General features: G+C 37.8%; 14 protein-coding genes and 2 long non-coding RNA genes across 16 annotated transcripts; 4 read left to right on the forward strand and 12 right to left on the reverse strand.

Annotated features, from left to right (window-relative positions):
* Positions 1 to 42342: 42342 nt before the first annotated feature.
* On the reverse strand, positions 42343 to 43077 carry LOC140168788 (uncharacterized). The gene has a single exon (XM_072192198.1). It carries the CDS (start codon positions 43075 to 43077, stop codon positions 42343 to 42345), a length of 735 nt encoding a protein of 244 aa, XP_072048299.1.
* Positions 43078 to 45442: 2365 nt separating this feature from the next.
* LOC140168790 (uncharacterized) lies at positions 45443 to 46177 on the reverse strand. The gene has a single exon (XM_072192199.1). It carries the CDS (start codon positions 46175 to 46177, stop codon positions 45443 to 45445), a length of 735 nt encoding a protein of 244 aa, XP_072048300.1.
* Positions 46178 to 46204: 27 nt separating this feature from the next.
* Positions 46205 to 47676, reverse strand: LOC140168791 (uncharacterized). Its single transcript, XM_072192200.1, has 2 exons — positions 46935 to 47676; positions 46205 to 46686 (listed from the first exon to the last, which is right to left on the reverse strand). Exons 1-2 carry the CDS (start codon positions 47674 to 47676, stop codon positions 46205 to 46207), a joined length of 1224 nt encoding a protein of 407 aa, XP_072048301.1.
* Positions 47677 to 104702: 57026 nt separating this feature from the next.
* On the forward strand, positions 104703 to 137570 carry LOC140168792 (gamma-aminobutyric acid type B receptor subunit 2-like). The gene is made up of 17 exons (XM_072192201.1): positions 104703 to 104960; positions 106463 to 106600; positions 111727 to 111897; positions 123431 to 123532; positions 123792 to 123857; positions 124150 to 124347; positions 124556 to 124822; positions 125178 to 125241; positions 125817 to 125900; positions 127850 to 128015; positions 129374 to 129506; positions 130149 to 130256; positions 130455 to 130577; positions 131228 to 131374; positions 132324 to 132512; positions 136111 to 136233; positions 137074 to 137570. The coding sequence occupies exons 1-17, from the start codon at positions 104703 to 104705 to the stop codon at positions 137212 to 137214; spliced, it is 2478 nt and encodes an 825-aa protein (XP_072048302.1). The 3' UTR covers positions 137215 to 137570.
* A 2622-nt stretch (positions 137571 to 140192) lies between these two features.
* On the reverse strand, positions 140193 to 143782 carry LOC140168793 (uncharacterized). Its single transcript, XM_072192203.1, has 3 exons — positions 143703 to 143782; positions 141364 to 142579; positions 140193 to 141224 (listed from the first exon to the last, which is right to left on the reverse strand). The coding sequence occupies exons 1-3, from the start codon at positions 143780 to 143782 to the stop codon at positions 140193 to 140195; spliced, it is 2328 nt and encodes a 775-aa protein (XP_072048304.1).
* Positions 143783 to 152999: 9217 nt separating this feature from the next.
* LOC140167918 (disco-interacting protein 2 homolog C-like) lies at positions 153000 to 293959 on the reverse strand. Its single transcript, XM_072191209.1, is given in 36 exon segments — positions 153000 to 155976; positions 156459 to 156582; positions 156928 to 157102; positions 157873 to 157947; positions 158366 to 158485; positions 159111 to 159281; positions 160327 to 160403; positions 160739 to 160961; positions 162303 to 162464; positions 162710 to 162849; positions 163131 to 163296; positions 163863 to 163943; positions 168437 to 168590; positions 168738 to 168847; positions 169622 to 169720; positions 170917 to 171129; positions 171787 to 171867; positions 172148 to 172284; positions 173085 to 173224; positions 173533 to 173647; positions 174041 to 174160; positions 174759 to 174852; positions 175517 to 175684; positions 176649 to 176752; positions 189251 to 189374; positions 190213 to 190323; positions 193588 to 193679; positions 195407 to 195530; positions 197643 to 197716; positions 207064 to 207183; positions 209920 to 210003; positions 216863 to 217057; positions 220472 to 220594; positions 231879 to 231971; positions 262624 to 262695; positions 293746 to 293959. Coding segments are annotated over 36 exon segments (4599 nt in total). The 5' UTR covers positions 293831 to 293959; the 3' UTR covers positions 153000 to 155723.
* An 11248-nt stretch (positions 293960 to 305207) lies between these two features.
* On the forward strand, positions 305208 to 353335 carry LOC140167917 (uncharacterized). Its single transcript, XM_072191208.1, has 11 exons — positions 305208 to 305297; positions 330533 to 330630; positions 331973 to 332051; positions 341194 to 341271; positions 342201 to 342233; positions 342924 to 342995; positions 344224 to 344304; positions 345025 to 345057; positions 346569 to 346637; positions 348032 to 348127; positions 349177 to 353335. The coding sequence occupies exons 1-11, from the start codon at positions 305274 to 305276 to the stop codon at positions 349270 to 349272; spliced, it is 759 nt and encodes a 252-aa protein (XP_072047309.1). The 5' UTR covers positions 305208 to 305273; the 3' UTR covers positions 349273 to 353335.
* A 976-nt stretch (positions 353336 to 354311) lies between these two features.
* LOC140167915 (dnaJ homolog subfamily C member 27-B-like) lies at positions 354312 to 360426 on the reverse strand. The gene is made up of 6 exons (XM_072191206.1): positions 360286 to 360426; positions 359152 to 359343; positions 358295 to 358370; positions 357469 to 357665; positions 356620 to 356690; positions 354312 to 356221 (listed from the first exon to the last, which is right to left on the reverse strand). Exons 2-6 carry the CDS (start codon positions 359284 to 359286, stop codon positions 356110 to 356112), a joined length of 591 nt encoding a protein of 196 aa, XP_072047307.1. The 5' UTR covers positions 359287 to 359343; positions 360286 to 360426; the 3' UTR covers positions 354312 to 356109.
* Positions 360427 to 363626: 3200 nt separating this feature from the next.
* Positions 363627 to 375347, forward strand: LOC140167916 (dnaJ homolog subfamily C member 22-like). Its single transcript, XM_072191207.1, has 4 exons — positions 363627 to 363760; positions 368037 to 368662; positions 369668 to 369909; positions 374903 to 375347. The coding sequence occupies exons 2-4, from the start codon at positions 368059 to 368061 to the stop codon at positions 375110 to 375112; spliced, it is 1056 nt and encodes a 351-aa protein (XP_072047308.1). The 5' UTR covers positions 363627 to 363760; positions 368037 to 368058; the 3' UTR covers positions 375113 to 375347.
* A 43290-nt stretch (positions 375348 to 418637) lies between these two features.
* Positions 418638 to 435464, reverse strand: LOC140168682 (solute carrier family 2, facilitated glucose transporter member 5-like). The gene is made up of 11 exons (XM_072192092.1): positions 435309 to 435464; positions 433892 to 434052; positions 431207 to 431331; positions 429516 to 429631; positions 428260 to 428419; positions 427113 to 427309; positions 425098 to 425208; positions 422868 to 422969; positions 421120 to 421195; positions 419485 to 419612; positions 418638 to 418820 (listed from the first exon to the last, which is right to left on the reverse strand). Exons 1-11 carry the CDS (start codon positions 435462 to 435464, stop codon positions 418638 to 418640), a joined length of 1515 nt encoding a protein of 504 aa, XP_072048193.1.
* A 34853-nt stretch (positions 435465 to 470317) lies between these two features.
* LOC140167919 (uncharacterized) lies at positions 470318 to 476434 on the reverse strand. The gene is made up of 5 exons (XM_072191210.1): positions 476317 to 476434; positions 475373 to 475863; positions 474696 to 474869; positions 474339 to 474447; positions 470318 to 473119 (listed from the first exon to the last, which is right to left on the reverse strand). The coding sequence occupies exons 2-5, from the start codon at positions 475844 to 475846 to the stop codon at positions 470478 to 470480; spliced, it is 3399 nt and encodes a 1132-aa protein (XP_072047311.1). The 5' UTR covers positions 475847 to 475863; positions 476317 to 476434; the 3' UTR covers positions 470318 to 470477.
* A 3239-nt stretch (positions 476435 to 479673) lies between these two features.
* LOC140168794 (unconventional myosin-VIIa-like) lies at positions 479674 to 485775 on the forward strand. Its single transcript, XM_072192204.1, has 5 exons — positions 479674 to 479961; positions 480486 to 480602; positions 481521 to 481604; positions 484073 to 484192; positions 484966 to 485775. Exons 1-5 carry the CDS (start codon positions 479674 to 479676, stop codon positions 485056 to 485058), a joined length of 702 nt encoding a protein of 233 aa, XP_072048305.1. The 3' UTR covers positions 485059 to 485775.
* Positions 485776 to 500202: 14427 nt separating this feature from the next.
* LOC140168795 (solute carrier family 2, facilitated glucose transporter member 5-like) lies at positions 500203 to 504791 on the reverse strand. Its single transcript, XM_072192205.1, has 4 exons — positions 504708 to 504791; positions 504406 to 504566; positions 500982 to 501106; positions 500203 to 500372 (listed from the first exon to the last, which is right to left on the reverse strand). Exons 1-4 carry the CDS (start codon positions 504789 to 504791, stop codon positions 500203 to 500205), a joined length of 540 nt encoding a protein of 179 aa, XP_072048306.1.
* Positions 504792 to 513535: 8744 nt separating this feature from the next.
* On the reverse strand, positions 513536 to 515886 carry LOC140168796 (adhesion G-protein coupled receptor D1-like). Its single transcript, XM_072192206.1, has 2 exons — positions 515248 to 515886; positions 513536 to 513874 (listed from the first exon to the last, which is right to left on the reverse strand). The coding sequence occupies exons 1-2, from the start codon at positions 515767 to 515769 to the stop codon at positions 513536 to 513538; spliced, it is 861 nt and encodes a 286-aa protein (XP_072048307.1). The 5' UTR covers positions 515770 to 515886.
* Positions 515887 to 517550: 1664 nt separating this feature from the next.
* LOC140167172 (uncharacterized) lies at positions 517551 to 520903 on the reverse strand. The gene is made up of 3 exons (XR_011860974.1): positions 520837 to 520903; positions 518919 to 519032; positions 517551 to 517742 (listed from the first exon to the last, which is right to left on the reverse strand). It is a non-coding gene; the product is annotated as an uncharacterized lncRNA (long non-coding RNA).
* Positions 520904 to 568990: 48087 nt separating this feature from the next.
* On the reverse strand, positions 568991 to 573039 carry LOC140167173 (uncharacterized). Its single transcript, XR_011860975.1, has 3 exons — positions 572904 to 573039; positions 570661 to 570696; positions 568991 to 569748 (listed from the first exon to the last, which is right to left on the reverse strand). It is a non-coding gene; the product is annotated as an uncharacterized lncRNA (long non-coding RNA).
* Positions 573040 to 576716: the final 3677 nt, after the last annotated feature.

Raw genomic sequence — 576716 nt, forward strand, 5'->3', positions numbered from 1 at the left:
ATACTCACTCAATAATATATTTGAAATACTTATCACACCGTCTATGGCGGTTCTTGTCGCCTGTAAATGGAAACATTCAGGTGTTGATAGTCTAAAGAAACCACTAGTGTAGGTTACTTAAACTACAAGTGTTAACATCTTCATTATTTCTTGGAATTGTACAAAAAGAACTACAGGGTGTCCCAAAAAAGAGGCCCCTCATTGCGCCCTCTTTTTCTCCTATTTCTGAAAAGCTGATTAAATATATTTTGGTAACCTTTAATCGTTAGCTTTAATAAACCAAAACAATTATATCAATCGGCTCACAACTTTTGAAGATATGCTCTTTTAAAGAAATGTACCCATTTTTCACTCTGTCCACGGAGAAGGTTTGGCTACTTCAAAGATTGAAAAGAAGTACACATACCATGCATGAATATCAACATTCCTCAATGATACCTTTATAAAATAACTTTATTTATCGAATGGGCTTTACCGGTGGGTTTATGGGCAATGGATTTTGTTAATAGTGTCATTAATTTGTGGATAAAATGGATGCCGAATGGGACTTCTTTTGCTTTGCTTGCAGTTACTTATTTTTTCTTGGTTATTTATGCCTTTAGTTTTATTATGTTTCTTACTTTCTTACTTTGTTGTTTCTTGCTTTCTTTTTTTCATTTACAACATAAGTCATTTCTCTTTTAGGATAAAAGGTAGCCCTAAATGGCTGTTTGGTTTGTCTTTGGTTCTTCTGAAGTGAGTTTACTGTGCTGCTCTGCCCTCTACCTGGTTGCCTCCTTTTAATTGGCGAATACAGGTTTCAGCCCTGGTCCTCATTGCATCAATTGCGTTGCGTACCAGAGGATGATTTAAGGAAGCCCCATCATGCACTGCAAACGTGTTATCACCAGAGTGTCAACTGCCACTTTACTTTTCAAATCCCATTGAATTCTGTGCAAAAGATGTTGTTTAAGAATTGTGCGTGTGTCATTATTACTTGGTCGATTTTAGATCTAAAGTGATGTATGTATGAAGGATAATTCACACCTTCTGTAGGTAACATAAAATGTGAAATCGACCAGCATTGTGAATGCGTTTTTATTGTAAATATATCAGTCCAAATTCAAATTTAACCATGCCCGTCAATGCAATGTACGACCAATGGTGTCATATTCACTCACACAGCTGTGCTAACCACAAGTCAACACAGTGGCGTGGTGGGAAGTGCTTAAATCATCCTCTGGTTGCGTACCATCCTTGCGCGCCGGATACTTGCAAATGAATTCAGTAATACGTTTGCGAAGATCTTGGATTTTGCCACAAATGAAAAAAAATCCAGTGGTGTGAGGTCTGGTGATCGTGTAGGCCACTCCACAGCATGAGCCATCCCAACCACTCTGTTTGCTATCCGTGGACAGAGTGAAAAACGGGTACTTTTATTCAAAAGAACATATCTTCAAAAGTTATGAGCCGATTGATATAATTGTTTTGATTAAAGGTTTCTTTACATACCAAAATATATTTAATCAGCTTTTCAAAAATAGGAGAAAAAGAGGGCGCAATGGGGGGCCTCTCTTTTTTGAGACACCCTGTATGTTTACAGTTAAATCTAACATTCCAAATGAACTTGTACAAAGATTTGCATATCACTTACTCATCGTAGAGCAACGGAAAGCATTTCCTGTACGCGTAATTGTAATTTGCACCGACGAACCTTCTATTCCTGTGAAGACATCAGTATCAAAGAACACCTCGGTTGGTTGCAAAACTGAAATTGAAAATAGTGATCAAAAATACACATCACGCGTGCCTTAAATATAGTAACATTATAGTATAATAACATTTCACCGCGATGGTATTATTGTCTCATGATAATAAGCCAAATCGGCATTGAAAGTTTGCAATGCATTGTAGGACAGTTTTTGCAGTTTTGGGACACTTTGTCCTTTGACCTTTCAGAAAATTCAGAAATATTGGGGTTTTGTACGTAAAAAATATAATCTAAAATGTTTTACAATAATTAAAACAAATATTAAAAATATTAGTATTTTATAAATTAATAATATTAAAAATATTAGTATTTTATAAATTAATTATTTAGTATTTTTAATGATCAACATTACGACAATAATAAGAAAATTAATAATAATTACGTCAATCTTCCCGATATGTCAGAAGTCAAAGTGTCCCAAAACTGCTCTCAAAAACCGGAAGTTAGAATGGCGATTGTGCATAATGTGAATAAATTTGTAAAATGTATTAAACTAACAAAACATACCATTTGCGACTGAATTGTATTATTATTATTATTATTATTATTATTATTATTATTATTATTATTATTATTATTATTATTATTATTATTATTATTATTATTATTTAACAATAACACTAATAAAAATAATAATTAGAGCATAGGGAAAAAATAAAATCTTACCATAAGCTGGTTGTGCGAATATCTGAAATTGTGGAGCACTTCCCGTTATTTCTGTAGCTGTTGCATCGGGCATTTCATCAATACGATATATTTTAAACATGATACTGGTAACAAAGACAGTTATGTAAAAACATCCATCATATAATTTCATGTCGAATGTGGTGAACCCTCCTGCGATATCAGATAAGGTATTGTATACATCACTTGGTCTCCCATCACAGAAACTACCATCAGCCGTGTTGGCACACTGAAGGTGGAGATATGGACTACCAAAATTTACCCAATACATCTTAGTACCTGTACGTGAATTGAGAAAGAGTTAAAACAATGGCGTTCGTAAATAAATAAATTCAGCATGATCTAAGTACGTAGACCATTTGCAGCCAATGGTCTCAGGTTCAATCTCAAGGATTAATGCTTTCATCATGCGTCATTATCATCCAATTAGTAGATCATTATCATTCAATTAGTAGATCATTTTTATCCAAGGGTCAAAGGTTCAAGTTTGAATTTTGGGTGTGTTAAAAGATAATATTATAGGGTAGATGTTGGTGGCCTTAACGCCAAAAGGTTTGGATCTGAACTCTTCGTATATACCGTAGAATAGAAGGGTCTATACTAATGTTAATTCAATGCATTGAAATCAAATTGAATTGAAATGAATTTTGGGCGATTTTCATTTCAATGCATTGGAATTGAATTGGAATCGAAATGAGTGGGCTTGGGCATGAATTGAATTGGATTGGAATTGAAATCATCGTGAGCAATGAAGAATTGAATTGGATTGGAATTGAAACCATGTTGAGTGATGAAGAATGAAGTGGAATTGAAATGAAATTCAGCTTTGATTTCAATTCAGCATTTCAATTCACAAGCAGATGTCTGTGATTCCAGATCATTCCACCTGAAAAAAGTGCCCTTCCCCCGTTCTGAATTCTGATACACTTCCACATCTATTCACACAAGAGACACACATTAAAAATTTAGCATCAATATATGGCACCATATAATGAGATCCCCCTCCCCAACTTGCCAATGATCTCAAACTTAAAGCCCCTATTTTTCTCAAGCTCCTAATTTTTTTGATCAAAAGTCATATTGTACATTTGAACAAATTGTGAGAAAACCATTTAAAAAGAAAATGCTTATATCTTTGACAGCTTTATTCACACTTTTTCAAAAGTACAAGTATTTTGGGTGTAAAATCTTAGGAGGAGCAGGAGATAAGCAGGGGCTATCTAATGTCTAAATGCTAAACATGTTTAGTAATTTGATGCCTTGTGTTTAGATATTAAACACTTGATGTTTTGAAGTTTGACATTTGTGTTTAAATTTTACTTGTGTTTACAAATCAAGGACTAAAAAGTGTTCAATCTCTAGACACAGTTTTTTCAGTGTGCCTTTGGTCAACTAATACAAACTGCAACTGTATTGGAATTGAATTGGAATTGAAATGAATGCTCATAATTGAATTGAAATTGTTCAGTTGTTAATTTCACTGCATTGGATTGGAATTGAAATGAAATGATTTTGAAATTGAAAAATTGAATTGGAATCGAATTGAATTAATTCTAAAGTAAGGTGGATTGAATTGGAATTGAATAGCAAGACTCCAGGTGTAGAAAGAATTGAATTTGAATAGAATTGAAATCAATTTTCTGGAGTGAAAAACAATAGTCTATACCTTCTGGATTAATTTCCAAAGCGAAAACTGTTATACTTGTCCGTAAGTCTACACACGGTGCGTCTCCAGAAATGGGCGCTTTTGAAAGTCGACCAGTAAAGCCAGTTGGTCCTTGAGAAGCCCAGTATAACATTCTAAGAAGCAAACAAGAAAATAAAGGAAAAAATAAAGTTAGCTCGAATTGTGAAATCTAAACAATGCATACAAAAACAAATAAAACAGTACCACAACTGACCAGCAGAGGAACTGTTCTAAAAGATGTTCTAAAACTATTCAAGAAGTGTACACAACTAAGGAAAATAAATGTTTTAAAAAACCTTTTTAATATGTACAGCAACATCCAAAATTTAAATCAACATTTCTGGAACATACAAGCATTAGCGCCAATCCGACTTGAAATGTGTGTGTGTTGTGTGTGTGGGGGGGGGGGGCACTGTATGTAACCTGTCATAAGGCTTTTGTTGTGACGATTTAATTGACACAGCCGTGTGCAGCATCTTGTTAGCTTTGATACCGCATTTGCTACCAAACCTTGTAAATTGACAAAGATTATTTTTGGTGCAATTCCAAAAGTTGCAAATAAAAAATGATCACACAGTTGGAATTATATGCATGGTCAAGCTCGCTTGCCAGCGAACATCCTCTGTCCTAAGCAACCGGTTTATTCAATTGTTCATTTACACATTTACAGCGCACCCTGATTGTTGCGATGCTTTAGTGATGAATGCTAGTGTATGATGCGCTCGAAATAACCTAGCAGGTGTTTCGAGTTATGTTATTGAAGCGCTCTTCATTCACTACTACAGATGTGCGTAATAATTTTTTAATTTGCAACATTTACAAATGACCAAATTTCATATACTGGTATCAATCTTTGTCAATTTAGAGGTCTTTGTAGCAAACGTGTATTAAATTAGAGCTAACAAGACGCTGCACACCGCGCCTGTGTCAATCAAATCGTCACAACATATTAGCAGGTTTAGATCGATGACGGGTTACCTATTAAAGTGCGGACTTTCTTTTTATGTTATGTTTATTACATTTGTCCATTTGTATTAAAAGGTAATAACAAAATGCAATATTCACCCATTTGGAACGTCAACACGAATATCTACAACATTTCGGCCTCCACTGTTGGGGGAATCACATTTGGAAGTCGCTAATGGACCTGGACCATACAGAACTTGTCTATTATTGCCATCTAGGCCTGCTACTCCAACTTCACCAGAGACTCCGAATGACCAATATAACTTCCGGTTCACGTGGTCAATGTCAAAGTGACGAGCTGTGGTAGATGTAATGGATACTTGAATATTTTTTTTAAGATTTTTTAACAAATGTAAGACTTTGGAATGCTTTATGAAGATTTTTACAAATAAATAATCAATATATTTAGGCCTATTAGTAATCTAAGAGCTAAATCTCTTACGGGCCTTAATTAAGGATTGAGTTCAACACCCATATCTAGAAATTTTGTTACTATGAGGATTTAGTATAGACCCTGGCGATCATTGCTAGGGGGATTCAAAGTGAAATGTTGGTAAAGTTTAAGGGGTCACGACAGGTCACACAGGTTTTAAAAAAATGAAAATGCTTTGATCGTGTTGAGAGATGTATCAATCGTCTGATGACAAGGATTAAGAAAATGTATAGTTTGTGCTATTGATAAAATTGATAAATCTAACGATATTTAAAAGTGTATGTGTCCCAAAAGACCTAAAATTATATATATATATATACATTATACGAAAGGTCAAAATGTTCTAATGATCGTTGGCTTTTCCTCCCAGCTTCATACACGTTAATTTCATATCATTAGATTTATAAATTTTACTTTGAGGACTGCTAAATATGTATTATGTGGCCAATTTCAAAAAATCTAAATTATTTGAATCAGAAGGGCATTTTCATCGCATTCAGATATCGATATTACTAATGTGCTCTCGTGTCCCACAAAAAATACAGTGCAAACCTTGCTGTCCGATTGTTTAAATTGGCCACATAATAATATTACCGTTGCTTAGAACTAGTTCAGTGAAACACGGATTATCATCTGTGTATCGATCATCAGCTAAACCTCGATGGATCGAGTCGGTCCCACCCCAGTAAACAAGATCATCAACAGGATCAAATCCAACAGTTACATCTGGCATGGGCACTCCTAAAGCTAAGTCCTTTGAGTTCTGAAAATCCGGACATAGTTTTTGTATCTTAGCACTTGATACTGGGCTCCCTAAGAAGAACGGTGAGGTGTTTAAACACTCTGAAAGGCAAATAAAAAAAATATTAATAATATCAGCATTACGAGAGGTATAATGAATCTACCGTAGTAAACATCTACCAAAGTAATTACCCCTTATGATGAAATAATAACTCAAAATCTCTGCAACAAAATTTACAATTGAAATAGCAAAAGAAAATACATATTAAAAGCTAGCTACAGCAGAACTGTAGAACTGTTAGCACAACTTGGCGGGGGCCTACAGTTCTGCTATCCAAAAGATCCCTCGACCTCTCAGTTCTGTGACCCCGTCACGGGTCACTGACCAATCGCCGCCGAAAATTCAGACGGCTTGAGGAAGCATCCAAGATAGGATGTGAAACGTCGCCAGTCAATAAATAGTAAGTCCAGTTGACTAGATTTTAATTTAAATCAACTTGATAACTTAAAAGTATACATTTTCAGAAAGTAAATAATGCAGCAGCAGATTTCTGCAAAAATTAGCAGTGTTTGACAAAAGCGCCAAACTTGATTATCCGTGCCATTTTGTTGCGGTCCGCCATAGCAACTTACCTTAAATATCCAAATTGACAAAAAATAGAAAGTGTTTTCTCAAATTTTAAAAAAATATACCTTACAATATCCAAACTTGTGGTCAAAATTTAAAAACGAAGAAAAAAATTGAAAATTTGAAATGTCTTTAGAATACAGTATTAGCCAAACAATTAAGGTACCAGTTGTGTTCACCCCTGTACATCCTAAATAAAGACAAATATGTCCCAATTAAAACAAGCAGCTAATACCTGAACTCTTAGCTCTGATTCAAGACCTTATTTGTTGAAATTGGTTGAGAATTAAAGAAGCGGAGATCTAAAACCTACCGAAGAGACAAAATCAAAAGTTGCACTTTTGTGTTCTAATCAATGAAAGCATGACGCTAGTTTTTACGTGCTAATCAATGGAAGCACGGCGCTAGTTCCCTTGTTCGCGAACGGTTTGTGTACAAGTCAATATCGCATGCAATGAAGGAAACTGCAACTTTTAAATTGGCACCTTCCTTGGGATTTTGGATCGTCGTGTCTTTATTTCTTGAACAACAGTTCAGTTCAGTTCAGTTCAGTTCAGTTTTATTTCATCAAATTCCATCCATTAAATAATTACAATATAAAAAAGCTTTTACAATAATATTGTGAAAATGATGAGGATGCCACTGAACGCAGAGCGTGTTGTTGTGGCACCCTTTACATAAGTTAGTATTAAATAATTATGATAAACAAAATTTTAGAATGATAATAAATACAATAGCAAGATATATGCCTTGTGGGTTAGGTATATTAAACTTATTATCACCAGAGCTAAGCTTTCAATTATAAATCAATGAGTAATGATGGTGAAAATAACAACCAAACCTACACAGTAGGTGTAAAGGGGTTGTAAAATCCCATTATAATATAAAACAGTTCAGGCATGGCATTACAGTATCACGGTACAATAATAACAAAAATGTATTTAGCCCGAGTGAAAGCATAAGCACATGATTGCACGTGCACTTGCAACGAGTCTAAATAATGAGCTAAGTTATAACTTTTTACATAGCAGGTAACTATTTAATGTAATATTTTGTAAATTAAATCTACACCAAGATATTTAATGCAATGATAAATTAACATGGTAAATGGTGTATAGTTCTGCAGAGCAAAAAACAGTTAAATGCAAAAGTGATAGTCTGCATACAAGGCCAAGCGAGCTGACAAAATTTATCAAATAGCATATTTTTAATATAACAAAATAATAATAATACTAATAACTAAAGACTGGAACAATACAAACTTCAACGAATGAGGTCTTAAATTCGAGCTAAAAGATGTAGCTATTGGCTGCTGGTTCCAATTATGACATATCTGTCTTTGTTTAGGATATACAGGGGGAAACGTAACTGGTACCGTAATTTGTTGGCTTACTGTATGTTGTATTGAAGTAGATATAAGACCCGGTGACCACTAAATATCAAGGGCTTCGCCCTCTCGCGACCAAATCAGATGTTAGTCTTTGCTCCAGCCGCCTTGTTTTCTTTTGTGACGAAGGAGTACAATCCAACTGGGAACCGGGACTAGCAATATGAGTCGATCGATACATGTTAAAATCAGCACAATTCAGAGATACACCTTTTTGCTATGAAATTTATTTTCTCGGTCAGATATAATGCAATATTTTTTTTTCTTCAGTAATGTCAGTTAAAACATAGTGCTTAGATATACATTGTTTTTTAAAATCCTGGTGTTAACATTAAGCATCAAATTGTGTCTTTTAGTGTGATATTTTTTATTTTTATAGGCCTTCAGTTCGCCCGCGAGCTTTTTACGTAATTTATTTTTTAGCGTCTCAAACTAATATAGTTTGCTAAAGAAAGATATTTCCCACCTCTGTAAGGCACATCGTGTGGGTCTATATATTATAGTTTTGTCAGAATTTCCGTTTTTATTTTACCCTTTTTCCCTTCATGCTCCGAAAATGTCAAACTCCCCAATTGGGTGTTCCGGTAAATGAGGTAAATTTTGTAAATTTGCTCCCGTGATAGCCTGCAATTTCAATTTATGGGCCTATGGATTCCATGATTATGAAAACCATTTTGTCTGTTTGTTTGTTTGTTTGTTTACCTAGGATGAGGTCCATGGGAAAATCCACTAGGGGATTTTAATTTTCTGTCCCTCCTATCTCCAGGTGAATTTTGTACACATTTTAACCATGACTTTCAATGCAAGGCTCGTTGTTGCCACAAATGTTTTTTCCTTTAGGTCATTTAATAGGTTTTTATAAACTTCCATGTTTAACCTTGTATTGCTTTGGCTGCTTCATTATGACTTTCGGTGAGTGTCCAAAAGCAATTTCAAACAAACACAAACAAAAGGCACCATACCCAGTCACCTTCATGACAATTGAAACATTAGGTCAAGTATTAACATCAAAGTTATTCTGTTTTTAGGCAAGCAATTTTTAATTAATTGCTTGAACAGGTTTTTGTTTAAAAACAAAAACCTGTTTAAATTAACAATGATAATGAATGGTTCTTATAAGGCACAATCTCTTCCGATGAGGAACTCAAAGCGAGTAAAGCACGAAATTGACAACAAACATAAAAACAATCAATTTACAAAGATTGGTTTTAAGCTGGCGTTTAAATAACGAAAGTGTTTAATTATTTGATTTTATCATCACCGTGATCAAAAAAAATCAACAATCTTACATGCAATTGGGCAATATTTTAAACAAAACTTTCATTTACAAAACATAAATATTACGCTGTATGTTTTATCAAGCAAACTGTTTCGAAGACACTTCCAAATAATCTTCGTAACATCCCCAGAACATGGCGCCTGGAACAAAGACTATAAGCTACTGTAATATCTAATCTAGGTCAATAGAGGGCATAGTGATTGAAAACATTTTGGTGAGCTCAGGCTACCGAGTCTCTGCCTAATTCAAACAGCATGCTTTTGATTTTGACTAAAAACCAAGGTTAACATGCTGCTTATAAACTTGTATTTTTGTGCTCCTCAAATATTATAATTGCCCAAAAACACATATTTTGATAGATTAGGGATCACTACATCCATATAGCATGACATTACTTTCAAAATTGGGCGTGTTGCATGAACTTCGACATGAGGTAAAATCAGCATATTTCAACGTAGCACCTGCGTTTTATTCCACATTGGAATCCAAAATGTCAAATCGCAATGTCATTTTTATACGCAAAGTATCACACACATTTCAATGGGCAATCTTTGCGTATGGACATCGCGTGTAAATTTAGTCAATTTTTAACACATCGCTGCACCTTTTATTATAGTGATTTGTTACAAACAAAAAGGATCATAATAATAATTTGAATTTCCTTCGTATGTTCATTATCTTTGACAGTCTTTAACATATTGTAAAATGGACAAATTTTGTGCATTTTCAAAGATGTATCAACGTTGATTTTGCACGTGGAAATTTTTAACAGGATAGTCATGGGTAGGAATTTTACATCTTATTCTGAAGCACTGACTGGTTGTGACCTGGACTCTCTCTGTGACAGGAGGGTGGATCATTGTCTAAGGTTTGCCGAAGGGCTCTCCAATAATCCTAGAACAAATGATTTACTACCCCCTGTCAGAGGCAGGGTCCATGGTCGCAACCTATGCAATGCTGACAAATTGTCCCAGCTTTTTGCCAGAATCTCGCGCTTCCAGGGTAGTCCAATTCCATTTTTTTATTAGTATATTAAATAGTGTTTTTTTATATTACCTGCCCAGGGCTGTCCTGCTGACTTAATTCATTCAGCCCCTATATGCATGTGTTGATTTTTATGAAATGTTATTCTTTTTATAATCTTTATCTTACATGACTTATTTTATACTGCTGTGTGATAAATTGTGTACTAAAATGTGTCAAGTGCAATATTGTAATTTTGATTGTCTTATATAATATCATATATTTTTGATGTGTTTTGAAATTGTAATTTTACATGTAATTCAGCTTTAGGGCTACGATATGAAATAAAATAAACTTTGCTACAACTAGAAAGCTTTGCAGAGGTCAATGATTAAAACTTAATAAATACTACGTTGGAAAAACAAATCAACAGTTTTTGACCTGGAAAATATTTCAAACCGTTGTTCTTGTTCAACCTATTTATGGTACCCATTGTATTGATATTTTCCTGTATACAATCATAATAATACCTTATTTAGCAATATAGATTGTTCAATGAAATGCAGATATTCATTGAATTTTTCTTTTGAATTTTGGGGTACACGATCTGTAACAATTCAGAGACTATTGGTTAATATGCTTTTTCACCATGGAGACTTTAAGATTAGTTAGCGTTAGTACAGCCGCTAAGCGTTATGAAGTTATCCTACAAAATCACATTTTAGGTAACATAAGAAACTTATTCTATGGAACACATTGCACAGTTTTCCAGTTCAGTTATTTAGCATGGAGAAAGTAGTCAAATGACCATTCAAAACCAGCTACACTCACTCAGCACATGGTTGCTCATTATGCAGCCTTTCCGCCCAAGATTAGATAAAGAGGGTGGTTTTACCAGGGACCGAGTATATCGGAGCTGCTGGTTTACAATTTTTTACATTATCCTCAGTTGTGCAAGCACGCTGACTGATAGACCCTGGCACGAATCCCAGCACTGTTACAAAACGGCGTGTGGCTTGTATTGCACGATACGAAAGGAGCCTACATGTTTGCTTATAATGAAAGACTCTAGAAATTTCAACAGTTTTAAACTTTATTTCAGAATCGAAATCAGTGCAGTCACTAAAATGACAAAAAGCACCTGCTTCCGAGTTCGCTCAACCCCAAACACGCAAACACACTGTTTATTGTATCAAACAACTTTTAAAATTAAAATTAAAATTAAAATTAAAATTAAAATTAAAATTAAAATTAAAATTAAAATTAAAATTAAAATTAAAATTAAAATTAAAATTAAAATTAAAATTAAAATTAAAATTAAAATTAAAATTGTTCTAATTCAGTTGGTGCGTCTTGTCAAGAATACACGCAATTTGATTGATTGGTTTTCACCTATGCATTATGGCACGATAGTGGATAGTCATATAATGCGTTCGCGTTATACACGTGCGAGAATTAAGAACGTGGTTCGGCAGCTTAGATGATCGTGGTGGTTTCGTTCATTTAATACAACGGGGATAACCTGACAAAAGTAACTTTTCTGGTCAAAAAAGGCAATTTTACTTATAAAAATTATACTAAAATGAATAAGAATGAGAATAAAGGTAAGTTTGTCAACAAAATTGGAGCATTTTCAATATGTTACCCCTGTGTACCAATTGTTGACCTCTAGCGGTCACCAGGGATGAAATTGAAACTTTGATCAGAATAAAGGCAGGTTGGAGTTGCTTTGGAAGGTTCAAGGACATTCTATGTTATAAAAAGTTACCAATGCATCTGAGAAGTAGAATGTTTAACCAATGTGTATTGACAACATCAGTAAAGGATATGGTGGTCCAGTTAAATGATCTGAATAAAGGAAGTAAAATGATTGGATTGAACATACACAAGGCAAAACAAATCAGTTGTTTACAAGGCTACTGTGAAATCTCAAAATGTAACAAAAGAGTATATAGGCCTTACAGGTAATACTTTTAAAGAAAGGTATAACAACCACTCAAAGTCATTCAGATCAGATAAATACAGAAAAGAAACTGAATTGTCTAAGTATGTATGGAAATTGAAAGAGAATGAGGTAGATTATGCAATCAATTGGGAAATTGTTAAGAAATCAAATACCTTCAAGAGAAAGTCAGGGATTTGCAATTTGTGTTTGGAGGAGAAGTTTACAATTTTGTGTGAAAAACGTATCAAAGGAAAGGATCTGTTAAATAGAAGAAGTGAGTTAATAAGTAAATGTAGGCATGGCAACAGGCCAGCAAGCCGTGTTAAAAAGAAGTAGTTTTAAATTTGTGCTCAGTCACCTGAAGATTGCAGGGCATGAAACACAGTGTTGTGGCACTCGGTGTGTAAACCATAATCAATTTGCAAGGCAAAACTAAATATATTTCAAACCACCAGTCAGAGGACGTCATTGTAGTTCAAGGCGATGTTATCGAAAAGGTGGATGGCTATAAATATCTTGGCCAAAGAGTGAAGATGGAGGACAACACCCGGAAGAAGCTTTGATCAGAATAAAGGCAGGATGGAGTTGCTTTGGAAGGTTCAAGGACATTCTATGTGATAAAAAGTTACCAATGCATCTTAGATATAGAATGTTTGCAGTGTGTGTATTGCCACCAATTACATATGGGGCTGAAATATGGACAACAACCAAGTACCTGGAACAGAAATTACAAACAGCCCAAGGAGCAATGGAAAAGAAGATGCTACACATCACTTTAAGTGATAAAATTAAGCCTGGTGAAGTGAGGTGAGCTGAGGGGTCAATTCCAAAATGACAATACATCTTAAAATCACCATTTGATCTTGTACTACATGTGTGGAAATTCTCATGCTTCTATTAGGAAGTGCACACTGGTTCGCACTTTGGGAGCTTAGCAGCTGTACTACGTGAAAGACCAGCAACGTAGGCAAAAACGAACACCAGGTCAAAGGGCACCAGAAATTCGGCCAAATGTTGTTAATGGAACGGTACGTGCAACCCGTGAAAAAATTTGAATCGGTAACTTTAAAAATAATGAAATAAAAGTGCCTCAAATTATATAATTTATTACTAGTTCATGTATGATTTGATCGGTTTACTGTTAATAATTGTTATCACTGCAAAGGGTAGAGGGAGCTATCCGATGGACATCATCGTATGCTGCCTCGGAGATGATATACAATTGTTGCAGATTTGTTCATTATCCCGACATTGCTTTCGAAGTTGCTATCGATTTATTTTTATTTCTCATTTATTCCCGCATTTATTTTGTTTTACATTTCTTATTCTTCGTTTTCTTTCTTAAATTAAATTTAAATAAACCTACCTTGTTGCTGTGTAGACTTAACAAGGAACACAAGTGTGACTATAACTAGACGAGAAAACATCATTTTTTATATTTCATAAAATTCCCTCCAGTTCATTGAAATCTGCGTCCATTCATATCAACGCAGCACTGCAGTCCGCGAGTGTAACACAACTTTAGAAGAGCTTTTCCTGAAGTTCAATTCGTTAAGACGGCCCCGGTGATCTTAGATCGAATTATGAAGACTTAATTTCAAACACATTTAATAAATCTCGCATTAAATTTCGACGTAAAATGTTCTATCGACGTAAAATGTTCTATCAACACATGATAACTGAATATAAGTAAATTCCGTTCAATATGTGAGGATATACCAGACTGTGAACAGCCTATACCATATATGCCTAACAGATAGCGATAATACTTAATCAGGTTCAACGAGTTCGGCTAAAGCCTCAATCAATCATATTAAATCAGTCTTTTATCGCTCAGAACCCTACTAATTTCAGTTTATTGTTATGCAAAGTCGTGCTGGAAGTCGATCGGTCATGTCGAAATCAACACTTTGCTGACACCTATTTACTTTGAAATTGTTTTTTAGGTCATATAAAAAACAATAATAATATTGTATTGTTTTCAGTAATATCAGATAAAACCATTATGGTGTTTTAATATATTTTTTTACAGCGTCAAATTTAATGTGAAAGTTGTCAAATTAACAATTGAATAACCCGCGCATTGTAACGGAACTTGAAATAGTCGGCAGGGGCCATCGCGGACAAGCAAGCTTGACCACGCTAAGCAACTTTTGTAAATGCACCAACTTTCATATACTGGTATTAATCTTTGTCATTTTAGAGTGTTTGGTAGAAAATTTGGTATGAAATTGGAGCTAACAAGATTCTACAGACGAACGTATCAAATTGTCTCAAATCTCTCACGACATAGTTCTTATGAATCTAAATTATGTATTATGTATTATACACCATCATGCGAATGACGATTACGTAACAATCAATACTGGCCTTGAAAATCGTGATCAACGCAATACTAATAGTAGGCCTACTATGGTATACTCAAGAGAAGAACTCCTTTCAATGAGAGCTAAACATTCAATATCAGACGAAGTGTTTCATAATATATCTGACTTGGGTATACGAAAACGTCCGAGAGGACGAAAGGGTGGTGTTCGAGTTCGTAAACGTATCCCCGTTGTAACAAATATACGCCCGAATAGACACAGTACGAATGAGTCAAGACCATACAGAGTTTTGACACAAGTGCCGATTACCAATATAACTACCCTGAAAAAAGGATCACAACTGCCGTCGATTTTACTAACTAATGCAACCTCACTAAAAAATAAGATGGACGAGTTCGAAACGTTAATGAAAAACACTAACACAGACATAGCTGCCGTATGTGAAACATGGTATAATGATGAACTGCCTGATGATTGTGGAATATGCAATATAGCTGGGTACCAGTGTTATCGCAATGATAGAAAACATCAGAAAGGTGGCGGGGTTACTCTGTTTGTTCGTGAACACATTAAGTCATCTATGGTGGCAGATGTTAAGGTTCATGAAGACCTTGAAGTTCTATGGATTAAGACTTCCTGCCCATCTGCTGCTGGATCTTCTTTATACATCTGTGTTGTTTACCATCCACCTAGAGACCCGAGAGCTGACACCCTTCTTGATCACATTGTGTCAACAGTTGACAAGCTCCTTGGTGACTTTAATGACTTTAAAGATGAAGATTTATGTAATCACTCTTCACTTCGCCAAGTTGTCACTTTTCCGACTCATGAAAACAACTGTCTTGATAAAATAATGAGTGATGTCCATGAGAAACCTGAAAAACATGCTCCCATTGGTAAAAGTAAGCACTACGTTGTCGTGTGGAAGCCTAAGACCCATATCTGTAAGCCAACTTCCAAAAAAGTAATCACGAGGCCCTTAAAAGATTCTTGTATGCGTACGTTTGGCCAGTGGATTTGTAGTGAATCATGGGAAGGTGTTTTAGAGGGTTCTTCATGTGATACTATGGCTCAATCACTTGAGAATGTACTTTTAGAAAAAGTATAAAGAACACTTTCCCCAGAAATCTGTGGTGCACATATCTAATGACAAACCTTGGTTAAATGGTTCAATTCGTAGACTCATTTTGGAACGAAATAATGCCTTCCAATCAGGTAACATGATGCTTTATAAACCTCTAAGAAACAAAGTTATTTATGAAATCAAACAAGCAAAAAAGAACTACTATGCTAAAAATGTTGAAGTTTTGAAAAAGACACAGCCTGGGAAATGGCATAAGAATATCAGGAATATTACTGGTCACAACAACAAATCTGGTGATTTTGACATTCTTGGGTAACACTGTTAGTGAACAAGCTAATATGCTGAATGAATACTTTTCTAATGTTTGCTGCCAATTGCCACCACTCAGATTGGAATCTCTACCTTCCTACTTACCAGCCCTTGCTCCTCCAACAATCCATGTTTGGGAGGTTCAAAATCGTTTAAGCAAACTCAATGCTTCCAAGGCTGGCCATCCAGAAGATATTCCAATTAAGATCATTAAGGAATTCTCTTACGAGTTGGCTGACCCCCTAACTAAAATATTCAATGCTGGTCTCCAGGAAGGTGTATTTCCATCTGTTTGGAAAACTGCTGCAATTATTTCAGTGCCTAAAGTCAAGAAACCGTTGACGGCAAATGAATTGCGCCCAATTGCCTTGACTAAAATCTTAGGGAGGGTGTTTGAGTCATTTTTGGCCGAGTGGTTAAGGGATGATTTTACTCCGGTTCTTGACAATAAGCAGTATGGCAATGTGAAGGGTACAAGTACAACTCATTATCTTGTTGACATGTTGCACAAGGTTATCTCTGGTGTTGAAAAACCATCCACTTATGCTACTTTAATGGCGATTGATTTTACAAAAGCATTCGACCGAATAAACCATAGTGTTGCTGTAAATAAAATTATCTCTTCTGGAGTGAGACCCTCAATAATCCCTGCGATCAGTAGTTTTTTGGCAAACCGTACACAGTGCGTTCAATACAAAGGCCAGCTTTCTAGCCTTAAAACCATCACCTGTGGCGTTCCCCACGGAACAAAGTTAGGGCCCAGTATATTTACTGTGATGGTTAATGACGCTGCCGAAACTGCTTCTGATCGATGGAAATTTGTTGATGATCTCACCTTGGCAGAGATCACTAACACTCAAGCCAAAACTAAATCAAAGCACCAAAAGCTTCAACACCATCTAGATGCTTTAGATGATTGGTGCAAGGTCAACGATATGCTGCCGAAGCCAGCCAAATGTCATGTTTTGCATGTAAATTTTTTGAAAAATCCTGTGCAACTCCCACAACTTTCTCTAGGTGGTGAGGTCCTTCAGACTGTCGATCACATGAAAATACTTGGTCTGGAAATTCAAAATAATCTGAGTTGGGACATGCAAGTAGACGTTTATTCATGCTCTATGCTCTTCGCAAACATGCTGCTCCAGTTGAGGATATGCTGGCCATTTTTCAGACCTATATCCAACCCATTTTGGAATATGCTTGTGCAGTTTGGCATCCAGCTCTTAATAAAAACCAAAGCCACCAGATCGAAAGGATTCAAAAACGCACTTGCAAAATCATCCTTGGTAATGACTATCAGGACTACGAGTCTGCTCTTCGTGAGCTTAACATCAACAGTCTTGCCAACCGTAGGGAAGATCTGGTCGTGAAGTTTGGCCAGCAGGTCCTCAACTCTGAAAGACACCGTCACCTACTTCCTGAGCAGAGATCTATGAAGTACAATCTCCGTCACAGCAGAATTTTTCCTGAACCCTTCTGCAAAACAAACAGGTTTCAGAATTCCACCATTCCGTTCATCATCAGTAAACTCAATTTGGAAAAGTAGTGTAATCCTATGCTTCTGCTGGTATTTTACTCCTCTGCCTGTATCTCTGTTTTCATTTTGTTTTTAAGGAAATTGTTGAGTGTATATATAATGTATATTTTTGATGTGTAAATTGTAATTTGTAAAGCCGGCGCTTTTCAGCCTATGCTGCCTGCCGGCTATTTGTATACCGTGAATAAAATTTAAAAAAAAAAAAAAAATTGGGAATTAGTCCAAGGGGAGAGCAGAGCGAGGTACCAAATTTGGAGTCCCAAAGGATGAGGAATAAAGAACGGGAAAGGGAATAACTATCACGAAATGAACCAAATGAAACAGAAATGAAGTTTAAGAATTTAAGAATATGGAAACAACTCCAATTGGGTTTGTTTTTCCTAAAGCTTGTCATAACACACAAACTCTTGGGGATTCCCAGTCCATTAATAGACCTGTACAGTAATTATATCACAAAAGTGGTTTCCCAAATATTACTTTTGCATGATTACTTCTAAGGGTTTTCCCTTGTCTCAAATCTCTCACGACATAATTCTTATGAATCTAAATTTGGGAATTAGTCCAAGGGGAAAGCAGAGCGAGATACCAGATTTGGAGTCCCAAAGGATGAGGGATACTGAACGGGAAAGGGAATGATTATCAAGAAATGAACCAAAAGAAACAGAAATTAAGTTTACAGATGACATTCTAAATGAAACTGTAGATTATTATACTAATCTGTATAAATCAAAAGAAATAGAAGATAAAGATATTGATGCCTACATTAACAAAACTCGTGTAGAAACATTATCTGATGAAGAAACAATCGAATGTGAAGGGCTACTAACAATTGAAGAATGTACAAAGGCAGTACAAACACTGAAACTTAATCGTTCACCCGGAATTGACGGATTAACTCCCGAATTTTATAAATGTTTTTGGTCTGATATAAAAGAAATGGTTACGAGCTCCCTAAATGAAGGTTTTGAAAGATGTACATTGTCATTCTCTCAGAGACGAGGGATTATCAACCTACTTTATAAAAAAGGTGATAAAAAAATTTGGATAATTTTCGACCTATAACTTTGTTAAATTATGATTATAAAATATGTACTGCTGTGCTATCAAATCGTGTCCAAAATATTCTTTAAAAAATTATAAGTGAAGAACAATGTGGATATGTTAAGGGTCGTTTCATTGGACAAAACATACGAATTATTGAGGAAGTTATTGAATATTGTAATGGTAACAATAATAAATGCGCTATATTATTGATTGATTTCCAAAAGGCTTTCGATTCTTTGGAAATAAATTTTCTGTTGAAGTGTCTAAAAAGATTTGGTTTTGGCTCGCAATTTTTAAAATGGATAAAAACCATTTATGCCCATATAAATAGCTGCATTTCAATGAATGGATGGCTATCAAGATCTTTTGAATTAAAAAGAGGAATTCGTCAAGGCTGTCCATTATCCGCCTTATTATTTATTATGGCAACGGAATTTATGTCAATATATATTAAAGGTAATGTAGATATTAAGGGTGTCTCTTTGAAAGAGGAACCAGACCTACAAATTAAAATTGTTCAACTAGCAGATGACACCACTGTATTTGTAAAAGACATGGATTCTGTTAAAAATGTTATGGAAGAAATTGAGAAGTTCAGTTTTCTTTCAGGAATAAGTATAAACAAACAAAAAACTGAGGGAATGTGGCTGGGAATAAATAAACCCTCGAATTTAATTCCAGATTTTTAATAAGTCGACCACAAGGATTTCAAATTTGACATTACTTTGACATTACGACCTCATTTTTACCCAGAAATCCAAGATGGTGGCCGCCGGCGCCATCTTGAAAAAATAAGTTTTGAACCAGAGTACATAAAATCGTGTACAAAGACACTTTTTCCGGTAAGTCGATCCCAAGAAATCCGAATCTGACATTAATTTGACGTTATAACATAATTTTTGCCCAGAAATCCAAGATGTCCCCCATTTGGTAGAGCGTAAAATAATGTGATTTTTGAATGAGAGCAGAAGCCTAAGTGTGTCATTTTCGCCTTATCTGGGGTTCATGTCCCTTATATGGGGATTAAACTGCCTTATCTTGGGTTTACATCCCTTATCTAGGGATAAGGCGCCTTACCTGTGGTTTAGACGGCCTTATCCTGGGTTTACGTTCCTTACCTGTGGCTAAGATGCCTTAACCTTAGCATATCGCAGTCTAAACCCAGATAAGGCATCTAATCCCCAGATAATGCGCCGTCGTCCCAGATAAGGGACGTAGACCCCCGATAAAGCAGTCCAAACCCCAAATAAGGCGTCTTGACCCTAAATGAGGAACATAAACCCCAGATAAGGCATATAAACCCCACATAAGGTGCCTTAACTCTAGATAAGGGTCGTTAACCCTAGATAAGGTCGTAAATCTCAGATAAGGCATCTAAACCCAAGATAAGGCGCCTTAACCCCAGATAAGAGACGTAAACTCAGATACAGGGTGTCCCAGAATGATTTGTACCGTGTTTGAACAAATTATCAAAAATATATAGTCAACAGTGTATCTAATTAAAATAAGTGCAATACAATGCCACGCATGTCTCCTACTTATTCTGTGACTTTCATGGAAATAGCTTGATTCGTTTTGGCGTGACATTGCTATTACTGAAAATGGACGAAAACTGCATGTGTGTAAATTACAGTGCAAAGGCATCATAACACATGGATCCTTTATCACCATCGTCCAGCCGCACTGTGCATTATATTGGAGAAATCCTACATTCTTTGATAGGAAATTTGGCACAGATGTAGAGCTTACAATGCTAAATAATTCTTGATATGGGATTAAGTGAAACATTTCAATATGACATCAGATATTTAGGTTGAAAAACATACTTTTTATGTGATTTTTACCACAATTTTTACCCAAAAATGTCATTATTACAGAGGATCCTCAAGGATCCTCCGCAGTAAATTTTAATCTTATTCGTTACATAGCTGTGGGTTTGCCCATATATTGTGGACATAAATGCATGCTGTGACACTAAGGATGAACCTTCTCTACACTTTTATGAAAAATCCATCCCTGCCGGCATTTCAAATGATGACAAACTCACACACCTCAATAATTGTCTTCAAAACTGCCACCAAAGAAAGATTAGTTTAAGGTCATTCAAGCATAGCAAATCCTTTATTTCATACAAAGATTGCTTCGTAACATCATAAATAAACGATTAAAAATCTACTATTTAGTAGAAGTAAGAACAGGACACAGCAATATACTGCATAACATTACTTTGTGCTGAACGGTTAGTAATTTTACAGATTTTCAAAATAGGTTGCTTTGTCAAAACTTGGAATTCACAATTTTTACGCAATCCTCTCTAACTTCTACTAGAAATGTCCAATTTTTAAAATCTAAAAAATCTGAGAAAGCTAAATATATGTAGAACATAAAATGCAAAACAATATGACCAATAGAAATGCCGTTCATACCTTAAAAATTCTTTCTTTCTCGGTATAAATCATTCTGGGACACCCTGTATGGCAGTCTAAACCCCAGATTAAGCGCCGTAACCCCAGATAAGGGACGTACACCTCAGATAAAGCAGTCCCAACCCCAAATAAGGCGCCTTAACCCTAAATAAGGAACATAAACCTAAGATAAGAGAAGTAAACCCCAGACATCGCCTTATCTGGGGTTTAGACTGCCATATCTGAGTTTACGTCTCTTATCTGGGGTTAAGGCGCCTTATCTTGGGTTTAGATGCCTTATCTGAGGTTTACGACCCTTATCTGAGGTTAACGACCCTTATCTAGAGTTAAGGCACCTTATGTGGGGTTTAGATGCCTTATCTGGGGTTTATTTTCCTTATTTAGGGTTAAGGCGCCTTATTTGGGGTTTGGACTGCTTTATCAGGGGTCTACGTCCCTTATCTGGGGTTACGGCGCATTATCTGGGGTTTAGATGCCTTATCTGGGTTTAGACTGCGATATGCTATATGCGATATGCACCTTAGCCACAGGTAAGGACTGCGATATGCATCAGGTAAGGAACGTAAACACAGGTAAGGAACGTAAACCCAGGATAAGGCCGTCTAAACCACAGATAAGGCGCCTTATCCCTAGAAAAGGGATGTAAACCCAAGATAAGGCAGTTTAAACCCCATATAAGGGACCTGAACCCCAGATAAGGCGGAAATGACACACTTCTGCTTCTGCTCTCATTCAAAAATCACATTTACGCTCTACAAAATGGGGGCCATCTTGGATTTCTGGGCAAAAATTATGTTATAACGTCAAATTAATGTCAGATTCGGATTTCTTGGGGTCGACTTAATAATTGGTCAACATGCTTAAGTTGATCGCTGAACCAATATCCACCAAAAACACATACAACAAACCCATACAGTCTGAACGCAGGACAACCGATTCTTTTGTTATGCATAGTCGCGCTAAAAGTCAATCGATACTGTGATGTGCCCTGAGTAATTTAATTTTATGATTTATCTTTGTTTACAAAGTTACATGAGTGATGACATTTTGGGGGAATTCCCCTCTCAAATTGAGCAAAACAAGTTGAATCATATCTACTGAACATGTTCTTCAGGACTGTTATTGAAAATAAAGACGAATTTCATAGTTCTAGTCCAATAAAACAGCACTTACTGTGGACGTTTCGGAATCTGTAAGATTCCTTTATCAACACTGATGTTGCTGTGACGACCTTCTGTGTACAACTCATTGTTGTTTAGCAACTTGGTTGCCAGTTGGTTTCTTCAGGAGATCGTCAAATACGTGAGTTAGGTTGTATTGCCCCTCGTCTCTGTTCATGGTGGTGCCCTGTTGTCTGATTTTCACTGCCTCTTTGATCCATCGTTTGTATCTGTCTGCCTCTTTGCCTAAAATCTTAGCCTCCTCCCAGTCAATGATGTGGTCTTTCTCGAGAACATGATCTGTGATGGCCGATTTATTGGTAGCTGATTGACATTACTCGTCGATGGTCGATAGACGTCCCAATAAAGCGGACTTAGTCACCGGTCAGTTCTACAGAATAGATCTCCATGGCTAACCATGGCTAACTATGGAAACATGTTAAAGGACATCAAGAAAAAAAGTTATTTATTTCGCTCTTACGAGTATCGACGAGTAATGGATATATGAAATTAAAATTAAAGTAAAATTTTAATTTACTTCTTTTAAAGTTTGGCAGAGGCGGGGTTTGAACTCACTGCGCACGGCTTAGTACTCTATGAGCCTAGCGCCTTAGACCACTCGGCCACTTGTCTTGTTATTCATTTGAAACTTATTTAAAAATATAATCGCAACTTCAACATAGGCCTACCACGTGACAAGCAAAGACAGAAAACGTATTATATTTTGGAATTTTATCATTAATGTGTATTATAATAGAGCTACCATTATTTATATTGTTGAATTCTCAAGCGCATCACCCGGGCGCATCATTTCGAATTGGGTTTGGATTCCTAAAGCCCGATACTGACTCCACCTGTACATTTTAATTTCATCGCGGGATGCTGAGATGTTTGAAAAGCATCGCAGCATCGCATACCGCTGCGAAGTGGAGTCAGGATCGGGCTTAATTCGAACCACCAGCATCCATGGTTCGATGTAGAGAGTCTTTCCTATTCAGAGAAAATATTGCAATTACACACCTTATTGCCTTTTAACAATAACCAATGACACTAGCACGTAATTCCAGTCAAGCACCAATCTTTAATCCTATTGTTGAAGAGGATAATAAGCTTATACTTATGTATAGCATTCGTAAAAAGCTTAAGTCTTTGTTTGCTTTGGTTAAATCCTGTTCAAGTGGTGGGTTAACCAACAATTAACAATGAGAGGACATTCCTGAACCTCGTTCAGTTGGCGATGATTTGAAGTGACCGCCAATTATGACCATTTGATATTTAATACCAGCAATGTGGAAAAAAAGAAATAATGTAGTGCCAAAATAATGTACCCTTAATACGGAAGGAGCAAAGTTTAACAAGTTACAACTCCGCTTCTGCAGTATGAATGTCAGCGGCGAATGTCAGGTTATTATTTCCCAGTCTTGAAAAAAAAAATGCAGGCAGAGGTGGGAATCGATCTCGGTACCTCCCGGTTAAAAGCACTGTGCAAGACCACTAAGCCAACTAAATATCTGTTATGAGATGTACGACATTAATCTTTGATATTGCTTAATGGAACAAATCGCGGTATTAAATCAGTAATAAAAGAAGTTGATTCTTATTTAGCGGTCAAATTGGATAAAAGGGGAAATATGTGTCCCTGCTCTAAAGAAAATATAGGTTAGAAGATTATCAAATAAATTTAAATTAAAAATTGAGATTTTATATTTATTTATTTCACGAGGCGGCATTATCACAGACAAACACTGTATACGCTAAAAACTCGACCCTCATCACTAGCTGCTGTCATAGCTCAGTGGAAGAGCATCAGACTGGTATTGTCAATATCGTTGGTTCGAATCCGCCTGCCAGCTATGGTTATTATGATTTTAATGCTAAGCTACAATTTGTTCAATTTTTTTTTCGTTTATTTATTTATTTATTTATTTATTTATTTATTTATTTATTTACTTATTTATTTATTTATTTATTTATTTATTTATTTATTTATTTATTTATTTATTTATTTATTTATTTATTTATTTATTTATTTATTTATTTATTTAATTTGATATATTTGAAAGGGAATGTGTACGGACCAGCTTGATTTACCATCCACAACATGATAATGTGTGCACATGCTACATTATATCAGGGACCTTATATGGAGGGACTGGAAACGCCTTCCATCCATTGTACCATGCGAGTTGCTGGTTTACAAATTATCCTCAGTTGAGCAAGCATGAATAATACGTTGATCAATAGACCCTAGTACGAATCCAAGCACAGTTACAACACTGCGCTTGGCTTGTCTTGTACATTGCGAAATGAGCCTACATGTTTGCTAGTATAATGACAGACTCTAGAAATGCCAACATAAATCTTCAAAGAACATCATCTTAAGAATTATTTCAGTATCGAAATCAGTAGGAATACCAAGCGTACGGCGCGGTGTACACATTCCAGAAAAAATATAATTTTGTTTGTTCTAGAATTCGGTATCTCCACAAAATGATCACATTTTGTCTCCAAAATCCTATGTAAATGATTCTCGATGCTACACAGAAATTATTTCCGACAAAGGATAGACATTTTACACAATTTGTCATAACTTAAAAAGATATTGGAATACTTTGATGTGTTTTTGATATTTTGTAGAGCAACATGAGTAAATAATAAAATTCAAACATCGCGCCCTTGGCGCAACTCCCATACAATCGAAGGTCGTGAAAGATAATCTGATAACAATAGCTTGACAATAGCTATCAATAATCCCGTTTCCAGTCCCTTCATACACGGTCCCTGATATACACTTGTAGGCCTATGTTGTTGTTGGTGTATAAGTAATGGGCCTTGCAATTGAAATACCTCAAGCCTTTAATCCGATATGCTGATTATCTATTTGTTTTCATGAATTGGAAGTCATTCTTTGATGTATTACTGACCCCAATCATTTCCAAATTACTGGAGCGTGCATAGTATTCTCCAAATTCATTTCCTAATGTATGTGAGAATGATACAATAGTAGTCCATACAGGACCAACGCAATATTTAGTACTATAATCAACGCCGTCAGGCGTTGGTCCTTATAGATCCGACATATCCTCCTTGGAAAGTCAGGGAAATGTCAAACTGACTAACCACGCCTACTGACAGCTACTGACGATATTTAGCCAATCAGATTAGACTTGCCTTCCACCTGCCAACTACTAGCTTCCAGCTTTGGATCTAACACCACTATTGCGTAACAATATCGATAATCATGTCCATTCATTCATTCATTCAATTTATCTATGTCCTCTTCAATTGGGAAACTATTGAAGATTTTCCCCGGGACTTTTGATAATAGAGGTTATCCACTTCACTCATGTGTGACTTCTAACAAAAGGCACTGGTTCCCGTAGTATTCGTCATTCAAACTAATTCAATGCACGACCTCGGAGTTACCTGCATGACTTTGGCGGGCTATTTTGAAACAGTCATGGTTGCACATGCAGCAGGTACTTCTTTAGAACGTCCTAAACAAGGTATAGCAGTCGTTGATAGGACATGCGGCTTATAGAACATGGATAACCTCTATTCCTGTCCCATATAAATCAATGGTTAAGAAGATACTTGGCGATTATTTGACCCGTGACTCGGGCTGAAATGTTCTTTTTCAAGTTCTTCACTTTGTAGGTTGCGCACATTATACAGGGTTTTTTTTTGGGGGGTGGCCATCGTTTCATTTTATCATTAGGCCTCAGTTATTATTATTTGTTTTACAATACTATAAAAATGTATGACGCCCCTATTTTGCATGCTTCGAATAAACTAAATTTTACATGGACATGGTTTTCCGACAGGATATGGGAAGAGCTTTATTTTCCAGTCAGCGCCAATTTGTGTTAATTTTCTTTAAAATGTCGACATCGCCATAAAATGTAGTCATTTACTTGATTTGTAGTTTAGTCCAATTCCTATTAAAGTGAGGTAGGTCTATTCACTTTCTTTACTAACACAATATTTCAAGAGTTTGTTTCCAAAAGGCATTAGTTCAATAGCTGTCTTGTGTAACATTTTGCTGGAATATTTTTACATTCTAAAGTTTAAATGACATTTAACGATTGGAATGGATATGTTTGCACATCTGGCTTGTTCTCTTTCAATAATAGATTTGTCCCCTAAAATTGTCAAATCCAAGGTTTTAAAATGGCTGCCATTGCACTTGATGCCCTTTTTTTCTTCGCACGTGGGAAGTTAAAGGGATTTGCAATTATTTGCCAAAATATTATTGTTACATGTATAACTATATATTCTACTACGCCAATGTTATTAGAGTGGCAAGGTTACTGCTACTCAATATTTTCAAATAAAAAATCCCACAAAACAGTCTTTGGACTTAATGCCTTTTGGAACCAAACTCTTCATTTAATGATGTTCAAATTTTCTCCATTATTTTAGGACCCTGGAATAAGGCAAAAAAAAGACCATCGCTTTATTCGATACATTTAATTTATGGGTAAAAATGGCATTTTTGGTGATTTTTGTTCAGTTTTTATATGGGAATTTTTTTTGAAAATTGACATTATACATCTTGCAAAGTGTATCAGTTTACTAAGATGGATGTTTGGATCAAAAACGTCAATCATAGCATTTTTCTGCGACCTATGGTTTTTGACCTATGACCCCTTGGAATTCATAAGTAGGCCCTATAGGCCTAAAACGGGTGTTTTTAGTGATTTTGGTGTGGGGGTACAAAATATTTTGGTGTATACAAAAAAAGGATCCAAAAAAAGTGGTTCTAAAAGTTTAACATGTGTAGGGGGTCAAAAAAGTTTTGACATACCGATATCAACATTTTCCAGCCCCCAAGTATTTATGAACGTTCCCTTAGCTTTTTAAGTACTGTATCTCTTCCAAATATGGCAAATTAGGCCTATAAACATTTAGATTTTGCAGTGTTCCCTTTTTGGACCTCGCCTCATACAAACAGACGGCTGCCAAAAATTGAAAAACGATGAAAGCAGTGCACTTTTTAAAATTTTGTCTTGTCTTGTCTTTAGTTGTTTGTAACTTTGAAATGAAACAAAGACCAGGAAAGTATTACTATCAACGGAGCGGAGAGCCGTTGCCTCAGCTCCGTCCGTGAATGACGTAGTTAAAAGTGATGAATCCCATGCCCCTCGGTTAAAACGAGAAGACCATGTTTTTTTTAAAGATTTGATATTAAAATAGTTTAAATCAAAACCCTAAACTCAAATAGTAATCACAGGCCCTTTCATGCCTTCGGGATTAAAGAAATATACTGTGATTTTTTTCCGTTCCTTTTTTTTCACATGCATTTGAAATATCAACACATTCAACAGTAGGCCTACTTGCGAGTGGTATCGCCTTTTATTTTATTTTACTCACTCTGTTATTTCCAGTTTGGTGTTAAAGGGTTAATGTACGATTTCTTCAAATTTTTAATTTGTCATTATATATTCAAAATGCTGAAATAATACCAGTAATAGGCCCTAATTATCGGGAATGGCTTCTGTCCATTTTGAACTGAAATAACGAGGTAAACACTGTTTGTTATTTTGGCCGTTTAACACGCAGTTCTATAAAGTCATAATTCTTGAATTATGACTTTATATCGAACTTTTAACTCTGTTTACCTACAAACACAACAAATTTGGCTGATTCCATTTAAATGCAAGTTGTGACATGTGTATACATTACAAATATGCCATAAAATCAGGTTTGAAAAAAATTAACCAAATTCATATTATAAGATCGTACATTGTGACTTTAATAAATCAAAGTTCAGTTCCAAATAAACGGTGTGTAGAATTGATGTTCTTTTAGCTTTTTAATGGTATCACGGTTAGGCCTATCGACAAATGTGACAATATTAAATAAAAAAAGAAAACAAACCTAGAATCATACAAATGACTTTTTGTTAACACTGATTAGGCCTACATTATCTCTGCACTGATATAGGAACAAAAAACTTTCATTTAATTCATACCAGCCCGATTTACGCTGGTCATGGAAAATAGTAGATATCTACTATTTCCATGCACTGGTAAGCGACCTCAAAAGTTTGTATTGCTTTGATTGCAATATCAAAATCAATCGATTGGGATACCAAGTACTTGAGATGACTTGAGAGTCCCAGTTATGTAATAGATGCGGTTGAATGATGGCCCGAATGATGGGCGGGACTATTTCCCATATTTGGATTCATGACGTAACTTATCGACTGGTTTGGTTTTGGTCACTGTTTATTATAATGAGGGTGCACTGCTGGGGGTAGCGAACGGATTTGTAAGGACCAACGCCTGACGGCGTTGATTATGGTGCTAAATATTGCGTTGGTCCTGTATGGACTATACAATAGAGGCGCTGCATGAAATTATCGACTGACTCCAAACAAAGGATTTGAACCGGTGTCCTTCACCGTAGTTATGGCGGAGTGAAGTCCATTCAATCAAATGTTGTCATCAACCTATTTGATCGTAGTGCAGGGTTATGTGTGTGAGACGAACTGTCACGGTAGATTGCAGTCATGCTTTTGTTGAATGCATTTGAGTAGTCCGCCATATTTACGTGATGATACGTCACATGCAAGGCCTCTATGAGCGTGTTTATAGTGAGACAATCTTTCCGTTATTTAGCTAAACTACCGCGTAGTCTAGATTTGCAATGGTTAGTAAAACATAAACAAATATAGACTGCGTGGCAGTCCAGCTAAATACCGCATAATCTGGCTCACTATAAACACCGCTCTGCATGACATGATGAACATAGTCATTGATGCATCAGTTTTAAAATAGACTATAGCGGTTACCATATTTGGCGGTTCTCGGCAGGGCGCGATTACCAGGCTGATGGTGACATGCCCATATGACAGTTTTACTAATTTGACCTCAGATGACCCCTGGCGACCCCAAAATGACATTCCAAAAGTTTGGCTCTAAATGTTGACTGTACCCACCAAGTTTCATGCCCATACGACAGTTTTTAGTAATTTGACATCAGATGACCCCATGGGTGACCTTGGATGACCCCAAAATGACCTAAACTTACAACTCTAAATGTTGACTGTACCCACCAAGTTTCATGCCCATATATGAGTTTTTACTAATTTGACCTCAGATGACCCGTGGTGACCTTGGATGACCCCAAAATGACCTTCAAAAATGTTGATTTAAATGTTGACTGTACCTACCAAGATTCATGCCCATACGACACTTTTTAGTCATTTGACCTCAGATGACCCCTGGGAGGGGACCCCGGAGACAGATGACTTAACGAACATAAACATCTTCTTGCCAGGACAGAACTACACCCACCCACCGAGTTTGAGCCCCGTGCGACCTATTGTCATGCCCATATGACAGTTTTTAGTCATTTGACCTCAAATGACCCCTGTTTGAGCCCCGTACGACCTACGACGGCCTCACATTAGCAGTCACAGACAAAACCTAAATCTACAGAATATATGCATTACTCGTCGATACTCGAAAGAGCTCAAAATAAATAACTTTAAAAGAAGTAAATTAAAATTTTACTTTAATTTTAATTTCATATATCCATTACTCGTCGATACTCGAAAGAGCGAAATAAATAACTTAGAAAATTTTCTTGATGTCCTTTAACATGTTTCCATAGTTAGCCATGGTTAGCCATGGAGATCTATTCTGTAGAACTGACCGGTGACTAAGCCCGCTTTATTGGGACGTCTATCGACCATCGACGAGTAATGAGATGCTTTTCTGTTTGCTCTCGTGCGAACATTAACACACGCACACCGACACCGCCTGGCTAATAATTATTTGGTGGAGCAGGGACACTAAAATGAATACACGGGATCGATACACGTGAATTGCTATGCACGATTTTGATATCAGACGAAAATCTTCGAATACTGGGTTAGAAATTGATGAATATCTCCCGCAAATGAATTTTTCTCAAGAAACCAGATGTGGTCTCATAAACTTGAAAATACGTGTTGAACAGATATGATAGTCGCTAGAATGCGCTTTGAAAATTGGCCGTGCGCTTTGAATTCAAAATCTGACCATTTTATATTGCGTTGGTCCTGTAATACCATGTATGGACTACAGCGTGTAGTACAGCTGCACTCACTGTAGGCAGTATAAGAGTCGCCGACCATTGACCCCAATGGGGTATACAAGCTTATTCACGCACAACCAAGATCAATTACCCGGCTATTTGAGTAGCCTTAGTTATGTCCCTCGACTAATTATTAGTTCTAAAGAGCTTTAAAGGTTTGAACCAAATGGCTAATCGTGGCTGTGGATTCAACCTACCATGGCGATTCCTCCCATGAAGATATAGGGTCGATGACACTGTGACACGCCTTATCTGCCTCTGCCCTATGTTCTTCAAGTCGTTTACCAAATTTCCTCCCCGTCTCACCGACATAAGTTTCATTGCAATTCTTGCAAGGGGTGGAATAAACAACCTCTGTGGTGTTGAGCGGGTCCCTTTTATCTTTAGGGTGCACAAGCATGTTTCTTAGAGTGCAATGAGGCTTCATGGCAGCAGAGATATTGTAACTCTTAAATGTTCTCGCGATACGCTCCGACACGCCCTCTACGTAGGGGGATGACGACGAGAGACAGGGAGGAAATTTGGTAAACGACTTGAAGAACATAGGGCAGAGGAATCATATCTAATCTTTATGAATCATATCTAATTTGGAATATTTGGAAACCCCCTTGAGGTTCTAAAGTGAAGATGACATCACGGGATTCCCCTCAGGAAATGATGTCATGTGAAAGGTTAATGTTATAATTAAGGCTTGGGAATTTCCAAGATCACATTTGGCTATTTGGGATTTCCCACTGCTTGATATATAAGAAAATGTAAACACAATTATTCACGGTTTGTAGTGTTGATCTGGGCTAGCTAGCTGATATGCTTACAGTCCAATTCCTTCAAAGAAAGGAAATTGCAAACCAGAAATATATTTTGTAGCTAATGTACTACTGCCTGCCAGTGTTGTCGGAGAAGATCTAGAATACGTCAAAGAACGTACTTCATCCAAGAAAGGAATATAAATTCTTCTGTCGACTCGCTGAAGTCTGGTTCATGCATAGATTATCCAAATATGATGATCTATGGTTTTTGATACAACACAGCTGTCAAAATAAGTGGGGACAACTGCATCGCAGTCCTGCTTCCTGGAGATATTGTGTGAAAGGTGGAAATAGCACCAAGTTTGGAGAAAACAGCGCAAGGAGTTAAGTTTTGAATGCTTGGATATACATTTTTTTAAATCCTGGTGTTAAAATTAGGCGTGAAATTGTGTCGTTTAGTGTAAGATTTTGGATTTTTATAGGCCTTACATCCGTCCACGAGCTTTTTTCGGAATTCATTTTTTAGCGTTTCAAACTAATATAATTCGCTAAAGAACGATATTTCCCACCTCTGTAAAGCACATCATGTGGGTCTATCTATTATAGTTTTGTCAGAATTTCCGTTTTGATTTCACCTTTTTTCACGTCATGCTCCTAAAATGTCAAACTCAGTACTTTAGCAAGCAGCAGAAATAGTCGATAATTCCATTGTTCTAATCCAGGTCCCTTCTGCATTGAAAGTAAGGATTACTCTACCAGCGATTTTGTAGCCCAAATCAACCTTTTGGGTGCTTTGGTAAATTAACGTGAATTTTGGATATTTGCTTCCGTGGTCATGGTGATAGCCTGCAAATTATGGCTTCCGTGATTATGTCGACCATTTGTCTGTTTGTTTGTTTACCTAGGTTAGTCCGTATTAAGAGACGCACGCTTGAGTTCCATGGGAAAATCCACTGTCCAAACCTAGAAAAATTAGCGTGTTATTATAGGGGATTTTAATTTTCTGTCCCTCCTATCTCTAGGTGAATTTTGTATGACCCCCCTCCCCCCCATCGCGCTATACTTTCTAAATGTATAGCTATAACGTGCTATATAAATATTATTATGTACCGGTATGTTATATTATGCAGGCCTATGGGGGTGGGGTGGGTGCAGAGGTGGGTAGTGGGTGTGTATGTAGACTATGCCATAGTCGAATTTTATTAAAAATGTGTTATTATTAGTCATGATGAACCCATTTCGTTGAACTCAAAATTATACTGATGTTTATTAAAATTAATGTATTCAATAGTAAAATGGTCCACAATGGCTCACTTTAATACTGAACAATTCTGATTTTGGAATCTATCAGTTTATTGATAGCGAACCCCGAAAATCCGACTATGGACTTTGAATTTTAAGCAGAACTTTACCCCCGGACTTTGCTCTCTAAAAACACACAGTCAAGCATACTTGTTTATCAGTCCATTAACCACAAGTACTAAGCATGGTATAGTACAAGACGCGCTAGATGTTTGATGAGAGATTAACTTTCGCGTCAACACAAATGCGCCGCAAATACCACAGATAGTTGTGTACGCGGTGTAGTTAATGGTAATGGCGCGGGCCCGGAAGATTTAAACAATAGCGAGATATGGGCGACCAATCACAAGGCAGATCCATTTAAAGATGCATTACATCATGGCCAATTTTAGTTAGGCCAGAAATTGGCCTAACTCTCCATAGAGTCCCGTGTTAAAAATCTTAACCGCAAGGCAAAGTCAGTAGTCCACTTGGGAAGCTAACAAACAGAGGGAGTGCGGTGACTGAAAAGATCAGATACGGATGTGAAAATCTATCAGTTGCACACAAATCAATATAAATCAGAGTTGTACATGTATGCTTAAATGTATTAGCCAGAGTATGCAAAATGGGCAAGTGGACTACGGAGAAGTCTAGTGTGTATGTAACTTTGGTGTATATCCAAGCATTGTGTTTAAAGCGCAATACACAAAAACCTGTTTAAGTTAACAATGATAATGAATGGTTCTTATAAGGCACAATCTCTTGCGATGAGGAATTCAAAGCGCGTAAAGCACCAACAAACATATATAAAAACAATCTTGACTTACTTGACTTACTTGACTTATATGCGCAGGCCGGTGTGGCCCTTTGCGCTCTGCCGAGTAAGCCTCCTCCATTCAGTTCTGTCTGTTACTTGTGTCTTTGCTTCATGTGGGGTCATTCCCAAGTCCCTCTGAATTTGGTCCTTCCATCTGGTTGGTGGACGACCTGGTGGTCTTTTCTTGCTGAAGTCATTAATGTAGGCTTGGTATGGAAGCCGATGTAGAGGCATCCTGAAGATGTGCCCAGCCCATTTCAAACGTCTCCGGCAGATAACATCATTGATGGAGCTAGTGATGTTGAGACTCTGTCTGATGGAATTGTTACGGATTTTGTCAAGTAGGGAAACTCCAAGCATTGCCCTAAGGCATCGCATTTCAAAGACATCCAGTCTGTGTCGATCGGATTCACGTAGCGCCCATGATTCTGACCCATATGTGGCAATAGGGAGGATGAGGGACTGGTAGATCCTTACTTTCAGCAATCTGGTGATGTCATGGTTAGACCAGATGGTATTTTTCAATCTACCAAATGCCCAGGCTGCCAACTTTGTGCGACGTTTAATATCCTCTTCTACTGAGGGCGCACTGCTACCCAGAAAGACAAAGTTATTTACTTTGTCAATGGGCATTTGGTTCAGCATGATATCTCTTGGATCGTCAGACATGATCTTGCATTTTGCTGGGTTAATTTCCATTCCCCAGCTGCTGCATGCTTTTTCCAGTTCATTAGTGGAGATTTGCAGGTTCTCAAAGTCCATATCCATGAGTGTGGTGTCATCTGCATATCGGATGTTGTTAATGCACATGTCACCCATCTGCACACCTGAGCCTAGATTTTGGATGTCCTTCATGACAAACTCCAGATATAGATTGAAGAGGCATGGTGAGAGAAGACATCCCTCCATATGGTGTCAAATGCTGCTTTGAAGTCTACAAAGTTCCAGTGTATTGGAATTCGTCTTTCTTTAGCCTTTTCATAGATTTGGCGTACTGTAAATACCGCATCTGAGGTGCCTCTGGAACTCCTGAACCCACACTGTTCCTCTCTCAGATGGTTATCTACAGTCTGTTGTATTCGGTTAAGAACCATCCTACAGAATACTTTTCCCGGGATTGACAGGAGGGTAATAGCTCTGTAGTTGGCTGGGTCCAGTTTGTCGTCCTTTTTGTATACAGGGGTTATTAGACCTTTACTCCAGTCTTCAGGGATTTTTCCTTCAACCCAGGCGGTGTTGATGATCTTCAACAACATTTGTTTCAACATGGGTCCTCCTGCTTTCAACGCTTCTGCTGAAATCTTATCCCAACCACACGCTCTGTTGTTTTTAAGCTTCTTGATGGCCTCTTCAACTTCATCTATTGAAAAGGGCACACTTGCTGTAGCAGGGTTGACAGGCTCCGGGATGGAGTATTTGATATTTGACCCCTTTGTTCAGCTTCCGATAGCAGTTCTTGTTTGGAGCTGAGGGGTTGTTTAACATCAAGACTCTGGCTTTTCTTCTCAAGTGGCACATTTTCCTGACTTCTTCAGGGAATTCCTTTACTTGGCGAGCCCTCCTAATACCAACTGATTCTTCAGTAATTTTGTTTCTTGTGTCTCTGAACTTAGCCCACAGGTCTTCTACATCAGTATCCTCCAGTTGAAGCAGGGGTTCAAAAGTACCACCAATCTTGGCTCTGAACTCTTCTGTAATCAGGGGTTGGTAAGTCAACTGACGTCATAGCTTTTTGGAGTTGTTTTCAGGCGTTTGGTTCTGACTGGTGCTGACACCATTTTAGCGATCACTAGATTGTGATCTGAGCCCACATCAGCTGAGCAGTATGATCGGCAATTCTGGATGATACTTAGGTTCTCCTGTTGAGTTATGATGAAGTCAATCATATTTTTGTATTTCCCACAAGGTGAAAAACAATCAATTTACAAAAATTGGTTTTAAGCTGGCGTTTAAATAACGAAAGTCTGGGGATGTTACGAAGGTTATTTGGAAGTGTGTTCCAAACAGTTTGCTTGATAAAACATACAAAGTTTTGTTTAAAATACTGCCCAATTGAATGTAAGATTGTTGATTTTTTTACCAAATGTTGGGCAAAGTTGTTTTGAGGAGAATTTCAACACATTGGTCCGGTGATTACGGTGATGATGAAATCAAATAATTTTAATTAAAATCACTCACGTGATGAAAGATCCTCTTCGTGCTTAACATGATCAGTGTTATAGGAGCGCTAGACCTGGGAATTTCTTTGCTATATTGAAGTTCTGGCAACACAGTAGCCAGGCCGGTCTTCCTGTGGCACCCAGGGATATCGATCCACAATGCTAGTATTAGCCTCAGATTTTACGCGCTGATTTAAAAAAAATTTCAGCCGGCAGTAGAAAATGGTGAAATCAAAACGGAAATTCTGACAAAACTATGATATATCGCTCAATGTGATGTGCGTTAGAAAGTTGGGAAACTCCTTCATTAGCGAACTATATTACTTTGAAAAACTAAAAGGTTGATCACAAAAAAGGCTCGCGTGTAATCAAAGACTGTGGTGGAAACATTCGCTGCTTGTTGTTCTCTGCTTGGAAGCTCTTGGGACGAAAATGTGTGCTCAGGTGTATCGAGGTGGAAACTGTGCGCATGGTGGTTTATAAGAGAATCGTTTTTTGTATAGAAACCTTTCCATATGAAGTGGGCATTTATGGTCTGAGACCAAATAACTTTCAAAGCGTTTCGAGCGTTTTTATATCATTGAGCGTGTTTATAGTGGGAGCAGATGTGCGGTACATTGCGGTACAATTTCTACCCGGTTAGAGATTATCCGGATACTTGCCCACTATAAACACTAGCAGTATATGTATGTACGGTACATCGATATCCTTCTAAACCGAAGGATACTGTGGCGAGATGTTCCCACTATAAACACACCAGTATAAATTGTGTGCGGTATTACCGGAAGTGGAAGCTTCTTCATGATGCGTAGGATGCGCGCAGGACATTCGGAACGATTCTCACCCCAAGAGTTATCAAAACAGAAGCTACATGTTCACCGCCATGATCATATTGTTGAATGGGCTCTTTATAGCTCGCGCCACAATATTTACACATTCCCCGCATGACCTCGGGGTCATTGCAAATGTACGATAATGTTAGTTGGTATATAATTTGTGCGGTAACTGTGTCTCACTATAAACAACAAGGGTATCGGTATATATACAAGGATTATCGTATACGGTACACTCAATATGCGGTATATTCACTATAAACACGCTCATTGATTCAATCTCAGGCCCCTGTCACAATTGAGTTAACACCAATACGCAAAATTGCATGCGAATTACATCAGAAACCACTCAAACTTGTTTGCCGGATAAGTGGACCAGATGACCATATCAGTCATACCTGATGAAGTCCTCTGATGAGTAGGACGAAATATTGTAGTGAGTAAAATATTCACTTGGTTTTGGCAAACTAAAATCCAAAATGTTTAGGCCCGGTTCTGCTTTTCAATTAAATGGATTTACATATATAAATGACTCCTATCATGTTTATTGTCTGATTACCATTCATGATTTTTAATTTAATATCATTTAACTTGACACCAGTAAACCAGCTGACAGGTGGCGGTTGTACACTTTCATCACGCCATGTCTAGCTTTAAAAGAACTACTATTGAATTAAAATGGATTAACATTTTAAATGAAAACCTTCTTTTTTATAACTCCAACCTTTTCGTTTCTAACATTTTTAACATAATGCCGTTTAATGGCGGGTTATATAAAGCGTCTTCATAACATTGAAAACATTTTTTGAAAACGTACTGCAAAATATTCTAACCTAATGTTATTTTAAATGAGGCATGTGTTTTTGCAGTGATACAAAACGTTTTCATGATCGACATTACAAACTTAGGTAAAAAACATTATTAGCTTGCCCTCCGCTGGGATTTTTGGGGTGGTTCGGTCGGTCGGATTTTTTTAATAACTCACTATTGTATCTAGGCCTGTACGCAATGAACATTGGTCATGTGGAAAGATACACCAATACTTCGCTTCAGACCTTCAATGCGCAAGATACACCATAGAAATTGATTCAATTAGAACGACTGCATTATACTTGCAGGCATTAAACGCCAGATTTATTGGAAACATTGATGCAGTATTGAACAGTTATAGATTTTATAATGATATTACAATAATTTTTGTTAGCCAAATTAGCTATCAAATGAAATTAAGACACAGAACAAGTAATAAAAAACATTAAAATTATAAACTAAAAACTGAAAAAACAAAGTGGACCATGTAGAAGATGTGCTCTCTACACTCCATTACATGGTAAAAGAAGACCTGGAAGGCAAAGAACATCCTACTTGTTTTATGTGCAAAAACTGTTTCGACAACTTTTTACTGCCAGATGCCATTACCACTTTGGCTTCAAATCGTAGTACATGGAGAAACTTTTTTTTTTCAGTTTTTAGTTTATAATTTTAATTGTAGCTGCACACGACTGATTAATTTTCATCCATTTCAATTTCGACGAATCAGGAAAGTGCTAACATGATTTATTGTTGAAATGGCAACTTCAGGCAGACAACGAACTGCTAGATCACAAGTGAACATTGCTAGAGTTAGACATGCGTTATAGCAAGACCAAAGATCAACTCAATCCTTTACCCAACATTCCCCAATCAAGCTTTTGCCGGATCGTTCGTAAAGACTTGAATTGGTATCCCTACAAACTATAGTACCGTCATGGACTTTGTTGAACATTAATCAAATGTTGTCTGTTCAACAATAAATCCTGTTAGCACTTTGCTGATTCGTCGAAATTGAAATGGATGAAAATCAATCAGCCGTGTGCAGCTACAAAAATGGGTGGTTGTATTCAAATGAGTATAACTTTAGTTTGCTGTGAGCAATTGCAACAATTCGTTTTTTATTTAAACGTGTAGAATTTGCTCTTTCCGATGATATTTTCATCCTTACAGATCTCTAGTTACAGCCCCTCAAACATGAGTTTACTTCTTTTTGTACCACAATTGGTTGGTTTTTGGTAATAAGCTCAAACCATTGAGTTTCTAAACTATCATCGGCCAAGTCATCTCTATTCCTAAAGTCAAATATGTCATTTCTGATAATAGTGCAAACCCCACTCTATTTCTGTCTTTTCTTATAACACAGTAGCCGATCATTGTTTCACTATCAGTCACAGAATCATCAACCCAAGTTTCGCTATGACAACTGCTTTTGTTTTCCTAACCAAAGTTCTCAGTTCGTGAATCTTTGGATGAAGTGACCGTACGTTTAGGTGAATGACATGTAATCCTTTTTGTTAAGACAGGAATAATCGGGTTCATTCTTGGAGTTCGGTGAAATTCTTCTTGGTGGGTCAGGATGAGGACACACATCACCGCATTTCAACATGCACAGGAGTTGTAGATGAATCAAATTGAAAAATTGAAGTGCTTGAATCGTAGATAAATAAATATTGCTGAGCATTCAAAAGTAGATTGTTCATAAACATATTTATGACGCAAGTAGATGTAGCTGGGGTCTGTACACACTTATTTTCGGTATACGAAATCCTTAAACAACTTTATGCAATCGTAAGCAACGGGTTCCCTACCTGGCGTGGTGACCCGTTTATTGGTTAAAAGTTGTAACTCTCTTCACGGTTTAAGAAACCTAATCCATGGTTGGCTATAATTATTTGTAAATTTTGACATATTAAACAGCGAAATTCGGAGTTAATCATCCCGAGTTAAACGTCTAAACAACTCAGTTGTTTACAACAATTAAGCACATTATTGTTTACATATGTTTTTTTTTAATTCAGCTATTGTTTACTTATTTAATGGATTATATTTACATTGGGTATTCATTCTTTAAAAACAATCCAATTGTGTTGACATCAGAGTAGCTGCCAGGCAATGATCATAAATTTGCTTGAATATCCACTGCTAATCATGTATACCGGGCATGTACACAACGAGGTCCATACATATGATATTAATAAACATTATAAAGCAAGACACTCAGTTGGGAAGGCTCAGACCAAAACAAAAAACAAAAAACAGCACACTTTACAGGTTGTCGCTGACCACTACGGCCCCACATCATTCCATAAACCATTTAACAACAATTCAGGGACTTTGCTGCTTCAAGAGCGCACACCCTAGACATTCCACAAATAACCTTCGCAACCAGGATCAGCTCCTCGAGTTTCGTACGGGTTACAAAAAGACAATTAGCAGTAAATTCCTTTTCCAGGGGTATTTCAAGGTAACTCAATTTTCCACCAGCGCATTGGCACCGCCAGGGTTCGAACCTGCAACCTCTCGCACCATATTCGAACGCCTTATCGATTGAGCTAACTTCACTGCTGATAAAGTCCCGTATATGCACGTGTATCCATGCAGAGAAATGTCTCTGTATTGCACATCTAGGCCTTCACAATACTATACACATGCATGCATGCACACCCGGTGCATCGATCGCGTATTGAATGCCGTGTACCGTGTATGGTTGAATTTACACTGCACGGAGCTGACAGATTCGTATCAATTTCGATCTGTAAAACTTCCAAAACCTCTCTATGATCGCCAGTCATGGTAATTCAGTATTATCCTGGGCTATATATTCATATTCATTCATATTCATATTTTATTTCCATAAAAATCAAAGACATTACAAACAAATATATAAAAACACGGTACATATGGAGGAAAAGGCTGGAAGACCAAAAAGGTCTGAAAGTTAGCCTTTCCCTGAAATCAAATGAAATTAACAAAATAAATCAACATTACACAACATAACCAAAAGACAAGGGAAGGGGGGTGTTCACGGAAAAGATTAATTATATTTAGAGATCAGTTTTGTTTTGAATTGATTACGGAAATGTTTAACAGATTTTGAAGCTTTCAGATTTTTATCTAAAGAATTCCAAAGAATGGGACCTCTTGTACGTATAGCATGATCAGAAAAGACTTTCTTATTTTTGGTTAGATTTAGGTCATTTACATATCGTGTCTTGTAGTTATGTATGTCAGAACGTTTGGTAAAATAATTATCAAATGAACAGGGCAGCTCATTTATAGAGTGCCTGTACATGAATGTACCTAATGCCAGTGTGTACATATCTTCAACTTTTAAGATGTTATAATTAGCAAACAATGGCACTGTGTGGTCTCTATAGTGAACGTTTGCCACCGTTCTAATAGCCCATTTTTGAATTTTTATTTAAGTAAGTTTTACATGTATTTCCCCATAAAAGTACTCCATAATTCAAATAAGGCAATATATATATATATATATGTAGATGGAAATTGAAGTAGATGTTCCCGCAAATGTTTATGATCATTGCTAGACTTCTCCGTAGTCCACTTGCCCATTTTGTATACTCTGGCTATTACATTTAAGCATAAAACTCTGATTTATATTGATTTGTGTGCAACTGATAGATTTTCACATCTGTATCTGATCTTTTCAGTCACCGCACTCCATCTGTTTGTTAGCTTCCCAAGTGGACTACTGACTTTGCCTTGCGGTTAAGATTTTTAACACGGGACTCTATGGAGAGTAAGGCCAATTTCTGGCCTAACTAAAATTGGCCATGATGTAATGCATCTTTAAATGGAGCTGCCTTGTGATTGGTCGCCCATATCTCGCTATGGTTTAAATCTTCCGGGCCCGCGCAATTACCATTAACTACAGCGTACACAACTATCTGTGGTATTTGCGGCGCTTTTGTGTTGACGCGAAAGTTAATCTCTCATCAAACATCTAGCGCGTCTTGTTCTCTACCACGCTCAGTACTTGTGGTTAATGGACTGATAAACAAGTGTGCTTGACAGTGTGTTTTTAGAGAGAAAAGTCCCGGGGTAAAGTTCTGCTTAAAATTCAAAGCCCATAGTCGGATTTTCGGGGTTCGCTATCAATAAACTGGTAGATTCCAAAATCAGAATTGTTCAGTTAATAAACATCAGTATAATTTTGAGTTCAACGAAATGGGTTCATCATGACTAATAATAACATATTTTTAATAAAATTCGACTATGGCATAGTCTAGATCATTGCTCGATAGCCACCACGTACTCTTTAATCAATCTTCGATTAAAATGAGGTTTGTGCGAACATTATTGCCGATAATACAGATGTTGCTTAAACGAATTTTATTTCTTTAATGTAGATGGAAATTGAAGTAGATGTTCCCGCAAATTTTGATGATCATTGCTCGATAGCCACCATTGTACTCTTTAATCAATCTTCGATTAAAATAAGGGTTGTGCGAACATTATTGCCGAAATAAAACAGATGTTGCTGAATTTTATATCTTTAATCAAACATGCAAAAGCATTTACTTGGCAAATATCAATAGCCCCTGATAGCCCTAAGAAAATACGAGTAATATATGCTGTTTAAAGCACGTCACATTCTCGGTCACATGTCACATGTTTAGTTTCTAAACGCATCACATGTAACCTTTTTTAAACACTATGTTTAGCATAAATCTTATTTATGTGTTTACTAGCTTAAACACTTAGTTTCCCAACTAAACACTTAGTTTTCCAACTAAACACTTAGTTTCCCAACAAAACACTTAGTTTCCCAACTAAACACTGTGTTCAGTTTCTAAACACGTCACATTCTCGGTCACATTTCACATATTTAGTTTTTAAACGCGTCATGCACATCACCTACTAAAACTTGTGTGTTTACCAGCTGAAACACGTAGTTTCCCAGCTAAACACTGTGCTTAGTTGTCACATGTCACATATTTTGTTTCTAAACGCGTCACACGTCACCGAAATTTACAGTGTCCCAAATTATATCCTAATCCACCTCATCCCCCCTGTGCAATTCTACATTTGAAATCTAACTCAAGTATGGTAGGACTGTTGGCAATACAAACTATTTACACGAGTGGACCATGAGAATCTTGAGTCTTGAGTGATGAACTCCTGTTAAGCGAGGCTTTTCCTAGGAGAGCTGTGCTGTGCATACGTGCCAAATTCGGTGCTCAAAAAACCATCAACAAAAGTGCGAGTAAAAAGGGGCGAAGCCCCGAAGACTACAAGGACTGGTGGGTTGGTGTAGTTGCCATATCCCGGAGAAGTGGTAACGCCAGGGCCTGGAAATGCCTAACTGTCAAAGATGATACGACTGGAGATGGCAATCTGTTCCAAACTGGTATTGTACGAACGAAGAAGGAGTAGCGGTAGGTGTTGACCCTCGGTTGTATGGCCTGGTAGCTATAGATGTTGCATGCTCTACCCTGACGAACAGATGGAAGTACCGTCGAGGGGAAAGGGATATTAACCAGCCCATGATGTATCTTGAAGAACATTGTATTCTGGTTGAGCAGACGTCTAGTAGCTAGGGAGTCCCACTCAAGGCGTTGCAGCATCTGAGTAACACTAGCCTGTCTTTCATAATTGTTGTAAACAAATCTAGCTGCTTGACGCTGCACTGCCTCCAGTGCGTTCACCTGCTGTTTGACGTACGGGTTCCACGCAGCCGAGGCGTACTCCAAATTTGGTCGTACCAATGCCTGGTATGCTCTACTTTTGACTTGAGATGGACAAGATGAAAGATTACGTCTAAGGACTCCCAAGGTGCTTCGTGCGCTAGCAGTGACATTTTGAACATGGGCTTTCCAATCCAGTTGGTTGGTGATAGTGACGCCAAGGTATTTATGGTTAGATGATTTCTGGATGCGTTGCCCGTCAACCTCATAGGTGTAATTGAATGGTTTTGTTTTACGGGTGATGGATAGAGCTTCACACTTCCCAGCATTAAAACACATCTGCCACTGGTCGGCCCATCTAAACACCTAGTTCAGATCTTCTTGAAGGAGATTATAATCATCGGCACATGTTATTTCTTTATACAGGATGCTGTCATCTGCGAGAAGCCGCAGGGTACAACTGATGTCATTAACTATGTCATTTATGTATAACAAGAAGAGGGTGGGACCGAGGACCGAGCCCTGGGGTACTCCCGATGTCACTGGTGACCACTTAGAGTGCGTGCCATTAACAACGACGCATTGGTCTCGCCCTACAAGGAAGTCTTGAATCCAACTTAACATCTTCACTCTAATGCCATAGTAGTTGAGCTTGGCAGCAAGGCGTAGATGTGGTACCTTGTCGAATGCCTTGCTAAAGTCTAATAGCAAGACATCCGTCTGCCCTCCACGGTTTAGCACTTCCGGCCAGTCCTGTGTAGCCTGGATCAGTTGGGTCTCACATGACATCATCTGCCGAAACCCATGTTGCTCATCGATTATGATGTTGTTTCTAGCCAGATGTTTTGCTGTATGCGATAAGACAATGTGCTCCATGATCTTGCAAGTTATACATGTGAGACTAACCGGGCGGTAGTTTTCGGGTGAAGATTTTGAACCTTTTCATATATGCCGGTAACCAGAGCCTTTTTCCAATCGTTTGGAAGTGTGCCAGTGTCAAAAGACTGTTGAAAAATAAAATGAAGAAATGGACCCAGTTCGGTTGCATAATCATGAAGGAATCTAGCGGGTATGTTGTCAGGGCCGCTTGCCTTACTGGTGTTAAGTTGGCTAAGTTGTTTTACCACTCCTGCCAGATCAATGTGGAGGTCAGGAATATCCTCAAAAGGAGAGATACCCTTGTCTGGTAGCTGATCAACATTCTCCTCGGTGAAAACTGAAGTAAATTGCTGGTTTAAAGCTTCAGCAATGCCTTTGTCAGTGGAGTAGAACTTGTTGTTGACAACCTGCGGTGGAATTCCCAAGGATTCTCTCCTCAGCGAGCGGATGTAATTCCAAAACTTTTTGGGTGTGATTCCAAGCTAGGACCAATGACTTCGGTCTTGTAATTTTCATGACTCTCTCGTATGAGTTCTGTAACTTTGTTCCTTTGTTTTTTGTAGGCGTTTATAAGTTTGACTTTTGTTGTACGACTTGCTCTTTTTGCCCTCTGATATAATTTGTCTCTTTTCCTCATTTGGAGAACAATGAATGGACTAATCCATGGGTGCGCTTGTTTGCCTTTTGACATTTTGTAGGGAATAAACTTCTCCATATGTGTGTGAACTAAAGACTTGAAACTCTGCCAGTTTTCCTCCACAGAACAACTTTCAGGTTGATTACTCAAAAAAGAATGCACTTCTGATGATAGCGACTCCTTCAGAGAATCTACATCTGATTTCTGGTACTGAAAAATTTGTCTGGGTGGTTTACGTTTAACAGATGGTGAAATATTGATATCACATAATACAATATCATGATCTGAGATACCTGGATAAGTCTTCACATTTGATATCATGTTGCAGTTGTTGGTAAATATCAAATCCAGTGTGTTTTGAGATGCTGGTCTTGTCACTTGGGTCACTAACTAAATAAGGCCAATTTCACTGAAAATCTCCAATGCATTGTCATGCAACCCTTCACGTTTACTATCTGGTTTTGTGATAACATTTTTCCAGTCAATATCCGGCAGGTTAAAATCCCCGCATAGTAGGATATTGCTCAACTTTGGGTTGCGTTTGCTTTTTGTGAGAATTTTGTTCACACTGTCCTGGAGATGCTGTAATGGTTCAATTCCTGCATTTGGGGTGCGATAATAACATCCCAGGAATAATACTCCAGACCCCTTAAACTCAATTGTTGACCAAACCGTTTAGCACGGAGTGTCAAGGTCTGGTTTGTAGGTAGCAATAAGATTATTTTTGCATGCAACAAAGACTCCACCTCCACCTTCAGTTCTGTCTTTCCTGATCACATTATATTCATCTGGAAAGACTGAATACGTGGGTATCGTTGGGTCAAGCTTGGATTCACATCCAAAAATGATATCAGGTTTGAGTTCATTAACAGAAACATGAAATTGGGCCTTTCTTTTTGGCCAATGAAGCCCATCACAATTTACAATCATAGCTTTGAGCTTTGGTGGATTTGCCCTTTTCTTATGCTTACTTGAAGTACTGACGAATGGGGTGATTTCTTTGTTTGGTGTAGAAGTTTGAATTGGAATGAAGCTTTCGCTTTCAATATTAGATATGTCGCTCTCATCATTATCAAGGATTTGAAAGGAATTTGAGGTATCAAATAAGGTACTATTGAATATACCGGGTGATGTGTTGGGAAAACCACATGCGATACATGCGAGTAAAAAGGGGCGAAGCCCCGAAGACTACAAGGACTGGTGGGTTGGTGTAGTTGCCATATCCCGGAGAAGTGGTAACGCCAGGGCCTGGAAATGCCTAACTGTCAAAGATGATACGACTGGAGATGGCAATCTGTTCCAAACTGGTATTGTACGAACGAAGAAGGAGTAGCGGTAGGTGTTGACCCTCGGTTGTATGGCCTGGTAGCTATAGATGTTGCATGCTCTACCCTGACGAACAGATGGAAGTACCGTCGAGGGGAAAGGGATATTAACCAGCCCATGATGTATCTTGAAGAACATTGTATTCTGGTTGAGCAGACGTCTGGTAGCTAGGGAGTCCCACTCAAGGCGTTGCAGCATCTGAGTAACACTAGCCTGTCTTTCATAATTGTTGTAAACAAATCTAGCTGCTTGACGCTGCACTGCCTCCAGTGCGTTCACCTGCTGTTTGACGTACGGGTTCCACGCAGCCGAGGCGTACTCCAAATTTGGTCGTACCAATGCCTGGTATGCTCTACTTTTGACTTGAGATGGACAAGATGAAAGATTACGTCTAAGGACTCCCAAGGTGCTTCGTGCGCTAGCAGTGACATTTTGAACATGGGCTTTCCAATCCAGTTGGTTGGTGATAGTGACGCCAAGGTATTTATGGTTAGATGATTTCTGGATGCGTTGCCCGTCAACCTCATAGGTGTAATTGAATGGTTTTGTTTTACGGGTGATGGATAGAGCTTCACACTTCCCAGCATTAAAACACATCTGCCACTGGTCGGCCCATCTAAACACCTAGTTCAGATCTTCTTGAAGGAGATTATAATCATCGGCACATGTTATTTCTTTATACAGGATGCTGTCATCTGCGAGAAGCCGCAGGGTACAACTGATGTCATTAACTATGTCATTTATGTATAACAAGAAGAGGGTGGGACCGAGGACCGAGCCCTGGGGTACTCCCGATGTCACTGGTGACCACTTAGAGTGCGTGCCATTAACAACGACGCATTGGTCTCGCCCTACAAGGAAGTCTTGAATCCAACTTAACATCTTCACTCTAATGCCATAGTAGTTGAGCTTGGCAGCAAGGCGTAGATGTGGTACCTTGTCGAATGCCTTGCTAAAGTCTAATAGCAAGACATCCGTCTGCCCTCCACGGTTTAGCACTTCCGGCCAGTCCTGTGTAGCCTGGATCAGTTGGGTCTCACATGACATCATCTGCCGAAACCCATGTTGCTCATCGATTATGATGTTGTTTCTAGCCAGATGTTTTGCTGTATGCGATAAGACAATGTGCTCCATGATCTTGCAAGTTATACATGTGAGACTAACCGGGCGGTAGTTTTCGGGTGAAGATTTTGAACCTTTTTATATATGCCGGTAACCAGAGCCTTTTTCCAATCGTTTGGAAGTGTGCCAGTGTCAAAAGACTGTTGAAAAATAAAATGAAGAAATGGACCCAGTTCGGTTGCATAATCATGAAGGAATCTAGCGGGTATGTTGTCAGGGCCGCTTGCCTTACTGGTGTTAAGTTGGCTAAGTTGTTTTACCACTCCTGCCAGATCAATGTGGAGGTCAGGAATATCCTCAAAAGGAGAGATACCCTTGTCTGGTAGCTGATCAACATTCTCCTCGGTGAAAACTGAAGTAAATTGCTGGTTTAAAGCTTCAGCAATGCCTTTGTCAGTGGAGTAGAACTTGTTGTTGACAACCTGCGGTGGAATTCCCAAGGATTCTCTCCTCAGCGAGCGGATGTAATTCCAAAACTTTTTTGGGTGTGATTCCAAGCTAGGACCAATGACTTCGGTCTTGTAATTTTCATGACTCTCTCGTATGAGTTCTGTAACTTTGTTCCTTTGTTTTTTGTAGGCGTTTATAAGTTTGACTTTTGTTGTAGGACTTGCTCTTTTTGCCCTCTGATATAATTTGTCTCTTTTCCTCATTTGGAGAACAATGAATGGACTAATCCATGGGTGAGCTTGTTTGCCTTTTGACATTTTGTAGGGAATAAACTTATCCATATGTGTGTGAACTAAAGACTTGAAACTCTGCCAGTTTTCCTCCACAGAACAACTTTCAGGTTGATTACTCAAAAAAGAATGCACTTCTGATGATAGCGACTCCTTCAGAGAATCTACATCTGATTTCTGGTACTGAAAAATTTGTCTGGGTGGTTTACGTTTAACAGATGGTGAAATATTGATATCACATAATACAATATCATGATCTGAGATACCTGGATAAGTCTTCACATTTGATATCATGTTGCAGTTGTTGGTAAATATCAAATCCAGTGTGTTTTGAGATGCTGGTCTTGTCACTTGGGTCACTAACTAAATAAGGCCAATTTCACTGAAAATCTCCAATGCATTGTCATGCAACCCTTTACGTTTACTATCTGTTTTTGTGATAACATTTTTCCAGTCAATATCCGGCAGGTTAAAATCCCCGCATAGTAGGATATTGCTCAACTTTGGGTTGCGTTTGCTTTTTGTGAGAATTTTGTTCACACTGTCCTGGATATGCTGTAATGGTTCAATTCCTGCATTTGGGGTGCGATAATAACATCCCAGGAATAATACTCCAGACCCCTTAAACTCAATTGTTGACCAAACCGTTTAGCACGGAGTGTCAAGGTCTGGTTTGTCGGTAGCAATAAGATTATTTTTGCATGCAACAAAGACTCCACCTCCACCTTCAGTTCTGTCTTTCCTGATCACATTATATTCATCTGGAAAGACTGAATACGTGGGTATCGTTGGGTCAAGCTTGGATTCACATCCAAAAATGATATCAGGTTTGAGTTCATTAACAGAAACATGAAATTGGGCCTTTCTTTTTGGCCAATGAAGCCCATCACAATTTACAATCATAGCTTTGAGCTTTGGTGGATTTGCCCTTTTCTTATGCTTACTTGAAGTACTGACGAATGGGGTGATTTCTTTGTTTGGTGTAGAAGTTTGAATTGGAATGAAGCTTTCGCTTTCAATATTAGATATGTCGCTCTCATCATTATCAAGGATTTGAAAGGAATTTGAGGTATCAAATAAGGTACTATTGAATATACCGGGTGATGTGTTGGGAAAACCACATGCGATACATAGCCATGACAAATTTGAGTTGGCACAGTACACATTATACATGTGGTTTGACAGACCAGTGCAATTTATATGATACCATGTAGAGCAGCAATCACAGAAGATGCCTTTATCCTCATCACGAACCTCGTTCTCACAAATCTCACATGGGTAAGAGGAAAGCACATCTTGGGCGGGGCCGGGATTTAATTCGACCTGACCGCTCATAAACAGAACGAGCAAAATAAGTTGCCTGGGTGCTGAACTGTGTTTGTGAAGTAAACCATGATAAGGGACGCACCATTAGATACCAAGGCCCCCCGGTAGTTTTTGAAAAAAAATTTGTCGCGCCATCTGAGCAACAAAAAAAATTTGCTCCACTTCAGACTAAAAAAAAAAAAATTTGATCCACCTCGGACCAGAAAAAAAAAGATTTGATGTCAAGGGTGAAAAAAAAATTGTCACCGAATAGTGAAGAAAAATTAACCTCATATAGCTTTTATATTGCCAAAATTTTTCGCGCTTCGCGTGAATTTGCCACTTTTTTCATCAAGAACATATTTTAGCTTCAAACTGGTACGTATTTTGTGCGCATTTGTTTATGAAAAGTTATTATGTGAGCCGGGTCTGTGAGTGAAAACACTTGATTCACTCTACTTCACAGTTTTTCACCAAATTCCACCCCATTGTCATAGAAATCTGTACCACATGACTGATTGAGAGCATAGGCGTAGATCTCAGGGGGATAAATCCCCCAATATTTGCTGGGGGTGGTCCATCATACAATCATCCCCAAAGTTGACGCCTGCATGTGTGTTTCTGACAAAATTAACCTAAAACCACCAATTTTTGCGCGCTTCACGCGCATTTATTCCATATTTCACCAGTTTGGCTTTTATTCCATATTTCACCAGTTTAGCTTTAATATGCCAAAATATTTCGCGCCAGAAGAGGTTCATTATACTTCAAGAAAATTTTACACATAAAAATAATGATTTTTTTTTTGTGGCACTCGAAATTTAGTTGCTACAAAACGTAAAAATGATTAAAATTATGGACAAATTTTTACAACTCGACAAACAAATTGTTGAAAATTATAGGACTTAACGATTGCAAAAAAAAAAAATTTGCCTCTCCGAGGTGTTGAAAAATTTTTTTTGTCACGACCCCAACTACCCAGCCCCCCCCCCTGATATCAAATGGTGCGTCCCTAATAAAATCTGTTTGGTTTAGATTTCAGGGAGCAAGCAAGGCCCAGCCAATTTTGCAAGGCTTTGAGAGAAGCAAGGAGTTAAATCTAGTGAATCTACGTATGACGATCGAGTGTATGCCATCCGGTATTTGCTAAGGACAGATTCCACATCTCTAGAGTTGGTCAAATAGTTTGTCTTTGCCGTCAAGGATTCACTGGTTCTCGGATATTGGTTACTGGATCTCGGAGTTTGCTCCTCCAGAGCAATTTGTGGGAATGTCTTCACAAGTTTGCCAAGGCCTTTATAGTCTACAAAAAAATCGGAAAACAATAGTTTAAATAATTCTTGTTCTGTGAAAAATATGATAAATTGTTGACAAGAGGTATCGAAACTAGAGGGAAGGGATGGAAATAATTTGGTAGTCAATTAGCAGTGTTTTTAATTATTTTCCACCTGCTTCACAATGACCACTGCACTAGAGGTATACTACCATTTTTTTCCCGGCTTTTTTTATTACTAAGAAGTACATATCGAAATTGACAAATTTACTAAGCTGCTGAGGCTGTATTACTAAGTATTATGATTATAGTCGTCGTTGTCGTATGAATTATCACTGACCCTTTGTAACCTTTTTGATGTAATTACAGCTATTCTGGTATTGTGCAAGACGACAGGTTGCAGTAAGATTCTTTGATTCCATCTGTCCAACTTATCTTTTGTCTACCGCTTCTGCGATGCTCCTCAACCTGACCTTGAACGATGTTGCGATCAATCTTGGCATAATGAGGTGGTCTCCTATTTGGATATCTGACAAGATCATGTGTGTTCTTTCCCAGAAATTCTCTTGGAAAGAGAAATTCTTTTGCCAGCACCAGTGATCAAAAGCGTGGGTTCTAGATCTATCTCCTCTTCCAACGGCCCACGTTTTGGACTTGTATGTGGCGATCGGGAAGAGCAGGGCATCCATGTTGTTCATCTTTATTGTTCTAGATATTCCTCTATGTTTTCAAATGTCTGTTAGTGCAATACCAGATGTTCTATCTTGCTATAGCAAAGCGCTATCGTTTGATTTCCTGAGAGCTGCTTCATGCATATACCAAGAGCTGTAGGCATTCTTGTATTGTTTGTGATATTTGTACAATGTGTGAAATAAAATACGTTTTTAACATATATTATGTGTGATTCTGTCTGATTTTTTTACTCTTTCTGATGTTTTAATAGACTTTTAATAAATTTATAATCAAAAGACACAACAAAATATTGTTAATTCCACCGTAAATGATCGTTTTAAATGGTATTTATTTACTTGCCCCTCTCCCTCTGAAGAAAAATATCCTTCCGAAACGCCACCACTTTTCTGATTTTCGCGACACTATATACACGTAGTAAACGCCCAAAACACGATACGATTCAATCGGATCATGATAACATGCATATTCATGATCGATAAATGATATATTATTCATAAGTAGTGTTTATTTCCGCATATTAAATAGAGAAGGGGTGTGCAACACTCGCCGATTGACCAATCAGAGACCCGCATTACTACCTTTCAATTCTGACGACAATGTCACACCGATGACCTCTCAATAATTTGTGTGATTTGCGTGACCTGGAAATTCGAACGCACTTTCACCCGCGATTTTTACCATTTCTTGCCGGAAATGGGACTGGAGCAGCTAGCAGGTGGGAGTTTCACTTTGTTTACAAGTGACTGAAATGCGATGCAGATTGCGATCGTGAACAACCGGAGATTCGGATGATGTTTAATTTTCTTAATTTTGTGAGTAATACTGTATATTCCAAATGAATTCACTGGGGGACTGATACATGAAAATACAAATAACCAAATGAGTAAATTTCACCGAACTGAATAAAATCATGAAATTATTCAGGGACACTGACAAATTTCAGTACAATACATGACACTCCGATGTAAGCTTACTTACAAATAAGTGATAAATATAACATGATTATTATGGAAATGCCACCGGCCATGCGCGGCGAAATCGACGGCATTCACAATTCTACAGATCCTGTCATGCATGGGCCCAAGCCGCCTGGCACAGTGGCATACCATGCTGAATGCATAATGCATGGTAGGCCTACCCCATAGTACGTACAGCCACAGCACAGAATAGACTGTAGCTAGGTATCCCAGGCAAACTTTGCTTAGTTAACACATTTGCACAACAGATATTTATTATCGTATTTACCGAATTCCACAAACTTCTGGTCTGTGACGTAAACTTTGACATATGTGGGAATTTTCACACAATCTATTAAAGCTCATGTAGTGTTTGTGCTTTGCCAGTTTTAAAATACCTTGGGATAGCGGCTTTTTTAAATTTGTGAGTTTTCTCGCAATCCTATACATGAATGAACATAATTATTCGAGCATTTATTATTTACGTGGCATGTGTGTTAAGCGGGCGGGAAAAGCACAAATATTAATGTTCTGTAAAAATGTCCACTTTTACAGTATTTATGTGCCATGGGGAGGGCTAAATTGGGATGAGCAAGAAACAATTTCTGGCAGGAAAAAACTACTATATGTGGGAGGCTATACTACAGGCTGTATCAAAATGATTGATACACAAATATTTGTGATATTTGCAAAATAGAATTCTCTTGAAATGACAAAAGTTTATATATTGATCCACAATTGGGTTATTTTGTGTTGCAGTCTTGTACATACTTGTACTTGAAACTTGGGTAATAATCATTTTGATACAGCCTTATACATAGGTATAGGCCTACATGGCTATAGTACATAGTTATCAAAAAAACTACCAAATACAAACATGCATAAGTAAATTTTGGGAGTTATTTTATTTATTACATACACAACATTTTGACTTCTGGATACACAATTGGAATTTAGAAGTTAGTTAAATCTTGTTAAACCCGATATCAATGTATTGTTCTCATCAAAAGGTTTCAGAAAAAGTATAGTTTGATCTGTCTCCGATATATAGTTCCCGAGTTATAGGCAAAAAGGTCAAATTTTGAGGTCCACTGGTGTCCACAATTGAAAAATGCTCCTTTTTTTAACCAATACATAGTTTTGGATGTTTTGTTCTATAGGTATCAATAGGTCAATGGTCAAAATAGGTCAATATCAACATGCAGGGCTCAATTGATTTTGATCTTTTTTGCCCATGTTACTAAGGTAACAAAGCACCCAAGATATGGTAAACTTCTTTTTTTTCTGTTTTTGCAAGCAGAGCAATCTGACACCATTTTTATTAAAATCAGAGAATTTTTACATGTGTGTTCCCCCTGTGGAATCCAAATTTTGACATTTGACCTTTTCCTCTATAACTGTACATCTGAGATAGGTCAACCTAAAATTATCCTTATGACGAGAAGAATACATTGACATGGTTTCTAACGAAATTTGACCAACTCAGAAATTTTACCCTGCATAAACAGCCTTTTTTGATTCATGCAAATTAGGCACTGTTCCACGCTCCTGTGAGATTTTGGCCCAATAGAGCAATATTCTAAGTCCAACATGCTCCAAGAGCATGTTTTGAATGCATACTGCTCCAGGAGCATATTATATGCTCTTGGAGCAGTGTGCATTCAAAACATGCTGCTGGAGCATGTTGGACATGCTCCTTGAGCATTGTGCATTCAAAACATGCTCCTGGAGCATGTTGGACTTAGAATATTACTCCAGATTATTCATGCTCCGTGCAGCTCTTCCTAGTGATCCTGGAGCAGCTGCTCCTGGAGCATAATTTAGGACCAAAATCTCTTTGAGATTTTGGCCTAAAATTATGCTCCAAGAGCAGTTGCGAATAATCTGGAGTAATATTCTAAGTCCAACATGCTCCAAGAGCATGTTTTGAATGCACACTGCTCCAGGAGCATATATATGTTGGACATGCTCCTTGAGCATTGTGCATTCAAAACATGCTCCTGGAGCATGTTGGACTTAGAATATTACTCCAGATTATTCATGCTCGGAGCAGCTCTTCCTGGAGCAGCTGTTCCTGGAGCATAATTGAGGACCAAAATCTCACAGAAGCACAACTACTTGGATATTCTGTGACATTTGATGTTTTTGCAAGCTTTTGGGAGATGGACGCATGTGAAATGGATTCTGTTGCATTTAGTAGTTGGTAATTTCATATTTAGACTGACCTATGATTACACAGTGTATAGTGCTATCTACTGAAGATAACAGACACACTGCGGTGTAAAGTGCTATCAACTGAAGATAACGTATATACCACTGATTACAGTGTATGGTGTTATCTACTGAAGATAACAGGCACACTGCTGATCATGCAGTGTAAACTACTATCAACTGAAGATATTAGATATACCACTGATTACATACCGTATAGTGCTATCTACTGAAGATAACAGACACACTGATCAGCATGCGGTGTAAAGTGCTATCAACTGAAGATAACGTATATACCACTGATTACAGTGTATGGTGTTATCTACTGAAGATAACAGACACACTGATCAGCATGCGGTGTAAAGTGCTATCAACTGCAGATAACGTATATACCACTGATTACAGTGTATGGTGTTATCTACTGAAGATAACAGGCACACTGCTGATCATGCAGTGTAAACTACTATCAACTGAAGATAACAGATATACCACTGATTACATACCGTATAGTGCTATCTACTGAAGATAACAGACACACTGCTGATCGTGCAGTGTAAAGTGCTATCGACTGAAGATAACAGTGTACCGTATGCCGTATGGTGCTATCTACTGAAGATAACAGACACACTGCTGATCATGCAATATGAAGTGCTATCAACTGAAGATAACAGATATACCACCGATTACAGTGAATAGTGCTATCTACTGAAGATAGCAGACACACTGTTGATCATGCAGTGTAAAGTACTATCTACTGAAGATATTAGATATTACAGTCATCTTAGGCTATTTAAATGCAGGCACTTAATTTAATGCCCCCGTGGCCACATGGGTGCTGACATTACAGCTTGTAGACAGGATGGGTCACATGGGCATTAAATTAAGTGCCTTAAATAGCCTAGGATGACGGAGAGTGCTGATCTACTGAAGATATTAGACACACTGCTGATCATGCAGTGTAAAGTGCTAGCCACTGAAGGGTTATTAGTAAATAAATACAGCAACTTAGTTTTAATCCATAAACCTTACCCAAAATGTCACCCTTACCTGTAACCTAAGCCCTAACTCAGACTCTAAAATAGCAGTCAGTTGGTCACTTTTAGTTCCATTCCATGCATGTTTCAGAATTATCACCTACCAGCCCAGTCTAATTAAAAAATGACCCACCACTAAATGCACCAGAATCTATTACATATGCACCCATCTCCTAAAACCTCACACAAAAATATCAAAAATTACAGAAAATCCAAGTGGAACATTGCCAAATTGGCATAAATCAAAAATGGCCACTTATACAGGGGTGACATTTCAAAGTTGGTCAAATCTTGTTAAAAAGCCGACGATACCAATTTATTCCCCTCGTCATAGGGATTGAGTATACAGCTTTTGAGTAATAGGGAAAAGGTCAAATGTCAAAATTTGGGTACCACAGGGAATAAAGATGTAAAATTCTATGATTGTGAGAAAAACAAACTCGGATTGCTATGCTTGCAAAAACATTTTAAACAAAGAAAAGTTTGTCATATCTCAGGTGGTTGTTATTTTGGTAACATGCAGTGGGGGTAAAATCATCAAATTTTGCTGAAATTTGCCCCTAAAAGTAGACAATTCCCTAATTTTGGGTTTTTAATGGGGAACAAGGGGAAAGAGTTCTGAATGGGGAATTTCCCCAGGCTCCGCCACTGGGCTGAAGGAATAATTTGAAACCAGTTTCATTAAAATAAGAATATTTTTCAACTGTAGCTGCCTGTGGACCCCAACATTTAACCTATCACCTTTTGCCTATAACTCAAGAACTGTATGTTGGAGACAGGTCAAACTATATACTTTTTCTGCATCCTTATGTGAGGAGTATGGATATTATCCAGAGTAGAATAACTTTGAAATCTCACACATGCATAAGTGGCCATTTTGGATTCATGCAAAAATTAAGCATTGTTCCACTACTTTGACTTCTGGTGAATTTTATTGATATATTCTTTAATATGTTTTTCTGAAAAGAATGGATGATAAATAGAACTCGCCCAATTTGCAAAACCGCAATGCCCCTCAAATAGCGAGCGAGTTCTATTCGCAAACCGTGATACCCCTCTAATAGCAAGCATCTTAGATCATTGTATGAGGGCCTGCTTGGAAAGCAGTGCTTGCCACTGAAGTAGTTTAAAGATTTCACAAATCAAATCAAACCGGTATAGGAGTCGAGCTCACAGCCTGTCTGTACTAGGTGGTTATATGAATTATGTTGCAATTAGTGGTGGGTTATTCAGGTTAAGCCCTTATTTACCTTTGACTGGGCTACCTCTTCCACAACAGTTTAAAAAACACACAATACAGTGTCATTCATGTGAAGTCACAAATTTAGCACTCCAGTTCTTAAATATAGTCTGATAAAATGTCACTTTAATATATTACCAAAGATAATTCATTTCACCGCTTGATTTTTGCTGAATACTGGTACTTTACATTATACTTTAACATTGTTTGCCAAATGTGTAGATTGAATGACCAACAAGAAAATGTACGCTCTATACAAAAAGCATATTTGTTCATGGCAGCTGTCATTCATGAGATACATTGTAGATTGACGTCCTGAGGTCCCTTTTTCAAATCATCATGCCCTGTGAAACAAAAAAATAAGAAGAAGAACATGATTATTTAAAAAGCTTGAATTATAAAACCATTTGATGTATGAGCAATACATGCAATGCATAGATGAAATCTACCAACATGAATTTCAACCAATGAATTTCTTGGATCTTGTATTCTATATCTACCTGTAGAAGTTTAAACTGGGGGTATGATTGGGAGGTCTATTTTTGGAGTCAGGGTACTGTGTCAGAACATTCAGCTAGAACAGATTTGAAAGCTGAGGTTGTCTGATGAGTAACGGGGGCAAGGTGGCGCAGCAGTACAGGTTCTACCTCAATAATCAGAGTTTTGCAAGTTTGAGCCCCAGCAGTGTCATCGTGTTGTGCCATTGTATTGAACAAGGCGCTTTACTTCACTTGCCTTTCTCTACCCAGGGGTGAAATGGGGAGCTGTTAGGAATATTGTCCATTTAGCGCAGGTCCAAAGGTATGAGCATGCTTTAGGCATTGTATGGCAGCTGACACATTCTAACAACAGCGGAATAAATTTAAAGCGCTTTGATACATGTGAAAGGCGCTGTATAAATGGCAGCATTTATTAATGGTGGATGTAAGCAAGTTGTTCCACCCTTTTACTGAATGAAAGAATTGAACATTCTACAATTCGTATCCTCTGAACATTATCCCCAATACTTGACTTGGCTATGAAACTGCTTAACCCAAACCGCCTCAGGGTTTTTTTGACAACGGGAAGGGAAAGAAGGAAGGAATAAAGAGAGAAAACAAAGAGAGAAATTGTTTGCTCTGGGTGGGATTCAATTTATCCCAATTTTCAACAATTTGTTTCCTGTATTTAGTTTTGATGTTGACTGTAATCTACTTACCAATTTACAGCAACAGATCCATTGTATCTTCACAGACTCTTTATAGAGATAATTAATCCATTTTCACATTGATAAGCTAGGTCAACTGCAAACCAAACACACAAAAAAATAAAAGCATTTAATATAAAATATGACTAAGGGACCTATCGTTATTTACAGCAGGGGGAATGGGCGTTTTGTTTTCCCGGGGTGCACCGCTCAGTCTGACACGCCGCTAGTCCGACAACACAAATTCCCTATACTTAGAGGTGCGTCAGTCCGAATATGAAAAGCACAGCGCTAGTCCGAAAAAAAGCATGCGCTAGTCTGAAAATGAAAACCACTGCAACAGTCCGACACGCCGCTAGTCCGAATCACACTGCGCTAGTCCGAATTTGGAAAACACTTCTTCAGTCCGACACTGCGCTAGTCCGAAACTGAAAACCATGGCGCTAGTCCGAAACTGAAAACCATGGCGCTAGTCCGAAACTGAAAACTACAGCGCTGGAAAACACTGCGCTAGTCCGAATCTGAGAAACACTGCGCTAGTCCGAATATCAGACTAGCGCAGTGTTTCCCCAATTCAAATTCAGACTAGCGCAGTGCTTTTCAAAATCGTTTTCAGTTTCGTACTAGCGCAGTGATTTTAGATTCGGCGCAGTCTCGACTGAAAGAGTGTTTTCCAGATTCGGACTAGCGCAGTGGTTTTCAATTTCGGACTAGCGCAGTGTTTTTCATTTTCGGACTAGCGCAGTGTCGGACTGGCAAAGTGTATTTTAGATTCGCACTAGCGGCATGTCGGACTGGTGCAGTGCATTTCAGATTCGGACTAGCGGCGTGTCGGACTAGCGGCGTGCCGGACTAGCGGAGTGTCGGACTAGCGGAGTGTCGGACTAATGGCCTGTACCTGTTTTCCCGCATTTCTCCATTTAAAACTTAAAATCCCCCTCCTGGTTCAACAAAAATTTTGCATTCCCCCTCAAGAAACAAAAAATTTCGGGTTCCCCCTCAAAATGCCCATCCCTCCCCTGTCGTAAATAACGATCGCTCCCTAACATTTATAGACTAACATTGCCTATCCAATATTGTGTCATAATGGATGGGCCTGGGGGATTGGCTGGCAAATATTTTGATTTTGAATCTAGCCAAAAGACAAAATCCAGATTAATTGTTGGTAAGTAAAATTGTTTTTTCCCCCCCAAAAAATGAAGTATTTTTGTAAGGACATCCCTGTTGTTTCTTAACCGGCACAAACATCTAAGCAGTAGAACCGTGTTTTTAGCTTGCGCACTTGTACGCAAACCCATTATCATACGATCATCAAGGATCTACAAGTGTGCTGCTGTTGTCGGCGCATGCGCGCTGTCTTATGCTGGTTTCATACTTGCCGCTTTGAAGATGACCGGTACCTTTTACAGTTCCATGCAATCATGATCCTTTGATTGCATGCGTGTAGTCATGGTAGTGTTAGTGTTAGGCCTATAATTTGGTTCATCAAGTTCGGTAGTGACTAGGTGCTTATTTTGCTCGCCGCCCCAGACAAACAAGTACCTAGACCAGTGACTTTGACAAGGACGCAAGCAAGCAGATTATGTTCGCATCTACAGAACATGTTGCATTTGACGCGAGCAATATGGCGCAACAATCACGCAAACGAGCGCGTCTTTCTCTCCAGACATAAACGCTTATTTCTCCGCGTCCGACCACCCGACCAAAATCAGCTTGGATACGTGGCTTCACCAACTGCCCCGGGCTACTGCCATGGTTAAGTATGGGCACTCATAGGTCTAGGTGGTATGTCTATGCTTGCCGCAGTATCGAATCGCGCGCGTAAAGTTAAACGCCATGTACACGCACGTGCACAGCCGCGATTTGTCAGCACGCTTGCGGCACGCTTGCGGCACAACCGCGAAAGAGCATTGGCATCACTACCAAACTTGAGGTGAACCAAATTATAACTTTTCAATAGAGGTAGTCATTGTTTATTGACATTGTCATTGTGACGCCAACGCCGCCATCTTGTGGGTATGAGTACCTTGTTGCTAAGTCTAAGATCACCACGTTGATGCTTGACTGAAGAGGTGCGCAACGCGTTGCGACTACCGCGTAATCGAGGACGTAATGTCTATCGCATGGCATGCAGTACGGCAGGACTCACTGGATGGCGGATCCCGCGGAAAAGGCTATTGCTGTTGCCGATTGCTCAGACCATTTCGTTCTAATTTCCGGCAGAAACCTAATTAATACTAAAAATAATAGCAGCAAGGTCAAGGACAATGTCAGGAATATGTGTAAGCTCATGAACATATTAAATGAATACATGAATAACGTCCATGTTAACATGTAACATCACGACATGAACATAAGCACATGCCAGTGCATCTCACAATTAACATGCAAACATGTAAGCTTACAAAATTAAACATTGGCCCGGGACCGGGCGGGACTCAGTCAGGCCGATCAGACAGTCACATTTCTCTCAGAATTCAGCCCCGTCTTCAGCTCACGACAGGCAACTGCAAACAACAAGGCTGGTGGAAAGGTTTGTGTACTCAAAGGAATGAGCATGATGATTTCGATCATACATCAGGCGACAGGAATGCACATCCGTATTAATTTACCATGGCATGACCCGGAAGTTTTTGACTGGTTAAAAAAACAAAACAAAAAAACAACAACTTTGTAACAACTATCCGATGTCCTCAAAATTTACCCGCAAAAATCAGTTTCTAATTTCGCTTTTATCAACATTCGATTCCAAAAACAAGTATAATGTTTTAAATACCTTGTTTCTGCCGTGTGCCCGATTCTGCAGCAATAAAATATATCATTTGGCCGGCCATTTGGTTCATCTTTGTTGACGAACTCCGCTGAAATTGAAATCCGTCGATGTGTGTGCCTGCCAAATCTCTTTGTGTTTCGCCGCCGACCCTTCGCCCCGCCCACAATTTCTTAAAACTTTTTACAAATTTTTATCTATCCAGACTCCGACATCATTCTGCCCTAGCGACCAATCTGCCCTGGCGACGGTGTGACATTTTGGTCAGATAAAAACTGCCTTCGTTGCTCACCCCATCTATCTAAGAGATCAAGCGTTACACCGAAGTATTCTGATTGGTCCGCAATGTGAATATGAATATTAATCTCGAAATGTCAACATGAATATTAAGTAGATTCGGCCGTCTTTCATCTTGATCATGTCAAGTATATAGTGATTTCTGAAAGGTTCGATCGGGAAAAGTGGTGGCGCTATATTAATAATTAATCAAACCAGCAGGGACACGATACGATGAATCGATATTTATTGAATATTTTTTTATGATATTTTCTGATTACTTGTAACAAACAGAAAGAGACAAAAATAAGATAAATGAACACATAATATTTTAAAGATGTATTTTATTTGACAAAACATTTTACAAACAATACAAGAATGCCTACAGCTCTTGCATATACAATGAAAGATCCAAGGAAGTTGACAGCATTAACGACCTCTAAGTACTCTCCACCTGCCTTCGCTTGTTGGTCTACGTTTCCACTACAAATCATGACCTGTGTCTTCTTGACATTGGGAAACAATCTATACTCCTCACTGTCTTGATCAGATGTTGTTCTTGTAATGAGGGTGGTATCAACAGCATACCTGAGGTTGGTTATTTGTCGACCTTCAAATGACACCATACCCGATTATATACTGCGCACAAAAAGTAACCGAACACTTAAAACAAAAGCCATTTCTTAAAGACAGTAAAACTAGATTACAAATTAAAGTGGTCGATAGATGGATAATTTTGATCTGCGTAATTTGATACCTCATTGGGCACAATACGACTATTTCCCTAACTTAAAACCATTGAATAATAAAAATGAGCTTCTCAAAAGTAACACAAATTAACATTGACTTTCCCTTCGAAGCACGCAGATATTGAACACAGATATACGCTGGCGAAGTTACGTAATAATCAGATTAACTACCAAAGCAAACGGTCAAAACAATTTTTGAATACACCGCGCTGCACTGATACGTTCACGCGGTACCTCTGCATTGAACCATATCATGCTGATCACTTGCACCTGTAAGATTAGTATCTTTGAAAAGACCAGTATTGTATTCAATCTATGATTGCAGACATACACAGGGGATAATAGTTCAACCTGCTTATAGTGCAGCGCGATATGTTCCAAATTGTTTTTACCTATTGCTATGGTAGTTAATTTGCCTATGAGCTAAGTGTTCCCTTAACAGAGGTTTTGAACACCTCCCTCATTGAGGGAGTAGTCCCTTCTCAATGGAAGAAGGCCATTGTAGTTCCAATACCAAAAACAAACCCACCAAGCATTGAGAAGCTACGTCCGGTCTCACTTACTGACTGCTTTGCAAAAATTGGGGAGGGTTTTATATCCAAGTGGGTTTTAGAAGATGTAAATCATAAAATTGACCACCAACAATTTGGTAATGTCAAAGGTGTGTCAACCTCACATTATTTATTTAGCATGCTTCACTTTCTTCATCAAGGCGCTGACAAGTCCAGCAACGTTGGCACAGTGGTACTCACGGATTTCTCAAAAGCATTTGACATGATCGACCATACTCTGCTTATGAGTGAGTCTATTGTGCCATGGTTGTCTGACTTTGTCAGCAACAGACAACAGGGTGTTTGTTATAAACATGTTCTTTCTGATTACAAAACTGTAAATGGAGGTCTCCCACAAGGTACAAAACTAGGCCCAATAGGCTTTCAGATTATAATCAATGATGCTGTATCAAGTAGTGTGCCCGAAACAAAATGTTGGAAATATGTTGACGATTTAACAATTGTTGAGAACTGTATCCATCCCCAATCCAGCCAAATTCAAGATGTTTTGGATGAATTCAGTGAATGGTCTGCCAATAATAATCTGAAACTTAACCCTTTGAAATGTCAAGCCCTGCAGGTCTGCTTTAAGAGGAATCCACCCAATAATGTTATCAAAATCAATGGCATTCCTCTCAACTTTGTTTCTGAGGCAATTATTTTGGGTATTTGGGTGCAGGACAACCTCAAATGGGATAGAAACATTGCTGAAATTGTGTCCAAAACCAATCGTCGGTTGTATATGCTTAGGATTTTAAAAAGGTTTGGTTTTAATACCCAGGAATTGTGTTCAGTTTACAAAGGATATGTACGACCATTACTTGAATACGCGGATGAAATATGGCATTCCTCACTCACCACAACTCAAGATCATACTTTGGAGCAGCTGCAAAAAAAGAGTTTGCAAAATAGTTCTGGGCAAATTGTATGATAGTTATGATAACGCTCTTAATCTGTGCCAGCTAGACTCACTAGCTGATAGGAGGGAGGACCATTGCCGTAAGTTGGCCGAAGTGCTTTCTGCTTCTATTCGAACAAAAGATCTCATCCCTCCTACCAGACTGGAGAGTCATGGCAGGGTCCTTCGCAATGCAAATCAAATCTCTCAACTTTATGCAAGGACCGGTCGTTTCAAAAACAGCGCTATTCCATACTTTTTCAATTTATTGAATAACCAAATGCCCTGAACTGTTTTGCATATTCTGACTTTTTAAATATGGAAATATTGAGGCAATTTTAGCCTTTTAATGGTGTGTATTTATAATGTTTTTGAATGATGTCTTAAATAAAATTTTATTTTCTATCAACAGCAGTTGCTGTATTTTTCCTTGTTAATATTGATACTGTATTTTTTAATGTTTAATTGTTTTTAATATTGTAAACCACTTGTAATTTGGCCTGAGGGCCGCGATTTGTGTGTGAATAAAATATACTATACTATACTATCCGATTAATTACGTAACTTCGCCAGCGTATTGAACTGTCATGCTGTAATGAAGCGTAATAAAGGGCGCTACAAATCGCCTTGAAGAAGGAAATATACAACTTTGTCATTTCGAAACTCTACCTTTTGTCATTCAAATGCGTATATAGCTTATTAGAATAAAGTCGCATTGTGCCCAATGAGGTGTCGAAGTACCCAGAGTAAAATTCACCATCTAACCATTTTGCAATATTATTTAGTTTCAGCGTCTTGAAAAAATTGATTTTGTTTTAAATGTTCGGATACTTTTTGTGGACAGTATGCTTACCTGTATTAAGTACCGTGAATATCATACCTCCTGGCTCCAATAACTCATACAAATTTCTGACGGCTTCTTCTAATTCACCAACAAAATACATGACATGAACCATGGTGATGAAATGGAACTTCTTCTCTGCTCCTTTGGATCCCATATATTCTTGAAAGGTTTGGTTGTACCACTCATATTTGATACCCACCAAATTGCCACTTTCCTGCTGGTGTACGGTTTCTTGATATGCAGAGATTTGTTCCGCGCTTGGCTCAATCACAGTTGCAGATATTTGAGAGAATTTGGATCTCAATTTCACCATCTGTAACATTTCTTTGTATCATGTTGGGAAGTGCATGGGAAATCAGTAATTAAGGTTTTGGATGGGCATAGTTTACACTTTTATATTTTATACATACATGCGTCCTTTCCGTATTCTTATTTTTGGGGGATTCGGATAATATTAAAGATTCATATTCGTGTTAAATTTTAGAAACAAACAATAGGCTGAGCGTTGCTTTAATAGCATTATATTAAGGGCTGGGGTATGAACGTTTGGACAGTATTTATTGTGGGACATTAGAGCACATCGGACATATCGAATTGCATTCTGAATACGAAGAATGCCATTCTGATATCAAATAATTTTGATTTTTGAAATTCGCAATTTAATACACATTTTATGGCAAATCATTAAAATTGATATTTTTGATATTTAACAGTACTTGAAGTAAACTTTATAAATCTGATGATTTATACTTAAAAGTGTATGTAGGGGATGAAAAGCCGACGATCAATTGAAAATTTTGACCTTTCGTATTGAAGATATGGATTTTTTTCCCAAAACACCAAAAAAATTAGGTCTTTTGGGGAAAAAATCCATATCTTCAATATGAAAGGTCAAAATTTTCAATTGACCGTCGGCTTTTCCTCCCTGCTACATACACTTTAAGAATATATCATTAGATTTATATAATTTACTTCGAGGACTGTTATATATCAAAATTTGAAAAATAACAAATTTTTATAATTTGTCATAAAATTTGTATTATATTGTGATTTTCAAAAATGAAAATTATTTGATATCAGAAAGACATGCTTCGTATTCAGAATGCAATTCGATAGGTCTGAGGTGCTCTCATGTCCCACAAAAAATACTGTCGAAACGCAATAAACGCTCATTTTAGATCCCTTAACGTTGCTATTACATTATGTGTTCAGTTAACCAAATAACAAGTTTTAATTGGTTACATGAACGCTGTATAGGCCTAATATTGTATAGCAGTCAAGTTAGCTCAATCGATAAGGCGTTCGGCTATGGTGCGGGACTAGTGACTAGTACGGTCTCGTGGAAAATTGAGTTAGCTTGAAATTCCCCTGGACAAGGGACTTACTGCTAATTTGTCTCTTTGTAACCCGTACGAAACTCAGGGAGCTGATCCTGGTTGCGAAGGTTATTTGTGGAATATCTAGGGTGTGCGCCCGTGAAGCAGCCAAGTCCCTGAATTGTTTTTAATGGTTTATGGAATGATGTGGGACCGTAGTGGGCAGCGACAACCGTGTAAAGTGTGCTGAGGCTTGTGGATCAACGTCTAGGTGTTGTGCCTGTGCGTAGCGCACTATAAATCACTGCGCTTTTTTACTGCACTGCGCTTTTAATATTCAATAACAATGTCATAAAAATAGGGGATCTTTGGGTGAAAGGCTATGTTTTATTGCTCATAACATAATAGCATAACATAATCTATTATCTCTATGGAATTAAACATTAGATAACAAATTTAACACATTGACGCTTGCCGGTAGATGTGTACAAGGCAGAAATGGTTATATGTCTAGTATCTGGCAGATATTGTAGATTTGTTTGGGATCGGTCAATGAAACATTTTTAATGCCTTACCCAGTGGCGTGTCCGGGGGGAGGGCTTTGGGTGCTGAAGCCCCCCCCCCCCCGCACTTTGTTAAAAACATGTAAAATCAGCCGGGTTTTTTGGCCATTAAGTCCCCCACATAAATATGAAAGCCCCTCTGAGCCCCCGCAGGAAAAGATCCTGGACACGCCGGTGATACCCAGACCTAAGCTTACCTTGACTGCTGCCAATACCACACACACGTAGTTCCTGGTCACCAAGTCTTTCAGACAAAATATCCACTACACATGATTCAAATTCTTTCTCGATCCACTTTGCAAACATTTCGTATTGATTTGAATGTTGCAAATACGTTTTTAAAGCCAACCAATAGTGTTCCTCGTTGGAGAATAATGGTTGTGGTAATTTTCTTTTCTGGAAAATTGGCGCTGACATTTTGCGATTTTGTTGCAATGTTGTTGATTATGTTACCTTTTTCAGGAAAATAATAAGTGAGAATGGATAGCTGGTTTATAAGATACAGCTGCGTGAAATGATGTACTAGTACGTCTCTCAGCCGCATATTAGTGATGTTTAATTCTCGCCCTGATTGTCATTTACTCTTTTAATCGCCCTCTATTGAAATTATGTGAAGTGAACCTTTCCTACAAAACTAGCAATATGGAAAATATAACTGTTTTATGTTGTTTGCTATATCTGTAAAGATTAGAAAATAAGCTTCAATATAGTGTAATTTGGGATTGAATAATCTCTCAATGCAAGGCATTATTGCTGTCAGAGACACGATTTTACAGTGTAAGCTTATTTTTATAGCAGAATTGAATTGCAAAAATATTCACTATTTGCAATAAAAATAACGAACAAGAGGGCCAATAGAAATACTAATTCAAAGTAGGGTCGGCCTTTTGGGAGCTAAATGACCCTCAAAATATAAAAGTATTTTGGGTGAACATAATTCACTGAAAACATAAACAAGTCAGGGAGCTGCTTGACTAGCTTTATACTAGTCAGGCTGGTTAGTCAAGCCGGCTTGACTAGCTTTAGGTTAGTCAAACCCGTAATTCAAACTTTAAAATCCGGCTTAACTAAAGTAAAATAGCTTAATCTGATTCGGTCTTAAGGGAAGGGTTATGAACGTTTGGACAGTATTTATTGTGGGACATTAGAGCACATCAGACATATCGAATTGCATTCTGAATACGAAGAATATCCTTCTGATATCAAATAATTTTGATTTTTTGAAATTCGCAATGTAATACACATTTTATGGCAAATCATTAAAAATTGATATTTTTGATATTTAACAGTACTCGAATTAAACTTTATAAATCTGAAGATTTATACTTAAAGTGTATGTAGGTGGGATGAAAAGCCGAAGATCAATTGAAAATTTTGACCTTTCGTATTGAAGATATGGATTTTTTTCCCAAAACACAAAAAAAATTAGGTCTTTTTGGGAAAAAAATCCATATCTTTAATATAAAGGTCAAAATTTTCAATTGATCGTCGGCTTTTCCTCCCAGCCACATACACTTTAAGAATACATCATTAGATTTATAAAATTTACTTCGGGACTGTTATATATCAAAAAATTGAAAAATATCAAATTTTAATAATTTGTCATAAAATTTGTATTATATCGTGAATTTCAAAAATTAAAATTATTTGATATCAGAAAGACATGCTTCGTATTCAGAATGCAATTCGATACGTCTGAGGTGCTCTCATGTCCCACAAAAAATACTGTCGAAACACCATAAACGCTCATTCTAGATCCCTTAATAGCGATGTATTTTCTTTGGTTTGGTTGGTAACGCAAATACATTTAAGATTCAGATTCGTTTTATTTGGTTTCATCTCAAACATACAAATTCACAAATATACATGATAATAATGATGATGAAAATATTATTAATTGTAATATTGATTTATTATTATAGGAGATGAATGGAATAGCATATGAAAGAGCGTGAGTTAGGTGGCACCCCGTAGTTTACAAAAATATACAATATAAATATAGTTACGAAAGAAGAAAAATACAAAATTGGAATAGGTATATATATTATTCATAATAGTTCAATAATTCAAAGGAAAAAACAAAAACAAAAAAGAAAACAAAGGTATTATACAATCACTAAATAATAACCATGGAAGATGCTTTATAGAAAGCATATTAGCAATAAGATACATTTTGACAACAGAAAAACTATAGGTACCCATAACATTAATTATGGGGTAATATGATTTACAAACGAGATTGTATAAAAGAAAAACTAGGGTGCGGGGGGGGGGGGACATAAGAATACAATCATAATGACCTAAATTAATGGAGCGTACTTGTTGATGGTGTCACTAGAGTTTAAATCGCCGCAGGTTTTCCATTAGCATGACAAAGTAGAAGATAACTTGTACCTGGAGTGCCAACAACTGAGATCTTGATCGGGCGACAACAAAAGGTATATATATCATTAACAATATGCGCCAAGTTGTGCCAGTTCAGTTTAAAACATAAGACCATTTACTACCGCTTCATATGACTATTTAACCTTCCATCCCTGTTTTTGATATTTTTGAAAGTATGTTTTCTTTTCGAGTTGATGGAGCAACATACATCAATAGATACTGCATGGGTTATTTATCAATGAAGTGTTTTTCCGTTGGCTAAACGTAACAGTTTTTAAACTCAAACACATTTATGTCCGACTGGGAGGTCAATTGTTGATTTGTTGATTCGCCACGCCTTTATACCTCTTTCACTTCTTATAAGGCATCTGCAACACTGACTGAGCTAAATGGATCATATGAGGTTTCCTTGCGAGGTCAAACATGTGCCACACACCCCATGCTTGTACACTTTATTTGTCTCATTATTTGAGTGCAAACACCGTTCAGTTTTGCTCCCCTCCGGACCATCTTAACTGTGATAATTTAAGTTGTTTACAGACTTAAATACCGTAAAAGTATCTAAATCTAAGCAAGCATATACTATGCGTCTTCTTTTGAGTCACCTTGATTTCTGCATACTGACAAATACCGGATTACGTTATAATAATGCGATACGAAGAGCGTAGGCAGCGACAATGGCCAAAACAGCTTTATTATCCTTAACTGTTGCGGATTCGTCAGTATGAGGGAACAACGATGACTTATAATTATTAAAATGGGTAGTATATTAGGTACTTATTATATAAGCTTAATAATCATGATAATATTATTATTATTATTATTATTATTACTATTATTACATGTATTATGTTGTTGTTGTTGTTTAAATTGGTCTGGTCTTAGTTACTCTTTGTGATTCGATCTATATTTTTGAAAGACATACTATCATCAGAGTACTTCTGATAGTTTTTAATCAACGATGTGTCCTTTTACTCCTTTACAATGTCATCACATTAGTATGAAATTGTTGTATCACTGGCAAATAGTGCGAAGTCAAAGAAACTCGACACAGTAGTTATATCATTGATATATAGAATAAAAAGTAGAGGGCCTAGTATTGAGTTTTGTGAGACAGATTTGCTGGTGTTATAATTTACCTTCTGTTTGTTATCACCACCAGTAATATTTATGACTTTTCAGGGCTTCCGTATTTAGGTGATTCTGTTAATGCTCTTTTTAGCTGTCAAATTGTTTGTGGCTTTCTTCCAAGTAGTAAGTATAATGGGTACATCGTCTTGAAGATAATCTCATCAGGAGGCTTGTCAACACCTAATGTCTGCATCATCCTAAATTGAAGAGAGGAAAAAACTTGCAATAATACGACTATAAGAAAAAACAATTGTCTCAAAGATATTGAACTCCAATGCGGATTGGTGTTGTTTTCCTCTTTTTAGCCGACCTTTAAGTTTAAGTATAAAAACTCAGTCAAAACTAGACATGGCTGTGGTCAGAGACTACGAACACAGCGCTTATGAGACCTTTGCTCCTAGACACTGACTATTCAGTCTCAACGCAGGACAACCGATTCAATGAGGCAATACAAACGATCGAATTTGGTATTCAAATGAACAAAATTTTGAGTTACACCTTTTCAGTGTAAAAATTTTTTTCTCGGCCAAATGAAAAGCAACAATTTTCATTTTTTCAGTAAAACTGTAATGCTTGATACTGTATTTTTTCAAATCTTAGTGTTAAACTTAGGCGCGAAATTCAGTCATTTAGTGTAAGATTTTCGATTTAGATAGGCTTCAACTCTGCCCGCGAGCCTTTTTTTATATCAACCTTTTAGCTTTCCAAAGTAATATAGTTGGCTAACGAAGGTTTTTTCCCAACTTTCTAACGCACATCACCGTGAGCGATATATCATAGTTTTGTCAGAATTTCCGTTTTGATTTCACCTTTTTTTTACTGCTGGCTGAAAATCAACACGTGAAATCCGAGGCATTGTAAATCGATATCCCCGGGTGCCATAAGCAGTGATATGAAGACCGGCCTGGCTCCAGTGTTGCCAGAACTTCAATATAGCAAAGAAATTCCCAGGCCTAGCGCTCCTATGACACTGTGAGTGATTAATTATTTGAATTTGTTGAAATTTGCTTCTCATCAAAACAACTTTGCCCAATATTTGGTAAAAAAATCAACAATCTTACATGCAATTGGGCAATATTTTAAACAAAACTTTCATTTACAAAACATAAATATTACGCTGTATGTTTTATAAACTGTTTGGAACACACTTCCAAATAACCGTCGTAACATCCCCAGACTTTCGTTACCGTATTTAAACGGCAGCTCAAAACCAATTTTTGTAAATTAATGGTTTTATGTTTGTTTGTCAATTTCGTGCTTTACGCGCTTTGAGTTTCTCATCGGAAGAGATTGTGCCTTATAAGAACCATTCATTATCATTGTTAACTTAAACCTGTTCAAGCAATTTATGATTAAAAATGCTTGTCTAAAAACAGAATAACTTGGATGTTAATACTTGACCTAGTGTTTCAATTGTCATGAAGGTGACTGGGTATGGTGCCTTTTGTTTGTGTTTGTTTGAAACTGCTTTTGGAAAACCAGCGAAAGTCATAAGAAAGCAGCCAAAACAATACAAGATTAAACATGGAAGTTTATAAACAACCTATTAAATAACCTAAAGGAAAAAAAAACCACATTTGTGGCAACAATGAGCCTTGCATTGAAAGTCATATTTAAAATGTGTTGAGTACCACCCCAAAGTTTCCCTATATACACCCCATATACTACCCACCTCACACACCTCTGCACCCACCCCACACCCGATAGGCCTATACATAATATTACATACCGGTATAATAATATTTATATAGCACGTTATAGCTATACATTTAAAAAGTATAGCCCTCTTATGACAAATAGGCCTACATGTCAAATTAAAAACAAACCCGAACACAAGTCTGAAGGGTGTAATGAAAATGCCAACCCACGATGGGGGGGGGGGGGGTTCATACAAAATTCACCTGGAGATAGGAGGGACAAAAAAATAAAATCCCCTATAACTTGCTTTGCTACATGGTTTACCACTAATTTTTCTAGGTTTGGACAGTACAACGTGCGTATCTTAATACGGACTAACCTAGGTAAACAAACAAACATACAAAATGGTCGACATAGGCCTAATCATGGAAACCATATTTGCCATTGCAGGCTATCACCATGATCACGGAAGCAAATATCCAAAATTCACTTTAATTTACCAAAGCACCCAAATGGGAGATTTGGGCTACAAAATCGCCCGTCGAGTATTCCTTGCTTTCAATGCAGAAGAGACCTGGATTAGATCAATGGAATTATCGACTATTTATGCTGCTTGGTTTCGAGATAAAGTACTGAGTTTGAGATTTTAGGAGCATGTCGTGAAAAAAGGTGAAATCAAAACGAAAATTCTGACAAAACAATAATAGATAGACCCACACGATGTGCTTTACAGAGGTGGGAAATATCTTTCCTTTAGCGAATTATATTAGTTTGAAACGCTAAAAAATGAATTCCGAAAAAAGCTCGTGGACGGATGTAAGGCCTATAAAATTCATAAATCTTACACTAAACGACACAATTTCATACCTAATTTTAACACCAGGATTTTAAAAAAATGTATATCCAAGCACAATGTGTTTAACTGACATTACTGAAGGAAAAAAAATATTGCTTTATATTTGACCGAGAAAATTAATTTCATAGCAAAAAAGGTATATATCTGAATTGTGCTGATTTTAACATGTATCAATCGACTTTTAGCGCGACTATGCATTTCTAAAGAATCGGTTGTCCTGCGTTGAGACTGTATTAATGTTATTAATGTGTGCAAGTTGGGTATGCTATTTGTGACAGAAGAGGTATTTTGAAAGTTATTTGGTCTCAGATCATTAAATGCACACTTACTGACTTTTAAGCATTATGTGAATACTTCAAAGACACTGGCTAATGCAATGAAAGTGTAAAAATGACATCGCTGTGCTATTTTTATTTATGGCTGACGAGGCATTCTGACGGTATTTGACGTAACTCTTTAATAACCTTTAACCTCAAATCGGCGAACACTCCATGGCAATCCATGTGTACATATGTGCCGTACTAGCTGTCATGCGTAATATGCCGTAGATTTTTGCCTACTATCACACCTGTGTGACCTTTGACCACGTGGTTCCCATGTGCCAAGTGTGGTCACGGTTCTTGTGATCAGACTTGGTCAAAGTCGATCAAAACATGTAAGTGCTAAAGAGTGAATGCAAGTGTCGGCAGAAACAAGACACGAGAGAAATAAAGTAAACAGCTGGTTAAAGCCATATTATAACATTTGCTAAGGAGGACGCCTTCAATATTTTTTTTACACGATTGTTATGTACTTTAGTAAACATACCTTGCAAAAATCAAGACTAGAGGTGCTGTAGTTTTGTCAAAATCCGAGATTTGAGACGGTTTATTATTACGATGAGAAATTAGTCGTAGGCGTACACGATGTTCATAACACAGTGCGTATATAGCGTGCGAGTAATTAGGTTGTCATTCTACTTACTCATTTTGCAGTGATGTTAGAATATCGTCATTTGGATGCTCCTTGTGATATTTTTGAAAGGAACTGTAGCTTTCTAGAAGACCAAGAAGCTCAGACAGAGAAACATCTTTTTGCTCATACAACTCATGTCTGTAAAACAATACGATGATATCATGTTTTTGATGCAAAATATTTTGAAAGAGTGTTTTCAGTTGGGTCTATATAAATGAAATATTTATCAGAATAACCGGGCTTTCAGTTGTGCCGTGGCCAACGTTTTGAGACCAGAGGGCGCAAAGTTGTAAAAGTACCAATGGCCTAAACATGTGGACTTTTTTTTCGAAAAAGATGGCCTCAAATCAAATTCAACTGGTTGCAATAAGAAGAAAATAAGGACGGCGGTCCCAGATAGGTCGTTCGAAGATATGGGTAGTGAAGGCTACACGTAGTAAATATTCATGTGAATCATTTTTTTTTTGTTGCATTTTTGTGAAACGTTTTTCATTTTCAGGCAACTTTTAGAGTTGACAAATGACCTTGGACCTCAGTATGTGACCTTGAAAACTACTATTACATGAAATAATGCAGATTTGGCTCAGGTTTGGTTGCTATTTGATGTGAACTGTTCAGTTCATGTGAGACTAGATTTTGTATTTTTAGGCTATTTACAAATGACCTCAAATGACCTTTGACCTAAGTTTGATTGCAGTAGGATTCGAACTGTTTATATGAGACCAAAAAGCCTTGCATAATTTTTGATGAACACACACACATACCGACACACCCCCACCCCCACAGACTGACTTCGTGACGACTCGTGATGCCATAAAGTCATTTCCTTTGGACGACCTAAAAACGACGTCAGAAACTCTGACAATGATTTTAGGTAATTTTACATTTCAAGGATGTCCTTTCTGGTAACTACGTTCTTAACATCAAAGAATTATTTTACTGTAGTGTGGCGCTTTGCCACTGGCTTTCAGGTCGTTCAGATGCTCGAATGTCGCGGTCCATAAACTTACCAACATTCTTGTCTGACTCACACATATGACACACAAGTTTCACTCGATATTTGACCCAATGCGATGTTCAGTAATTTCCTTTCCTTTCCCTTTTAACATTTTATGACAAAGAAATATTAATCTATTTTGTATGAAAATGTTACAATATGGTATTTTATTGAATAGCAAAAAGGAACCATGTCAAACATTTTGCTTTTTCATTTATTATCAGGTATTACAAACGTGCATCGGCGTTGTAGGAGATGCTTCTATACGAAATCGATATCACAATCCAAATAGTAGGGTACAGAATGGAAGTCCCGTTCTCGGATTGAGTACAAGAAGTTTTGAAAGTTTTTCTTTATAGATTTGAGGATGCTGAATAAAATCACAGGGGTCTGCACCATCGAAAAGTGTGGGGAACTCTCGCTAGAGGGCGTTTTTCAAAATGGCCGCCAAAATCCCTTAAAATCACCATAACTTGGTCAGAGAAGCACCCAGCAGCACGATTCTGATGTCTATACCCATGTTTTCAGGGTCAAGGAATCCAATAGAGTCATTTACAACAGCCTAGGACCTATCATTCCAAGATGGCTGCCAAAATTTCAAAATGGCCGTCAGTGAAAATTAATTTGGCTATATCTCGGGTGCAGAAAGTCATAGAAGTATGATTTTGGTGTCTATACCCATGTTTACAGGGTCTAGAAATCCATAGGAATAATCTAAAACAGCACAGGACCTTAAAATCCCAAGATGGCCGCCAAAATAAAAAAAATTAATAACCACCACTAAAATGCAGAATATTGCCTATATCTTATCTTATCAGTGGTTTAGACGGCCTTATCCGGGGTTTACGATCCTTCCTTGGGGCTAAGATGCCTTAACCTTAGCATAACGCAGTCTAAACCCCAGATAAGGTATCTAAACCCCAGATAAGGCGCCGTAAGCCCAGATTAAGGGATGTAGACCCCAGATAAAGCAGTCCAAACCCCAAATAAGGCGCCTTAACCCTAAATAAGGAACATAAACCCCAGATAAGGCATCTAAACCTCACGTAAGGTGCCTTAACTCTACATAAGGGTCGTACACCCCAGATAAGGGTCGTAAACTCCAGATAAGGCATCTAAGCCCCAGATAAGGCGCCTTAACCCCAGATAAGAGACGTAAAACCCAGATAAGGCAGTCTAAACCCCAGCGCCTTAACTTCAGATGAGGGACGTTAACCTAGGATAACAGTCTAAACCCCAGATAAGGCATTTAAACCCCATATAAGGCGCCTTAAACCCAAATAAGGGATGTTAACCCTAGATAAAGCAGTCTTAATCCCAGATCCAATTGTTAGGCATCTAAACCCAGATAAGGCGCCTTAACCCCAGATAATGGACGTAATCCCCTGATAAGGCCGTCTAAACTCCAGATAGAGCACCTTAACCCCAGATAAGGGACGTAAATGTAGGATAATGCAGTATAAACCCCAAATACCCAGCAAACACAAGACGTTTTTAAAACGTTTTAAACAGGTTATATTTTGGGGTTTTGGTTTTGGTAAAAACGTTTTAATAGCATTAAAATGTCGGGTAATATAAAGGTCATGAAAACACTACAAAACTATATTTAAAATGTTTCCAAAATGTTATGGTAAAATATTGTTTTGCAAACATTTTTTGCCAAATATTTTGTTAACACTATATAACCCAACATTTAAACGTTGTCTGGTAACCTTATCTAACTTTTGGGGAATGATGTCGAAAACGGTTTGTGTTTGCTGGGTTAAGGGACGATAACTGGGGATAACGCAGTCTAAACCCCAGATGAGACACCTAAATCTCAGATAAGGTGCCGTAATCCCAGATAAGGGACGTAAGCTCCAGATAAGGCAGTTTAAACCCCAAATAAGGCACCTTGAACCCTAGATAAGGAAAGCAAACCCCAAATACGACATCTAAACCCCAGATAAGGCATCTAAACCCCAGGTAAGGTGCCTTAACCCCAGATAAGAGACGTAAACCCCAGATAATACATACATACATACATACATACATAAAATGCTTGAGAAAACGGAAAGCTTTGTACACAGAATGCGCTGGAAAGCCTTCTTTTTCCTAAACCCGGACAGTAAACCAGCAAAAAAGGAAACATACGGATTCAAAACAAGTAAGGCTACACCGTTCATCTCCGAAATGAAACCTTTTGAGGATGGACTATACAGCATGATTTCAAAAATCAGGACAATGCCTACGGAATCAGAATTCCAAACCAAGCTCCAGGAGGACATAACAAAGATAAAACAATCCAAGGACGTATTCGTACCTGCAGACAAGACAAGAAATTACTACAAAGTAAGCAGCGAGCAATACAGTAAGTTGCTTAATGAATCTACCACTAAATCATACAAAAAGGCACCGAAAAACACTTATGACAATATAAACAAGGAAGCCAGAGACATTGCTACCGATTTAGATCTGGATGATAGAATCGAGACTATGGCTGAAAGAAAGGCTTTTATTTCATTGAAGGATCACAAGAAAAACTTTGCGAACAAACCTACCTGTAGGTTGATTAATCCAGCGAAATCTGAGATAGGTTTGATTAGTAAACAAATACTGGAAAAGGTCATATCCAACGTAAAACGCAAAACACAGGTTAACCAATGGAAATCAACCAATGATGTCATTAACTGGTTTAAATCTATCAACGACAAACAAAACTGTAGTTTCATGTTATTTGATATCGTTGATTATTATCCTTCCATAACCACTGATCTCCTCAAGAAAGCTATAAACTTCGCCAGGAAATATACCCCTATAACACCACACGATGAATCTATAATTATGCATTCTCGCAAATCGCTCCTCTTCGCAGATGACAAAGCTTGGATCAAGAGAAGAACCACTGCCGCTAATCCCTTTGACGTCCCAATGGGAAGCTATGATGGGGCGGAGGTCTGCGAAATCGTCGGGTTATATATCCTTAATACAATATCAAATGTGCTCGAGATAGGAAACATAGGGCTTTACAGGGATGACGGACTTGCGACAATACATGGCAAATCTCCATCAGAAATTGAAAAAATTAAAAAACGCCTGTGCTCAACCTTTACCAAGGAATTCGGCTTAAAAATCACGGCGGAAGCAAACCAACATGTTGTGAACTTTCTGGATGTAACTTTAGACTTACAACAAAACACATTCCAACCATACAGGAAACCCGGAGACACTCCCGTGTACATAAACATCCAATCGAACCACCCCCCAACCATACTGAAGGAAGTCCCCAAATCCATATCTAAACGGATTTCCTCCCTCTCTGACTCCAAGGAGTCTTTTAATAATGCCATCCCATCCTACCAAAACGCACTGAAGGAATCTGGCTTTTCACACAAATGCACCTTCCAAGAGAAACCCCAAAACCACCAGCCTAGAAGAAACCAACGTAAACGGAAAATTCTATGGTTCAACCCACCCTACTCAAAAAATGTCACCACGGATGTAGGCAAAGATTTTTTCAAACTTTTAGACACTCACTTTCCTGCGGATTCAACACTGAGTAAAATCTTTAACAGAAACACAGTCAAACTGAGCTACTCGTGTACCGAAAACATCTCTAGCATAATCAACTCCCACAACAAAAAAATTCTTGATGCCCCAAACAAAGGCACAGAAATAGAACATTTGTGCAACTGTCCCAAGAAAGCAAAGCCGAACTGCCCGCTTGAAGGCCAATGCCTTACCAGAAACATTATCTACAAGGCAACTGTAAGCGCTGGAAACGAGCCTACCAAACAGTACATCGGCCTCACCTCCACTACATTCAAAGAAAGACTAGGAAACCACACCCACTCCTTCAAAATGAAATCTAAAGCAAATTCGACCGAACTATCTAAGCATATTTGGCATCTCAAAGATAAAGGCATCACAGACTTTAACATAAAATGGTCCATAATCCAGCAGGCAGCGCCTTATAATCCAGCAACAAAAAGGTGTAATTTATGCCTAACCGAAAATACTTCATCATGATTTCTCAAAATAACTCATCTCTGAATAAACGCTCTGAACTCATCGCAAACTGTAGGCACAGAAACAAATATAAACTCACCAACTTTAGCATCACCTGAGTAACTGTCAGACGGCAACCCAAGAACTGATGCAACTTTTCTTCAAGTAGTTTTATTGTATTGTTTGTAATCAATATTTGTAATCAATATTTGCTCTCTTGTTATTATGTGTGGACTTTTTTACACCAGTCTGGTGATTGCCAGCAAACTGCTGGCATGAAACTGTCAGTAGCTAGAATGTAAATTACAAATCTGCCTTTTGGACAATACTATACATACATATTTTATTTATTTCCATCATATCAAAATACATGCAAGCAAATTTAACAAAACGGAAAAATAGAATTTAAAAAAAGATGGCGGAGATGTAACAAAAGGCAAAAGCCTGAATTGAGCGTTACACCACCTTAAAAGAAATATTATAGGCATATTATAGGCTTATAATGTTATATTCTGCCTAGAAATATTATAGGCTTATAATGCAGTCTAAACCACAGATAAGGCACCTAAACCCCACCTAAACAATCTAAACCCCAGATAAGGTACCGGTATCTAAACTCCAGATAAGGCCCCGTAACCCCAGATAAGAGATGTAAACACCAGATTACGTCCCTTATCTAGGGATAAGGCACCTTACCCAGGGTTTAGGTGCCTTATCTGGGTTTACACTCCTTATCTGAGGGAAGGCGAAGGGGTTAGACTGCCTTATCTGGGCTTACGTCCCCTTGCTGGGGTTAAGGCGCCTTATACCCGGGGGGGGGGGTACTCAAATTTTTTGGGTAGGGGTGTCCTCGGAAGATTTTGAAGTAGGACCCATGTCTATACCACTTCAAACCTGATTTTTACTACCGATGCATATACCAACACAGAATAGACACCCATGACTATACCAGTTGAAAAGACAAAAATACCACCCATTGATATACCAACCCCATATACTGACCCATCCATATACCACTATACGTTTAGAATACCTTAAAAAAAATTCAGATATTTTTTATTATTTTCTTGTTTACTCTATTTTGTATTTTTATATTAGAACTATCAAGGGTCTATCATTTATTAATTATTATTATTTTGTTTGTTAGGGGTGCCCGGTCCCCGGGGTGGTGAATTATAGGGGGGAAAAGATTTTTTGGCACGCCAAAAGGGGGGGGATTTTGGCAGAACATTTTGAGAATTCACCACCCCGGGGTACACATAATCGTTGCACCACCCCTTATTTTGTAATGAATACAAATCCAAAATATATTTATTGTTGTTTTGTTTTCTCAGTTTCCAAATTTATGTTCGTTTGTCTTGTAGGGGCCACTAGTTTGTAACAAGTATTGTGTAGGGAAAGATGATTCTTGCACTTATATTTAAATTTTATTTAACAACATACATGTACATAAACCACGAAAACAGTGGCGCGATTTGGACACGATCAGACAATTATTTTTGTGACATTCATGCAAGTGAGTTTAAAGATTTTCGACCCATTGATATACCAAAATCTGATTTAGACCCCATTTGAATACCAATTTCAACTTACTACCCATGCGTATACCACAAAAACGGAAAAATAAGGGTCATTGATATACCAAGCGGCCGAAAATGCGACCCATGTTTGCGGCACGTCCCCGTATGGCCTTTTGTACTGAGTACCCCCCCCCCCCGGGGCCTTATATGGGGTTCATATGCCTTGTCTGGGGTTTAGACTGCGTTATCCTTGGTTTACGTCCCTTATCTGAGGTTAAGGAACCTTATCTGATGTTAGACTGCCTTATCTGGGGTTTACATTCCTTATCTGCGGTTAAGGTGTCTTATCTGGGGTTTAGATTGTGTTATCATATGTTTACGTCCCTTATCTGAGTTACGGCGCCTTATCTGGGGTTTAGAGTGCATTATCCTAGATTCACGTCCCTTATCTGGGGTTAGGGCGCCTTATCTGGGGTTTAGACTGTGTTATCCTAGATTCACGTCTCTTATCTGGGCTTAGGGCGCCTTATTTGGGGTTTAGACTGTAATATCCTAGACTCACGTCCCATATCTGGGGTTAGGGAGCCTTATCTGGGGTTTAGACTGCAATATCCTAGATTCACGTCCCTTATCTGGGGTTAGGGCGCCTTATCTGGGGTTTAGACTGCATTATCCTAGATTCACGTCTCTTATCTGGGCTTAGGGCGCCTTATTTGGGGTTTAGACTGTGTTATCCCTAGTTAGCGTCCCTTATCAGGGGTTAAGGCAGCTTATTTGGGGTTTAGACTGCATTATCCTCTATTTATATCCCTTATCTGGGGTTAAGGTGCGTTATCTGGAGTTTAGACTGCCTTATATGGGTTTACGTCCCTTATCTGGGGTTAAGGCGCCTTATCTGGGTTCAGGGGAGGGCGAGTTAGCGCAGCGGTAATTCCCTCGCTTTGCACCACTGAGGTCCCGGGTTCAAGCCCCGGCGCGGCCCAAGGACTCATGTGCACTCGGTTTATCTGGATTCCATGCTCGCTCTCGCAGGTTTTCTCCGGGATCTCTGGTTTCCTCCTGTATCGCAAAAATCGGTGATTAGTTGTTTGGTTATCAAAACTTCCTTCACCCAATGGAATTTGGGGAGCTGCACAGATAATTGGTGGATGTTACAATCTAAATGCGGATAGGTGTGCGCCGTTCGGCAGCAACCTAGTTGATGCGATCTGATTGTGATGATTCACCATTGCAGCGAAATTACAGCGCTTTGAGTCCTCTAAGATCTGGAGAAAGGCGCTTTATAAATCCAAAATTTATTTATTTATTTTTTTTATAGATGCCTAAAGAATGGATCTGGGATTTAGACGGCCTTATCTAGGGTTTACATCCCTTATTTGGGGTTAAGGCGCCTTATATGGGGTTTAAATGCTTTATATGGGGTTTAGACTGTGTTATCCTAGGTTTACGTCCTTCATCTGAAGTTAAGGCGCCTTATCTGGGATTTAGATGCCTTATCGGGTGTTTACGTTCCTTATCTGGGGTTAAGGCGCCTTATCTGGGGTTAGACTGCCTTATCTGGGGTTTGCGTCTCTCATCTGGGGTTTACGTCTCTTATCTGGGGTTAAGGCGCCCTATCTGGGTTTAGATGCCTTATCTGGGGGTTTACGACCCTTATCTGGGGTTTACGACCGTTATCTAGAGTTAAGGCACCTTACGTGAGATTTAGATGCCTTATCTGTGGTTTATGTTTCTTATTTAGGTTTAATACACCTTATTTGGGGTTTGGACTGCTTTATCTGGGGTCTATGTCCCTTAATCTGGGGTTACGACGCCTTATCTGGGGTTTAGATACCTTATCTGTGGCTTAGACTGCGTTATGCTAAGGGATCTTAAACCTCCGTCTAAACCACAGATAAGATGAGATATAGGCAAAATTCTGCATTTTCATGGTGGTTATTTTTTTAATTTTGGCGGCCATCTTGGGATTTTAAGGTCTTGTGCTGTTCCAGATTATTCCAATGGATTTATAGACCCTATAAACATGGGTATAGACACCAGAATCATACTTCTAGGACTTTCTCCACCCGAGATATAGCCAAATTAATTTTCACTGACGGCCATTTTAAAATTTTGGCAGCCATCTTGGAACGATAGGTCCTAGGTTGTTGTAAATGACTCTATTGGATTCCTTGACCCTGAAAACATGGGTATAGACATCAGAATCGTGCTGCTGGGTGCTTCTCTGACCAAGTTATGGTGATTTTAAGGGATTTTGGCGGCCATTTTGAAAAACGCCCTTTAGCGAGAGTTCCCCACACTTTTCGATGGTGCAGACCCCTCTCATTTTATTCAGCGTCCTCAAATCTATAAAGAAACACCTTCAAAACTTCTTGTACTCAATCCGAGAACGGGACTTCCATTCTGTACCCTACTAAAATACCTTCAAACACAATCATGTTTAAGAAATATCTAGACATTTCTTGAACCAGAGCGCGTGTTTTGAATTTAAACATGTCTAATCAAACTAAACATACATTCTAAACACACGAGGTATCTCTTTCACTGTTAGCATAGAGTGGTAAAATATGTTTGATATATTTTTGAATAAATCATAAGGCTGAAAATACAATTTTGTTTCCCGACGGAGTCCTGAAAACCCAAAATGAGAAATAAAACTCGCGTTTTTGATTGTATTTTTATTTTATTTTTAGAGTCAGTATGTTGTGATGTTACCTGAGTAATGTAATTTGATTGTTTATCTTTGTTTTCAAAATTACATGAGCGATGACATTTTTGGGATTCCCCTTTCTTGCATCATCTTGATCAAAAACAAATTGAATCATTTCTTAATTTTGGATTATATAATAATAATAATGTACACTTAATAAAGCGCCGGTATCCGTCAAGAGACGCTCATGGCGCTTTGCAAAAATCAACCAATGTACAATGATACAAACATATTATAACAATTAATAACAAAAAACAGTTCATCAGTGTTGTATAGTTCATGATATGCGAAGAGTCAATTAAAAGCATTTTGGAACAAATGTGTTTTCAAATTTGTTTTGAAACTACACAAGCTCTTGGCAGAGCGAACCGAAAATGGCAGATTGTTCCAAATGTTTGCAGCTGAAAAATGAAATGATCTGCTGCCCCACTGGTTTCTGGCAACTGTTTCTTGAAGAAGTCCTTTTGTAGTAGAACGGAGGTTACGAGTTGGTGAATACATTTCTACAAGTTCATTTAAATATGCTGGAGCTGATATACTCGTATACAAGATCTTGTAGACAAACAAGGCTATTTTAAATGTGATTCTTTGTTCAACTGGTAGCCAATGCAAGTCATGTAAAACAGGTGAAATGTGCTCACGTGGTTTTGTGTATGTTATAAGTCTGGCAGCAATGTTTTGAATTCTCTGTAGTCTGTGCAGTTGGGTCTTTGTGATGCCATGCAACAGAGAGTTGCCAATGTCTATCTTGGATGTTATGAAGGCATGTACCATCATTTCGGCAGTCTCCTGTTTACATGTCTACGAATACGGCCTATGTTTCTAATGGACGCATATGCTGCTCTACACACTGTTGTGATATGGTATTCCATAGAAAGGGATGAGTCAAAAATAACACCCAGGTTTCGAACCTCTGAAGATGGGATAACATTAGCATTTTCCTACCCTGATATGTGCAACATGGACTTTTGCAGTTTGATATTTTGAACCAATAACCATGAACTCTGTTTTGTCATCATTCAGTTTCAAGTAGTTATGGGACATCCACAATTTTACCTCATCAATACATGTTTCCAAGCGATTGATAGCAGCATCAACGCTACATTGGTCAGGGTCTACAGACATATATATCTGGGTATATGGGAATTCCCCTGAGATTGTAAAGTGAAGATGATGTCATGGGATTCCCATCAGGAAGTGATGTCATGGGATTCCCCTCAGGAAGTGATGTCAAGGTTAATGTTATAATTTAGACTTGAGAATTCTCAAGATCACATTTGGCTATTAAAATAATGGGATTTCCCAGTGCTTGATATATAAGCAGTCCTGGTGGAAAAAGCACCAATTTTGGAGAGAGCAGCGCAAAGGGGGGGGGGGGCGTTTGGAGAGCAGCGCAAGGAGATAAGTGTTTGGAGAAAGCAACGCCACTTTTGTGTGAAGATTTTATTCACATGGATATTTATCAATGCAAGTGTACAATGGACCTCGCTGATTTTCGCAGGACAAGTGAATAAGGATATACATCAGCCGTCCAGAACATTGCAAGAACTTTATGATCACCAACAAGAAGACTGCTGGCTAAGCTAGTACTGATTAATTTAAAACTGTAATTGTGTGATTATATTGTGTATGCAATTGTTGTTGTATGTACCAATCATATTGAACTTTCAATTAAAGACTTAGATTTTGTTAGCTTAATCAAATAGTGTATTTGTGCTGTACATTCGTTGAGTTCGGGTAAAAGGTGATTTTGGCCTTGACTCGTTACAATGTATGGTAACATAATTATGCCTCATGAAAAGATATTTAATATCAAATCAGTGCAGAGTATGTTAATTGAAAATTATACATTGATTTTCATAGGATTTATTGATTTTATATAGCTTGTATCAAATGAACTGGCAAAAAAGCTTCTGATATGCGGTTAAATTGTTCCAAAAACGAACTTACCTTTGAAACACTGGGTATGGTATAATGAGTTCTTGTTGGTACATGTCATGAACTTTTCCCGCAGGAAAGCCACAAGAGCCATCCAGTGTTTTAGAATAATACTGCAAATTGTCAAAACCATTAAATATAAATTAGAAATAGCAGATGTTAATGCCTATCAATCAATTAGTGATAAATCAAATAACCAATTAAGTACATTTATAATGCAATAATAATGAAATAATTGACAATCCATTTTAATAGGGTGGCCACGATGCTAGGCTATTGTTACCCCTACCTATACATGTAAGATAATTTAACGACTGCACAAAAAGTAACGCAGCTATTACAGAACTAATAATTGTGGTCACAATATTTTAACATAGAAAGAAGGATGATTTATTTACGTGCATTTTGATACCCCATTTGTCAAATTTCGTTCAATATTTAGTTTGAATAGTTGCAGATATTTGTATTGAATTGAAGTCAGCGCGATGATGTCGGAGGGTTTTACGTGCCACAATGCTTGCGTAATAACCATTGATCGCTGTAAACTGCAACGCTTAAATTCGGGTATTTTTTCTTTAAAAGCACTACTGTGTTGTTAATATTGAACGACATTGACAAATGGGATATCAAAATGCGCGTAAATAAATCATCATCTATGTAGAAATATTGTGGAAGCAATTATTAGTTCTAAAGCTACATGCGTATTTGTAGCAGCTGCGTTACTTTTTGTGCAGTCTTTATGGAAATGCAGCAGAATCTGCATTTTTAATTCTATATATATATTGTTTTCTAGTAACTTCTGTGCACAGCTGACTACCTAAGTTGATACAACATAATTTTACCCATATTGAACGTCCATACCGCATTTTTGTACGGGCACACATGCAAAAGTTGCAATCATTTTTTTTTTCATCAAATAAAACTATTTTATCTCCAATTATGCTGTTTTGATATCGTTATGAACACGGCAGAGTGCCGAATACGCAAAATTGCTGTTCTGAGAAAACGGCGCTTGAAAATCTTGGTACCATTTCATTGGTCCTTCTAAAAATTTAGAACATTCGTGAGCACTCATTTGAAATGTATATTATAGAAGTGAATGTACGCGAATTATTGGCAATACTTGCATGTTCTGAAATAATCGATATATCCCTCAAAACGCGTTTTAACAGCTATTCGGCTTTATGCTGTATCCAAAATGGCTCTACCATTGCGCAGAGAGAGGTCGAATACGCATTCAACTACGTGTAAACCATAGCACGCATTCTTGATTTGGGGCTTTTGTGTAGAAATTACTGGATGTCCTAAGGCTGTGTAGACTTAACTTGCTATATAAGTATAAAATAGTCACCCCTGTAATATCTAGCAAAAACTCGAGGATTTTAAAGCAAAAATCAAACATTTTTTTAAAGGTCATTATTGTCACTTAAAAGCGGCCTTAACGTGGAAAATCACACAAAATTACCAAAGTCCAGTACTTGCAAAATTTTTGTGATTTCAACCAGTTTTAAAATGTTGTAAATAAGATAAAATAACAATTATGACCCTGGATTTTTAATATTTACAGAAAATAACACTAAATTAACAAACAACAATACATTTCATGCCTTCTTTTCTTGTATTCCCACAATTATTGCTCCATGAATATGCAAATTATGACAAAATCAGGTTTTTCCAAAGGCCGAATCTTCACAACGGACTGACCGAAAAAGGTAACTCCAAGGGTAGGTTGAAATTTTCATGTGGCCACCCTAATCTTAATATTAACAATTCATTCCCCAATTAGACACTATCAAACAATCAATTTAGATGGAACATATGAATCAAAATTGCTGGATTATACACGACATCATGCAGAATTATTGTTATGCTTCCATAGATTTACTGAAGACTTACAGATGGCCATATTTCATTGAGTTTCTTGGCAATGTCGTCATCATCATGGAGAAGCGTTTCATGGTTGCGAGTATAGACCGCCAAAGAACCGAGTGGTTTCAAGACACGATCAACTTCCTTGCAGAATGCTGGGAAATCTAACCAATGAGCCGCTTGAGAGCAGGTGACAAGGTCTACGGAATTGTCTGCTACGGGGATATGTTCGGCATCTGCAACACTATGAATACAGATTAATAGGGCATGAGCGTGTAACTACGCTTTTAACAAACTCTATCTATTTTTAATTTAAATAATGAAGAAGGAGGCGGCCTGTATGCTTCACCCTGGCAGGGCGTAAGACAATGCGAAACACAAATTAATATATGCGAGGATCGGAAATAAACGATGCAAGCCTGAGAAATTATAATTTAAATGACGTGATTGGGGCTCGAGCAAACTGGCATATGAAAATATTGAGAGAGAAAAAATCAGGACTCAGCGGGGATTGAACCCCGGTCGCTGGATTACCGGTCCAGAGCTTTACCACTGTCCTACCTGAGTTCACAGTCGGTACTCGGGCAATCTCAACTTAAGTCCCCATGATAACTCTCTTATTTTTAATTTAGTTAAAATTAGTTCTGCAATATGTGTACTGTAATGTACAAAACGTTATAAAACAATAAAATCACTATGGAGAAGAAATGAGTTCTCCACGCCTACATGTAAGGGATAGGCTGAAGCATCTTGCATCTTGATCTTAAGTGGTGACTTATTTGGATAAAGGCATAACAATCATGATGATTGGCTTCAGTAATTCCTCTTGATTCTAATCTCTGATAGCCACTTCATCTTTTACTTGTACGCCTTTAACCAAGAGAGCCGTTGCTTTGGATCTTTGCATCTGTTTCAGTATACCATTTACAAGTAATTTTTTCATCTCTTCTTGCTAACGAAAGAAAGCATCACAGAAACCGTATTTCTCTTCCTATACTGATTTTACCATTTTTGAAATACTAGCTGAAGAAAATCTTCAAAGAAAATAATAACAAATAAAAACTCTATTTGTGTCAAAATGCATTTCAATGAATCAATATTTTATACTGAAAGATGGGTACATGGGAGACTGAGTTATCGGACACATGAAATTACATGTATGGTGTTGAAAAAGGTACCTTTTTCTGAAAGTATCATTTTTGGGAAAATGTCATTATTTTTGGCTAAAAACTGATTTTGAGAAAGGAAACTTTAGGACGGTGAAAAAATGCCTCTATTCACATGTTTTTAATTTTTTTCAAATCAACAAAAGGTATGTCAAGTTATTCAAAGAAATGCTTTTTAACCCTTTATATCCATACCCATTAACATGATAAAAAGCGGATTCCAACGAATGTGGTGATAGTTTAAAATAAGCCTCCATCATTATAATAGAGAGATTGCGATTTTCCAAACGTAGACGTAGGACGTACGTTAACACGTACGTTTTTACGTAGCTATGTATTGCAGTGAGGCCACATACTTTACCAACGCTCGTGTTGTGGCGCTATGTCCTATAGTCAGTCATCTGGTGATTTGTTTTGCATGAAATCAGCCCGGGGTAGTCGGTGGGGTCAGGGATCAATAAAGGGATCTTAATCCTCTCTACGTCATACATAAATTCGCCCAGTCTCATTTCCCTAATATTAAATTTAAAAAAAATGGAATTTCAGGTCGGCACAGGTGGGCCTCGAACCCACGCCGCTGCTACATACAGAATACAGAAGTCCAGCGCACTAATCCACTGGACCACATGACAGTTCGGTAGCCATATTGAATTTTAAACATATAGGCTATAGGCAACTCCAACATTGATCGGGTATAGACCACTTGACATGTGACGTCATTGCCCGGCAGTATGCGCGCGAATTATGACAATTTCCATTGTTCTTTGCCCTGCAGTGTGCGTACGCATCGTAGTTTGCTCAGGGCACGTGCATTTCAAATCGCCCACCATATTTCATATAGTACAAGAAAGCCATTGAACAGTGTAGCGGTTTGTTTGAGCATACACTGTTCTCGCCTTTGTTGATAAACATTGATTTCATATTAGCATAATGACAGTACTCATCAGTTAATACGCCGTAGAAGTGACGTAGTTAATCGGATTAACTACCATAGCAATAGATGAATACAATTTTGGCAATATCGCCCAGCACTACAACGTTCATGCGGTACCGATGCATTGAACTATAGATGTCAAAGAAATGCTAATCACTTGCACCTGTAAGATTAGTCTCTTTGAAAAGAGCGGTATTGTATTCAATCTATTATTTGATTGAAGACAGGTGATGAGTGCAACCTGCTGCAGTGCAGCGCGGTATATTCTTTAATTTTATTCATTTATTGCTATGGTAGTTAATCCGATTATGACGTCACTTCTACGGCGTATAGCCACTTGGTGAATAGATGGGCATTATCAGCTGTCAAAGAGATGTCTTATGCAGCTGCCAATCACGATAGAGGCTTAAAAACATTTTGTTATAAACCCAAAAGTGATATAAGGAAAAAACTGTGCATGTTGGTACTTGATTGCTTGGATTCTTATATGTTGAAAATCCCTTGTAGTAGTATTTTTTATGTGTAGTGTATATTGTTTATAAATTATACAGCTTTTCAATTTTGGGCATTAATGCTCTGTTGCACTGTTTTCATCAACCTATTTTATCGTAGTGCATTTCTTATGTGTATGAGCCGAAATGTCGTGGTAGATTGCAATCATGCTTTTGTTGAACTCTACTCCGCCATAACTACGGTGAAGGACACCGGTTCAAATCCTTTGTTTGGAGCCAATCAATAAAAGAATGCAGGGCCTCTATAAGTTAAGAAGTGACGTAATAATCGCAATAGATGAATACAATGTTTGATAGATCGCCCAACCATGCCAACACAAGCAGATTGCACTTATCACCTGTGTATGTCTGCAAACATAGATTGAATACAATACAGCTCTTTTCAAAAATACTAATCTTATAGGTGCGAGTGAACCGTTGCCTTGCCAGAGGTCTATACTTTGAATTTGTGTGTAAATAAATAAATAAATAAATAAATAAATAAATAAATAAATAAATAAATAAATAAATAAATAAATAAATAAATAAATAAATAAATAAATAAATAACCGATCAGGAATTGTGCATATTTGAACGTGTTCCTAATGTTCCTAAAATATCTGAGCCAAACTTTCCTTGCCCTCCCCACCCAACTTTCGACCTGCAAAAAATGCTTGCCCCCCTTTGACCTGCCAACCAATCTTTGACCCCACCCCTATAATACTTCACCACCTCGGGGATACACAAAGTTATTGCACCACCCCTCAGCTGTACAAAAAACACATGATATTTTGACTATAACATTCGTAGAGAAACACTCGTTCTCTACGTTTACTTTACCTAGACTCGAGGTAAAATCAGCCTATTTCCACGTGGAACCATGGTGGAACGTACGTTTTAATGCTACGTTGAGTCCAAAATGTCAAATCGCAAGGTAATTTTTTTATACGCAAAGTATCACACACATTTCAATAGACAATCTCTGCGTATGAATATTGCGTTTAAATTTAGTCCATTTTTAACACATCGCTGTACCTTTATTATAATGATTTGTTACAAACAAAAAGGATCATAATAATAATTAGACTTTCCTTCGTATGTTCATTATCCTTTCTGTCTTTAACATATTGTGAAATGGACAAATTTTGTGCATTTTCAACGATGTATCTACGTCGATTTCGCACGTGGAATATCTTCAAAAATAGCTAAATACGTGACCTCGCTTCGATACAGGAGAGTGGTTTTGAATAGATCAACGTACGTCCGATGTCTACGTTTGGAAATCGCAACCTCTCTAGTATGTGTGCGATCAATCGTATAAGAGCAGAAGTTGCGATTTCACATTTTGAACTCAAACCGCGGGCATAACGCCAACAAGATGGGCAAATTATACTAATTTGTACCACATGCCGCGGTTTAATGCAACCCCACGAAAAAGTATAATTTTGATAATAACTTCATTATATAGCACGTATAGTGGCTCTTAATCTACGAAATATCGAAATTTTTAGGTTCTTTGCATCCATAATATTCAGGAAGCTCTGAACTCTAATAAACGACACGTTAGCACTGGTTTAAAGTCAAATCAAAAGCATGCTGAATTAATTAAGCCCTAGATCGGTAAATAATTGAATATATGAATACAAAAGCCACCTAAGTCCATACTTTGGCCAAATTGAGTTAAGCATGGGAAATTGTTGCTATACATAGGCCTGTCATATGCATGAAAGAACAACTCAAATTCATTCTCTGTGTCTATTGGGCATGTGAAAAATAGCATGTATGAAAGAATCACCCAATTCCATGATTTGAGTCTTGTAACACATTGATTGAAATCCAGTATGTATAAAAGTCCACTTGTAACACATTCATTGCTAGAGAGTGACTTTTGAACAAAAATGGGTTTAATAAAGGAAAGTGTGTGGTTTATATTACATGGCAGAATGCTTATCAACATTATACATACCTGTGTGCTTTATTTTGTATTATCTTACTAGTGGTAATCTCATTCTAACATTGTTGTCTTTGTATATGATTCAAAAACCACTTAAGTCCAAAATTTAAAATGAACCCCACGAAGTCCCTGAAATGCTAATCGTCATACCTAATACAGGTTAATCCACTCATTTGCACGTAAAACTTACCATATTGACCAGGTAAATCTAACTGAAGGAATTAAAATGATACACGGGTTTTTCTCTCAAAATAACTTTGCATGGACTTAGGTGGCTTTTGTATTCATGTATTCAATTGATACATGAATAATACATGAATATAAAACCCACTCAAGTCCAAGTGATTTTAAGAAAACTAAAAAAATCTGTGTATCATTCCTTCAGATAGATTTACCTGGTAAATAGGGCAAATTTTACAAGCATAAATGGGTTACACTGTATTATGTATGACGATTGGCATTTCGGGGACTTCGTTAAGGGTCATTTTGTATGTCGAACTTGGGTGGTTTTTTTAATCACATAGTAAGTGTATTCTTTACCCTTTGCCCTCAGTCTTTTTTTTTATTCTGTTCCCATTCAGCTTAATTACAGAGGCAATTATTACATGCCATTTAGAACATTTGTGCTCCCTCGGGGCTTATATATTGGCACAGCTTATAGTGGGTATAAATAAAGTTGGTTAACTGTTATACTGTCTTTTTCTTCGCCATAAAATATTTTTATAAACATCTCCATACCAATAGCTGATATTCGGTGCTGTATTTGCCATTCTGGCTTTATTGACTTGTGCTTCACTTCTATCACAGCCCAGGACAGATTCAAAATATTCACCGAGAACAGGAGTACTCTGTCCAGATCCACAAGCTACATCAACAGCCGATAGGAATGGGACTTTCTTCTGAAAACAAAACAAAATATGGCCCAACTAAGTGTTACTATTAGCCTACACAGGAAATCGGGTTGCAGGACGGAGCCCAGCTAAGCGTTACTATTAGCCGGGTTGATGATTTATGTAAAATTGTTGAAATTTATCCCCTTCGGACATGAAGGAAGATGGTTCGATCAAAACAATATATTTTTATGCTTATTATAACTATTTTGGATAGTGATTTGCGAAAAAAACTGAGCATCCCATTTAAGATCTTGCTGTATGAAGATGCCCAGGACTTTGGCAGATGAAACAAAAGAAAGCAACGAATGGCCTATCTTCGGAATGGGATGAGAAGGTGGGTTTCTCATGAAACAGATTTGAATGGCTTGACATTTGTCAGGGTTAAGTTTCAGGTGGTTACTTACAGACCAGTCCAGGAAATCATCAAGATCAGACTGAAGGTTGCCTTTCTCACTACACGCACGGTTCTCAACGAATGTGAGATCGTCGACATATATCCAGTAGTGAGAACTGCAACCTTGAGCAGCGTCGTTGATGACAGCCTGGAAAATGATGGGACCAAGTTTGGTACCTTGCGGAACACCAGCACAAGGGGGATAAGCAGAGGTGGTTTGGTTATATCTCACACACTGAGTGCGATTATTGAGGAAACTGCAAACCCAAGGAACGATAGCCGCCAGGACCCCCAAAGCAATCAACTTTTCAACAGCTATATTGTGATTTACAAGGTCAAATGCCTTGGAGAAGTCCGTGAGGACTACCGTTCCTACATTGTTGCGTTTGTCTGAACCTTGGAAATGTGTGTGCACAAGATTGATTCGCCGCGTCCAGTCACATATTGTCTGTTAGTTTCAGATCGGAATATAACTGGCATCTTGTATTTTTTGGGACATTTATCAAGGTAATTCCTACTCTCAACATTGTAAATAATATCTTTAAAGGCCGATATCTCAATTTCCAATTTTATAATACCATAACTTACTAACTCAATATCTTCACTTAGGAATATCTGATTTCATTGGGGAATGCGGCATTGTGGAGCATAATATCTCTATTTAAGATATGTAAAATAGGACATAAGACAGATAGCAGCAAGCTTTTCCAACTTGCTGTTTATTAAGTTTTAAAAATGACCTCTTAAGTGCAATATCAGATATTTATTTAGTAGGGTTGGCCACGGTCAAAAATTTTTTTTTCTTGCTGAGGTGAAAGGACTTTGGTTGGAGGTTACAAAAATGTATTTCGAAAATTCAGCTGAAGTCCGTTGCCATGGCAACGGCCCGATTTGTGTTTTTTACAACTTTCGCCTATTTTGGAGCTAAAAAAGTGAAAATTGCCCTTAAAAGGACGCCTTGTTGCCTTAATATACAAGTTGGTATTTAAAAATAAATTATATCATAAAAAAGCCTTATCCTTGTTCTATTTACAAACGAAGTTGTGTTTGGAGATTTGTTTTTTAAATATCGATTTCGGCCCTGGCAACACTGCAAGTTTTTCAAATTTGAAAAATGCCATGTTTTACCGATTTTGGCGATACGAAAAATTAACTTTCGCTCTCACCTAGGATTTTGTCGTTATGGTTATTGGTAGAACATACCTTGCCCCCAACATATATAATAAGAACAGCTTGGGGAAATTTATTTCTCTAAGGAAGGTGTTGCCAGAAAAACATACATTTTGTAAAAATTCAAAATTCTCATAAAAGGAACATTTGCTGCAATTTGCCTAGATTTAGCACATGTGATGTAATGAGTCATTTTATCATCATGGTCAACGATTCTGAATGTTTGGAAACAATAAATGAAGTTTAATTTTAATGCGGTGTTGCCAGATGCCCAAAATTATGAAAGCTACATTACGCAAAATAGCCCAAATAGGTCAAGTTTTCATGTATGAATCTAGTCAATCCAGTCAAATCACAGTCTATTATTATAAATCATTTTATCATAATTTTCACCTGTTTTGAATGTTTGCAAACAAAAAAGTTCATCATACAGTGTTGCCAGATGCCAAAAAGTAGAAAAGGTACAATTCTGGTTTACCCTGTGCACCCTGTGTTTTCAATACCATTTTTGGTTTACCGTGCGCACACTATTTTCATAAAAGGACATTTTTTCCAATTTGCCCCGAATTTAGTACATGTGATGTAATGAATTGTATGTAGAGTCACATTATCACCATGGACAACTATTCTCTATGTTTCGAAACTTTAACTTGCAGTGTTGCGAGATGCCTAAACTATGAAAAATAGGACAAGGACATGATAAACAATTTCTTTGATGATGTATCTAAAATACAATTAAATTGTTGCCAGTGGTCCGAAATCGATATTTTAAAAATGAATCTCTAAACACAACTTCGTTTGTAGATAGAACATGGATAGGGCTTTTTATGATACAATTTATTTTTAAATACCAACTTGTATATTAAGGCAACGAGGCGCCCTTTTAAGGGCAATTCTCACTTTTTTAGCTCCAAAATAGGCAAAATTGTACAAAAACACAAATCGGGCCGTTGCCACTTCAGCTGAATTTTCGAAATGCATTTTTGTAACCTTCAACCAAAGTCCTTTCACCTCAGCAAGAAAAAAAATTTTGACCGTGGCCAACCCTACTAAATAAATATCTGATATTGCACTTAAATACTGCAAACCTTTGTCCGTATAAGTTTCACGGTCATTGGTTTTAGGAACAATAACATAAAATCTGTTTATTATATATATATTGTTATAATAATCCAATATGGGATTCAATGACCCATTGAGATCGCGTGAGATATGTCTCACGACCTTAAGGTGGTACTCTACACACCTTGATAAATTTGTGACTAGCGGCATTTTCTCAAAAAATAATAACACACTGGTAACAAAAGTTATGTATATTAGAGAGGCAAGTTTATACACTGGAATTTCAGTGACTCAAGACAAGCAGTACGTTATTTATGATAAGAAAAGAGGTACCGCTAGAATGTACCTCATTTCTTAACATACATAATGAACCACTTGCCTTGAATCACTGAAATTTCAGTAAAGTAATTATCAAGTACTGATAAAACTAAGTTTATGATTTTTGGAACTAATCATATGCTCAATCATTACGATGACATAACTCTCACATTTTGTGACAAATTTATTGAAAGAGTTGATGTTTTTAAATATCTTGGTATTAAGTTTGTCTTTAAGATGTCTTGGTCATCACATTATGTATCTGGAAATATTTCCAAGAAAATTGGTATTGTAAAACATGCAAAGTATTTCCTTCCTCATAAAACCTTAGTTATGCTCTCTAAAGCACTTGTAATTTCCCATTTTGACTATGCCAGCAGTGATATTAGAACACCAGTAGTTGATATGTTAAATTCTTTATATTGGATTAAACTTTACGGTAAATGGTCTAATCACATGATTATTCTTACTTTTAAATGTATCAAAAAAAGATGTGTCCTCAATATTTATGTAATCAGTTTGACTTTGTTCATAATGCTCATGGTCATTCTTCAAACACATTGATTGTGCCCAAATACAATTCTAATAGTGGTAAACGTACATTTATTATAAGAGCTGCAATAATTGTTTTTGTTATTGTAGATATTAGATATTCTGTAAATCTTATAAATATCATTTTACTTTATACATGAGGGTTTGCTTGGAAAGCAGTGAAGTAATTTAAACCCCTCTATAAAGATTTCACAAATTAAAATTCGTGCGAGATTCAAATTGAGTGTTTGAGAATTATCGCAGTATACTAACCCAAACCGAATAAGGGATCACCCTTTAATGTTAAGCTTAGGCACTGTTACGTTCGTGCCTGGCCAAATTTGTTATAGAATAAGACCAGTTGTCATAATGTTGTCAAAATAATGATCACATGGTGGAAGACATCATATCGAAACGTTTATCTGAATACATGCATGATGGGTGCATGTGAAGAACTGATAGGTTTTAATGAAACATACCTTTTCTTTCAGGAATTCCAGAATTTTATTTATAACTGCAGGATTAGATTTAGGTCTGTATTTCCTGTATAAAGCAGCGTGGCTGAGTCTGGTAAATAACGACGACATTGTGGTCACTGGGCAGAATACTGTGGTATACTTGCTAAGCAGTGAATTATAAAACAGTACATTAATTCAATAGGCCACCACTTGAAACAAGAGTTTAATTGCGACAAACAAACAAAATTATTGAGCGACGCAAGTCCCCAGTTAGTCCTGGGTCAGGATAGTGATAGTATATGATAGAGACAGCGCGGCACTGCATGCTGCATATATATCGCCTTCTGCAACTATAGACGAATCCAATTTCACACATTCCTACACATCAATAGCAGCCATTAGCTGGGTCCTCGTCGGCTCCATCTCACCTAAAATGTGAAATGATGCGGCCTTGGAGGGTATTTTAAACTGCATTCTATCACCCGTGTTACACATAGACAAAAGAATGATGACAGTTTACAACACAAAAGAATCTAACATCCAATTTTAAGCGGATTTAATCCACCCAATTGGGCACTCACAACACCAGTTTGGTGCATGCGGGGACCCAATAATGGCCGACCAAATCCTGGCCATGACTTGGCTCGTTGGATTCGTCTATAGTAGGAACCCGGGAGTAGAAATTCCAATTGAATGAAGCAGAGGCTATTTTAACGTGCCGCCTGGCACGTTCGTGCAGCGAGATTAAAAATCCGTGCAGTGACAATTAAAGATCCGTGCTTGAAATATGCAGGTGAGATGCTTAGTACTAGGTATGTCACAGTGGCTGTACAATAATTCTGCTACACTGTGCATGCAAGCATAACAGTGAATTGAAAAGGGCGCGCTTCAAATTTGGCCAATTTTAGAAAACATCCAAGTCGATAAATGAATTTCCTCATATGCTTCATTTATCCAAATTGTTTAAATTTTTAATATTTGGTGTGTGAAGCCTTTCCGAGGCTAACATCGGGTCCTCAAAAATTAAAAATTGTTTTGTTTAAGAGCTACTGCCTGTTTTTATGGATTTTTGAAGATCGCTCATAAATCAGTAAATATAGGCCTATTGAAGTAAAGGGACCTACCACCATTTAGCTGCAATACTAATCTTTCTTAGCATGTAAATTATTTCCGTTGACAACGAATGAAACCCTTGCCTAAAACTAGTTGAAGCAAAACATTAATCAATGATATTTTAGGGAGTAATTTTCTAAACCACAATAGCTCTAAGCCATTGTGTGTGTCCAAGGCCATACTATTTTTGTATACACGGTGCAGTAGAATGGCTGTTCCTTTTACCGATTGTCCTCCCATGTTAATCCAGATGACAAAATGTTAATTTAAAGTCTCATTGCAACTGAATTTTTATTTTTACTTTTCGGACTTGGCTTTGAGTAATGGTGACACATACCATATTTACAGTAAAATGAAAATTATATTCCAGACACCGTCAAAATGTCAAACTTTTTATTTTTTTGTATTGTTTTTAAATAATTAACTGCAGTTCATTTATTCAACCTCATAACAGGATCATACTTAAAAAATTTATGATGAATGAACAGACGTTCATTAAATATTGAAAAAAAACCAAATTTACTCATGCCTAATTTGCATAATAATATCATAAATACATAATTAGCTGTAATTACCTAATTTGCATAATTAATTACTTTTTGTGTATTTTTGGTTATCAATTGAAAGAACTTTGTATACATATGTGTGGAAAAAAACCCGCACCTTTATGTACGGTTTTCTATTTGCATCAATTTTGCATATTAATTAGCTGAACTTTAATTTGTCTGCAGATTGGCCGAAATTGCTAAAATAGTATATTTGGTTAATTGCTTGTGAAAGCTAAAAAACGAGTTGCTTGTGAAAGCTAAAAACGAGTTGCTTGTGAAAGCTAAAAGCTCTATTTCTATTGGCTGGCGTTGTCACAATACGCAATGAGCCTTTCATCATGCAGTTATTGTTAACTACATGTATGCACACAACACAGGGGCACTCACAATAGGCAATTGAGCCCTACTGGTAGCGCTGTGTTGTGGCTATTGGGGACGAACTAGTTAGTATCATATATCAAAAAGTATATAAGCTATGATTTTAGTACTTTCTCTATGTTTCAATTACTTATTCTTTTGCAAATATCTGAATCTTCAACCCGATACAAGCTTTAATAACGGGGGAACATACATTTTTATTAAAAAGAAATCCTACCATCTATCCAAACTGCCGTGTTATTCCAATGCACATTTTACAATTTTTGATCGTCTTTTGAAGATTGGTGTCATAAAACCGTCATAGGTACAAATTTAGTACTCTCTCTCAATCAATTATGGCTTATTCTCTACATGTCAATCTTTAAATAATTGGCATAGTCCTTATAATAACGGTACTCCGCCTTGATGAGTAAATGACAGCAAACAGCTGCAAACCAGTGAAAAATATCCCAAAACTTGGTCAGTGGAGCTCAGTTGGTACATGTCAATAGAGTCATTATCGATTGGATTAGTCGTCCGTAGCAGACAATTCGGTCGCTCATTGGATCAATATTATCAGGTGGTAATAAATTTGCATTGGACAATAGATTACTATATAATGGTTTAGTACTGCATATATCGGTTTAATCTTCAATAAGCGGGTTTATGGCTGGAAAGGTCACGGGTGAATTCGCCGTGGACGTAAGTGCACTATGTTGGCTTGCTATAACGGTCTATTCTTAACATACGTTGTTTGCTCTTAGAATATATCAAGTCAAGAGTTTGTCTTTTCTCATCTTCTCTGGTCAAACTAATATCATGAATAGTGGCAAGGTTCGTAAAGGGAGGGAGAATTAAGTATATTTTGCTTTATATTTATCGGAATTAATTCCAGTTCACTGCATATCTAACAACACAGGTAACTAAGAATCGAATATAAATTTTACTATTGTTACACTACAGATCATAAAAGCGTTTATGAAAAACAAGTACAGCAAGAAACTTATGGAAACTCCAGTTCAAAGAACATCTTATGACACAATTAAAAAGTAGCTACAAAAATAAATATCAATTTTACTATTGCTACACTACGGATAAAAGCTTTTAGAATTTTATTCCGTCTATATTAAAAGCAAGTACAAAAACCGTAAGTTTGACCTTACATTGTCTGAAATTTAGTTCAGTTCAGAGCACATCTTACGGCGCTATAAAAAGAATTAAATATAATTTCGCTATTGTTAATTTTTTGGTTACCCTACAGATGAAGCTTTTAGAGCTTGGTTCCTTCTTTAGTGAAAAAACTTGCTGAATTAAGTGATCAGATAGCAACGTTTGCACATTATTTTTTGTGGGACATGAAAACATATCAGACACATCAAATTGCATTCTGAATATGAGGAATGACCTGATGATATTAAATATTTTAGATGTTTTGACATTTTCGAAATAATACAAATTTCACGTATGTCAAATAATTAAAAATTGACATTTTTGACAATAAGAGTCCTCATAGTAAACTTAATAAATCTAATGATGTGTACTTAAAGTGTATGTAGCTGGGAGGAGCAGCCGTCTATCATTTTAAAATATTTTATTTTTAACCTTTCGTATTGCAGATATACATTATTTTTCCAAAGAGTCAAAAAATGAAGGAGAAAGGTGCCCCTCTGACAAAAAATGATAGAGAAAATCGAGAAGATAAAGAACAAGAAAAGGGACAAGGAACCTATTTCCCACCAAAATTTACACCGATCATGGGGCAAAATTGTGTCCTTTTTTAGAAGCTCAAACACTTTACACAGTCTCTAAAAACCGCTATATTAAAGTAATACCGGGTAAAATGGAAAATTTTATTTTGCCCCATTTAATCAACCACCACGCACCACCACAACAACCAAGAAAGTTGCCTAGTCCTTTGGCTACATTGCATGTTTGTGTTATGGATACAAAGAAGTGTCAAATTTGGCTTCTGGTTTGGACACCGGTACACCATTAACTTTTGTTTAGAGCGCTAATAATGCGAAAATGGTGCACCAAAACTTTTTTTAATGATTAACATATTTAGTAATTCTTTAGCAGTCACTACCCTCCAACTTTAGCTAGATCTGCGCTTTGCTAATAAAAAAAACTTTCCATTTACCGGCGTGCAGTGACTTTTCATCCCTAAAATAGCCCCTGAATGAACGCAGCTTTCAACACTGAGCTGTACTCGATCCAACCGCGGTCGTATATCGCGTATTTCAAACTACAACGCGAAAGCACGACCTTGGATACAATGATAACCAATCACGAGTGCGTTGGCCTGTTTGGATTCACTTCCGCATTACTCACGCACACTATAAATTATATTATTACGTTTAATAAATAAATAAATACAGCCATGGCAAGTTAGAGAACAGGGAATCGGAGCCAGAGGGCAGTATATCAAGAAATATTTAACGGATATATACACCAATCCGAGAAGCGTTTACTGTATTTGGCCCTCTATTGACGGCAACACAGATGTACCAGAGCGGAGATTTAATTCGTAATTCAATACTCATGATTGTGTATTGAATATCACTGTTGTGTACAATTCCCGGGTACAATTCTGTATAGCACACAATAAATAATGGATGGAACCCCCGACCTCGGGACACCGCAGTTTTACATCGGGGACACCGCAGTAATGGCGAAGTCGGATAGGTGTATAGCCTGTCTCAAAAAAAATTGTGCAAGTGAAAAGCGCCCTCTTTGGCAATTAGAAAATACCGTTGTGATATATTGCTTACATCAACGTCAAAGGCGTAGTCTTAGCTCTCAGATGCCGTTTGTTGTGTTAAATTTGCTTGTTTTAATCTCGAGATATGTTTAGTTAACAACGAAAGGGTAAAATCACAATTGTGCCACTTTTACTAGGGGAGGTCAGGAGGGCTGTACAAGTTTAGAACTGTTCTAAACTTGTCCGACGGCGAACCCGCTAAAAAAACCACTAATTGTAAAACAATGAGCAAATTGTAAAAATGAAAATATAATATAAATTAAATTAAATTAAATTAAATAGGATAACCCGTACCATATTTTAATATTTCAGAGACATGGCCAAGTTGATAGCTCCATTGATAACAGTGAGTTTCATATTCCGGGTTATGTTTGTGAACGTAAGGATAGAAACAGACACGGTGGGGTGTAGCTGCATTCATCAAGAACGATTTGAAATATACAAGAAGGTATGATTTAGAAAAAAGATCAGAGTGAGTCTATTTGGTTTAAAGTTAAGCATGCTCATAAGAAAGCAATAATGTTAGGATGCCTCTACCGACCAAAAAAGATGATTTCTCTTTCTTTTCTTTTTTTATTTATTATCATAAAAAAATGGATGATGGTTTAATTGATGGAAATAAAGAAATCGTTCGTTTAGGCGATTTAAATTGTGACTTTCTTAAAAAAAGATATTGCGACAAAACACATGCATGATTTCATGGAATTATATAATTTCTCTCAATTGGTCAAGAAACCCACTAGAATATTCGTCAACAGATGACAACATAATTCAATGTTTATTGCAAGGCGATTGTAGTAAATCTGTTGAAAACAGCCTATTCATGCACAATATGTGACCAACATGTAGGTTTTAAAAGTCAAAACCCTGGTCGAGTGATCCTTTCTATATTTTTCAAATTGTATCTCATTAAATGAAAGAACACACTTATATTGTCCATGTACTAAATTAGATTCATTTCAATGAGCAATGGCCAAATCTCTTTAAATTGTAAATTTTGTGCGAACAGTTTTCGCCTCTTTTTGTCATACGGTTGTAAAGTCAATGAACAATGACTTTGCTTAAAGGGCATATATATTGATCGGAGAACATCATATCATTGGCAAGCTAATATTATGAGGACAATGAAAATGACTCCTTTTTTGAGAAAATAAGTCGTTTAAAATTGATATTCCGAAAAACCAACTGTAAGCGGTGAGTTCCCTCGAACGAGACAGATTTGACCTAGAAACTACAGTGACGTATAAATATGAACATGACCAGCTTTGAAAGAATGGACTGTCTACGCTCTCAATGCACAGAACGTATACTGTTTTTGTTATGAGAAAAAAATTCTGAATCAAGTATTACAAATTTAATGGTTTTTACACATAATAGATAAAATCAGGCCGCTTCATTAATTATATCAGTAAATTGTGATATTACAATCTATATGTATATGAACTTGATGCGAAATACTTGGACTAAAAAGACCAATGTTCAATAAAAATTCCCTTTAAAAGGGAAAGCCAGCTTCAATGTAGAAGAGGTCTTGTAATTAGTTTGGGTGGAAGGCATTTTTAGGATCACGCTTTTTTAGGATTCATCATGTTTCATGACAGTCCACCAAACCATCAATGATGAGAACATGCACACAGAAACAGCAAACTTTTTGTCTTTTCTGCCTTTTACTCTTAGCTCATATAATTTAGTTTTTTGGTTCATTTTACATTAATTCGCAATGTATAGTTTACTATAGCACATTATAAAATGTATAAAGACTAATTACTCACTCCAACAATCTTATCTTTTTAACTTTTTAAATGTGTTGATTGTTAGTCCGATACTCCGGCGAAGCTATGAAAATGGCATCTTACCTACTCCATTCTATAGTCTGCACTGTGTGTTTTCTCTTCAATCATTTTGTTGAATACCATAATAATTATTTAATAATCAACATGATAAAATAAAAAAAGTTGGATTCACTTTAGTTATATTTCATTTTATTTATTGATAAAATAATACAATAGGCCTAATTCATTTGTTTACCTACCTATTTATAATACATGTCAAATGGGGGTATATTGTTCAATAGGCCTACATGTAGGCTATAAATTATGCCCATATCATAGATAGGCCCTGAAATAGCATCGCATTTTTCCCATTGAAAAGACAAAACTGATGTTTAAGATATCAATTATTTCATTCATGACATTTTAAAATCATTTTATCCATAAAACGATACCATAGGACTTTTTTACTTTGACCATCAAGGTTTTAATTCTGTTATCAATACACTCACATATCATGCTGATGTTGGTCTCCAGGAGGTCTGCAAATGTAAATCTAAGAACGCCTGATAACAAGGATACTATAATTTTCTTTCGTTGAAATGCTGTGGTAACTATTATAGGCCTGGCATATAACTTTTAATGTCATATTTCCTTCAAACCATAACTTTTGAAATTCTCACTCGTTTTCATTCGTTGAAACGGCAAAACATACTTTCTTTTTCTTACAAATCAAATAGTAGGCCTTACATTATATTTTCACCATAAAAAGGTCCGCAAAGTAATTCAAACCAATGCTAGTAGGACCCCTACCCTGTAATCTCTTTAGCAAACAAAGACGATCTCCGAATTAAATAGCCAGCTCTTAGCTGGCGAAAACCAACTGCAAGCGGTGAGTTCCCACGAACGAGACAGATTTGACCTAGAAAAAAACATTTTAGATCAATTTCACCGTACGACCAGAATTTAAGTATGATATATCAATATTGTATTTATTATGCACATAACCAATGTCCAAGGCCCGGGAACTAAACTAAACTATATTCCCAATTTACATACATCAACGCACATCGAAAGAGCTCTCCGAGAGCTTATGTGTATGTACTGCTCGTGAAGTGTTCATAAATGTACGTCATCAGCCTGCTGCATTGGAAATCAATTTCGCTTCGAACGCTAAAAAGTCCGTACAAGCCAGCATTTTAAATTGCAAAGAGTGTCAACTTGTAATGTAATGTAATAATTATTCTCTTGTTTTTGCAATAGATATGCCCTTTAAAGAGCGCTTACAAATTGATATGTTACTAGTACCACTTTCTGAATGATTCTTACTATTGTCTGTCCAAATAACTTAGACACCCGGTTTTTGGGATATATTTCGAAAAGTTTTTACTTTGGCAAAAAGTCATGAAAGAAAAGTTGCTAAACAAGGTCAGACCTAACAGAAATTATTAGTAAAGCGATGAAAAAATATTCTCCCTTATCTACTTTTATTCAATTTTGATCGATTTACAGCAAGATATCTGGGTCCAGCCGAATATTCCTAATGACTTGAAACTTTTGATGGGATAATCTATTTACAGTAAGGGGTGTTTGAACATTGTAATCATGCATATTGGTCAGTGATGCCACCTTTTTTCTTTGATCCTTTTACAAATTCACAATAATGGCGGTCTACTCAAATCCATTCAACAAAAGCATGTTTGCAATCTACCGCGAGAGGTCGTCTCACACGCATAACAAATACACTATGATCAATAGGTTGATGACAATATTTGATTGAATGGACTGCACTGTGCCATGATTTCGGTGAAGGACACCGGTTCAAATCCTTTGTTTGGAGCCAATCAATAATTTCAGTTGGTGCATTATAACAAATGATAGGGCAAGTTACTATGCGTCTAGAGTGTATTGTGAATTATACTCTTCACCAATAACATCAAAACATTCATAGGGCATACAATTTGTATTTTCTTGGAATTCAGCATCGAAGTGGTTACGTAATTCTCTTGGTTACCGGATCACGCTACTTTGGTATGCCTTCGAGTGCCATATACTTTATGTGGTGATCATTTCGATCGTGGTTCATTACTCTAGCGCGTGATCCCGTTGACATAGTAACATTACGTAACTTCGATACTGAATTGGGCCAAGCCAAAAGCATGCACAAAACAAGATTCAAATACCGCGCCGAATTGTTGTAATTGGTTGAGGGACAGTTGGGATCACTGAGTTTTATACACTAAGAATAAATATGCCAATTAGAAACACTGTCTGCATTTTATGAACCGAATTATATTTTTCATTTTTATAATATGTTTTTGGTGAGGAGTATAATTAATTTACTATTCATCCATTCACTATCCAAAATCACAATACCTACAAATCTGTATAATGAGACCTTCCAAAATAATGGTACCCAACTTCTACCGGATTATTTTTAAAGTGTTGAGAAAAACCTTTCAATTTCAATAGAATTTCTGGTAAACTCTCACTTAATGCTTTGGAAACACAAAAATCCCGTTAGGTCTCAGCGAATGTTAACACTTTTCTTTCATGACTTTCTTTGAAAGTGGATATTTTTTCAAATAAGTAACAAAAACTGGGTGTCTAAGTTAATTGGACAGACAATAGTACCTCTTTCTGAATGATTCTTACTAGTGCCAGGGCTGTCAACTTTTTGGAATTGCTTGGCGTGAGACAGAAGCGTACCGGGATTTGCTGACTCCAATGTTCATGATCACTGAGCCACGTCGCTTGAGAATGTGAAAAGCGGAGGGGGGGGGTTGGAGCAACCAATTATTCATGACGATGCGTGAGATTTTACTCAGTTTCCAGCTTTTTGCGTGAGATTTATTACCTAGGCGTGAGATTATACTACCTTGGCGTGAGACCGTGAGAAAGTGACCCAATGCGTGAGACTCACGGCCAATGCGTGAGAGTTGACAGCCCTGCTAGTGCCTCCTTCTGAATGATTCGTACTAGCCCGGCTAACTAGTACCTCCTTAGGAATATTTCTTAATCATTCATACCCAATCAAGATATAAAAGAAAACATTAAAACAACAAGCATAATTCACGTTCACAACACACCACGCATGTTATTTTGGAACACGGTCTGTCAATTTTCTGTAAAAAAAAAGCCCTTTTAAAAACCCGACGCGTAGGGCCATGTGCTATGATAGCTTTTACCACGCGGATGGATGAGTAAAAACCACTCCTTTTTGGCAAATTAAAAGCCTTCAAGTTGTTTCAATAATTCGTGCTTGGTCAAACAGTTGAGTCAGTCAACAAGGACGGGAGATGTTTTATGTTAATTAAGTCTGGAACGAATGGAATCAAGCCGGCGGCGGAGAAGACACAATTTGCGATATTGTCATCTTTTCAACGATCGCCATCACACTTAACTACACTTTCCGACGCATAAAAATAGTATATTACTCTATCAACGTATAGCTCTTGCACAATTGTACAAGTTGAGTCCAAACTACATGTACATAGAGTGAGCTGATTTAAGCTATTTGATGCTGCGGTATTTGTAGAGTAGGAGATACAATGTTCTCTGTCGGTACAAGTGTGTTTCTCATAGCATTCTGGTCGGGAATGACCACAAGTAACGGCGAAGCATCTAATTCATCTGAACCAGATGGAGACACCAAGATACCACTGTATATAGGGGGTTTACTCCCATTCAGCGGCGGGTGGGATGCAAGTGGATTGGTGCCAGGGATAGATTTAGCTTTACAACAAGTCAACGCAAGAGATGATTTGCTGTCTGAATATGACCTCAGGATTGTATGGAATGACACCAAGGTAAGACCTATACAGCTCGTAATCGGCGGGCTTTATAACATCGCGGATTAATATCAATATATTTTATTTCGAGAAATGTTTTGTGACAACTCGCCAAAAGTATCATAAATTATTATTTAAGTCCTATACTTTGTCTATACTTTATTTAATACGCACAATATAGACCAGACAGGGCAATAAAAACACACTTAACGTGGGTCTGCTTTTGGGGTAGTGGTAAAAGCGAAAAGCCTAACAATTCCCGCCGATTACGAGCTGATCAAACTATAAGTAATTTCTTAGACGTGAACATTTTAGCGACACATTAATTTTCGCGCTCAACGCATCTACCATGAAAGCAAAACCGCGCGAATGTATGTATTAGATTATGAAGTATATATTTCAAAATCGGCAAAGGGTGAACAAATTAACATTTTCAACGAATGAAAATAATACTTTTATTACAGTAACAGGCCATGCCAAAAAGGTCGGGTTGGTGTAGTCTGAACCTTCTTTTAAATATAAAGAACAGAATTACACACAATATCAAAATACAGACATTGTGCAATTCATGATACTGACTTGTGTCCACCAATGATTGTACAGTTGTACACACCTTTACAATCACGATACACACCCCTACGTGATCGAACCTCATTTATACACAACCCCACAACTGGGACGTGTAACCGTTAATCGTCCGTGGACAGTGTCATAAATTTTGGTGTAATCGCAAGTAAATTTGATGCTTTTAAAACGATACTATCGGTAAAACTTCCTAATTTATGTTTCTAAGTTTCAATAATTGGGATATTTATCATTTCATGGAAGCAAAGGAGCCCAAACTAGCACCAGCACCAATCTTTCATAAGACCTTGCAGTTAAGTACAATAGTTCACGTGTACATTTTCAGCATATTATTGAATTAGTTATTTTGACCATGAAGTACACAACTTTCTATTATTCTCCAACTGAAGTGAACAACTTGAGTGTACAATAAGGTGAAATTATGTGTATTCTTCCAACATTCAAATGACAATACCTATCAAATGCAATGACGTATCTCCACCAAATTGGGTTAGGGAGTTGTGCACATTATCATTGTAATAACATTTCAAACCCAATTGAATTTGAATTTTTAATTTTTTTAAAGTGGCAAATGATTCGAGAACAACTATTTTGATACATGCTCATGGTAATTCACTCAAATTCATGACGTTTTTATTCAATAGAGCAGCTGATTTTGGCAATTGAAAAACCAACAAAGGAAATCGCCTGAACACCGAATATGTAATCGAATGGTATTATTTTTAAATTGAAATACGATCGGAAAAATGGTCTTTCAATTTCACGCGAAATTTAATGACCGGAACATTAATTTCATTGCAAAGAGTATAAATTGGCTGGGAAAACCGAATAATTGATGTTTGCAGTCCTGTGGTTCTGCATGTGTTTGGCGTAAATTAATAACGTCCAATTATTTACATTTTTATTGAATTCTGGTTGTTTTTTAATGATATCAGTGTAGTCCGGGCTTAAGTAGCCGAGTATTCTTCGATCAAATATACCGAGAACCACCGAAGATAATGATTTTAGGAGGAGGCTGTTCCGTTGGCTCCGAGGCTATCGCTGGTACTGCACACTACTGGAATCTGATATCAGTAAGTCAGAGTATCATAGAGAATTAAAAAACACACATCGTCGTGATTAAAATAGCACTTTAGGGGAGTGAACGTGGAGATTGTACGGGATTTTTACGGGATCAGTAATTGCGGTCTTACCTTTGTATAAGTATCACGAAATGTTTGTATCTCTAATTTTCAAACCTCATCCTAAACCTTAAAACCAAAGCTTAGAATTCGTGATAATGCTTACATGAAGCTAGAACCGAAATGGTCGCACCGTATTTTGCTTATTTGTAGGGTGTTTGTATCATTTTGGTAAGGGGCCCAGTTGATACACAGCCATGCCTTTGAGCGAATTCTGCCCCGGCGCGTAAAAACACAGCATAAACATATAAACAACAAAACAGAATACTATCTTTGCACTTTGAGATGATTTTGAATAAATTTACTGCCAAACTGCAACACCTATACTAAATAACGCAGCAGATAATTCTATTTGTTCCATCCCTGAGCCAAATACATGAAATACATGGTGGTTTGGATGGGAATAAAGTATGACCTAACGGTGTTTGCACTCAAATATTAGAACAAATAAAGCTGACACATTAGGAATAGTGTGGGTCTATAAAGAAGATACCAATGCTTTATATATGCACGATTTTTGTATAATATACACCAAATAAATTTTTGGACCTAATAAATGTAATTTTTACACATGCCCCAGCTGGAACCTAATTGGAATAAGCTATATTTGCAGTTTTTGTAAAGGACAGCGGATCAATTTTTATTTATTTATTTATTTATTTATTTATTTATTTATTTATTTATTTATTTATTTATTTATTTATTTATATATTTATTTATTTGTTTATTTATTTAATTAATTAATTAATTAATTAATTAATTAATTAATTAATTAATTAATTAATTAATTAATTAATTATTTATTTATTTATTTATTTATTTATTTATTTATTTAATAAATAAATAAATACATTAATTAATTGATTATTTATTTATTCTCATTATTTCGTCTTAAAATGGACAGAAAACTGAAAAATGCTTCTGCTACATTGCAAAAACTCGGGTGTTAAAATCAACATCAGTGGGGTAACCTGGATTGCAATCATACATCATTAACTAAATGCGCTGTACTTTAAATGCACTGTACTTTTAATGCACTGTACTTTAAATCAGTGGGGTAACCTGGAAAGCAATCATGCATCTTTAACTAAATCAATAAATCTAATTATTAATATGAAAATAATAATAAATAAAATGTAAGACCTCCACTTCGCACAGGTGGTATCACACAAAGCTTACATAACGTATACGAACACCTTAACACAAACATCCCCCCACACACACACACCCATCACCATGTTACGCCTAAACATGCTTCCACAAACAGTATACCGAGCTGTATTTTAAAACTCTGCAAAGTAACTCACAACTCGCCAATAAATTATTCGACAAATATACAGATTAATGTAGTGGTGTCACACAGGTGTGTCCACAATGTAACATCTGTATAGAAGCTGACATTTCAGTTGTTATACCGTTCCGGTTGGTTTATTGCGTACGAGACAGTTCTAAGGTGGCAGAGGTAGGTCTGTAGTTCGATTCCCCAACCATTATACGGTATTCGGTATTCGCTATACGAAATACGCTCATTCGATCAGGCTGAGTTCATATAGGCGTATACTATGTGAACTCAGCCTGATCGAATGAGCGTATTTCGTATAGTGAATAGCGAGTAGGTCAGTTTACCAATTTTCTTTGTCTAATTAAATGCTTGGAACTTTACTTCTTGAGGTCACATTGTATTCAATGAGGTGTCATAATGTGCAGAATTATATAGTGCATCTATTAAAACAAATGAATTTACCCACATATGGTTTAGTTTTAAAATTAGGACGGTATACGCTGCACTAAAATCGAACACGCACGATTCCCACTATACTATACTATACGCAGGTATAGGGCCTTTTCGAATAGTGCCCTCTTACAATGTATGTGACCCGGTACTATGAAATTACCTTGCTCGATTTAAGCTATACGCGTACACCTGCAAAACGTGCACCGTATACCCGAATAGTTTACTTCTATGTGATCGTAGCCTTATGTGACCCGGTACTATGAAATTGCCTTGCTCGATTTAAGCTATACGCGTGCACTTGCAAAACGTGCACCGTATACCCGAATAGTATACTTCTATGTGATCGCAGCCTTACGGATGCCTTAATTGATTTAAAAGGAGGATGACTCTGTCGTGAGTGACGTCGTGTTGCATAGTCTCTATCTATATAATGTATAATATATAATGCGATAAAGCAACAGAGGGTATAACAATTATATCCATTCCATTGCTTTTAGCCAGGCTTTTAGCAATAATGAATGTTACGTCATAATTCTGTATTATCATTCAAGGTTATTACTTGTGTCTATTCTGTCATCGACCTGACAACAGACACGCCCCGGTACAAACAGTTGTAACTTGAAAATCGTGTTTGTGACAAAAAACATTAAAACATTATACTTTAAGGTATTGTTTTGCTAGTTTCTGTATAGCACATCATATGTGTAATACATGTGTTGTGGTCAAAAAGGTAACAATCTTTTTTACCCATGACCCACCTGCCATTCCAGCCAATCCCTTAAGCCTATTTTCACACTTCTCTGTTGCTTTATTATAATGATTTCTTACAGTAAACAAAGTGTTAGATTTCATCAATTCCTTTGATTATATTTCTATAATGCACTATTGTAAAACTGACCAAATTTCAAATTATCGTCTGCTTGTCCGCGTGTTCATTTGTATACGAGTGCCATATATTCAATATACTAGATACACGACCTCGATCATTCACTGCAGATTGGTTTTGAATAAAGAGACAGGCGTAAGCGTAAAGGCATGGAATTGCCACCTCTAATGACTTTATATTTTACATCATTGATTGAAATTTATTGCCTTTTGATAAAATAACCGCACCTAATGAAAATTTATTTGATTGGCGTTAATAGGACTCGACAACGAGTTACTTAGTGTAATTGCTCTTTTTATGCTCTTTTTGTCTAATTGCCGTTTATCTAATTAATTAATTGATAAAATGCTGTTTGTCCTTAAGTGCTCTGGTAACAACGTTTGCACAGTATTTTTGTGGGATATGGGAGCACATCAGACATCGAATTGTATTCTAAATACGAGGAATGACCTTGTGATATCAAATAATTATGATTTTTTTTTAAATTGGCGATATGATACAATATTTTTTTTTTAATTTTCATATTTAACAGTCCTCGAAGTAATATTTATAAATCTAATGTTATGTACTTAAATTTCAGGCCTTTTTTTTGGGGGGGGGGTGAATATCTTTTAATACGAAAGGTCAAAATTTTCAAATGATCGTCGGATATGTCTGATGTGTTCCATGTCCCACAAAATTACTGGGCAAACGTTGCTATCCGATCCCATTTACAGCTAGAAAATTAGCAGCATTGTGCGATGGTACAACATAATGATGTATTTTTTCTGAGATTATTGTATTCATCATTTTTGTAAATGTCTGCTTATGACCATGCATCTTAAATGCAATGCGTCCTAGCCATAGATTTCAACGTAAAAACACCCAGTTTTGAGATATAAAAACACCCAGTTTTGAGATATTTTCACAAAATATCAGAGCTATCGTAAAAATCACTGAACCAATACTAAGGCTTGTTTGTACTCATTTTATTGTAATTTTCATGCTTATTCCGAATATGCTCATGAAAATTTCAAGTCTAAAAGGTATAATTAAAAACAACACGTTTGAACCTTGTCGTCTGCAGTCGACATGGACCGAGCAAGCTAACAGTGGTGTCAGTAACTAACCAGCAAAATATCCCACAACGAAAGTTGAACAAAACACAAGCACATCTTTTTTCAAATTTTTTCTTTATTTTCTTCATTTTCTTCTTACTTTTTTTCGTGGTTTTGCACAACAGAAACACACTGACAAATTAATATTGCGCAATACTGAAAGAAACAACTGAAATAAATCTGAACAACCGCACATCTCTACCCAATCTAAAATCAAGAACACCGCGTCCCGGGTTATCCCCATGAGATTAACTACTTGCCGATTGGCCAAAATTAATATTGTGTAAAATTTTGAGCCAATCAAGGAGGGTATTAATAAGATCATCTGCAAATGCAAGTTTGACCATAGTTTAAAGCCCAGTCATAATTGGCAATTGAAATGAGCATTTCAAGTTATCACCCAATCAGAAATGCTGTTAGATGACCAGTAGTGTCCAGGGAGTTAGCATGTCACTGATTCTGTATACTTATTGGAAGTTGGAAGTTATAGATAAAGGCTTTATCTATCCTGGATATCGAGAGTGAGACAGACAGCAGTTTCAATAACGCTGTAAATTCGCTGTAACTTCTTTTCTTATTTATTAATATTTTTGAGAAAGATACGAAACGTAGCAATTACATTATCAAGGTCATTACTAATGTGTATGAAAATAACGCATCTATACTGTGCATGTATGCAGAGACAGAACATGCTATTACATCTGAAATACGCACACCTGATGCACTGTTGAAGGCATTACCTTAATCTCCCACAGAGGGGGTAGATTTTAAATATCTAGGGTTCAGAACCAGAAAGACGTTAATCACTATGACCAACGCTCACAAAGTGAGCATAATGTTGGCTCCTTGCTTTGGTTTTCCAAAATCAGTATTTCCTCCACAATGTCTTTTGCATTCTATTGATTTTTGTCATGATTATTGAAAATAATGGACTGTATCTTCTAAAGTGCCCTGGCGACTTTATGCTCATTTTGTGGGAGCAGGAGATTGTGAGCTGAAGCTTTCTGGCTCTCAACCCTCGATATAGGGAATCACCCAGGTAGATAACCCCATTTGAAATTCACACACCCTGTGTGGAAGATTATAGTCATGTCTTCCATAGGGGGTGTATGGATGTCAGCTGGAATATCCTAATGTTATTTGTTACTTTTGTAGTCAATGTAGAGAGCTTGTCAGTATTGGTAAAAAATAAATTTTATTTCATCTGAAATGTGTTCTTTTTAATTAAATTTGGCGCCATTATTATTAATTTTGTTTCCATTATGTTATGATTTAATAGAAAATAATGTGGTTTTTTTAGGTATCTCCTACATCCAGCTCCCCGGGGCTTTCCAGTCGTGTGAAGTATCCGCTATTCTACAGAACTCGGCCCGCAGAACAGTCTTTCAATCCAGCACGTGTAGCAATTATGAAGAAATTTGGTTGGACAAGGGTAGCGACAATACATGAAAATTACGAATTATTTTCATTAGTAAGTCAATACTTCGTATTTTCTTTGCACCTACATAATAAGAAGAATATCTATACCATTTGGTAAGTATTAAATATGTGCCACGCATCGCTAGTCAAAACCTATGGATCAAACTACAATTTCATAAATTATACAAGCTGTATCAAAATATTTAGTACCCATCAATTTCATTGATAATGAATGAGCCTGACACATCAAAATTCAACACAAAATACAAATAATTTGTAGATTAATTGAATAGTAAGTCAAAAACTATACATTCTAGACATTTCAAGGGTATTCAATGTTGCCATTGGAAGAGGCAGGCTTTCAATTAACATCACAATTGGACGGGTACCAACCAGTCAACCATCTGGCTACAGCTTTAATATAGTAGCATATTTTTAAAACGTACGCGGACGCCCCTACAAACATGCAATACAAACAGTCAAACATATTAAAAAGCCAAAGTGATGGTCGAAAATAAGGTGACCATAATCACAAGAATGTTGTCTTTAATACTACAGAAATAATCAAGTTATGACACTAAAACCAATAGAAGGTGCAGATTCAAAACTTGCAACCCTATTGGTTTGTGCACATGACAATAACAATAACCTACATGGTCAATCTGGTCAATCATGGTGCAGAGAAGATACCACTTATGTGAAATGTAACCTTTTTCAGCCAGACCAAATCATGACATATGGATCCGGAACCAGTTTTAGAGGAACCAATACATCTTGAAATGTAGCATGTTTAAGTTCATTTAAAGGAGTATTTCGTGATCCTAGCATCCTCTTTTTATGACATTTTTCAGTAGATATCCACGAAAAAAGCTTATTCCCAAAATTTGAGTTGATTCCGATTTTGCATTTGCGAGTTATGCATGAATATGTGTATTACATTGCTCCATAGACAATGTGTTGTAATTTCGTTCTGGTATACCAGAACGAAATTAAAATTTCACGATATCTTTGCTAAACTAATTAATCTGCAAGAAATTTTTTGTACATAAACATTATGTAGCCAGAGGTTTCCAGTGATATACAAATCTCAACTTTTTTTGAGAAAAGTGTGGGGATGAGGCTGTGGATCACGAAATGCCCTTTTAATTTAGTAACATCATTTTTATGAGGACAGATTATTGACAATAACTCACAAGACAGGAATTTTATTGCACCATATCCCACAATACAAATTGATTCAGGTGACCTTCGAAAGCAGGTGGAGTAAACTTATATTTATGCAGAATATGTGTAAGGTCATAGTGCATGCATGGTGGGATATTATCTGAGTTTGAGATTTCTTGCTATGTGGTAGGTATAATGCTACAACTTTACCACAGACATTCCAAAGTTGGACTGGCCAACGATTGTGGACCTTTAAGGTTTTTTGCAAAAGCATCATACTGCAGTTACTGTCCATTTTCCTATACACAATACATTGTACAGTGCTCTCACCATTCACGTGTGACCTCTACAAACAGTGTATGTTAGAGGTATACATGGTATAGGGCATTGCCTAGTTAACGTCACTGTGTGAAAACTAACCGGCCAATATTTTTATAAAATGTAATTTTGTAACATGTCCTAAATTTTTAGCTGTTTAGATGTTTGGAAATATTCGTACTTTTGTGTTTTAGTAAGGATGGGCACGGCATGGCCTGCAAAATTCCCTGTGTACATCGAATGCAACTTTTAGTGACTATCACTCAAATGGTCGTACCTCCCTGTAAATGACAGATAACAGCAAAAACAACTCCCAAATCTGTCCATACCTTTGGTCAGTGGAGAGAGTCAGGGGATTTCAAGTGGGTGATTATTGATTGGCAAGTGACATATTTGGGCATTAGTGCAGCCCACCATTCAATGTGGAGGATGGACTAGACTTTATCGATTGATTTTGCTGGAGTAATTTCCCCGGTAATTTCCTGTTAACCAGGTTTAAGTACTGCAATGGTCGAATCATGTTTTCTGTGCAGCATAACTGCACTATGTGGTAGCTCATGATGTATTGTGGTGATCCTCTTCTGGTGAGCACCGCGGACAATGGGGCTTGTTATGGTAAACGGTTACCATGGTGACGGAAGGTGAACACTCACGATGTATACAAAGCAATAGATTTGCAACACTTGAATTTGCACCTTCTATCGGTTTTCGTTTCATAACTTAGTTATTCCTGCATCTTGTTTGTGTGGTTTTTGTTGTTGTTTTTTAAATATAAAAATCTCAAATAAAAGAAAAAGTCCTTGCTTGTCATTATGGATTGACCTTCGGCTATAAGGTGATTAACTGCCACCTTATTTATTTTGCTGAATGTGTATTTACACACAAAAATTAATTAACAGTGGGGGTCAATAGTAAATATTAAATGTTGAATTTATTGAATAGTTTGAAGACAGATAATTGGTCTTGTGAGAAGAAAAATGTAGTATTTTGAATTGACCCAATTTAATTTGGTAGGTCGCGTGTCGTTATATACACTTCATAAGTCTCGTATTATTAGAAACACAACACAAAAAGAAAGTACTCACTTATGTAACGCGTCACTAATCTAAACCTGCTTATCTTGTGACGATTTGATTGATAGAGTCATGTGCACCATCTTGTTAACTCTACTTTGATTTGATTTGATTTGAATGATTTGATTTATTGATAATCCAGGCAAGCATACATACAAAAGCAGAAAAATCCCAAAAAATTATATCACTGTCAACGGGGTCCCTAACGGATTCCCTAATAGCGAACTCATAATTTGATACCATATTTGATACCAAAACCTCTAAATTGACAAAGATTGATACAAATTTTTCGAACAAGGCTGTATAGAAACACAAACTCTTTTAGAGTTATATCAAATATTTTACGTTTGTGTTTCTACAAACCCTTTTGTTCGAAAAATATAATGTGCTTTATCTTTGCAACTTTTACAAATGCACCAAATTACTAGAAACAATTGAGGACAATCAAAACCAAATTTATACTTAGGATACATTGTGGAAGACACATTTGTGTCAAAGTTGGATGAGAAAAGAGAGAGCGTCCTTCTCCATGGGATAACAAGATCCCTAAATATGACACAGCTGGATTGGAAACAATTTGGAGAAACTATGAAAGACCCATTAAATCATGACAAGTTGGTTCTGGAGCAACCAAATGACCCAGAACTCATAGAGAATTTACCAAGAATGTTGTTGCAGGCTTTCTACTTCAACCAGTCAATCTGCAAAGCCAATAATGTGTTATTAATCCAGCAAAAACGAAGGAGATCTATTCGAGTAGACCAAAAGGGCTGCATTTTCCCAAATATTCTTTTGTAGACTTGCTGAAATCTGCTTAAGAGCCAGTCTTCCTTATTATATACCCAACTATGATACAAAAAAAAGTTTAAAAATATACACCAACAACTCACATGTACAATTTAAGCGTACACGGCGCCCTCTTCAGATGAAAACAAATCTAGAAATTCCGGCCTCTCTGATCCTACTTTACAAATGATAAACTTTGGAGGTGCGTAACATCTTGCGCCATCATCATCCGAACCTACAATTTGCAATTTTGTACCAAATGTCTGCATCATAAAAACCAAGAAAAAAACCAGAATCCAATGTTTTGATGAAAAGCGCCCTCGTGCAAACTTCAAAGCATCATAAATAAAGTTTCATTTTCCAGCAAAACCTTTTTAGGATTTTGATGGCGCACATAGTTAATAGAGGTCAAACGTCAAAATTCCCTTTTTTCGGGCATTTTACATGCCTGTATTTCTGCACGCCAACGTCATCTGACTCTCAGAATAGCTAACATCCCCCTAAAACACACCTTGCGTATGGATAAACAATTCCGTTTTCGTTTCTGTATCAGACACCCGTATGTTTTAAGCAATAACTTAATAGTTAGGCATACAGTAAAAGTAAATAATGTAACTTTTACACAGCCAATTTTTGTTATTATTATTGTTATTATTATTATTATTATTATTATTATTATTATTATTATTATTATTATTATTATTATTATTATTATTATTATTAGCAGCGTAGGGAGGAAAAGTCACTGCACGCCGGTACAAGGAAAGTTTCCGGAGTCACCTATCTGTCGCTGTTGTTAGCAAAACGCAGATCTAGCCAAAGTTGGCTGCCAAAGGATTACCAAATATGTAAATCATTAAAAAAAGTTTTGGTGCACCATTTTCGCATTATTAACGCTCTAAACAAAAGTCAATGGTGTACAAACCAGAAGCCAAATTTGACACTTCTTTGTATTCATAACACAAACATGCAATGTAGCCAAAGGACTAGGCAACTTTCTTGGTTGTGGTGGTGCGTGGTGGTTGATTGAATGGGGCAAAATAAAATTTTCCATTTTACCCGGTATTATCGATGGTTACTTTAATATAGCGCTTTTTTAGAGACTGTATAAAGTGTTTGAGCTTCTAAAAAAGGACACAATTTTGCCCCATGATCGGTGTAAACTTTGGTGGGTAATAGGTTCCTTGATCGATTTTCTCTATCATTTTTGTCAGAGGGGCACTTTTGGGGAAAATAATGTATATCTGCAATACGAAAGGTTAAAAATTAAATATTTTAAAATGATAGACGGCTGCTCCTCCCAGCTACATACACTTTAAGTACACATCATTAGATTTTTCATAAGTTTACTATGAGGACTCTTAAATGTCAAAAATGTCAATTTTTAATTATTTGACATACGTGAAATTTTTATTATTTCGAAAATGTCAAAACATCTAAATTATTTAATATCATCAGGTCATTCCTCATATTCAGAATACAATTTGATGTGTCTGATATGTTCGCATGTCCCACAAAAATAATGTGGAAACGTTGCTATCTGATCACTTAATTCAGCAAGTTTTTTCACTAAAGAAGGAACCAAGCTCTAAACCTTCATCTGTAAGTTAACCAAAAAATTAACAATAGCGAAATTATATTTAATTCTTTTTATAGCGCCGTAAGATGTGCTCTGAACTGAACTGAATTTCAGACAATGTAAGGTCAAACTTACGGTTTTTGTACTTGCTTTTACTATAGACGGAATAAAATTCTAAAAGCTTTTATCCGTAGTGTATTTATTTATTGATATTTATTTTGTAGCTATTTTCTAATTGCGTCATAAGATGTTCTTTGAACAATTTCCATAAGTTTCTTATAGTACTTGTTTTTCTTAAACGCTTTTATGATTTGTAGTGTAACAATAGTAAAATTTATATTCGATTCTTAGTTACCTGTGTTGTTAGATATGCAGTGAACTGGAATTAATTCCGATAAATATCAAGCAAAATATATTTAATTCCCCCCCCCCCCTTGCCACTATTCATGATATTAGTTTGACCAGAGAAGATGAGAAAAGACAAACTCTTGACTTGATATATTCTAAGAGCAAACAACGTATCTTGAGAATAGGCCGTTATAGCAAGCCAAAAGGCTCATTGCGTATTGCGACAACGCGTTGCTTTCGAAAGCAACGCGTTGCTAAGCCAGCCAATAGAAATAGAACTTTTAGCTTTCACAAGCAACGCGTTTTTAGCTTTCACAAGCAACGCGTTGCTTTCGCCTTCTGAGAAAAACGCGTTGCTTTCGCCTTCTGAAAGCAACGCGTTGCTTTCGCAAACAACACGTTGTTGTCATTCTTTACGTCTTGTGGCGACAACCAATCACAGAGACTCTTACAAGATATCACGGTCGTCTGTAATACTACGGGCTGTCTTTTTCTCGCCCACGAAATTTAATAAGCAAGAAAATGAAGTAAAAGTTTGACATAACATGCACGATTTGAGGTTTTTATTGTTTAGTTCCCCTTTACCCCATGTTGCCAACCAAGTGCTGGTTTAGCGAATCTCGCGTTGTGTGTGTTTTCAATTTTCCTTTTAATTTCAAATTTGCCTAATTTTTTTATCAATTTGGCAGATGGTTTCATTTTGTTTAATCTTTTGCTTTCCATTTTCCAACTGACGCTTTCCTCCTGGGATTTTCTTCTGTTCCTTGTTCCTGTGGAACCCAAAAAACATGTCAAATTACCAACCTCAAATCGTGCACTAAATATTACCGCTGAATCTCCATTACAGAGAGCTAGTATCACTAAGGCGGGATGGACATAATAGCCAACAGCTTTTTAAATCGACGATATGATTGGCTAAGCAAACACTTGGCTTGGGCGCCTCTGAATTGAGTATTAAGCAACGCGTTGTTTTGGGAAAGCAACACGTTGCTTGTGAAAGCAACGCGCGTTGCAAAAAGCTCTATTTCTATTGGCTGGCTTAGCAACGCGTTGTCGCAATACGTAATGGGCCTTTTGGCTTGCCATAGACCCTGGCAATCTATAAACCGCTCTATATCATAGACCTTGGCTATATCCAAAGAACTGATAAACCCAGTGACCGCTTTCCACGAAAATTTTTTTTTGACTTTTACCGCTTGGACGGCACTCAGGACATGTGCTCTCCCTTACCCCCTTTGCTAAGCTACTGCCTGAAAGTAATCATAACAAAGGCTTTACTAAGCATCTCACCTGCATATTTCAAGCACGGATCTTTAATTGTCACTGCACGGATTTTTATCTCGCTGCACGAACGTGTCAGGAGGCACGTTAAAATAGCCCCTGGTATGTATTCCTTTGGGCATTCTTGAACGAAGTTAATGAGAAAAGTTGTAATAACAATTAGATAGAAGTCAAAGTCAAGAAAACAAAATGAGAAAAAGAAGATTATTATTTGAACCAATAGTTCAACCGTAAGCGAGTAATAAATAATAATGACAATCTTGTACAATATTGATACTAGTGTAGAATAATAAGTAGAACAAAGAAGAGAAAGGATAGACGAAAGACAGGAAAATAGGGCAGGTAGATGAAATGAAATAAATCAATATAAAATGAAAATGAACCTGAAAACAACAATGGATGAGAAATGTTGAAAGAATGAAAGAGAGGGAAATACTGCAAGTAATAAAAAAAAAATAGCTTGGGAGTTCTTGATCTTCATATTTTATTGATTTTTGAAAATTGACTTTATGGTCTCATTGTGGAGGTCAATTTGACCTTAATTACCTCGAACAATGACGCGCAGCACAATGTGGACTTTTTACTGCATCAAAAAATATGCGCCAACAAGATCCCAATTTTATTTTTCATTGTCTATCTTCTTTGGTGACTAGTAGACAAAAAAACAAGCAAGAACTACTTGGAATCATGTGGGCGCACTGATGTAATAGAGGTCAAAATTCATACTTTTTTGCCTATGTGCAGCACAAAAGTGGAACTTTGACCGGCAATAGAAATGTGCGCCAACAAGTATGATCCCAAGTAGCTCTTGCTTGTTTTTGTCTACTACTGTCTGTTCAATTAGCTTAGATTCTTGTATTTTTAAGATATTTGAAAAAATAAAAAATTGTGGTCAAAGTCATCAAAGAAAAGTGTTAGCACAGCCTTAGACCCAACGTGATTTATACTTTTCAAATTCCAAAGTTCAATTTGAAACCCCATTTCTTTTTAATTTTGATCTTTTCCCGCGATATTTTTATAACAAGCCGTAGAACGTCGGGTACCATAAACTTTTTTGAATCAATCCATTTAGTGCAATGGAAACATAGAAACATTACGTTATTATAAAAAATGTGAAAATGAACTAAAGTTTCAGAATAGGCCCAGCTATATATATAAATACATTCCTTGCGTATTTATTTATTTATTTATTTATTTATTTATTTATTTATTTATTTATTTATTTATTTATTTATTTATTATGTGGATGGGTCTGAGAAGGTGTGAGCCTAGGCCTATTAAAAAACTACACATTTATTTTCAATTTGTTATTTCGTTTTGTTTGTTGAATACAAACTATGAGAAGAAGAATTGGAAACAAAAGAACTTTTGTACAAGAAAATATTATTTAAAATAACAGACTTAGGTTACAGAAACCAATTCTTGTAAAGTCATTGTGTCTGAAAATGTCAAGCAAATGCTGATATTCTTAGGAAAGAATGGTGGTATTAAACAAAACTCAATTTACATTGTATCGACGAAGCCGTTGAAATAAGAACGAAATCCATAATTTTAAGCTTCACCCAATTTTGTGTAACAAAAACCGGTGGACCATCGTCACCTATAGACCCTATCCAATAACCGGAACGGTATAACAACTGAAATGGCAGGACAGATTGGTGGACATTTATTTTTGTTGCTAAATTCGATAGGGTCTATGCCCTAAGTTGAGAACGGACCGTCGTCCCACTCGATTTGTAAGAAATAGGCTTATAAATTGAACTTTGGAATTTGAAAAGTGTAAATCTAAAGATGTGCTAACACTTTTCTTTGATGAATTTATCCACAAGTTTTTATTTCTTCAAATATCTTAAAAATACAAGAATCTAAGCTAATTGAACAGACAGTAGTCACTAGAAGTTAGATGATGAAAAATAAAATTACGATCTTATTGACGTATCTTTTTGTAATGCAGTAAAAGGCCCATATTGTGCTGCGCGTCATTGTTAGCGGGAATTAAGGTCATACGTCAAATTGACCTCCACAATGAGGCTAAGTGAATTTTCAGAAAATCATTAAAATATAAAGATCAAGAGATCCCAAGCTAATTTTTACATTAATTGACAGAGAATTGAAGGGGTGGGTGTAATAAAGTCCTAACCCACCTAAAACACATGTTACTGGTTTCACGATAAGTTGTTTTTTGACCAAGTACATGAGAATTTCCATAAGTAAAGTATATAAGCATAAAGTATAGGATTTCTTCAACAGACTAACTGTTTTGTTGAAGTCATTCGTACAATTTTTACACACAAACCGGTTACTTGTAAATTAGTGGGTTAGGACCTTTTTGCCCCAAGAATTCCACACTAGTTTCTAGAACTACTTATGAGGTGGATATTTCTTTGAAAAAAAAATCGAATCTAGTCGTTGTTGATGTAAGAAACACATTCTCATTGATTCCAGATCAAAATTGTTGTTCATAGAAAATCTAGGACCCCAGGTTTAAAGTCGGTAGCAATATAGTGCTAACCCCCATTTCTTATTTGAAGAAAAACAGGGAACATAACATAGCTGTAATCATGCCAATAAGTTCACATTGGTGCAAAAATTGCACATTATTTTAATAAGTACAATAAGGATTACTTTTTATAAAAATGGATTAAGTAGTTGTCCAATCTATATGTTTTAACTGCAACTGATTTGAAACCAGTAACAAGTGCACCGAAAACGGGGGAGGGTTAGGACTATATTACACCCACCCCTTCAATTGTCTCTTCTTTGATGAGATGCTATTCTGAAAGTTAGGTGACGTTGGCGCGCAGAAATACAGGCATGTAAGAATGCCCTCTAATAGGGAATTTTGACCTTTGACCTCTATTAACTGTGTGCGCCATCAAAATCCCAAAGGTTTTTGCTGGAAAATGAAACTTACCATGGAGGTCTTTAATTTCAAACTTGATTGGACTTGGGATCTCTATGGCGCAGTCCGTTATGATGCTTTGAAGTTTGCACGAGGGTGCATACGTGTCATAATTCTTATATCTTAATTAGCTACAGATATGCACTATATTCAATATTTTTAATTATTAATTATTCTGTGTATATTCTAATACCGGTGATTAAGCCTAATAACAGATAAATAAATTAATAAATAATTACAAATCAGAGTCAATGGAAATATTGCCTATGAATACAGGGGCGGATTTAGGGGGGCGCAGCCGGCGCGCGCCCCCTCTATTTTTTGACTAGCAAAGGGCGCCGGTAACTTAAAAATACAAAAATTGTAAGAAATTTTAAAAAAAGGAACAAATTCGGCCATGAACAGCAAACAATGGGCCAAAACCGTCGAGTTTTCGAGGGGGTAACCCCCTTTAACACATTTTTTTCGTCGTCGACCAAAAGGCGCCCCCTTTATCAAAAATTCCTGGATCCGACCCTGGAATATAAGCAATTTTGTTTGAAATTTGTTTAACTAAATCAGACTTTTGAATCACTACGTTTTATCTGTTTTCGTTTCATAACTCACATAAGAGAACATCCTGACGCACATATTATGGTTACCTTGAGGGTCGAAATCTAACCTTACTATAGCTCACTATGGTAATGCAAAACCTGGTACTTTATTGTGCTTTATACTGCAGTTAATATTGAACAGGCCGGCTGAGGATGTTCATCCATACTTGTCGGAAATTACTTAGAACTGCTGTTCCTTAAACAAGTAGCATATTGCAGACTTGCAGCAGACTTGAGACTAGCTATCAGGTACTCGGATACTCAGAATACTTTTTTCCCGGGGGGATCACTCGCATACCAAAGTGGTATGCATGCTCGTCCCAGCACCTCAAAAATGTACCCTAAATGGCGTAATCAGTGTGGAAAAATTTCACCCCTTATTGGCGTAAGGCTCTGTAAATCTTACCCTAAAATATGGCGTAATTCGGCGTAAGAAACTAAAATGCACCCCTAAATGGCGTAAATTCTAAAACAAACCCACTGAAAATGAAAAAATATACCCTAAACGTCGAAACTTTACCTGAAAAGCACCCTTTTTTCTAAAAACGTCGACGCCGCCACAAGGCCAAAAATCAACCCTTTTTCGACGTTTTTGGGGACGAGCATGCGTACCACTTTGGTATGCGAGTGACCCCCCCGGGACTTTTTTGTCCCTTCACAAGGAATGATAGAAGACAAAAGGAAATTATGACAGGTAATAAAACACATTTAACAGCGAATATAATTTTTGAATAAAAGAAATTAAATTTATAAAGATGACGATGAACCTGGAAACATCCAAAGAAGAGAAAGTTTGGAAGAATAAAATTGAACAATTTGCAAGCAATAAAAAATGTATTTGAAATTAAATTAATAGTATTAAAAAATACATTTAGGAATATAATAATAGCAATAACATACATGTAAAATCATTGAATAAAATGTTACAAAATCAAATGAATGAAATCTTACAAACAAATAAAATAAAAGAAATGGAAACCTGTAACCAGGGTGGGCGTGTCTCATCCACAAATCGACGAAGCTGTCAAAATTAAAAACTAACAAAGGGGCCACTTCTTTTTTCAAAAACAATATTGTTCGATGTTGCCCCGCAGGGCTACACAGAAATAATTAGCGCTCAAAAACAATAGCGATCAAACTTAAACCACAAATTAGCCCCGATGAAGGACGGGGCCTGCAGGGTAAAAATAAAAAGGGTGACGGGCTGATGATTAATTTTGTTGGTTATTGATACTGCATGTGCCCCAGTCCATCAGAGCTTAAAAATAGCAGGGCCGCAAGCTGAGGCCGGAAACTCCCATAGTGAAGACTTGCTACTAATAAAGTTTCAATATATATAATGGCCCCGCAGGGCAGGAAAGCAAGGGTAACCTTAACGTAACTTTGGCCAACAGAGGGCGTCAATATATACATCCTAAACTACTTTATATAGTCTGTTTAGAGCCATGTGTAAACTGACTATATACGGCAGTTTAATTAGGAGACCTATGGGGTAACATTTTTTAGTCTTCTTACAATATTTTGAATGTTGTTAATTTCAGACGGTGGATGACTTGGTAAGCAGGTTGAAAGAAGCAAATATAACTTTGATTAGTTCTGAAAGTTTTGTCGACAATCCGAAAAATCAACTTGAGAGTCTCAAGGTATGTTAGTGCAAGAAGGCCGTATTTGCAATAGCTGCCAGTTGTCACATGTGTACAATATAGAGTGCAGATATTGTTAAATTTGTAAAGAGCAGCTATTACAAATAGGTCCTTCTTACAAATAATGATAGTTTCAACGCAAGCAACATTCCCTCTCTTTTATTTCAACAATGTATTGTTTCATTTCATTTGTTGAAAATGAATATTTTTATATTTCGACGAATTTGTTTGTTTTTCCTCTCCTTTGTATTTTTTGCAGAAACATGATGCAAAGATAATAGTTGCATTGATGTATACTGACCAGGCTCAGAAAGTCTTCTGTGAGGTGCGTTGATTCTTTTGACTATAGTCCATTTGTCTTCCGCGAGGCAGAGGCGTCAGTGTGTCAGACACATGCAATCATAGGCGGTGCATCTAAAAGGGCTCCGGAAGATCACGTTATAGATGCACCGCCTTTGACTGCGCGTCTGCATCACACGCGGACTGCACCGTAAGGAGGAAGCCAAATGGACTAATAGGTATCTGCTTACAGGTGCAGAACACCATTAATTCGAGATCCTCTTCTTTCATCTGGATTTCTTCTGGAATACATTTTGGTCATTCTGTTCATTTTCTAGGCCTCTAAGTTAAATATGACTGGTGAAGGATATGTGTGGATGATTGCCGGATGGTACCAGAACAAATGGTGGGAATTAGACCTTGGACAATTGGACTGTACAAAAGAAGAGCTTACGGCAGCCGTTGGGGGCTCACATTACATCGGGATTCGTAGCCAATCATTGTCAAGTACCGATGACATGACTGTTGGAAATGTGGTAAGTTGTCATAGTAAAGTTCGGTATCCGTCTGCTATGTCGAAGGCTAGTTACATGTATGAATACTTTCGCCATGTCAAAGGTTCGCTATGTCGAATATGACATAGGTTCGCTGCGGTATGGGCTAGGTTTGGGAACTTTCAACACACGTTCCTTATAAATGTACAAGTATATTATTTATGAAACTACATATTTTGTCATATTACAGACTGCCAGCGAATATGACGAGTATGTTAAAGATCAACTGGCCAACAACCCCACGTACAGTCGTCTAACATTCAATGCCGACCACCCGTATGGGTACGACACAGTATGGGCTATTGCATTGGCGCTTAATAAAAGTAGAGTCGCACTCGACACTACCACTTTTCCAGATGGACGCTTGCGCAGATTAGAAGATTTCACTTATGATGATAAGGAGATGGCGATGATATTTCTCGAAAGCTTGGCACAGGTTTCTTTTCTTGGGGTTACGGTAATAGAAAATTGAAAATATGGTGTTTTCCTATCATTTGGTCCTTCCAGCCGTTGATGGCGTTTTGGCTCGGCTAACACCAATCAGGCCGGAATTGGCTAAGCCAGGCTACACAATCGTCATCGCGTTCAGTTTTCAATCATCCTCGCGAGCCAAAACGCCATCAACGGCTGGAAGGGGCCAATTATAAGAAAACTCTCGTATTCGTTGTCAGAGAATTTTCTCGTCTGGAAAGTTTTGCCTGTATGTATATAGTCATAACATGCCTTCACATAGAGCTGATGTTATAACTATTATAATGACAAAGCAGTGTGGTTGACGATTATGTCACTTTACTCTTTTTTGTTTCGTCAAGGGTCCTGTAAGCTTTGAGAAAGGAGACCGTGTTGGAATTGTCGTCATTCAGCAACTTCGTGAGGGTAAGACGATAGCCACTTAAAAGTTGGGGTAGTTTGAATCTTTGCCATCTAATTTTTTTTAAAGGAAGTGTCCGGCAATCACAACATTAGGTCCTATATGTTAGAAAAATAATTACCAAGCACGAATCACATGGTTTTATTTAAAACAAACTCATATTAACCATAAAAACGAATAAAAACAGCCATCTCTCAACACGCGATATTCAAAATCCTCGCGCCGAAATTGTCTAGAGCAATGACGTCCCAATAATTCAATGAAGTCTGACGACAAATGAGCACAAATAACCAAGACGGCATTGCTCTAGAACATTTCGGCGCGGGAATTTTGAATATCGCGTGTTGAGAGATGGCTGTTTTTATTCGTTTGCTTTAAATAAAACCACGTCATATGTGCTTGATTACTTTTCTGACATATAAGACATATATAATGTTGTGATTGCCGGACACTTCCTTTAAACCGGTGCGGTGACTTATAAATGTTACGGCCTATCAAATTAATTAGTTTTTCCGTAACATTAAACCTTTCATACCGTAAATTCTGTTTCATGTTGATTATTAATAATACTTTATTTCAGATCTTTTAGAACACAAGATAGGCGATTTTAATCCAGTGGATACGCAAGGTCCGCTCCGATGGATAAGCGACATAGCGTGGCCAGGTAGGGAAATTTGATATCGTTATGAGTTCAGCAGACAGCCGATTCCGTATTCGGGTGATTCTCTGAAAAGGGGAACTTTTAAGTCCCGCGACTTTCGGCGCTCATAAAAGTTTTAAAAGCGGATTTTTTTTCTTTTTTGGCTTAGTCATGGACTTTTCTATGTATAAAAATAGTTAAGAACATCCAAGTGGGAAAAATTAATTTCTTGGAGTCAAAAAATTCTTCAATATCTGACGACCCCCCTGAAAACCCCATGTCCCGATGTCACGCACCGAATTTTAGTGATTTTGTAGTATTTTTGTGAGCAAGTGTGGGAAGTGAAAATTACCACTGACTGGGGTAAATATCATGTCTAAGAAGGTTTAAATGCTTAAAACCACTTCTAAAGCCAATTTTATGGAATAATTCAAATATTTGTGTCAAAAAATTGCTGTCCCTTGGTTTTGCATCATTACCGTCACATTGGCATCAAAACGGCTGGAGGTGAAGACCAAATATCAGAGGTCAATAATTTGACCCTGTACGCTGCCTTTTACAGACGACGAAAAACATCAACCCGGAATAGGTGCACATTGGCACTCTTTTCCTGCCAATTTTGAGGGTATCTTCAAGTACACACGCGGGTACCTTTATTCAACATCATCTCCAAACGTTTCTGATCAATTTGATATAAGTCTTATTGTTGAATTTTTCCGGAAAATAATGATGGTTGAATATGTCCCACAAGCTGTTGTGGTGATATGTAACACGTGGGTAAGCTTAACCCTGCTATTAATCGTAAGCAATGTCTGAACCATCATCTCCGCTACATCAGTTGGCGTCACAATTTGCCGTCGCGGAGATGATTCTCTATAGGAATTCGTGTAGAAATATCATCTCCGTCACATCACCATCATCTCCATCACATCACCGGATCTTGAGATACAGCGAAGTCCAGTTTAGTTTATCAGAAAATGCTTACCAATTCTAAACCTTCTCATCTGTATGAATTTCATTTTCAAGTAGTGTGAAAACATTACTGAAATCAAATGTCGGTGACGGAGATGATTCTCTATAGGAATTTGTGTAGAAATATCATCTCCGTCACATCACTATCATCACCATCACAGCATTGTCATCTCCATCACAATTGTTGTTGACCTTTATTTGACCTTTGACCCAGACAACATGGAATTTACTATTTGGAAATGTAATTGATATTGCATGTGTTTACTATATCAATAGAAATTTATTTAGTTATTTCAAGCAAAATTATGAATATACTTAAGTTTGTATTAAAAAAATACTAACAGACATGACATTTTCCGTACAGCCTGCCTCTCATTGTCCCAACTAAATGACGAAAGTACAAAATGATATTTTTTTAAATGAAAAGAGCAAACATGAAGCAAGCAACTTACAAGTTATCCATAAAACTCATAATTAAGAGTTTTAACAATTTTTTTGTCCTTTTTGCCTAAATGTGACGGAGATGATGCTCACCTGGCACAACCTGCAGATTACGCCCTCTATAATATAGAGGGCGCCCTAAAGATTGCGCCAAATATTGTTTTCATGCACTAGAGACTTACATCCTTACAGATATGTAAAGGAAACATTTTTTCCAATAGTACACCTTTTCAGAGAAATCGTTTTGTAGATTTATGTTGCGCATGCATTATTTTTTCATTATCGAACTAGGGATTAACGCTTTAGCTCTAGATGGCAGCATATCAACAGTGATCATCGTCAATCGTACTGCGTTGCACCATTTTGCTGTTTGCCGCCCTCTTTTGCTTACTTATCACGCTAATTGTTTTAGTGTAAACTGCAAAATAATTATAAATTACACAGCTGTAGAATATGGGCATATATTCCAAAGAGGTACCTTTTCCAAGTTAACTTATTCTTTATTGAGAATAAAACTGCAAAATATTTTTGTTTTTGTCTTGCTTTTGTTTTTTTGACAGGTGGGAAAGTACCTCTCGATCGAACCCCAGAGGTTGAAATAATCATTGTAATTCTTCATGTAACTGTTGGACAAGTCATATTCATATCGATGTGCGCTCTGGCCGGTGTGGGAATTCTACTAGCTGTAGGATTTCTAGCTTTTAATATCAAATTCCGTAAGCAACGGTGAGATAATTTATCCCCTTTAATTGATCTTTCTTGAATACTTTTGAATACAATATAATACAACAAAAAACATTGACGTTCCAATTTTGTCTAGGTTAAACGTAAATTTGCTCGTCTATAACAAAAGTTTGTAACTTTATTAGAAGCATTGCACCCAATATATACTGCACCAATAAAGTATCCTTACACTTGGAAAAATAATCACAATTTCAAAACTGGACAATATTGGGGTAAATTTGTTTTTAAATAGATGCACTATCTAATCCTGCACATTATGACACCACATTGAATCCAATGTGACCTCAAGAAGTAAAGTTACAAGCAATTGAATAGACGAAGGTCCAGTTTTAAAAGTGACAAACTGGCCTATACAAGGCGCAAAAAGATTCCAACAAAGAGACAACACAGTTTCTTCAATGAAGCGTTATTTAAAGCAGTTTTTATTTCAGTTTTTACTTCTCTGTACTTTTCTGTAACTTTCATTTTCTTTGTCAGTTCTTTTGTTTCAGTTTTCTTTTGTTCCTTTTGTTTTAAATTAAAGCCAAACGCATAAATTAGCCATTCACCACTCTCAAACCAGAATACCAGATGACTAGTCTGTGGAGTTTTGAATAGGCCAGTTTGTCACTTTTAAAAATGGACCTTCGTCTAATCAAATGCTTGTAACTTTGCTTCTTGAAGTCACATTGGATTCAATGTGGTGTCATAATGTGCAGGATTAGCTAGTGCATCTATTAAAAAAACAAATTTACCCCAATATTGTTCAGTTTGGGAATTGTGATTATTTTTCCAACTGTAAGGATACTTTATTGGCGCAGTATAGTACATTGTTGAACTGTATTTATCGTTTATCAAATCATTGCTTTTGAATCCCGAGATCGTGTACAAAAGTTCGTAAAAAATTGGAAAATACTGCCCTCAATAGCACACTGTTTGACTGTATTTAGCGTTTATCAAATCATTGCTATAATTTGTCACTTTATTGGATGTACTGCCACCAATTATAGCACACTGTTGAACTGTATTTAGCGTTTATCAAATTATTGTTATTGAATAACAAGTTATTTAGCATTTAATTACCAAATCATTGCTATAAAAGCACACGAGATCATTTACAAAAATTAGTAACCTTATTAGAAATATTGCCACCAATCATTGCTTTTGAATCGCGATATCATTTACCAAAAAATGGAAATACTGCCCTCAATAGCATACTTCTGAATTGCATTTAGTAGCGTTTATAATCATTTTGAATCAGGGTATCATTAATGCATTACAAATATGACATCGCTAATGAAATAATAAACCATTATCAGGGCTATATTTTTATAAATATTTTTCAATGATTATTGTAACAGATACGTGAATCTTTCAAGTCCAAATCTCAACAATTTAATAATTACTGGAGGAATAATTGTTTACACTGGAATATTCTTTAGTGGTGTCGATACGCAATTGGTCAGTTATAATTTCAAGACACTTTGTTGTCAGGTAAGAATTGGCTAATCTACCCAAATTCAACACTCCCCTGTGGAAGATTTATTTTGAGAAATACTGATAATTCGGCCGTAAGTCCGAAAAGGTGAAAGGACTAAGATAAAAAAATTCTTTTCTTTTTTTCAAATGTTTTATATGGAAAAATTCTTATTTGAAAAGTAATTTGTTCAGATACACGGCTATTATTTAAAACTGAGAAGATATAAATTCATCGTAAATTGTTTACAAAGTTCTAAAACAAATCCAATATAAAATAGGTGATGTTGACATACCTCAATGACACAGCACTTTCTCCAATTGAATGATCAGCTTTGTCCTAAGACGTCTGTTGCTTCCTGTTGGCAGCTGACGTAGGTGGCGCTGATAGTAACTGGTCATAGATGTGCGGAAGGAAGTTGTGTCCACAATCCCTGTTGAGAAAGTGCTGTGTTACAGAACGAAACGTCATTGAGGTATGTCAACATCACCTATTTTATATTGGATTTGGTTTAGAACTTTGTAAATAATTTCAGTGGACAATCCTGATGAATCTATTTGCGGGTAAACGTAAATTGGTGTTCACGTGAATTTGATGTTTAAAATAACGCTTCTTTGGCCTCATTGTCATTTCTTTATTTTTTTCATACAAACATTTAGCTGAACATGTGGGCGCTATCGGTTGGGTTTGTATTGTCCTTTGGATCTATGTTCTGTAAGACGTGGCGGGTATATCAGATAGCAGCTTTCAAAACTCCAAAAAGAAAGGTATGCATATTTATTTATTTTGAATGTACATTTGTACGATAAAAGACTTTTTGACAATTAAATATTAAATTATATTGAAACATCTACATAAATTCCCGTAGAATACGATCGTTGGAATTTAGAATTGTATTGTTTTGTGGCACAGCTGGAAAGTTATCGGTTAATGCAACATATTTCGATTTATGTCTAATGTATTAGGTGATTACTGATCAACAATTGTTTAAGATGGTATCGGTGTTATTGCTGATTGATGTTGGTATCCTCACTGCATGGCAAGTAGTTGATCCAATGAAGCTAGTTGTGAAGGAATTGTACACTAGGGTAAGATAAGTATCTGAAGACAACGAATATGATTGCATCATTGTATCAATATGTGTTTTCTATATTACCGACTCAAAACTCGGTCAAATTCCGCTGGTTTGCGAGCGGTAATTTTAAGGCAGGCAATCTATCCGTAATATGAATACTTTAATTAGTTTAAGTGCCGTTTCCAGTTATCATATTCCTTGAGACAGCTGTGAATGGAGAGAGAAAAAAAATTCAACAATATTATTATCTTGAATCGGTTATTTAGAAGCTCTAGAGACTGGGATCTTCTACTGATCGCATGACTCCGATTGGTTAGGCTGGATAAAATTAATTGGAAGTAATAAATATATTCCAAAGTGCATCTTCAGACCAACTCATGCAGTTGGTCTTTGAGTTGTGACAAGTTGGTGCTACCATCGAAGAGGTCATTGATTTCAGTCAAACTTCTTAGGAATGTTTTTATATTATTGTAGGCCCTGTCAACTTGTGCGGGAGGCCACCATCATAAAGTGAGATACCATAGCCACACCAATTAAATCCAGTTGAATGTATTTTGTATTTCCAATTAATGTATGATTCTGCCAGTGTGAATGACGGCATTCACAAACGAAATATAAACATAGATAACTTTCAATTTCTTCTGTTTGCGTTTGGTACTTCAGAACGATCCTGCAACTCCGAATCAGCTTATATCCCCATACATTGAATTATGCGAGAGTGACTACATTATTTACTGGTTACTCGCCCTCTATATCTACAAAGGACTTCTGTTGATATTTGGTGCTTTTCTAGCATGGGAAACACGAAAGGTAGGTGCAAGATTTTTCCGATTTTTTTTTGCGTTTGTCAGAATGTCCGATTCGTCGCTATGTCCAATTCATGTTGCGCATACTCTTAATGAACATGGGTACATGCTATAATATGACATAGAGTGTATTGTTTTTATGTGATCTCTATAAACGACTTACATTTAGGCCTATACTCTAGAAAGGACACTGAGCCCAATTCAGAGCACATTGTACAACAGAGACTGATATTAGTGCTCAAAATAAGCAGGCACCCATGAGCCATTTATCCGATTCTCCTTACATCTTGGCTCCTGATTCACACCAAAATCCTGTGAACCAGCTAGGCTCGATATTAACAAAAATAGAATCTAAAAGAACCTGGTAGTTAAACACCAGGTTTTTGTACTTTTGCATGTACAATTGAACATGACATGATAATAGACGGTTTTGATAAACAAACAAACACATGTTCAATGTTGTTACTTATGTTTCATATTACCGTATGGTAAACTTGACATCGTGCTGAACAAAACATCATAAGTTCATATGTCTGATGTTTCCTTTATAGTAATAAGTGAAATAACAAAACGTCTCATGTTTGCATGGCAAGCAGTAGAAATAATAATAAGATAATTACAGGTACAGGGCTGCTTTTTCCAAATCCAAATGTGTGGTTCCTGGTCCAGACTTGCCTATTGATTAAGGAAAATTTACACCTTTACACTATAGGAAAAATGTGTGTGAAAAAGAGAGGTCGATCCTTCATGTAATTATTTCGTGTAAGCTAATCCTAACCCTAACCCTAATCCTAACCCTAAACTAACCCTAACCCTGACCCTAATTTCGTGTATAATTACATGAAGGAGTAACCACCAAAAGAGACAGACCCGACTGAGTAAATTATCATTAAATTATACTTATTAGGAAGCAGGAAACATGATATTTTTTAATTTTGGCATTATACTTTCAGGTAAATATTGCCGCCCTCAACGACAGCAAGTTTATAGGCATCAGTGTTTATAACGTAATCATCCTATGTACAATTGGAGTGACTGTTAGCTTTCTTATTGGTGATGACCCGGAAGCACTTTATTTATTTATATCTGGTATCATCATTTTCTGTAACACAGTGACCCTACTAGTGATTTTCGTCCCGAAGGTGAGTCGCTGGTTTTGAAATGTTTTAATTTGATTTGATTTGTTAACCCTGGATAACCCAAGAAAGCCTCTATTGAAGCTTATTTCCATTGGGGTCCATTTGAACACCGGGAGTCCGGGACGGGTTGGGAACAGTCAGGGGTTAACACCCTACTCTTTTCGAAACTGGCTGCGAAATACATGTACAGGTATGGCTCTCTGCACACGGGACCGACGGCTTAACGTCCCCTCCAAAGGCATGGAAGGACAGAGTACTTTCATGATTCATTTCCCCAATTCTAAATGAACCATGGAGAGAGCAGAAGTCTGAATTTAATCTACAGAAGTTATGTTGTAAAGAGGGCTGAAACAACAACACTTTTGTAAAATGTACATAACTCATTAACAACAATAAATTAAGCAAGTTTTCAAAGTATATGATTTGTAGAATGAACTTTTGCAAAACATCAAAGTGTTATTTTTCAATAACATATTGATTCAGACAATAAAAATCGGTTTCTTGGCTGCTTCGACCAACAATACCGCATCTACCCTTAATGATTCAATTGGGGGCAAACAAAGCTTCAGGTGGTTCATCTCCTAGCTGCGTAAAGGCATTATCTCATCATTTGGATCAAGTTCTTGCAGTATGTTCCAGTATAAGTTGGTTCCTTTGCCAGGAATCTGATCGTGATAACGCATGAAATCCCGATAGTGTTGCAGTTCTCCAAGGACACAATGCGTTGTAGATGGCCTGGAGGGGTAGCACACTATGTTTTGATCAGCCCCTGTTTATGCAAAGGGGTTGAATCTCGAGAATGGAAATAAATAAAGTGTCGTGTGATGCCTAGTACAGGTATATCGGTGTCTAGTGAATGTAATAAACTTGAGTGTCGTGGGATACCTAGTACAGGTATATCGGTGTCTAGTGAATGGATATCTAGAGAAACAGAAGAGTACCTGATCTCCTTGCAATGGAGCTCTACAATTTTGTTGGCACTTTTTGTCTGAGTTACCATTACCATCGCACTTGACGACCACATGTGGAACTTTAGTTTCTTCGTTGGAGACCACATATCCCCATTGTGTGTTGTAGTTCTCGCTGCAGCAAACTGGGCAAGCAAAACACTCCTCTCTGTGTTCTTCAGCAGACGTCATTTATTCTATCGATTTATCATATTCGTCTGTAAGAGGTTTGTGAACTTGCTGAGAGTATTTTTCAGGTTAGCTACGTTCTTCACCTGCGTCTTGGTTTTGGCATATGATCTCGTGATGCTGCTGCCTTGTTTTGTTTCTTGGTGCTCCATAATGTCTCCGCTTATTTTTGGTACCAGCATAATTGTGAGCAGGCATCGCGACTGAGCATAATACCAGCGATTCTGTACTTTCATTATCCGGTTCAATTGCCCTAAAGCATAATCAGGAAAAATAGCACATACTTTGTTGTTATTTTTTTTTACGAACCAATTTTCATCCGTAAACTCACCCCATATTTCATGTCTACCAGGTACACAGTAAGCCAGCGGGCATAATTTTAAACTTATCAGCGAAGAAGTAACGTCAGTTGCGTGAAGATAAAGCATCCAACCATCACTTCATATTGTTCGGATATAGAGGTTAACATTTCCAAACCATCTGCAGACATACTACTATCAAAGACCGAGATAAAAAGATTTTATCGCGTCTAACGTCATCAGTCAATCAAACTCGAGCACGGTTTGTTCTGAGTGTCGTGATGATGACTTGCTGAACGCGGCGGTATAACCGGGCGCTTTATTGTTAATTTTGCACCTTCAAACACACAAACCATATCAAAAGTTAGGTCTTTTTAATAGGAAACTTTCTTTCGCGTAGGCACCATGTCAACAATGCCTAGAAATGTTGCTTTTTGCCTTGTAAAATTTTTCGCCATTTACTGCTATTCCTTTTCTCCGATCGGCACCACACAGCGTCATCATCCCTATATCTTCGTGTCAAAAATTGCCGTGATAGTACGGCGAATCCTCTCGTTTGAACAGCTCGTAATCGGCGGGGATTGTTAGGCATTTACCACTACGCCGAAAAGTAGACCCACGTTAAGAGTGATACAATTTACCTGTCTAGTCTATAATGTACATCTTAAAGAAAGTAGACAAAGTATAGGACTTAAATTGATAATACTTGATGCTTTTGGTGAGATGTCATAAGACAATTCTCGAAATAAAATATATCGATATTAATCCGCGATGTTATAAAGTCCGCCGATTACGAGCTGATCAATCTGGTGAGTATTATCTCTGCATGCCTTATTTGAGCATATCAGCCTTTCAGTACATTCATGGAGCAGGTCACTCTGCTTTGTCTTTGAAGAAAGCGTCATTATGTAAATAATATAATATGACTGACACACGTGTGTGCGAGGTACAATGGATCAGTAATGGGCCAGTATAGGAATACTAGTCCGATGTCTGGCTGCCGTTTTCTGCAACGACAGACGCAACAGCTAATTTTCCGCGGGCGTCTTCCGCAGCGGTTAAATTTGTTCTTTTACTGAAGAAGACGTCGAGAAGAACAAAGCGCCTGAATCAAACTAATTTTTAAGTCACTTGGTCGAGAAGCGAACGTAGCTGCATACGTAGAACCGAAAAACGTGGCGTCTGTCGCAACGGAAAAGCCATGAAAGACGTTGGGACTATAGAGTAAGCAAAAGAATTAAGGTACCAGTTATGTTCATCCCTGTATATCCTAAACGAAGACAAAAACACTAGGCACAAAAAGAAACTCGTTAGTTATAGTCATCCTTGCTGTTCAACAACCTGGTAATTTGAAATATTCTGAAATATACATTTTGTTAATTGGACTTTGCATTCTCAGTTGACACCCTGTTCGTGAAAATCGAGCAAGAATTGACCAAAATACGCGCCTCCAAACCCCAAGATCAAAAGCTGCCATTTTAACGATTCAATTGTGCCTGTGCTTTATTGATTGGCCCGTGGTGCTTGTGTGCAATACAATGATGCGTTTCTATTGAAAATCGTTGAAATTGCAACTTTTGATTTTTGGGTTTGGATGCGCATATCTTGGTAAATTCCTGTTCGATTTTCACGAACAGGGTGTCCAATGAGGAAGCAAAGTCCAAATTAAAACCAGCAGGTAATTAGCTGTCTGTACTCGTTAGCTCTGATTCAAGACCTAATTGTTAAAATTGGTTGAGAATAAAAGAAACGGTGATCTACGGAAGAAATGAAATCCAAAGTTGCACTTTTGTATTCTAATCAATGAAAATACGACGACGCTAGTTTTAACGTGCTAATCAACGCTTTGTGTACAAATGAAGGTAATGGAGCAAACTGCAACTTTTGAATTGGCATCTTCCTTGGATTTTTGAATCGTCCTGTCTTTATTTCTAGACTGACGATTTCAACGAATGGGGTCTTAAATTCGAGCTAAAAGATGCAGCTATTGGCTGCTGGTTCAAATTATGACATTATCTGTCTTTGTGTAGGATATACAGGGGGTGAACATTACTGGTATCGTAATTCTTTTGCTTACTGTACATATATACTGGCCTTATTGATTTAGCTTTAGTGACATTCCATTGTAACATTCTGTATCGCATAATTATGTCATGTATGTTGCAGATTATATCCGTATGGAAACATCCTGAAGGTGAGAGCATCTCATCAATGAGCACAACAAAACGTCCCAGCATGCCTACTTTGGCAACGACTCAATCAGTGTCTGTGATTGAAGACGCACATCAGGTCGGTTGATTAATTTGAGTTATTTGTCAAAATCAAAGGAAAATATTTCGTTTTCAGTTAACAGTTTCGCCAAAATACTTCTGGCTATTTCTAAGAGTTGTTGATGCAATTGATCCACCTGCTTTGGAGGGAAAACTTGACTGGATGTTTGAGTGTCACAGGAATTGATCGGAACGGATCCTCTGCTCAAGATCATCTCTGGAGATCATAGGCGTAGATCCTGGGGATGGAGGGGGATAAATCCCCAATATTTTGCCAGGGGTGGTCCATACAATCATCCCTCTCCAATGTTGACGCCTATATGTCGGTTTCTGTTTTTCCATCTCCATCCCCCCATATCAAAAAGAAATATACGCCACTGCTGGAGATATATAGGGGTTCAGTTTCCCGCTCCAAAACAAAGCAGAAGGATCGATAACATCGACAATTAATGCATTGCAAAAGCATATGTCCTTTTTTTGTCCTTTGGTCTTGACATAACTCTTATTTGTATTTATCCCCCCCCCCCCCCCGGATCTACGCCTATGATCTCCAGAGATGATCTTGAGCAGAGGATCCGTTCCGATCAATTCCTGTGACACTAAAACATCCAGTCAAGTTTTCCTTCCAAAGCAGGTGGATATTTAACTGTATCGATATTAACTTGGTAGTAGGGGAATCTAGTAACTAATATACAAGATATACAGATAGCTGCACACAAAATATATGTCACTAGTCCATCGTTGTTTATGAGCCAAAAATATTGTTACTTTTGCAAATTTTGACAAGCTAGAGACGGATATCCAAATTAGGAAACAGAAAACGTCTACTTCATTATAATTATTTTATTTTTTGTTACAGTTAAACCATGACTTAGAAGTGAGAAAACAAGAAAGCTGCTGTGAGATGGGATGTTTTTCTTTAAGGCTGGTTTGCTATACTTCTCCTGAAGACCTTAACGACAATGGAGATAGAAAAACCAATGCTGATAATAATATATAAAGCATTTTCGCGTCTGGCCCCAAGGGGCCAGATGCATTTAGTGTCTGGATTAAATCCCCAGGGAGTTCCAGTGAGACATTCTAGAAGTTATCTGTTATAACTCAGCTGAAGATGTGATCATTGATACTGAGACAGAGACTGAGGCAGAGATGGGATTTGACCGACCAGCCTTTTATGACTCTTTAGGGTAAGGCGGCTTATGGTGTCATAAATTTAGTAGGAAGAATTGTGGCCATAATAGGTTCATAGGTCAACGCTAGAAAGTACAATATAATAAATCAGAAGATTATATGAACATAGTCGTGTGTTGCCATAATATTAATGTATATTGCTGTAATTTTTGTAATAATGTTCCTCCAAACTTAATGATATCCCGGGAATTATATGAAATAGTATAATTTGAAACTATTTTTTGTTCTCTAATTATATTACACAAATTGTGAAGCACGCTGGTAAAGTAATGCACTTCATTTCACAAAGTGATCATTGAAAGCAGAGATGGGTTTTGACCAGCCTAGATTTAATTAATTAATTAATTGATTGATTGATTGATTGATTGATTGATTGATTGATTGATTGATTGATTGATTGATTAATTAAATAAATTCCTAAACAATAGAATGCATTAATCTTGCACTATAGATAATAATATATTACCAAGACAAGGTACAAATACACATGGCTATTTATATTAAAACTATTCTAAACACAAGTTAAACTTTCCAAAACATTTCAACCTGTACATAACTGGAAAAATATAATATCTGTACTACACCAAAGCGTATTAAGCATAACTTGAAACTCAACTCACAGGTTATTGACCAAACTAAACAGTCTTTCAGAAGATTACTATACCAACTAAAGTGAGGTTCAAGTAACTGCTTACAATGAATGAAGTATAATACACTTGAAAATATCAAAACAAGAAATCGGTTGCCATGGTAAAAAGTTTTTAGCATGTGAATTCTGTGACCTTAAAACACTATTGGTCATGCTGATATGTATACTCAATAAAACATATTCATCACAGACATAAGATTCTCAGCAAATGTTGAATGAGAGGAGGATGGCGAGGAGAGATTAATGATCAAAACTTCTGCCAGGGACAGAATTTGCGAACTTGGCCTCACCTACAGGTCAAGCTCAAGGGCCAAATATGCCTATAGACTGCTGTATTAAGATAAATTGGTGCATCTTAATATCAGGGTACAATTTGGAGAATATTATTATTATCCAAAAATAATATAGGCCTAATTATGAAAGAATGAATTAACTCTCTCAACATTTACCTAATATTATAACTACTGATCAAAGGCCTATCTGGCTATACAATAAGTAGGCCTGATAACAAATAATATAAATTCTTACTCTACAATGTTCAACAATCAAGCAAGAATATAACCACAATCTCATATACAGGCTGAGTCAAAAAGAAGTAAACTCATGTTTGAGGGGCTGTAACTCGAAATCTGCAAGGAATCTGCTAAAAATAAAAATACCACTGGAAAGAACAAATTCCATACGTCTAAATAAAAAAAAAGAATTGTTGAAATTGTTTACAGCAAACTAAAGTTATACTCATTTGAATACAACCACCCATTTTTGTAGCTGCACACGGCTGATTGATTTTCATCCATTTCAATCTCGACGAATCAGCAAAGTGCTAACAGGATTTATTGTTGAAAAGACAACTTTTGTTTTTAATTAATATTCAACAAAGTCCATGACGGTACTATAGTTTGTGGGGATACCAATTCAAGTCTTTACGAAAGATCCGGCAGAAGCTTGATTGGGGAATGTTGGGTAAAGGATTGAGCTGATCTTTGGTCTTGCTGTAACGCATGTCTAACTCTAGCAATGTTCACTTGTGATCTAGCAGTTCGTGGTCTGCCTGAAGATTCCGGCTGTCTGTTCCTTAGTGTCCCATGCACATTGAGCTTGTTCACATTCTTATATACTGCTCACTTACATGAAACCCGGTTAGCTGTAGGAAATTGGAGACGAAAAAGACGATGAACTTCAGTGGAACTCTAAGTGTCATGATACTTCGTCGACAGAAACGTGCGCTCCCGTGCGGTAAATTGTGGTGCTATGTTGTCATTTGGCCCGTTTTATTATAATGTAGTGCAATGAGGTAAAATTCATATTGAAAAGAGCCCTTTAACATGTAGGAATTATTGATCGAAACCACACCTGCCACAGAACTTTATTTGCATTTGAATATCGCGCCTTACCAATCAATATAATAGGTATGCCCCTACTTGGGAAGTGAAACCGTGTGCAGCTACAAAAATGAGTGGTTGTATTCAAATGAGTATAACTTGTGTTTGCTGTGTGCAATTGCAACAATTCCTTTTTTTATTTAGACGTGTAGAATTTGCTCTTTCCAGTGGTATTCTCATTTTTAGCAGAATCCTTACAGATCTCGAGTTACAGCCCCTCAAACGTGAGTTTACTTCTTTTTGACTCAGCCTGTATATCAAACCGCATTTATTAACATTTGCGAAACATCAAAAATACATGAAATACACAAGAATAAAAATATTAATTACACAACAGAGATATTTTAAACCTAGGACAACTTGCTTACCCTGTCCAGCAGGGGGCAAGGCAAGGTAACTTTAAAATTTAAGAAAGCAAAAGGTTAATAAATTCCCAAAACCAATGGTGAAAACTCATTCTTCAGCATCTACCCAAACACACCCCTACCCACACTTACATACTCAACCCACTAATGCTTCATCTACTCCCTTGCACATACACCTCAACTAAACACTTACACACTCCTGCTCCTGACTACACTCATTCACAACACAAATCTACACACTTACATGCACACACTCCTATAACTGCATAACAAAGCAAATGCATAAAATCATGGTCGTATTGCACATCATAAATAAATACAAGTATACAACATTGGAAAAGTCACATTTGAATCAAGTCAGTTGGATGAAGCAACTAGTCTCTGGGAGCCATCAGGCACACATGATTATGGAGGGTTGTAAACCCGAGAGGAAAACTTGCCATGGGAAGAAGGAGAGAGGTGGAGAAGACCAGACAGACAACTTGCGCCTACTGAACATTGACTGCGAGCAGGTGATGGCGGTTTTGCAAACATCTTGCATGATGACTCTCAGAGACTGCTTGGAGACATTGGCATTACACAGATACTTCAGACTAGCATGGAAGTCACTTTGGATTGTATGACCAAGAGATCCAACTTCAATGGTCACATATTGCACATTATCAAACTGTTCACCCAGTTCTTGGATAAGAGTCAGATAGTTTGGCTTGTTTGCTTTTCTGTCCTTGGCATTGCACATACTTTGCTTAGAGTTGTGGGGAACAGTTAGTTCTCCCAGAGTCACACGATTCTTATTGCGATTGATGACCACAATGTCCGGTCTTGCCGAGGTTAACGAAATGTCAGGAGGAACCGTGGAAGGAGGGTTACTAGTTGCTTGGAAGCCAGGGATGTCAGCATATATTGTGCTGCCATCTTGGACATTGTCTTTCAAGAATTGAACAATTGATGACAAGACACAGTCATGTCTCCAGGTGAATCTACCCTGTTGAAGTGCTTCCTGGCAGCCATTCAGAACATGAAAAGTTGTTGGGTTGGGTTGACTACAGAGGCAGCAAACAGCTGAAGTTTGGATCTTCCACCTACGAAGGTTCACCTCTGTTGGTAATGTGTCTGATGATGCACGGAGCACAAAAGATAGTTGACCAGGTGGTAAAATGGTCATGATCTTCCTCCATAGCTTATTGTCACTCTCAAGTTCAACAGCTTCCAGGCACTTGGACTGTACTGACAGAGTTTGGAGCTTGTCATTCCATTTGGCAACAGAAGTGTCGGTGGTGGTCTTAGAGATGGCTTTCTTGCACGACTTCAAGGGCTTTTGAGTATCAATGTTCTTGATGATGTTCACACCAGGTAGTATAAACGCGGGGATCAGAGTTGCGTCAGTGTCTAGAGATGGCAAGATTTCTCGCAGAAGGGCATCCTTTGTATGCAAAAAGATGGTTGAGTGCATTGGCTTTCAGATTTTCTGAAAAGTCAGGGAGGTAAGGTATGCCCAGAAGAGAAGGGTGGTGCAAAATGGCAACTGTCGCACTGCGTGGAAGATGGAGCCATGACTTCACATGTTTGTTTATCTTTGCTTGCGATTTCTCTAGGTTTGTCTTCGCGATATTGTGAACAGTCATAAAATACCGTATACTAGGGATCAAGTAGTACAAGACAATCCATGTTTTGTATTCACCGCGGATAGGCTTCCTATCAATGCTCTTCAAACTGGAGTCAATAGTCTCAAGAAGCTTGGATCCAGCTGATGCAGTCGAGATAGCCTGCCGATGATTGGTAATCCTCCCAAGAAAGGTAGTGGGTTTGTCTTTGACCGACTGGACTCTATCACCATTCATAGAGAATGATGCATTGTTATCATTGATGGCAAGATGATAGCTTTTGTCTGGTCTGGGAGTGAGGCCCATCGCGGAGGCTAAGGCATGGAATTTGCTCAGTAACTTCTGGTGAGCGCATTTGTCAGCCGTTATCAGAGTCAAGTCGTCAGCGAATGATTTGCAGACATGTGGAGAAGACTTTCCTGTTTTAGACTCTTGAAGTTTACAGCGAACTTTCGGGAGGGGTCTTTCAGGTGGATTTGATGAGCGGTAACGCCTATCAGAGCCCCACGCTAAACACCATTCAGTCTGTTGGAGATTGATGTTGGTGGATTGCTTCTCTCCTTTGAACGTAACATCCACAGAGCCGTTAACATTATATTGGTCTACCTGAACTAAGTACCAGCCCGTTCGCGGTTGTTGACATTTCAAATACAGATACGCACCACATGGCGGTAAGCCAACAGACGATGGAATTGGAACTGTCAGTCGATAACCGAACTCAGAATGCTGTTTGATAGCATCAAGCAATGGATTGAATGCAATCAGGAAGACAATAGGGGAAAGCGTATCGCCTTGGAAGACACCTCGCTTAATTGGCACTGGTTTTGTTTGCCACTGTGTAGACTTCACAGAAACTTCAAGGTTGTCATAGATCTTGCGTATGTAGGAGATGACAGCTGGAGGAACGCGGTAAAACTCAAGCAGTTGGAAGATAATCTCATGAGGCACCGAACCGAAAGCGTTAGCCAGGTCAAGGAATGTTATATAGGCCTTGCTCTTAGTTTGTTCAGCGTCGTCAATGATAGCATTAAGTGAGTAAATGTGTTCAATCAGCCCGTTTGATCCAGACAGGAAACCCTTTTGAATTTCTGGATCAATGATGTCATTCCGCAGGAAGAACTGTTCAAGGCGATTGGCTAAGATCTTGTGAAGAAGTTTGGAGATGGCGGAAGTGCTATAGGACGAAAGTTCGAAGGATCATTATTATCACCTTTCTTGTAGATAAGGCTAACAACTCCAGATGACCATGACGCAGGTGGCGTTTTCTCTTCAAACACGATCTTATTGTACAAGGTTGCCAAGAAATGGTGAGTACAAGGCAAGTGTTTCAAGTACTTGTATTTAATTTGATCAGGACCTGGCGCCGATGAAGAGGAGCATTTTCGCAGAGAAAATTTAATGTCCTTCGGCTTGATAGCAGCAAGATTGAACTGTGCATTAATAGATGGGGTTTGTAATCCCTCAGGAATGGCAAACGATTCTGACGGAGCTTTGTATGTATTTTCATAAAACTCATAGCAGACATCAGAGGAAAATGAAGGTAGCTCATTTGATTCCGTACCACATGTGTTTTACATGTTTCAACATACCTTATTATTCATAGCTTAACTCATCAGCCTAATCAAGTGCTCGAATTAATTTTAAACAATAATAAACAAACACCATTTTACTGATACTTCCTGTGCGCACTCATAACTAGTATGAACGATATTTCATTATGACCCAAAGTTAAATAAATTGCATCAGCAACATAATAATTCAAATTTTACACAAAACCTACATAAACCATTACCATGTTTACTATCCCGCTTGATAGTGATCATATTAACACATTATAATTACAAAAATTTACAGTACCACTATCATGCCGCAACTAGGATTATACCATTTTGTGCCAGGGTTGCATTATAATATTAACCTTTTTAAAGAAGAAAGAGTAGTCAGTTAAATAAATAATTAATTAATCAATGTCATCAACAGAGGTCATTCAGGGTCAGGTTACATGGGGTCAACGAGATGAAACAGTGTCGCTATCATGAGTACATATCACTTGAGTACATATGTCCAATACCATCAACAATAAAAAGTAATAATTCTCAAAAAATTATTTAAATACCACCAACTATATTCATTTTTACATTTATTGCGATTAATAAAAAGTCATGAGAATATACTAGTACTTGGATCCTGATTCGTCAAGTCTGTTTCCATGACCACAACGCATCCAATCTTTTCTCTGGACCAGACGCATCCCTTTTTAAAGGGATTTTTATTTATACAGTTGTGTAAGTTAATACGTGCAGGTAGCTTTATAGACCACAGCCTCCATCTCGCACTCCCTCCCCCTAATCTCTTCATCTCTACCCTCTCTTTCCATTCGTATATAAGACAGAACAGAGCATATATGACCTTGCCATTCAATTAAGCGTGGAGACGTTAATGAGCCTGTAAAATCGTTCACTTATCGAAGGAGTCACACAAACTGTATTATCAACTTCTTCAAAAAGCACTATTTATTATCTTGATAATTTCAGACGAGTAGATCAAAATTAAACATTTTCCTGTCTTAAATTTAAATTTTGAAAATGATATTAAATTTTCCAATTATGTAGAGCATTGGTCCGGTGATCCGAAGGTCCCAGGTTCAAATCCTGGATGGTCAGTGAAATTTTTTCACTGGCTGTCATTTATGTATGTGGAGACTTGTGTTAAAAACCTTTCTCATATTTAAAGCCCACATAGTTTAACTTTCTTTCTCCGTCTCGAATGCGATTTCGGAATGATTTCCAAACCTCTTTCTTAAAACTTCTTGGATGAGAAGATGAAAGAGGGCGGTATTGAACTGAAGGCCTATAGATAATAACATCACTGCTCTTCTCCATCTGACTCATTAGCTCAGTTGGTAGAGCATCGGCCCGGTGATCCGAAGGTCCCAGGTTCAAATCCTGGATGGTCAGTGAAATTTTTTCACTGGCTGTCATTTATGTATGTGGAGACTTTCTCATATGATATATCTTTTAGTAAATTTTTCGATAGTCACAAATGAAAACTATGGCAAACTACCTTTACAGTAGTATCAAACCTTATAGATGAGTTGACTTCTGCCATCAATGCCTGGCAGTATGCACATGCATCATCACAATTTCCATTGTTTTTTGCCTGGCAGTATGGGCGTGCATCATATTTTGCTCAGAGCTAGTGTTTTTAAAACTCCCACCACATCACAATAAGGCTATTGAACAGTGTAGTGCTTGCATGGGGTTCACTCAAGCATATCGATATACCAGTCCCTTGCCTTTGTTGCTAAACATTGAGGTCAACTCATCTATATGATATTTATGTTTGAGAAGCTTTTGCTCACCTATGCGAGCAAAAATTTTTAGGTGAGGAGATTCAAGCTAATTTAAATAGAAAGGTTGACGCTGAGGTTTTGGGATTTCCATTAAAAGGGGCAGTCATGTTGGTGATATTCAGTAGAACTGTGAAAGAATAAGGAAATTATATTGCTATGATTTGACAGACTGTCAAATAGTGATTTGTCTGTTGTGTTATGCATCATATCTCTTTAAATTACCAGACAGGGATCTCTGATGAGAGCCAGGGGCTCGGGCCAGAGGGTAGCATATTATTTATTTAACACTGATTCAACCTGATAAGTGAGCGAAAGAGAGTGGTATACAGGATTATCTCCTGTATAAATTTAACATGAATTTAACAATGAGGCAAATCAATATTCAGCAGTTTGCCAAACTCATAAACTATTAACCGACCCACAAGGCTTTTGAGACAATCCTTTCCACTTTAGCTTCACGATGTTAGATGCAAGAAAATACACAAATCATAAGACACATGCCACAATTGTCAATACAGACCGTCATTTTATTATTAAACATGAACACCCAGCTAGCAGGCAGCCCTTAATTCGGAAGATTACATTGTTATATCCAATCAGCAAGATGGCAGCTATTACTATACTCAGTCTCAACAAAAAATTGTGCTATAATCAGTCTCAAAAATATCTTACAATACTGGCTAGAGTTCAATGTAAATGCTTTCCTACTTGTTCATCGGGCTATTCCAGTTGAAATCCATAGACCCCTTAGGGAAGACATGACCTTAATCTTTCACACAGGGGGTGTGAATTTCAAATGGGACTATCTGAATGGGTGACTCCATTTGAAATCTACACCCATGTGTGGGAGATTAAGGTCATATCTTCCATACCTGGTGTATGGATTTCAACTGGACTACCCCATTTCATTTTCTTCTTGTTTTATTTCATTTTGTGTTATAGCTACAGATACAAAATAATTGATAATTGTTGTAATGTCACAAAAGAGAAGAAACAACAGGTGGCATTATCCTTAAATGGGTGAAGTGACATAGGAATAAACTGGTTCACAGTCGTATAGATGAGTTGACATGTGTTAATAATATATTTGGTATGCCTTCTGTTGGGTCTGTGATAAAACTACTGGACAACAGTATGGAGGAAGTTGATTTTGATTTCAAACCATAATACCAAAATGTTATCGAACTTAATAAAACAGGTATTACAAGCTACATAAAATCAAAAAAATTAGCAAGTTGGGTTTTGAAAAGACTTTTACATTGGTCTGCTGCAATATTTTGCCTCAAGTTGTGTGAAACAACCGTGGGCAACCTGAATATAAACATGAGACAAATGTCAACTCATTTGTACCGCACAGTTTTTCTGTGTCCTTTAATAAAAGCATTTTAATTGTTGAGTACCATTGTGTGTTTTTCTGTAGTGATATGAAGGGGTTAGTGCCAGAAGTGTTTAAAAATTTGAAAATCTTTTTGAGAAAATTCACAAAATGAAACCCGAACAGAGACTCCGCTACCCAACTATTTCAATAGTACAGAATGTGATGGTTTAAGTAAAGATAGATAAACTATAAATTGGAATGTCCTGTGCCCTTTGAGCGTTATTGAATTCGGCTGACACCGGTACAGTATTTAAACCTGGCAACCCAGTCATCGGAGCATATACATAGTGCTCAAAGTTTAAGCACTGTACACTAGCTTCCTACCTTGTAGACTTGCACTACTTTCAGTTTACTAACACACCTCTGCACTTAACGTCAACCCCCATGGGCTAAGGTCTACCTTCAGCAGTATGGGTTTAAATAATAACAGCCTCTTGCCAATTTAAGGATAACCACTAAGAAATATAGCATTTTTTTAGTATATGGCATATTTTAATCTTATCATTTTTCTTCACATAATTAGTCATCAATATCTACTCGGTCACATAGGATTGCATTTTGATGAGCTATTCTAGTTGAAATCCATACACCCCTATGGAAAATATTACCTTAATCTCCCACACAGGGGGTGTAGCTTTCAAATGGAGTTGCCTATTCAGGTTACTTCATTTGAAATTCACACTCCCTGTGTGGGAGATTAAGGTTATGTCTTCCATACAGGCTGTATGGATTTTAACTGGAAAAGCCCATTTTCCATACAGGCTTCTCCAGGCTACAAAATTACCATCATATATAAAAATGCAACCAACAACAGCATTTACTTTTCCACTATCTTCCTTAATCACTATCAAGTACTAATATCCCCATCCTCCACTACTATGAGATTAGATAAATAATGTACAAATCAAATTCTAGAAACACTGGACCTCAATGCCACACATTTAGCAGCTTGATTAAAAACACCTCAGCTGTAAAAATCTAGAAACACTTTACCTCATACCATCAATGTTATAGCTGTGTAATATGCACATCATATAGCAACAATATTGAAGAACTTTGGCTGTGAGGATGGGGATAATGTGCATTGATAGTGCCACTCGTATTTTGGTAGGTAAAGGGAAATCCCCTTACCCACCATCCATTGCACCAAAAATAATTCAAATACAATTTATTTACAAGCACAGATATCTCTTAATATGTACACAAAGCAAAATATGCTCATCTGCAGGTACACAGTTTCATGTTCCCAATATGATCTGTCTATAAAATGACATGTTACTTATGGGGAGTGTAATATCGAAACATTTCATGCAAGTTTAACCTCTTCATTGTTTTTATCCAAAATTTTACAGTTTATTTGAAACAAATCAGGTATTATGGAAATATTTTGCAGAAAATACCAATTGTTTTGTACAATAGTGGACAATTTGATTACTTAAATCTTGAATCTTAAAAACAATCATTTTATCATACTTAATTTGGTCCATAATTTTCTGTTTAATTTATCATAGGGAAGAAAATTCTCTATCATCTCAATCTTTTTACACAAGTCCGGAATCATGCTGTTACCGCTAGCAAAATTTCCCATTTTTTTACAAAACATACCAAATGTATTGACTTTAATCATTTGCATAATTTAGAATTATGACTGCTCGAACAAGGGCTGACTTTCTTTTTTAAGGTGTTCAGATAAATAAGCAACTGGTAATTTCTGCAGAATTAACATGCTAGGAATAAAATAAAAACCTTGTGTAGAAGTGGACTTTAAATCATTGGGTTATGCCATATCCCTGTGCAAGATTTAAGAACAGTCTTCCAGAGAGATTTTTTTTCAAATGGAATTGGCTACGAATACACCCCTGTATATGGCTTTACTACAAGTATTTGAAATTGAAGTTACCAAAATATCTATTCTATTTGAAACACTTTCTCCCCCTATGGAAGACTGTATTTAAATCTTCCACAGGGGGAGTGTAGATTTCAAACAGAACAGCGCCTGTGAGAGTAAGAATCATGAAACATGTACTAAACACAAAATAGTATTACCTTACAGTATATAGAGCAATATAAACCTTTATAATGAGTGCTTAATTATAGATATAAAATAATATACCATACTTGAACTTAAATTATCATACATCACTTTAGGAAACACAAGACCAATCATTTTTGTCACCGTTTAACCCCCTGAGCACTACCTGCCAATCTAACATTGCCTCTGATTGGTCAATTATGTGATATCTTCACTTTAATCACCAATCAGAATGGAGCTTTGCAAATAATTCACCCCAATTTTTTTGCATGGTGAAATTATTCTAACAATGTTGCTGATTGGTCCAATCGATAATGAAAATTTCTTTTTGACCAATAGGCAGGTAGTTCTCATGGGGTTAATTTTCACAGTTGAAGATATCAAACTATCACAAAATTATGAGACAGCCGATCCTTGTTAAATTAACTGCCTCTATATGAAAGGTTAGTTTATTTTCTGTGAAAATAAATGCAACAAAAATCCTTTGTTCATAGTATTTCTGGGTAATATAACTTTCAGCAATCAAATAATTTGAGTGCAATAACTTAAAAATCAACACTACTTACAAAACATACACGATAAAAAAACAGAAAGTAACAATCATCAAAAAACAAAATCAACATCAAATGATAACCTGGATTAGAACCACTTTATCAAATGAGAGCGTACAATGATGTGATTGTGCATAATTATAATCATATCAAAATATATACTGAAAGCTACAGCCCAAGAGTCGGCAACATTCACAGACATAAATTGTTGTTTGCGTCACATACTGTCGTATCTCAAAAGGCTGCCTTGTGCGATTTATTTTATTATTGTCATTGTGATGAGATATGCCTAAAATTAACTTTATATATTAATTCTGTGGTATTATCACAATATTACAATATTCATGTCAATTCATAAAAGAAAGAAGTGTGCTGAAATATAAAACAACAACATGAAATACAACAATGATAATAAAAATCGCACAAGGCAGTGCCCATGAACTCCACAAGGGGTTCCTTAAGCAAGCCCTGGACTCTATAGACTAATGAACAGATGGTACACTAACTGGCATTATTATGTTTTGATGAATCCAAGTGTGTGAAAATATTGGATCCAAAACAAATAAAATGATGATAAAATTGGATGCTTTATTAGTCTCGCTATGAGTTTTGAGATATTGGACTCAACTACGTCTCGTCCAATATTTTATAACTCATAGCTCAACCAATAAATATGGGCTCAATCGATCCAATTTTATATCGAAGTCGAGCATTATCTGCTAATGAGTGCCAATTGTTGCATGAAGTGCTACAGACAAAAATGCAATGCCCATTCCGCACTTGTTATGGCATATTTTTCTAAATGCAGTCATGACATCTTTTGTATAAATGCATAAGCAGGCAATGTCATTGTTGATTTGTTACACACAGGCGATAGATCCTATCGAGCCTGGTCAATATGCAAGGAATTCTCATTGCATACAAAGCACTGAGACTTTGGGGCACATTATGTTTCTCTTAATCCATGCCTGAGCATCACATGTTAGTTGCACAACAGGTTTTTCTAAAATGACCCCTCTACTTCAAAAATGTTGCCAACCCCTAGGCTCTAGATGAAGTATAAACACTACTCCTACTGATTGCATAATCATATATCGAGTCAATCAGAATAATGAGTTAACAAACACCCTTACTATAATTTGAACTGTTTCTGTTTCCATGGCAACATATTCAGGGAACCTGCCCTAAAATTAATATTACTACTTTTAGATTAGAAGATAAAACAAAGTGGTTACCCTATCAACCTACATTTCTTTAGAAAACAATATCCTTCAATATATCTAAAGGTATTTCATTAACATGCCTTCTAAATAATCAGGTTTTCTTGGAAATGTTAAGAAATTTTAAGAAACTTGCGAGGATAATTTGAATTAATAACTACTATGCTCCTTTTGCTTCATATTGCAAACATTTCTTCACATGAAAATATTGTCTTATTATAGGAAGTTGTCTACTTCTCCTTTCTGAACCATTTTTTGTTTTGGTATTTATTCTGTATTGTCCAATACTTTCAAATCAGAAATATTGAAATAATATTACAGTATATTCCACTGTACAGAGTAATATAATCATTATACGCTGGATTTCAGCTCCATTAACTGAATTGTTTGGTCAGTGGATATTGTGTGTGTTATCATTTGGGAGAAGGTGTTCTGTTTAATTACTATTCTATCAACAGGATACCGCATAATTCCGTCTACAAGCATAATAGATTGGTCTTACAATAATACATGTTTGTACAGCTGCCTGTATCAATATTACAGTTGTTCACACTCCAAATAATGTATTAGTGGAGGGTATCTATTTCGTCAAAAAAGCCTTTGTTTACAGGCATATATGCTTGTAGACAGAATTCTATGGTAGTCAGTAATTTCCCTAATTTGAGGCCAGATCCTGGACAGGCTTAAAGTAATGTCAGAATTGAGAGAAGAAATGGTAAAATATGCAATATCTTGGATGGAGGATCTGAGTTGTGGAACCCTGTTTAATAATCATAATATATAAACTCAATACGTCATATAAGGTTCAAGTATGCCATTGCCATTTTGTGGGCACCATTCACAATTAAGCCACTTTGTGCATCATTTCTCAAGGCACAGTTCAGTACATCATGTATGCATGTGAACTTTGGAACTGACCATGAGCATTCTGTGTATATCATAACTCATACCCTAATGCATAATCCAGAAGCTCTACACACTCAGTACAACAGTGAATGCATGTGTCTGTACTATGTCCTGAGAAATGAGACTGCACTTACAAGGGCTAAATATTCCAGATGGTTGATATTCAAAGATGACATACTGGATATTATGTAATTTGTATAAAATATTGATAAATTGTACGACAAGCAAACATGAGATTAAACAAAGGTGGATACTTAAGAGATTAGTTAACAGTGCTGATACATCTAATATGTGAATTTGTTTTGTATAATGAAAAATAAAATCTGTTTACGGCCCTTGATTAACAAAACCCTTCATCTGTGCATTCAAGCCAAACTTATATGGAAACATGTCCACTACAAAAAGTGCATTGGGCTATTCCAGTTGAAACCCATACACCCTCTGTGGAAGACATGACTTTAATCTTCCACACTGGGAGGGTGAACTTCCAATGGGGCTACACCAATAGGTGGCTTTGTTTGATATCTACACCCCCTGTGTGGGAGATTAAGGTTATGTCTTACCTATGGGGTGTATGGACTTCAACTGGAATACCTCATTCTGTAGTTAGGACTGAGAAAGTTGTAAACCTCTTCTGAGCCCAAAATGATTGCTTCTAACGTTTGCTTAACCAGGTAATTGAGAGTGTATTAGTGATCAGGTAGTCTGCACTTGTCAAAGCATATAACCTGAAGCATGATGGTTTCTATCACAGCTTAGGTCCACATAAAAAGTATACGGTACTATGAGTGAATGCTACACTCCTCCTCCTTGTAACATATGGACCAAGCACACAGGCTTATTACTTGCTGTGGGAAGTTGACAATAACATGCTTGTTTAGCATATGCCTGTACGCTATGCTAGTGAGAAGTTATTGAATGAGCTACATAGCTTTAAGGTGCGACACTTACTTATACTTAGCTCTGGACATGTTATTACCTAAGTTTGCAACAAAATGGCAGTTCCTTGTTTTGATATAATGTGCCCACATAGTTACTTCAAGCTTGTGATCGCAACTATTTTCTCTGAAGTGAAAGTAGCTTTTTTATATTACAAAGTCACTAAACACTGCACATAGGCTTCAAGCTATAATAGGAGATTTACTTATAGCTTAATTTTGAGAAATCAGTCCAGAATTCCTTCCTGTCAGATAGCCATGGGTAATTTGATGGTGCACAAAATAGTACAAAATCTTGTACTTATACTAATAATTGAAGGCACATATTATATATGAACCCATATGTTATCCCTAAATTCAATTACATTTATAATTTTTCATAGTATTTATCATGAAAAATATTAAAACTTGGGCTAAATATTGCATCACTACCTACACACACTGATTGGTAGAATTTTTCCTCAATATGGGCCATTTCATTTCAGTTAATCCCATGGGGACTACCTGCCAATCTAACATTGCCTCTGATTGGTCAATTACGTGGTATCTTCACTTTATTCACCAATCAAAATGGAGCTTAGCAAATAATTCACCCCAATTTTTTTTGTGTGGTGAAATTATTCTAACAATGTTGCTGATTGGTCCAATCGATAATGTAAACTTCTTTTTGGCCAATCGACAGGTAGTTCTCATGGGGTTAACTGCCTCATATGGATTTAACAGAGCAAGCCCTATTAACTCTAATCCTGCAAATATCTCTTATATATACCATTTCAATTTGTATCAATTTGGCAACAGGTTTTAACATGAGCTAATTTATACATCAGGCCGTATAAAATTAATGTTTTGGTTCTCGTCCAGAGGATTTTCATGAATTGATGAGGGAGGGAGGTGTTTTTTTTTTTTTTTTTTTTTCAATGTAAAATTAGCATTGTCAGTAGTTTTCGGTCTTCTCCAACAGTGCTCGAGGAAACGATGAGGCCCTTTTTTTTTTTTTTCAAATGTGAGATTCTGAGGATAAACCCCTGAGTACCACAAAAAGACTTGGAAGTGATGCTTGTTCTCTAATAAACTTATTTATATGTAAGAAGATTTCATAAATCATTCCAAAGTCTTAAAAAATTGAAAAATCTAAAAAAAAAAAAAAAAAAAAATCTGACAAATCCCAGAAATTGAGGAGGGAGGGGACGAGAACCAAAATATTAATTTTACACGGCCTCACATGCAACATGCTTATACAATGAGCAGCCGGGAACATACTGGCAACACTGGAGGAGACTCTTCGACAGACCAGACTCTTTTACAACACTAGGGTTGTGCAAATAACGATTACTATATACAGCCTATACATGTACATGACCCAGAATTTAAATGGACATGGCAACACTTTTATCGTATGAGAACCATTTGTCATATCGACAATGTATACATAAACACTCTTGTACTGCCAAAATATAAAAATCCATTCAATTTCTGGGTATACAATAGTTCAACAAATGAAACCCACACTTTCTATGATACCTCATCACTATATTTTCTCCGACCAAAAGTGTGGTTAATACCTTCTGTACACATTACAAAATTGGATACCAATGACTTAGTTGAAAAAAAAAGCTTGTTTGGTAAGTGTCTTATGATTTCCATCATGCTATTCTATTTAAAATCTGTCACACCCCTGTAGAAGATTTGAGACAAATCTACCACGGAAGGAGTATGTTTTTCAAATGGAATTGGATCTGGTTAATTATTTTGAAACCCATACTCCCCTTGTATGTATCTTTACCTATATCTTCCACAACTGAAGTATTTCAAATGGTAGTTCCACAAATGTCTATTCTATTTGAAAACCATATTCCTTCTGTGGAAGACTGGTTAAATCTTCCACAGGGGGGAGTGTGGGTTCAAACAGAATAGCCAGTTTCATACCAATTCACTGATATAACATTTAGATGATTGGACATAAGTTGCAAAACTAATTTTATTACAATATCAAGGTAATTTCATTCACTGTGCTTTCTCATTTAACAAAATTCTCATACTTTAAAATCCTTCAATCCTAAAATCCTTCAATTTTTTTAATATACAGTGCTTTCCTACCCACTGGCACAGTTCAGCAACCTTGCATTCACCAGTGTACTGAGACACTAGACAATCTGGTTTTCGGTATGAGTATGATGTCCATAATATGGTCAGTTCATTATAGCAAGTTCACATGCATACATCCCACGTTACTCAACTATGCCACTAGGTATTGCACTATGGAAGCTCAAATCATTGCCTTATATGGTAACCTTTACACCTTATTTGGAAATTGTCTCACTGACAATTTAACAGCTATAGCATATTATTACAAATTATTTCTGCATGATTCATTGACAACTGACGATATTCAAAAAGCAACAGACATTATACCACCTACAGAGACGGCCAGTTTCTGACAGGAACTGGGCCAGATCTTGATTTTACAGTCATGTACAGCTTATGTGATCGACTCAAGCAATTGTGTAAATTCTACAGGCTTGTCTGTGTGGTATACATAATGCGCAATTTCAAAATGGCCGATGGATGGGCACGATTGACTTATATATATATATAGCATTTCATTAGGCAGTGTGTTTTGTTACAAGCTTAACCAGAATTTTTGAGAGCAATGTTTTAAACCAAGGATTACTACCTGCTGATTGGTTATAAGAAGACCATTCTGTAATATCAAGCCAATCAGCAATATGGTAAGAATGGTGGTAGGGCTGAAGAATTGAGGAAGCTGTATTTTAATTGGTCACTTGGATGAATATATCAAGTAATTAACCAATTAGAAACATCGTAAGAAAGAGGATTGAGCTTCTAGAATCTGTATTTTAATTGGTCAATATATCCATGGATAGGATTTATAAATGACCCCAGTTAACCCTTATTTTGTCATAGGCTTTGACACGGATTATGAATTATTTTATTGATATGATTCACAAAATCAAATTTTGAAAGATTAGAAGTAGAATCTAGGTGTAGCTGTCAACAATTCTGATATGATATTGTAAAATTATTACATAAATATTGTCTTCTATAGCATTTCTTTACCATTAAAAAAGAACTTGAGTCCATAATAAGGTATATTATTTTTATGAGTATGTGCCTTCAGTTATCACAGTACCGGTGCAGCCTGTCCCTGTGTGAGTGGTAGAGGTTTCGTCAGATGTGTGTCCGACTTCTTCACGGACAGTCCAACCAGTCATACATGAGTCAAACCTTCCTCTAAAAGGGAGGTACTCATCCCACATCAAAATTGTACAAAAAAGGTATCTTTTAATGGGGTTAAAGAATTTGTTCTTGTGTGAGAGTCTAAACACAGTAGATGCTACACAGCTGAGTACACAGTAGATGCACAACGTCATGAAAATCCCCCCTGGGCCCTATCTGTATCACAAACTGCACATTTATGCCATATGCTATATATATATATGTGGGATCCAACTTATCAGGCAGGAATATGCTTCCAAGCTTAGTTTTTCATTGCTGGACCCCTTTAATTTTCACTGCACATTTCCATATTATATGCTACAATGAGTCTGCGGATCAGCCAGGAATCTGTCCCTATGATGCATCCCTTCCTTTGCTGGACCCCATCTTCTTTTACTGCACATTTACAAATTATATCCTACACTGATCCAGCTGATGACAGGAATCTTCTCCCCTGATGCATCTATAGTTCTTGATGGACCCCTTGAATTTTTACTGCACATTTACATACTATATGCTACATAAAGTCCAACTTATAAGCTGGGAATCTGTTCCCATGATGAATCCATATAGGATAGTTCGCTGATCCCCATTATTTGTTGCTGCACTCCTTTTACATACATGCTACATTAATTAATGGGAACTAAGAATCAATCCCTCAACTATATGCATTGTTGGTATCAGTCTTCTTTTCATAGTCCATTTTACATATTGTATGCTACATAGATGGGATCCAATTGATCAGCCAGGAATCCGTCCCTCAGATGCATCCGTTGTTTCTCCCCTCTTGAGTTGATTGGAATGACCCCAGGATCTACCATGACGACGACCCCTACAATGAGATAATGCTCCTCCAGGACTGCATTGGTGACCAATGGGACAAGGTCTAGTGCTTCGCTCTCCTTGCCATCGAGTTCCACGACGACCACAAGAAGATTTGTCCATGTGAACACAGCACTGATGAGATAAAAAAAGAAAAGTTTGGCTATTAATTTCTTGTTTACAGTGGAAGTTTTGTCGGAAGACAAAATACAAATACATAAAGCATAAAGACTAAAGGTAAATTAAGTATTTCTTGGCCAAGCTGGAACATGTGCATTGCATCAATGTAGCGTACTAAGTGTGTACACAATGTAAGGCGCATATATGCTTTCTTCTGTAAAGTGCTATCTGTGTGTGTGTTTATCGCGGAGCCACTAGCATTCATAATGTTCGAGTTTGGCCAAGAATTACTTAATTAATTTACCTATAGTAACTATATGATGTTACCATCATATCACAACTGCCCCTGATCCCATAAAATACAAACTATTCACCATTTACAGACATTTTTATAACATCTCAACACTGTACATTCTTTGTCTGTACAAAGAAAATTCATTCCTCAAATTATATCACTACTGCCCCTAAACCCCACACAATATATACCAGCTACTCACCATTCACAGACATTCTTATGGCATCTCAAGACTGTGTTTTCAATGTCTATGGGATGGTACCTCATTCCTCTCATCATAAGGGTTTCATCCAGGGAACCGACTACAAACAGGGCGTCATGGCGATCTGGTAACAAATATATTATAATGCAAATTATTAGAATAATTACACTTTAAATATTGATTAGATCAAAGAGAGAGTGATGTGCAAAATATAACAACTGTCAACAAAACTTATAATCCCCTCTCACCCATACATTTCACCCAACAAAAATCAGTTCTCAGTTCGAGCCACACATCCCTACCATAATTTAAGTTGAGTTGAAATATCAAGAGCAATCCTAAGAACCACTGAACCAATACTAGGCTTCTTTGTACTCTCGACACGGCTATCTTGAGAACCTCTGAACCAATACTGGACTTGTTAGTACTTATTGCATTTTTCCAAATATGGTCATTTTGCGACACCTACCTCCATCAGCCTGTGTGAGATCCGTTCTCTTAACGAACCCAAGATAACCTGTCCTAGCGTACACTGTTGAGGTATCACCCGTGGTCAGTCTCACGTTGAAATGGTCATTGTGTAATGAGTCATCACCGTAGATTGTAAAGTAACCGCATGAGTTGTGTGGGGCATTTACCCAAATCTAAAGTAACATTACAAAAAAAAAGTTAACATTATTTACAAATGTTGACAGTTTTCAAGGCTTTACACTCATTGGGCTATTCCAGTTGATATCCTTACACCCCCTACAGAATTCACACAAAATAGCAGTTGCTAGGCAACTGTCACAAAGCATTCTTTAACATTTTTAAAAACTGTAATCCTACTTAGCAATTCACATAATTCTTGTAATGTAACGGGATGCACATAATATTTGTTTCATAATACGTAACTATACCATTTTTCACCCTGATGTGAGAGTGACGTTAGTGCGCATTTCATTAGCTGCAGCCTCAAATTGCTAGCGTTCACTTTAAGTGCTGGTGTACACACGCACACGATTAAAGACACCGCATAGATGCGTGCGCTGACGTCACTGCCACATCAGGGTGAAAAATATTATATAGTAAAAATTTCGTTTGAATGAACACAGCTACCAGCAGTGTGAAAATTAATCGTCCATGTACTGTCTAATGAACACCCGCATGTGCGTTATGCGAAAGAGAATAATTAAATTATGATTGGTTAGTATTTTCATTAAGTATGCAGGTTGTGCATTTGCATTTCGTGTATTTTGAAATACATTCGCTATCGGATCACATACAGCTGTTGGCAGCAGTGTTCATTCAAATGAAATTTTTACTAATTTAATTTAATGGCCAGCAGCACATTCGAATTGGTAAACGGGTAGGCATATGTAAAAGATATTTCATGATCATTATCAATTCAAATTTGATAAATAATAGATATTACCTCTCCAAGATGTGAGTCTGCACATTGTCCTTTCAGGTCTGGATGTGCTATCACCACTTTAACTCCTGGCAGAATCTAAAAATACAATCAGAAATAAAAAAGTGTAATTGCAGTTTTAACAAATAACACAACACAAAACTATATAGCACAAGAGGTCATCATACTCTACCACCTTACCACGTTAGAAGTTGTGGGTCAAACAGTAGAGATACCATCCCCAGCTTGTTCAGAACTCGTATTTGGATAGCACTGTCAAATCACCATAGATTATGGTAAATAAAAAATTCCCATGTCAGAACCTTCTGAGCATCCTAGAATTCAGCTGACACCAGTACAGTGTTCAAACCTGGCAACCCTGCTCATCTGAGCATAAATGAAGCGCTATTTATTTGTACTGTTGAGTTCGCTAATGCTCCCACACTTATCATCAACACCCATTGGTTACGGTCCTACCTTCCCCTGTATGGCAATCACAATGAATGCTTGTACTTACCTTACCAGATTCCATCAGACATATACTATGTGGACTGCCTTTCTCAACTATTGTGACTCTGTCATTGCGAAGAGCCCTCACATCAACATATACCAATGTGGGATCAGGACTTGATGCACCCTATAAAAATAGAAACAAAATATACATAAGAAAATGGCAAGCTTCTCCAAAAAATTGTTTTACTAAGTTCTCTGGGTCGATAGGATGAACAATCTTTAATCTTTGATACCTCTAAACAAGTTATTTTAACGACATATATAATAGAGCAAAATTACATAAGATTGCAATTTTACAGATAGCCACTGCCTGAGTGAAAGGGAAACACCAACTGACCTAACAGGACTGCCAAAAAGTACAATTACCATGACTGCTCCTTGTCGGCATGATCATAATGCTATCAAACTGATCAAAATGTTGAAATCCATGGAGTTATGCTGACCTGCCAACTGAGCACAAAACCAGTAAACTATACTGGTCAATTTAAGCTTTTATACCAGGCGCCCAACACTACTTTTTAGTGGCGCCTGGTCTATGCATTTTTCACTGGAACCAGGAGCTAAAATGGTGGAACCACTGGGTAAATATCGACCAGCGCCTGTCAAATGTAAGGCTTGACAGGGAGTGTGAATTTCAAATGGGGTTACCTTAATGGGTGACTCCATTTGAAATCTACACCCCGTGTGGGAGCTACAGGTTATGTCTTCTACAGGGGGTGCATGTATTTAAACTGGAATAGCCATCTTACCTGTAATCCTATTGCAACATTAACCCTACAGCCAAATGACGTACTGACAGCTCGTTGTGACAGACCCAGACTACGGAACAGCTTAGAGAACGAGTTGGTCAGTGATATTCTAGGCCTCTCTTCAGCAACTACTATGCATGTGCGTACTGCCGACAGCATGATACCCTTAGCCTGTTGGCAAAATAGAAACCAGATATTATTGATTACGTCTAATATAAAGTGGCAAGTTTTACGTGATTTAATACACAGAATTCCACGATTTTCTGTTGGTGGTTTTAAATACTAAATTCTGTGATTTTCTGTGATGTCATTTCAATTCTGTGTTCACATTCCGTGATTAAAAATCACATTTCGATAAATCAACATTAAATATAAGTGTATGTCTACTCACCAATTTACAAAAGAAGTTACTTGCATTATATTTTTAGTTATTTTAAGGTTCATATCTGTGAAGACAGACTTCGTTTTCATTATTTTTACCTCACATTCTCATTATTTTTTCTTCATTTTTATTTTTCTCAAGGAAAACATGTTTTCTGTGAATTTCTGTGTTTTCCGTTTTTTTCTTAAATTCCATAGATTTTTTTGTTTTTCCGTGACACAGAAAACTTGCCACTTTAGTCTAATAGGTACAGTTGACGAGGTATATAGAGTAGGAACTTAGAACAGAAGTCGCAAAAAAAGAAGCAGCTTAAAGACACTGCACCATTTTTCGTCTTGTCAAGGTAGCGACATCAATGTTTTGACCCAGCAATCTATGCGGCGTTTTAAAACATGCGTGTGCTCTAAAATGTGCCAGCAAGTTTGGAATCAATGCTTGTTATTTGAGGCTGCATCTAATAATATTGTCGTTGGGCAGGAAAAACCTCCTATGTTCTTGTGCCCCCTGAACATGTTTAAAACTAAACTGCCAACAGGTTCCATAGGAGGTTTTGCTTTACATGTTCAGGGGCGAATGACACATACAAGGTTTTTCCTGTCCAACGACGATATACACACTGACATCACTGCCTTCCAGATTTTCATAGATATGCCCTTCCCTGAAATTTGAAAACACTGTTACACTTAAATTTGAAAACACTGTTACACTTTCCATAGATGACTCCATAGATAACAAAAACCAGATGAGAACAAATGAAATAAGAAAGAAAGGAAGGAGGGAAAGGATGGTGGATGGAATAAGGAGACTTGAGAGGAAAATGAGGAAGCAATTTACCTTGAGTGAGTGAGTAGCCTGCCCTAGGCCTTTGGTACATAGCTCCATTACTGAGTAGGAACAGAATGTATCTCGCACTGTAGAATAAAAAAACATATTCATTTCATAATTAACATATTATAGTATCTAGACAAGTCAAATTGTATCAATTGAGTCATTGCAAAGATTATTGGTAACTATATGAATACAGAAAGCTAAAAGCACTATACATTGGTTTGCCTCAAGTTCAGTAGTGACGTAGGTGCGTATTTCGCTGGTCGCAGTATTGAATCACACACTTAAAGTTAATATCGCAGATCATACACGCATGTATGCGTACAAGGGCGGATTGTCGGCACACTTGCAGCGCAACAGCGGAAGAGAATGGACATCACTACCAAACTTGGGGTGAATCAAAGAATAGGCAACGTACCTTTGTACTGACTAAGAGCTGTGAGCCAAAGAGCTGGGTTGGATTCTATTTCAGCTGGTGGGATGAGTATTGATTGATGACCAGAGTACACACTACTAAGAACCCACAGCACAAAGCCTAGTCCACAGTATGGGTCTAAGCAAAGACAGACAACGCGAGATGGATACAGTTCACACGCAAGCTTCTGTGACCTACAGGTGGCGCTAGCCGATGCATGCGACATCTGAAATGGAAAACGATTGAAATGAATAAAATTAGTAACATGTAGGAGGATATGAGTTATAACAGTCACTTTCTAGAAACAGTGCTTACTCTTTGAGTGAAAATATACTACTCATCTTGCACAAGTGTGAATACATGAACACACACGAAAGATATTCAGACCCAAACGGTACGGACTCATAATTACACTTTGTTTAAGGGAACTGGAATGAGCGTTTATGGCGTTTCGACAGTATTTTTTGTGGGACATGAGAGCACATCAGACATATCGAATTGCATTCTGAATATGAAGAATGTCTTTCTGATATCAAATAATTTTCATTTTATGAAATTTACAATATAATACAAATTTTATGACAAATTAATAAAATTTGATATTTTTCACATTTTTGAGATATAACAGTCCTCGAAGTAAATTTTATAAATTTAATGATATATTCTTAAAGTGTATGTAGCTGGGAGGAAAAGCCGACGATCAATTGAAAATTTTGACCTTTCATATTGAAGATATCGATTTTTTTCCCCAAAAGATCTTTCTTTTTTTTTGGTTTTTGGGAAAAAAAATCCATATCTTCAATACGAAAGTTCAAAATTTTCAATTTATCGTCGGCTTTTCATCCCACCTTCAGACACTTCAAATATAAATCATCAGATTTATAAAGTTTACTTCGAGTACTGTTAAATATCAAAAATATCAATTTTTAATGATTCGCCATAAAATGTGTATTACATTGCGAATGTCAAAAAATCAAAATTATTTGATATCAGAAGGACATTCTTCGTATTCAGAATGCAATTCGATATGTCTGATGTGCTCTCATGTCCCACAATAAAATACTGCCCAAAGGTTCATACCCCTTCCCTTAACGCTATGGTAAATCCGCCATATTTGGTTATCACAATGGAGTCCAAAATAGTGCCTCCGGCATTTATTAGCAAAACCTCGATATCTATAATAATTGGCACCTTTAAGCTTGAGTGTTACAATGATTTGCGCAACACATTACTCGAAAACACACAAACAAGGGGTGCAAGGCCAAATAACCCAGGGGACACTATTTTGCCCTGCATGAGATAAGCTAACATGGGGTGTCATCCTCTTTGGTTCCGGTATCTTTGTCACACACTTGCCCCCATATTTAAGCCCTTGATATCACAATACAGTAGTCCTCTGTAAATTTGTTTGGAGAAAATTTAACTTGAATCTCGGTTCTCTACATATTTAGATCTGCTTCAAATCAATTTATTCTGAATTTATTCAAATTTGCTTGATCCTAGGATCCGTCAATCCCGCTTCGATACTTGTAAATTGACTGAAATTATTTTGTCTCCATTGACTTACCTTGACTCCAGCTAGCATGCCCGTAGTAGACACACTGAAGTCGAGATAACATATCATCTCTGGCGTGGGCGCTCTATAGAGTTGCTGTAACTTCTTCTTGGGTAGGTCATCTGTGTCTAGGAGGGCTGGCCATGTCTTCACATCAACGGTAGCCATGGCTTCCTGAGAAACGTAATAATAGAGGAGAGACAAGGGTTATATAAGAGGACTTGCTTAGATGTTGATAGTAAAGTATGAGTTAGGCCAAACAAAAATTGTTGTGTAGCCCTCAAGCGGGGAAAATGTGAAGGTTGTGGTGGTTGGTCAACTGTACCAATTGAGCTAAACTGACTGCTTAAGATATGTACACAAGTTTTGATTTGATATGAAAAAATATCCTGAACAATAATTGCAAACAAAATACTTACCTTTGATTTCAGTAATTTGATTATGGTTGCCGTTGACAACACAGCTCTAGATTTGCTGACTTCTACTACCATCCTGACTGTGGGTAATGTCGTAACAAGATTCTGTGCATGGGGAGGCCTGACTGTAACTGGAACAGCACCTACATGGGTACAAAAAGTATAGAAACCATAATCACTCAAAGATACTGTCAGAAAATGCCTAACTATTAGGCGTAAATTCATTGAAGTATCCTGCGAGTCACTTGTACAATATTCATAACAGCTCAACATTTCACCCCTACGTAGAGAGTGGAAAGTAAAGTAAAGTACCTTACCTAAGTGCCCAAAACGATGACACTCCCAGGGCTTGAACTCGCAATCAAGGCTGAACCCGTAGAACTGCGCCACCGCGCCCCTGCATATAGTTTTCCTCTGCACTTACCTACATACAAGCAGCCATAGAAAGCCACCACAAGATCTACTCCTGGTGGGAAGATGAGTGCCACATGGTCCCCTGTGTTGATTTTGCCCTTTTCTTGTAGCAAAGCTCCCACTCTCTCTGCTTTCTTGTGCAGTTGACTACAGGTTAGAGTTGCTCCTATAGCACCCTGTTACAATTCAAAGTGAAAGATACAAGACTTAGATAGCCCTTGTTGCATATGATATTGACTAACCCGAACCATACTCAATACTACAAAATACTACTCTATAAAGCGACTGTAAGACCAAGCCTCAATGTGATCTGATTAAAAAATGATCCGAAATCACACAAAATTATTGGCCGGGTAACATTAACATTCATGGCTTGCTATCCCTGGTCTTGTCTTTTGCACCCATAAGGGTTGGCGACCAAACCAAAGCGGACCAAACAACTTTTCGCTTCATCACCTTTCCTTTCCCCTTGCCAAGAAATAGAGAGACAGTTAGGGTTAAGCAAAATTTGGCAAGCTGTGAGTAAAATAGTGGAATTTTCAGTGATTTTTGTTCTAGTGACTTACGCTTTTTTGGGAGGATGATGCCCCCAACGCCACCACTGATTACAAATCATCATACTGACCTTATTATTGAGGAGTGTAAATAAGATAAAATTGGGGAGATCATTAAAATGCAATAAAAAGAGTAGGGGTCCTAAGATTGATCCCTGGGGAACCCCGCATTTAATAGTCATACTGACCTTGTTATTAAGGAGTGTAAATAAGATGTGATCCGGTGTGCTCTGGGCTCTCCACTTGAGGACTTCTGACAGGAATTGATACTGAGAAATATAAAAGGCAAAAAGGAAACAATTATTATTACATCACACACAATAAGAAACCAATGATTAAAATGAATAGCACTCACATATAATTCAAAGATAGTAAACTATACAAATAATAACTACTACTGTGTAACGGCAAAATACACCTTTCTGAAGTGGTAAGTAAGATTATTTGATATCACTCATACATACATTGTAAGCAGTTTATTGCTTGACTGATTAACATTCAATATTTTTACTATAAGCCATCAAAGCATTTGCAAGCACCATCCCAGCAATGCTTGTACCCTGCAATGCATTGCAAACTTTTGTGCCTTAGCTGCATACAGCATACACGTTATTGGCAGGGAACAGCCTGATTCTATTTTTTGTGATTTGCACATGTATTGGGCTATTCCCGTTGAAATCCATACACCCCCTATGGCAGAGGTGATCTTATTCTTCCACACAGGGAGTGTACATTTCAAATGGGTTTACCTAAATGGGTGACTCCATTGGAAATCTACACCTCCTGTGGAAGATTAAAGACATGTCTTCCATAGGGTGTATGGATATCAACTGGAATAGCCCATCACCTCTATGACTTGACAATTTAGTTATTAGAAATAAGAATTATATTTCAGGGCAGAACTTGGTGTTGTGTTGTCAAATGTGTATGATTTTTTTTTAATGTGATACAATTTATGCAATGAGTAAAATATAAAAAAAAAGTAAACCTTTTTGCATTATAATCACTGGATGATTATATTATGGGGTACAAAAGTTTGATACAACCTCATACTCTATTAATGTTTTTTTGCACTGCAACTTCAAAAGTAGGATTCAATTTAGCGACACAAGGCAAGTGCTGATTTGCGCATTGTTACACATTTGTCTGGTCCTTGTATGTTTGTATGTGTTTGAATTTAGTGGCCGCTGAGCTACAATTGGATTTTTCCTGGCTTTGACTGAAGTGAATGTTATAAATAAATCAAATTTGTAAGTAGAACCTATTGGTCAAAAGGACAAAACAAGGAGAAAGAAATGACGATATGACATTGATGAAAGATGAGCTGCACAAAGTACAAGATGAAGAGATGAAGATGAGAGACCTAGCTACCACTACATATTGGGCTATTCCATAAACCCCTATAGAAGACATCATCTTCATCTCCCACACAGGGGGTGTAGATTTCAAATAGTCACCCATTCAGGTACCGCCTGAATTGAAGGTCATGTCATCATAGGGGGGTGTATGGATTTCAACTGAAATAGCCACTTGCTGAGATGGAGAAAAATAGTCAGTTTACATAGTTATAATCTACAAGAAAGAACTATCTATAACAAGAGTGTACACGATCATAATGTTAGCACAACAATACTGCACAAAAAGAAAGTCCACACTTGCTTGACTTGAGTAGTCATTATTCTTACCATGAATGATTAAGAACATTGAAATTAATGTGAAGTATTTTGTTTAGAATTATGAAAACTCAAAAATACTGTGGACTTTCTTTGGGTGCCTATTTCGTACAAAAATGACACAAAACACAGTATGATACAATTGGACGAAGAACAGACAGCTACATATTTAAAATCAAAAATAAAGTGGGATAAGCAGCATTTCATGCAGTGCACTCTATAAAATCACTTATTTTTCACTTTTATACTTGGATTCTATTGGGCAATATGCCATGATCACAAGAATATTATAGAAGAAAAATTGATGAAAGAAAATGTAACAAGAATATGTCTAAAACCTGTGAAGAATTTCAGTGGCAAGCAGTTTTCATGGCAACGCTAAAAATGCAGATAAGTTTTGATTGTGGCCATTCTTGCAGACATTTTGATTTTCAAGGTCGAATGCACATAAGGTTTTTCCTGCCCAGTGAACGGCATTCAATGTGAATTTTTATCCCAAAATGGTCAAACCAGGTAAGTGGTCAAGATGATGATAGAATTTATGGATCTTTTACATTTAAAATTATAAAAAAATATGTTACAGATTATTCTTAAAAATAACAATAATTCTTGGACATGATATATATTCATAGCTTATGAGTATGGTTTTGCACACACAAACACTCTAACAGAAACCAAATAGAGAAATAAATAATTCACAGACGAATGGGATGAACTGAATTAAAATCTAAACATCAACAAAAACAATTGCAACAAAACAAACCTTTCATACTCATTAGGTCAAAAGGGTAAAATAAAAGTCATAAAATTAACTGGTAAAATGGATGTTTGTTGCTTACATTTGTCAACTATGTGTACGCAGGGATCACATGCATTTTAATAATACTGTTACCAAGGTTACCAAATCAAAATATACAAATCAGGCAAAGCAACGGTGTTCAAGTTAGGTGGTGGTCTTACCCTATTTTGCATTCCCGGCTGCCATTGGGCAAAAATCAAATTTTAAATTATGATACATTTGGTAAATATGTTAAACTTAAGACTATCCTTAACTTTGCTCCGAATGGGGTATTCAAAAAATTGAAATCCATACACCCCTATAGAAGACATGACCTTAATCTCCCACACAGGGGGTGTAGATTTCAAATGGAGTCATCCATCTAAGTAGCCCCATTTGAAATTCACACTTCCCATGTGGTAGATAAAGGTCATGTCTTCCATAGGGGGTATATGGATTTCAACAGGAATAACCCAATGTGTTACATAAGCTCAGGTCTTGGGTGTTTGGGCTTTACTCTTTGATTTCAAATTGGTATTTGTTTAATAACAACTCAAGACCATTGTTTTATCAAACAATTTTGTATAACAGATGACTACAAAAATATCTAAAAATGCTTTCTTTGTACATATACATTCAGTGTAACACAATGTGATGGAATTTAGCACAAAATTCAAGCAGCAAAGGGTCTAAATTAATGTTACGTATAAAGCTTGTGTTGGTTTGCATAATTATATTAATCACACATAAAATTATCAGGTTTTTCCAAATCTCCATAATCAATTTTTTCAGGTACAGATATGCCTCACCTATCATAAAGCAAACCAATGATGTTTGATATCCACATGGGCTTACTGTCTTTCTTACAGAGTCCTTCATTGGTTAATTACATGATATAATCATATGAGTAGCCAATCAAAATAGAGCTTTTAGATTTAGAGCAATTTTAGGCTTAAGCCCCTCAAGCCCCCCTGACTATTATTATCACGGCTCAATACATGATATACATTTTTTTTAGCCCTCTTTGTAACCCATATGCATGGGGAAATACTAGAGATCATATACATTTTAATTTTATAATTTGAAAAATCCTGATAATGATAAAATAAAATACTTGTGCAAAAGCCTGTTAATATGTGGCACTGTACATTGATTATAGTTTCTTGACATCTGTGCTGGCGAGTAAGCCCTACTTCAACAACATATGTGACATGAGATGAACTGAGTCTAATTTTGCTAATATTGATTTCAAGTTATTGACAAAACAGGTGATATGTTCTTTTTATTTACCCTACCCCTCCCCCCTCCTTAAAATTGTGAAACTTTACGAAAGAGGCTGCTTTTGTGGATAAGCAGTTATCAAGAGCTGGCTTTTGAACTTCATTTAAATTAATTAAGAAATGCCCATAACTTTGTAACCAGAAGTCAATTTCAACAGAGTTTGGATCATACTTTAGCATTTAAAGTGTGAATGGAAAATGAAAATTCAAAATTGCTGCTATGAGACTCATTCCTCTTGAGTGTGCACATATGTTGTAGTGTATGTAAATTACAAATGGCAAGTTAATGCATAGCTGTATTGTTAAGCTTTAAGCATTTGATAGGTTTAAATATATATATTGTGATATGGAGGTTAGGCTGGGGATAAATGAAACTGATTGCACAAAGCGTACAAATGAAAAGCTTAAAAATTGTGATGAAAATTCAAAATTCCTTATGTCTTTCTTGTGTCTGGGAGAGAATTGCACATACCATTACCGGTCATTTTGTGCAAACTTTACAATTTTTGGTGCAAGCCTGTCAGGTAAGTAACTTTTATATCCAGATATTCTTATCAATTGGGCTATTCCATTTGAAATCCACACTCCCACTGTAAAATATTTAGCTAAAGTCTTCCACAGAGGGAACATGATTTTCAAATAGAATACACAAGTAACTTCCATTACTCACACCACTTGTGGAAGATATACGTACACCCATACAGGGGGGGAGTATGGGATTCAAAGTAATTAACCCTAGCCAATTCCATTTGAAAAACATACTCCCTCTGTGTAGACTTTTCTTAAATCTTCCACAGGGGTATGCTGGCAGATTTCAAATAGAATAGTCCATTAGCCACATTTTCTATGAATCACATTTAATTCGTCGTTGGGCAGGAAAAACCTTCTATGTGTCATTGGCCCCTGAACATGTTTAAAGCAAAACCTCCTATGTAACCTGTTGGCAGTTTTGTTTTAAACATGTTCAGGGGCCAAAAGCACAGGAGGTTTTTCCTGCCCAATGACGTATGTGAAAATCAATTCAGCCCTACCTTCCTGCCAGCATCACTATCTTCATCCACCGTACCAATTTCCCTGCCAGTAGCGCCTGCAATACGACAGCCACCGACTAGATTGCCCATCATGATGGAAGCTGGTCCTACTTCACCTGGTTTGGTACGAGGCTTGGGGAGATTGGTCACACACCTAAACATAAATAATGTGAAGGTTGAGGTCATTAATGAGTTCAGGTTAAATCATATTGCATGCTTCATCTTTTGCAGTAAATTTTGTTTTATTTTAAGTTTTGATGTGATATCACAATACTTTTTTATCATGAATGATATCCGAAACTAATATTAGCAACTTACGATATGCGGGCACATCAACACGTTGGTTGGATGAAGTGAGCCCTCTAGGAACCTGTGTTTGGTTTCTGATAAGTGGATGCCACCTAATGGTGTCTGAAATCAAAATCAACAAAATACATCATAAATAATGCATGTCTGACAACAATATTATTGTGCAACTATTCAAAAATGTCTATACTTTGTTTTGCCTCAAGCTTTGCAACTACGTCATTACCAAACTCTAGTGGAAACAAGATATAATGAATTAATTGTTCAGTAAACATATTTGAAGATGTTTACAAATTATGCTTAACTTAAAATTGATCAGTTCCACTGTTGCTATGCACCTCTGATTGGTTCGAATAGCATGTACAAGTATCGAAATTGATGCGCACATGTTGAACTGTGTTATATTCTGTCATATCACATGGCTAAGAACCAATAAGATTGTAAGAACTTTTTTAAGTGTTTAAGAATTCATCATAACAGAGTCAGGAAGCCATCTGTTCTCTGATTATCATCTTTAATGAAACTAACTGCAAAAGTTCTTGTGGCCAGTAACAGGCCCCACCCATCATCATAACAAGCAAAGCATATCAAATATATTAGCCGAAGAAAGATTGTTTTAAGTACACATTTTTCCCTAGCTCCATTGCAGACTGGAATATTTGACCAGAAAATCTCATTAACATTATAAACACAGAAGCAAGCACTGTCAACACACTACAAGCAGGAAAGGAACTCAAGCAACTAAAACAAGATCAACAGCAATTGTTGATCTTTGCACACAACCTATTCCTCTGTGTGTGGCTCCCAACCTGGAGTGTTCGAGAGCAATGTCAAAGAAAAAGATGAAGAATTTAGAAAAAAAGTTGTGTTTTCACTTACCTTGGGTAATGAGTTTGGAGGCACCAGTGCCAAGCAGTAAACTCCCACCTGATGGATACTATCAATAGCCTGTAATACACGACTCATCCATTGGAAGCACTGTCAGGGAGTAAGTACACATACATACACAGCCTTGTAAATCATGTAAAACATTGAAGCAAAGATCAGGAGTCTCATGTGACTTTTTAAAAAAGAAGTGTTTCAACTGGACTTGATTTTAAAGAACATTTTGAATGTATTTAAGGGATCTAATATGAGCGTTTATTATGCTTTCGACAGTATTTTTTTGTGGGACATGAGAGCACCTCAGACCTATCGAATTGCATTCTGAATACGAAGCATGTCTTTCTGATATCAAATAATTTTCATTTTTGAAAATCACAATATAATACAAAATTTATGACAAATTATAAAAATTTGATATTTTTCAAATTTATGATATATAACAGTCCTCGAAGTAAATGATATAAACCTAATGATTTATTCTTAAAGTGTATGTAGCAGGGAGTAAAAGCCGACGGTCAATTGAAAATTTTGACCTTTCATATTGAAGATATGGATTATTTTCCCAAAAGACCTAATTTTTTTTGGTGTTTTGGGAAAAAAATCCATATCTTCAATACGAAAGGTCAAAATTTTCAATTGATCGTCGGCTTTTCATCCCACCTACATACACTTTAAGTATAAATCATCAGGTTTATAAAGTTTACTTCAAGTACTGTTAAATATCAAAAATATCAATTTTAATGATTTGTCATAAAATGTGTATTAAATTGCGAATTTCAAAAAATGAAAATTATTTGATATCAGAAGGCCATTCTTCGTTTTCAGAATGCAATTCGATATGTCTGATGTGCTCCAATGTCCCACAATAAATACTGTCCAAACGTTCATACCCCAGCCCTTAATGCTACAGTCCCAATGAATGCAAATGTGTTCATATTTATTCAAAGTACAAATGCTGTTTTTATTTCACATTTCAGGTGGGATGGGATGCAGTAATGCCTGCCATCGAGGTGTATGAATACGTGAAATTGGATTTGTTTATACATGAGCTATATTATTCTTATTCCCAATGCTGTAGTAAGGTTGCAAATATTAGCAGCCATCACAAATTGGGTCAGCCAACATCAGGTTTTGTGTCCAAATTGATATGATGATGTAACAAATTATTCATGAATAGGTGCGACCATGGCTACCACTGCTACCTTTGCTACAGCGCTCCCTATTCCCTATTATTTTCACAAGCTAAGATTTTACTCCCATTATATAACTAATAATTTATCTCCCTTTACCTCTTCCTCCGTAGCTTCTGGTCTCTGCTCAGCAATGATGATAATCCTCTCATCCTTCAGCACCTTAATCGCAAACACTGCAATACGCCCTCTATAGATGAATTTCATTGGTTCTACTGCAAGCACCGTTGCTATGATGTCATCTGTGTTGTGTCTCCTTCCAGCTATCATCATCAACCCATCCACCTTACCACACACAAATACCAAGCCGCCCTAGAGGAGTAAAAATGGTACCAACATTTTTATTTTTGTACTTTGACACTCTAAAAGCTTCATTTTATATATTGGCAATGAATTCATAGCTTCCTCTTGGAGACCTTGAGAAGGGGACAAGGTCACATTTCATTATTCATTATTCATTATTTGGCATCATTTCATTATTTGCTATTGGTACATGGTTATACATGGATTCAAACAATCAAACATGTTCCAAATGAATTACTGCAGCATATCATATGTTCATTTTGCTCATATTATGAAATCAAAATCTTTTTAAATAAATTACTATTATTGCAAGCGCATCTAAAAATGCTCCGGAAAGGGGTGAGGGATTCTAAAATTTCCATTATTTAGTACATGCTCTACCTCTACCCCTACTGCTGCAAAACACAGCTAAAATGCTTACAAGAATGACATAAACATAACTAACAAGAAAACAATTTTAAAATAACATCAAGTAAAAGAAAATTGAGATTTGAATGAAAATAATGAAAGTTTTGGCCAGTTTTGAAAAATGACGAGCACTCCAAGAGGAAACTATGAATTCATTGCCATTGGCCTAATAGTAATAAACATTGAATGTCTTTTTCATTTGATACAAGATATCTTCTTGTTATGTGAATACTAGTGTAAAAGTTACATAGTACTTACCGGTCCCAGGAATCCTAGTAATCCTGTCCTAGCAAAATTCTGATCACTAACAGAATTGCCATCTTCATTTAATGCAGTCACCTGAACAATAAAAAAATGGAAAACAATGTTATGAGGGAAAGAACTACTTTCTTCAATAAAACTCACTCCACTCCTTTGCATAAAACTCATTTTAAGCATTAACATTCATTCAGCTACATTAAACTAATTTCATGCAAACTAGTACTGTACTATAATTTTCCTACAAATCCTCCAATAATGAACCCCTACCACCATATCCAACTTGGAACTGAATATTTGTGACTTTTCAGTCCAACAGATCACAATAAAGGTATTTGATTATATCCAACTAGCTACTCACACTGAATGCATTTTGACTCTTTCCTTTCAAGCCCCAATAGTTGACACCTATAGCTTCCGATGCCACACACAGCTCTCCTATCTCATCTGTCTTACACAGGACTGGTGGTCCATCAATCTTCACTACAACCATAGCAGCTGTAAGCAAAATAACATTTGAGTTCATCAGTGTCAAGTCAGTGTAGAGGTCCCTAGTTCAATTTTGTTTTCCTTCCTATACCAATTCAAGGGAAAGAATCCGTTGAACACCTGATAGTGCCTAGTACTGAATTATGGTCAGCCTTTTACAACAAGAATGGGACCTGACGTTCAGAGCCGAGGTAGATTTTTTCTTTTTACCCTACTATTGAGACCTTTCCAATTAAGCATCAACAATCGATCCAAGGATTGAACAAATTTGGCTCTGGTACCTTATTTATGAATGTGACCAGATACCAAATTAAACTGGTATTGCCATCAAGCATGGAGCTATTCCAGTTGAAATCCATACACCCTCTATGGAAGCCATGACCTTAATCTTTCACATACAGTTTGTCCACTCTTAAGTACAAAGTGACAACGCGTGTAAACAGTGCACAGTTCCGTGTTGGTACTTTGTACTTCAGAGTAGACTGACTGTAGAGTGTGTTAATTTCAAATGGGGTTACCTGAATGGGCGACTCCATTTGAAGTTTACACCTCCTGTGTGGGAGGTTAAGGTTATGTCTTCCATAGAGGGTGTATGGATTTCAAATCGAATAGCCCATTTTACCAATCAAACTTAAGAATTGGACAAGTTAGGCATGACTACTTTAAGGCTGTACTGCATCCTTCAAGGTTTGTGGTTCCTAAAAAGAGGTGTGATACATAATATCAATCTATTCCTCACAAAACATGATGTGGAAAACATTTTGACCACACTATATTATGAGCTGACATCAAGGATATGAGTGACTTACCTCCTGGCATGACAACACCAACATCTTGTAATGTTAATGATGTGAGTTTATCATCTGTATCTACTCTGACCACACCATAGCTAAGACCAGCCATTGATAGCACCCCTCTTCCTGACGCTGTACTGCCACCTTTGCCAGGCCTACAAAATGAAACAAACAAAATGTTCCATCACCATTCAGGCACTATATTAGTTTGACTTAAAGAATATAAACAATGGCATAATGAAAACTATGACACCTTTGTCTGTTCTATTATTCCCATGTCTCAAAAGCACTAACTTCTTCAGCTAGTTTTGGTTTTGTTTTTTACCTTCATTCGCTACATTTTCTTTCTGATAAAATTTCTGAGTCCAATTCCCATGTTTTTTTCATTTTCATTTCATTTCATTTCATTTTAGAACTGACTCGACCCGATACGACCCTCATCTGCTATGACCCGGTGACTAACCTTCTGATGGAGACTGTTAGTGCTTCCGCTGCACATGCACATGGACACAACACTTCAGGTTTGAGTCCTTTACTTTGGAAGGTGCTAAGAAATGCATCACAAGATGATAGGGACCCTGTAAAAAGAAATGGAAGGAATAAACCTCAATGAAATAATTAACAGATCTTTTTTAAACTCATATCATTTCTATGCTGTTGTTTTTCATATTGAAATTTTCAGCTGCCAAATTGTGGATCCAAATAATGCTTTTAATGCTCCCACAACATGGGTGTCCAATTGTCCAACCAATGCCCAAACAGTGCTCTGAGCAGTCTTCTTGTCCAAGGCATATTTTAGTATAAGCGATGCAGCAAGTGTTGCTTAGTTTGTTACCCACAGTTGATCATGAATACATTGCAGTATCTCAAGCACACACAATGATATAAATCACATGACACAAATACACATTTCATTAATGAGACATTCATTTAGTTCATGCTCGCCTTGTCCTTTATTCACCCATACTTACATGGATTTGCCCCATCAGCAACCAGTAGCATTCTGAGTGACCCTAGATTGATTTCCTTATGTTCTTTCTGTGCCATTAAGCCCCAATGCATGTCCCTAGACTTCACAATTGCCAGTGATGCTGCAAAATACAAAAACAAAAATTACCATGCTATACAATGTTTCATTGAGTCTCAAATCCACTTTTGCAAGTGATGTTTTGTAAAAATTTAATTTGTAAAATCCTGCATGAAGAACATAAGACAAGTTGAATTGCTACTCACTCAATAGTTCCACTGGAAGAACTTGGAACATGGAGTTCCAAGACAGAAGATTCAATACCCGAGTATAGGACTTATAGTTATAAAAATAGAAGTAGCTTGAAGCTCACACAGTCACACTGCATTGCTTAAATTCATGCCATAGCAATTTCCCCCTCTCAAGTAAACTTGACAAAACATTGTAAAATATCTGTCAAATATGCCTAGGTGTTAACTTAACTCTCTCCACGTGGTTGTCTTCAAAAAATTTTTTAAAAATTGTACATTTTCATGACCTATTTGAAATCAGCATCAAATATGCATTACAATGAGTACAAACAAGCCCAGTATTGATTCAGTGGTTCTTAAGATAGCTCTTGATATTTTGAGAAAATATATCAATAACTTTTTATGTTGAAGGCTATGGCTAGCACGCAAAGCATTAATTGATAATGGAAATAATTGCGTCATGTAACTCACCTTTATATTTAGAGACCATATGCATCCATGACGCTGGGTTGACTTTCATTAATGAGTAGGGTACAAAGATGACATGCATGCCATTAAATACACTCTGTAATAGAAACAAACAGCAGGTCAAATATGGAAGCTATAAAGAATTATATTTTATCAAAACATTGTCTCCTCTAAAAGTCCCTTTACCTTTGAGCTTCATCAATGTTTTTATTGCTCATCTAAATTTTGATGTATCCCACACTTTTGATCCTCAAGTTACAGAATTATTATGACAGCCATAATGCTGTAACTTTGATCAAGATTCACCTGCTCAGTCAACTAATTACATGTTGAATTTGATGACACAAGCCTTCACTGCGGATAGGCCGTCTTCAACAGCTTTTTTTAAACTATGGTGTACTTGCTTAGAATATTTTGAAATTATGATTATAAATTCAAACATAACATTTACGCAAAAGTCATGATTTTTTTTAAATTGCGGAAGTATAATACTAAAGGTCTTTTTATGATCTCTTATTATTGTAAATGAATACAAGCATTAGCCGAAGGTCACTCCCTAGGACCACTTGACTGCACAAGACTATCGCATGTAACTCATGGACCCACATGGGTCATGTACTGCCTCTAGCTAATACATCAACCCATTTCTATGGTCATCTCAGTGACAGATAACCTCCAGGGAACTCAAGTTATGAAGTGAAAATGCACACTCTGTCTAAGTCAGAGGTAACGTAATGACATCCACCAAGATAACCACTTACAGCTAGTATACTGTGCCATAGGCCTACATCTCTCTTGAAGTCTAATACATTGACCATGGTCTCTCCTTCAGAATAGTTGCATGCTACTGTCAATGTCCTGCAATGGTACAGCATGGCTTTACGTGTGACAGTCACTCCCATTACACTGCCATCTCTATCAGTTGTATACTGTGGGTAAAAGAAAATGCATTCATTGATATGCTCAAGTAACAGATGTCTTAATTTACTATCAAAATCTTTAAAGCTTGAAGAATGTAAACAAACCCAATGTTGCAACAAGAAGCATGAGTTATCCCAAATTTGGAGATGAAACACTTTTACCACTAGCCCTTTCCTTCACATCTACTTCTAATTCATGTTTTTAATCTTTAAATCAAATTATGGCAGTCTGTGAGATTGTACAATATGATAGCCTGAATTCATGTTACAACGGCATGCTAATGAAGCCATGTTATTATCTTTTATAAAATTCCTTCACAGTTTTTATTTTGGCGCAGTTTATGGCGTAAACATGAAGTCAGGTTCTGATTTGCTAGTTGAAACATATCACATCAGCACCTCATTTGCCGATACATCTGTGCAGTATCGCGTGACGCAGTTGTGATTTTACGCGATCTGTTGGCCAGTACGAAGGAATTTTGAAAAAGATAATAATCCACAACAAAGTTGCACACTTCTATGTTGTTTTAAATAATGTTTAATAAATTTTGATTTATGGAACACATTTTGCCAGAGGTTTCAAAGCGCTGCAATTTCGCTGCCACTGGTGAATCATCAAAATCAAATTGCATCAACTAGGCTGGTTGCAGCGAAGCCTGGCACAAACCTATTATATCTGCACTAATCACCAATTTTGAAAGCAGGAGGAAACCAGAAATCCCTGAGCAAACCTGCGAGAGCGAGCATGGATCAGGATAAACCAAGTGCACATAGAGTCCTTGGGCTTGGCCGGGGCTTGAACCCGGCACTCCGGTGGTGCAAGTTAAGGGAACAACCGCTGCACCAATTCGCTCCCCCAATGCCATTGTTCATCCAAATTGTTCATGACATACACAATTGTAAGAAAACAAAGGTAGTCTAAACAAGGCTATTGTATCAACCATTTGCCCAATATATCCTCATTTGTAGTTACCTCAATATATGCAGGTGCATCATCAGCCATTCTAGGTGGCATCTGCCAGTCTTTGGGTGGCTTGTTAAGGTGCTCTGTCACATGCCAATTCAGATGAGGCCAACCTGGAAATATAACATATAACAATATTAGATCTGGAATTTTGAAATGGAATACGCTTATTTCATATAGGGTGGATTTCACTACGAGTTATAATGCATCTGAAGTCCTTTTTTCAATCTTTAAGTCTTAACCCTTTGCAACTCTAACATGTGAATCCTACGAAAATGCTGCAATGGGTTAGGAGCTCATGATGGGTGTATAACTTACAATGAGTTGTAGCTCTTTGTGAAATCCACCCATAGTCATCATACCAGGGTTAACAAGATATGTTTGTTGGAGGGATTGTTTTGATAAATGTTGCCTGTCGAAATCCATTAACACTAAAATTGGATTTTCGTTTTTAGAAAATGTGACTTTCTAACCCATAGTTTTGAACAAAGTAGGCAATTCCATTTAAAATCTATGCTCCCCCTGTGGAATATTTAGTTAAAATTCTTCCACAGGAGTATGAATTTCAAATAGAATAGACAATTGGGTCACTTCCATTTGAAATACACACCCTAGATACCGGTAAAGCCACATACAAGGGGAGTATGAGTTTCATTGTAATTAACTCTTGCCAATGTCATTTGAAAAACATACTTCCTCTGTGGAAGACTTCTCTTTAATCTTACCCAGGGGTATCATAGATTTCAATTGCAGTGGCTGTTCATAACCTGAGAACTGGGTATGAAATTACAAATTCCATTCTAACATTCAATGTACAATTGTGAACAACATATTTATGTGGAAAGTGAAAAAAGTTGGACTTTGAATCTTGCAACTACCATAATTAACAGCCTCCCTAAAAATAAAATGCAAACCCATTCTATCCTCTCCTAAACAAACTGTAACTGTGTAAAGCACTAACCTATATACATGTTACCCGTAAACAGATGCATCGGTAGGATTGTAGATCAAATTATTTAGATTTTTGTGTGACAAATCCAATAAAATATACTCACTGACTTGAGCTTTCGCCATCCAGGCTGATGGCTTGATCACAAGTGATCTGGTCCACTGCATTTCCCGCAGTGTTTGGAGGAGGAGAGAGTGGCGTTAGGTGAGCTTAAGAAATCAAATGATTTGTTAATAATGGGTGCTGACAAAGGGAAGTGCACTGTAGTTCAGACCAAAGATAATTATGAACAGAAGGTTAATGAGATGCTCAGTGACCAAAACACCTATGAAAAACTGAGCAAAGATCCCACGCCTAGGTACAAAAGAAAGTTGGTAGACATCATGAAAAGGCTCAAATCGGAGGATAAGATCGACGAAGGTCAATACAGATTGTTATACCCCACAGCTGAAAACACCCCCCGGCTCTATTGCACCACCAAAATTCATAAAACGGGGAACCCGATCCGCCCTATAGTTGACTATACAGGTTCAATTGGCTATCAAACCTCTAAAGCATTAGCTGAAATTCTCGCTCCATTAGTCGGCACCTCGGAACACCATGTGGTTAATTCAAGTCCCTAGCGGAGGAGATGATGGGGATATGCATCGACGATGGTGATATTTTTAATTCACATGATGTCGCTTCCTATTCACCAACACTCCCATAGAAAAATATCTTGACATCATCAAGGAACGGCTAGAGAATGACAAAACACTCAAAGACAGAACAAAACTAAATACGGAAGACATCATCGAGCTCTTACAATTTATCCTCACAACCACATATTTCAGCTTTCATGGACAAATCTTTCGCCAGATTTTCGGTGCAGCCATGGGAAGTCCGGTCAGCGCAATCGTGGCTAATCTTTTCATGGAGTGGTTAGAGAAAGAGGCCATAATGACAGCACCACTAGATTGTAAGCCAAAGTACTGGAGGAGATACGTTGACGATGTTTTAGAGATCATTCAGAAAGATACTACACTCAAGCTTACAGAACATCTCAACACCATCGACCCTACGGGCAGCATAAAGTTTACCCACGAGGAAGAAGACCAGGGGAAAATCCCCTTCCTGGATACTCTAATAGTTCGCAGGGAAGACGGTTCTGTAAAAATGCTCGTGGTACCGTAAAAAGACCCATACGGATCAGTATCTTAATTTCAAGTCTCAACACCCACTCCACCAGAAGCTCGTGTAATTAGAACGCTCATGGACAGAAAGGATAATATAGTGACGGAAGAAGTAGACAAAAGGGGAGAAGAAAGAAAGATCAAGAACGCTTTAATGGAATGTGGTTACCCTATGGGCGTTGACAGAGTCAAACACCAGATGGAAGCGAAAACCAAAGAGCCAAAAAGCCTAAGAAATCCGACGAAACACCATCAAAAGGTATGGTTGTGATCCCCTATGTCGAAGGTCTTTCGGAACAACTCCAAAGGATTTTTCAAAAACACAAAATTTCAACAGCCATGCGACCTACAAACACACTCAAAAGCATTCTTGTGCATCCCAAAGACAAGAAAGACATCTTAGAAACCAGTGACGCAGTTTACGAAATCCCTGCAAAGGTTGTGATAAGTCGATGTGGGAGAAACAGGAAGGCAATTCGGCGTCCGTCTAAAAGAACATCAAAAAGACTCTGAAACGGTCAAAGACACAAAGTTCACCCGAGCAAATAGAAAAGCGCCAACATCAGAACAACATAAGTCAGCGATCACAGATCACGCCGCCCAAGAAAATCATGTTATCAATTGGGAGGGGGCCAGCATACTAGACAAAGACTCAAATGCTGTTTCAAGAAGAATCCGAGAATCAATTCAGATCCGCAAGAAGGGGCTAATGCAATCAACCGCGATGACGGCTCTTTTTTTCTTTGTTACGTATATGATCCACTGCTAAAACAAACTTTGATCCCGAGGAGTGAGAGTGCATCCAAACACCGCGGGAAATGCAGTGGACCAGATCACTTGTGATCAAGCCATCAGCCTGGATGGCGAAAGCTCAAGTCAGTGAGTATATTTTATTGGATTTGTCACACAAAAATCTAAATAAAATAAAATATATACATGTTAGTGTGCTTATTCATCAAGATGAAATTGTGAAACGATAAAAAAATTACAGATGAACAGGAGAAACAAAATTGTTGCTTTCTACAAAAACCTTTTGGTGGCAAATGTAATCATCAAATTGCAAAAATGGTGAATGTCTAGTTGATGAGCTATTCCAGTTTAAATCCATACACCCCCTATGGAAGACATGACCTTAATCTCTCACACAGGGAGTGAAGATTTCAAATGGAGTCACTCATTCAGGTAACCCCATTTGAAATTCACACTCCCTATGTGGGAGATTAAGGTCATGTCTTCCATAGGGGGTGTATGGATTGTAACTGGAATAGTCCAATATATTGAATATATGGGAATACACTAGGCATCACTCACTCAAAACATCTACATGTGATATTGTGTGACATCATGAATGACTAGGGTAACAAAACCAGTTATTGAAATCAACATCAAATCAAAATTAAAACCATCATGAATATTAATCAAGGAATAATAATGGAATAACCCACACACTACATTAACCCTAACCCTAGTCTAACAGACAGGATGCCTGGGTTAAACCAGAATTATGCCTTGATCAAACAAAATAAAAACATCATTAAAGCTATTACTTGCAGAGGGCCATGCATCTGGTTGGAAAATTCTTATCCATTCATTTATTATTAAAGGACAAATATCAATATGGAATCCTCAAGGATCCATTCTTGGTCCTCATATAATTTAGAGGTGTAAATTTGGATACGATTATAAGAATTCTAGCAGAAATTCTCCTACATTTAAAAAAAAGATACTTTTTTTTCTTGCAAATTTCTTTGACCATAATTCAAATTGTTTATGAATTCCGAACTTTTTGCTTCGTAAAACAACATGGAGAACATATAGAAACTCAGTAATTGCAAGACTCAGGCATGAGAATGATCATCCATGAAAAAACCTGAAGAGTTTGAAAAAAGCCTGAAAAAGCGTGTGAAATGAGGCTAAAAAGGCCAAAAACAAGCTGAAATTAAAAGAAAATGCGGAAATTTGGACCAATGACAAAAAAGCAGGAAAATTCTCATGCCTGAAGACTGGCAAGGTCAAAGGACAAATACAGGGATGTGAGAGGCCACAGACCAAAAAAGAGGAAAATTACTAAAAAAAAAATGCTGAAAACAGCCAAATATGGGCTGAAAAAGAGGAACTCTCACACCCCTGCAAATAAACAGATAGAAATGGACGATCATTTTCCAACACATCTGTGCACCCTAACCAACCAAACATCTACTCATAAATCAATGATGTCAACATGCTCCAATCAAAGCAAGACTATAATGGTTAGTCTTCACTCCCAGTCACATTCAAACGATTACCTCTAGACGCCCTTTGTAAAGTGGAGAAGGTGGGCATGTAATCCGTGTATAATCGGTCTAGAATGAGACATAGGAGAATTGATGGTCATTTTTGTTTTCCGCAAAAATGAGAAACAAATTTCATAAAATACACAGTAAAGCATAAACATGCGCACACTCACATGCACTCTGGCACACACCGCACATGATAGACTAGGAGCCCAGACAATTTATTCAGCTCATCAGACACAAAAGGTTTGATGGCCTGGTTATGTTAGTATAGGGCCAAGATTCAAAATTCCATATTGCTGCCGGGTCACAGCCTGTACCTTTAGCCTGGGGGTCACAAAATAGGGGGCCAAAAAATGCATTTATTCAGCTCAAGAGACACATGGACAAAACTTGTTGGATATCACTCCCAGGAGGATACTTTTCATGCCTATAGCAATGACAGCAATTTGGGCCTGTACGGGGGCCCAGACAGTAGCCCCAAAGGGGCCCGCCCATATGGTGTTATTCAGCTGAAGAGACACATGGATAAAACTTTTTGCATTGGAACTCTCACCCATTGGGGTGCTCAAAAATACCAATGACAGCAACTTTGTCCTGTACGGGGGCCCAGACAGTAGCCTTAAAGGGCCTGATGTCCAACAACTGATTTATTCAGCTGAAGAGACACATGGATGAATCTTTTTGCCGTGGAACTATTTCCCATTGGGGTTTACAAAAATACCAATGACAGCAACTTTTTCCTGTACGGGGCCCAGACAGTAGCCTCAAAGGGCCCATGGCCCATAACTGATTTATTCAGCCGAAGAGACACATGGATGAATCTTTTTGCAGTTGAACTATTACCCATTGGGGTTTACAAAAATACCAATGACAGCAACTTTTTCCTGTACGGGCCCCCAGACAGTAGCCTCAAAGGGCCCATGTCCCATAACTGATTTATTCAGCTGAAGAGACACATGGATGAAACTTTTTGCAGTGGAACTATTACCCATTGGGGTTTACAAAAATACCAATGACAGCAACTTTTTGCTCACGGTATGGGGGCCCAGACAGTAGCCTCAATGGGCCCATGTCCCAAAACTAATTTATTCAGCTGAAGAGACACATGGATGAAGTTTTTTGCAGTGGAACTATTACCCATTGGGGTTTACAAAAAATACCAATGACAGCAACTTTTTCCTGTACGGGGGCTCAGACAGTAGCCTCAAAGGGCCAGATGTCCCATATGTTAACACCTTGTTTGGTAACTCAACCAGAGTTAAATTGATGTACCAGTGCAGAAGGATCGGCGTCAAGTCTACATTACATCAAAATTTAGGAAGCTTCTTGCGAATCTACAACCAGATACATGCGCATATTTTTTTTTTTTTTTTTTTATCTTGCAGAACTTACATGATCACTCCCCTGGATCATTCAGCCTGCTGTTTGAGCTTTGCTTCTTCAAGTGAGTTTTCCCAAGCCAATGGAAGACTTAGACTGCATCTGTCATTCCTATTCACAAGAGAGGTTTGAAGTCTATTCTATCTATGTACCGCCCCATCTCTGCTCTGCATCTTATTGGAAACCAACTGATATCAGGTAGACAGTTTCGATTTAGACCACAGCACAGCACAGCACACATTCTGACCCAAGAGTGGTCCAACTCCCTGGACCGAGGTAACAACCTGTGTCTGGTTGCCCTGGATATCAAAGGAGCATTCGACAATGTCTGGAATAATGGCCTTTGCTCGAAACTCACAGCAAAATGAGTATCTGGCAAGCTGCTCATCTGGATTAGGAGCTACCTGACAGATCGTTCCATCAAAGTTGTCTTATCTATCAATGCATTAGTTCCCCAGGGGTTAATATTCGGCCCACTGTTGATCTCTTGTTCTCTGTCTTCATTGATGACCTGGGTGATGAGTATGAAAACCAACTCGACCTCTCGTAGATGATTCCACCTTGTTTTGTGAGATTACATCTAGAGACAACAAAACATAACTGATTGCATAATGGGCATTTACTGAGCGCCCACAAAGAACGGAGCGCTTTTATTTACAAGAGAATATAGGCCCTATACAGGTACATGAACCAGAGATATAAACTAATAAGAACAATACAAAGCATAATATATGTCATGAAAATTTGATAAAAGCATGAAAAAACTACTTGAACAGGTATGTTTTCAAATTTTCTTTGAAAAGATGGAGTGAACCAGCTTCCCTGAAGAAACAGCAACAAAGAATTCAGTTTTAGCCTCGTTTAACTGCAATTTGTTTAAATTCATCCACTGCTTGATTTCAGAAACGCAGGATTGTAGTTTATTCAAGGCAAGTTGACACGATCCGCTCTACTCTCTGATCAAAGCTTATGTAAATGTGCATGTTGTCTGCGTAAATGTGAAAGCAGACACCATTTGCACAAAGATGTTTTCCAATCAGGTGAGTGCAAGCATTGTAACGCAACCATGAGGTCGTTACTGCTAGCCTGAACAGAGACCTGGAGAAAATGAGGATCTGGCTGGGCAGACAGATAGAAGGTGACCTTTAAGCTAGAGATCTTTCTGTTTGGTACCGCCAAACTGGCTGAGAAGGAGGAGCTGAAGATCCTGGGAGGGAGTCACAGTTTAAACAAGCTGACCTGGACAAAGCAAATTTCTAACATCTCATCCAGAGCAGCACAGAAGCTGGGCGCGATGAGGAGAGTTGCAAACAAACTTGATGTCAGAGGCGCGGCAGGGCAACTATTTACAAGGCTCAAGTTCGCAGTGTGATGGAATACGCCTCACTGTCTTGGATGAGTGCCAGCGCCACCACTCTAGGATTACTAGACTATCCAGAGGAAGGCCCTTCAATCATAGACGTGAGTTAATCAAGTACAGAGCTGAACATCACATCTCTCCATCAAAGACGTCAAGTGGCTGCAGCAACAGTCCTCTACAACAGCTTGTGCCCACCAGAGCCAAAGCCATAGTCAGAAGAGCTACCCATAGGCAGGGAGGGGGAATTACAGGCCCGGGGTTAAATGAACGCACAGGCCCCCTTTGATGAGCGATGACATTTAGGACTTCATAAGTGTGTGGGGGGGGGCATGTTAATAACATGGGGATGGAGGTTGGTGTAAAATCCTTGAAAACATGTTGAAGCGGAGTGAAAGTAGCATGTTTATATGCCACATGATATTAAGTTTCTTAAAAGAATTCTGTGATTTTACAATTTCAAGCTCATATAATCAAAATATGAACATTGAAGGGGACAAATGCACGTAAAGCACGCACAAATATGTTATTTTGCTCCCAGATTAATTACTTCCGCGTGAAGCGCAGAAAATTTCAATGCCAATTTCAAGATAATAATCAAGTACAAGTATGCACATTGAATGGGACAAATGTGCGAGAATTATGAACATGATAAAAGTAGCGATAGTTGCTCGCGAAGCACGGAAAAATTGCCAATTTCAAGCTAAAATGAACAAATATGAACATTGAAGGGGACCATGCACTCAAATACTATTGGGCATGTGGGGGGGGGATGACATGGACTATACCCCAGGATTTACACTAGATTGACAAGTTCTTGATTTCTCAACTGAGTTTCCATGAAGCAACTGTGCCCGATAGAAGGGCGAACATTTATACACTTAGTAGCCATAATCAAGGAAGATATTTTAAAGGGTTTGGGTCCGGGTGGGCGTGATTCGTGGGGAAACGCTTTTGCTAATCTCATCATAACATTGTAAGCCGCTAATTTATCTCCCATTTAAAAGTGTGTTCCCGCGATTAAGCATTGTGGCGAAAGCAGACTTAACAAGTAATATAATTCAAGTGAAACATTAATTAGAAAGTATGACAGTTGCGGTCAAAGATTGTGGAATTTTTGTTACGGGCTCGCTACTCTCTTTTGTTTACTTTTTATAAGCGTGCCTGTTAAGAGCTAAGAAAATAGACATTTATCAATACCAATGTCAGCAGTAGACAGCTACTTCATCAATACCAATATCAGCAGTAGATAGCTACTTCATCAATAACAATATCAGAAGTAGGTAACTAGAGAGGGCGAGTTAGCGCGTGGTAGTTCCTCGCTTTGCACCACTGAGGTCCCGGTTCAAGCCTGGCGCGGCCCAAGAACTCATGTGCACTTGGTTTATCCCAATTCCATGCTCGCTCTCGCAGGTTTTCTCCGGTATCTCCGGTTTCCTCCTGCTTTAAAAAATCGGTGATTAGTTGTTTGGTTATCAAAAACTTCCTTCACCCAATGGAATTTGGGGAGCTGCACAGATAAATGGTGGATGTTACAATCTAAGTGCGGATAGGTTTGCGCTATTCTGGCTGCACAATGCCTAGTTGATGCGATCTGATTGTGATGATTCACTATGGCAGCGAAATTAAAGCGCTTTGAACACTCCGTGATCTGTGGTAAGGCGCTATATAAATATCAGCTGTAGTATAGATAGCTACTTCACCAATACCAATATCAGCAATAGATAGCTCCTTCGTGGCATATTTTAACGCCTCATTCGGCACAATGCGATTTTATTCCCGCATGTTATACCAATTTGAACGGAAAAAGAGACCATTTCAAAATTGACACATTCGGGATATTTTTTTCCTTCAGGGCCATTCCCACTGCATTTTTAACTACAGCTGGCTGAATAACAAGTTATGGGACATCGGGCCCTTTGAGGCTACTGTCTGGGCCCCGGTACAGGAAAAAGTTGCTGTCATTGGTATTTTTGTAAACCCCAATATGCAATAGTTCCACAAAAGATCCATCGATGTGTCTGTTTGGCTGAATAACCAGTGATAGGACATCGGGCCTTTTGAGGCTACTGTCTGGGCCCCCCGTACAGGAAAAAGTTGCTGTCATTGGTTTTTGTAAACCCCAATGGGTAATAGTTCCACTGCAAAAAGTTTCATCCATGTGTCTCTTCAGCCGAATAAATCAGTTATGGGACATGGGCCCTTTGAGGCTACTGTCTGGGCCCCATGACAGGAAAAAAGTTGCTGTCATTGGTATTTTTGTAAACCCCAATGGGTAATAGTTCCATTGCAAAAAGATTCATCCATGTGTCTCTTCAGCTGAATAAATCAGTTATGTGACATGGGCCCTTTGAGGCTACTGTCTGGGCCCCCGTACAGGAAAAAGTTGCTGTCATTGGTATTTTTGTAAACCCCAATGGGTAATAGTTCCAATGCAAAAAGATTCATCCATGTGTCTCTTCAGCTGAATAACACCGTATAGGCGGGCCCTTTGGGGCTACTGTCTGGGCCCCCGTACAGGCCCAAACTGCTGTCATTGCTATAGGCATGACACGTATCCTTCTGGGAGTGATATCCAACAAGTTTTGTCCATGTGTCTCTTGAGCTGAATAAATGCTTTTTTGGCGCCCTATTTTGTAACCCCCAGGCTGAACGTACAGGCTGTGACCCGGCAGCAATATGGAATATTGAATCTTGGCCCTATACTAACATAACCAGGCCATCAAACCTTTTGTGTCTGATGAGCTGAATAAATTGTCTGGGCTCCTAGTCTACGAGCCCACCCCATAGACAGACACACACAGAAGAATACAAACACTCCGCACACCCAATTCACAAACAAATACAAATATATTTAAAAAGACACCTATGCTAACACATGTATTATATAAGAAACTTGACCATAAATTAAGCTGTATTACAAAAATAATCACCCTTTCAAATAAGAAATCTTTGATGTATATTATGGCACAACTATTTGTAGGTCACTTTTACTTTATCCTGCAGTTTAGAGTTCATACTATCATACCAACACAAGCATATTTATTCCTATGTTTAACTCTCTTCACGCGGGTGTCGACTGCAGATGACAAGTTTCACAAATTTTTTAAAAATTCAAAAATTTCAAAAATGTAAATTTTCATGACCATATTTGGAATCAGCATGAAAAATGCATTAAAATGAGTACAAACAAGCCTAGTATTGATTCAGTAGTTCTTAAGATAGCTCTTGATATTTTGAGAAAATATTTCAAAACTTGAACTTTTTCCATTGAAGCACATGGCTATAGCACGCAGAGCATTAAGCTACGTTAGTTAACCTGCTCAGCACTATCTCAAGTTAAATAGGGTGTGCATTGGATGACATTTTTGCACCACCCTTCCCGCTTACATCCCGTCAATCATGAGCATCCTGGCTGACATACCATAATGCAGCCTTCCTCTACTTACTGTTGCCAGGGTAACGATAATTGCAACCAACAGGATGATTTGAATCTTCGTGTAAGTTTCTTGGAAATGTGACATCATGAATTCAAGGCTTCATTCAGTGGTTGGGATACTCATGGTGGACAAATTGAGTTTTATTGAAACTTAAAACACTTTGGAATACTTTGACATCTCTGAGCAAAGCTTTTATCAGTATTTGTTATGGGCAGGTGTGAGGGTGTGTGTTCTTGCTTCTCTGTGTGTGTTTTGGGGTTTGGATTCAATATATTACATCATCACCCCGAATATATTTTTATACAAAGTTTAAAGATCTAAAATTGGATGGTGCTCCTGTAGAAAGGAGGGATATACGACCATGATACTACTACCACTATTTATATAGCTAAATGTATTAGCCAACTTCAGAACCATGGTCCTTTTCCATTTCTGGTTTAGAAGGGAAAACACTAATGATTTGATCTTTTGAAATATCTGTGATATTTATATGTAACACTTGAATAACTTGCCTTACCTTCAACTGCTCCCTGAACCACTTCTATATGTATGGGCTATTCCATTTGGAATCCATACACCCCCATGATAGACATAACCTGACCTTTCACACAGGAGTATGAATTTCAAATGGGCTACCTGAATGGATGACTTCATTTGAAATCTACATTAGCATTACATAGGGGTGCATGGATTTCACCTGTAATAGCCCATGGCCTGAGTGTCTTTCACACCCTGGCTTACAAAATCTTATAAATCATCAAAAAATACCTTACCTTTACTAAGGCCACATTGTATGCCTTAGGCAATAGAACCAATTAGTTCAATCTTTTGATCAACCATCCATGCTTGGTCGATCCTTATTACTAATGAAATTAATTAATCAACCTAATGTTAATTGTGATAACATATGAACTGGTCTAAAAAATGGGGAAAGTTGGAAATCTGGAGGGAAATTGTGCATTTTTTTTTTTGATAAAAAAATACATGTTGGGAAATCCTGATATATGTTGAATGGAAATTTGTCTACATTCCTGGAAAATTAACTTTATTTTTTTCAGGCCTGCATATAAATCTTTGTGTTAATGAATAGTCTAATACAAACTGACCACTAATTGTGATTATAGATAATAGTTCATTAATAACATGCATGGAAGCAGCATCGATGGTCAATCCAAAAATTGAACAAATTTGGCTGTGGAGCCTTAGATTAAAAGGTGGTTTGTTTTAGCATTATCCTCAAATGCCCTTACCTTCAGATTATGCCAATTTATATTTCAGTCATTTGTTCAATGTAATGGTGTATCTTTCACACCCAAGATATTTGTAATGACAACATCCATCTTAATATCAAAAGAGAGAAATTCTATATCACAGCATACCTTTAAATCTTGCCACTTCCCCATTTTGTGTCTTAGGTAATTCTTTGAGGGATGTGTTAGCTTTCAATACTACTGTTATACCACATACACATACCTTTAAATCTAGCCACTTCCCCATTTTGTGTCTTAGGTAATTCTTTGAGGCATGTGTTAGCTTTCAATACTACTGTTATACCACATACACATACCTTTAAATCTTGCCACTTCCCCATTTTGTGTCTTAGGTAATTCTTTGAGGCATGTGTTAGCTTTCAATACTACTGTTATACCACATACACATACCTTTAAATCTTGCCACTTCCCCATTTTGTGTCTTAGGTAATTCTTTGAGGCATGTGTTAGCTGTCAATACTACTGTTATACCACATACACATACCTTTAAATCTTGCCACTTCTTCATTTTGTGTCTTAGGTAATTCTTTAAGGCATGTGTTAGCTTTCAATACTACTGTTATACCACATACACATACCTTTAAATCTTGCCACTTCCCCATTTTGTGTCTTAGGTAATTCTTTGAGGCATGTGTTAGCTATCAATGCCACTGTTATACCCCATACACATACCTTTAAATCTTGCCACTTCCCCATTTTGTGTCTTAGGTAATTCTTTGAGGCATGTGTTAGCTGTCAATACTACTGTTATACCACATACACATACCTTTAAATCTTGCCACTTCCCCATTTTGTGTCTTAGGTAATTCTTTGAGGCATGTGTTAGCTGTCAATGCCACTGTTATACCACAGCTGCCCAGTAGGAACCCTATTTGTTGGCTACCAGCATCCTGCAAAAAGAACACAATTGATTATGAGTTAGGAAGTACATAAACACAGATCTACCGTATTGTTTGTAATAAACGAACAGGGGCTTTGCATTTGCCAAAAGAGGGGAGTGTTCAGTAGAAGTGAATTTTCAGTGCAAAAACTTCACAGGATAGATTTGCGACTATACTATACTTTGATCAGCTCGTAATCGGCGGGCCTTATAACATCGCGGATTAATATCAGTATATTTTATTTCGAGAATTGTCTTGTGACATCTCGCCAGAAGTATCACAAATTATTAATTCAAGCCCTATACTTTGTCTACTTTATTTAACATGCACAGTATAGACCAGACAGGTCAACTATATCACTCTACACGTGGGTCTACTTTTCGGCGTAGTGGTAAAAGCCTAACAATTCCCGCCGATTACGAGCTGATCAAAGTATAGTATAATACTGATACTAGAAAATTGGAGGGGCGTTTTTTAGAGTGGGAGGGTTTAATACAAACAATACAGTATGCAGATTAGTTTCAAGGCACTATTGGTGATCTGGGTTTTTTTTGTGAGTTTTTAGTTTATTTTTTAAGATGTATAGCATTTTGGCAAAGAGAATTCCACCTCAAATGTAGCACGTGCACAGAGTGCACTGTATATTCTCTTAAAAACACCCCAGGGTGTAGCATCTTTAAAATGGAGGCATTTATTAGGTCTTTTTTACAACAATAATTCCCCCCAAAATTTTGGTTGAAAAAATTTTGGTTGAAAAACATTTTGGTTGAAAAAGAAAATGGGGGGGCATTTATTAGAGGGAAGTGTAATTAGATACTATAAGGTATGTCTTATTGTTTGAACTTACCTTTCTTGATAATGGAACATCTATTGCAACAGGTACTACACCAGCAAACAAGCAACCATAGTAAGCACTAATAAATCCTGCTGGATCAGAGTTGGGATAAACTAATGCAACCTGTAATATAATCAATAGATAATATGCAAAGTAGTTCATTAGCATAAATTGAAATATTTAAAAATAGCTGTGTAACTTTGCAGCTGTATAAGAGGAGAATGAAATATTTAAAATCTGTTGCGATCAAATATAAAATTTTTGGATATTTTGCACTGTAGCTCAAAATCCAATTTGCTGACTTCTGGGGTCAAATGTGGATATGGTCTTGCATTTTCAGTTCTGATCGAAGTCTACCGTAGCCTTGTAGGTAAGGCTTTCTAGTATGATATGAAGACATATGAACCAGTGGGGTAGCCAAGGGGGCAGGGGAGGGGGTAGTTGTACCCCTTGTGAGAAGCCTTGGTAATCCCCCTCCCCATGAGAGGCATTTTTTTGGTAATTTTTAGTCTATTTTTGACCATTTTCGTCAAAGTTTTCCCCTATTTGCCTTGTCCCCCCACCCTCTGAAAAAGTCCTGGCTATGCCACTGATGTGAACTATTACCAACACAAATACACACTAATTAATAACTATATATAGAGTTCTGCATTTTATCTCAAATCAAAACATAGCCTAGCTTAGCTTTGTCTAGAAAAGGATCCAGGCTGGGCAGACATGTCACTAAGATTTTAACTCATTTGCATAAATGCCAATATGCAGTAATACTAAGAGTTTTGTCTCTAATCTAATTTTATCTATAATCAAACTGTAGCCTGGCCTAGTTTAGTTTTACCTACAAGGAATTCTGATAGGTCAATTTGCATCAACATAAATACACAATAATAACTAAATGAGTCTCCAATTTATCTTTGATCAAACTCTAGTCTAGCTTTGCCTGGGAAGGAATGCAGGCGGGTCAGGCTGTCGGTATGATATCAGAGTTTCAGGGCAAGAAGGCCGTACCTGCAATAGCTGCTATGTCATATTTTGAGATTGTGTACAATATAGAATGCAGAAATTGTCAGAAGTCTATAGGGCAGCTATTGCAGATAGGAGCTTCTTGGCTTAATTCCCCGATATGAAAGGAAATGCACCTTGCATTAAATGATTAGCATACATCCTTCTTTCCCACTCTGTAATATAAGACCCATGCAGCTGAACGTCTATGCTGGGCTATTCCACTTGAAATCCATACACCCCCTATGGAAGACAAAACCTTAATCGCCCACACAGGGGGTGTAGATTTAAAATGGAATTGCCCATCCAGGTAACCCCATTTGAAATTCACACTTTCTGGAAGATTAAGGTGATGTCTTCCATAGTGGTACATGGTTATCAACTGGAATAGCCAGTACACACTAGAAAAGTTCTTTTTATTTCATAGTACTTTCACAGACATGAGTAGATGATTTTTTTTTGTTTAGTTCCTTTCTGTTGACTCCACTCTAATTGGGAAATTATATGATATAATTCTAAGTGTAATCCCCTTTAGCCCTACTTTGTAATCTTACCATATCTCTGATTGGCTCAATGAATAATATAGGCCTCTTAGTAACCAATCAACATAGTTCTTAGAGGCCGATTAATTTGGCTGGTAGTGTTCACAGTTTAACACACCCACCCTAAAAGCTGTTTCAATCATTTCAGTTTCAACATCAATTTTATTTAGCTTTTCTCCAATCAAAACTCAAAATCTACACATTCATTTCTAAAATTGAAAAGATTCGAAATAATCCTGAATGCTCAAACAATCTTAAATTTCAAATAAACATTGCAAAGTTTCATAATATTTCAATAACTTTTATTATTTGCGTTCCAATTGGGAGGCCAAATTTGGGTTCATGTGAGGAACTTTTAATTTCCTTGCATAAATGTACTGTAACCTAACATCGTGCAGTATATAAACGAAGTACATGTCATGACAGGGCAACTATAAAGGGCTATTCCAATTGAAATCTATACACCTCCTATGGAAGACATGACCTTAATCTGCCACACAGGGAGTGTAGCTTCAAATTGAACCACCAAATTTAGGTAACCCCATTTGAAATTTAACTGGAAGAGCCCATTGTGCTGACCCACTTCTGGCACTGAACAGTCACTGATCCGATTGCACAATGACCTGTGCATATATGTACACATGAAATTGCTGCCCAGGCAGGGTTATAACTCATGGCTGGCTACCATAGTCATGTCCTCCGCACCCAAGAGGTCGGTGGTTCAAAACCACACCTGTGAATACAACTTTACTCATCTTCTTCTTTCTTTCCATCACATACGCAAAAAAAAACCAGAAAGGGTGATATAATTAAGCATGCGTGTGGTTACTCCACCACTTTGAGGGAATGCTTGTGACCTGCATTAGCAGTGTCCAATAACATGTATTATTATGTTTTCAGAATCTTCCTTCCTATACTTTGTACAGAGTTGAAGAGTCCAATATAATCAACACTTGGACTCAACACTTGGACTGTGTTGGATAGGCTCACTTTTTCCCCCCGAATTTTGTTTTCAACCATTTTTTGACCAAAACTCATTTTTGACTAAAACTCATATTTTTGACCAAGAAAAGATTCTGAAAACATAATAATGATAAAATTTGATGTTTTTTCCACCCAATACAAAATTTATTTGTCTTGCTGTGCGTTTAAAAATATTGGGACTCAACTACGTATTGTCCAATATTTTAAAACTCATAGCTCGACCAATAAATTTGTGTATTGGGTTTAAACCATCCAATTTTATGTCACACTATGCCACTGACTATAATAGATTATATACCTCATATATAGATTCCTGTCATCTGATTGGTTAGAAGTGCAGTCATTGAATTAGCTATGCCCTCCTTTTTAAGAATTACGTAAAAACAGAACTATTCCCCGGGCAATAGTCTTTTAAAAAGACTATTCCCCGGGAATAGTCATTTTCACACCATCGGCGCGCGCGATGGCGTGTTCGCATTACTCGCGCGATGGTGTGTTCGCATTACGCACGCGGCTCCAACGCGATGCCTGCCAGTTGCGGTGACGCGATCGGTTCATAACGAAAAACTTTCTTTGTAAATTTTACCATGGCCTTTGAACAATAAAATAGGCCTTTTAACCAATCAGATGACAAAATCTATATTAATTGGTAGATAAAACAAATATTGACTGCTTTATTGAGGGACATGGTTAAGATTATAGGCCAGCGGGTGATCTCAAAACCATGCTATGACCCTTGGCTGCGCCGGTCATAGCATGGTTTTGAGATCACCTTGGGCCTATAATATTAACCATGCCCCTCATAGCAGTCAATATTTGTATACTAATAGCATTATATACTGTGCCTTGTCTAATGACTTACCCTATCTCCTGGTTTAAGAGCTGGTTCCTTTTTATCCCCGACTTTGTGCAGAAGAAAATATGCTATCTTCTGGGCTCTGCTGAGTAATTTACCTACAAAAGTATATAAAAATGTAATTAATACATATATGCAAAAGCTGAGATATAAGCTCAACATAATGAACATTCCTTGATTTTAGAATCTGCTCTACATTTATTCCTTGTTTATTCATGTATTACTTGGAATCAATACTGGAAAGAGCATTTGTGATACCAACTATTTTTACAGATATAATATTTATCAACTTTGGGTAACTGATTGTTTATATGCTGGTTGATTGTTGATCTTATTATACCCTTCCATAATGCACAGTGAGAAAAGGGTAAAGAGCGCTGAGTACTATGCTAAGGTCTGGGACAGGGTATGACTCCCCTAATTTTGTTGAAATAAATGCTAACAAGGCAGAAAGTAACTCGGCAGAGGACAAGACTTTAATCTCCCACACAGGGGATGTAGATTTCAAATGGAGTCACACTTTTGATATTATCACCCCTTGTGTGGAAGATTAAGGTCATGTCTTCCACAGGAGGTGTATGACTTTCAACTGGAAGAACCCATTACGTATTGCCCACATAAGCAACACAAAAAGGTTTACAAGATACATAAGCCATATTCCTTTTACAACACACAAAATATACCAAGAAAATGCTTTCTTTCCGGCAGTCTGTGCACAATGGGTAAGTGGTGCTATGGGACAATGTCCTACTATAAAGTAATAATACTACAACTCCCAGGGTTGTCTCATGTTAGGCCATTGCAAGTCAATTCTGAGTTTCTCATGAATATATTCTGTCAATAAGGGAGAGTGATATTTTCATTATTGCACAGATTATTGCATAAGTGTCAAAACCCCAGTTGATACTCCAAATGGGCTATTCCAGTTGAAATTCACACACCACCTGTGGAAAAACATGACCTTAATCTCCCAAAAATATCAATTCCAAAAGTTGCGATAATACAGGAGAAGAGAAACTTGCTCTAGACTTCCCATGGCCGTTTCTCTCTCTCTTTCTCCCTCTATATATATAATACAGGTAATATGTAGTCTCAATGGGATTTTCCCATATCCTACCCACTAGCTGAGCTTGCTACAGTTAGTGAACTTTATAAACAAAATAACCTTATGATGAACTATTTCCTTTCAGTGAAAACGTTTGTGAAACGCATAAGTATTGAATATGAGATAGGTGCCTGGGTATAGCCACAAAGTTGCAAAATTATTTATAATTGACATAGAGAGTCAACATTTTTGTTTAGTTTATAACATTTCAAAGGGAACAATGCATGTGACTACTATTTTATGTGAAACTACAATGTTACCTAAATATCACAAGTTCTACAGAGTCGCATAATTCTAGTCTTTTGATCCAAACTTTTGGTATCTGTTGTTTCAGCAAAATTCTTACAAAATATTTTGTCAAGTCCTTTAAAAGCGTTAGTCCCCCATATATGCCCGTGACATCAAGTGTGTCCACAGGACCTCGTGCAAAATACCGTAAAGGTTTGCCTAATGGCTCACATGGGCTCCTTTGCATTGGGTAAATTTCATTTACAAATAGAGAGCTCCCTCCTCTGAAACTCCTAACAAGAATTAAGGGTACGTGCCCTACGGGAGGGCACTTTTAGTTTGTGCCTAAAATTCCAATAATGTCAAGGGAGCCCATAGCGCCATTAGGCGAATTTTAATGGTAATATGTGCTAGACGGTAAGTAGCACGCTTAATTTGTATAAGCAATTAGGTAAACCATTTAGCCCCTTATTTTCATGACAACATACTCACCATATGTAAGAGTTTGGTTGACTTTTCCATTAGCATCTAGCGACGTCACCACGTTAGCTTTGTATGTTGCTGAGCCGTATCGCTGTAATGCAGACTCTAGATTCCTTGGCAAACCAGTGGGTATCTGTATGGGAGAAATACCAAAGGATTAGTAATTGTCTCTCTCCACCTAAGGGTATAAATGGGGACTCGCATATGTTTGGAATGTGACAAGGGTGTTGTAGCACCCACAACAATCTAAGGAGATGAGTCCTCCAGTAAAAACACTATTTAATTTGTTACAAGTTTTGGAAGTGTATTAATTTGCCCATTTTTAGCACCTTTGGAAATTTGCCATGTAGGACATTTGTGCATAAATGTATGAGAAACAATTTAGGCCCATAGTTAGAGGACAATTTATCTAAAATAGGCCTAAAGAAAGGTGCATACTGCAAGGAGTGGTCAATTTTCTTCTGAAATGGTGAACACGATTTTAGTCAGTAAGCCTTTATTTGCAAAAAATGATGAACAAGAAGTTGGTCAGTATACCTTTATCCTGGCAAAATATTGTAGAAAGAGAACCAGATACCACAGCTTTATCATGCATTTAAAGTGCCTAAATCAAGGTCCCTGGACCTCCTTTTAATGTTATGACAGACATACACGCTTGTGGTCCTTGATTTAAATGTTTTATGGTAAATTTGGAAAAACAATCAATCTAAAACATTCACATGTACTGGTACAAATTTCATGATTTTACAGAGCATTTATGTTACTTATTGGACAAAAAAGTGGTATATGGAATAAAGGGAAAGCCAACAAACAATCACAATAGTAGTGTAAATATCACAAATAAAACAACTCTTATCAATATTTCTTCTTATCACAAATCATACTGGCTTTGGTGGTAAGCTAGGCCTTGTACAGATTTTCTATAATAAATTAATTTCTAACATTGCACTTCCTGAGTTCATTATAAAATCCTTGTTCTTTCAAGAACTAGCTATAATCTCACATAACCTCAATTTCCTGCCTAAGTTCAATAAACTCTTACAAAATTTATTATGTTTCTAGGAACATGTTTTGATTCTAAGAGAGCAAATTTAATATAGGGCACACAAATGTTAGAAGTTGATACAAGAATTACCCATTGGTATCATATGTGCAGTGGGCAGAATGATTTTGAAGGGGGGGGGGGGCAGTATAGTGAACTTCTGCTTTACTCAAGAGATACTGGAAATTACATCATTAGGACTTAAGAAGAAATATGTGACCATCCACCACGAAGTGGTAGTAAAGTCGGTTCTAGATCATTTTCTGTTTATTGCAGAATTTGAAAGAATGTTGATTGTTGGTGAGATTGTTGAGAAGAGATTGTTGGTGTTCGAGATGTCTTGTTTAAGGTGGATAATGGGAGTCTCCAGAAGAGATAGGCTACGGAACACATCAATAAGAGAGGCAACAAGCAGCCAGGTCACAATACTAGACAAAATCAAAGCCAAACAACTGTTCTACTTTGGACACATCGTACGGATGCCAAAGGACAGATACCCTAAACATGCCCTTGAAGGTAGAATACCTGGACACAGGCCTAGAGGTAGACCCCCAACACGCTGGCTTGACAACATAAAAAGCAGCTGCCAAGAACTTGGGATTACATCAATCTACAATGCAAGGAGTATGGTCACAAACAGAGGCATATGGACTTCCATGGTGATACGGCTGTTAGCTCCAAGGTTCCCAGGATCCGAGGGAGGAAAGCAATAAGTCCAAAATAAGTCCACTTTCAGCTTTAAAATGACACCTCAGTCAGCTTCATCGGACATCTGGAAGTCAGGTTATGGTTCATCAAAGGTCAAATTCCTAGTATACTTTACATACAAATCCATATACTGTTTTTGATTGTATCTCAAAATGGAAAATGCCGACTTTACGACCAGTTTGTGGTGGATGGGCACATATTTGCAAGCATGAAAGTTTTATGCATCCTCATTGCTAGCAAAATTCATGGCATTTTCTTATTCATAACCATTTCTTATTCATAACCATTTCTCGGTTTATAAATAATAAATAAAATAAAATAAATAAGAAATAAATACATTTCGGATTTATATAGCGCCTTTTTCTAGCTAGATCTTGAAGGATTCAAAGCGCTGTAATTTTGCCGTCATGATGAACCATCACAATCAGATATAGTGTCAGGTTTGTAGTCTCTTCAGAAGGCATATTTTCACCTCTGATCTCCATGGTAACTTACATTGAGTTGTTCTCCTACAGCTGGTGTGATGGTATTTCCCTCTGGTTTGGGTGCATTTGGATCCACCTCAACTACTGAAACAAAGCAAACATACAATGGAGAAATTAGCGCACAAATCACTCAAGTTTACATCATTAGCCGTATCATTTTCACATTCTTCCCTTTCCCATTTACAGTTTGTCCACTCCGAAGTACAAAGTGACAACGCGCGCATATACAGCGCGTTAACAGTGCGTAGTGCTGCGACTCTGTTGCAGGTATGCGTGCCTTCAAAGTCGGCACAATGTGTGCGTCCGTGTTGGTACTTTGTACTTCAGAGTAGACTGACTGTAGTTGGTGTACACATGGAGAGTGACATTGTAATCTACATTGAACGAAGTATACACCAATCCGAGAAGCGTTTACTGTATTTGGCCCTCTATTGACGGCTACACGGATGTACCAGAGCGGGAGATTTAATTCGTAATTCAATATTCATGATTGTGTATTGAATATCACTGTAGTGTACAATTCCCGGGTACAATTCTGTATAGCACATAATAAATAATGGATGGAACCCCCGACCTCGGGACACCGCAGTTTTACATCGGGGACACCGCAGTAATGGCGAAATCGGATAGGTGTATAAGAATGTTGAGGTTTTGTGCAAGAAGACCCTATCTGTAATAGCTGCCCTATAGACAATTTGACCATTTCTGCATTCTATATTGTACACAACACATGGCAGCTTTTGCAGATAGGCCATTCTTGCTCAAAACCCCTAATATGCCTGTACATTTTGACTAAATATCTCAAGACAGTAATATGCAATATTAACTTACCTACAACATGAGGCAATGCCATCTCAGAAAATGAATGTCTTACACTCATGGACCCTGCCATTGCTTATGCTATAATCAATGTACTCATTTCTATACAGAGTAGACCTTCTGATGATTATCAAGTTACTAAAAAATACTTTGCTGGGTCATTTATATATATGCATGAAAGTTTCGATAGTTGATACCAAGTGTTGCACTTGTTGTTTTCTATTGCTTTGTTTTGATATACCAGTACCAATCACTATCATGCATGAAGACAGACCAATGTTGCCTGATAAGGCACCTCACTTCCAAAAATTTAATGATTTAATGAACCCAATTTCCCAACTTAAGGTGCAATTTACCTGAAGCATCAAGGGCTCTGAAGAAGCCCAATGTAATGATACACTTAATGCATGCAATTTGTCCAACTTAAGGTACATTCTAGCAAGGGCTATGAAGTAGCCCAAACTTTTAATATACACTTAATGCACCCAATTTCCCAACTTAGGTGCATTTTACCTGTAACAGCAAGGGTTCCCAAGTGGCACACAATTTAATGATACATTTAATGCATGCACCCAATTTCTTATATTAGGTCATTTTAGCAAGTTGAAATCCATACACCCCCAATGGAAGACATGACCTTAATCTTCCACACGGGGTGTGATCTCAAATGGTCGCCGTACCTGAATGGGTAGCCCCATTTGAAATCTATACTCCTGTGTGGAAGATTAAGGACATGTCTTCCAAAAGGGATGTATGGATTTTAACTAGAGTGGCCCATTTGTAAATAGCACACTTCTTGTTCCTAATATAAACACTTCCTTTTCCACATAGACACCGTGAGCCATAAGGACATCATAACAATGGCATAGTTCAATGAACCCCATTCAATAAGATAAGTTAAATTTTGACCTCATATGGTGGAACATGAGTTTTTCTTTGAGTGTAGAAGCATATTGGGGTTAAGGAACTGCGTCCTTAAGATTATCATATTTGAGATCCTAGTAAGAGGGTAAGGGGGTAACCTTGAATTGTAACTTAGCAAGACATTTCCTTCATATAGGCATTTCAGGGATCACAGCAAAGGATGGACATTATATAATAATGACTGTGTTGGGGCATTTACAGGGGTATTTACAAAGTTATTTTAAACCATAAACAACTTCAAAAATAGACTGTAAAGCATTATCTAACCCAAACACGTTTAAAATTCAAACATTTTGATTCAAATTTCTTATTTTTTATTTTTAAATTGTGATCAACCAACCCTGTTTACAATTAATTTGGACAAATTCTCAATTTGACATTTTTGATAACTGATACGAACTCCTCAGTACCAATTTGTGGCAACTTTGACCCCCAGTGACCTCTGTTGTTGCACCACAAATCGGTCTCTCAAATTAGGGCGGCTTCAAATGATCCCTATCTGGCAGACACATGGCTGTAGCTATTACTTCCCCACAGGAAACAACAAATATTATTTGCAAACACTTCCCCATAATGCTGTATTTATTGTGCAGCAACACAAGTTGACAATCAAATGAAGAAGAGTTTTAGTATTTATACAAACAATTAATTTCCTAACAGTTTATCTTGCTGCCAAGTTTTGAAGCAAATCAGGGCCTAGATTTCGACGAGAATCACAGAATCGATTTTCGTTATAATTCTCGTAAGATTGTGTTGCGAGAATCAACATTTCTCTTTGTATCATACAGTAAGTGTAGTGACTATGATGGATTTTGATTCTCGTAAACCAAGACAAAATGGAGGCCCTGCAAATACATAAGAATACTAAATGCAAGGCTTTGACAAGCTACACCATGTATTATCTTTAGCTGGGATCACTGATATTGTTTAGCTTTTTACTTTGTTATGAATATAATTTCCTATGCGTACCCTTCTTCTGCTTGTTATGATATATTACATAAGTTGACTGTTACTTCAAAATTCACCCACCCACACAGTGAGTCCATATCCATGCTTGGAAAAAAATAGGGAACGCAGGAACTCAATTTTAGGGATATGATGCAATTGGGAGGAAATTATCATCTGTCAAAATAATGCGGAAGTAAGAAATGGTGGGTGCAATTATGGATGACAATTTTGTGTCTGTTCCTTATTTACTAGACATATCTCTTTCACAAAATGGGCTATATATTCCAGTTGAAATCCATACACCCATTATGGAAGACATGATCTTATTCTCCAACATAGGGGGTATAGATTTTATTAAATGGAGTCACCCGTTCAGGTAACCCCACTTGAAATTCACACTCCCTGTGAGGAAGATTAAAGTGATATGTTTTCCATAGGGAGTGTATGGATTTCAACTGGAATAGCCCGATGTTCAATTGTAACATCAACCTATCTTTTCTACAATGCCTGCATCTTTACCACATAACTCCTTACAGGGAAATTGTTGGAAATATTGCCATTTTGCAAATTTGGTTCACCCTCGCAGGAAATGCATTTTTATTTCTATTAAATACAGATACAAACCTTTCTTGCCCAATGTTAATGTCAACCTGTTTCTCCATTGTTCACTATATTCACTATATATGCTTCCTTTGCGTGGTCGACTTCTTCTAAATACCTCCATTTTAATACCGTCAGGTAGCCTTGTCGTAGTAATACCAGTTTTTATATCACCATTAGCCGCTTTCACCTCTTCAGGCTGATTATCAGCAGTTTGCTCTTCATCATCAGCAACCGCAGCTGCTGTAATATCACCATTTACTTTCACATCAACTTGTTCATCAGCGACATCAGCCTTTGTCTCACTACTTAAGCCTTCAGTATCAGGCAGCACATCGCTTAATTCTATGACTTCAAAATCTGCCAACAAGTCCTCCTCTGTGTCTGACTCAATATCAGGCAGATCAGTAATATCAGGCAGGTCTGCAATAGCAGCATCGATTAGTTGACTATTAGTCCGTGGCGGTGCTACTAGTTCACTATCTACTAGTTCACTACTAGCCACTGGTGTCTCTAGTTCACTACTTGCCACTGGTGTCTCTAGTTTACTACTAGCCACTGGTGTCTCTAGTTCACTACTTGCCACTGGTGTCTCTAGTTTACTACTAGCCACTGGTGTATCTAGTTCACTACTAGCCACTGGTGTCTCTAGTTCACTACTAGCCACTGGTGTCTCTAGTTTACTACTAGCCACTGGTGTCTCTAGTTCACCACTAGCCACTGGTGTATCTAGTTCACTACTAACCACTGGTGTATCTAGTTCACTACTAGCCACTGGTGTATCTACATGTAGTTCACTTTTAGCAACTGGTGTATCTAGTTCACTACTAGCCACTGGTGTTTCTACTAGTTCACTACTAGCCACTGGTGTTTCTAGTTCACTACTAGCTACTGGTGTTTCTAATGATTTACTACTAGCCACTGGTGTTTCTACTACTGGAATTATTTCAGGCTCTGTTTCAATATCTGGTAAATCTCCAATAGCATGATCTGCTCCGATATCAGGCAAATCGGCAGTAGCAGAGTCTACTTTAGGCAAATCTGTAATAGCAGGTTTTCCTTCAGACAAATCTGCAACAGCAGATTTTACTTCAGGCAAATCTGCAACAGCAGGTTTTACTTCAGGCAAATCTGCAACAGCAGATTTTACTTCAGGCAAATCAGCAGTAGTATGGCCTTTTTCAGGCAAATCTGGAATAGCAGGATTTCCTTCAGGCAAATTAGCAGTAGCATGGTCTACTTTATGAAAATCTGTAATAGCAGGTTTTCCTTCAGGCAAATCTACAACAGCAGATTTTACTTCAGGCAAATCAGCAGTAGTAGGGCCTACTTCAGGCAAATCTGTAATAGCAGGATTTCCTTCAGGCAAATTAGCAGTAGCAGGGTCTACTTTATGAAAGTCTGTAATAGCAGGTTTTACTTCAGGCAAATCTGTAACAGCAGGTTTTACTTCAGGCAAATCTGTAGTATCAGGGTTTCCTTCAAGCACATCCGTTATAGGTGGTTTTTCTTCAGGCAAATCCGCAATAGCAGGGTCTACTTAAATATCTGGCAAATCCACAATAGCAGGGTCTACTTTAGGCAAATCTGTAATAGCATGATTTACTTCAGGCAAATCTGTAATAGCAGGATTTATTTCAGGCAAATCTGTAATATCAAAGTCAATATCAGGCAAATCTACAATAGCAAGGTCTATTAGATCAATGCTAGCAAGTGATGTTTCTGCTAGTTCACTATTATATCCCACTTGATCTATTACTCCATTGCTTATATCAACAACCGGTGCATTTATTTCACCATTACTCTCCGTATCTGAAGTTTCGCTATCAGCCTCATCGCTGGCAACAGCCAACGGCCCTAAAAATGGCGAATCTTCATCGTTCTCGTCTGATAGCCATTCCTCTTCGCTATCTTCTGTAGGCAATTCTGTTGTGTCATTGATATTCCCCGACATGGTTCCTGTCGTCAATTGACGACCCTTGGATTAAATTACGATCCAGACTGCGGTGTACATGTATCAGCCTATAGGCCTACAGTATGGCTGGAGAGTCTCACATCCCTTAAAGGACTGCAGCTGCCATATAATGGCTGTGTGGATACAAGCCAACTGCTACACATCCATAGCTAGCCAAGTTATAATAACTCTGCATCCTCTATTAGTGCCATACAGGCATACCCTCCAAAACAACATAACCCTTTAACCCTTAGTGTGCTTTTCACAAACAACACATCACTTTTCCGCATAAATTTGTTGAAAAAATTGATCAAATATGTTCATTATTGTTGCCCAATGTATTCAACTACGTACTAATATGCCTAGTTTTGGTTCACTGATTCTTGAGGTAGCATATTGAGATTTTAGGTAAGCTTAAGAATGGACTGAATTGGGAAGTGAGTCTCCTGTACAAATGCAAAACATTAACATATAGTCTGAAGGTGCCAAGTCTGTCTGACAGAAGCTTACTTCCTAGAAAGGAAGTCAATTACTGGTGTCTGCAGCTATAGGATTCTCATACCAAATGCTATTAAAATTAAACCACTTCATAATATTTGTATTCACAATAATTGAAATAATCACTTAATGTTTTTAATTTTCAGAAATGTTTTTGTCATTTTGTCATAATTATTTTTTTATTTTTGAAATTCACATTGTAATTATGAAATTCTTATTAACCAATCTCTATTTAAAGCTTCTTAAGTGCAACTCAAAACTGGGTTAAGACCTGAAATCACAGCAGACTTCCGACTCTAAAATGAGTCCAAATTTGGAAGCTTAGCAGACTACAGATCTTACGTAAATAGGAAAGGCTATCTTAGCTGCTTTTCCACCTTTAATTAGGAGGAAAATTTGGCTATCAACAGGTCAAGGATTGACCAAACTTGTTTCAAATTCAATTTTATATTAATTAGAATTCATTTTTAGAAACATGTATTGAAAACTGAAAAGATATATTAAGTGCTATGACAATTGGCATTTTTATTCAAGATATAATTATTATAAACCAAAATTGCACCCTTAATATTTGCATAAGTGACATCCAGTATTAAGCCCCAGTTTCTCACAGCAACTGCATAATTCTATTCATGAGTGTTGCAACCAGGGTGTTGAGGTTGAAGGTTGCATGATACCAGCCCACCCCACCCTGATAACCAAATCCACAAATCTCTAAATGTTCATGGAAAAGCATGCATTTCCATATAATCCAGGTTTATGAATACACTTTGCTATAGTAGCCTAACAAAACTCCTGAAGTGTGGGTGGCATGGGTGGCAGAGAGTGTTGCTACTTCAGCCCAATGACAGTAGCACACTGAAATGATATGTGACCATCCACCACGAGTGTGGTAGTAAAGTCGGCTCTAGATCATTTTCTGTTTATTGCAGATTTTGAAAGAATTACTTTTCAGCTTCAAAATGACACCTCAACCAGCTTCATCGGACATCGGACATCGGGAAGTGAAGTTATGGTTCATCAAAGGTCAAATTCCTAGTATATTCAACATAGAAATCCAATTACTGTTTTTGATTGTATCTCAAAATGGAAAATGCCGACTTTACGACCAGTTTGTGGTGGATGGGCACATATTACTTCTGATTGCCAATGAAGTATCCAATTAGATTCACAAATAATTGTGCCCTTTAGATCAATGGCATGCCTCATTTTCAAGGGCACTCATTTCAAGGCCAGTAAGCAAAGGGTACAGAAGACCACAATGATAGCAACCAGTAGGCTCATGTGTGAGCACTGCGAGTGTGAGCTCAGGTTTGAGGGACTCATTTAAAGGTCTCTCAAGGGCACTTACTTCTAGGCCATTGAGCAAAGGGTACAGAAGGCCACATTGATAGCAATCAGAGTTAACCAGGAGGCTCATGTGTGAGTGACACTCAATTTAAGACCTCTCAAGGGCACTTATTTTACCACTGTCTAAATTTGCCCTAATACACAGCAGTCTATTTTAATTCATGTTTCCTATTTTAACACCTAATGTTGCTATTTAGAGAATCACAAGAAAAAGGCTACTTCAAGGAACTCCATGTGAAATTATTTTCACACCTCCTAAAAGGAGGTTAAGTACTTTTCTTGTACTTCAAAAAACCTTGCTTTTCTATGGATTTTCATTCCTATTGTAACTTTTTGCCAATGTGGAGCATATTAAACTTCTCCACATAGGTGTCGCCTGCAGACGACAAGTTTCAAATTTCCTTTTATAAATTCAAAAATTTCAGAATAGTACATTTTCATGACCATATTTGGAATCAGTATGGAAGATGCATTAAAATGAGTTCAAACTCAAATTCGTTCAGTGGTTCCTGAGATAAACCAAATAAGTCAACCTACTTGATCAAGGAACATGATGGTGCACTGCAGTTGTTTTGGCATTTGCATTAAAAATGAAAAAACTAGACACTTTGAAATCGGTTTCCATGGTTTTAGCTATAAATTGTTAATGGGGGAAGGACACAGTGTTTCAGGGATGGATGGCAGTTCCCGTCCAGGAACAGGGTAAGCAGCAGCAAGAATAAGCGACAGAAATTCCTCTGACGTCATAACTACCACACATGTCAGAATCTTAACAATAAATTGTTGTCATTTTCTGCACAGATTAGAGCATTTGAACTAGGTCTGCCCTAAATTTATGGAAAACTTGCAACAAATTGGTAATATTTTGTTATAGACCTGGGGACAACTTTCAGAAGAGGAAGGGGAAGCTCTGACCCTTAGTTTTTCTCCCCTCCCCCTTTCCATCTGAGACATTGGTCAGGTGGAAAAAATCAAAACTAGTCCCCAAGCCACTTTGTACAGATGTTTTGTGCACATGATAAGAGCCTTTAGACTAGTTATGTCCTTGAATTTATGGAAACTTACAGTTCTGTTAACGATTTTCAGGGACAACTTTCAGATGGGGGACACACAGTTTCTCCTTCGACCCTAGATGTAACATTGCTTCCTGCATTGGCTATGCTGCACCTAATCATCAGCAGCAGTTGACTATTATAACTGCACATTTCCAGTTTGTATGACAACATCAAATTAACACATTACCATGTTACTACATTGCATCTGCCAATCCTGGCCTTTGCTTTCCCTGATCATCGGGCTATTCCGGTTGAAATCAATACACCCCCTATGGAAGACATGACCTTAATCTCCCATACATAGGGTGTGGATTTCAAATGGTATCACCCATTCAGGTAACCCTATTTGAAACACACACTCCCTATGTGGGAGATTAAGGTCATGTCTTCCATATGGGTGTATGGATTTCAACTGGAATAGCCCATTGCATAAATTGCAATTATGTAATCAGTCACATTTCTAATCATGCATAACTCCCAAATGCAAAATCGCAATCAACTGACAAGTTTGGAACAGGCTATTTGCAAGGATATCTACTGAAAAATGTCATCAAAAGAATATATACTAGAATCTTCTTTAAAGGAGCCTTCTTTCCACTTAAACAAGACTTGTTTAACCTTTATAAAATAAATGGATATTTTCAGCAGAATAAAACAAAACTGCACTAATTGTATGGTCAGTGAATCATGCCTTGTATTATGAGATTATTATTGTCCGGATCACATTCCTTATCTTCAAAAACTTCCTATGGCAGGTTACCTAGCCTCATCTCTAGCCCAGTCTATCACATGCCCATGGTCACATGGATCACATAAGGTCACTGAATCATGCCTAACATCATGAGACTATTCCAGCCTCATCCTGACATATTTCATCCTCCTGATCACATGGATGAATGCAGGGTCATTGAGCTGTGCCTGACATCATGAGACCATTTCAGCCTCATCCCCACCTATTTCATCATCCTGATCACATGGATGAATGCAAGGTCATTGAACTGTGCCTGATATTATAAGACTATTCCAGCCTCATCCTCACATATTTCACTCTCCTGATCACATGGATGAATGCAAGGTCACTGAAACATGCCTCACATCATGAAACTATACCAACCTCATCCACCTATTTCACCCTCCTGATCATATAGATGAATGCGGGGTCATTGAACTGTGCCTGACATCATGAGAATATACCAGCCTCATCCTCACATATTTCACCCTCCTAATCACATGGATGAATGCAGGGTTATTGAACCATACCTGAATCATGAGACTATTCTTACCTTCCAATTCTTCTTCCTCATCCTGGAAGAATTCATGCATTGGTTTTCTCTTTGGCCTCTTCAATGTGTTCAACAGCTGCTGGATTTTAGCTGACACACGACTACCAGGAATGGGAAAGGCTGTCAAAGGAACAAATAAAATGGTATATAATGTTAGCACTTGGAGCAGGGTTGTAGCTACAGTGGGTGGTGGTGGGTGGCAGAGCCCACCACTGGAGTCCACCACTCAGCTGCAAAAAGTCTAAAATTGCACTAAAACATTGCACAATTTTGTTGAATTAGTCAAGAAGTTGATCAATTTTGACAATAAAATGCCAAATAACAAGATTTCATCAAATGTCACCCAGCATTAAAAATATCCTAGGTACAACCCTGATTTGGAGTATTCTACTTGGAGTTATACAAGACTGAGGGTTGTCACTTCAGTACACCGGTCTGCAGTAAACGCCGTTCTGCAGCAACCACCACTAGCGAGTAGTTACTGATTGGCACTCAATCAAAATAAGCCTCCATAAGCTTCCTTCTGACCAGCAAAATTGAGCAAATATTGTATGATTATGTACAGAATTTAGTATATATCAAAACTTTACGCCAAAATTTTTTACGTCCACGTGCATATAAAACTGCAATATGCAGTGACATATACCGTCACCGTCACTGTAATATTCACTTGATTGTTCATGGTGGCCATTGTTGTTGTGGTAGTCAATTATAGTCATCACAGTTTTGTCAATGGGTGATGCGATAACATATGTCCCATGATTCCACAGGTGTTTTCTTTTTTTAAGTAAATTACCTGGCACACCAACTTGAGCTGGTCACAACCCTGATAAGACCTATCTTATACCTTAAAAGTGAAATTCAAAGATTTTGAATTTGAAGTGGTGTACAACTGAATTTATAGAATATTCAATATCTTTATTATGACTTGATGACGCAAAGTTTTTAAATCTTCTTAATGGAAAGACTACTTTCATTTTCAGATATTCGTATTTCAGAATTGTACTTAAATCATTCCTACCATGGGTGACATGCAATCATGGCAGGGGTGCCTCCCCATTAAACACTCCATAGAGTGTTTTTTTTTATGGGGGTAGACATTTAATTAGCTCGGTCATCACACACTTTCAATTCCACGTTCGCATGAAGCAAATACATCCTGTTAGTGTTGTATATTCCAAAAATGTGTATTCTTCTTTTCTTTTCTTTTCTTATTTAATTAGGTTGATCATCACAAATTTTAAATTTTGAGTTATTATAAACCAAGGACATCCTGCAAGTGTTGTGTTTCACTATGCAAATGCTTGGCTTTGTTCCAATTGCACCGATAAATTTAGACATTACGCCTAAAGATAAAAGATTTATATTGCACTTTTCCAAGGAACTCAACAATCTGAAAAAAATGTTGATTCAATTTTTTTTCTTCATATTTATATTTTCATATATTTGGTAAAAAATGTGCACAATATTTTGCCTGTTTGTAATTTGTACCTCACAACTATGATATTAAAAAACAAGCCTGATAACCCTTATAAGCATTGTTTACCATCATATTTTGTGGTGAACTTGCATTTTTTAGATATTGTATATGCCACAAAATGTTTTTTTAAAGAGAAAACGACCAACTGACCCTGAATATGGCACTTTCTACAGCCTCATCACCCATTTTTATTCATCAAAACTGAGATTTTGGTAGCAGAAGAAAGCTCATGTTTTTCTCATTATCCCAGTGAAATTTTACGCCCAAGATATGTTTAGTTTAAATGGAATGAACAGAAACGTAGCGATTTATGGTTACCACACCAAAAGTGTATGTACTATCCTATAGGGCATTGTTATACACGTTTCTGCTTCTATATTAAAACCGTGGCAGCAACGCAACTCAAAATTTGGAAATGTATTGTTTTGATGGTAGGCCTAAAGCTAAGATAAAAAACAGAACATCACAAATCGGACCATGCCTCTTTACAGGCAATACAAACATTTTTTTAGGTCTTTATATGTATGTATACTGAAAGTATTATTGGCATGGAATTCATTCTGTGTAAGTCCATTCACATATCTTAACTAGGTTCATCCTATGTTGGTCAATCATGACGTCTTTGTTTAGTAACTATAAACTTTTCGAACAATGAGCAGATTGAGCACCGATTAATTTCCCCATAAAATATATATAAAGCTTTAACAAAATGAGTTGGAAGTCAGAGATTATAATTTTTATAATATAAGTCTTAGCTACAAGAATAAATCCATGTTGATATTTTGTAAGTAAACTCTGCCCTGAATATTTGGATTATGTGATTTTGAAGCCGCCAGAACAATCTTCAGGATTTTGTGTTAGGAACAGCTGACAATACACTACCCTACCTTGCATATTTTGTATAACAATGTTTTCTGGCACTTTTTAAGACATTGCAACATTGAGTATGATCGGACAGTTCTTGTTTGTTTCTTTTTTCACTTTGTACTCCAAATTTTGACATTTCAAATGGGGGGAGCAAGGGTGAACATTTCCCCCAAAAAAATTGTTCTTCCCTCCCCCAGTTTTGAGGCCCCCTCGAAAAAAAAATTCCTGCTGCCACCACTGTTTCACACATATGTGTATATAGGGTTATTCCAGTTGAAATCCATACACCCCCTATGGAAGACACAACATTGCCTCAGGTCTTGTCTTCGATATGGGGTGTATGGATTTCAACTGGAATAGCCCATTGCCTATAGTGGTTAGACTCCCGTCCAGTCTTGGCCCCAATCAAATTAATTGTTTGTTTTGCAGTTCATATTTCAATTTCATTACAAGTTGCTGCTTTGTTACAAATTAAGTCAACTCTTGCAAAGTCTTTTTGCAGTACTTACAACCATCTACTTGGTCCTCTTCTTCAGGGAAGGATACCCTACTGGAGCTGGCTGTCACATCTGGAGGAGGTTGGGTTGCCATTCCTGTGGTGGAGAATAAGGACGGTATGAAGGTTTTAATAATCATTGGCTATCTGTTTATTATGTGGGGTATGTATAGACCACTAATCATTGTTTATCAACAAAGGCGAGAGACTGGTCTATCGATATACTTGAATGAAAAGCTACACTGTTCAATGGCTTTCTTGTACTATATGACATGTGGTTTGCGATTTAAAATGCATGTGCCCTGAGCAAACTACGATGCGTACACACACTGCAGGGCAAAGAACATTGGAAATTACCATGATTCGCACGCATACTGCCGGGCAATGACGTCACATGTTATTGTTAAGTGGTCTATACTATATGATGTTGTACCTGTTGTGTTTGGGGTTTTTTGCAGACATTTTGTTTGCTGTGTTTATGTTTTTCTAAAAGATATACGGAAACTGGGGGTGGCTAGCTGGCCACATGTACAGCACCCTGAGGAGGATAAGGGGGAGCAGAAGGGGGAAATTTTAACTTCAAAATGTACACACAAGGTGCATATTGGGCTAATCCAGTTGAAATCCATACACCGCTATGGAATACATGACTTAAATCTCCCACAATTCAACAAGGGTGTGTAGATTTCAAATAGAGTTACCCATTCAGATAACCCCATTTGCAATTCACATTCTCTGTGTGAAAGATTAAGCTCATGTTTTCCATAGGGGTGTATGTATTTCAACTGGAATAATATATTAGGGTAGGGGTGGAAAGTAGGTTATAATACAGTTAATGGGTTTTCCCAATGATCACCCTTATTTAAAGAATTGATACCCCTCACAATTTTGTATTGCATTGTTTAATTTTTGAATTCAAACAAAATGAAAAGTAATGTCATTAAATAATCTAATTATTAGCTTTTAATTAGTTACTGCTAAGATGCAGTAAAGCAAATTGATATCCAGTTCAGTGAAACTATCCCACATCCCAGTTCTGTCCTATAAAAACATTGCAGGAATCAACACTATCTATGGAGACAGGGAGGGCAGCATTTAAGATATAGATACAGTGATTCAGTGAACTATATAGCTCATAAAATAATTTTCTACACAGGTACTAGAGTGAGCACTCAATGTAGTGTGTTACACTATGGTTTAGTGAACTGTCTGGAGTGGTACTAGGAGAAAGAGCCATATTTAGGAAGCCAAAGGGGGAGGGGCAAGGAAGTTTTTAAAAGGTCAAAAGGGGTGTGTGACTTCTGGTACATATTTCATGAGCACCTTTTTTATATTCTATGGAAGACATGACCTTAATGGTTCACACAGGATACAGACTTCAATAGAGTCACTCATTCTGATAACTTGAAATACCCTGTGTGACAGATTAAGACAGTATCTTCCATAGGGGTGCATGGATTTCAAATAGAATAGCACAATGTTCAGTATACATGTATGCCAACTCCCTGCTTAATTACATCACATACATGGTATGAAAACCATTGAAGGTTTAATAACAATTTCAATAATTCACCAACACTTGGCGTATGCTAAGGAGGGAGTCTAGTAAAAAATGTTGCTACATCAAGAGGAGCTTAGGGAGAAGGGTACACACTAGGGTGCATCAGATGCCCCTCATGTCAATGGATTCATCTGTCCCTAACTCTTAAAATGTTCCTATTGTCACAAAACTAACATGTGCCAAGTTTGAATTAATTCGGAGGTCGTCCTGAGGGGCCACCGAGAGCCTAAAGTTACAATGTGTGTTCCTATGTAGTAAAGTTCGTTGACCCCTGTACAATTCCAATTAGAAGCCGATCGAACAATTTAAAGTAGCTGCCATATCAAAACCGTTAGGACTTAGAAGCTCAAATCTTTTATGCGCTTATAGTACTGATAATCATCTTCAATCGGTGATAAAAATTAATCACCAACAAAATGAGCATGTGTGGAATTGGCACAAGCGCCTCGATACAAAATTTCAGTGAAATAGGCATTTTGTGGTAATTTTTACCTCAAATTTTACAAATGTTGATGTCCTGGTTGTCATTACACTTTTACAAAGCAGATTTTCTGAACTTCAGATCAATATATAATACATATTAACAACTTTCAGTGTGAAATAAAGTATTATAGCACTTGGTTAAGACAGAAATTATAGATTTTCCCAAGAATATGGACTGTGGGGGCGCTTTTGACAATAAAACACACAGTCATTTCTTTGGAGATGGATTTTCATCACAGATTCAAAGATGATTATCAGTACGCTTAGCTCCCAAGATTTGAGCTTCTAAATCCAAACGGTTTTGATATGGCAGCTACTTTAAATTGTTCGATCGGCTTCTAATTGGAATTGTACAGGGGTCAACGAACTTTACTACATAGGAACACACATTGTAACTTTAGGCTCTTGGTGGCCCCTCAGGACGACCTCCGAATTAATTCAAACTTGGCACATGTTAGTTTTGTGACAATAGGAACATTTTAAGACTAGGGACAGATGAATCCATTGACATGAGGGGCATCTGATGCACCCTAGTACACACACAGCAAAAGAATTAAGGTGTCAGCTTATTCACTTCTGTATCTTAATCAAAGACAGATATGTCATAATTAAAACAAGCAGCCAATATCTGTACCCTTTAGCCCTGATTTAAGACCTCATTTGTTGAAATTGGTTGAGATTGAAAGAAACAGTGATCCAAAACTCTAGGAAGGAACAAAATCATAACTTGCACTTTAATGTTACACTTACAGTCAATACAGCACTAGATCTCTTGCTCAAGAACGCTTTTTGTACAAATCAATAGGGCATGAAATGGAGCAAACTGCAACTTTTGAATTTGCATCTTCCTTGGGATTGTGGATCACTGTGTCTTTATTTCTTGACCAATTCTATTATGACATATCTGTCTTTGTTTTGGACATACAAGAGAGAAAATAACTGGTACCTTCATTCTCCTGCTGTCTGTATACCACAAAAGCTTATCTCCCCATCTGGTCAACATCAATTCTCCTATACCCAGAGGGCTGCATGTCAATGTACATCACTGTATATCATGTTTGACCCTTTCTTAAACGATACTCTACTTAATTTTTGTTGTATTTTGTTCATTTCTATCCTTTTTACTTTGCTTTTATTTTTTCTGTTTGTTTCTTCATTTTTTTGTTGTTGTTGCTGAATTGCTTCATTTTTGTTTTTATAATTCATTATTTATTTATTTATTTGTTTGTTTGTTTATAATTTATATACCGTTTTTTTTTTATTTATTTATAAATTTATGTTCCTTTCAAAGAATTGATGCATTTATTATTTTAACTAAAGATATACAGTACACCATCTAAAGATCACATGTCATATAGATGAGTTGACATCAAGGGACTGGTATATCAATATGCTTGACCAAACTAAATACAACTACATTTGTACTACACTGTTCAATAGCCTTATTTTGATGTGGCGGGATTTTTAAAAGCACGGACCCTGAAAAAAATATGATGGATACGCATACTGCCAGGCAAAAAACAATGGAAATTGTGATAATGCGCGCGCATACTGCGAGGCAATGACATCACAAGTCGACTCATCTAGGGTTCATGGCATCGCACTTTCAATGTCTGTATTGATAACCCATTTATTACGGGATCACATATCCCAGTTGTATCATTTTGATGACAAATCTGACTAGCAAGGATGCAACAAGCAATTCCCTTGTGAACCAGTCATGTAAACACTGTATGCATCTGTATCATACCATAGCACTAGTGCAATAACCAAGCATGACCATCATCCTACCTCAATCAAGTAAATGTCATTATATATAGAATAAATGCACATCACAAGTATTTACATGCACTGATTACTTCCAGAAGTCTAGGACATCTTGAAAAGATGGAATCAGTATCTCTTCAAAGAGGTTAATGTCAGTGCAGCTATTAGGCTATTCTAGTTGAAATCCATACACCCCATATATAAGACATGGCTATAGATAATCTTCAATACAGGGGGTGTGAATTTCAAATGGGGTTACCTAAAAGGGCGACTCCATTTGAAATCTACACCCCTGTGTGGGAGATTTAGGGGGTGTATAGATGTCAGCTGGAATAGACCCAATGCCACTAGCAGTCTGACTGTGTGGGAGATTAAGGTTGTGTCTTCCATACGGGGTGTATGGATGTCAACTGAATAGCACAAAGCTACTATCAGGCTGACTTGCACTACTGGGTTTTAACTTTTCCTCCACAGTACAAAATTTTGTCTTCCCATGGTGCACTGGAAAAATAGGTGATATTGATAAAACAGTGCATTGTGGGTAATATTCGGCCATTACAAGTCAGGGGGCAGATCTTTTTCGATATGCAAAATTTGACCTTGCCATTGGATAAACACATTATCATGGAATCTTTACAAACAATTATAAATGTGCTGTGAGTTGTTAGAGCAAAATTATGTTATTCTAAAACCGTTCGAGTTCAGCAACGGATTCAGAACATCAATATAGTCAATGTGTACATTGCGACTGTCTCAAACCCCGGGTCTCAAAAAAAACCAAAAAAAACGTCAGTCTAAGCAATGTTCATGATGTATACAGACCTGTATTTTTTTTCAAAATTAGCATTTTACATGGGTGAATTGAAACACTGGAGTAAGGCATCACTAGGATCCACAACATGTTCATCTATCAGGGCACAGTTCTTTAACCCTAATACATTTGTACATTCATTGAATGACCTTTGAAAATTTGGGTACAAAAACTCATCCTCTGCAAGTTGAGGTCAAATTTTGCACTATGAGTGTTTAATTGAGGTTATTGAACTATGTCACTGAGATGAGGCCATTGTGGTGCATGCTGGGAAGGTTACATTTCCTCAGTGACTTTCCCTCAATCCTATACAGACGATAAAATGCAAAAGAAGTGGATCGCAGGATCAGGGACATACCAAGAACTCTGTCTGCTTCTCAGTGTCATATCGGCTCCACTTCCATATTGTATGCACTGATCAGTGCAGGAAGAGGAAGAACTGGGTTCCTGCGAGTCTCGCAAATATAGCTTACAAGGAATTTTATGTTGAGGGCATTGACAGGGCTATCGGCCATTTCTATACCAAGCAGTAGAATGTCACAGACATTTTCTAACTTCCATAACATAAGCATTAAAGCTTTTCAAGGGAAACACGATTTCTTATCTAAATTTATACATGTATGTAGATGGAGGGATATCATTAAAATCATTCTTAAAACCTACAAACAATAAATTCTGCAATTTTCCTTTTTTTAAGATCCCTCATATTTTGTTTGAGTGGTTTTATAGTTGGTCACATTGCATTTTGTTAAAATAAATGTTTCATAATTATTCATTTATTCAGTTCCAAGTTGCTGAATTCTATTCAAATGTATTCCAAAGACAAATATGACAGCATTTGAATTAAACTAGATAGGCTTGTAACTTTTAATGTATAGTATAAATCCAAAGTTTTCAAAACTGTCAACTTTTTGGAGTGTAAATTTCAAATGGGGTTGTCTGAATAGGTGACTCCATTTGAAATCTGTACCCCCTGTGTGGAAGATTAAGGTTGCATCTTCCATATGGGGTGTGTGGATAGTTGGCACACTTTGGATATTTTTTTTTTTTGAGCCACCATATCACAGCCCCCTCAGAGTTACACAACTTCACAATTTCATTTCATGCCACACTTCCCCACCCCACATCAGTAAATGTTGAGGGGTCTTGGAATTATCTTCCACGGGGGAGTATGAATTTCAAATGGAATGAACACAGCTCTATTTGAGAAAATTTCAACCTGGATCTTCCATTGAGAAGGGTGAGTTTCAAAAAGAGATTTTGTTCATGTGCTAATTCCATTAAAAAATTCATACTCCCTCTGTGGAATTGATGTTGCCACATGATTTCACTTTTCACCACCAGTGAAGGGACTGCACATATCTTCACTATGATAGAAACTGCAAAGTGAACACATATATGTGAGCACATCAAAAGGGGGACTTTGCAGGTGAAGTCAATTTTGAGTTCAGTATTTCTGATTTGAATTTGCAAGCTTTAAAATGACACCTCATTTGCTCAAATTGAAATTGTGATACGATCTACTCCAACTACGTCCAAGGAGGCAATGGAAATGAGTTGTAATTTTTTCCATCTTTTTGCTTATATGTGACATGGTACCAAAAAATGAGCGTAAATTCACAAGTTGGTAGTTTTGAAACGCGCTGGCTACTGCGTTGGTGTTCTTTGTTTCACATGTATGCACATGTTCAAGCCAAAAGTATGTCTTTTGGGAGGGCGAAGTTAAGCGAGCGGTAATTCCTCGCTTTGCACCACTGAGGTCCCGGGTTCAAGCCCGGCGCGCCCAAGGACTCATGTGCACTTGCTCTATCCCGCTTCCATGCTCGCTCTCGCAGGCTTTCTCCGGGATCTCCGGTTTCCTCCTGTATCGCAAAAATCGGTGATTAGTTGTTTGGTTATCAAAAACTTCCTTCACCCAATGGAATTTGGGGAGCTGCACAGATAATTGGTGGATGTTACAATCTAAATGCGGATAGGTGTGCACCATTCGGCAGCAACCTAGTTGATGCGATCTGATTGTGATGATTCACCATTGCAACAAATTTTTTTTTTTTTTTTTTTTTATATGTCCTTTGAGAATGGTGGCACAATGAGCCATTCACGAAGGACATACTACTAGCTTGTACAGGTGCGCGGCAAACAAAGAACATCAACTCAGCAGCCAGGATGCATCGAAACTACCAACTTATGACTTAACGATCATTTCATGTAGAAGGTTACATATAATCTAAATTTCACAACTTGGGCTGGATGGGTCAAATTGTATCACAAGATATGTGCAACGAAGGCTGTGTACACACACCCACATAAGGTGCCTTTCAACACTTTACTTACTACTACTGGGTAGGTCTGGCACTCGCCCACTAGCTGTCCGTCCAAGGTGACCGTTTGCATGTGAAGATGCTTGTCTGTTCACTATAGCATTGAGACCAGTTTCGTTGCCATGGATACGGATGCCCAGGGAACCGGTTCGACTCACATCATGGAAAGAGGATGATGAAGACAAGGAGTCATCATCTGTGTCTGATTCTGTGAATAGACATAAGAAAAAGAAATTATAATTGGGTACCTAAATACTTACAATAATCAAATGATAACGCTATTTTGGCTATTGATAGGATATGCTCCAATACAGGCTGTCAGCGTGACGTCATATGGCGCCATCTTGTGGGTACTCGCGGCGATGGTCGTTCGATCTCCATGCGCGAACAGCAAAGTCACCGTGTCGATGCGCGATAACAGCTGCGTGGCAAGCTGCTCCTTGCGCGCAGTGTCCGACACATACACACGCGTATCATTTGTACCCACAAGATGGCGAAAGGCTGACTGCCTCTATTGACAAATTCTGTGGATTTAGACATTTCTGTAACATATGGTTAAGCCTCATTGAAAACTCACATGGTATGCAAAATCTGAATGCCCAAGAACACAATCCTAACCTCTCTGTATGACTGTAAGTTCTGTTTAAAACTGTAAATGACCACATCAAATCTGAGAGGGTCATTTAAATGGATACTCTAAGATCTCAAACATTCTTATCTGTCGGTACACAGTTCTTTAACCATAGGCTTCTACATGCATAGAATGACCAAAAGTATGTAAGTTACAAAAACCTCATACTCCATAGTTTGAGGTCAAATTTGAAGCTATGATTGTTGAGTGGAGGTTGTTGAACCATGTCACTGGAAATGAGGCTAATTTGGCATATAGAGTAGGATCAAACATGCTCATCTGTCAGGACATAGTTCATTAACCCCAATGTCTGCATATTTACATTGAATGTCATTTGAATGTGTGGAGTACAAAAACTCATACTCAACAACTTTGAAGTCAAGTTTACTGTTAATGCTGCATGGAGGTCATTGAACTGTGCCATTCAAAATGAGCCTATTTTGGTTCATAGTGAATATTTTTAAGGTGGGAATTTTTGTGCAACAATTATTTTTGCATTTTTTTGTGCTTCAAGCAGCTACCACAAAAATACTAACCTGCAAATATATTAATTTTGTGTATTAGGTCAATGTAAAGAAGCTTAGAATTGCAAATTTATAAACAAGTGGAAGATTTGGCAACTTGGCGATGTGTGAAAATTTCACTTTTTCAGTAGTTTTAAAGAGTTTCCTTGTTTGATGACCCTACTGTCTGGTGTCAAGGAGGAAGCTTAAACCACATTTGACCCAGACATGTGGTTTAGGGTTTAATAAAGTCAAAGTATGAAAAAATTGCAGCAGCATGTGATGGTTTACCAATAATGTATAATCCAGAACTAGCTGCCCCATATAATAATGATCAAAAGTCTTTATTAACACATTTTTTGTTGATATCAAGTCATACTGTGTATCATACCACAAAGGAAAACATACTAGTAGAACAGAACTGAAGTTTTGCTAACAAAAGTATACCCTATATCATATCAATGGCAGGATCAGTGGTCACCAACATTCATGTATGCAGTCAATCAATCAACATTCATGTATGCAGTCAATCAACATAGATGTTGGTCAATCCATTGATCAATTGACTTGATTGATCAATCCAGCAGTCTAATGACTTTGGGGTCCAGGAAGGGGTCAACAAAATATTTGCTACATTTAGCAAATATAGACAAATCCGATGAGCCAAGTGATGGTCAGGATTAAGTTGGCCATAGCTGGGGGCCATCTGCGCCAAAGTAGCTTAGTTTGTTTGAATTACGATCCAAAACGCCCACTATCGCGAAATGCGCATCGGAGCGTGTAGCACTTGCGCCACACCACAGGAGTGGTAAACGCTGCACGCCTGTGATACCGGCATCGCGTAAATGGATGGATGGCCCCAGCGAGGTGTAGGAATGTGTCAAGTCGGATTCATGTATAGAATATTGGGAATCCAAATGGCTGAAACTGGTAATCCTGGACCCAAATAGGTCAGTGCCAACCATGTCTCAATATTCTGAATCATCATGTAGTGGTAATGATTGACGAGTTTGACTTCAACACTACGCTATTTTGGCTCACCTGGAATGTTTTCAGCGTATTCAGCAGACGGTGATGCTGTGTTATTATCATGTCTAGTCCTTTCTGATATGATGTTATATGACTGACATATCCTATTTGGGCTAACCTACTGATACATAGGAAAAAGTGGTGCAACATCATAACATCCTGCTATGATGTCATTTTGTCAATCATTATAATGTCATCATCAGAAAAGACTATCCCAATATCACAGCATCACCATCTGCTCACCTCACTCTGGGCAAAAAATATTTTTGTGGACTTTTAAATTTCTGGTTCTGAAATTAACCGCGAAAAACACAAGAATGAAAACCTCCCAAAAATTTCCCGCTTTTTGATATCATCAATGCCAATGTGCTTGTTTAGCGGCACGTTTTTTTTTCAAAACTGTATCATCTAACACTACCTTTGGGTGTCTTGTGCTATTCCATACACTCCATATGAAAGACATGACACTGTAAGGCGTTCGACTATGGTGCGAGAGGTTACGGGTTCGAACCCGGCCGGTTCTCGTGAAAATTTGAGTTAGCTTGAAATTAACCTGGACAAGGAAGTTCCTGCTAAATTGTCTTGTTGTAATACGTACGAAACTCGTGGAGCTGAACCTGGTTGAGATGGTCATATATGTGGAATGTCTACGGCATCCCTGTGTTGTTGTTAAATGGTTTATGGAGTGATGTGGGGCCATAGTGATCAGTGACAACCTGTAAAGTGTGCTGAGGCTTGTGGATCAACGTCTAGGCCTGTGCATAGCACAGTATAAATCACTGCGCTTTTTTTTATCTTCCACACAGGGAGTGTACTGCATTTCATATGGGGTTACCTGAATGGGTGACTCCATTTGTGTGGAAGATATATCTTCCATAGGGGATGTATGGATTTTAACTGGAATAGGCCTAACCCATTTTGGAGCAGATGACCAGACTACTACAGATCTTTCGCAACCAGTCAAAGCCCCCGTATTTTAAATCCTGTGAATTCTTGCATATTCATATGAGGGTTGATTATTCCATCGTGCCGTGTCTAACAATCACATTAGCGATGCGTGGCTTTATCTATACGCAATAGACCTTCTGTGTGTCTTTGCGTTTACGCAAAAGACAGTAGATACTAGAAATACTGTTTTGCCTGCTGGAATTCATAGAACAATCGGCCCTCATTATCGGGTGATGCTGAGACTTTCGTTGCGAATGGTCTGTAGTAGTCTGTGCAGACGACACTGAATGGGTGGCTCCATTTGTAATTCACACTCCCTGCATGGAAGATTAAGGTTATGTCTTCCATAGGGGTGTATGGATTTCAACTGAATAGGCCTAACCCATTTGGAGCAGACGACACTGAATGCGTGGCTCCATTTGAAATTCACACTCCTGCATGGAGGATTAAGGTCATGTCTTCCATAGGGGTGTATGGATTTCAAATGGAATATCCACTGATCAATACTTGCCTGGAGGTGTCTCTATGGGCACAGCACTGGCGTGGAAAGACTGTCTTTTGGAAGGCATCGGTAGCGGCAACTCTGTCTCGTTGTGTCTGGCCAAAGCCGCCTTGACTGCTTCCTCTCGAATATCTACAACAAATAAGAATATATTTCTTAAACCGTTAGTTTGGTAAAATCAAAATTAAGAATTTAATCTTCACGCTATTTCACCCATGGGTATTCATTGGTGGACTGCTGTACACTAATCATCCAATTTATTTTTCCAGGAGATAAGTTTCTGGTAGAGATCCAACTTAGTAATACTTGAAAATAATATGTGACCATCCACGACAAACCCAATGTAAAATCGCCACTGCTTCTTCAGAGATATGGACCAATAAGCATTGTTGTTAGAATACAAAAGAATTTCAAGAGCAAATTTGATTTTTGAGCACCTTATTTCCCACGCAGTTATGACAAGTGATATATCATTTTAAAGCTTGTTTTAGGAGATTTCAACTGTTCAATAACTGTTCTATGATACTCAAAATTGCGACTTTACACTGGGTTCGTCGTGGATGGTCAAATATGAAAAGAAAAGTTACAAGCACCTATTTCCATTTTCACAAAACATCAACCATTGGAGATTAATAAGAAACCTAAAATAACACGCAAATTTCAATAAAACTGTAACTTAGCATTTAAACTGATATTGGACTCATTGTCATTTTTGATATTTGCTTAAGAAGTTAACTTTTTTCAGAGTTTTGGTTTAGCAGCGATGTGATCTGACGATTGTAAACACTACACTGAATGAAGACACCACCATGATGGTGTTGCAAGCTACGACACTGCTAAACCAAGACTCTGCAAAAAGGTAACTTTTAAGCACTTACATTTCACAAGATCCTCAAAGTCTTCATATGAATCAAATACACTATATGGTCAATTTTGCACCCTACATGTATGCAATAAAACAGCTAAGTAATACAAAGTTCAAACTGAAGTAAACCAATTTGCTAATTATTCCAATGTGTTCAAATAGCCATTCATGCCAAGTATTATTCCAAAAGTTCCTCCTATATATTTCACAGTCAAGTATATCCAATGTGTAGTTCTAATATATTTCCCAATTTGATGATGATAAAACGCATAGTATGATCTATAGACTTTAACTTCATCCACCAACTTCAGTTTAACTCCGCAATAATTCCATCAATTTATAACTTGTAAGACCGTCATAACATCAATAAATCGTAATAATTGTCTGCTGCGGCGATAAAGATGATGAATTATAAGTTCCTTCTTCACTTCAAATGCTACGCATTGCCTGCATGACCACGTACGCTGCATGCAGATCAGATCGTCATCATTTTAAGCACCATCTCCATCATGTACATTCCAGCATCGTGTCCTTGCACTTCAAAGGGCATCATTGTAATGATGCAGAAGCCAGTTCTCTTGTTTACCAACCAGATGAGGTGGATAAATTGAGAATATGATGTGTGCAACTATTTATGTGTGATATTCCAGCCAGCAAATCCCCAGCGCTGATGAACCGCTACACCGCATTATTGCTGTGATAGGATTGCATCTCAGAGCCAGATGTTTCTCGGCAATGTGGTCAATGTTACAGGTGAAAGCTTTCTGCAAGTCACAGGCCATCTGGTGCCATGTCTGAAGGGCTACAGTGCCCTTTAGGTAAGCAGAGACTACAGAGTTATGTCTTGGTGAGTTTACAGTGCACTTTCAGTGAGTTTCAATTGGAGTTTTGTCTCTGCAACTTTTGGATTGAAACCCAAAATTTAAGTTTTTTTAACGAATGTTTTACAACATGCTACAAAATAATAAACAATGTGGTAATTAGATGTTAACACTAACAACCCAGTTGCTTTTTGGCAAGAGGGATGGAAAGAAAGAAAGAAGAAGAGAATTTCTTGGGTGCGGTTTTGAACCACCGACCCCTCAGGTGCCAGACATGTGCATGGGCCTCTACCTTGCCATGCGGGTCTACCTTGGCCGGCCAAGCTTTCTGTGGCCATATGACTGTTCGCATGATGATGCAATTGCATCACGTGGGATACCTGTGAGTGCATAATGCTTTGTGAATTGAGGTTTTTTGATGCTTGGTTTGGTTAGGGTTAATGTACTCATATAGGCAGAAAATTAAGGTGTTATTAACCCTAACACCCCAGCTACTTTTTGGCGAGGGGGACGGAAAGGAAGGAAGGAAGGAAGGAAGGAAGGAAGGAAGGAAGGAAGGAAGGAAGGAAGGAAGGAAGGAAGGAAGAATAGAAAACTTTCCATATGAAATCACAACTCACATATTGTGCACTCAATTTTGTGAGATTTCAGCTGAGTTCATCTCAGCCAGTCAATGAAGTAATGTGACATTCAGCTGCAGGATTGTGGCTAAGGTTGAAGTAATGGTCACCAAACTTACAAGCCAGATAATGATGGATACATTCCTAACACTAATGTTTATATTTTTGGTATTGGACCTGTATGTATCATGTTGCTATGTAGTTTATTTGTTTCTTATCCTCAGGGTTATAGCTAGGCAAATTTTAGTGCCGGGTGAAATTGATATGAAATGGTAAAAAAATTGAAATTTTGATAAGAATTGCTTATTTTTTGGTCTCAAAATGAACTTGAGTGCCGGGTGGAAATTAAGAGTGCCGGGTGGATCCGCCCACCACCACCCAGGGTAGCTACAACCCTGCTTATCCTTATTTCAATTTTTTTTTTATTCCTGTGTTTCTTATCCTTATTAATCAAAGCATTATCAAACTCATTATCGCATCCACCACCGGGGGGGGGGGGACAAGGCAACTTTCAATGGGGAAAAACTCTGATGAAAATGGACAATGGACTTTTTAAAAAACACAAAAAAGCCAACAAATCTTAACTATCAGGGGCGCCCAGCATCCTTCCTCCGGGGGAAATCCTCCCCCCCCCCCCTGGCTATGTCATTGCCATCAATATTGAAATGGATGTAGTAATCCCAGCAGTGTTTACTCAAAGGCCGTATGTCTCAATTTTGGCCCAGTGAAAATTATTTTTTGGCCCACACAAATTTGTAATGCTGTATTACAATTAGTCAATTTGGGGAATTACTGAGCCAAAATTGGGCCAATTTGGGAAGAAAATGTTTCATTTGGCGCACCCAATTTCCAGAGAGAGTAAACACTGAATCCCAGTACTCCCCACCCCAATGCTATTTGTTGACACTGTATTTCTCCAAGCCATACATCCGTCTGCTATTTTGAAAGACGGATTCAGGTTTCCGATTCTCAGAAATCTCCTCATATAATCCTTCTTCTTGCAATATTTACCTCAACACACAATCTCTTACATTTGATACCACTGTGCTTTTCTTTCAGTAATTTTAAAGGAACAATTGAAGACCTAATCCCTGCACTTGATTCTCATCTGCTGAATTTAAGTAGAGTAAGAAATACTCAGAAGATATCTTACACTTCCCACAATGCATTTCTTCCATTTCAATGTTCTGTAATTGATTTGCCATCTAGTGCAACATGGGTTGATAATGACAAAATGTACCTCAATGAACAGAGCAGATCCAGATCTAGCAATTATGTTTATTTCTTGACTATCGACCAATGTTTAGCCAGTCTATTCTCAAACCTGTACAAAGTACATGTAATAGAAGTGTCAGAAGTAGGGGATGAATCTTGTTGCAAAGGATTCTGGAAGGGTAAGCTATCTTCTCTGGCTATGCCTTGTCATTTTGAATCAGTAATTTGCAGCAGAAATCATGAATTGCTGTCCAAGGATTACAAAACCTGATATCATGTGATGTGAATGATTCCTTGGTGGAAATTCTCTAGTTATGGAACTGATACAAGCATCATCAATCCCTTCCCCTAAATGAAACTAGTTTTGTTTTAGTATTAAAGTTACTATATGCCTACACAATGTAGGTGTAATTTTGGAAGTATGATTTCATAGAAATAAAAATAAAATAATAAATAAACAAATGATGGCAGTTATATAGTGTCTTTACAACCTGTTCAAAGTGCTTTACATTTATAACACCAACAACCATAGACAGCTTCTTTAATACTGATGATAATTGAGTCTAATTAAATTCAGTGCATGTAACAGTATCTTCAAACCAATTCATTCCACAGAATTAAGGAAATAAATACCCAGTTGATGAATTAAAACTGTCACAGTTCAGTTTGTTTGGAGACAAAGACTATATATAAAGTGTTCTATTGCTTCCTGATTAATAAGCGCACAAAATACCTGATGACTAGTAAACTGGCTCTGTAAACATGATGCTGTAACTCGTGTTTTGAATTTTGTATTTTTCACAGATTTTGTAGCAATGGGTGTAAATATTCATTTACACAACAGACATGCACAATTTGCATGCTTGCATGGTACACATACACCCACACATCCCCAACCCTTCCCCCCTCCCCCCAAAAAAAAGCCATCATTGCAGGCAAAAAGTGCAAACTTCTCGATGACCTTGAATTTCAAGCTTATTGTGCTAGATTCCAGTTGAAATACTTACACCCATGACCTTTATATCTACCTAGAACTAGCCCGTTCCACAAACCGCGACGCCTCTCGAATAGCGAGCGGAGCGAGCACCGAGTGTAGCCCCGTTCCACAAACCGCGACGCCTCTCGAATAGCGAGCGGAGCGAGCACTGACTATCCTACAGTTGGAAAATCATCATACAGGTATCAGAGTACAGCACAGAAGCCAGTGCTATCTCTACCTCCACAGAGTTTGTGAATTTCTATTGGTGAATTTCTATTTCTATCACCTGAATGGGTGACCCTGTTTGAAATCTACATGGGTATGGGAGATTATAGATGTGTCTTCCATAGGGGGTGAATGGATTTCAACTGGAATAGTCCATTGACAATGCCTGGCATTGATGCCCGGCATTGATGTATCATGTTATTTTACAAGTCTCTATTTTGCTGTCATGCCAGATCACTATCAAGAGTGCAACTGTAGGACTGCAATTATACTTTTGCCAAAACTTTATTTTGTTCCTTCCTTCACCAATCTGTAACCCCATATTTGGCAAAGTATATGTGCCCTTGCTGATTTAGTGCAAAAAATATGAGTATCTGTATTTGACCAAAACATGGAGGTAGTAGCATGACCAGAAGAAATGACATGGGAAATTGACAAAGAATCTATAAAGTCTGCACCCAGGCCCGTATGCAAGATCCTTTTTGGGGGGGTGCTGATTTTGAAAAATGATGGGACTTTTTTCAAGAGGAGGGATGATTTTGTGACTTTCTTCCCAAAATTTGAACCGTTTTTGACCAAAAAAGCATACAAAACCTGATTGTGATATTTGTGATATTTTGGGACTTTTTGTATACTTTTGCAAATTTGGACAGTTAGATGAGATGCATATTCAAAGAAACCACAAGTTGAAGCTCTATTATATTAAAAGTTGATATATTTGACAAATTGGGCAATTCAACAACCTGATGATGAATGTGAATGTTGGCTGGCAGCAGAGCAGACTGTAATACATTCATTCAACTTGACCTTTGTCCATGGACCCTGGGAATCCTAGAGGCTCAGATTTGCCTCTCCATAACCTGCCATCCAGGCATCCATTCATCAATGCTGACACTTGTTATATAGGCCTATATGATAAACTCTCTCTCTCTCTCTCTCTCTCTGGGTCAGATGGCGCAGGATTGTGCTGCTGTGGTCTTCACAACAGTAGGCAATCTACATGTACTTCTATCAAAAGCCAAACGCATTGCACCATACACTCCGTGTGATGAAACGTTCTTCACATCATTTGTCCAAGATGTTGATGGATGTCCCCTTCCACAATGGCCTTCCATGTCTCCCTGAAGAATCTGCTTCTCAACTCCACCATCCTTTCTTACAATGTGACCAAAGTATTGCAATTTCCTCTCAATGATAGACTTTCCGATGCTTTAGTCTGTGCCAATCTTATTCAGGACCCAGATGTTTGTCTTCTTGTCTTTCCAAGATACTCCCAACAGCCTCCTCATAGTACCACATCTATATTAATGCATCTATCTTCTTCCTGTCATCCTTTGTCATTGCCCAGGATTCGCACCCGTATGTAGCAAACACATCACATCACATCAAATAAGTACCCTCCCCCTTCATTACAAGCTACAATGTATTTTTCAACTCCTCAAAATCTATGCATGACATTTTTAAACTGAAATAGCAAAAAAAACAAGTTTTGTTTTGTAAATGTTCATGCCTCATTTTTTTAGTAGCCCAATATTTATTGCCATGGAGTCCACTTGAATGAAAATGATGCAGATTCAAATGTTGCTAGAGTACGTCCTCCAGGTCACCCTTGACCAGTGGTGCAGAGAATGTAATGGGACACGGACTTCAGTAGCTTTTTGATGCAACTTTTTGAAAATCAATGCATCTTTGTTCAATAAAGGAGTCGCCATTAAGCTACCCATTTTGAACTACCAAGACAAATTACTATCAAAATGTCCATAACTAAAAATGTGTTTCTTTTTGCTATTTCAGTTTTAATATGTGATGCAAAGATTTTGTTTACGATATGGGGTAATCACTTATTGTGATGTTGCATTATACAATCTAGAGATGCACCAGCACATTTTATACATTCTTAATTCATTTTAAGAAACAATATTCTGACATAATCAGGTGGTGGCCGCATTGCATTCTCTAAATTCGGTAAATTTTCATCGTCAACCGTGTAATTGAATGGGATTATTTTGAAATTTTAAAACGCTTGAAATATCACAAACAAATAGGCCTATGTTGATAAATAATATAAACTAGAGTCAATAGATTCTGAGTACAAGCCGCCGGCAGTAAATATAACATTAATGGGTCAATTTTGACCAATTTCAAAATTTGACCTTCGACCCTAAACTTTGACCGTCACCATTGACTTTTGTTTTGTCTCACTAAGGTCTATCATATGCAGCATTCAGATTTGCCATACCTCGCTGTTTGAAATTTTACACATTTTGACCTTTTGACCCCAAGTACAAAGAGGTCACCATTGACTTTTTGTTTTGTCTCACTAAGGTCTATCATATGCAGCACTCAGATTTGCCATACCTCGTTGTTTCAAATTTTACACATTTTGACCTTTTGACCCCAAAGTAAGCATTGTACAAAGAGGTCACCATTGACTTTTTGTTTTGTCTCACTAAGGTCTATCATATGCAGCACTCAGATTTGCCATACCTTGTTGTTTCAAATTTTACACATTTTGACCTTTTGACCCCACAGTAAGCATTGTACAAAGAGGTCACCATTGACTTTTTTTTTGTCTCACTAAGGTCTATCATATGCAGCACTCAGATTTGCCATACCTTGTTGTTTCAAATTATACACATTTTGACCTTTTGACCCCAAAGTAAACATTGTACAAAGATGTCACCATTGACTTTTTATTTTGTCTCACTAAGGTCTATCATATACAGCACTCAGATTTGCTATACCTCGTTGTTTGAAATTTCACACATTTTGACCTTTTGACCCCAAAGTAAACATTGTACAAGGAGGTCACCATTGACTTTTTGTTTTGTCTCACTAAGGTCTATCATATGCAGCACTATAACTTGACATATCTTGTTGTTCAAATTTAGTTTGTATTGCATACGGGGTCAAAGGTCAAGCAATGGTCAAACTGTGAACACCCTGAATACCCATGCCACTAGTGACCAACATGTATTAATTAGAGCTTCGGCGCATTTTGTTTGTAGCAGAAGAGGCAGATTGCCAGAAAGAAAGAAAGAAAGAAAGAACTAGAGTCAATAGATTCTGGGTACAAGCCGCCGGCCAGGAATAACATTAATAATGGGTAAATTTTGACCAATTTCAAAATTTGACCTTCGATCCCTAAACTTTGACCATCACCATTGACTTTGTTTTGTCTCACTAAGGTCTATCATATGCAGCACTCAGATTTGACATATCTTGTTGTTTGAATTTATTTTGTATTGCATACGGGGTTAAAGGTCAAGCAATGGTCAAGCTGTGAACACCCTGAATACCCATGCCAGTACTGACTAACATGCTTTAATGAGGGCTTTAGCGCATTTTGTTTGTAGAAGAAGAGGCACATAGCCAGAAAGAAAGAAAGAAAGAAATTAATGGGTCAATTTTGACCAATTTTAAAATTTGACCTTTGACCCCTCTACTTTGACCTTTGGGATCATAAATATTTTAACCTGTTTAGAATGTCGTAAGAATTTATTCCTGTTGAATTTAAACTCGATTGGACCAATTTTAAATTTGACCTTTGACCCTATAACTTGATCCCTGGGTCACAAATGTCATTAAATGCATTTTTCTCGTGTTTAGAGTGTCATAAAGTCCCCCAATCCAAGTATGTCGGTGATTTAACCTTTGACCTCTATAGCGTGACCTCTGGGTCACGGATGGGGTCAACTGCACTTGTTTTGTGTTTAGGATGTCACAAGGATTATTCCTGGTGAATTTCAGCTCAATCGGAGCTTATTTGTATATTTTGACTTTTGACCTTGAACTTTGACTTATGGAGTCGAGACTATCACAGACCTCCCCTACCATTAATGTTGCATCACTGTAGCAATAATGGGCCCTATCCGTCTTCCATAGGCTGAGATACAGCCGATTTGGCTAAATTTTAAGCATTTTATCGAGTGCCAAAAAAGACCTTAGATGACCTTTGACCCCAAATCTGTGACTCCCCAGTAGACATCAGTCAATGGCCATGCATGTGTGCAAGTGACTTCACCTAGCTATTTCACACATAGCCGATATGAATTTTTGAAGTTCTTTAGACTTTGATCGGAAATGACCCCTTTATGCCCTTTGACCCCTTATCTGTGAACACCCTATATGCACCGACCAAAGTCGAGTCACATGACTTTGCCATGTCACCATCGCATGTTGTTTGTAGAAGAAGATACGTTTTAAAGCGAAATCACGTTTTTGACCATTGTAGCTAGGTCAAAGGTCACAGCCAGGTCAAAGTCAAATGGAAGGTTTGGCCTAGCCCAGTGGTCATTTGGGTCAAGTATGGTTGAAATCTGTCAAGCGGAGCTAGCTCGTTGTTTGACATTTTACACATTTTGACCTTTTGACCCCAAAGTAAACATTGTACAAGGAGGTCACCATTAACTTTTTGTTTTGTCTCACTAAGGTCTATCATATGCAACACTAAGATTTGACATATCATGTTGTTCAAATTTATTTTGTATTGCATACGGGGTCAAAGGTCAAGCAATGGTCAAGCTGTGAACACCCTGAATACCCATGCCACTAGTGACCAACATGTATTAATTAGAGCTTGGGCGCATTGTGTTTGTAGAAGAAGAGGCAGATTGCCAGAAAGAAAGAAAGAATTAGCGTAAAACAGAACAAGCCGACTTTGTCGTCGGCTTGTAATTAGCGTAAAACAGAACAAGCCGACTTTGTCGTCGGCTTGTAATACAAGCTAAAACCGTTGGGGTTCGATAATGAACCCCACAAAACTAACCGAGTATATTGGAAAATGCCATACGGCCGGGCGGTTTCACAAGTTGCCGGCTCAATCATGTCATCCGCCGCCTGGACATAATGTATGCTTTGCATAATTATGTAGAGCTGCTATCTCTAGAGACTCGACAGCAGTGGTGTTGGAACTAAAGTGGGACCTCTGGAGGCAACCGGATGCCAACTTTAACATTATAAATCCTTCCTGCTCATTGTTGTTTTGTGAGTTTCCATACATCCCCTATGTAACACATGACCTTACTCTTCCACACAGAGAGAGTGAATTTCAAATGGGGTGAATGGGTGATCCATTTGATATCTACACCCAGAGTCTTAGCCAGAAATTAGAAACCACCCGTCCAAGCAGATACCAAAATTTGACCCTCAAGTATAAAACAACTTGTCTATACCTATGGAAGGGTCACTGGGGTCAAATATGTCCTGATTTGGCCTTTACATGTCACTCTGAATTAGTCTAAAATCTATATAACCTGAAAATCATCTGTTTTAGAGCTATCACATCTGTAAAATCCATTAAATCCACCCGTCTAAAATTAGATTAGCCCGTCTCAAAGACGGGTGGACGCATGGCTGGCTAAGACCTTGTCTACACCCCTGTGTGGAAGATTAAGATCATGTACATCATAGGGGGTGTATCTATTTCAATTAGAATAGCCCAATGTTTGCTTTATATTTCCAATACTGCTCAACAGTAATCCTTTCTAACAATGAGGATAACTGCTTTACCCGAACACTGGCTGTCCCTGCATTCAGAGGGAAAGGAAAGAAGGCAGGAAGAAACAAAGAAGATGAAGAAAAACATTGCTAGCTTTGGTCCGTTTTCGACCCATGGACCCCTCTGGTTTGGAGAACAAGACTGGGGATAGCAAGCTATAAGTGGTTAACTGTGTATACATGCACTATATGCTCCGATGATTGCGCAATGGCATCACATGGGGTATTTGTGTTTCGTGCTGTGGTATTTGTCAGGGTTAGCAATTACCGTAAATGCAAAAATATGGATAGTTTTGCATCTAAGCCTAATCTATCTACATATTAACACATGTTATCTTTGCCACATGACAATCAATTCTCAACACAAAATTTCCCAAACAAAACAATTTTGGTTTTGGTTTGATAGCCAAGTTCAGGTTAATCACTTAAATTACTCAAAATGATGGATGTATCCATTTGTTAATATTTTAATGGATAGATCTAATTCTAATGGATTGCACTGTGTGATCAGTTCTGTCACAGACTGTATCATAAATCTAACCAGCATTGCCTAAAGATTGCCCAAGTGGCAATTGAGAGGCTGCAAAAATGAGCAAATATTACCCACAAACTGAAAATGTTGGGCAAAAGCAGGGTTGCTGATTTTTTTTTTAATCAGATTTTTTTTATTTAAATCAGATTTTTTTTTATTTAAATCAGATTTGTCTGATTTGTATCAATGTTTTTGATTTCTTCGCTTCTAAGAACTGCTGTAACCCATGATAGAGTCAAAAGAGACCAAAATAACAAAAAAGATAGTGAAAAAACACAGGCTGAATTTAGCATATTTTACTAACAAAATTTATCTTCCATGGGGGTAATGGATTTCAACTGGAATAGCACAATCAAATCACACCTTCAAAATTAGTATACTGAATTTTGATTCATTTTTGGAAGACAAAGAATTATTTATAGGCATAATTTTGCAAACTGTGCATTATATTCGAACTACAATTTTGTGGAAATGATAAAATATACCTCGTAAATTAATTGAAGTTCAGCGCTACATGCAAAATGATATGGGTCAATAAATACTTTGTTCTTTCCACTCCTGGAGAATACCCGTCAATAAATGTGTGTTGTTTAGCTCTATTTCATCTCACTTTGTCACAAGTATCATATAAATTATAATTTGACAGTTTTTGGATGGTACCTGATTTATATCTGTTTTCTGGTTCATGGTGTTCATACTGCCTCCTGCTTCTGGAGCTTCTTTTGCCAACAGCACCGGCCGCTTGCTCTGCCACTGTAAAAAGAAAAAAAATAACATTAGTTTGCAATATCATACAATTTTATTTATAATGATAAAAAATAAACAATAAATAAATGTTGGCATTTATACAGCACCTTTGACATATTAAAATGCTATATATTCTGCTGTCATTAGAATATGTCAGCTGCCATAATCTGCCCAAAGCATGCTCATACATTTAGGTGGCACTCAATGGACAACAGCTCCCCATTTCACCCCTGGGTAGAGAGAGGCAAATGAGGTAAAGTGCCGTGCCCAAGAGCACCGCTTCACCCAATCTGTTTCTACTAATTACCTCAATTATATCACCCACCATTAGCTACCAATTTTTGCTTTAAATGTCAATCAAAGGGCTCACACATCCCTTTAATATTGGATAATCATTGCTGCATGAAATCTGTGATTGCTTTTTATCCCATCTTACAAATCCTAGTGATTGGAGCCTACTATTATTGTGCCATTGTACCAAACCTAGAATATCAAGAATTTAGCAAAATGTCTAGTATTGGAGATTAGATTTGATAGGGTATTAGCCTTTGTAACTGAATCTGGACAAAATTATGAACACAAAACAGAAGTTAATCTTGCATTGTTGTTACTGCCAAACCAATTTTAGACATTTTGCTGAATCATAAGATACTAATAGGGTAAGATTTGGTCACGAAACATCAGCAATGTTCTTCTAAGACTACTTTTTGTGTGTTGTCACAGAAAGAACCATTTGAGACCATTCCACAATTTGAAAATTTGCAGGAAAAACAATTAAGTGATCTAATTTTAGTGTGACCTAAAAACTAATTATAGCTCTCACTCAGAGCAAAGCTTTGTCTTTCCCCAAGTGCATATAGAATTGATGATGATCACAAGGCATGTTCAGTCAGTCATAGAATATTATTCTTGAGGCTCCATGTACTCGAGAATTGTGATTCCTTTTAAAGTCAAACCCTGACTGCATGTCCATCCACACAACTCCACTGAAGACTGGAAACCTTGAGGTTTGTGATGCCCCATGACAACAGCTTTGGAATTTGGTGTTGCACAGAATTAAATAATATTAAATGTAATTAAACCAGTACTTGAGAATCATAATAAAATGGCATGATGGTCTATGATCCAGCGCTTGTCTCGAGGGCCACCTGTGGGGGAAATCGTGAAATCCCCTAAATTTCTTGGGGATAAAATTGGGGACAGAGAGGAATTGAAATCTCCACAGTTCACACGGCATTTTTTTACTCAGATTTTTGCTTGAGAACTGCATTGTGTGGACATGCCTATAGTTTTATCTGTAATGGATGAGGATGTATTGCATAGATGACAAAGGATAGAGAGTGATAGTTTACAAAAACAATGTAATAGAGAGTGTGATATATTTCATCTCTAAATAATGTGTTACATGGCAAACAAGTTATAGGTCTGTTGTCGTATCCAAAGAATTAGAGCAGGACTCCCTACCGCCACAAACAATCGCACGGTCAGCTATGGGGAGAAATTTGGGGGTATTCGGGTCCCTGACGACGATGCACGGAGACGAATGCAAAAAAATCTGTGTCTCATCTTTAGCATCTTACTTCTTAGTGTCGTGTGCAGGTCGCATCGAGTATGTGTCTCAAATGTGCCCATCATCCATGTCGCCCTTGCATGACAACAATTACCATGAACGCATTCCGAGGGAAACCGAATACACCAATTTTTCCTCCATGTCTGTATTAAGATGGCGGTTGAGTCCCCCTTTTCCTTCTCTAATTCTGTGGTTGTATCATAGATCCTGGTCGCATCAAGTGCACTGAACCAGTGCTATACAACAACCCTGCACTTAATGATTTATCGCCTTCATTTTTAATTTTCAGCCACCTCATCAATCTAAACCAACCTTAATTCACACACTGGTCATAATTTATTTCCATCCAAATAGAAATTCATGATATAATATTGGAAATCAACACCTTTGTAACATTAACATTAATCTGTATTAATCATGGTGCATGTGGTAATCCTAAACCTCAACATATATCATCTACCACAGATCATGTTGATGAGGAGGAGGAACATAGCAATGTAATATCATCAACATTCACTAGGCACGTCCACGTGGAGGGCATTTTGTTCAAACAATGCGGTTCTCGTGCAAAAACTTGGCGAAATCCGCCATGTGAGCTGTCTTTTGGATTTTAATCCTCAGGACAAATTGTGTCTTGGCAGATGAATAAATTGAGGCAGACACAGAGATGACCTTCATATCTGTCTCATATCCTCTTTTATGCTTGCCTTTGGTGAGTTCTTGATTCCCGTTACAAGTATCATTCATGTGCATGTGATGGCATGTATCATGCACAATGTGTGGTTTCATGTTCAATATTAAATTTATTTTTTCCCTACTAACTTTACAAATAACACTGTAAAATATAGCAACTTATAAAAACAGGCACAACAATATTATCATGTCAATAACCAGTCTATGATCTGCTGATCATTGAAATAACATTTAAAATTCCAAACGTTTTTATAAATTTTAGCCCAAATACTGTCCCTTCAGCACCGCATACTGTATTCTTTTCTTGACTGTTGATCAGCAGATGGACAACTGATCATCTCACCACTGTCCCATTGCAAGTTAACCTATTCTGATGGGAGAACCCTAAATAAATTATAATACTGGTGCCATCACCAGGTTGCTTCTTTGGTACATGTAATGTGTCTGATAGTAGATTTCTTTCAATGCTAGGATAAATCACAAAATGGGCTGATCCATTTTAAATCCACACTCCCCATGTGAAAGATTTTGGAAATACCGTATTGTTTGTATTAAACGCTCCCCCTCTAGTAAATGCCCCCTCCAATGTTTCAATGAAAAGGTGACAAAAAACCCAAAAAATTTCCATGCTAAATCTTGTGTTTCAAAATTTTCTTAATTCTTCTTCACTATACATGTAGCTGAAATATTTAGGAGAAGTTTGGCAATTTGCATAATTTAAATTTAGCTGAAATTTTATTTTAACTTTTGGTATAGCAGAACCCAATATTCTTGGAAATTGACACACATAATGGAAGGGTCCTTTCTAATTCGCATAATCAGCGGCAGGTCCATACCCAAACCAAACTTGAATATACCCCCCCCCCCCCATGATCACTCAAGATTTTCCAAACAAAACCCATATTCGGTAACACTTCCCTTTTCCAACTGTTCAAAATCAAATAATTGGCTATTTGACTAGAGTCATTGTCATTCGGAATATCCTTGATGATGCGGATGAAAACATGATATGTACTTGTTGGCCAGGTAACAGGTGACATGCACTGTAATTGGGCTTGATTACGTGATGTGTATACCATTCACTCGCAATCTTCTCTGCAATGAACATCATGGACATTGGATTGTTAAAACCTATGCCTAATTGTTCACACATGTAATCCATATTGCACATAAACAATACCATATCGACTGGGCGGGGGAGTTTCAAAGTGGCTTGTAATACAATGACAAAATTAACAAAAATTTGCAACTTGCATCTTCCTTTTGACTTTTTTCAATCAAACATTAATAAATATGCCCCCAATTGATTGCAAAATTTAGAAAATACCACAGGAAAATTGACAAAAACAGCTTGTACCCCCCCCCCCTCCATGGTTAGGGGGGCACCGACCATGATATGATGACCCACACTACGCCACTGGATTTGTTCTTCCTTCAGTGGCCTCATTGTCACACAAATTTACTCTGAAATCTATAACCTCAAGTAATTCAATTGTAAAACCAATAACAGATGAAATCTCACAAAACAATGAAAACTGAATCTGACCCCTTGATTCAACAATTTGTTATCAGCACCGGTTTTTGTTATGATCAGACAAAATATCAATATAAACCTGGTTGAATCAATCTTTGCATAATTAAGCCAATATTTGCATAATAGCTGGCATTATAAAAAAGCGGAAATGTACTGATTGGGTACTGATTCAGTGATTGAGGTCGAAGGTTTTTATTTACTTAGTGAGTATATTCTGCCTATTAATCTGAAACTAAAATAATTGTTTACAAAATAAGTTGTGACATAGACCCCGTTTACACAGAGAGAAGTCGACTTCAATTGCAACATCGAATTCAGATTGCGACTAAGGATTAGCATAAATTATTTCTTAACGGGGTGTTTACACGGTAGTCGACTTCAAATCAAATTGTGAATTCAACTTTTATGCCATCAAGTGCTCATGCTTCAAATAACCATTATGAAGTCGACTTCTAATTACGTGTTCGTTTACACTGCAAAAGTCGAGTTTGAAGTCGACTTTAAATTCGACAAATGTTGCTCCGAGTCGTCATTTGAAGTCGACTTCCGGAGTCGAGTTCAAATTGCGACAACCCTGTTCACACACAAATGCTCTTCAGGCTCTGTGTAAACGGGGTCATATTTGCCAATCTAAATATACAGTGGCATATCCAAGAATGGCAAGGGGCAGCTTCCCTCCCCCAATACCCCATGTGGAGTCTGCCCCTCCTAAACCAGCCCAGACCCAACATCCATCCCCGACACAAATCCTAACTACCATCAGCTACGCCACCGCACTAGCAACGTAACAGTAGTGCTGACAGTAACAGGGTGAAATTACTTTGTATTTATTAAAATATCTAGATAGACAGTGATGATGATGCATTTGTCGTTCATTGAATAAATGAACACAAGATTGATGAATGGGTGTTTAGTAATCAATGCACGCTGAATACAGGCTAGCCCTCCAGCACTGTGCTGAATCATACATTGTAGCTATATACATGTGAAACTGTTAATTCACATTTTACTGATCAAGCTCTTGTGTTGCACTGTATTGGTTTCAGAAGCAATGTCAGATTTTCTCAACATTTGGATTTTCATAATGAATAATAATAACTTTAAATATAATTTTAAAATCATTTTTTTTAATTATTTAATTTCTTGTTTGTAATTATATATTACTTCCATGTATGTATCAAATGTATTGAGGTGCTGTTTTGCTCTCTTAGTGGCAAAAAATTTTGAAAAAAAAACTTAACCCTAACAGCCTAAGGGCTTTTTGGTGACAGGAAGGGGAAGAAGGAAGGAATAAAGAGAGAAAAGAAAGAAAGAAGTTGTTTGCTCTGGGTGGGATTCGAACCCGAGACCCCTCGCATGCCAAGCACACAGTCGGCGACACCTTGCCACCGGTCTTGGGCTTTCGCTGGCCAGCGAAACCGTGCCTATAAATCACTTAGGGTGATTGCGTCATCACACCAGGTGGGATGCACGCACGAACAGCACATATCAAGTAGGCCTAGTATTTTGTAGTACACGGTACGGTTAGGGTTAATGGCCAACGAACAACAGAAACAACTAGAGGCAAATGATGGTCATAGACCACAAACCTAGGTGGGGCGTGTTGGTGTTGTGGAGGTATCTGACCCCTGCAAAATGTTCCAAAAATGTTCCCCTGGTCATGACGTTTGTTGTCACCGAGTTTGAGTCCCTTTCTCCTTACGGATGTCCAGAAAATGCAATTTTAAAATTTGACCCCAGATGACCTTTGACCTGCAAAATGTTCAAAAATGTTTCTGTGGTCATCAAGTTTGTTGTCACCGAGTTTGAGTCCTGTACCCCTTACAGATGTCCAGAAAAGACATTTTAAGATTTGACCTCTATATGACCTTTGACCTGACCCCTGCAAAATGTTCCCCTGGTCATGAGATTTGTTGTCACTGAATTTGAGTCCCATACCCTTACAGGTATCCAGAAAGTGAATTCTAAGATTTAACCCCAGATAACCTTTGACCGACCCCTGCAAAGTGTTCCAAAATGTTCCCCTAATCATTAAGTTTGTTGTCACCAAGTTTGAGCCCGTACTCCTTACAGATGTACAGGAAATGCATTTCTAAAATTTCACCTCTGCATGACCTTTGACCTGACCCCTGCAAAACGCCCCTGGTCATGAGATTTGTCGTCACCGAGTTTGAGCCCCACACCCCTTACAGATATCCAGATAATACAATTGTAAGATTTTACCCCCTTAATGACCTTTGACCCCAATTCTGTATGCAAGTTATAGGCGTGTGGTATAGCCGATGCATATATGCAAATGACATCATTGTACTATATATAATATGTGACAGAAGAAGCATTTTGAAGGTATTTGGTTAAATACCGGAAATGCCCTCTTAACAAGGGTAGCGCTAAGTTGCTTTTTGGGGTCCCGGACCCACCAAAATAGAGTTGGGACCCCCTGTTTTTAAATTTTCTGCACGTTCAGGGGTCCCAGCAGACCCCCAGTTTTTCAATCTAGTGCTATTGCAGACATACTATTTATGCTGCATTTGTGCAACTGGGACTCACCAAACTCTACTCCGGACCCCCTACTTTTTAATTTTTTGCAAGTTCGGGGGTCCCTGCGGACACTCGAGTGTTTAGTTCTAGCGTTACCCCTGCCTCTTAATGACCTTTGACCTCAATTCTGTTTAGACCCTATGGCCACTGGATATAGCCGATACATATGTGCAAGCACAGACCATAGAACTTTCTAGGGTCTGTGTGGTGCAAAATGACATATAATTGTAGGGTGTATAATGTAACATGTAGGAGGAGAAGCAATTTGAAGTTATTGTCAGAAAGAAGAAGAAGAAAGAAGAAAGATTGGATAGCAAAACAGTACCTAGCTCAACATGATCAATGCTCATCATCTGCACATTATAATATCCACAACAACAGTGAACTTCTGAATGGTGAAATCGGAGTAAGTGGCTGACATCACCTGCTTGGAGGTCAGTGAAATTAGAGTTGCAGCAAGCTGTGGTTTTATTACCCAATTGGGAATCAACTTCCAGCTGCAAGTCTGATTCTACTTTTGATCTCTGTTCTGACCATGCTCACTATATAGTATACTTCCATGATTATACATGTATGTGCAAGTGACATAGCATTTTGAATTTGTTACAGAGTATGAGTTTTTTTGTACCCAAATTTGTCCATAGACTCTGATTTGTCAAAGGTTATTCAATGAATATACAAATATATTGGGGTTCAAGAACTGTGCCCTGATAGAGTGAGTCTCGGTGGCAGCCGTAGCAATAAAAAAAAAAAATACCTAGGTGGGTGTAAACCCACCTAGGTAAATAAATGAGTAATACGAAACAGAAATTACAACCCACATACACATCAATGTGCAATGTTGTATTATGATTAAAAGGTACACAGAGTTCAGGGTTCAGTGAACCCACTAATCATAATCACATTTGTTTAATTAGTTGTGAATAAATGTTAATTACACATTACAAATGAGCTGACAACCTTCACAGCTGGTCAGATAGGATATCAATAGTGTATGTCACTTTTATTGGAAATACCACAAGGTTATTCAAATGTCATATAAGGCTACTGCTTCCTAAACGGGCTTCCTTTAAAACTTTCTATCTCTATCTTCATATTTTGTTAAATTTTCAATATCACATTATAATTTCTTTTGTCATATTCCTCAACCATTTGCAAAATTGCTAAGATCTATTTTTTATTGTATTTTAGTTTATATTTGGGCCTATTATAATAGGCCTGTACTATCTACAATATTTTAGTATACTATACACCTAATATTTCACATTATATTTAATATTTTATATTATATAGAGCCTACTTTATTTATATTATTCCTTGTTTTATTCTAATTATTATATCTCACTATAATTTCTTATTACACTTCACTGATTCTATTTCATTTTATTATAAATCACTGCATGTTACACATTTTACTTTTATAATTTACTATTTCCACTCAACAATTTTATAAAACATGTGACAATAATCACAAGTGCCTTTGTATTTTTTTTTCACTCAACAATTTTGCTTCCTTTTGTTGTTTTCAATTTCAAATCATTATCAAAACTGTTTTGTAGTATAATCCACTTGGGTTCCTATTCAATTTGAAGTTCATAAACAGGGTAAGTAGTAGTACATGTATTTTCAACATAAAGGAAGTATATGTACAAGGGGTCTCAAATAACAAACATATTATTTTGGAAATAAAGTGTAATTTCACAATTTTTCAAGGGTCATAGATGTTTTGGGGTAAAATATTTTAAAATAAAACTCCCCACAAAATACTGACATACATGTATGTGACACACTTTTCTCCCAAAATGCCTGGTTCTGTTTTGTTTATTATGATATGATGGTGGCATTTTGCATGATGAAATAAAACCTTTTAACTATGACCTCTTGGCTCTCTCAAAGCTGATAAAGATCTCATTCTTTGCACAAATCAACAAAATAATTTCAGTTTTGGTCACAGATGGTTTCTAATTTTTAGACCAATTCTGACAGATGGGTATATTTTCCCCATTGAACCACAAAAAAGGTTCTGAATTTTGAAGCCATTTTAGCTTTGTACATGTAGTTGGGTGCATATTTATGTTACCTACTATGATATAGGTCTGTCAAAAAAAATGTAGGGGTGGACAGATGTTTTTAGTATAGTCATTTGGTCACACATTTTTTAGTTTTTGGCTTTTTGGCAAATGACTCCAAAATGACCAAAAAAATCAAAACAAATGAATCACAATTTTTTTCCAATATTTTTCCTCACTTTTTTTTGCAGTCAACATTAATTTATTTTTTCCCAAAACAGCGGATTTTACATGCATACAGCAAAAATCCCAATGAAAAATAGAACAGGGTGGTTTTTTTTTGCCCCATAGGCCCCTACATTCTACAATGTGAACAGATGGGCATATTTCTGCCCATGCCTCAATGCACAAATTTGTCTCAATTTGTAGTGTGCGCAATAAATCAGGCAAATGTCTGAAATTGTTTTTCAATATAAGGTGTAAATTTTCATAAACAAAGGATAAAATTTCATAGCATGAACACACAGCAGATGAAATATGAATGATGAGGTTGCCATTTTAATAGTTGAAAAGTTTAGATGATTTATGAAATATCTAACTTGTCAAACTCTGGTTTGACAATTGATTTTTAGGGACATAGGGCTTGAACATTCCCTTTTGTGTTATGCTCATACTATCTGATATGGCTGAGACTCTTGGCAGGTATACTGGATACTCGGATCAGCTCGTATAGGCCGGACTCATATTAAACATTGTGATTTGTGGATTGATATAGAATAGCATACTTGCTTGGCTCACACCACCTGTATGTGAACCATGGTTTGTGTGAATTTTATGTAGACGTAATGCACAAATCAATTGCAGTCCCTGCCCCCCAGGGGCCGGGGATAGCGGGGACCTACCCGGGGATGTAATTTTGGAAACTGTTACAAACATGTACAGTCCCGGCTTGGTCCCCGCAGGGCGGGGCACTATTTCCGTGTACATCCCGGGGTACATCCCCGGCCAAGTCCCCGCCCCTAGCCCCGGGCACCATGTTCAAAGTCCCCGCATACTCCCCGGCCCTAAGGGGCCGGGACAGGTTCTCAATCTTGTGATTGTGTCGAGCAAGAACATCATCAACTTGCCGATGGCCCCTCATCTTTATTCATAGTATACATGGGACGACCACAAGACCTTTGCTCCTCTCCTTGCTCTCTTAATATAATTTTATATATAAACCGAAATGGAGTTCTTTATTTATGGTTTAAGAAAAATCAATGTGCCAAAGTCATGAGCAAAAACGACTTCTGAAACCAACTTATAGGCTTAAATATTCTTTTCACCATATAGCTACATAGTTAACTAAATACTTTTAGAAGACACAGCCTATCGTAGCATTAAGATGGTTAATGAAAAATAATAACAGAAATCATCTTGTATAGGCCCATTCTTTTGCACCAGTAGAGCTAAATAGTTCGGACTAAATACCTTCAGAAGACATAGCATTAATATGTAGCAGTTAGATGATTAATAAAAAAATACACATAAAATACAAATAAAACAAATTATTTAATAGGCCTACAAGATGGTCAGTTTCCGACATATTTTTCCCTGACTTTCGGATTGTGCATGCACATTAATATTTTTAACATTATAACATGCATTATAGCTCTATTTGTGCAAAAGATTAGGCCTATAAGATCGGTTTCCGACATTGTTTTCGGATCGCGCATGCACATTAATATTTTTCATTAATGACGGAAAAAGGGCATGTCCCGTTTAAAAAAAAAACTTTGCATGGAATGCGGGACAGTGGTGTCTGTATTTCAAAGCCAAATATGAGCAGTAAAAATCTCTGAATAGCCTTGAATATTTTTTTTGTTAATAACTTTTTGAAAAATATACTTTAGGACAAAAATCCATTATCCGTACTCCGTTTTTCTTGACCATTTCCGTCTGAAATACGGAAAAATCGTGAGGCTAGTACTATGGCAACCCTGGCTGTGTTGTCTGCTTGTCTGCCACTGTCTGAAAAACAATACCACATGAATCGGTGTTCCTATTTTGATAGGAAATGAACTAATGGTGATCGCCTGTATTTTACGAGCTCAAAACAAAATTATCGAGAAACGTGCATTCCCTGGGTAAATCGCTAGAACAGGGTGCGGGTTTCCCCCGCATAGGACCCGTCACAGTTGTGAGTACTCTTCTATTACGTCCCGCGTACACTCCCGGGGTAGATCCCGGCCTGTTTGAGAGGCATTACATCCCATTACACGCCCCGCTACATCCCGCACTTTCTGCGGGACACATTGAGCTGTTACATCCCGGCCAAGTCCCGGGTAGGTCCTCATATCCCGGCCCTGGGGGCCGGACTGCAAATTGATTTGTGCATAAGTTGGGACTTTCTTGATGTGTGCAGTAACAAAAACCGAACAATTCTTGCCTATTTCAAACTGATCATAGTATTGTAATCACCCAAACTCAAAATGAAATGCTTATAATTTCAAGCACTAGCAAATTATCAAAAGTCAAAATACTAAATCGATTAATTTCAGTCAAATTAGCCCGATTGACTGTAACTAATCAACCAAAATTGCAATGGGGTTAAATAAAGGTGACGCATTATGAACCATAATATTTACTGCTAAATCAATGATATTTGCAACCATTGCTATTTTCATTACCAATCCTGAATCTTTCATTTACATGTACCTTACAGTGAACTCTCTTCTGGTCAAAGTTCAAAATCAATGCTAATGCATGTACCTGTACTTATTTTCGAGACTGCGCAGCATTATTTTAGGGTACACCATTTGATATCTGGGGGGGCATGAAATCACATCAAATTCCCCACCCAACTCTGTGTTTTGCCTTATAAAAATTGGAAATTGGCAACTTTAGTGGCAAAATCAAATAGTGCGCCCTTTTATTGAGACTGTAATCCCCCCCCCACACACTTTTGAGGCAAAACCCCCAAAATTACATAAATTTCCACTTTTTGAGGAAATTTTGCACAAAATTTGTCAGATTTTGCTTTTTTCCTCAATGCCCCCCCCGGCAAAAAATTCCTGGTGCCGGCCACAGGAGCTGCACCAAGCACTAAGCACCTTGGAACCTCTCTGGATAGTAATACAACAGAGCACAAAAGTAGTACTACGAATTACCATCACTAACCTATACCATGATTCATCAACCCTGCATCCTCCTCAGCCAATTCTAACAATTCCCCTTGAATGTTTCTCATATGACCTATATTTCATTTCACCCTCATCCAAACAAGCCTCTAGAGTCCCAAATCAGACCCTTAAACTAAAGCTATGTTGTATTATTGACTTGAGATAATATTATCATGTGGACTGTAAGCCAATGAATCATCATTCCATCACTGATCAATGCTTTTGGTTCATTTTGCCTTTCACAAATACAACCAATTTTCACCATAAGATTTTATCATCTGGTGCAGCACCTCCTTGTAAACTGCCCTGACACATTTGATTGCTTGAAGAATTGCAATCCTTATTTCAGGCAACTTTAAGCCACATAACATTTGCTGAGGAGAACGCCCTTAAAAAGTTTTTAAATTCTGTTTTTTACACGATTGTAATGTACTTTAGTCAATAAAGATACTCTGCAAAAATCAAGACTTTAGGTGCTGTAGTTTTGTCAAAATCCCAGATTTTTAATAAAACGATAGAACCGGCGTTTTATTATTACAATGGAAATATTAGTTGAACATGTATGTACAGTATGTACATGGCGTGCGGGATACACATACACACACATCCCGAGGATCGTACCGTATTACAACCGTGGGAGTAACATGCATGGGCGCTGGTAGTAAATTCCAATTTTCTATGCTTTACCTCACTTGTTCGGCTCAAAATTAAAAGGGGACATATCTGACAGTAAAAGCTAACATTTTATGGAAAATAAATGCTAATCTATTTTTACAGAAATGTTATAATATGGCTTTAAGAATATCTTGTCATGTTTTCAGAATACGATATAAGCTGCAAAGCCTGCAAATACCATTATGATTTTGCTTGCCCTGTAGAATACTAGAGCGGTAATTTACATACTTTTTCCTACCAAATACAGTAGTCTATAATGTTCAACCAACACAACTCACAATTCATTAAATATCCACTCAATCCCGATCATTAATAAATTACATTACGGTACATTGTACCAAAGTGTTCTAGCCGGTCTACTCAGGAATCGGAATCTATAATTTCACTCAAATTTGTCATATGATCGTCGTCAAATTGTCTGTTCCTGTGTCTATCAGGTCCTCTAATTCACCCTCTTTAGTTGTGAATCATTATAGACTGCCATGTGTAATTATTACAATCATGTACACTGTACAGCATGCACCTTCATTTTACTACAGGAATCCCCATCATTTTTTTGAAGACATGATAAATTTCATGTGATTTACATACATTGACTCTACAACTGCCTCAGTTCTGCAGATCCCAACATTGGGGGGGGGGCAGGAAGCATGCCAGCCAGTAGCATTATAAGCCAGGATTTTTTTCAGGAGGAGTCCAAGATGGGGGTGGAAAATGGTTGCAACTCTCCCTCTTACAGAGGGACAGAATTTGATAAAAATTTGTCAAAAACCTAAAATCAAGATGTCACATAGGGGGCAGCTAATTACCACCCCCTCGGGCACCCCCTTGGCTATGCCACTGATGGCAGCGCAAGGATAGCGAGAATCGGTTAGATTGTCAGCAAACAGCCACCAAAATGAGCGTTTATTAACGTTTTGACAGTATTTTTGTGGGACATGAGAGCACCTCAGACCTATCGATTGCATTCTGAATACTGAAGCATGTCTTTCTGATATCAAATAATTTTCATTTTTGAAAATCACAATATAATACAAATTTTATGACAAATTATAAAAATTTGATATTTTTCAAACTTTTGATATATAACAGTCCTCGGTAAATTATATAAATCTAATGATATATTCTTAAAGTGTATGTAGCAGGGAGGAAAAGCCGACGGTCAATTGAAAATTTTGACCTTTCATATTGAAGATATGGATTTTTTCCCAAAAGACCTTTTTTTTTTTTTTGGTGTTTTGGGAAAAAAAATCCATATCTTCAATACTGAAAGGTCAAAATTTTCAATTGATCATCGGCTTTTCATCCCACCTACATACACTTTAAGTATAAATCATCAGATTTATAAAGTTTACTTCAAGTACTGTTAAATATCAAAATATCAATTTTTAATGATTTGCCATAAAATGTGTATTAAATTGCGAATTTCAAAAATTAAAATTATTTGATATCAGAATGACATTCTTCGTATTCAGAATGCAATTCGATATGTCTGATGTGCTCTAATGTCCCAAAATAAATACTGTCCAAACGCTCATACCCCAACCCTTAATGAATCCCCAATCATACTTTTTACTATGTGCAGTAATTTTTTTTACATCAGATTCCTATTAATTCCAACATCATGTCTGTCCCTGAACCCACTTAATTCAGGTGATGCTAAATTATTGTCATCCCTCCTCTACATGAATCATCAGTCTACCTTTAATAGTACACATTCAACTCATCATTCCATGTAGATGTAGTAGTCCTACCATGAAGGAATCATTTTACCCCACATGCGCTCATTTAAGGGATCAAGAAAATTAATTGTTCAAATTCCGGGTTCAAATTGTTTGTTTTTGTTCATTTTGGGGCGTTGTTGTTAGGTTTTCTGTATGTGTTATTTTTTTAAGCTCCGTAGAACCACCCACAACTGATGGAATTCTGATCCATCTGTTCAAATCCTGGACTTCCCATCTGCCCATTTTTGGTATATCCAGGGATATGAGACAACAAATCCCTGTCTACCCTTTATGTAAGCTTACACCAAATTAGCCTATTGTCATGATCTCATTGAGGGATTCCACGGCTTTATTCTGTAAACTGTATCTGATAATCCTGTCTTGATGTAAGGTTACATGTTTCTAGGCTAACATCAGGTAAGGCCCTTTGCATTTGATTCCGAGTCTGCCATCACAAGCCCGCACTTCCAATTTACCCACATTGGAATTATTCATTTAATATTAAAATTAAAAGGTGTTTTTGGTAGTAAAACAATCATGTGAATTTGTACATTTTTTTTAATAAGAACACAATCTGAATTTGTTTCATATGTACTAACACCTGCTGTGGCATGCCTTCTTTCTTAAAAGTAATTACAGAAAACTGCATCTAATTTGCATTTTGTCTAATAATCATGAAATGAAAGAAATGAATAATGAGAAGGTTAACATGTTTACTTTCTGATCATGTATGATGAAGAACTATAAAGAATCAAGTGTTAAGGGTCGAATACCAAAATTTTCAGCCAAAGGTTTGGCTTTGACTGTACAAAATGTATAGCATAAGGAAGAATCAAGTCCTGTCAATTGGACTAGCTTCCAATTCTCACAGTTTTGCTTCCAAGTGGCCTGTAAGGCTTGAACATCTAAAAACAAAATTAGATTTTGCACCTTAAGATCATCATTCCTAATCAAGTTTTCAAATATGGACCATTAAGAGCTTCATTCCGAGTTAATCATGAACCACTTCAAATTGTTGATCAATTGCACTCATTTTTGTCATATTCTCTTTATCAAATTTTATATTCATTACGAATCTTCAACCTTATGATTTTAGCCCACAAAGGAGAGAAAATGCAGTTAGGGCTCATATTGAAATTCCCTTACACAGGAAGGTGTGCGCCATCCTGCAGCTTTCCTGTGCTAGCCTTCTTTTGTTAAAATCCTGGGCAGGGTGTATCACTGATGCATATAGATGTAATCCATCCATTTTATGACCGAGTTTTCCTGAGGCGCGCGCTTAGCGAGGGGAATCCTGCCTTCTTTCTGTGTGAAAACGTGGTAGGGTATTTCAATATGAGCCCTTAAGGTAGTATGAACGGCTACGGTGTCATGCTCAGATTTGCTTGAAAATGATACAGAATGTGGAGATTGGTGAGAAAAACTCACCTGCCAATTTTTAAGAGCGTTTTTGACTTATGTAATTTTTTGTGATTGGAAAACTCCATAGACTTTGCACACGGCATGTTTTTGGCATGTTGCCAAGTTCTTCAAATCAGCTTAATTTTTGAAAACAACTAATTTGTTTAAATGTGATTTTCTCTCCTTTATACCCAATGCATAAATCTGTTTTTTAATTTATTTTATTGCAAAAATGCTACTTAATAAAGGACAGCAATTTTTTCCAAGATATTGGCCTTCACAAAGGAGATATAAAATGGTAATGTTAGTACTTTTTTCAATTTTCTTGACTTTTTCTAGAAACACTAAATTACCTAAATTCTAGAATTTTTTTAGAGCTAACTACAGGTCCAATTTCAACAAACAAGGTGTCATATGAAAGGTAATCAAATTTAGAAAATTCCCTCGCCAGCTTTTTTTAATTAAGTGTTTCTATTTTAAGTTATAGGTGTTTCTAAAATTCCCTAAAATCAAAAATTTAAAAATTTATTTTCTAACAAATTAAACACTTTATCCAAAAAAGCTGGCGAGAGAATTTAGATATTAAGCTTATACACCATCCCTGAAAGTTTGGAAACCATAGCATACTCCATGTAGGCAAAAAAAATTATTATGTGGAAAAATTTAGGTAATTTTCAAAAAATAAAGAAATACATAAGAAATGGTAGAATTTTTATGAAACTCTAAAAATAGGTGGAGTGAAGACTTATCTTTAGTTTGTTCTAAGTTTTAAATTAATACACAATTCCAATTTGCTATTGTGGCTATTTTGCTGCAAGCTTGATTAGCCGTTCATACTACCTTGTCCAAGGGGTGGAAAGATGTGCATGTACCCAGGGTCTGTGCCCAAAACATGCAAAATTAGCCCACTTTGGGTTAATTACTGTCACTGCGCGCACTCGGGTCTCAGGTTTCTGGATAAACCCCTGTTGTCTAAATCATTCCTAAAATGTAGTATTTTATGCATGTATTATATACGGCATAGAGCCTACTCTACATGTAGGCCTAGGCCTAAATGTAAAATATAAAACATTGACATTATCTCAACCTTCAGTGAACATATTACTTGTCACAAATTTTGTGGATTTCAAGGGATGTTTTAAAATGCACACGTTACCTGACTAACTAGCTTTCAATTTCTCTTTATTTACATTGCATTTTTTTTATAAAAATCTGCTCTGACACAGTTGAATGACTCATCAATTGGCATTAGGGAGTTTACCTGATGCTGATGTGTAACAGCTCATGGTATGCATGCACTGGTAGCAGTTTTCTGGTTGCAACTGGTGATGAAAATAGTAATTTGAAACTGATGGAATGGTTCCTCCTAGTGAATGCAATGAGCTATCAATTACAGCCACAAGAAACTGTACATTGTATAAAATTTATATTCAAAATTCACTGAGAAATAAATAGCAATGGCCAATCGGTTAGGGGTACTCAAATATTTTAGGATTTATCGCTCCAATGGGTTGGGTTTTTTGGGGGGAAGAGTTGAAGAAAAATCCTTAGACATGTATCTCCTTTGAAAAAATATCTTTTGAAAACATAGCAAATTGACTAATTTTCAACTAAAAATGTATGCCTATGTATATGTTACTCATAATGTGAGTGTTGACAGCCTGGATGAAAGTCCACCTTTGACAAAAATTCTGAATAAGCCTGAACAACAGCGTGAAAATGATCAGAATGACCCTAGAACGGGCTGAAAATAAAGAAATTGCGTAAATCTGGACTGCAAAAATGCCTGAATTCAGGCAAAAGCCTGAAAACCTACATGTGTTGATTACCATTGTCTAATACATATATGCGGCTGCCCCTAAAATTATCAATTCTGATCATGATGTACAAATCATGTATTAATAGGAGTAGCTAGTTCAAGTACAAGTACTCCCTTTTTCTACTGTAGGCTAAATATTTCCTCTATTTCCTTTTCTGGGAACTATTCTAACCTTTTAGTAAAAATCCATAACATTCCACAACAACAGCCTACAGGTATTCAAGTGTTATCAATCTACATCTCTATCAGAATATTATAACCCATTCTGTACCCTACCCAATCAGGGTGTTGAATTCTGCAACTTACATAAACAACAGTCTACACATATTTAATATACACCACTATATAACTCAAGTCTAAACAAACATTACAAACATCCTCAGTCTTTTGTCCGACTCTTCTTACTTATTATTAGCAGTTTTTGTACTGGACTGCTGCATATTTTTGTTAAAGTACATTTTTCGTTAAATGCCAGCACAGTAGCCGGGCAGTAATCTATACTGTATTTCTGTGTATACCAGACTAATGAAGTTGTAATGAGTCTGTTACATATTGCTCATGGGCATCTCTTACTGTGATTTGCTCTTGGTAGTAAACTTGGTTTATTTTGGTTTATCGCTTCAACCTGATGGGAACCCTGGAATTGCTATGTTGACCGTAATTAGCAAGTATTTTCCCACACTCAGTGTTGTGTAATAAACAATCAAATAATAAACTAATTTACACAGTCCTGTTCCCAAAACAAACAGGCCTACTTTGGTTTTACATGTAAGTAGATTTAGAAGAATAAGCATTTAGACCTAGATCTGGTGTCTGTTTTGTTTATCCGTTGAGTCCTTCTAACTTACATGACAATTCTACTAGGACTACTAGTTGACATATTTTATACAAATCACTGAAAACAATATATAGTTGCTCAAATAATTGCTAAATTTACCGTTAACATCCCCAGAAAGGCGCTAAAATTGCTGATATTACCGTAATAGAGGCTATATCCAATGTCGCAATCAGGCAACAGCACTAGAAATGCTGTGCGTGGGAAAATGTGATCAGTAGTAAAGGATTTCACAAAAATCATCAAAATCAGCTAATTGATTAGGCTGCAAAATTGTGGGTTTTCACTGAAAAGATCCGAATGATGAAAACTATTATGTACATTTTTTAGTTGAATCACTACACCTCTAAATACAACTTATTGGCCTTGAGGTTAAAGATCACAAGTTCTTTCCCTATTCAAACTTTAACTAGTGATGAACTAGCTCAATTTGCATTCAGTTGGGTCATTTAGTGTTTGTCTGGATTGGATGACTAATACAAAGTTTACTAAAGATATTGTGTAGTCAATCAAAAGGTACCTCACTTTTATTACCGTATGTGGTTTCAGTAAGGTCCCAAATATATCAAATACACTATACAGTCACTTTACTTCTTCTGGTTGATAAACTTTACTTTAGTGATGCTATGTATTCAATTTGCATTCACCATTTTTGTATACATTTAGATATACTATGATCATTTCGTAATAGGTGAGAATTATTTGTTTTTTGTTACTGCACGTGCACGCTTTAATAAACACCAAAGCGTGCGTCAAAGCGCAGCTATATCAATCCATGGTGTTATGAGTCCCGTCAATTTCGAGCAGATCAGAAGAATATAGTTCTAAATTCTAAAGCTTCATGATCTGATGGAAGCTCCTGCACACAATGTTTAGGCATTTGGAGTGAATTTTGCTTTCCCACACATAGGGGGCCTTTTAAAAACTTGCAAGAAATGGTAACAATATTTCATGCAAGTTCTTAGGCCCCCTGTGTAGGAAAGTGAAATTCATACATTTTAACAATCCCCTTTTTTATCAGCCCAAACTCACCACTATTGCCTGTTGAATATCTGCTGGTATGCCTTATATCTGGTTCTACCAAGGCATAACTTGGAGACCAATACTCGTGAGCACCACTGCTCCTTGGTTGGTGATGTTGTTGTCGTCTGGCATACATGATGATCACTAAACAATTTGCTTTATTAAAATCCTCAAAGACGTACAAAAGTGATGAGGAGTCCAATCAGATAATATGCAAATGAGGGTGGTATATTCCATGTATATATCCAAGTTTTACAGTGTCTATTGATGAACACACCTATACTGTACTGTATAGTTTCCTGGTATAGGCTACTGAACACTGATGCACTCAAATACTTCTGGTGAACCCGATGAGAAAGATGACAACTGATGCACAAACTTCGGAACAAGAAGAACTGGTGAATTCATCTACATGTAGATGAGAGGAAAGACTTGGTTTAAAATGAAATGTACAAAATAAACTTCTTTCTATTATATTATCCACAAAATCTAGTTGCAGTGTATTCCATAGTATAATTCCAGCTGGTAGTGAGATGAATGGTTCCCTTGCCTGGCTGCTTGCATGCCTACAGTGGTGCTCTAACACAATGTTATGAGCTGGTGTGTTGACCTGTTAAATCTGCCCTTTGTAACTCACAATATTGTGGTTTGTTGCATTGTGAGGCTGTGATGGAATGCAAAAATTGAAAATTGTGACTTTTTATGCTCAAATGCATTAACTTTTTATTTTGGTTTTATCCAAACCAGACATGACCTGTAGATGGCACACAAAAATAATAATATTGCATAAATGCAATTCCATATGCTACAAAATGTAGTGTAGAACCAGGGATATGAGATTGGGGTGACTGCATAGCCAGCTCACAGCCTGAATAGTTTGCTAAGCTAGATGGCAAAGCTTTGAAGTATTGACAGACTTTGATAACACAACAAGATTGTTATCAGAAAGCTAACATCCCAAGTTCCTAGAACACAACAGAAACTGCAAGCAATGTATCCACAATGACATTCTGACAAGTATCAACAATATCATGAATAATCCTTGTAATCTATAGGCCTACATGGTATTGAACGCACATCAAATGATCATGATGAACTTGATTCACCTATCGGAATCTAGGCCTGAAGGATGTCATTCAGGATATAAAATAACCCACAATATCGTAAATGTACGTGCTCCATGGAAATAACATCTCAACCCAAAACATCACATGTGACCGGACTGTCCTCTCCACAACGGAGAGGATACACAGAGTAATGCCTATATTGCAGTATGGGAGCATAGTCTGTGATGCAAGGCTGGGATATAAGTTATGCCAGTGATACACAAAACATCACATGTGATGATGCAACTATTCTTTTAATCATGATAGAGGACACAGGTATGAGACAGTATTGGACAGAGGTTATTACACAACTGGCAGTTAATAACAGTATTTTTTATATACAGTGCCAGTAATTTCAGTGACAACATACGCCTTGCGTCCACTACTAGCCCTACCATAGCACTTTTTAAACATGCTATACTCTGAGAACTTCTACAAACCACAGATCTCCACCCAAAAAAAGTTATCACTAGGTTTAGTAGCCATTCTCTGGATATATATAAAACACAGGTTTTTCCATTCATAAAAGCCTTGCAGAAAATCCAGTTATATTCTAATAAATGTTGCAAACTCTAAGCACAGATGATCTTTTCACTAATCCGCAATTATCTCATCAATTTACAAGACTTCTGCAGACAGTCTGCCATAATCCTGAGTTATAATGGCAAAATTCCAAATGTACAATACATGAAAAATGTGGCCCTTGACTAGTCTTTGTCAAAGACAACTCATGATCCTGCGTCTATGATCCTTGTCAAGGGGGGCAGCAAAGCCATGATAGCGAGTTACGCAGTGATGAGAATGAGGCCACCGGCTCCCTGTCGTGGCAGCGCTATTCAAAAATACTGGGTATTTTTAATGACAAATACTGGGTATTTTTAATGAAAAATTCTGGGTATTTTTAATGATGCAATGCTTTTGTGGGAAAATAACCAAACAGACCTTTCAGAAAGGCTAGCCCTTGACTAGCCATGCACAATATCATCAGCAATATAAATGGATTGTATCATGATGATCAGTCTAGCTAAATCATAGTAAATAAAAGAGTCCTTGAGTCCAATTTGAATGACCAAGCATCAAGAGTGTACAAACTAGAACTGGCCCAGTACCCTTTGATCACGTGCCAAATTACGAGCGCATAGAGCAAGCGCAAGCACTGAGGGCGTCGGCATGAAACCTATTTGTCGGTCTTGTCATTATTGGCTATAGATACTTGACTAACCAGGACTTTGTCATGTTCTTAACCCTAACCCTACCCGTGTTTTTTTTGCTATCGGAAGGGAAAGAAGAAACGAAAAAGGAGAGAAGATGAGGAGAAAAGACACTTGGCACCCCGGGATTCGATCCTGGGACCCCTCGCATGCCACGCAGAAGATCCCCAGCATGTAGCCACACAGGTGACGTTGGCCCGGCCAATGATTCCCTGGGTATATGACTTGGGCTGATTGCGTCATCAAGTCACGTGGAATGCATGCACACAGAGTGGTTTTAATACTAGTGAGCTTTATTGAGACCTACAAATGTAGTTGGGTTAGGGTTAAGTCTTATTAACTAGAGCGGCATGTACACGCATGCATTCCTGACAGGTGGGCAGGGCCGGCGCAACCTATGCGACAGGTCAGGCGATCGCCGCACCAGTTTTGAGCAAAGCAAAAAAAAAGAGAGAGAGAGAGAGAGAGAAAGGAAGGAAGAAAGAAAGAAAGAAAGAAAGAGAGAAAGAAAGGAAAAAGTATGCACCAAATCGGGCTAATTGAGTTCAGAAATGCAAAATTTCCCTAGGCAAGGGGACGCTGCCCCTTCCAACCAGTGGACCCCCGTATTGGTCATAACTTTACAGCAGGCGCGGTTAGGGGGGCGGGCCCTCCTCCCCCACAAAAAAAGAGTAAATGAGAGAAGAGAAAGGGGAAAAGCTATAAAAAAAAAGGAGAAAGGGAGGAGAGAAAAAGTTAAATTGCACGTAATTGAGTAGGTCCATGCCTAAACAACCGCACATCGATCGGAAGTAGGCCCTATAATATAGGCCTGATTATTTTAGGCATTACTTGAAGGCGGGTCCTCGTACCAAAAGCACTGATGTGCAAATTACTGCGGGCCCGCCGGGTATGCAGGGCCTATCACATTTTGTCACCAAAGTCACTAGACGACAATAATAGGGAAAACTTGTTCACGAAAGGCTTCATATGGACGGGCCGTCATCCCGGGCCGTCATTCACAAATATTTTCGGCTTTTTCAACATGTTCTAACTAAAATTTTACATACTAATAGTGCCAAAATGGTCCACCAAATCGCTTCAATTAGGTCTTCATTTTGCAAAATTTTCCAACTTCTCAGCTCCGAGGGGGGACTTGATATCCCCTCAGACACCCCCTTGCATAGTGGATAAACAAGTGTCCATTTTCGCTTCTGCTTTCAACATTTGCCCATTTATGTTTAAACATAGGCCTACAACAACAATAGGGAAAACTTGTCCACGAAAGGCTTCATGCCATGTCATTTCACAAATTGTCGTTTTTTTCAAACTAAAATTTTACACACTAATAAAGACAAAATGGTCCACCAAATTGCTTCAATTAGGTCTTCATTTTGCGAAAAGTTTCTTACTTCTCAGGGGGGCACATACCCCCTCAGACACCCCCCTGCGATACGATGCTCGCTTCACGTACATTTTTTTTACATTTACGATATTTTATTTTAAAGCACCCCGGAGAAGCAGTCCATCCGCCCTTGTCACCTTGTATATATTGATGGGTCTATTTCAAATTCTCAGCGCGGGCCCCTGCACCCCATGCCGTTAGACGCTCCGCTCGCGTCGCGTCGCGTCGCTCACTACGCCCAAATTGGATAGTAGGCCTATATTTCTAGCGCCGCACCACTTATAAATCCCTTGCGCCGGGCCTGGTGGGTACTACAACAGTAGGCCCAGCACAGAATGTGATAGCCCGGAATTGGTTTCAAAGAATGTGGTTTCCTTTCCGTTTAATGTTATCTATTGGAACATCCTAAATATCTCACCTTGGGTCTATCAAACCATCAAAGCAAACAGGATGAATGCGTTAGTCCGCTATTCCTGTTGAAATTCATACATGCACCCCTTTTATCTCTCACATAGAATCATCCATTCAGATAATCCTGTTTGAAATTTGAAATTCACACTCTGTATGTGGAGAATTAAAGTCATATCTTCCACAGGGGTGTATGGATTTCAACTGGAATAGCCAATTACCGCTAGACAACATTTGATGAATATCTAGGCTTACACATCAAATACATGCAAGCTCCAGATGCAAGCTTCAAATTATCCAGTAGCAATTCCATCAGAGCCACGGAATAGGATCATTCAAAGACAATGCATGTGTTCATGAACTTATAGATATTCAGCCTACTACCATAAAAAGGGTCTGTGCAATATGAGCCCAGTGAGAGGGTAAAATTAGGGGGGACAAGTACTTTTTGGCAAGTCTAAAAGGGGGTTAAGCAATTTTGGCACACATTTACAGGACAGGGGCACCTTTTAAATAATGTTCAATTATGCAAATTTTCCTGCTCGCTATGCTCGGTTTATATACCCTTATAATATCATTTAAGGTTTGCAAATTGGGAATCCACAAATTTGTCATTGTGCAACGGGGCAAAGATTTTTGGGCATCCCAGGAGGAGGGGCAAGCAATTTTGGCATGCCGTTTGGAGATTTTACCCTCCCCCCCCTCAAAATTATTGCACAGCCCCTGCATGCTTGGATTATTCACATTTCTGGCTCCCATAGATCTTCATGTATGATGTCCAACTCAGTTCTCCTATTTGCATATTTTAATATTGCCTGTACACCAAAATATTGTTGCTTCCACCTGTACCATACCAAATACATCCACCAAATAAGCTTTCCAGTATGGGATCCTATGACTCAGTGCTCCAATGATCATTCAGCATAGCTAGAATCATGATCCAAACAAAATTACACTTGCGTTATTCCCTATACCAATCCTTCCATTATGTCCTATGCATAGGCCTATACATCCTGGCTTCCTGTGACATCAATTACTAAATAGACTGAATCCCATTTAAATCATCCCATCTACAGGGCATGCTGCAGTGCTGTCTGACTCGCAGTAATCGCTTCTCAGAATTACAAGGATCATCAAAGAAAATAGGTGTGTACTGTACATGGAGTTATTCTCTACCCAATGTATACCAAAATATACAGTTGCTGCTTCCACTTCCTGCCTTTCTACCAACATAACCAACGCAACTATCATCCCATCTATACTGCGTGCCGTCTGACTCGCAACGCGGTACTCGCTTCTCTAGTGACCATTCAGATTCAGAATGTAAGATCGTCCTAAAGACACTGCAATTGCGTATTATATGGATTTATCCTTATACCAAAACACTGTTGCTTCCTGGCTACCATCATCCCACTGAATCACTGTGCTGGAATGCTAGGGTGTATACAGTATACCAGCTTGAATAATGCATACACACAAACACACTAGCCAGGCATGGGATTTTTCAAGGTGATAATGAGGGTCATTCTCTAGCATATCCTGCCTCAGGGTGTACCAAGTGTTGACACATTGGATGTTATTGTCCCAGATTTAGATTTCTCCATATGTGGCACAGAGCTCAGACATTGAACTTGGTAGTCACCTGCAGGGACACAATTAATCACTTTCACCACTTTGTGTGCCAGAAAAACTTCTATTTTCATGTTCAAAATTTTTGCTCATAATTGTCAATTTTGCACCTTTAAATGTGCGCTTTTTTGATGTAGAAATTGAGGATGGGTTTATAGGCCTACTCAAGTTCCAAACAAATCAGAAATTGTTAAACTAGTATATTATTATAGGCATATCATTATTTCTTGAGTAGTTCTACATCCATAAAATTGGCCAAAAATATCTGCTGCTGCAAAATTTCTAGCATTACACATCAACTAGTAGTAGCTGGTTCAATTAGTTGCATGATTGCAATGGTAAGTGAGCAATTATTAAGACTTACTGCCAAAATGGATTTGAACAAAATAGTCTCAATAGCTGGCACAAATGCACAAAACTAATAATGAACAAAAGCCAAAACTCAATCAAGTCTCAAAATAACAAAAACCACTTTCTTTTTCAAAAACAACAATTTAAGGTACGGTACTTAGTCAATTTGAAAAGAGCAGCCGAAATAACCTTGTGCGTTGTACCTATTGTTATACATCACAATATATAAATAAATCTTGGTAATTCAATCAGGGATGAAAGTCCGCTTTTGACCAAAAAAAACCCTGAAAAACAGTGTGAAAATGACCAGAATTGCCCTAAAACGGGCTGGAAATAACATAAATTGTGTAAATCTGGACTACAAAAAAGCCTGAATTCAGGCAAAAGCTTGAAAACTTGCATCCCAGTTCAAAGTAGGCCTACAGTTCACAGAAATACCTGCTATCATTTTGCATGTGAACGACTGTAGTGCAGCTCTTTAGTACATGAAAGGATTTCAATCATCCTCTAACAGCTCCCCATAACACCCTGGTGGGGTGTGGCAAGCGAGGTGAATTAGCTTGCCCACAAGTACAACACATTTGCGCTGTACAGAGATTTGAACCAACGACCACAAGCTACCTTATAATTACGAGTCAAAGCCTTCACCCATTATGCTACTGTACCCGTATCGTAAATTATGCAAAACTATCTAAGCCCTAAAAGTACCGGTAGGTCTTTACATTTTGAAGGAAAAAACACACACATGTCGATTTACTTTGCTTTACTTTGCTTTGCTTTGCTTTGCTTTGCTTTACTTTGTGTTGTGCTGCATTGTATAGCATCTATTTCACTCATGAATTTGGATACAGGACAATGTTTCTGTATAGGCCCTGTAGACCAGGGCATATAAGCCAGGATTTCAAAGTAGGGTGTCCAACCCAGTCTGGGATTCTGGAAGAGCGCCACCAATGGCCGAAATCTGGCTATTTGCCAAACCAGGAAGTAAACAAGCTTAAACAAAATGGCGCCCATCGAAGGTTGTACTTGCGAAAATGCATCATAAAGTGCCTTCTCCTAACAGTGGTTTGTAACATTCAAAATGATCGTATATCGCATTTAAGGCTTTTTTTGGACAGCCTCGTGGACAGCTTTAGCATTTTGTAGGCCGTCCATTCTCATGACAAGCCATCCAAATGACGGCCGGATGGTTCTCTAGCTAAAGCGTTGACACAGACCATACAGATGGTGTATAGACATCAAGGTTTACTGTACAGCCAATTATCTCTTCCTCATTACCTCTGTATCACAGCTGGTAAATATTGTTCAGCAAAATAGACAAATATTTTAAAGAAAACATCATGTATTGTAACTAAAATAACAATTAAAAGTATTAAACTGTATAAACTGGTAACACTGTCTCATCCATGGAGCTCAATAACCTCAAAATATTCATAATAAAAGTTGTGGGAATTGCATCTGGAGTATGTGTACCCAAATTTTCAAAGGTCATTATATAAATGTACAAACATGCTGGGATTAAAGAACTGTGTCCTGATAGATGAGCATGTTGTGGGTCCTAGTGTAAAATAGAACAAGAAAATAGTTGCCACTTTAAAACACATCAAGCATAAAATCAAAATAATAATTACCTAAACACAGCTGGTTAAATCATGCTTTAATAGTCCATCTGCACATGATCTGCACCAGAGTGTGTGAGAGGCTATGAGCAATGACCTTGTAATTATATTCAACTTGCCCATGACCTTTCCCACAGTCACACCTCTGGCTGACTCAGACTAGACATCAATGCTATTTATTTCCTTGGTGTTTCCCCAGTGAATTTTGTGTGTCATGGAACATCAGACATTTTTGAAAAAAAGATTTTTCAGGGTCTGTGTTTGTACTTTCCCTATATTTGTCTATCAAATGCGTTAGGCCTATAATGGTTCCTAGATGCAATAACTTGTATGCCAGAATATTTACCAGCCCAAGTTCTACAAGCCTACATTCAAAGAGCCCTCAGATCTGAATGCAGTAGGCCTATATAGGCATAGAGAGTGGCATATCAAGTGCAATTTCCAGGGGGCAAAATTGCTAAGAGATACCTAGGCCTACTCCAACTGTCAGTATGCAACTGCCATGGGACGAAACATAGGCCTACAGCAAAAACACTTATCAGGGCAGAGGTTCTCAATAGGCTGCCGGCCCGGGCCAGATCGGACCCACAATCCAATGGTGGTTATATTGCTCTGAAATGTACAGAATAAAACAAGTGTATTTGGGCCTCAATTCGAACACAAATCTTTGAAATAAATTTGGCCCTGCACTGTGTGGCACCCCAGCAAATTAAAAACCCCTGTGTTCAAATGGCCTTCTATACAAGTAGGCCTATATACACATGTATATTTTCTTGAAGCATTTCAATCTGGAAAAATCAGCCAAATTATGTATACATGTGCTATGTTTAACCATTATGGTTTAACCCCTGGTTTAACCTCTACTTCCCATGATTTAACAACTTAATACCACCAAAAAATTCCTAAAATGCATACTTCCAAGGCTTACAAAACATACAGAAAAGTTATTAGCTCTATTTTCAAAATATAGGCTATGTCTGGCTTGTTTTTAATACTCCAAGAGACCACCCTGTTGGTATACAATAACCGACAAAAGTACTATAGTAAAATATTATCAATCAGGAGCTGACCAATATTTTCAGTAAATTTGACCATGCAAAAAGCTACATAATTATGTACATGTAGGCCACATATATTAATTTTTAAAGCAAAATGTCAACAAAAATATTATTGTCAATCAGAAAATAGGTCTCTAGTCAATTGTCTAATGAACTTGACCCTATTATGACCCTATCAATTACCTGGCTAGTTTGTTCATCCAGCTTGCCCCCTTCCCTGAGGTCATATCCTATTGAATCTCACTCATGTGGTAATGATAACAAGTCCTTGACAAAATATATCCTGAAGGCATTTGGAATTTGTACAAAATATATAATAGAGGTCACAAGTTGACAAAAGTTTGGCAAAATAGTTTTTCACAGAGAAACCAAACTTTGTATAATATAGGGACTGATTGCCCATTTTTCAAATTCTGGATCCATGAGGGGACAAAAAAAACAACAACCTTGCTCTAAGAGGGGGGTAGGCACTTACCATATTGCCAAGTAGAGCCGGTCAGTTTGGACTTTTTATCTGGAATGGGCTTAATTACTCTAAAATCCTAGAAAGCTTGAAAAATCTGATATTATTTTGCAAATAACATAAAATGTTCTGAATTTTTTCAAATCAATCCACTTAGGCTAAAAAAAGGTAATATTCCCAAAGCCCATTTTGTTTTCGCTGCCTAAAAGAAAAGTCTGCAAAATGTTTTTGAGATATAAGTCCTAGCCCTACATGCATAGTACGATGTGTCTGCAGTTTTGCTCAATTGTGCTTGATCAGGTGGTTTTCACATGAACTCTATGAGCAAATCATGATACATGTATAGACCCCCTAAAATCAAAACCCTTCATTTTATGGTTGGCCTTCATTGTATTAGTATACAGATATAGGTTATTCACCCCATGATTATAAAACAATGGTATCTATTCATAGATAGATAACAATGCATTTGAATATTGAGTCATAAACCCCGGCATAAACCAAATGTAGGGACCTTATTGTTTGCTACAAGCCATTCATACATTGTGTAAGTCCTACACAGGTCTGTAGCCAAGGATTATTTTGGGGAGGGGTGGATTTTTGACAAAGTCAGCCTATTTTGGTGCACTCAGTAGTACTATCAGCCCATCGTATCCTAGATCCATTCCTGAAGAGCGACAGAAACGTTTGTTGTTTTTGTGACTTAGATGTTCGCCAACCATCTACTGAGATAACTGAGTGACGTTTACCAATTCTTCCTGGAACCTCACTAGCTTATAGCCAAAATAATAAATTCTCGATCATGAGAGCCAACTTGGGAATGCACAGTTATTTGCGCCGAGCGTACTACGCAAAGACCGGCGCTTACGGCGCAAACACAGCTTTTGAGAATTGACCAATCACACGGTCGTTGCTAGGCAAGGTCAAGGTTCGGTCATGCAGGTTGCGCGATTGTGTTATTCTATGAAAAATACGCTGATGCAGAAGGTACATCCTCTCATGATCGAGAATTAGTTATTTTGGCTATAGTGTCCCCAATAATTATTGACCCTGATGCTTAATGAGGTGTTTGGCTATCGGAAAGGAAAGAAGATGAACAAAAAAGTAGGGAGTACAAACCCCTTTGCATGCCATTAGCACTCCATCGGCGACCAGTAGCCACAGGTGTTTCTCTGGCCGAGCTAACGAAACAGTACGAATATGAGTAAGGGTAATTGAGTCACCGCATCACATGAGATGCATGTATGTGCAATGGTTTTGCTTTACAAGATTTTGTAAGATGTTACCAGGCCTGGAAATTCAAGGACACAAATGCCATGACCTCTGACCGAGTGCCCTTAGACTTGGCCTCCGGTGCACCTCAATTTTGTGGCATTTCTTCACTGACCTTGAAAATGAGTGCCCTTGAAAAATGAATTTCAAGGCCAGGGGTCCATTTCACAAAACTTTACGAAGCTTCATAAATCTCGAAATTGTCCGTAACAATTACATGAGTTACGAAGGGTTACAAGTTTGGACCCCTGGTCCCAGAGAAAATATTTTACACTTTCCTTAATGCATTTCTTCCATTTCAATTTTCTGTACTTATTTTGCTATCTTGTGCAACATGGGTCGACTCGATAGTGACAAAAAGTACTTCAATGAACAGAGCACATCCAGATCTTGCAAAATATATTCCTTTCTTGATTATCGACCCATGTGTATTCTCAACATGAAAACAAAGGGAACAGGTCTGTGTAATGAGAGTATCATTTTGATGTAACGAGGTGATGCATCATGTTGCAAATGATTCTGGGAAGGGTAAGATATCTTCTCTGGCCTGGTCCTGTTCTGGTGGTTTGCTGTATATGAACCATGATAAGTGCAACATCAAACTTTTTTGTTAGTTCGCCTGCGTTGTATTAATTATGGTTATTCACCTCACATTCATCAAACAATCACTTCTATTCACAGATATATCTTACATATTGAGTCATAATCCAGAATGTGCTGGATTTATGTTTGCCACAAGATATTCATGTATGGATAGAATGAATAACATTCAATGGTGATGATTTAACTAGCTACATAATAGGACAAAATAAGCAAAACTGTTTAAATACTGAAGTATTAGTCCAGGTTCCAGGCTCAAAAATACAGAATTGCCACATCTTTTTTTGCACCAAATTATTTTCATTGGCCCAAAATCGTGACATTATGACCTATGGGTAAACAGTGCCCTCAATCCAATCCAATCCATAAGACCGACATTGTGTGTCCCTTTGTAATAGCAACCAATGTGTTCTTATAAACAGTGCCCCCAATCCAATCCACAAGATCCAAGTTGTGTGTCCCTTTGTAATAGCAACCAGTGTTTTTTCGAACTAGATCATCCTAGAAATAAAATTCACATCGGAGGTTTTTCCTGCCCAACGACAATAATATCTGTATAGACCTCCACCTACCTAATGCTTGCTGTAAATATGGCTCCAACAGCTTGGCTCTCTTCTTTTCGAAACCCTTCTCTGTGATGTCACCTAAAATAACAAAATAGAAAATAGCACTACTGTTAAAAATGTATTGTAGACTATGCACAATCAGTGATAAAAGGTTACCTGGGAGAGGATTTGTACCCACCTCCCATCAATACTCTTGGCCTCTCTTCCCTTGTCAATATGTTTATATGAAACACCCTGTATGATACTGATGATCCATGACATTCATTTGAACCTGACGGTGACCTGTTTATAAGTTACATTTTCCATGTTAACTTTGAACCATTCTGTGCAAATACTATCAATATTTTTAATAAACCAAAGATATTCAATGCATTGAATCTTTGATTAAACTTGGTGACTTGTGTGTGAGTGATACAACTAAGTAAACCATAGACATGGTAAACTAAACAAATTCCAATTGTTTATCCACCCTGTAAAGAGTGCATACTACATAGCACTAAATTATTTAACTTTGTATGAATGTTGTGAGTGCTACAAGCTACTCTACACCAACCCTGCCAGAGTAGTATTTCTGGGGGTGAACAAAACCTGCCTGGTTATCAAATTAATCAGTAACAAGGTTTTCTTTGAATTTGCCAAGTGCTAATTGATGTTTTAATGTTAAATGTTTTGGCGGAGCTTCCTCTTTAACATTATACTATGTGGACTACTAAATGTATGTCAAGGAACTTTTGAATCACCCTATACAACCAAGTCAACATTAAACTTGACATGACTTGTGCAGTGAGTGATACAACTAGGTTTAGTTTTCCTAAGTAATCTAAGCATGTTGCAGTCTAACACCATGCTTCCCATTAAAAGGGCAAAGGGTGCGTGCAACAGTCAGCTCTGTTGAGGTGATATGTTTACATTGTGTCAATGTGATGCTTGGTGCTCTTCATGTGATTCTGATAGTCTTGCTGAGTAAAAAAGGTTAAGTTTAAGTCTACAAACAGTATGTGATTTGACTTGCAATGATATTCTTACACTGATTGAGGGTTTAGTGCAACAAAGGCCTATATCTGCAATAGCTGCCAGGTAGCATTATATGTGTACAATACAGGATGCAGAAACTGTCCAATGTCTCTTGGGCAGCTTTTGCAGACAGGCCCTTCTTGCACCAAATCATCAATGCAAAGTAGAAACTTCAAACATGTGAATTAAAGGGCTGCGAGCTTGCGATGTCTGCGGACTTTAGCTACAAGTAGCATGGGTGTGGTTGACATAAATACATTCATAGATTTCAGTTGTGTTTACATTTTAGGAAAACTCAAGTCTATGCTATTGCTATAATACAATACTTTATATTCTATATTTTATGTTTCATTTCTCACTTCAAGTTCAAGTCTCTAGATATGTAGTTGTGATGACACCACAAAAACAATAACTTATTGTTGACTCAGCAGGGAGCATCCAAAAATGAAACAATATTTTAAAATCAGAAAAAAATAACTCTACTACACGTACATGCATGAATAACAACATGGCACTGGTGACTCTAAACACCCTCCTGCACAACATATCCAAAAAGGGCAGAAAAGGGCACAGGGGAAAAATGTTAATTTGCATATTTCCAAAATGGCTGCTAATGCAGGCCTCAAATTTCAAAATTGGGGGTATATGGATAAAATCAACTAATTGTATTCCTCTCATTATTAGGCTTTAGAAAAAGTATGGTTTGACCTATCTCTGATGCAAAGTTCTTGAGTTATAGGCAACATTTGTGAAAATATAACACTCACAAAAAATAGCAGCCCATTATGGTACATGTTTTAATATAGGCTTACAACATTGATTAATTAATTAATGTTGCATCCTTTGAACATGATCATGTTGACCTTTAATGAGCGGAGAACTTGCTTGCAGTGAGTTTTCATAAAGAAAACTACCCGTAATATTTTTAGTAATAATAACACTACACAAATGAACAAACATAACAATGATTTAACTTTCTAATTGGGCTATTCCAGTTGAAATTCATACACCCCTTCGATGGAAGACATGACCTTAATCTTCCACACACTGGGTGTGATTTTCAAATGGAATTACCTCAAAGGGTGATTCCATTTAAAAACTATGCCCATTGTGTGGAAGATTAAGGTCATGTCTTTGGGTGTATGGATTTCAACTGCAATAGCCCAATAAAAAAAAACTAAAAATATCATGACAGTTTTGAGATTTCTTATACCCGCATGCGAAGCATGAGCGGGTATATTGCCATTCTGTGGTTTCATCTCCTTCTCCTCCTCCTCCTTCTCCTATCAAACACATCATTCTGTCAAGGCTAGCGCTAAAACTACAAGGGCCCCAGGGCCCATATGTGGTACACTTATGGGCCCTACCACGTGAAGTGCCTTTTGCCCATCTTGGCCCCAGAGGTCAAAGGTCACGGGCCCCAGGGGCCCAAATGTGAAAATACAAAGCACGCCGTTTCTCATCAAATGAAGCAGCCTCAGGGCCCTGAGTTGGTCCAGTGATAGCCCTAGGGGTACTCTATATTTACAAATATCCAAGAGCCCCATATGTTATATATTATGGGCCCCAGGGGCCCAAATGTTAAAATATGGTGCAACAGATTGACAAGCCTAGCTCTACAAGTTCAAGATCACTGGGGCTCATATATGGCATATGTATGGGCCCTAAGTTGTAGATGTGCCTTTTGCCCATTTTGGCCCCAGATTTACAAGGCTAGGGGCCACAGGGGCCCAAATGTTAAAACAAAGGGCCGGCCGTTTCTCAGCAAATAAAGTAGCTACAGGGTTCAGATTTGGTACACAGATAGGTCTTAATTATTATATTGTCATATGTATATGGTCATTTTCACGGTAAAGGGTGTAACTTTGGATTTTTAACATTTTAATCCGTAGTGTTCTAATAAAGCCACAGAATTCCATGATTTTTGGCCACATAAGTCATCTAGTTAGCAGCTACCTTGGGTAGCATAATCAGCTTTGGGAGTTACTGCGTTCAGTTTTAGCAGGCTTAAATGTACTTAATATTGCCATTTTGAAAAACTATAAAAAACAGTAACATTTTTGTAAAACCCTGTGTTTTCTTCAGTTAGTTCATGGATAATTTTTCTTATCCTGAAAGTACAGTCATATGTTCAGTAAACACTGCCACATTAGATTTAATTGTGAACAGCCCTGTATTTTTGAGAACCGGACTTCGATATTTGTCGTTTCGAGGCTTCATTTTCCGTTAACAATTGTTAACAAACTTTGTGGGTGTAGCTTTGGTTCATAATTCTTGGTTATTTCTTCACTTCTTCTTGATTCATAACAGTTGTTATCTTAACTTGAAATGGGTAACAAAATTAGTCGATTTGCAAGCTTTTAAAATTTTTATAAAATCTTGACTTCAAAGAGCCGTTTTTACGTTAACTTTTTTGAAGCCTCCGAAACAAACTGTTCAGCAAGCTTGTGCAAATATAAATAAAAGAGCTCATCAAATCTATTATCAAAATGTAGCAAAGTAGATCCTCAAGTCACATGTTTTTAAATCGTGGAGATATATATCACCGTTTGAAAATGGGACCCAATACAAACTTTCCGTTAACAATTGAAGCCTCCGAAACAAATGAAGCCTCCGAAACAACAATAACATTAATTATCATCTATGCATATCTAAATTGGTGTGTTTCATACTGATATCTGCATTGTAATTATTACTTGATATGTGCAGAATGTCATAAATTTAAAAAAATTTTGACATTATGGTTAATGTTTGAAAAATATACTGATATCCAAAAAAGCCTGTTTCGGAGGCTTCACATGCAAAAAACACCATACTAAACAAATGGGTGAAAAAATTAACATGTGATAAACCTACAATATCTGCCGCATAGAATCATTGATTCAATATACACAAGAAAATAACAGCTTAGATGATCCCAACACTGTTGTTTTCAAAAAAACTACTTCTGCAATGTTTAACAATTGTTAACATGAAGCCTCCGAAACAAAAAAAATGACTTGCTGTGATAATTTAATTTTTGTCACAACTGAAATTCAATACTTAGAAGCAAAGCACGAAAATTGGTAATTGTGATATTTTTTACCTATTTTTTTATGTCAACTTGTAGTGGTTAGCCAAATATTTTACTTTTATGATCACCTGTGTTGTTAACTGAAGCCTCCGAAACACAAATCGCTTGAATTGCCAATTCCAAAAAATAACTCCAATTTCTGTGAAACTTGGCTGGGAGGTTCCTTTCATCAAGTAGTATTTGTACATGAAGTTAGACATTCAAATTATTTTAGGAACCCAATTAAAACTTAAAAAATATGTTTAAGGTTTGGAAATTTCCATTGTAAATGACACTTGATGTTAAAATTTTTCAAAACTGCAATTACAAACATAGCAAAACATGGTATAAAATTTAACTTATATCTGTTGACTTACTTTGGAATGGGATTTCACATGTATTCCAGCTTTCATGTCATAATTTTCTGAGGTTATGTAAAATACATTTTTCTTAGATTTTAACCAAAATGTTATGGAAATGTCAATTTTTTTTATTAGAAATCAAAAGGTTTAAGCCTTGAAACATTATTTTACTGGAATTTAAGTTGCTTCTATGCATGATTTCAGTAAACAGAAACATATTTAAGTGGTTTGAAATTTTGACCCAAAAACTCAAAAGTTACACCCTTTACTGTGAAAATGACCATATATAACCTCCATATGTCACATAATATGGGCCCCAGGGCCCCAAACGCTAAAACATAGGGCCGGCCGTTACTCAGTGAATAAAGCAGCTACGATGCCCAGCTTGAGTTTACTGATATCACTTGAAAAGTATACTTCAACATATGTACATGAGCCCCATAAGTCAAATATTATGGGCCTCAGGGCCCCAAATGTTAAAACAAAGGGCCGGCCGTTTCTCATCAAATAAAGCAGCTTCAGGGCTCAGAGTTTGTACACAGATTGCACCTGAGAATTATATTGTTATATGTACATATGAGCCCCATGTGTCACATAATATGGGCCCCAGGGCCCCAAACGCTAAAATATAGGGCCGGCCATTACTCAGTAAATAAACCAGCTACAGTGCCCAGCTTGAGTCTACTGAGAGCACCTGAGAATTATACTTCAATATATGTTCATGAGCCTCATAAATCAAATACTATGGGCCCCACCAGGGCCCCAAATTAAAACAAAGGGCCGGTTGTTTCTCATCAAATAAAGCAGGGCTCAGAGTTTGTAGACAGATTGCACCTGAGAATTATATTGTTACTAACACCCACCCCATACACGTAGGACTAAACAGATCCACAGAGAATAGTGTAATTATAATATAGATGACATCAACGTTAAGGCTGTTCCAGTTAAATTACATACCCATTGGCTGTTCCATTTAATTTACATACTCCCTCTGAAATGGCCACAAAATAGGCTGTTCCATTTAATTTACATACTCCCTCTGAAATGGTTGTTCCATTTAATTTACATACTCCCTCTGGAATAGCTTTCACATAAGAAGTATATTGTTACTAACACCCATCCACCCCATACACGTAGAACTAAAGAGACAGATCGTATTATATCATAATAGGAAATACCAGCGTGAAGCGTTAAGGCTGTTCCATTTAAATTGCATACCCATTGGCTGTTCCATTTAATTTACATACTCCCTCTGAAATGGCCCCAAAAAGGCTGTTCCGTTTAATTTACATACTCCCTCTGAAATGGCTGTTCCATTTAATTAACATACTCCCTCTGGAATAGTTTCCCCTAATCATATTGCATAGCCTCACTGTGAGTAAGAGATACTGACAACAGCAACCTATGGAGAGTAAGAGAGACAACTCCCTGAGAGGGGACTTTTGCAATTTCTTTATTTTAAGTGCTACGACAGTGCAACCTACTTTCAATTAAAGCTTGTGACTTGGACTTTCACTTTTTACACATTTTCTGCCCAATTGGGCGACTTTTTACAATTTCTTTATTTTAAGTCCTCAGCAAATAAGGACTGTAAGTTTGGGTACACCGATAACATGCGGGTATAGCCGTATTTGTGTACAAATATATAGCCTTCTAGTTTATTTTACAATGGTTCACTCACTCAGCTTACCGTCCATGACCAGATGGGACACTGTTAATTCATCGGACATAATTAATTAATTGATCATCAATAATTGATTTGTAATGTTTTGTCAATGTAAGTATACAAATTAAACATTGGTCATGAACACAATGAAAAATATCCTGCATATTTCAAGCATTATTACTTCATGGGCAAAAACAATTAATGTATACGTTTAAAATAGCAAACACTCCAGGGCTAATTATCAATCAAACCATCTTAAACCAATGAACTTGAAAATAAAGGTTAACTATTAGTTATTTCAACTAATTATATATCTTGATAATTGCACCTCTACTTGAACCATAATTTTCCAATTGAACACCACAATTAATCTTTCTAATCACTTAAATACAATAGGTAATAAAATTACTGATTGCCAATTGTACCTTTCATCCCCATTTAAGTAGGACATTTGACATCAAAACAACTACAGTTTGTAGTATGCAGTAAATTACGTAGTTTCTGTGCGCCGTAAGGACCGTCGATGAATCGATAATAATCAAAAAATCGGCTATCCAATAATATCAATATCGCCGATATCACTTTTGGATGAAAATCGATATATCGGAGGAGCCGATAATGAAAAAAAAATCAAAAATTGGGCGTAAGCAGTGTGTTAACCGCCGCAATTATGTCAATACAGACATATTTTGAAATGTAAAACTTCTAGAATCAATGAGACCGAGTGATGTTGATGATTTTAAGCCCATACTTAAACATCTTTTCACAAATGATTTGACATACGACTTTTCCGCTTGCAGCGCAATTCGTAAGTATTCAAATATTTGAAGCTTAGTGACTTGAATTTTCAGGTCACTAAAATTGGGAGGAAAATCGATTTATCGATTATTATCGATAATGAGTGACCAATATATCGATTTTTACGGTCCTTAGTGCGCCGTAATGTCAAAAGGAATTAACATGCTGCTAGGCGCACACAAATGCATGAGTGTCGTGCATGCGATGCACGATACGCTTATGCAAAATGTGCGCACCTTCCTTCGTACTTAAAAGTGGACAGACTTTATCACAGACACTCCATGCCCTGCTTCTAATGGGATAAAACATTGAAATTCATCAAAGAGTTTTTGATTTAAAAAAATGACATAATTTTTTAACCTGCACCAACGACAAGTAACTGCTTTAAAACAGACCTCTGGCTACATCTTTGAACAAAACCAGTCATACTCATAGCACAAGGTCCACTTCCTCACTTTATCAAATTCCACACACGAAAGTGACAAGCACAAATTAGTGCTATGAAGTAGTACAAGTAAGGCCGGTATTGTATCTTTGTTTCGTTTTCTCATTGGGGTTTCATGATAGAGATGCAGTAGAGTCTACCTTACACTGTTGCTATGCTATTTTGATAATTATCAGAAGCCATTTACATCTGACCTGATACGTCTGAGTAGATGATGATAGTGATGCTATCACAGTGGAATCCAATGCATAAGATTCCAATATTGAATACATAAAATAGCATCACAAGCTTGCCTTGGTTACTGGTAGTCATTGGACGTGTTGCATGGAATTTTGACTTGCATGCATGATGTTATGATAAGAGTTTTCATATTGTATCTTAAACATATAAGGTCAAGATTTTATATTTCAATTTATTAGTGCAATCAAGTACCGTAGCAGTAGAGTTGTCTGATACTATTTTGAGATGCAAATAAATGCATCTTTTTCAAATTCTATTATATTTTTCTGTTTTCAGTACAATGCATGATATTCATCTACACAGGTTTTCAACATTGTATGATGTTGATGGGCTAAATTATTATTTATAACAAGAAGAATTAATTTTGCTGCATTTAAGTTAATTCGTCACACAATTAATGATCACTTTTTATTGAATCACTTCGGGGTTTACAGGAATTGGCATACAATTATTTTTACACAAGAAAGCAAATTTCACAGTATAAAACCTGGCATTTTATCATTTTACTCATCATCACGATCATCACTCAATATGATTCAAAATGTATTTTAACTAAAACGATTTAACAATGACAAAAAGGCTAGTACTATTAAATAAGCTGGTGCAATATTGCTATCTTCAGTAGATAGCATAATATAACCCTTGAGGTGGGCATCCTAAATTTCATCTCAAATGCCCCAGATCTTTTCCAGTGGAAATCATACATTTGTACCCGCTATAAAAGATATGACCACATAGGGGTGTAGATTTCAAATTGAATCACCCATTCAGGTAACCCCTGTAATACCAGGATAATGCCCTGGATCCATGCTCTTTTTTGATGTTGATATAAAAATCAGAAAACAGGCCTTCATTTTTGTAAATTGCAAAAGCTCTGTTAATCACTCTCCTGAGTTTACTGAGGTGCTCAACAAGGAGCTCAATCTTTTAATATCTGTATAACACAGGGATTCAAGTAGCGAGGAGCTCAGTAAATCATACTCCTGGAATGTTGTTAAGGATAGCTGTAGGAGCTCTGGTGCAATCAAGCTCCTCAAAAACGAATGTCTGAAAAAACATTAAAAAACCACCCATGAAAAAGGCTTAAGGGGGTATTACACCCATGTGGTAAAATTGTGACTATTTTTGCATTTTTCTCAAAAAATAATTACACACTGGTAACAAAAGTTGTGTATATTATTGGGGCAAGGAATCCAATTACTACACTGAAATTTCAGTGACACAAGACAAGCGGTTCAGTTTATATGATAGAAAACGAGGTACATCCTAGCGGTACCTTATTTCTGATCATAAATAACAAACCGCTTGTCTTGGGTCACTGAAATTCCAGTGTAGTAATTGGATTCCTTGCCCCTATAATGTACATAACTTTTGTTACCACTGTGTAGTATAAATCTAGTAGCAACATTACAACAGACTGATCCAATCCACTATTTAATAGCCCAATTGGGTGACTTATGAGGATTTCACTCTGATTTGTGATCAGTTCCTGTTTTATAGAAACTAAATGTTTAAGTAAAGAATTGGGTGACTTTTTGACATAGGCTACTCTGATTTTCGGCTGTTTCCTCACTTTCTTGTTTCACAGAACCAATGGTATAAAATGTGGGAGAGTTTTCAGCGATTCAGACTGACAAATTTGGCAACCCTATCACAAACCAGAGTGGTTTTACACTTCATTGGGCAGGTTGTCATTCTGAGAGATGTAAATTATTAGTCATTTGGATTCCTTGGTGAATATGGGCATGACATTATAGGAAGTAATAATGCATTTAATGGAGCATTTGTAATGCAAGATCCACTCAGAATTAAAATGGAATGGGGATGGGTAGATGAAATTATCAGACCACAATTCCTGCTTGATCATCTATGAGTGTGTTTATACTGGGCACCTAATACTATGCTTTTATTCCCTGCATTTTCAATCCTCTCTCGCCATCAAAAAATGATGATTTGTCAACATTTCCTGATTCCATTTTAGGAAAGGTGCAGAGGGTCAGCCTTCAAATGAAACTGGTTTCATTATAAGGTCTTTCTGATTTGCTCTCAAAGACTGCAAACAATGGTATAATTTCTGAATTCCTTGAACCTTTTCACAAAAACTTTCACTAAAATAATGATAACATTGACCTCTACACACTAAAAGCAATCACTTCAAATACTCAATTGACATCAATGACTTGCAACATCAAAATGACTGATTGAATCCTACATTTGCAGACACTAGGGGTAGGATATCATGTCGGCATCTTATGATATCCAACCCTGGATCACACCTATAGGGAAGATGCCTAGATGTTATCACCTGCTATACATGAGACAGGTGTAATGAATTCCATTAAATGTAAATTGTGTTTGAATAACCCATATCTATGACTTGTGATCTTCCATTATGTTGAAAGGTATACACAGATTCACAATAAGGTGAACTATGGGGACAATGGGGAGATGCATCCCTGTATTTTCAAAATACCCCTTTTAAAATGAGCAATAGTCAGAGACAGGTGCAACTTTATTCTGATATAGTCCCCATATAAACCATGATGCAGAAAAATTTGTTATTTGAGTCTTCCCCTTTTGAGTGGGGATGACTACTGTAATCCTCCACACACAAAACCTCACCACCACCCTACCACATACACACTTTGTCATATCATAATACTAAGACCATTTTTTTTCATTAGTCCATCTCCTGCAGATGAAGAGATTTTCATTTCATTTCTATTGAACATGTAGAATATGCAGACAGACATTTTGTTTTTTTATTGTTTAATTATGATTCCAGTTATAATGTCAAATTTTGGCACCATTTGATTTCTACCAATGTTCAATCCACCTATTTTCTTACAATCTTTTAAGATTGTAAGATGCATTTAAAATGCCTCCCTTTAAATTAATTTATTATGTAAGTAAGGTTACCCATGAGATGGTTTACATCTTCTAATAATCTAATTTTTAATAATCTACAACACATACTTTCCTTTCTTAACGATGACACTACAGCACAACTTTGGAATAACATTATCCAAATAGTTCATTTGCAAGCAAATATTTAATTCTAACCATGAACATCAATTCCCAAATTTTCCACAGGGGAGTGCTTTAAACAGAATATGCCAATCAGTGCCTGGATAACATAACAAGGAAACAATCTCCCTGGCCACAAGTGTTATTGAACTTTAACAGTTTCATTCTCTATAAGCTCAGATGAGACCACAAGATAATAAATGATAACAGTCTACAAAAGAATACACACAGATTTGTTTAAAGGGAAATGTGTCAGCTGTTATGTACATTTCAGATTTGCATCTATTTAGTGTATGCTTCAATGTAGGATATGCTATTACTTCAAGTTTAAACACAGGATGACACTGCTTAGAACATGATGTGAACAAGTTGAAACAGGGTGATACTGGTTAGAACAAGATGTTATTGTTTAGTTAAAACAGGTAACACTGGTCAGAACAAGATGTTAACAGAATAAAACAGGGTTACACAAGTTAGAGCAAGATGTTAACAGTTTACAACAGGGTAACACAAGTTAGAGCAAGATGTTAACAGGTAACACAAGTTAGAGTACGATGTTAACAGGCTAAAACAAGGTTACAAGAATATCTACAAGTTAAAACAGGGTTACACAAGTAAGAGCAAGATGTTAACCGGTTCAAACAGGGTTAACAAAATTTTAACAAGTTAAACCTTGGTAACGCATGTTAGATCAAGATGTGAATGAGTTCAAACAGGGTGGCACAAGTTACAGCAAGATGTTAACAAGTTACAGCAAGATGTTACAAGGATAAACAGGGTGACACAAGTTAGAGCAAGATGTTAACAGGTTAAAACAGGGTTACACAAGTTAGAGCAAGATGTTAACAAGTTAAAACAGGGTTACACAAGCTAGAGCAAGATATTTAAAGGTTAAAACAGGGTTGCACAAGTTAGAGCAAGATGTTAACAGTTTACAACAGGGTAACACAAGTTAGAGTAAGATGTAAACAGGCTAAAACAAGTTACACAAGTTAGAGCAAGATAATCTGCAAGTTAAAACAGGGTTTCATAAGTTAGAGCAAAGATGTTAACAGGTTAATACAAGGTTAACAAAAGTATGCACGTTCGATCAAGATGTGAATAAGTTAAAACAGGATGACACAAGTTACAGCAAGATGTTAACAGGTTCAAACAGGGTAGCACAAGTTACAGCAAGATGTTAACAGGTTCAAACAGGGTGACACAAGTTACAGCAAGATGTTAACAGGTTCAAACAGGGTGACACAAGTTACAGCAAGATGTTAATGATTTAAAACAGGGTGGCACAAGTTACAGCAATATGTTAACAAGTTCAAATAGGGTGACACAAGTTACAGCAAGATTCTAACAAGTTCAAACAGGGTAACACAAGTTACAGCAAGATGTTAACAGGTAACACAAGTTAGAGCAAGATGTTAAGAGGCTAAAACAAGGTTACACAAATTAGTGCAAGATGTTGACAAGTTTAAAGATGTTGACAAGTTCAAACAGGGTAACACAAGTTACAGCAAGATGTTAACAAGTTCAAACAGGGTAACACAAGTTACAGCAAGATGTTAACTAGTTCAAACAGGGTGACACAAGTTACAGCAAGATGTTAACTAGTTCAAACAGGTTTACACAGGTTATAGCAAGATGTTAACACGTTAAAACAGGATTACACAGGTTATAGCAAGAAGTTAACAAGTTAAAACAGGGTGACACAAGTTACAGCAAGATGTTATCAAGTTCAAACAGGGTTACACAAGTTACAGCAAGAAGTTAACAGGTTCAAACAGGGTGGCACAAGTTAGAATAAGATGTTAACAAGTTAAAACAGGGTAACACAAGTTAGAGCAAGATGTTAACAGGTAACACAAGTTAGAGTACGATGTTAACAGGCTAAAACAAGGTTACACAAGTTAGAGCAAGAGATCTGCCAGTTAAAACAGGGTTACACAAGTTAGAGCAAAGATGTTAACAGGTTCAAACAGGGTTACACAAGTTACAGTAAGATGTTAACAGGTTCAAACAGGGTGGCACAAGTTACAGCAAGATGTTAACCGGTTCAAACAGTGTGACACAAGTTACAGCAAGATGTGAACAAGTTAAAACAGGGTGACACAAGTTACAGCAAGATGTTAACAGGTTAAAACAGGGTGGCACAAGTTACAGCAGGATGTAACAAGTTGAAACAGGGTAGTACAGAGAAATTTAGAGCATCTTTTCTACCTTTCCTAGCTAATGTAAGAAAAAAACAAATAAAATTACTAAGAGTCAGATGATGGGGGACGGAACAACCTGCATAGAAAAGTCAGGGAAACTGTTGTATCAATTTCAATAGTAATTATTGAATTATTGCATCCATAGAACAAACAAACAAACAAAATTGTTTAAAAACTAGATGATGGGGATGGTACAAAAATGTTGTCTCAATTTCGATATTATCATTATTCTTGAATCATTGCGTCCATTAGAATACAATGCTGGTGAATATACATGCAAGCAGGGAAGATGAAAATCTTCTTTGATGCAAGCAACCTCATTATTCATAACCATTCAAGGTTGCGTCAATTTACTATCAATATGAATCAAACAGACAAAGGAACAGTACTTTCCCCATTACACCCACCTTAGTGATATTCTCTGATACAGAGTGAATAGTTTACCTGAGGGCAAGTTGGGATATGTCTTGCATAAATTTGATTTTGCAATGTATCATTTCCTACACTTTCATAAGGAAATAAAACATGAAATAATTAATATTTTTGCTGTGTACCAGTATTGCAAATTATTGTATTTGTTGATGTTTATCTAGTTAATGATATGTTTTATAAAGTAAAGCTGACATGAAATTATGGGAGTGGACTCAGTGGAGACGATTTCAATATTCTGTGAGTTTTGCTATTTATGCTAATTTCATAATCAGAGAATGGCAAATTACTAATTTCTACCAGTTCATTATTTTAAGCATCTATAAATAATTTCTGTTAAATTTTAATCATAATATTAGACAATTGTTTTATATTTATAAAGTAAATTTGCTGCGAAAATACAGTTTTACTCCTCAGTGTATTCATCTATAAATAGAAGTTGTGTTCACACCGCAATTACTCCTGGGTGTAACTTTAAGCCGGTTTTGCCTAGCATCAGGTGTAAGTGCATCCACATGGCATCTGATATGTTTAGCTAATACTGGTATTCTTGTAAAACCAAAAGTACATGTATATCCTCTGAATCAATGTGCGCCACCTTAATTCGAAGGACCATGGTTGCAGAAGTTACACCAATCATGATTATTTGATAACACAAGCACTAATCCACCTTAACACTATGACACCTACTACACTTGCATCATGCCTGGCTTTCTTTGGATCGTGTGAACACCTCTCTAGTGTCAATGCCTTGGGTTCTGTGTTCTGACTGAATGAAGTAGCAACAATGTGCCATTGATTTTTGTCGTAATCACACCGATAATTTTAGCTTGGTAGATTAGCTGGGCGTATACAGGGAATGGATATAAAGCCTAGTCAGTTACTCAGTTTTTCATATTATTATTGACATCACTTCACCAGCGAATATGCTTACTATTTGATCACAACATAGACCAGTGATTTTTATATTGCTGCAAAAACGACAGAGATGCCGGGCAGAGATGCAGCAAAATTGATTTCTAAATTACTGTTTATCATCATCTGGGGAGTCTAGTGGTCTAATTAGTTGTCTTGTCTATGATGGAAAGGGCTATTCCAGTTCAAATCCACACACCCCCTATGAAAGACATGACCTTAATATCCTATCCAGGGGGTGTAGATTCCAAATGGAGTCACCCGTTTAGGTAACCCCATTTGAAATTCACACTCCCTGTGTGGAAGATTTAGGTCATGTCTTTCATAGGGGGCGTATGGATTTCAAATGGAACAGCCAAATAACTCAACCATCTCATGTGGCTGGAGTGCGATTCGATTCTGGATGTATACATCTATGCACAAGTTAGGTTGATGGCTCAGCGGCACAAAGATGTATGTCCATTAGTTGCCTCATAATGATTGCATCTACATAGCTACGTGTTAGGTGACACAAAGATTAAGATGTATCATTTCAATGGCGGCACAAAGATGTTAATTGGACATACATCTTTGTGGTGCTGAGCCCTCCAATGGTAGCTAATGGACACACATTTTGTGCTGTTGACCATTTTGTTTACTGAAATTCACATAATGACATGCATACGTAAAGAATATATCAGCATTCCAAATAAACTTGTGTTTGAGAGAATATCCCTGTTGGGATGTGTGGCAGTTTGATGTGGTGTGTATTTGTCTGTATTGTAATACCGATGAGTGTTTCGCTGGATGTAAAAAATTAAAGGCTTACGTATTGCACAACAAGATACTCCATAGAAGTGTATGATTTTTAAAACAAATTTTCAAAATGAATTTCTATACCTTTTTGTTAAAAATACAGCTGTATGTAGATCTAACAGGGAATCTGAATGCCAATTTTCCAAGTCACCTAATATTAAAATCTCCTAGTAATATGATCCACAGGTCTGAAATATGGATCAAAGTTTTTGTGTGTTGTGGATTTTCTAAAATGAAATATTACACCTTAAACTTATATGTTTCGATCCAAGGGAATAATTGAAATTCAGAGGAATCTTGCTCAAGAAGATGAGTTGAAATGGTGCTTTTCTCTAAAACCTTGGTGTCCTGGTCAAACTTATAGGCCCTATCCTATTCCAAATTTACTTAATTCTGAGGTTTTTATGTTTGCTGGAGATAAGATTACCCTTACTTCAGTACAAACTACATGTACTCATACTACTACTGTTACCCTTTAAAGAGACAAATGAAAGTACAAATTGGCTTTAAAAAGTACCAATATTTTTAACATTTCAACTTCAAGTACACTTTTACGAAAGATACTCAATACAGGTATGTACTCCATATAATTTTACCCAGTAGGCCTAGTATTCAATAAAAATTCCTTTTAAAACGGAAAGAGGTGCCCAATGGAAAGCTGCTGAAATGGTGCCCCAAAAACAAATTTTCCAGATTCATTTTCTTTCACAATCAGTTGATGCTACATAGGCCTACATGTACATTCAGGGCCATAGCAAGTGGGTGGAGGAAGTGGACGATGTCCAGGGGCCCCGAGGGTTAAGAGGCCGAGCAAAAGCAAAAACGAAATAAGGGAAATAAAGGAGATGTTAAAAGGAATGAATAAATGTTTGCAAACAGAGCTGAAATTAACCCCCTTATTTATGTAATTCAGAAAGATAATGCGTACACATAGTAAACAATGTTAAAGTACGGAGGCTCTCCTCCCTTTTCCTATTCTCAATATGAGGGCATCTACACGTGTAGTGATTTCAGGAACTGAGCAAATTCTGGTCACGATAAAATAATTTTATTGTCTCCTGGTCATGTTATAATGTGTCACCACAACAAATGTGAATACATTCTTCCCCACACACTCATGATATTACACATGCCAATAATAATCATTTAGCCTATCCATAAAACTTCATAATTGGTCCCAAACTATCTTGAGGGAAATAAGCAAGCAACATTATTTCCTGTCAGTTGGGCCATCTAAGGTCAAATTTATTCTCTTCAATCAATATAATCATAGACAGTATGATGCTAACATTGCTAGCATGTTATGCAGTATAAACTGTGCTTTAAAAATGTACTTGAAGTTGAATGTGAAAACCCTTATTTAAAGGGGCTGTGCAATAATTTGGAAGGCAAGATTTTTTTTTTGCAATCCAAAAGGGAGGAACAAGCAATTGTTGGCAGGGCAGGTTGAAAGGAGGGTAAGCAATTTTTGGGACACATTCAATGGGAAACCTAACATAAACAGATAAAATGGCTTTAGTAAAACAGTAAAGAAACGTTCAAATGTACAAAATTTCCCAGTTGCGTCTCTCACTTTGTAGACCAAGTCATGCTCATATTTTGGGGGGCTTTGGGGGCGCTAGCCCCCGGGGTAAAACAGGGGGCGGCGGAAGAAGAAGGGGCGGCAAACGAAGGGGCGGCAGAAGAAGTAGGGGTGGCAAAAAGGACTAGTAAAGAAGAAAGGGCGGAAAAATTTGAAATACATAAAAATTGTACTATAGATCAAAATGTGTTGCTTTTAAGGCGCTAGCGCTTAAATCATTTTTTTTTTTTTGCTCTTCGCTTTTTCAAACCACCATAAAAAAATTGGGTCAACCTTTTTTTTTTGTTGAGGAAGGGGCGGCAAAATTGAATTTTCTTCAGCCCCCCGGGGAAGGAGCGGCCACGGTAAGCCACTGCAAGTTGCCATGCCCTATTGGCAACACTTGGGATGGTCTAATTTATTTGGATGACATTGATCTTGCCAATGCCCAAATGAATTATGAGAAACAGAATATGATTATGAAATGAACTTGATTTATTACATAATTACCTGAATATTAGTGATTCTTTGAACCCATTAGGAATGAAATTTCCCAGAATCCAGTAATGAGGAATCTGGATAGTATCAACCATATTATAGTCATTTTATTAATTTAATCTTCCTAAATGGGCTATTTCACGTTAAGTGTGCACTTTTCAAAATGGTGCTTCAGCATTTCTGGTTACCTGAATTTGGAACATTATATAATGTGGGTGATTTTATTAGATGGGTGTTATGGAGGAGAAGCTACAGGAGCATTTTCATTCAATTCTGACAACTTTTTATATCAGATTTTTGCATTTACATGCATTTTTAACACATTTCTGGAGTCCCACTTCATATTTTGAATATCTTGTGAATGATTTCTTAGGAATATAAATAAGCCTCCTTTGTAGCTATTGCTTTGGTAACAAAGTATGAAGCATACACAATGCAATGCAAGTTATTTGGCATAAATTGGTCCAGTATTGCGAAAATTATATGACCATTTTTGTAATTATGTAGATTCTGTGTTAAACAAAAAAAGCGATGTCCTCTCCAAAACAAGTACTATCAAAATTGAAACTAAATTGGTAGTTCCTGCCAAAACTTGCATCTGTAGAATCTTCAGGGTGTTCCGCAATCATAAAACAGGACAATTAGTTCTGAGGATATTTGTATAAAATATCACAACCTGTCAGTTTTGGTGTCTTGATTCCGCGTTAAAACTGTGTCCTCTCCAGAACAGGGGTAAATCGGCAATTGACACAAAACCAACTTGGGTAAATGTTTCACTTTATTTTAACAAAATTAACCTTCTCCTTCCCTCTAACAAGACAAGGCATTAGTTTTTAATCACAATACTCAAAGTAGCCAATATCTGATGATATCATGTTGTTAAACAGAATGTCCTCTCCAGAACAACCAAAAACTGTGGTCCGTAACAGCTCACAAAAAACATGTACTTTTATTTCAAGTGAATGTTTCATCTAGATATTGACAACACATCTAAAGTGAGCATTTGTAGTCAGAAACATCTATTTTCAAGATATGTTTTGATGGTGAAAGTGTGGATTTCATGCCTCACCAAATAGCTGTGACCTGTGTCTGGATTTACAGGAGCCTTCATTAAAAGTAAAATACAAGAGATGGTATGCTTTTTTAGCAGTATTTGTGTGTAATAACATCTGATGAAAACTTTTAGACTGATGAAGATAATTTTAGATAAGTATGCTGCTTGAATATCAGTGAAAAAAAGTGCAAAACAGATTGTTAAACAAAATGTCCTCTCCAGACACCCATACGTTGGAAAGCTCAGAAAACACAAGTTCTACTGAAAAATATGAGAATTTGACAATATTTAATTAAAACACATCAGAACTAATATTTATGATAAGAAAAATGATGCACAAGAGGATATACTGTTATAAATAAAGTAAGAGTTTCATGTTTTTTCATCAATCGTTTAACTTGCTTCTGGATTTACAGAAGCCCGCACTTTAATTTTTAAACAAAAAATGTCATACAGAATGATTAAAAAATGTGTATTATCATCTGATGAACAATGTAAACAAATGCAAATAATTTTGACCCATACATTATTTGAACTACATTAGCACTGAAGTGGTTAATGTTGTTTTGTTAAACAAAATGTCCTCTCCAGACACCATGCATTTTCCCATTGAAGCTTTAGTGATGAATTTAACAATGTTATTGATGATCCCATGCTCTGATATTTTGGAATTGAATTTGGTACATCATGAAGTTCTAAAAATCATAGAATTTTTATGAATTTAAGGACTTCTAATTTTGACCCTCTGTGGGACTCAAAGTGTACACTTAACGTGAAATAGCCCAAATATGAATGTACTGTCAGTGCCTGTATAGAAGAAATATTTTAAGTAACAAAAGTACTATAAACCTTTTCAATCCATGTGTACATTCAAATTTTGTCAATTGCTCCCCCCCCCCCCATATAAAGTAAACATTCCAGCCTAGGATTATGATTATTTTGACTTAATGAAGTATTTTTTAAGTGCCACTCAAAAAAAATATTTAAAAAAAAATATTTAAAAAATCAGGAACAAATCTAAAACTTCTCATTCGTTTTACAACATTAAAATTAACAACTTTCACTTTCATTAAATTCCTCATACTTAAATCATCATCATCATTTTCATCACACCATTTCTTTACTGATCTGATCGCTTTTGTTCCTCACACACAAACGCCAAACAGGAAAAAATCCACAACATTATTATAACAACTTTCACTTTCACCAATAATTCTTTGCACTTCACTCATAATCAACATAATTTTGTCTTTCTTGTGTCAACATACATGCAAAAGGCTAACAACTCGGAATGTTCATTCAGGGATTTTGCCCAGGAGGTTTTACACTCTTAGGTGAATCTTAGAGGATTGACCCACCCCAAACTCCCAAGATATAGGGTTTTGATAAACCTCCAAGCTATAATCAAATTCTTGGCCAAACTGGAACATGCGCCTTGCGTCCATGTAGTGTACTTAAGCGTGTATGCAGTGTAAGGTGCGTGTATACTTTCTTCTGTACCGCGCTATATTAGGTGTGTGTTTATCGCGGAGCCACTAAGCGTTCACAGTGTTCCAGTTTGGCCAAGAATTACTTAATTTGATTATAGTCTGTACTACAGACCCTAAACTCATATTATCAGTGTCCACATTAAGAAAATAAAAGGGGTTGTCCCACGGACAACCAGGTTCTAATTTCTGGTTGTCCACCAAAAAGTTTTTGGTTACAATCTGAAACAATGTTACATCATAGACAGTAGAGAGTGACCAATAAAGTGGAGTGAGTGTAGTCAATTTATGAACAATTACTCTTTAACTATTTAACATTTCATCAGTTGTGTCAGGTTTGAGCAAACTAATGCTGAAAAAAGTGACTTTTGGCTTTAGAGCTTTGGTTGTCCGCCGGACAACTAGAGCATTATTATCGTTTGTCCGGTGCATGTTTTGGTTGTCCCGGGTGAACGGACAACCAAAATTTCGAACACTGCATATTATCCAAAGGGAGAGAAACTACTAAATACCAAACACTCAGAAACCAAAGTGGCTTGACTGTCACGCCTTGTCATCCCCTCTCGGTTATGATTACTCGTCGCTACATGGCTCAATGTCACGCTTTCACCGCTCAGGAGTTTCTGCTGGCAAAACTCGGGAGTAACTTCAAATTTAGGTTCACATCCGTCTGAACATGCCTACAATCATCATAATTCCCATCTCACAGATTTCATACTCCAATGCCTACAGTGTTATACCAGCTGTGTGCTATGTCATAACATGGTGGCACTATTGTATGCATTGTTGGATTCAACAAAGCCAACACTGTAATGTGATTGTAAATACAACACATATTTAATCTCGCTTTTGCATGTAATGATTTGTAATTGAAAATTTTACAAATATCAATAAATCACATTGAAATTTATTTCCATTCCCCAAAATCATGTATGTATTTTACATTATAATGGTTTAGTAGAAACTACTATAGTGTTCATTTTTTCAATAAAAAGCAAACAATTTTGTAAATTTTATTATTTTTTAAATACAAAATATTTGTATGTAGTTCGAAATGGGACAAAGAAATTGAAATTTCAAGACTCCATGTCTTTGTTTACATATGCCCTTACCCATGTAACAGTTTTCCTGTAACATTGGGCACGGCCAGGGCTTGAACCCGGGACTCAGTGGTGCAAGGTGAGGGAACAACCGATGTGCCAACTCGCTCTCCCCAATCTGTGGGCAAAATCCATGCTTACATTATGAAACATGAATGTCTCTTTCTCAAACATTTGAATTACTAGGTGTGACATGTTCTGACTATTGACATTACTTTCACCAACCAATTATATTTCAATAGATTTTATGGATTAAACAGTTATATTTAAATAATCAAGTACCACAACCATTGCAGTCACCTCATTTATAGCGAATATTTGCTAATCGGTTACTCAGCAAAATTCTCAACTTCCCCGCATGGTTTACTCTTAAGTATACTGTATGTACATTGTAGGTACATGCTGATTGCCAACCAATCTTTTAGTGTACCTTGGCTAACATTTCAACATTCGACAACAATTATTTTTAAAGTCTTTCCAGATTATCAGAAGCCTAACATTCTTGATATGGAATAGGGAAACTTTTCAATTCAAAGTATATCTTGAAATCTCAAGGTAGATGAAATAGACTACACCAGGCACAAAAAGAAACTCGTCAGTTATATTCATCCTTGATGTTCATTAACTTGATAATTTGGGATTATTCTGAAATATACATTTTGTTAATTGGACTTTGCTTTCTCATTTGACACCCTGTTTGTGAACATTGAGCAAGATATCGCCTCAAACTCTCAAACCCCAAAATGAAAAGTTGCAATTTTAACGATTCAATTGTAAGAAAGAATGAACAGTTTAACCAACCCAAAGTGTTACAATTAAACATGACAACATACTTATAATTATACTGGGGAAACGATTAAGCATCAGTAATGATCTCCTGCACATGCGTACTTACGTAATACTTGTATGTGTGTGTTGTATACCATGACTGCTATAACATTAGACCCAGCTTTAACCACCGTTTATCAGTGGGAGCTGGTAGCCTAATGGATAAGGCGTCCGTCTAGAGATCGGAAGGTCGTGGGTTCGATTCCCATGCCGGCACATTCCCTTGCTTTTTTTTTTTTTTTTTTTGTGTGCCGGTCGGGTTTTGTGTTTATTTGTTGTCATGTTTAATTGTAACACTTTGGGTTGGTTAAACTGTTCATTCTTTCTTATTAAATATATTCAGTTTCCTCTTGTAGCGAGCAATCGTTCCCCATTGTGTTTATTTGTTCTTGTGCAGGATGCGTATCCCCATTACCTACTTTAGATTCAATTGTACCTGTTACACTGTGTGCTTTATTGATTGGCCCGTGGTTCTTGTGTGCAATACAACGATCGTTCCCATTGAAAATTGTTGAAAATGCAACTTTTAATTTTGGGGTCTGAGGCTTTGGAGGCACATATCTTGGTCAATTCTTTTTTTTTTCATGAGCAGGGTGTCAAATGAGAAAGCAAAGTCCAATTAACAAAATGTATATTTCAGAATAATCTAAAATTATCAAGTTTTTGAACAGCAAGGATGAATATAACTGACGAGTTTCTTTTTTTGTGCCTGGTGTATTCTAATACTATGTACTGTGACCAAGCTAATTATGTGCACCAAAGATAATTAACAAATATTTTGTATTAAAGTAATATTTAGGAGTACTTAGTAGTAGTAGTACTAGATAAAGAAACAAAGGTGTGAAGGCCAGTGATCAGTGAATGCACTATCCACCCATTCATAAATGTCTATTGAAATGTTCTCTTCATAATAAGAGAATTGTGATGATTAGTGATGTCAGAAGAGTTTGTCATTACTTCTTTAAGGACCAGGTATTTACTGATACTTTTAACATAATAACTATTGTTTTATTTCCAAGTAACATTTTATGACCAGCATTTGTAAAGGCCCTTTGTCTCAAGATTAAAAAAAAAAAAAAAAATTGTTTGTTTGTCCTCGACCGCTCGCACCTATTTTTACGCCTCGCCTACAACTTTTTTTTAACATTTTTTTTTTTTTTAACATTTTCCCCAAAACTGTAAGTTAAAAACATCGATTTTGTTGGATTTTCTACCTTTCTCGACTTTTACGTCTTGATTTAGGCATTTTACGCAGACCATATCATACGTGTGGCGCATGTCCAAACTCACTATACAAATCTATATTTCGCTGTGAACTTTGTACTTTCGGCGATCGTACTATTAAAAGAACTGAATTTATATCAGATAGCTAGCGTTGTTTGTGGACAAAAACGCAGGGTGAAAATGTGTAAATATACCGATTTTTTTCACAAGTTACAAAAATGTACTAAATACATTGTATTAAAATATTTTTCATACATTTGAAATACATATTTGAATGATATATGTAATAGTTTTTTGATTTTTAAATATTTTCACGTGGTGATTTATATTGTCTGCATAACAACGCTCAAGTGATGCAGTCCAAACATGGCGACCTCACGCAGTTTGCGTATGTGTTTTGCTTGAAAGGAAAGTGATTGTAGATCGCCTTGTAAGTGCCCCTATATCCCTAAATTTACGGGAATTATTTAATAATGTAATGTCAGATGTTCCGGCTACTGCTGATGATCAATTTACCGCCTGGAGATAGCGGTGGGGAGAAAAGAAATGGACCGTGGAGTACTGTTTCTCCTACTGAAACAGTGGCTACCATTGCCGATTTGCAGTTCAGATATGTGCATTTCAAAAAAAAAAAAAAAAAAAAAAAATCCATACCCGCACTAATTTTCAAATGGTTGTGGAGGACAAACAAACAATTTTTTTTTTTTTTTTTTATGTAGGTGTGTCATCCCATACATTTCTTGCATCGTCATCATCATGTGCACAGGAAGTAATTATTAATATTCAATTATGTAAATTCATGTTAATTTGTTAGACTGACCATTACATCATTGTTCAAGATAACTTGCTATTGGATGAAATATTAATAAGGAGGTTGGACCTGTACTTCCTCTCCAAAATATAAGATTGATACTTTTGTAGGATAGAGATACTTCAGACTTGATACGAGTTGAGATACTTGTTACTTGTGATACTAACAGTTGACACATGATACTGACAACATGTAGCATCTTAATAAACTTCACCCTTTGGGTCGATCCTCAACATTGGACTCGTGTTTACCTCTTCGCTAATTTCCCCATACTACTATATAACGCCCGTCACAGTACTCTGATTGAAAATGGATGATAAAGTGAAAAGGCTCATCATCACAGGGGGTTTACTTGAAAATTGTGTACTTTTTGGGTACATGGAAACAATGAGCACTCAAGTGAAAGTTATGAAAGAAAAAACCTTTCATCCACTAAAAAACATGTCAAGCCACAGAAACATTAACATCTCTTGAAAATAAGCCTTTCTGCAAAAATATATACCCCTGTATCTTCATCATAGTCCTCATGCACATACATGTAAGTCAATGTTTTCATCATCGTCATCATCACCCTTACAATCATTATCAATTATCATCATCATGGATCATCACCATGATCAACATCTTCATCATCATCATCATCATGCATCATCATTTTCATTGACTCCTCTTCACCATGGACCTTATCATCATCATCATCATCATCATCATCATCATTATCATCATCACCATCATCATCATCATCATAATCATCATCACCATCATCATCATCATCACCATCATCATCATAATCATTGATCACCTTCATCACCATCATCATCAGCATTGCATGTGTACACAGGTTTTAATCATCATCAGATAAGCAAAAAATGTTTTAAAATATTATGTTGTGAACAGATGTGCCAATTGCTCTATTTTGATGAAATCATCCAAATTCAACGCTCTGATTCAACGCAATGCAATTCAAATTAGCTGTGCAACAGAATGAGGCTGTCACCTCTTTGGTGTCAGTTTGCTAGTGAGGAATCTTAAAGCCATACTGATGACACTACTTCAGTAGTTCAATAGAGAAATGACTCACTGAGATAACTAACCACCAGGAGCAAATTGGGCTATTCCATTTAAAATTCACACTACCCCAGTGGAAGATTTTGGAAATATGTTCCATAGGGGATTAAGGGGATGATGTTTTTCAAATGTAATTGGTTAGGGTTAACCATTTTGAAATCCATACTCCCCTTTATTATGGCTTTATCTAGTTAAGTTATATCTTCCACAACTGGAGTGAGTATTTCAAATGGAAGTTACCAAATTGTCTATTCTTTTCAAAACTTATACTCCCTCTGTGGAAGCCTTTAGCAAAATCTTCCACAGGGGCAGTGTAGATTTTAAATGGAATAGCCCAATGGATAGTTAGATGGATGCCACTTCCAGTTGACATATTCAACAGGCAGAAATTGACATGGGACGACAGGGGGAATTATGAGTGGAAAGGTGGGTAGGGATATGTGCCAGATTTTGAAATGCAACTTTCAGAAAACTTGTTTAGATATGGGGGTTTTTATTTTCAAAATTTCAGATGGGTCCTTTTTTCTTTTTCTTTTTTTCCTTTTGAAAATAGCCCTCACTGTAGCCAATTTTTTAATTTCCCCAACATTTGGAGGAAAATGGGTAAAAATTAAGACAATTTGTGTTAAATTTAGCTCAAGTTTTTGAATTTTGGTATATCGATGGGTTCCCTTTCAAATTCTCAGTGACACACCCCTACCCAAACTAAACTTTAGTACCACCCCCCTGCTACTGGTAGGCCCTTTTCTGCAGGTGGCTATTATATGAGCTGGGCTATAACTTAGAACAAATTAATCAATAAATCCTTTATAGGTATTATTCTATACGGAATAATAATATCCTTTATAGGTATTATTCTATACAGCTTTTGTGAATTTTTAAATAGCATCAACAATTCAATAATTCTATCTCAATGCTTGAATGATGGACAGCAAAAATAGCTTCCCAAGGACATTGACACAAGCCAATGGGCGTTTCACAGTGATGCTGCTCTTTACCTCATCACTACATGCACCTGTAATGCAAAAAAAATGTCTTGTCTCTCGAATATTTTGCAATCATTTTGATACAGCCTGTATAGGCATTTTCTACTGATATTTACTTAGCTTGGTACACAGGTAATTCATCAGCAATGTCAGTCAAGTCTGCCATTTCAGACAAATTATGTCTGCTTCACTGTGTCCAATATATAAAAAATGACCTACGATATGACATTATTAAAATTAAGTACTTATACCCATCAAAATTATGTGTCCTAATAAATAATAAATATTTGAGCTCTAAACGTGTTGGTGATTCCATTAATTTGTCTAAATGATTTGCTTTTTTGACAGTTTTTAACAGAATGACCTTTGAAAATTTGGGTACAAAAACTCATACTCTGCAACTTGAGGTCAAATTTTACACAATGGTTGTTTATTTGATGTTATTGAACTATGCCTTTGGGATGAGGCTATTGTGGTCCATAGTGACCAGTCACTGCCTGATCTACTGATCCCTGATCTACTCTCATCAGGCAGGAATTTAATTTCAATTGTAGAAATTCAAATTGGTTTTATAAAGACATTAATTTATTTTAATTGTAGAATTCAAATTGGTCAAATAACATGATCTTCTGTAGATTTCCTACCTGAACTAACAAACTTGTGCCTTTCATAAAGCGCTGCTAAAACCATAAAAACACCATTTGAATATTTCATTTAATCACCATATGTATGGCTTCTGATTTCGCATACAGTACTTTCTGCATCTTTTTACACCAATTTGAATTTAAATGATGTACAGTGGGGGTCATTTTGCATTGACGTTAATTCCTGAAATGAATTTAAAAGCTTCCCAAATTGAATTCATTGGGCTATTCCAGTTGAAATCCATACACCTACACTAATTCCAATCAGCCGTCTACACTTCGCATGTACTGTGTTATGCTTTGTAGTGACGACTGATTATCTTACAGTCCATATCGTGACGGACTTCTGAAAAATATTCAATGCGACTTTGGTTTGGTGTGCGCCGTGGCGATTGACTAGCTGGGCCCATGTAACGCGTCGCTGTACCGCAGCTGCTGTGACAAGGTCGCTCTGAAATTCTAAAACAACAAATTCGGTCAAAAGGTCAATTTGGTCACAACTGCTCATGCTCTATGCCACAGGAATCCTGTTGCAAAATCTGTCACTTTTTTTTTTCTCAGTCGTCAATCCAGACGGTTGACGACTGAGGGTAGCAGTCTACCATACACCCCTCACGGAAGACATGACTTTAATCTCCCACACAGGGAGGGTGAATTTCAAATGGAGTTCCCTGAATGGATGACTCTATTTGGAATCTATAGGCCTACTCCCTGTGTGGGAGATTTAAAAGTCATGTCTTCCAAAGGAATTGGAGAAAATATCAGGAAAATACAGGGTTTACTTGGGCCTTTTTCCTGACCACTACAAGTACTACAAAATAGCCAATATTTTAGGTGGAAATAAGCTTCATTTTGCAAAATCTCATTTTCTGTATTTTTCTGTTTTCTATTCCAATGATTTTTTTTTTTTTCTGTTTTTGGTACATAAAAACATAAAATTTTCCATTCTAATGTAAAGCAATCAAAATCAAAAACATATTACAAATTTAAGATTTCAACTTTTAACTCCTGATTATGTACATCTGTACCATACATTGTACTGATATGAGAAGCGCAGCACAAACTTGATCCTGTCTGGAGGATGCACGTCCATTTTCCAATTTTCTCAAAGGATCTGCGGCATATTTTGTCTACCTTTTACCGGAGACAGTTAACTACCTGTGATTTGTACAGAGCAGCCAGTCAGCAATTACCTGATCACAAATTGTCTACTTCCAGTTTCAATGATACAGTACTGCAGAAACTCAAAATAAATATCTGGCAGAAAAGAGTTTGAATTACAGCGCTGACTGGGACCCGGCCTGTTCACATTAGAAAATGTCTTCATTCGACTAAGAAGTTAATCTTGACTAATTAAGCATGCGACATACACATCGAACAAAGACATTGCACTGTACACATTTCATGAAAATTAACGAAGCTTGAACGACTATTATTAAAGCCAGCGAAGGTCACTTGTCACATGATCACTTTCCTTTCGTTGATCAAAGCGAGCATACATATTTCAAAATTAGCTTTGTCGAACGAAGTATTCCTTTGTCGAAACAACCTTTTTAGCTTCATTGAACGAAGCAATTTGAATCTTCGTCAAAGGAAAAAAAGTGCGTACACATTAGGAAAAAACAATTTTTAATCTTCGTTTGAGGTTCGTCGAAAGAAGAAAATTTTCAAATGTGAACAGGGTCTGGGTTGGTATTAACTATGTCTGCCAGAGTGCAATTTTGGAGGTCAAAAATGCACCATGATTTTCCAAAAACGCAAAAAATATACTTCCTGCCAAATATATGCAAAATCTTTTAAAAAATGTAAAAAAATATGATTTTTAATTTCTAAATTGCAGATTTGGAGATAGTCTCGGTCCTAGCCGATTTGTGCTCCTTCTTCACTAAACAAACCGTCTGGCGGCAACCTCATAAGTACGTCTTTTCTGATTGGTCAATCATCGCCATAAGAAAATCTTCTGACTGAGAATTATACTCTGGTTGCTCTACGAAAAAGGTATAACTAGAATTTTGCAGCACAGCATCGGCCACAATGCCTCCACCTTGAGGCCTATCATTTTAACCAGTGCAATTTCACTTGACCCTAAAATAACCTTCACATAATTTGCCTCAATAAGGTGGCCGTTCCAACCAAAATTCATGAACCTGCAGCAGCCTTGGGCAATTTGACCCCAGATGACCCTGAATGACCTTGACATTTTTGCCTTGTTTCAGTGGTCGTCCCCACAAAATTTCATGAACCTGTGACAATCTATGGCAATTTGACCCCGGATGACCCCAAAATGACCTTGACATTTTTTGGCTCGCTTGGGTGGTCGCTTCCACCAAATTTCATGAACCTGCAACAATCTATGGTGATTTGACCTGGGATGACCCCAAAATGACCTTGACATTTTTGTCTTCTTACAGTGGTTGTTCCCACCAAATTTCATGAACCTGCAACAATATATGGCGATTTGACCCCAGATGACCCCCAATTGACTTATTTGCCTTCATACTCAAGTTTCTGGAGTCCAAATTTCAAATTTTCGCATTTCTTTGATGGGGATTACACAGTTAAGCCACTTCTGTTAGCTACTGTGGTCACAACTTTTGAGTTAAAGGGAGCCCTCTATAATAAGCAATATGGACATTGCTACCTCTGGTGTTCAGCAATTCTATGAAATTGCAAGAGCGCATTAGCTGACCTAAACACTTACACTTGGATTTGATAGCTTAAAATTATAGGTTTCTGTTTAGGCCTTTTAGTTCCCCATAGCCATTCTTGTTCCATAACAATTTTGCCCTTGAATTGGTTTGTTGTCTTGACATTCACCACATCTTCAGGAATATTACTTCAGGTGTCAATCACTCTCTGTAAGAAGAACCTCCTCAGATTTAGGCCTTTGTGCAGCTGCTTCTTGAAGAGTTTGTAGTTGTGTCCCCTGGTGCCTACATTGTCCTTGGTCATGTGGTGAAGAGCTCACTCTGGTAGTCTGGTTTGATATCTTCTTTTTTTTCTAGTCCATTCAAGATTTTGAAAACCTCTATTTTCAACATAACTTTCCTGTATGTTGATATGTGTACGCTAAAAAATCAATGTACGCATACCGGTACATTATACATGTAGATCCTGACCCTGTATCGGTATATAGTCATGAATGTGCTGCTGTGACGTAATTTTGCAGTAAACCTTTGACAAGTGTGTACCGTGATGTTGCAAGGTCAGAGCTAACAACACATACGGCGCAAAGTTCATTAAAAAAAATAAGTGAAATTCAACGCAAAACACGCGATGTACGGTACATTAAAAGACGCTCTCGTCAAAGGTTTACAATAATATTTCAAGTAGATAGATTTCTCTTATGTCTTACATGTACGTCTAGCAATTAGGGGTTCATTTATAAATTTTCATGATTCAAAGGTTGTCCATACATACTCACGATATAACGATGTTTCTGATTGGATTTGCGCCTTTTTTGCTGGTCATAAATTCCGTTTATGACCAGTACGCAGGGCATAAACAAGCTGCGTCACGCAGCGTTGGAACCCAATTAACACGATCCACGATTTGCTAGTGTTGCGTATACGCGCATTAGGGTGGGCCAAAAAACACTTTTTTTCTCGGATCGACTTGGAACTCTCGGAGAATTTTACTGGGGTACATACTACTATTGTGCTAAAATATCAGTAAGATCGAGCATGTTTCCCCAGGCAGTAGATTTTCATAAAATCCCTACTTATTTGCCATTTCTTACTGTATAACTCTATGGAGAAATCAGTAGAAACAACCTGGGAAAAGTAGGCATTGAGATGACATCAGGATTTCGGGCATGATCGTTGATTTATGCCCGAGGCGTGAGCCGAGGGGCGAGGGCATAAACAGCGATCATGCCCTCAATCCTATGAATGAGCCGTGAGCCCCTAATTTATGCCAGAGGGGCCGCTTGAAAATATAAGAATGAACCCCGTTCATACATATACCAGAACATTTTGTGATTCTTATTTCATCAAATAACAAACAATTACAAGTAACATTATTAAAAACAATGATTTTCCTTCACTTTCCCTACCCGACGATCTCACATCCGGGACATCATGGACATGCACCAGCGGCCCGATACACGCCGCTTATACGTGGCTCTCGACCAATCACACACGCTGTTATATTATAGCGTGTATGTATGAACAACATGATCAGACAATATTGATGAGTTTTACTAGTGATCTAGTGCCGTACTATTACGCTGACTTTCGTATTCGGCGAGGAGGACGATTTCGACCTCCCTGGTTTGTTTACAAACAGAGAGGTAGACAAAAGACCGCTCCGCTTGTCCAAACACTCAAGTATCAGAAGGATGGTCCACAATAGCGTGATTCACGTAACATGAATAGGGATTAAAAAGCTGTCACGTAGAGCCATGTGCTTCTATTGTCCAATTTGCCATCAAGATTTCATATGGAAACAGTTCAGACCCAGTACATGATCATGTCAGAAATTAATATTTTGTTCTGGGTCTGATAATTCGGACTACTAGTGATCATGGATTGTCATGATTGTGATTGTGATTGTGAAAACAAGCATGACAAGCCACAAGGGCAAGGCAAGCTGAAGCAATGATCCCGGGGCAATGATCATCAAACATCATCATTCATTGAGTGACATTCACACTGCATTGGCCATTGTGAATGCAGGCCTGACATTTTAAAAACAACTTGACTTTTATAGTTAATAATCATAAGCATTTTTGCTTTCTGTATATTATTCATGCGTATTATAATATGGAACAATAAAATCGTAAGAACAAAACGTAAGAAATCAAATCAATGCATTAGGCATGTTAGGTGTGAGTCAGTAAATAACGTAAATCAACAATCAATGACAATGAATGAATGAAGTTCTTTTTATTTTCGCCACGCCTGACGATCGAAAACATACCTTCCGCCAGCTCCTGTTCCAATTCCGTAAGCTTTACCCGCACTTGGGCGGGTAATTTAGCTTTATCAAACTTTGGTTCCGCCATAGATAGGCATCAAACAATCCTATAGAGCAGTTAAAGTATTCCTTTTAACGAAATTTATCCGTACTAACTCGACTTCCCTTCACTGTTTTGACTATACGTCGTCGGCCATATTGAATGCCGTCATTGCAGTGTTGCTAGAATCAGTTGGTTAAATGGCCCACCCAATAGCTGGTCGAGATTACCGTTCTGTTCAATTAGATTGGGCGGTATGGTGAAGCAGATCTTTTATATAAACACCCAAATGGGCGCACTATACACGACTATTAGAATAAATAATATCACGTGATCAAATAAATGTACTCGTAAAAAAAAGGTCGTGAGAAATAAAAGATTTCGGTGCAGTGTTCACTCAAAACTTTAGTCACCAGCTTTTTATTGTTACTCCAGGGCTCCATAGTCTCGATAAAAGTCGATCGATATGGTATGCCTACATGTTGAAATCAGCACAATTCATAGATACACCTTTTTGCTATGAAATTATTTTTCTCGGTCAATATAAAAGAATATTTTTTTCCATCAGTAGGCCCCATAAACCCGGGCCATAGGGTAAATTGGGGTAAATGGAACGGTGGGGTAAATGGAACGCTGAGAATACAATTCCCTCAATCAAGAAAAAAATTGGGCAACATCATACCGACTGTTCCATTTACCCCAACGCCATACGTTCTGCTTTCGTTTGATACCCCAAGCGTGGGTTTAGCCTACTCGGTATTTGAGTGGAAGAAAATCTCAAATGTTGTCACTGACCTTGAAGTGGTGCTACGGTTCAGTGAACATTACTAATTTAAGGGTATTGATTCCTAAATATTTGAATGTTGTGCTGAGAGTTGTCTTACAATATTGGCAATATGTTTGTTTTCTACAATAACATAAATGTTTTAAACAATAAAATAGCAGATTTTAATGATGAAATTATGCAAATTAATATGCTAATTATCTAATTAATTAGTTTGGTGTTCCATTTACCCCACAACAGATCCACTTGGGTAAATGGAACACGGTTGACTGACTTCAAATATATATAACATGTTAATATTTTTAATTGGTTTAATTATTATGAAATTATATACCACAAATAACTAATTCATGGTAGATTAGGCCTCCTATTGATTTTTTAAAAATCTGAAAACCATTTTTTTCTGTTATGTAGGCCTACCGAGAGAAAGTGTTTTTTTACGTGGTATTTTACCATGTGGTATTTTACCATGTTTATAAAAAAACATGAAAACAAAATTATTTTTGTTAATCTTTTGTTTAGTCACAAAATAGGCCTATATGTTAAATAAAAATATTCTGATGTCTTTTCAATGTAAATATAGCAATGAATGTAGGCTCCTTGCAAGTAATGCCCCTTGTTCCAATTCCCCAACCCACTATTCCATTTACCCCAATTTGTTGGGGTAACTGGAACACCATGACCATGCATGTATTTGGACCGATACAAGAAACAAAGCCATAAAATGGGAGTTTATCTGTTAAAACAAGTTGTAAAAACATATTAGGCCTAAACCCGGGCTAAAAACACTGTGTGCTTGGATTAAAATTAGGCATGAAATTGTGTCTTTTATTGTAAGATTTTTGATTTTTATAGGCCTTAACTCCGTCCGCGAGCTTTTTTCGGAATTCATGTTTTAGCACCTCAAAGGCACTTGCATATCGTGTGGGTCTATAATTATTAATAGGCCTAGGCCTATAGTTTTGTCAGAATATTCATTTTGCCAAAATGACCAACCATACTTCATTTCTAATAGGGCCTATAACCAGCAGAAATAATCGATATTTATAGTGTGGCGGGTCGTTGAAGATGAAAAGCAGGTGCAACCCGGAAAAAATTGGTACAAAGCGGCTGATTTTTGCACCAGACAAGCAGAATGTATCATAGAACATCATATCCAAAATCCACCAAAATCCTCTTTGGGGAATTCTTTTTATCCAAGATGGCCGCCAAAATGGCCGCCACAACATATAATTAGCTATACCGGGTATCTCAGCTTCTGAAGCAGATATGATGATGATTTTAGTGTCTTTGAATCAGGCTGCAACCTGGTTTCGACATATTCTAATGACAGTGGAATAAATGTCAAGCTCTTTGAGGTTCCGTTGTTTACAGCATGCATAAAGCATTATAGGGGCCTAAATATCTACATTTATTTATTAGGCCTATATATCAGCTTCTGAAGCAAAGTAGCTGTTTTTTGGACTCATCTGCAAGTATAATCGCCGTCAGCATTTCGGAAATTTTCTCCTCTGCAATCTCCAAAAGCTGTGACACTTGTTCAATTTTGCGACAGGAACATCCGTTATTTCCACAAGGATTCCTGGAGGGTAGGCCTATACATTTGCATCGTACAAACTTAAGCAAGCTTTGTGGTGCTGCATCTTCCCAGTGGCGTACCGTGGCCGTCCCAACCCCGGGGAGCTGAAGAAAATTCAATTTTGCCGCCCCTTCCTCAACAGCCCGCAAAGGTTGACCCAATTTTTTTCTCGGTCGTTTGAAAAAGTGAAGAGCAAAAAAAAAAAAACAGCACATTTTGATGTATAGTACCATTTTTTCAAAAAATTTTATGCTTTATCAAATTTTTCCGCCCTTTTTTATTTACTAATTCTTTTTTCCGCCCCCCTTGCCGCCCCTCTTCTTCAGCCGCCCCTTCATTTTGGCCGCCCCCTGCTTTTACCCCGGGGCTGGCGCCCCAAAGCCGCCCCCCCCAAAAAAAAAAAAATACGCGCATGTCTTCCAGTGCTAGCGTGTCGGAGCGTTTCCAACCCCACTGCTTTGGATCCAAGTAATTGTTTGAGAGCATTCTCCATAGTATGACCTGCAAAAGAAATCGCAGACTGAAAATATGCTGCTCTTTCAGTAGGTGGAAGCCCCGGGGGTGGAAGCTTCTGTGGATCAAGTGATGCTTTATTTGGTGATACCATTGCCATGAATTTAATGTTTTCCTATTGTACCACCTTTTTAGGGCGTAATATAGAAACAGTGCCAAAAATATCTCTGCCAAAAATCGCTTGCCCCCCCCGCCCTTCGACCTGCCAAAAATTCGATCTGCCAAAACAATGCTTGCCCCCCCGCCCCTTTGGCCTGCCAACCCCTTCCCCCATAATTCAATTCATCACGCGGGGGTACTCATAATTATTGTACCACCCCGTTAAATCACTGAGTGAGCCTTGTAGGTCTACAACAATATAGCCATCGCTTGACTAGAGTTCTGAGTGTGTTGATATTGTCATACAGACAGTCTACAAGCTCTTGCTTGAGATTAGACTATGCCATAGTCGATTTTTGATCAATAAAAATGTTATTAATCTTGATGAACGCATTCAGTTGAACTCGAAATTAGGCCTATACTGATATTTAGTACCGGGGTACATCAAAATATATGAAAAAGTTTAGGCTATATAAATTATATTTGTGACAGTAAAAGTAAAGTATAGGCCCTACGTAGGCTTATATTATTGAATGCAACATATCATAATGGCATAATTATAATGACACTTCAATACTGAACAATTCTAATTTTAGAATCTGCCAGTTTATTATCCGAAAAACCCTTGGGAAGCTAACAAACAGAGGGCGTACGGTGACTGAAAAGATCAGTTGTGAAAATCTATCAATTGTGCACTCATTAATTAAATCAGAGTTTTAAGCTTAAATGTAATAGCCAGAGTAGTGCACAATTGGCAAGTGGACTACGGAGAAGTCTAGCTTGAGATGCGCGAGTGAATTTCCACGTAAAATCACCTGGCAGGCAGGGTGGGAGTTATTTGCTGTATACCTGATACATACATATAGGGTAACTTGGGGCAAATTGGGACACAGGGTAATTTGGGACAGTGATTTCGGAAATACTTTTATACCTTAAAATAGTCACATTTTGCCCATTTTTGCAACAAAATAACTTTGATATAATGTATATTTATATTTCAAACCGTTTAAAAGTACCATTCTTCATTAAACAGGAACTTCTGAGGGCCGTAAGCTTAACACATCAAAATAAGTATTCCATTTTTATGTCATGTCTAAGCAGAGGTCACGACTTGTGGCTCAATATCTGAATCAATGGTCCGGATTAGTGTTTCTCAAATTGAAAAATAACTTCTAAGCTACCCTTTTAATTAAATAAGACAAAAATTGTAACTTTTTTCTTCGAAAATTATAAGAAAAGCTTTCTTTTAGAAATATGCCAAATTGGGGTAAAATGGGACGCCATTGATTTACTGTGTGCTAACTCAAACTGTCCCATTTTGCCCCAACAAAAAAAGTCCCATAGTAAATCAATGGCGTCCCATTTTACCCCAGCTGTCCCATTTTACCCCAGCCTCTGTTACAGAAAAATCTTGCAGTGGGGTAAAATGGGACGCCTTAAAGACACCTTAATAAAATAATGAAGCCGGAAGCCGACCGGCACCAATTTTTGTGAAACGTAAGTCTACGAGACTCTTGGTGATGTACATTTTGTTTTGTAGTGGTGACTTGTCGCAAGTTGCCGGGTATTAGTATTATAGCCGAGTAAAATCTGGTGGGGCAAAATGGGACATTAGGTGGACCAATTTGCCTGACGGACCGACCACACGCACTTGAGGAACTCGCGTCGATTTGAATTTTTATCTTTTTTTTTTCTCCAAGCCCAAAAGTAATATGCTATTTACGATTCTAAAAATCAAAACGAGAAAGATTTTAAATTTTTTTCGCAAAGGAAAATTTGCCGGAAAAACGCATGTGAATTTTTCATTCTCCATTGAAATGTGTACAAAAGTGAAAAGTTGAAGCCCAAAATTGGCACTTTCCTTAATTTTCAGTGCTTTGAAATTCATGGGAGTAAAAATATGGCCAATTTCGAACATATTATTTTTCACCCCTCCCCGAAAAACCCACCCACCATGCCCCCCCCATCATTTGGGCAATTTTCAGTTTTTACTCATAGACGAGCTTCTACACTGAGACTATGTTCCAGGAGGGTTTGCAAACCCGGTTTGCAAAACGAGAAAAGATAACCAAACCCCAAGAAAATTTCTACCCCTTTAAAAAGTTAAAACAATCGCCCCAACCCTTGGGCTCGGATAGCCCGTGGCGTAACTAGGATTGGTAGCGCCGCGCCCGGGGCGAGAAACAAAATTGGCGCCCCTACCGCCCCCTGGCGCCGGGGAATGTCCCCCCGAACCCCCTGGTGCCGGGGAATGCCCCCCCAGTTACGCCACTGCGGATAGTACGGGGATAGCAACGTTTGCGCAGTATTTTCATGAGAGCACACATGATCATATCAGACATATGGTGGAGGTATATCTTCAATACGAAATGGCAAACGTATCTCCACCCTCCCCAAACCAGAACCCCTGGGGGCACTTCAATATGAAATGGATATAGGTGTAGGGCTGGCACTTTCGCACTAAGGGGCATTCGGTGAGAGCAAAATGTAAAAAATATATGGGGTCATTGGTCATTGGGTGAGAGCATGATTTTGGCAGCAAAATGTAAAAAATAAGGGGTCATTGGGTGAGAACATGACCTTATGGAATATTTGGGTGAGAGCCGAAAAAGCGCCACAGAAACCTCGAAAATCGAATTTCTAGTTCTAAATGGCTTAAAATTTCTTTGTTTTTTCAAAATAAGCTACAAAATCAGTGATAAATGAAAGTTGCTGTTCAAATTGAACTTGTAAGGGAAGGGTCTTTGGGTGACAGATCAAATGGAAAAATATGGGGTCTTCGGGTGACAGAGCATGTGTTCGTAAAAAAATATGGGGTCTTTGGGTGACAGCGATGCTGAAAAAGGGGTCTTAACAGCCCTACATACGCGTCACCTCCAAAGTTGGAGTGCCCCCCGGACCAGAACATGCTAACCTATTATTATACATGTACAGGGTGAGTCAAAAAAAGTGCAATAGAGAAAAGAATCCATTTTTATTTAAGAACCGAGTTGAAATTTTTAGGTTTTAAAACATTTTATATATGGTATATCCATCAGTGACCTTGTGTGAAAATATTAAGGAATTAGCATTTACCGTTTTGTTTTTATGACACATTTTATAGCGGTACCCAATTTTAATGTTTGTCCAAGAGACATCTAAAATTTGAATGTCAGCCCACTATGTGTAAGGTAGATTTGGAACCGCTGCCATTTTCTTAACCTCGTTGGCATTAAAATAAAATGGAGCACCCAAAGTGTTATTGCCCTTGGTCTTGTTTAAAGGCACATATAAAATTAACAGATGTGGAAATAGGAGTATAAACTGACCAGTAGGTACCAGTTGTAGTCCAACTAATTCATGGCATATTGGATGGCCTAGGGGAAAGTTAGCCCATATTAGCAAGACTATCCTTGCCTTCAAGGTGAAACAAACCTACTCATCTGGCCATGGGCTGGCCTGGTGTCAGATCTTACCCAGGGAAAGATGACATTCCAATATATGCCTTTAAGGAGAAGAAACATTATTTGTTGTTGTTTTCATTTTACCTTTACTTTAAAGATGATTATTCTCTATCAAAAAGATACACATTTGTAGGCGGGTTTTTCAAATGTCGAAATGAATTGCGCGCAAATTGAAGTGGGGTGAATTTCAAAATATCCAGTAAGTTGGACATATTGGGATTAAAAAAACTAGAGTTGGAGTCGAGTGAGGTATGAAGGACTTAAAGTAATGTTAGAAAAAAATTAAAATAACGCAAAAATCGACCTTATTTAAGTTAAAGTCAGTTTCAGATCTGGTGTCTTTACCGTGCACTGTATACATGGTACCTCGTGGACAAATAACGAAATTGGGTATCGCAACAAAAGGACTCATAAAAATTAAACGGTAGTCGCAATTCACTTCATATTTTCACAGAAGGTGGTCACTGAGTGTAGCATTTATAAAATATTTCAATATTGGGGAAGTTCAACTTGGTTCTTACATAAATATTGATTCTTTGCTATATTGCAGTTTTTTTGACTCACCCTGTATATACTGCGCCAATAAAGTATCCTTACACTTGGAAAAATAAACACAATTTCAAAACTGAACAATATTGGGGTAAATTTATTTTTTTAATAGATGCCCTATAAAAACAAATTTTCCCCAATATTGTTCAGTTTGGAATTTGTGATTATTTTTCCAAATGTAAGGATACTTTATTGGCGCAGTATATAATTTGTTTGATGTCACCAGGCGGCGGATGACATGATCGAGCCGGCAACTTGTGAAACCGCCCGGCCGTATGGCATTTTCCAACTTTGTCGGTTAGTTTTGTGGGTTCATTATCGAACCCCAACGGTTTTAGCTTGTATTTATATTATTTATCAACATAGGCCTATTTGTTTGTGATATTTCAAGCGTTTTAAAATTTCAAAATAATCCCATTCAATTACACGGTTGACGATGAAAATTTACTGAATTTAGAGAATGCAATGCGGCCACCACCTGGATGTCACTAGATGTCGATAGAGCGCCCCCTATTTCTATTTGCCATTCCCAACGCTCTGCAGGGTCTATTGTTCTATTGTTTCCGATTAGAGCGCTGACATATTGGAAAATGTTGCCAATCAATATTCATGAGAGTGTACATTCAACGTCCAGTTTGCGAAATTGGGTGAGTTGTGTTTGGTAGGTGTGAAATACATCTGACTGGGCGTTTTAATTACGTAACGAATAAAGGCATTGACATCATCGAATGGCTGCCCAGTGCTGTTATGTGTTTAGTTAATAGGCCTAATAATTATTATTAAATGTATTCATCATTCCTTTCATTTCCCTTCTCTGTACTTATTCTTTCCTAGGCCTACACTTTATCATTCCCTCGCTCTCATTAGCCCCTCTCACCCTCCCTCTCTCATTCCCATCATTTTCCTTATATTTCTATTTATCTACTTGTCTTTATTATATCTTTTTATTTCTCACTTACTCCCGCTCCTCTTCCTCCCTCTTCCCCTCCCAAGACTTCTCACAGCCACTATTTCTATACCAATCTCCTTAAAAACAACCTTTATAGGCCTATACTTATTATACTTACATGTATACGTACAGCGATTACCATTATAGTGTAATATAGATATATGGACTAGACATGGCAGCCTTCATACATTCTAATGTGTAATCGGTCAGTAAGAGCATTCCATTTATTTAAATGAAACGCCTAACGTTAGGTGGGTGGTAAAGATGATTGCATCGACAGCTAAAGCCTCCTTATAGAATTCAGACCCACACAAGCACACATTTGGGATACGAGAGTACAATGGTACCACTTTACACATGACTGCCCTTACACATGACTGTAGTGTGGTCACTTATTGATACTCGCCTGTTGTGTAGAGCGTTAATATGGTGCCGGATCAGTGACCAATTTAATGGCGGAACCCCTTTATTCGAAACAATGGTACCACTTTTATGAATAGCCTGTCGCAACTTCTAATCGGCATCAAACGAACAAAAGATTATATAATCTATTGCGACTCTATTTCTATTTAAAAGCTCTTTGGCCATTCCTCTCACCCCGATTTATTTGCTTCCTTGAAGCATGGAAGAAAGAGATGAGAAGGAACCACAACGACTTCGATCGGCCAAGTTTTAATCCGCTTATCTATTGACGCATGAAAAGAAAAGCTATCAATGGTACTTACTTTCATGTATGATCCATTTACCGCGATCGATGCTTGGCGAAATCATTACTGGAAAAAAACTATAACAAACCCATCCAAGAACAAACAAACGCTACCCAGAAGTAAGATTATGGAATTTCACTGATGCTCTGAACATGAATAGTAGCTTTGTTTTGGTGTTCGTGTTGTGTAGAAAATGTCCTTTAAAACATCGAAAAGGTCATCAAAATCGGCCGTTTTTTGGCTGAGTTTCATCTTTAGCAAATAAGGTAAGATTTTGGTGACTTTTCCGAGGAACACTCGATGCAAAATGTTCTTAAATAATGTACAATGTTCCGGTTGAGTCCGGTCCGGTACATGAAACCTGTTTAATTTAATAGTTTATATGTGTATAATCGTAACTAGCTAACTCGTTTCAGTGCCAAAGACTGCCAACTCTGAGAAAAGTCATCAAAGTTCGGGAAAATTGGGCGAAATGGAAGAAAAAGATGTAGGCCATCAATGACCGATGATAACGTCACCAGAGAAAATCCTATAGAGTGCTTGCACGGAAGGTCATTAGTTCAAATCATCCTTCAGACACGCTCCAGAAGACATGCAAATACATGAAGTATTATACCAATCACCTATTTAACGCGGGGTATTGATCAAAGTAAATCCTCATGAATAACAATGTCAATTAAATGTCTTGAAAAAATATTTTGAAAAGAATAAGTAATTGAAACATAGAGAAAGTATTGAAATCATAGCTTTTATACTCTTTGATATATGACGCTAACTAGTTCATCTCCTATATCTACAACACAGCGCTTCCAGTACGGGTCAATTGCCTATTTTCCTGTGTTGTGTGCATACATGTAGTTAACAATAACTGCATGGCGTCCCCACTAATCATGCTAATTTAATATCATGCTAAAACTTGCACCACGCATGTCCCCACAATCAGTACACGTAGCGGATCTAAAGCAGTCAGCATGGCATGGTCAGGGGGCATCCGCCGAGGGGGAATATTTTCCCCTCAGAACTTTTGCAAAATGACTAAGCGTACCATTTATTTTGGCGGACCTTTTTTTTTTTTTTCTTTTTTTTTTTTGCACTAGGCCTATCAGCTTTAAAAAGCCGAACATTTGCGAAATAACGGCCCAATTGAAGCAAATTTACAATGTGCGCATGTAGCGCGCCAAAGAAAATGTATTTTACACTATATTGGCACATGGTCGGGCTGAATTTTGGTGGGGCACTTTTTTCTTTCATTTTTTTGTCAGGAGGGCACTCTGCCCCCCCTGGCTACGCTACTGGGGATGTTCGCCCTATATCTTCCCCGGGCGGACTTACCCCAACTGGAGGGTGGACCTGCCCCATCAGCATATTATGCAAAATTTTGATATTATACCATTAAACAAAGTAAAATTACTGAAAAGCATGTTTTTTAGACCAATCAGGCCATCCCTAACCTTAAAATTGACATCTCTAGGCTGGTCAGAAAAAAAATAGGGCGAACATTCCCCGCTCTCCCCTATTGATTGGTTTAAACGGTGTTTGACTGGAGCTATCAAATGAGATACATGTCGCGCCAAATTGAGGTACCTATATGAATACGACCTTCACGCACATATTACAATGTAGGCCTAACTCAGAATACAATTTGCCAACTTTAGGCCCTACGGCTCAATGACATTCGTAGTGTACGGCCACATATGTCAATTTGTCAAAATATGGCAGCGATCGCAGGTTTTCCAGCTGCTGCAACGTTCTTTGTAATGACGTCTATGGCAAGCTAAGCGGCTCAGAACGTGGGACTAGCTACGCGCAGCTTCTTTCTCGTTACGTGCAGCTTATTAACCAATCAGATTCGCGGTTTTAAACACGTGGAGCTGATGTAAACATCCTCTCTCACAAATATTACGTTGTTAATTTTTGTAAATGAAAATATCTGTAGTATATCAGCAAAAAATGGTATAGGTGCTATTAAAGTAATATCTGAACAGAATGATGATTGTTCTATATTTAGGGGCTATCATTTTCTTCGGAAGGGATCCCAAATATAGGGGTCATACTTTTTGGAAAGAAAAATAAGGGGAGGGGGTCATAAATTGATGACAAAATGTAGGGAGTCACAAGATGACTACAGATAGTGTGTTTATTGTATTCAAAAAGACTGATTTCAATACAATTTTAGCCTGTCTAGGGGTACGGTGTATCGGTGGTGGGTGTCGGGGGTCATAACATTTTGATGCCGAAATAGTGAGGGCCGCAATTTATTGACGCCGACTTTTTGTAAATTTAGGAACCCCCCCCCCGTTCCGAAAAAATTGATGACCCATTTTACTCTCTCCATATTTACACAGTGGCATGTGATATCGCTTTCCCTGCAATATCTTTACACAGCGCTTTACATCAGTAGGCCTAGTTGTTGTATTTTGACCTTCATATCCCCTGCACCGCTAATACAGCCCGAGTATAAAGTTACTTGCTATTAAACACGGTGTAAACTTGGAAACACTAAATAAATATGCTTTGTGTCATTTTAGCCAGGCATTAGCAACATGTTCTCTTGACACGTGCTGTGATTTGGCCTCCTTTACCCGTTCATTATCTATGCTAATTCCGTAAATTAATTACAAGATAATAATTGTGAAAGAGGATACCTATAACTATACTACGCGCAGCTAACGACCCAACCACGTGATTAAATTTGACTATTTTGATTGGTCAAACAGCTGCTCGTAACGAGAAAGAAGCTACGCGTAGCTGTTCCACGCTTTTGGCCCCCTTGGCTTGCCATAGACGTCACCTATTAATTATTAAGCACAACCATAGCACCAAACTAAAGCCACAAGGAACGACGACGACAGCAAAAAGTGTCTTAAAATGGGTAAAAGAGATACAAGAGTTGTAAGTATTATTTTCGAGTGTCGTCAAAAACTGTATTAATGTTGTCAAGAAATAATTTTACTCTAAAGATACGTCAAATTTAGTCTTTTATTGAATTAAAATGTCGTCGTAAAAAAGACAAAGTTGCCGAATTTTGCACCAGACAATGCCAGGACAGGCTGCGCTGATGAGGCTGATACACATGTACATGGTACCTTAGATTATTTTAAATACACAGATTGGAATTTTCCATGCCTGTGCCCTGTACTAAGTGTACTCGAATTCAGCTGACGCCGGTACAGCGTACAGACCTGGCGACATCGCTTATCTTACGCGTGAAGTTTCTTTTGTGTACGCTCGCTAGATAGACTGCGCTGCGGAACTCGGTCCTCAATGATAGTCAGTCACTTATCTTTTGGTCATTTTATGACTATCATTTGAGGACTGAGTTGTTACCATACATCTTCCGAGGTGCAGTTTCAGACAATAGCTTGGGATTATTGGGGCAGAGGTTATCTATTGAATCCTTTCATGACCACTTGCACTGAAGCAGCCATAGTCAAGTCTGCCAAGGTCGACACTCATCACAAATTGAAAGACCATGTCACTTTCGACAAAAGAATGCATGCATGTCAAAGGTCATACGACACCAATTTGGTGTTTGTTAATATGCTTCTCGAAATAAGTCTGTGTCTGTACGCTCGCGCTGTTTGCGCTATTTATTTCAAAATCTTCCACAAAGCCATTGCATTTAAGGATGCACACAGGATCACTGAAGTGTTACATGGCCAAAATTGAGTTTTCATCACTAATGTCATCTTCAAACTGTATTTTATCTTGTCATTAATAGATTTTAAAGAAATCCTAACATTTGAACCATAAGAAAAGCTATTTTAAAGACCCTTTTTCATTAAAATTAGTCAAAATGCAAAAGCAAACAAATCATTGTTTTCCATAAATAGATCGCGTTCTCAGTAACGCGTACTGTGGCTACAGCTAGCAAAGACACGCACACATGGTAAACTGGATGGGCGAGGTGATTGCTGATTGAGGCGCTGGAGTCGCCAATCGCGGTCACTACCGTATGTTATCGTATTGATCCCTTCCAAGGTAGGTAAAGCTTGCACCATTGCATTGCGAAACTGCGGGCCGACAGACCACCACCGTCCCCGTCCCAGAATCAGTAGGCCTACTCGATAAATTTAAGCCAAAAGTGCTGGTATAGTGGTATAAATTAGTCTTTTTTATATGAACATAATAGTGAATTTTTTGTTTGTTTTTGTTTTGTTTTTCAAGTTTCATTCTGAACTTGAAAAGATGAAATTTATCTGTAATACCGAAATGATCGATCACGAACATGAGGCTCAAGTAGTTACCCGTAAGAAGCCCTGTAATGATGACGCAATCTGGTAGATACGATAGAAAACGTAGGCCCTAAATATTTTGCTAGTAGGCTAGACTTAGCCCGTAGGCCTATAGTACATCATTAGGCTTATTATTTTATGTTTAAAGATTTGTTTTATTTTATTCATTCATTCATTCATTCATTCATTGATTTCATGACCATTAACGCAATGTCAAAAACGTTGACATTTCAATAAGTAGTAGGAAAAGGAGGATACGAGCTCATTTCTATCATTTTTCTGTGTAACCTTAGATCCATTTTTTTCAGGGCAAAATACAGGGGAAAATTTAACAAAAACAACAACACAGGATTACACAAAAAAACAATTTACACAGGATTACACAGAAAAAATAACAACACAGGATTACACAGAAAAACAATTTACACAGGATTACACAGAAAAACAACAACACAAGATTACACAGAAAAAAATAACAACACAGGATATATACAGAAAAAACAACAACACAGGATTACACAGAAAAACAACAACACAGGATTACACAGAAAAACAACAACACAGGGATTACACAGAACAATAATTTACACAGGATATATACAGAAAAAACAACAACACAGGATTACACAGAAAAAACAACAACACAGGATTACACAGAAAAACAATTTACACAGGATTACACAAAAAAACAACAACACAGGATTACACAAAAAAAACACAGGATTACACAGAACAAACAACAACACAGAATTACACAGAACAAACAACAACACAGAATTACACAGAAAAAACAACAACACAGGATTACACAGAAAAAACAACAACACAGGATTACACAGAAAAACAATTTACACAGGATTACACAAAAAAAACAACAACACAGGATTACACACAAAAAACAACAACACAGGATTACACAGAACAAACAACAACACAGAATTACACAGAACAAACAACAACACAGAATTACACAGAACAAACAACAACACAGGATTACACAGAACAAACAAACAACACAGGATTGCACAAAAAAAACATCCTTGCATTTTTAATTCACCCCAATCCAAATTACACGGAAAAATTCCCCTGCATTTCAACTTATCCAAAAAAAAATGCAGGGGAAAAAATTCCCCTGCATTTTTTTTTAACCTCTTCATCAATATCAAAAAATTTTTGATTTAAAAAAAAAAATTTTATTAAAAAAAATCTTATAATAAAAAAATGGAATCGTTTAAAAATTATCGCAACATCGAAAAAGAAATTACTCTTGAGTCAAAAGTTGAAAACAAGCATTTGTTTGTATTTTACAAGGATCAGTCGATTCAGCTTAGTCATAAGAAAAATCCAGACAAATTTTTGGTTATTCTACGATGATTAATCGATATGATGGAATTTTGTGTACTGAACTTGGACTGTGTAATCCGGTTAAATATTCGAAAGAGCTATATTTGAGACACAAAGAATCATATATAAAGGCTTCTAAAAAATATTATGCTAAAAAGAAAGCGGAAAAAATCAATTTAGAAAAATAAATATTTTGATTTAAAAAGATTATAAATAAAGAATAAAGCTAGAATGATTATTCGTAAAATTTCAACCGCGAAAGAATTTCGCGAATACGCTAGAAAAAACGGATATCGAGGATACTCTAAACTGAAAAAGGAAGAGTTGAGAAAATTAATCAGCAAGCCTCCCCCGGATTACAAGGTGATCGAGGAAGCAAAAAATGAAGAAAGACGACAAAGAGGAGAGTACACCAGAAAGGAATTAAACACGCTTGCAAAAAATGCAGGCCTTCGAGGATACTCAAAACTGAACAAAGATGCACTCAATGAAAAACTCAAGGAAAATTATATCCTTTCTTCGAACATTTTTGACATTCAGGAACCTTCCAAAGAACCTCGTCATTCATTCAAGACTAAAAAGACCAATTCGGCTCTTAACAACTTCGTTGAACAGTACACGATTGGTGGACACGATGGTTACGACCCCAACACCTTCTTTGCAACTGTCAAGCAAAGCATCATCAGCCTTTTTCAAACAACATAAAGAAAAAGTTCATTTGGTTCTCAAGTGTCTGTTTGAAAAACAAACCTGCAAACTGGTGAAACTGATGCTATAAGTAGCGCATTTCGTTCTACCACGAAGGAGATTCTAGCGGGTACGGATCTCGATGATTTTTACGAAACCACGACGAGTCAAATTCTAGAGAATATCGCCACATTCCAAAACAGTGGGAGTGGTTGGATATTCAAGGAGATCGTATCCCTAGAGATTCACATGGTTAAGTACCAACCGATGCAAGGAGCTTCGTATATTCCACTTCCAGATTTTTTAGCCAAAAAGCAAGCAATCATCAATCTTAAAAATGATGACCAACAGTGCTTCAAGTGGGCTGTCACTCGAGCTCTCAATCCAGTTGACAAAAATGCAGAGCGGATTGATAAAAAGCTTAAAGCAAAAGCGGATCTCCTCAACTGGAATGGCATCAAATTTCCAACCCCTCTTTCGAAAATTGACAAGTTTGAAAGGAACAATCCAACAATTTCCGTAAATGTAGCGGAATATATTCCAAAGGGTTCGTGCAGAGACACGAGAAATAACCACGTTATCTCTCCCCTAGTAAAGAGTGATCACATCGGACGACCCCATCACATCGATCTTCTTTTGTTTTCGAGAAAAAACTCTGAAGGCGACGAAACCAATCACTATTGCGTGATTAAGAGCATGAGCAGACTTCTGCACGGACTAAAAACCAAGAAGAAAGTAAAACACTACCACTGCAGAAACTGCTACGCATCTTACGCTTCTAAAGAACGACTAACGGTGCATGAAGATCTCTGCCATCTTCATGGGACCGTGTTAATTGAAATGCCTAAAGTAACAAAAGACGGTGATCCTCCAACTCAGCATTTTAAGCACTTCTTCAAGTCACAGAGCGTTCCATTTGTCGTTTACGCCGACTTTGAATCCTTTACAAAACCGATTCAAACCTGCCAACCAGAAGTTTCTCAGAAGACGACGAAATACCAAAAGCACGAACCTTCGGGCTTTTGCTACTATATCAAGTGTTTCGATGATTCCGTGTACTCTCAAGATCCTGTAATGTACACTAAACAATCTGAGGATGAGGACGTATCCCAAATCTTCGTGAACAAACTCGAGGAGAACGTTAGAAAAATTTACGACAGGTTTTGGAAGCTGGAAAACAATCCATACATACACGCGAGAAATATGATCATCAGTCCCGAAGAACGAAAGATCTACGAGAAGTCCACGCGCTGTCACATTTGTAAGGAACCTCTAACTCCAAAAGACAAGACCGTTAAAGATCACTGTCATTTTACCGGAAAATTCAGAGGAGCTGCTCACAATCAGTGCAATCTTGCTTACAGAGCGCCAAAGTTTTTTCCAGTATTCTTTCACAATCTCGCGGGATACGACGCTCACCTTTTCATCAAAAATCTCGGTAAGACAGAGGGTGAAATTGACTGTATTCCAAACAACGAGGAAAAGTACATTTCATTCAGCAAAAAAATTGTGGTAGATTCCTTCGTTCCAAAAAGAGATCCTATTGATCAGGAAGGCACTCACTGCTATATTTGCAAAGACCCTCTAACTCCAAAAGACAAGAAAAAATCCAACCGTGGCGATGTGTCGTATCCTAAGAAAGAATTTTTAGGAGCGGCTCACAAAAAGTGCATCAAACCTGTCGATATCAAACGTGAAATCAGGTTTCTCGATAGCTTTAAGTTTTTGTCTGCCGGCTTGGGTACACTCGTCGAAAATTTAACAGGGTATGAAGATGCGATCAAAACCTTTGTTGGAGGAAAGTTTGACACCGTCAAAGATTATAAGAAAGCTTATCAAAAACGGACTGGAAAGAGTCTTACGCATCAAGATTATTGTCATTTGTTGCAAAAGAACAATTGTAAAAATCTTCAGCAGTCTTATAAAGATGAAAGGTTAGACCTTCTTCTGAGAAAAGGAGTATACCCTTACGATCACGTCAACTCTCTCGAAAAACTTCGAGAGACCAGTCTCCCTCCCAAAGAAGCGTTTCACTCCAAGCTCAACGATACGGAAATTTCCGACGAAGATTACCAGCACGCTCGGAATGTTTGGTATACCTTTGGAATGAAAACCATGAGGGAGTATCACGATCTGTATCTCAAGTCGGACGTTCTCCTTTTAGCCGACGTGTTCGAAAATTTTAGAAAAGTCTGTCTGAAAAATTACGAACTGGATCCTTGTTGGTATTACACGGCTCCCGGATTATCCTACGATGGCATGCTAAAAACGACGACCAAACGTCTTGAACTCCTCACGGATTACGACAAGACTTTGTTTTATGAAAACGGAAAAAGAGGTGGTGTGTCGATGATTTCAACCAGATATGCTAAAGCCAACAACAAGTATATGGGTGACGATTACGATCCGAGCAAGCCCTCCAAGTACATCATATACCTCGACGCGAACAACCTTTACGGATGGGCGATGAGTCAACCGCTCCCGGTCGGTGACTTCGAGTGGATGTCTCCGAAAGAGCTAGACAATTGGCGTGAAATCCCATGCACTCTTGAAGTGGATCTGGAATACCCAGATCATTTACACGACCTTCACAATGACTTTCCCCTAGCTCCGGAAAGACTTCTCGTGAACAAAGTGGAAAAACTAATTCCGAATCTGTACGACAAGGAAAAGTACGTTCTTCACCACGTGGCTCTGAAGCAATGCTTGGAGCTTGGACTCAAACTGACCAAGGTTCACAGAGGGATAAAATACCGAGAGGAAGCTTTCATGAAATCATACATTGACAAGAATACCAGTCTTCGAACAAAAGCTAAATCGGAGTTTGAGAAGGATTTTTTCAAACTGATGAACAACAGCGTTTTTGGAAAAACGATGGAAAACATTCGAAACAGAGTGAACGTTCATCTTGTAAACAGCGAAGCCAAAGCTCGGAAGTTAACCTCAAAACCCAACTACGACCGATACACCATCTTTGACAAAAACCTTGCGGCTGTTCACATGAAGAAAATCAAACTGTACTTCAACAAGCCGATATATCTTGGAGCGAGCATTCTGGATATTGCAAAGACGAAGATGTACGACTTTCACTACAATTACATCAAGAAAAAGTACGGAAACAAAGCGAAGCTCTGTATGACAGATACAGACTCGCTACTTTATGAAATTGAGACCGAAGATTTTTACGAGGACATCGCTCCAGACGTGGAAAAATACTTTGACACCTCCAACTACCCAGCTGATCATCCGTCGAAAATTTCGACCGGAAAGAACAAAAAAGTTCCCGGCATGTTCAAGGACGAAGCCGGAGGAAAGCAGATAGCGGAATTCGTTGGACTGAGAGCAAAGTTGTACTCTTACAGAATGCATGAGGGAAACGAGGAAAAGAGATGCAAAGGTGTCAAAAAAGCAGTTGTTGAAAGAAAAATTACCTTCGACGACTACAAGCGCTGTCTTACCAATGAAAAACCTCAGACTAGAACGATGAATGTGATTAGGAGTTACAAGCACGAGGTGTACACTGAAACCGTTAACAAAGTCGCGCTTTCGATTCCAAAGATGATAAGAGAAGCATACTTGAGGACAAAATTCACACACATGCACACGGTTACTGTGTTGAAAAACTTGAATAAGAAATTTTACTTTAAAACTCTGTCGGTGGCAACTGTGTACCCTCGGTACTATCATAAGCTCCTGTCTAACAAACGCTCTCTTTGGTGCTCCTTCGACAAATAGTACAAAATTGGATCACCCGGTGTTCTCACGAGACTGTCAACCGTGTAAGTTTCCAGAGACCAAATGGGATCGGTTGCGCGTCTTCTCTCACCTCCCTCCAACTCTCCGGGAGCGTAAAGATATCTCAATCTCACGTTACCTGGAATTTCAATCTCATTTTTTAACTTCTGTGGAGCTGAAGACATCGTTTCAATCTTTTTTTCTTCTTGATAGCATCAACCGGTTTCATTCCTATCAGCCGAGTCTCTTCGCTGTTCAAAGCTCTGATCACATCCGAAGCCTACCCACCCACTCGGTAGACCTCACATTTTTCTGACCACGAGCTTCCATCAGTATTTCATGCGAGTACTGATGACCAAACAGTCTTTCAGCCAAAGTTCTGTTGAATCTTTCAACAATTGCCTGAGCTCTATGTTGACCAGAAATCCTAATTAATAAAAAAGCGAACAAAATGGCAAAACAATCAAGCATACTGAAGGTGGAATTTGAACATTTGTTAGAAGAGCAAAAAGGACCCTCAATTTTGAAATGGGTTGAACTAGAAGAAGGTGAAATTTACGAAATTACCAATTTTGAGATCATGGAAACCAGGGTTGGAAAATCCGAGTTATCACTCTCAGTGATGACACTCGAAGTTTGGAGTTGTTCTACCCTAACAAAAAGGCTAGAGAACTTGGACTTGGACTTTGGTGAATCAATAGCTCTTGTTAGACCCACGGGCAAAAAAGAAAGCAAAACAACCGGGAACATGTACCACAGTTTTGACCTTGTAGTGAAAGAGTTGGAATATGATGAAGACTCAGACTAGTCGTACAGTCTACCATAACCAACAAAAAAATCTCCTTTAGACATTCAGTCTAAAGGAGATTTTTTATTGTTACAAAAATGAAGTGTACGAGTAAATATAAGCGTTGTTTTTGCAAATTGTGTAAAAAGAAAACCCGCCGGAACAAAAAACCGATTTGCAACCTATACGGTACCGAATTCACTCGGTTGTTTAAAGAACCCGCACGAGTGGAGCAAAGAGTTCCGCCAAAATGTAAAAATTGCAACTCAGAATACATAGTAGACGATGTGTGTTATGATTGTGGTTTGGAAAATGACGCGTCTCTTAACGAGAACTCACCCCGAGTTAACATCGACCAAATTCAACAATCGATAAAGTACTGCAAAACCAAGACCTACCAGTTTGAAGAATACATCGAAATCTATCGAGGAAATGTTACGAATTTGAACGAAAAAAAATTATTGTTCGAGTCCCTCCGAGTAAAAAAGACTTGTTAAAAGTCTTGAGATCAGACCCAAAAGCCGTTCACAAGATTTACTACGAAATTACGGGCAATTCTCCCGTCGATTTTTGGCACGATCGGGCTAATTTGTTATGTGATCTTGATACTATACTGAAAATTTATCTACAAAATAAACCCAAGAGAAATAATTTTAACATCCACTACACTCTTTTTTTCTTTTTTATACGAAGAAATTATCTCGTAACTCTCGATGATTTTCCAGAGATTAGAGGCTCAGCTCCCACCGAAATACTTTTATCCAAAGTATTTGATAGCGACCACACCGGTTCAGAGCAATCCCAGTCCGATCAAAGCTAACTCCCCATTTTGGATCGATTTTGTTTGATCTTCGTCGAGATACTCTCCATCATAAAGTTGTGGTTCGGTGGAAAAGAATCCATCAAAATTCCCGTTAAATTATAATACTGTCTCATCGCGTCATCGACGTCCGAAAAGGTTCTCTCCGCGTGACCCTGTTTTTTTAATTGATCGTTGATGTAATCTATTCTTGAAAGACGCGCTAAATTCCAAGAATCTCGGTCGTGCTGAAGTTTTTCGAGAGCGAGATCGTGTCTTTTTATGCGTTCTTCCGAACTACTGAGAGAGTTGAACAGATAATTGCTTCCTGAAAATGCCAAAGCGTTAACCATGGCTCCACCAACCATGAATGCGATCGACGCCATTTTTTCTTTATTTTTACAAAAAAACCCTCTTAGCACAGATAGTGCTAAGAGGGTTTTTAATATACCTACCTACCATAGACAGAATGTCTAAGCCATAATTTCATCCGGAAGAATTCCTTGATTCACGAGCCAATCTCTGAGCATCGTGGCGAAAAAGACACTCAAAGTCAACTTTCCGATATCCTCCGCATCAAGCTGCGAGAGATTAGCCGGCTTCCATTTCAGGAACTTTTTCATAACGAACGAGTTAGCCCATATACCGAGGCTTATCGTTGTTGCGTGATACGCACCGCTTTTATCATTTTTACGCTTGGATTGGTTTCTGCCATCTTCTTTATTGTAACTAAAAATCATCGTATGGATCTACTTTTGGTTGATGCTCGACCACTGTGGTCACGGTGGGTGGGCTTTCAGTCGTGCCGCTTTAAGGTAGAATACCCATATGCCACTATCCCTCCAACGCATTTACGACCGCTCCTCCAACAAGAACTGGACCTGACAACCAGTTTGACACGTCTGAAGGCATGGTCTCAGGTGTATCTTTGGATGGTGTTGCTTGCATTGCTTCAAAGGCTTTCATTTTTGCTGTTCTTTCTTTGTTTCTTGCGGCTAATGCTTTTCCAGCGGCAACCCGGTTCGGGTTTTTGACTTTTGCTTGATTCACTCCTGCCGTCACTTTTGTCGGAGGCGTCGTGTCCGCTGCTGAAACGCCTACTGATTTGGTTTCTAGATCACTCATCTTTTATTATTAGAAAAAGGAAAAAATTTGAGCAAATTGCTCAGATATCTGAGCACCATCTGAGCAAATTGCTCAGATATCTGAGCACCATCTGAGCACCATCTGAGCAAATTGCTCAGATATCTGAGCACCATCTGAGTAACACCTGAGCAATTTATTCAGATACCATGGGAATCCAACCCAAAAAAAAATTCAAGAGGAATAAATACTTCCTCTTGAATTTTTTAGTTTCCAGGATCTTAATCAATCACATCAATACTTGGGGAGTCGTCTACTGTGCACTTCGCTTCTGGTGGAAAGTCAACTTTTTTAACACCGTTGCTAGTTAACAGAATAGCCTCCAACGGAGCTAGCATATGTCCAAAACTATGATACAGCCCACAGGTCCATTTGTTTAAAGCTAGATCAATAAAGGGTCCTTCGTTCAGAGACTCTTCCAGAGCATCGCGATCGGTAATCGCCAAATTTTTGGAAGGAAGAGTCCGACCAAATTTACGTAAGTGGTAACGGTGCTTTTTCATTGACCTGGTCACTATCCCACCCATGTGAGCCTCAGTATCTGGCGTAGAGTCTCATCAGGCTCTTTTGATCAAGCCTATCGATCTCAGCGGAGGTTATGGTCTTTCCCAAATACTCTTTGCTTTTTCCTGCCTCTGCTTTCACGCTGATCAACCGCTCCCGCAGCTGTTCCGTTTTAGCAGAGTCCGTGTTTACAGGTTCCTCCCGTGTAGCCGTACCGTCTAAGGTAGACATTCCGCCTATGGTAGGCGTTTACTCAGGGTGGGCAGAACGCCCACGGACATCGCCTCGTTAACTATATGGTCAATTTCAGTCAACTTGCTTTTTACCTTAAGATTATTTTTGCCACCAGTACTCAGTCGGTTGCTCGGTAATTAGAATTAGTTTGGAATGTTTTTGTTTAGCTAGCTTTTTTTTATCTCTTTCTTCTCTACTAGAGTTGGGATTATATCGTTCTCCCTTAGAGTCTCGCCAAAACTATCTTGATCTTTTGTGTAAAACAAGGCTGTCCATTTTGTCTGCTCTCTGAGATCGGTAACGATGGAGTTATATTTTTGTGTAAGCACCCAAACGGAGCAATTATCGTGTCTTCCCGAGAATGCTAGCTGAGAAAGCATTTGTTTCTTTTTGGTTAATGATCTGTCAGAGCTGCAGTCGTCGATAATGAAAAGTGTGTGTCCGTCTTGTATTCCATAAGTTTTGTAGCCAAATTTCAAACAATCGTTCAGCCAATCGTCGGACTTTGGACACCAGTTAGGATCCATTGGAATGACATCAACGTCCTTAAAAACCAGGATCTGTTTAAATGCACGCTTTGTTGCGGCGTCCAGGTAGGGCAAACGATTATGATGTATTCAAAGAAATTATCGTATTCCCTCTCGAGTATATCCAAAACAAATTCAGTCTTGCCACAGCCGGTGGCTCCGCAGATTATAGCCGAGTGCGCGCGTGTTTTGGAAACATCTTTTATTCTAGTATTTCACGCTCTGCAATCTTCCGGCTTCGATATTCACCTGTGCATCCTGTATGTAGTACACGTAAGCGTTCAACGCGCCTGCCGTCTCGGCTTCTTTTTCTATCTCGATCTGAATACTCTGACTAGCTCCTTCAATTTTCCTACCAGATCCATACAACGTGTCATCATCCGTGGTTCTCATGTCCAACCAGAGTCCATCCTTGGTCGTGAGATAATCTGGTAAGATCACATCGGTTAATTCCGCTTCTTTGATTACGTGTGGAACTGTTCTGAATTTTCCATCCGCGAAGTGCTTTTGAATTTCTTTGAAGTGATGGTGAGGCAGCATCCCAGAGGAGTGCAGCTGATTTGGAATACCGTCGAGCGTTGTTGAAACTTTCTTGATCTTTGGGTTGTAGAACTTTTCGGTATCTCGAGCGTAATTGGCTCCTCCACCATCCGCAGCTGGGTCTCCGAAGAGAATCAGAATACCTTTCATGGACTTTGCTCGTGGTGCTAGAGCGATATTACAGACGGTGTCTGACTTGTTCAGCGACTCCTTGCTGTGTCTGATGACTCTGTCGTACATGCCGACGCTTTTTCCATTCCCCTTGTTCCTGAGATCCATCGCTAGCTCAGGATCATTGACTACATCAAACTCAAGGGTAATATCTGAGATGGAATAGCTGGCTGCTGTATCCGTGGACACCACGACTTTTCCGTAATTGTTGAACGTCAGCTCGTAACTCAGCCTGTCCTTCATCTCGTACTGGAAATATGGATTATGAGAATTCAGCATCTCAAAGTCCAGAGGGATGCAAAACATGTTGTCGCCGAAGGACTTTCCTTCGGCGACATCCTTGGCATCTGTACCTTTGTCACCAGCGTCGATTCTTATTTTTCGACCTGCCGCAGACTGGATGCCCTGATCAGCGGCGTTCTCTCTTTCCTCGCTTCGTCTTCCAGAGATCTTGGTAGCATAGGAATATATCAGCATCGTTCAGAGTGAAGATGCTCTGTCCTTCCAATTTAACCTCAATTTTTGACACTATCGCTCTTCCGAGATTATTTACGATAGTCCTGTTAAGATCTTGATTTCCACCAGAGGCGGAATTTAGAGCAATCTTGAACCAAAGAAAACTCGTTCCAGGGTATATTACGTCATCTTTTCCAAGACCAGGAAATCTCACCGTGAGAATTCCGGTTTGGTCGATGGTACTCGGAACGTTCGTGTTCCGAATGCTGCGTCGATCACCTTTAACTCCTCGAGCGTTGCGAAGTTGTCGGTCTGGGTCCAATTTGTATCCGTATTCAGTCGCCATCTTTTATTTATACGTAAAATAAAAACCAAAAGATGGCAGATTTTATCCTCGAGAAGACATTCAGATGGATGACTTCGATGAATTCGAAGATACGATCGGAGATACCACGGGAGCAGTTGGTGGTACACCGGCTGAGACTGATTTTGGTGATGGGCAAATACAAACGGAGGGTCAGAGACGACGAGGAAGCGTCGGTTGGGAAAATCCCGATGTGAGTTTCGTTTCCGATAAGAGTCGAAATTCCATCGAAGATCTCAACGATCGACTCGATCTATTAAAACTTCGTGAAGACAGTCCTTCCCTGAGGAGAACCGTCAAAACATTGAATCGACAAAAGCGGAACTGGCTAGGGATGAGTTTCGGGATTACGTGAAACGCTTAGGATACACGCAACAAGGAACGGCCTTTGCTACTGAAGCGGTTTTTGTGGTAGATAAAACCGGAAGAATCAAAGTTAGTTACAGAAAAAAACAAGTTTGGTTAACCAAACAAAATTGAGCCAATTTTACCCCTAGAATCGATAGCTAAACAAGTCAAAGGCAAAGATCCAGGAGGTACCAATTTTGTCAAAGTAGGTCTCGGAATCAAGGATTTCAAACGAGGATCAACGCCGCAAGTGCAGGAAAGTGCCGAAAAAGCGTCAACTAAGCGAGAGATGTATCACCCTAACCACTACACCCGCTGGTAGACCAAACAACACTAAAAGAGTATTGGAGGGTCGTCAAGAAACAAACCAAGGCATGGAAGGTTTAGCCAATGAATTGCCAAATGATCCTCTTGTAGATCACGAAGAAATCCGAAATTTTTAACCGAACGAGGACAACTCAAGAAGCTGTCTGATGTCTATGAGCACCTTGTCCGAAGAAGGAATGAAAAGGAAACTGAACTGAAAGAATTAAAGTCTAAAGGACGCGGTTCGGTCAGTTTTACTAACCCAACTTACGAAGGTGATGAAGGAGAGCCTCTGCTACCTGTCAGCGAAGAAGATGCTGAAAGAGCTAGGGAGCTTGAAAGCGATATCAAAGAGTTTGACAATGCCATCGCAGATCAAGATGCCAAGGTCAGAAATTCGCTTCAGTGTCTGCGAAGATCGATCGAAAGTTTCATAGACAGCGATGCTACCACGGGAAGTCGGATTCGAGAACTCTTTAGACGAGAGGGTGTTACCATAGTTTCGCTGCTCACAGCCATCGGAATGCCGATAGCAACCGTCGTCGAGGGTATTCTGTTAGCCACCAAATCCGCAGTCTCAGCGAGCACGCCGAAGCCTCCAGAACCAAAACCAGGTCCTCCTAAACCAGACCCAGGTCCTGAACCTGGACCATCACCAGGACCCGAACCCCCACCAAAGCCTAAAACTTGGACCGATTGGATTAAGGATCAGCTCAAGAAAATAGCCAATCTCCTTTTGAAACTTGGAGACAAAGCTTTGATCGCACTTCCAGGGATCATCGGGCTGTTGTGAATTTCTGTCTCAAAGCTGCGGGTCTGTTGCTGGATTTCTAGCTGATCACATATGGACATTAGCTTTGGGTGTTGGAATTTTGTTGTACACTACAGTTATGGAATTTGTAAAAAAGAAGTAAAAAAAATCTTCTCACTAGAATTTAGTGAGAAGACTTTTTTTGTGTGTGTTACCGAGTTTTAATCCAACTTATTTTTTTTAAACCGTTTGCCAGAAAAATAAGAAAATTGCAGCGTCTGCCAAAAATAGAGAAAGCTTTTTCTCATCATGCATTAGAGGCTCTTCAGTCAAGGGTGGACTTTCAACCCTTTCAGTCAAGGGTGGACTTTCAACCTCCTCTAAAAACAACGGACTTTCCTCAGGAGCACTGTCTCCAACATTCAGTCGAGAGTCGGTGTTTACGTCTGAGTTTAGCCCTATCTGCATGTCATCCGTGGCGATTTGGATGAAATTGTTGTATCCGTTCACGGATCCCACGAGATTTCCATGTTGCTCGGGAGCAAGTAAAGTCCGTGACCCACGACAAAAAATCCAGTTTGCTTTGAGCGTACTGAAGAGTTCTCTGGTATCTGTCGATCGAGTCCGGAAGATCCACGACCGAGTTGATCGCATCCTCGACGCTTGCTAGAAATTGTTTCTGAGCGTCGAACGCCTTGCCGGAACGCAGGGATGCCAGATCTGGCTTGAGCTTGGGATCCAAGAATTGCCCACGTAAGTCCTGATGGAGTCGTTGATTCTCGAAACTCCCGCGCGTGTGAAACCCTCGCTTCCAAGTGTCTGCTACAAAACTGCCGATAGCAGCCATGGCATCTCCTTTCCGAATGGATCTGTCGGTTATATCCGGATCGTGATCGAACAGCTGTTCAATGTACAGAATCTTGTCAGTCTGAATGTACACACCACCGAAGCTGTCCGCGTCAAAGTGAACTTTCCAAGACATCGACTGACTGTAGTTTCCTCCGTTGGTAAGCTTCGACCATTTTTGGTGGTCACAAATTTCCAGTCGTAAAATTGTTTGTTGAAGAAGTAACTACCCATTCCGTTGGAAAGATCGAACTTTTGTCTCCAGTTAGCTCTCGTGGACACTCCGAATTCGTTGCAAATTCTTTCTTAAGCGTGGGTGTCGATCCCGCTGTTCAGAGGATTGAAGGATTCCTCCGAGGGTAGTGGACAGGACATTTCCGACAGAATTCTTCTGATCTGATAATATGCGTGAAATCTGAACACGGATCGAATCATCGGATCTTTGTGACTGAGAAGTTCTTTGGACACCCGCATCCTGACGTGGCGCACCAGACCGCGAAGTTCAGCTGGTTTTGCCAGAATTGCATCTGGTTGGAGAGCCAGTCATCGTACACCTCTTTTTCCGCGACTCTCGGAAGTTTGTACTTTTGCCACAAACTGGGAAATCTTACGTAAAATGTTCCTTTTTTGTTGACTTGAATTTCTTGATTCACGAGACTGAAACCGTAAGGTCGGTTCAATACTCCTCCGGTTCTCATTTTATTGAAAGATAAAAGAAAAATGTTTGTCACAATTACCGGCACCGGCAAAGGAAAACCTTATCGCCCGTTGCAAAGTATAGGGCCATGCGTTTTAACCTCGCCGACTTTTCGTCACACACTGATTTTTGAAATTTGCGACACTCTTTCACCTTCAAATGCCCATATTTTTCAAACCATACCCCCCAACATGATAAAAGTATACATTTCCTGAAAGGAAATTGAACAAGGAATCCAATAAGAGCCTCAGAAACACTGTCAGATGTAAGGTCCTAATGCTACCTTTATGTAAATGAGACAAAATAACAACTGACAGTGGTACAGGGGTATAATGTCACTAACTTTTCTGTGTTACCCTTGCATCTTATTTTATGTCATTTTCTAATAGATCAGAGTGAGGGCCTTCCTGCAATATATAAAGGTATGGGGTTATCACTTTCATAAAATGATACAACCCTTCAAAAAGTGACCGAAATAGAAATAATTTTTCTTATTGTCTTGGAGAACATTGGTCTATCATATACCCTAAAGCAGCTAACTATTTTAACTTTGTACAAAATAAAAGTGTGGATAATAATGTCAGCTTTCTTTTGATACCAAATTTATTGATAAACACTCATTTTAAAGGAAAATAGCAACATATTTGCACACCGACTATGAGGCTCCCAAAATGAAAACTTGGCTTACAGTTTTGTACAGAGTGTCCCGCTACCTCCACCACCCCTGCCTTGGCCAATTGGATTGAGTCCCATTAGATAGATGTTCAAGATACCTTTCCATATTTAATAATTGGTGTTTTAGCTGTCATTTGATACCAAATTTACTATCAAATGTATTTTTATTCCAATGATACATTAAAAAAACTAATTGACCACAGTGAAAAATGTGATACCACTCACCCATTTTAGATGTCAAGTTCAAAGCACACGCCCTATCAATAGCTCAAAGCAGTATCTTGTTTCAGCTTTTTTATAGAATATAAGTTCAGATAACAATTTCAGCTTTCTTTTGATACCAAATTTGTTGATATACACTAGTTTTTAAAGAAAATGTCAACATTTTTGCCCTGCGAGGCACCAAAAATGAAATTTCCCATTGAGTTTGTACATAGTGAGCCGCTGCCTCGTGAGCCGCTGCCTCCACCACCCCTGACTTCGGTCATTGGATTGAATGCCATTCTGCTTCTGTTCAAGATACCTGCATGTAACTTTCCATAGTTCATCATTAATAAATTAGCTTTCATTTGGTACCAAATTTATTGCCATAGCTTCTTTATTTTCAAAGATATGCTTAAAAAACAAAATGATCATGACGAAAAGTGTGACACCACCACCCTTTTTGGGTGTTCAGTTCAAAACGCATGGCCATAGACAATAACGGCAAAAACTTAAAAATTGGAATCAAAAGGATCTCGGGTCGAGTAGGTTTGTTCAACGTCGAAGAAGAACTCGAATGGAGGTACACTCAAGGAGGGCAGGGACCTGAAGAAGCGATAAAAATAAGCCCGGGGCTGTATAATTTTGACCTGCTCGCGAAAGAATTCACGAGCCAGATCGACGGTTTCAATTCGAAGTCGACAAACGCGATGGAAAACTCAACATGAGAATTCACGAGCAGTATCAGATTTGGTTTCGGACCGCGTTCGAGAAATGTTCGGATTGACGCACGAAGGGTGGCTAGCAGATGGTGAATACACGGGAGATCGGGCGATAGAATTTTTACCTCGAAGAATTCTCGTGTACCTAAATCAGCTGTCAACCACGGGTAATCTCGTGAGACAACGACGACGTTCTGCAGGAGGCCAGGTTCTTGGGTCTATCGATCTCACAAACGCCGCATTCGGGAATACTTCGTTTCGACCTCACGAAAAGCCGAGTTTCAAAAAACTGCAAAATGGAACCATCCACGAGCTCGACTTCAACTTCAAAGTAGAATGGAAAAATTCTTCGAGAAAGCTCGATAATCACGATCAACCGCTGGATTTGGAATTTGAAATCCGATAAAATAAAAGAAAGAATGTCTATCTGGGGACCAACGATCGAAACAAAATCGACGTCAATAGATGGCGAAGATGTGGATCTTTCCGCGTACGTCAAAAAAACTGGAGCGCGAATGACCGGAAGGATTAACATGGGAGGGAAAAAAATAACTGGGTTGATAAATCCAACCGAGCCGCAAGATGCAGCTACTATGGGTTCCGTGACCAGCCTAACCTCATGGTTAAACGACAGAAAAAGTTTGAAGGATGGCGACTTCGATGACCGGCGAACTCGCTATGAGCGGCAATAGAGTCACGGGTCTCGAACTCCCACGGACAACGAGGACGCTGTGACGAAAGAGTACGTAGACCAGCAAATTGGACACGAGCACGATACCAGCTTGCATGTTTTGGGGAGATTCATGGTATGGATGAACGAAGACGGAACGCACTATGTTTCCATCCGAGCCAAGAAAAACATCGACTTGGAGAGAGACAAGTTGATCGAAATTAAAAACGGAATGAACAACACTTTCAACGCTAGACCTATGCAAATTGGCATCACTGCTGGGTTTACGAATTTGCGAATCCCGGAAAAGATTTGACCCCATGCGACTCACTAGACCTTTAGAAATTTTCTTCAACAACCCACATTTTATTGCTCAGCCTTGGAACCTCTCTTTTTCGGTAAAATCGGGAGTGAACCCGCCGAACGCCCCAGCGAACGCTTGTTCTTTGACGTTTCAGTCTAATCGGAATTTCTTCATGTACCTAAATATTACTTGGACCGACGACTCGATATCGCTCAAAGTGCTAAATAACGCGCGCAAACCCTCTTTTCCACATCCGCTCAAACGGACACTACGATTATGCATCATGTCTCGATCGAGTACGCTTGAAAATAAGCTTTGCTTTTGGATCAACGGGGTTTCAGCAGATGTCTACAGAACTCAAGCCCTAGTAAGTCTCCTTGGAATCAACATGAATTTTGAGCAGCTGGGAATACTTAGCTTCTACGAAAAAAATTTAACCAAGCAAGAAATCATACAGCATTTCGGTGAAAATCACATCTCGAATTTTACTGAGCACGAAGTTTTGCTGGACTAACAATTTTACTAACGTGATATAAATAAATAAGCATGAAGAAACCTAACGCACATTACTTTATCCCGATCTTCCTCAGGAAAGCGAAGATCGAGGAGTTGAATTCGACTAAAAATATCGAAGAAATTAGGAATTTCTTGGACAACGAGGTTAACGAGAGGGAAAAATTGAGGAGAAAATACAAGGCAGCGTGGAACATGTTCTACAACACGGCTCAAGTTTCCGGGCTCATCGCGGTCGGATCTGGAACAGGGGCTGTGGGGACGCTGGCCAGTGGAATGGGCGCGATCGTGAGCATTCCACTCGGTGGAATCGCCATCGCTGGTGGTCTAGTTAGCGCGCATGCGTAGCTCTTGGAAAGGCTACCATGAAAAAATTGGAAAAGCACGCGTAAAACGAACGGCTGAGTCCAGTTTGAATACGGTAAATGATCTGGTGTCCAAAGCCCTCGAAGACGGACGGGTCAGCAACGAAGACTTCCACCACATTCGGCGAGAGTTGGAAAACTACAGAGGTCACAAGGCTGGAATCAAGCACAGAACCAGAGCGGATCTAATTGAACTTACGGCTGATAGAGAACGTGAAATTCGCACAGAGGCAGAACAGGCTGGATTGAAAAGGGGAAAAAAAGAAGCTTTGGAGAGTCTCCAAGTACATTGAATCCGTGAGAAAATAAAAAATTAGAAATCAAACTTGTTTTGTATAAATAAAAAAGAAATGGATATTCCATATTTAACGGATAACAACTTTGTTGAGGACCTAAAAGCGTATGGAGAGTATCGAAAAGAAATGTGGGACGATAAAGGAAAACCACACGGCGTTTGGAGATGGTACCATGACAAAAAAAAAAAAAAAATGAAGGCTAAGATAGTGTTTGATGACAACATTCCAATGATATAACAAGTTGGCGCAAAGACGGATTAGTAGAAGCAGAAGGTAAATACAGAGAAGATGGTGTACCAGCTTTTACTCTTTTCGGTCATAAAAAATGGTGGGACTCTTTGACTGAGTGTGACCCCTTGATTGTTGGATTAACTGCATTTGTAATGGGCTACGGTGCTACATCCATTGCTACATCCATTTTTTTGAAATGGGTGTGGTAAACTATGACAAAAAAAACCTCTTGTGATTATTAATCACAAGGTTTTTTTTTATTTTTGTACACATTCCGTCTTTTTAGCATCGTTGTAGGCTTTCAAAATTTCTGTCATGCGTCTGGCTTCCATCCTGATTCTTCTCTCAGGAGAATCTAAAAGAGCTCTCGTAAGAATCCAAAATGCTACGATCATCTTTATTTTAATAAAAATGGCTGATTCGATTTATTTTGAGCTCGCTGATGATGAAATATTCCAACAACTGGAAGACTCTTCCAAAGGAGATTTTATATGTGGAATGGTACTAGTCTCGAAACCTGTTTGTTGCTGCTAAGCGGTTACAACGGAAACAAAGTAAGAATCCAGGCAATCAACCTTTTGATGTGTTACATTGGGTGGTATAAGGATAGATACAGGATGAGATTGTGTTTAAGACCACCTTGGATTTTTCCTGAAAGGACAGAGGAGTTCGAGGTTTTGAAAAAGACTCTTGAGTTTGTTACGAATGAACCACCGATTAAAAAAAAAGATATGACTGTGTTAAAAAATTATCAAGACAAATTTGGTCTTGTGAATAACTTTTGTGAAATAATATATTAAAAGTAAAAATCAAAAATTTTTTGATATTGATGAAGAGGTTAAAAAAAAATGCAGGGGAATTTTTTCCCCTGCATTTTTTTTTGGATAAGTTGAAATGCAGGGAATTTTTCCGTGTAATTTGGATTGGGGTGAATTAAAAATGCAAGGATGTTTTTTTGTGCAATCCTGTGTTGTTTGTTTGTTCTGTGTAATCCTGTGTTGTTGTTTGTTCTGTGTAATTCTGTGTTGTTGTTTGTTCTGTGTAATTCTGTGTTGTTGTTTGTTCTGTGTAATCCTGTGTTTTTTTTTTTTTGTGTAATCCTGTGTTGTTGTTTTTTTTGTGTAATCCTGTGTTTGTTGTTTTTCTGTGTAATCCTGTGTTGTTGTTTTTTCTGTGTAATCCTGTGTTGTTGTTTTTCTGTATATATCCTGTGTAAATTATTGTTCTGTGTAATCCCTGTGTTGTTGTTTTTCTGTGTAATCCTGTGTTGTTGTTTTTTCTGTGTAATCCTGTGTTGTTGTTTTTTCTGTATATATCCTGTGTTGTTATTTTTTTCTGTGTAATCTTGTGTTGTTGTTTTTTCTGTGCAATCCTGTGTAAATTGTTTTTCTGTGTAATCCTGTGTTGTTATTTTTTCTGTGTAATCCTGTGTAAATTGTTTTTTTGTGTAATCCTGTGTTGTTGTTTTTGTTAAATTTTCCCCTGTATTTTGCCCTGAAAAAAATGGATCTAAGGTTACACAGAAAAATGATAGAAATGAGCTCGTATCCTCCTTTTCCTACTACTCAATACATCATATCGACCATCTAGGCATAGGCCTACAACTCTATGTCAAAAATGTCTATATTTGAAATCGGCATAGCGAGCACGCGTTTATGAAAGCATTTTCATGAATGTTTTAATGTTAAATAATAATTTCAAACGAGAAATATAATCGAAAACGCAAATTCGTGCTTTTTTCATAACCCATTTTAACTACATTTCCAATAGTAGGCATATTAGGTCTACCATATGCCATGATTGCGATAAAAGCTTTTGGTTTTACAACACTTTTTTCTTTTTTTTTGGCCGAATGCCTTTTTATTTGCAATGTTTGTCTGGCTTTCAACTTTCACGCTTTATAATGTTTTCTGCATACTTTAAAAGGTAAACTGCTTTAAAGCATTTTTTAAGTGAATGTTTTCATGCAGTGTTTTAAAACGCTCTTTATAGCATGATGCCTATATCCTCACGGTAGGCCTACTGCATAAACCCCAATCTAATTTAAAGCCATAAAGTGTTCCGTTTTCTACTTTTGAAATTCGGTTTTGTTAGGCTATGTCAATTTCCGTGTTTTTCAGTTTTCTTGTGACCTCTCCGTGTTTTGCCCGTTTAACATTATATATAGGCCTAGGCCTACTTTTTTGTCCGTTTACAAGACGCTTTATTCAAGACACATTACAACTTTTACCCCACTTTTTACACATTTATTTGATTGAAAACAACAACAGACACACTTTTTTTATTTTTGTTGTTGTATTTTATTCACTTTTTATGCGGTAGGGGCCTACAAAATATTTTACAACTTTATTGTGGCTTTAGGCCTATAATAGGCCTATGACTTTTGTACGTGTTTGATATTCCGTAAAAGTTAAAAATAAAATATGATAACTACAAACAATTACAATAACAAAAACGGAATATTGAGTAGGCCTAATGACGCATCAGAATCTTTTAAAATTTTACTTGGAATTCCTGTGGTGTAGGCCTAGCTATAACGGGCGTTAAAATGCCTATCTTTGGCGCTGATTTGACGGGCGCTGTGGTGCCTCTCAAGCACCAACTAAAAAGAAAAAGCAACGAGTACAGTAGTACAACATCATGTTTGCGGTTCAGAAAAGGACAATGAACATAAAAATGCAATATTTGTCAACACCAAAAAAGAAGAAAATCACCAAAATCGATCAATTAAAAACATTGCATTTTTAAAGCAAAATTATGAAAATTAGGACAAAACAGAAATCGCAATTATCATGGTTATGTCTCAATTTATTCTTCATTTCATAAAACTTCCTGATTATCTGCAAAAATAATTGCTTGTCAGTTATTCTATGCTACTTTTAATGTTCTTATGTCCGCACATTTTAATACAGAGCATGATCTTTTTTAAATACGGAACAGGACAAAATTGTGCTTAAATAATCATGGTTTCGTTCGCGGCAACACGACCATGCACTATGCAATTTATTCGCGTAACCTGTCTGTCTGTCCGCTACCCTATCGCTCCTCAACGCAACGCGACGCCGCTGCCTTGCCGGACGCTCTGCTGCACCATGGAAACAAGACTGCAGTAAATAAAATGGCTGCTCCATGTGGATAAACATCTGCCGAATGTGCACGGATAATTTTGTCATATTGTATATTTTACCTTCTAAATCACCAAATAAATGCCAATCTGCTGCAGTTGGACGCCCCTTCTCATTTTCTTACTTGACCAAACGTCACAAGTCACCGGATTATATATTTATGGAATAATCTTCAAAAATGGACCTAAAATCCGCTGTATTTTTCTAAATCGCGATTTTCGGCAAGTTCACTTTTGACCACTTTTAACCATTTTTGGACCGCCATAGCGTCTAAATGAAGCATCACTGAGGTAAGTTTTTAAGTCGAACGTTTAGATATGGCCAAAATCTAGATAGTGTTTTTTCATTTTTTAAATTAGGGCCTAGAACTTTTTTATCACCCATGATTCAAAAATTTGAACACGGGTCACACGCTTCTACTGATTTTTACCTATATTTTAAAAACTAAGCAAAATTTCGAAAAAATAAAAAAACACTTTCTAGATTTATTTGTCTAAATTAATAAAATTCATGTTTTACAGTTTTTGATTTTCAAATAATTTTTTAATTTTTTTATGGCGGACCAAAATTGTACTTTTTGACCCAAAACTGACATTTTAAATGGATGTATGAGCTCATTTCCTTTCAAAAAATGTATACTTTTACATACTTTACATAAATATTTTTCGAGTTATGATGTGAATAATAATGGATAATTAGTGATCCTGTGTGCCTCCTTAATGATTTCTTGTTCAAAATCAAAAGGAGGGATTCTCCAGATTGTGCATTTTGCAATAAAATGCCTGAAACAATTTCCCATGTTTTTTGTGAATGTGAGAAAATCAAACCCCTTTGGGAAGATATTGTTAAAACTATTAAAAATAAAGCTGATATTGATTTTGATATTTCAACCTTTGATAAAATTTTGGGGTGCCCGATGATAGGTTTTTGACATACTTGTTTTTGAGTGTCAAATACTATATCTATGTGTGTAAATTTCAAAATAAAACTCCCAATACAATTGGTCTTAAGGCTTTTATTAAAATAAACAGAGATTCTGAGTATTTCATTGCTAAAAAGAAAAACAAACTCTCTTGCCATTTTCGTAAATGGAGATTTGACATCTAGATTTCTGGTATTTTTGTTTTATTTATAAAAGTTTGTAGACTATGTTTCTAGATTACTTTGTGACCTTGTGCATACATGTACGTTCATGGTATAATTCTCGCTATTCACAATAAGGGCGCCGCCAGCGGTTTGCGATGTAATCGTGATGTATCATGGGAAAAGGTCGACATCCAAGTCCGCGCAATACGAATATTACCATGCTATTACATAGGAACATGTGACATTATTTTTTAGTTTGTCAATATAACGGTATTAATTGTGCACATTTCAAATCACATTATTACGTATTATTGAGTATCGATTCGCGTGTAACACCTTTATTTTGACAAACTAAAAAAATATTGTCACGTGTTCCTATGTAATAGCATGGTAATATTCGTATTGCGGGGGGAAGGAGGGGTACTGTTACTTGTAGTACAAATGACCGTACGGGGACATGCCGCAAATATGGCTAGCATTTTCAGCCTTTTGGTATATCAATGACCCCCTTTTCTAAGCCAATTTTGGTATATGAATGGGGCCTTTTTTCAAATCTCTTTAAATTTTCTCGAAAAATAGGCCAAGTTTGCCTCAGTCTAGGAAAAAAAGCTAAGACAATATGGGTTACATTTGGCCCGAAAATTTTGAATTTTGGATATCAATGGGTCCAAATTTCTTGAAAATTTGGTATATTTATGGGTCCACTTTCAAATTCTCAGCGGCACACCCCTACCAAAATCAAACTTGAGTTGGCGTCTGACCCAGGATTGGTAAAAGTGAATTCACACAAAATGGTGGGAAGGGGAAAGCAAATTGTCTACAGATTGGGAGGGTCCATATACAGTACATCAGGTTTATTTAAAATGTTATATAATTTACATTACCAGTCATTCTCCATGGACCCGAGGGAGGTTCTAGTTTTTGCTGTGCCCCAAATGTCACTAATCAGAACTGGCGTGGTTCTCTTTTTCGTTTCAAATACATGTAGCTCTGATATTTAAACATACACAGGGTTTACTTATCTGTACACAGGACCAGAGTTAAATTGTGTTCAGATGCATTTTATTTATGCTGGATGCAAGGGTCATTAGTGGCCCAAAAAATTGCATTCATGTTGATGCACACAAAAACAGTTTGATTTTAAAATAAAAAAGTCTCCACTAAGCAATTACAAAAACCCTGTTCTATGTGAGGACAGACTTTTCAAGTAGGGTCAGTCGGTCTGGCCAAAAATAATTATATTGGACTCCAGGGTCTTAGGCAGGATTTGAAGGTTTGGGTGTGTAAATTCAATAAACTGGGTGTGTAAATTTAAGATTTGTATACAAAGTACCTAGGCCATGTGGGCAAAAATTGAGTGTGTATTTACAAATTTGGGTGTGTAAAACACTCCCTACACGGCTGGCTGCCTTAGAAGCACTTGTTGGACTCGTAATTGAATTTAAAATCCTTCTATATTTTTCAGGCGTATGTAAACCCAATTGCAGCAGCAAGATCCAGGGGTCCTGTGGAAAACTCTGGACCCTCCATAAGAGAGTATCTCAACAGACCAAGGCCGTCATGGTAAGTGATGATCACACTATGGACCACAATGACCTCATCCCAATGACATAGTACAATAACCTCAATTAAACAATCATAGTGCAAAATTTGACCTCAAGTTGCAGAGTATGAGTTTTTGTACCCAAATTTTCAAAGGTCATTCAATGGGCTATTCCAATTGAAATTCACACTACCCCTGTGGAAGATTTTGGAAATATTATGTTCCATTGGGGGAGGATGTTTTTCAAATGTAATTGGTCTGGGTTTATCATTTTGAAACCCATACTCCCCCTGTATTATGGCTTTACCTGATATCTGATACAACTGGAGTGAGTATCTCAAATGGAAGTTACCAAATTGTCTATTCTGTTCAAAACTTAAATACTCCCTTTGTGGAAGACTTTAGCTAAATCTTCCACAGGGGCAGTGTAGAATTTAAATGGAATAGCCAAATGTACAAAGAAATCTATTTGGGTTAATGAACTGTGCCCTGATAGATGAGCATGTTGTGGATCCTAGTGTCATTCAGGTTTTCGATTCCCACAAAATATTGGTGAAAAAACAGGTAAACTAAATCATAATACCCAATAATAGCAACTCAAGCTTTTAAGCTATTCTTTCGCTGTGACTTACCACTATTTTATCAAACATGCATTTATAATGAGACATCAAACACAATATTTATTTCCCATAACAAAAATTACATACTGGTATAAAAATAGTTTTTAACCCCCAAGTACGAGTTCTTTTGTCTTTATAGACCACTTGACATCACTGTTTATCAACAAAGGCAAGGGACTCGTCTATCGATATGCTTCAACGAGCCGCTACACTGTTCAATGGCTTTCTTGTACTATATGAAATGTGGCGGGCAATTTAAAATGCATGTGCCCTTAGCAAACTACGATGCGTCACGCACACTGCAGGGCAAAGAACAATGGAAATTGCCATAATGCGCGCGCATACTGCCGGGCAATGACGTCACATGCCAAGTGATCTATAATACAAAAAGTCTGAGGCAGGTACAACATACTGCGCGATGGAGAGGGTAACGACCGAAGTAAAGTCCATGATCAGTTTCCAGGTACGCGATGGTGATCATCAAGTGCACCGAAAAGATTTCCACCCCTTGCTTCTATCATCACCATCGTGGAGAGTAGTGAATGTCTTGTTGTCATGGTATTCATTTTATGTGTTCATGGTTGTATACGATTGGTGCATAGCACAGAACTCACATGAACAATAAGGAAATTTACAGCAGAAGCTGTATAGAGTTTTGATTTTTGAACATAACGTCATTTTGCCATAGTTAATATTGTAATTCCCATTTAGCACATTAATTTGGTTGTTTTCTACACTGCAGGGAGGAATATCAACAAATGATTGCCAAAAAGAACACAGGCTCCTCAGCAATGGCTGATTGGGAGAAAACTATGGGAGATGTAAGTATTAAACTGAATTTATCGCTGACAGGGCCGTTCCGACCATTAGGCCAGGTAAGGCGTTTGTCTAGGGCGGCAAACGCAGAGGGGCGCTAAAAAAAAGGTGAAAAAAGAAAAATGAAGATGGATAAAAAGAACAAATGGGAGGAAAAATAAAAGAGGGCGAAAAAAGAAACAGAAAACAGGGCGGAAAAAACCAGTGGCATAGTGATGGGGAGGTGGGGGCACCTCAATATCAATTTTAGACCGGTATTCAATTTCATTATAACTACTTAAAAATAACTAAAATAACTAAATTGTGATGCGATCAAGCAAAATGAGTCTGATGTCGATCAAAATCAAAATTCAGTTTTCAATATCATTATATCAGCCATTCTCAGAGCTTTATTTTGCTGAAAACCCCATCATAATTAGACTTATGGTTCCAAAGATATGGCCATTTTAGTGTTGCTCAAAACAATATAATACAAAGGAAGTTGAATACTCTTATTGATTACATCTCAAAATCAATATTCCCGACTCATTTTGCTTTTTTAGTACGCTTTGGTGGGGCGGCAGGGAGAGGATTTGCCTAGGGCGGCAAAATCCCTAGGAACGGCCCTGATCGCTGAGCGATTGCGATACACCGTTTTTGGGAAGCTATGGATAATCGCTCATTGCTTTTGCATTTATACAAAATAAATACCAATCATGGCGATAGCAATAAATATTACAGAAGACAACGTAATTCAAACGGACACAAAATACATTGTTAGAACATGTATCTATTGCTGTCAATAATTATTAATTATTGCTTTGAATTAATTTATCACCAAAAGTTAATAATTGAGAAAGGTATTAATTAGCAAAATGATAGATACAGTTATTAGGAAATGATGGGTGGAGGCATTCACATACATGTAGGGATTTTTCAGGATGTGTATTGCTCAAGTTCACGATGGCCCATCCAAAAACTGGTGGAAGGGTCATTGGCGAGCGGCATGTGTTCCACAGTTTTGTTACAAAAGCAACATTTGCCGCACTTACTGTAAATAAGGTGTAAGACAACGGTCTGGTGGGGCACAGATTTGCCAAGTTGGGTCCGTCGGTCACAATTTGTCCTCAGAGGGTCTTAGGCTACATGCACAGAGAGAAAAATAACTCATCACACAGCCAATTTATGATACCACCCAATTAACATTTATTTTTTGCGGAATTAGCTGAAACGGTCAGAGCACCACACTGATGCACGAACAAGTAGGACTATCCACAGAGATTACCCATTGATAGGGAACAAAAAGGTGGGAACGGATTCTGGACATATTATTTGATGATTTTGATGGTGGATCCCACTTGGGGCAACACACCTCCAAATATTTTCCAGACACGACCATAAAAAAAAAAAAAAAAGACACGGTCCAGACCCTGATCCCCTGAAAAACATGCCATACCCGGCTGAGCACACGGCTGCAAGATATCTTGCCAGCCCACCCCCACATCCGGAACGGGGACTGCGCACAGACCTGGCCAGCTACCCCCAAACACCACAGGTCTGGGGCACGACCCACCAAACCCTCCCCCAGCTACAAACTGGGTGGGTTGGGCGGGATTTTCAAACGAACCTGACCGCTCCAGCTGAAAAAGTGAATGAGATGGAAAGGGAAAAAACCGCGAAGTACCAGACGCTCACTAACAAGAGATCTGATTGGACCGAGCCTGGCAAGGTCGTAAGGCAGCCAATCACGAAGGGGAATAGCCCCGCCGCAGTTACTACCTCACAAGGGTGACGTTACTGATATGGCTTGAGCTGGGGCAATTAATACAACCTGCCTTACTCCCCCCGAACATCGAGAAAAAACCCAGCCAAAACAAAACCAACAGGGAGACCCCATGGTGACAAAAACGCTTTTGAATAGACAAGCTATTAAAAACCGCACTTGTCCTCAGAGGGTCTTAGGCTACATGCACAGAGAGAAAAATAACTCATCACACAGCCAATTTATGATACCACCCAATTAACATTTATTTTTTGCGGAATTAGCTGAAACGGTCAGAGCACCACACTGATGCACGAACAAGTAGGACTATCCACAGAGATTACCCATTGATAGGGAACAAAAAGGTGGGAACGGATTCTGGACATATTATTTGATGATTTTGATGGTGGATCCCACTTGGGGCAACACACCTCCAAATATTTTCCGACACGACCATTGAAACTACCAAAAAGACACGGTCCAGACCCTGATCCCCTGAAAAACATGCCACCCAAGGGTTCCATACTGAACCCTTGCCAACCCCCGCCCTTTTTTTTTTTTTTTTGTAAAACTCATGGGGGGCGGGGTGGGTGGGCATTTGAATTGCCTATTGAGTGAACACAGTCACCCAAACAACATCCATTTGGAATGATTTTTGTGACCAAGCTGTCTGGCTTTTAAATTGCCGTCAACACAATAAACATGCTTGACCATGCCAATAACGCAAGCATGTTTTAGCTGACCTTTGTGAAAAGTTACTTCCAAAACACATTTTCTTTTTCCAACCTCGCTTTGATTTCCACTGAATAGTAACATAATAAGCGAACCATTTTTTCGCGCTCAACTATTAATGTTGAAGTGAACTATGTCACCGCAACAACAGAAACCCATTTTTTGGTTGTTCTTTTTTTAAAAAGCTACCTGCTTTTAATTACCATCTTCACCGGCAATAGCGAACTCATTTTTGGAATCCTGTTCCCAAAACCCTTTTTTATTTTTTCCAACGAAATGCAAAACCACTTTTTGGTTGATTCCTGTCATTTGCTCTTAGTTACCCTACGCACAAGAGCGTATGTGCCTATTTTTAATTGAATTCAATGAAAATGCCTTACCGAACACTCTTTCATTTTCACTTGGCTTTTCATTGCCATCCAACCAGAACGTAAGTGGACTAAGAACAGGACAAAACAACATCAATCCATTCTGCAAGTTGATGTTAACATGAAAATGCACCGCCACAACGAGACTAACGTTTTTGAACGATATCCCCTGAAATTGCTGATTGGTTTAGAATTTGCATTAGTTTTCCTTAAGTGAGCCAATGCCCCACAACAAAGCTGACATGTTTGCCCTGGCCTTCTGCTACAACGCTTTTGCACATCTTTTGAATTGAATTTGAACGAGGCATGCCAACAAGCCGTTTAACCAACTACTTATAACCAATTACTGATATACCTTATCCAATTGAACGGTAACTATATCAGAAGCACAGCCCGCCTTTCCAATCGTGAAACCATTTTACATTTACATGAAACCCGAAACCGGGCCTTTTGCAGGCCGACAATGGGATGAGAAAATGCAAACTGAGGCTCGAAAAGTGCTGCCCTTATAATTACCGTGCAACTCATGTAAAATGTTTATTTATGAAATGAAACGGCCACTAGACTACCAGTCTAGACTAAGAGTTTGTATAGAGCTGGCAAAACTTTCACCTGGTCGCGACACTGGCGAAAACCTTATTGAGGATGGACACCGCCTTTCACCCGGAACGGACATGATGCGTGATGCCCTTGTGAAATGACCCTGTTGTCACCACTTTTGATCGTCAAAAGGACTTTGCAGAACCAGAATAGCGTGACAATAAACCGGTCATGCGACCCTACGCATGTATGGGCTAATCTGCCGAAGTTCCTGTGACGGTCAACCGCCTGACATAGTTTCTTAGGGTGTGAAAATGTCATTTTCCCAATGTGTCTTATAGCATAGGAGGAGCAGACCTTCCATTCACTTTTTGTCAACTCTTTCCTAAATGTATTGACTCTTGTGCCGCCAAGCCCCATCCATGAGAACCTGTCCAGCGCCAGGGAGTGGAGGGTTGCGCTCTCCTGCCTAATATACTCGGCTATCACCCACCGTCCCACGCCTGGTGACCTGTTGTAATAAAAGGTGGGACACAGAACAGAAAAAGAGAAATATCAGCAGCAAATGCAACTTAACTTACGCTATGGTATGTATTTATTTCTTATTTTCCTTCTTAACTCTGATAAACAGTATGATATTGCTATTCCAAGAAACTTTGATTTGTTGTCAGGTAAATCCCAGGTTTATTTTAAATACACTAACTGGAAATGTAAGAATAATTAGCGGGTCTGCTGTTTGCTGCGGTATATTTTACTACGTTTTATAAGCAAATCTAATTGGATCGTCAAAATAAACATTTAATGTATACCACTGTTGGGAATTCCAATTCTATAAGGAACACGATATTAGAAAATTAAATCACAAGTCTAAACAATACATGCTATGGCACATTCTTTATCTGCATCAATAATAGAATATTAATTTCAATCGAATTGAATACATCGCTCCATTTTGAGTTTGTCGCTCACCGCTGAGCGATCTAGCGATCGACTGCTAGCCAATCAGACCGAACTCCCTTTCTTGCGTTCGGTGAAATACCATACCCGCCGCAAAAATGCAGCGCCAGAGTATTAAGTTTATGTTAATAGTATAGGGTGTCGACGCTGTGTCATGTTTTTAATTAACTAAATTAATTCTGCATGTTAACTTATTACTTTTTATCATCATCTTGATTGAACGAAACCGAGTTAGGTTTGTTCCTGTCATAACTTATGCCTTGATTGAACTAAACACATTTTGGCTTGTTCCGTACTGTCTTACTTACGGTAATTAAAATGATTCTTACTATTGACCTTATTACTTTCTGTTATCGTGTCTTGATTGAACTAAACCAGGTTTTGTTTTGTTCCTGTCTTTAATTGCGCTCTATATTACCTCAACTAATTTTGTTTGTTCCTGTTTTTAATTGCCTAGTTAATTTGAACCTTTTCATTTTGCACTTATTACTTTCTATTATGTTTTGATTGAACTAAACCAGTTATGGTTTGTTCATGCTTTTAAATTTCTGTCTTGATTGAAACTCTATTTGATTAAATAATTTAATTCTGCATGTTAACTTATTACTTTTTATTATCATCTTGATTGAACGAAACCGGTTAGGTTTGTTCCTATCATAAATTATGCCTTGATTGAACTACACAAATTTTGGCTTGTTCAGTACTGTCTTCTGACGGTAATTAAAGTGATTCTTACTATTGAACTTATTACTTTCTGTTATCGTGTCTTGATTGAACTAAGCCAGGTTTTGTTTTGTTCCTGTCTTTAATTACGTCTATGATATTAACTCCCAATTTTGCTTTTTCCTGTCTTCAATTGCCTAGTTAAATTGATTCTTTTCATTTTGCACTTATTACTTTCTCTTATGTTTGGATTCAACTAAACCAGTTATGGTTTGTTCATGCTTTTAAATTCTGTCTCGATTGAAACTCTGTTTGATTAAATAATTTAATACTAACGCTGAACTTATTACTTCTTCTAAACTTGTCTTGATTTAAGAACTAAACCAGTTCTTGTTTGTCTCTGTCTATAACTCTGCCTTGAATGAACTATAAAACCAATTTGTTTTTGTTTTGTTTGTTTGTTTTCCATCCTTTCTAAATTAGTTTTTAATATTGAACTTAACGCTTCTTAATATCGTGGGTTGATTGACTAACCCCGTTTTGGTTTTTCCCTGTCTTTGAATATGTTGTGCTTGAACTTAACTAATTTTTTGGTTTATAATATTTAACTTTTAATTCTTATTACCATATTGAATGATTTGATTGAACTACACCAATTTTGATTAAATTAATTAATTAAATGAATTTTTAATATTGTATTGAGTATCCTTGATTGAACTGTATTACTTTTTATTAGCATGTCTTGATTGACCTAACCAAGTTTTGGTGTGTTCCTGTCTTTAGTTAATGTCCTGATTAAGCTAAACCAAGTTGTTGTTGTTTTTTGTCATAAATAAATAACATTAATATTGAACTTATTCTGTATTTATTTAAGTAAACTAGTCTTGATTTGTTCCTGTAATTATGCCTTAATTGAGCTAACTGAGTAATGTCCCATTGAACGAAACCCATTTTTGTTTGTTCCAGTCTTTAATTAATGTCCTGCTTGAAATAAACCATTTTAGGTTTGTTCCTGCCTTTGGTAACTTAAATTCTTAATATTGAACTTATTGCTTTTTATTGTCCTGTCTTTATTTAAGAACTAAACCAATTTTGGTTTGTTCCTGTATTTAATTTTAATTTGACTTGAATCTTAATATTGATCTTACTACTTTTTATTATTATGCAACTAACCCGGTTAGGGTTTTTTGCTCCTGTTAATTTAGTTCTTAATATTGAACTTATTACTTTTTATTATCGTGTCTTGTTAAACTTAACTGGTTTTGGTTTGTACCTGTCTTTAATTATGTCTTGAATGACCTAGCGAGTTTTGGGTTATTCCAGTCTTTAATCCTTTTTATTGACTTATTTATTTTAATCTTTTTTTTTTTTTTTTTTTTCTATTGTTGTGGTCTATTTTATTTTTGTATATTCCCTTCCCATTGTGGTCCATTTATTTGTGCATATTAACTATTAGTTAAATCTATTTATTTTGCTTTATTATTGTTATATATATATATATATAATATGTACTGTGTTCATTCTATTACTTTATTTAACTATCATTCTATTTGGTTATTATTTATTTGTTATTTATTTATTTTTATTTTTTTCATTATTATTATTCGTATTTGATTATCTATTGTCCTTTATTTATTGTTAACTAAACATGTATATATGTACTGTGTTAATTCTATTTACTTTATTTTTTTCGTTGATGTTATAATATTTTTTTTTTTTTTTTTTTTTTTTTTTTTTTTTTTTTTTTTTTTTTTTTTTTTTTTTTTTTTTTTTTATTTTTTTTTTTTCAATTTTCATTTGTTTTTTTTTTATCATAAAGATTGTTCATTTCATCCTTTCTTGTCATCGCGCGGCGGAATGCACCCCCTTCTTATTGCATGCAGATGTTTTCTTTTTCCTTCTATTTTAATTTTTTGTAAATTTCTTGATTTTCTTTTATATCTTTATTTATTAATATATATATTTCCTCATTATGTAATTGTTAATAATTTTACTCTATTATTTATTTCTCTGTTTATCTCTAAATTATTATCTCATTATCATCTTGTTTTTTGTGATGAATAATTTTGTAAGCAACCTCCGAGTACGGTGGCCGCGCGGGAAAAATTCGACGGGCTGATAATCCTGATATAATGTTCTATGCAAATTAGGTGACACTCATCTCCCAGGCGAGCAGCGCCGGCCCGAAAAACCCACGTGCGCTGAATAATTCATAAGTGATGTACACATGCGGTCGTATTCTACATACGATATACACTGCGTGCACATGTTTGGGGTCAGGGAAAAAGCATCGCGTCATCAGATCGACCTCATTAATAATTAAAGAGTAAACATGTGCTTGTACGGTACCAACAATAATGAACACTGCGATATACTCTGTACGTGTTTCGGGGTAAATGAAAAACGATTTGACCTCATTAATATTTAAAAACATTATTTTGATATGGTGGATTCCCACGGTCTGAACAGGTGATGTCCACTCATGTCTAGCATGTATGCTTTTAGGAATAGCCCGCGCTCCATAACATTTTCAGTGGAAATTAGTGCGGAAATAAATTTTGTTTGCTTGTCCACGTTACAAAAAGTAAAGCCAGCGGGTCAAAATGCCGCCTTTGAACAATAATTTCCCCATTTTCCGATCGGCAGAGGCCTGAGGAATTAGCTTGCCCGGCAGTATTTTTAAATTGCCCGGAGTCGAGTCGGATAGGCGATTTATCTTAGCCTGATATTTACAAGAAGTTTAAAAAAAAAGATTGCTCAGGCATGTCCATGAAAGGCTACATAAACATGTTGCATATACTTCACTTCACCTAAATATTTTTCATGAGCAATCGCACGTGGAATTTTAGAGGAATTTTGATAGCCATTTGGCCTACACGTAGAGACAAACTGCGCTATCATAAGACTATGCTGTTTTTTGTTTTTGTTTTGTTTTTGTTTTTTAAATAATGCATTATAAAATAATGACTGAAATAGTTTTGATAAAAGACGATCCCCGACAATATGTAACTTTGCTACGGAAAGGGCTATGACAAAATGGTCCCAGTTTTTGCATTCTTTACTTTAAGTTGATGCGGTTTGATGGCCAATTTGAATTCACCTTTCAGTCACTACAGGAGGGCTTAATGAACTACTTAAACTGTTTAAACTCACCGGGTGAATATCTTGGCCTCTAGTGGCTGAAACGCCGACTACTGGAGGGCCGGTGCGGCCCCTGAGGTGGAGGCAGCATCATAGCATTTGCAGCATCGACACCGACCCTGACATCAGGCATCGGCTCTGCCCCACGCTGCTGCAGGCACCGCACCGGCACTAGACATGCATGCTACTGCTATCCGAGGCCATCTTGGAATTTCCAACACAGTTCACGATGTGTCATCTTCTGTATTCCTTGTAGATTTTCCTTTTTTCGCCGAGTCCGGCTGCTTCACCGGTGCAGTAACTTCCTCTTTCAACCCATCAGAACAACGCTAGTCCAACGAACTTGACCGCTTATAATTCAGTCTAAGTTCGACTGATTCAGCTCTAAAAGGCGAACTTGATCACTTCAGACAAATTTTATTTTCAAACGAACCTGACCGCTCCAGCTGAAAAAGTGAATGAGATGGAAAGGGAAAAAACCGCGAAGTACCAGACGCTCACTAACAAGAGATCTGATTGGACCGAGCCTGGCAAGGTCTTAAGGCAGCCAATCACGAAGGGGAATAGCCCCGCGCAGAGTTACTACCTCACAAGGGTGACGTTACTGATATGGCTTGAGCTGGGGCAATTAATACAACCTGCCTTACTCCCCGAACATCGAGAAAAACCCAGCCAAAACAAAACCAACAGGGAGACCCCATGGTGACAAAAACGCTTTTGAATAGACAAGCTATTAAAAACCGCACTTATGAAAAAAAAAATTGTTAGAGTCTAAATTACCATAAACAATTCTTAAAAATCTGACCTTCTTGTGCAAACTTACTTTAAAAATCTTTTTTTGAAAGAATGTCTGTGAAAATCAATTCACTTCGGCTTACAAAATTGCTGCTTTTAATTTTATACAGCTTAATTTACACCCCCCAAATGCAAAATCTTGGTCAGTCGGACTAGTACTAAGTAGAAGCTTTTTTGTGGCCTCATATATAAATTTGTTTTCTTCAACAGAAATTCCGAGAAGAGTTGAAGGAAAACAGAGAGAAGTTGCTGTCCAAAGGGTCTTCTAAAAAACACAAAAAGAAACAGGTATGTACGCAGACTGAATCCTTTGTTAATTAAATAAGTTCTGGTAACAGATCCAAAAGAAATGAAGTACTCACTCAAAATATTTCAGTTCCAATCAGGAACCTTGTTCACTCTCCAATGACTGTAACTGGTGTTTCTAGATGTTGGCAGTCCTAGGTGGCTATATTTGTATGCCCCCTTTCCAACTTGGACAGAATCTATGACCAGATCATCTCAAAATGGCAGCCTACAAAAGTGTCGACATCATCACAGCCACTTGGGGCTGCCGACATCTAGAAACACCAGTTACAGTCATTGGAACTGAAATATTTTGAGTAAGAACTTCATTTCTTTTGGATCTGTTACCAGAACTTATTTAGTTAATTGACTTTGAACGATCCTGAAGAATCTCAACAATTAAAATGAATCCTTTGTTGTCTACAACTGCGCATGTTAAAAACTATGCGTTTGTGTCGCACTCATGAAAATATATCTGCACGGCTTTGGTCTTGACCTGTGTTCTACCATGCCATTGTGAGAGGATCATGCTCTGCTGTCTGAAAATGTGTGTTCAAAAACAAACATGGTTCTTTAGGTTAATTTAGACACAATCACACAGTCTCGGATGGTCACAGACCACAAGATTCTGGTGGTAAGTCTGACGCTTTTGTAGCACATATGTTTTTAGTCATCACCCCAGAATGTTGACGAATGAGGAAGTCAGTCTAGTATTTACATAAGTGGCCCCACCTCAAATGAGCCCAGAAGTCGGCAAATGTGATTTTGAGCTACATTGTACAGAGTTGGTTGAAGTGTCATTTTCAAGCTTCAGGTATGATCTTTCCAAATCTGTATAAATCTCAACTTTACGAAGGGCCGACTTGTCATGGATGTGTATACATGTTATGTGTTTTGTCTGATAGATTAATTGTTTGATTTTTATTTTTCAGAAGAAGAAATCAAAGAAGAAGAAAAGGGAGAGGGTATGTATAAAAGATCCTTTTCCTACAAATTTGAATTGATGACTTTTTATTTGATATTTAGGGCTATGCTTTAGTAAAACTTTTGGGCACAAGTGAAGCATGTTTATGAATAGGATTTATTGTTGTGAAATTTGTACAAAAAGTTTTATAGATGGTCTCTCTCTAAACAGATGTGTGTGAGTAGAAATGATATTTAGTGAAAATGTATGCCTACAAAATATTTAATGTAAACAACAGCTCTATTTGGCATTGAACTCTGGCCTCATGTAATTGGATATTGTGGCTATACTTTGGTCAGCATGTAATCGGCAGGAATTCTTCGGCTTCTACCACTACGCCGAAAAGTAGACCAATCTTAAGAGTGATATAGTTGATCTGCCTGGTCTATATTTTGGGTTTTAAAGAAAGTAGACAAAGCATAGGACTTCAATTAATAATTTGTAATACTTCTGGCGATATGTCACAAGACAATTCTCCAAATAAAATATCTGCATTTAAAAAAAAGGATTAAACCAGCTGTACTTCATTTCATACAGCTAAAAAAAATCCCTAAAATGCAAAATCTTGGTCGATTGGACCTGTAGAACAGTGTTTTTTTTGCCGCCTGATATATTATTTATGATGTACAAGTATTTGCTTGTGTCTAATTTGGTTTTCTTTGTTATCATCCATTGTTGTTATTGTTTTAAGTCTCCTTCTCCATCCTCATCCGACTCCTCATCGTCTTCATCATCTGATAGTGAGTCTGACTCGGAAGAAGAGGTAAGAATATACAACCTCAATTCATAGGTTATTTGTCATTGAACTGACCAAACCCGTAGCCAGGGGTGCAGGGGGTGTTTTGCACCCCCCCACAAAAAAAAATGCTTATCTGAATAAAAAGATCCCAAGTGCTTTTTTCGGTAAAACATTGAAAATCAGCCCTTTTTTGAAGAGAAAGTTTACAAAAGGTCCACTTTTTAGCCCCCTTCTTACACTAAAATAAATCCTGGCTATGGGGAAGAGAAAAACTTATTTCAATGATAAAGGCCTGTGACTTACAAATCCAATGGAATTCTTTGGATATAGTCTCATTGAAGATGACCAGGAAGTACTTTGGAAGATGCATCCCTGCATGGGTCTCTTCATATGTGGGCGTTTCATATACAGACTGCAGATGACAAACTCCAAAGCTTCTTTAACACATTTGTAAAATTTCTAAAATAAGCATGAAAAATGCATTAAAATGAGTACAAACAAATCCAATATTTTTTTGTGGTATTCTTGAGATAGCTCTTGATATTATCTCGAAGTTTTTATGTTGAAGCCTAGATGACCAACAATACAAGGGTTTGGTGCAAGAAAGGGCTTACTGCAATAGCTGCCCTATAGACAATTTGACCATTTCTGCATTCTATATTGTACACATATACACCTGGCAGCTATTGCAGATAGGCTAGAGTGAGAGTCCGAAGTTTTCCATTTTACGGAAAACAGGAAAAAAATCACGGAATCGGAAGGTACAACACGGAAAATGACATTTTTGTATGATGTGACAAAAATTGGTAAAAGATAGAGAAATAAATGTTAAAAACAATCATGAGTTGTGCATGTCAATTTTATGATAAAAATACTGTTTAATAATACTGAAATAAAGGTATAATTACCAAGGCATGAACCCCCTATATCCATCCAAACATTGCAACAGTCGTGGAAATATTCCAATCAGAGCATATATATCGCGATATTGAACACTTTATTGTGACATTAAATCATTTTAAGCTTCATTCATGAAACATGGATTTACAAATTTTACAACACAGATTACAACACGGAAAATGGATTTTAGAAAACGGTAAACTTCAGACTCTAAGATAGGCCTTTCTTGCTCTAAACCCCTGAATAGTATGATTGCTGACATTCATCTGTTTTTGTTTTTTCACTCCACTCACCTCAACACAATGTGGATAAATACTTCCATGTGTGACTTTGGTACCAATGCAATTTACAGAGGAGAGACAGAAAAAGAAAACACAAGAAGAGGAGACGACATCGTTCAAGCAGTAGCGATTCAGAAGACGAGAGAAGATCGGTATGTATTGCACTGGACGGTCTCATATTCTAGCAATATATTGTAACATTTATTTCTCTTGTAATTGTCACTGTCATCAGATAAGTCTTTTAATTTTGAGCTGAACAAATGAGGGCCGGTAAAACAAGGAAAATTTCCATGCCTTTGTTAACAATTCATCTCACTCTGCTGGTTGTGACTGAGTGTGGCTGTCTTGATGTACACCCTGTATGCATTCGACTAATATTTTCGATCATATGAATTAAACTTATCTTATGAAGACATTGATGTCAGATTTTGTCATTAAAAAAAGTTACAGTATTGCTTTAATGATACAGAACTTAAATATAATGTACAAGTCCAAGATTGTACTCACTTAACTCCAGATGTTTGTCCTCCTTGTACTAGCCTATTCCAGTTGAAATCCATACACCCTGTGGAAGACATGACCGTAATCACCCACACAGGGGGTGTGAATTTCAAAATGGGTCTATCTGAATGGATGATTCCATTTGAAATCTACACCCCCTGTGTGGAAGATTTGAGTTATGTTTCCCTTATTAGGGTGTGTATGGATTTCAACTGGAATAGCCCATTATACAGTTGAATCTAAGCTTAACATTGCCAATGAGAGATGAACTTAATTTGCTCTAAATTCTTGATTCATCACTCTGCCAAATTCATAACCATGTATGATGTAAATCTAATTTTATATAAATATGTTTGTGTCTTTTTGTACAGGTGAAAAAGTCGAAGAAGAAGAAGAAAGAAAGGGTATGTTTAAAAGCTGCAGACATGGAAGCGTCTTCTATCTCATTGTGTGGTGATGTTTAGAATGTGACTCAATCTGATCCATTCAGGCCAAAGTTGGACATTTTGAATATTGAGTTATTACCATTACCAACTTGCTCAGTACCTTCAATTCTCTTGAATACTTGGTGGTAAAGTTATGAACCTTTTTGTATCTATTTTCGTATTTTTTTAATATTTTTTTTTCTCCTTACTTTTTGCCTGTATCTCAATTTCATTATTGCCAACTGATTGGATCAGGTCTGGTCACAAATATAAGGAGAAATTATGTTCATTTTAATGAGTTATTCACATGGAGAACTTACCCATATGTGTATTAAATTGGGCTATTACATTTGAAATCTATACACCCTATGGAAGACATGACTTTAATCTTCCACACAGGGAGTATATATTTCAAATTGAGTTGCGTGAATGGGTGACTCCATTTAAATAGAGATTAAGGTCCTATCTTCCATAGGGGGTGTATGGAATTCAACTGGAATAGACCATTTCATATTATACAGCTGTGTATGTTTACACTTACGTACAACTACTGTTGTTTTTTGGCTATTAGTTTAAATCCATACACTCCTGAAAAATGTGACCTTAATCTCCCACATGGGGTGTCGATTTCAAATAGAGTCACCCATTTAGGTAACCAAATTTAAAATTCACACTCCCTGTGTGGAAGATTAAGGTGCAATTCTGGTCACTCATTCTAGACTCTTATTATCCTGCCATTTTGCTGTACATAGCTGTGTTGAGGGATATGACTTTTTAGAGTAGCAAAGAAAGAAGTAGCGATGTTTAAATCATGAAAAAAGTTTTATTTGATCAGTTTCAAGGCAAAGTACATCTCAGTGTTTATAATTATCAAACAATTTCAAATTCTGACAAAAGTGTCTCCCCTTACTCTGCGAAGACTGACAGATGCCAACAACTAATGTTATTTCAGCATTTTATGTAGAAAACTAACAAAATTAAACTTTGATGGAAATTGTTCATTATGGTTGCTTATAATACCAGCCCAAAATGAAAACCGACACATTTTGTGTGTTCAATATACAAAGCTATAATTTGTTTTCATGTCATAGTCTATTATTAATAATGATTTCAAAACACATTGGATTTATATCCATTTTAAAATCATTAATAGACTATGACATAACACAAATTATAACTTTGCATATTGAAGATATTTCTTTTAATCAACCATGAATGATCCTACATGTAGCATTTAGCTCTAGGTCCAGGGACACTCCAAATCTGATTTTTTGTTTTTGTTTTGTTTGTTTTTTCAATTTGTTTTTTTTTTTAATCGGGTATTATAGTCGAGTCCCAACCCCCAATTTTGTTAATTTTTCACCAAAAAGGGGTGTGACTATACTCAAGTCAGTACGGTACTAACCAAATGCTAATGTATCTAATTTGGCTGTTTTTGGTTTCTTTTGTTTTTCTTTTCTTTTCGGCACAATTGTGTTTCCTTTTTCAAGTCTCGTTCTGCATCCTCATCCGCATCCTCCAAATCTTCATCATCCTACAGTGATTCAGATGACGATCAGGTAAGTTGTTCACATTTTATAATATGAAGCATTATAGGTATCGGGGAGATGATGAAACAGGCCAAGTGTCCTGATGAGCATGTTTATAAGACTGGGAAGTGTAGCCGGAGATGGATACATGGCTGGGTCTCAAAACAATGCTTTTTTTTCTCTAATACATAAAAGATTACTTGAGTCATTGGAAAATTTGGTTACAAATTGTTTAGTTTGAAAATACAAGATAGATCAAATAAACGTGGATCTAGAATAAGAGGGGAGGGGATCCAATTTATTACCAGGAAGATGAGACATACAAAATATATAGGAGTGGACATATAAACTAGGTGCAAGAGAGTTGAAATTGTTGTTGGAGAGTGAAACCAGGAGAAAGAAACCAGGACAAAGATGGCAATACTACAATAAAAGATGACCAGGATGATATACAAAATAATGAAATTAAACCAGGTTGATTAAAATGTCAAGACATACAGTAAATATTTACCTAATGTTGCACATGGACTCCTTTTCCTTGGGGTAAATTTCACGAACAAATAGAGACCCCCCTCTGAAAATCCCATCAAGAATTAGGGGTTGTGCCATTTGCTGATGGGATGTTAATGGGAAGGCACTTTTACATGTTATTTCTACCTTAAATTCCAATTACGTCAAGGGAACCTTATGCACTATTAGGGTGAATCTTAACAGTACTTCCTTAAGGGGTTACTACACCCCTGGCCAATTTTGTACCTATTTTTGCCTTTTTCATAAAAATTATAGTGCATTGGTGACAAGTACTGCACTGAAAATTCAGCAACTCAAGGCAAGAAGTTATTGATTTATTGATCAAATATTGGTTTTCCCTCATTTTTGACTGTAACTCCACAACTGTTGTCTGTGCTGAAATAAAATTTCCAGTGCAGTAGTTGTAGTCCTTGCCCCTAGTATTATATACATCTTACATTTGAGAAAAATGCAAAAATAGGCACAAAATTTGGCAGGGGTGTAGTACCCCCTTAACCATTGAACCAATTCATGCTAATCTGTGATGTGCTTTCTTATATAAATATCTACTTGAAAGTAGTCCTTGAGATATTTTCCATCAATAAATTGACTGAATTTTATCATATAATGGCATCTTGACAGGTACGGTTTTGATTGAGCTTTTCCAGTTGAAATTCATACAACCCCCTATGTAAGACATGACCTTAATCTCCCACACCAGGGTGTAGATTCCAAATGGAGTCACTCAATTCACACTCCCTGTCTGGAAAATTAAGATCATGTCTTACATGGAGCATGATTTTCAAATTTGTGTTTGCAATAAGCAGCAAGTTCTAACATTGGTTTTATCTTTGTTTAAACCCTTTACACCCTGCACATGGGTCCTCCAAACCAAACTTCTTTCCTTTATTCAGAGGGGAGACAAAAGGAAACAGAGGAAACATAAGAGGCATCATAGGTCAAGGTCATGGAGCTCAGATGATTTGGACAATCATAGAGACAGAGCATCGGTAAGTGTAAAGGCCAATTGAAAAATGGTTGGCTGTCTACTTTTCTGGAGTAGGAGTAGGCAGATTAGTATTATTTTATTTTTAAAAATGTAGTCAAAAACTGCATAATGATGTTAGTAGTGAAGCCTAATAAGATGTAAATGGTGCTATTTCACTATTCTATCCCTGCTGGGTTTTTTTGTCAGTATTCGATGTTAGTGCGGGTGGTGAAGGACTATCAAACAAACTTTTTTTGCCGAATGAACAGAGTTGCAACTTTTCATAGAATCTCTAATTTAAAAGGAAGCAAGGATTTAGCTAATTTAAGGAATCTTGTATCAGAAATTGCACTGAAAGAGGTAAAATAAATCATGTTTCAGGATGCAGATTTCAGAAGTAGACAAGATATAAGTAAATCTTTCTCCTTGAATAACTAAAACGGAGTAATCAGTTGTTAACTGATTGACCATAAGGTTGTAAATATATTGGTCAACAGTAACCAGCACTCAACCTGCAGAACTCACATGAGTTTCGAGGTTATTGCCAACCGGCACAGGGAGAACTCAACTTTCTATTTGGTATGGGCGTGTAAGAAGTCTTGCAAACTGAACTGAAACTACCTTAAGTCTTTGGATATTCAGTATTTTCTTTTCAACCAGGGTTCTTCAGAACTTAACTATGCTGCTACTGTGATCTTTTGAACTGCCAGAGAGGCACAAAATGAGGATCTTAGCCACCGCAGATACCCACCCATACCACTTTGTAAAATCAGTACCCCCATGGGTCATTATGAAATAATTGTTGTAAGCCAACTGAGCGTATTATGATACAAATCTATTGGCAGGCTGATTGACAACTGGCAATTGGCTATTCCAGTTGAAATCCATACACCCCCTATGCAAGACACAACCTTAATCTTCCACACAGAAAGTGTGTAAATGGGGTTACTGAATGGTTGACTCCATATGAAATCTACACCCCCTCTGTGGGTGATTAAGGTCATGTCTTCCATATGGGGTGTATGTATTTCAAGTGGAATAGCCCAATTTTTATGCTTTGTGTGCTTTCAGACATCATCAGGGAAGAGGAAACACAAGTCCAAGAAGAAAAGCAGCAAATCAAAGAAACGTAGCAGACGACAAAATGGCAGCAGAGATTCTGATTGATGTCTTAATATTTTAACATGAACATGTGTGACCTGCTCCCTCAAAAAATGAGCATACAGTCGTAAGGGCACTTAAGAAGATCTATACAGTCCTTTAAACATGGTAAACAAGAAATAATCAGTTTTTGTTGACCAAAACAAGATCCAATCGTAGCATTTGGTACACTTTTAAAGCTTATAAAACAGTAAGGAATTCATGTCTGGAATATCTCAGAAATTTTTCTTGTCAACTTGGTGCTCATTTTGTGAAAGCAGGTCCTATATATGTGATGCGATCAAGCAAAATCAGTCGGAACTCGGGAATATTGATTTTGAGATATAGCCAGCCAAAGGAAATATTTCCTTTTGTTTCCTCTTGTTTTGGAAACTCTTTAATTGCTCAAATCTTTGGAACTGGTTGTTCAATTTCAATAGGGTTTTCTGCAAAATGCAGCTTTGGAAATGTTTTTTAATATCCTATAAGAAACTGAAAAGTTAATATTTCCGAGTTCTGACTGATTTTGCTTGATCGCATCACATATGGTGATGTACATAGATAAACCCCTTTTTAAGGTACTTTGATCAGGGTTTGAGTGTTCATTCACAGGTGTATACTGCATGGAGAATGCAGGCTGTGAGCATCGGATAGATTTCACATTTGGAAAGTTTATCTTACAGAGGGTGTTACTGAAAGAACTACTATCAGAAAATTTCATTTTTGGGTATTTTATTAGAGAGGAATAGGAGGATCTGAACTCTATAACCTTGTGTGTAACCCTACTGAAAATCAACCATTTATTGGATTGTCATGGTTGGGCACAAAAATTCAACTTTTACTCTCTGTGAGTCAGTGACATAAGTGTACATTTCACTGGGTGCAGCTTCAAATTGTGAGCTTTTGCTCAAAGCCATGGTGTACACATGCAAAACGCCTGCCTCCACATGTTGATGTCACCGACTTGGCGTCACTGAGAGGATTTTACGATGGCAAGTTTTCACCAATGTCATTAGTTATACATGCTGCATCACAACCCCTTTGGAAGATATTTTTAGACACAAATGTATACAATTTTGAGGTATAGTGTGTAGATTCAATTTTGAATGGCAGCTATCTAAACATGTACATTTAGCCATATCAGTAGAGGTGAGAATCATGTTGTGTAATCCCTCAAGCACATAAATAACCCACTGGCAGCATTGACAAATTGCAGTGGCAGGGAAGCATTAAAATTTAGGGGGGTCAGGGGACAAAAATATTTTGGTCCTGTTTTACAGAGACTTGTTTTTTGGTGCAAAAAATTTCAATTTCAGACTATTTTGGCACAAATTAAGGTGTATTCTGCTATTTGATGGGCCAATGTGCACAAAGTCGAAGCATGCAAAATTTTGCAATTGTACCCTATTTGGGCCCATGGTGTTGCTTTAAATTTGTCAGCATTGTTAGTTTAAGTATATTTAATTACCATTGTTAACACAGCAGCTGAAAGGAGTATCCCAGCAAGCATTGCAGTATAGCTGCATGCTCCATAGCAAATTTATACAAAATATAAACAAGAGCCGCTTAGATATTGAGAGCTATGGATAGTTTCACAATACTTTAGGGGTCATATTTTTGCAAACAAAAGCCTTAACCTCCCCTGATTTAAGCCAGTTATCAAAAGTTGAAGTGGGGGATTTTGTGTACATTTCCTATGGCACATACAGTTCTATTATGGTACCGCAAAGCATAATGGGATACTCCCTTCAGCTGCTGTGCATTGTTAACAGTATTTTTGCACATGTAATAAAGAGAGCACATCAAATGGTAATGGACATTTCCAGTTGATATCAATACACCCTATGGAAGACATGGGAGTGTAGACTTCAAATGTGACTGGACACTACGAATCAGCCGTAAACTTGGCCCCCGGTCAATTTTGTTTTATTTTGTGTTTAGAAAATATATATCATAAGCTTTAAAATAGTATATCATTTGACTTCAAACGATATCCAGAAGCAGGGTTATGGTTTGTTGAACTCTGCTCCTTCAACAAAATGGTACCCTTTTCGGTTCTATATGTGTCTCTTTTTCCACTTTGCTGGTAATAAAGTCATAATTGGCGGTCATTTCAAATCATCCCCGAGTCAACAAGGTACAGGAATGTCCTCTCATTGTTAATTGCTGGTTATACATACCCAGCCAAAATACAATGCCATTGTAACGCACAAGATTTAGCGAAAGGAAACAAAGACTAGAGCTATTTAATGATTTTATATGTAGAAGATTATTATCCTCTTCAGCAATAGGATTATTGATTGGTTTAAACGCTATCAAATGAGAAACATGTCACTTCTAATTTAGACACCTATGAATACGACTTGCGGCACATTTTGCACTGTATCTCAGAATACAATTTGCTGAGTTGACGGCTCATTCGTAGTGTCCACTCACAAATGGAGTCACCCATCCAGGTAACCACTTTTGAAATTCACACTCCCTGTGAAAGACATGACCCTTTTTGTGTACAAGAGATTAAGGTCATGTCTTCCATAGGGTGTGTATGGATTTCAACTGGAATAGCCTATTATCAATTATTTTTTGGGTGTGGTGGGCTAACAAGTGGACCTTTTGTGAAAAAAGGTCAGATTTCAATGTTTATTGCTGAAAAAGTGGCTCGTTTGTGAATTTTTCCTTCAAAGAGCTGATTTTTCAATGTTTTTACAAGAAAAAAGTGGACCCTTTTGGCGTTTTTTTAAAGTGGGGGTGTGTTACCTCCCCTCCCGTGCCTATTGGCTCAGTCATTATCTCTTCATTTGACCTGCAATAGCTGCCAGATGTCATATACTTAGTTGTGTACAATATAGAAAGCAGAAAATATAAAATTTCCATAGGGCAGCTATTGCAGATAGGGACCTTCTTCCACTATACCCTTGGCATATCTAAATATCCTCTCATTCAAATAGTGTATTAAGTGAAGTGCCAGTAGGCAGGGCTGTCAACTTTTCGGAATTGCTTGGCGTGAGATATTGTCAAATGGGCATACATGGGACAGAAATGAAGAGCTTATTTCCAATTAAGTCCACAACCACATGTTTCTCATTTACTTGTGTGATACAATCACAATTTTTAATTTTAAAAAAGTTTGAAAGTAGCAACAATGAGTTGTACCATCAACAAGCCATTATTTACCACAACAATGCTGTGCGTCCATCCACTGTTTGCTTAGTAATGGTCCATCCAACTGAAATTATAATACCTATAGCATCACAACCCATAGCAATATTGCACAAGTAAATCAGACATGTGTGTGTGGACTTAACATGGTTTAAAAATAAGCTCTTCAAATATTGTTAGCCAACTATAAATGTTAATTTAAATTGTTGATCCACAATGTTCTTCACCAGGGCACTCAAGCATCTAGGATCTAAAATGTGTGTGGGGGTGTGTGTGTGTGGAGGGGTGTTACGGACAAAAAGAATTGTCCACAAACAATATTTTGACGATGCGTGAGATTTTAATACCTTTACTTTAGGAAAGTGCCCCATTGTGTGAAATTCACACCAAATGTGTGAGAATTGACAGCCCTGTAGTAGCTCATTATTAATGCAATACAAATGGTTATTTAAATGTTTTGTTAGACAGCTCAAGTAACTCCATAGGTGGACTGGCCACTGTCGCAATCCGTGCCGTGCCTGTTCAGCTTGGTTTTGGGCCCTTTCAGGGGATGGCACCAGGGCTGCAGTATAGAAGGGCACAAACTGATCCTATAGAATTTGGTTCTCCACAGCCTTTTAAAAAAGTCAGTCTACCTAGGAGTACCTTGTGCAGTGTCTGAATTTGACTATAGATCTTTTAGTTGCATTGTAGTTTTAACTGAATTCTGAGTAAGTTACAATAATATTTTTGATTTTTAACATTACAAAATGGTTTTCCATTCATACAAAAAGTTAAGGTTCACACTAATAAATTTGCCTCTTTATTGTGCAGTTTGTTCAGCTTAAAAATTATGAACGTTGTGTAAATTTTGAAATTCAATCTGTAATTATGTTTGCTGTAAATTAATTGTATCCTTGAGAATTTGAGATTGAATAAATTGTTTGTTAAAATATAATCATTTGATTTCGCAATAAGATTTCTTCCAGTCTTTTGAGTACAACATACCCCTTATGGAAGACATGACCTTAATCTCCCACATTTCAAATGGAATCACCCATTCATGTAACCTCATTTGAATTTTACACTCCCTGTGTAGGAGATTAAGGTCATGTCTTCCAAAGGGGTGTATGGATTTCAACTGGAATAGCCCATTGAAGAAATAAAGCACCAGTTTCCTACTTGTGGAATATCATCAGAAAGCATCAATGGCATTATACAGCATTGGCCATCTTCAGAGCGATGCTTTTTGATCCAACTTAAGTACCCCAATAGAAGTGGATCGTATACACGACCAAGACATACTAAGTATACCAATAGAAGTGGATCGTATACACGACCAAGACATACTCCCCCACCCATGGTGCCCAGCACTCTCCTCCCCATCCAGACTGCCTCTCCGACACGGCAGGCCCCCGAACCACATTCATTCTCTCTTGGTCATGTATACGATCCACTTCTGGGCGCTGGTGCGCCCTCTATTGGTGTACAGAAGTTGGATAAAAAAACATCACTCTGAAGATGGCCATCGCCCAAGATGGTCGAAACTGTCGGGTCTCTGAAATATAATTGGTTTTGACAAGATTGAATGCATATTTTGAGTTTCTACAATTTGTAGAAACTCAAAATATGCATTTGTAACAAACATAATCAACTTCTTCAAGAATTCCTAACTCAGTGTTTGGGAGATTAAGATCATGTCTTCTTCCATAGGGGTGTATGGATTTGAACCAGAATAGCCCATTTTGGTGTTATAGTATTGTGGGCTGTCAGACAGCAAGTCAACAACTGCACACATGGCATTACAATGAACTCTCATCAGAGAGAGCTCAAAAACTACAGCATCAATGTTCCCATAGAATCTAACTAATTGAACGATGTGGGAGAAAAAGTGCAACAAAGACTCACAATATGTATAGTATGGGAGTATCTATATGTTTATTACAAGAAAAAAGCAAATATACAAAAATATTTCATGTATAAAAGTTATGGTTTCTAACAAAATACAAACATCCTTATTTTGTTCTACAAGTTTCATTAAATTTGTTCTTGGATTTGCACTACAATATATTTTGGCATATTCTGGAAGAGCAAGGTCAATTTAATGCTGGAAATAGAATAAGGCCTAAAAAAATAGTTTGATTGGCGTAACCCGACCGACCCTAAAAATAGGCCCGACCCCAGACTTATTTCTTACGCCAATCAAACTATTTTTTTTTAGAACTAATGCGTCTACTGCTGCCTACTGTCATAGGGACAATAGTGTTAAAACCAATGAGATAGATTCAAAGAGTACCGACTCTGCCATGTTTGCGAGTCACTCATGTACGCAACTTAATGTACCTCCGGGTAATTCCGCTCGCCAAACTTCAATTCAAAGTGTGTGTCTGTTTGCCTTCTGTGTGTAGTACCCGCTATTAAAAGTGCTGTGTATGCACACCTTTGTAGCTTGCAAGCTTAAAGTCGCAAATTGTTCAATTGCAGGATCTTGAGAATGAATGCCAGAGGTGCATAAGTGATCTCCATGAGCGACAAGCTAAAATGGCGGATTTGCCATAACGTTACGTATGGTGCAATTTAGAGTCTGTTTTGAGTCGGTAACCTTCAAGTATAACATCTTTGGGTGAGACAAATTAAAGTACTAGCTGCACAATGCAACCAAGTGGGTATATCGAAGTCTGCATCACATACTATCAGGGTCTTAGCTAGCCACCCGTCTGGCCGTCATTTTAGACGGCCAGTTTGCTCCTGGGACGGGCAAAATTAATGCCTTTGACCATTGTTGACAGATGCTATATTATAAATTGTATGTTTTGAGAAGCTAATTGCCCTTTTAGTAGACCCAATTTGTAGAACAAGGACATATCAGCACATATTTGAACTCTTTGAACCCCCAATGGGCTATAGATGTCTGGTAAATGTTTTAAAGGTCAAATTAGGACAGGCAATTTTATTCAAATGACGGCCAACCCTCAATTTCTAGCTAAGACCCTGCATACTATCGTATCTCAAAAGGCTGCCTTGAGTGATTTTTTATTATCATTGTTGTATTTCATAGTGTTATTTTATATTTCAGCATAAAATAAATTTTACAATGTATCTCATCACAATTAGAAGACAATAGTAAAAAAGAATCATAAAAGGCAGCCTTTTGAGATACGAAAGTAAGTGAAGCAGGCGACGACATGTGCTAAAGGTAATACTAGCTGTGTACTACTTTGTTGTTGTTGGAAAACTTGGACTGTACTAGAATATTTTACATGACATCAGCATCTTCATCTATAAACAATTGTTTTGCACATGCAGGCATGAAAACTGGTTTAAAAAAACACTGAAAACCATGTTTTTACCATTTTCTCTAAATTTGATTTTAAAGAAGTAGGCTGAAAAACACTGAAAACAATAACAAAAAATGCTGAAATCAGCTAAAATGCTGAAAATTTTCATGCCTGCACATGTTTTGGTACCGTCAGTAGGGAGTGGATTCATGACTGAAGGCATGGTACATGTAGGTGGGGCTTATACCTCTGCTATCATGCATGGTAACTGTGCAACTGATTCTATGTCCTGTTGTTCATTTTTTTTTTAACTTCTTCAAAAATAATGTGGATTGTTCCTATACTATACTATGCATTATAAATTTCTGAATTTTAGAAATCACTTTTCACCACAAATGTACTATCAGTTCCAGGAGCAGAATGCAGAGGTTTAGTTCTAATCCATCAATCAGACAAGTCCCACCTCAGATGGCAGTGGTTTGTGTGTCAATGCTTCTTCTAATAGTTCTGATAACATTCGCTGGATTCCCTCTCCTGTGTAAGCAGAAGTCTCATAGTATCTGGAAGGGAAAAGAGGATAGAAAATCTTCTAATCAATATAGTGTGAGCTGGAACAGAAAGTGTTTGAATTACCTCAAACAATGTTCATCATCAATAATAAAACAAATTAATTGGTGGCATGTTTTGGGGATCCCCAGCCAGAGCATAGGTTAGAACAGTAAGAAAAATGAAAGGTGCCTGGATTGGAACAGGGGTCTTGAGATCATATATTTGAATTCCTTCCAATCTGAGGTCTGAGACCCAGACACATCAGGAGTGAATTGGGGCATGCTTTGGAATCTCCAGCCAGGTTTTGAGGGACTGTGCAGCCCTTGCAGTCAAGTGGCGTCCGACCATAACCTAGCCTTAAACATCAAATTTGCTGCAAAGATTGTAATGCAAATTGGCAAAAACTTACTTGACCTTTTTACTAGCTGCCCATCTCAGCCCATCATCAGGAGAAACAATCCGTTTAGCCTTCAAGTCAATCTGTGATTACAAGCACACATAAAATAAGATTAGCTGGATGACTCGGCAGCACAAAGATGTATGTCCATGCTGTATGTATAATATATACATGAATTTGACATTGCACCGTGCATGTCCTGTATTACAGGTGTGCATTAGTGCATGGAAGAATATCACAGACAATATTATACATATGATACAGCAAGTAATGGACATAAGTCTTTGTGCTGCTGGCCAATGTCACCCTCATAACAGAATTGCCTAAGTCATTCTTACACGTTTCTCATTTGCAATTTTGATTTTCTGAGTAATAAACCCATAATTAATCAAATTTCCAGCCGCATTCTTCATTAACTTGTGGAATACATCTCTTATGTTATACTTCATTGTATTAAGAAACCCATCCAAGGTGAACAATATATTGGTTTATTACTCAACAGGGTCAAAATTGCAAACAAGCAACATGGAAAAATTACTTGGTTCTATTTTCCAACATTTTTAGTGATGATAATTTTGCTATAAAACATCAGAAATCACATTTGTTTTCTCATGTATGAAATAGGTTTATGCATATTATTTGTTGCTCGAGAAATTGTACTTAAATAGCTTTAAATAATGCACTTGTACTGAGATATCGAGCCCCAAAGGGGGGTGGGGGAGTGCATTAGACGCATCAACATCTCGATATGTGTGTATTTTGTACAATTTTATTCCCAACAAGTGATACATATTTATTGACCTATAAATATCTACCTAGCAGATGGTATAGAGCAATTGGACCCAGGTTATTAGCACTCACTTTATTAGCTACCACAGCAATGACAGCATTATTGCCTCCACACCGTGCTGCTTCTCTGATCCAGTATTCTAATCTCTCAAAGGAATGCTTGTTTGTTACATCGTAAACTAGCAGACATACGTGACTGTCCTGGTATAACTCATTACGCACTTCAAGATATTCCGTGTGACCGGACATATCCCACAGATGTACTCGCACTAGATACACAAGAAGGGCAAAAACAATCAAACAAGTATTAACTCATTTTGGAGTTGCAGACTCTTTCAAAAGGGGTTGTGGGACTTGCCAGAAACTGATACGTATCGGCAAGTAACAGCATTTGTGAGTCACGCCATATTATGAAATGTAAGTAACAGAGAAAAATGTTTGGGAAACCCTGCATTAATGAAAGTGAAATATGAGTTTTTGTTTTATGAACATTTGACATTTGATTAAGAGGCATTCAAGTACACAGGGATCACAGGTTAAAATCCTATCATCAACCATTTCCTTTGTAAAAGATTACTTGTCCAGTTTCTATCACAACTCTAAAGCAAGAATTACTGACCTACAATAAGAAAAATGATCATAAAAAGAAAAGCATGTAGTTTAAATAGGGAGTGGGCATACAACAAAATGATTGGCATACATTTTGTACCAACAAACTTTGATGTTTATTGAAAAGCCTGCTTCTTCTAAATGCAACACTGGATACTCTGGAAATGTCCAGAATTTGTAGTTTATTGTTTTACAATTAGTTTACAAATTATTAGGATTGTATGTTGAATTTAATCACAAATCATTATTTGATTGCAAATTCAAAATCAAATTAAATTATTGTACTTACAGTCCATAGTGTCCTTAATTGTGTGTATTTTGAAGCCATAGTCAACTCCTACTGTAGGCTGATAACCAGAAACAAACTGAACAACAACAAGAAATGTCCTTTAAAATATAGACCTACATGTATACTTTAACTTAGCAATGATTTGAGAATACCTGTAAGCTCCCACCCTTGATGCTGTCAGATATAAAGTTTAATCTTGTTATTGGTTATTGAAAACCAATCAACTCACTGGAAAACTGTGAATATATATAATTATTGGGTTAGTACAATGTTTTTCCATTTTCTTTTAAAATTTTCCTCAAAAACTGTAGCAACTGTGAGTACAAGCTCAACTGCTATATTGCACTATCTCAGAGGTGCATCAGGCTCAGCCAAGCACATATTGCCTGCCATTTCTGAAGTTGAGTGCCACACCCCAAGTGTATAAGAAAGGGGGTCATTGGGTAGCCGATCCTAAATAAAGAGGGTCATTGGGTATGACCTTTAGAACAAGGGGGAGGGGGTCATTTGTTATATTTGACTGCAAAAACAGGGGGCCTATTGACAGGCACACACCCATCACTTTTAAAGTTGAGTCCCCCAGAGTGTATCAAAAATAGGGGATCATTGGGGTCATGATCTGGTATTTTCAACTTCATAAAAGGGGGCCTATTGACAGGCACATACCCACCGCTTCTAAAGTTGAGCCCCCTCCCACCCTGATCAAGTAAAGATAAATAATAAATAAGACTATTAAGGTCAAAACATCTACATGTACCAAAAAATGTAAACTTTCAACAGCAAGTTTCAAATAACAATTAAAACTTCTTAATGATATATTTTCAAATTAATATGCGAGCTGTTTATTTTATGCTTACCTTATCTTCACAGAAGTTCTTGATAATACAAGTTTTGCCAGCTCCTGTGTTGCCGATAGCAACTACTTTCATCCAAATCAGATTAGATAGAGTGTCTTGTATACACACAGGAAGATGGCCTGGTTCTCTGTCCATTGTGGTATATACATGACTTAATAGCTGAGTTGGTGATGAGCCAATGTGAGTAGCAGTCTGTATAAGTATATATGAAAAGAGATAATGTCAAGATTGAGTGCAAGTGCTAAAATTCAAACTTATTTTCATTTGACACACACTCACTCACCCCCACGCCCACCTACCCACCCGCTTAAGAATTTTGGATCATTTAATATCTTTTCTTTTTCCAGAAAGGGCGAGATGGAAAAGCAATTAGGGGCTGTGCAATAATTATGAGCCCTGGGTAAAATGGGGATAAGAAATTTTTATGCGAAGCGAAGGGGGGAGCAATTTTGGCCAGCTGGGGAAGCAATTTTGGCCAGCTGAGAGAGGAGGCAAGCGATTTTTGGCACACATTCATGGGGCGCCTTTTAAATAAAACGCTCTAAAAAGGTTTAGGAAAACAGTACGGAAACGCTTTAATATGCAAATTTTCCTGCTCGCAACATAAGACCATTTAAGGATTTTAAATTGGCATCCCAAAAATTTGGCATGTGTAAAGGAGGGGGGGGGGCAAAGATTTTTGGTGGGCCGAGGGGGGCAATTTTTGGCTGACTGAGAGGGGGGAAGCTATTTTTGCAAGCCATTTGGGGGGCTCATAATTATTGCACAGCCCTTTCTTTAGCCTAGCCAGGCGCTGCGCAGCTGAGCTGAGCTGTCACCGTGTCGGCCGGGAGATACGATCGGCGAGGGTTCAAGCCTTGGGCTTGCCTTAGGTGAAAATTCTCTTCCCTCCCAAAAAGTTCCTATATGGTCAGAAATCCTATCTGGTGTTTTTTCTCCTGGTGGTATTAGTAAAGTCCACTTTTTTCTTTCATAAACTATCTAGTACTAGCATGCTGGTATGATGTACACGATCATGTCAGAAATTAATATTTTGTTCTGGGTCTGATTATTCGGACTAGGTATGATGCTGGTAAAATGAAAATCTACACCTATAAAATTACGACGCCAAAATACCCACATGATATCACTTACAACATAATAATTTACACAGTTGAGGCTTGAAGTTTTGAAGTACCTAATCTTCTATCTCGGATGCTAGTATGCTACTGTTTTGGCTCAATTTTCGTGAATGAATGCAAAAATCGACAACCACTTAGCCCGGCCACTTAGTACATCAGTGTACATGTTGTTTACACCAGCAACCAAATGTAGTTTTATTCACTAGAATTGAGGGGTGACCTTATAAGCTGCCCCACAAACTCTACTCTTTTACTGTTCACATTAAAAACAAAATTGTTTTGAATAATAACAATTTATAAAACTTCATAGTTTATATCAAAGAAAAAAGTAATTTATACTTTCATGCTTTATAGAAGTTTTATAGTGGCATGTTATTTTGGAATTTATATTTGTCCACCCTATAAAATGATGGAGCAGTCCATCAGGAATAGAGTAACCCGGAAGTGGTTTGCCGGGATTTCCCCATCACCAGAATCAGGTTTGGGTCAAGTACACGTCGAGTTCCGCTCTTTTGTTTATTTCACCTTAAAATAATCGCCTATAACAGGTGGCCTTGTGATGCATTGTAGTAAGCAATATATAAAGTGATTGCCACAGCTGTTTTTGAGGTAAGACTGTGTAAGAAATTGCATTTTAACGTGTAAAGTACGACGTAAAAAAGTCGTTAAGCTTAAAAAAAATAACGGATAAAATACAGATTTACGTTATACTATTTTTGGTTGGGGGGGGCCAAGCGATTTAGGTATGCTAGGTGAATTTAAATTTGCCATCAAACTGCATCATTTTACATATCAAATTAAAGCCCTTGAGTAAAGAAAGCCAAAACTGAAAACATTTTTGTCATAGCTAGGGACAGGCATAAAAATTTCAAATTAATTCTATTAACATGAATTGTTGTTTATTGGAAGAGAGAACTTCTCAGAAACAATTTGACACCAAAACCAATCTTCTACTGTATTGCTAAGTGAAGTTATGACTTAAATTACTGTCGAACATTGGGCCATTTTCTCTGATAAGACTTACCATAGGAGTGCATGGGGGACTTGATAATTTTGTGCCCCCTGTCAATTTTTTTTGTTTTCACTGTAATTTAATCTAATTTTGTTGAATATTATGTATGTTATCATTTTCAACACATCTGTGAAATTTTGCATGAAAATTCAAATTTTAAGGTGGTAAAAAAGTGATTTTTATGCTAATTTTGGTCAAATTTTGTCATTTTTCGGCCATTTTGGGCCCATTTTAGGCAAAAACAATGATTTTTCCCAAGCGATAACAAAAAACTGCTTTCTCCCAGCAAATAAGTAAACTGGAATTGTTATGTGAAAAGGATGAAAGTTTTTGTCAAACCATGTTTCCCTTTTGTCAGAAGATGAATTTTGGGTCAAAATAGAATTTTTTCCCAAAAATGCCCCTTTTGACCCCTTTTTTGACCAAAACGGTGATTTTCACCAAGGCATATCTCACAGAAAAAAATATTCAAAAGTGAAGTCAATGTTGCATTCTGCTTCCTAAAGCATTGAATCTGTTGTCAATGCAAACTAGAGCATCTGAAACAGATTAATTTTGGTTTTATTCATCATTTTCTCCAAAATGGTGTTTTCAGTGGCACAAAATGGCACAGATTTACATAGGGCTTTATTATCAAGTAAAATAAATAGCGCCCTCGCTCAGATGTGCCTGTCCCTATCATAGCACTTTCCGTAACAAAGTTACGGTACATCTTGTCGAAGATTGACTTTCATCAAAAAGATTCTGCTAACAAAATTCCCCAAAACAGCATTTAGGGGTGTTTCTAGATCTTAGTCTCATGGCGATAGCAGCTTTTTTTAATGGAACTGCTATCAAAATCCCTCTAAAATTCCATGTGCGACTAGCTCATCACCATAAAAAATCATATATTTGGGTCAAGTGAAATATAGAAAACATATTTAAATGTAGGTTTCCTTCACCGACCTGTTCTCGAAAAAAAATTCAATTTTCTATATAAATATGCAATGTGTTTGGGCCCCAGTCTAGGCGAATTACGCTGACTAGCAATTGTGTTAACTAAGACTTGCCTGGGATACCTAAGCGATTCATGGGGGGGTTAAATAAAATGCTCTGACTAGGCCAGGCCTAGCAAAAGGCTTTATACACAGTTTAGGTATGAGAGGCAAACCTAAAACACATTTGCTAATCAGCCAAAGTGGCTCAAACCAGGGCCCAAACAATTGATGCATATTTACGATGAATTACATAGTCTCATAGAAATTTAAAAGAAATGATCTGTAAAGGTCAGTACTCCTACTTCCCACGCACAACTACTGACTGGAACACCCGGACGCCGACGGAAGACATCACGACAGCACCAACTCTGCAGTTTCAGGAGGCAGCTCGCAAAGTTTGTTTTTGCACACACTCACATATTCGCACGCACATTCGACCTGACCTAAAGTAATTCCACCAAAGTTGGCGATAGTACGACTTTAACTAGTTGAAGCTGCCGACTCAACCATATCCATATCCAGATCCAGAAATATATTGTCTATAGGCCTACTTCACTTGACCCAAGTGATGAGATAATCGCACATAAAATGGAATTTTAGAGGGATTTGTTATAGGGTCATGTGTCATATGGTGGGGCACATTTGCGTTACAAACACTGATTTTGATAATTTGTCCTCCTTTTCACTTAAATTGTAACATGTCTAAAACTATACATTCCAAGGAATGCAACTAGCAAAAATTAATGTTGGTATACAGGGTGTGTAAGAAAATATACAGGGTGATGTCATGAAAAAAAAATTTTTACTAGTAAATGTATAATTTATTGCATTTGCTACTGATATGGAATACTTCAAATGTAATCTAATTTTGTGGCAGGCAACACTATGAGCTTAAATAAAATGTATACTTTTGCTATGTTATGATTGACCAAAGTGGTGATACAGGGTGTGAAAATATACATAACTTCACGCAACAAATGTAGGGTCGCATGTCATAAGTTGGGTACAATTTCCATTACATGGTCAAAAATCGACAACCACTTGGTACATCAGTGTACATGTTGTTTACACCAGCAACCAAATGTAGTTTTATTCACTAGAATTGAGGGGTGACCTTATAAGCTGCCCCACAAACTCTACACTTTTACTGTTCACATTAAAAACAAAATTGTTTTGAATAATAAAAATTTATAAAACTTCATAGTTTATATCAAAGAAAAAAGTAATTTATACTTTCATGCTTTATAGAAGTTTTATTGTGGCATGTTATTTTGGAATTTATATTTTTCCACCCTATAAAATGATGGAGCAGTCCATCAGGAATAGAGTAACCAGAAGTGGTTTGCGGATTTCCCATCACCAGAATCAGGTTTGGGTCAAGTACACGTCGAGTTCCGCTCTTTTGTTTATTTCACCTTAAAATAATCGCCTATAACAGGTGGCCTTGTGATGCATTGTAGTAAGCAATATATAAAGTGATTGCCACAGCTGTTTTTGAGGTAAGACTGTGTAAGAAATTGCATTTTAACTTGTAAAGTACGACGTAAAAAAGTCGTTAAGCTTAAAAAAAATAACGAATAAAATACAGATTTACGTTATACTATTTTTGGTTGGGGGGGGCCAAGCGATTTAGGTATGCTAGGTGAATTTAAATTTGCCATCAAACTGCATCATTTTACATATCAAATTAAAGCCCTTGAGTAAAGAAAGCCAAAACTGAAAACATTTTTGTCATAGCACTTTCCGTAACAAAGTTACGGTACATCTTGTCGAAGATTGACTTTCATCAAAAAGATTCTGCTAGCAAAATTCCCCAAAACAGCATTTAGGGGTGTTTCTAGATCTTAGTCTCATGGCGATAGCAGCTTTTTTAATGGAACTGCTATCAAAATCCTCTAAAATTCCATGTGCTAACTAGCTCATCACCATAAAAAATCATATATTTGGGTCAAGTGAAATATAGAAAACATATTTATGTAGGTTTCCTTCACCGACCTGTTCTTGAAAAAAATTCAAATTTCTATGTAAATATGCATTGTGTTTGGGCCCCGGTCTAGGCGAATTTCGCTGACTAGCAAATGTGTTAACTAAGACTTGCCTGGGATACCTAAGCGATTCATGGGGGGGGTTAAATAAAATGCTCTGACTAGGCCAGGCCTAGCAAAAGGCTTTATACACAGTTTAGGTATGAGAGGCAAACCTAAAACACATTTGCTAATCAGCCAAATTGGCTCAAACCAGGGCCCAAACAATTGATGCATATTTACGATGAATTACATAGTCTCATAGAAATTTAAAAGAAATGATCTGTAAAGGTCAGTACTCCTACTTCCCACGACTACTACTGACTGGAACACCCGGACGCCGACGGAAGACATCACGACAGCACCAACTCTGCAGTTTCAGGAGGCAGCTCGCAAAGTTTGTTTTTGCACACACTCACATATTCGCACGCACATTCGACCTGACCTAAAGTAATTCCACCAAAGTTGGCGATAATACGACTTTAACTAGTTGAAGCTGCCGACTCAACCATATCCATATCCAGATCCAGAAATATATTGTCTATAGGCCTACTTCACTTGACCCAAGTGATGAGATAATCGCACATAAAATGGAATTTTAGAGGGATTTGTTATAGGGTCATGTGTCATATGGTGGGGCACATTTGCGTTACAAACACTGATTTTGATCATTTGTCCTCCTTTTCACTTAAATTGTAACATGTCTAAAACTATACATTCCAAGGAATGCAACTAGCAAAAATTAATGTTGGTATACAGGGTGTGTAAGAAAATATACAGGGTGATGTCATGAAAAAAAAAAAATTTTTACTAGTAAATGTATAATTTATTGCATTTGCTACTGATATGGAATACTTCAAATGTAATCTAATTTTGTGGCAGGCAACACTATGAGCTTAAATAAAATGTATACTTTTGCTATGTTATGATTGACCAAAGTGGTGATACAGGGTGTGAAAATATACATAACTTCACGCAACAAATGTCAGATTACATTCTTGAAAATATTTTCTTTAGAGGGTATCCTACATTTATTTTAACTGCATTTTCGGATTCCTGGGGTAAAAAAAGCTTTCCAAAAATGTATACTTTTCCAATCGTAGGGCGTATAATTCTCAAGATCTAATACAACAATTGAAAGCCAAAACGCATGTTGTGACTGAAAATCTTGGCATTTGTGTGTAAGTGAATAGGAAAAAATTGAGGTTCTTGTGACTTGCGGTTCTCAGTGAATACTTGTAAACATGATTAGGTAAATTAATAGCTGAATATGAATAATGAATGATCAAGCTTTCATTTGATGTGTGATTTGCATGTATAGCACACAATTTGGCAATGATATAATTTAAAATTCAAAAAGATGCCATGTCTCCACTACCGCTTATCCACTACCGCTTATCCACCAGGTTTATCTTCGTTAACATTTTGGTATTTTTCACTAATTAAACAAATTAGCATTCCAAATTGAGAAACATATTTGAAAATTAGAATAATCAGGCTGTATAATGAGCCCAAACTTGATGCAATTGGACCAAAAATAGCTCTGTGACAACAAGTTAAATTAGAAAGAGGACAGAAAAATGTAACGCCACCAGGTATTTTGGGATCCCACTATAAGACACATGACCATAGCAGTTCCACATAGAAAATCTGCACTATCATGAGACTATGCTGTTTTTGTTTTTGTTTTAAATTGAAGCATCAAATGTAATGTTGGCTGAATATTTTTGATGAAAGTCAATCTTTGACAAAATGTAACTTTGCTACGGTACATGTCAGACATTAATGCAGTGTGCACATTAAAGACTGTCACAGGCTATTCGAAAAGAGCAGGGGATCATCCCGGTACTGTTGACTGTACTTCAAAAATAGACTCATCTGCTCTAGGTTCCAGAGTAAAAAAATAGGTACAGCTTGTCTGTACGCAGTGCGATAATACTCATACATATGAGGGAGGCACTTATAAGGAAGAAGAAGAAGAAAGTGCTATGACAAAACGGTTTTCAGTTTTAGCTTTCTTTACTCAAGGGCTTTAATTTGATGCAGTTTGATGGCAAATTTGAATTCACCTTTCATACCTACACAGTTACACTGTAGAAAAAGTACTGAAATGAGTTTTTAAAATAATATTTAAATGAGTTTCATTTTCTTGCTCGCTGCACTCGCAACATATATCTCTAGACCATTTGAGGTTTGCAAATTGGGATCTAAACAAATTTGGCATGGGTAAAGGGGCGGTTTGGCACGTGTAAAAGGGCGGCCGTTCTGAAATTTACCCCCCCCCCCCCACCCAGAGGGGGCTCATAATTATTGCACAGCCCCTCATGTCAGTCAGCAGTACCCTATGTCTGCATACATGTTTATCATGATCGTAGTCGACTGTAATGTTGTTGATGTATCAATACCATGATAATTATGTCTTCTAATAGTAAAAGGATTGCAGAGACAAAATGTCAATGATTTGCCAAACTCAAAGTAAGCTTTTTCGCAGTTCCAGTTGAAACTCATGCTTCCAACCGGGAGTTCCAAGAAGTGCTGTGTATGTGTCGCTGCAGTTTAGCGTGCATTCACACTGTACGTATCGTGATTCATGTGATTCCAATGACATGCTAAAATTGCTTCCTCCTCCCCTCTCGACCAAAAAATGCCCCCCCCACTCCAGGCAGGTCAAAATTGCTCCCTCCACTCTCCTCGGCTGGCCAAGTGAATATATGAATGTGTAATTTGCAATTTGTTGAGCAAAGATTTTTTTGTTCCATTGGCTAAGTATGTATGTGACTGGACACTGAACCATGGCATACACAGCACTTCTTGAAACTCCCGGTCTGAGCCGTATTTAGGTTTCAATTATTGGAACAGCCAGGGATCATAAGTTATTCAAGAACTCTAGCTTCGAATTTGCACACAATAGGTACGCATTTGATGCTAGAGTGTGGTATGTTGTTATTATTTTTTGGACAGAGTTGACATTTTTTGCAACAGATATTAGTTTTTCTGTTAATGTTGAAATTTGGATGAAAGTTATTTTGATGAGTCAACTGTATCTTTAGAGTAAAGACTAGTAGACTACCTATTTTGAACAGTCCAAAATTTGATTGAAATGCAATTATTTTAGCAAATTATTTTATGATGCGATTGCTCATTGTGATCGGCTGTGTTTCTGATTGGTTTAACTTTCATTGATTGAAACAAGCAACTACAATGTATACAAATATCCAACCCAACCCCAACCAAAAGTAGGGAATGATGGTAAAGTGCATTGCCCAGGGAAACAACACATTGACACAAGTGGGGTTTGAACTCGCAACATGTGGATTATGAGTTGAGCACCTTATCCATTCGGCCACACATGCTCCTCGAATTTAGTCTTGTGTACATCTTACTTAAGGGGGGTACTACACCCCTGGCCAATTTTTTTGCCTATTTTTGCATTTTTCTCAAAAATAGCACATTGGTGACAAGTAAGATATGTATATTATAGGGGCAAGGACTACAACTGCTGTACTGAAAATTCAGCAACTCAAAGCAAGTAGTTATTGATTTATTGATCAAATATTGGTTTTCCCTCATTTTTGACTAACTCCACAACTGTTGTCTGTGCTGAAATAAATTTCCAGTGCAGTAGTTGTAGTCCTTGCCCCTTTAATATACATATCTTACTTGTCCCCAATGCGCTATAATTTTGAGAAAAATGCAAAATTGGGCAGGGGTGTAGTACCTCCTTAAAGCATAAATTTGTGTTTCATTCCAGAGGCTACTAGACAGCAGTCATCATGGGCAGCAAAAGTTTATGCATCACCTATCTACTCTGGCTAATAGGCGGTTGGATTGGACTCCATCATTTCTATCTCTGCCGAGATCGACATGCTTTCGTATGGTGGTGCACATTTGGGGGCGTCTTTGGACTTGGCTGGTTTCGCGATCTATGGCGAATCCCTTCCTACGTGGAATCTGCAAACGAAGGCCAGGCTTTTATAGAATATTACACATCTCTATTGAGAACTCGACAAAAACCTTATTTTAATATAACTCGATTCGCTGGTCAACTTGCAGTAGGATGGTTTTTCGGGTTACTAGCGACATTAACAATATCAGAAGAATTTCACAGTGATCACTTCTATGTGCGTGCAATTATTGTACCATTTGCCGTCGCTGTTGGTGTTCACCTTGTCGGTAACATAGGTAGAGAACAGGTGTCATTGACCTCATGCCTTAAGGGGTCGTACCCTCTTTTACTGTTATTCTTAAGTGATCCAAATATGTTAACTTATATGAGTTTACTAAGTACCATTATGGCACAGAGGAATAGAGATTTTCGTCGCACACCAGACAAACAGAGAGGATTTTGTACAAGAGTGTTTATATTAGCTTTTGCAGGTATGTTATTCAATTGTTTTAAGAACAGTCCCAATCCCAATATTTTAAAATCAAAACATTTTTTTGTTGTACATACTATGTACCACAATCATAATGTTACAAATTTTATTCTAGATGAAGCAACTTGATCCCATCATTTTATCGGTATTTATAAAGTTTTATTCATAAATGGTATTAACCCTAACTAAACCAAATTTCACTAAATCTCGCTATTAAAACCACTGTGTGCATGCATCCCACGTGACTTGATGACGCAATCAGCCGAAGTCATAGGGAATCGCTGCCCGGGGCAGCATAACCTCTGTGGCTACAGGTTGGTGATCTTCTGCGCGGCATGCGAGGGGTTGGAGGTTCAAATCCGGGGTACCAAGTGACTTCTTTCTTCATCTTCTCTCTTTTGTCGTTTCTTCTTTCCCTTCCGATAGCAAAAAAAACATGTGTTCAGTTAAGGTACATTTCCATGAGGCAATGGAACAATAGCAGCACATGTTTGATGATAAGTGCATGCCATGCATATGAACACAAAGATGCGTTTGCTATGCAAATTTTTCAAAGTAAATCAAATGCTGGGTGCACTAGAAATTGTTTCAAGGGGGGGGGGTGCATTAAGGGGGCACAAAGCATAAAATGTCAGCAAAAAGTGGAGGTAAGTGGAAATATTTGAGTTTATTTGGGGATGGGCAAGACCTCTGACTGAAGGACATTTGCCCCCTCATGCCTCCCCTTGGTGCCACCACTGGTTTTTGCTGACAATTTCATCATTAAACTACAGGTGGAAAACAATGACTTTCTGAAAGCTGGTGTTGTTTGTTTGTTGCTATCAAGCTCAGAGATGAGAGAGTTAGTGGTTCACTGATGAATCTATCAGCAAAAACAATAATTTTGTTTCGCTTGGTTTTGACAAACTTTATTTAGATCTTATAAAGAGTTGTTGAAGATTGCAGATAAAATATACAAAAGCTAATTTCATTTCTTCCTTCTTTCTTTCCTTCCTTTCCTCCCCAGGTTCTCTCATAATCACCATGTGGTGTTCATTCCTATATTTCAATGCATCAGTCACTACCGAGGATGGCGAGACCATCAAGCTAAGAGATTCCATTGACAACTTTTTCAATTCTCGGGTTTGGAAGGACTTCAAGGAAACCTTGCGTAATATTTATGAGGATGCTAAGGTCAGAGGTTGGCAGAACGTTTGGAATGACTTTGTTAAGGCGATGGATCCAGAAGGAGAAGAAAATGCATACCAGGTAAATTTGCTGTATTTGAGTTTATTTTTACTATTGATACAAGACAAAATGAGCTGTCCAAGCCTCACTAATGGGTTGAATGAGCTTTAGGACATATAACTTTTTTGTTGTTGTCTTCTTCTCTTTGATACTTCACAACATCCCTGAGGACTGAAAATGGGTGATGCCAGGATGTATGGCCACATTGACCCCCATTTTTCAACTCTCTAATCGAATGACACCCTGTTTTGTTTTAATATCACCAAATGACATGTTTCATAAATTCTGAACGGATTATAGATAAGCTGTCACAGAATGACCCATTTATTAAATTGTTCTGAACGGATTATAGATAAGCTGTCACAGAATGACCCATTTATTAAATTGTTCTGAATGGATTATAGAAAAGCTTTCATAGAATTACTCCTTTTTTTCTCTCAATTCAACATAATTGTGTCTTTTTTCCCCATCTTAATTTTTCACTATTTTACTCAATTTTAAAGTCAGTTTGACCGAAATTCCTTCCCACAACACAATACGCGCAGTAATAGCACCCACGCCAGGGATCAAGAGATTCCTTCCCACAACACAATACGCCAGCAGTAATAGCACCCACGCCAGGGATCAAGAGATTCCTTCCCACAACACAATCGCGCAGTAATAGCACCCACGCCAGGGATCAAGAGATTCCTTCCCACAACACAATCGCCGCAGTAATAGCACCCACGCCAGGGATCAAGAGATTCCTTCCCACAACACAATACGCCGCAGTAATAGCACCCACGCCAGGGATCAAGAGATTCCTTCCCACAACACAATACGCGCAGTAATAGCACCCACGCCAGGGATCAAGAGATTCCTTCCCACAACACAATACGCGCAGTAGTAGCACCCACGCCAGGGATCAAGAGATTCCTTCCCACAACACAATACGCCGCAGTAATAGCACCCACGCCAGGGATCAAGAGATTCCTTCCCCTACCGCAATACGCGCAGTAATAGCACCCACGCCAGGGATCAAGAGATTCCTTCCCACAACACAATACGCGCAGTAATAGCACCCACGCCAGGGATCAAGAGATTCCTTCCCACAACACAATACTCGCAGTAATAGCACCCACGCCAGGGATCAAGAGATTCCTTCCCACAACACAATACGCGCAGTAATAGCACCCACGCCAGGGATCAAGAGATTCCTTCCCACAACACAATACGCGCAGTAATAGCACCCACGCCAGGGATCAAGAGATTCCTTCCCACAACACAATACGCGCAGTAATAGCACCCACGCCAGGGCTCAAGAGATTCCTTCCCACAACACAATCGCCGCAGTAATAGCACCCACGCCAGGGATCAAGAGATTCCTTCCCACAACACAATACGCGCGCAGTAATAGCACCCACGCCAGGGATCAAGAGATTCCTTCCCACAACACAAGACGCGCAGTAATAGCACCCACGCCAGGGATCAAGAGATTCCTTCCCACAACACAATACGCGCAGTAATAGCACCCACGCCAGGGATCAAGAGATTCCTTCCCACAACACAATACGCGCAGTAATAGCACCCACGCCAGGGATCAGAGATTCCTTCCCACAACACAATACGCGCAGTAATAGCACCCACGCCAGGGATCAAGAGATTCCTTCCCACAACACAATACGCGCAGTAATAGCACCCACGCCAGGGATCAAGAGATTCCTTCCCACAACACAATACGCCAAGTAGTAATAGCACCCACGCCAGGGATCAAGAGATTCCTTCCCACAACACAATACGCTGCAGTAATAGCACCCACGCCAGGGATCAAGAGATTCCTTCCCACAACACAATACGCCAAGCAGTAATAGCACCCACGCCAGGGATCAAGAGATTCCTTCCCACAACACAATACGCCAAGCAGTAATAGCACCCACGCCAGGGATCAAGAGATTCCTTCCCACAACACAATACGCTGCAGTAATAGCACCCACGCCAGGGATCAAGAGATTCCTTCCCACAACCCAATCCGCGCAGTAATAGCACCCACGCCAGGGATCAAGAGATTCCTTCCCACAACACAATACGCGCAGTAATAGCACCCACGCCAGGGATCAAGAGATTCCTTCCCACAACACAATACGCGCAGTAATAGCACCCACGCCAGGATCAAGAGATTCCTTCCCACAACACAATACGCCGCAGTAATAGCACCCACGCCAGGGATCAAGAGATTCCTTCCCACAACACAATCTGGCGCAGTAATAGCACCCACGCCAGGGATCAAGAGATTCCTTCCCACAACACAATCGCCGCAGTAATAGCACCCACGCCAGGGATCAAGAGATTCCTTCCCACAACACAATCTGCGCAGTAATAGCACCCACGCCAGGGATCAAGAGATTCCTTCCCACAACACAATACTGCGCGCAGTAATAGCACCCACGCCAGGGATCAAGAGATTCCTTCCCACAACACAATACGCGCAGTAATAGCACCCACGCCAGGGATCAAGAGATTCCTTCCCACAACACAATACGCGCAGTAATAGCACCCACGCCAGGGATCAAGAGATTCCTTCCCACAACACAATCGCCAAGCAGTAATAGCACCCACGCCAGGGATCAAGAGATTCCTTCCCACAACACAATCTGCGCAGTAATAGCACCCACGCCAGGGATCAAGAGATTCCTTCCCACAACACAATACGCGCAGTAATAGCACCCACGCCAGGGATCAAGAGATTCCTTCCCACAACACAATACGCGCAGTAATAGCACCCACGCCAGGGATCAAGAGATTCCTTCCCACAACACAATACGCGCAGTAATAGCACCCACGCCAGGGATCAAGAGATTCCTTCCCACAACACAATCCGCGCAGTAATAGCACCCACGCCAGGGATCAAGAGATTCCTTCCCACAACACAATACGCGCAGTAATAGCACCCACGCCAGGGATCAAGAGATTCCTTCCCACAACACAATACGCGCAGTAATAGCACCCACGCCAGGGATCAAGAGATTCCTTCCCACAACACAACACGCGCAGTAATAGCACCCACGCCAGGGATCAAGAGATTCCTTCCCACAACACAATACCCGCAGGAATAGCACCCACGCCAGGGATCAAGAGATTCCTTCCCACAACACAATACGCCGCAGTAATAGCACCCACGCCAGGGATCAAGAGATTCCTTCCCACAACACAATACTGCGCAGTAAATAGCACCCACGCCAGGGATCAAGAGATTCCTTCCCACAACACAATACGCGCAGTAATAGCACCCACGCCAGGGATCAAGAGATTCCTTCCCACAACACAATACGCAGTAATAGCACCCACGCCAGGGATCAAGAGATTCCTTCCCACAACACAACACGCTGCAGTAATAGCACCCACGCCAGGGATCAAGAGATTCCTTCCCACAACACAATACGCTGGCGCAGTAATAGCACCCACGCCAGGGATCAAGAGATTCCTTCCCACAACACAATCGCCAAGCAGTAATAGCACCCACGCCAGGGATCAAGAGATTCCTTCCCACAACACAATATGGCCGCAGTAATAGCACCCACGCCAGGGATCAAGAGATTCCTTCCCACAACACAATACGCCGCAGTAATAGCACCCACGCCAGGGATCAAGAGATTCCTTCCCACAACACAATACGCGCAGTAATAGCACCCACGCCAGGGATCAAGAGATTCCTTCCCACAACACAATACGCGCAGTAATAGCACCCACGCCAGGGATCAAGAGATTCCTTCCCACAACACAAAACGCGCAGTAATAGCACCCACGCCAGGGATCAAGAGTCGGCATGGGCATCTGAAATTCCTTCCCACAACACAATACGCGCAGTAATAGCACCAACGCCAGGGATCAAGAGTCGGCATGGGCATCTGAAATTCCTTCCCACAACACAATACGCGCAGTAATAGCACCCACGCCAGGGATCAAGAGTCGGGATGGGCATCTGAAATGACGTAACCAAACCGCAAGATGTAGCCTAGGTCTAGACCAGGGGTCCGCAAATAGCGGCGCGCGCGCCACATGTGGCGCGCCGTGGCTTCCCGAGTGGCGCGCGGCGCCGTTTAGATTAAAAATATATATATAAAAAAAATCAAAAATCAAACACTTTGATCAAACTTTGCAGGAATATCTCCAATATTCTATATTTCAACATTAAACAATGCGATTCCCATGTTATATCCTTGTAAAGACAGGCTAAAATAGTACAAAATGTTGCACCAAATGGCGCAATATGCACCTCAAATTCCAAAAAATCGATAGCTTCAAAGGGGGACATCTCCTCTGACTCCCTCGGCGACTTTCAGCAGCCAAGTTGAGTGGCGCTTTGCAGTTTTCTTTTATTTTATGTGGCGCTTCAACAAATCTATTTGAGGAAGCCTGGTCTAGACAATAGGCGGATTAGCGGCCATTTTGTTTCTGCATGATGTTATTCACGTGTCGATATACTTAAGTACACAAATATATAAGTGAACAGGTTTACAATTTTTTAATTATATTTTGAGTATATATAATATATTCTGTAGTAAATCGATCAAATGACGGTGATTGTTCAGGTATTATATGCTTGATAGAATTAAACTGTCTGACCAGCTAGTATTCTCCTCCGCAGTCAGTGTGATTCCAGTTACTCCACGTACCGTGTTGCGAAGGTGGAGAAGACTAAAGCTGTATTGACGAACACTTATGCGTTAAAAATGATGTAGCCTAGGTCGAACAATAGCGTGACATAGTTCCCGACATTACCCCTATGAACAGGCACCCTCCTGACCCACGCACAGGGTCAGCAGAGCGTATAGGACACATGTGCAATATCCGTCCAGTGCAATGTATGCTACAGGATTGCCCAAGATATGCAAAGATGGCAATTTTGGACAACTTACTTCCGGTAAAGAAACATGATCCACATATTCCTGTAAAGTTTGTGGAGGCTTGCAGGTTTTTGCCTCATAAATCATAAATTATAGCGCTTCCATGTATTGTTTTTTTTTGTACTTTGCAGGTGTTAGGGGTTGATCCAAATGCATCAAGTGAGGAGATTACTAAGACGTACCGCAAACTAGTCAGAGTGTGGCACCCTGATAAACACAGGAACAAAGACACAGAGGAAGGGGCAGCTGAAACTTTCATGAAAATCCAAAAAGCGTACGAGACCTTATCTAAGATTAAAGCGAGGAGGTCGAGGAAAAATGAGCAGAGCAGAAGAGACTAATGACTATATTTCAAATTCATACACTCCTAGATAGTGAGAACCAATCAGATCAAACGTTAGCACAGGTGTTAGCACTCTGTGTAGTACACAGTGCTTTCAGATGCATTCATTATTCTTACAGGTGGATGCGGGTAGAGAAATTGTACAAAAGAATGCATTTGTACTCAGATGTTGATCAATGCGTCTAATGCACTCCACCCTATGGGACTTGTGCATTGGGGCGCGTTCTCACTATGCCTGTTTGATACCAGGACGTGGACTCGATCCTACATCGAGTCCACTTCCAAGCATAGTGAGAATGCGAAATAAGTGGTTTCGATCCTACATCCAGGATGTAGCATTGAGACCACCTCATTGAGGTGTCAAACAGCATAGTGAGAACGCGTTTACAAGTGGACTCGATCCACTTATACCGGTAATGTTGTATGCACAACCTTGATGGCCGTCGCACAGTGTCGACGCCCTATACGATAAATATAAATTTAATACTCTGTTGGTGAGCGACGGGCGAGTGGTATTTCACCGAACGCAAGAAAAGGAGTTCTATCTGATTGGCTAGCAATCGATCGCTTAGGTCGCTTAGTAGTCAACTACAAACTCAAAATGGAGCAAAGTATTCAATTCGATTGAAATCGATATTCTATTATTGAAGTAGATAAAGAGAGTGATAGTGTGTCAATAATGTACATTGTATTGCACCTTGATATTACATGCATTCCTTTATATAATTATGTTCTCAAAGAGTTGAATATGATCACAATTTTTTTACCCAGGATTTCAAATTTTTACCGCTGAAATTGCAGTTAAACATATCCACAGCAAAATACCGGTCCTCACTAATTAGTGTATTTAATTTCCAGTTAGTGTATTTAAGATAAAACCTGTGATTTTCCTGACAACAAATAAAATTTTCTTGCAATAGAAATATCATATGGGATACTGATATGGTAGGCGCAACCGCCACAACGTGGAGCTGCTACGCCAGTAGCTGACTTTTTGCTCCGTGGAGCCAAATTGACCAATCATGTTAGAGTTTTTCATTACTCGGAGGTAAAACTGACCAATCAAGTACGACTTACTCATTACGTGAAGCGAATTTATTCATTAAGAATTTGCCAGACGAGCGTCACGTAGTTGCAAGATATCCTCGGTCACAAAAGTTATGATTCAAAAAGTAGTTTATGAAAAGTACGAACCGACTTATTATTAAGATGGACATGCACTCATAAGAAACTCATACAGTATTGTACATAACTATATAGCTAGGCAGAGTGGTGGTAAACCATGCACACAGTTCTGTGATCTGCAGTGTATCGCCGGGAGCTAATTTGTATAACTTGCGCGGTGTGGCCTGCGGAATTCGACCTTCAGCAAACTGCAAACCAGTTCGTATTTACTTTATATATTAGTAGTAGGCCATACATACTGTAGTTACTGTCCGCTTTCCTATACACAATACTCAGTACGCCACCATTGACGCGTGACCTCTACAAATAGTGTATGTTAGAAGTATAGGCCATTGCCTAGTTGACGCCACTGTGTAAACAATAACCGCCAATATTTAAAGTATTCTCTGAAATTCTAGAAAATATAGTTTTGTAACATGTCCTAAATTTTTAGCTAATTTAGGTGTTTGGAAATATTGGTACATTTGAACCAAAAAATATGAAGAAATTATTTCTAAACCGTGTTAAGTCATTAACCTTCTCATTTTCAAGAACGCTGGTTAACAATAAGCAGACTATTTTCTCATTTCGTAAACAAAAGCCCACAGTATTGTTACCTTGCGTTCGCTTTATAATCGTTCACCCAACTGAAACTACAATACCAGCTCATTGCTCATTGCACAGGTAAAACAGACACAAGTGCAGTGTGTATTTAACTAGAGAAGATCTGATGTAACATAGTTGAGCTGTTTTCATTGAGTGTTATCTTGGTTTAATACGGTAGCTTTTAATGGGGTTTAAGTCCTTCAAAGGTCGTGGTGAATTCTACTGTAGACATGACTGCATCATGATTATTTTGAAGTCAACAACATTCAACAAAATGATCACCGTGATAGTATGACAGTATCAGTACCGTGGGTGTCAGTGATCCTGGCCTGACACAGTAGACAAACAAACAAACAAACAAACACGCCACACACATGACACATGCATGCAAGGTAACATTGACTATACACTAATCAAACAATGGTATCGATCCTGTACAACTGGTCGTGATTTATTTACAATCGATTCATTTAAAATCCCCATAGTAAACATTAATTTTGGCAAGAGTTTTCTCTCTCTGGAACGAGGATGCATCCACTGGCTCCGCGTAATGAAAAGATCTAACATGATTGGTCAATTTAGCTCCGCGAAGCGAAAAGTAAGCTACGCGTAGCAGCTCCACGTTGTGGCGGTTACGGCCAGCCATATGCTGATCATGCGAAAATCGTAAAAACATAGAATAGAAACAGTGTGGCAGGCTCTCAAAATCTCAATTTGTATGTTTAGCCTGAGTCGCTCGGCCTATCTCGAACAAAATCATTATGCGTAGCTGTTGAAAAACGTGAGGATTCATCGTACTATCACGGCAATTTTTGACACGAAGATATAGGGACAATGACGGTGTGCGTCGTTGTACTATAGGCCTATACAATATACATGTCTACATTATATAATTTTCCATGATGCAATTTAAACATGCATTTTCAACTTAAAAATTCGTAGCTGGTATTATAGAACAAATTTAAACATGCTTTATTTCATGTAATTTACAATTTTTTTATTTTTTTATGCGGAAAAGTCGAGGGCCTGATGATATACACGGACGTTCATTCTTTCGAGATACTTGCCGTAGTTTGATGAGCAGCATGCTTCTCGTGCAGTGTGAAAACAACGGCATCGCGGCAAGACACAGATTTTGCCCAGTTTCCGCAGAATTAAACAAAACGACATTGGGCTTTACAGTATAATACAAAAGAATATTCAAGTGTAATATTCGTTTTTGAGGTGTACATTTTGCTAGAATGAGTTAAAGGGGCATTTCGTGATCCACAGCCTCATCCCCCACTTTTCTCAAAAAAAAGTTGAGATTTTTATATCAGTGGAAACCTCTGGCTACATAATGTGTATGTACAAAATATTTCTTGCAGATTAATTCGCTTAGCAAAGATATCGTGAAATTTGAATTTCGTTCTGGTGCACCAGAACGAAATTACAACGCATTGTCTATGGAGCAGTGTAATACACATAATCATGCATAACTCATGAACGCAAAAATCGGAATCAACTGAAATTTTGGGAATAGGTTTTTTCGTGGATATCTAATGAAAAATGACATAAATAGAGGATGCTAGGATCACGAAATACTCCTTTAAAATTACCAATCAAAATTAGTATTTTTGATGCCCCGGTTTCTGATGGTGATTTAGAGGTTGTGTTGCGTGTGAATCGGCGTGCTTGACCAAAATCAGAAATAACAACCCGATGTATTTCTCTCATTACAAGTATAGGCCTATATAAAATAACAGTTTTTAGAGCTGTTTATTTGTGAGTTCGGCTCAAAACATGCATTGGAACAGAATTCGTGACGTCATGGTCATGCATTGAAGCGCTTTATATTATAACATCCGGGTAAGTGGAGTCGATCCACATGACATTTTGGTGTTAGTGAGAACGCGAAATCAATGTGGACTCAGTCCACTTGTATGTGGACTCGGACCTAGGTACGAGACCCCATGTCTGTAGTGAGAACACGACCTTAGATGCATCAACATCTCAGTACGTGTGCATTATTGTGTACAGTTTCACTCTCAACAAGTGATACGCATTTATTAATCTATAAGTGACCGTCCACCACAAACGTCTCATAAAGTCAGTTGAGGTAAATTTTGTTTCATGTCATAGCTGAAAAGTATATGTCAGAACAGAAGCATTTAAATGATGTAATCATACATAATACAATATCCAGAAGATGGAGTGATTTAATTTTTTGCTTCAAAACAACTTTCATGCACAATTCGCTGTTGAAGTGACTTAATTAATCGGATCGGCTACATTTGTACTATAGCAATAGATGAATTCAATTTTCAATATATCGCCCTGCACTACAACGTTCACACAGTACCTATGCATTGAACCATAGATGTCAAAGAACAGGGGTAAAGACCTGGATCATAATTCTATAGAATATTCTTATCATGCTGATCACTCGCACAGTCTGTAAGATTAGTATCTTTGAAAAGAGTGGTATTGTATTTAATCTATAATTGCACACAGACACATGTGATGAGTGCAAGCTGCTTGTAGTGCATGGTGATATATTCAAAATTGTATTCATCTATTGCTGGTTGGTAGTTAATCCGATTATTACATCACTTCTATGGCGAATTTGCACTTTAACTCAAAAATCAAATTTGACTTACGAGAGATTCATGGTGGATGGTCACACATTAAAGCAATATATTGTAATGTTTATTATTTCCACAAAATGTTAATCTTAACTGTCAGAGAACAAATTAAATGAGGTAAAAGAAGGAAAACTGCTCTAATTCAGCACCTATGTTACCAATGTATGTCACTCTGCTGTTTATGACCATTATGAACATCATGCGTTCAACTAATATTTCGATCATATGAAGTAAACATCTTATAATCTCAGATTTTATCACAATTACAGAACCTAAAGCCTCCATTTTTGAAGGGAATGTTAAAGTACATTACAATATTGTGTGGAAAATCAAGAATTTTGAGAAAAATAATGTTACAGTATCACCTTGGTCTGGGGCGGACATTTTATAAATGAATTTAGAAGAGCAGCAACGGCACCACTTGCATTACATTATGCAAAATTTGAGGAAAAATGAACGAGTCCGTTTTATTTTATGGCCATTTGTCTATAACTGGTCTGTCTTTACATGTAGCCCTATGGAGAGAGTGCCCATTGAGGGCGCTATAACCCCCATTTTAGGAACAAAAATGTGATTTAAAAAAAACGGACCAGTGCGAATTTTCTAAATTTTTCAGAGTGTGTAGTATGAACATGCAGAAATATAATCAAGTAGTTGCCGTACCTGCTCTTCTCCAAAAAAAAATAAAAAGTCCTATACCTCAATGATAATGAAACCTAGGTGTTTTTATATATTGCCTTAATGCTACAGGACTTGAGTATTTTGTTATTAGTACAAGTCCAATATTGTACTCACTTATGCAAATGTTTGTCCCTTTTATCCCCTAGTCCAGGGATATTTCATTTGAAATCCATACACCCCTATGGAAGACATGACTCTAATCTCCCACACAAGGAGTGTGAATTTCAAATGGGGTTACCTGAATGGGGATTCCAGGGACTGCCTTTCAGGAGAGTGAGATCAATAATTTGCTCTCCTAAAATTTGATATAGGAGAGTGAATTTTAACTCTCCTTAGTTGATCATTCTCTCCTTACATTCTATTGTAAATGCTCTAAAAAGCTCTCCTTGATAGTTCTAGAAGAGCTATTTAATGCTCTCCTGCTAATTCCAATAGACAGTCCATGGGATTCCATTTGACCTGAAATTCAACAACATGTGTTTGCTTTATTATCTGTGATGGATAAAACACATTGCTAAGGTTATGATTATATAGAGTTCATAATTCTTTCATCACAACTACATACAGCTAAATAAGTGAGTAATACCATTGGACTTGGACAACAAAATATTGATTGTAAATCGCAAGAAATTGGTACGGTATGACTGACACTGCATGCCATTTGCAGTATTTTGATAAAACATACAGAAGATGTACTCCCTATTCCAGTAAAATGAAGCACTATTTGCTTTGGATTAAAAAAATATTATCCTGTTTTGCCAATTTTTATTTTTTTGGGGGGGGGGGGGAGGGCTAAAAACTTGAATTTTAAGGAATTGTTCATATGTTGTGACAATCAAATATAACATAGGATTTGGCTATATATGTTTAATTTTGCAAAACAAGATTTAGTGCTGTATTTTTCTGGAATTAGGAATAGGTGCTTTAGTGGAAAAATTCATGTTAAAAAGTTTTTATTGTGTAAAGTTTTTCGTGTGTAAGTCTGTGACATGGAAAACATGAAACTGTAGTAGTGCAAGACAGCATAAACATTGGGTTGTTGCAGTTGAGATTCACACACCACCTATCGAAGACATGACCTGTACAATTTTCCCAAAAATATTGACATTTTTATCTGAAAAACTAGAAATGTTGTAAAATACCATTTTCGGCATGTTTCCCCCATCCAGTCATACTTGGCTGAGAGTTCCAATTTATTATCATCCTCAGCGTCTACACAAGTGAAACATTGTTGAACTTACAAATGCAGTAAAGTCTGCCAGACATGTACACATGTCAAATAAAGTAGGGTTTACCTTCAATTTGTCTTTGGTGGAAATCCTGTGTAGTGAGTGTTTTACATGCAAACAAGTTCTTCACATCATACTTTTGATACTTGAAAAAAAAATGCAGTGTAACCAAAAAAAAAAAACAGGCAAAAACAAAACAACTTTTCCCGACTGACCAACCCAATTTCTGAAAATGAGCTATAGACAAGCAAACAATTTATTTTTTTGGCTTAATCTTCAACACAGGGAGTGTGAATTTCAAGTGGGGTTACCTGAATGGGTGACTCCATTTGAAATCTACACTCCCTGTGTGGGAGATTAAAATGTCTTCCATAGGGGGTGTATGTATATCAAGTGGAATAGCCCAGTGAATCCACAGAGTAGATCCGAAATCAAATTCACATTCAATGTTCTTGTATGCAATCACATGGTGTTTAGTAACATAGCCAGCATTTTTTTCAAAGGGCCAAGGAGGGGTGGGGGATTCAGCTCCTAACCTCTTTCCTCCCCATGGCTACGCATGTTGTTTTGTGTATAGACCACTTGACATCAGTGTTTATCAACAAAGGCTAGGGACTCGTCTGTCGATATGCTTGAACGAGCCGCTACACTGTTCAATAGCTTTCTTGTACTATATGAAATGTGGCGGGCGATTTAAAATGCACATGCCCTTAGCAAACTACGATGAGTACGCACACTGCAGGGCAAAGAACAATGGAAATTGCCATAATGCGCGCGCATACTGCCGGGCAATGACATCACATGCCAAGTGGTCTATACACACAGCACGTACATACATTTAATTGATAAAGTTTGATTTTGACTAGATTTGTCCCATATCATTTATTGTTGCTACTGTATTTCACCCAATTAGTTACCTGGGTGCTTAGGCAAGTCATTTTAGGGACCTTTATTACTTGTTATATATCTCTTTCCTATGAAAGTCAAACTGGACATTTTTTCTTGCAAAATAATGCTAAAATTCAGATGTAATAAGGAATGTTGAACGTATTGATGTGGAATACTGTTTTGTCCAAGATTAAATTTGTGTTTTTACCGAAGATATATGTCCTCCAAAACACAAAGTGCCTGTGCTTTAACCACAGACCTTAGATTATGCTTACCGGACTTTGGGTGATTAGGTTGAACACAGTCAATTATATACAGGCTGTGTAATAATTATGAGCCGAAGGGGAGGGTGAAATTGGGGGAGGGGCGAGAATTTGTTAGCCCTATAAAGGGGGGCACTTGAGCAAATGTTTGCACATTATTTACGGGCACCGTTGAAATAAACTTTTGAGGAAAACAGTACAGAAATTTCCTGCTCACCACACTCGCATCACATCTAGACCATTAGAGTTTGCAAATTGGTTTCCTAAAATGGCAGCTAAAAAAGGTGGTTATTTTTGGCACACTGTTTGGAAATTCTATCGGGGAGGGGGGGGGGGCTTCATAATCTTTGCACGACCCATTGTTACTTTTTGTATGATTTCCTTTGAAACAACTCTACAACAATCACATAAGATTAAAGCTGTGCAATCAACTAATTATCAGAGTGAGATTTGAAAATTAATAACAAATGCAAATGTGTGAACCAGATTATATAAAGTCATGGTAGTTATTTACCAAAATAGTTTTAAGTTCACTCACTATATGTACAATCTTGACCTTGCTTCCTCAGAGGTGTGGGGGCACTTGTATTTCAAGGTGGAAATCGTATACATGCAAAAAAGGCATTAAACAAATGTAGTTTTATACATGGGCAAGCGATGCATGTGCATACATCATTTAAGGTGTCAAAAACATCAAAGAGTACAGGTAAAAGTACATCATTAGGCGGAGGCACCCTATTTGGCATTATCTTTAGATATTTAATTATTTTATTTATTTTCCACCTGACATGCCCGGGTGAATAATCAATAAAATAATTAAATGTCCAAAGCTAACAACTCCGCCTAATGTTATTTCAGGATGTAAAAAATGTTTGCAAGGACCCTTGTCTGCTGTTTAGGGTACTAACGCAACCAAAATGTGTTTAGGGTATTATGGAAACCCTGTAAAAATACTTTTTTAGGATCCGTGTTGACAGTTCATACAACTCTATTTCTATGCAAATTGTAAATCTGGCCAACTTGTCCAACTTCAGGTGCATTTTGTGATTTTAGCATCGTCTTGTAAAAGAATTTATTTTCAAAATGTACGGGACTGGACAGCAACATTTGGGCAGTATTTTTTGTAGGACATGAGAGCACATCAGACATATCGAATTGCATTCTGAATACGAGGAATGTCCTGATGATATCAAATAATTTAGATTTAGAAATTGCAAATTTTATGGCAAATTATTAAAAATGTATATTTTTTATATTTAATTTGGATATTTAACAGTCCTCGAAGTAAGCTTTATAAATCTAATGATACACACTTACAGTGTATGCAGCTGGGAGGAAAATCTGTCCATCATTTGAAAGTTTTGACCTTTTATATTGGAGATATACTGTATATACATTTTCCCCCAAAGACCTAAAATTTGTATTATATTGCAAATTTCAAAAAATCAAAATTATTTGATATCAGAAGGACATCCCTCGTGTTCAGAATACAATTTGGTGTCTGGTGTGCTCTCAGGTCCCACTAAAATACTGTGCAAACATTGCTATCCGATCCTAAAAGTTGATCCAGAGAATTTGTGAGTTATGCATTTTTGTGATTGATATCAAAGAAACCACCAACAGTTGTCAACACACACCCCCTGTGTGTGATAAAGTCATGTCTTCAAGAGGAGGGTGTATGGATTTCAACTGGAACAGCTCCATTGTTCCAGCTGTTTCTTATTGTTGTTTTTTGTATCATTTTGTAATAGTTATGTAGTATATTCTTTTCAGACTTCAATCCATTCCAAATTGGTTCTTTTTGACCCATGTTTTGAAAAGTGAAGCTGAAGACAGCATCTTTTTCTCAGTCCCTTATCATTGGGCTATTCCAGTTGAAATCCATACACCCCCTATGGAAGACATGATCGGGTTACCTGAACGGGCGAATCCAATTGAAATCTACACTCCATGTGTCAAAGATTACGGTCACATTTTCCATTGGGGTGTATGTACATTTCAACTGGTACCGTATGCAGTTTCATTCAACAATAATACATGTACCAGGCCCAGGTGTGCAGAATTTCCAAAATGTTGACTTCTTCTCCCGGGTTTCTTCTATGGCTATTTTGAGCAGTTTCATTTGACATGGAAAAGGAGTTGATAATATAATTTGTCCCTTCTTGTGGAACATTTTCAACTCTGAAAAGCCTTCAAGATTTAAAGGAGCTTTGCAATGTGTATACCTTGGGGCAGTGAAATCTCAAAATGGTCTATCTAAAATTTTGACCCTCCCTCTTTAGAAGTGCAAAAAAATCTCCCCCTCCCCACTTACACATAAACCAAAATTAATGCCTGTCAACCCCCCCCCCCATGATTCACCACCTGGAGTTATACATATAATTATTGCAACACCCCTAATATATTTATCGATGATATGTGTAATGTAAACAGATGTTTTATGTTTGTATTAAAATTTAAATCTGTTTTATGATTGTATTGAAATTAAAATCTGTTTTATGATTATATTTAAAAAAAAATAAATCCAAGTAAAATAAAACAAAAATGAATCATTTGATTTTTTCTTAATGTAAGACAACAAAATAACTGATTTCAAGTATAGGGTCGATCAGGCATTAATTTTTTAAAATATGAATGGGTCAAATTTTAATTTGGTTATTCTTTGACTTTGTATATACAAAAGCAGTGTTTTAGCTAGCCACCCGTCTGGCCGTCATTTTAGACATTTTGGGACGGGCAAAATTAATGCCTTTGAGACAGCTGCTGCATTGTAATTGTAGATATTGACAAAGGATGTTGACCTTTTTAGTAGACCAGCTTTGCAAATCCAGGTTATAGCAAAACATTTGAACTCTTTGAACCCCTAATGGGCTATAGAGGTCTGGTAAATGTTTTAAAGGTCAAATTAGGACTGGCATTTTTATTCAAATGATGGGCAAATTTCAATTTCTAGCTAAGTCCCCAATTGTAAAGTATACTTAGGACTTACCTCTTATGGTTTATGTTGATTTGGCATAAACGTATCATTGTGATGTCAATGTCATACAACTAACTTTACTCCTTGGATGGGGGGGGGGGTAAAATTTGCTCCAATTTTTATCCTGGATTTTTATGAAAATTATCTCAATTATTGGCTTTTTATAATTATATCTGGGGTGCTTTCATATATTATGCAACAATTGTCCAGGTCAAATGGACTCAATAGAACTCAATGGGTAAATGTCCTACTTCGATGTGTTACTATGGCAACAAAAATCCTACATAACACAAACTATTCTTTTTCTGATTTATCATGGAAAGACAATTTGAGACAATTTTCAACAAAATCTGAGTATAATATTTGATACGAAGTTTATACAAACTCTCAAATACATTGTGTAGTCCTCTATCTCAAGGAGTTATTGCAAGAAGACACATGTAATAGCTGCCCTACAGACACCTGTAATAGCTGCCCTACAGACACCTGTAATAGCTGCCCTACAGACACCTATAATAGCTGCCCCACACCTGTAATAGCTGCCCCACAGACACCTGTAATAGCTGCCCCACAGACACCTGTAATAGCTGCCCCACAGACACCTGTAATAGCTGCCCCACAGACACCTGTAATAGCTGCCCCACAGACACCTATAATAGCTGCCCTACAGACACCTGTAATAGCTGCCCCACAGACACCTGTAATAGCTGCCCTACAGACACCTGTAATAGCTGCCCTACAGACACCTGTAATAGCTGCCCCACAGACACCTGTAATAGCTGCCCTACAGACACCTGTAATAGCTGCCCCCCAGACCCCTAGCTGCCCCACAGACACCTGTAATAGCTGCCCCACAGACACCTGTAATAGCTGCCCTTCATACACCTGTAATAGCTGCCCCACAGACACCTGTAATAGCTGCCCCACAGATACCTGTAATAGCTGCCCTTCAGACACCTGTAATAGCTGCCCCACAGACACCTGTAATAGCTGCCCCACAGACACCTGTAATAGCTGCCCCACAGACACCTATAATAGCTGCCCCACAGACACCTGTAATAGCTGCCCTACAGACACCTGTAATAGCTGCCCTACAGACACCTGTAATAGCTGCCCCACAGACACCTGTAATAGCTGCCCTACAGACACCTGTAATAGCTGCCCTACAGACACCTGTAAAAGCTGCCCCAGCTGCCCCACAGACACCTGTAATAGCTGCCCCACAGACACCTATAATAGCTGCCCTACAGACACCTGTAATAGCTGCCCTACAGACACCTGTAATAGCTGCCCCACAGACACCTGTAATAGCTGCCCTACAGACACCTGTAATAGCTGCCCTACAGACACCTGTAATAGCTGCCCTGTAATAGCTGCCCTACAGACACCTGTAATAGCTGCCCCACAGACACCTGTAATAGCTGCCCCACAGACACCTGTAATAGCTGCCCCACAGAAACCTATAATAGCTGCCCCACAGACACCTGTAATAGCTGCCCCACAGACACCTGTAATAGCTGCCCTTCATACACCTGTAATAGCTGCCCCACAGACACCTGTAATAGCTGCCCCACAGATACCTGTAATAGCTGCCCTTCAGACACCTGTAATAGCTGCCCTTCAGACACCTGTAATAGCTGCCCTACAGACACCTGTAATAGCTGCCCTACAGACACCTATAATAGCTGCCCCACAGACACCTGTAATAGCTGCCCCACAGACACCTGTAATAGCTGCCCCACAGACACCTGTAATAGCTGCCCCACAGACACCTGTAATAGCTGCCCCACAGACACCTGTAATAGCTGCCCTACAGACACCTGTAAAAGCTGCCCTACAGACACCTGTAATAGCTGCCCTACAGACACCTGTAATAGCTGCCCCACAGACACCTATAATAGCTGCCCCACAGACACCTGTAATAGCTGCCCCACAGACACCTGTAATAGCTGCCCCACAGACACCTGTAATAGCTGCCCCACAGACACCTGTAATAGCTGCCCCACAGACACCTGTAATAGCTGCCCCACAGACACCTATAATAGCTGCCCCACAGACACCTGTAATAGCTGCCCCACAGACACCTGTAATAGCTGCCCTTCAGACACCTGTAATAGCTGCCCCACAGACACCTGTAATAGCTGCCCCACAGATACCTGTAATAGCTGCCCTTCAGACACCTGTAATAGCTGCCCCACAGACACCTGTAATAGCTGCCCCACAGACACCTGTAATAGCTGCCCCACAGACACCTGTAATAGCTGCCCCACAGACACCTATAATAGCTGCCCCACAGACACTTGTAATAGCTGCCCTTCAGACACCTGTAATAGCTGCCCTACAGACACCTGTAATAGCTGCCCTACAGACACCTATAATAGCTGCCCTACAGACACTTGTAATAGCTGACCTTCAGACACCTGTAATAGCTGCCCTAGACACCTGTAATAGCTGCCCCACAGACACCTGTAATAGCTGCCCTACAGACACCTGTAATAGCTGCCCCACGGACACATGTAATAGCTGCCCTACGGACACCTGTAATAGCTGCCCCACAGACACCTGTAATAGCTGCCCCACAGACACCTGTAATAGCTGCCCCACAGACACCTGTAATAGCTGCCCCACAGACACCTATAATAGCTGCCCCACAGACACCTGTAATAGCTGCCCCACAGACACCTGTAATAGCTGCCCTACAGACACCTGTAATAGCTGCCCTACAGACACCTGTAATAGCTGCCCTACAGACACCTGTAATAGCTGCCCTACAGACACCTATAATAGCTGCCCTACAGACACCTGTAATAGCTGCCCCACAGACACCTGTAATAGCTGCCCTTCAGACACCTGTAATAGCTGCCCCACAGACACCTGTAATAGCTGCCCCACAGATACCTGTAATAGCTGCCCTTCAGACACCTGTAATAGCTGCCCCACAGACACCTGTAATAGCTGCCCCACAGACACCTGTAATAGCTGCCCCACAGACACCTGTAATAGCTGCCCCACAGACACCTATAATAGCTGCCCCACAGACACTTGTAATAGCTGCCCTTCAGACACCTGTAATAGCTGCCCCACAGACACCTGTAATAGCTGCCCCACAGACACCTATAATAGCTGCCCTACAGACACTTGTAATAGCTGACCTTCAGACACCTGTAATAGCTGCCCCACAGACACCTGTAATAGCTGCCCCACAGACACCTGTAATAGCTGCCCCACAGACACCTGTAATAGCTGCCCCACGGACACATGTAATAGCTGCCCCACAGACACCTGTAATAGCTGCCCCACAGACACCTGTAATAGCTGCCCCACAGACACCTGTAATAGCTGCCCTACAGACACCTGTAATAGCTGCCCTACAGACACAGACACCTGTAATAGCTGCCCCACGGACACCTGCAATAGCTTCCCCACAGACACCTGTAATAGCTGCCCTACAGACACCTGTAATAGCTGCCCTACAGACACCTGTAAAAGCTGCCCCACAGACACCTGTAATAGCTGCCCCACAGACACCTGTAATAGCTGCCCCACAGACACCTATAATAGCTGCCCCACAGACACCTGTAATAGCTGCCCCACAGACACCTGTAATAGCTGCCCTCCAGACACCTGTAATAGCTGCCCCACAGACACCTGTAATAGCTGCCCCACAGACACCTGTAATAGCTGCCCCACAGACACCTATAATAGCTGCCCCACAGACACCTGTAATAGCTGCCCCACAGACACCTGTAATAGCTGCCCTTCAGACACCTGTAATAGCTGCCCCACAGACACCTGTAATAGCTGCCCCACAGATACCTGTAATAGCTGCCCTTCAGACACCTGTAATAGCTGCCCCACAGACACCTGTAATAGCTGCCCCACAGACACCTGTAATAGCTGCCCCACAGACACCTGTAATAGCTGCCCCACAGACACCTATAATAGCTGCCCTACAGACACCTGTAATAGCTGCCCTTCAGACACCTGTAATAGCTGCCCTACAGACACCTATAATAGCTGCCCTACAGACACCTGTAATAGCTGCCCTACAGACACCTGTAATAGCTGACCTTCAGACACCTGTACAGACACCTGTAATAGCTGCCCCACAGACACCTGTAATAGCTGCCCCACAGACACCTGTAATAGCTGCCCCACAGACACATGTAATAGCTGCCCTACGGACACCTGTAATAGCTGCCCTACAGACACCTGTAATAGCTGCCCTACAGACACCTGTAATAGCTGCCCCACAGACACCTGTAATAGCTGCCCCACAGACACCTGTAATAGCTGCCCCACGGACACCTGCAATAGCTTCCCCACAGACACTTGTAATAGCTGCCCCACAGACACCTGTAATAGCTTCCCCACAGACACTTGTAATAGCTGCCCCACAGACACCTGTAATAGCTTCCCCACAGACACTTGTAATAGCTGCCCCACAGACACCTGTAATAGCTGCCCCACAGACACCTGTAATAGCTGCCCCACAGACACCTGTAATAGCTGCCCTGTAATAGCTGCCCTGCAGACACCTGTAATAGCTGCCCTACAGACACCTGTAATAGCTGCCCCACAGACACCTGTAATAGCTGCCCTACAGACACCTGTAATAGCTGCCCCACAGACACCTGTAATAGCTGCCCCACAGACACCTGTAATAGCTGCCCTACAGACACCTGTAATAGCTGCCCTACAGACACCTGTAATAGCTGCCCTACAGACACCTGTAATAGCTGCCCTACAGACACCTGTAATAGCTGCCCTTCAAACACCTGTAATAGCTGCCCCACAGACACCTGTAATAGCTGCCATACAGACACCTGTAATAGCTGCCATACAGACACCTGTAATAGCTGCCCTGCAGACACCTGTAATAGCTGCCCCACAGACACCTGTAATAGCTGCCCCACAGACACCTGTAATAGCTGCCCCACATACACCTGTTATAGCTGCCCCACAGACACCTGTAATAGCTGCCCTACAGACACCTGTAATAGCTGCCCTGCAGACACCTGTAATAGCTGCCCCACAGACACCTGTAATAGCTGCCCCACAGACACCTGTAATAGCTGCCCTACATACACCTATAATAGCTGCCCCACAGACACCTGTAATAGCTGCCCCACAGACACCTGTAATAGCTGCCCCACAGACACCTGTAATAGCTGCCCCACAGACACCTGTAATAGCTGCCCCACAGAAACCTATAATAGCTGCCCTACAGACACCTGTAATAGCTGCCCCACAGACACCTGTAATAGCTGCCCTTCATACACCTGTAATAGCTGCCCTACAGACACCTGTAATAGCTGCCCTACAGACACCTGTAATAGCTGCCCTTCAGACACCTGTAATAGCTGCCCTACAGACACCTGTAATAGCTGCCCCACAGACACCTGTAATAGCTGCCCCACAGACACCTATAATAGCTGCCCCACAGACACCTGTAATAGCTGCCCCACAGACACCTGTAATAGCTGCCCCACAGACACCTGTAATAGCTGCCCCACAGACACCTGTAATAGCTGCCCCACAGACACCTGTAACGGCTGCCCTCCAGACACCTGTAACAGCGGCCCTCCAGACACCTGTAATAGCTGCCCCACAGACACCTGTAATAGCTGCCCCACAGACACCTGTAATAGCTGCCCCACAGACACCTGTAATAGCTGCCCCACAGACACCTGTAATAGCTGCCCCACAGACACCTGTAATAGCTGCCCCACAGACACCTGTAATAGCTGCCCCACAGACACCTGTAATAGCTGCCCCACAGACACCTATAATAGCTGCCCCACAGACACCTGTAATAGCTGCCCCACAGACACCTGTAATAGCTGCCCTTCAGACACCTGTAATAGCTGCCCCACAGACACCTGTAATAGCTGCCCTTCAGATACCTGTAATAGCTGCCCTTCAGACACCTGTAATGGCTGCCCCACAGACACCTGTAATAGCTGCCCTACTGCCCCACAGACACCTGTAATAGCTGCCCCACAGACACCTATAATAGCTGCCCTACAGACACTTGTAATAGCTGCCCTTCAGACACCTGTAATAGCTGCCCTACAGACACCTGTAATAGCTGCCCCACAGACACCTGTAATAGCTGCCCCACAGACACTTGTAATAGCTGACCTTCAGACACCTGTAATAGCTGCCCCACAGACACCTGTAATAGCTGCCCCACAGACACCTGTAATAGCTGCCCCACAGACACCTGTAATAGCTGCCCCACGGACACATGTAATAGCTGCCCCACGGACACCTGTACATAGCTGCCCTACAGACACCTGTAATAGCTGCCCCACAGACACCTGTAATAGCTGCCCTACAGACACCTGTAATAGCTGCCCTAGACACCTGTAATAGCTGCCCTACAGACACCTGTAATAGCTGCCCCACGGACACCTGCAATAGCTTCCCCACAGACACTTGTAATAGCTGCCCCACAGACACCTGTAATAGCTGCCCCACAGACACCTGTAATAGCTGCCCCACAGACACCTGTAATAGCTGCCCCACAGACACCTGTAATAGCTGCCCCACAGACACCTGTAATATCTGCCCCACAGACCCCTGTAATAGCTGCCCCACACACCCCTGTAATAGCTGCCCCACAGACCCCTGTAATAGCTGCCCTAGACACCTGTAATAGCTGCCCTACAGACACCTGTAATAGCTGCCCTACAGACACCTGTAATAGCTGCCCTACAGACACCTGTAATAGCTGCCCCACAGACACCTGTAATAGCTGCCCTACAGACACCTGTAATAGCTGCCCTACAGACACCTGTAATAGCTGCCCCACAGACACCTGTAATAGCTGCCCCACAGACACCTGTAATAGCTGCCCCACAGACACCTGTACAGCTGCCCCACAGACACCTGTAATAGCTGCCCCACAGACACCTGTAATAGCTGCCCCACAGACACCTGTAATAGCTGCCCTACAGACACCTGTAATAGCTGCCCTACAGACACCTGTAATAGCTGCCCTGCAGACACCTGTAATAGCTGCCCCACAGACACCTGTAATAGCTGCCCCACAGACACCTGTAATAGCTGCCCCACAGACACCTGTAATAGCTGCCCTACAGACACCTGTAATAGCTGCCCCACAGACACCTGTAATAGCTGCCCCACAGACACCTGTAATAGCTGCCCTGCAGACACCTGTAATAGCTGCCCTGCAGACACCTGTAATAGCTGCCCCACAGACACCTGTAATAGCTGCCCTACAGACACCTGTAATAGCTGCCCTGCAGACACCTCTACACAGACTGTAATAGCTGCCCCACAGACACCTGTAATAGCTGCCCCACAGACACCTGTAATAGCTGCCCTACAGACACCTGTAGACACCTGTAATAGCTGCCCCACAGACACCTGTAATAGCTGCCCCACAGACACCTGTAATAGCTGCCCCCCACAGACACCTGTAATAGCTGCCCCACAGACACCTGTAATAGCTGCCCCACAGACACCTGTACCTGTATGTAGCTGCCCCACAGACACCTGTAATAGCTGCCCCACAGACACCTGTAATAGCTGCCCCACAGACACCTGTAAGCTGCCCTACAGACACCTGTAATAGCTGCCCCACAGACACCTGTAATAGCTGCCCCACAGACACCTGTAATAGCTGCCCCCTACAGACACCTGTAATAGCTGCCCCACAGACACCTGTAATAGCTGCCCCACAGACACCTGTAATGCCCCACAGACACCTGTGCCCCCCACAGACACCTGTAATAGCTGCCCCACAGACACCTGTAATAGCTGCCCTACAGACACCTGTAATAGCTGCCCCACAGACACCTGTAATAGCTGCCCCACAGACACCTGTAATAGCTGCCCCACAGACACCTGTAATAGCTGCCCCACAGACACCTGTAATAGCTGCCCCACAGACACCTGTAATAGCTGCCCTACAGACACCTGTAATAGCTGCCCTACAGACACCTGTAATAGCTGCCCCACAGACACCTGTAATAGCTGCCCCACAGACACCTGTAATAGCTGCCCTGCCCCACACACACCTGTAATAGCTGCCCCACAGACACCTGTAATAGCTGCCCCACAGACACCTGTAATAGCTGCCCCCACAGACACCTGTAATAGCTGCCCTACAGACACCTGTAATAGCTGCCCCACAGACACCTGTAATAGCTGCCCTACAGACACCTGTAATAGCTGCCCCACAGACACCTGTAATAGCTGCCCCACAGACACCTGTAATAGCTGCCCCACAGACACCTGTAATAGCTGCCCCACAGACACCTGTAATAGCTGCCCCACAGACACCTGTAATAGCTGCCCCACAGACACCTGTAATAGCTGCCCTGCAGACACCTGTAATAGCTGCCCTACAGACACCTGTAATAGCTGCCCTACAGACACCTGTAATAGCTGCCCCACAGACACCTGTAATAGCTGCCCCACAGACACCTGTAATAGCTGCCCCACAGACACCTGTAATAGCTGCCCCACAGACACCTGTAATAGCTGCCCCACAGACACCTGTAATAGCTGCCCCACAGACGCCTGTAATAGGTGCCCCACCGACACCTGAAAAAGCTGCCCCACAGACACCTGCCTGCCCCACAGACACCTGTAATAGCCCCCCAGACACAATAGCTGCACAGACACCTGTAATAGCTGCCCCACAGACACCTGTAATAGCTGCCCCACAGACACCTGTAATAGCTGCCCTACAGACACCTGTAATAGCTGCCCCACAGACACCTGCCCTACTGCCCCACAGACACCTGTAATAGCTGCCCTACAGACACCTGTAATAGCTGCCCTACAGACACCTGTAATAGCTGCCCCACAGACACCTGTTTTTTTTTTCTTCTAGAAACACATGCTGTGCATCTTTGTGCTGCCGGTCTGATTTTAGGACCAAAATTCATCTTTTTAGAAAAGGTTTTTGGCAGTTTCTTCTTTTGCATATCATTTTTATGTCTTTTAATACTACACTGTGAAATTAGCAGACCGTAGGCTAGCATCCTTATCTGCTAAGCACGATCTCAACAGATCCACAAGGTGAGACCTTTCCTTTTTTCTGTCAAGATGTTTTTGCCATGGGTCTTCATCACCATATTTCTCCTTGGGACTCAGAATGTGAATGGATGCTCTGCCACTGATGACATCACCGTGACATCTGTAATTCACAATTCCCCAGGACCAAGCCTCATCCAATTTCAAGCGTATCAGTTCAAACGTAGGATGTCAGCTCCACTCGCCTATTATAATAACTGTAGTGCTACATTCCAAGTAAACTTAATTGTCTACGGCGATGTTGAACCGAACCCAGGACCTTCATCAGACAACAACCCGGACATCAATCACGAATTCAAAACTCTATATCTAAATGCCAGAAGTGTAAAATCAGTAACTAAGAAAGCAAATAAATTATGTGACTTTAGTGTCATAATGTGTAAAAAGATCTTTGACATCATCATTGTCTCAGAATCTTGGTTGCATGATGAAATTCTCGATGCTGAAGTTTCTCATCCGGACTACATTCTCTATCGCAAAGATAGAATTCCAGATAACAAAAAGTGTCGTGGTGGAGGTGTATTATGCAACATTAAAAAATCTGTCATGACCCTCCGTCGAGAAGACTTAGAACCACCGGAAGGTGAAATTTTGGTTATTGAAATACGTCCGAACAAGTGCAAAAAAATTGCCTTAGTTTTATGTTATCGTTCACAGGACTTTAAACTTGATATTTTTACTCACAATTTTGAATCAGTTCTCTCCAGGGTCTCTTCCAACTTTGACTCTGTTTATGCTGTGGGTGATTTCAACATACCCAAAATTGATGGTTGTAGAAATTTTCAGAATTTACCACTTTCCGACACATTATTTCTTGATGCTGTTAATTCATATTGTCTCACCCAAGTCAATTTTATTCCATCTCGGGTTGACTGTGATAACATTTTGGATCTTATCTTTTCAAACACGCCTGATAAACTGTCTGATGTTGTAACCTCTTGTGAATTTTTTTTCAAACTGATCACAAGCTTTTGGAATTTACTATAAAACCAAAGTTGTTCGCTTAAAACCAATAAGCAGGCATGTTTACAATTTCAAGAAGGCAAATTTTGACAAAATTAGAGCTGAGCTGAATTGTGTTGATTTTTCTGAGGTTTATAATGCCATTGACATCAATTCCGCATGGTCTAACTTTATTCATATTTTTGTTTCCATCCTTGACAGGAATATACCTAAGGTCAAAGTAAAAGACAGCACAAGTCCTGCCTGGATCGACTCAGAGGTTCGGCATCTACAGAAAAAGAAATACACTGCGTGAAACGTGCAAAGAAAAGTGATTCGGCTAACCACTGGGCCAAATTTAGGAAATTGCGCAATCGTCTCAAAAACCTGATCTCACGCAAGTATGATGATTACATTGCCGGGTTTAGTTCAACGCTGTCTGACAACCCAAAGCGCTTTTGGTCTTTTTATCGATCCAAAACGAGATCTAAATCCTTGCCTCAGTTTGTGAGTCACAATGGCATGTCAGCTTCCACTCCCAGTGAGAAAGCCACACTTTTCAATAACTATTTCTTTTCTGTTTTTACTCAACCTAGGGTCCGTGCTAGTCTTCCTACAGTTTCCATCCGTCACCATGATCTTTTGGGTACTACAGTAATTCAGGTAGACGAGGTGCTTAAAATCCTTAAAAAGCTTGATGTATCAAAGGCTATTGGTCCGGATGGATTGTCACCAAGAGTGCTTAAAGAATGTTGCCATCAAATCGCATATCCTTTATGTTATATCTTTAATGTATCTCTAGCAGAGGGTAAACTCCCCAGCCAGTGGCTTGATGCTAACGTTGTCCCAGTCTGACAAACAGCAAGCCAGTAACTATAGACCTGTCTCATTACTATGTATTTGTGGTAAGGTTATGGAGCGTGCCATTTTTGATATTATTTTTCCTGTAGTCAAAGACCAGATTTACCATCTCCAACATGGGTTTATTAAGGGCCGCTCCACAGCTACTCAGCTTATTGAAGTATTCCATGACATTAACTCTGTTCTTGACAACTCTGGGCAAGTCGATATGGTGTATTTGGATTTTTCCAAAGCTTTTGATAGCGTTTCTCATGACCTCCTTGTTCACAAACTCAGTTCTTTTGGTTTCCATTCCGATCTTATTTGTTGGTTTAGAGCTTACCTGACAGGCAGACGTCAACGAGTTGTTGTGGATGGTACTTACTCTGACTGGCTGCCTGTGGTTTCCGGTGTCCCGCAGGGATCCATCTTGGGTCCCCTCCTCTTTGTGTTATATATCAATGACTTGCCCAGTGTTGCCAAGAATACCAAAGTTGCCCTTTTGCTGATGATGCTAAATGTTTTTGAATATTGACAGTTTAAATGATTGCCAATTGCTCCAGAATGATCTCAATGCACTTGTTGATTGGAGCAGCACCTGGGAGTTAAATTTTCATCCCTCCAAGTGTCAAGTTATTTCGGTCACCAGAAAACGAAAACCATTTCATTTTGACTATTTCATGAACAACATTAAACTTAGTTCTGTTAAATCCATTAAAGATCTTGGAATTGAAATATCTTCAAAACTAGACTGGAATACTCATATCAACAATGTAGTCAAAAAGTGCAATAGAAAATTGGGTCTGATTAAGCGCACTGTAGGTTTTAACGCACCTGTGAAAGTCACCAAAGCCCTGTATCTAGCCCTGATCAGGAGTGATCTTGAGTTTGGTAGCTGCCTCTGGAGTGGTACCTCCAGACACAATGTTGAGTGCCTGGAAGGTGTCCAGAGGCGAGCTACCAAATTCATTATGCACTATCCTGATCTGGACTATCGGGAGCGCTTGTGCCAATTGAACTTGCTCCCTCTTACAATGCGTAGGGAACAGCTTGACCTTTCATTGTTTTTTAAGTGTATTACAGGTGCGTATGACCTGGACATTGACAAATATGTCAAATTTTGCAACTCTGGGTCTGGACAAGGGCATCCCACCACTAGATCATCTACTGCTCCTCTTCTTCTTAAGGTTCCTTTTTGTAGGACTGAGGCATTCAAGTCATCTTTTTTCAACCGCATTGTATCTTTGTGGAATCAGCTTCCTCCTAGTACCAGGTCTTCTTTATCTTTTTCTATTTTTAAAACTAATGCGGTTCTTTTTTTAAACTCAAAATTTGATTCAAATTTCGAAGCCAACAGTACGTGCACGTGGTTTTCTTCATGTAGCTGCACTATGTGCAGGTCTACTTAAAGGGGGGAGGGACTGGGCAAGGGCGGCTTATTTTTGGTCTTGAGGTGGGATGGTCTTAGAGGTGATACGCACCTGTTCGTCCCATTCTCTGCACTGGTATTAATTTGTATTTTAAACATGTATATTATTGTAATCTTTTCAGAATGTAATTTGCTATTTTATATTTAACTGTTATTATGATATTGTGCAATCTCCAGTGTATAGAGTCTAATAAATAAATAAATAAATAAATAAATAGCTGCCCTACGGACACCTGTAATAGCTGCCCTACAGACACCTGTAATAGCTGCCCTACAGACACCTGTAATAGCTGCCCTTCAGACACCTGTAATAGCTGCCCTACAGACACCTGTAATAGCTGCCCTACAGACACCTGTAATAGCTGCCCTTCAGACACCTGTAATAGCTGCCCTACAGACACCTGTAATAGCTGCCCTACAGACACCTGTAATAGCTGCCCCACAGACACCTGTAATAGCTGCCCTACAGACACCTGTAATAGCTGCCCTACAGACACCTGTAATAGCTGCCCTACAGACACCTGTAATAGCTGCCCCACGGACACCTGTAATAGCTGCCCCACAGATACCTGTAATAGCTGCCCCACAGACACCTGTAATAGCTGCCCCACAGACACCTGTAATAGCTGCCCTACAGACACCTGTAATAGCTGCCCTACAGACACCTATAATAGCTGCCCTTCAGACACCTGTAATAGCTGCCCTACAGACACCTGTAATAGCTGCCCCACAGACACCTGTAATAGCTGCCCCACAGACACCTGTAATAGCTGCCCTACAGACACCTGTAATAGCTGCCCTACAGACACCTGTAATAGCTGCCCTACAGACACCTGTAATAGCTGCCCTACGGACACCTGTAATAGCTGCCCCACAGATACATGTAATAGCTGCCCCACAGACACCTGTAATAGCTGCCCCACAGACACCTGTAATAGCTGCCCCACAGACACCTGTAGTAGCTGCCCCACAGACACCTGCGATAGCTGCCCCACAGACACCTGTAATAGCTGCCCTTGACACCACCTGTAATAGCTGCCCTACAGACACCTGTAATAGCTGCCCTACAGACACCTGTAAAAGCTGCCCCACAGACACCTGTAAAAGCTGCCCCACAGACACCTGTAATAGCTGCCCCACAGACACCTGTAATAGCTGCCCCACAGACACCTGTAATAGCTGCCCCACAGACACCTGTAATAGCTGCCCTACAGACACCTGTAATAGCTGCCCTACAGACACCTGTAATAGCTGCCCTACAGACACCTGTAATAGCTGCCCTACAGACACCTGTAATAGCTGCCCTACAGACACCTGTAATAGCTGCCCCACAGACACCTGTAATAGCTGCCCCACAGACACCTGTAATAGCTGCCCCACAGACACCTATAATAGCTGCCCCACACACCTGTAATAGCTGCCCCACAGACACCTGTAATAGCTGCCCCACAGACACCTGTAATAGCTGCCCCACAGACACCTGTAATAGCTGCCCCACAGACACCTGTAATAGCTGCCCTACAGACACCTGTAATAGCTGCCCCACGGACACCTGTAATAGCTGCCCCACAGACACCTGTAATAGCTGCCCTACAGACACCTGTAATAGCTGCCCTACAGACACCTGTAATAGCTGCCCTACAGACACCTGTAATAGCTGCCCTACAGACACCTGTAATAGCTGCCCCACAGACACCTGTAATAGCTGCCCCACAGACACCTGTAATAGCTGCCCCACAGACACCTGTAATAGCTGCCCCACAGACACCTGTAATAGCTGCCATACAGACACCTGTAATAGCTGCCCCACAGACACCTGTAATAGCTGCCCCACAGACACCTGTAATAGCTGCCCTACAGACACCTGTAATAGCTGCCCTACAGACACCTGTAATAGCTGCCCTACAGACACCTGTAATAGCTGCCCTACAGACGCCTGTAATAGCTGCCCTACAGACGCCTGTAATAGCTGCCCTGCACACGCCTGTAATAGCTGCCCTACAGACACCTGTAATAGCTGCCCTACAGACACCTGTAATAGCTTACCTACAGACCCTGTAATAGCTGCCCCACAGACACCTGTAATAGCTGCCCCACAGACACCTGTAATAGCTGCCCTACAGACACCTGTAATAGCTGCCCTACAGACAATAGCTGCCCTAAAGACGCCTGTAATAGCTGCCCTACAGACACCCGTAATAGCTGCCCTACAGACACCTGTAATAGCTGCCCTGCAGACGCCTGTAATAGCTGCCCTGCACACGCATGTACTAGCTGCCCTGCACACGCCTGTAATAGCTGCCCTGCACACGCCTGTAATAGCTGCCCTGCACACGCCTGCAATAGCTGCCCCGCACACGCCTGCAATAGCTGCCCCGCACACGCCTGCAATAGCTGCCCCGCACACGCCTGCAATAGCTGCCCCACGGACACCTGCAATAGCTGCCCCGCGGACACCTGCAATAGCTGCCCCGCGGACACCCGTAATAGCTGCCCCGCGGACACACCCGTAATAGCTGCCCCGTTTAGTTTATAATAACAACTATAAACTTGAGATTATAATTAGTAATTAGATCTACTGGAGTTACGTTTTTATGAGCAGCAAAATTATATTTTTTACACTCGGTATCGACTAGTGTTTTTTTTTTCATGCGTTATTGTAAAAAGTTTAGGAGGGTGAAGTTTTTTAGCTCTTGTAGTGAGTGGATTTTTTTTTAATTCTCAACGACTTCCAAATCTAATTGTGCATCCCTGAACTTTTATAAAAATAACAAGACTTGGCAAAACACAAATCCCCAAAATATTATGTTCATATGTTATGGTTTTTTTGACAGTACCAATAGCTAATACCAACCTGCATAGAGGTGTATTTCATTGCAGATTTTTAATAATTTTGGAACAATTTTTTTCAACAGAATTCCTGAATTTATCAAATTTAAAATCAAGCTTGGATGCTCAAAGTTGACTTCGAGGGTTACCAAACAGAAGGCCGCAACTCACATTTTGGTGATTTTGGTACCAAAATAATCCTTACTAGTCACAGATTCTCAGAACCAGATTCTCAGAACCATTATGCCTTAATTCAAACACATTTCCTATTGAAATTATAGCCCGGTTCCACATGGGCACATACCACTGGTCAAAATAGCAATCTAGAAAAGAAATTAAACCTGGTTCGAAGACGTGCTCAAATTGTCGTCTGTCACTAATTTAGTGAGTTTTTAGACCCTCCCTCGGGTCCATGGAGAACGACTGGTAATGTACAGCCTGTCTCAAAAAAATTATGCAAGTGAAAAGCGCCCTCTGTGGCAATGGCAATTAGAAAATACCTTTGTGACATAATGCTTACATCGACGTCAAGCTCTCAAATGCCGTTTAGTCTGTTCAATTTGCTTGTTTTAATCTCGAGATATGCTTACTTAACAACGAAAGGGTAAAATCAATTGTGCCACTTTTACTAGGGAAGGGGGCTGTACAAAGTCATGTAAATCAATGATAGCATCAAGTTTATCAGGAGAAATCAAAAGAATGCATCAATTACACAACAATACAAAATTGTTTTTAATGTTTTATCATGACAAATGTATAATGATAGGCCCCATGTCACAGGGGAAGTTGCCCAAATTCGTCCAAAATTGTCAAAAATGACCAAAGTTGCGCAAAATTGTGCAAAACTGCTCAAAGTTGTCATTTGACTTTGCAAAATTTTTGACAATTTTGTGCAACTTTGCATTAAAATTGAGTAACTTTGTGCAACTTTATGCAACTTTGCATTAACATTGAGGAACTTTGAGGAACCGGTTCTTACATTAAGCAGACTGGCAGACTGGCAGACTGGCTGACTGGCAGACTGGCAGAGTTTAATATCGGGCAAGTGAATGATGTGATGCATATAGGAACAACCCCCAAACTTGATGCCAAAGCAAAAACAAAAATTTTGAATTCATTCTGTTTTTCATAAATTAAATGATGCTCAAAATCCAGTCTAATCACCTAGTTTAACAAAATATTTGAATTTGAGATTTATAGTGGAGACCACTTAGTTTTATGGTTCACTAGATGGCTATGGGCCCACCCACCTCATTATAAAACCTTTTCCCAAAAGGGAGAAAAGAATTACCATTTTACGATGCTACCCAAAATCAGTGAGTTTGAGTATGGTGAGTTTACTACATAAATTTTGCAGGCCTACCATAATATCCCAATGCTAATATGCATTGGCACAATTTCCAGATTTGACAACCACTCTTCATCCTATTATAAATCTAGGCCACCACCATGACCACACTAAATCTTTCAAACACAGCTTACCCAAACGACATTATAATGGCTACCGTACTAAATATCATAATAGGATCACTAGAGGATGATCTATTGGCCTGTGGGTCAACCAATTATATTGCTCAATACAAGAGGGGTATTTTGTTCAAGAATTAAATTGACTAGAGATAATTTGCGCTCACAGAGCGCAGACAATCGCAAGGCATGTAACCCTTTAATGACCTTTTGACCTGACCTTTGACCTTCATGTTTCCCGAGGTTTGTCTACAAAAATCAACAAAATGTATTAATAGAAAAAATAACAACAAATAAAATGGAAGTTCCCAGCACAGAATGTACAGTCAGTCTACTCTGAAGTACAAAGTACCGACGCGGACATATATGCATTGTGCCGACTTTGAAGGTACGCATACCTGCATCAAAAACACTGAACACATTATACGCACACACCCCCACACATTAAACCACCTCAACTTCCACCACCACCATGACTAACACCGTGGCTCAGTCAAAATGTAACACCCATGCCATAAACACCACACCAACACCACATACTCGAACTCCAATATGGACTCTGCATAATTATAACTCGTCACTTAGAAACTCTAGAAATAAAATGTATGCAGAATGGTATCAATCTCATAATACCACAATGGATTCATTCAAGTAGTACAGAGCTCTAGAGGATTCATTCATGAAGGGTTTCTGTTGGTTATTGATGGTTATAACATTTGGTATGCTGACCAATTATAGGCATCTTAATCAGGACATTTATTATATAAAACAGGGAATTTCAGTCCAAACAGTTTAATTTTTGTGGGTGTTATAGCAAGGCATGGGTTATAGAATGAAACTACAAACAACTAATGGTACAATGTATGTCATACCTATTTCCATGGCCATACAAACATTTTTATTACACTTGACATTTTTTGTTCCCCCCAATTTTCATGAATCTGCAATAATGAACCCCAAATGACTTTGACATCCTTTTGTTTCACTTTAAGTTCTATGACTTTTTGCCAAATTTCAATCAGCCAGTCTGCCAGTCTGCCAGTCTGCTTAATGTAAGAACCGTTGAGGAACTGTGTGCAACTTTGCAAAATTTTGCGTAACTTTGCAGAACTTTGTGCAACTTTGATATACAATTGGATCGATTGAGCCCATATTTATTGGTCGAGCTATGAGTTTTAAAAATATTGGACGAGGCAATATTTTAAAACTCATAGCTCGACCAATAAATATTGGGCGTAAAGTATCCAATTTTATCATTATTATGTTTTGGATCTAATATTAGCTCTGTACTATACAATATTCAATGTCATAACTTGATGCATCTTGGATCTACATAAGCTTACATAGATATATGTATAGACGGTTTGAATTACCCGGCCCTGTGATGAACCTGGCTAGGGGTCAAAGGCTAATAGCATTTTCAGAGCTAAGGTAACCATAACCATGGTAACATGTGTAAATACTGGAGCATATTATAAATAAAATGTAAATTTCCTTTTTCATGTGATGAAAGAAATAACTTTTTAAAACAAAATATCTCACTTGCTCTTCTGGGCCAAGTTTTCAACTTGTTGTTGACCCCCATTTTTTTAAACTGACTCTCATCAAATGATCCCTTCAATCAATTCATTTCGCGTCCACTCCTCAATTTCTGGGATCAGTCCATATTTTTTCCCCTCAATTTTCATATTAAATTTTAAGGTTAGGCCTAATGTTGATAAACAAGTTGAATTTTCACCATGAATCACTTGCAAGTATTTTTGTGGAACTCTAAAAGAGTATAATCCTTCATAATCTTAAACATAAAAAGGCCTCATCATTTTCCTATAATTTCTATAGTTATAAAATGCTGATTGAAAACTGCTAGCTCTGTCAATATCACATGGAAACTGCAGTATTTTATTTATTTAGCAAAATAATAAATAAATGTTGGGACGTGAAACAAATTTTCAATTTATGTGGCCTCGCCAAACACCCACCCACCCCCCTCATTCCTGATAATCTGTCACCAAGTGACCCTTTTTTTTCTCTAAAAAAGTGTTTTTCTTCAAATATTTCCTCCTTTGTCAACTTTTATATTTTGGTCTCATTGTTCCCACTCTCTTTTTGATAAAATGTTTCCCATGACTCTCACACCCCCTCCTATTTGGGCCATCTCACGCTAATGACTCCATCTTTGGGTGTCAAGTATCTCTTCGAGACCCCTAGTTTCAAACTGGTGTCTGTGCACATCCCCATATCTTCCATTATTATGCTTTGATGAGTCCAAGTGTGTGAAAATATTGGATCCAAAACATAATAATGATAACATTGGATGCTTTACGCCCAATATTTATTGGTCTCGCTATGAGTTTTAAAATATTGCACTCAACTACGTCTCGTCCACTATTTTAAAACTCATAGCTCGACCAATAAATATGGGCTCAATAGATCCAATTTTATATCAAACTGTTTTTATTAAAATAAACAACAACAAAAACAAAAACTAAAAAAACAAAACAAAAAACAAAACAAAAAAAACACGAAACCTGTCAAATCCTTCCTTCCTGTATCATAATGTGTTATTAAAGGCTTATTCATAAAAACGTGTTTCTTAAATTTCCTCTATGATTACATCTTGCTAAACTTCTCCTCCCTCATACAGCCCTCCAACCACCACCACATACATACATACATCACCATTTTATTTCATTCAAATCAACGTAGAAAATATATATAAAAGACACACAATTCAAAAGGCCCAAAGGCCTGAAGCGAGCACCCCCTTACACTGCCCTAACAACATACAATTACACAAACTTAACAAATAAAAGAAAGAGGAGAGAACATGCAAAGGTAGCACGCAAGAAGAAGAAGACCATTCTTACGCAACACGGCGGATTCGTCGGAGCATTCCTCGCTCCCGTTTTAAGAGCGCTCGTACCTCTGCTTCTCAAGTAATGTCCACTTTAAAATACACCAAGAAAATGATTCTGATCGATCCGCGGGAACTGGAGAGGGTCAATGACCGCGTCCAAAAAACGACGATGAAAAAATAGGGGATACAGAAAAGGATATGAAGCGTACACTGGACCGCACCGATCTCTCCACGCACGATATGATGCGACTCTACCACCAGACGTCGCTCGAAAGAACCTTTGAACATTACGGTCAAACGGATGAAGGACGAAGAAAAAGAAGGGGAAATTAAAGAAAAAGCTGTAAAGATCGTCGACAAAGCGATGGAAAGGGAACTTTTGGAAACCGTCCCGGCCTCCTTCAAGACCAAAGCCAAATCTCTCATGAACAATCTCAAACGAAATCGGTCCAAAGGCTATCTGGATTTGACCCCTTCGGGAGAAATCATCGCGTCGGGAAGTAAAGTCGAGGGCTCCAACTTGGTCGATCTCATCCACGACTCTCTGAGAAATCGTAAAGGATACGAAGATCCCGTAGGGTGGAAATCGTTCAAGGAGGCTATAGAGCTCAACAACGTCCCCGAATTTTTAATCGCCAATACCAAACGACGCGATCTTTTGAGGGAACGGAAATCGATCGTCGAAGAAACCACCCCGAAACGGAAACTAAGAAAATCCAAGAAGCGTCGTCAGACTTTCCCCAACGAGGAATTGAGGGAACTTTATTAATCGACATTTAAAGTAGTAGTAAGATTAGCGATAATTTGTAGAGTAGAAAAAGTGTCGCGATGGATGCCTACTTGAAACGAATATACTACGATCCGTCGAGTTCCGGTAGTTTGGAGGGCATCGATAGATTGTACAGAAAGGTTAAAGAAGAGGGCGTCGGTTTAACGCGTAAGGACGTCGAGAAATGGCTCATCGCTCAAGACGCGTACACTTTACACAAGCCGGCGAGAAGACGATTTCCTAGAAATAGTTACTTTTCGGACGGTATCGATCAGACGTGGCAGATGGATCTGGTAGAACTTCCAGGGCTGACTAAATTTAATCGCGGTTATAAATTCATTTTGACCTGCATCGACGTGTTTTCCAAATACGCATGGGTAGAACCTCTGAAAGACAAGAAAGGACAAACCGTGGCCGCGGCGTTGAAAGGAATTTTCGATCGCGGAAGACAACCCACCTAAATTCAGAGCGATAAAGGGAAGGAATTCCTGAACACCCACGTGCGCGCATTGTTCAACGAAAAGAAAATATATTTTTTCACCACTCAGAATCCCGATACCAAAGCCTCCATCGTGGAAAGGTTCAATCGAACTTTGAAAAATCGAATCTTTAGAGGGAGAGCGTGGCGCAATGGTTAGGGTACTTGCCTTTAGTGCACGAGGTCCCGGGTTCGATTCCCGGCGGTGGCGATTTGCGGGGAAATTGACTTGGAAAAAAAAGTCTGAAATTAATTGGCAACTTCTGTAGATTAAATTCAGACTTCCGCTCTCCCCATGGTTCATTTAGAATTGGGTAAATGAATCATGAAAGTACTGTCCTTCAGAGGGGACGTTAAGCCGTCGGTCCCGTGTACAGAGAGCCATAACTGTACATGTATCTCGCAGCCAGTTTCGAAAAGAGTAGGGTGTTAACCTATGACTGTTCCCAACCCGTCCCGGTGTTCAAATGGACCCCAATGGAAATAAGCTTCAATAGAGGCTTGCTTGGGTTATCCAGGGTTGTCAAAACCCGATCAAATCAAATCAAATCAAAATTAGATACCTGACGAAAACGAACGGTTCCGAATATCAACGCGTCTAGCAAGATGTGGTGCGCGGGTACAACGACGCCTATCACAGAACTATCCGAAGAGCCCCCGCCCCCGCCAGCGTCAACAAGGACAATGAAAGCGCCGTGCGGAAGACAATGTACGGACACTTGCAGGAGCTACTTGCTTCGAAGAAGACGTAAAAAGGAGAAAGTGTTCAATCCCGACGATATCGTACGTTTCCACGGAGAAACTTCCTTTCAGAAAAGGATATCTACCTCAATGGTCGGAAGAATTGTTCATCGTATCCGAACGAATCGATAGAAGAATATCCGTTTACGTATTGAAAGACTTCAACGAGGAAGAAATCGAAGGTACATTTTATGGTTGGGAGATTCAAAAAGTAAACAAAGCCAAGGGCGATTTATTCCAGGTGGAGAAAGTTATCAGAAAGAGAAGACGGAACGGAACGACCGAATACTTCGTCAAATGGTTAGGCTGGCCTGATAAATTTAACAGTTGGGTTGTGGATCTTCAGGGTATTGAATAATACATTTCATCATGAGAACATGGCGGTTGACGAGTAACAGCAGCTTCGACTATTACCCCTCCAACACTCTCAGCGATTTTACCACCAAACTATTCAAACCCATCGATCTATCCGGCGAATGGGAAGTAGCTTTGACGGAAATTAGCTTCCTACTACAACATCACGGAACCTTTCAACGAAATCTTCTACAGCGGGGATGGGTCGGAATTAAACTCGGACACGATACGGGTGCCGCCGGGTTATTACACCGATCTGGAAGAGTTGTCCTTAACCGTGCACGAACTTTTAAATTCGCTCGGAAAATCCAACATTAAACTGGTTTTGGACAAGAACACTCAAAAGGTCAGCGTCAAACTTAAAAACGATGCCTTCATACAATTTCACCCGGAACTCGCTGCCATGCTAGGATTCGTGGAGAAGGGTAACGGTTTACTATCATTTCGTCTCCTACGTACTCACGAGGCCAATCTACCGATCGATTAAAACGCCGGTATGTACTCCCTCTACCTGTACACGGACATCATCGAAGACCAGATCATTGGCGACGCGTTCGTGCCTCTTCTGCGCATCGTTCACATGGATAAAAAAGGCTCCGGAGACGTTGTCACGCGGACCTATCAATCCTCGCGTTTCGTAAAAATTCGAATGAAACATTTCGATACTATTATTGTACGTATTAGACGAGATATATCGATACAGGTGAGAAGATCCGATTTCAACGCGGAAAGATCGTCGCCAAACTTTGTTTCAGACCCATCAAGATTAAATACTTTAAAAGGTAACGCTGACATGGTGGGCAGACAGTACGGTGGTTACGTTCGGGGAGGGAGCGAAATTCCGGTGTTTAGGGGTTCCAGGATGCAAAGAGGAAGCATCCTTTCCGGTATGTTCCGTACGGCTATTCCTTTCCTGAAGAGCGGGGCCAAAGCGTTGGGAAAAGAAGCCCTACGTACTAGCGTGAACATCGGTCAAGACGTATTGAGAGGACAGAATTTAAAAAACGCGGCTCGTCGTCGAGGTCTAGAAACGGGGAAGAAAATCGACAGGAAGAAGCCCCGGAAGAAGCCAAAAGGTACAAAACGCAAGCGGAACGGAAAATCGGTCATTTTCTCGCGAGGCGGGACCGCGAAAAGATCTAAAAGAACTCCGGATATCTTCGATCGTTAATCAACATGTCAGTCGCTAATCATCACTCTTGCCCCTGTTCCAAATCCGAAACGGACCTCTTCAGTGTGCCACCCACATTGAGTAGTCAGTTTGTAGAATTTAAGCCCCTCAATGCCGTGACCGGCGACGGGCCCCTGGAATTTACGGTACCCGGATCCACAGACAACTACTTGGATCTCTTCCAGACTCATCTGTACTTGCGAGTGAAAATCGTCAATCCAGATGGAACCAACCTACCCGCCAATGCCTTGTGCGGACCCGCCAACCTTTTTGTTCAATCAAGTGGACGCACTAGCACTCTGACTATACTATATAGATCATCGATTGATATTTGAATCCGTGAAAAGGCTTGAAAACGGTGGAGTTTCGTAAAATTCTTAACTTCAAGAACGGTATGGTCAACTTTGTCAAAATTCAGCTGATTTATTCCTCAACCACACCAAGTATTTAGTTATGTTTAGTTGTGGCGTTAAAATACCCAAACAATTACGTTTCCGACGATACAGTTCTTTCAGGGACACACTGTAGCAGACAAAGAGAAATGCATTTGAACCAAAAACGTGTCATTTAGCCTAAAATTAGGTTTTTGTAGGATAACTCAATAACTATAGGTTGTAGATAGCACAAACTATTACATTTTCAATTTTTTTAACCCATGTGTGACCTTTTGTGACCTCTAGTGTAAAACGTACACTATAATATGAGTCCACTACCCCCTAGCAGTGATCTAATTTATATCAAGGTAACAATTATTGGTATAGACATGGGTGTTGAACTCGACCATTTTTCAAAACCCCTTGCTCCTAGACTAAATGCATCACGGGTGAAGATGCAATGCATCATAGGAGATATAATGAAAGACAGAGATAAAAAGACTAAATCGCTTCTGCTGTCACTGTCAATCAAATTTTCTACGATCCTTGATTGGTTAATAGCGCGTAAAAGGAAGGCCGATTTATCTGGTGCCGATCGGAGAAAAGGAACAGCAGAAAATGGCGAAAAATTACGTACTTTTAGGGTACATGCCACAAAATAGCTTTCCATAGACTTTACGTGCAAAATAGGGTCACGTTAAAGGCTATAAGTCGAGTTACGTCTTACTTTGAAATATATATTTAATTATTTGATATCATCTTAATCAGAACAAAATTCTGCATAACATATCTGAAAATGACACCATATTTTAGGTCTACTTTTTTATTTAAATAGCGCTATATAAAAAAGCTCGATTTTCCCGTGTTTACGTCCGACTGCTAACCGCGTTTTGACCTCGTGTGTTCATGCGTTCATCATCGTAAACATCACTCAAATTTTCGCGTTTTCTGTTCAAATTAGTAGAGATCGCATTCACAAGTTCTAGCAAAACACGATTTGCAACACTAAAATTGTTAATATTGTACCGATTTTGCACAATTTTTATGCAAAGTTGGGACTATAGTCGTGATAAACTTTTACCGGAAACCGCTTCACAGGCGGATTTAGTGGTATGAACCATTTACAAGGCAAAAACGACTTTTCTAGGCATTGTTGACATGGTGCCTTTGGGAAAGAAAGTTTCCTACTTTTGAGATGGTTTGTATGTTTGAAGGTGCAAAATTAACAATAAGGCACCTGGGGGCACTTCATTTGAAATTGATATAGGTGTAGGGCTGGCACTTTCGCAGTAAGGGGCATTCGGTGAGAGCAAAATGTAAAAAATATGGGGTCAATGGGTGAGAGCATGATTTTTGGCATTCGGTGAGAGCAAAATGTAAAAAATATGGGGTCATTGGGTGAGAACATGACCTTTTTTTAATGAAATCTTTGGGTGAGAACCTCGGAAATCGAATTTCTAATTCTAAACGGCTTCAAATTTCTTTATTTTTTTTTTTTTAAGTAACAAAATCAGTGACAAATGAATGTTGCTGTTCAAATTGAACTTGCAAGGGTCTTTGGGTGACAGATCAAATGGAAAAATAGGGGGTCTTCGGGTGACAGAGCATGTGTTCGTAAAAAAATATGGGGTCTTTGGGTGACAGCGATGCTGAATAAGGGGATCGTAACAGCCCTACATACGCGTCACCTCCACAAAGTTGGAGTGCCCCCGGGGGTTATACCGCCGCGTTCAGAAAGTCATCATCACGACACTTCTAAACAAACCGTGCTCGAGTTTGATTGACAGATGACGTTACGGCGGGCCCCTTATTTGGCTTGACTTTGCAAAATGCTTCTAATTTCGATCTTGCTAGATTTACTTCGCAACTGTTTTGCTTAAAACTATGCTAAAAACTTAACCTAGCTTAGAAATAAAAAAAAAATACAAATAGCTTGGTTTTGATTTTATTATTGTTTAGAAAGATGCACGGGATGAAATCTTGTGCGAATAGGCCCGTTATCGTTTGTTTAAAATACAAAATTAATGGACTCATAAATAAAAATTCCTTTAAAACGGAACAGGGCGAACAAATGAGGAAGTGTCAAGATAAAGGTGTAGTAAGGAATCAAATTTGATTAAAAAATGAATAGGTTCTTGTCAATTATTAAAGTTTAAGCTACTTAGAACATAATTTGCACTTGAATGAAAACATCCATTAGTTCATTCTGTTGAATGCCGATAGTGAGTCTCCCCCATATTTCTACTTTTCATGTTGCTCCGGTTATTCGTTAACGAAAGTATTTATACCTAAAAATAATTTCATGCTGACATCTACAAAATTTATTTATCAGTTGAACAAGTTCACCCTCTGCATAAAATTCTTTCATTTTGAACATGTTGAATGCCAATAATGTACCTCTCCATGCATTGTATTTCTACTTTTTATGTCACTCTGGTTATTAAAACTAGGCTAGTACTTTATTTTCCGTCTTAGAGATGTGGCGATCAACTATTAACTCAAAATCAAAATGAAAATAAAATCTTCTGAAAGTAATAAAATATCTATATTATAAAGAGTATACTATTAATGAAAAAGTTAGGCCTAAAACGAATTAGACCTATAACAAATCAAACTCAAATAATTTATTTTCAAATTACATACCTTAAAATCTTCTGAAAGACAAACGGTTTTGTCTCAGCCATTTATTAATTTCTAGAATATGCCGCAAATACCACCTTAAGATCTATGCATGACGACATCATAATTCATCTCTATTAGATTTTCAGTGTATAAGCAAGTAGAAGTAATATCATCACTACAATATGCCCCCAAAACAGAACTCCACCACCCCACATAATCGCAAATTGACACGACAGCTTCATTCCAATTCAAATTTAATATTTCATCCAAAACGGTCCTGTGATACACTTTCCCCAATCAAACACATTTGCATTTGATCATCTTCTACTCTTCCCTGAGTAGATCATTATAATATCAAATCTAAACACCATGCCATGGAATTCACCATATCACGTCCGAACTCACATGCACATTGGGCGCCCCATTCTTTTTTTAAAGGAATTTTTATTTATTGTCATTGCATGTAGTAGGCCTATTTAATTATTTTACTGCTAGCAACATATGGCATTTATTGAACATTGACTTCAACGTATACAGCTGTATACCACCATACCAGGTTCAACCAAGTTAGCAGATAAAGGGCAACCAGTTATTGACTTTTCTCCTGGTAATTGGTCAATAAGCAAACACTCATGGTCTGCATGAGCAAATAAGTCCAAGCGATTTGTATTGCACAGGGCTCAGTGCTAAAGTAAATATATTTTCTCTTTATCCTCGCCAAGTTTCCCCATTTAAGGGATGGGGTATGAACGTTTGGACAGTACTTATTGTGGGACATTAGAGCACATCAGACATGTTGAATTGCATTCTAAATACGAAGAATGTCCTTTTGATATAAAATAATTTTGATTTTTTGAAATTCGCCAATGATGATTTTTACTTAAAGTGTATGTAGGTGGGATGAAAAAAGCCGACGATCAATTGAAAATTTTGACCTTTCGTATTGAAGATATGGATCTCTTTCCCAAAACACAAAAAATTAGGTCATTTTGGGAAAAAAATCCATATTTTCAATATGATAGGTAAAAAAATTTCAATTGATCGGCTTTTCCTCCCAGCTACATACACTTTAAGAATATGTCATTAGATTTATAACATTTACTTCGAGGACTGTTATATATCAAAAATATGAAAAATATCAAATTTTAATAATTTGTCATAAAATTTGTAGGCCTATTACATCGTGATTTCAAAAAATGAAAATTATTTGATATCAGAAAGACATTCTTCGTATTAGGAATGCAATTCTATATGTCTGATATGTGCTCTCATGTCCCCCCCCCCCCCCCCAAAAAAAATACTATCGAAACGCCCATTCTAGATCCCTTAAGTACTCAAGGTTGTGTTTGTATAAATGATTCAGTTATATAAACACAGCCTCGTGAAAAGGTCATGTTGACATAAATTAATTGACTGTGTGGTTCATGGGTTAAAGTATCATTATCAGATTCTATACGCTATAGTTAACAACAAGCACATGCAAGCAAGTATTTTGCCAGTATCAATAAAACTATAATGAGGCTATTATTATGTAGCCCAACTGTACGTACAATCTGGCAATACCGCTCAGTCTTAGAGAAATGAGAAATATCTGTTGCAATTTTCTGATTTGCATAAAAGTAATGCTAGTTCATGGAAGTTGTAAAACAATTATTTCGTTTAATACAAACATATTCCTTGGTAAGACAACTTTATAGCACTGTTTGAATATCAACATGAAGTAGTAATGACAAATTTAAATGGACACTATCGCCTCTGTAGTTTCCTGATTACATAGACAGCACGAATATTTCATTTTTATTCTGAAACGCCGTGAAGAAGTAAGTAGTACAAAACCCAGCGCAATATGGGTCGAAAATCGCTTCGCGATTTTCGCCCAAAAACACCAAATAAACGCAGACCCTTGTATTGCTTAAACCAGTTTAGAACCCGATATACGGTGACATTTGTTTACTAACTACCGGTATACTATAACATCAATAACGAAGTAGTAAAACGCCTCTTAAACCAATAATGGTGACCTTCGTTTGTTAATTACCATGATAAAATCCTTATAGTGGTTATTGCCAAACTTGCAATATGGTGGCACAATTGGGCGACAAACTGTATGCAAACAATACTACATACCGTATACATGTTTTCCATTTATTTAAAAACACTGAAGACCAAAACCGATGTAAATGCCATCGAAATTGCGTATGTGTTTATTGAGTTGTAATCAAGATGATTTGCTATCGTAATTCATGTACTGATGCGGGAATGGATCTAATTATTTTATGGCAATAAGCGTTTTGTTATGTTCGTAGACATTTGGCACGAATCCATGTGAACTTCACATGACACAAATAATCTCTAAATTGAAGATGGAGCATCTAAGCCAATTGGCATATAAACGCTTTACACTTTACAAAATTTATACTTCGATTGCAAATAGGCTTCGTAAGTATAGGTAGCATGTAGTTTTATTTTGGTGATGAAACTGTAATAATGTAGGCTAATCCTTGTCGTTCTTAATTTCGCACTAAATTTCACCTATTCACATTGTATAAACAATGAAACTTAACATAATAGAAACGTCATAAGTTCAACTCACATTTTTATACATATCTTCAGTGTTTGTATGCGACAAAACGTTAACATCCTATTAATATGAAAACATTACAAACATAGAAACATTTTAAATGTAAATGGTTCATCATTTATGTACATTGTATACCTATAACTATGTTTATGTTAACAAATGCAGGTACTGTAAGTGTCTTGTATTCTTTAAAACTTTTACAAACTATATTTCAACGTTCAGTATATAAATGTACATCCTAAAAATTGTTCTGGATTCCACATATCCAAATTTGGCTCCTTCCATAAATCATGTTAATAATAATAATAAAGACAGATTTAATATAGCGCCTAATGCAAATGCTTCTAGGCGCTTTACACAACCAGAAAACAGATTAAAATATCTTAGGGCGTGTTCACACTATGCCTGTTTTGCCCTGGGTCCCGGGTACAACCCGGATTAAACCAGGGTTGGTTATAAGTGTGAACAGGAAAAAATCTCAAAAAAATCGACCCGGGTCAATTTTTTTCAACCTAGGAAAGAGTAGGTTAAAACCCGGGTCAAACCCGGGTATGACCCGGGTCAATTGTAGTGTGAACAGAAATTCACTGTTTGACCCGCATTACTAGAAGTAAACGCAATCATTATCACCCCCATTTCTGTCTGCACTGGGAAAAGAATGATTCAGTTCTTTGGCAATAAAATCAATAAACATCTATTCATGAGATAAGAAAGTTATTTTCATGCAAACAAATTACTAGTATTATCGAATCAAGAAGTAACAATTATTTTTGTGAGTTTTTAACCCAAAACAGCTACAAGAAGCAACTTGATAAATTACGTAAGGTGGAATTAGAAAATAAAATTTAAAAAATTAGCATAATTAGGCCGGGAGCCTGCTGTGTACCGGTAATAGTCAATGACAGAATATCTGATATGTATACGCCTGCATCATCAGTAGGCTTAGGTAAAATAATCAACCCGGGTCAATTTTCTTCATGAGTGTGGCTATAGTGTGAACAGAAATTTTTTGAACCCGGGACCCGGGTACAACCCGGATTAACTCAGGTCCCGGGTAAATAATTCATATGTGAACATGACCTTAAGCTACAAACAAAGAAAATTTAAGGGCTTAACAAAACATTTTTTTTTCTTTTGAAATAATAAACAAAATTTTATACAGAACAATTATATATATAAACAAAATGAAAATGTCATAATCCACGCCGCTTCACATGAGCCAAAAAGCAAACGAGGAGGCACGACAAAAGGCACATATGAAGCGACGAGGAGAATGAGTTTAAAACATCATAATTCATAATATCAATAAGCACATACATGTAATAAGCAAATATAAATGTAAATATACACAGAGTTTAAAATAGAAATGCACTACAACCCAAAAAACAGCATTTCGAGCACACCACCGCATAAAACAATCAAAAAGCTGTGACCGGCACAGACGAAAACATGGCATCAAAGGTGATGCATGTTACTCATGCATCACCTTTGAATTACAGAACAACGAATCCATGCCCATACCTATTGAGACCAACATATTCATTAAGATAACAATGCATCGAAATACTGTTGCTATTACTAAACCATTCAACCCCTAATTCACTAGTTCAAAAATAATACATGCATTATGAAATTTGCTGTCAAATATACTAATAAATAAGTCTGTGCACATGCATGTATCCCATTTTCAATTCTATAAACCTGAATTCACATGTATGTGACGTTTTCAATTAGGCATAAATAACGTATTAACTATGTACAATGTTTACACATTCTATTTTTAATAAATATTGTTCAACAAGGATACCTCAACTACTACTTTGTATTTATTTCATATATGTTTCAGTAATTTCTAACCAATATATGTACGTACTCCAAACATTCCTTTCACCGAGTATAGCTACTTAAACCAGGCTATTATTCAACCCGTCTGAATGATTATAGCAACTTAAATATATCTATATACATCTTTAAATAATAATAAATAAATTTTGGATTTATAAAGCGCCTTTCTCCAGATCTTAGAGGACTCAAAGCGCTGTAATTTCGCTGCAATGGTGAATCATCACAATCAGATCGCATCAACTAGGTTGCTGCCGAACGGCGCACACCTATCCGCATTTAGATTGTAACATCCACCAATTATCTGTGCAGCTCCCCAAATTCCATTGGGTGAAGGAAGTTTTGATAACCAAACAACTAATCACCGATTTTTTGCGATACAGGGGAAACCGGAGATCCCGGAGAAAACCTGCGAGAGCGAGCATGGAATCGGGATAAACCAAGTGCACATGAGTCCTTGGGCCGCGCCGGGGCTTGAACCCGGGACCTCAGTGGAGCAAAGCGGGGGAATTACCGCTGCGCTAACTCGCCCTCCCGAGTATTTTATACCATATATATTAAGTATTATTTCTCAGGTAAACAAACTTTGGCATTAAAAGTGCTCAAATCCATTACAAGTGAGCGTAGAAACAAATTCAAAGTATAGACAAGGGGGTGACACTAAATTCACGGTTGTTCTATTGGCAACGCAAAACGTATGACAAATTCCGCTGGTTTACTATTTAGAAAGTGAGGCCAGTTATCGATCCGTTATGAATAATTCATGTTCGACCCCTTGGTTCATGTTAATTGATATTGGCAAATAACAACGTTGTTAGTTTTGCGAACTTTGCCTGTTCAATGAGAGTATAGCGCGCCCCAATACATCTGGGCACAAACCAGGCGAAAACGATCCAGTTTAATGAAATGGCGGACGGGTATTCCCATCAGGCACCAGTGATATGTTTTTTCAAAGAAAGTCTACTAATTTGATATGAAATGACATTTTGCAATAGCAAAGTCAAAATTAGGACTTGCTGTCAATAATATGAAGGAAATATGTGACAGACGCAAGGTGTGAAATACAAGTAGTATTTGAAGTTACCATAACCTTTGATACCCGACCTGACCTTCCATCATGGCGCCTTATTCGTCTTATGTATTTCTATTATGCTCTCAAGTAAAATAAAATACCAATCTGCACTAAGCAGACAGAATGTTACTTGGCTCCCAGCATGAATTATTGATTTTATACGGAGGTAAAGAAATGCACAGTTGACTACGACTATGTGCAAGCCGTGCAACAATACTCCAAATATTTACGGTAAATCTGAATAATGGTCACATGTTGACATATCATGTGTTCGGGAAATCACGTGGCAACATTTTAAGATTTCAGACTTGTTTACTAGTTAAATTGTCATCTGTATTATTGATTATTTATCTTTGTTAATTAATATATCTTTTAAATGCTGATAAATCGTGGTTGGCTGCCCATAATGTCTGTTAAATTCAATGTTTTATGAATATAATTCTACCACGCAGAGGGGCTCACATAGCATAATTTCACACCACACGACTTAGCTAGATTTCGGAGCTCTGCATTTGAAATTCACATAAATTTCAAAGTTTATATTTAATATAATACTTATTTGTTTGTTGAACAAACTGGTACACGAAATATACTAGCTTATTACCTATACAGAAAGGGGATTTATACACATTCACTCAGCAATTTGACATGCCTGGCGCATCGAGCCATTCTCTGTCTGCATAACATGACTACCGCCCTCTATAAGCCTGGGCACAAATGTAAATAACAATACGCTATTTACATATCAATGCGGCCTCATGCTAATTTCTAGTGCCGCTTCCAGGTATTGTTCTATGGTATAGACCTCTGTGAAAGGCAACCGTTACTAATAGTTACACGGCCTACCCTCACTTACGATCATTGTGTATACCGATCATCAGACGGATAATTTGTCATGGTTTCAACCTAACAGAAATGCTTTACATGTATATGCATTCTGTGATGTCAAAATCATGATACCAATTATGTACAAATTTACAACTTATATATTTTTGCACAAACATATTTCAAGTTAATATAAACCTTTCACTAAAGTCTTTCATGTTTATAAACGATACGCAAAGGTTAACATTACCATTTCAATGTAAAGAATAAGTCGACGTTATAAAAATTGCATCATGGGAAGGCAAAATTTTGAAAGACAAAGATAACAAAGACTAGTTCGAGTCTGAAATTCTGACAACTAACCAGAAAATGATTGGTCTGCGCAGGTCGGCAACCAATCATGGCGCGTCTTTGCCCTGACATCAGACGCGATTTAGTCTTTTTATCTCTGTCTTTCATTATAGAGATAGTCATTGGATACATCACGGGTAGGCAATATTTTCTACTGTGATCTACTCAAGGTGACATGTATCACACTAAAGTGAGAAAAGTTGGCAATCCCGAGGCAGGCAAACTACATAAGTTGCCAGAATAACCTTAAACTTTCTGTTTCTTCTCATTCACATCCACTTTGATGCTCTGGGTGCGGGCTATAGGCTTCAATATAAAAAGTTCCGAGATATTTTCTCAAAATATCAAGAGCTATCTCAAGAACCACTGAACCGATACTAGGCTTGTTTGTACTCATTATAATGCATTTTCATGCTGATTCCAAATATGGTCATGAAAATGTACAATTCTGTTGTCGACACCCGCGTGGAGAGAGTTAAATTTTCTCTTTCTTCTCTTCCATTTCATATCCCGAATTGCTTCTTGGTTTGCCACGGAATAAATCTACCACTTCTTCAAACGTTTTTCCTTTTGTCTCAGGGACGAAAAAGACAATGAAGACGGCGGTTATTAAACAACAAACCATGAATACTAAGAAAGTGTAGGCATCGATGCTTTCCTGAAAGGGAACAAATGAAAAAAAGTACATTGACTTGTAAATAAGGTACAACTCTAGAAAACATTAAAAATTTCACAGAGTTGCATGCGTCAGACTGCAGCAGTCATTTTCATGCGTTTTCCTCATTATTTTCATATTTGTAAAGAGGTTCGAGTCTCTGACGTTCCGAATTGCATTAACAATGCGTTTTGTGACAATTTGTTGATCGGTCAGTTAGTATCGGAAGTTTATTGATTCAAGTGCTTTTCCGCCCAATTGGACGATTTATGCTAAATGCAGAGTAAAACTGCTCAAATATTTGGTCTTGCAGGGGCCTTTTATGAGTTGCTAAAATTAAGCTATTTGAGTCATTCACCGTGACCTGACAGGCCAAAAACCTTGGTACATGAAACACTGATTTTGGATGGAAGGGCATAACATGCTCAATTTGAGGATATTGATGGATGTGTTGATACTACACTTTATTCCGTACAGTACGCGTATTGTTATAGAGGGCATACTAATATACAAAAAGTTCGGAACAGTAACCTCAGATCGTGCACTGTCTATGGGAGAGATTAAGACAAACTTGGAATTATACACTGACGTAACATTTTAATATAGAGCTCCATCGATTATTTCCTAACAGTATGCAGATATATTGGCATAATGCATAGTCACTTACTTGTATAAACGAAAATGTGATTCCAACTACAAAATTAGCAAACCAGTTTGTCTGCACTGAGATGCTCATAGCCGCTGGCCTAGGAGCTTGGGCCCACAACTCCGGGACTATCACGAATGGCACAGGTCCTGGGGAAAAGAAAAGGAGCAAAACAATATGTATTATACCTAAATGAACTAGTTTTCAAAATCTAGCTGCTCGTCTTGTTTCTTTGAATCCTTGCATGAATCAGATAACTCCAATTGTTGCTTGAATCGATTCATTGGCTGCCTATTAAAATCTTGTACGACTACTATATAGTTGTTGCTGTTAACTAAACTGGCCTCAAAAAGAAACTTATAATTTTTCACAAGGTCATATCTTAAAATCTTCTCCATAAAAATGAATACAAATTGCACACAGGATTACTTCAATACTCTACTCTAAACACATGTCAGTAACCAAGCAGTTGTCCAACTGACACAACAGCAAAATGCACTGACATGGAACACCTTCCTGGACCAAAATTCACATCCCAACAGATTTCTTTTGTTGGGTTCCGATTATTCGCCTGTACATGAACAAAAAATACACACAGGATAACTTCAATACTCTATTCTAAACACATGTCAGTAACCAAGCAGTTGTTCAACTGACACAACAGTAAAGTGCACTGACACGGAACAGCTTCCGGGACCACATTTACAGGCGAATAATTGGAACCCAACAAAGGAAATCTGTTGGGATGTGAATTTTGGTCCAGAAAGGTGCTGTGGGTTGCCCATGCCTGGCCTAGATCTATTATGTGACGTGTCATGTCAAAAAGAGACACTTTTGAGCAGGGTATCAATTTTGAGGTTTTTACATATCGTAAATATAGAGATATTTTGCTCTACAACGCCGTTTTCCCCAATGAAATCGGACATTCCTAAGCGAGGATATTGAGTTCGTAAGTTATGGTATTATAAAATTGAAAATTGAGATATTCGACCTTTACAAATATTATTGACAATGTTGAAAATAGGAATTACCTTGAAAAATGTCTTAAAAATACAAGATGCCAGGTCTGAAACTATCAGACCATATTTTAAACATTAATAACATCACAAATTCGCAACAACTTAAAAACCCAAATTTTTGGCTATTTCTTCATTTACGATCCTACCCAAAAGTGTCTCCTTTTGACATGACACGTCACATAATTTATTATCATCAATAAAGGATTTAAGTTTTGGGTATTTTTGCATGTGTATTTGCAAATGTGGGCTTTAATATGCTGTGAGTTTTTTTTAATATTTCATATTTGATGTTTGACTACTAAAAAGCTGTGCAACCCAACTGTTCAAAATTCCAGTTGAAATCAATACACCCCCTATGATATGGCAGACATGACTTATAATCTTCCACACAGGTAGTATGAATTTCAAATGGGGTACACCCCCTGTGTGGCAGATTAAGAGGGTGTATGGATTTCAACTGGAATTGTCCAATGTGGAGTCGCTGGGGTTTCAAATATCATACATAGATTTAAAGGCCAGTCATGTCACAGAATGACCGGTTCCTCGAGGAAAAACTGTCACAAACATTAATAAACATTAAATTTGCCTGTCGGTCAACATCAACATTGACCAACAGCGGGCGCCATTCTATCCTTACCTGGTCCAATGGCAAATGCAATAATGTAGAGGAAAATGAAAGCCATACTAAGCCACTTCAACCAGTCAACAGTTTCCTGATCAATAGAAATAATAATATTGAAAAAATGTGTGCACCAAATTTCAATTTATAAAATGTGTTCTCACCCAGGGATCACATAATGGTATTATTTTTGCCATATAAGGCATATTAACCCTATGGGCGCTTTCTTACAGAGCCACTGATTGGTTAAGTACATGATATGACATCTGAGTAACCAATCAAAATAGAGCTCTTAGCATTCTAAGCTTAATACCCTCCAACCCTATTGACTATATTTTTACTATATCTCTGATAGAAGGCTTGTATCGTTATGAATTCGGCAGAGTGACGAATCGAGAATTTTGAGCAAATTGAGTTTTTGTATGCTTATGATTATGTTTCAGGTTATCTTTTATTTCCACCAAATATTAATGGTAAATCTTACTCACCGACGTAGTTATTGAAATTTTGATTTGGACGAATCGCGCCTAAGTGCGATAAATTAATTCGGCAGAGAGACGAATCGTATACTTAGCTGTACAAATCATGTTGATCTATAGTATTGTATAGCGGGAAACCCCGACTTTTCTATATTACATGTCCTATACAAATATATTTGATACCAACGTATAGCTGTAGGTATCTTCTATCCAGTGATACCAAAATAAAGTACAAACATTCCCCACATGATGTTGCTGTGGTTTAATAATATCGTGATGAATTCGGCAGAGTGACGAATCAAGAATTTAGAGCAAATTGAGTTTTTGTATGCTTATGATCATGTTTCAGGTTATCTTTTATTTCCACCAAAAACAAACATTCTCCACATGATATTGCTGTGGTTTAATAATATGAGTGCACCTCCGTGAAATTGGAAAATCCCGGAAAATCATACGCAAAATATAGGCCAATATTGTTTTTTCTGCTTTAAAATCCTCTAGTTTTTGTTAAATGTTACAGGGATGACTATTTATAACTTATATAGCAAGTTAGTCTACATATCCTTAGGACAACCAGTAATTTCTACACAAAAGCCCCAAATCAAGAATGCGTGCTATGCCCGGGTGCTATGGTTTACACGTAGTTGAATGCGTATTCGACCTCTCTATGCGCAGTGGTAGAGACATTTTGGATACAGCATAAAGCCGAATAGCTGTTAAAATTCTGTGGTTTTGAGGGATATATCGATTGTTTCAGAACATGCAAGTATTGCCAATATTTTATGTACGTTCACTTCTATAATATATATACATTTCAAATGAGTGGTCACGAATGGTCTAAATTTTTAGAAGGACCAATGGAATGGTACCAAAATTTTCAAACGCCGTTTACTCAGAACAGCAATTTTGCGTATTCGGCACTCTGCCGTGTTCATAACGAATTATAATGTATTGAACCAATACATTATATAGCCCTGTTTGAAACCAATCAAAATAGTTCTTAGTGGCCAATACTTTGGCTGGTATGTACGGTCCCCTTGTGTGTATTAAAATAATAACTGCCTACTTTTCTTTTTCTATTAGTCTAATGGGAGAAGAAAGAAGTGACAGCAGGTAATGATCCCCGGTAATGATCTGATCAGAAGAGAATACTACGACCCTCACTGAGTCTTTTTAGCTGAAGTATTGTTCAATTCTAGCCAAATACATGCCATTAATTGTTGATTTCCATAATAGTATTATGGGATTTCCTTGTTTTATTCTTTAGCTTATTCTTTGCTATCTCACCTGTAGAGTTAATGTAACGGTGAGACATCCATGGAACACAGCCATGAGGAAGTACGGGTATAGCAACAGAAAACGACGTCCAGCCCGCTCAATGACCGCCACCTGTGTGTGAAAAGTGTAGGAGAAAGTTGGTTACTGAAAATGGTATATGAGGGCGCCATTACCTAAAAAACTAGCATTCCATTGAATGGTAAAGAACCGGTAATGAATGCCTAAATGGTGAATACCTCCAATACTATATACCTCCAATACTATAACATTGAGTTAATAGACGGTTGTTAGCACTAAACCGCCTATTGCTAGCCCTCAACCGCCTATTAGTGGTTCATAAGCCCTCCTCAGAGGCAAAATATGTAAATGAGCTAAGCACTCGAACCACAAAGGAGGCATTCGAACCACCTAGGAAGCATTCGAACCACCTGGGAAGCATTCCAACCGCCTAGGAAGCATAACAACCGCCTCAGAAGTATTCCAACCGCCTACAAGTTAGCACACGACCACCGTTTCTTTAATTCTCAACCGATTTCAACAAATTAGGTCTTAAATAAGAGCTGAAGGGTACACCGTACAGGTATTTGCTGCTGGTTTTCATTTTCGTCTTTGTTATTACATTTACGGGGTGAACATAACTGGTACCTAATTCTTTTGCCGTCTGACCCCAATAATGTTTATACAAGGGTTAGCAACTGGACTAATGATATACTTGACAGAACAGCACTTCCCTGTTCAGTTCAATAGTCCCGTTTTGCCCTAGTATCTGATTTTGTGGTCGGCAACCTAAGCATGTATGCTCGCGTAATGCCAGGCAAACATCAATGGGTTAGTCCAGTTGAAATTCATACACCATCTATGGAAGACCCGGTCTATGTCTACATCATAGGATTAAGACGACTACCTTAGAGCAGGGCTGTCAACTCTCACGCATTGGCCGTGAGTCTCACGCATTGGGTCACTTTCTCACGGTCTCACGCCAAGGTAGTATCTCACGCCTAGGTAGTAAATCTCACGCAAAAAGCTGGAAAATGAGTAAAATCTCACGCATCGTCATGAATAATTTGTTGCTCCTCCCCCACCCCCTTTTCACATTCCCGAGCGCCGTGGCTCAAATATTCATGGTACAAAATGAACATTGGAGTCGACAAATCCCGGTACGCCTCTGTCTCACGCCAAGCAATTCCAAAAAGTTGACAGCCCTGCCTTAGAGTCGTAGATTTACGTGTTCATAGCATCCGCTACCTGCACAGCCAGTGTAGTCAGGGTGTAGCCAAACGTATCCCCAGGTGACCGCGATCACATCCTCATGGTTTTGCACAATGGCACAGCAGCCGCAGTGTAGAGTGCCCGGGCGGGGGGAGGGTCACTCCCATCGTGGCCTGTACACCATCCGCGATACTTTTGAAAAGCACCCTAAACAAGGATTTAACCCTTGGCTAAAACGATACCCTAAACAGGTAACACGTGCCTGATTTCACAACCTAAATAGGGATTTTATTGCATCAAATTTCATACCCTAAATTTTTTTATATTTCAATGTACCCTAAATTTCATTTCCGTGTATTAGCAATTGTAATTTTGCTAGCCTTTTTGCCATTTTTTCATGTTTTTGACACCCTAAACACGTTACGCGCGTATCGTGCCTACCCACGAAAAACTACCCTTTTTACGCGCTTTTATTATCGCGGATGGTGTACAGGCCACAATGGGAGTGACCCCCTCGGGTACAGTGAGGTTGATACAGGCTGTTGTAGCATAACCCACTGCATCCTATTACCTTCCAACTGAAGGTGTGCCACACCAAATTAAGAGCGCACCACGTTGATTGCACCTATAGGGCTATTCCAGAAAATTTCTACATACCCCCAAAGATGACATTGGTATTTCCCACACCTTTCCCCTCAATATTGCTTGGGGTTCCCATTATGAAATGTCAAAAGAACATCCCATTTCCAGTCCAGATGTACATGGGAATGTAAGCAATTGGGAATTCATATAGCTTTTTGTTGTATGCATATAAATCCCAATTTCCAAATGTACACCCTAAAGGTTTGGCTGGGAAATCCAACTGTTATGTTATGGGTAGCGCTAGAAATTGCATATAATTTTGCAAAATCAATCACAGAAAATCCCACTTTAAAAAAAATTAAACTTTGTAATCTTTTGGGTGTGTACGGAAAATTTCTGAACCCTCCCACCACCCCTAGTGGTACATCATACCAAATTAAAAGCTTACCGAGACTAGAGTCATGATGACGTTGATTGCACCAGTTCCTACTGTAGCAAAGGCAACTTGATCGGGTGTCATACCAGCCTGTTTATAGATACTATCTAAGTAGAAAAATATCTGTACAGAGAGAAAAACCCACATATTTGTTGAGTCGTCTATGAATACCGTAAACGTTTGTCTAATGGCGCACATGGGCTCCTTTGCCTTGGGGTAAATTTCATGTACAAATAGAGAGTTCCCTCCTCTAAAATTCTCAACAAGAATTAAGGGTACATGCCCTTATTTGCTGGTGGGATTTTTATTGGAGGGCACTTATAGTTTGTGTCTAAAATTCCAGTTTGTCAAGGGAACCTATAGCGTCATTAGGCGAACGTTTACGGTATATGATGTCTGTGAGAATATAGGTGAAGTCCCTCTAAACTACTGGGGGCAGTGTAGCAAAGATTTTTCAAACGGGGTAAAGGCAACTTTCAAGGGAGATAAGATTTGACAAAAAAGTCTATGGAGGATGGGATGTAATGGGCAAGGGTCACTGGAAAGGTCTATCAAAGGGGGCGCAATAGCACTTAGAGGGCCAAAAAGGAATTTACTTGAAACGTGCTTCATCAAGTTCATGGAGGACTATTCACACCATCCATCAGAAGCGTTGGTTATTATAAAGATATATTACATGCATGTCAAACTTGAAATAAATCTTCATCGCAGTTAATACTTTGAGCATTTTCTTGGCACTTTATTATGATATTGCAGGGGTTTTGAGGGTCAAGATTTACCATTTTAATTTGAATTGACATTTTTTAATTTTGAGTGGAACTGAGTGACATCTGTATTTAAGGAGTAGGTTGATGCACACACTAGGATCTCAAACATGACAATCTCTAGAATACAGCTCTGGCACTTTTTAGTTTAAAATGGCCAAATATGGGGTTAATTTTGGTCAGAAACCCATATACAGGCGTCAACATTGGGGGATGATTGTATGGACCATCCCCCTATCAAAATATTGGGCGATTTATCCCCACATCCCCCGGGATCTACGCATATGGTCATTAACTCATAGCATAAAATTACCGTTTGAAACTATTACTCATTACACCCAAATTGTAAAGTCTACACATTTTGTTGATACACAATATTGAATACTTAACATTAATGCACGCGGAGCGCGCAAAAGGTTTGGAATATATGCCTTCTCGTGCATCGTACGGACTTTTACCCTCAAATTTTGACTGAATTTGTTTGATCCCCCTTTTATGGACCCAAATTTTTTTTTTTTTTTTATTTTCCAATCCCCACCAAAGTATTTATGAACACTCCCCACGCTTGCTCCAATCACGCATTACGCAACGTGTTATTAGCCTAAGTTCTGCGCCCAACTGCATTCATGCAATTCTATATCAATACACGATGCAAAGTGTCATCACCCCGATATCTTCATGACAGAAATCGCCATGGTAGGTTGAATCCACAGCCACGCATGGCCATTTTGTTCCGACCTGTTTAATAGTTTTGAGACGCATAATGGGCCGAGGGACATCCGACTAAGGCTATTGACAATAGCCTGGTGACTGACCTCTGTGTGTGTAAGTGAGCATGGTATACACCATGAGGTCATCTGCTTTTAGACTGCATCCACGAGTGGCCTACGCTGCACTATAGTTCGGCACATATAAAATCAGAATTTTTGTCAGTTTTTGAGCTCAATACGCGCGGTTCTTTCTCAATACGCATGCTAACGACTATCATATCCTTTCAACACATATATTCAAGTGCAAGCAACAAAATATGGCTTCTTTAGAATATAAAAATGACGGGAGATATTCATCATTTTCTACCCCGGTATCAGGTATCCAAACATTTATCGTTTGAATATCAAATCGTGCATAGCACATTCACGTGTATCGATCCCGGGTATTGATTTTAGTGTCTCTGCTGTACAATGTAATTATTAACCAGGCTATGTCGGTGTGCGACGTATTTCTTTCGCAGCTATAAGCCAAACAAGTTAGTGCTATACTCACAGCATTAATACCAGACAATTGTTGTCCACCATGTAGCATCATACAGATTATAAGTGGCATCTTCCAGTCACGATCCTTGAGAGTAATGACTTCCCAGACTCCAATCTTTTCCAGCTTTTCATGCTCAATTGCTTCATCCTTCATCTCCTGTATCTCGTCCTCGATGTCTGCACCTGCTCCTCGAAATTTCTCTAGAGCTGAAAGTTTTTATAGGAGGAATTTTAGGCTAATTAGTCTTGATTTGCTCCACGAAATGTCACTAGAGCTGAAAGTTTTTATAGGAGGAATTTAGGATAATTAGTCTTGATTTGCTCCACGAAGTTTCTCTAGAGCTGAAAGTTTTTATAGGAGGAAATTTTGGATAATTAGTCTTGATTTGCTCCACGAAATTTCTCTAGAGCTGAAAGTTTTTATAGGAGGAAGTTTAGGATAATTAGTCTTGATTTCTTCCACAAAGTTTCTCTAGAGCTGCAAGTTTTTATAGGATCATAAAGCTGGTGTAGATCTGTGATCGCCGACTTTTTTTATTTAAAGGAAGTCTCCGGCAATCATAACATTATGCCTTATATTTAAGAAAAATCATATGGTTTTATTTCAAACAAACTCATATTGACCATAAAATTAACAGCCGGGTCTCAACACGCCGAAATTATCTAGTGCAATGACGTAGTGGATATTTATGCTCAATTGTCGTCAGCCTTTATTGTGTTACTGGGACGTCATTGCACCAGACAATTTCAGCGCCCGGGAATTTGGAATATCGCGTGTTGAGAGACGGCTGTTTTTATTCATCATTCGTTACTGGGTTTCCGCTTAGTGACCCTTCGGCCTATTATACTAAAATAATCACACATATCTTATACTTCCCTTAATGTATTTCTTCCATTTCAATTTTTGTACTGATTTGCTATCTAGTACACGATGGGTCGATAGTGACAGAAGTACCTCAATGAACAGAACACATCCAGATCGTTCAGAATATGTTTATTTCTTGACTATCGACCCATGTTTAACAAGTCTATTCTCAACATGAAAACAAAGGGAACCTGTACAAAGTAATAGGAGTGTCATTTGCTGTAATAAGGTGATGCATCATGTTGCAAAGGATTCTGGGAAAGGTAAGATATCATCTCTGGTGATTACCTACCTTCTCTTGCTTTCTCTGGTTCATTCTTATTGATAAGGAACCACCTGGGACTCTCTGGACAAAATGGCATTGTAACCAAATTGAAGACGCTGAAAACACCTGTCAGTGCAAGCACTATGGGCCACTGATCATCCTTTGGAAATATAAACAAACCAAGCACCTAGCAAACAAAAACAAGAAGGATGAGAACTATCAGTGGGCCAACATCTGATCTTGAGGAACCACATGCATCTTATTAGAAAGCAACGAAACTTTATAAAAAGAGCATTCATATTATCATAAATGTGAGTCAACAGGTTTTACTGTACGAAAGCATACCGAGCCTAATTTGTGACCGTTCACGGCGAATGAGCCGTAAATTCCTCCCCGGTCAATTTTGTTTTATTTCGTGTTTAAAAATAAACATCATAAACTTAAAAATGGTATATCATTTGACTTCAAACGATATCCAGAAGCGGGGTTATGGTTTGTTAAACTTTGCTCCTTCAACAAAATTATAGCTTTTACGTTTTTACATGTGTCTCTTTTTCCACATTGCTGGCAATAAATATCAAACAGTCATAATTGGCGGTCATTTCAAATCATCCCCAAGTCAACGAGGTTTAAGAAAGTTCTCTCATTGTTAATTGTTGGTTATGCATACCTGTACAAAATACAATGCCTGGTAACCCACCACTTGAACAGGATTTAGCAAAAGCACACAAAGACCAGAGCTATTAAAAGTTCTTTAGCCATCTAAGGTAGAAGCTTATTATCCACTTCAACAATAGGATTATTGATTAGTTTTTGACTATCAAAATGAGACAGATGTCGGACCAGCTTAAGTTACCGATGAATACGACCTTCGTACATATTTTACACCGTAACTCAGAATACAATTTAGGGAATTTACGGCTCATTTGTGCTGCCGGGTCACATTTTGGAAATTAAAACAATTATTTTTTCTTTCAGAAAACTTGCACCCGGAAATGATATTTTTTATACTTCTAAACTGTTTTAAAACAAGAATGAATCATACAGTAATGAAATATTCTAATTCAGTCTTTATTTACTATAAAGTTAATTTTGGCTATGACCTTTAATTTTCTTTTAAATCCGACCGACCGACCCCGACTTCCGCAAGATGATTGTTTTTACTTGTCTTATGTTAGTGGCACCACAATGCAGTAATTAAGCAATATAGGCCTGTACTGATAGCACTCTCAATGTGAGAGTGGACCCTGAACTGAACCTTGGGGTACACCAGCTGTACATACCTGTGAACTTAATATACCAAGTGTGGTCATCAACTGATGGAATGTTCCTATAGCACCACGGAGATTTACCGGTGATATCTCGCTGAGATACAGCGGTACTACTGTGATTGCAGTACCTGTTTATACAATGCAGAAAATAATCGTCACTGGGCAGAAAAAATCTATATCTGATATGTGCATTAGTCAACCATTCATTAGTTAACTCCATTTGAAATTCACACTCTGTGCGTGGATAGAGTGGGATAGGACCATGAAGTCCCAAATATTTCAGATTTTAGCTACATACTCCATGATTTAGGCAGACAAAAGAGTGTTTTATAAGGTAAAGATAAAGGAGACGATCCTGTATATTTATAAACAGTGATCGGAGTGGCCATCTCTCTTTCATTGGCGATTGGGCCAGACTCCTCCATGTAATGTTGCTATAGGGGGATCGCTACACCTCCTCTGCAGCGAGTCTGTTACCTGCCCAGCATTTAAGAATGCTGGTTCCCATTCACCTGGGTGGAGAAGAGTAATCGAGATAAAGATAAACTGTTTCAAGGAAACGTTTGTTAGTGAATTTTGATTATTTTATGAATAACACAAAACTTAGTGCAATCAAATCTGTCAGAGACCTTGGTGTTGATGTCACATCCAAACTTGATTGGAACGACCATATTAACAGATTGGTAAAAAAGTGCAAAAAAAAAATGGGTCTCATCATGCGCACAGTTGGTTTTAAGGCACCTGAAAAAATCACCAAAGCCCTGTATAATTCATTGATCAGGAGTGATCTTGAATTTGGTAGCTGCCTTTGGAGTGGTACATCCAGACACAATATTCAGTGTCTCGAAAGTGTTCAAAGGCGAGCTACCAAGTTCATCATGCACTATCCTGATCTGGATTATCGGGAGCGGTTGTGCTATCTGGGTATGTTACCCCTCACGCTTCGTAGAGAGCAACTTGATATTTGTTTATTTTACAAGTCCTTGTCTGACAATTACGATCTGGATGTCTACAAGTATGTCAAGTTTTACAAGTCAGAGATTGGGCAAGACCGTCCCAACACAAGATCAACATGTGACACCTTGCGCCTTAGGATCCCCTTCTGCAAAACGGAAGCTTTTAAGTCCAGTTTTTTAACCGCATTGTGCCAATTTGGAATCAGCTTCCCCTTAGTGTTAGGTCCTCTTCATCTTTTTCTGTTTTTAAAAGCAATGTGGTTAATTTTTTGCATTCTCATTTTGAGTTAAATTTTCGGCCGGCTGACATTTGTACGTGGGTTTCCGTATGCAGCTGTGCTATTTGTAGGGTGTCTTAATTAAATTTTTGATCTTGAGGTGGGATGGTCTTAGAGGTGATATGCACCTGTTCATCCCAATCCTCTACACTGGTATCTCTCCTACATGTGCTGGATCCGTGGTGCGTTTTATTCACATGTATATATATATATGTCTTTTATACTTTTACTTTGTGCAATATATTTATCCATCTTTTATCTAATTTTGTTATTTGATATTGTAACCAGTGTATGAAGCCAAATAAATAAATAAATAAATAAATAAAGTGCCTTACTCAAGGGCACATCACGATGGCGTCACTGGGGCTCGAACCCGCAACCTTCCGATTATTAATCGGAGCCCGTTCCGCTCGGCCTCCGTGTTCCCTATTATACCCTGCTATCAAAAGAAAATGGCAAACACACTTACCGGCATAAAATCCATAGATAATGCGAGCTATCATAATCATCTCATAGTTATTGGCTACAAGACTAACACCAAACATGATGGATGCTATGATTGAGAATACATTGTTTACAACTAATGTAGTCCTCCTGTAGACAAAACAGAAACATATAAAGAGGAGTTAGGCAGGCAAATGTTATACCAGAGCAATGGTTAGGGGTTGTGCAATAAATATGTGTACCCCGAGTGGTGAATTCTCAAAATGACTGCAAAAAATCGCTTGCCCCCCCCCTTTGGGCGTGCCAAAAATCTGTGCCCCCCTCTTTTGACGGGCCAAAAAACCTTTGCCCTCCCCCTTTTGACGTGCCAAAAAATCTTTGTTTCCCCCCCCCCCCTTACACATGCAAGATTTTTGGAAACCCGAATTTCAAACCTATTGTCTTATAGTGCGAGCGCAGCGTGCAGGAAATTTTGCATAGTTGAACGTGTTCCTAACGTTTTCCTACACCTTTTTATGATGTAATATAGAAACGGTGTCCAAAATATCTGTGCTAAAAATCGCTTTCCTCCTATCGACCTGCCAAAAATCACTTGACCCCCCTTTCGACCTGCCCAAAATGCTTGCCCCCCCCCCTTTTTGGCCTGCCAAAAAATCTTTGCCCCCCCCCGTATAATTCACCACCCCGGGGGTACACATAATTATTGCACCACCTCTTATAGACTGAAGTTACCACCTCTTCAGGCACTCAACGATTATAGTGAAACACATGTGTGCCCAACCGTGCCCAACCTGGGGGCACTCACACATTCAATGTCAAAATCAAATCAAATGAAAATTTGAGGGAGCACTGAACTTAATTTGGTAGGGGTGTGTGGTGCCAACTTTGGGAACTAAGAACTAACTTTTGGGCAAAAAACGGGTTTGATGAACTGAAATGTCAACATTTTTGGTGGCCTAATATTTGGCCAAATTATAGACCGTGGAGCTAAAAAAATCCAAGTTATCAAAATTTGAGCTAAAGAGATTGTTTGAGGCTCAAAGAACTGGAGCATGATCCAAATGTATGTCTAAAGGAACTGCAGGAGAGACTGAAAAAGAGACCGCACATACCTGTGCCACCTTTACACGTGAGTGCCCCCTCCGGGATAGAACTATACCTTAAAAGAGATTGCCAGAGTCATACAATGCTCCTTTAAGGGAATAATTCACTATCCCGGCCATACTAAATGTAATTACTGTAAAAAGTGCGGGTAATGTTCTCACTAGACTACCCCGTAGTCCACTTGCCCATTGTGCATACTCTGGATATTGTATTTAAGCTTAAAAATCTGATTTAATTAATGTGTGCACAATTGATAGATTTTCACATCTGATCTTTTCAGTCACCCTACTCCCTCTGTTAGCTTCCCAAGTGGACTACTGACTTTGGATTGCGGTTTACATGCTTAACACGGCTGTCTATGAGCTTCTATGGATGAGATTGTCGGAAATCTGGCCTACTAAAATTGGCCATGATGTAATGCATCTTTAAATGAATCTGGCTTGTGATTGGTCGCCCAGATCTCGTTATGGTTTAAATCCTCCGGGTACCTGTCATTACCATTAATAACTACATGGTACACAAGTATGCGGCCTTTGTGTTGTGTAATTCCATGAACGCGTCAGTGAGTGCATGAGCGCGTCTTGTATTTGCTTGCGGTTAAATTTGATTGATAAACAAGTATGATTGACAGTGTGAGTGTTAGGGACTTTGCCTGTTCAAAATCCCGTTTAAAATTGAAAGTCCATAGTCGATTTCTAACCTGGAATTTCGCGATTAATAAACTGGCAGATTCTAAAATCAGAATTGTTCAGTATTGAAGTGCCAATACAATTATGACATTATGATATGTTGCATTCAATAATATACGCCTACGTACACTTTACTTTTACTGTCACTAATATAATTATATAAACTTTTTCATAACAATTTTATACTAGTATTTTGATGTAATAAATATCAGTATAATTTCGAGTTCAACTGAATGCTTTCATCATGATTAACATTAATAACATGCTTTTATTGATCAAAAATCGACTATGGCATAGTCTATGTTCTCACATGTAAATTCGCGCGAACTACTTCAATATTCTTAAATTCGTGATTTCAGTTTTCGAAAATTAATATTCCGTGAAAATGTGTGGACTTTGTGGTATGTCACATTGATAAAAATATTGGTTTGCGTTTTCTTCATTAATAGGCATGATAATAAAGTAATAAAGCAACTTTTACCACCCACTATTTATCAGAAGCATCCCAATGTGAGAGTGGACCCTAAATAGAACCTCGGGGTACACCAGCGTATTAACCCGTGAAATTAATGTATACCAACTGTGATCATCAATTGATGGCATGTTACTATAACACCACATAGATTTACAGGTGATACAGGTGATATATCACTCTCAATGGGAGTGGACCCTGAACTGAAACTTGGGGTACGCCAGCTGTACTTAGCTGTGAAATTAATAGACAGAGTGTGGTCATCAAGTGATGGCATGATTTTCCAAAGTTTTTGCACATTGCAGATTTTCAACTACTTCACTCGTTCTTAAGTTCGTGATTTTCATACAAAGACTATTGTAGACGTACACATATTCGCATTTTTTTATTTTCACGGCAGCTGTGTTGAGCTTAATTGAACTTAATGACAGTATGATACTCTTACCTTCCTAGCCTATCAGCTAAGTAGCTGGCTGTGTAAGCACCTAACGCACCTCCAACGCAAAAGAATGACACGGTAAAGGACCACAACCACAAGAGGGCGTCGTCAGTCAGGTATTCACCTCTTCTGTCAAAATTAGACTGGTTGAAAAACTTTTTCATTTCCTGCATAAATAAATCAAGTCACACTTATCAATGCAGATTTATTCATCTTATATATATCAGAACATAGGTCCTACAGTCGATCCTTGTGGAACACCACATTTTCTCCTTTCTCTTCTCTGTATCTCTCACCTTTTCTGCCTCTGTCTCCCGCTCTTTATAGATACATTTAGAGACTTTGATTAACCTTTAAGATTTTACATTGCAATAAATAGGATCTGAAATACTTATGACCCCCTTCTGTACCTGATTTTATGTTGTTTTGTGAAAGCGTGACTTTGCTTTAAACAGTGGAGGCGCCACGGGGGTGTCTCTCCAGTCAGAACTCTTGCCCCCCTCCCAAGAATGTCCGCTTTCATATGGAAACGTTTCTATACAAAAACGATTCTCTTATAAAACATCTCATGCAGTTTCCACCTCGATACACCTGAGCACACATTTTCGTCCAAGAGCTCTCAAGCAAGCAGTGAATTGTCTCCACACAGTCTTTGATTACACTACACGGTTGAGTACATTACATCGTACGAGCTGTGGATCTTCTAGCTGGAAATTGGTCCTTGTCGGAAATTGGTTTTTGTCGAAACCTCAATTGTTCCCTTCATCCAATCAGATTTTTTTTTATATCAAACGAAAGCTAAAACTTCCTCCTAAAATTTCTTTTCGTCATTAGGTCAACAGATAACGCAATTCAATGTTATAGCAAGGCGAATGTGGTAAATATGTTGAAAACTACCTATCCAAGCACATTTTGTAATACCAAAATGTAGGTTTTAAAAGTCAAAACCTCAAGTATTCCTTACAATATTTTTCAAACTTTATGTCATTTAACGAAAAAAGCACACTTATATTGTCCATATAATAGCGTCATTAGAATGAGCAATGGTCAATATTCTCTTTAAATTGCAAATCTTGTGCATAAAGTTTCTATTTTCGCTGTTTTCTCATACGGTTGTAAATTAAATGAACTATGACTTTGCTAAAGAGCGCTTACAAATTGTTATGTTGCAGCAACTTTGGAACAATACCACCTTAACTATTCATGGGTACCTTGAACGGTTCGAATACATGGGTTAAACAAACATTAATAGGCAGATTCTTTAAAAAAATCACATTAATGAAAATGAAATAATGTCCAGATGTAAAGCTACTGCTACGCTATTGTACAGTGTAGACAGGTGCGGGCTTTGCATACATAAACGTTAAATAAGATTTTCATAGGCTATCATAAATTGTGAAATAATTGCATGTTGTTTACTTACAGGAGAGGGGGCAGACATAACACCGGTTCCATAGCCGAATTGTAATGAGCCGCCCACCGTAGCTGAAATCGCCGACACAAGTAACCAAGGAGTGAGTTTCCCATCCTGCAAGGAAGAATATTTGGTGCTCTCGTTAGGTGATTTTGTAGTAACCATGATTGCAGTTTATGTAGGTCAAAGAACAACTTGGTGAGAGTGAGCCAACGTTGGGCCAATTATGATATTATATGCATGTTATCTGTGTCAAAGCTCAGCAAAATCCCTCATTGCAGGGGCGGGACATGCGCGCGGCCCGCCTGCTTTTAAAAGATTATGAATTATACATGTACATTATGTGTGTACACACAAACATATGTTGGTTAAAAAGAAAAATGGGTTATCATAAAATTATCTCCTTTTAATGAGATATGATGATGTTTTTATCATAATCTCAATAAAAACAGATAGCATACCACGTTTTGCATTGATGATCATAATATGCCAATGAAAGCGGTTTAGTCACGCGTCGAACGCAACATTATCAGCAATTTGAGTATGGCACAGCTTTAAAAATATAATCCAGGGGCATTGAACCTGACCATCGGTTGAAGGAGTATTTCGTGATCCTAGCATGTTCTTTTTATGACATTATATCTATACATATCCACGCAAAAAGCTTATTCCCAAAATTTCAGTCGATTCCAATTTTGCGTTTGCGAGCTATGCATAATAATGTGTATTTACACTGCTCCATAGACAATGTGTTGTAATCGTTCTGGTATACCAGAACGTAATTCAAATTTGACAATATTTTTCTGCAATAAATTGTTTGTACATAAACATTATTTAACGAGAGGTTTGGTATAAAAATCTCAACTTATTTTCAAAAAAGTGGGGGGAGGGGGGAGGAGTGAGGTTCTGGATCACGAAATGGCAGTGATAAAGTGTTAAAAAGTGTTGTGGGCCTGTCGCGTTTAGAGGCCTACATCGCGATAAGTGGCGCACTGTGGTGGTACATTTGCCACGTGCCAGTAAAACAATCCTCAGTCTTTGTATCGGGCACAGAATAAGTTTTCCCAATTTCTTATTTCTCGACCCAAGCAAAATTGTACGATTGATTTGTTGGGAGTGGCCTTTCTTTCCTTTCCTTGCTCTTTTTCTTCATTGTTTCTTTCTAGTTTTCTCTTCATGCAGGCCACCATGGCTTGAGAATTTTGCTTGAGCCTGGTCCCATCAGGATGTAGGACCCAAGTGTGTGTCCAACAAACAAACAAAGTCTGATGGATGGCCTGTTTAAACCGAATTGGGCTCACTTTAATTAGCATTAAAATGGTATAGACCCGTTTCTTTTCGCGCTGGTAGTCATGGTAGTGGGTCAGCGGAACGGCTTGGAGGACACCCTTTCAAAAAGTGTCGAAATCTTTAAGCCGTATTGTGCCCACCTCATTCGGTCTCGAAAAACTAACTATAGTCCATATATCTACGTCGAGTCACCGGCACTAGCTTTGAAGTTCAGCGTGTGATGCGTTGGCTTAGCGTGGTTTCTTCATGTTCTTACGTGTACATATGCGACACGTTGATGTATGTACACGCACCAAGTAACGCTAAGCTAACACAGAACACGCTGAACTTTAAAGCTAGTGCCAGTGACTCGAGGTAGATATATGGACTATATACTACTCCACTGCATACCTGTGATCCAGCCTCCAGTCACGCCAAAGTTGAGCGCCCTTTGATCAGTGCCCTTTTCTGTGCACCCTTTGACGCTGAGACCATAACGTGCCCTTTTCTGTTTACTCACCAGTCATACCCCCGGTCATGCCCCCACCTCACTCGGTCTCGAGTTGATGTGCGATATGTGCCCTTTTCTGTGTACTCTTTGATATGCCCTTTACTGTTTACTCACCAGTCATACCCCCGGTCATGCCTTTAACATCATGATATGATTATGAAATGATTTACGGATAAATATTGATTGTTCTGAGTTAGTATATTGGCAGGCCTAATTTGTTTAAAGGAAGATAATTCGATTTGGTGTTGGCCTATATTGTATTCTTATAATTGACCTTTGCCCCATGCCCATCTGCATGCACTCCCATGTTAGCTCATGTTGGATTTCCGACCACGTTGTTAACATGATTTAATGCAACGTGAACATGGTGTCATGAAGATCTATATATACAGGGTGTCTCAATAAAAATAGGCCGTGCACATGGTTGAATCTTTTTGCATTGTAACTATTACCCATTGCCATTGGGGTTTACAAAAAAGGTCCTTCTTATAGATTCAAAAACCATGAAGTGTCTTCTGTTAAATAGTGTAAAGATCATAAAAATCCGTTCACGCGTCACTGAGATAATTGGGATTGTACAAATAGGCCAGTGGCGTAGCGTCATAGGGGCACGTGCCCCCAATCGATTACAAAATTTAGAAAATCCCACAGGAAAATGCTCATAAAACGGCTTGTGCCCCCCCCATCAGTTCCGGTGCCCCCAATCATGGTAGATCATGGTAGTATGGTAGTTTCCCCCCAATGTGATGATCCTCGCTACGCCAATGAAATAGACACATTTTTGAACAATTCCAATGGGGAAATATACATTAACAACAATGTGATGCATTGCAGTTTAGAATGAAATAAATTAAAGGAAGTAAACTCCCAGTATTGCTGGGTGGGAGTTCAAAATCATTCAATCAATCAACTTGTATTTGTCGCTTTTATTTTCCTTTGCCTTCCCGATTTTCTCATTTTTTGTCGGAGAGGCCCTTTATTATTTTTTACTCGGAGAAGGAAAAAAAAAAAAAAACAAAAAGGCATTAACCAGAATTTCTAAGTTATATGAGGGGGTGGGGCACGACATATATGTGACTTCTGTATGCTGAGCACTCCCTTTCAAAACAAAAAGCAATATGCGTAATTGTGTATGCGTAAACGGAAAATTTAATCAGGGTAATGAACTAGATCATTGTGTTTATCACTTTAACTTATCATTTACATAGCCTGATATTATTATTTTAATTATAGAGCAAACTTGACTTCAAATGTTGTATGCAATTCAGGTTGCCAAGTCGAATGCATGAGCTACTTGCATGTCTAGGATTGGGACTTTAACCTTTTACAACTTTAATTCACGATTCACGATGGCCGTATTAATATCTTTGGAGAGTGGCGTGGAGGCAGAAATTCGTTCCTCAGTCCCAACTGACTAACATGCCTAATATGATAGGGTTTACCCCCCCCCCCCCACACACACACACACACCGCGGGGTAGCCCTTATACTTGCCTCCGGTACATAACGCGTGACGTTGGTAACTTGCTGCAATAGGCTTCCAGGGATCGGATTTGGGGCAGGGGTCTACATTTTATTTTATTTTCTACATTTTAAGGCCTAGTTTGTCTCCTCGAAACGGCAGGTTAATTAGGAGCTATGCAATAATTATGAGTTCCGGGGAGGGTACAACAAACGGCGTTCCAAAAAATGCTTGCACCCCTCTTCGCCGGTCACAAATTTCTTGCCGCAGCCCCCCTCGGTCCTTGTTCATCCCCCTTTGCACCGTATGATGATGCCAAATTTCTGAGAACCCAATTTGCGTAAACTTTAAAATGGTATAGACTCAGAGGTATAGACTCGTTTTATTTAAAAGGTGTCTTCATAGATGTGTGCCAAAATCGATTGCACCCTTTCGACCTGCCAAAAATTGCTTGCTGCTCCCTTTGTTTTGGCTCTCCAAAAATCCGGGCCAAAAATTCTTACCCCCCCACACACACACACACCTACACCCCCCACCCCCATTTTACCCTCACCAGGCACATGAATATTATATTTCAAAGCTCTTTACGCACTTTACCTGCCCGTTAATATTTGTTCCACGCTATGGATTGCATAATAATATTAATAAGTTCATATGATTTCTGTATCATTGTAACACATAGTAGTCTGATAGTACTACGTCTATGTTTATTCGACCTAATTTGGGTTGTGATTATAATTATTATCAATGATTATGTCAACTTTTCAGAAGTCAATTTGAGCGCGTGCGTGATTTTCCAAATGAGCATTTTACCCTTACCCCTTTTTGTCCTTTTTGGATATGTGTTGGAGATGTCTTTTTGAGATATAGGTCTACTTTGGCCAACAACCAAAAACATTGATATTCCAAAAACTTCCCCGGGAAAATTTTCTTTTTTTCTATATGGGATTAGGGTCACGTTAGGATTGGGGTTCGGGTTAGGATTAGGGTTATGATTAACCTAATAGAGTTAGGGTTAGGGTTAGGATTAGCTTACACGAAATAATTACATGAAGGATAGACCAAAACTTTTGTACTATAATATGACTAAAATGTACTAGGCCTAAATTTATTAGTTATTGTTGACCTGTGACCCCTATTCAATTTTCACCCACACTCAAATGAGAGAGGCAAGTTAGTTTCAAAGGCTTTGAATACTGATTTTACCAGTGTATTTTGACATTTCAACGCTGTCCAAGATTATACATTTCCAACGAGCTTCGTATATTTATATTGACAAGGATTCCGTATAATCCCAGTGCGTTATATATGACAGACAGAGATAAAAAGATCTGTCAATCAAACTCGAGCACGGTTTGTTTACAAGTGTCGAGTTGCTGAACGCGGCGGTAAACCGGGCATCTTAATTAATTTTGCACCTTCAAACATACAAACCATCTGAAAAGTCTTTATAGTAGGAAACTTTTTTTCTCGAAGGCACCGTGTCAACAAGATGGGTACTCAAGACGGCAGCAGATGAATTAGCTCATGTGTTGACTCACTTTTTCCAGCTATCATTAGACAAAGTAGCTCTACCATGGCAGTGGAGGAATGCAAACATATGTGGGGTCTACAAAAAAGGAGATACGACAAAGTACCTCATGAGCGACCCTTAGGTTTGCCATATATAAACGACCTTCCAAATCAACTCCAAAATACAAACAGACTCTTTGGAGATGATTGCTTAGTATATTCTGCAGGGAAAACATCTGCCCATATTGACTCTCTTCAGAAAGATCTTCTAGAACTTGAAGAATGGCAGAACAAGTGGCAGTGTCATTTAACCCACCCAAATGCTCCATCCCTCAAGTCTCAACTAAGCGTGATCCTCTATCGAAACCAATCATCTTCTGTGGCCAGGAACTTGACCAAGTTAAATCACATCCACACCTGGGAGCTGAACTGGAAAGCAGCATGAAGTGGAAAGAACACAAAAAAGGTGACCACAAAGGCCAGTAGAGTACTGCAATTCCTGCAAAGAAACATCTGCTTTTGCTAAAAAGAAAGAGAAAGCAGCTGCTTATGACACTAATGAGACCAGTTCTGGAATATGATAGTTGCGTATGTGATCCACATATGAAGAAAGACATCAACAGCTTGGAAAGGATCCAGGCAGCCAGATTCTGTGTCCATAAATTCAAGAGAGAAGACCAAGACCAACTACCTGGAAGCAGCTGAACAGACTATCAGTACTAGAGGGAAGCACAAACACAGTCTGAGAAATGATTTCATCAAAAAGGATGTTCACCGGCTCTCCTTCTTCCCCGGACATTGAGAGAGTGGAATGAATTGCTCAAAGAGGTAGCTGGAGCGCCCTCAATCGACGCCTTCAAGCAGCAGCTTCAAACACTACCAAACCATCCTAGAGCAGCACGATAGATACCAATCCTTTCAGCACAGCACATGCACAGCACTTAAGATTGATATCCAGCCTTAATCCTTTTGCCATTATCCCCCACCATTTATTTCTTTTTTTGCGCGCAAGTACCCTAACCACTAGTGTTGGCGAAATGTGGTATATTTATAAAGCCACCCTGCCGACGGAACTTAAGAAGAAGAAGAAGAACAATGTCTATAAAAGTTGCTTTTTGCCTTGTAAGTTTTCGCCATTTTCTACTATTCCTTTTCTCCGATCAACACCAGGTAAATCGACCTTCCTTTTACGCGCTATTAACCAATCAAGGATCGTAGAGAATTTGGTTGACAGTGATGTCAGACGCCAACGCAGTAAGACATACAGAGCTCAATATTTTAGTTTACTAGATGTGGTTTACAAGTGCTACATCGAGTGGAACTTTGAGCATAAATATTTCAATTTCTATAATAACTTGATATTTCCTATGCATTAAGGATGCTAATTGCTATACAAGAACACTACACTTGGAATAACATCATATATTTAAACTGGAACACACTGGAAAATGCAGAAAATGTGAGTAGGGCCTACCTAAAAGCAAACGTCTTTATCTTGAAACTCCATTTTGGACACCTTTTGCGCGTTATGCCGCGTTATGCTTTAACCCAAGAACTATAACAAAGGGGTGTAACAACCCCTCTAAGATTTTTTTTACCCGTCATAAAAAACGCGTTTACGCCCAAACAACCTAAGCTAACCGTAGATACATCCTTTGCGGTCATTTTGGTGATTATAGTTTTACCCCAGCTTCTTACCCGGCGGTAGGACCGGCCATCAAAAATTACCATAGGGGTGGTGGTGGTGAGACCCCAATGATTTTCATTTCGCTCTTGTGAAATTATTGCAAGAGCTAGTGACATTTTACTTGTTAGTTAGGTGAAAATTATCATTTCCTTTTATATTTGGCAGAAAATGTGGTGAAAATCGCATTTTTGTACAATTTTTAGCCGAAAATCAATTTCGCCTATATTTTTGTACATAGCCAGAATTTCCCAAATTTGCATGGGCGCCCTCACATTATGACGTCATAGTGCTATTATATGGGGAATGTTTTAACTACTTATTTTGGTATCACTGGATAGAAGAGACCCATAGCTAATAGTATGAAATATAACGGCATATGACATTTATAATTGAAAATTAATGGGGGTCGCAACAACCCCCTCTTCGTAATTCGCGTTACAAAATATGGTTCAGTAGTTCTAAGGGTTAATAAGACTTGCTGATAATAAAATGAAACATTTCGAATGTTTCCCATAGTCGATTCACGAAATCGTGATAGGCACGTGTTAGCTGTTACTTTGATGAAAAAATGTGGCTATTTAAATGCATAAATAACAGCTTTACTAAGTGCAAATTTCCGCAAAATTGAGAACATTTATTACCCTATATAAAAAGATCAGTGATTACTTATTTCCAAAATAAATAGCAGCATTAATGGAATTGCTATCACAACAATGATCACGTAAAATGTACCCAAACTCTGAGGGAAATATAGTAAACGCAAAAATTATATCAAATTTCAATAATCAAACTCTAAGTTCCTTTTATACTACATTGCATTTCTACCTTACGTGCTATGATATGTGACGTGGTATATTTTGGGCTGGTTATCAATTTTGAGTGTTTTACATATCTTAAATATAGAGATATTTTGCTCCACAACGCCGTTTTCCCCAATGAAATCGGACATTCCTAAGTGAAGATATTTCGAGTTCGTAACTTATGGTATTATAAAATTGAAATTGAGATATCGGCCTTTAAAAATATTATTGACAATTATGTACATGCATATGTACATTATAAAATGTCTGAAAAAAAAAATACAAGATACCAGTTATATTCCGGTCTGAAACTATCAGACAATATTTTAAACATTGTTAACATCACAAATCTGCATCAAACCCAAAAGTGTCTCCTTTCGATATACTACGGCACATTTGTTAGTACGATTTAAAATTTCAGAGGGAAAATGATTTTTATGATAGCTACCCGCATCAAAATTTTGACACACTTATTGCTTGGAAAAAATTGTCCGACTCTCTAAAGTACAGCATGAAAAAATATTGGGTCGACAAAAAGTTTAGTAAGCATAAGCGAAGTAACATAATAAATCAAACTTTTGACTTTTGCCTTGAGCACCATTATTCTCGTTTCCCAATATGCTATCAGTTCATGAACTTGGAAATAACCTAGAGAAATAACATAACAATAATAGTAAGAAACTTTATGCGCATTAAATTCTATTACGATTCCAATACCTTTTAAATAGACATTCATAGGTTTTATGTTCAACTTACCATATTTCCTGTTGTTTTACTCATGTTGAATTCTTGCTAGTGTACGAATGTACCAGTGACATATAAAGATACCAATAATCAAGTGTGTAGAAATATTACTACAACTGCATGTGACATGGACTGAGTCGAGTTATTTTGTGACGTGCGTGTCTGTTTATTGGTAACTAGTACAACTCTAGTGCGTCTTCCACATTATCTACTTTTCTACTATCACATTCAATGAATATTCATCAAAGCGTATTTCGATATGATATTCCTGGTTATGATTGGATATTATCAGTTAATCTCTGAAAAATTGACCAATTAGAATGAATTTATTAAATGCCAACTATCATGAGTACACCGGCTGATAAATCATCGGCGAAACAAAGCCAGGGTAATAATAGATATAGAAATGTACTTTTGCTATCATAATGCAAACATTGTAATATTTCTTTCTTTTATGAATGAATAATCATCTACCCGATTTACCGCATAGTCATGACATTCAGCTAGAATAAATCGAGCCACAAATCGAGCTATTTATAGCTCGATGATTACTAGTATTAGTTCGGAAGGTTGCATTCTTTTTGTTAGATTCAGTGAAAATATAATATGATATACATGGGGATACCAGAGATTCAAAAAAGCATTTGCAATATTGTTGTTTTAATGTTCAACTGGGGTCACCAGCAATTTCAAAATGATCCCCCATATCGTAAGAGTCGTTGACGAGACCTTCGCCAGGTTACGCAAGGTCGGATGCGACTATCTTGATAAAATATCACTTTTTCGCACCCGTACCCTAAAACTCAATGAGCATTGCTTTTGTTTCAAACAAGTACGTGCATTGCACCGCAGTGAACAATGGTGAAGTGTGCTTTTTAAAAATGTAAAAGTTGGTGTTTTCTGATTTGCATAATGGACCATCTCCCAAACATTATAAATATTAGAAAATATAATAAGCGGTGTATTTTATCAATAACATGTAAATGTAGTAGGCTACCTTTTAGATAAAATTCTGTTGTCAGACTTTCAGACTAATGATACAATCATGTTTAGCATGTTTAGGGGTAAAATTTGTAGAGGTGTTTGCTAAAAAAATCATGTTTAGGGTATGTTTTGAAAATCTCTGGTCGCGCATGTGTACACTATGGAACTTGAGCGCCCCAAGCTACAGGTAGCAGAGAGCAAAAGAATTAAGGTACTTGTTATTTTCACCCCTGTCCTACACAAAGACAGATATGTCATAATTACAACCAGCAGCCAATAACTGCATCTCTTAGCTCTGATTTAAGACATCATTCGTTGAAACTGGTAAAGAAACAAAGACACGATGAGCCAAAATGCAAAGGAAGTGTTGATTTCGTTCTTTCCTTGGGTTTTTTAAGGATATACAGGGGTGAACATAACTAGTACCAGACGACAAGCAAAATTTCAGAATTGTACATTTCCATGACCATATTTGGAATCAACATGGAATGCATTAAAATGAATACAAACAAGCCTAGTATTGGTTCAATGGTTCTTAAGATAGCTTTTGATATTTTGAGAAATTATCTCAAAACTTGGACTTTTTATGTTGAAGCCTATGGCTAGCATACAGAGCATTAAGAATCGCCTAGGATATTATACTTAAAGCCATTATAACCAGGCGGCACAGGAAGCGCAACACGTGACGTACGAGGCTGGCGAAGATACAGGGCTGACAGCCCCATTCAAAATACACGGTTAGCAAGCACAAATGGAAAATTAACATACTTGCAGTGGGGTACTTTGCAGAACCCCGACGGTTTTAGAGTAAGATAATTTTGTTTTGACACCACATAACAAATTTAGAATTGTTTGTGAAGATTTCATGATTATGTGTTAATCCAATGGCGACCTCAAAATTGGCGATATCGCTTCCATCACCGCCTGATTATAACATTTGCTGAGGAGAACGCCCTCACTGATTTTTTTAAATTCATTTTTTACACGATTATATTGTACTTTATTAAACCAATATACCTGCAAAAATCAAGACTCTAGGTGCTGTAGTTTTGTCAAAATCCGAGATTTTGAATAAAACGATGGAACCGTCGTTTTATTATTACGATGGAATTATCAGTCGAACGCATACACGATGTTCATAACACACAGTACGTACACGGCGTGCGGGACGGTGATCAATACAACAAAGGGTCGTACCATAACATGACCGAAGGAGTGGTACGTATTGGCGACATATGCGCTGGTAGTAAATTCCAATTTTCTTTGTTTTGCCGTAGTTGTTCGGCTCAAAAATAGAAGGGGATACCCATATCAAAAAATGAGACCTTTCCGGATAACTTCCCGATAGTCACCGGGTAGACACCGGCAAATTTCACATGCAAATTAGATAGGTAGCGGGTGACTACCCGATAAATTTTTGGGAAACCATAGTGGATACCTTTCAGGTAATATTATAGGTACCGGATGACTACCCGATGACTTTTTTGGGAAACTAGCGGGTAACTACCCGGTGACTTTTTTGGGGACCTAGCGGATAACTTTTGGTGACAATATACCTGGTGACCTCTTTGGAGACTTCCTGTTGACCTTTTGGGGAATGCAGAAATACACATTCATGAGTATGCACAAATTTATTAGACAGTTAGTAAGCTTATTATTTGAATTGTAGTTTTTGGAGAAATACAACGCTGTAGGCATGGCAGTTGAGCGTATAAAGTGCTATCTTGCAATAAGAAACTTGAAAGTGTACAATGTAAATGTAGTTATTGTACAAAAATATTCTTCTGATGTAATTTGGTTCACACCTTTATAAGGTGCATACCTTAATTAATGTACAACCAAATTGTTATAGCATATGTATTACAGTACCTAAATGTGATGACACAGCCTATAATGTTTATATCAAATATTATAATTTATTTACAACAAATAGCTTTAAAACATAAAGCTTATATGAGTTAATTGACACATTAGCTGATGATTAGTAATTTAATTGACATTAATTTACTGTCAAAATCATGTATGATTTACTAGAAAAGATATACTAGAACATTAAAATGTGTCATATATTAGGTACATGTATAAAGACTGCATCAATATATACAAATTTTCCTACCTGCATTATCATATGAAATCAAGCATTCAATGCTTTATAATTCCTACAGTATGTTCCAGATTAATTAGTAAACATCTTGTAATGTCCTAAATGTAAATCCATACATTTTGGACCACAAATAACATGAATATTCTGCACAAATATATTCCAACTGCCAACAGCTAGCTGCTCCATTTTGAATTCATTCAGTGACCTTTGACCATATACCCACCCACAATGCATTCTTATTAAGATGCTTTATGCTATTTTCAAGGTCAAATTAAAAGCGGATAACCACCGGGTAACTCCTGCAAAGAATCTATGTTTCTGGGAACCTTCTGGATAACTCATTTGAAATATTTGAGTTTTTGGGAGACTTCCGGATGTCTACCCGAAAACTTTTGGATAACTTAATTAGGTATCCGCAAGGTATCCGCTAGCGGGCACTTTCGGATAACTCTGGAAAAGGTACCCGAAAGGTTTCTGATAACCACCGAATGGTCATCAGGTGGTCACCGGGAAACTTTTCTTTTTGCTATGGGTATATATCACAGTAAAAACTAACATTTTATGGCAAAGAACATGAAGAAATGCTAATCTATTTTGTATGAAAATGTTATAATATGGCTTTAAGAATTCAATAATGTGCCATGAAATGTACTTTCAATCAATAAGTGAACTAAAACTCTATGTAATATATTAAAACAGTAGTGATAATTACTCCCGAGGTACCTTTACACATACGTGGTTTTCTGTCATCCCTTCACACAGTGTGATAACCTTTAGGATCATAGATCGGTACTGTGACATAATGGAAGTACCTAGGAGAACGGTTGAGTGCTGATCCGTCGGAACACGCTTTCAATACAGAATAAATGCTAACCTCATCGTGACATCATCCAAGCAGCAAAGTTCATTTCTCATTTTAAAAGCGTTATCCGACGGATCTGCGGTCGACTATTTTGCTAGATAATGTCTTCCGTCACCTTTACATTCTACTTTTATAAACATTCATTTACGTGTCTAAAAGAATAACATTCCATTTCATTGTGTTTAAAACAAACCTACCTTGCCTGTTAATTACTATAGCACCCTGTAATCATTATCTGGACCTGATACATTGGGTGACATCTAACACTGGAAACTTATTTCCAATGACATAGTTCGATTTAATATAGACTCTAAACCCTAGTCCAAGTTTCAGCCTGAAATTGATTAACCCCGGTGTCTTTACACATCCGATCTTTTAGTGATCATAGCCTACTGTCCAACTAAGTTTGCAAGCTTACCAAGTGTTTACTCGGGACGGTGACGTCATTTAAGGGAAATGCTTGTTTGTTTGTTCGACTTGGAACTCTCGGAGAATTTTACTAGGGTACATACTACTATTGTGCTGTGCTAAAATATCAGTAAGATAGGAGCATTTTTCTTCCAGGCAGTAGATTGTCACAAAATCCTTACTTATTTGCCATTTCTTACTGTATAACTCTGTAGATAGAGAAATCAGTAGAAACTAGTGGCAAATGGTGGTCATAGACCACAAACCTAGATGGGCGTGTTGGTGTTGTGGAGGTATTTGACCCCTGCAAAATGTTCCAAAGATGTTCCCCTGGTCATGAGGTTTGTTGTTACAAAGTTTGAGTCCCGTAGTCCTTACAGATGTCCAGAAAATGCAATTTTAATATTTGACCCCTGATGACCTTTGACCTGACCCCTGCAAAATGTTCCAAAAATGTTCCCCTGGTCATCAAGTTTGTTGTCACCGAGTTCGAGCCCCGTACCCCTACAGATGTCCAGAAAATTCATTTCTAAGATTTGACCTCTGCATGACCTTTGCCCTGACCCCTGTAAAATGTTCCCCTGGTCATGAGATTTGTTGTCATTGAGTTTGAGCCCCATACCCCTTACATATATCCAGAAAATGAAATTATAAGATTTGACCCCAGATAACCTTTTACCTGACCCTTGCGAAGTGTTCCAAAATGTCCCCCGATCATTAAGTTTGTTGTCACTAAGTTTGAGCCCCGTATCCCTTACAGATGTCCAGGAAATGCATTTCTAAAATTTGACCTCTGCATGACCTTTGACCTGACCCCTGCAAAATGTTCCCCTGGTTATGAGATTTGTTGTCACCGAGTTTGAGCCCCATACTACTTACAGATGGCCAGATAATGAAATTGTCAGATATTACCCCTTTAATGACCTTTGACCCCAATTTTGTATACAGGCGTGTGGTATAGCCGATGCATATATGCAAATGACGTCATTGTACTATATAATATGTGGCAGAAGAAACATTTTGAAGATATTTGGTTATATACCAGAAATGCCCCCTTAATGACCTTTTACCCCCATTCTGTTTAGACCTTATGGGCACTGGATATAGCCGATACATATGTGCAAGTTACGTAACTGTAGGGTGTAACATGTAGGAGGAGAAGCATTTTGAAATTTATTGCCAGAAAGAAGAAAGAAAGAAAGAAGACTAGTGGCAAATGGTGGTCATAGACCACAAACCTAGCTGGGGCATGTTCGTGTTTTGGAGGTATCTGACCCCGGCAAAATGCTCCAAAAATGTTATCCTGGTCATCGAGGTTTGTTGTCACCGAGTTTGAGCCCCGTACTCCTTACATATGTCCAGACAATGCAATTCTAAGATTTGACCCAGATAACCTTTGACCTGACCCCTGCACATTATTCCAAAATGTTCCCCTGGTCATTCAGTTTGTTGTCACAGAGTTTGAGCCCTGTACCCCTTACAGATGTCCAGAAAATGCAATTAGAAAATTTGACCTCTGCATGACCTTTGACCTGACCCCTGCTAAATGTTCCCTGGTCATAAGATTTGTTGTCATTGAGTTTGAGCCCCATACCCCTTACAGATATTAAGAAAATGAAATTGTAAGATTTGACCTCAGATAACCTTTGACCTGACCCCTGCAAAATGTTCCCCTGGTCACCGAGTTTGAGCCCCATACCCTTTACAGATGTCCAGATAATGCAATTGTAAGATTTTACCCCCTTAATGACCCTTGACCCCAATTCTGTTTACAAGTTTTAGGTGTGTGGTACAGCCGATGCATATGTGCAAATGACGTCATTGTGCTATATAATATGTGGCAGAAGAAGCATTTTGAAAGTATTTGCTTATATACAAGAAATGCCCCTTTAATGACCTTTCACCTCAATTCTGTTTGCATCCTATGGCACTGGGTATAGACGATACATATGTGCAAGTTACGTAATTGTAGGGTGTAACATGTAGGAGCAGTAGCATTTTGAAATTTTTGTTGCCAGAAGAAAGAAAGAAAGAAGAATCGGAGAGCATTACAGTACCTAGCTGGGGGGTGTAAACCCCCAGCTAGGTAAAGAAAGAACGGATAGAAAAACAGGACCTAGCTCGGGGGGTCGAAAAACCCCCAGCTAGGTAACAACCTGGGAAAAGTAAGCATTGCGATGACATCAAAGCCAATACTAAACAATTTGGATAGTTTGTTTTAACACTCCAGAACATCACCAAATAGCGAGCAGTCTCTAATTGGTTACCATTATTTTTTGCTATTTAGTTAAATACTGATGCTATTTAAATTAAGGGGTAGCATTGTGGTGCATTTTCCCAGTTTTACTGAGTCAAATTTCACAATCTTGGTCTTGTAGGGTAGATATGAACTGTAAAAGTACAAACAATACATAAGATGTTAAAGGGTCATTGTGACGCCTGATAAGTAGTAATTTTCAAGGCTGTGTGACCTTTTGACCTGTGGTTAAAACATTGATAGCCGAAAATCATATATTTTTGGCAATGCTGCAGTTCATATCTATGCAACAATACCACACTTGGGGAATTTGACTGAGTTGAACTGGGGAAATGCTCTAGTCTTTGTCAAAGACGACTCACTATCCCTCCCGACGATCCTTGTCAAGTGGGAAGGGAGCGGCGAAGCCGCGACAGCGAGTCGCGGGCCCGCGTCGAGCAGCGAGTCGCGAAGCGACGAGAACGACCGCCGGCTCCCTGTAGCGGCGGCGCTATTTTACTACTGGGTATTTTTACTGATACAATATTATGTGGGAAAATAACCAACGGGCCTTTCAGAAAGGCTAGTAACCAATTGGAGACTGCTTGCTATTTGTTGATGTTATAGAGGGTCCAAACAAACTACCCGAAGTGTTTAATATTGGTTAGGATGGCATATGGATGCCTACTTTTCCCAGATTGTTTTATTGATTTCTCTATATAGTTATACAGCAAAGAAATAGCAAAAAAGTAAGGATTGTGTGAAAATCTACTGCCTGGGTGAAACATGCTTCGATCTTACTGATATTTCAGCATAATTAACCTCTTTATATACGGTACCCTTTTCGTCAATACTGAAATGTGAAATACTGAAATATGTTAGACTATTTTGCAGTTAGCATAATACCTAAAGGAAGCCAATAATTTTGTATCCTATTTTTAGCCATTTCAAGGACACTTTATTCATCATGTTCATTGCCATCCCCATTTTGCCCGTGAAAAATTTCTGTGGGGAAAGTTTCCCCGCCCCGCCTGCCCCTGCCTACCCGGAGTAAGTAAATCAGGATCTATTATAATTTTCTGCTATACACACAAAGGAGCTGTGCTTTTAATATCAGTCCCTAATTAAGATTGGGGTTTTCACTCCATTGTCAAACTGCTGTGCTCCCTGTAGGATTATGTAGTGACCAGGTACTAAACCACTCAGTCTTAAACTGGATGCTTTGTAATAGATGAAGCCTATCCAGCAAATACAAAACGTTTAAAACGTTTTGTACATGTTAAAATTTTGGAGTTTCTGGTGTTGGTAAAAACGTTTTAATAACATTAATGTAGGGTTATATAAAGGTCATGAACAAGTTTTAAAACGTTTTGTATGAAAACACACTACAAAAAGTTACAAAAATATTTGTAAAATGTTTTAAAATGTTAGTGTAAACTATTTTAGCGAAAATATTTTGACAAATATTTTGTCAACACTTAAATAACATTATGTTAGAATATTTGCAGTAAATTATCATAAAATTTTTTGAATGTTATGAAAATGTTTTATACCCTTTATATACCCTTTATATAACCCAACATTAAACGTTTTCTGGTCAACTTTTCTAACCTTTTAAGAATGATGTCGAAAACGTTTTGTGTTTGCTGGGTATCTAGCATGGAAGACCCTTGGAAGCAACGCACTGAATGGTCTATTGTTCTATTGTGTCCGATTTGAGCGCTGACATATTGGAAAATGTTGCCAATCAATATTCATGAGAGTGTACATTCAACGTCCAATTTTCGAAATTGGGTCACTTGGCAGGTGTAAAATACATCTGACTGGGCGTTTTAAATGCGTAACGCATAAAGGCATTGACATCATCGAATGGCTGCCTATAGTGTTGTTAGTGTTAGGCCTATGTGGGTGTGTGTTTAGTTTCTATAATAATTATTATAAGGCCTACATTTATTTGTCATTCCTTTCTTTTCCTTTCTCTGTACTTATTCTTTCCTTGCTAAAGTATCACTCCCTCTTCTTATCTCCCTTCCCTTCTCCATCCCCTCTTACTTTTTGTCCCCTCTCATTCCTATCATTTTCCTTACCTTTCTATTTATTTACTTCTATTTATTTATTTCTCTTCATTTCTTCCTCTTTCTCTCTTCCGCCAGTTCCCCTGTCATTCATCATATCCCCTCCTCCACCTCTTCCTCCCTCATCCCCTCCCAGGACCTCTCACAGAAGAGCGCCAGTACGTCACTGTTTATGATATTCTCCTTCTTAAAATAAAATACAATTTTTGAAACAACTTTTATATAGGCCTATACCGGCATAATTATTATATGTTACATTTAAAATAGACTTGGTGATAAATAAATGTATTCCAGCTCCCTTCTTGGTTGAGCACTTTACTGTGGATGATTTACCTTACTTGGATTTATTTATTATATGTTACATGTATACGTAGCTATTATCATTATACAGTACTATAGGCATGCAGACATGGCAGCCTTGATGTAGAATCATTCAGCAAGCGCATTCAATTTATTTAAATGAAGCACCTAAAGTCAGTGGGGTGACAACGAACTGTACATAAGCGGCTAATGTGTGCCTTTTGTGCTTGCGGCTACTCAATCACACCCTTGGGTTGTATGGTAACAAAAGGTACTTTTCGTTCCAGTAAGCGCTTTCACGCGACTTTCGTTTGATCACTTATTGATAGTAGCCTGCTAGGTAAAGCGTTAATACACTGTCGGGTCAGCTTACTGATTTAATGGCGGAAGCCCTTTGTCCCAAACAAAAGGTACCTTTCGATGAATAGCTTGTCAGATTTCAAATCGGCACAAGTGAACAATGCGTTACATAATCTATTGCTTCTCCATCTTTAATAGCTCCATGCCTGGAAGCGGCAATCAGAATTAGCATATGACTCATTGTTATGTAAATAGTGATTGCTATTGGAATGTATGCCCTGGTCTTATATGGATGGCGCTATTCATGTCATGCAGACGGAGCAAGGGTCGAAGTGTGCAGGCATGGCAAAGCTGTTGTGTTTGCGTATATAGTGTATGTAGGGTATAAGCTGGTATATTTCATATACCATTTCGTAAAATAAAAAAAAATAATGAAATGGGTATCATATTAAATGCATTATGTGTACAACTTTGCAATTTACGTGACTTTGAAGTGCAGAGAGCTCCGAAATCTAGCTGAGTCGGGTGGTGTGAAATTCTGCTGTGTGACCCCTCTGTGTCATAGATTATATTCAAATAATATTGAATTCTAACAGATGAAAGTGCAGCAAACGCCGATTTGTCAGCATTTAAAAAAATGATAATTAACGAAGATAAATAAATAGAGAATACTATCTGAACCAGCCTACAGCAGGAGCAGTACTCGCCATACGCCAAGTGTTTCTAGAATGCTGCTAAAATAAGAAAATTGTTAATGCTAATTTATTGCACATTCTAGGGAAGCGTGGTTACCATTTTGAAATAACCGAGTGAGAGGGTTTTCAATAAAATATTTTTTGTGTCAAAACTGAAGCATCCACTGTATAAAAGAAAATATGAATATTAACTGTACATCATATATAACGATTCGTGATACCCAATTGTGGCACATTTGATGTCGTTTAAGAGGCAGAGAATTTTATTTCAATTTTATATACGCCAAATATTTTTTTAATTTAGTGAGAATGACTCAAAATCGATATGTATACTATTAATAGAGGCTCATTTATTGTCGGATTTCTGTATGTAGAACACGCAGTTAATGTTTTTAAGCAAATAAGATTCCAAAATATGGTACGTTTTCTATCTTTGCTTGTCACGTGGTAAGCCTATGTTGAAATGCAACAAGTCATGTGGCCGAGCGGTCCAAGGCGCTAGGCTCATTCTGAATTCACGATAGCGGTGCGGCATGAGTTCGAGCCCCACCTCTGCCAAACTAAATTTTCCTTTAAAAAATCACATTATGTTTAATAGGGAAATGTGGCTGGGAGAATTTATGTATGACGAAGAGTGGTGTGGAACCAGCCTTGAAGCTAAAAATATTGGCCCATGTGAATTTCCGAACACGTGACCAGTAGTAAGACATCAAAATTATATAATACTGTCACACAGTCGTAGTCAATTGTGATTTCTTTACCTACTTATAACATTATATCTGATTTGTGCAGATTGATGTTTTTTACATATGAGGACACGAAAACCATCACACAGATGTCACAGTGGTGTCAAAGGTTTTCTTGGCTTCAAATACTACTTGTATTTCATACCTTACACCTGCCGCATTTCCCTATTATTATTGACAACAAACGCAGTAAAAGGATGCCAAATGCGCTTGAAAATGCATGATCCGCTAGCGTAGAGGCAAAAGCTTTGATCGCTGGTGCTACGCGAAAGTTTTGGATGTGGCATTACCGGCTTTGCATCCATCTTTTACGTCAAAAATAGCTACAAAATCCTTTGTATAAATACCTATCAAAAATAACGTTATAAATACGTTTATAGTTTAAGTACAACCTTTAATTTTTTCCCTTAAAAATACTGATGTGTTGTTAATATTGAACAGTGTTGAACGAAATGAGGCAAATGGGGTATCAAAATACGCGTGCATTAACCACCTGTCTAATATTACAATATTGTGAATTCGATTAATACTTCTGAACCTTTAGACGTATTTATAACGACTGTGTTACTTTATGTGAGGTCTTTATAGTGTAGTGTTAAATCATATTATGATCATAGCCAAGTAAGTCATGGACAGAAAACAACCCGCATAAATAATTCCAATTACAAATTCAAATGCATGCAAATGCATGACATCACCTAGAAAATATAGCAGTGTTTACTTACTTCTTTGTGGAAAAGCGTCTCCTTGTCCATTATAAACAGAAGCCAACCTGAATCAAAACTCAACTGTCTGATAGATCTTGTGACATTTCCATTGACACTTTTAGAGCCAATAATTTGACCACTTCAATAACATGTTCATATGATATAGAACTCGCCACATCTTACACAAGGTAGTCCTTATCATGATATCATGCTTATGCGCAGATAACTTTTGTGGTATTACCATGATTACATCATCTGTCTATTTACAACATTGATAAAGTATCTTTGGCCTTCTTTGATTTGTTGGCAGTTCCAATTTTCATCAAGGAATGACAGGACTAGAAATCACTTGAAATCACCAGGTTGGGGTCGTATTTCAGTTTGGTGCCTTTCTTCCACCTTCACTTTGATCATTTTTGACTCTACTCCACAGCATTTCACTAGGGCTTCTGGACACTTCATCCAGTTGTTGAAAGATGATGGTAAATTTACAGACTCTGAATCTTAGTGGTTTTTAGCACGATATAACACGGCTCAGGGTGTGCGTGTCGACGTGATACTCGTACCAGCTATTTGAACCAATCGGAGGCGCATAGCAACAACGGGACTGATTGATTCCAAGTCCTTCCCAGTAAAATGTAGGATTTAATTTGATTAAAATTTGGTATAGACGAATCCAATTTCACGCATTCCTACACCTCAACATGCTCAATGGCAGTCATAGCTGGGTCCCCGTCGGGTCCATCTCACCTGAAATAATGCGGCCTTGGAGGATATTTATACCCGCATGCGAAGCATGGACGGGTATATTTATACCCACATGCGAAGCATGGACGGGTATCTTCCCATCCTGTGGTTTCTTCTTCTCCTCCATCAAACACATCATTCTGTCAAGGCTAGCGCTAAAACTACAAAGGCCCTGGGGCCCATATGTGGAACACTTATGTGCCCTACCCTGTAGAAGTGCCTTTTGCCCATCTTGGCCCCAGAGGTCAAAGGTCACGGGCCCCAGGGGCCCAAATGTGAAAATACAAAGCACGCCATTTCTCATCAAATGAAGCAGCCTCAGGGCCCTGAGTTGGTACACTGATAGCCCCAGGGTACTCAATATATACAAGTTTACATGAGCCCAATATGTCATATATTACGGGCCCCAGGGCCCCAAATGTTAAAATAAGGGGCAACAGATTGACAAGGCTAGCTCTAAAACTACAAGGGCACTAGGGCTCATATGTGGTACATGTATGAGCCCTAAGTTGTAAATGTACCTTTTGCCCATTTTGGCCCCAGATGTTTAAGGCTAGGGGCCCCAGAGGCCCAAATGTTAAAACAAAGGGCCGGCCATTTCTCAGCAAATAAAATAGCTACAGGGTTCAGGTTTGGTGCACTAATAGGTCTTCAGCATTATACTGTTATATGTATATATGAGCCCCATGTGTCACATAATATGGGCCCCAGGGCCCCAAACGCTAAACCATAAGGCCGGCCGTTACTCAGTAAATAAAGCAGCTGCAATGCCCAGCTTGAGTCTACTGATATCACTTGAGAATTATACTTTGACATATGTACATGAGCCCCATATGTCAAATATTATGGGCCCTATTGCCCCAAATGTTAAAACAAAGGGCCAGTCGTTTCTCATCAAATAAACCAGCTTCAGGGCTCATAGTTTGTACACAGAATGCACCTGAGAATTATATTGTTATATGTACATATGAGCCTCATATGTCACATAATATGGGCCCCAGGGCCCCAAACGCTAAAACATGGGGCCGGCCGTTACTCAGTAAATAAAGCAGCTACAGTGCCCAGCTTCAGTCTACTGAGAGCACCTGAGATTTATACTTCAATATATGTTCTAAACGTACAAGATCACTAGGGCTCATACATGGCATATGTATGGGCCCTAAGTTGTAGATGTGCCTTTTGCCCATTGTGGCCCCAGATGTACAAGGCTAGGGGCCCCAGGGGCCCAAATGTTAAAACAAAGGGCCGGCCGTTTCTCAGCAAATAAAGTAGCTACAGGGTTCAGATTTGGTACACAGATATGTCTTTAGTATTATATTGTCATATGTATATATAACCCCCATATGTCACATAATATGGGCCCCAGGGCCCCAAACGCTAAAATATAGGGCCGGCCGTTACTCAGTAAATAAAGCAGCTACAATGCCCATGCAGCTTGACTCTACTGATAGCACTTGAAAATCATACTTCAACATATGTACATGAGCCCCATAAGTCATATATATTGGGCCCCAGGGCCCCAAATGTTAAAACAAAGGGCCGGCCGTTTCTCATCATATAAAGCAGCTTTATGGCTCAGAGTTTGTACACAGATTGCACCTGAGAATTACATTGTTATATGTACATATGAGCCCCATATATCACATAATATTGGCCCCAGGGCCCCAAACGCTAAAACATAGGGCCGGCCGTTACTCAGTAAATAAAGTAGCTACAGTGGCCAGCTTGAGTCTACTGATAACACTAGAGAATTATACTTCAACATAATTATATACATGGGCCTCATAAGTCAAATATTATGGGGCCCCAGGGCCCCAAATGTTAAAACAAAGGGCGGGCCGTTTCTCATCAAAGAAAGCAGCTTCCGGGCTCAGAATTTGTACACAGATAGCACCTGAGAATTATATTGTTACTAACACCCACACACCCATGCACCCCACACACGTAGGACTAAACAGACAGATCGTATTATATCATAATTGCAAATACCAGCGTGAAGCTGTTCCAGTTAAATTACATACCCATTGGCTGTTACATTTAATTTACATACTCCCTCTGAAATGTCCCCCAAAAAAGGCTGTTCCTTTTAATTTACATACTCCCTCTGAAATGGCTGTTCCATTTAATTTACATACTCCTTCTGGAATAGTTTCCCCCTAATCATATTGCATAGCCTCACTGTGAGTAAGAGAGACTGACAGCAGCAACCTACTCTGGGCAGCAACGACTCTCCTGGGAGGGACTTTTTACAATTTCTTTATTTTAAGTGCTACGACAGTGCAACCTACATTCAATTAAAGCTTGTGACTTGGACTTTCACTTTTACACATTTTCTCCCCAATTGGGCGACGTTTTACAATTTCTTTATTTTAAGTCCTCAGCAAAAAATTAATAAGGACTGTAAGTTTGGGTACACCGATAACATGCGGGTATAGCCGTATTTGTGTACAAATATATAGCCTTCTAGTGTTATCCTGTGGTTTCTTCTCCTCCTTTTCCTCCTCCATCAAACACATCATTCTGTCAAGGCTAGCGCTAAAACTACAAAGGCCCTGGGGCCCATATGTGGTACACTTATGGGCCCTACCCCGTAGAAGTGCCTTTTGCCCATCTTGGTTCCAGAGGTCAAAGGTCACGGGCCCCAGGGGCCCAAATGTGAAAATACAAAGCACGCCATTTCTCATCAAATGAAGCAGCCTCAGGGCCCTGAGTTGGTACACTGATAGCCCTAGGGGTACTCTATATTTACAAATATAGAAGAGCCCCATATGTTATATATTATGGGCCCCAGGGGCCCAAATGTTAAAATATGGTGCAACAGATTGACAAGCCTAGCTCTAAAAGTACAAGATCACTAGGGCTCATATGTGGCATATGTATAGGCCCTAAGTTGTAGATTTGCCTTTTGCCCATTTTGGCCCCAGATGTACAAGGCTGGGGCCCCAGGGCCCAAATGTTAAAACAAAGGGCCGGCCGTTTCTCAGCAAATAAAGTAGCTACAGGGTTCAGATTTGGTACACAGATAGGTCTTTAGTATTATATTGTCATATGTATATATAACCTCCATATGTCACGTAATATGGGCCCCAGGGCCCCAAACGCTAAAACATAAGGCCGGCCGTTACTCAGTAAATAAAGCAGCTACAATGCCCAGCTTGAGTCTACTGATAGCACTTGAGAATCATACTTCAACATATGTACATGAGCTCCATAAGTCATATATATTGGGCCCCAGGGCCCCAAATGTTAAAACAAAGGGCCGGCCGTTTCTCATCATATAAAGCAGCTTTATGGCTCAGAGTTTGTACACAGATTGCACCTGATAATTACATTGTTATATGTACATATGAGCACCATATATCACATAATATTGGCCCCAGGGCCCCAAACGCTAAAACATAGGGCCGGCCATTACTCAGTAAATAAAGTAGCTACAGTGGCCAGCTTGAGTCTACTGATAGCACTAGAGAATTATACTTCAACATAATTATGTACATGGGCCTCATAAGTCAAATATTAAGGGTCCCAGGGCCCCAAATGTTAAAACAAAGGGCGGGCCGTTTCTCATCAAAGAAAGCAGCTTCGGCGCTCAGAATTTGTACACAGATAGCACCTGAGAATTATATTGTTACTAACACTCACACACCCATCCACCCCATAGGACTAAACAGACAGATCGTATTATATCATAATTGGAAATACCCCAGGGGCCCAAATGTTAAAATATGGTGCAACAGATTGACAAGCCTAGCTCTAAAAGTACAAGATCACTAGGGCTCATATGTGGCATATGTATAGGCCCTAAGTTGTAGATTTGCCTTTTGCCCATTTTGACCCCAGATGTACAAGGCTGGGGGCCCCAGGGGCCCAAATGTTAAAACAAAGGGCCGGCCGTTTCTCAGCAAATAAAGTAGCTACAGGGTTCAGATTTGGTACACGATAGGTCTTTAGTATTATATTGTCATATGTACATATGTACCCCATATGTCACATAATATGGACCCCTGGGCCCCAAACGCTAAAACATAGGACCGGTCGTTACTCTGTAAATAAAGCAGCTTTAGGGCTCAGAGTTAGTACACAGATTGCACCTGAAAATCACATTGTTATATGTACATGTGAGCCCCATATATTACATTATATGGGCCCCAGGGCCCCAAACGCTAAAACATAGGGCCGGCCGTTACTCTGTAAATAAAGCAGCTACAGTGCCCAGCTTGAGTCTACTGATAGCTGATGGGCTTCATAAGTCAAATATTATGGGCCCCAGGGCCCCAAATGTTAAAACAAAGGGCCGGCCGTTTCTCATCAAATAAAGCAGCTTCCGGGCTCAGAATTTGTACACAGTAGCACCTGAGAATTATATTGTTACTAGCGGGTACCCGCGCTTCGCGCGGGCCCCCGCTAGATGAGTAAACGGGAGCGGTTAGTAAACGGGAGCGGTTAGCATAAACGATGGAAATGGTAATCATGGCAATTGGTATCGATTTAACAGCTCAATTATTACGTGGTCAGTGATGTGGTAACATTTGTTGCCTCCATTTTGCAAACGATTTCCTTTAGCATAATCTTTTGCGTAATTTTTGTACCAAACATCCTTTTGACTCAAGTTATTTTTTCTTTGTCTTTCCTTTTTTCTTTCAATTTCTCTCTCTCTCTATCTTTCCATTTCTTGCTTTCCCGTTATTTCGTTCCATTTCTCTCCTTTTCATTTTCTTGCTTGTTCCCTTTCTTTCTCTTTCTCTCTGTCTCTCTCTCTCTCTAACTCTCCCTTTCTTTCTGTCTGTCTTTTTTCTTTGTCTTTCCCTTTCTCTTTCTTGCTTTCCCTTTTGTTTCGTTCTCTTTTTCTTTCTTTTTTTCTTTCTTTTTTTTTCTTTCTTTCTGTCTGTCTTTCTTTCTTTGTCTTTCTTTCTTTCTGTCTTTCTTTCTTTGTCTTTCTTTCTTTCTTTCTTCCTTTATTTCCTTCCTTCCTTCTTGCCTTTCTTCCTTCTTCTTTTTTTACTTAGGCATAAATCCCGGAGCGGGGAATAAATTGCCCCAATTTTTTGGTAAGGGGCATGGTCTATACAATCACCTCCATGTTGACGCATGTATGTGGTTTCTTTCTTTCGTTCGTTCGTTCTTATAAATTTGTTTCTGTTTCATCAAGTAGGCCTATTTCTTTCTTTGTCTTTCTTTCTTCCTTTATTTCCTTCCTTCCTTCTTGCCTTTCTTCCTTCTTCTTTTTTTTTTACTTAGGCATAAATCCCGGAGCGGGGAATAAATTGCCCCAATTTTTTGGTAAGGGGCATGGTCTATATACAATCACCTCCATGTTGACGCATGTATGTGGTTTCTTTCTTTCGTTCGTTCGTTCTTATAAATTTGTTTCCGTTTCATCAAGTAGGCCTATTTCTTTCTTTGTCTTTCTTTCTTCCTTTATTTCCTTCCTTCCTTCTTGCCTTTCTTCCTTCTTCTTTTTTTTACTTAGGCATAAATCCCGGAGCAGGGGAATAAATTGCCCCAATTTTTTTGGTAAGGGGCATGGTCTATATACAATCACCTCCATGTTGACGCATGTATGTGGTTTCTTTCTTTCGTTCGTTCGTTCTTATAAATTTGTTTCCGTTTCATCAAGTAGGCCTATAGCAACATTGGGTTTCAAGAAGGTTGAGTTACATGCCGGTGGTATGGGGTGGGGGATAAATCCCCCAATATTTTGATAAGGGCAATGGTCCATACAATCACCCCCAAGTTGACATATACATATGTACATGTGGGTTTCTGACAAAATTAACCTCATATTTGGCCAAAGTGCCCATTTTGCAGTCTTCGTGCGAATTTGTTCCACTTTTGCACGCATGTATTGTGGCCGTTTCTTTCTTTCGGTTCTTTCTTTTAAAATTTGTTTCTGTTTCATCAAGTAGGCCTAGGCCTATAGCAACATTGGGTTTCAAGAAGGTTGAGTTAGGCGTAAATTCCCGGTGGTGGGGGCTTGATAAGGGCAATGGTCCATACAATCACCCCCAAGTTGACACCTGTATACATGTGGGTTTCTGACAAAATTAACCTCATAATTGGCCAAACTAAAAAAGTCACAGCGCAAATTGTTGCGGTCTTCGTCGTGCGAATTTGTTCCACTTTTGCACCATATAATTCACCATTTTAGGTGCAGGATTCACTATAGGCCTATTTCAAGAAATTGATTTAAATTGATGGTCCCCATCCCCCATGTCAAAAGAAACCTACGCCATCGTTAATGTTGCCAAAAGGTGCCGGATTCACTATTAATAGGCCTATGCCTACTTCCAAGAAATGTTTTTCATTCCTATCCCCCCAATGTCAAAAAGAAATCTACGGCGCGGCGCCATTGTTGAGATATATCATACCATGCTAATCAGGCCTAGGCCTACCTTAAAATCTTCGGAAAGTCATCACAAAAGAAGTTTCTGAAAATCATCATAAACGAATGCAGTCGATTTATTATACGGTTGCGATTTATACCGTGCTAATAATACCCACTCTCCATCGAAAGTCACCACGAACGGTCGTCTTGAACATGCGGGTATGTATACGCGTATTATATCCGTAGCAACGATCAGAAACGCGTTAACGAAATAGCGGGCCACCATTGGTTGATCTAACGAATAAATCCAAATAATTATTTATGTTTATTAATTTATCTATCTATCTATGCATTTACCATTCATCTGGAAATGCTAGAACTTATTTATTTATCTATTTATTAATTTATAATTTATCTATAATCTCCGAGATGATACCGATGAATCGATCAGTTCCTCTTCAAAGTATCGATTATCGGCAAGTTCCTCTTTAATAGTATAGATTAACACCCACATACCCCCCTCCCCACCCTACACACGTAGGACTAAACAGACATATCCGTATTATAATTATTAATATAATTGGAAATACCAGCGTGAAGCGTTAAGGCTGTTCCAGTTAAATTACATACCCATTGGCTGTTCTATTTAATTTACATACCTCTGAAATGGTCCCAAAATAGGCTGTTCCGTTTAATTTACATACTCCCTCTAAAATGGCTGTTCCATTTAATTTACATACTCCCTCTGGAATAGTTTTCCCCTAATCACATTGCATAGCCTCACTGTGAACGAGAGAGACTGACAACAGCAATCTATGGAGAGACAACTCCCCTGGCAGGGGACTTTTTACAAGTTCTTTATTTTTAAGTGCTACGCTACGAGAGTGCAACCTGCATTAAATTAAAGCTTGTGACTCGGACTTTCAATTTTTACACATTTTCCACCCAATTGGGCGACTTTTTACAATTTCTATATTTTAAGTCCTCAGCAATTTGTACACAGATAGCACCTGAGAATTATATTGTTACTAACACCCACCCACGCACGCACCCATCCACCCCACACACGTAGGACTAAACAGACAGACCGTATTATATCATAATTGGAAATACCAGCGTGAAGCGTTAATGCTGTTCCAGTTAAATTACATACCCATTGGCTGTTCCATTTAATTTACATACTCCCTCTGAAATGGCCCCAAAAGGTTGTTCCGTTTAATTTACATACTCCCTCTGAAATGGCTGTTCCATTTAATTTACATACTACCTGAGTAAGAGAGACTGACAACAGCAACCTATGGAGAGTAAGAGAGACGACTCCCCTGGGAGGGGACGACAGTGCAACCTACATTCAATTAAAGCTTGTGACTTGGACTTTCACTTTTTACACATACAATTTCTTTATTTTAAGTCCTCAGCAAAAAAGGACTGTAAGTTTGGGTACACCGATAACATGCGGGTATAGCCGTATTTGTGTACAAATATACAGCCTTCTAGTTTAAACTGCATTCTATCACCCGTGTTACACGTAGACAAAAGAATGATGACAACACAAAAGAATATAACATCGAATTTTAAGCGACCTTATTCCACCCAATTGGGCAGTCACAACACCAGTTCAACGCAAATGGCGCTCTTTTCACCTTTCACACAATTTCTTCAGGAAACTGGCCTGTCGCATACAGTTGTCCTCCTGTTTGAGTTCCACATACATTGACAGATGTGTTGTTTTATCAAGTCGACAGAAGAGTATATTCCTTTCTTGGAAGAGGTACGCACTTTGACGAAAGCTAGATCTTCTCCGATAATACAGGCAGGTAGTAGAACATTGACTACATAAAGTATTTCTGGTTCGCAATTTCTTTTCTTTGAAGGAAATGGACTGTAAGCACATTATGTAATGTAGCCCAGAACAAATACCAAATATCTCATATTAATAGCCAATTGCTATTTTCACAACACATGATGTAATCTTGGAAATTCCAAAGTCTTAATTATAACATTAACCTTTCATATGACATCACTTCTTGGGGGATTCCCATATGATGTCAAATCCATTTTATAATCTAGGGATTTTCTCAGTGATGCAATACAGAGAATGTTCTAGAGAAGAGGGGTTTACAAACAATTCAAAATTAGATATGATTCAATTTGTTTTTGATCAACTTTATGCAGAGAGGATCCCCAAAATGATCATTATTACACAATAAATCTAAATTGTAAACAAAGATAAATAATCAAATTAAATTACTCAGGGCACATCACAAATAGCATTAGGGATCGTTCATAAACACTTGTAGGGGGGCTGATGCAAAAAGGGGGGCCTGAAATCTTTTACCCCTTGGAAGGGGGTGCCTTTAAAACACACCATAATTTTTCTCGTAGAAGATGAGTTTACATTATTTTCTATGGGGTTGACGTACATTCTTCACGACCAAAAGAGAGGGGGGGGGGCTGAAAATAATTGTAGGTTTTTCTTTTTGCATCAGGCCCCCCCCCCTTTACAAGTGTGTGTAAACGGTCCCTTATTCTTACCCGTATGTTTATGCGTATAACTATGGATGTGAATGATTGAACTATTTTACTAGTTTATAAAAACCTCTCAGTACTTTATATTGTAAAACTTTAAATGACGTATGCCTTGATTAAGTTTTCTTTTTGTTTTCACATTACACCACATCGTATAGAATACCAACTCATTGAACAGCTGTCATAATATTTTATTTAAACGTTATGACATCACATAATTACATATCATACCAAGCAATATATAACATATAATCATACCATATCGTATAAAATATCATCACATTATCATATTATATCATGTGGCAATTTGTCTTATGAATCATTATTATATCATATCATAATATTTTCATATTTTATGCAATAGAACCATTACATATCACATTCTACCATATCAATTCCTAACGTATGATATCATTCCGTATCATACCAAACAGTGTGTAATATCATACAATATCGTATATAATATCGTAACATGCAATATCATATAATGTGACATTGTCATATAGAATATATCATATCATAATTCATATTTTATCACATCCTACCATATCACATTATATCATACCAAACAATGAGTCATAATATAGGCATACCATATCGTATATAATGTTGATCCTATGGGAAACTCTACATCAGGAAATCACATTATTATTATAGTGCACAGCCTAATATAATTTGGATCCACCATAAATGACTAGCAGTGGTTCCTATCCTATCTTATTCCTATCCTTGGGTGATTTGGTTGATTTTGGATCCACCATGACACCATGTGTGTAGATACATAATGATTTATACCGGGAAAGTTGATTTTTTAGGTATGAATAGCATTATATTGCTATTGGTATCATTGTTCAAAATTTTAAGTCCTTCATATATTTAGTTTTCTTAAGAATTTTAGATTTTAAAAGTAAATTAGACGTTTCTAAAAGAAGTTACAGGATCTTGAGAAAAATGGTAAATTCCAAGTTTTTACAATACACCCTATTTTGAAAACCTGTCAAATTACTAACCGTTCAGCACAAAGTTATTTGGAAACATTTATGCAGGTATTTTTGTTGTGTCCTGTTCTTTCTTCCACTACTTGATATCTATTGATTATTTATGATTTATGGCGGCAGTTTTTCTTTCTTTGGCGGCAGTTTTAAAGATATTTATTACGGTGTGTGAGTTTCTTTGAAATGCCGCCAGAGAGATATAGATAGATAGATAGATAGATAGATAGATAGATAGATAGATAGATAGATAGATAGATTTATTATTATCTTTTCACTCATTACATGATACAAGAAAAATACATAAGAATAATACATTATAAAGATATAAATAATAATACAAATATAATAATTATGGAAATGCATAATACAACGATGAGTGAAGGAATTACAGTAAAGGCCCAAAGGCCTGTAGCTCTGTAACCCCTTGATACAGGTATATGGCATTTATTTGACATGGCAGCAGGTTGGTAGACAACAAAATGCCGAGTCCAACCAACCAGCTGTCATGTCCATCAATGACATATCCTATGTTAACATTTAAGGAAAAACAAAGAAAAACAAAATGCACATATCAAAAACTAATTATTGAAGTAAATTAATGAAATTAGTGAACAAAATATTGGTGAGGTACACATGACTAAGAATAGCTTTGCATAAGATGTTGTTTATACTTTTTCCGGAATTGCTTCACTGATGACGAGCACTTGATATCAGAATCAATAGCATTCCAAAGCTTTATACCTGCATATTTAATAGATTTCTCACAAAAGACTTTCTTGACTCGAGGTAAGATGAGATTGTTTCTATATCTAGTGTTTATAGCGTGAATTTCAGAGTGCTTTGTAAAAAGGTCGTCAAAAACATTGGGTAATAAGCAATTTGTATGTTTATACATGAATGTCCCAAGCTCTAGAGCGTACATATCTTTGATGCTTAAAGTATTATATTTAAGTAACAGAGGATTAGTTCTAGATCTGTAATTACTGTTACTAATAATACGCAATGCTCTTTTTGAATTTTAAACAGATTATGAATATATGAAGAGCAGGCACATCCCCATCCTAAAATACTATAATTCATGTACGGCAAGACTAACGAACAATATAATGTATACAAAGCTTCACTGGGTAGAAAATGTTTAACTCTGTTAATAACGCCGACATTTCGAGAACAAGTTTTAATGACATTTACAATATGCTCCTTCCAAGTAAGATTTTGATCAATTTGAAGGCCTAGAAACTTTGTGCTGGTGACTCTTTCAAGAGGGGTGACTTCACTATCATTTGAGTCAAGACAAAGATGTAGAGTATAGTCAGAGCATGTATTTTTACCACTGCCAAGTAACATGTAGTTGGTTTTTTTGGCGTTTACAGATAGTTTGTTTACTTTAAACCATCTGTCTATATGAGTAAGCTCTTTATTCATTACTGATGGATTTGTCATTAACGTTAGTGCCGCAGCATGTATTTATGTCCACATTAAATAGGCAAACCCATTCGCCGTAGAAGTGATGATGTAACAGGATTAACTACCATAGCAATAGGTTAAAACAAATTTGTGAATATATATATCGATCTGCATTATAAGTAGGCTGCATCCATCACCTGTGTACGTCTTCAATCACAGATTGAACACAATACTGCTCTTTTTAAGTGCGAGTGATCAGCTTGATATGGTTCAATGTAGATGTACCGCATGAACGTACCACCACTTCTAAGTTTCAAGTTTCCTTGTGGAAGATATATGTAATATTGACTCTTTTAGGTAAAAATTGTGGTAAAAATCACATAAAAAGTACGTTTTTAACCTAAATATCTGAACTCATATTGAAATTTTTCACTTCATCCGATATCAGGAATTATACAGCGTTGTTAGCTCTACATCTCTGCCAAATTTTGTCTGTTTCGGGCCTTTTTCCTATAAATATATTGCACAGTGCGGCTTGACGATGGTGACAAAGCATCCATGTGTTATGCATACACGCATGCAGTTTTCGTCCATTTTCATTAATAGAGAGATTGCGAAATTTACGTGAAACGCGACACGGGAAAGCGAACGGCAAGCTACATTAGTCGAAAATCGGTTATTATGCCCTCTAGAGGGTGAAATCTATTGTGAATTGGTAAATCGTGGAATTACCGTAAGGCGATTACGTTGCGGTTGGTAGCAAAAAATGACGTTCCAAAATGACAAAAAAACGCATTATAAAATGCAGAAAAATGTTATGTTTGTCATGTTATGAAACGAATCAAAGTATCCTAATAGAACAAGTAGAGTCCGACATGTAATAAAATCCATTTTGGGGGTTAAAATTTGATCTCGTATAGACAAGAAGAAGTGAACAAATTTCGATTTTTTTCGACGCGAATTCGAACGGGCAGATTGCCTATTCATTTGTGTGTGGAAAATGCCGTCCAAAAATCAGCTTGCGAAGAGGCGTTTTAGGCAAGATTGTGTCGTGTTACGGCATAAATGCGGTATAATTGTCTGTTTGGGACGGGGAACAGAAGTTCGTGCAACGCTATTTTTCGCCTTGCTTTTTCGTTGTGCATTAAACAGCTGTCAAAGTGTTTTGCTTATAGATACTATTCAGCAAACTCCAAAATGTTTTTAAAACATGATAATGCATGTGTTTTTGGTTTTAGTTAAAACGTTTTGATAACATATCGATATATGTTTATATAAAAATCATGAAAACTCGTGTTATACTGAAAAAATAATACAACAACATTTTAAGCCAAAATTCGAAATGCTATAGTAAAATATCATTTGGCAAACATATTTAAGTGTCTATTGTGTTAGAACGTTTATCAGCAAGTTTAGAACAAAGGTTTTTTTGTATGTTATTAAAACTTTTAATGCCCTTGACCCTCACATAACCTTTAACCCGACATTTAACGTTTTCTGTAATATATTTGTGTTTGCTGGGTAGTAATCGAACTAGGCATATTAGATTATCTATTTTTATTTTGCTTTAGAAAGTAAACAGGGTATTATTTATATGATAATGGAGTTTGTTTCTTGTTATTCGAATAATATACACCAAGACTTCCTGGGCATCCAACACCAAACTCTGTTTAGATTATTTAGACAAATAGCATACACGTGTGAACATAGGCCTATACTCATTTTCTAATAGCCCGCAAAACTCAAATATCGCTAATCTGGACTGAATGCTTAGAGCATTATAGATACAGCCAGTCTTATTTGCATATCAATACCGAGGAAAGTAGTTCGATGAAAGAAGATAATCTTCTCTGGTTCGATGCACCCAAGGAATCAATGGGTGCTTCCTATACGCCGTAGAAGTGACGTAGTTAATCGGATTAACTACCATAGCAATAGATGAATACAATTTTGGCAATATCGCCCAGCACTACAACTTTCATGCGGTACCGATGCATTGAACCATAGATTTCAAAGAAATGCTAATCACTTGCACCTGTAAGATTAGTCTCTTTGAAAAGAGCGGTATTGTATTCAATCTATTATTTGATTGAAGACAGGTGATGAGTGCAACCTGCTGCAGTGCAGCGCGGTATATTCAAAAATTGTATTCATCTATTGCTATGGTAGTTAATTCGATTATGACGTCACTTCTACAGCGTATTACCTTTAGATTATTTGTCTCAGCATAGCGCCATCATGATTGCAATTGCGTCTACACGTAGTCTTGGTTCAGACTCTATGCGGCTATCACGAACATACTAGGAACGACGAGCGTTAGGACCGACACAAATTGGCTGTGTAGGAGGCTAGTTTGGATGTGAACGGGACTATGACGTTCTACCGCAAAATGCAGAAATCCGTAACCCGTATGGCGTTTGCAGTGAACGCCTCTCCGCAATCTCTCTGATAGATGCACGACAGCGGCTAAAAACAATACCTTTATTCTCATTCTTAAACACTTCAATTCAAATAAAAATATCATACAAATTTTAATCAAATTAAATCTACATTTTGCAAGGAATTACCTTAAAATCGATCAGTCTCGTTGTTGCTGTGCGCCTCCGATTGGTCCAAATAGCGAGTACGCGTATCGCGTTGACGCACACGCGCTGACCCTTGTGATAGCGTGTCATATCACACGGGTAAAGCTGGGTAAGAATCAATAACATTGCAGGAACGGTCTCAAGTGTTTAAGAATAGTATTTAAGAGAATCGCGTACTCGCACGATTTTGAAATCCGACATTCAAACAGGGAAGTGATAATATTGTCAGCGGAAGAACCACCGGGAACAGTGCATTTATGGGACATAGGGAATACGAGTTGATAGGACAATGAAATAAAGGCATTATGAAAAAGAGAAAAGACATGATTATGATACATCTCGAACAAAAAGTATTGCTACATTTAAATCCAAAGCAATTATTAATAGAAATGAACATGTTATGGATACTTCTCTCTCTCTAACAAGAGAGTTTTATTTCAAGGATAACATTAGCGGGACATTTTGTAGTTCTGGGTCCGAACTAAAGAAAAACTAGGATCGGATAACCTTCGGATACTACCGATGCTGGTCCTGTTGTTTATTCGCTGATTGTATCATCATTCCCAGAACAGCACCAAATATGGGATGCAAGACATTTGACCTTGGCTACACAACATCAACCATGTCACAGACTTCAAGTACTTGGGTTCCAAGATGGGCTCTAGTGCTGGAGACCTAAAAAGAAGAAAAGCACTAGCCTGGACAGCTTTTTGGAAACTGGAACGCCTTTGGAGAAGCCCATCCCTGCCAATCGAAACAAAAATCAAGCTGTACGGGTGTGAGTCATGGGTAATCACCAAGGACATGGAAAACAAGATCAATGCCTATGTAACATCTTGCTACAGAGTCATGTTAAACATCAAGCGTTTGGATCGGATTCCAAATGAAACCATCTACAATCTGACCAACACCACTCTACTCGTAGCCATCAGAGTCAAGATTCATCAACTCAAATTTCTCGGCCATAAACTGCGTCTTACAGACGACGAGCCTGTGAAAGAATATGCCCTTTATATTCCACCATGCGGAGAGCTCCCGCTCATTATTTTATTAGTAAAATATCGCGGGAAAAATTAAATGTGTAAAGGACTTAGAAGGGTTTATCATCTTGTTGGGTCTGACAATATTTAGCAATATTTTATCCATGATCTATCGCTAATTTGTCAAATATTGAATAAAAACACCTACTCTAGGTTTCCTGAATCCATATGCATTGCCTGCGTTGTAGTTCTCTCCCGGGCTCTCTAAGACTTGAGAGATGCCTCACCGAAGAATTGATATGTTTCACACCCCGATTTCCAAATTTATTACCAGACAAATCTAACTTTGTTAGCTTTGTTAAATGGTCAAATGACATTAAAACTATGTCGTTGTCATCTAGACCAGTCAATTTAAGATTGAGCTCCCTGAGATTGTTTGTATTTTGGAGCATTTGAGATAATATCTTTCCTGCGTTCTGAAAATGATTATAGCCTAGATTCAGAACTTGTAAGTTCAACATTCCTGAAATGACAGGATCTAATACCCACAGCGTTAGATATGTCATTTTTATACCATCTAGATTAAGGTATTCTAAATGTGGCATAAGTGATAGGGCTTCTTTCAATTTGCCTCCAAGAGTATCATCAACTTTCCCACCATCATGTATAATACCACTTTCACTGATATCAAATTTACGCATTGGTAAGGTTTGTGGTCCATCAATTACACAGCCTGTAGTTTGAGATGTAGCATTTTGTTGGAGTAGCTTTTTGCCGGCTCTGATACACGTGTCTAGCAATAGTTCACAGCAAGTCTTTGGTACTTCCTTTACTCTTACAAGTAATAAACTTTCGAGGCTACCAACAAGGTGTTCGAAGTAAAGACTTGTACCTGTTCGGATGTTAAGGAGATCGTGAAGAAGTTCTCCCCAGATGGACGACTGTGTGAATGTGCCAATCAGTGCAAGGTGACGTAAATTTAATTGCCATGTCAGAAATCGAGTCAAAATGTTTGAATTTAATGAGCAAAACATCTCGACTTTAAATGAATTAAGATACTTATTGATAGAAACCAATTCAGTACCTCTTGAGAGAAACTGCTCACAATCAATGACGTTGTCTTTGTTCACAAAAATGGACATCGCTCTAATACTACCCAACCACGTTTGCACTTTATTCGTACCCTGTTTGTGGCCCGCATAGTGATGTAATATAGACCATAGTTCTGCAGTCATGTGATATGGCATATCCAACGAATCCAATGGACAGAGAATATCATGCAATGCAGGGTGTATTTGTGAATCCGTTTCAGCTTCATATAGGAGCGTTAGGGGTAACTGCCAGTCTACATCGCATTTATTGACTACGTGCTGCAGGATGATTTCAGCTGCTTCATAATTCAACCCACAACAGAACCTCAGCAGATATTGCATGCTCTTAATATTTTTCGCATTAATTTGATAGAGGTAGTATTCAAATCTACTCCGGTCATGTACTGCTAGACTGGACCAATATTTAGCAGCAGCGAATTCCTGAAAAGTCTTGTGAAGAAATGAATATTGACAGCCCTCTTTCTGATTACTATGAACTTTAGTCAAGATTCCTAGTGCATCAGCCATTTTGATGATGTCATCATCGCGGAAAAGAAAATGTACCAGGAGGTACCCTATCAAAAAGCCAAAGATTTTAAATATCAATTTCAGGTATGAAGACTCGATTCTGAGACCGAACTCTAAACCTATGAATCCACATAAACAGCTACACAATAATGCAATCCACAAATGCCTAGTGCTGAGTTGAGATCGAGTTTCTTTCAGCAAATCCTGCCTGTCGAAGATCAGTTTTGTATCATCAATCAACAAACCATTCAAAGCAGTGGAACCTAAAATTAACAGTACATCATCAACTTTCCAGTGCTGTGTCTCTGTGAGAGTCGCAAGCGGTGAGGTTTTAGCATAATACTGTGATGCAAATGTGTCTATGACCTGTCTATACAAAGCTGTCATTCTCACAGGTATTTCGCCTGCTGTGTTGAAGATGTGACACATCATTGCTAATAACAGTGGGAAAAACGAAAGGGAATTGAGGTAAGAATTCTTCACTTTTTTCAGGAGGCCATCAGCTTTTTCTGATGAGTTTTCATTGGAAGTTGAAGTAAAGTACTTGATAATAAAATCTTCCCTACTTTCATCAGAGAACCCCGTAAGCATGACATGAACAAAGCCATTGTAATGTTGACACAATTTATCGACTTTGTCTGGTCTAGTTGTAACAATGACAAAGCTCCTATGAAGAAGCTTGCTACTGAGAACTTCTTGGTGTGATTTCAACTCATCATACCCATCAAGTAAAAACAAACATTTGTCAGCGTGAGTTATCAACATATTCGTAATTGCTTCTTTGCTCATGTCAGGTAGCAATTGATCTTGAATACAATCAGCAAGATTCATACCAGATTGCATGCGCCTGATATTGAGAGCAAAAACAAGGTCAAATTTACTCAATGGGTCTTGAGATTCACCATCAGCATCTTTTGTGGGCAAATCAGCCCATTGATAAGCCAGTCTATTGATTAATGTTGTTTTACCAGTACCTGCATCCCCTCTTACTAATACATGGCGTATACTTTTCTTACTCTTACTTTCTAAAGTTAACAAGTCTGTATACTGTACAAGTTCCTTTTGAATAACTTCCGTTGGTCTCTTCTCTTCTTGGATTAGACGCAAATCTACAAAGAACTCTTCCAGTGGAAACTCTCTTGGCATACCGGGTAGAAATCCGATGTCACTTCTGTTAGTTTTGTATTCGGCTTTCAATTGGTATTGGCACTGGGTCAGGTCAAAAGGATGTACTGTATGGATAAAATATGCACATACATTTCCATGATAAGTGATAAATTGCCAAACAAATGATCAATTTTATGTTAGACAAATTATGGTAATTTCCATTTTAGAAATCGATTGTCGTGGTTATGCATGTTGGCCTTGCTACACTGGGCATAGTTTGAATTTGATTCATATTGTTTTTCATAAGTACAGAAATCCTGTTATGGAGCTTTCTTTTGAAAATCCTCTGTTCATGGTTCCTCTGTTCATGTGAGAATACGTGCATAGTAGTCCGGGTCACCAAGAGAACTAATATCTAGGCAACCAATATACTAATTTGTAATTAGTATAACATTTGTTGTGGATGTTGTGCAAATGAACAAGCGTGGGTTTTATACCACGTAGTATTTTAAACGCATAATAAGGAATCTTATCAGGCTTATTGTGAGTTCAAACAAATGTGTGAACATGTGTGATTGCACTGTTTTATTGCTGCGATATCAGCAAGTCATAGTGGTCTGAAGAAGAACAAAATAGTTCAGGTTGATGTCATTTTTTTTTCAAATGGCTGACATGGCCACATTTACCACAGGGCCAGATGGGCCCGGCCCAGGGCCCAAGATCCAGGGGGCAGAAATTTGGGAAAAAATAAATTTAAAAATAAACAAAAAAGAAAGAAAACAAAAGCAAAGTGAGACATTAGAATAAGATTAACCAGTTATACAGGGGTGGTTGGTGTGGGTGTAAAACGCAGTGGCGTAAACTTCTTCTCACATTGGTATACAGGTTGGTGTAAAATCCGTAAAGCAAAGTGAATTGTGTGTCTTTTGCTCTCAGCATAACTTTTCTGGAACATGTGCCATTTTAAAGCTAAAATGGTCCGACCTTTAACCGGAACAAATGCGATTGTTAAAGCCAAAATGGTTAAATATAATGTTAATTTAATCAAAAACACACGTATTTGCGTAACATGGGGGGAGGGGGGTAATGCATAGAAAATCCCCCTCGTCTAGTCTAATACTGTGGGATCCCCGGGATCTTCGCCTATGGTAACACGTTGATCCGGAGAGCCAGCGGACCTTAATTGTAACCTCTTCAGGGCCCTGAAAAAAGTACGTCCGGCTCTGATTAATGAATTGCGATGTCATAATAATATATCCATTGATGATATTAAAAGTGACATAATAATTCTCGTTGGTTTCCTCTTGCTTAATGTGATTGGGTCTTACATATTCAAATATTTACCGTTTTCTTTGATTTGTTTGTCTACATCCTCTTTGAATTTGATCATTTTATCTCGTAATTCCATATGGATTTCATCTTTCATCTTGCCTGTTACTGCCTCCATCTGAATCTGGAATTTTTAAACAAGACAATAGAGAAATCTGTTTAATTGTAAAATACTGTTCTGATTATCGCCGAAATTGCTCAAACAAGGATGGTCCAATTTCATCGCATGGTACTACCAGTCCTTACATATGCTGGTATACTGTGATTCGCCTCAAGTTCGGTAGCGACGATAGCGCATATTTCGCTGGTCGCAGTATTATTGATTTTGACAAAATCCAGAGTCGGTCTTCCAGTAAAATATCGTATACTTACCGAGCTGAGTTTAGCTCGAACATATTGAGCTGACTTGAAATGCTGGGGATGTAACTGTGCCAGACATGTAACGAGGGCTTCAAGGTCTTGGAAATACTCTTTCACTTTTTGGTCATCGAGGAGCATGTTCTTCTGTAATCCCATGTGGGACAACTCGTTTCTGATCTCCGCAACCTTGAGGAACGAAAGTTTGAATAATAGTTTTTTACAATAAATTTGACTGATATATACGTATAAATGTTTAACAGAAATAAATTGAGCCCAATTATACAATAATATACAAGGGCGTGTTCAGGAGTTGAATAGTGTAACCGGGGACTGAGAGGATATTAGGCGGATTTTTCAAGAATTATTGCAGATTAGCCAGGGGACTGGCGCCCATCTGCACCTGGACACCCGGGTCCGCCCCTGGTATAACCATGATAACTACGTCATGCACGCGAATGGGGTTAACAGGAAGGATGATGAGCAATGACAGTGCCCATATAATAAGAGGATAACATGTTGTACCTTTTCAACAAATAATTGATTTTGGTTATCACGTAGGCCTACATCACGTATATCACTGTTTCATTAGTCGACTCTTTTGCATGATAAGCAAACCTTTTTAATCGGGCATGGTAAACATCATCCTGTAATCATTTAATTGAGAATCATCCTAAAAGCATCCTACTAACCTTCATAATTGTGTCGTAGCTGACTTTGTCTCCACCATGGAAGCCGCTAAACCTCGCCATCATCATCAATACACTAGCAGAATCAAAGTCAGATATACTTGTGTATTGAGTTGATCCAGGATTAGTTTTGCTCTTTGGAAGTCTCAGCACGAATGCTTTTGCCACTTCGATATGATTCTTCATGAGATTGGATTGGTTGATATTCTGCCACGTTAGTTGTGGTTTCGCTGGAGGATTTGGTGGTGGATATAGTGCAGCTTCTATGGCATTGCACCAATCCACGCAACTCTGGCATGATGCTGGTAATTTTGGCTTCTTTCCATCTGGACAATGTCCTGTACACGATGGTAATGTCTGTTGTTTGCTTATATGCCATACTTTGAGAGCATTGTCAACTGCTGGTAACACTTCATACGTCAACAGGTGTAAACCTTTGTACACTTTGTAGTAAGCATCTAAGTCTGATACAGCCATGTTGACCTGTAAAGACACTGTTATAAGTGGATAAATACATAATATTGTAGCTATCATTTTCAACTTGATTTTAACTTATATCTGATACATTGACAGAGATGGATATTTAGTAGCCCAGGTTTATTAGCTTTCAGTATATTTGATTTAAGCCACAAATACCGTCCATTTATCACGATGTTGTTCACGTAATGTTATTGACTGCACAACTGGTATGGTTGAAAATATACGTTAATTCAATTATCTTCAGTTCTTCAATTATCATTTATTTGTCAGGTGTAGTATCGTAACTACCGAAGTCGAATGCAGGCGTTTAGGTTTTTGAGATTGAATATTAGATGCTATATATAATAACAGTATTTTGATTGATGTACTTCCTGGTACAGGGCGGATCCTACTATATTATAGTAGCATGGCAAATTTAATTCAGTTTACAGGAAATCCGAAAAGGTACCAGTAGTTTTATAACTTACCTAATCATATCCTCTGCATTTGTGATTCGTAGCCGATAGAAATAAGAAGCAGGACAGATTAGCAAAGTATTAAAATTAGAGGGTTGTGTTGCGACAAGTACATGTAGCTATTGTAATCTAATGCAAATAAATAGAAGGATGACCCATGACCTGACTAAAGGTCTCACGGATAGTAGACTCTTTACAGTCGTTTAGTGTTGTTACAACTACAGTTACAACTACAGATTATATAATTGACGAGCGAAGCGAAATAAATATTATGGGCGTTGATGTGGCTTGCCACGGGAATCTTCGCCTGCAGTACAGAAGTAACCAAGTGCCAGTGATCAGTTCGCAACACACTAGATATGGACTTCTTGAAACGTCTACAGAAGACCCACAGGCAACGCAAGCATCCTCCTCACTTGGTGGAAGCAGAAGCTATCCAAAACAAGACCAAGACTCAGACAGTGTACTTTCCTGATGGCACTCATGAGGTAGGAAATCTGGTGTTGAAGCCATTTTGTAACATTTACAAAGTATTTCAAAATCCTGATTTTTAGTCAATAGTAATGTACTAGTACCTTAGTAACATACCCTGCAAAGGTAAATGCTTCATGTGCTGTATTTGTGACAAAATCCGCGTTTTTTAAATAAAACGACGGAGTACGTCGTTTTATTATACGATCGTAAAATTAGTGAGGCGTACGAGATGTTCATAACACTGTATGTAAGCCTACATGGCTTGCGGGAAGGTCACAGCACATCAAATGGACCTTCCCAAGTCACGTTCGACAGAGAGACACGCATTGGCGACATGTGCGCTGGTATTGAATAGCGATTTTCTTGGTTTTGCCAAAATTATAAGGAGGCATATCTGACCGTGAAAACTAATATTTAGTGGAAAAGAAATACAATTTTTTTCCTTATGTGAAAATGTTACTTTGACCATGGAAGTAAGAGACATTATGTCTCTTACTTCCATGCTTTGACCTAGTTAACATCAGTATAAGCTAACAGGTGTAGACTCAGTTCTCAGTCTCATTTATTTACTCCATTGATACTGGGATATATCTCAAGAAGTGACTTTAAATAACAAAAATCTAAATCATCAGGTATGGAAATCAAATTCCTTATTTAATAAAATTATTTGTGCTGGTAAATAAAACATTTGATTGAAACAATTTTTTTTGGATTTTAAACTCGAAATCACTGAAGATGTCTATGGGAGGAATCTCAGTCCCATATAATGAACGTGGTATTGAACTGAGGTTTGAGGCTAGGCAACACTCCTTCATTAACTAAACTGAAACAAAATTACACACAGATTTACTTCAATACTCTACTCTTAACACATGTCAGTAACCAAGCAGGTATCCAACTGACACAACAGCAAAATGCACATGACATGGGACAGCTTCCTGGACCACATTCACAGCCTAGCCCTGTTTCATGAAAAAAGTGTATGAAAAGCAGAAAGCAGCACCGTTTTATCATCTGTGCAAGGATCTTGTGTGCATTCTCACAGATTTTTTGTCCTGGGTGCCAAATGTTGGGCTGTGAAAGTGAAGGAAGTCCAGGAAGCTGTCCCATGACAGTGCATTTTGCTGTTGTGTCAGTTGGACAACTGCTTGGTTACTGACATGTGTTTTGAGTAGAGTATTAAGGTAATCCCGTGTGTAATTTTGGTTCATTTTGATTGACAGCATTTAAAGATATGACCTTGTGATTCACAAGTTGTAAAAAATTATAAGTTTCTTTTTGAGCTCAGTTTAGTATCCACTTTACTTTGTACATGAAATTAGGTCACATTTCATGACTAAAGCAAAACAATGTAAATTACTGCTCAGACCCGACAATCCGTATATTAAAGGTTGAACAAAATATCTTTATTTTTATGCTTTGTTCTGTATTAAGATCACTAGATGGTTATGTTTTTCCCGCTGTTTTATGTAAAATGTATACTTTATATTCTTAATTCTCATGTAACTTTTTGGCAGAATTTTGAAGTGGATTCTGTTATAAGAGCCAAGGATTTCTGTGTCACCATTGGACAGAGACTCCGACTCAAATCCTCTGAAGGATTCAGTCTCTTTGTGAAAATTTCAGATAAAGGTAAAGAGAGAACAAATAACAAGTTGAAAAGCAAATATGCACTATCGTATACTATTTTATTCGAGGTCCAATTTTGAAGGGCGAGGGCTTTGTTCACACTACGTCTATCATCATATCTTTTTCAAATTACAATCATGATCGGTTCCGAAAACACAGGGGATGCAACGCCGTGTTTAATTTGTTAAACACAAGGGCTAGTACAAATCAGTCCTCATAGTGTTTTGGGAAACAGAGTTCTATACAAATAATGCCGATGTTGCAAATTAGTTTATTTTTTTATACTCATCAATGTGGGGTTTAATGTAGACTACAGTAATAATGATAATCATCTGAGGCGAAATTCGTCTCATTTATAGTCATGCTCTTATTTTGGACTGATTGTAGTGTATGTGTGTAGCCTTCAAATGTGAAATATAGTCACTATATCAGGATTATTGATTGTTAAAGAAAATGTACAATATGCAGTTTGTCTTGCTTTGCGTTTTCAGTTATCAGTATTCCAGACGGAGATTTCTTCTGTGACTTTGTGAGACATCTGACAGATAAGTTCAGAAAAGCAAGACCTGGCAGAGATGGTAAGCTTAAGAACACTATGATCCACTACCCTATTGCTGTATGGATGAATTGACGTGTGACGGCGTACCAAACGTGTGACTGTCATTGTTCTTTGGCTGGCAGTATGCACAAAAGTAAATTGGTCGCATGTTCTTCCCCGGGACAGCATATTAATCGATAGAAAAGTCCCTTGCTATTGTTTATAGATTGATGCTGGCAACTCATCTATATTCCAGTTGAAATCCATACACATGGGAGACATGTCATTAATGTTCTACACAGGAGGTGTAGATTTCAATTTTATTTACTCATTCAGGTAACCCCATTTGAAATTCTCACTCCCTGGGTCATATATGGATTTCAACTGAAATAGCCCATTATAGAGTCCATTGGTCTGTTCTTTGTGCAGATCATTTTATTTTAATGACATGGCGTGGCAATGCAGAATATTCATAAATGGTTTGCATATTTCATAATTATACAAATTCGATATCATAATCATGATAATCAACATTCCATTTGGTATAAAATCAAAATGCATGAATTCAAATTTTGCAAATTAAGATTTTATACTATTGATATCATAGAAAGTAAAGAAAAATCAACGTCCACTTGTGTATTGTGTATTATTGATTCTTTTGTAAGAATTAAACTATGAAGAATTTTTCAATTTTTAACATTTCCGTGTCGAAAACCGAAAAAGGTTCCATGCCTGCGCTTACCTACCAAGTGTTCTTTATGAAGAAACTCTGGACCAACACACTACCAGGAAAAGATCACAATGCAGACGTTATATTCCACTACCATCAAGAGCTTCCCAAACTGTTACGAGGCTACCATAATTGCTCCGAGGATGAGGCTGCCCAGCTGGGGGCGCTGCTATATCGCATCAGATTTGCTGAGGATGAGTCTGAATTCAAGAGCATTCCACGTATGTTGAAGGATTTGCTGCCAGCCGATATGGTACGCACAATGTCACCAGACGATTGGAAAAGGGTAAGATATTTGATATGCTTAAATTAGCATTCGTTAAATATTCTGATCCAATCAGATCAAGGTGGAAATTTCAAAACTGAGATACAAGCAATAGTACGCGTGGTGTTGATGACAGGTCTGTATACAAACATCTTCCAGGGTCTACTAACTTTTTGCAGGGCAAGGACAATTTCATAAGTAATAATGTGCTATAGTAACTACCACATTATTAGGGTACTTTTGAAATTATCTTTGCCCTGCAAAACTGTTGTTGTTCTAGGGTTGGCGACTCTTTAGAATTATCAGCCTTACTGGCTAGTGTCAACCCACAAAAGGCAAGGTACAACCTTGTAGGTTTGAAGATATCTGATGATTAAAAATCATGTTTTTTTACTCGCAATGACGACAGGATTGCGTGAATTAATATGGATCCAGCAAATGTTGTTCGTGAATTGGTGTTGCCATGTAAGCAGGTGATACTTACTCTGCTCTTTGTTCTTTGCAAGTGCCATTTTAACAATATGTTGATTTGTATTGATAAACAGAATATTGTAGCAGCTTACAACAAACATGCAGGCAAGTCAAGAGATGAAGCGAAGATTGCCTTCCTTGAGGTTATGTACAGATGGCCAACATTTGGATCGGCATTCTTTGAAGTTAAGGTAAAGCTGAAGTGTTATGGACAATGAAGATTATATTCAAAAATCTCTCCCACGAATAAGCTACACAGGGGACTCATACTATAAAAGTCTGAATTAAAGATAAGATACTAGTTTGCGTCTGATGTCACCTAACAAACTCAGAATTGTTATGATGTTTGTGATTATTAAAATGTCTGATTGCAGCGGTAAAACAGCGAGCCTTCATGAATATGCTTATGGTTAGTTTTTCAACATACAAACCGTCTCAAAATGTAGGTCTTAGTGATAGCAAAGCTTCAAGTCAACATGGTCAATGAACAATGTCTAGAATCGTTATTTGTGACTTTCATTAGAGAAGACATCCTTTCGTACTTTTTAAATTTCCTTACCAAAAAACATATACATTTGAATTGCTAGCTGCATTGAACTTAAGCCTTGATTGGTTGATGTTTAATGTGCAATCATTAGTATAGTTTTGTTTAACAATCCTGGTACATATAGTATTGTGTAATTTGTAGGAATGTTATTCTTGTATACCAGTACTTGCTCATGTCGTCTGGTCATTTGTTAATCCAAAAAGAAATTTGAAAAGATACGTAGTGGAGAAAAATGATGGGGAAAAGAGACAAACATTGATGTTACAGCTATTTGGTTCAACTATAGTTCATGATAAATGGAAAGATCACTTGACATTTTGAAATGTTAATATAATTACTACACCGTTACCATGGTTACCTTACCTTCTGCATATTGGGTATGGATGAATCAGTTTTGAAAAAGTGGAGACAATTTTAGAATATTATCCTCTTTTGGTAATTTTGTATCAAAATTTTGTATTTAATGTTGAGATTGGAAATATTCAAACACGAAGAGGCAAAAGTAGTAAGTATTCATGTGCACAAGGTAGCTAACAGACGTTATTTCTTGTTTTTGTTGCAGCAAACATCTGAGCCAAACCTCCCTGATATCCTACTGATAGCAATCAATAAACTAGGAGTTGTTCTGATTGACCTAAGAACTAAGGTAAGAGGTGCCTTACTTAAAGCCATATTATAATATTTTCGTACAAAATAGATTAGCACTTCTTTGCTATAAAATGTTAGGTTTTACTGTCAGATGTATCCCATTTTATTTTTGAGCCGAATAACTACAGCAAATCAAAGAAAATTGGAATTTACTACCAACGCGTATGTCGCCAATACGTACCACTCCTTCGGTCATGTTATGGTACGACACTTTGTTGTGGTGATCACCGTCCCGCACACCGTGTACGTACTGTGTTATGAACATCGTGTATGCGTTCGACTAATAATTCCATTGTCATAATAAAACGCCGGTTCCATCGTTTTATTCAAAATCTCGGATTTTGACAAAACTACAGCACCTAGAGTCTTGATTTTTGCAGGGTATATTGGTTTAATAAAGTGCAACATAATCGTGTAAAAATAAATTTTAAAAAATCAACGAGGGCGTCCTCCTCAGCAAATGTTATAATATGGCTTTAAATCAAAGACAGAATTAAAAAGATTTGTTTGCATCTGACATCACAGTTAATGAAACGGCCCTTGGTTGGTTAATAGCGCGTCGAAGGAAGGTGACTTCATCTGGTTCATTCATCTGAAAAGGGGAATATCAGAAAATTGCGAAAATTTACGGTACTTTTACTCCTTTTGGAGAAAGTTTGGCATTGGGATATTCCAGTTGAAATCCATACACCCCCTATGGAACACATGACCTTAATCTTCCAAACAGGGAGTGTGAATTTCAAATGGGGCTACCTGGAGACGTGACTCCACTCCCTATGTGGGAGATTAAAGACCCATTCAGTGATCCCAGCGCAAGTTTAAAAAATCAAAATTATTTATAAATTGCTTATAAATAAAGGATATTCTTTCAAATTGTCATTTGATATTTTTGAAATGAAAAATTTGGCAAAAAACGAAGAAAACAGCAGTATTGATGAAGTTGAAGCCCCGTTCAAATCGGTATGAACACGGCAGAGTGCCGAATACGCAAAATTGCTGTTCTGAATAAACGGCGTTTGAAAATCTTGGTACCATTCCATTGGTCCTTCTAAAAATTTAGAACATTCATGAGCACTCATTTGAAATTTATATTATAGAAGTGAATGTACACGAATTATTGGCAGTACTTGCATGTTCTGAAATAATCGATATATCCATCAAACGCGTTTTAAAACGTCTCTACCACTGCGCAGAGAGAGGTCGAATACGCATTCAACTTGAGTAAACCATAGCACGCATTCTTGATTTGGGGGCTTTTATGTAGAAATTACTGATTGTCCTAAGGCTATGTAGACTTAACTTGCTTTATAACTTATTTTAATAAATAGTCATCCCTGTAATATTGACCAAAAACTCGAGGATTTTAAAGTAAAAATAACAATATTGGTCTATATTTTGCGTATGATTTTCCGGGATTTTCCAATTTCACGGGCGCGCACTCACATTTTTAAGCCACGACAATATCATGTGGGGTATGTTTGTACTTATTTTGGTATCACTGGATAGAATATACCTACAGCTATACGTTGGTATCAAATATATTAGTATAGGACATTTAATATAGATAAGTCGGGGTTTCCCGCTATACAATACTATAGATCAACATGATTTGTACAGCTAAGTATACGATTCGTCTCTCTGCCGAATTAATTTTTCGCACTTCGGCGCGATTCGTCCAAATCAAAATTTCAATAACTACATCGGTGAGTAAGATCTGCCTTTTAATTTTTGGTGGAAATAAAAGATAACCTGAAACATAATCATCAGCATACAAAAACTCAATTTGCTCAAAATTCTCGATTCGTCACTCTGCCGAATTCATAACGATAATACATGAAGCTACAGATTCATGTAAATGCCTTATTTTGTCTTAAATGCAGAGCGTTCTGCTGAACCACTTGCAGGCTATTTTAGCACATCTATGACCCGGGGGGGGGGCACTTCAATATGAAATGGATATAGGTGTAGGGTTGGCACTTTCGCACTAAGGGGCATTCGGTGAGAGCAAAATGTAAAAAATATGGGGTCATTAGGTGAGAGCATGATTTTTGGCATCCGGTGAGAGCAAAATGTAAAAAATATGGGGTCATTGGGTGAGAATTTTGATCGTATTTACGATCATCCGGATGAGCAAATCACTGCATGAAGGTCATGTCTTCCATAGGGAGTGTATGGATGTCAGTCAGAGTAGCCCATTTAGAGGGAAACTTTGCTTCTCCAAAATAAAGAAATACAAATTGTGAGACATTTAGCCTATTATCCTGCACTTTTAATAAGCCGTTTATAATAAGTATAACTTAGTTAAAATTGTGACTCATATTAACAGTCCAAATCCTATTGCAACCAAACTTTGGTTATAGCTGCACTGTGGGAACTGTCATTTAATGGTAGTGTTCCACAGTTTTATTCTGATTCAATAGAAAATAAAGATCAATTTAAATTGTATTTTATCAATATTTTTCACAGGAAACTCGAGCAACAATCCCATTCACCAAGATCACCAAGTGGAGCAGTGGTAATAATTATTTCCACATAACCATGAGCAGCCTTGTCAAGGAAACTAAACTACAATGTGAAACATCACTGGTAAGTCTTATATGAAGAGACTTGTTAGCTGTATGAAATAAATTTCAATTCCAACTCACCCTTTAATTAATTTGTACTTTTTATCTGGATGTTGACCAACTAGGTGAATTTATTGTATTCCTCTTATTCAGAAAATGAGTTTTCATAGATGTCACACAAAGAGAAACAAGTGACATGGCTACATCTATTATCACATGCCCACTATATTTCTTAGAAAAATATATACCGGAGCTACCCGGGGTACATTGTAGTATACGAGTGTCCTGTGGCTGAGTAAATTGGGTGGAACAATAGGTTATGTGTGAGATTTTTTGTACAATCCGTCAATCAATAGCCATTGTTTCTGGTTTTGTTGGAGCAGTTCAAATCTTGTCTAAATGCTAAATGTGACCCGTTGCAGCAAAAGGTACCTTAAGTCGGGTTATACATATATCTCATTTTACTAGTGCCAAACACATTCTAAACCAATCGTTTATCCTATTCTTGAAGAGGATAATAAGCTAGTACCTATGTCTATAGAATTATTTGTTATACAGCTCCAGCCTTTTTTTGCTATGGCTAATCCCTGTTCAAGTGGCGTTTTACAAAGCATTTTGTCTAGGTATGTATTAGCCACCCAATAACAATAAGAGTACATTCCTGAACATCGTTGACCTCGGGATGATTGTTTGATATTCTCTGCCAACAATGTGAAAAAAGAGACACATGTAGCAGCCGACATAAGGTACCTTAACGGGTCACAAATATTGTTCTATTTTTTGTTCATTTTGCAGGGCTACAAAATGGATGACCTGTTGACCTCATACGTAGGTCAGATGCTGAACAAGCAGCAGGGTGGTAGCAGTGGTCCACATGCCATCTCATAACATAACGGCAGTAATATGGTGACCAATAAATGCATCAGCCTTATAACATTGCAATGTACTTATTTCACAATAAGACCCAATTCTGTTATTCACCATACTGCAGACATACAACACTCCACTAAGTGGTTTACAATATTTGAATATTTAAATTTTGAGTGGGACATAAGAGGCTTGAGAGCATTTCCCACTCAAAATACTGTACAAATGTTACTATATAATGTTTTTATATAAAAACCTATTGTAAGACTTGCACTTTAATATGTCTGTTGAAAGTATACGGTAAGCTTCAGTCTGTAAGTTGAAAAGCTAGCCTGTACATTGAAATCAACAACGTACCAAAATTTGGCTTGTCAAGATGCGGATGAGTGGCGTATCACCAATAGCTTATTTGTTTTATACTTAGCCTGAGTCCCTCGGCCATATTAACCCTAGAATTTGTAGACTACCGTATATTCACTAAAAACGCCCCCTCTAATAAACGCTCCTATCATTATTTGCAACCAAACTGTTCCATAAATGCTGTCACGTTAAGGTTAGCAACTATTTTAAACTGTTGCGATTCGGAAGTTCACAGCATCTTGCGAATGGTAGTAAGCTTTGGCAAAAATAGCATTGATCATTTCATTGCGAGTGTGTAGCAGAATTCAAATATCACAGATATACTTTTGTAGGTCCTGTGGTTCTTGAGTTATGTTGTAAAGAAGGCTGAAACAACAACACTTTTGAAATCGCCGATTTCACAATACCCATGTGCTCGGCCATTGTTATCGAGAGTGTTTACATATTTGTAGAAATTCTACGGTATATTGTTTGTGGACTAGTGATGGTTTGGGGAATAATCGTGGTAAAAATACCTGTAATTAACGCCTCTTCTCGAAAATGGTACGCACCCTGGAGGTGCATGTTTATTAGCGAATATACGGTGTCTTATAACAAAAATTATTTCATATGGTTTGTATTACATAAGACATATCAATGCAAATAAGGGAACAAGCCTGAAGATAGAGGACGTCCTATAAACGAAACTAATTTCGTTTCTCGGCCGACCCCACCCTCCCTGCCAGAAACGTAATCTTGAAATTTTGACAATATGCCGGGGTTATTACGTATTTTACAAGGAATTAAACTAGACAATGGGCAAAATAGGTTAACCCTATAATGTAGTAAGGCTGTGGAGGGTACTTTTCTTACACTTTCTAACCTATATAACAAAACATAAAAAATACCTTGATAACTAATTGAACACTACCACTTTGAACTTCTTGATCTGCAATTATGAAGGTATAACTAGTGTCTTAAAAAAGGGGATTCTAAAACATAACATGTTATGATGTTATACGCACGAGTAGGCCTATATTTATAGGGGATGGCTGCTTTGAGATTCCTGTTTTAGGTCTCCGCTTTTAATTAATTAATTTATTTATTCGTTAATTATTCAGGAAAATTCCATCAATACAAAAGTACTGGTCTCCCTGGAAGCCCTGATAACATACATATAACATTGATATACAAATAATATTATTAGAATATGAATAATATACAAACATGGAAATTTAGAACAAGTTCAAATAAATAAATTAATGAGGAGGGCTATAATAAGTTCCTTATTGATATCTTAAATACAAACATATACAAAATTATAGGGCATTCTTGAACTCATCCAAGCTTAGTGAATCCAAATTGGCACAGAGATTAAAAGGTTAAATAACGTATTAACTATGTACAACGTTTACACGTTCTATTTTAATACATATTTTTCAACAAGGATACCTCAATAACTACTTTGTATATATTTCATATATGTTTCAGTAATTTCTAACCAATTTATGTACTCCAAACATTCATTTCAACGAGTATAGCCAACGCTCTGCAGGGTCTTTTGTTCTATTGTTTCCGATTAGAGCGCTGACATATTGGAAAATGTTGCCAATCAATATTCATGAGAGTGTACATTCAACGTCCAGTTTTCGAAATTGGGTGACTTGTGTTTAGCAGGTGTGAAATACATCTGACTGGGCGTTTTAATTACGTAACGAATAAAGGCATTGACATCATCGAATGGCTGCCCAGTGCTGTTATGTGTTTAGTTATTATATAGGCCTAATAATTATTATTAAATGTATTCAACATTCCTTTCTTTTCCCTTCTCTATACTTATTCTTTCCTATAAGCCTACACTTTATCACTCCCTCGCTCTCCTTGTTTCCTTTCACCGTATCTCTCTCATTCCCATCATTTTCCTTATATTTCTATTTATCTACTTGTCTTTATTATATCTTTTCATTTCTCCTTTCCTCCAGCCCTCTCTCATTCTCCATTTCTCCCCTCCTCCCCTCTTCCTCCCTCCTCCTCCCAACACTTCTCACATGGGTGAATCTTCCCCTTCCCAACCCCCCTCCCCTCATTGGGTACGCCACTATTTCTATACCAATCTCCTTCTTAAAATAAAATTAAATGGAAATTTCTTAAAAACAACCTTTATAGGCCGATACTTATGCTTACATGTATACGTATAGCGATTACCATTATAGTGTAATATAGATATGTGGAAATGGCAGCCTTCATACATTCTAATGTGTAATCGATCAGCAAGAGCATTCAATTTATTTAAATGAAGCGCCTAAAGTCAGGTGGGTGGTAAAGATGATTGCATCGACAGCTAAAGCCTCCTTTATAGACATCAGACCCACACAAGCACACATTTGGGATACGTGGGAACAATGGCACCACTTTACACATGACTGCCCTTACACATGACTGTGTTGTGGTCACTTATTGATACTCGCCTGTTGTGTAGAGCGTTAATGATGCCGGATCAGTGACCAATTTAATGGCGGAACCCCTTTGTTCGAAACAATGGTACCACTTTTCTGAATAGCCTGTCGCAACTTCTAATCGGCATCAAACGAACAAAGCATTATATAATCTATTGCGACTCTATTTCTATTAAAAGCTCTTTGAGTATAGCTACTTAAACCTAGCTGTTATTCAACCCGTCTGAATGATTATAGCAGCTTAAATATGTCTACATCTTTATACCATATATAACAAGTATTGTTTCTCAGGTGACAAACTTTGGAATTAAAAGTGCTCAAATCCATTATAGGTGAGCGTAGAAACAAATTCAAAATATAGACCTCTGTGAAAGGCTACCGTTACTAATAGTTTCACGGCATACACTCACTTACAATCATTAGGTATATCGATCATCATACGGATAATTTGTCATGGTTTCAACTTAGGCCTGAGTGCTCAATCTCGCCGATTAACTCTTCGGCGTGCCCGGAACCTAAGCCGCAGATCCACGCCGATGCACATATGCTGAGAAATAAAATACTGTTGCGATATGCACTAACAAAATGTATGTCTGCTTGATGAAAAGCCATGTTCAGTCACCCGTTTATCGGCTTGATCGGCCCAACTCCTGCATTTCTCGCAACCGGCTTATAACACTTGACAACAATACCCTTAAAAATTATGTCCTTGAGTGCGTTGATTCTTTACTGGATTCTATCGACTGATCCGCAATTGCTCACGGTGAGTAAACTCAAGTAGGTACTACAATAAACATTAATATAAAGGTTTCTTGTAATGAATGACAAACCGTCGAACAAGAAGATGGCAAGATGTTGGGAACTCGATGCACATAACTGCTCGCGATTTCGCAACCAGGGATGTGGCTACAATATATTAATTAATCGGCGTACTGCGGCTTGAAACTGCAAGCAGCAGGAGAGCCATCGAAATGCTCCGAGACGACGCAGAGTTAATCGGCGAGATTGAGCACCGGGGCCTTAACAGAAATGCTTATACATGTATATGCATTCTGTGGTGTCAAAATCATGACAAACCAAGCCATTTCCAGCACAGCCCCTACTCCAAAAGTGCTCAACCACTATAAATAGTGTGGGTGTAATAAAACAAGTATAATTTCTCAGGTGACTAACTTTGGAATTAAAAGTGCTCAAATCCATTACAGGTGAGCGTAGAAACAAATTCAAAATATAGACCTCTGTGAAAGGCAACCGTCACTAATAGTTTTACGGCATACCCTCACTTACGATCATTGGGTATACCGATCATCAAACGGATAATCTGTCATGGTTCCAACTTAACAGAAATGCGTATACATGTATATGCATTCTGTTGTGTCAAAATCATGATATGTACAAATTTACAACTTATATTTTTAATATATATTTTTGCACAACCATATCTCAAGTTAATATAAACCTTTCACCAAAGTATTTCATGTTTATTACCATTTCAATGTAAAGAATAAATAATAAAAATTAGTATGTTATCTCAATGTTTATGTCTATATGTTTCAAGTGTTCAATAAAAAAATACATAACACGTCTACAGATTTCTTATTTCTGTCTTCATCCGATGCAGTCATTCATAGCAATAAATGGCCCTCCTTAATAATTCGTCAATAATCAATATCCTCAATACAATACACCCCCTCACATTAAACCATTCCCAACCATTAACAACCAAAATCAAATACCAATTTGTACCTTTCACTTCCAAACCAATCTTGTTAAATCTCATGCGTTCCCTTACACCTCTCCTATTCCAATTACATATCCTTTAAGTTTAATATTCTTCCCTTCGTTGCTGATGAAATTCTCTGAACAAATCAAACCCCTTGTATGTCCTCACATCACATCCAAGCTCATATTGGACGCCCTTTTCCTATTCTTTTAAGGAATCTTTTTTATTTATCTCTGTCTTGCATTGTAGAGGTAATCATTCAATGTATCACGGGAAGGAAAGATTTTGAAAGACAAAGATAAAAAAGACTAGTTCGCGTCTGAAATTCTGACAACTAGACAGAAAATGCCGTAGTGCGCTGGTCGGCAACCAATCACGGCTCGCCTTTGCCCTGACATCAGACGCGATTTAGTCTTTTTTTATCTGTGTCTTTCATTATAGAGCTAGTCATTGAACGCATCACGTGTAGGCAATATTTCCTACTATGATCTACTCGAGGTCACGTGTACCAAACACTAAAGTGAGAAAAGTTGGCAATCCTGAGGCAAACTACATAAGTTGCCAGAATAACCTTAAACTTTCTGTTTCTTCTCATTCTCATCCACCTTGATGCTCTGCGTGTGGGCCATAGGCTTCAATATAAAAAGTTCTGAGATATTTTCTCAAAATATGAAGAGCCATCTTAAGAACCACTGAACCAATACTAGGCTTGTTTGTACTCATTCTAATGCATTTTTCATGCTGATTCCAAATATGGTCATGACAATGTACAATTCTGAATTGTTTTAATTTTTGTCTCTTCCATCTCATATCCCGAATTGCTTCTCGGTTTGCCACGGAATAAATCGACCACTTCAACAAACGTTTTTCCTTTTGTCTCAGGGACGAAAAAGACAATGAAGACGGCGGTTATTAAACAGCAAACCATAAATACTAAGAAAGTGTAGGCATCGATGCTTTCCTGAAGGGGAACAAATATTGTAAATAAGGTACAACTATCATGACTATAGAAAACATGGAAAATATCCTAGAACCAGGCTGCAGCAGTCATTTTGATGCGCTTGCAATAACAATTATAATGTATTGATCGGTCAGTAAGTGCTATTCCGCCCAGTTGGGCGATTTGTCATGCTAAATGCAGGGTAAAACTGCTCAAATATCTGGTCTTGCAGGGACTTTTTACGAGTTGGTAAAATTAAGCTACTTGAGTCATTCACCGTGACTTTGGTAAAAAACTTGGCACATGAAACACTGATTTTGGATGGAAGGACATAACATGCTCAATTTGAGGATATTGACAGACGTGTTGATACTACACTTTATTCCGTACAGTACGGGTATTGTTATAGAGGGCCATACTAATATACAAAAAGTTCGGAACAGTAACCTCAGATCGTGCACTGTCTATGGGAGAGATTAAAGGCCCATTCAGTGATTTGCTCATCCGGACGATCGTAAAAATCATCAAAATTCAGATTTTGATTCCTTTGTCATTGTCATAGATGTGCTAACATAGCCTGCGAGTGGTTCAGCCGAAAGCCGTGTATTTAAGACAAAATAAGACATCTTACACGAATCTGTAATTTATATACTGACAGTATCTAAATTAGCTACATGTATTTGAATGAGGCTTCAACTTCGTCAGTACTGCTGTTTTCTTCTTTTTTTTGACAAATTTGTCATTTCAAAAATACTCAATGACAATTTGAATGACTTATCCTTCACATTTATAACAATTTATAAACAATTTTAATATTTTATACTCTTGCGCTGGGATCACTGAATGGGTCTTTAAGTCAAACTTGGAATTATACACTGACGTTACATTTTAATATAGGGCTCCATCGATTGTGTCCTAACAGTATACAGATAGTGGTATATTGCATAGTCACTTACTTGTATAAACGAAAATGTGATTCCAACTACAAAATTAGCAAACCAGTTTGTCTGCACTGAGATACTCATAGCCGCTGGCCTAGGAGCTTGGGCCCACAACTCGGGGACTATTATAAATGACACAGGTCCTGGGGAAAATAAAATGAGCAAAACAATATGTATTATACCTACATGAACTATTTAAAAATTCAATGTGTTCAAAATCTAGATGCTCGTCCTGACTCCTTGCAGCTTGTATGAATCAGATAACTCCTATTGTTGCTTGAATCGATTCATTGGCTGCCTATCAAAATCTCGTATTAACCACAAGTTGCTGCTCTTAACTATGTTTGAATGACATGGCTCCAGATTATCTTAATGAACTCATTCAGCTTTATCAACCAACTCGCTCTCTTCTTTCGCTCATCAAACCAATATCGTCTATCTGTAAATGTAACCTCATATCCAAATTTTATGGCTCCTGGAACTTAAAACATGAACAATCTTCCTTTCCACATTCGGCTGGCATCATCTGTGAACATTTCTAAAGATTTAATAAAAATAGCCTTTTGTAAACGTATTTTATGAGGATCTATACTTTTATGCTTTTTTCAACTAAGATAGTTTTGTTCAAAGATGTCGTTTATACAGGTTTAAGTAATATCATTAGAAATTTTTTTTATTTCTAAATGGCCTTGCAGGCCGTAGGTTGCCCATGCCTGGTCTAGATCTCTAGATCTATACTATCATCAATAAGGATTTAAACTTTGGGTATTTTTACAGTGTGTTGCTAAATTGTATCGTTCTCATACTTCATCACATGAGTATTTTGTAAATTTGGGAATTAAGATGCTGTGAGCTTTTATTCAGATTTTGTATTTGATGTTTGACTGCTATAAAGCCGTGCAACCCAACTGTTCAAAATGGGCTATTCCAGTTGAAATCAATACACCCCCTATGCTATGGCACACATGACTTATAACCTTCCCCACAGGGAGTATGAATTTCAAATGGGGTTGCCTGAATGGGTGACTCCATTTGAAATCTACACCCCCTGTGTGGGAGATTAAGGGCATGTCTTCCATAGAGGGTGTATGGATTTCATTTGGAATAGCCCAATGTGGAGTCGCTGGGGTTTCAAACATCATACATAGATTTAAAGGCCAGTCATGTTACAGAATGACTGGTTCCTCGGATATCTAGAGGAGAAACTGTACCAAACATTAATATTAAATTTGCATGTCGGTCAACATCAACATTGACCAACAGAGGGCAGTATTCTATCCTTACCTGGTCCAATGGCAAATGCAATAATGTAGAGGAAAATGAAAGCCATACTAAGCCACTTCAACCATTCAACAGTTTCCTGATCAATAGAAATAATAAATATTGAATAAATGTGTGCACCAAATTTCAACTTTTAAATGTGTTCTCACCCAGGTCACCTTCCTTTAATCAGCTTATTCTTTACTATCATTTAAGACCGAATTAAAAAGACTAGTCTGACGGCAGGGCAACGGCGCAACGTGATTGGTTGCTGACCTGCGCATTACAGCATTTTTGGTCTAGTTTTCAGAACGTCAAAAGTAAACTTGTCTTTTTAATTCGGTCTTCAATTATATCTTACCTGTAGGGTTAATGTAACGGTGAGACATCCATGGAACACAGCCATGAGGAAGTAGGGGTATAGCAACAGAAAACGACGTCCAACACGCTCAATGGCCACCACCTGCGTGTGAATAGTGTAGGAGAAAGTCGGTTACTAACAATGGTATGAGGACACCCTTACCTAATAAACTAGCATTCCATTGAATGGTAAATAACCTGTAATGAATGCCTAAATGATGAATACCTCCAATACTATTAAATTGAGTTAATAGGCGGTTGTTAGCACTGAACCGCCTGGTTCATAAGACCTCCTCAGAGGCGAAATATGTAAATGAGCTAAGCACTCGAACCACAAAGGAGGCATTCGAACCGCCTAGGAAGCATTCCAACATCATAGGATTAAGACGGCTACCTTAGAGTAGTATGCATGGATATAAGATGATTCGCTAACTCCACAGCTAGTGTAGTCAGGGTGCAGCCAAACGTATCTCTAGGTGACCGCGATCACATCCCCATGAGTTTACACAATGGCAAAGCAGCCACTCTGTACAGGGAGATTGATATAGCCCATTGTAGCATAACCCACTGCACCCCATTACCCTCCAACTGGAGGTGTGCCACACCAAATTAAGAGCGTATCACGTTGATTGCACCTATAAGCAACGTTCGAAATAAGGCGCGTCCTTACGCCAAATACCCGTGGAAGTAGGCGCAGACCTACAAATTTCCTAAGGTTCGGGTCCGCGTGACCCGTAAAAATTGAACCAAGCAAAGAGCACTATCCTAGTTTTGTTGTTCCACTGGCAATTCTGGTTCACATGATACGTCCAGCTCCCTGAGTACACTTGCATTTTAGTTTCCCATCATATCATGTTTCACCCCCAGTGGTACATCATACCAAATTAAAAGCTTACCGAGACTACAGTCATGATGACGTTGATTGCACCAGTTCCGACTGTAGCAAAGGCAACTTGATCGGGTGTCATACCAGCTAATCTATAGATACTTTCTAAGTAGAAAAATATCTGTACAGAGCGAAAAATCCACATATTTGTTGAGTCGTTTATGAATGTATGATGTCAGAGAGAATATAGGTGAAGTTCCCCTCCACTACTATTTTTGAATAAAACGCCGGAACAGGCGCTTTATTATTACGATGGAATTATTAGTCGAACGCATACACGATGTTCATAACACACAGTACGTACACGACGTGCGGGACGGTGATATACACAACAAAGGGTCGTGCCACAACATGACCGAAGGAGTGGTACGTATTGGCGACATGTGCGCTGGTAGTAAATTCCAATTTTCTTTGCTTTGCCGCAGTTGTCCGGCTCGAAAATAAAAGGTGATATATCTGACAGTAAAAGCTAACATTTTATGGCAAAGAAATACTAATCTATTTTGTTTGTTTGAAAATGTTATAATATGGCTTTAAGAATCAGAAAGCTTATGTAGTAAAAATTGTAGTAATCAGTAAAGTCAGAAAGCAGTAAAGTGAGAACAAATGAGTTATGTAAATATACAATGTGATGAAATCAACGAAGCAAATAAAATAAAAGATAAAAAAAAAAATAATTAAAGTCCCAAATTCTCATAAGCTTGCCCCAGTCACATATTACGCAACATACAATTAGCGTAAGTGCTGCGCCCAACTGCGTTCATGCAATTTTATATCAATACACGATGTGTCTATTTCTTTCGCGGCTAAAAGCCGAACAAACTGTAGTGCTATACTCACAGCACAAATACCAGACTACAATTGTAGTCCACAATGTAGCATCATACAGATTATAAGTGGCATCTTCCAGTCAGGATTCTTCAGTGTAATGACTTCCCAGACTCCAATCTTTTCCAGCTTTTCGTGCTCAATTGCTTCATCCTTCATCTCCTGTATCTCGTCCTCGATGTCTGCACCTGCTCCTCGAAATTTCTCTAGAGCTGAAAGTTTTATAGGAGGAATTTTAGGATAATTATTCTTGATTTGCTCCTCAAAATTTCTCTAGAGTTTTTATAGGAGGAATTTTAGAATGATTAGTCTTGATTTGCTCCAGAAGTTTCTCTAGAGCTGAAAGGTTTTATAGGTGGAATTTGAGGACAATTAGTCTTGATATGCTCATAACATTATAACATTATTATTAGCCTTATATTTAATAAATATAATTATCAAGCAAGAATCACATGGTTTTATTTAAAACAAACTCAAATTAACCATAAAAATTAATAAAAACGGCCGGCTCTCAACACGCGACATTCAAAAATTCCCGCGCTGAAATCGTCTAGTGCAATGACGTAATGGATATTTGTGCCCAATTGTCGCCAGCCTTCATTGTATTACTGGGACGTCATTGCACCTGACAATTTCAGCGCCCGGGAACTTGAAATATACGTCTAGCCCTCTTCTTTTGTTCCATTATCTATTGTATTTTTTTTTTGTCCAAAGTCTGGTCAACTGTCGATTATATCAAGTAATGTGGACAGGTCAAGATAATCTGGACAGGTCAAGATACTCTTGGTCAGGTCAAGATAATCTTGGTCAGGTCAATAAATTTTGAACAAGAGAAGTACATGTTCATATTTAGAAACACTGTCCACATTATTTGACTTCTTGGACATTTCAACAAACTTAAAATATATCAAAGCACATTATGAAGTGATCGAACTAGAGAGGGCTCTAATTTTGAATTTTACACGATCAGCATAAATTATTATGCAAGTTTATGCATATTACATTTAAATGATGATGGTAAACAATACTTGTGTGTATTGAATGACACCAAGAACACCTTTATTGAATAATGCAAATTAGTTTGTATTATGTCTCTTAAAGTCTGTATAATTAGGACGAGGATGTCAATCTACCTTTATCCCCCCTCTCCCAACTAACGCAGATTCCGACAAAGTAGGTAACAAAACAGAGCCATGAGGTCTTACAAATTAAGTTCAACCAAGGATATTTTGCACCTAAAATGCAGTACATTACAGGCCACAAGACTGGATGTAGAAAAACTACAACAATCCGCGGCCTAACCCCAACCAAAATAGGTCGAGGAGGGTACCCAGGAATATACGTTGATTTGGTTCAGGACATTTGTTCTATAAGTATATTAAAAATAAATATATATTCTATGGTGTTAAATGAGTTACCGCCATATCTAGGTAAAACACACCCACTTTGGTAATTTGACCTTTGAACTATTTACATATTCATTATTAATATTACGAATATGTATAAAGAATTAATAAGGCTATCGAGTGGGATAGGACCACAAGTGAATTGAATAGAATCTCCCGTAAAATAGATTGAAATCAATGCTGTATTGATTTGATAAAATCACTTGCAATTGTCACTAGATAAGACTCATAGACTCGAACGCAGGACACATGGGAAGAATATTACACTGTCTCGGTGTGTTTTTATTTTGGGAAAACCCTAAACTTACACAAGATAATCATATCAGCTTTTCCAGTTTGTCTTTTGGAAAATGAATAAACCATAACTACAAATTTGTTTATATTGGCTCACCTTCGGGGTCTCGCCTTCCGAACGACTAACATGCGAACCATACCTCAACAAGACACCGATTATCTATGGTAATGGTCTGTTTCTCACCCTTTAGCTACTACATATTGCGTGCTGAGAGAGGGCTATTTTTATTCATTATTCTAATTAGTGACCCTTCGGACGATTATACCAAAATGATCACCTACCTTCTCTTGCTTTCTCTGGTTCATTCTTGTTGATAAGGAACCATCTGGGACTCTCTGGACAAAATGGCATTGTAACCAAATTGAAGACGCTGAAAGCACCTGTCAATGCAAGCACTATGGGCCACTGATCATCCTTTGGAAATATAAACAAACCAAGCACCTAGCAAACAAAAACAAAAAGGATGAGAACTATCAGTGGGCCAACATCTGATCTTGAGGAACCACATGCAACATATTAGAAAGCATTCTCATTCTTAGTTTGACAACTTGGTTGTCATTAGTTAGGCAGGCAAAAAATGTTTGGTTGTCTTCAACAGACAGACCCTAATCTTGAAATTCTGGAAAACAGTTTTTACTGTACACAAGAATACCGACCCTAATTTTAAGAGAATGATTTTTTTTTCTTCAGAAAACCTGCCATCCGGAAATGATATTTAAAGAGTTTCTTTAATTGTTTTAAAACATGAATGAAGTCATATATACAGTAATGAAAAATTCTAATTAAGTCTTTAAGAAGGAGATTAGTATAGAAATACATTAGTGGCGTACCCAAAGAGGGGATGGGATTAATTTTGGCTATGACCTTTATATTAAAAAACCAACCGACTGATCTCGTCTTCCACAAGGTGATTGTTTTTACTTGTCTTATGTTAGTGGCAATAGCAGCTATTTAGTAGCTATTACAAAAGAATTCCTACCTCGCTATAATGCAACGCTCTGCATGGTCTATTGTTCTATTGTTTCAGATTAGAGCGCTGACATATTGGAAAATGTTGCCAATCAATATTCATGAGAGTGTACATTCAACGTCCAGTTTTCGAAATTGGGTGACTTGTGTTTGGCAGGTGTGAAATACATGTACATCTGACTGGGCGCTTTGATTACGTAACGAATAAAGGCATTGGCATCATAGAATGACTGCCCAGTGCTATTATGTGTTTAGTTATTATATATGCCTAATAATTATTGTTAAATGTATTCATCATTCCTTTCTTTTCCATTCTCTGTACTTATTCTTTCCTAGGCCTACACTTTATCACTCCCTCGCTCTCCTTGTCCCCTCTCAGTGGCTCTCACCCTCCCTTTCTCCTTCCCATCATTTTCCTTATATTTCTATTTATCTACCTGTCTTTATTATATCTCTTCATTTCTTCCTCTTTCTCCCTTCCTCCAGCCCTCTCTCATTCTCCATATCCCCTCTTCCTCCCTCCTCCCCTCGCAAGACTTCTCACAGGGGTGAATCTGCCCCTCCCCAACCCCTCCCCTGTTTGGGTACGCCACTAATGTATTTCTATACCAATCTCCTTCTTAAAATAGAATTAAATGGAATTTTGTTAAAAACAACATTTATAGGCCTATACTTATACTTACATGTATACGTATAGCGATTACCATTATAGAGTAATATAGATATGTGGACATGGCAGCCTTAATACATTCTGATGTGTAATCGATCAACAAGAGCATTCAATTTATTTAAATGACACGCCTAAAGTCAGGTGGGTGGTAAAGATGATTGCATCGACAGCTAAAGCCTCCTTTATAGAATTCAGACCCACTCAAGCACATATTTGGGATACGTGAGAACAATAGTACCACCTTACACATGGCAGTATTGTGGTCACTTATTGATACTCGCCTGTTGTGTAGAGCGTTAATATGATGCCGTATCAGTTACCAATTTAATGCCGGAACCCCTTTGTTCGAAACAATGGTACCACTTTTATGAATAGCCTGTCGCAACCTCTAATCGGCATCAAACGAACAAAGCATTACATAATCTATTACCACTCTATATCTATTAAAAGCTCTTTGCTATAATGGTCTAGCCTGAATACTGATATGACCACAAAACATCCCATGGTATAAACTTTATTTGTCTACTCATTCTGTGAATTCGCCAAAGCCCGTTAAGACATGTCACTAGAGAGGGAATTAGTGTAAATTAATGTTCTGCGTCATTTTAATGCATTTTCATGCCGATTCATTATGGTCATGAGAATTTACAATTCTGACATTTTTGAATTTATAAAAAAAATTGAAACTTGTTGTCCGCAGTTGACATCCGCGTGGAGAGAGTTAAGACTAAGTTTCTTGAGGATAAATGCCTGTACTGTTGTTAACCAAATGAGAACTACCTGCCGATTGCCGAAAATGAATATTGTGTCCAATTTTTAACCAATCAAGGAGGGTATTAATAAGATCATCTGCTAATGCAAGTTTGACCATAGTTTAAAGCCTAGTCATAATTGGCAATTGAAATGTGCATTTCAAGTTATCAACCAATCAGAAATACTGTTAGATTACCAGTAAACATCCAAGTGGTTGCATTATTACTGAACAAAGTTACCAATTGACCTTTTCAGTAAATCCTGTAATTCCTTGTGGTTAGACCCGATATGTCGTCATTTGACGTCATGACGATGTGCACATCGGATAACGAACATCGTAAATGCGCATTGCAAGTCGGTTCGACGTCAAATGACGACATCTGGGGTCTAACCGCAAGGAATTATGGGATTTACCAAAATGCCAATTACATATAGCTACCCTCAAATTTTGACAGTGACAGAGTATTGCACAATATGCTGGCCTCATTGCGCAAGACCCAAATGCAGACCTAATTGCGGGTTACAGACAAATAGAGTTCTGACTCCAAAACAAACACAGTTTATAATGCCAAAAATCTGACAATAGAAATGGCGCACGAAGTGAGAATAGTGATCGTCATCAAGGTCGGATTTACCTTTTTGGGGGCCCTGGACCAATCCAAAACTGGTGGCCCAAACTCACGCACTGTGAGGAAGGTATGTGCACTTAAGTGGCCAAGTTTTGGTTTACATATAGGGGCCTACTATACGATCGATAGTGGCGGCGGGAGCAAAACAATTTAAAAGGAGACAAGCATAATTTTGTTCCGATAAAAATAGGACAATTGCACGCGAAGTTCAATTTCAGAACATTATTAGCCCAAAATGAAGGTGAATTCTGCTATATAAAGGGCCAGTGTACAAAGGGCCAGTTTTGCAATTTTACCATAATATTGACCCCCATAAACATGGTGATTTGGGGCTAAAAAGGAACATGCACAGGGCAATTTTGGGGCCCTGCCCTGGGCCCGGGCCCATCTGGCCCAATGGTAAATCCAGCCCTGATCGTCATCCCCAACCATAATCCTAACTCTCCGACTCTAACCTGTGAATCATAACCTTAATGCAAATCTTCATGCAAACCTAACCCTAATCTGTTGGGTTGGGGTGGGGCAGTTATCTTGATGAATTACCATACTCCAGTCACTTCAGTGATGGGGTCTGTCGCCCAGATGGTTATCATTAGTCCAAGCCCCTTTTCTTCAAATTTGTGGCATGACACATTGCTAAACATATGGTTTTGCATATTCTTCATTAATAAACATGATAAGTAATAAAGCAATATAGACTGATATCACTCTTAATGTGACAGTGGACCCTGTACTGAACCTTGGGATACACCAGCTTTACATACCTGTGAAGTAAATATACCAAGTGTGATCATCAACTGATGCAATGTTCCTATAGCACCACGGAGATTTACCGGTGATATCTCGCTGAGATACAGCGGTACTACTGTGACTGCAGTACCTGTTTATAGAATGCAGAAGATAGTCGTCACTGGGCATTAGTCAACCATTCATTAGTTAACATCATTTGAAATTCGCACTCTCTGTGTGAAAGATCAAATTTTCAGGCGGCGAGCGGCATGATGGGCGGAGAGAGACGCCAAAACTGTTCAGCCGTATGACATTTTCCATACACTCGGTTAATTTTGTGGGGTTCGTTTATCGAATTATTATTGTATTAATATTATTTATTAACTTTGCTAAAAATAGTAAGTCCAGTATTTTGATTTAATTCCAAACTTCATATACTACAACTAGATGACTGAGAACATTCATCAATTTATTATTTATTAACATAGGCCTACTTGTTATTTTAAGCGTTTTAAAATGTCAAAATAATCCCATTCAATTACACGGTTGACAACGGAAATGTACTGAATTTAGAGAATTCGTGGCGCTCACCACCTGGGCATTTTACTCATGTTGTCAATTAGGCCTTGGGGTGGATAGAACTGGATTGGACCAGGAAGTCCCAAATATTTCAGGTTTTAGCCACATACTCCATGATTTAGGCAGACAAAGGAGTGTTCTTATACCCTGCTATCAAAGGAAAATGGACAAACACACTTACCGGCATAAAATCCATAGATAATGCGAGCTATCATAATCATCTCATAGTTATTAGCTACAAGACTGACACCAAACATGATGGATGCTATGATTGAGAATACATTGTTTACAACTAATGCAGTCCTCCTGTAGGCAAAAAAAGACACATTTATCAAGATGCGTTAGGCAGGCAAATATTATACCAGAGCAATGGCTATAGACTGAAGTTGCTATCTCTTCAGGCACTCAACGATTATAGTGTACACATTTGTGCCCAACCGTGCCCAACGTGTGGGCTAGGGTGGGCCAAAAAACACCTTTTTTCTCGGATCGACTTGGAACTCTCGGAGAATTTTACTAGGGTACATACTACTATTGTGCTAAAATATCAGTAAGATCGGAGCATGTTTCGCCCAGGCAGTAGATTTTCACAAAATCCCTACTTATTTGCCATTTCTTACTGTATAACTCTATATAGAGAAATCAATAGAAACAACCTGGGAAAAGTAGGCATTGAGATGACATCATAGCCAATATTAAACAATTTGGGTAGTTTGTTTAGACCCTCCAGAACATCACCAAATAGCAAGCAGTCTCCAATTGGTTACCATTATTTTTTGCTATAGACCTGTATTTAGTTAAATATTGATGATATTTGAGTTGCTAAATTAAGGGGTAGGGGTAGTATTATGGAGCATTTCCCCAGTTCTACTGAGTCAAATTTCACAATCTTGGTCTTGTTGGGTAGATATGAACTGCAACAGTACAAACAATACATGAGATATGAATTTAGAGCAGCTCTGACATGACCAGGGGTTAAAGGGTCATGTGACGTCTGATTTGTAGTAATTTTCAAGGCTGTGTGACCTTTTGACCTCTGGTCAAATCATGGATAACCGAAAATCATATAGCTTTTATTTTTGACAATGCTGCAGTTCATATCTATGCAACAATACCGCATTTGGAAAATTTGACTGAGTAGAACTGGGGAAATTCTCCATAATGCTACCCCTACCCCTTAATATAGCAACTCAAATATCATTAATATTTGACTTACATGCGTGTCTTTAGCAAAACTAATGGTAACCAATTGGAGACAGCTTGCTATTTGGTGATGTTCAAGAGGGTCCAAACAAACTACCCAAAGTGTTTAATATTGGTTAGGATGGCATCTGAATGCCTACTTTTCCCAGATTGTTTCTACTGATTTCTCTATATAGAGTTATACAGTAAGAAATAGCAAAAAAGTAGGGATTTTGTGAAAATCTACTGCCTGGGCGAAACATGCTCCGATATTACTGATATTTCAGCACAATACTACTATGTACCCCAGTAAAATTCTCCGAGAGTTCCAAGTCGATCCGAGAAAAAAGGTCTTTTTTGGCCCACACTGTGGGCACTCACAAATTCAATGTTAAAATCAAATCAAATGAAAATTTGAGGGAGGACTGAACTTAAATTTTGGTAGGGGTGCGTGGTGCCAACTTTGGGAACTAAGAACTAATTTTGGGGCAAAATACGGGCTTGGGCTTGATGAACTGAAATTTCAAAAATTATGGTGGCCTAACCCAGCAAACACAAAACGTTTTCGACATCATTGGCAAAAGGTTATAAAAAGTTATCAGAAAACGTTTAAATGTCGGGTTATATAAAGCGTATATAAAGGGTATAAAACGTTTTCATAATACTAAAAAACATTTTTTGAAAACCTACTGCAAATATTTTAACATAATGTTATTTAAGTGTTGACAAAATATTTGGCAAAAAATGATTGTAAAAAATAGTTTACAATAACATTTTGAAAACATTTTTAAAATATTGTTGTAGTGTGTTTTTATACAAAACGTTTTAAAACGTTTTCATAACCTTTATATAACCCGACATATAACTATGTGTTTGCTGGGAATGAACTAAAATTGGGCGAAATTATAGACCGTGGAGCTAAAAAAGTTTTTCCAAATTTGAGCTAAGGAGCTACAATTGTCAGAGTTTGAGGCTCAAAGAACTGGAGCAAGATCCAAATGTGGGTCTCAAGGAACTGCCGGAGAGACTGAAAAAGAGACCATTGGACGCCGCACATACGTGTACCACCTTTACACGTGAGTGCCCCTCCGGGATAGAACTATACCCTTAAAAGAGTTTACCAGAATCACAAAATGTTCCTTTAAGGGATGGGGTATGAACGTTTGGACAGTATTTATTGTGGGACATTAGAGCACATCAGACATATCGAATTGCATTCTAAATACGTAGAATGTCCTTCTGATATCAAATAATTTTGATTTTTTAAATTCGCAATGTAATACACATTTTATGGCAAATGATTACAAATTGATATTGTTGATATTTAACAGTACTCGAAGTGAACTTTATAAATCTGATGATTTATACTTAAAGTGTATGTAGGTGGGATGAAAAGCCGACGATCAATTGAAAATTTTGACCTTTCGTATTGAAGATATGGATTTTTTCCCAAACCACCAAAAAAAAAATTAGGTCTTTTGGTAAAAAAATCCATATCTTCAATATGAAAGGTCAAAAAAATTTTCAATATGATCAAAATTTTCAATTGATTGTCGGCTTTTCTTCCCAGCTATATACACTTTAAGAATATATCATTAGATTGATCAAATTTACTTCGAGGACTGTTATATATCAAAAATGTGAAAAATATCAAATTTTTCAAAAAATGAAAATTATTTGATATCAGAAAGACATTCTTCGTATTCAGAATGCAGTTCGATATGTCTGATGTGCTCTCATGTCCCACAAAAAATACTGTCGAAACGCTCAAAACGCTCATTCCAGATCCCTTAAGGGAATATTTCATTATGGCAACAAGATCGAGAAGAGGTCCCGGCCATACTACAAGTAATTTTTGTAAAAAGTGCGGGTAATGTTCTCACATGTAACTACTTCACTTATTTTTAAATTCGTGATTTCAGTTTTCATATAGACCTACGTATTTTTTATTTTCGCGGCAGCTGTATTGCGAAAAAATTAATGTTCCATGAAAATGTGTAGACTTTGTGGTATGTCACATTGCTAAAGATATTGGCTTGCATTTTCTTCATTAATAGAAACGATAATAAAGCAACTTTTACAACCAACTATTTATCAGAAGCATCGCAATGTGAGAGTGGGCCCTAAATAGAGCCTCGAGGGTACAACAGTGTACCAACCTGTGAAATTAATATATACCAACTGTGATCATCAACTGATGGCATGTTACTATTGCTGTACTTACCTGTGAAATTAATAAACAGAGTGTGGTCATCAAGTGATAGCATGATTTTTGCACATTGCAGATTTTTCAACTACTTCACTCGTTATTAAATTCGTGATTTGAGTTTTCATACATAGACCTACACATACTCGCAAATGTTTTATTTTCACGGCAGCTGTGTTCAGCTTAATTGAACTTAATCACAGTATGAAACTCTTACCTTCCTAGCCTGTCAGCTAAGTAGCTGGCTGTGTAAGCACCTAACGCACATCCAACGCAAAAGAATGACAAGGTAAAAGACCATAACCACAAGAGGGCGTTGTCAGTTAGGTATTCACCTCTTCTGTCAAAATTAGACTGGTTGAAAAACTGTTTCATTTCCTGCACAAAGAAATCAAGTCACCCAAACTAGTAACGCTTATCAATGCAGATTTATTCATCTTATATATATCAGATTATAGGTCCTACAGTCGATCCTTGTGGAACATCACATTTGCTCATCCCCTTCTCTCTATCCCTCACCTTTTCTGCATCTATCTCCCCCTTTCCACTGCCACTGCCTGTAATGAACAAGCAGACAGTGTCATACACTAGGATCGACAACATGCTCATCTATCAGGGCACAGTTCTTTAATCCCAATACATATGTGCATTTATTGAATGACCTTTGAAAATGTGGGTACAAAAACTCATACTCGACAACTTGAGATCAAATTTTGCACTATGATTGTTTAATTAAGGTTATTGAACTATGCCATTGGGGTGAGTCCGTTGTGGTCCATAGTGATACTTTTGTCTCACTACTTCACGAAGTTTATCTATTAGTATTTCAGTACACTATAATAATTTAAACATAAATATTAAGGTGTTAGTTCATGACCCTATCTGCATAGCTGCCAGGTATCAGATTTTTATATGTGTACACTACAGTAAGCCAAAAAATTAAGGTACCAGTTGTGTTCACTCCTGCATATCCTAAATAAAGACAAATATGTCAAAATTAACACAAGCAGCAAATACCTGTATTCTGTAGCTCTAATTTAAGACCTTACTTGTTGAAATTTGTTGAGAATTAAAGAAACAGTGATCTAAAACCTAATGAAGAAACGAAATCAAAAGTTGCACGTTTGTGTTCTAATCAATGAAAGCACGACGCAAGTTTTAACGTGCTAATCAATGGAAGCACGGTGCCAGTTTTCTTGTTCACGAACGTTTAGTGTACAAATCAATAGGGCATGCGACGAAGCAAACTGCAACTTTTAAATTGGCATCTTCCTTGGGTTTTTGGATAGTCATGTCTTTATTTCTTGCACAATGTCAACGAATGAGGTCTTAAATTCGAGCTAAAAGATGCGGCTATTGGCTGCTGGTTCCAATTATGACATATCTGTCTTTGTTTAGGATATACAGGGATGGACATAACTGGTACGTTAATTTTTTGGCTTACTGTATTATAGAATGCACAAATGGTCGAATATCAATAGGGCAGCTATTGCAGATGGCCTTCTTGCACCAAACCCTCGATACCTCCCAGGCGCGGATCCAGGATTTTTGAAAGGGGGGCACAAATGGGGATGCAGCGCCGAACATCGCGCTTGCGCAGGGGTGTCTTAGGCACCTTTGTTTCATAACCACTAAAGGACATTTTTTTGTTTTAGCTCCCTCTCCAGAAGTATTTAATTGTACTTGCTCAAGTAGCATTTTGTGCAAATTTTATAACACAATTGTTGCCGTTCTTTTTTATGAGCATTTAAGTGCCTAAAATGAGGCTATGGCGCCCTTTCCAGCCTTGTCTAATATTAATCTCTATAGACTTTACATGTAAAATGAAAATGTCCATAAAAAAGAACGGCAACAAATTGTGTAATAAAATTTGCAAAAAATGTTAATTGAGCAAGTACGTATGCAATGCACTAGTTTTCGTGAGGGGCTATACGAAATATTTTTTATGTATTGTAGATATGGTGTTTTCAAAAATGAAATGTCCATCTGAAACATAGGTGTAGGGGGATGTGCCCCCTCAGAAGTGAGAACATTTTTCAAAATGAAGACCTGATTGAGGCCATTTGGGGTCCATTTTGGGCACTATTATTTTAATTTGAAAAATCCGAAAATTTGTGAAATGACGGCCCAATTGAAGCCATTCGTCGGCAAGTTTTTATTATTATTGTGTAAATTATTGCATTACATTTTGCGAAATGAAGGTCCAATTGAAGGCATTTGGTGCATCATTTTTTTCACTATTATCATTGCTTTAAACAAAAAAGGGCCCAAACTCAATTTGCAAACTTTTAAATATGACACTGGTCCCGACTGGACACTTTATTACACTGGATACTTTATACATCTTTTTCATAATTGACCACTTCGTTGCCTTTGGCGGCGTGTGGCTCCGCTACCTCCAATTAGGCCGAGCAGAAAACTGAAAGCGAGGTCAAAGATGTAAATTACATACGCCCAATATGCAAAGTTAATTTGCCAAGTAACTATAAGGACTATCTAGGTGAGACTGGGTATACATATGTAGTACAGGCACAATAGAAGTATATTGTGTTTAGCATTTTGCGAATTTTAATCTGCATAAATTCAATTTGGCAAAAACATAACAAAATTAAAACTTGATCTATAATCGTATATTTAAAGAGGAAGCCCCGTCATACCAGTTCTTCTGGGGTGAACCAAACCTGCCTGGTTATCAAATTATTCAGTGACAAGGTTATATCTGAATTTGACAGGTGCTAATTGATGCAATAACATTAAAACATGACGTTTCCATCAATCCATTGTCATACATCTGATTAGTCTTGGCCCCAGACGGCGTATTGGGCTCTTCGTCACCAACCATATCAGGAGCACAAGCTGGCTGGGACCGAGACTAGTGTCTGGCCTATTTGTATGACCTTGAGAAAGTATTACTAGTATATAGATGAATTGACAAAATTTCACAGATATTATGAGAACAATATATAAGCTTATTCAAATTCAATTTGAGCGCGTTGCTTTCAGAAGGCGAAAGCAACGCGTTGCTTTGGGGAAAGCAACGTGTTGCTAAAAGCTCTATATCTATTGGCTGGCTTAGCAACGCGTTGCTTTCGAAAGCAACGCGTTGTCGCAATACGTAATTGGCCTTTTGGCTTGCCATACACGCACGGCCAAGTAACGCTAAGCTAACGCAGAACACACTGAAATTCAAGGCTAGTGCCAGTGACTCGAGGTAGATATACAGCCTGTCTTAGTCGGTCGGTGCAAATTATTTATTTAAAACCTAAATTTGACTTTGGTCTGTCAATATTTATACGGTATATTGCTGTTATGGTCACTAAAATGACCCAGGCCAAAATCACCTGCTTCGGGTTCACGCAACACCAAACACACAAACACACTGTTTCTTACATAGAACAACTTATGATTATGGCTATCAATTAAATCCTTATACAGCATTATGTTCCAGAACTTTCTCCATATTACTAGATATGCATTTTTTGATCACTTTTAATCATTTAACCTTCTAGAATATTCCATATACAGGGTGAGTCAAAAAAAGTGCAATAGAGCAAAGAATCGATATTTATGTAAGAACCAAGTTGAACTTTCCCATTATTGAAAATTTCTATAAATGCCACACTCAAAAGCCACCTTCTGTGAAAAAATGAAGTGACTCGCTTTTACCGTTTAATTTTTATGAGTCATTTTGCTGCGATACCAAATTCCATTATTTGTCCACGAAGTACCGTGTATTTTGAATGGGAGCACACAATGCACGATAAATGCACCAGCTCTGAATCTGACTTTAACTTAAATAAGGTAGATTTTTGCGTTATTTTTATTTCTTTTTTACTGTTCAAAGAAACTTTCTAACATTACTTTAAGTCCTTCATGCCCCACTCGACTCCAACTCCAGTTTTTTAAATCCCAATATGTCCAACTTACTGGATATTTTGAAATTCACTCCACTTCATTTCATTTTGACATTTGAAATTTATATGGTTTTGATAGAGAATAACATCTTTAAAATAAAGGGAAAATGAAAATAACAACAAATAATGTTTCTTCTCCTCAAACAAGACCAAGGGCAATAACACATCGGGTGCTCCATTTTATTTCAATGACAATGAGGTTAAGAAACTGGCAGTTGTTCCAAATCTACCTTACACAGAGTGGACTGACATTCAAATTTTAGGTGTCTCTTGGACAAACATCAAAATTGGGTATCGCTATAAAATGTGTCATAAAAACAAAACGGTAAATGCTAATTCCTTGATTTTTTCACACAAGATCACTAATGGATATGTTAACTATAAAATGTTTTAAAACCTAAATGTTCAACTCGGTTCGTTAATAAAAATGGATTCTTTTCTCTATTGCACTTTTTTTGACTCACCCTGTATAAACAAATGGAGATAAATCTCACAAGTGAAAATTAATGTTTGATGACAAAATACAAAACTTTTAATGAATATTATCATAATTTGGGGGCATGTAACAATTGCAAACTGTATTGGAATTGAAATGTGAATTGAAATGAATGCTCAGAATTAAATTGCATTTGAAATTGCTTTTAATTTAATGTAAGGGGCTGTGGCCCTAGGTTTGTTTGTTTGTTTGTTTTATTTCTTCTTTTGCCTGGGTTACTCATTCAGTGGATGTTTTAAGGTATCCTCTGTTCTTCCATGAGGCCCAGGTGCAATAATTATGAGCCCTGGGGGAAGATAAAATTGGGGGGAGCCGAAAGGGGGCAAGCAATTTTTGGCAATTTTTAAACAAAAACTTTAAATTAAAAGTCGTACAGCACTATAGCCAAAATAACAATTTCTCGATCATGAGAGGATGTACCTTCTGCGTCAGCGTACTTTTCATAGAATAACACGATCGCGCGACCTGCATGACCGAACCTTGACCTTACCTAGCAACGACCGTGTGATTGGTCAATTCTCAAAAGCTGTGTTTGCGCCGTAAGCGCCGGTATTTGCGTAGTACGCTCGGCGCAAATAACTGTGCGTACCCAAGTTGGCTCTCATTATCGAGAATTTAATATTTTGGCTATAGTCCTAGACCTTAAACATCATATTCCGAGGAGCGGAAAGACACCAAATTGGTGGCGAGTGACATGGTCTTTCAATTCACGCCGAGTGTCCTTGACAGGCATGACTATATACTTCAGTGGTCATGAAAGAATTCAAAAGATAACCTCTGCCCCAATAGTCCCGAGCTATTGCCTGAAACTGCTCCTCGGAAGATGTATCATAAGAACTCAGGGTCGTTTTATCTTTTCTGTTTCTGTTTCTGTTTCGGTTTCGGATCTCATTGTTATTTTGAAGTGTTAGCATGGTACGTGTGAACAATCCTTTTATTCTAGTCTTTTGTTGACTACAGAAAAGTTGAACGAAGATAACTTCTGTTTCGGTTTCGGGAGATATGTTAATTTCTGACATGAAAAAAGTGAGATGAGAGGGTTGATGCTAATCTAGACAAAAGAAGTGTCTAAATTTTACAGTCATAAATTCGCGATAAATTGTACGGCTTCAATTGACTTGCGTTGGGTGTATAGGTACACCAGCCTAAGCGGGAGTAGATATATACATTAACATGATTAATATAAATTAATCAATAATAATCATTGTTGCCAAGAATTACGTATACTTGTTCGTGCAATCGCGCAAAAATCGGTCATATTATGATTATGTAGCGATTAAACGGGGAATTATTTTCGTCCCAAATACACCTTAAAACTTGGTAATATGCAACACCAGAGAAGTGCGTTGAAGTGAAACTAATAGGATTTCTTTCATTGGAATTGGTAATATGATAATTGCTTCAGGCAAAATTGCCAGACTCAAATCTATTTTAAATGTATATTATTTGAGAGATTGGGGATGATGAGACGAGGAGATGATCTGGTGGTGGGGAGGGAGGGAGGGAGGAGGAGGGAGGAGGAGGAGAGGAGAGGAGAGGAGAGGAGAGGAGAGGAGAGAGGAGGAGAGGAGAGGAGAGAGAGAGAGAGGAGAGAGAGAGAGGAGAGAGAGAGGAGAGGAGAGGAGAGAGAGAGGAGATCGAGAGAAGAGAGGGGGGTGAGCAGAGCAGAGAGGAGTTTATTCCGTTTATTTTGATTTTTCCACGTTGATCATAGGCCTACTGCTAAAACAGTGAGAGGGGGAGAAGGGTAAAGGAAATACAACATCCAATATACTTCAGATATCCACATAATTCAAAAGATGGCACAGGTGAGAGTTGGGGAGGGCGAGAGACAGACAGACTAGAAAGAGAAGAAAGCGAGAGGAGAAGAGGCAGGGGTCCTTTTTTAAATGTCATAGTAATATGGACCATAATGACACCAAATTTGATGTAAGTAAGAGTGAGTAAGATTGCCCACTTGAGACGCCAGTGTTGCATATAATTGACTTATCCAACCTTTATTGACAGACATAAGTGTGATTGACAGCACCTATTATTACCTCTTCAAATGAGAAGCATGATGCCCCAAACGTAACAATGAAGTCAACTTACACACCATCCTACTTAATCCCTTGCGTTTTCGTTTCTGAACAATAGAGCTCCCGAAACAGAAAAGTTGAAACGAGGGTAAGGCTATATTATTGTTGGGCACGAAAGAGCTCCCATAATTCATTGCGAGAAATCCACGTAAAACAAGTTATGGTAAATTTGCGTGCCACGTGACTCATCTATGACGTCATAAGACACACTACCCCCCTAAGCCTGTCTCAAAAAAAATTGTGCAAATGAAAAGCGCCCTCTTTGGCAATTAGAAAATAACGTTGTGACATAATGCTTACATCATCGTCACGGGCGCAGTCTTAGCTCTTAAATGCCGTTTGTTCTGTTCAATTTGCTTGTTCCAATTTCGAGATATGTTTATTTAACAACGAAAGGGTAAAATCACAATTGTGCCACTTTTACTAGGGAAGAGAGCTGTACATGTAAATCAATGATAGCTGATGTTGATGCGTCTAATGCATTTCCCCTTTCGGGGCGCATGCATTAGACGCATCAACATCAGCACGCGTGCATTATTTTGTCTAATATCTCTTCCAACAGGTCATTTTTTTGAGACAGGCTGTATAAGGTACTACCCTTTTCTAATGCTATAATAGCCGAAATATATTATACTGAAGGCCGCGGTCTACATACAACAGTGAGCATCAGAGGAAAAGCTATGAGTCTTTTTTATGTCTTCCGTTTCTGTTTTCATTTTCGTTTACGTCTTCAGATGACAATCGGTCGTTTCAAATGATATGGTTTGGTATTGGTTTTGGTTTTGATCACGTGGTTTCCTATTATCCTGCCTAAGCTCTTGACTGACGTCATTACCAATACCTTTGTCCGTACCCTTTGTTAGAAACTTCAAAATTTTAGAAAGCCGTTTCTGTTTTCATCTCAATTTGTTACATAATCGTGTGACCGCAGGAAATCAGGTTGAAGTTGCCCTGATCAAACTATACAAAAGAGGTTTTTTAATTTCGCAAGCAGAGATCGAACAAGTCAATCTACATTTGAAAGCGTTTTCGATTTAGTTTTCGAAATAACCTAGGCTTAAATATAGGCCATCGAAATATTTCCACCGAGATTACAAAAGAATAGACACTCGAGTGGTATATACAATATTATACACTACTCTATTCATGTGCATATAGCATGCAGGAGGATCGAGAGAAAGCTATATGACTTCAAATGTTCCTAAGATTTTAAACCAATATTTTATGCATAACTTTCTGAGATTTCCCAGTTTTGCGAAGGTGCTCTCACATTATTACGTTATAGTGACATCATGTGAGGAATATTTGAACTTATTCTTTTTATATTACTGGTTAGAGGAGCCCACAAGAGACATGTAAATTACTTTATGATGTTTTTATCCAAAGCGCTTTTATAAATCCTTAGTATCCGATAAACCGTCGACATACAACAAATCGTGGACGTACACGCTCTCTACTAAAGAGATAAAGAGAGTGCAAATAGCGTAAAAATACGTTCTCTTTTGGAGGGTATATTGAATTTAGTCCACGGTTGAGTGTAAACCGATTGGGTCGACGGTTTCATACTAAATTTGTCATGAGGTTCCGGTTTCTGGGAAGTGGTGAAGTATTGTGTCCGGGGTATTGGGGTTGTGGATGGATAGGTGGGTAGGTGAAATATGAGAAAACAAAACGTATTTAATTTCGAAAAGACCCGGGATCTGATAAATACACGTTAAGCGAAGGGTCTGTCAGTCAGCGAAATGATTTGGTCAAATTCAGGGGTCTATCGGAGCTGCACGGTGCAAAATCAAGGGAGCATACCCGTATGACCGTCTTGTGTAAAATTATACTCAAATGCCCTCCATCAGTCAAATTAAACAAAATTTTGTTTAATTTGACTGATGGAGGGCATTTGAGTATAATTTTACACAAGATGGCCATACGGGTATGCTCCCTTGATTTCAATAATATCAGCTCAAGAGTAACCCGATATTGCTCATTCTGACTGAGTTCTAAAGCTGCTTTATTTGATGAGAAACGGCCATCCCTTTGTTTTAACATTTGGGGCCATGGGGTCCATAATATTTGACTTGTGGGGCTCATGTACATATGTTGAAGTATAATTCTCAAGTGTTATCAGTAGACTCAAGCTGGGCATTGTAGTTGCTTTATTTACTGAGTAACGGTCGGCCCTATGTTTTAGCGTTTGGGGCCATGGGGACAATATTATGTAACACATGGGACTCATATATACATATAACAATATAATGCTGAAGACATATTAGTGTACTAAATCTGAACCTTGTTGCTACTTATTTGCTGAGAAAATGAAGAAAAGGCACATCTACAAATTAAGGCATAGGAGCCCTACATGTAGTGCCTTGTAGTTTTAGAGATAGCCATGTCAATCTATTGCCCCATATTTTAACATTTAGGCCCTGGGGCCCAAAATATATGACATATGGGGTTAATGTATACTTGTAAATATTGAATACCCCTCAAGCTATCCGTCTACCAACTCAGCACTCTGACCCTGCTTTATTTGATGAGAAATAGCATGCTTTGTATTTTTACATTTTGACCCCTGAGGCCCATGACCTTTGACCTCTGGGACCAAGATGGGCAAAAGGCACTTTTACGGCGTATGGCCCACAACGGACCCCCCTTTTAACGATACCCCTTCAGCTCGTGCCACTTTCAGTTTTGCGAAAACCCCGACGTGTCTCCCCAGACTTGCTCGCATATGACGCTGCGAAAGTATATTCCAACTCTTAGAAGCCTTAATTATATCACGTAACATATAACTAACAACACAACTATACAATACTCAATTTTGCCTATTACTTGACAAGAGTTTAGCAAAGGGTCTGCCTCACTTTAAACTTTCATTTCTACTTTCAACTGTTGTTCACTACCATCTTGATGGAGATCAGATTGCGTACTTGAACAATACCCTGTCATTTGTGTTCCAGGAGCAGACGAAGCTCGATGCCTGTCTGTTGTGCCACTTGTTGAGGACTTTTGCGTTGCTATCATACCAGTGAGCCTAAGCTTTTCACTCCATAACAATCCTACTCGACGATTGCACATAAAGGATATGAAAATAAACACTCCTTGGAGTGAGTTGAGAATGATGAATATGTACCATAGAGCCTCGATGCCAGTAAACGCGGCAACATAGCCAAATATCCAGGTGAACCCCATAAGACTAGCAATCTGAAAACAAACAGACGGTACAATATTAGTCACAGAACATGATTGCGAGAAGAACTTCCCGCGTAAATATTTGTTTCTTAAAACGCTACAATGTCATCCACGGCATCCCGTATTTTTTAAATTACTTTCCCAAATTTAGCACCACCTTACCTAAACATGGGTAAATACATTTCTAAATGAACACGATTCGAAACACTTCATGATTTAAAAGTGTGTCAACATGTTCATGGTAACGCCCCAATGTCAAAAGCGACGAATAGACATTTTTTCCCAACGCCCCTACGATAACATCTAGAAACTTTGATTGCTAGTTGATTGTACATCGCTCTCACAAAATTGATGCTAAGATTTAATTTTTGATACACTGTTTTATATTACCTATTGTTGTGCACGTGAGCAGTTTATGCAGTTCTGACTATTTTGAGAAAGCTACTTTGAAGAAAGCTATTTCGTCAAATAGTAAAAATAACATGCTCGATAATCTAGGAAGCAAGCATGAGCAATGAGCTTGCCCCTGATACTTCTTACATATCGTTATGCAAAATTGCTGTTCTGAGTAAACGGTGTTTGAAAATCTTGGTACCATTCCATTGGTCCTTCTAAAAATTGAGAACATTCTTGAGCACTTATTTGAAATGTATATTATAGAAGTGAATGTGCACGAATTATTTGTAATACTTGTATGTTATGCATCCAAACGGGTATTTACAACTATTCGGTTTTATGCTAAATCCAAAATGTTTCTATCGCTGCGCGCAGAGTTGTATACGAGGTCGAATACGCATTCAACTGCGTGTAAACCATATCACGCAGTTCTTGATTTGAGGCTTTTGTGTAGAAATTACTGGTTGTCCTAAAGCTTTAGACTTTAAATTTAATATATACGAGCGTAAGTTATAAATAGTCATCCCTGTAATATTTAGCAAAAATTCGAGGATTTTAAAGCAAAATTAACAACATCATGGCCTATATTTTGGGTATAATCTTTGGGATTTCACGAGGGCGCACTCACATTATTAAGCTATAGCGAAATCATGTAAGGAATGTTTGTACATATATAATAGTATCACTAGATAGAAGATATCTATAGCGTCCATTGGTATCAAATATAATAATATAGGATTTTCAATATAGAAAATTCGGGGTTTCCAGCTATACAATACTATAAATCAACCTGATTTGTACAGCTCTAGTATACGATTCGTCTTTTGGTCAAATTCATTAATCGCACTCAGGCGCGATTCGTCCAAATCAAAATTTCGGTATCTACGTCAGGGAGTAAGATTTGGTGGAAATAAAAGATCAAACTAAATCAACATACTAGCTTTCGCTACTTCTAACTGTTAAATTTTCATTACCTTATTGGGTCTTACCTTTATATAAATAAGAAGTTCTTGTGTAGTTCGTTTCAATGTTGACGTATCCTGATGAAGCCTGGCAGTTGCCCTTTTGGTAGATCGTATACCAACAACGGTGTGTCCGAATAAAATGGCATTAACAAGTAAGAAGATAGCAGCTGGAACACCAAATGTCAGTAGGTTTGCCGTACCATCGCTTATCCAACAAGCACTGGCGCTGCCGTACTTGAAATTGAATTGGGTACATTGGCAGAAATGAAGAACAAGACACGGTATGATAATTAGGAAAGGTGAGCCCCATGCATATATCATGTACAGAAACATAGACTTCTTTCCTACGCTAACCTTCTGTAAATTATCTGCATTACCAAATGTTCTATCTAAATCAAATGCTAAAGCATTCATCCAGGCAAATGTTGCAAGCCACGCGTAATGTGCCATCGCAGCTATAGTCGTACAAGCGTTTTCGTTGTTAGTTTTGTTGCCACCAAAAAGAAGTAAAACTTGACCAAAAAAGAGAGCGCCAATAAGGTTCATGATGAGGCGGCTAGCACGGTTACGAAGACTAGCAAATACGGCGTAAGTAAGAAACGTTAATATCACAGCAATCAGTGACAACACACTCCCGGCGATGCTTACAATGGTTTGCGCATTTGAATATTCAAAAAACGTCTTGGTATGCGTTACATTACGCGCCGCACTTTGGTTGAGGAAATTACACACTAAAATGTCATCATTTGAAGTTATGACGTACTCTGTTGCTTTTAAAACATGACCGTTGGGGATGTATTTTATCATTCCATCTGAAGAATTCCAATTTCCAAATAAGGACACATTCATTCTTATATATGGGCAACTGAGGTAGCTGTCCAAGTGGCAAATTTTGATCTCAATATCCTTGATGAATTTGTTGGTTTCGTTATCAGTTAGATAGCGTACTCTAAATTCAACACCATTTGGTGTTATCCATTCTAAAGATTTGTTCAGAAAGACAACGTAGCTGCCATTTTGAATTAAAAGTGTATGATCATTTTCCGATATCCATTCCGTGTCACATGTGTATTTTAAATCTGATTCCAAACAACTTTTGGTGATTTCAAGTTTACTTATCATACTACTTGAAATTTGCGGAAAGAATTGCAATGAGTTTCTTGTTTCATAAACTGCGAGGCGATCTTGAACCATCTCCAACAAATCTGCTGTACCACTAACCGTGTACAAGATATCAGCCGAATTCTTCCAAGCATCATTGCATGTTGTGGACACATTTAAAATGATGACATCATCTAATAAATCCGTACCTAATAAGTGTGGCAATATCTCTTCGCTAATATTTTTGAACCAATTATCTTTACAGGCTCCCGTGTGCAATGTTACTGTTAGAGTAATAATCGTAGTATTTACCTCAACACTTCCACACGTCAAATTGGAAGATTTCGGTAAACATTTCCCATCATGGAGTTTGAGTCCGTCTTCGCAACTCACAGGTATACAATTCCAACTAGCATCTCGATGCTCAAGATATACCTCGCCTTCCGGACATGCAATGGTGGTTTCTATGATGATATCAGTATAATGTAAAATTTTGACGCTACTCCCCCCACCGGAGGAGCTGAAATCTAGGACTACTGACAGGGGAAGGCCGATTGGCCAAGGAGGATCACCCGGGTCAACCGAATCACAACACGGTGGTTCAGGACGCGGTACAGTATACATCGGAAAGTGTGTGCCTCCGCAATTCACATCGTAATCATCAAAGGTTACATCCTTATCAGATAAACTACATAAAAAGCAATGAGGATTTCTATATAAAACACCCCATACATCAATCATAGCCGTGTACGTTTCGCAACCTCCTTCGAGAGCTTCATCGCCTTCACTAACACATCTGGATAGCACACGTGGATCACATTTTCTTCCTGCTGCCGGAGGATTCATAATCAAACGACAAGCGCTGCTGCATAAGAAGTTCACATCAATTCCATTTAGGTCAGGGGGCAAAAATAAGCAATCGTAATTCGTTTCCCATGCAGTTAGTTCTGATGTACGAACATTGTGACAGATGGCACAATAGACATTTCTGTAAGTGATTCCCAACGAGTCAATCACTGGTACAGTTGACAACGTATCGTTACACACCGGTTCCTGGCACTTTTTACTCACAGCACTAAGATCCTTGCTACATTTTGAAACCATCCAATAACTATCGTCGCTAAAAAGAATGCCATCTAGAGACAAAATCCTCGTACTAGGATCTATGTTTACAGTAACACACTCTCTATCGGCTGTAGCTAAATCACGTGACTGTAACATACTTTGAAATTCATTCTGTTGATCATGTGAACATTCATCTTTGTAGTCTACGCAACAGTCGTCGAAAAAGGTACAAGCTTTATCACAGTGACAAAATATCGCAGTGGTTTGGTCGCCTCCTGAACACCCTATTGATCCACACAAGTGTTTCTGGGCACAGACAGGTACGGTTATGTTGTTAACTTCGATTGCTGTATCTGAAAAAATAGAAATGGAAAGAATTTCAATAAATTTAAAACAGAAAAATATCGATTGTTTATTGTTTATGTAAGGGTGTGTGTGCGTTTGTTTGTTTGTTTGTTTGTGTATAATACCAATTCACTTGCAAGATACAATGTAGGACTATTTTTAATTTTTAATTGATAAAGGCCTTTCCAGAATATTTTTAAAAAAACGCAACTATTATTAAAAATTGATTCTGACACAGAGTGGAAAATTAATTCAAATCAATTGTGAAATTCAAAAGAGTAATATTTTTTCGACTAGGTAATATATCAAATATGTCTCATACTTGCCAATGGCCATAAAAGCATTTATCGATTAGCAGCAAAGCTACGCTCGAATGTGAAAATTGATCAGACAAGCTCTAAGTATTGAGGAGGTTATCAACTATCAGAAGTAATACATTTAATTTAAACTGTCGTTGTTAAAAACATACCAAAACAAACTAACAAACAAAATCCATGATGCAGACCTAGCTAAATCATGTCAAATATGGACACGCAACAACACAATCCTACACACACCCATTTATAAAGCACTTATTACTAACATAAATATGATTCATACAAACGAAGACCTTTTGCACTAGCCTACCGCTCTTCCTGATCATCGCATAAAAAGTACTCTAGTTGAATTGCACACACCACAGTGGTTACACATTTAGAATCATTACCCTTCGGACTACACTCATTTTCTGATGGAGGGTGTTCTGAGTTAAAACTGAGATATTGGACGGTGTAAATTGGTTTCCTGTATACCAGGAGCTTTACCGAACCGTCAGGTTTCCGAACAATTAGCGCGTCCCTTCTTTCTCTTCCTCGCAAGTGAATTTAATCATGTTTATACTGTCTATTTTGCCAACTTTGTTGAGATGATCGGTTAGGTTTTGCACTTGACCATGAACAGCCTGAAGAAGGCACATATTTCATCACGCATATGACCCACTTTTGAAGACTGAAAATAAGGCTACACACAACCGGAAGTCTGTTTCCCGGGAAAGTGGATCAAATGCTCACATCTGTTGAAGTGCTCAGACGAGATGGACAAAATATTAAGTGAGTATAAACTGACTGGTTTTGTCACGTAAAAATTTCCAATTGTTAATTATAAAGATAACAACTTGCCTAATATTAAGCATTATTTTTACTTACCCAGTTGACATCTGGAACCAGTAAAACCTGACACACAGTTACAAGTGAATTGATTGATTCCATCACGGCATGTACCTCCATTTAAGCAAGGGTTAGGAGCACAGTCATTGATATCTGAGAAATAAGAAAATTGATTGATAACTTAAATAGATATTGGACATGAGTTTAATCTTCTTGCCCGGTCTTCTTGCTACATACAGGACGTACCCAGCAAACACAAAAATGTTTTAACACGTTTTAAACACATTATATTTGGGTTTTGGTTGAAATAAAAACGTTTTAATAACATTAAATGTCGGGGCTTGTCGGGTTATACAAAGGTCATGGAAACGTTTTAAAACGTTTGGTATGAAAACACGCTACAATTATAAATATCTCCAAAAAGTAACTACCCCTTAAATAATGGCCATTGTTCAAAAAGGGACTGTTGTATTACAAATCTGTCAAATGCGGTGGAAGCAGAATTTATTTCTGCGCATTTTGACACCTCATTTGATACGATAGCCTAGAAAACAATAAAATACCGGTCCATTTAATGAGGTCCAGATTTGAAAGTTGTACTTACCAACAATACAAAAACACTCAGATATCATTACACAGATTTCCTTCCATTGTACTGAATACAAAATCAATACAATTTACTGCAACTCTCAAATCTTGGGTTACATTGATTTAAATATACGCTGTGACGTCAATATTTAGTCAATTGCTACAAACGATGTGTCAAAATGTGCAGAAATAAATTCTACTTCCAATGCATGTTACAGATTTTAATACAGTAGCCTGTTTTTGAATAATGGTCATTATTTAAGGGGGTTAGTTACTTTTTGAGATGTTTATTTTAAAAATGTTTTCAAAACGTTATTGTAAAACATTTTTTGCAAACAGTTTTGGCAAATATTTTGTCAACACTTAAATAACATTATACCGTAAACATTCGCCTAATGGCGCTATGGGCTCCCATGACATAACTGGAATTTTAGACACAAACTAAAAGTGCCCTATCACTAGCAAATAAGGGCACATACACTTAATTTTAGAGGAGGGAGCTCTCTATTTGTACGTGAATTTTACCCCAAGCCAAAGGAGCCCAGATGCACCATCAGGCGTTTACGGTATTATAATATTTGCAGTAGGTTATCAACAAATGTTTTTGAATGTTATGAAAACGTTTTATACCCTTTATTATGTCCTTTATATAACCCGACATTTAAACGTTTTCTGGCAACCTTTTCTAACCTTTTGCGAATGATGTCGAAAACGTTTTGTGTTTACTGGGTATAGCTAGGGTAAGGGGGAGAGAGTACGTAAAAATATCAAGGCTAATATAGGTAAAATTATAACATAACAGCATTCAAGAAATATTCTTTGTGTATGGTTGCGTCAGCGTGATACTATATTGCCTGTAATCTTCTACCATTTACCAACCTCTCAAACCAATTTGGGTTACAATCGGCAGGGCCGGATTTACCTTTGGCCAGGTCAGATTTTGGAGGCCCCAAACTCACCGTGAGGAAGACATGTGCGCTCAAGTGGCCAAGTTTTGGTTTAGAGGGTGACGAGCATAATTGTTCTGATTTTACTAGGACGTCTGCGCGCGCGAAAGATTTCAATTTCAGACTATTTAGCCCAAGATGAAGGTAAATATTGCGGTGTAATGGGCTAGTGCACGCGATGCAAGGAAAATATTTGCAATATTACCATATTTCGGTCCAAAACATGGTGTTTGGGGGCTTAAAAGGAACGTACACAGGGCAATTTTGGGGGCCCTGGGCCAGGGCCCATCTGGCCCAATGGTAAATCAAGCCCTGGCAATCGGCCAAAAGATTGAAGAGGGAATAGTAATAGTAAGTTGACCCGGTACCGTAAGTGGTGGGGAAGGGGAAATGTTAATTTACATCCATTGAAAAGAACTTACTAATTTCACAGCGAAGTCCAGACCATCCTGGCTTACACCAACAGAAATAACCATTACTGTTGACACCATTAATGCAGTTAATGTGAAAATCAATATCTGAAAAGATAAGGAGAAAATGTATTTCTAGTTGACACAAGCATGGATTCTACAGTATACGTATGATAACTCACTTATCTGTATAATTAATAATGAATCTGCTTATTTGCGCAAATGTGGATACTAGCCGATCTCGTGATGCAGACGATGCAAACTTGTATCAAGACTGCGTGTCCTATAGCTCAGTCTAAATTGGCATTTTTCAAAATTCGTCACCCTCATAACAAAACTACCTAAGTCATTCTCATGTTTCTCATTTGCAATTTTGATTTTCTGAGTAATAAACGTAATTAATCAAATTTCCAGCCGCATTCTTCATTAACTTGCGGAATACATCTCTGACTTAGGCAGTTTTGTTATGAGGGAGACGAAATGTAAATTAGCGAAAAACTCAACAAAATAATAATTACAATGTGTGTCTGGTGTTTCCCCTATTAAAGTCGCATCAGTGATCCCAGCGAAAGTGTTGAAAAATTTAAAATTGTTTACACATTACTTAAAAGTGAAGGATAGGTCATTCAAATTATCATTTGGCATTTTTGAAATGAAAAAATTGGCAAACAAACGAAAAAACAGCGGTATTGACGAAGTTTAAGCCCCATTCAAATACATGTAGCTAATTTATAAACTGTCAGTATATAAATTACAATTTCATGTATAATGCCTTATTTTGTCTGAAATAGACGGCTTCCGGCTAAACCACTAGCAGACTATGTTACCACATCTATCATGTCTATGACAATCTGAATTTTGATGATTTTTATGATCATCTGGATGAGCTAATCACTGAATGGGCCTTTAACTGCACTTTCAATTGCGTTAATACAATCGTATCCTGTACTCGCATATCTGAAACTAAGTATGATCGAGCATAATAACTGTTGATCAAAAAATGAGATTCCATTATTGCCACTGTTGAACTGTTACGCAAATACTGTCGTTTACACACATACGTACATTTTGTGACTACTACGGCCCTAACATGGTCTAAACAATCCATACCGCTGCTTTGTATGTTATGTCCCCAAAAATATTCCATAATATTTATTAAAAGTTATGCAGTTTGTCATCAAACATTAATTTTCACTTGTTTTGATATTTATCTCCACTTGTTTGAATTTGGAATATTCTGAAGATTCATAGAATATTCTGGAATGCTAATGATTAAAATGAACAAGAAATTCATAATTAGTAATGTGTAGAAGTGTCCGGAACATAATGGAATCGAATAGAAGGGTCATAATTACGACGGTGGTAAGTGCTGGCATTATGCCAAGAATCATGGTACACTACTGTATACAGAGTAAGGAGTCTGATTGGCTTGTGGTGATGTTATGATCTATTTTAAGAAATAATGTAATGTGCCATATGGGACGATTAAATGTTGTAATATGCCATAAATAGTTAAGATAATTCTAGAATGATAAGAAATGATATATAAAGCCTGGATAGGAAATGATCTAGAGAAGCTGTATGAAGTTCTAAGAGGGAACTCTGTTAAATTTATGTCAGCCAGTATTGGTACAAAGTTAACATAATTGAAGTCTTCAAACTTCGGTTCGCGATTCTTGTGTGTCGGAGAGAATACAATACAATACGCCAAAGGCGGTAGTAGAGCTAATACCGTAGAAACCCGTCTACAAGGAATAGTAGCGACTGTGATGATAGCATATTTCACGCTAGCGCCCTCCACAATATTATATCATTATGGAATTTGAGCAAATCATTTACCGACACAAGCAGGTATACAATGTATTATTTTATCTTTATTTCGCATCTCACGAGCATAGCTCACTTGGCAAGGCATAAGACTTTGGTTCTTTAGATCGGAAGATGGTGAGTTCGAGCCTCATCACGGTCACACAAACTTTTATAAACTAAATATTGTTCAAACTTTTCATTTAATTTATTCTATTGTTTTTCTTTTATTGTTTCTTTTCTTAGTCTTTTTTTCTTGTTTAATTTTATTTTTTTTTTTTTTTTCTTTGATTCATATAATATTGGCAGGATAAGGAGAGGAGGGAACTAAAGACCCATTCAGTGATTTACTCATCCGGACGATCGTAAAAATCAGATTCACCTTTGTCATTGTCATAGATGTGGTAACATAGCCTGCTAGTGGTTCAGCAGAAAACCGTGTGACACATAATATACATTTGGCTACATTTTATTATACGATAAATACGAATTTATTAAACATGGTAACAAATATTCTCTAGCAGATCGGTTATACGATGGAACTGGTAGGCATAGGCCTATTATAAATTCGGGATATTAAATATCTTCCTGACGAGACAGATCTGCGCATGTGGTCAAAGACGATTCCTTACTAGCCACAGACCGTCCGCTGGAATTAGTTGAACATGAACCATTCGCTATGGCTGTTGGTCGGACCTCTCATCTCTCCACATCGATTGTGACCTATAATCTCCGACATTGCCCTTATGAACTCACATCCTCCTGTTTTATTCCAATACGCTGGCGAAGTTACGTAATAATCGGATTAACTACCATAGCAATAGGTGAAAACAATTTTTGAATATACCGCGTTATACACTGATACGTTCAGGCGGTACCTCTTCATTGAACCATATCATGCTGCACCTGTAAGATTAGTATCTTTGAAAAGACCAGTATTGTATTCAATCTATGATTGCAGACATACACAGTACAGGTGATGAGTGTAACCTGCTTGTAGCGCAGCGCGATATGTTCAAAATTGTTTTCACCTATTGCTATGGTAATTAATCCGATTAATTACGCAACTTCACCAGCGTATAATGGCCGAATAAATTCTGACCATCACTTGGCTTGTTGGATTCGTCTATACTACAATTCGCTGTCGAAGTGACGTAATAATCGCAATAACTACCATCAAGCAGATTGCACTAATCACCCGCGCGTATGTCACCAAACATAGATTGAATACCACTCTTTTCATAAATACTAATCTTACATGGCGAGTGATTAGCATTTCTTTGACAACTATGGTTTAATGCATAGGTGCCACGTGAACGATGAAGTGCAGGGCTATATATTCGAAATTGTATTCATCAATTGCTATGGTAGTTAATCCGATTAATTACGTCACATCGACAGTGTATCCCGGGGGGGGGGGCACTCACATTTTTTTTGGGTAGGGGTGTGCCACCGCCAGTTTCGAACTCGAGGTCTAGGGAACTGATCGCCCATCAAATAAGGAGGTATAGGGAACTGATTGGCCGGTCAAAAAGGGGGGTCTTGGGAACTGATCAGCCGCCAATGGGGGTCTCGAGAACTGATCCAGGGTAATTTTCAATTTTTTTTGGTTGCATTTTTGCCACAGATTTTCGAAAGAATAAATTTCGATTCTTGTCAAAAATTGTGCATCAAATAGTATATCAGGATGAAAAATAAATTAAATTTATCTCAACATCTGGACCTGGATCATTCCAAGCAGAATGTCTGCATCACATTGGGCATCACACTTGAATCCAGATTAGGGACCAATCGTTATTTACGGCAGGGTGGGGAATGGGCGTTTTGGAAAAAATATATCGACAACAAATTTCGTGTTCCCCCCTCCCGTCCGCTCAAAATTTCCGAGTTCCCCCTTGTTTTCCCAATTTCTCCATTTAAAACTTCACAATCCCCCTCCTAGCTCATTTGTTTTGTATACTTGTTATGTCCGACTCCTTATCTAACTCTATTTTCCAACCCTTTGCCTTTGACAGCTCTCTGCACCCGTTTGATAAGTTTCTTGATAGCACCGATGTTACCAGCCCCAAAGATATTCCTTGCCAGTACTACACCAATGAAAATATAAATACTCACGATCCCCTATCAATACATGTACCCTGTCCTTGTTTCACCATAACGCATGCAGTCTCAACAAACATTCCAACGACATTGTTAACTATTTGGCCTCCTTGGACCATCACTTTAACATATATGGTTTTTCTGAAACCTGGTTTAACTCTGAAGATGAGGCTGCATTGATTGACATTGATAATTACTCAAGGGAGAACTGTGTTCGTCCAAACCGTCGTGGAGGTGGTGTCTCTTTTTTATCAACAATGATATAAATTATTGCCTTAGACCCGACCTTTCCCTTGACTGTGCAGATTGCGATTCTCTCTTCATTGAGGTGTCCCAAAATTCTACAAAAACCATCATCGGTATCCTTTACAAACCCGAGTACGTTATTCACAGTGATTTTTTAGATCAACTGAGCAATACCCTGAACACCATTTCCAATGAAAAAAACCCTGTTACCTGATGGGTGACTTCAACTTAGATTTGCTCGTACATGATACCGATCCCAAAGTTAGTGACTTTCTTAACATACTTTATTCCCATGATTTTATCCCATCAATTGATCGACCAACCCGCATTAAAACCAACATCCATGGACATACCAGCGCGACCTTGATTGACAACATTTTCACCAATGACATTTTATCCCAAATCAACTCCGGTATTATTGTCACCGACCTTTCAGACCATTTCCTATTTTCCTCACCCAACAAAAAACATGTAGGCCTAACGCAGTACCACGCACACCTGTAATAAAGAAAACACGGCATATGAAACCTAACAATATCAAAGGTCTAAACAACGCATTGTCCCTTGTTGATTGGTATCAGTTAACCAACATACTAGATCCAGACGAGGCCTACAACAGATTTAATTCTAAATTATCTACACTTCTGAACATACATTGTCCAATTAAAACTAATATAATATCTAAACGTAACTCACCCAAAAAACCTTGGGTAACTAAAGGACTAATTAAATCGCTCCAAACAAAAGATAAGTTATATAAAGCTTACATTCTAAACCCATCAAATGATAATAAACTAAAATATAAAAACTATCGTAACCATCTAAACCTTCTACTTCGTCTTAGTAAAAATTACACATCACCTCAAAAATTGAAAACAATAAACATAATACTAAAGAAATGTGGAAAACTTTAAATAATTTACTTGGTCGTAATAAAAAAACTAAATTCCCTGATTTCTTTAACAATAATGAAGGTCAACGAATAACTGATAATCAAACTATTGCTGAACACTTTAATAATTTTTTTGCCAATATTGGCATCAACCTTGCTAGTAAGATATCTGATCCACCTACTGACTTTAAACCTCCCCTGTCGTCTTATTCAAACCCCAATTCACTTTTTATGCATCCTACATCTCCAGAAGAACTTGTTAAATTAACATCTGATTTAAAAAATAGCAACAGTAGTGGAACTGATGACATAAGTAATAATCTTCTAAAACAAATAATTCCATCCATTTGTGGTGTCCTCTCCCATATCTTCAATTTATCTATTGCCTCAGGAACTGTCCCTACTGCACTAAAACATGCTAATGTAACACCCATTTTAAAGCAGATAATAAACATGACGTCACCAACTATAGGCCTATATCAATCCTTCCATCTATCTCCAAACTCCTTGAAAAAATTGTCTATGCACGGATCTTTAACTTCATTGAGCATCATAACATTCTAACTCCCCATCAGTTTGGCTTTAGGCCTAAGAGATCCACATACATGGCTATTAACGAACTTTATTGTAAAATAACGGACAACCTGGACAACAAACTTCACACAATTGGCATATTCCTAGATCTTAGCAAGGCCTTTGACACCATAAACCATGACATTCTTCTTGACAAACTCAATAAATATGGTATCAGAGGTCTTGCTAATGATTGGGTTAAGAGCTACCTATCTGGAAGACAACAACAGGTTTCCTTTAATAATGCCCTCTCTACTCCTGCAGATATCAATTGCGGAGTTCCTCAAGGATCGATTCTAGGACCGTTATTATTTCTTTTATATATTAATGATCTCCCACTTTGTTCTAAAGAACCCCATTTTATTTTGTTTGCCGATGACACGAATATCCTTTTCTCACATCAAAACCCTAAGACACTAGAAATAATAGTTAATAATGAACTTAATCATATTTCAAATTGGTTTAAACTAAATAAATTATCATTAAACATTGAAAAAGCTAATTATATTAGTTTCAAAAATAAACATAATAACAAACCTGATATTGAAATTGATATTAAAATTAATAATACACCCATCCAAAAGTTCAGACCACCAAATTCCTTGGAATACTCATTGATCATAATTTGTCATGGACCTCTCACACTAAACATGTTTCTAAAATTATTTCTAAATACAATGGAGTTATTAGAAAGGTCAGACCCTTCTTGCCTCAAGAGTCTCTTCTAACTCTGTACAATTCCCTTGTATTGCCATATTTGTCATATGGTGCAATGATTTGGGCTGATCCCAATAATTCCAATATTGAACCACTCTTTCGATTGCAGAAAAGGGTAATTCGCACATGTACTAATTCTATTTGGCTAGCCCACACAGACCCACTCTTCGCATCCTTAAAAACCCTTAAAATTCATGATATTTATAAAATCCAACTTTCTTCATTTATGTTTCAATTTCACCATGACCTTTTACCTACTGACCTCATTGAAAACAATTTTTTTAAAGTTCAAACACTGTCCCACCATTATGACACTAGACACGCTCACGACCCATTTATTGAACCGTCCAATACTGTTCTGGCAAGCAATACATCCTGTTCACAAGGTCCGTTGGTTTGGAACAGTCTTACTTCAAACATAAAAATTCCCGTTCTTTAGCCTCATTTAAATATTGTTTTAAAAACCCTCATCGGTTGTTATAGCCATGCTACTACCCCGTAATGTGTGCTCATAATCATTCAGCTGTCCCTATTCTGTTACGCTCAATTATCCTTATTCTTTCTTCTTTCTTCTTCCTTCTTTGCTTTCTATAATCTAGTCGGATAACTTGTATTGTATTGTTTTGTTTTGTCCCTATACCGTCACCAGTTTATACACATGATAAATTATATTTGATTAATTATTGAGGTCCCTGCAGCTCCACGCTATGCGTTTAGCAGGGTCCTCGTCAGTCAATATTATTTTAGCCACATTAATTATTATATTAACTAAGATAAATTATCTGATTTGTAAATTGCCTATATCCACATATAAACATATTATTATATATTGTATATTAACGTCATGAACAGTAATATTATATATTACATAGATTATGTATCCAAGTTATATTAACCATCACAAATTATTATCAATATATCTTTTTGTTAATATTATTGCAATTTACTCTTATTATTAATTGCTATTATATTTATTAAACTATATCTATTGTACTCAATGTTATTATTATATATGCTATGCTATGTATGATATTGATTGATAAAATAAATTTGAACTTTGAACTTTGAACTAAAAATTTCAGGTTCCCCCCTCTCAAGACCCCAAAAAATTTTGTGTTCCCCCTAAATTTTCCCATTACCCCCCTGCCATAAATAACGATCGCTCCCTTAGTACAGGGATCTATTCTATACGATGTCTGATTATTTTTGGGTGGATCATCTAGAAAGGATAAAATTCAAATTGAGAAAATATTCTAGGTATGATTTGTACTATAAGATTCAGATCATAAAAAAATGCCAAATAGCCCTACTTTCTCATACTGAATAATTATAGCAGTAGGCCTACTACAAGCAAACCTGAGAATTAAGATGAGCAAACCCATCTATACTGTTTTTCCTTCTCAATATTGCCGCGAAGAAAAACATGATTACTTTTATGTGAATGAATGGAGCCATGAATGTCAAGTGTGCAGAATTCGGCAGTCTTTCCACCAGGCTGATAGATCGAAAATCACTTCTAAATTCACTATTCGGGCCAGCCAATGAAGTGTACATATTTGAGGTACTACAGTCATAATATTTACTTCCAGTTTTATTCCCAATGATGGTCTCAATTCATCAAAATGTTCATGTCACCATCAGCCGAAAAGTCCGATGATTTTCAATGTCATGACCACACACACAGCTCGCTCGGTCGAGTGATGTTTACATTTTGAAAACAATCACAAACTGGCCCAGTGTTGCCTAAAAAGGAGCCCAAAATTCACCTTATTCCTTACAATGTGTTAAATGGAGAAGAAAATGATGGAAAATCCCCATTGAAGGAAGCTTTTGGGCTTGCAAAAAAGTAGCTTTTGGGCTTGTAAACGTAGCACGGAAAACATGCCAATGAGAGCTGAGATGATGAATTCTGTGAGTCTAGCGAACGGCTAGAAAAAAAATCGGGTCATCAAGAGCGGCAATCAATGAATTCAGCGGGGAATTCAGGGGGTCTAGGGAACGGCCAGCGGCTCTGAAAAAGGGGGTCGTCGCCGCGGCACATACCCGTATAGCTGGGAAATGTGAGTGCCCCCCCGGGCAGTGTATGTCCATTGCTAGCTATGGTAATTAATCATGTTAGTGTTTACATCACTACTTCGGTGAAGACAAGAGAAGTGTGCCTTCTCTACCAACGCCTGTGATATAACAGGTGCAAGCAAAACAAAATTGAATGACCAGAATAGTTTCCTTTGTCAGATGAATTGATTGAAGTTTTTGAAGACACTCTATTCTTGATGGGACAATAGATTCAAATATGGAATAATTATTATTCCTCATCTATTTTTTGTATTGAAAAAACTGCTATTGTGGCAACAGAACAATATTTATTTTGATATCATTTCAAGTAGAAACAAAATCGTGCTTAAGCCAAAAACGCACCCTACCTACCATTCCTCAAAAATTGGGATGGCACAAAGGTGCAACATAGGTTTTTATTGCAAAGACGAGGACAGACAAGTAGTTACAACACATCTGTCTAACCGTGGGTTTCGCTATTATTTAGAATAAATGCTTTTACTAGTTTCTATAAAACCACAAAATTACTAAAAAAACTATAAAAAAACTATAAAAAACAAAAACAAAAACACACCTAAAATTAAAAGTAGAAAGGTAGATTTGAAGAAAGATAAAAAGAACATGTCAAAAGTTAAAATTAAACGAGAATGAAAAAACGGAACCGGTGCCCGGACCATGCTCTCTTCAGCATGTCTTCAGTTCCAAAGTCTGACGCTCTATCAATTGAGCTATACGATCCTGATATACGAAACAGTCGTTATTATGTCAATACAATTGATTGGTGTTACAACATACTTAGATGGAATGCATAGCCACCCAGTGCCAGTATATATTTGCTCAAACTCCAAATACAAAAAGCAACCAATTTTATTGAGGGCGTTTCTTAGGTATATCCTTGTAGACGGGGTTTTACGGTAGTGCTCGATTGTGCTGACGAATCAAAGAAGCGACATACTGAAATATCTCCATCAACGAACTGTGGTATTTTGCTGGACTAACATAGTGTGTTATCTGACTGCCCAGTGGAGCAGAAAACTTGCTCAAGAGATCTCCTGAGAGAGGAGTTTACGGTCAACAAGACCATTTTGAGAACACTAGCATAGCACCTAGGGTAGTGAAAATATAGTCATCAGGACTTTGGATAGACAGGATCTTGGATCACGAACTGACACCATCAACGGAATCTCATCAGAAAGTCAGCCAATCAAGATCTCCAGGCTTGGTTAAGTAAATATAGCTAAAGGTATTCCTTGTAGTAATTTTAAGATTGATTCTTGTATGATATTGCTTTGTTAGTTGATTGACAGCCATACTGCACTAATTGAATAGTAATTAAGTTGTTATATAATAAACAGTGTATATGTGTGTTTGCTGTTGCGTGAACTCGGACGCAGGTGATTTTGGCCTGGGTCATTTTTGTGACCATAACAAATTGGGGGCTTGTCCGGGATTTGGGAAACACACTGTAACAGAAACAGTTGATATTAATTTACTGAGTTTCAAAGAGAAAGTACAGTATGACGTTCAATGCAGAATAGGTTCTTGAAAATATAACTTGGGAGAAGTTTCATGCGTTGAGAAAGTCTGATTTACCGGAATTTGCCAAATATTACAAGTTGAATGTAAAGCAGGCTAATAGAAAACAAATAATCAAGAATGTTTTAATTGATGTTTGGTACAGGAAGAAGTTCTTGATTAATCCATATTGGAAGAGGTACTAGAAACTGAAGTTGGTGGGGATGCAGTTAAATTGAAAGAGCTAGAAATTCATTTAGAACTGAAGAAAATGAAAATGGAACAAAATAAAATGGAAATAGATCAACAGAAAATAGACATGGAGCACACAAACTTGAAATGGAAGAAAAGGCACGCCAAGAAAAGATGGCACTTGAAGAAAAAGAAAATTTTTTTTGGTTTTTTTTGGTTTTTTTGTCTCGTGTATGAATTAGGTTAATAAATGCGTATCACTTGTTGCTCAAGAAATTGCACACAATGCACTTGTACTGAGATGTTGTTGCGTTTAATGCACTAGACCTTCGGGGCTCGTGCAATAGACGCGTCAATATTTCAGTACGCGTGCATTATTTTGTACAATTTCACTCCCAACAAGTGATACGCATTTAAAGTACCATTCAGTGATCCCAGCGTAAGTGTAAAAAAATTGTTTATAAAAGTGAAGGATTAGTCATTCAAATTGTCATTTGGTATTTTTGAAATAAACAATTTGGCAAAAAATGAAGAAAACAGCAGTATTGACGGAGTTGAATGCTCAAATTTATGTAGCTAATTTATATATTGTCAGTATATAATAGATTCATGTAAATGCCTTATTTTGCCTTAAATACACTAGCTTTCGGCAGAACCACTACCAGGCTATGTTAGCGCATCTGTGACAATGACACAGATACTACAGTCATGGACAAAAGTTTGGAATATTTTTATTTTTTTGCATGTTTTTTTGGTTTTTTTGTCTCGTGTATGAATTAGGTTAATAAATGCGTATCACTTGTTGCTCAAGAAATTGCACAAAATGCACTTGTACTGAGATGTTGTTGCGTTTAATGCACTAGCCCTTCGGGGCTCATGCAATAGACGCGCGCGTCAATATTTCAGTACGCGTGCATTATTTTGTACAATTTCACTCCCAACAAGTGATACGCATTTAAAGTACCATTCAGTGATCCCAGCGTAAGTGTAAAAAATTGTTTATAAAAGTGAAGGATTAGTCATTCAAATTGTCATTTGGTATTTTTGAAATTAACAATTTGGCAAAAAATGAAGAAAACAGCAGTATTGACGGAGTTGAAGGCTCAAATTTATGTAGCTAATTTATATATTGTCAGTATATAATAGATTCATGTAAATGCCTTATTTTGCCTTAAATACACTGGCTTTCGGCAGAACCACTAGCAGGCTATGTTAGCGCATCTGTGACAATGACAAAGATACTACAGTCATGGACAAAAGTTTTTTTGCATAGCATGCGCGTATTTTGTGGGGGGGCTTTGTGGGCGCCAGCCCCCCGGGGTCAAAGTAGGGGGCGGCAAAAACGAAGGGGCGGCAAAAACAGGGGCGGCAAAAACAAAGGGGCGGCAAAACGAATTAACAAAGAAAAAAGGGCGCCAAAAATTGAAAAAGCATACAAAATTTTGAAAAAAGGTTGTTTTAGGGCGCTAGCGCCTAAAATCCTTTTTTTTTTTTTTTTTTTTTTTTTGCTCTTCACTTTTTCAAACGACCGTGAAAAAATTGGGTCAACCTTTTCGGGCTGTTAAGGAAGGGGCGGCAACATTGTTTCTTCTTCAGCCCCCCGGGGTTGGGGCGGCCACGGTACGCCACTGCATAGCCCTGTTTTAAGTGAAGATTTCTTACCACCAATTACCCGTTAGCAACGCACAATGGATCATGGGTGCCTGGCAAGATCTTAGGTACCATTCCATATCACACATTGCGTAATGTAGGTCAATTGCCTCTCCTGTCTGACCGATGAACAATCGGGCATCCTTTTCGCAGTTATAAGGTTACATTGACTTTTGGATTATCGTGCGTAGAAACCATCTTTACTTTGTTGCATCTGTCTGTTGTATACGATATTTCTGATCATTGGGTGCGAGTTGAGCCCAGATTTATACGCCCGCGTCATTGACTTACGTAATCGCGGCTACAAACAGAAGGATATTGGTGCCACTTTAGGAATTACACAAGGTGCAGTTTCTAACATTTTGAAGAGAGGTCGAAAAACCGGAACTACTATACATAGACCAAGGTTAAGTCGGCCCCGAAAGACAACCGCCAGTGAAGACCGATCTCTCCAGAGACTTTGCCGCAATGGCCGCACGAAGCCTGCATCTCGGTTACGAACAGAATGGCTGAGGTCCATAAACGGGCCTGTTACCAGGAAACATGTGAACAATAAACTGGTTAGTGCAGGTTTTTCCGTAAGACGACCAATAAGAAAGCCGATACTTCTGCAAAGACATCTGAATGTGCGCTTGCGTTGGTCACAAGGACATAGGAATTTGACAGTAGGCCACTGACGTAATGTGATCTTCAGTGACGAGGTCCGGTTCCTCCTCTACAGACAAGATGGCCGATTCAAGGTCCTAAGACAGGTTGGTCAAGCCCTGCTTGAGGATCGTATCCTGTCTAGAGTCCAGGGAGGTGGTAATGGAATCACAGTATGGGGAGCATTTCACAGTAGGTCGAAATCACACCTCTACATGCTAGAAGGATACATGAACCTGGACCAATACCCATATGTTCTTGATGCAGTTATGCTTCCGTTTGCAAGAAGAGACTTCGGGAACAATTTCGTGATCCAAGATGACAACACCACGGCGCACAAAGCCCGACGCGTGAGGGAATTCTTTGAAAATGAGAATGTAGAACACTTGGACTGGCCGGCTTTGAGCCCGGATATGAACCCTAAAGAACCTATGGGCAAAAGTATCTCGCAGGTTAGATAACATGGACAACTAACTAATCACCCTGCAGGAACTTAGACACGCCCTTATTGCTTGCTGGCGAGATATTCCACAAAGAACCATGGCAAACCTGGTCGAAGAAATGCCACGTCGCGTACGTGAGCTGGCAAGGGGTGGACACACCTAATATTGAGTTGGGTTTTCTCAACAAAAGACTTATCTGAACATGTCACAGTGAGAGTTTAAGTTTTTGTTTGAACAATAAAGTTTGCTACTGTCTTTATTCTCATTTTGTGATACAAAGAGACCGCCAAAAGAGCTGCAATTGTGTGATCCTTCCTTTGTAATGTGCTTCTTCGGGTAATTCTTTGTTTAATTGACAAAGGACATTGGTATATGTCAATTAAATTCAACTGAGCCCTACTCCAGAACAATATACCTGTTCCTTATATGATTGAAGATTACATTTGATACAAAAATAAAAATATTCCAAACTTTTGTCCATGACTGTAAAATCTGAATTTTGATGATTTTTACGATCATCCCCTTTAATGTTACATAACAACGTAGCATTATAATGGAAATTGTGATGGCATTATAATGGAAATAATAATAATAATGATATTATACTGCAGTTATAAAATAGCTTAACAAACCTGAGGCCGACAAAGGACACAAACTATCTATACAGTCGCCACCATTGAAACAGGTAATAGTTGCACATTCACCAATATCTGAAAATGCAGGTATAAACGGGAGACAAAATTATTTAATAGACATAAAAGTACAAACCTAGCAACTATAATCAGAGGTCCATACGGCTGAACCAACATATGATCCTGCGTCATATTGGGGTACCCAAAAAGTGGTTTTGTTTATACATTTTGATGTGCAGCTTGGATTTCAAAACACTGCCTCTTGAGTATTCCTTCACTTAGAAGATTCAATTAGGTCTTAAATTGAGGCTAATTTATTCTATATTACTCATGTTTTTTATCCTGTTTTAAAGAAATTTTTAATTATTTTCTTATGACGTTTGACATGAAATGTTCCAAGGGTGGTTGTGGATTAGGGGGAGGTGGATTAGGGAGAGGGATTCATATCGTAAATTTGATCTAAAACCCCCATTAAAATTTTGAATCTAGTAAAATAATGTCTAAATGAACTTCCAGACATCTGAACCAAGTAAATAAACACAGAAGGTCATTTAAAAGACTAATACTTGCTCAGAATGATTGTAAATGTGAAAGAAAAAAAAAGGTGGGGTTAAATCTCCCCTACTTTGTGATTGTTTTTGCCCGCACTCTCTCATTTTTTAACAAATTTCCATTAATAAAAGTGTCAAAATGCTCAGGAGGATGAACCACTTCAAATGAGACGTGTAGGTAAAATGTTTGAAACATTTCATTTTTTACTATGTAACACAAAGGTACCCCAGTGTGTGACACAGGATTATTTGATTGCATACACTCATACAGATTTGACATTTAATATGGATTATTTCTTCACGAAGTGCCAAGACTAATCTAGAAGGGGTCTACATAAACAGCACGGGTAAAACATTGATTTGCGTGTGTCGGGATACGGTGTCAAATAATTTTTGAGAGAAAATGTGCTTTCCATGAGTTCACATTATGGTGCTCATAATGTAGTGAATTAGCTTTAAATTGTGGATTTAAGGAGACTGAATTTGAGTTTTGTGGGCCCGGTGGGGTCACTCTCTGGCAGGGGGGCGCGTAGGACCGTTACCACAAGTACAAATTACCCCCTTTCGCAGTCGATTTCAAGGACAAATCATGAAATTTTACCCCCTTTTTTTACTCCAAAACAAGGACAAAATGGTACTCTGAAACACCCCTATTTTTTAGATTCCGAGGACACATTTGCAATTTTGACCCTATTTCAACATTTCAAGGACCAGGCTTTTATGAATTTTTTTTTCAGTAATTAACAGGGCATCACAGAATTCAAGTAGTACCCCTTGCATATAATTTGCACCCCCCCCCTGGCGAATCTATGCTAAGGCTACGCACGAAATAGAACCAAGAACAATATTGATCACCGGATGAGTACGAAGTAGGAAACCAAATTTATTCCTGTGGTTTATTTATCTGGCCAGCTGGATTGGGAGAAAATAATAAGAACCCCTTTTTTTCAATTTCGCGGACATTTTGTGCGATAAAACACCCCTATTTTCCAATTTCACAGACAATTTTGTCCGCACACAAGCCCTAAAAATGACCCCTTTTTCCGCGATTTTGGTAACGATCGTGCGGTCAGTATTGCACAAGAAAGAAAGAAAGAAAGAAAGAAAGAAAGAAAGAAAGAAAGAAAGAAAGAAAGAAAGAAAGAAAGAAAGAAAGAAAGAAAGAAAGAAAGAAAGAAAGAAAGAAAGAAAGAAAGAAAGAAAAGAAAGAAAGAAAGAAAGAAAGAAAGAAAGAAAGAAAGAAAGAAAGAAAGAAAGAAAGAAAGAAAGAACCAACCAAATGCGGATTTCAGGAAAGGGGAGCTGTCAGCAAACTATCTCAGACAGTGGCGTAGCTGCCGGGGGGCAGGGGGGGGAATTCCCCCCTGGCAAAAATTGCCTATTTGGGCCCGCCCCCTAGCGCAAGAAAAAAAGAGGAAAAGGGAGAGAGAGAGAGAGGAAAAAGAGAGGGAGAGGGGGGAAAGAGAGGGGAATCCATACGATATGCAATACCATGCGATTATTGTCAATAAGCCTGTCAAAAATTGTCTATTTGGGCCCCCGCCCTTATAGTGCAGGGGAAAAAGAGAAAGGAGGGAGAGAGAGGAATAAAAATTCCCTTTAAAAGGGAAGGCCAGCCTCAATGCAGAAGAGGTCTTGTAAATAGTTTGGGTCACCGTGAAAGGCATTTTAGGATCACGCTTACATCCATGTTACATGACAGTCCACCAAACCATCAATGGTGAGAACATGCACACTGAAACAGCAAAAAACATTAACTCCTATAACTCCTGTCAACGCTTTAATTCATTACTCCAAATTGTTCTGTATTTTTGTCTTTACTGCTTTTTACCCATGCTTATTATTAAATCGATGTAATTTATGGGGAGAGAAGGGAAGAGAAAGAGGGAAATCTTTTGAAATGCTAATAGCACAAAAGCACCTATAGGAGCAGTATATTGACTAAAACTAACATGACTAATAAAACAATAAAATGGCCAACCCAAAAACTATACTACTATTTTAATTTATAAGATAAAAGTGGTATATTTTGGCAAACACATATACTTCCCTTAAACATGTTTAAGAAAGTAGTGTTTTTTATATATATAATCTATGTATCATAAATGATTCGTAATTTTGAAATGTTTCACATGATGAGACATATTTTGGATATTTTAATTTATAAATTTACTCCTTTGTGGTTTTGATTTTGGAACTGGAGGCAGGTTCCGCCCAGGGTCCGTTATCTTTTTAATTTAATATTAAAAAAGTCGAAAAAGGTGGTCAAGAAGGCTGTGTCCGACATGTTTCTTGTATTGCATGCCCCAACCGAAAATTTTGTTTTGTTCAGTATCGACACAAAATTGGCCGATTAAGTCATTTACCATTGAGCTATTTCAAACTTGGGGCCGGATTTACCATTAGACCAGATGGGTACGGGTCCATGTCCAGGCCCCTAAAATAGGGGTATGTTCCCCAAAACACCATGTTTTGGACCGAAATATGGTAACATTCAAATATAAAGTTATTATTCAAAGATAAAGTCAAAAATATGAAGTTAAAAACAACGAAATACAAACAAAAATACACATCACAAAACTTTAGAACATAGGCCTATGCTAGACCTTTGGTGTTTTTATGATAGCCTGGTTTTAACAAATAGATATACGTATTTATTTGAGTGTGCATTAGTTATTCAAAATATAGCATATTGTAATTTTCCAAGTAAATCATTAATTAATTAATTGTAATTACAGTTTATGATAAAATAATAGTAATGTAGACCTAACGCATTAACCTATCTATTTGTTGTCATAGCAACCGTTTCAGGACTTCCTTAATGCAACTTCCTTCGTGTGTTGATGCTTTTATACATCAAAGTTTTTGATATACGTATGATATAATTATACATGACATGATGGCAACCATTACATTAGAATTCCATAATTTCTAAATTAGGTAAAATAGGTAAAATATGATGTGTGGCACGATCTTGTCCATGGAGGAAGCCAAAGGAGGAATTTTTGACCAACATTTCATGTGACATCCGTAATTTTGATTTTCATTTCATACATGTATAATGGCTCAAATATAAAAGGCCAGTTTATATTTTGAAGCATTTGTCAGCAAAGATGATCGCAAATTAATCCCTGGGGCACTCGAATAAGAAAGTGACGTGGGGGGGGGGGGCTACTTGCACCTAGCGGATCGGAGTACGGCACTATAGGATCTATCTATCGGTGTAGGATTATTTCGGAAAAGGGGGGCGTCATTTAGCGTGGGATCCAAGCTGATGAGAAAGGGGGGGGTCATTGGGTTTAGAGTTTGCCGGGCAATTCCCACTTGGTCCAATCCCAGTTAGTCCAATCTCACTTAGTCCATGTCCCACTTGGGCCATGTCCCACTTAGTCCATGTCCCACTTAGCCATGTCCCACTTAGGGCATTCCCACTAGGGCCATGTCCCACTTAGGCCATGTCCCATTAGGTCCATGTCCCACTAGGGCCATGTCCCATTTAGGCCATGTCCCAGTAGGTCCATGTCCCACTAGGTTCATGTCCCACTAGGGCCATGTCCCACTTAGGCCATGTCCCACTAGGGCCATGTCCCACTTGGGCCATGTCCCACTAGGGCCATGTCCCACTAGGTCCATGTCCCACTAGGGCCATGTCCCACTTGGGCCATGTCCCACTAGGGCCATGTCCCACTTGGTCCATATCCCACCTGGGCCATGTCCCACTATGGTTATTATATAATTTGTGTTTGGTCATTTTCAGTACTTATTTTAGTTTTCATACAGGGTGAGTCAAAAAAAGTGCAATAGAGAAAAGAATCCATTTTTATTTAAGAACCGAGTTGAAATTTTTAGGTTTTAAAACATTTTATATATGGTATATCCATCAGTGACCTTGTGTGAAAATATTAAGGAATTAGCATTTACCGTTTTGTTTTTATGACACATTTTATAGCGGTACCCAATTTTAATGTTTGTCCAAGAGACATCTAAAATTTGAATGTCAGCCCACTATGTGTAAGGTAGATTTGGAACCGCTGCCATTTTCTTAACCTCGTTGGCATTAAAATAAAATGGAGCACCCAAAGTGTTATTGCCCTTGGTCTTGTTTAAAGGCACATATAAAATTAACAGATGTGGAAATAGGAGTATAAACTGACCAGTAGGTACCAGTTGTAGTCCAACTAATTCATGGCATATTGGATGGCCTAGGGGAAAGTTAGCATTAGCCCATATTAGCCCATATAGCCCATATTAGCAAGACTATCCTTGCCTTCAAGGTGAAACAAACCTACTCATCTGGCCATGGGCTGGCCTGGTGTCAGATCTTACCCAGGGAAAGATGACATTCCAATATATGCCTTTAAGGAGAAGAAACATTATTTGTTGTTGTTTTCATTTTACCTTTACTTTAAAGATGATTATTCTCTATCAAAAAGATACACATTTGTAGGCGGGTTTTTCAAATGTCGAAATGAAATGCGCGCAAATTGAAGTGGGGTGAATTTCAAAATATCCAGTAAGTTGGACATATTGGGATTAAAAAAACTAGAGTTGGAGTCGAGTGAGGTATGAAGGACTTAAAGTAATGTTAGAAAAAAAAAAAAAAAAAAAAAAATCGACCTTATTTAAGTTAAAGTCAGTTTCAGATCTGGTGTCTTTACCGTGCACTGTATACATGGTACCTCGTGGACAAATAACGAAATTGGGTATCGCAACAAAAGGACTCATAAAAATTAAACGGTAGTCGCAATTCACTTCATATTTTCACAGAAGGTGGTCACTGAGTGTAGCATTTATAAAATATTTCAATATTGGGGAAGTTCAACTTGGTTCTTACATAAATATTGATTCTTTGCTCTATTGCAGTTTTTTTGACTCACCCTGTAGTAGGACGTATAGTTGTAACGGGGGTGATGCAAAAAGTGGGTCCTAAATATTTTATTCTGATCTATCTGTAGAGGCTCATTAAAAAATCACCAAAATATTTTCTCGCAGAACATGAGTTTACACTATATTTTCTGTGGGATTGACATACATTTTTCATGGCCAAAAGGGGCCCCTTAAAATATTATAGGTCCCCTAACAAGTGTTTGTGAACGGAAATATAGTCAATGTCTGTCTTTAGTTCTTCCTCTGTTCTTTAGTATAATATCTCCTGTAGTTGAGAATGTTTAAGTTGGTATATAATGTAAGATTGGATACAGTTGCACTGAGAGTGGATCCCATGACCATCCTAATTTTTTTGAAAAAAAAAGGTTTTGTATTCAAGAACAAGACTTAAAAGATTTCTAAATTGTTCAGTTGGTGGTTTGTTAACAAATGTTATTAACCTGGAGTTTTCATAGGCTTTGCATGCTATACCTATTGCTTCAGATTGAATAATATTTCAGTATATAGCTGTGACAACTATTATTTCTAGTGAGATATTTAGGTTGTTTGTTAGCCTCTATAGTTTGTTTATATGTCAGAAGTATCATTCACATAGGCCTATAGACTGTTTTGAAGTTTAAAGAAATAGTCATACGATTTTGGATGTAGGTCCATTATGACTACTAATTAGTATATAATGGAGGAGTTTTATGGACTTCTGGTAAAAAGCATGTGTAGTTTGTCAGTTCTAATATCAGAGTTAAATGGGTCATGAAAGTCGCATAGGCCATATCTTCATTGATACATGTATATTTGGAGTTGTACATGTACATGTTGAGCTTTATCATGCATTTAATCGTATGGTATTTTTTCGTAGTGATGTGTATGTCTGTTTGACATGATGCAAATGCCTCTAGTTTTTTTTTTTGGTTTTTTTTTTTTTTGGTTTTTGATGACTATATCATGGATGTTATAGAGTTTATTGGAAAGAGCATTTCTTTCTTTTGTTGCAAGATTCAAATCGCCAAGATTTGGTTGTGGTCATTTTTGGTTTTCGGAGCCCGGTTTCGGAGTATAATGGTACCCATTTTGATTCGAGTCTGAAAAGAGTAACCCAGCAAACACAAAAACATTTTAAAAACGTTTTAAATAAGTTATATTTTGGCTTTTGGTTTAGTTAAAAACGTTTTAATAACATTAAAATGTCGGGTTATATAAAAGTCATGATAACGTTTTAAAACGTTTTGTATAAAAACACACTACAACAATATTTTTAAATGTTTTCAAAAAATGTTATTGTAAACTATTTTTGCAAAACATTTTTGCCAAATATTGTGTCAATACTTAAGTGGCATATTTTCTAATTTCCTGCAGACGTGAAAGATGAAGGTCGGCCGCCATCAATAATATTTGGGACATTGATAGGTTTTGATAACACTTTTCAATCACGACACTAAAAAATTCTCTGGAGCCCCCCGTAAAAAAATATGACCACCCCCTAAAAATCGCTCCAAAATCACCTAAAATATGTTTTAAAAAGCAGTTTTTCATCGCACTTCAAGGAAATATTGTAAGAAACTCCATGATTCAACAGGTCCCAAACAAATTGGCATTGAAAATGCATATATTGGTGAATCTCCTCAAAAATTTGCAGAAGCCAGCAATTTCATTAAGGTGGATTTTTCATAAACTCAATATAGCCATATTTTCAAAATGTCGAAAATGAGAAAAAATGCAAATTTTACCTAATTTCTAACTTAATTATTGCCTTTATTCAGGCTGAGTTTGATATGACCTTTTTATATAAACATTTCCCATCCTTTGACTATAGGAAAATGCTTTTTCTATTGTGGGATCTTTTTCCAATTTATTATGAGGGGTCTTTAAAATATTGCATTTTGCATTAGTTCGTAAATCAACAAAATCAAAATGAGCATATTAATATTGTCTAATACTATGTACAATCTGTATTAATCAGAAAGAAAATATTATATAACATCAGTATGTAGATTATTAATAACAACTGAGTGCAGGTTTTTACCTAGAAGTGACTTTTTAATGTCCAAATATCCCATTTTTGGCTGTATTTGGTCAATAATTTACATTCATATAATATGCCTACATACATGGCGCTACCTAACGGCGCGCTTGATTGTTTGAGACTAAACAACGGCGATATGGCCCAGCGTTTAGGACCGGCTGATCTGCGTAGGGATTTCAGTTGGAGAAATAATGGTATATGATGAAGAAATAGTATAGTATCACAAAATGTTCTGGTATAAGCGTGGTTTTCATGAATGAATCCCTAAATTAAATTTGATGATGCGTGAGAATTTGTTAGATTTTACTACATCCACTTGGTCCCAATACCATTTGGTACAATAACCATTTGGTCCTATTTACCATTTAGACCAAAACCCAATAGTCTAGGGACCGTTCACAAACACTTGTGGGGGGGGGGGGTGGTGGAAGTCGCGAAAAAGATTAGGGCCACCCATTTACAGACCTCAAAGGCCCCTCCCCTTTTTGACATGAAAATTATGGGTCAACCCCATAGAAACCTATTTCGTTTTAAAGTTTGGAGTGACAGATAACTCATACTGGCCCATGTCCCATGCCTATGGCACCCCCGGTGATGCATGATGAGCAAATACCGGTTATATTATTTATATACCTTGTAAAGACCGGAAAAGAAGAACAAATAGCCCGGCAAAATGTCACTTTCAATACATGCAGGCCGCATATGTCTTCTTCTTAATTTTTTGGGTACACTATATTTGTTGAATGTAGTATGTTTATACACGTGCCCGTCTCATTTATATACATATATTTACAGCCCGTAACCAGTTGTAGACGATTTTTTTTTCATGAATTGGCAAATACACGACATAGTATTAGATTATAACTGGTTATTAGACCATACGGTTAATACTAACCAAACGGTTATTAAATCAAAGGTAATTAGGCCAGATTGTTAATAATACTAGAATTTACGCGGTTCATAATTAAGGTGGCCCCACCCAAAGGTGTGTAAACAACAAATAATATGCAATATGTTAATAAGCTCATTAATATCAATAAAATATATGCAAATAACATGACACAAAACTATCCAGCACATCAGGCCACCATATACTACATGTATATCATTAATATTCATAAATATGCCAATAACATGACAGAAAACTATACAGCACATCAAGCTACCATGACCAATCACCAAACTAAGTTTGAAGTTGATAGGTTATTACGTTTAAGCTGCACAGTGGATTAATGAATTTGCTTCCGCCCGGACAGCCAAACAAAGAAACAAACAACCAGTCAACCATTTGGATGATAACATAAGCCCCACATATATGTGGGGGCCAAAAATATTAGACCAAATGGTTATTAGTCTATATGGTCAGTAGACATACTGGTTAATGGACCAAACAATATACTAAATGGACATTAGACTATATGATTATTAGACGTGGTAATTAGCCTTTCTGGTACTAGACCTTTTGTATATACAGACTTGATATTTAGTATGGAATATTTTTTTGCAAAATTCCAAGACTGGTCTGGAAGGGGTCTGCATAAACCGCACGGGCTAAATATTAATCGGGGTGTGTCGGGAGATGGTGTAACATAATTTTTTGACAGAAAATGTGCTTTCCAAATTGCGGTTTTAAGGAGACTGAATTGGATTTTTGTGGGGGTAAAATTTCTGAATTTGAGCAACATCATTCTGTTATTATCAAATTTATTGAGGTTTAAGGTGATGTTTACTGAACCTTAATGCCAATAAGTGTTCATCAGAACTGAAATGCACTTGTAATTTACCAGTTTTGAAAGTGGGAGGAGCTTTAAAAATATGGCTCTTAAAAGTGGTACGCACTCAGAAAGTTTGAATGGCCCCTTACAATCTTACTGTACACAAAGAAGCAGCGTGAGTTCATTCGACAACCAGAAATCCGCGCAGTTGTTTTTGTACCATAAGTTTATAACATTTGACCCCCGGGGGGTCATTTGAACTTTCTGAGTACGTACCACTTTTAAGAGCCATATTTTAATCTCCTCCCATGTTCAAAAATTTGTACATTGCAAGTGTATATTCAAATGTGATAAATGCCAATTGCTGACGAAGTTTAGGAAATATCACCTCAAACCCCTATACATTTGATTTTGATAATAACAGAACAATTTTGCATAAGTCCGAAATTCCTGCCCAGTCCTCGAATTTTGCGAGAAAATATTCCATACTAAATGTCAAGTCTGTAGATAAAATGGGTATTAGACCAAATGGTATTAGACCAAATGGCAATAGATCTGACACCTGATAAAGTCCCCGAATGCGTGAGTCTCACGCTCAATGAGATAATGTAAACGTACATCATTACATGTACATATTCACATTCAATTTTAGACAATGCTTGAAGTACCTGGACATGTTATTTGATAGATAACTCATATTATCAAATTCGCCTTTGAAAAGAAATGAAAATTCCATTGCATTGGTAGTAGATATTGTATGAAGTATGGCGTGGTGTTTGTTTTGTTTTGTTATAAATGTGTTGTTGTTTTTTGCCTGATCTAACAGTTAACTAAATATTAGTCAATTTTATTTTAAATATGATTTATTACCTAAACAGTGCAATGTTGGTTGCAAATTCCACTTTCGAAAATATGTTTAAAGACACAAATTCCTTGGAAAAAACAAATTCCATTAAATAAAACACATTCTGTTATTAGAAACATATTTCTAAAATCAGCAATCAAAATAAATATCATATCAATCTAGGAAACCCGAGTTTCATATCATTAGTTAGCAGGGAGATTCATATGCAAATTCCATGAAAATTAACAAATTCCACTATAATAAAAGAGCAAAATCCACATGAAAATAGTTATCAAACTTAAATCAATAATAACCTTGGTTGAGAATTGAAGCCGTATTGTGAATGTAAAATAATTAGTATGTTTATACATTGGAAAACGTTAATTGAGTCTACAAAAAAAGCAAAAACGGAAAATCCGCCAAAATCAACAAACTCCCCTGCAGTATAGGAAAAAAGTCCCACGCTAATTTAAACATATTTCAGAAGTACAACATGTTGGTTATATTATCCAAAAGGTTTGATCCAATGTTAGCCTGAATATAGCAGAAAATGTGATTTGAAAATGCTCTTTTTCGCTACTTTCAAAATTATGAAAAATCCTGTTTTGGCCCAAATTCCACGATGATATTACGTAATTATATCAAAAGAAATAAATTTTTCTGAATAGGTTATCTTATAAAGCATAGTTCAATTCCAATATGTTAAACTTTCTGTCAGACCCAGGTTATTTCAAAGGACATTTTCATGATGTCAAATGTTGTTCATTTTTAAGCTGTATCAATTCTGAGGCAGGTCAAAAGAGTGCCAATTTTAGGGGGGTCATGAAATTTCCCCCAGGGGGGTCACCTGATTTTTTTACTATCATAGTTGTGAACCATTTGACCTAGCTAGACTACATACCAAATATCATTGGATTTGGCTGACCTTCATCTTTCAGCTTTGTGTACAGGCCGCATGGTGCTTAGAAAATATGCCACTTAAATAACATGTTAAAATATTTGAACCCAGCAAACACAGAAATGTTCTTAAAATGTTTTTTTCAAAACGTTTTAATAACATTTAAATGTCGGGTTATATAAAGATCATGAAAACGTTTTTAAAACGTTATTGAAAATATTTTGGGCAAACATTTTTCGCAAAATATTTTTCAACTCCAAAATAACATTCTGTTTAGAATGTTTTGTATCAAGTTTTCAAGAATGTTTTTGGAATGTTATTAAAACGTTTTATACCCTTTATTTAACCCGACATTTGTTTGCTGAGCAGTGGATTATCAAAAAATGTTTTTTAAGGTTATGAAAACGTTTTATACTCTTAATATATCCTTTTAAACGTTTTCTGACAACCTTTTATAACCTTTTGCGAATGATGTCGAAAACGTTTTGTGTTTGCTGGGAATTTTGTTGTTGTTTTTAGGCAACGAAAAAAGAAAACCCTGTTCTACAGGCCCAACCGACCCAGAGTTTGAACAAATTGGGAAAAACATTTTTCCTGTACAAATGAATGCCGACCCAAGTTTCGGAAATTTCAGGAACAAGCTTTTTTCTTTGAATTTTCTCAAATTGCAAATTATTTACAAATTTTGGTGATTTTGGGGTAAAAAAAAAAAAAATGACCGACCGACCCTACTTGAAAGGTTCGTCCGCCCGTAGAACAGGGTATCTTTTTTTCGTCACCTTATCGTGCATGATAGAAGATACTCTCATTTTTCTTACAAAATTGGTGTGTGACGATGTGCGTTCGCACAATTTGCAAACCTTAAATGGTCTAGATAATATAATGCGAGCTATGACAATTACATAGGCCTTTGTCACTTTCGCATGATTATGCACATAATTATTATACAAGCCAAAGATCATCATTTATGGGTCATTTCCGTTCTTAGTCTCCGGCATTATGTTGATAAACAGTCCCTTCTTCTCCTTCAGTCTCCATTTCCTTCCTTTGTCCTACTGCTTCCTTCTCTTCATTCTCCTCCTTCTACATCATCTCATTTTTTTCATTTCTGTTCTTCTAAACCTTTTCATCTTTTTATGTACATCTACGCCTATCTACTGGTCCAAATGGGATATGGCCTAAGTGGGACATGGCCTAAGTGGGACATGGCCCTAGTGGGACATGGACCAAGTGGGACATGGCCCTAGTGGGATTGGACCAAGTGGGATTTTATACGCAAGGATTTAAAAACGCAAGTGTGCACTGGACTCCGCTGATTTTCGCAGGACAAGTAAATAGGGATATATTACATCAGTCGTCCAGAACATTGCAAGAAATTTATGATCACCAAGAAGAAGAATGCTGGCTAAGTACTAAATAGTTAAAGAGTGATTATATTTGATTATTGTGTATGTGCATTTGTTGTCATATATTGTACTAATAATAACGTGCTTTCAATTAAAGACTTAGATTTTGTTAGCATAATCAAACAGTGTATTTGTGTTGTGCATTCGTGTGAGTTCGGGTAAAAGGTGATTTTGGCCTTGAGTCAAGTACGACTCGTAACACTATCTACTGTTGATAGTGGTATTGATGAAGTACTAGTAGCTATCCACTGTTGATATTATATTATTGATGGAGTAATATTTATTATCTACTGCTGATATTAGTATTGATGAAGTAGCTATATACTGCTGATATTAGTATTGATGAAGTAGCTATCTACTGCTGATATTAGTATTGATGAAATAGCTATCTACTGCTGATATTAGTATTGATGAAGTAGCTGTCTACAGCTGACAGTGGTATTGAAAAAGTATACTATCTACTGCTGATAGTGGTATTGATGAAGTACTAATAGCTATCTACTGCTGAATATTAGTCAAACGTATTATTATACAAGCCAAAGATCATAATTTATGGGTCATTTCCGTTCTTAGTCTCCGGCATTATGTTGATAAACAGTCCCTTCTTCTCCTTCAGTCTCCATTTCCTTCCTTTGTCCTACTGCTTCCTTCTCTTCATTCTCCTCCTTCTACATCATCTCATTTTTTTCATTTCTGTTCTTCTAAACCTTTTCATCTTTTTATGTACATCTAGGCCTATCTACTGGTCCAAATGGGATATGGCCTAAGTGGGACATGGCCTAAGTGGGACATGGCCCTAGTGGGACATGGCCTAAGTGGGACATGGACCTAGTGGGACATGGCCCTAGTGGGACATGGACCTAGTGGGACATGGCCCTAGTGGGACATGGACCTAGTGGGACATGGCCCTAGTGGGACATGGCCCTAGTGGGACATGGACCTAGTGGGACATGGACTAAGTGGGACATGGCCCTAGTGGGACATGGACCAAGTGGGACATGGCCCTAGTGGGACATGGACCAAGTGGGACATGGCCCTAGTGGGACATGGACCAAGTGGGACATGGCCCTAGTGGGATTGGACCAAGTGGGATTTTATACGCAAGGATTTAAAAACGCAAGTGTGCACTGGACTCCGCTGATTTTCGCAGGACAAGTAAATAGGGATATATTACATCAGTCGTCCAGAACATTGCAAGAAATTTATGATCACCAAGAAGAATGCTGGCTAAGTACTAAATAGTTAAAGAGTGATTATATTTGATTATTGTGTATGTGCATTTGTTGTCATATATTGTACTAATAATAACGTGCTTTCAATTAAAGACTTAGATTTTGTTAGCATAATCAAACAGTGTATTTGTGTTGTGCATTCGTGTGAGTTCGGGTAAAAGGTGATTTTGGCCTTGAGTCAAGTACGACTCGTAACACTATCTACTGTTGATAGTGGTATTGATGAAGTACTAGTAGCTATCCACTGTTGATATTATATTATTGATGGAGTAATTATCTACTGCTGATATTAGTATTGATGAAGTAGCTATATACTGCTGATATTAGTATTGATGAAGTAGCTATCTACTGCTGATATTAGTATTGATGAAATAGCTATCTACTGCTGATATTAGTATTGATGAAGTAGCTGTCTACAGCTGACAGTGGTATTGAAAAAGTATACTATCTACTGCTGATAGTGGTATTGATGAAGTACTAATAGCTATCTACTGCTGAATATTAGTCAAACGTATTATTATACAAGCCAAAGATCATAATTTATGGGTCATTTCCGTTCTTAGTCTCCGGCATTATGTTGATAAACAGTCCCTTCTTCTCCTTCAGTCTCCATTTCCTTCCTTTGTCCTACTGCTTCCTTCTCTTCATTCTCCTCCTTCTACATCATCTCATTTTTTTCATTTCTGTTCTTCTAAACCTTTTCATCTTTTTATGTACATCTAGGCCTATCTACTGGTCCAAATGGGATATGGCCTAAGTGGGACATGGCCTAAGTGGGACATGGCCCTAGTGGGACATGGCCTAAGTGGGACATGGACCTAGTGGGACATGGCCCTAGTGGGACATGGACCTAGTGGGACATGGCCCTAGTGGGACATGGACCTAGTGGGACATGGCCCTAGTGAGACATGGACCTAGTGGGACATGGACTAAGTGGGACATGGCCCTAGTGGGACATGGACCAAGTGGGACATGGCCCTAGTGGGACATGGACCAAGTGGGACATGGCCCTAGTGGGACATGGACCAAGTGGGACATGGCCCTAGTGGGACATGGACCAAGTGGGACATGGCCCTAGTGGGATTGGACCAAGTGGGATTGGACCAAACGGGATTGGACCAAGTGGGAACTGGACTAAGTGGGAATGGACGAAATGGGATTGGACCAAATGGGATTGGATGAAGTGGGATTGGACCAAATGGGATTGGACCAAGTGGGAATAATCCGAGTTTGCCGGCACCGAAATGGCGTCTACTGACAGCCAGATCATAGTAGAGAGCCCACATTTATTTCTAATGGCGTTGAAATTTATCTACATAGGGGCCTACTCTGTTATTTTCATTTTTCTTGACTGTCATTTCTGAAAATATATTTGGGTTGAAAAATGCAGTTGATGTGATTATTTTTAAACCTTTTTTGACCAGACATGTTAATATAAACTAGCTATAACTTTGAAAGTAAATTAAGTATGAACTTCATATTTGCTGTGGAGAATAACTTTTGCATTTATATTCAATATTCGACAACATAAACAATTGCATCTCAACATCTTGATGTAATATTTTTGGGGAAATGCATTATTTATGGTGATTTGGTTCAATTTTGACCAAAATTGGTCAATTTTACATGGTAAATAATGGTACCATATCAATTAATTTAAAGTATACCTTAAATAAGTAAGCTAAATAAGATTAAAATAAGATTAAAAGTCACCTTACCTTCTGGGTATACAGCATGTAATGTTGGTATAGGCGTGAACCCTGAAGACGTTTGCCCAAAGCATATGGACCAATGCAACGTGATCAAAATCAAGATCATAAACACTTTCATAGCATACTTCATTTCGCTGTTTGAAACATAGTTATGCCATCATAATGTTTTCCTTTATTTGCCTTCCTTTCCTTTACACATTCACAGCTAAAGTTCAGTGAATATAAAATATGTCTTGTACCGGATTTATACAAACTGATTCCATTTCATCCAAAAATATACGACCGTGTGTTTTCTGCTGAGGTTTCCGACACGACATTCAACTCCCATGAATAGCTAGCTGTATGAATTTCACCTACACTACTTTTTGTATTAGGTTTCGTCCTTAGTCATTCATTGGTCGAACGTTACAGGGCTTGTTTCTCAAAGCTCGGTAAAACAAAAAGTAGAATTTTATTATAGGCTTACCAACAGTACATGTATAAATGCGTATAAATTATCAGTAGCGGTGCCGGGAATTTTCTTCTAAGGGAAAATATTTTTAGAGCGGTTTTCTACTGTATAAGCATGTTCTCTCTTGTTGTTGGATTTTGCCCTTATTATGAAAGTTGTGCTGAATGGAAACGAGCTAAAATGGTAGTGGTGGAGAGGGAAATATTTTGGCAAATGTAGTTTCAAAAATTAAAATGTTTTTGTTTTTTTTGTTGTTTTAGTTTTTCTGGAGGCAAACATAATCCAAACATTTCACAAAAATCTGTAAAAAAACCCGTCAGATTTTTTGCAAACATATTTTCTAAAAATGTTCAGCCACAATTAATCAATTTTGGCCTTGAAATGACTGATTCTACATGATTTCAGGACAATTTAAAAAAAATCCTCTACTGCTGATATCGGTTTTGATGAAGTAGTTATCTACTGCTGATGATATCGGTGTTGATGAAGTAGCTATCTACTACTGATATCGGTGTGGATGAAGTATGTATCTATCGTTGATATTGGAGTTGATCTAGACTATCTACTGCTACTGTTGATATCGGTGTTGATGAAGGAGCTATCTACTGCTGATATTGAGATTGATCTCTAGACTATGCCACAGTCCCAATCTTATTTATTGCTAAATAAACCCTTCTAGTTAACATCTGTTATTGATCTCTAGACTATACCACAGTCCTAATGCTAAATGAACCCTTCTAGTTCACATTTGTTAAGGGATCTAGAATGAGCGTTTATGGCGTTTCGACAGTATTTTTGTGGGACATGAGAGCACCTCAGACGTATCGAATTGCATTCTGAATACGAAGCATGTCTTTCTGATATGAAATAATTTTCATTTTTGAAATTCACGATATAATACAAATTTTATGACAAATTATTAAAATTTGATATTTTTCAAATTTTGATATATAACAGTCCTCGAAATAAATTTTATAAATCTAATGATATATTCTTAAAGTGTATGTAGCTGGGAGGAAAAGCCGACGATCAATTGAAAATTTTGACCTTTTATATTGAAGATATGGATTTTTTTCCCAAAAAGACCTTTTTTTTTTTTTTTTTTTGGTAAAAAATCCATATCTTCAATACAAAAGGTCTAAATTTTCAATTGATCGTCGGCTTTTCATCCCACCTACATACACTTTAAGTATAAATCATCAGATTTATAAAGTTTACTTCAAGTACTGCTAAATATCAAAAATATCAATTTTAATTATTTGCCATAAAATGTGTATTACATTGCGAATTTCAAAAATTCAAAATTATTTGATATCAGAATGACATTCTTCGTATTCAGAATGCAATTCGATATGTCTGATGTGCTCTAATGTCCCACAATAAATACTGTCCAAACGTTCATACCCCAGCCCTTAATAGCTTTGAATGTTAATTTTGGCTTACAGTATACGGTATTCATCTCATTTATATTACATTTTCTATTGACAGTATACTAATATGACTAAGTTGGCTTATTTTGAAAGGTAATACACAAATTATCTAAGTGGGATTGTTATTCACTGTCAGCATATCAAATTGTGTTACTGGCCTCAACAGTACAAATCCTGCTCCAGCCATGCGTCTTGCTAGTGAAATTCACTTGAGCATCTTTAGCCACTGATAGTGGTATTGGTGAAGTACTAGTAGCTATCTACAGTGCTGATATTAGTATTGATGAAGTAGCTATCTACTTCTAATAGTGGTATTGATGAAGTACTAGTAGTTAGTAGCTATATACTGCTGATATTAATAATTATGAAGTAGCTATATTCTGATGATGGTGGTATTGATGAAGTACTAGTATATTATCTACTGCGAATATTAGCATTGATGAAGTAGCTATCTACTGCTGATAGTGGTACTGATGAAGTACTAGTAGCTATCTACTGCTGATATTGGTATTGGTAAAGTAGCTATCTACCGCTGATAATAGTATTGATGAAGTACTAGTAGCTATCTACTGCTGATATTAGTATTGATGAAGTAGCTATCTACTGTTGATAGTGGTATTGATGAAGTACTAGTAGCTATCCACTGTTGATAGTATATTATTGATGGAGTAATTATCTACTGCTGATATTAGTATTGATGAAGTAGCTATATACTGCTGATATTCTGATGATGGTGGTATTGATGAAGTACTAGTAGTTACCCAGCAAACACAAAACGTTTTCGACATCATTCGCAAAAGGTTATAAAAGGTTGTCAGAAAACGTTTAAATGTCGGGTTATATAAAGGGTACATTAATGGTATAAAACGTTTTCATAACATTAAATAACATTTGTTGGTAATTTACTGCACAGCTAACACAAATGTTTTACAGAAAACATTTAAATGTCGGGTTATATAAAGGGTATAAAAACGTTTTAATAACATTCCAAAAACATTTTTGAAAACTTGGTACAAATCATTCTAAACAGAATGTTATTTTGGGTTGAAAAAATATTTTGCAAAAAATGTTTGCCCAAAACATTTACAATAACGTTTTTAAAATGTTTTCACGACCTTTATATAACCCGACATTTAAATGTTATTACAACGTTTTGTAAAAAACATTTTAAGAACATTTCTATGTTTGCTGGGTGCAAATATTTTAACATAATGTTATTTAAGTGTTGACAAAATATTTGGCCAAAAATGTTTGCAAAAATAGTTTACAATGGCATTTTTCGAAAACATTTTAAAAATATTGTTGTGGTGTGTTTTCATACAAAACGTTTTAAACGATTTCATGACCTTTATATAACCCGACATTTTAATGTTATTAAAACGTTTTTACCTAAGCCAAAACCCAAAATATAACTTATTTAAAACGTTTTAAAAACGTTTTTGTGTTTGCTGGGTATCTACTGCGAATATTAGCATTGATGAAGTAGCTATCTACTGCTGATAGTGGTACTGATGAAGTACTAGTAGCTATCTACTGCTGATATTGGTATTGGTAAAGTAGCTATCTACCGCTGATAATAGTATTGATGAAGTACTAGTAGCTATCTACTGCTGATATTAGTATTGATGAAGTAGCTATCTACTGTTGATAGTGGTATTGGTGAAGTACTATAGCGATCCACTGTTGATATTTTATTATTGATGGAGTAATTATCTACTGCTGATATTAGTATTGATGAAGTAGCTATATACTGCTGATATTATTAGTATTGATGAAGTAGCTATCTACTGCTGATATTAGTACTGATGAAGTAGCTGTCTACTGCTGATATTAGTATTGATGAAGTAGCTGTCTACTGCTGACAGTGGTATTGAAAAAGTATACTATCTACTGCTGATAGTGGTATTGATGAAGTACTAATAGCTATCTACTGCTGAATATTAGTCAAACGTATTATTTATTTGGATTCATTATCAGTCATGTATCATGCCAATAGGTACAGCGGGAAAATAAACCGGGCAGTAGCATATAGCCAGCGGGGAGGGGGCAGAGTCCCCCCTGACAAAAATGAAATTGAAAGGTGCCCCTTCTGACAAAAATGAAAGAGGAAAAATTGGAGAGGCGAAGGAAAAGAAAAGGGGAAAGGAGCCTGTTTCCTACCACAATTCACCCAATCCTGGGCCAAAATTACCAAAACATAGTGTGAAATAGCAAATTTTTGCGCGCGTCCCAATAACGCTATCTTGGGAAGCTCGAAGACTTTCACTTACAGTCTCTCTAAAAAAACCTGATTATGTAAAATCCCACCGATAATATCGGGTCAAAATGATGCAACCGGAAAAAATGTTCGTCTTTCCCCCTACCATGAAAGCTAAATGTCCCTAGGCTTACATGGTAAGTGTGTGTGTTATTTTGGGAAGCTAAAATGGCGGTGCAACAATATATTAATATAGTAGGACAAAATATGGGTTCATCATACCTTTTGGCAGACAATCTTAAGAGTCATTATATTAGGCAGCATGCTGGTGCAATATCCTATAGCATAATTCTTTGCAGCTTTGAAACATGCTGCAAATTGCGACTGCGAATGTCGCAACATGGTAATTATACATGCATAAAACGAAGTAGAGCCATTCCATGTCAACTCCAGGGATGTGCACCGCAGCACCTCTTCAATTTTTTCAAAATTTGAGCTTCATACTTCATTTCGTTTTCCCGTGGCATCAATTTGAAATTTAGGGGGGTCAGCGTAAAAATGTGTCGCAACAATAATTGAAGAGGTGCTGCGGTGCACATCCCTGGAGTTGACATGGAATGGCTCAGTAGGGCCTACAGAGGGTATTACATAAACACGATAGGCATAAATAAAGACTATAGCACACATTTTCATATATTAACTATTAGTAGCACATCGTGCTACTGTTTTAACAGGACTATCAAGCCATTTAAAAAATTAATTTTTTGCCTCAATTTGAAATATCAAAATCAGAAATTATTTTACGTTATTCTTTATAATTGAGATGTCTTTCAAAATCTATTGTATATGCTTGAAATGGAATGAAGTGGGCCTATAGGGGATGCATTTATATTAATAATGAATGCATGCCTGTTTTCGCCAGCCGATAGGCTGGCATTTGTTTCGTAGATCAGCTTTGTTTGAACAAAAGATTATAGCCTATTGGTATTGGTATGAATTATTTTATTTTACTTTTTGTGCTGAAAATGTTTTAAATTATTGCTATTCGATTTGTAAGGAAAAGAAAGTATGTTTTGCCGTTTCAACGAACGAAAACGAGTGAGTATTATCAAAGTTATGTTTGAATTAATTATTTGATTCATTAAAAGGGCATTTCGTGATCTACAGCCTCATCCCCCCACTTTTCTCAAAAAAAGTTGAGATTTTTATACCACTGGAAACCTCTGGCTACATGATTTCTTGCAGATTAATTCGTTTAGCAAAAATATCGTCAAATTTGAATTACGTTCTGGTATACCAGAACGAAATTACAACAGTGACCTATGGAGCATAACTCGTAAACGCAAAATCAGAATCAACTGAAATTTTGGGAATAAGCTTTTTTCGTAGATGTCTACTGAAAAATGTCATAAAAAGAGGATGCTAGGATCACAAAATACTCCTTTAAATTACATTCAACAAAATGATTGAAGAGAAAACACACAGTGCAGACTATAGAATGGAGTAGGTAAGATGCCATGTCCATTCGCATGAGTTTAAGACTAACAATCAACACTTTCAGATAAAAACAGTTTAAAAGCAGAGTTTTTTGCGAATTAATATACAACTAGACTTAGCTGTGGTCTAAGACCACGAACACAGCCGTGTTGTGACCCCTTAATGACCATTGACCCCAAAATCTATGAAAACCCCATAGGCATTGGCTTATGTCAATGCACGTGTGCACATAGTATCACTCTGCCATGTTATTTGTGACAGAAGGGACATTTTGAATGTTTTTCATCTTGGACCGGAAGTGACCCCTTAATGACCTTTGGCCCCAATCAAAAAAATACCTCATATACATTAGGTAAATATAATTCATGTGTGCACATACCATCATACTCCTATGGTTTTCTAAGCTAATAAAAAATTTTGAAGGAATTTGGTTTTATACCGGAAGTGATCCCTTAATGACCTTTGACCTCAAATCTGTGTATGATTCATAGACACTGGAGAATAACAATGCATGTGTGCAAGTTGCGTCACCGTCCTATGTAATTTGTGGGAGAAGTAGCATTTTGAATGTATTTTATTTTATACCGGAAGTGACCCCTTAATGACCTTTGACCCCAAATAAAAAAATACCACAGATACATTAGGTCAACATAATTCATGTGTGCACATACCGTCACTCTCCTATGTTTTTCTTAGCTAGTAAAAATTTTCGAAGGAATTTGTTTTTTTACCGGAAGTGACCCATTAATGACCTTTGACCTCAAATCTGTGTATGATTTATAGACACTGGGTAACAGCAATGCATGTGTGCAAGTGGCGTTACTGTCCTGCGAAATTTGTGGGAGAAGTAGCATTTTGAGTTGAAATCACGTTTTTGACCTCTGTGACCCTACGTGACCTTTGACCCCACGAGTTTCATGTGACATGTAGGGGCATGGTCAATGATAGTTGTGACCAATTTAGGTCAAAATCGGTGTACGCATGTCAGTGCTAGAGCAAATGTAAAGGTCGACAGAAGAAAGAAAGAAGAAAGAAGAAGATGCTGTAAGAAAAAAGACTAACGTCACGGCTGTGTAACTATAGCCAATTAACTAAAAAACTGCCGTTTTAATTTAAAAACTTATTTATTAAAAGTGAAGATACAGTGAGTAATCAATCCTTTTGATTAAATACATTTATAATGTGCTTGCCACTATCTACTATAAACTATTGCGAATTAATATAAAACTATAGACAATTAACTAAAAAACTGCCGTTTTAATTTAATACGGTAACTTATTTATTAATTATAAATAAAATGACACATAACTAAAGTAAATCCACTTTCTATCTTTTTATTTCATCATAAAATTACATTCAACAAAATGATTGAAGAGAAAACACACAATGCAGACTATAGAATGGAGTAGGTCAGATACCATGTTCATAGCTTCGCAGGAGTTTCGGACTAACAATCAACACATTCAGAAAAATACAGTGAAGATTGTATAGTGATCAGTCCTTTTGATTAAATACATTTATAATGTGATTGCCACTAGCTACTATAGTAAACTATACATTGCCAATTAATATAAAATTATAACCAATTAACTAAAAAACTGCAGTGTTAATAAGACAAAAAGAAAGAACAATTTGGAGTAATGAATTAAAGAGTTGGCAGGAGTTATAGGAGTTAATGTCTTTTGCTGTTTCAGTGTGCATGTTCTCATCATTGATGGTTTGGTGGACTCGGAAACATGATGGATGTAAGCGTGATCCTAAAAATGCCTTTCAGGGGGACCCAAACTAATTACAAGACCTCTTCTACATTGAGGCTGACTTTCCCTTTTAAAGGTCCGTAGCCCGATCGACAGCATCATCCCCCCGGTTTTTTTCATTGTTGATGAGGTTTTGGTATCACATGATAGATACTATTTTTCTCATTACTATCCTGAAATTTGACGCTCCAAGTCGATGTATTTCCGGAGAAATCATGAAACACAGCGGTTTTTACAGGTTACCAGTTGTTCGCATTTTACACGACACGGGAGTTTTGGGTAGTCATAGAATGAAACCGGAATAGATTCGGAAGACTTCACCCCAGTACCAATTCGTCCGCAAAAATGCATCAAATAGGCCCCCTAATGTCAAACTATAGATGGCGCTATAATGATATAAAACAAAAAACAAAAATAAAGAAATACATAAGAGGCGAAATAAATAAGGAAACATGACCTATATTGTCAAGCATGATACGAGGAATATGAAAAAAATTATGAGAGCACCTCCCCCCCCCCCCATTAAAAAATTAGTTAAAAAAAAAACAAAGAAAAATCATAAATATGTGAAAATGTGCATCATATAGCTAAAAATAAAGAAATAATTAAGCGAAGTAAATACAGCATGGGCTATCTTGTCAAGAATGATAATGAGCGCAGTGATATGTAATGTTTTTAAAGATTAATCAGTATGAATAGAGGGTATAAAAGTGTAAAGGGGCGAGCCGGTTTTCAGTGCCAAGGCGAACACTTCCTGTTTCCACCGGGACATGCGCTCGGCCGTTGTTTCGGGATGCCTGAGCAGAATGCAATTCACGCGTACCAGTGTATTGGCTTGCTAATATGCTAATTATTCACATTTATGCTGAAATTGTTCCCGTTTTCTCACATAGATTGATAATAGTTAGGGGAAAAAGTTCACTTTGGTGACCACTCTCTGGCTAGTAAGGTTTGACGATTGATTCGACTTCTATGGACCATTTAGAAAAAAATAGCCACCATGTCCCTCGCGAAAATCCCGGCATTTTTCGCTAGAGGCCAAAATCCAAAATGGCCGCCACCACCATTTTGAAAATTTAAGTTTTGAACCAGAGCACCTATAATCATGCACAAAGACACTTTTCGGATATGTCGAGTACAAGGATTCCGATTCTGACATTAGTTTGACATTACGGCATCATTTTCACCCAGAAATCCAAGATGGTGGCCGGCACCATCTTGAAAAATTTAGTTTAGAACAAGAGGACCTTAAATCGTGTACAAAGACACTTTTTTGGATAAGTCGACCACGAGGATTTCAAATTTGACATTACTTTGACATTACGAACTCATATTTACCCAGAAATCCAAGATGGTGGCCGCCGGCGCCATATTGAAAAAAAAAAGTTTTGAACCCGATTACCTAAAATCGTGTACAAAGACACTTTTTCCGGTAAGTCGACCCCAAGAAATCCGAATCTGACATTAATTTGACGTTACAAAGTAATTTTTGCCCAGAAATCCAAGATGGCCCCCATTTGGTAGAGCGTAAATGTGATTTTTGAATGAAAGCAGAAGCATAAATGTGTCATTTCCGCCTTATCTGGGGTTCATGTCCCTTATATGGGGTTTAAACTGCCTTATCTTGGGTTTACATCCCTTATCTAGCGATAAGGCGCCTTACCTGTGGTTTAGACGGCCTTATCCTGGGTTTACGTTCCTTACCTGTGGCTAAGATGCCTTAACCTTAGCATATCGCAGTCTAAACCCAGATAAGGCATCTAAACCCCAGATAATGCGCCGTAACCCCAGATAAGGGACGTAGACCGCCGATAAAGCAGTCCAACCCCCAAACAAGGCGCTTTAACCCTAAATGAGGAACATAAACCTAAGATAAGGCATCTAAACCCCACATAAGGTGCCCAAACTCTAGATACGGGTCGTTAACCCCAGATAAGGGTCGTAAACCTCAGATAAGACATCTAAACCCAAGATAAGGCGCCTTAACCCCAGATAAGAGACGTAAATTCAGATATGACAGTTTAAACCCCCGATAAGGCGCCGTAACCCCAGATAAGGGACGTACACCTCAGATAAACCAGCCCCAACCCCAAATAAGGCGCCTTAACCATAAATAAGGAACATAAACCTAATATAAGAGAAGTAAAACCCAGACGGCGCCTTATCTGGGGTTTAAACTGCCATATCTGAGTTTACGTCTCTTATCTGGGGTTAAGGCGCCTTATCTTGGGTTTAGATGCCTTATCTGAGGTTTACGACCCTTATCTGGGGTTAACAACCCTTATCTAGAGTTAAGACACCTTATGTGGGGTTTAGATGTCTTTTCTGGGGTTTATGTTCCTTATTTAGGGTTAAGGCGCCTTATTTGGGGTTTAGACTGCTTTATCTGGGTTCTACGTCGCTTATCTGGGGTTACGGCGCATTATCTGGGGTTTATATGCCTTATCTGGGTTTAGACTGCGATATGCTAAGGTTAAGGCATCTTAGCCACAGGTAAGGAACGTCTAAACCACAGATAAGGCGCCTTATCCATAGATAAGGGATGTAAACCCAAGATAAGGCAGTTGAAACCCCATATAAGAGACATGAACCCCACATAAGGCGGAAATGACACACTTATGCTTCTGCTCTCATTCAAAATCACATTTACGCTCTACCAAATGGGGCCATCTTGGATTTCTGGGCAAAATTATTTTGTAACGTCAACTTAATGTCAGATTCGGATTTCTTGGGGAAAAAGTGTCTTTGTACACGATTTTAGGTAATCTGGTTCAAAACTTATTTTTTTCAAGATGGCGCCGGGCCACCATCTTGGATTTCTGGGTAAATATGAGTTCGTAATGTCAAAGTAATGTCAAATTTGAAATCCTTGTGGTCGACTTATCCAAAAAGTGTCTTTGTACACGATTTAAGGTCCTCTTGTTCAAAACTAATTTTTTCAAGATGGTGCCGGCCACCATCTTGGATTTCTGGGTGAAAATGATGCCGTAATGTCAAACTAATGTCAGAATCGGAATCCTTGTACTCGACATATCCGAAGAAATGTGTCTTTGTGCATGATTATAGGTGCTCTGGTTCAAAACTTAAATTTTCAAAATGGTGGTGGCGGCCATTTTGGATTTTGGCCTCTAGCGAAAAATGCCGGGATTTTCGCGAGGGACATGGTGGCTATTTTTTTTTCTAAATGGTCCATAGAAGTCGAATCAATCGTCAAACCTTACTAGCCAGAGAGTGGTCACCAAAGTGAACTTTTCCCCCTAACTATAAAGGGGACAATATTTGTCATTGTATGTAAGTTTGAAGAGAATCCATATCCTAAACCGATAGGGTTACCCCCCCCCCCCCCTTTAAAGGGAATTTTTACTTACTCTTGGCGCGTCCGTGACGTATAGCGTATGTTTTTGGCAACTGCTCATATAGCTGTTGTGCGCTTTTGGTCCAGGACCATATGGTACTGCACCATTACGGCCCTGCACCATTTGATACTGGAGCATGTTTGACTTACAAATAGGCCTACTACTATAAATATTTTCAATTTAAGTACATGCTCCATGAGCATGTTTGAATAATTAGAAACATGCTCTAGGAGCATGTTTGTCAAACATGCACCTGGGGCATGTACTTAAATTGTGACACGATCTGGTCCATGGGGGCCAAATGCGGCAAATTTGAAATTCAGATAAATACAAATATATGGGGTCAAAAACAATAAAATACACAAGAAAATGGGCATCACAAAACTACGTAACTTTAGAACCAAGTGTGCTTGATCTTGGGTGTTTTCAGTAGGCCTATATGATAGCTTAATGTTTGCATAAGGTAATAATTATAATTCAATTTTCAAAAATGCCTCCTTTGGCCCCCGTGGACCAGATCATGTCACAATTGAAAATATATATGTAGTCAAACATGTTCCTGCAGCATGTACTTAAATTGAAAATATTTATAATATGGTCCTGGACCATATTATCGGGCCAAAATCGCACAAAGGCGCTCATGTAGGTAGCCGACAATACTTAGCTATATAATAATGATAATCTACTATCTTATAATATATAGTTTCAAACATGAGTTTTCACTATATTTGTAATGTTTACACATGTATGTCCCAGCTTGACATAAAGTCGTATTAGAGGCAATCCATGTCAACTCCAGGGATGTGCACCGCAGCACCTCTTCAATTTTTTTCTTTCATTGTGGTGCTAGATATTGATGAGAAAGTTAAATCCTGAAAATTTGAGCTTCATATTCCATTTCGTTTTCCCGTGGTAGCAAGTTAAAATTTAGGGGGGTCAGCGTACAAAATGTGTCGCTACGCGAAAGACGATGTTTGGAGGGCCATAAATGTATAAAGGGAACCCATACAACTTTTAAAAATATGTATCCTGGGGTCCTTTATCTTTTAAGTAAAGGACTTGTACAAGTTTGCTGATGGCAGATTTGAATTCTACACAAAGAAGTACGGTACCCCAGGATACATATTTTTAAATGTTGTATGGGTTCCCTTTATACATTTATGGCCATCCAAACATCGTCTTTCGCGTAGCGACACATTTTTTACGTTGAACCCCTAAATTTCAACTTGCTACCACGGGAAAACGAAATGGAGTACGAAGCTCCATGCGGTGCACATCCCTGGAGTTGACATGGATTGCCTCATTACAACTTCCCCCGTAAAATTACCAGTTATTATCAATATTATTTCAGTATTTTAGATAAAGAATAACAATCTTGCATAGAGCTTTAGGCGGTCGAATGCCTATTTAGAACTTCATATATCGTCATTGGCCCCTGAACATGTTTAAAGCAAAACCTTCCCTGAACATGTTTAAAGCAAAACCTTTTATGTCACCTCTTGGCAGCTTTGTTGTAAACATGTTCAAGGGCCACAAGTACATTTTCTGATTTAAAATATTCAGTTGCACCTTATTATGCCAAAAAAAAAGATTGTTTGCTTGTCCTCCACCCGGGGGGGGGGGGCACTCAAATATAATGATGTAAGCATGCGTGACCAAAAAAACGCGTGAAAAGGGTGTTTCTTCTTGGTTGGGCACGTTACGCGCGTGACGCGTTAAGGGGGTAAAAAACGGTGATTTTCATGAAAAGGGGTAGTTTTAAAATCGTTTGTAACGCATTAAGGGTACCATTTTAATCCGCTTTTCAAATCTGTTGAAACTCTTATTCCGAAAAAAGTTTATTCCAGTGCCGGAATTCCCCGTTCGTATGTTAAATTTACAGCATACTCCAAACCTAAGGTGTCACTATGTTATGCAAATATATTTCATGACGTATTACATGTGATTTTAATAACCATGGCCTCGTACTATGTAAAATACCGTTCATAGGGCCTGCACTTTGGCTCGACATTTGAAAGGGGTGTGAATTCATTTTTGGATACGCCCCTATTATAATTAGGTAATACTCGAACACATTCCCTATATGTATATACATGTACCACATGTAGTAAACCTGTCTGCTTTATCTGTATTGTGCCTTTCTTAAGCAAATAGTTAAACACGATTTCATCAAACATTATAACAATAGCTCTTTTACAGTGTGCAATCATCCCGGGCAATAATTGGACAATAATAGAGGATGTGCGTGAAATTATTGATTAGCTCAATACAAAGGATTTGAACCGGTGTCCTTCACCGTAATCATGGCGCAATGCAGTGCATTCAATCAAACGTTGTCGTCAACCTATTTGATCCTATAGTGCATTTGTTATGTGTGTGATACGAGCTGTCGTGGTAGATTGCAATAGCTTGTAATCATGCTTTTGTTGAATGAATTTGAGTACTCCGCCATATTTACGGTATGAACGTCATAATCTAGGTGATTATTTGCATTGGATGTCTTGAATACGCTGGCGAAGTTGTGTAATAATCGGATTAATGCTATAACAGTAGGTGAATACAAGTTTTGAATATATCGCGTTGCAAAGCCCCATTCAGTGATCCCAGCGAAAGTGAAAAAATAAATCAAATTGTTACTTTTATAAAAAATTTTAATGAAAAAAATGGCAAAAAACCCAAGAAAACGGCAGTATCGACGAAGTTGAAGCCCCATTCAAATAGGCCTACATGTAGCTAATTTATATATACTGTCAGTATATAAATTAAATCAGTTCAATTCACGCCGAGTGTCCTTGACAGGTTTGACTCTGCTTCAGCGGTCATGAAAGAATTCAAAAGATAACCTCTGCCCCAACAATCCCAAGCAATTGTCTGAAACTGCTCTTCGGATGATGATAGTCATATAATGATCAAAAGATTATTACTGACTATATCATTGTACAAAATCTGAATTTTGATGATTTTTACGATCGTCCAGATGAAAAAATCACTGAATGGGCCGTTAGTTCCCTCCACTCCTTACCCTGGCAATATGAATCAAAGAAAAATAAAGATAAAATTAAATAAAACAAGAAAAAAAAAAGACAAAGAAAAAGAAACAATAAAAGAAAAACAAATATGAAAAGTTCGAACAATATGTGACTCCTCGCCACAACTGAGCCCGGATGTCGCCAATCATCATTTTTGAGATATTCAACCAAAATATTCTGCTTGAAATTAGCTTTAAAATGATGTATATCATGTCTATAGTACTTGACATAAAGTAGTGAAAAATCAATAAAACAGTCAATAAATCCTTTCTTTCCTATTGTTTATTGTTAAGTTCGATGGAGCATATCTCAATAGTGGCACTGGCGACATCCGGGCTCAGTTGTGGCGAGGAGTCACATATTTGGTTTATAAAATTAATGTGACCGTGATGAGGCTCGAACTCACCACCTTCCGATTTAAAGTTCGAAGCGCTCGTGTACCAAATTCTGACGCCTTACCAAGTGAGCTGTGCTCCTGAGATACGAAATAAAAATAAAATAATACACTGTATACTGCTTGTGTCGGTAATTGATTTGCTCAAATTCCATAATGGTACAGTGCAACAGAGCAAAAATGCCCAAAATTTAAAAGCTATATAATTTATGAACAATATACACTACACATAAAAATACTAATACAAGGGAATTTCAACATAAGAATCCAAACAATTAAGTACCAACATGCACAGCTTTGTCCTTATATCACATTTGGGTTTTTAACAAAATGTTATCAAACCTCTACTGTGATTGATAGCTGATAATGGCCATCCATTCAGCAAGTGGCTACTAACTGACCTTGACAGGCTTGAATGAGCACTGTCATCTCATGATCTGCTACAAAACCATCACACTCTAGGACCTGGTCGCCTATATTAATTTACTACTAAAAAGTAGTCAACATTTGCATAGGAACCGCATAGTCGGAGGCAAGGTTCATTATTGATTGGAGATTATATACGTATTTATTACTAATAGACAAGTAATATATATATATCGTGTGTTTGCGATTTATTCCGTAATCAATAAGTATGATGAACAAACGCATTTCTGGCAGAAGCACTCACAGCGTAGTGGTATTCGATCTCGACTGTTAAATAAAAGGTTGTGGGTTCGAACCCTGGTAGAATTTTAATTGGAATAAATTTGTTTTTCTTTTGTTAAGGGATCCAAAATGAGCGTTTATTGCGTTTCGACAGTATTTTTGTGGGACATGAGAGCACCTCAGACCTATCGAATTGCATTCTGAATACGAAGCATGTCTTTCTGATATCAAATAATTTTCATTTTTTTAAATCACAATATAATACAAATTTTATAACAAATTATATAAATTTGATATTTTTCAAATTTTTGATATATAACAGTCCTCGAAGTAAATTATATAAATCTAATGATATATTCTTAAAGTGTATGTAGCAGGGAGGAAAAGCCGACGGTCAATTGAAAATTTTGACCTTTCATATTGAAGATATGGATTTTTTCCCAAAAAGACCTAATTTTTTTGGTGTTTTGGGAAAAAATCCATATCTTCAATACGAAAGGTCAAATTTTTCAATTGATCGTCGGCTTTTCATCCCACCTACATACACTTTAAGTTTAAATCATCAGATTTATAAAGTTTACTTCAAGTACTGTTAAATATCAAAAATATCAATTTTTAATGATTTGCCATAAAATGTGTATTAAATTGCGAATTTAAAAAAATCGAAATTATTTGATATCAGAATGACATTCTTCGTATTCAGAATGCAATTCGATATGTCTGATGTGCTCTAATGTCCCAAAATAAATACTGTCCAAACGTTCATACCCCAGCCCTTAAGTAAGAGGTAATAATTATGGCAATAAATCCGCCGTATAAAACTGAACACAGCTCAATCTAGCCTCATATAGGCCTATATCATGTAAATGTATTATGTGATGCAAATGTTGACTAGGAAAAAAATATCGCGACCTGGTCACTATAATGCTACAGGGAGCACAGTACTTTGACAATGGATTGAAAGACAATTATTATTGATTAGGCGCGGATTCTAAAAGTACAGCTCCTATGCGTGTGTAGCAAAAAATTGGAATAGAATGTTTGGAATCATGTAACTAAAATACTAAATGCATTCTGCAAAATGTGCTCTTACCAATTTATAAAGCATTTCATTAGCTTTAATTTGACATATTGTTTGACATGTTTGGAATTATGGTAAATCATTAAATAAAATATTTATTAATTAATCAATTATGTCAATTAATAAAAATTTAATGCAAATATGCATATTTTCTCTGACAGAATTGTAGGATTTGACAAGAGCCATCTTTCTTGTAAGTTTGATTCTTATAACATACCGGTATCGTATTGCGTCCCGTTATAGTTGCAGAAAAATACGCATGCAGGACATACATACGCACCCCCCACACACACACACCCAGAGGATCGTACCGCTTTACAATCGTATAACATTCATTGGCGCTAGTAGTAGTAAATTCCAATTTTCTTTGCTTTACCTCACTTGTTCTGCTCAAAATTAAAGGGGACATATCTGACAGTAAAAGCTTACATTTTATGGAAATTATGTTTAAATTTGCTTATTACAGCACAAAACAGATAAAGCAGACTAATGTACTATACATAGGCCTATACATGTATGGTATGCCAGGGACTGTTTAAGAATATATCATTAGATTTATGATATTTACTTCGAGGACTGTTATATATCAAAAATGTGAAAAATATCAAATTTTAAATATTTGTCATAAAATTTGTATTATATCGTGAATTCCAAACAATGAAATTTATTTGATATCAGAAAGACATTCTTCGTATTCAGAATGCGTTTTCTTTGTCTTTTTTTTTTCTTTTCTTGTTTTATTTATTTTTTTCTTTATTTTGCTTTGATTTATATTGCCAGGGTAAGGAGAGTAGGGAACTAAAGGCCCATTCAGTGATTTTTGATTTTTTTTTCATCCCGACGATCGTAAAAATCATCAAAATTCAGATTTTGGATACTAGATTGCGGAACTCAGTCTTCAATGATAGTCAGTAATTTTTATATTTTGGACATTATTATGACTATCATTTGAGGACTGAGTTCTTATGATCCGAGGAGCAGTTTCAGATAATTGCCTGGGATTATTGGGGCAGAGGTTATCTTTTGAATTCTTTCATGACCACTGAAGCATAGTCGAACCTGTCAAGGACACTCGGCGTGAATTGAAAGACCATGTCACTCGCCACAAAAGAATGTCAAAGGTCATAAAAGGCCTATGGCTGATTTTGTACGTTTCGTCATTGTCATAGATGTGCTAACATAGCTTGCTAGTGTAGTGGTTCAGCCGAAAGCCGTGTGTCTAAGACAAAAAAAAATAATGCATTTACGTGAGTCTGTAATTTATATACCGGTACTGACAGTATATAAATTAGCTACATGTATTTGACTGGGGCTTCAACTTCGTCAATACTGTCGTTTTCCTGTTTTGTTTTTTGCCATTTGTTTTCATCAAAAAATTTATACACGTAACAATTTGATTTTTTTTTTTCACTTTCGCTGGGATCACTGAATGGGACTTTGTAGCGCGGATTATTCAAAACTTGTTTTTACCTGCTGCTATCTAGTATTAATCCGATTATTACATAGCGTTGCCAGCGTATTCAAGACATACCGTCGTTTTATCTTTTCAGTTTCTGTTTCCGTATCCGTAATAGTTTTTGTAAGTTATTGTTATTCTGAAGTGGTAGTCTCCCAGGTATGACCAATCTTTTATTCTAGCCTTTTGTTAGTTACTGAAAATTTGAAGCTCGTGAATTTCAGTTTTCGTTTTGGTAAGTTATATTGATTTTTTACATAAAACCTTGAGATGTGCGGTTGGGTGCCAATCTAGACAAAAGAAGATTCTAAATTTTACGGTCCTAAATTCGCGGTAAATTGTACGGCTTCAATTGACTTGTGTTTGGTGTATATGTACTTACGCCTAGACGTAAGTGGATCGTAAAAAGTCTTGCATTGAAATATATACTGACCATGTTGCCAAGTTATAAGCAATGAGTCTTTCATATTGGCGATGAAAGGAGCGTCTAAAATAGTCAAATATCTCCCAATGTGGCGCGTACAAGTGGTGATTTGGTAATCATGTTTTATATTGAAATGCAATACAAAAGAATATGCATTGGAGCAAAGATAATGTATTCTATTCATGGCAAGCTAATCTGATAATTGGTTGGGCCTATATGCAAGACTCCGGTTTATTTTAAATGTTTATTTTTGCAGAGCTTATTTTCAGTCATGGATCATACTGATAAATTTCGCGAGGGGGAGGGAGGGAGGGAGGGATATACTAAGTTGAGACTGAACAAGCGAGAGTGGGAGGGGGTGAGGAAGAAAGAGAGGAGAGGGAGAGACGGAAAGGCTAGAAAGAGAAAGCTCGAGAGGAGAGAGTAGGGACCGGGGAGGGAGTGGGGAGCCTGATCATGGGGGGGCAGGAGGAAGCAAAATAGGGAGATAGACATTGATACGAGGGAAGGGCGACACTCTGGCCCTGCACAAGTGCAATGGGGCGCGACAGGCTCATAAGCGGATCTTTTGTGATTGAAGGGCTTATTTTCAACGTTTTTACAGAAAAAAGTGGACCTTTTCATTCGGATTTGCATTTTGTCATAATAATGTGAATCAATTTATCACTGTCAAACACGAGAGGGCGCTAGACCATTAAAACAGCGGTCGTACACCGGTGTTCATTTATCTCCAGCCTTTATGGGCTTTATTGACACAGGCAGTTACCTCTATTGAAATAAGCTGATTGGTACTTCAGAGTTAACAATGAAGTCAGATTACAGTTAACTTACTGAATCCCTTGCGTTTTCGTATCTGAACAATAGAGTTACGGAAACTGAAAAGATAAAAAGACCCTATAGGTTATGTAAGGGATAAACTGTACATGGGTATAGGGTATAGAGGCCCTGCATGCTTTTATCGATTGGCTTCAAACAAAGGATTTGAACCGGTGTCCTTCACCGTAATCACGGCGCAGTCCATTCAATCAAATGTCGTCAGTGTGAGAGACGAACGATGTTTAAATCTGGAGGTCACATCATCACTTATCATGCTTATTGTAAATAGTTTGTCCAATGCATACACTGTGTGTATTATTCCCGGGTATTGTCAATGCAGTCAAGCAAACAGGTATTATATTTTGAAAAGGCCGCTATAGTATATTCACAGGGGTGTCTTGAATGGCCAATCATATGGGACATAATCAAATTGCAGTGACTGCTTCCTTTGTTACCACATGTCAGTCATCTTGTGATTATTGGACCATGTAAACCTGCAAAAAACGAGCCAAAGTGCAGGCCCTATGTAGATTAAAAATAAACGTGCATATTAATTATAATTAATGACGTCATATAAAATTATGATGGGTATATATATAGTTCAGTGGACAAACGGGGAGACGAAAATCCGGGACGAAAATATCATGTATTTCAAAAAAACTTGTTTAGGGGATCAAAATTAGACAAAAACTTGTTTAGGGGGTCAAAATTAGACAAAAACGTGTTTAGGGGGTCAAATTTTTTGGGAAAGCGCGCTAAAAACTTGCTTAGGGTGTCATTTTGCTCACAGAGGAAAACTTGTTTAGGGGTGTTCGAAAAAATTTGGTCACGCATGCGTACACTCTCATATTTGAGTGCCCCCCCCGGGTCCTCCACAACTTTTTCAGAATTGGGTCGGTCGGTCAGGATTGGTTTTTTTTTTTTAAATATTATTATTATTATTTTAAAGGTCATAGCCAAAACATGACTGTATGCCTTTAATTAGCCTAATAAATAGCCCAAATAGTTGAGATTTGGATTATTTCTCTAATGTATATCATTTCATGAATATTTTTAAAACAGTTTGGAAGTGTGTGGAAACTGTAAAAAAACTTTTCAGGATGTCCAATATCAAATGTTAAAAGAAAAAAAAAAACACTTTTTCTCGAATTTCCAAAATCAGGGTCGGTATTCATTTGTACAGTAAAACAAAAACAACAACTTTTTTTCAGATTTTCCAGATTAGGGTCGGTCAGTGGAGGACAAGAAAGCAATCTTTTTTGGGGCCTTAGTGTTGTCGGCAGTGTTTACTCAGAGGCTGTATGTCTCAATTTTGGCCCAATGAAAATTATATTTGGCTCACACAAATTTGCAATGCTGTATTATAATTAGTCAATTTGAGGAATTACTGAGACAAAATTGGGCCAATTTGGTGAGAAATTGCCTCATTTGGCGCATCCAATTTCCAGAGAGAGTAAAGACAACTTGTCGGAGGACGAGGATAGGTGAGGTGGAGGTTTGTTGTTACTATATCCTTCATTTGTATGTCCTTCTTCATCTTTAGGTTCTACACGTTTATCCTTTTTCTTTTTAAGACACACCAGCACTATGATAAAGATGACTATGATGATTAGGACCAGACTACCACAGACTGCTCCTACGATGATTGGCACATTATCTGTAATAAAGGAATTGAAGAACAAACGTTATTGTATTTGAAACCTAAAGACAGTAATGATATGATCAGGAAAAATTGGACTGTTGTTGTAAAAACCAGTTTCAAAAGTGACAAATCTGGATTAATTTCTCGCTCAGAGCGATTCCCATCGCCTTTGGACGAGCCAAACAGACCTGTGTTCATAATCTGCATGTTTCCAGGGAAAAGGCATTGTCAATTTTGTCACTTATGGATGAACAGGGTGACTCAGGGTGAACAGTACAAACAACACATTTAGGGTGGCTGCAGACTCCATATGTTACGTGTAATATTTTATGTATAATACTTTTAGTGACGTCAAAAAGTATTACACGTTAATACCAGTGTACAAGATCAATTAATAATGCTTACCCACCAGCCTAATATAATCACAAACAACATGAACAAGGGAAGAGGTTTACGCATCGTACACTGGAGCATGGAAACATTCAAACTATAGCGCACGGGATCAAAGTAATGATCACATGAAAGAAAAAAAAAAGAATATAATAAAATTATTTCCCCACCCGGGAAACACTCACTCTAAGACCCAGCGTCAATATTTATATTGGTCCTTTTCATATCAAAATGCCAAGAAGGTATAACCCTCTCCCCCAGTGGTGTCAAATGAAAAAGGGGACAAATACAATAAAAATAATTACCCCCTCATATTTTGGGTCCTTTTCATATCTCAAAATGCCAAGAAGGTATGACTCCAATGGAATCATGACCATGAATCTGTCCTCGGCTCAGAAGATGCAACCTTTTGGTCCCTTCTGACTTGGATATAGTGAAATATCAAAATGTTGCTCCCTATTTGCAGACAGAGGACCGGTGCGACCGAGATAGAGGATCAAGATTAAACACAATATGAAAAGATAATACAATACTTACTATTACCGCTAGATCCACCACCACCAGATTCATCATCTGCAAAAGGGAGGATATAATAATGTGAAATAATAATAATAATATTGTAAAATTATATACTTTCGCGCGCTTCGCGCGAGATGTACCTAATGTATAGGCCTAGCAACTTTCACTTCATACAGTATGAAACTGAAAGAACGCAGATTTTCCAGTATTATATTGGGCCGAAATAATGCTCATTGACCTAATTGTTTTTCTTTGCCATTCCACACCCCCTACATGTACTAACTATACCCCGACAAAAAGTCCAGCCAGGCTAATGCTCCGCTGTCTTCCTCAATCGCATTTGTGTGGGTTTTTTTTCATCTTTTTGTCTTATAACTCGGAAAAAGAATATCATTCACCAACATTTTTCTTTACAATTTTGGACGTATAATCAGTAGAAATATATCAGCAAATTAGAGGGGCCATCAAACACAAAATGTTCTTAAAACGTTTATTCAAAAGGTTTAAGGGATCTGGAATGAGCGTTTTGAGCGTTTCGGCAGTATTTTTTGTGGGACATGAGAGCACATCAGACATCGAATTGCATTCTGAATACGAAGAATGTCTTTCTGATATCAAATAATTTTCATTTTTTGAAATTCACGATATAATACAAATTGTATGACAAATTATTAAAATTTGATATTTTTCACATTTTTGATATATAACAGTCCTCGAAGTAAATTTTTTTAATCTAATGATATTTTCTTAAAGTGTATGTAGCTGGGAGGAAAAGCCGATTGATCAATTGAAAATTTTGACCTTTCATATTGAAGATATGGATTTTTTCCCCCAAAATCATCAGATTAATAAAGTTTACTTCGCTTTGAGTACTGTTAAATATCAAAAATATCAATTTTTAATCATTTGCCATAATATATGTATTACATTGCGAATTTCAAAAATCAAAATTATTTGATATCAGAAGGACATTCTTCGTATTCAGAATGCAATTCGATATGTCTGATATGCTCTAATGTCCCACAATAAATACTGTCCAAACGTTCATGCCCCATCCCTTAATAACATTTAAACTACGGATTATATTAAGATCATGAAGACATTTTCAAAACGTTATTGTAAAATATATTTGACAAACAAATTTTGCAAAATATTTTGTCAATAGTTAAATAACATTAATGTTTTATGAATGTTATTAAAACGTTTTTATACCCTTTATATAACCCTACATTTAAAGCTATTTGCTCGGTGTGTTGTAATATGTTCTATATTATTATAAACACTGAATTACATAATTCTGTTTATTACATTTCAGCAAAAGGACACCCAGTTTTCTTCTTTAAGTTGAAAAAAATGAGCCATGATTTTAAATTTATGAGACAGAATTACAACTTGACATTTAGTATGGAATATTTTTTCGTAAAGATTCCAAGACTGGTCTGGAAGGGGTTTGCATAAACCGCACGGGCTAAATATTAATTGGGGTGTGTCGGGAGATGGTGCAAAATAATTGTTTGATAGAAAATGAGCTTTAATGTAGCGAATGTGCCTAAATGGATTCAGGGAGGCTGAATTTGAGCTGAGGGGGGGGGGCACAATTTCGGACTTTATGCAAAATTGTTCTGTTATTACCAGGGTCTTAAAAGTGGTACGTACTTAGAAAGCTTGAATGCCACCCCCCGGGTCAAATGTTATAAACTTACGGTACAAAAACAACTACGCGGATTCATGGTTGTCATATGAACCATAGATTATCTAAGTACAGAACTCATACTGCTTCTTTATGTACAGTAAGTTTATCATTTGGCCCCAGGGGGCCATTCAAACTTTCCGAGTGCTTACCACTTTCAAGAGCCATATTTTTTAAAGCTCCTCCCACTTTCAAAACTGGTAGATTACAAGTGCATTTCAGTTTTGATGAACATTTATTGGTATTTAGGTTCAGTAAACATCACCCTAAACCTCAATAAATTTGATAATATCAAAATATATGTTGCTCAAATTCAGAAATTTTACCCCACAAAAAAAATCCAATTCAGTCTCCTTAAAACCGCCATTTTAGGCTAATTCACTATATTATGAGCACCATAATGTAAACTAATAGAAAGCACATTTTCTGTCAAAAAAATTATTTTACACCATCTCCCGACACACCCCAATTAATATATAGCCCGTGCGGTTTATGCAGACCCACCCCTTCCAGACCAGTCTTGGAATTTTGCGAAAAAATATTCCATACTAAATGTCAAGTCTGTAGTTACCAGTAGTCGCTGTATCTGTCACTATAGTTGTAGGGTCTGCGCCATCTGCCACAGTTGTTGTTGTAGGGGCTGCTGACGATGGATCATCTGCATCTGTCACCACTGTTGTTTCGTAGTCTTCGACTGTTGTACCTAAATACATAATTATGAAAGGAGGTGTATTGCCATCATATTGTAACATCAATATCTTCATCAAACGACGAAAAATAGAAAGTCTAAAAATAATTATTGTTGAAAAGTTGATTTGTCACCAATTTTGAAATATCTTATTCTGTCGGTCCGTGTCACGTCACTTCCGGTTGATGATGTTCGAGTGAAAACAAGTCCCTGATTCGATTTTTGTTGATGATTTCGACTGCAAATAGTCAGTGGAATCACACAACTGTTTCTAAGTCTTCAGAGTGGAAGAAACTTACTTGATTTACCGTTTATATACTGACAAACTTTAAATTAAATTCCATGGTCGAGTGTCGTTTTTTCCGAAATTAAATATCACTCCAACAACATCGCTATGTAGCCTCCTTCACAGTCGCTTTCTGTTGTTCATAACAAACCGTGAGCCACATGCAGTTTGGGCCCGAGACTAGAGATAGCCCGGATGTCCGACCGACAGAATAGTTTCATAAATTGATTAAAACACTTGGAAACATATTTGGATGACTTAATGAAAGTTTATTCAATTCAATTCAATTCAATTCAATTTATTTTCATCAAAAATACCAAGAATATTTAATTAACACCAAAATGATTAAAAAAAGCACAAGATAGAGGAGATGCAACAACAGGCAAATACCTGCAAAGTGTTGCACCGCCTTATAAAAAATTAAACACATACACTAACAACAAAACAAGACAAGTGCGGAGGCCTAACAAACAAGATAAATAATTATATCAGTGTTGTAAATTTACCGGCAAATTAAAACTGACGGTTAAGCAACCGGTAAATTAGCGTTAATTTACGATAATTAATGTTAAATATGAAAATACAAAATTGCAAACTTTACTTACTAAGAAACTATACTTTGATCAGCTCGTAATCGGCGGGAATTATTAGGCTTTTATCACTACGCCGAAAAGTAGACCCACGTTAAGAAGGATATTGTTGATCTGCCTGGTCTATATTTTGCGTGCTGAAGAAACTAGACTAAATACAGGGTGTCCCAGAAAAAATTACCGGGCGAATGAATTTGGACGTAAGTCGAGAAATAGACATCAGAATCCAAAAATCTAAACATCAGCGTGTATCCCATCTTATTCTGCATCTTATACACCAATTTGACTGGAATCGGTTGATTGATCGCGAAGAAATGAGCCATTACATAACGCATACGTCAAGTCACTTCATTCCAAGTTTGAAAGAAAGATCATTCAACACAATGCACACTAGGGGTTAACTGTCAATGAGATTTTGTTCTGTAAAATCCTTTTCCTTCTTTTTAAACAATCTGTTTCTTGCAAAACATTTAATTAGGTTTTGTTCAAATTTGAAAACCTGCACGATATTGAAAATGAAAGCTTGCATGTAAGATGATGCTCGGTATTTGTTATAAGGCCCGCCGATTATGAGCTGATCAAACTATAGGGGCCTCAAACATTGTAAGTAGAGAATAATCTTGTAGCAAAAGATTATCCTCTATAGATGTCATCTAATGTGAGTATTCACAAATGTCAAATTACTGTCTGTTCAATTAGCTTAGATTCTTGCATTTTTAAGAACTTTTGTACAAGAAAATATTATTTAAAACAATGACTTAGGTTACAGAAAACAATTCTTGTAAAGTCACTGTATCTGAGAATGTCAAGCGAATGCTGATATTCTTGGGAAGGAATGATGGTATTAAACAAAACTCAATTTACATTGTATCGATAAAGCAGTTGAAGTAAGAACGAAATCCATCATTTTAATGTCATTGTTTTGGAAAAAAATAATGCACGGAATAATGTTATTACGTAATCGTGCATACCTCACGGAGCTTCACCTAATTTCGTGCAACAAAAACCGGTGGACCATCATCTAAGAGTATCCAATAACCGGAACGGTATTACAATTCGCTGTCGTAGTGCACGTTACAATATGTGATGCGATCAAGCAAAATCAGTCGGAACTCGGCAATAATAAATTTTCAGTTTTCTCTAGGATAGTAAAAAGGATTTACAAAGCTAGATTTTGCAGAAAACCCCATTGAAATTGAACAACCAGTTCCAAAGATATGAGCAATTAAAGAGTTTCCAAAACAATAGAAAACAAAGGAAAAGTTTCCTTTGTTTGGCTATATCTCAAAATCAATATTTCCGAGTTCCGACTGATTTGGCTTGATCGCATCACATATGACTGTTGCTAGGCCAACTGGATCACGCTTTCTTTGTTACGAACCACTGATCGAAATGATCACAACACAAAGCCTATGGCATATCAAAATTCGGAACAGGTGTATGAGCCCAGGCTTGGAGCAGTGACCAATGGTTACTAACGTGCACTACGACAGCGAATTGAAATGGCAGGACAGATTGGTGGACAGATTCGATAGGGTCTATACCCGAAGTTTAGAATTAACAGTCCCACTCGATTTGTGAAAAGGTCACGAACCCTTTTGGTGGACCCAAGTAACTGCCTAAAATGAGGCAAAATTGAAAAGAAATGGGGTTTTAAATTGTACTTTGGAATTTGAAAAGTATTAATTACGTTGGGTCTAAGGCTGTACTAACACTTTTCTTTGATGACTTTGACCACAAGTTTTAATTTTTTCAAATATCTTAAAAACACAAGAATCTAAGCTAATTGAACAGACAGAGACAGTAGTGCAATTTTTTCAAAATCAATTGTGCCAAGCATTGAGGAACATATAATCTATAATTCTAATGTGAAAGTGTCACAAGAATGATATTTTGTTTAGTTGTTGAAATCAGTAGTGCAATTTTTGATCGTACAAAATTAAGATATACAGTATATATACTGTTGTTGTTGTTTTTATTATTTATATTTGTTTTATAAGATTGTATGTGTGTAGACGTAAATGGCAGGTAAAGAAAAATGTATCGTTTGTAAAAAGAACATGCAAAAGAAACATCAAATTTTCTCATGTAAAATATGTAAAAACTATGTGCATAAGAAATATGAACCTCAGTCGAAAGGAAATTTCGTAACTTAAAATAGATGAATATGTATGTAATAAATGTTCCAAAATCAATGATTAGAATATAGATAATGATGAGGATTCTGATGGCGATAATGACCTTATGAATGAATCTGGAGAAACAATCCACGTATTGGATATTAATATAGACAAATATGATAAAATGATGTTTAATCCAATTAGATTTCAAAATAATGACAAAAATGACGAATTTATTGAAATGAACAAAATACCAGAATGCAATTATTTAACACCGGAAGAATTCAGCCAAAAATATATTGATACCAATAGTGAACTCTCCATACTGAATGTTAACATTAGATGTTTCAAGAAAATTTTTGAATAATTTAAAGAAAACATTAAGACCTTAAATCACGAATTTAACATCATTGGCCTATCTGAAACTCACTTAAAAGAATCGCCATCCGAATACTTCAACTTAAATGGTTATAATATGGAATATACAAACAGAACAGAAAGAGAAAAGGGGTGTTTGTTTATATATTTCCACTTCAATCAAATATAAACTGAGATCTGATCTTTGTATTTCAAACTCTAATTTTGAATCTTGTTTTGTAGAAATAGAAAGAAAAATACACGAAATATGTTAGTAGGTGCCATTTATCGTGCACATACGAAAATTGAGCATTTCATCAAAGATATTGGTCCTATTTTTGAT

Source organism: Amphiura filiformis, chromosome 13, assembly GCF_039555335.1.
Source record: "Amphiura filiformis chromosome 13, Afil_fr2py, whole genome shotgun sequence".
NCBI lineage: Eukaryota > Metazoa > Echinodermata > Ophiuroidea > Amphilepidida > Amphiuridae > Amphiura > Amphiura filiformis.

What these genes read in the sequence shown, in the direction of transcription:
- LOC140168788 (XM_072192198.1), bottom strand. Translation starts at nt 43,077, where the DNA reads ATGTGTTTTAATGCTGGGAAGTGTGAAGCTCTATCCATCACCCGTAAA.
- LOC140168790 (XM_072192199.1), bottom strand. Translation starts at nt 46,177, where the DNA reads ATGTGTTTTAATGCTGGGAAGTGTGAAGCTCTATCCATCACCCGTAAA.
- LOC140168791 (XM_072192200.1), bottom strand. Translation starts at nt 47,676, where the DNA reads ATGATATCAAATGTGAAGACTTATCCAGGTATCTCAGATCATGATATT. An exon ending in ACTTAGCCAACTTAACACCA is followed by an intron (nt 46,687 to 46,934) that starts GTAAGGCAAGCG and finishes TATCGCATACAG; the next exon opens with CAAAACATCTGGCTAGAAAC.
- LOC140168792 (XM_072192201.1), top strand. Translation starts at nt 104,703, where the DNA reads ATGTTCTCTGTCGGTACAAGTGTGTTTCTCATAGCATTCTGGTCGGGA. An exon ending in CTCAGAAAGTCTTCTGTGAG is followed by an intron (nt 123,858 to 124,149) that starts GTGCGTTGATTC and finishes TTCATTTTCTAG; the next exon opens with GCCTCTAAGTTAAATATGAC. An exon ending in TTTCTTTTCTTGGGGTTACG is followed by an intron (nt 124,823 to 125,177) that starts GTAATAGAAAAT and finishes TGTTTCGTCAAG; the next exon opens with GGTCCTGTAAGCTTTGAGAA.
- LOC140168793 (XM_072192203.1), bottom strand. Translation starts at nt 143,782, where the DNA reads ATGGAAAGAGAGGGTAGAGATGAAGAGATTAGGGGGAGGGAGTGCGAG. An exon ending in GTCTATAAAGCTACCTGCAC is followed by an intron (nt 142,580 to 143,702) that starts GTATTAACTTAC and finishes TTCGTCCTATAG; the next exon opens with CACTTCCGCCATCTCCAAAC. An exon ending in AAGCAAAGATAAACAAACAT is followed by an intron (nt 141,225 to 141,363) that starts GTGAAGTCATGG and finishes TTGCATACAAAG; the next exon opens with GATGCCCTTCTGCGAGAAAT.
- LOC140167917 (XM_072191208.1), top strand. Translation starts at nt 305,274, where the DNA reads ATGGGTAAAAGAGATACAAGAGTT. An exon ending in GTAAAAGAGATACAAGAGTT is followed by an intron (nt 305,298 to 330,532) that starts GTAAGTATTATT and finishes TATATTTTTCAG; the next exon opens with GCGTATGTAAACCCAATTGC. An exon ending in GTGATTCAGATGACGATCAG is followed by an intron (nt 346,638 to 348,031) that starts GTAAGTTGTTCA and finishes TCCTTTATTCAG; the next exon opens with AGGGGAGACAAAAGGAAACA.
- LOC140167915 (XM_072191206.1), bottom strand. Translation starts at nt 359,286, where the DNA reads ATGGACAGAGAACCAGGCCATCTTCCTGTGTGTATACAAGACACTCTA. An exon ending in AATTAAGGACACTATGGACT is followed by an intron (nt 357,666 to 358,294) that starts GTAAGTACAATA and finishes TTGTGTATCTAG; the next exon opens with TGCGAGTACATCTGTGGGAT. An exon ending in GCAGCTAGTAAAAAGGTCAA is followed by an intron (nt 356,222 to 356,619) that starts GTAAGTTTTTGC and finishes TTTCCCTTCCAG; the next exon opens with ATACTATGAGACTTCTGCTT.
- LOC140167916 (XM_072191207.1), top strand. Translation starts at nt 368,059, where the DNA reads ATGGGCAGCAAAAGTTTATGCATCACCTATCTACTCTGGCTAATAGGC. An exon ending in GTTTATATTAGCTTTTGCAG is followed by an intron (nt 368,663 to 369,667) that starts GTATGTTATTCA and finishes TTTCCTCCCCAG; the next exon opens with GTTCTCTCATAATCACCATG. An exon ending in GAGAAGAAAATGCATACCAG is followed by an intron (nt 369,910 to 374,902) that starts GTAAATTTGCTG and finishes TGTACTTTGCAG; the next exon opens with GTGTTAGGGGTTGATCCAAA.
- LOC140168682 (XM_072192092.1), bottom strand. Translation starts at nt 435,464, where the DNA reads ATGGTTACTACAAAATCACCTAACGAGAGCACCAAATATTCTTCCTTG. An exon ending in AATTGTCTGGTATTAATGCT is followed by an intron (nt 425,209 to 427,112) that starts GTGAGTATAGCA and finishes CTCTCTGTACAG; the next exon opens with ATATTTTTCTACTTAGATAG. An exon ending in TCACATTTTCGTTTATACAA is followed by an intron (nt 418,821 to 419,484) that starts GTAAGTGACTAT and finishes GTTCCCTTTCAG; the next exon opens with GAAAGCATCGATGCCTACAC.
- LOC140167919 (XM_072191210.1), bottom strand. Translation starts at nt 475,846, where the DNA reads ATGGCTGTATCAGACTTAGATGCTTACTACAAAGTGTACAAAGGTTTA. An exon ending in TTCGAGCTAAACTCAGCTCG is followed by an intron (nt 474,448 to 474,695) that starts GTAAGTATACGA and finishes TAAAAATTCCAG; the next exon opens with ATTCAGATGGAGGCAGTAAC. An exon ending in CAAACAAATCAAAGAAAACG is followed by an intron (nt 473,120 to 474,338) that starts GTAAATATTTGA and finishes TTATCCATACAG; the next exon opens with TACATCCTTTTGACCTGACC.
- LOC140168794 (XM_072192204.1), top strand. Translation starts at nt 479,674, where the DNA reads ATGCCTGCGCTTACCTACCAAGTGTTCTTTATGAAGAAACTCTGGACC. An exon ending in CACCAGACGATTGGAAAAGG is followed by an intron (nt 479,962 to 480,485) that starts GTAAGATATTTG and finishes ATTGATAAACAG; the next exon opens with AATATTGTAGCAGCTTACAA. An exon ending in CGGCATTCTTTGAAGTTAAG is followed by an intron (nt 480,603 to 481,520) that starts GTAAAGCTGAAG and finishes TTTTTGTTGCAG; the next exon opens with CAAACATCTGAGCCAAACCT.
- LOC140168795 (XM_072192205.1), bottom strand. Translation starts at nt 504,791, where the DNA reads ATGTTGTCGATCCTAGTGTATGACACTGTCTGCTTGTTCATTACAGGC. An exon ending in GGGAGATAGATGCAGAAAAG is followed by an intron (nt 504,567 to 504,707) that starts GTGAGGGATAGA and finishes TTCTTTGTGCAG; the next exon opens with GAAATGAAACAGTTTTTCAA. An exon ending in TTAGCTGACAGGCTAGGAAG is followed by an intron (nt 501,107 to 504,405) that starts GTAAGAGTTTCA and finishes TTTTGCCTACAG; the next exon opens with GAGGACTGCATTAGTTGTAA.
- LOC140168796 (XM_072192206.1), bottom strand. Translation starts at nt 515,769, where the DNA reads ATGAACCTTATTGGCGCTCTCTTTTTTGGTCAAGTTTTACTTCTTTTT. An exon ending in AACTTCTTATTTATATAAAG is followed by an intron (nt 513,875 to 515,247) that starts GTAAGACCCAAT and finishes GTTTGTTTTCAG; the next exon opens with ATTGCTAGTCTTATGGGGTT.